Source organism: Eumetopias jubatus, unplaced genomic scaffold, assembly GCF_037043125.1.
Source record: "Eumetopias jubatus isolate StellerSeaLion01/CBP00866 unplaced genomic scaffold, mEumJub1_p1.0 scaffold_10, whole genome shotgun sequence".
Lineage (NCBI taxonomy): Eukaryota > Metazoa > Chordata > Mammalia > Carnivora > Otariidae > Eumetopias > Eumetopias jubatus.
In genome coordinates, this window is record NW_028274816.1 from 86,249,542 (window position 1) to 86,802,918 (window position 553,377).

At 51.5% G+C, this 553,377-nt stretch overlaps 22 protein-coding genes, 2 long non-coding RNA genes and 1 pseudogene across 58 annotated transcripts in view; 14 read left to right on the top strand and 11 right to left on the bottom strand.

Annotated features, from left to right (window-relative positions):
• Positions 1–11,333: 11,333 nt before the first annotated feature.
• Positions 11,334–21,012, top strand: WBP2 (WW domain binding protein 2). 2 transcript variants are annotated; one of them, XM_028112598.2, is made up of 12 exons: positions 11,334–11,491; positions 11,821–11,914; positions 12,072–12,263; positions 12,652–12,775; positions 15,299–15,407; positions 16,972–17,107; positions 18,035–18,127; positions 18,762–18,896; positions 19,098–19,220; positions 19,424–19,486; positions 19,686–19,762; positions 19,870–21,012. In XM_028112598.2, exons 4-12 carry the CDS (start codon positions 12,717–12,719, stop codon positions 19,921–19,923), a joined length of 849 nt encoding a protein of 282 aa, XP_027968399.1. In that variant the 5' UTR covers positions 11,334–11,491; positions 11,821–11,914; positions 12,072–12,263; positions 12,652–12,716; the 3' UTR covers positions 19,924–21,012. The 2 variants fall into 2 exon arrangements, with proteins under 2 accessions (XP_027968399.1, XP_027968402.1); XM_028112601.2 differs by lacking the exon at positions 19,424–19,486 and having other exon boundaries at positions 11,477–11,491.
• Positions 21,013–22,217: 1,205 nt separating this feature from the next.
• Positions 22,218–43,825, top strand: UNC13D (unc-13 homolog D). 5 transcript variants are annotated; one of them, XM_088028145.1, is made up of 33 exons: positions 22,218–22,402; positions 23,145–23,180; positions 23,421–23,528; positions 23,645–23,704; positions 23,797–23,863; positions 24,125–24,305; positions 24,619–24,663; positions 24,801–24,869; positions 25,050–25,119; positions 25,287–25,391; positions 25,502–25,594; positions 25,673–25,776; positions 26,900–27,017; positions 27,123–27,247; positions 27,387–27,477; positions 27,559–27,615; positions 27,706–27,803; positions 27,908–27,959; positions 28,066–28,199; positions 28,296–28,416; positions 28,776–28,919; positions 29,116–29,214; positions 29,317–29,523; positions 29,705–29,773; positions 30,675–30,754; positions 32,084–32,189; positions 32,271–32,342; positions 32,672–32,755; positions 32,845–32,965; positions 33,191–33,314; positions 33,771–33,967; positions 34,733–38,904; positions 41,139–43,825. In XM_088028145.1, exons 1-32 carry the CDS (start codon positions 22,286–22,288, stop codon positions 34,852–34,854), a joined length of 3,276 nt encoding a protein of 1,091 aa, XP_087884271.1. In that variant the 5' UTR covers positions 22,218–22,285; the 3' UTR covers positions 34,855–38,904; positions 41,139–43,825. The 5 variants fall into 5 exon arrangements, with proteins under 5 accessions (XP_087884271.1, XP_087884270.1, XP_027968388.1 ...); XM_028112587.2 differs by having other exon boundaries at positions 22,220–22,402; positions 41,143–43,825; XM_028112589.2 differs by lacking the exon at positions 22,218–22,402 and adding an exon at positions 22,553–22,597.
• On the bottom strand, positions 36,670–69,838 carry UNK (unk zinc finger). 5 transcript variants are annotated; one of them, XM_028112591.2, is made up of 19 exons: positions 68,670–68,853; positions 65,606–65,860; positions 65,149–65,313; positions 64,953–65,023; positions 51,029–51,238; positions 49,991–50,167; positions 49,707–49,837; positions 49,169–49,304; positions 48,457–48,574; positions 47,398–47,482; positions 45,843–45,985; positions 45,216–45,416; positions 44,562–44,627; positions 43,894–44,068; positions 42,893–42,994; positions 42,558–42,746; positions 39,763–39,944; positions 38,887–39,144; positions 36,670–38,122 (listed from the first exon to the last, which is right to left on the bottom strand). In XM_028112591.2, exons 3-19 carry the CDS (start codon positions 65,155–65,157, stop codon positions 37,967–37,969), a joined length of 2,409 nt encoding a protein of 802 aa, XP_027968392.1. In that variant the 5' UTR covers positions 65,158–65,313; positions 65,606–65,860; positions 68,670–68,853; the 3' UTR covers positions 36,670–37,966. The 5 variants fall into 5 exon arrangements, with proteins under 5 accessions (XP_027968392.1, XP_087884272.1, XP_027968397.1 ...); XM_088028146.1 differs by lacking the exon at positions 64,953–65,023 and having other exon boundaries at positions 68,670–68,852; XM_028112596.2 differs by lacking the exons at positions 64,953–65,023; positions 65,149–65,313; positions 65,606–65,860; positions 68,670–68,853 and adding an exon at positions 69,679–69,838.
• Positions 69,839–73,655: 3,817 nt separating this feature from the next.
• H3-3B (H3.3 histone B) lies at positions 73,656–75,450 on the top strand. Its single transcript, XM_028112602.2, has 4 exons — positions 73,656–73,791; positions 74,236–74,373; positions 74,498–74,651; positions 74,746–75,450. The coding sequence occupies exons 2-4, from the start codon at positions 74,246–74,248 to the stop codon at positions 74,872–74,874; spliced, it is 411 nt and encodes a 136-aa protein (XP_027968403.1). The 5' UTR covers positions 73,656–73,791; positions 74,236–74,245; the 3' UTR covers positions 74,875–75,450.
• Positions 75,451–85,595: 10,145 nt separating this feature from the next.
• Positions 85,596–91,596, top strand: GALK1 (galactokinase 1). Its single transcript, XM_028112509.2, has 8 exons — positions 85,596–85,794; positions 86,690–86,879; positions 87,323–87,442; positions 87,662–87,797; positions 87,907–88,088; positions 90,897–91,047; positions 91,147–91,309; positions 91,403–91,596. Exons 1-8 carry the CDS (start codon positions 85,630–85,632, stop codon positions 91,472–91,474), a joined length of 1,179 nt encoding a protein of 392 aa, XP_027968310.1. The 5' UTR covers positions 85,596–85,629; the 3' UTR covers positions 91,475–91,596.
• Positions 91,597–91,715: 119 nt separating this feature from the next.
• On the bottom strand, positions 91,716–122,586 carry ITGB4 (integrin subunit beta 4). Its single transcript, XM_088028147.1, has 41 exons — positions 122,509–122,586; positions 119,770–119,858; positions 118,496–118,578; positions 118,156–118,257; positions 117,798–118,002; positions 117,178–117,274; positions 116,605–116,776; positions 115,153–115,416; positions 114,734–114,823; positions 114,300–114,422; positions 113,512–113,676; positions 113,264–113,340; positions 112,259–112,461; positions 109,144–109,247; positions 108,925–109,023; positions 108,624–108,753; positions 107,926–108,048; positions 107,725–107,831; positions 106,638–106,671; positions 106,267–106,458; positions 105,878–105,981; positions 105,539–105,597; positions 105,384–105,407; positions 104,790–104,938; positions 104,519–104,698; positions 103,533–103,681; positions 100,711–100,915; positions 99,756–99,910; positions 99,181–99,361; positions 98,912–99,049; positions 96,925–97,107; positions 96,696–96,827; positions 95,475–95,711; positions 94,610–94,846; positions 94,318–94,476; positions 93,771–93,920; positions 92,980–93,168; positions 92,740–92,895; positions 92,492–92,656; positions 92,289–92,399; positions 91,716–92,181 (listed from the first exon to the last, which is right to left on the bottom strand). The coding sequence occupies exons 2-41, from the start codon at positions 119,846–119,848 to the stop codon at positions 92,042–92,044; spliced, it is 5,652 nt and encodes a 1,883-aa protein (XP_087884273.1). The 5' UTR covers positions 119,849–119,858; positions 122,509–122,586; the 3' UTR covers positions 91,716–92,041.
• Positions 108,808–113,874, top strand: LOC114216144 (uncharacterized). 2 transcript variants are annotated; one of them, XR_003610718.2, is made up of 3 exons: positions 108,808–109,747; positions 111,564–112,047; positions 112,194–113,874. It is a non-coding gene; the product is annotated as an uncharacterized LOC114216144 (long non-coding RNA). The 2 variants fall into 2 exon arrangements; XR_003610720.2 differs by having other exon boundaries at positions 111,567–112,047.
• Positions 114,053–117,586, top strand: LOC114216145 (uncharacterized). Of its 2 annotated transcripts, none has more exons than XR_003610721.2 (3): positions 114,053–114,808; positions 115,271–115,383; positions 117,444–117,586. It is a non-coding gene; the product is annotated as an uncharacterized LOC114216145 (long non-coding RNA). The 2 variants fall into 2 exon arrangements; XR_015769306.1 differs by lacking the exon at positions 117,444–117,586 and adding an exon at positions 115,479–115,897.
• A 9,121-nt stretch (positions 122,587–131,707) lies between the features above and the next one.
• Positions 131,708–167,899, bottom strand: SAP30BP (SAP30 binding protein). Its single transcript, XM_028112504.2, has 11 exons — positions 167,719–167,899; positions 166,390–166,499; positions 164,061–164,108; positions 144,576–144,618; positions 139,557–139,645; positions 137,282–137,373; positions 136,443–136,503; positions 135,923–135,974; positions 134,978–135,036; positions 133,676–133,760; positions 131,708–133,381 (listed from the first exon to the last, which is right to left on the bottom strand). The coding sequence occupies exons 1-11, from the start codon at positions 167,822–167,824 to the stop codon at positions 133,200–133,202; spliced, it is 927 nt and encodes a 308-aa protein (XP_027968305.1). The 5' UTR covers positions 167,825–167,899; the 3' UTR covers positions 131,708–133,199.
• Positions 167,900–168,015: 116 nt separating this feature from the next.
• Positions 168,016–205,004, top strand: RECQL5 (RecQ like helicase 5). Of its 2 annotated transcripts, XM_028112548.2 has the most exons (20): positions 168,016–168,173; positions 168,675–168,809; positions 169,876–169,997; positions 170,928–171,446; positions 171,893–171,998; positions 172,513–172,624; positions 173,824–173,986; positions 182,623–182,702; positions 200,418–200,636; positions 200,878–200,977; positions 201,115–201,151; positions 201,285–201,343; positions 201,432–201,505; positions 201,871–201,964; positions 202,249–202,383; positions 202,679–203,208; positions 203,365–203,455; positions 203,677–203,901; positions 204,141–204,210; positions 204,303–205,004. In XM_028112548.2, the coding sequence occupies exons 2-20, from the start codon at positions 168,689–168,691 to the stop codon at positions 204,401–204,403; spliced, it is 2,958 nt and encodes a 985-aa protein (XP_027968349.1). In that variant the 5' UTR covers positions 168,016–168,173; positions 168,675–168,688; the 3' UTR covers positions 204,404–205,004. The 2 variants fall into 2 exon arrangements, 1 of the variants encoding a protein (XP_027968349.1); XR_003610729.2 differs by lacking the exons at positions 204,141–204,210; positions 204,303–205,004 and having other exon boundaries at positions 203,286–203,455; positions 203,677–203,762.
• On the top strand, positions 178,815–179,319 carry LOC114216257 (myosin regulatory light chain RLC-A pseudogene; annotated as a pseudogene).
• Positions 185,027–189,672, bottom strand: ERLN (endoregulin). The gene is made up of 2 exons (XM_028112555.2): positions 186,963–189,672; positions 185,027–185,493 (listed from the first exon to the last, which is right to left on the bottom strand). The coding sequence occupies exon 2, from the start codon at positions 185,485–185,487 to the stop codon at positions 185,308–185,310; it is 180 nt and encodes a 59-aa protein (XP_027968356.1). The 5' UTR covers positions 185,488–185,493; positions 186,963–189,672; the 3' UTR covers positions 185,027–185,307.
• Positions 190,895–198,397, bottom strand: SMIM5 (small integral membrane protein 5). The gene is made up of 3 exons (XM_028112554.2): positions 198,004–198,397; positions 191,937–192,175; positions 190,895–191,487 (listed from the first exon to the last, which is right to left on the bottom strand). The coding sequence occupies exons 2-3, from the start codon at positions 192,061–192,063 to the stop codon at positions 191,393–191,395; spliced, it is 222 nt and encodes a 73-aa protein (XP_027968355.1). The 5' UTR covers positions 192,064–192,175; positions 198,004–198,397; the 3' UTR covers positions 190,895–191,392.
• A 404-nt stretch (positions 205,005–205,408) lies between the features above and the next one.
• On the bottom strand, positions 205,409–233,810 carry MYO15B (myosin XVB). Its single transcript, XM_088027256.1, is given in 67 exon segments — positions 205,409–205,465; positions 205,646–205,786; positions 205,884–206,032; positions 206,198–206,331; positions 206,667–206,782; positions 206,924–207,066; positions 207,241–207,334; positions 207,440–207,517; positions 207,645–207,739; positions 207,832–207,947; positions 208,041–208,117; positions 209,302–209,378; positions 209,780–209,852; positions 209,946–210,009; positions 210,177–210,304; positions 210,704–210,867; positions 210,980–211,091; positions 211,371–211,512; positions 211,609–211,727; positions 211,946–212,064; positions 212,195–212,270; positions 212,845–212,904; positions 213,134–213,246; positions 213,719–213,911; positions 214,027–214,117; positions 214,196–214,421; positions 214,504–214,617; positions 214,703–214,814; positions 214,927–215,118; positions 215,219–215,325; positions 215,450–215,548; positions 215,753–215,837; positions 215,964–216,040; positions 216,139–216,239; positions 216,488–216,649; positions 217,071–217,143; positions 217,370–217,548; positions 217,631–217,866; positions 217,975–218,070; positions 218,978–219,108; positions 219,327–219,384; positions 219,665–219,721; positions 220,345–220,438; positions 222,725–222,894; positions 223,166–223,283; positions 223,681–223,842; positions 223,844–223,975; positions 224,070–224,225; positions 224,258–224,342; positions 224,345–224,423; positions 225,885–226,010; positions 226,390–226,521; positions 226,801–226,896; positions 227,901–228,033; positions 228,109–228,167; positions 228,258–228,371; positions 229,101–229,256; positions 229,401–229,514; positions 229,701–229,829; positions 229,921–230,028; positions 230,292–230,388; positions 230,730–230,804; positions 230,998–231,107; positions 231,321–231,384; positions 231,763–232,412; positions 232,414–232,502; positions 232,505–233,810. Coding segments are annotated over 67 exon segments (9,390 nt in total).
• A 4,220-nt stretch (positions 233,811–238,030) lies between these two features.
• LLGL2 (LLGL scribble cell polarity complex component 2) lies at positions 238,031–270,698 on the bottom strand. Of its 2 annotated transcripts, XM_028112810.2 has the most exons (26): positions 270,611–270,698; positions 259,699–259,793; positions 250,914–251,011; positions 249,672–249,753; positions 249,263–249,378; positions 248,643–248,801; positions 246,788–246,950; positions 246,522–246,654; positions 245,942–245,996; positions 245,205–245,359; positions 243,790–244,007; positions 243,650–243,717; positions 243,349–243,502; positions 243,155–243,259; positions 242,466–242,758; positions 242,201–242,351; positions 241,733–241,883; positions 240,975–241,091; positions 240,719–240,885; positions 239,972–240,236; positions 239,613–239,760; positions 239,277–239,305; positions 238,992–239,039; positions 238,751–238,793; positions 238,564–238,625; positions 238,031–238,364 (listed from the first exon to the last, which is right to left on the bottom strand). In XM_028112810.2, exons 2-26 carry the CDS (start codon positions 259,771–259,773, stop codon positions 238,357–238,359), a joined length of 3,063 nt encoding a protein of 1,020 aa, XP_027968611.1. In that variant the 5' UTR covers positions 259,774–259,793; positions 270,611–270,698; the 3' UTR covers positions 238,031–238,356. The 2 variants fall into 2 exon arrangements, with proteins under 2 accessions (XP_027968611.1, XP_027968612.1); XM_028112811.2 differs by lacking the exon at positions 238,564–238,625.
• Positions 270,699–271,894: 1,196 nt separating this feature from the next.
• TSEN54 (tRNA splicing endonuclease subunit 54) lies at positions 271,895–279,278 on the bottom strand. 3 transcript variants are annotated; one of them, XM_028112870.2, is made up of 11 exons: positions 279,221–279,278; positions 278,931–279,095; positions 278,765–278,828; positions 278,598–278,681; positions 278,163–278,261; positions 277,101–277,145; positions 275,214–275,329; positions 274,355–274,998; positions 273,375–273,435; positions 272,909–273,025; positions 271,895–272,393 (listed from the first exon to the last, which is right to left on the bottom strand). In XM_028112870.2, exons 1-11 carry the CDS (start codon positions 279,274–279,276, stop codon positions 272,243–272,245), a joined length of 1,602 nt encoding a protein of 533 aa, XP_027968671.1. In that variant the 5' UTR covers positions 279,277–279,278; the 3' UTR covers positions 271,895–272,242. The 3 variants fall into 3 exon arrangements, with proteins under 3 accessions (XP_027968671.1, XP_027968672.1, XP_027968673.1); XM_028112871.2 differs by having other exon boundaries at positions 275,214–275,315; positions 277,101–277,153; XM_028112872.2 differs by lacking the exon at positions 275,214–275,329 and having other exon boundaries at positions 277,101–277,153.
• Positions 279,279–280,464: 1,186 nt separating this feature from the next.
• On the top strand, positions 280,465–294,233 carry CASKIN2 (CASK interacting protein 2). The gene is made up of 20 exons (XM_028112538.1): positions 280,465–280,525; positions 281,710–282,212; positions 286,545–286,596; positions 287,129–287,226; positions 287,641–287,786; positions 287,893–287,988; positions 288,077–288,207; positions 288,396–288,504; positions 288,854–288,962; positions 289,198–289,292; positions 289,737–289,998; positions 290,118–290,239; positions 290,339–290,399; positions 290,478–290,569; positions 290,744–290,854; positions 290,933–291,034; positions 291,147–291,285; positions 291,450–292,934; positions 293,024–293,246; positions 293,651–294,233. Exons 2-20 carry the CDS (start codon positions 282,119–282,121, stop codon positions 293,739–293,741), a joined length of 3,618 nt encoding a protein of 1,205 aa, XP_027968339.1. The 5' UTR covers positions 280,465–280,525; positions 281,710–282,118; the 3' UTR covers positions 293,742–294,233.
• Positions 294,234–294,397: 164 nt separating this feature from the next.
• TMEM94 (transmembrane protein 94) lies at positions 294,398–328,595 on the bottom strand. Of its 13 annotated transcripts, none has more exons than XM_088028149.1 (34): positions 328,464–328,593; positions 322,964–323,090; positions 319,601–319,696; positions 318,355–318,482; positions 308,419–308,538; positions 307,949–308,076; positions 307,591–307,727; positions 305,880–306,082; positions 305,148–305,299; positions 304,691–304,793; positions 304,379–304,465; positions 303,992–304,108; positions 303,590–303,646; positions 303,232–303,336; positions 302,924–303,088; positions 302,491–302,700; positions 301,658–301,967; positions 301,268–301,441; positions 300,812–300,914; positions 300,473–300,690; positions 299,581–299,762; positions 299,350–299,488; positions 298,971–299,086; positions 298,748–298,847; positions 298,309–298,417; positions 297,927–298,116; positions 297,616–297,693; positions 297,242–297,327; positions 296,897–296,978; positions 296,494–296,642; positions 296,309–296,406; positions 296,129–296,222; positions 295,773–295,943; positions 294,398–295,593 (listed from the first exon to the last, which is right to left on the bottom strand). In XM_088028149.1, the coding sequence occupies exons 3-34, from the start codon at positions 319,683–319,685 to the stop codon at positions 295,521–295,523; spliced, it is 4,269 nt and encodes a 1,422-aa protein (XP_087884275.1). In that variant the 5' UTR covers positions 319,686–319,696; positions 322,964–323,090; positions 328,464–328,593; the 3' UTR covers positions 294,398–295,520. The 13 variants fall into 13 exon arrangements, with proteins under 13 accessions (XP_087884275.1, XP_087884274.1, XP_027968333.1 ...); XM_088028148.1 differs by having other exon boundaries at positions 322,964–323,093; XM_028112532.2 differs by lacking the exon at positions 322,964–323,090 and having other exon boundaries at positions 305,148–305,230; positions 328,464–328,594.
• Positions 328,596–365,845: 37,250 nt separating this feature from the next.
• GRB2 (growth factor receptor bound protein 2) lies at positions 365,846–432,567 on the top strand. Its single transcript, XM_028112865.2, has 6 exons — positions 365,846–366,044; positions 373,621–373,835; positions 420,131–420,228; positions 426,405–426,527; positions 429,427–429,595; positions 430,377–432,567. Exons 2-6 carry the CDS (start codon positions 373,758–373,760, stop codon positions 430,560–430,562), a joined length of 654 nt encoding a protein of 217 aa, XP_027968666.1. The 5' UTR covers positions 365,846–366,044; positions 373,621–373,757; the 3' UTR covers positions 430,563–432,567.
• Positions 432,568–458,187: 25,620 nt separating this feature from the next.
• On the top strand, positions 458,188–477,614 carry SLC25A19 (solute carrier family 25 member 19). 6 transcript variants are annotated; one of them, XM_028112756.2, is made up of 9 exons: positions 458,188–458,260; positions 458,748–458,804; positions 461,167–461,336; positions 461,531–461,686; positions 463,759–463,929; positions 472,387–472,570; positions 473,017–473,147; positions 475,560–475,690; positions 477,266–477,614. In XM_028112756.2, exons 3-9 carry the CDS (start codon positions 461,205–461,207, stop codon positions 477,291–477,293), a joined length of 933 nt encoding a protein of 310 aa, XP_027968557.1. In that variant the 5' UTR covers positions 458,188–458,260; positions 458,748–458,804; positions 461,167–461,204; the 3' UTR covers positions 477,294–477,614. The 6 variants fall into 6 exon arrangements, with proteins under 6 accessions (XP_027968557.1, XP_027968553.1, XP_027968555.1 ...); XM_028112752.2 differs by lacking the exon at positions 477,266–477,614 and having other exon boundaries at positions 475,560–477,238; XM_028112754.2 differs by lacking the exon at positions 477,266–477,614 and having other exon boundaries at positions 458,748–458,799; positions 475,560–477,238.
• A 409-nt stretch (positions 477,615–478,023) lies between these two features.
• Positions 478,024–481,951, top strand: MIF4GD (MIF4G domain containing). The gene is made up of 6 exons (XM_028112759.2): positions 478,024–478,133; positions 479,058–479,189; positions 480,034–480,143; positions 480,324–480,479; positions 480,567–480,659; positions 481,200–481,951. The coding sequence occupies exons 2-6, from the start codon at positions 479,102–479,104 to the stop codon at positions 481,425–481,427; spliced, it is 675 nt and encodes a 224-aa protein (XP_027968560.1). The 5' UTR covers positions 478,024–478,133; positions 479,058–479,101; the 3' UTR covers positions 481,428–481,951.
• On the bottom strand, positions 481,813–485,547 carry MRPS7 (mitochondrial ribosomal protein S7). The gene is made up of 5 exons (XM_028112758.2): positions 485,218–485,547; positions 484,493–484,684; positions 484,314–484,377; positions 483,219–483,386; positions 481,813–482,442 (listed from the first exon to the last, which is right to left on the bottom strand). The coding sequence occupies exons 1-5, from the start codon at positions 485,298–485,300 to the stop codon at positions 482,221–482,223; spliced, it is 729 nt and encodes a 242-aa protein (XP_027968559.1). The 5' UTR covers positions 485,301–485,547; the 3' UTR covers positions 481,813–482,220.
• A 15-nt stretch (positions 485,548–485,562) lies between these two features.
• On the top strand, positions 485,563–502,686 carry GGA3 (golgi associated, gamma adaptin ear containing, ARF binding protein 3). 2 transcript variants are annotated; one of them, XM_028112748.2, is made up of 17 exons: positions 485,563–485,657; positions 491,832–491,916; positions 492,043–492,118; positions 493,473–493,571; positions 494,245–494,368; positions 494,609–494,712; positions 494,848–494,928; positions 495,286–495,423; positions 495,989–496,070; positions 496,177–496,293; positions 496,580–496,822; positions 497,198–497,268; positions 497,560–497,879; positions 498,113–498,336; positions 498,636–498,805; positions 498,980–499,090; positions 499,296–502,686. In XM_028112748.2, exons 1-17 carry the CDS (start codon positions 485,618–485,620, stop codon positions 499,404–499,406), a joined length of 2,196 nt encoding a protein of 731 aa, XP_027968549.1. In that variant the 5' UTR covers positions 485,563–485,617; the 3' UTR covers positions 499,407–502,686. The 2 variants fall into 2 exon arrangements, with proteins under 2 accessions (XP_027968549.1, XP_087884278.1); XM_088028152.1 differs by having other exon boundaries at positions 498,636–499,090.
• NUP85 (nucleoporin 85) lies at positions 501,465–543,959 on the bottom strand. Of its 2 annotated transcripts, none has more exons than XM_028112751.2 (19): positions 543,862–543,959; positions 529,989–530,082; positions 526,609–526,771; positions 524,879–524,949; positions 523,252–523,295; positions 521,490–521,559; positions 520,163–520,284; positions 516,653–516,787; positions 516,425–516,547; positions 515,882–516,013; positions 515,407–515,513; positions 505,325–505,408; positions 505,159–505,224; positions 504,803–504,954; positions 503,929–504,046; positions 503,724–503,824; positions 502,534–502,685; positions 502,023–502,124; positions 501,465–501,652 (listed from the first exon to the last, which is right to left on the bottom strand). In XM_028112751.2, the coding sequence occupies exons 1-19, from the start codon at positions 543,871–543,873 to the stop codon at positions 501,554–501,556; spliced, it is 1,947 nt and encodes a 648-aa protein (XP_027968552.1). In that variant the 5' UTR covers positions 543,874–543,959; the 3' UTR covers positions 501,465–501,553. The 2 variants fall into 2 exon arrangements, with proteins under 2 accessions (XP_027968552.1, XP_027968551.1); XM_028112750.2 differs by lacking the exon at positions 543,862–543,959 and adding an exon at positions 535,563–535,678.
• A 4,592-nt stretch (positions 543,960–548,551) lies between these two features.
• Positions 548,552–553,377, top strand: part of SUMO2 (small ubiquitin like modifier 2) — a 15,671-nt gene continuing 10,845 nt past the window's right edge. The window contains exons 1-2 of the mRNA XM_028112317.2: positions 548,552–548,711; positions 550,313–550,444. Coding sequence (XP_027968118.1) covers positions 548,691–548,711; positions 550,313–550,444 — 153 coding nt within the window. The 5' untranslated portion in view covers positions 548,552–548,690. The remainder of the gene's footprint in view (positions 548,712–550,312; positions 550,445–553,377) is intronic.

Consider the following 553,377-nt stretch of genomic DNA (forward strand, 5'->3'; position numbering starts at 1 on the left):
GAGGGGGCTGAAACGAGGCACCTGCCCTTTGGGGCAGCCTTACTCCCTGGTTCTGGGCCGGGGCAGCTGGACGTGGCTTCTCCCAAGGGGGCCAGCCCCCCCAGGCATTCTGGCTGCTTGAGCGTTTGCCTCGTTGCCTGTTCCTGTGAGCTATTTTCATCCTTGATGCCACAGCCCGATTTTGAACCTGCCTTCTGGTGTTTGTGCCCAGGGCTAAATGCAGACCACAAACCCGTCCAGAGCAGGCCACCACTCCTGGGTGTGGGCAAGAAAGTTTGAGAGCTCAAGCTTGTTTCACATACACACCTTCTCAGTTGGAGAGGGTTGTGGCCGAGAAGGCTCCAGGGTGTGGCTGGAGGCGAGAATATCACCAAGAAAGGGGTCTGTGTCCTCCTCTGGAGCCCGCCTCACTGTCTCCACACCCAGCCTTGCAGCTGGAATGGGGCTCTGCGCTGGGGAGACCCGGGCCCTGCACCCCAGCAGAGCCTTAGCTTCTCTCCCAGGAAGGCCCGGCTTCCCCTGCTGCCCCAGGGCCCGCAGCCTGGCGCGGGGTGCCCACCCGCATTCAGCTTGCTCCCGGAGGCTACACAGCGAGTGTGTTTCCAGGCCAGTCCTGGTGCATGAGTTCTCTGTGGCCCAAGTGCCCCCTAGAGAGGGTCCAGGCCTGGAGGACAGGGACAGACAAAGGGCTCTCAGGCGCTAGCCCAAGGTCAGACGGGATCATGGGTGAGTTATGCAGCCAGACAGCAAGGCCATACGAGTCTGGCCCTGCCTTGGCTGCTAAAAATAGCCCCTCCTCAGAGCTCTGCCTTTGCCCCAGCAGCCAGGATGTTGTTTTTCCGGGTGGGGCCTCCTTGCTCCTGGAGCTTTATGTTTTCCAAACGGTTTCCTTGGCAGCCAGGGCCCCCAGCTCACCAGAATGGGGACGGCTGCTCCTGTCACCATCACACACATCGCACACGTGGGCAGATGGGGGCTTGCTAGAGTCCCCTCACCTGCAGAAGCCTCCTACCTTTCACAGAGCCCCTCCCACCGCTGCATCCTCCGCTCCGTCTCAGCTCACCCTCCCCCAGCTAGGCACTTCCTACCCCACACGCTCCCTTTGCAAAGAACCCTCGGGTCCCTGACTTTGCAGGGCCCTGGCATGTCACGGGAACGTAAGCTAGACAGAGGGGGCCCCTGGTTGGAATTCAGGCCCGCCTAGGCAAGCCTGCAGCCACAGCAATCCCGGCTACTTGCAGAGTGATGCCCAGCTTCCAGAGCTCATGGAACCTTGTGCATCGTAACACCAAATCCCAGCGTCTACTGCTTTATAGCTCAGAGCAGGGCTCATCTGGGCTGCACAGCTAGCAGGGGGCTGTCTGGGCCGGACTCCAGCTTTCAGCGTTATCCCCGGTCTGGAGTGTTCTCGGCAGCCCTGCACTTCCTCTGTGACTCTGGGGTAATGCTAGAGCGGGAGGGACGGCGTGTGTGAGAGATGCTCCAAGAAGATCCCAAGTTCCAAGGAGGTACACTGAGGCAGGGCAGGCTGGCAGAGCAGAAGGAGCAAGCTGGGGGGGCCAGCCCTTCACTGCCCCTGCTGACACTTTAATCAGAACAGATGGTACAGGCTTCATCCAGACTGCTTGCAGAAAGAGAAAGTGTTTAAAAGAAAAAAATATGGGCGCCTGGGTGGCTCAGTTGGTTAAGCGACTGCCTTCGGCTCAGGTCATGATCCTGGAGTCCCCGGATCGAGTCCCACATCGGGCTCCCTGCCCAGCAGGGAGTCTGCTTCTCCCTCTGACCCTCTTCCCTCTCGTGCTCTCTATCTCTCACTCTCTCTCTCTCAAATAAATTTAAAAAATAATAAAAGAAAAAAAATTAGAAAACCACCCATCTAGTCCAAACCTTCTACAGCTATCATTTCCAGATGAAGAAACTGAGGCACAAGGCCACGCAGGAGCTGCCCAAGGCCACCCAGTCCGGGACACCAGCTCCACGTTCCATGGCTTAGGTACATCCTGTGCTTAGAAATCTAAACACACACACACACACCCTGCTTCCCAGCAGTGTCGCTGGTGTAAGAAGTGCCCTCCACCGCACCCCAGTTCCCACAGCCACCAGAGCCCTTGGCAGAGCCTGTGGTCTCCAAACTCCTACCAGAGCCCCCACCCCCCCACCAGAGCCCCTGCTGGTCACACACAATGGTGGAGAGCAGAGAGTGTGAAGGGTGTTCTGGGGCTGTGTTGGGATTAGCTGAATCTGGTTCCTGTGGGCCAGGCGGGGAGCCAACCTCCACTTGGGCTTTGTTTCTGTGGGAAAATGAGCTCCAGAGTTCCAAACAACGGACTGAGTAGTGGCCTTAATCACTGTTCTGTCTTAGCAGCCACCGTCCTGTATCCTCATGTGTTTGCATTTGCCCCCCACACACACTCCAGGAGGAAAGTGGCTGAGCACCCTCTCCCCTCCCTTCTCCTCCCCTCCCCTGTCCCCTCCCAAGGAACATACTCACAGAGGGGCCTTCCTTCACACTCCCCTCCTCCCAGGCTCAGGGTGAGGCTGGACCCAGACTGTGGCCAAGCCAAGAGGGGCTGGACTGGGCGGGGCTGAGGTCTGCAGATGGCCCCGCTGGGCTGGTGCTAGGGGTTCTGCAGGGGGGAAAGTGGCATCTAGCTGCCAGGTCTGCGTCCCATTCGGCCCCACATGAGACACACGAATTCCCATTGGTGCTACCATACAAAGCATGCAACGTAGATCACTCCCTTGTTCCACAGTCACATCTTCCAGAAGATGCGTAGGAACTGCAGGAGCCCCTTAGGAGGTCCTCATGGGTGTTACCCAGGGTGGAACCCTCAACCTCCTTCCCCAGGGCCCTCAGAGATCCATGGCACAGAGCACTGAGGCAGGCAGGAAATAGGCTTTGGTATCCTGTGTACTTTATCTTTAAAAGACATTCAAACTTTGAATTTTACTCCATTAAGAGCTCCCATTTTGCTTTAATGTAAAAAGCAACACTTTTCTGCCCCAGCAGTGGAGAATTTTCGGGTGTGAGTTTTGCAATCAGAAAGTTTTGGCTAAAAATTCCCCTTCCGCCATTTCCTGACCATAGGCTTTGGGCAGGTTGTGAGCCCTTACACGCCTGGGTTTCCTCACTGGTGAAACAGGATGAGAGTGGAACCGCATAGCATTATTTTGAAGATTGAAAGAGATAATGTAGGCGACGTGGTTGGCACAAGTCCTGGCACAGATTGAGCTTTCTTTCTTTCTTTCTTTCTTTTTTTTTTAAGATTTTATTTATTTATTTGACAGAGAGAGAGCCAGACACACAGAGAGAGCACAAGCAGGGGCAGCAGCAGAGGAAGAGGGAGAAGCAAGCTCCCCAGTGATCAGGGAGCCCGATGCGTGGCTCGATCCCAGGACCCCAGGATCATGACCTGAACCGAAGGCAAATGCTTCACAGCCTTAGCCACCCAGGCGCCCCCAGAGTGAGCTTTCAGTAAGTGTTGTTGTTGTTATTATTAGTCCTCAGAATAATTGAGTAAAATCAATACTCTTGGAAGATTTGTCCATCCTTGGGGGATCCCCAGATCTGTTCTTCAGGAACTAAGATGAGCCCAGACCTTCGTTTGCCAGGACACTACGTTATGTCCCACTCACTAAGATTGGAAACTTTCACGCACTCATTTAACAATATTTATGCAGTGTGGGGCACTGTGCTTAGTGCTAGGGATACAGGCATGAGTGACCTAAACAGGGATGCCCTGCCCTCATGGGACCTCACAAAGGGCTACAGGATAATTGTCACACAAGGGCCACAACCCCACCTTCGGGAGATACCCAAAGGCACTGAACAGAGAAACTCGACCAGATACTTCCATACCCATGTTCCTCATAGTTATTCACAGTAGCCAGATGGCAGAAGCAATTCAAATGTCCATCGATGGATGAGCAGATAAATAAAATGTGGTATTTACATATAATGGAATATTATTCAGCCTCAGAAAGGAAAGAAACCCTGACACCTGCTACCACACAGATGGACCTCGAAGACATTACACTAAGTGAAATAAGCCAAATGCAAAAGGACAAATCTCGTGTGACTCTATTTATATGAGGTTCCTACACTAGGCAAATTCAGAGACAGAAAGTAGGATGGTCCCTACCAGCAGCTGGGGGAAGAAGCGGGTGGGGAGTTAGCGTTTAGTGGGGACGGAGTTTCGGTTTGGGACGATGACAAAGATCTGGAGATGGATGGCAATGAGGGCCACACGACAATGTACTTAATGCCACCAAACTGTGCCCTTGAAAAGATTAAAACAGGGGCGTCTAGGTGGTTCAGGCAGTTAAGCATCTGCCCTGGGCTCAGGTCATGATCCCAGAGTCCTGGGATGGAGCCCTGAGTCAGTAAGGCTCCCTGCTCAGTGGGGAGCCTGCTTCTCCCTCCCCCTCTGCCCCTCTCGCTTTTCATACTCTCTCCGTCTCTCAAATGAATAAATAAAGGTTAGAACAGTAAATTTCTTTTAAGCAAACCTTACCCCCAATGTGGGGCTTGAACTCATGACCCTGAGAGCAAGAGTCGCATGCTCTGCCGACAGCCAGCCAGACGCCCCGAAACAGTACATTTTATGTGATGTGTATCTGACCGCTGGGGCCGGGGGCGGGGGGGGGGGGGGGGAGCGTGGGAGGGGAGGTTCAGAACGTGTCTCCTGTGCGAGAGAGACTTGAAAGACAACAGATGCAGGAAGGGCGTTCTGGCCTCCCCTTTTCTTCCTGAAAAGAGGAGATAAAACTCCCATGTGAAAGATGGCCTCCCTACACCAGAAGGAAAAAAACATTCTTATCACCAGAGAGGGGATGTTGAGGCCTAGAGACATCTGTACAAATCAGCCTTGTTAAAACAACTTCCTTGAGCCTTCTCCACATTTACTCCTCTTTGTGCAGCCTCATGTAGAAGCACTTGGACCTAAGTTTTGGGGTCTTCTTTTTCCTGCGAAGGCTCCTGGGAACATACAAAAATAAAATCTGTCGGGACGCCTGAGTGGCTCAGTAGGTTGAGCGTCTGCCCCCGGCTCGGGTCATGATCCCAGGGTCCTGGGATCGGGTCCCACATCGGGCTCCTTGCTGGGAGGGGAGCCTGCTTCTCCCTCTGCCCGCCACTCCCCCTGCTTGTGTTCCCTCTCTCTCGTGCGCTCACTCTTTCTCTGACAAATAAATAAAATCTTTAAAAAAAATTAAATTAAAAAAAAAATCTGTCTACTTTTCTCCTGTTAATCTGTCTGATGTCGACTTAATTCTCAGGTCCCACTAGAGACCCCAAGAAGGTAGAGGAAAAGTTTTGCCTCCCCGCCACTACAATAAAATAAAACAAAACAAAACAAAACCCACGTTTCCCAGAGATGGAAAAAAAAGAAAGGGGTGGTGGCCTCCAGAAAGGACCCTACTAGGGTCGGGGAGGGGCATTTCCAGGGGTGACCTCCTGGACGACAGAGAGCTGAGGCCAGCGGGCCAAGGACAAACAGGGCAGGGGCGGGCAGGGCCCGGCCAGAACACTCCCACCCTCCCCAACCCCCCCCCCCACCCCCGGGCGGGAGTGCAATGAGGGTAGGGAACGGCATGAGGTGGACAAGCGAGCTCTGGCTTAGCAGAGCCTGGTCAGGATTCTGGACTTTTCCTGGGAGCAGGGTGTCACATGGGGAAACAGTACAATCAGATTTGAAAGTCTGAAATCACTCTGTAATTTAGGTGAGAAGCGGGTTTAAGGAGAGAAAAGTGGACAAGAAGGAGGAAGGATGCCCCACCTTGCATCTTTCCAGGAAGAAGGAGAGGAGCCCTCCGCAACCTCTGGGAAGGAGTATCTAGAATAGCAGGGAGGGGCCCACATCCAGGACAGCCTCTCTGGGCTCTCTTCTCCCTGAGGCCCCTCCATCAGAGGGGTGGCTCTTCAGGGCTGGGGTGGGGACACCTTCAGAGGTGACACCCTTGTCTTTCTGGCTTTCTGGGGTTTTGGAGGTACAGAAGTGGAAACAGACAGCAGGAGGTTTGCGCAAACACTCCTGCAGCAGGAATTGCTCACAACAGGCCATGCAGCTGCCTCTGGGGACATTGAATTTGACAGAGCTGGGAGGTCTGGACTGGGAACGTGGGGTGGGGCTCATCTCCACAGCAACCAGAAATCACCCCAGACGTGCCCTGGCTCTGCCTCCTGATGGAGGAGCAAGGAACAGGCGTTACTGAAAGAGCCAGTCAAAATGACCTGCCCCGACATAGCTCATGTCCACATCACCGACGCCTCACGCGGCATCTGCCACCCCAGCATCACAGCCCACCCAACCAGCAGCAGATGGCTGAAAAGTGAGGGTCACCAAGAGTTTTCTTTCTCTCACTGGCCTAGTGGAAAGAGGACAACTGGGTGAGTGAAAAAAACTGGTGTATCGAGCGTGAATTTGTTCCGTAATACTCAGGTACAGGAAAGGTCGGAATTTTTCCTAAATCAAATAAAATTTGATTATGAGCTGCCCTTTGCCAAGAGGTTAAGGTATTCAACCTCAGGCATGTTTGGAAGGGTGGTGGTGGTCCTTCTCCCTCGGAGAACAATCATCTGGGGTTTACGTGGTGCCACAAGCCAGGAGAGCTTCTCTGGGGGTTGGGCATTTTCTTTCCACAGGGGCAGCTGCTGAGATACCCATTGTCAGGGCCCAAGTGGTCCTTGTACGGCGAGCCTTCTTTCCCCTGGGCCAAGCGAGGTTTGGGGATAGCGCCAAGCTATCATCTTTCTGCTCCAAACCCACTGTCGCAGTCCGCTAGAGCTGTCATAACAAAGGACGACAAAGTAGGTGGCTTAAACAACAGAAACTATTGTCTCAGGGTTCTGAAACACAGAGTTTGAAATCAAGGTCTTGGCAGATTTAGTTCTTTCTGAGGCTGTGAGGGAGAATCTGTACCAGGCCCCTAGCTTCTGGCAGTTGCTGACAATATTTGGCAATCCTTGGCTTGTAGATCTCTGCCTTCATCTTCCCATGGCCTTCTCCCTGTGTGCCTGACTGTGTCCAAATTTTCCTTTTTTATAAGGACACCAGTCATATTGGATTAGGGCCCCCCTAATGACCTCATCTTTACTAATGACATCAGCAACAAGGCTTCTTCCATTTAAGGTCACGTTCTGAGGTACTAGGGGTTAGGATGTCAACATATGAATTTGGGGAGGACACAATTCAACCAATAACACTCACCCTCTACATCTGGCTTCCGGATGCTGGGGTCTCCCCGCCACCGCCCGTGGCTCCCTGCCAGGCTCGGCCACCAGGGGGCACTAGAGAGCTTGCAGGGCTGGAGAGGGGGAAGGAGCCCCGGCTCCCTAGCTGCTCCGGGCTCCCCACCATCACAGGAAGTCTTCTTCGCTGGTGGTGGCAGCTTCATACGCTTCTGGGATACTTCACCTTTTCCTTTACCAGAGCTTTATTTTAATTCTTTACAGTAAATCCTCCCTGGTCCAATAGCTGCTGTGGTTTCTGCCTCCTGAACGGACACTTTCACACAACGCAAACCACAGTTCTTGGCGTTCGGCCCCCCTACTCCCAACAGCCACACCCCACCTCTTGGGATTGCCGGATGGGAGCAGAGCAGGGGTGCTACCACTGGAGAATCCCCCAAGCTCTGCTCCTGTCCCTGGGCCCTGGGCAGCACCCCATCCCCTCTCTAGGTCCAGCCACTCACACTGCCCCACCCCCACCCATCCAGCCCTACAGCCCCAGCTGCACACCGTGGGCCGTTCTGTCTTTGAAGGATGTGGCCACTTCTGTGCTCAGCCAGCCCTGAGAACATCTGCTAGAGAACCCATAAGCCCGCCCTGGGAACAAGAAGGCTCGCCTGCCCTCTTGGCTAAGAGATGGGAAGATGCCTCTCGGCCTTTGAGTCGGCTACCACATAAAGAGTGAAGAAAGAAGGTAATATCCACACAACTGCTTTACCACACAAAGAGGCCGAGACTTACCTAAAGCACACTGATACAACCCTTTAGCATACTGATTTGGGAACCCTAAATGTGAGACAGTATCAGCTTTAGGAGCTGGGTGGATGTAGGTCCCCATGGTGGGGGTGGAGGGTGGAGGTGCTAGCCTCAACTCCAAACTTCCCTTCCCTTCTCTCCCTGCCCCATCCTACCCACCCCCACCCTCAGCCTTTCTTCTGGAACAGGGGCTTTCAAGCTGAAGATTGCAAAATCAATTTAGTGCATAACAATTAGCAGTTTTTCAAATTACAAAATAAAGTAGAAAATTGCAGAGTACATCAAAATCTAAAATAAAAATTGTCCCAAAGCTGGTCTAGGGAAAATCTTTTATTTTTTGCTTTTAGCTGATGTAATTCTGTCTCCTTTTAGGAAAAAAAAAATAGCATGCATGATAAAATGCTTAAGCAATGTTTAGATAAATTTTAATAGCATTAAGATTTGTTCTGGGAAATTAGTTACCCACTCACCCAGCCAGGTGTCTTCAGTCGGGAGCCCAGTGACCAAACAATGGCTGACAGTTCTTTTTCTCTAAAATGTTCCTTTCAAGAGGGGATCTGTGAACTGGTGCACCAGGGGCCTTTTTCTTGGCTTGCAAGGTTGCAGTCATACTTTTCCATGTGCTAACTAATGCAACAGAAAAGTATTCTTCAGCAGCATAAAGTAAGGGTAGGTATTGTTTCAGGAAAGTTGTATTCAAGCCCCTCTGGCCAGCCACCAGCCGACACAAGCCTGCAGGCCTGCCCTGAGCCCCCAGCCATCCGCCACGAGGAGGAGGGAAGCAGTTCTTGTCAGGTTTGGATTCTGAGGGCCCACGGAAAATGAGGATCAGTTCTGGAGTGGTTGCCGTTTCTGAGAAGGAATCAGAAGCAGAGGGGAGGGGCGCCTGGGTGGCTCAGTTGGTTAAACCGCTGCCTTCAGCTCAGGTCATGATCCCAGGGTCCTGGGATCGAGCCCCACATCGGGCTCCCTGCTCAGCGGGAAGCCTGCTTCTCCCTCTGCCTGCCGCTCCCCCTGCTTGGGTTCTCTCCCTCTCTCTCCCTCTCTCTCTCTCTCTCTCTCGCTATCTCTCTCTGTGTGTCAAATAAATAAATAAAATCTTTAGGGCGCCTGGGTGGCTCAGTTGGTTAAGCGACTGCCTTCGGCTCAGGTCATGATCCTGGGGTCCCGGGATGGAGTCCCACATCGGGCTCCCTGCTCAGTGGGGAGTCTGCTCCTCCCTCCTCTCATGTGCTCTCTCTCTCTCTCTCATTCTCTCTCTCAAATAAACAAATAAATAAATCTTTAAAAAAAAAAAGAAGCAGAGGGGACTGCCTAGGGATGGGGGATTTTCACTAGGTGAGCGCCTTAGCACCGGGGCACCCCCACTAATCGCTGGGAATTGCAAAGTCTGTCTAGGGGTACCACTGATAAGAAAGAAGCAGTCGCTGAGAGGGGGCTGTCATGCTCTCTTATAACTGCCACATGTCCTTGGGAGGGAAGCCTGTTTTCTGCTAGCCTTGCTGTAGGCTCCGGGTCTAGCCTGACTGACTGTTGGGCTGTTGTTTTCTATTTCAGTCTGAGTTGATTTTTCTTCTTTCAGTCCCAAATAGGTCTTTCCTTTCCTTTTCTTTTTTTTTTTTTTTAAGATTTTATTTATTTGAGAGAGAGAGGGCAAAATCAGGGGGAGAGGGAGAGGGAGAAGCAGGCTCCCAGACTCGATCCCAGGACCCCAGGATCACGACCTGAGCCGAAGGCAGACACTTAACTGACATGGCCCCCCAGGCGCCCCAGGTCTTTCCTTTTTCGGTTGCACTTATAAATACAGATCTGTGTGTACCCAGTCTTGATATAAAATGTATTTCTTACTGTGGGTCAAGGTTAATAAAAAGCCACCATCTGGCAAACGGCTTCCTAATCTTTTCAGTGTTGTGGCACACATCAAAGGTGATTCTTTGTTCAGTACAAATGGTATTTGTTCTGCTCACTGGGGCAAATACATGATGCTTCCTGGGGCTTCAGAGGTGACTGGGCACTGGCTGTCCTGGGTGAAAGAAGCAGTATGTCAGGCCTACTCGGGCTCCTGCTTAGCACACCACTCAAGAAGCTTCCCTCTGGAGAATAGGAACTATTACAGTTCAGCGAAAAGTGATCATTTCTGGAAACACAAAGAGCCTATGTGGACTCCAAGGCAGGAGAGGTCTGAGGTCTGAGGTCTGAACCCTGGGCCCAGATGGGGCACTTTGCTGCTGACTTGGTTCAATAATGAACTGCCCTTGAGCCCCTCAGCGTGGGTCCTGGAAACCACTGGCCCCCTTCACAGCTGGGAGTGACTCTAACAATGTGTTCACATGGTCATATATTTTAATTTTGTTATTATTTTTTTTTAAGATTTTCTTTTTTTTAAAAGATTTTATTTTTGGGCGCCTGGGTGGCTCAGACGGTTAAGCGTCTGCCTTCGGCTCAGGTCATGATCCCAGGGTCCTGGGATCGAGTCCCCCATCGGGCTCCCTGCTCAGCGGGAAGCCTGCTTCTCCCTCTGCCTCTCTCTCTCTCTCTCTCTCTCTCATGAATAAATAAATTTTAAAAATCTTTAAAAAAAATAAAAGATTTTATTTTTAAGTAATCTCCACACCCGACGTGGGGCTCAAACTCACAACCCCGAGACCAAGAGCTGCGTGCTCTACTGACTAAGCCAGCCAGGTTTCCCACAGTTATGTTTTTATTAAACTTGCAAAAATTGGACATTGAAGCTGGAACCAACTGAGCCTGCTAGCTCTTCTCCATTCTGACTTCCTTTTCAACACATTTCCTCTCCTGTCAGGAGGCGTAAATGTGGCCACAGCTGTGTATACTGTGTATTCGTGATTGTGTATTTTAGTTCTGAACAAAGCCTCCAAAAGCTGCAATAGCCTCTGCCACCGATGATGGAGTTGCGCAAAGGGGTGGGGGTGGGACTGGACTGTTTCCCCACCCTCCCTTTTATGGTCCTCAAAGCAATCATTCTTACATAAACTTTACTGGGTGGATTTGTGCTTTCTTTTTGAAATGTGTTAATAATATCTAGAATGTGCACAGTAAACAAACAGTATGAGGAAGTATACAATAGATGGAGCCACCAGCCCACCCCAATTCCCAGACCCACGTCTCGATGGGATAACGCCAAAAACGTCTGGTGGCTCTTTCCAGAAATTTTATATCTAGATCTAGATCCTAATTTTAATATAAGAAAGTTTTTTGGTTTTTGTTTTTTGGCAGAAGCATATTCATACACCTGTTTGTACTTAACAGACTGGTACTCTTTCTGTATCTGCACATAGAATTTGCCTTCATTTTTTTTTTTTAAACGAGGGCATAGACTTCATGTGCCAAAATTAATTTAACTACTGGGGCAGATCTTATCATGTCCGTTCATTGCACTTGTCCTGCAGGGTCCCACCCGCTTGTGCTTAAGACTTCACAGAAGGCTGTTACATATCTCAATCTTTCTGGGTTTTGATTCTTCACCTAGGAAATCTCTTTCAAGAGGTAAGTCAAGCAGGTAAGTCCCCATCTTGGCCGTCACGTGTCAGGGAGTCAGCTGTCTGCTTAAACTCAAACTCTGACCCCTTAAGATTAATGATGCACCAGCCCCACCACGTGGGGAGTGACACCCCTCCTTCCTCCCCCCTTCAAAGATTCGCATCGGAGATGGGGTTAGTTTATACAATAACTACAGCTGCCCAGGGGCGCCGCCCAGTGCTGGGTCCCAAACTGAAATGAGTCAGCTCTATTTTGTGAGTCATATAATGAGGCTGCAGGTCTCGCCTTGTGCCTAGTTCCATTGAATTACTGCGAGTCTTGTTTAAATCTTCCAGCTGGGACGCTGCAGGGCGGGCCGGACTGAAAGCCAGAATGTTCTAGAGGGAGCAGCGCCACCGCGAGGCCAGCTGCGGTGGAGGCGGCCGGAAGGTGGGGGCGCTCCCGACCCGACAATGGGTTTGGTGGGGGCGTCAGATCGGGGCACCGGGTTCCCCTCCCCACACGGACATTCTCATCCCCAACCTCGGAGGGTCTGGGTCTGACTTCATGACACGGACATAAGTTTTTTCTGACTCCTCTCTGCCAGCCCGCCAGCCCATCAGCCCACCACGTCCTGGAACCGGGCCTTGCACTCATCTACGAGGCTACAGTGACTACCGAATCCAAGGCAAAGTCACAGACTCAGGGCTCCGCAAACGCTCTTTGAGCGAATAAAGACGCCCCAGCAAGTGACTGTTCACTATTCCCCACACCCGGTTTGGATTACCACCCTCATTCTGTGAGTATGCACTTTTGTGCTCAGGGCCTCTACGATTAATTCCCCTGTGGCGTGTCCAACTGTTTATTCCTGTCCCTTTGAGGACGGGATGGGCAGTGGGGAATGCGCAGGCCGATTAGTTATGCAATTAGGGGAGTCAATCCGGGCCTACGGTCTGGAAGACTACGAGTTCCAGAATGCATCCTTCAACGAGCGTAGGGAAAAGCCGATTGAGGGAGAATTGCCTTCGGGGAATTGTAGTCTTCAGCTTGTTTGTGATGCAGGCGGAACTCGGGGGTGGGGGGGGAGCGAGTATACTATTACCACGTGACGCTCGAGATCAGGTGGTTGGGCCAGGTTCCACGCAAGAGCTGTGATTGGCTGACTCTAATACGAACGACGCCACTAGGGGCGGGCCCTAGAGGGGCGCAAGCGCACTGCGTTGGGAGTCTCGAGACCCTTTTCCGAGAGACTATGGCGCTCAACAAGAATCACTCGGAGGGCGGCGGAGTGATCGTCAACAACACCGAGAGGTGAAAACACTGCGGGAGGATCCTGGAGGAGGGAAGGGCGGGCGTGGGAGGTGGGCCGGTGGGCGGTCGGGGATAAACCCGTGAACAGGCTAAACTGTCGGGGTGCGGTTTGGGAGGGGTAACGGCTGGAGGCGGGGCCGGAGGCAGAGGGTGGGTCGCGGAGGAGCGGCTGGGATGTCGCGATTAGCCGTGGGATGGGGGGTGAGGCGGCTGGAGGGGGACGGGGCTTGGGGAGACAGGCGGGGCCCCGGGGTCGATGACTTCAAGAGGTGGGAAGAGCGTTAGATAAAAAATAATTGCCACTGTTTGAGGGGTTACTACGTTAACTACGTGCCAGGCCGTGCTCCTCTTCTACTTTAATATGTTTGAAGTGCGGCGCGGCGGGTCATACTATTCAACGCATTTTACAAGTAGGGAAACTGAGGCACGGAGAGGCTTAAGTAACTTGCCTGAGATCACAGAGCTGTAAATAACACAGATGGGATTCCAGGAAAGGCGTCTTTACTCTCAAGTCAATAGGCTTAACTACAGTACATAACCTTCCCGTATATTCCAGAACTGCTGAGTTTCCAGATGAGAAACTGAGGCCCAGAGGTGCAGTTAAATAGATGTTTTTCAGATGAACACATTTCCTGGCACGGTGTCCATCCTTGTGTCTTTCTCTTGAATGCCTGTTGACTTAGGTCACTTCCCAGAGCAGAGGTCTTCCAGCTGCTATCTTTCTTCCCCACCCCCTGACCCCCCCCAATCAATTCTGTCCTCTCTTCTGTCTCGGGACTTCTCAGGGGCTTCTCTCTTGCTCCTTGGGCACAGGGAATTAAACCATCTAGCCTTGGTTGAGCTACGCTGACCCTGAAATGCCTCTTGAAGGCAGAAGGCTGATGAGGAGTCTGAGTCCCCGGAAGAGACTTGATGGGATCAGAGCCTTATAGCCTGCCAGGGCCAGCACCCAGGAATGCTTGATGAGTCAGGAGAAAGCCTGGGATGCCCCTGGCCTCCGAATGCTGGCGTTCCCTCAATCTTACCTGCTCAGGGTCTGCTGGACCAGCCTGTGCCTGGTATGACCTCTTTTTTTCTGAGCTCTACTTCTTAAATATATATATATATTTTTTAAGATTTATTTTAGAGAGGGGGGGGCCCATGTGAGCTCAGGGGGTAGGAGCAGAGGGAGAGGAAGAGAGAGAATCCACAAGCAGACTCCCATGCGGGGCTCAGTCCCAGGACCCTGAGATCATGACCTGAGCAGAAACCAAGGGTTGGCCACCTAACCGACCGAGCCGCCCAGGTGCCCCTCTGAGCTGCACTTCTCTTTTCTGGTACCGGTCCTCTTCCCCGCTTACCTTCCCCAGTGAAGAAAGCTGTGATACTTGGGAGAGGAGGGAGACAAATGGAACCATGTGAACTTGGACCTTGTTGTCTTATAATCAGAGAAACCTCACGTTGTTCCCGGTTTGTCTCTCTGTGTACGAGCCAGTCCCGGGCCTGGAGAAACACTTTTGATGCCATTTGGTAACATCTCCTGGGACTCTTTTTCTTTCTTTCTCAGTGGGACTTTGTGGGACAAGAATGTATCTGTCCTGGTGAGCCTCCTACCTGACTTCGGGCTCTGTGCTGCTAAATAATGGTGTGCCTTGTTTTAGAAAATGCTTCAGCCTCATGTCTGAAAAAAATTGTGCGTACGGCAACTGGAGTTTAAATTAGTGTTTAAGGGCGCCTGGGTGGCCCAGTTGGTTAAGCGACTGCCTTCGGCTCAGGCCATGATCCTGGAGTCCCGGGATCAAGTCCCGCATCGGGCTCCCTGCCTGGCGGGGAGTCTGCTTCTCCCTCTGACCCTCTTCCCTCTCGTGTGCTCTCTCTCTCTCATTCTCTCTCTCTCAAATAAAATAAAAATAAAATCTTTAAAAAAAATAAATTAGTGTTTAAAATTTCATGTGTAAAATAGTGAGCCTTATTCTTCAAGTGATGAATCCCTTTGAGAGTGATGAAAGCCGCAGATTCTTCCGGAAAAATGCACGGAGACCATCATCTCAAGGGCTTCATGGACTCACACCCCTGCAGACCCAGTTTAGGAGCCTAGGTTTAAAGGAACCGTGACATCAGCCCTTTGGTAATGCGTAGAGTCGTGCCTTAGAGGGTTTATATATCAGTACTAATAAACCGATGAAAACAGACACCTATTATAGGGTCTCAGAAGAAAATGGGAGAGCTAACCCAGGTAGTCTAATGTGATTTGAGGGATGACGGTGTTACAGCTTTAATGCCCTTGGCTCTTCTGCTGTGGTCACCTGGGGGGTCTGCATGTGGGGCTTGGGGAAATTCTGTAGACCCCCACCTTGCTCATCTCTTCCGAGGCTGTATTAATGGTTTCCTTCCAGTGGTGTCCAAAGAGGTTTGAGACCCGACGTGCTGGACACCTGCTTCCCGGGGGGGGGGGGGGGGGGGACGGGGGTTGTCAGTCCCTGGGGAAAGCAGGTCATGGCTCCAAACTGGCTCATCAGGGTCTGTCCTCATTTCTCATCACAGCATCCTGATGACTTATGATCATGTGGAACTTACATTCAGTGACATGAAGAACGTGCCCGAGGCCTTCAAAGGGACCAAGAAAGGCACCGTCTACCTTACCCCGTACCGGGTGAGTCACACCGTGTGATGGTTTGAAAGCTTGTGGTTCCTGGTGGCTGATGGTGAGTGTTAGGTCAGCCTCGGCCTCATGAGCCCAGTAGCCTCTGAACCTGGTGAACGTTAGTTCCTCGCTCACATGTTTCTGTCATATGCTCCTGGGTTCTAGAACCACCAGACCCTCTGGGCAGCTGAACCGACCGCTAGGCATTGAATCCATGCAAACTCCGGAACGGTTGCTGTGAAATCTGTATGTTGTTGGGTGCCGCTGCCCGGATGAGTTGGGCCTGGAGTGGGGAGGCTGTTAGGATTTTGATTTCTGTAAGCGCAGTGCACGAGGCCTTCGTGCACGTCCAGGGGGACAAATGTGGTAAACAGGATACAGTAGCATGGCCAGAGCCTCCAGGCTGGGCAGACAGCCTGGTACAGCCCTGCAGAGCCAGGAGTGCCAGACTGCAGCATGGGCCTTGCCTGAGAATGACCCAGGCTGACGGGAGCCTTCCAGAGAAAGACAAATGGCCATTCTTGGAAAAGGTTCACTGCCCATAACTACCAAGAGTTAGATTTAAAGATGGTTGGAAGAAAGGGGCATATCTTCAAGTTTTCATCACCGAGACTTAGCAGAGACAAGGGAGCCTCACAACCCCTCTTCTGGTGGCATCTTCAGTCCCAGATCGAAGGGTTTAAAAGAGGGTTTTCCGGGGCACCTGGGTGGCTCAGTTGGTTAAGCGACTGCCTTCGGCTCAGGTCATGATCCTGGAGTCCTGGGATCAAGTCCCACGTTGGGCTCCCAGCTCAGCGGGGAGTCTGCTTCTCCCTCTGACCCTCTCCCCTCTCATGCTGTTTCTCTCTCTCTCTCTCCCTCAAATAAATAAAATCTTTAAAAGAATAAGATAAAAGAGGGTTTTCCAGGTGTGGGGTGGGACACTTGCTGTGTGCGCAGCCCCTTCTCCCGGGATCCAGCACCTCCTCCCCTCCTTCACTCTCCTTTCTGTGAAGCACGGGCTACGCCTCCCCCTTCTGGAAGCCAGAATTCCCTCCCCGCTGCCTCCCTGCCCTAGCTTTGCAGCCCCCTTCACTTGCCCACCACATCCACCACTTAAATGGCAGAGCAGCCTGTCCCTCTCACGTGCCCTGTGAGCAGCACGTTTTCCTCGTGAACACCCACATTAAGCCTCTCCAGCCAGGCTGCACGGAGAGCCTTTAACTTTTTTTTTTTTTTAGTAAATATTTTATTTATTTATTTGACACAGAAAGACACAGCAAGAGAGTGAACACAAGCAGGAGGAGTGGGAGAGGGAGAAGCAGGCTCCGCGCTGAGCAGGGAGCCCGATGCAGGGCTCGATCCCAGGACCCCAGGATCATGACCTGAGCCGAAGGCAGACGCTTAACGACTGAGCCACCCAGGCACCCCAAGCCTTTCACTTTCAAAGCTCTTTCCAGGAGCTTCTGGTGCAGAGCTTGCCCTGGTGCCGCGGGGCCCTGGCCCTGGGAGCAGACTCCTCACACACAGGAAGTGATAGAGTAGGCCGGGCTGTGGTATGGGCACTGATGACTCTTATTCTGTCTCCCTGCAGGTCATCTTTCTGTCCAAAGGCAAGGATGCCATGCAGTCCTTCATGATGCCGTTTTATCTGATGAAGGACTGTGAGATCAAGCAGCCCGTGTTTGGAGCAAATTACATCAAAGGAACGGTGCAGGCTGAAGCAGGAGGTGGGTGATGGGGGCTCAGGGACACAGACGGGGCTTCCAGAGAGGTGCTCTGGCCACGCCTCTGCTGTCTTGGAGACGTTCCTCTTCGGCTGTCTTAATCGCCCCCTAGCCTTGTTCTCTTCCTGGCTCTGGATTAGCTTCCAGGGCCGCCCACCTGGGCTGCCAGCTGTTGAGCAGAAGTGGGCTTTAAATGACGAGAGCTAGGAGAGGCGAAGATAGCAGCTCCGATCAGCTTTTCAGGGTGAAATCGACCAAATGACTGAAAAATAAGTAAAAATGCTTATCATGACCTGGGGAATGTGTTCACATTTTAGGTATGGGAAGACCTGCATCAGGGCTTGGGAATGGCCTTTTCCCTACAGCCAGGAAGAGCCAGCTGCCCCCACCCCACCCCCCACCCCCCGCCAAGAGGCCCTGCTGGGTGGCGGGGTTTTTTGCAGACACCAGAGACCTCTGTGTTGAACTTGGCCTCCCCCTCACACCCAACCAGGTTGAGTCTTGCTCTCTAGGGGCTCACAGTTCCCCTTAGGCAGAAGCCAGGCTAGAGGGGCCAGAGGTCCATCCTTAGGCCCCTCAGGAGGAGGGATCTGCTCTGAACTTGAATGTCCCTTGTTGCTGAAGGAACGTGCTCCGGGAACCTGCTTCATTGAGGAGTCGGGGGTTCTAGTGCTGATGAACTTCCACGGCTGGGGATGGGATAACTTAGGAAGCTTGTTCCAAGAAAGAAAGTCCCCTGTTCCAAAGAGTGCTCTGTGGACTCGCTGTGTGGGCAGCGCACCGAAAGCAGCTGGGCAGGAAGGCGGGCACTGCAGAGCCAGCCCTCTCCCCACGGGCGCTGGACAGAGACCTGGAGAGAACAGAGAGCCATCTCTTCCGGTGTAACCTGGGTTCTTTTCCTGAGCTGTTGATGTCCTGTTCCCTTCCCAGGTGGCTGGGAAGGCTCTGCGTCATACAAGTTGACCTTTACGGCAGGGGGCGCCATCGAGTTTGGACAGCGGATGCTACAGGTGGTATCTCAAGGTATCGAGGCTCTGAGAGCTCGGGGTGAAGACATATTGAAATGTGTGGGTTTTAATTTGTTCGTTTGAGTTTGTTTACTTTTTGTTTTGTTTTTTAAGCACTGAAGAGAGAAGTCTCTGGGCCCCAGGCCGACCTGGGACTGGGAATTGGGAAGGAAACTTGTCATTAGCATCACTCTGGCCTGTACCTCAAAGGCTGGGTTTACCCGGCCTGGAGCCTGTATAGGACATTGGGACAAAGCTCTTTGAACTCCAGGACGTTTAACTATGGCCCCATAAAAATGAACACAAAACCCGGCCATTAAGCTACCAAACAGCAGACAGTTTAAATCACCAAGGGTTGGGTTCAGCAGACGTCCTCACACGGTCCCCACCTCACCCCAGCTCCCGTCTGGGACCCTGTCCCCGAGCCTCCCTCTTTCTCACTGTCCATCCGTCCACCCCTGTCTGGACCTCCCCTGCCCTGGCCTCTCTCCCCATCCACATCCCTCACTTCCTCCCTGACTGAGGCTGGCTCAAGCGTGGGTGGGGAGTGGAATGGGGCGGGGTAAGGCATGTCTGCTGTGCACATCCCTGGGACCCTGCAGCTCCCCTCGGTGGGCGACACTCACTTCTCTCTCCCCTTGTACTTATAGCCTCCCGAGGCGAAGCCCCCAATGGAGCCTATGGGTATTCTCACATGCCCAGCGGGGCCTATGTCTTTCCCCCGCCCGTCGCCAATGGAATGTACCCCTGCCCTCCTGGCTACCCCTATCCACCGCCCCCACCTGGTGAGTGTGTCCTTTGCTGCCCACCCCTCACCCCACCCACCCGCTAACCACCCCCACCCAGGTCAGGGGGTTGTTGAGGGGAGACTTGTTCTTTGAGCCGCTTCAGGACTAACAGAGGAGCTGGAGAGGCCCGGGAGGTGCCAGCTGAGGGAGCCAGGGCTAGGCTGCTCACTGGGTCCCTTTTACTCTCTTGCTGAGCAGAGTTCTATCCAGGACCTCCCATGATGGACGGGGCCATGGGATATGTGCAGCCTCCACCACCACCCTATCCTGGGCCCATGGAACCTCCAGTCAGCGGCCCTGATGTCCCCTCCACTCCTGCAGGTGAGACCCTGGGCTGCTAACAGTCCTGGGGGGGCCAGCCCTCTCCTCTCCGGGGCTGCATGGAGAGGCCTCAGAGAACGGCTAGAGGTTGGCCAGGAGCCCCAAGTGGTGAATGACCCCTGGCCTTGGACTAGTCCAGGGGACCGGCAGCGTGGTGGCTGCTGGTGAAGATCTGGATTCCAGCCCCCCACTCTCTCTCCCAGCTAGCCCTGTGCTCTGCGGCAGGGAAGGTCTCCCTCTGTCGTCTCGTCAAGCACAACCAGAAGGTGGCGGTACCCCCTGTGGCTGGACTGTGGGGAGGATCAGGTTGGGAGAGAGGGCTGAAGGAACTGGAAGGGACCGGGTAGCACCAGCTTCCCGGAGCTGTGCCTGCCGGTAATCTCTGGTCTCAGCGCAGCTCCGGGGGCCACTGGAAGAGGGCAGGGCTTGTCGCTGGAGCTTACCCCGAGTGTGTTTCTCTCGCAGCTGAAGCCAAGGCTGCAGAAGCAGCGGCCAGCGCCTATTACAACCCGGGCAACCCACACAACGTCTACATGCCCACGGTGAGCGGGGACGGGGAGCGGGCGGGCAGTGTGCAGGGGTCTAGGGGCGGGGAGACCTTGTCTTGTCGTGGACCTTCTGATGAGATCTTTCTTCCTTCCTTCCTTAGAACCAGCCTCCGCCACCTCCTTACTACCCCCCAGAAGATAAGAAGACCCAGTAGACCCCTCCTGCCCCTGCCTCCCATCCCTCGTCACTCTTCCCTTCCCTTCCCTTCCCCTTGGGGCTGAGGCTGGGGCTAGGGGGGTGACGGAAGGGCCTTGTTCTTCCTCCAGGTCTGATGGTAAAACACTTAGCAGGGACTGGTGTTGAGGGAAGGGGGGCCCCCTTGACTTGGGAGCTGTGCCTCCCCGCTTCTCAAGCTAGCTCGGAGCCCACGGCGCCGCTTGGATGCGCTTCCCTCTCACCGTGTCTGGGGCTCTGCTCAGGAGCGTGGGCATCCATCTCGCTCCTGTCTTGCTCTAGTAGCTTCATGCCCATGGAAGGATTCTGGCCACCTCCTCTACTGCAGTCCAGCTCCCTCGTTTTGGAATCCAATTTATATTCAGCCTTGTGACCTCCCTCAGACCAGCCTCGCGTCTTCCTGAGGGCCCCCACCGGGCCCCCCTCACATTCCCTCCGCTCTGGTCTCTGCCTCCCCATGGAAGGCCACCTTCTCACCGGACAGTCAGCCCACATTCCAATCCCAGCCAGCCTCCAGCCAGGTCACGCTCACCTTCACCTCCCTGTCCTCTCCTTGGTCACCTGTTGCCACCACTTTGACTTTTGGAGCTTTAACTTGAGCTTCCAAGTGGTGGGCGGCACTGGGCTGGGCGGCTGCTTCCCTCCAGGTATTTTTGGCTTTTGTTTCCCTCTACCTTCTCTCCTTTCCCTCTAGAGGAGGCTTCTCAGACTGGAGAATGCATGTTCATTCCATCATACCGTTTGGGGGCTTCGGGGTGGGCTGGAACAGAGGCCCCTGACCTGAGCCTGTGTGCTGACCATGACCTCTCACCAGCCCCTCACCCTGCTCTCTTCCCTTTAAGCTTCATGCCTAATTGGTGATATGCCCCCTGGATGCACTAAAATTTGCTCTCATTTGCTTCTGGACTGGCCGTGAAGTGAGGAGATGGTTATTTAAAGAGAATTCCCTATTTATTTGACAAAACAACAACAACAACAAACCCAATTAATATATTAATGTGAAATAAACCCTGTTTGCACCTTGATTTGTTTGCTGAAAATGTGAAGTAGTAAAAATGAAGTGACTGGACCCTTCTGGCTCTGTGTGTGGTGTCCAGCGTGAGCTCTTGGGAAAAGAGAACGGTCTGGCTGCTATGGCCCTGGGGGGTTCTGGGGAGACCGGTCCCTCCCCGTGTGAGAGTCCCTTGTTCCCACAGCACTTTGGGGCCCAGGACACGAAGGCCTCCCACAGCTCTGCTCAGTGGTGGTTACTTAGCAACTTGGCCCACCCACGGGGTCCCCTGGGGCCCGGGGCAGCCGAGCAGCTGCCCTGGGCTGGAGGCCTTGGAGGCGGGTACTGGCCTGCTGTGCTCACCACCTCAGGGAGATGCAGCCCTGGCCCGTCTCTGGCCACGAGGTGTCTGCAGGAGGAACATGTGTGGCAGTCTCTCCAGTGCGTGACTTCTTGTGAACCTCCGTGTCGGGGAGGGGGGGACACGACACAGCTAGAGTCCTTCCCAGGGCCTAACACCCCCCCCCCCACCCCCGTGGGCCCTGGCCTGGAGGAGGGCTGTGGGCGTGGTACCAGTGGGTCCGGGAGCTCTGAGAAGGGCCAGCACTAGAGCACTGGGGTGTCCTCTTTCCTGTCGCTTCTGGCTGGGCAGCGCCGCCTCTCCAGCCACTTCCTCTGTCCAGCCCCGCCCAGGAGCCCCTGGGGTTGGCCAGACCCCTACAAGGGCATCTGAAGGGAGCACCTCCTGACCGGTCTTGTAGGGGCGGGGGCTGCAGGGCTGTCTCCGCCCAGCATGGCTTGGCCCCGTCACCTTGGTGGAATGTCACCTGTGGGGTGGAGCAGGCCGAGCAGTTGGCCGCCTGCTGCGGAGATGCCTCTCGAGCCTCCATCCCGTGCCCTGCCCACCCCCACCCTAGGTCTCCGTCCGTTCAGGGAAGTCTGTGAGTGGCAACCCCACCAACCCAGGGCAGCTCTCCCCCTGGTCCCTGGCCCAGCTGGGCACACCCGTGGTGTGGGGCTGGCCCTGACGCCCCCTGCTGGGGAGCACTGGATACCCCCCCCAACATGCACCAGGGCCTCTGTGGGAGGGCGGGGTGGGGCCAGACCCGCCCACCAGGTCCACCTGCCTCCAGCCTGATAGAGTTCCTCCCAGGCTGGCCCAGGCGGCCAGCCAGAGGAAGGTGTAGGCCTCTGAGGTGGTGAAACCCTGACCGGAACCTCCCCCCACCCGCCTGCCCCCCCCACCTCCCTGGCGCGGGGAGGCACCGGGTGCGCTTTGCATAATCCTGTGGCTTCACTATCTTCACCCCGCGGCTGCAGCTCGGTGGAGGGGAAGGGCAGAGCGGCCCCCATGGCGACACCCCTCTCCCACCCCCAGCGGCGCCCTCCCCTCCTCCGCCAGGCCATCAAGATAAGGCGCCGCAGGGTCAGAGATCTGCAGGATCCCCTGGCCCAAACCGCTCAGGAGGTAGGAATGACCTCAGTGGGGAGGAAGAGTGGCCAGGGTGGGGCTCTTAAGGTCTCTGGGTGTGGGGCTCTACCTCTCGTGGGCTGGGGCTGAGGGTGTGGTTCCCTTTCCTGCCTCTTGTGGCACCTGGGCAGGGCCTTCTGGGTTGGCAGGCTGGGGTCCGCCATGTGTTCTCTGGGCCATCCTGGGTCTCAGGTCTGGGGTCGGAGCCTCTCTTAGCCCCCTCCCTCTGGAGGGGCCCCCTGCCCACCGTAGCCTCTGGTCTTCCAGCTCCAAAGACACCGGCTCCACTAGACAGGGAGTGTCCCTGCTGTGGGCCGGCCGGCTTGGGGACCAGCTGAGCAGCCCCCAGGCCTGCTTGGCATGACCCCCCCAGTCTCCCACCTCCACTGCTGGGCCTCACTTCCGCCGCGGGGGTGCCGAGCGTGGCCGCCAGATAAGCAGAGCTGCTTCCTCTGGGGAAGGAAGGGAGGTTGGGGCCACGGGTGCAGCGAGCTCACGCTGCTGGGGCGGCTGAGTGCCAATGGACCTCAGCCACGGCAGGCCAGGGGATGAGGAGGGTGGCCCAGGGGCTGGACTCCCCGGAGGCCTGCTGTGGGAACAGGTGTGCGGCACTGGTGGGTTGGAGGCCGGGAACCAGGGACCCCGCAGCCCTGGCCGGGCCTGCTCTGAGAGCCGTTAATGCTGTCTGAGCCCTGGTGCAGGCCTTGGGGACACCTTGTCTTTTCACTTTACTCCTCAGCTCGAGCCTCCATCCCACCACCTCTCCCCTGAGGAGGTAAGAATCGGAGTACTGGGGGAGGCAGTGGGGTGCTGGGAACACACTCCTCGGCTACTGGCCAAGGCTGACGGCAACAGCAGGGGAGGGGGGCACTTCTAGGCCGAACCCCCACCCCCCACACACTGTGGGCGCCCTGTCCCAGTTTTGGCCGTGCAGTGTTGGTGCCAGGGTGGCTGGGGGAGCTCACCTTGCAGTGGGCAGACCGGGGTTCCTGAGGTGACCCTGCTGTCGTCTCAGCGGGCCCTGCTCTACGAGGAAGCTCTCTACACTGTCCTGCACCGCCTGGGTCAGCCTGAGCCCAGCCATGTGCGGGAGGCCTCTGAGCTGCTGCAGTACCTGCAGGAGGTGAGTGCAGCCCCCACTCCGCCCGCCATCCTGCAGCCCGGACCCAGGAGTCCTCTCTTCCCCGCCCAGCCGCCCCCACCCTGCGCCCCTAGCCTCCTACACTCCTACCCTACCAGGCCTTCCACATGGAGCCCGAGGAGCACCAGCAGATGCTGCAGCAGGTCCAGAAGCTTGAGGTAACCCTGCTCCGGGAACCATCCTGGGCTAGGACAGGGGCTGAGAAGCCCAGCTCCCTCTAGGACTCAGGCTCACCCTTCTGTCCTTCTAGAAGCCAGTATTTTGTCTGAAGGCAACTGTGAAACAAGCTAAGGGCATTCTGGGCAAAGATGTCAGCGGTGAGTAGGAGGTGAGGGGCCCTGAGGGTCCTCTTCCCAGCTCCTCCTCCTCCCCATCAGTCCGTCCCAGAACTCAGCTGGAACTCAGAACTCCCCGCTCCCAGATGTCCCCCCCCCCGCCCCCGCCCCGGGTGCTGCGGGCCCCAGGGCCTTTGAGTCTGGGTTGGGGGGGGACTCTGCCCCCGGGATTGGGGTGATGAGGGAGTCTCCCAGGGAGCCCTGCCAACCCCCTGGCAGCCTTGCCCTTTCCCTCCTCCCCAGGATTCAGTGACCCCTACTGCTTGCTGGGCATCGAGCAGGGGGTGGGCGTGCAGGGGGGCAGCCCTGGGTCCCGCCATCGGCAGAAGGCCGTGGTGAAGCACACCATCCCGGAGGAGCAGACCCACCGCACCCAGGTCATCGCCCAGACACTCAATCCAGTCTGGGAGGAGACCTTCATCCTGTACGTGGCCCTGCCCCAGCCCCTATCCCCTCAAGGAGATCAGCGGGACTTCCTGGCTCAGGGGAGGGGACTTGGCTAGACTGGAGGAGGGGCCTGCTCCCTAGGCCCGAGACCGACGAGGAGGCACAAACACCACGTGTGCTGGGTTGCTGTGGGGGGTGGGCCGAAGCTTTACCTTAGGGGAGGGAGGAGGAGTTTGCAAGGAGGGGCTCCGACGGGGCAGTGGGTAAGTGGGGGTGGGAGCTTCTGGGGACAGGCTCTGGCCGGGGTCCGGCCCTCCAAGGCCCTCAGCCAGGCCCTTTTCTCCCCATAGGGAGTTTGAGGACATAAGCAACTCGAGCTTCCATCTGGACATGTGGTGAGGGGCATGCGCTGCCCGTAGGGGTCAGGGAGAGAAGAGAGGGGGTTCGGGGTGGTGGACCCTCCTCCCAAAGAGGTCAAGGGCTCCCAGGACACCCTCTCTGCCTCCTGCTCAAACCTTTGCCGCCCCCGCAGGGATATGGATACCGTGGAGTCTGTCAGGCAGAAGCTCGGGGAGCTCACAGATCTGCACGGGCTGCGAAGGTGAATGCCCCGGGAACAGGTTCCAGGGGGAAGGAGTGTGGGCTGCCCTCCCCATGCATGCGAATCGGTTGCTGGGCCACAGGCTCTGTCCAGGCCCAGGGGGCCACAGGAGGGGACGGGTCCCAGCCTGACCCCTCCAGTGTCTTGGCCCTCCCCCCTCATGGCCCCTGCCTGGAACAGGATCTTTAAGGAGGCACGGAAGGACAAAGGCCAGGACGATTTTCTGGGGAACGTGGTTGTGAGGCTACAGGTGAGCGGGGTCAGGAAACAGGGATTCGTGTGGGGTTCCAGGGAGGGGCTCCGGGTCCACATCAAGCTGAGCCTGGGGTCGGCCTCCCGTCGCCTCCTCTGCCCCCAACCGTGTGAGGCTTACGCTGCCCGTGGGCGTGGCCCCTCCCGCCTGCCTGGCCCCCGCAGGACCTGCGCTGCCGGGAGGACCAGTGGTACCCTCTGGAGCCCTGCACCGAGACCTACCCAGACCGCGGTCAGTGCCACCTCCAGTTCCAGCTCATTCACAAGCGGGTAGGTCTGGGGCCAGGAGCAGGGGTCTTCCAGTGGCCTGCCTGGGTTGGGCAGATGGACTGTGCTAGGGATGGGGTCCCCTCCTCACCGCCATGCCGGCCCCATTGCAGAGAGCCCCGGCAGCCAGCCGCTCCCAGCCCAGCTATACGGTGCACCTCCACCTGCTCCAGCAGCTGGTGTCCCATGAGGTCACCCGGCACCAGGTACTGCCCTCCCAGGGCTGGGGGAGGCACGTGGAGCCTACCGGCCAGCTCCTAACACCCTTCTACCTGTGCCCTCAGGCAGGCAGTACCTCCTGGGACGGGTCGCTGAGTCCCCAGGCTGCCACCATCCTCTTTCTCCATGCCACGCAGAAGGACCTATCTGACTTCCACCAGTCCTTGGCGTGAGTGCACCTGGGAGGGTCGCCTGGGAGGTACCAGCCTCTGCCTCCCTGCCTGCCCTACAAGCTGGCAGGCCAAAGTCTAACCCTCGAGAGATTTCTGTTTGGCCCCAACTGTGTGTGTTCAAGTTTTGAGTCTGGTGCCAACTCTTAAAAATCTGGAGATTTTCCATACAGAGTCACATCTCCAGCTTCCCGTGTACCCCAAGTGCATTCGTTCTCCTGGGCTAGCAGGGGGTCGCAGCAGAGAGCCTGGCTTCCCCCGCCCCTCACGGCTGCCATCAGCCCAGTCACTCCCTGACACCCTCTGAATCCTTCTGGGCATTTGAATTTGCTACCCCTGCCCCAGATGACAGCCTTGTGGCCCAGCTCCAGCGCTCTGGGGTCTACGGATTTGTGCGCCAGCATTACCAAATCTGTGTCGAGGGCTTGTCACGTCCCCCGGGCCCTAATAGGTTGTGGGAACATGTTCGAGTGCAGGTGAGGCGTGTGGAGCGGGGGGCACGCCAGGTGGAATGAGAGTGGGTGTGGCCCGGGGCCACGGCGGACACTTGGCATTTGAGAAGGGGGCGGACGGAGGTGAGGGACAAGGGCAGCTTGTAGGACCGCGGGCAGGTGGGTATCCCCAGGGAGGCGGGGGGGGGATGCAGGCGGGGCCAGATGCAGGAGCTGGCACCCACAGTGAGGGCCCAGTGCGCCCTCAGGGCCCAAGCATGTAGTTCGGGTGAGCGCTGTGTCCTGGGAGGGACTGGGCAGCCCTCTCCCCGCCGTCCTCCATCACTGCCCCACTCGGGTCTCAGCTTGGTCGTCACCTCCACGAGGTGTCCCCTGAACTATCTAAACGGGAGTCCCAGCGGACGTTTGCCACGTGTGCATGAAGGCTCAAGTCTCCACATCTGATTTTTTCAAAAGGAGCAAGAAATCCTGAATTTTTAAATCACAAGTATCCCAAGCGGACAGGGAGATGATTCATTTACCTGTTTGAAAAGCACCTTGACTAGGCTGATGAGGGCCGGCAGGAGGTCTGGGGCAGGGCGGGCGGGCGGGCGGCGGGAGGGGCGAGGCCCCAGGCCGCGCTGGGGGCTTCGTGTGTCGCAGGCCGCGCTGGGGGCTTCGTGTGTCGCAGGCAGTGGCTGGCTTATAGCCGCCTCTACCAGAGCCTGGAGTTCCCGAGCAGCTGCCTCCTGCACCCCATCACCAGCATCGAGTACCAGTGGATCCAGGGCCGGCTCAAGGGGGAACAGGTGGGCTGCGGTGGAAGGAGGAGTGTCGGGCAGGCGGGGCTCTGGGAGCCGGACGGCCGCCCGGGGCCCCTGTGACGCAGCCCCTGACTCTGTGTGGCCCCGCAGCTGGAGGAGCTGACCGCCTCGTTCAGCAAGCTGCTGGCCTACGGCCTCTCACTCCTCCGCAAGTTCCGGTCGGTTTTCCCCCTCTCTGTGCCCGACTCCCCGGCCCGGCTGCAGTCTCTGCTCAGGTCAGCGGCTTGCGCTCCCCCTTCCTCAGTGGGCAAGGGAACAAGGAAGAGCTGGGGCCCCTGCTGGCGAAGCCTGCTGCAGCTGTGAGTGGAGGCCTTGGGCAGGCGGCGTCCTGGACGCAGCTGTCTGTCTCCGCAGGGTCCTGGTACAGATGTGCAAGATGAAGGCCTTCAGAGAGCTGTGCCCTGACAGCGCCCCACTGCCCCGCCTGGTGACCGAGACGCTGAGGGTACGGGACTCCCCCTGGGGACGAGGAGGGCTTGGGCCCGAGCCTGGCACCCCTCCCCGCTCACCACCTCTTTGCCCGCAGACTGGCACGGTCGAGTGGTTCCACCTGAAGCAACAGCACCATCAGCCCATGGTGCAGGTGAGGGGGCTTGGGCAGGGAAGGAGGGGGGAGGCGGGGTGGGGTGCTCACCCCCTGCAGCCCTGCTCAGCGCACCTCTGTCCCTGCCAGGGCATGCTGGAGGCGGGCAAAGCCCTGCTGAGCCTGGTACAGGACATCATAGGTGACCTACACCAGTGCCAGCACACGTGGAACAAGATCTTCCAGAAGTGAGCAGGTGGCTGGGTGGGAAGGTAGCATGGCAGGGGCTCAGAATGGGGACCAGAAGGGCCCCGGGTGTGCTCCCAGGTCACCCCTGTGGCCTTCCTTGCAGCACCCTCAAGGTCGACCTCTTCTCCATGGCTTTCCTGGAGCTGCAATGGCTGGTGAGTCTCTGCCCAGCCCCCCCCCCCCCCCCCCCCCGCCCCGGGTCTCCAGGCTTTGCCCTCCACCCTGACTCGGGAGCCCTGTCCGCATGCCTTCCCTTTGCAGGTGGCCAAGCGGGTGCAGGACCACACGGCGGTGGTGGCAGGCAGCCCCGTGTCCCCAGAGATGGGCGAGAGTCTATTCCAGCTCTATGTCAGCCTCAAGGAGCTCTGCCAGCTGGGCCCGGGCCCTGCAGAGAGGTGGGCAGCAGGCTGTCGGCACAAGAGAGAGAGGAGGGTCAAGGAGGGTCTGCGCTAGCCCCGGCATTCCCCAGGCTGAGCCCCAGCTCTCCCCAGAGATGGAGTCCTGGCCCTGGATGGCTTTCACCGCTGGTTCCGGCCCGCCATCCCCTCCTGGCTGCAGAAGACTTACAGTGTGGCCCTGGCGCGGGTGCAGCGCGCTGTGCAGATGGACGAGGTGGGGGCGGGGCCTGCAGTGGGGCGGGGCCCGGCTTTGGGGGTGGGGCTAGGGGGCTCTGCTGGGGCCTCTAGGATGCGCAGAAGTTGGCGACCAGCTCTTGAGGCCAGCTGTGCGTACAACGCTGCCTCCTGATATCCTTGGTTTTCAGTGTGGCTTTCCTTCACAGACTGATCTTTGCAGCCTGGGGGTCTGGGTGGAGCCTTGCTCCGACCCCTTGTAGCCCCTTGCCCCCCCCACCCCCACCCCCGCTTGCTGGTGGTAGAAGCTCTGAATGCCTGGGGAAGGAAGGAGGGAGGGAGGGGCACCAATCTGGCGAGCCCTGAGCCCTCTTTTCTGCACCCTCCCCCATCCCCCAGCTGGTGCCCCTGAGTGAACTGACCAAGCATAGCACATCAGCTGTGGATCTGTCCACCTGCTTCGCCCAGATCAGCCATACTGCCCGGCAGCTGGACTGGCCGGACCCAGAGGAGGCCTTCATGATCACCGTCAAGTTTGTGGAGGTGCGGCGTCTTCCCGTGTCCTTCCCCACCTTTCTAGGACAGCCTCATTTGACTTGCCCTGTTTCCCCCAAGCTGTTGCCCTAGCAGCCTCCGAAAGCCTAGGTCTTAAGTCCCCAAGTCACTGAGATTTCCATGCCTCCCCCCAGTGCCCCCCCATCGGGCTCCCGCTGCATTGATCATCCTCTCCCCACCCCAGGACACCTGTCGGCTGGCTCTGGTATACTGCAGCCTTATAAAGGCCCGGGCCCGTGAGCTCTCTGCAGGCCAGAAGGACCAGGGCCAGGCAGCCAACATGGTAAGGGCCAGAGCTGGATGTCGGGCCGGGGGTGGGGTTAGGGATTGCCGGTGCTGGCAGACTCCAGCAGCTCTGCATCCCTGTGCCCATGCCTGCCCTCAGCTGTGCGTGGTGGTGAATGACATGGAGCAGCTGCGGCTGGTGATCGGCAAGCTGCCCACTCAGCTGGCCTGGGAGGCTCTGGAACAGCGAGTAGGGGCCGTGCTGGAGCAGGGCCAGCTGCAGAACACGCTGCACGCCCAACTGCAGGGTGCGCTGGCTGGGCTGGGCCATGAGATCCGCACAGGCGTCCGCACCCTGGCCGAGCAGGTACCTTGTCCAATTCACAGGGACCCCGCCCTGCCCATCCTTGTCCTGAAGCGCCTCCAGTAGGACTCGGGCTGATGTCCAGCCCCTACCCCTTCCTAAACCTAAACTCAGGCTCCAGGAGGCTTCACCCTGTCCCCTGTACTCATGCCCTGGCCTCCCTCCTACTGTTTTGTGTCTCCAGCTGGAGGTGGGCATTGCCAAGCACATCCAGAAACTCGTGGGCGTCAAGGAGTCTGTCCTGCCTGAGGATGTGAGTGGCCCTCCCTGCTCACCTTTGCCAAAGGGGCTTAGAGTGGCAGGGGGTGGAAGGCTGGGGGGTGTCAGAGATAAGTCCCCCAGACGTGGGCAGGAAATGTTCCCTTCTGGGCCTCAGTTTCCTGCTTGGATGCTAAGGGGGAAGGGGTGGGTCATTCCATGGGCTCTCCCAGCATCCGCGTGGGGACTGCAGTGGGGGAGGGCTTAGCCTTTGCAGCCAAACCGATCTGGGTGTGCATCCTTCTGAACTCCCTGTTTCTACAAGCCAGCTGACTTCAGCATCCTCATCTGTCCGGGGGCAGAGAGAGTGATGTGTACCTTTGGTTGTCTGGGAGAAGGTCACTCAGTAATTCAGCAGCTTATGTAAGCGCTCTGTCACGGGCATAGATTTAGGCATGGGGGTATGGATCAATGAGCAAAACTTACAAAACTCCCTGCCTTCCTGGAGCTCACATTCTGGTAGGGGAGTTGGAAGGAGAGCTAGAACCGTAGCTGTGACTAGAATTAAACGTGTGTGTGTGTGCACACATGACGCGTTAGTGAGTACTAGAGAAAATGAAGATATTTATATCCATATTTGTGTTTTTTTAAAAGATATTTTTAGACAGTGGCTAGAGAAGGCCTTCCTCAGGGGGTGACAGCTGAGTCAAGACCTCAAGGAAGCAAGAGAAGGAGCCCTGAGGATTTCTAGGGGAGGGCACGGCCAGGGCCAGGGCCCTGCGGCAGGACCCCGCACTCTGGAGGAGACCGGTGTGGCCGGAGCCGACTGTGGGCAGGGCTCAGCTCTGGCGCACGTTCCGAATGAGGCAGGCAAAAGTTCGTGGCCCTGTTTCCTCTTCCGAGTCAGGGCATGGGAATGGGCCAGAGCCAGACTTGCCACCCATTCCTCTCCCCAGGCCATTCTGCCCCTGATGAAGTTTCTGGAGGTGAAGCTCTGCTACCTGAATACCAACTTGGTGCAGGAGAACTTCAGCAGGTGTGCAGCACCCTCCCACCCTGTGGCGCCACCTCCCCCTGACCTGCCCCTCTTTCCCGGCCTCAGCCATTTTCACGGGAGGATGCAACCCGCCTCTGCTTAAATGCTCACCCCTAGGGACAGGGAGCTCACTACCTCACACACCTGCCCGTTTCCCTTTAGGCGGAGCAGAAAGCTGCCTACCTTTTCTCCCTTAGCCCTGGGCTGTCTGTCCCTCCTAACATTACAGGCAATTGATGTTCCTCTCCCAGGATCCAGGGGGACTTCTTGTTAGGGTCTCTCTTAAAGCAGGGGCCCAGCACACCAGGCAGCAGGACTAGACGTCAAGGATGTGGGCTCTGGCCCACCTGGATTCAGACTCTAGTTTTGCTGCTGCTCGGTGGGTGGATTGAGCAGATTACTCAAGTTTTCCATGCAGATGATCATAGTTCTGGCCTCTAATGAGGATCAAGTGAGTCACATGGGGTGCCGAGCGCAGCGCCTGTGCAAAGGAAGTGGTCGGTAATGAGCTGCACAATGATGACCCTGGGTCCTCCCCACGGGAACTGGGCTCTGAGACTGCTGCCCCTCCCCCCAGAGGTCCACTCCCAGTGGCGCGGCGGGGCCGGGGCAGCCCACCGCTGTTATTTCTCAGGCCACAATATGCCATTTGTTCAGCTAAAACGGAGTTAAATCTCCATTATAGGGACTTGACTCATATAGTCTCAAAAGCCGTTAGAACGTTGTCTGGTGCCTAGTAAGCACTCAAATATGCTGAATCCATTAACTACCTTTAATGCAACCTTCCCCATTCCTAATTGCACAACCCAGTTTTGTTTTGTTTTGTTTTTGTACTGAACTGCCTGACTCTACTTTGACATGTGAAATTTCAGTTATTTCAGGTAGTTAGGACGTGGCTTGGTTGTCACTTTATTCTCCCCAGGGGTAGTAGGTGCTTATCTGTGTTGAAATCCTATTCATTTTGACCACCCCCATATTGAATCGTGATTATGTCACTGGGGGACCAGCCTCCCTGCCCCTCCTTGTTTGTTGGGGTTTGATAGTCCTACTGAGGGAGGTTCTTTGCTACGTTGTGAAACATACTGGTTGGGACTGGCCCCATCTGCACCACCCCCCTCCTTGTCCTCCTTCCCTCAGGAGACCAGCCCTCCCTCCCTCCACCCCTGCCTGCTGCCCTGGTCCCAGCCTTACCAGAGAAGCAGGTGGAAGTGGAGGGTGGGGTGGGGTGGGGAGGAGCTGGGGGTGGGCCTGGGTCTCTCAAGAGCGTCTCTGCTTCCTCTCTTCCGTCCTCCTGTCCTGCCACTGGCATCCCTCTGCACCTCACCCCAGCCTCCTGACCCTGCTCTGGACCCACACGCTCACCGTGCTGATGGAGGTGGCTGCCTCCCAGCGGAGCTGCCCCCTGGCCTCCAGCAGGCTGAAGATTGCATTGCAGGTACTGATAGCAGTGACAACGAGTAATAACCCGGGGTGGGGGGGGTGCTGATGTCTCACCCTCCTGATGTCTCATCCCTAGAATCTGGAGATCTGCTTCTACGCAGAGGGCTGTGGCCTACCACCCGCAGCACTGCACACAGACACCTTCCAGGTAGGGGTCTTTTGGTGAGCTGGTGGGGTTGGGGGGGGGAACCTGCCTTTCTGTGCTCACCTGTGTCCAGTACCAGCTGCATAATTTACAGGGCCCAGCACAGAAAGAAAATGTGGGCCCCCCCCTTTTCAAAAATTAAACCAAGCAGAAGGTTCTTTAAGCACAGGGAGGGGGCAGCTGTGAGACTGTGGGGGGGGCACACCTGTGAAGCCCACCCGGAGCTTTCCGTATCACATTGATATTGGCCGAACCAAATCCTCTGAAGGGCGTCACTGGACTGGGTTGAGTGTGACAGTTCAGGTGACTTCTCAGCTGTGCCTCGTTCCCAGGCTCTGCAGAGGGACCTGGAGCTGCAGGCCGCTTCCAGCCGGGAGCTCATCCAGAAGTACTTCTGCAGCCGCATCCAGCAGCAGGTGAGGCTCTTTTCCTCCGTGGGGCTCCCGGCGCCCCTGGGGCCCCGCCTGCATCCTGCCCCGCTCTGCCCCTGCGCTCCACCCCCTAGGCGGAAACTGCCTCTGAGGAGCTGGGGGCTGTCACAGTCAAGGCTTCCTACCGCACCTCTGAGCAGAAGCTGCGTGTGGAACTGCTCAGCGCCTCCAGCCTGCTGCCCCTGGACTCCAACGGTGAGTGCAGGCTGCGCGCCGGCCACTGCCCGTGTCCTCACTGGGCCCACCCCCACGTCCCCCCGCGTCCCTGGCCGGTCTGCTCTCCAGAGAGGGAGCGCTGGGTGCGTTTCCTTCATGTTGCCAGGAGGGGGCGATGCGGCCGAGCAGGGCACAGCGGCGGGGGCGGGGAACTGGGATATCCTTGGCAACGTCACCTCCCCAGGTGACCTCCCCACTTGCCAGGCTCCAGCGATCCCTTTGTCCAGCTGACCTTGGAGCCCAGGCACGAGTTCCCTGAGCTGGCCCCCCGGGAGACCCAAAAGCACAAGAAGGACCTTCACCCCCTGTTTGATGAAACCTTTGAATTGTGAGTGGGTTCCTACACTCGCCACCCTTCCCCAGCCCTGGACTTCCCTCAGACCTGCTCCTCCCACAGCTCTCCTGTGATGAAGGCATTTGGGTTCCAGGGAGGGGCACCTGGAAGGGGGGTTTGCTGGGACCCTACGAGGAGTGGGACTGTGGGGGAGAGGGCCCCCACCTGTTGGGACTTAGAGTCTTGCTTCCAGAGAATGGTCCTCTTCCTAAGTCCTCTGTTCCCTGAGACAGGAGGGTCTGGGGAACACAGGCCCCTGGTTTAAAGTCAAAGGAGGTGTCTGTCAGAGCACACGCCAGGCCGAGAACTGACTGCCATTCTAATCCCCACCTGTCTGCCGTCAGCCCTGGCCTGTCCCCAAGAACCAGCGATGAACTGTGTGTGTAGGGGGGGGGACGCCAGGGACCGTGTAGGGGTGGGCAGCTGAGCCCCGCTCTGTCCGCCCCTCAGCCTGGTGCCTGCTGAGCCATGCCAGAGGGACGGAGCGTGCCTCCTGCTCACAGTGCTGGACCACGACACGCTGGGGGCTGACGACTTGGAAGGGGAGGCCTTTCTGCCCCTGCGCTCCGTGCCGGGCCTGACCGGGACCGAGGAGCCTGGCGAGGTGCCTCAGACGCGCCTGCCCCTCACCTACCCTGCACTCAACGGTAGGCCTGAGCCCCAGGGCAGAGGCTGTGGGGCTTCGGGTGCAGGACCTGGCCCAGCACTGGGGGTGCAGGGGAGGGGCAGCCCGTCAAGGTCAGGCAGCGGCCCCTGGGGGCGCGAATGGAGCTGGGGTCAGAGAAATCCCTTCCTTGGAGGTGGGAGCCAGTGGAGTCAGCGTGGTGGTGGCTTGTGTTGCTGAGTAGATCTCGGTCTCATCAAGAGACAAGTGAAATCTGTTAGGCCAAGTGTGGTATGACTCTTCGGGGATGGGGGGTCACCAGTATGTTCACCTGGGGAGAGAGGCTGGGTCTCCGACTGGGGGGCACAGGCCAAGTGTTCTCCAGACTGGATAATAATAGGTGACATGTCTGAGCACTTATTATGGGCCACTCCTAAGCACTTGATACGTATTAACTCCCAATCCTACAACCACCTAACATGTCAGATACTATTACTGCTGTTTTACAGATGAGTAAACCGAGGCACAAAGAGGTTAACTAGCTAGCCTTAGGTTCTCATGTAAAGAGGTAATAGTTGCAACCTGAGGCGCGTCTCACTCAGCCTCTTCCGGTGCAAATCGCAGTCATGCCAGAGGCGCTGATGTGTCTCATCTTATCCGTCGGGCTGTCTTGTGAGCTTGGCTGGTGTGTGTCCATCACTAGTTTCCAGGATGGCTAGAGAATGGGTCAGTGCTGTGTCCCCTGCCACTACCCAGGCACTGCCCCCCGCCCTGCCGCAGTCTGACCCCCAAACGCCTCTCTTCACAGGGGATCCCATCCTGCAGCTGTTGGAGAGCCGGAAGGGTGACCGGGAGGCCCAGGTGTTTGTGAGGCTGCGGCGGCAGCGAGCCAAGCAGGCCTCCCAGCATGCCCCAAGGCCAGGGCAGTAGAGTTTTAAGTGCCAGTAGCAGTGGAGGTTAGGGATGGGGTTGGGTGCCCGGTAGGGACGGGCTTTCCTGAAAGGTCTGGGTTCTCCCCACCATAGTGCAAGCCCTCCAGCCTGGCCTAATGCTCCAGAAGGGCCCTGCAAACCTGGGGAACCCCAGCGTGTGGAAGGCCCAGCATGAAGATCCCGTCTGGTCCTCCTGCCAGAGCAGGGACCCATGGTGCTGGTGCCAGGACCCTATTAGTATTTATATTCCCTTCTTCCTGCCTTCAGCCCTGGCCTCAGCATTCTCTACCGAATCTCAGCACCAGGGGGAGGGTGCGGCTGTCTGCGGCTCCCGCCCCTGCTTCCCTCTTTGGGGGAAGCTGCTCTGGCAGAGACCTCTCGGCCACCTGTTTCTGGCACGCCTATTTCCAGTCACTGGGGTGGAGGTTAGGCTCCCACGGGCCTGTTCTTTAGCACCCCTACCTTGGTTCACTAGGGCCAGGGCTATGGCACAAAGCCTCCTGGGGGAGGGAGGGAGGGGACCCTGCCAGAGACGAGGCTACAGCTGCCCTGGTGGGGAGGGCGGCAGCTCTAATGAAGGGAGCCTGGCTCCTCTCCTGAGGTGGCTGCCAGTGCCCAGGCTAAGGAGCCTAGAGCCAAGGAGCTTCTGGCTCGGAAGAGGTGAAAGCTGGCAGGCAGTGGGGCTGGCATGGAGGGGCAGAAGCAGAAAAGACAGCTTGGCCAGCCGTGTCTACTGAGGATACCTCCTCCCTGAGACGGTACCTGCCACTTAGGAACTTTCTTAGCAAAAATAAAAAAAGAAAACAATTCATTGTCCTCTAAGGAACTATACCGTTGGCCTGCACTGGGGCCCAGAAGTTTATAGTCAGGCCACGCAAACCCTCTCCTCAGCCCTCTGGCAATGAGACCTTGAGCTGCCCCTGACCTGGGGGGGGGGGGCCTGGCCCACCCCTCACTCCCTCACGTTCTAGAGCACGTGTGGGAGTAACTGATGCACAAGCAGGGCTTCGCACAAAACATTACTAGGCATGTCAGTTTGTGGTTGCCGCCTGGCACTCCAAGGGGAGCACTGGGAGTGGGGGGGCGTCTCCCAGGAGTGCAGGCTGAGTGGCTATTCAAGGGCTTAGAGGAGCAGGGTCCCAGCCTGGCCTGGGGGGAGGTGGCCACTGTATTGGGGGTCAGAGCCCAAGGCCACGTTGTCATTCTAGCTGTGTGACCCTGTTTGAGTCCCTTAACCTCTCAAGTATGATGGGAGTCGGAAGTCAGATGAGATCACCTCCAAGGCTCCTTTCAGCTCTGAATCTGAGCCCCATACAGAGCCCACTAGGTGCGTTTCTCACAGCCACCTGCTAGGCCCACTTAGAGCAGGGAAAGGGGGGTGGCTAAAAAGGCTGAGACCCTCCTCCTCCCTCCCTTCTAGTGCTTTTATGAGAAGGCAGTATGTGTCTGTTTCTCTGGGAGACAACTAGGGACCTGTTGTCTTTCACAAAACAAGTAAACAGGTCCCAGCTGATAATGGATCCCTGAAGAGTCCTAAGCCTAGGAGGCCTCCCGGGCTAAAGGTCTCCAACTCATTTGTGCCAGCAGGCCTGGGTCGGAGGGCACTTGAGCTCTGTCTAGGGGCTTGGAGCCACCTGGGGGCTTGAAGGTGGCTTTAGCCGCCGAGCCACACCTTGGGTGGGGGCCTGAGCTCTTTCCGTGGCCTAGGTGGGGCTGGAGCCGAGGCTGGGAGGGCCAAGCTGACTCTTCTGATAGTTCAGAGGCCCTTATTTGGGGCCCTGCTCTCCCTCACGCCCATGTAAACAAGCTACCATTTTAAGTTCATATTTTATTTCCAATAGGTTTGGAGCTTTGTTGATTTTTGCATTTTTGTAAAAAAAAGTTTTCACTTAATTCATTGAAAGCCCTTTCGTGCTGAGCCCAAGGGGGAGCCTGGGCCAGACCAGACCCTTCACAGCCCTGTTGCTCCCGCCCCAGACCCCCAGCGCTGGGAGCAGGGTGGCTTCCCTCCACCCGCTCTGCCCTCCCGCCCCCACTGCATCTTTCTGTACAGAACAATTTTTAAAATGGAAGCTAAGACACAATATACATTGGACAGGCACGCACACACATGTACACACGCGTCCGCTCCAAATGGGCAGGACGTCAGCTGCACTCAGAGAGCACCAAGGAATGCGCACGGAGCCCCTCCCGGTGAGGAGGGCAGGGCCTAAGCCCCACCTTGGTCCCCAGTCTGCAGCTCCTCCCCACCAATTGCCCTGCTAGCTGCCGGAGGGGGTAGGGGGGAAAGGGAGGAAGCTGACAGCAGCTGGGGGGTTATGAAGAGGGCAGTGCCAGTCTGGTAGGTGGTCCTGGGGCCAGGGAGGTTGCTCTGGGGGCCCGGAGGGAGAGGACTGAGGTGGACCCCTGGCCTCAGGAACCTGAGGGGTAGAACTCCTGGGCCTTGCCCCTCAAGGAGCTTCAAGGGCCCAGGGTTGGGAGTGGGGCTGGCCCCTGCAGCTTTGGCCTGCCAGCCCCAGACTAGATACACATTTGGTAAAACCTAGGAGCTAGGCTGGCTGAGACCCCCGGCACACCCCCCTCTCAAGCCTCATGGCTGGGAACCAGGTCTGTCCCCCCGATGTCCACACCCCTGGCTCTGGCCCTGGCCTCGGGAGGTGCAGTGAACAGGGCCTGCCCTGAAGGCTTGGTCCCTCCCCTTGGCCCCTTCCAGCTTCCTGCTCGGGCCCCAGGAAGAAGTTAAAACTAGTTAGTTTTCCTACATTAAAAAGAGAAACCTATCCCCTGCCAAAAGGCCGGTGGGCAATGAGGGGACTTTGTCTCTGCAATGGAAAAGGACAGAATGGGCAAGGGGAGGGCTGCAAAAGAGTTTTTTCTTTTAAAAAGTGCTTGGTAAGTCTGTTTTAAAGTGTGTGTCTATATCTACGTACAGATACACACTGTTCACACACTGCTGCCCACGCACACCCGCACGCGCACAGAAATGTATACATATACAGAATCATATACACATACATACATACGTACATACATACATACATACATATATATATACTTTAAAAAGTCCTAGGAAAGAAGATCTGAGCCGGGCCGGGGCCAGGCCTGCAGGGTCACGACTGGAGAGTGTGGGCCCGGCTGGGCTGGCAGACGGGGCACTCGCTGCCCTCGGCGCAGAGCTCACACAGCACGGCGTGTTGGCATGGCAGCACCGCTCGGTTCTGCTCCTGACACTTAAGGCATTTCACCGACTGCATGTGGAACACGGCCTGGGGAGGGAGAGGGATCCCGTGGTCACTGGCCCGGCCCCTCTTCACATTCACTTCAGTCCCCTTGGGGCAAGGAAACTGAGGCAAAGAGCTCAGCAGCGTGCTCACAGGACTCAGCCGACAAGTGAGAGAGCAAAGCTGGAGCTCAGGCTGCTGCCCTCGAGGCTCCCAAAGTCTGCTTCCGGCCCCACTGGGGAGAGGGGAGGCCCAGGGCTGCTCCACAGCTCCCGCCCTGACAGGCTCTCCCTCCCACAAAGCCCCTGCCTCGTTTGATCCTGCAGTGACCCTCAGTCCCCAAATGAGAACCGTGAGGCCTGGCTACAAATGCCTGGTCAAAGAAGGAACGTACTTTTCTGCTGTGCCATGCTCCCCGGGCATTCAGCCGGGCACCTAGGAATGCCAAGTAGCTCAGGGGACATAACTGTTCTGGAGCGTGTGCTGGTATGTGCAGCGCTCACAGGAGGACAAGCATCTTGATGCCACTGAAGGCCCAGGCCCAGTGACGTAGCTTGGGTCAGCCCTGCCCGAACCGTGGGGGGTGAGCACTGGTACGTCTCCACCTCCACCTTTCTCACTTCCCCAAGGAGTGAATTTCCTCCTACCTCCCCACCTGCAGGCAGCATCCTGTGCCAGCCCAGCAGCTGGGCAGAGGCTCTCGGACGGAAGACGGCTGTCCCTGGAGCGGCACGGACCCGTCAGAGTCCAAGGCCCGGCTAAGGCTGCCGCGTGCCCCCACCCAGCGCTCCCCGAACCTCCGGGCTGACCTTGTCCACTTGCTCCAGGTGGGCGCGCAGCTGCTTCTGGAGGGAGTAGAGGGTGGAGAGCGAGAGGGCCTCCAGGTCAGAGAAGGTGGGCAGGGCCTGCAGGTCGGGGCCCGAGTGCAGCCGCTCCAGTTCTTCCTGTAGCTTCTTAACCTGCCCCTCCAGTGCGTCCCGCTGCTCCCGGGCCAGCTCGCACTCAGCACCTGCTGCACTGGCCCGCTCACCGGCCTCCTCCGCCTCCTTCTTCCAGGCATCACAAGCCTGTGGGCCCAACACACAGCGCCTCATCATGATGGCCCCCTGCCCCCGTGTCCCCTGCAAGCACCTCTCTGGGAGCCTGCATGGGCCACTTGTGGCTGCAGGGCCTGCTGGGGAGCTGGGTCAGCTGTCTGGGAAGGGAGGAGGCGGGCACTGCCTGCAGAGAAGAGAGGTGTCAGGGCCTGCAAGAGACCCTCTCTAGGCAGGGAAGGGGGCTGAGCCCAACACAGCAGGGGAGCACCAGGCAGAGCTGGGCATGCTGCTGGCGAGCACCTGCAGGAGCAGCCAGGCTGCAGCTGGACAGAGGAACCGTCTCAGAACCTAGAACCCTGGACCTGGAGCCCTGGGAAATCAGGACTTCTGGGGAGAGGCCAGCAGTGCTGTGCGGCCAAACCAAATAAGCAACTCACAGTGGGAATTCCGGGCCTGGGCACCAGCCACCCTAGGGTCCTGATTGGCAAGGCAAGTGTCTCCACGGGAGAAGAAAGTGAATAAAACTGAGTTTCTGCTCTGTCCTCCAGGACCCCTGCCCTCCCACCCCTGCGCCTGCTCTGTGTAAGATGGGCTCAGGCTGGATGGGAATCGGCCCTGGGAAGGGCAGTGGGTGCGGGGGCCCAGTACCTGCTTAGCCTGCTTCCAGGACTCCTCCCATTGCTTGATGGTGCCGTTGGCTTCTTCAAGCTCTTGCCGCAGCCGGGCCAGCTCAGCGGCCCCTGGCCCCGACAGGAAGGCAGGGGAAGTGCCTGGGGAGAAGCTACCAGACGCAAAATGCTCCCAGATGCTGCTATTCATCCCGTTCAGACCTGCCTCGGGAAAGGGAAGAACGTTAGAGCTCCGGAGGGCTTCAGGCCTGCGCCCAGGCCCTGGTCCTGTCCAGCCCTCTGGGAGGCTTCAAGGGGCTAGCTGTGCAAGGCTTCAGCAATGTCAGGCTGGGGAAACTCAGGGATGTGTAGGGCCCACAGTTGCATCAGACCTACTGCAGTACCACCTGCTACTCAACGTTTGGCACTTAACTTCTGAGGCTCAGCATCCTCATCTGTAAAGTGAGGATCCCATCATTTGCCTCACAGGGTGATTTGGAGGCTTGGGAAGTACTGCAGGAAGAGCAGTCTGTAAAGGAGGCAATTTATGATTGTGAACTGACTTTTCGGCTAGAGGGAGGAGAGCCTTCTTGCACCTTCTGTAAGGCTTGGGAGGAGGTGGAGGGGCAAAAACACAGGCCAGAGCCTCAGATGATGGCACAGCTAGAACAGGAGGAGTTCAGGGAGCCCGGGCTTCATTCCCCTTGTTTTATGATAAAGAAACGAACATACAGTGTGTTGCTAAGAATCACACAAACAGTAGGGGCATCTGGGTGGCTCAGTCGCTTGGGCGTCTGACTCTTGGTATCGGCTCAGCTCATGATCTCAGGGTCATGGGATCGAGCCCCATGTGGGGCTCTGCACTCAGCAGGGAGCCTGCTTGAGATTCTCTCTCCCTCTGCCCCTTCCTCCATACCCTCTTTCTCTCTCTCAAACAATAAATTTTTTTCCCCAGATTTATTTATTTGAGAGAGAGAGCATGAGCGGGGCTCAAGGGCAGAGGGAGAAGCAGACCCCACAGAGTAGGGAGCACAATGCGGGGGCTTGATCCCAGGACCCTGAGATCATGACCTGAGCCAAAGGCAGATGCTTAACCAAAGAGCCACCCAGGTGCCCCATGAATAAATAAATCTTTAAAAAAAAAAAAATCACACAAACAGTAAACAGTGGAGCCAATATACAGTCAGAGCATCTGACTCCAAAGGCTTTCCTCTTTCCGATGAGCTAAGCTGCGTGCTCCTCCAACTGTACGCTCGCTCAGTCTTTCCACAGATGTTTACTACCACCATGTGCCCTACTCTGTGGCCCCTAGGGCAGCCCCTATCTTCTAGAGGGGCATCCATACCCACGTCTGGCCTCATTCTGCCCACACTTATTCTAATAATTTCTTTCTCACTCCCTTTTCCACTAATCCAGCCAGGATGTTCCAGAACCTGCCAAGAAATACCAGTGCACCCAAAATATGAGAGACATCATCCTGTGTGGAGAGCCTGAGATGTGAACAACCTATGAGCCTATGTGCCCTGTCTCAGAGGTGGGAACTCAGAGCCAACACTAACACCGTCCCAGCAGCAAGCTCTTCCCATGGACCTCTGTTCCACTGAACTCAGGCAGCATTTCCTCTCTTGGAGAGGAGCCGCTTCCTCTCTCAACTGCGTCCCGCTCAGGTCCCCTCTGTTATTCTGAATCACAAACCCAGGCCTTTGCCTCCACACAACAGTGACAGTCCCAAGGACACTCTCATGTCCGTGCTCCTCTGCCTCCCCGACTAGACCATGGCTCCATACCAGCAGGGACTGTTGAGCTCACAGTGTACCTATAACTCTGCTCAGTAACTACATGGAGGAGTGAATGAATGTGCAGCCAGTGAGAAGGGCTACAATCAAGATGCTTCCAGAATACGAGCAAGTCAGACAAATGTAACACAAAGCATCTAAACCTGACAGACTCAACATAAAATGGAACAGCCACCTCCAAAACTGGAAAGATGCTAAGAAATCAACACGTTGCCCTGATCTCTGGAGTGAGATGAGGGAGCTCCCAACCCGGTCAGAATGTCAAATGTGGCTCAGAGGCTCAGGCTCAGTGTGATCAGGAAGCCCAGCACCCTCAGCAGAGGTTATTCCTTCTCTCCTCCAACAGCTGCCAGGAGAGGGGAACTAAGAGTAGAGGCGGCGGTTTGGGTACCGAGCTGTTTTACGTGTTACCTCAGTGAATACTCACACCAGCCCGCCCATGAGAGGGAACCCTGCCCGCAGAGGTGGAGCCTGAGGCTATGACTGAAGTGCCCTCCAGAACCCACAGTCCATACCATTCTAACACCTGTGTTCAGCAAACAGCCTCTGGGGTTACAGCTAGGTCTGCCTGGTGCCTCTGTTTACCAGGAAGGCCACTTTGAGCCTATTCAGATTTTTCCCTTTGCCTCTGGTGAAGCTGGCTGTTGTGAGCCCGCCTGCGAGAGTTCTGGGCGACTGGGCAGAACCAGCACACTGGAATGAACAGCACCTAGGCCCTGGCACTTGAGGCCACTGCTTCTCACTGCACACTGGCCCTGTGCCCAGCACTTCACTCATGTTATTTCATTTAAGCCTCGCCACCGTCTTAGAAGGAAGATGCTGCCATTATACAAATTTTAAAGCAGAGGAAACTAAGAGAGGCTAAGTTGCTTGTCTAGTTTTACCCAGCTAAGAGAAACATGGGACAGGGACCTGACCCACCTCCAAGCCATAAGCCACTTGCTTCAACCTCATTCTGCATTGCCTCTGGCTGTGGACAAAGCACTTTCCAAAAGCCCAGATCCTGCCCCAGGTCTCAGAGACACACACGCTCTCTTACCCAAAGATCCATGTGATGCTGAGGTCCCCAAAAATGTGTTTTCTGACTGGCTCAGGTGGCCCTGGGGCTGCTGCAGGAAATGTGAGGAGAGGCTGACAGGAGGGGACGGGGATGCTGAGTGGAAGGAAGCAGAACTGCCCAAGGAACCAGGGATGTTCACGGGCGCAGAACTCTGCAGCAAACTGCCACCTGGAAGAGAGGCCCCGGAGGGCCAGTAAGGGCAGGGCAAGCGATGCGGAGCCACACCAGCAGGGGGCAGCTCATGTGCCCATCTTGGGCCAGGTTGGACCCCCTACGAGCCCTCCCTCGAGTGCTGCCCGCCCGCTGCCCAGTACCAATTGTGATGCTGCCTGGGTGGGGCACTGTGCTGTTATCGAAAGTCTTCTCTAGGGCGGCCACCCCAAACTCGTTCAGGTCCAGGTCATCCAAGGCAGATTCTGGAGACAGACAGATTGGGGTGTGAGCCTCCTTGCCTCCTGAGAGGCCACACCACCCTGAGGTTCCAGGCCTCGCCCCCAGGACCCACCTGCCCTCTACTGCCTCCTCTTCACGCTCAGTCCCACTAGACCCATGCTCTCGAGCCTCTGCCTGTCGGGCTGCTGCTCTGCCAACACAGACGCCCTGCGCTATCTGCCTCGCCAAGTCCAGCTCAAATGGCGCACTTTTCCGAAATCTTCACTGATACCTCCAAGGAACCCAATGCAGGGTTCCTGACTCTGACAGAGGTCTTATCTCCTGCTGTTACAGCTCATATGTCTCATCCCTGAGTTCTCTGGGGGGCAAGCAAGCCTCTGGGCCCTCAGTGGCTACTGCATAGTAGGTGCTTGACAAATATCCACTGCCCTCTGCTGGACTAGACTGGGAAGCTGGGAACAACAGGAACACCCTGTCTGCGTCTCTTAACATCCCAGTGCTTAAAACACGATCTGGCACAAAGTAGCACCCATAAATGACTGCTGAGAGAGAAGGGCAGTGGCTTCAAATGGCCAGGAACTCTGAGGACAGTTGTGCAGGCTGTTCACTACACAAGGATACCTAGTGAGAAAAATGAGTGAGGGCTGAATCACCTGTCGTGGAATGAGACTGCACTTGTCCAGAGAAAGAGTTATGTCTTTCTAATTTGCACAACAGAGCAAACTGAAGGGCTACTTACTTTCCTATAAGGGCTAGTCTTGGGCCACACCTTGGACTCATTTTCCCTTTTCAAAGGGCTCAGAGTGCCCACCCTCTGACTCTCTCAAGATAAATGTCTACTGGTTTGAATCTCACTCCAGGGACCTAGTTTCTCTAACTCCAGATCCAGTCCTGGACTTGGCAACAGAAATGGCCTAATTACCTATGACTGACTCTACCGTGTCGCTGGTGGGATAGAAGGGCAGAGCATTTGCATTCATGCCAGGGACGCTGCTGGTGCCTGCAGGGCTAGGGGGAGTAGCTGCCAGGCTGGAGGTGATACTAGAAGAGATGCTTGAGGTCAGGGGGCTGCCCACGGGAAGGATGCCCAGCATGTCCTGCAACGAAAGAGTGAGGAGGAAGCAATAGGATGCCTGCTCATGGAGGCCATGGCCAGGGGCTAGAGATGGGGGCTGGGAGGGGCAGAAGGAAATGGTGCATTCCAGCTCTCATCCAGATGCCCCCATACCCAGACAGGACCCCACCCACTTGACACCTTGTTGAGAGGCTGGAGTTGGAGAGCTGTGCCTTGCAGGCTGCAGGGCCCACTCACCCTAAGTCCTACAGTAGGGGAAGGGAGAAGTTAAGTCCAGGGCCTAGCACAGTACGACGTTCAAGAAATATTGTTTTTGACTGATGAGTGAGTCCAGCAGGTGACAGGTTCCAGGGTTTGACCAGACCCTCTCTGGATTTGGGGCTGGGGCCCCACTTTAGCCCTGCCCTCAGCTTGTGGGGAAAGCAGTGGCCCCACTCCCTGAGGCCGGGGATTCTGGGCCTATCCTATCAACAGCAAGTGCCAGAAGGGGAGACACGGGGCTGAGAGCTATATACCTGTTTGGGCTGAAGCAGAGGCTGCTCTTGACTCCTGGGCTCTAGTGAGTGGGGTTTTAACTTGGCCTGAGAGAGAAAAGTCAAGAGAACAGGAGATGAGTATGGTCCTAGGGAGGGCCCCTGAGTCCAGGAGTCCTCCCAAGCATCAACCTGCCATGGCCCACTAAGGCTGACGGCACCTGTCACGCAATTCCCCTCTGCACCACGTACCCTGCTCTCCACCCCCACCCTTACTCCTTTCCCTACCCTAGGAACCAAGGGAGCTGTTCCTCTTCTCCCTGGTGACTCCAAGCCTCAGGTAAGACCAATTAGAGACCCTCTGCCCTGCTCCCCAAGGCCCTGTCACTCCATCAAGGTGGCACAGGGCAGGGGAAAGACCAGCTATGGGGTCAGAAGACCGAGATAGGAGTCCCTGCTCCTCTATTAACTGGCTCCGTCACAGGGTGAGGTACCTGGCTATGCTAACCTTCCTGTCTTCGCCTGTAAAATGGGATGGCCTCACTCCCTCTGCTTAGCGTTGCAGAGGCTGAAGACAGGGACCTCCTAGCTCCCAGTCATATTCCCCATCATTGGGCCAAGACAGCCCTCCAGGGCTTCTCCTGACCCATGCAGGGAGAAAGCTAACGTCACTGGGCTTCCCCTTACATCCCTTACCTGGCATTTAAAATTTTTCAGGTACTCAGCTCCCACCTGGTCTTCCCTCTCAAAGCCAGGAGCCTTCTTATAGCTGCCAGGGGCGAGGCCAGACTCCCCAGGGAAGACAATGCCTTCCAGGTTCGGGGGCTTCCTGATGGAGCCCGGGGGGGAGCCACAGAGATTAGATGGGCTTCCTAGATTGCTGTTTCTACAGAGGAGCTGCAGAAAAGAAAGGGAGTGGCTTTGTGGGCAAAATGTGGGCTGGGGCATGGCCCATCCTCCATCCCCTCCACAGAGGGAGATTCTTCAGCAAGGGGCTCAGTTCTATTTTCATCTGTCAATGGGCAGCAACTACCATGCAGGGACCCCGAACCTCAGGAGGAAGTTATGCGGGAGTGTGACAGAAGGCTTGTGTCCCTTCTACCAGCTCTATTCAGGCTGACCCACACAGGCTCTGGGTATACCACCCTCTACCAGATTTTGACAGAAAAACCCTGGGGCAGAGAAAGAGTAGAACCCCTTGGCCTGAGGCAAAACACCAGGGCCCACCCCAGGCACAGGCTGGGAGGGAACTGGGGGCATTAGAGGCAGGTGTTGACTCCTGGCTAGGCATGGTGCCCACCCACTCCCTGGACAGGCACGTACAGCGCTGAGGTCAGGGGCATGTGGGCTGGAGGGGCTCACAGGCACCGAGTCTCCGGCAGCAGATGGCATGTATAAGACGGGACCCGGCTGAGTGGGGCTCGACACAGCTGAAGAAGGTTGTAGATCGTCACTGAGGGGTGGCTCTGCAAAAGACAGGATCAGGGTGTCAGCAGGCTCCTGTGCCAGCTCTCTCCCTCCAAAAACACACCTGGGTCTTTTTCAAAGGAGACCATGCACCCCCTGTACACAAAGGGAAGGCTCCTACCTTCTTTCTATTAATACTGTATACTGTGCACTTACTTTGCACCTGGCAATTTGTATTAACTGTGAATCTTCACGACTAGAAGCAGCAAATAATATTGTGATCTCCATTTTACAGATAAGAAAACTGAGGCTCAGAGAGGTAAGGTTAATCTCCTTAGGTGGTAGAGCTAGGAAACAAAAGAGCTGGGATTTGAACTCTGATCTGTACTACTCCAAAGCCTGAGCCATTAATTACTTCTCTGTGTTGCCTCAAGCAGTGGGCCCAGTTGCCCATGGCTGGGGATGACCTCTGTGCCAATATATATTCCCCCCTCCCAGGGCCTTCTAATCCCAGAGATAAGGCCTGAGCCTGAAAAGAGGTGAAGGACAATCGGAGCAGTGGCTTGTGGTGGACACGAGTTTTAACTTGAGCTCCATCTCTGAGATGGGCAGTGGTGGTCTAGAGTGCAGTGTAAGAACCGAGAGCCGCGCTGTCCGACGCAGCAGCTATGAGCCCCATGTGGCTATGAGGGGCTGGTCTGAACTGAAACATGCTGCACCTACCTATTCGAGTGTGCAATAGATTTCAAAGACTTCATTTGGAGGAAAAAAAAATAATAATATTGATTTTTTACACTATTTTTGAAATGATTATCATTTTGTATTGAATTAACTAAAAATATATTGTTAAAATTTATTTTATTTTTTTTAAAGATTTTTTTATTTATTTGAGAGAGAGTGAGAGAGAGAGCACATGAGAGGGGGGAGGGTCAGAGGGAGAAGCAGACTCCCTGCTGAGCAGGGAGCCGGATGCGGGACTCGATCCTGGGACTCCAGGATCATGACCTGAGCCGAAGGCAGTTGCTTAACCAACTGAGCCACCCAGGCACCCCAAAATTTATTTTTTTTTAAACATAGTTACTAGAAAATCTAAAATGACATGAAGGTTGCACTATATTTTCACTGGACGGCTCTGCTCTCAGCAGGATGGAGCTCCATGTTTCATTAGTGATGTCTGCCATGGATGTGGCACGGGGTGGCTGCTGAGATCTGCCCAGTTGGCTCCGTGAGGGCACCTCACCTTGCCTGGGACTGTGAATGCCTGACTAGGGGCCCGGTCCTGCTCTCTATCTCACGACCTTGGAAGCTCCAGGGTTTGAGACCATTTCCAGGGGGTTTGTGCAGGGGGGCCAGAGTTTCCAGTGAGGACAGAGACCGCTGCTGGCTGGCAGATGAGAGGCCACTCCTCTGACTGAGCCTGAGCAGAGGGTGAAGGGAGGAGAGGGCAGAGAAGCCAATGGGCACAGCATACGTTCTACATGGGCGAAGGCGCAGAAAGGTCCTCGGGGACAGCTGCCCGACTGCTGCATGTCGTTGCACTTGGTGGATTTATAGATCTGGAGGATAGAGCAGAGGCAGGTCAGGCTTAGGCAGAGAGGAACAGGCAGGCATGGGTGCCTTCAACACAGGAAGGTGAGCCTAGTAATCTAACCTTTCTCCTCCCCATTCCATGCCACTTCCCTAAGTCTCTCCCTACTGACTTCTTGATACTCAAACTCCTGAAGCAGATATGGCTACCCCCATGCCAAGGACACCCTCCCTTCTGGGGTCACAGGTTCAACCAGCCCTGCTTCGGCCCTCACAAGGGGATCTTCTTCATGCTGCTTCTCCACTCAGGGTCTTGGCCAGGGCTGTGACCTCCAAATGTCCCTCTGGACATTAAGGAAGCCAAGATCACAGGCAGCACCCACGCACCAGGGGGCACCCTGAGTTGGGATCTATGTCTAACTTTCTACCCTGCTGTCTACAACCCACATAAGGTGGCCTCTGTCCATATGTCTATCTCAGGATGTTTTAGCCTCCATGTACCCATGGACAGCATGTGCCTCTATATACCCTACCAGATCTTGGGACACTGACATGGCCCAAGGCTACACCATGGGGCCAGTGGGCGGAGGAAGTACAACAGGGAGGTTGCTGGTACTCTAAGCTCTGATCTGAAACACCGGGAAGGGGCTTTCTTTTTTAAATCCCCACGTCACTAGATTGTAAGTACCATGAGTGGTACAAAGCCCAGAATGGCCAGGTCACTATGCCCAGTCTATGCCTTCCCTGTCAGGAGGCTGGGGGGAAACAAAATTGGGAGCAGGGGGCTGCTCAGGGACTACGGGCTCAGAACAAGGCAAGTTACCAAATCAGGGTACAGGGCTCCTTTAGGCACTGCATGGATGGCGGCCTCTACCAGGATGGTGTCAGCATGAGTTCTGCCACATCTGCCCAGGTCCTCCTTTCCTTTTTCCTTGCTTCCCCAAAAGGGCACGTTAAGCCACCCACAGACCTCACAGGGCCCCAGCCCCAGGCCAACGCCCACCTCTGGGTGGAACTGCTGCTCCGTGCGGGTGTGGCAGTACTGGCAGGCATCTCCGTTCTCACACTTGCCAGGGTCTCCCCACTCATCCCCATGTTTTACGTTCGGACACGGAGATGACCTGGTCCAATCAGATGGCAGGGTCAGAGCGACGCAGGAGAGGGAGAGATTAGGAGCTGGGGAATGCCAACTAGAGGCCTGTTCAGGATCCCTCTCTGGTCTCCCTGCTTCACAGGGCCAGGCTCACAAAGAGAAAAGATGAGCTACAGAGAGCCTTAATGGAGCCAGAAGCCAGGCTCTGCTTCTGTGGTGCAGCATGGCTGTTATCAGCAAGAAGGACACTTTCTGTCCCCTTCTGCCAGGTCCTCATGCCAAGTATTTTGCAGCTCCAGGAGAGCCAGGCTATAGCCAGAACCATACTTCCCACACGATGGCTTGGCCCCGGCAGTTGTCCCTCAGGATCAGAACTGGGGTGGGTCTTAGAGATGATCTGACCCAAGACCCTCATTTCATAGCAGAGGAGGATCCCAGAGGACTCCCCATCATTCAGCTTATCCTGCTATTTCCCCCCCCCCCTTATACCTGGGCCCTGCAACCCTGTAATCCCTAGGGCTGGCCTCCCGGCCTCCCTGCGAGCACACTGGAAGCAGCCCCCGCCACAATCCCTTCCCTGCCACCCCTCCCGCCCATGACTGGCCTGCCTGGGCCAAAGGACCTGTATTTGTGTTTCCGGGGGCTCCGCCGCCGGTCCTTGCTGTTGTGGTAGTAGGGACAGGCATAACCCTGGCGGCACAACCTCGGGGGCTTCTTGCACGGCTCCGTCTTATAGTTCCCCAGCACATAAGCAGTCTCTACACAAGGGGGCCAGAGGCAGGGGTCAGGCAGGTGGGGCAGGAGAAGCCACTTGGGAAAGGGTCCAGGAGCTCCGGCCACCTCCTCATGTGCCAATGCCAAGACTGAGACCCAGCAGAGAGGTTAAGAACACCATCCCTCACTGGAGACACTCAAGGCTCACAGGATCAAAAAGGGCAACCTCAGGAGGGTCAAGAACACCTTTATATAAACATACCTAAGGGCAAAACGTGTCTGGGGAATGTCCCCAGAAGTGCCCCCAAATGAAAGGACTGTGGTTGGATGTAAGGTGGGATGAAGAAGTGGCGGTGAGCCAAATCCTTAGGGCAGCTATGGGCAGGAGAGGAGAGAGGACAAACATCTGGCAGAGGAGGCACAGCCATTTGTGGGGCCACCTTTACCTTGCCACCGTGGCTCCTCACTGAGGATTTTTTCTATCATGGCATGGCTCGCAGCCCCAGCCGTCTGGCCCTCTATGCTGCCCTCTACTGTGGTCTGGCCGTTCTGCAAGGCCTCCATGGCCTGGAGCTCTCTGGGAGGAAAGGAGAGGACAGAGAGCGGGGACGGGGCATGAGAGGGGAAGCAGAGCGCCAGCCCCTGCACTCCATCTATGGCAGTCCCCGTGTCAACAGCCAGGCCCCCACCCTGGCCCACAGCCATCAGCCCAGCATGGCATCCAGCCCACCTGATGTCGTAGACAGGGGAACGGAGGTCATGGGGCCCGTGGGCAAAAGCACAGTGCAGGCCGTTTTTGGTGCAGTTGCCTTTTGAGTCTGTCTCGTGGATACAGATTCCAGTTTTGTAGTAGCGCAGGTGGTACCTGCGCTCAGTGTCCCCTGTGGTCCTGTGCAGGAATGGGCACCTGAAACGTTGCGGGGGGGGGGGGTGTCACTCACCTTTGCCCCTGGAGCCTGGGCAATCAGCCCCTGCCCTCCCCTCCCGTCCCTGTTGAAGGCTTTCCCCATGACCCACATGGTGTGCTGACTGAGGAGGCCAGCAGTGATGGGCCCTGCTGCGGTAACAGACCCCCCCCTCCCACCACCTGTTGGATGCTGTAGCTTGATGGGGGCCCATCAGGGCCCAGGATTCCCACTTCAGCCTGCTCAGCAAGTCCTCTCAGAGGCTACTTGGCCAGGGCCCTGGGCTGACTTGAAGAGAAGCTCCAGAGGGGGGCACACTCCTGGGAGCGCAAGTGCTGGCTGGATCTGCAGGGGTCCACAGAGAAACGGCCTGCTCAAAGCATGGGCGTACCCTCTCATGCCCCAGTGCCTTATTAGGCTGGGGTCAGGGGCCTCAGGGGGTGGGAGGGAATAAGCCTTGTACCTCTGGGAGAAGTGTGTGCAGGGATGGTTCAGTGAGTTGTACCCACAGACCCCCAGCAGTGCTTCCCATTACCACCTCTGCAAGGCTCAAACAAGCAGGGTCAACAAATGCTCCCTCTCAGTGATGTCCCCAGGCTTGCCTTTTCTTCTACTTAGCAGAAGAAAAGCCTGTGTAGGGTTTCCCAAAAGTGGGTAAAGAAGAAGGGGCCTCTCCCAAAGGATGGTGGGGTCTGAGCCCAGGTCCAGGCCACAGGAAGGCAGGCCAGGCTGCAACAGTACTCCCAAAAGCAGCCTCTGGTTGGCTTCTCAGACTCTGCCTGGCCTATTCTAAGGGCATGTGACTCAGGAGACATGAGGCTCCCCTGAGAGCAGGCTGCAGGGAGGGGAGGGGGAGTACTCACTCGTCGCCCTCCGGGCAGAGGCCTGTGGCCTCGTCGTACTTGGTGCAGTAGACGTCGGGGCTGTAGTTGAAGGTGCCGTCCCGACGGCGGATGGACCGGCGACGTCTCTGGTTCACGAAGTGCCAGTGGAAGCAGGTGTAGGGCCGGTGCTGAGTGCATTTGTGTTGCACAAAGAGTGGGCACTGCTCCGTGCGGAATTCCTTCAGGTACCTGCAGGGAGAGCCCCCACGCAGGGTGGGCCAGGAGCAGAGACTTAAGCCCCTTGCTTCCCAGCATGAAATTAGCCACCAAGTCCTCTGAGGGCCCTACTCTGAGGTGCTAGTTCCATTAGGACACCAGAAGAGGCCCAGAGCTAAGGGTGGACCTCAGCATCCAGACCCTTCCCGGTACCCAGATCCCAAGCCAGCCTGAAGAGCAAGAACCGTAGACCTCAGCGGTCAGCTGTCTGCCATGGCAGCCGGTGGAGGGCTTAACCAGTGGCTTAGTTCTGAGCCCTCCCTGAGGTTTCCCAGGCCAAACGGCTGATCATAGGCAAAGGGCTGCAAACAAGAGCATGAGGAACCTCTCCCAAACTCCTGGAGGGTCCTCTGCTACCCAGGTCTGCCTGCCAATCCCTGGGGGTCTCAGTTCCAGGAGCAGGGCTGGGGCTCCAGGCTGTGGGCTGGGGAGGCTGCTGCTTTGGAACTGAAAGCCCAAGTCACAAGGCGTTCCTCTGAACTACTGAGTCAGAAAATTATTGTCCGACTTCCTCCCAGAGACACTTCCTAGCACTACACAGGTTAGTGCCTGGGAAGGAGCTCCTTTTACAGAAGCATCTGAAGAGACTCTCCCTCCCAGCCTTGCCTGCCCCCAGTGGTCTCACAACTGCATACCTGCAGCAGCTGGGGCTGTTTACGTCCTGCCTAACCTGGGGATTTGGGGGCACTGTCCTTCTGGCCTCCTCCCAACCTTTGTCCCTCTACTCTGCATGTAATAGCCAAGAGACCCCAACACAGCACTCTCCCATGAACCACCCAGTGGAGGGCCCCAGACCCACTTACCCCCTTACAGAACATGCCATCCGTGTTTTTGCTCACTCTATGTGTCCAGGTGGAGGGTGTCTTAGACTTGGGAGCCCCTACACAGCAGGGACAGGCAGGCAGCGCAGTTCTCTTTATTCATTCCCTTAAGCCCTAACAGTGCAGGCAACAAATGGCTCAACAGAGGGCATTTGATGCCAGCAATGAGGATGATTCCAGAAGGCACAGAAGAGCGTGTGCAGAAGGGGGCAAAGAGGGAACAACCACCTGACCTGAAGTAACTGTCCGGGCTTGGAGCAGCACCTGAAGCTAGAAGGCATGGGACAAAAGTGAGAGGATGTAGCTCATGCCAGGATACTTGAGGCCTTACTAGTCTGGGCATATACAAGGTGTAGGGACAGGTAGGTTGAGGGCTGAGACTTTCCAGACAAGTTTTCTTTACTGCTAATGAAAAGTGCTAAAAAAAATCCTCTCCACCTTAAAGTATGGAGAAGTGTCCAGGTGTATGTACGGGCCAAGGGGAGCTAGAGCTGGGTGCTCCCTGAGGAATACAAATAAAGGTTTAAAGGGCAGTGAAACTTCCAAACAGAGTCTGCTGTTCATTCAGCACATATTTATTGAGCCTCTACCAAGTGCAGGCACAGTGGCAGGCACTGAGGACCCTAATGAAGCAGCACGTCCTTGCCCTTGGAAGCCCATACCTTCATGGGAGAGACATAAAAGTAACAGGCAGAATCAATCAAGTGTGGAAAAGGTTATAAAGGAGGTTTGCTGAGGGTTCCTTGGGAACCCAGAGCGTGGGGCCCAGTCTGGGAGAGGAAGGGAAATGAGGAGGTGCTGGTGGGTGGAAGAATGGGGAAGGATGTTTTAGGCAAAGGGCTAAGTATGAACTTAGTATGTCTAGGTCCAAGAGTTCCAAGTACTTTTGTGGGATGTGAGTGGGGTACAGAGGAACTGGAAAGGGGAAAGCAGGATAAGGTGAGGTGCAGGAGGAGCCAAACTGCAGGGACATCACCTCTGCGTCCCAGGTACATTTGGAGACACCAGGCAGAAACCTAGAAGTCTCCCTAGGGCCTGATGTTCTCCTGTCCCTTTTGGCACTGGAACACAGGGTCTTTCCGTCTGGTTAGACAGAAAGCTGTACCTCGTGCTGCACACGTCCCAAACCCTGGCACTGAGATGGGACACCCATCCTCCAAACTACCAGGCGGATCCCTCCTGGGCAGCACAGACTCCCTCTAACTCTGGACCCACTAGGAGACTAACTCAGGAGGTAAGAGGTGGAAAATGGGAGAGGAGGAAGCAGAGTCCAGAGCCAGGAGCAGAGAAGACTGAACAGTGGTTAGGATTGTCAGATTAAACATGGGACACCCAGTTAAATCGGAATTTCAGATAAACCAAGTATTTCATGGGGCATACTGATAATAAAAATGTATCCATTATTTGAAATTCCAATCTAACTGGCATCCTGTATTTTTATTTGTTAAATCTGCCAACCCTGAGTGGTGCCTGTTTGCTTGGTATCAGTGCCTCAGTAAAAAAACCAGGAGGCAGCCAGGGGAAGTCACCCTGACTTCGGGCATAGTCTGTCCTCTTGGAGAAGGAGCGTCTCGGCAAGCCTGCTTGCTTGGGGCAGCCATGTCCACAGTGCCACTCGCAAATACCAGGGCTCCACAAGGACTCTGGCTGGCAGGGATGCCAGAGGAGGACAGACATCAGGCAACAAATTATCTCACTTTAAGTCGTAGGTCAGGGACTTGGTACTTTGCTTCCAGTCTCTCCCTTGTCCAATTTATACTACACTGCACTTGTTTATTCTTCCTAGAGCCCAAATTTAATTCTCACTTTCTTAAAAGTCTTTAGCTTCCCCCAGTAGCTCCAGATAAGCACCAACCATTCTGCCTGGCATTCCAGGCCCTAAACATCTGGCCCAATACTTTTTTTCCAGCCTTAATTCCCTTGATTCCTCTCCATTCCAGCTGCTAAAACTGGAGTCCTTGGTGACTTGCAAATAGATCTTTAACTTCCCTTTGTTTATGTCCGCTTCCTTACTTGTAGAAATCTTTCGAGGCTGAATTCAATGGTAATAAATCTGATGCCACCACCTCCATGTTGCCCTCCTTGACTTCCACCCATCCTCCCCTTTCTGCCCTTGCCCCTAGTTAAAAGATAATCTCTAAGTTTTGCCAGCATGTTCTCTAGACATTTTATAGCCTTTATCCTGCAATGCATATTAATAATCTGTACATTTTTCTCTACTACTAGATTATAAAATCCTTGACAGCAAGTAAGAACTGAATACAGTTTGCTGAATGATTGTAAGAAATGAAGTCACAGTAGGGCAAAGCCCACAAAGCAATACCGACAGTTTTATGATGCCGCCAGCAGGCAGAGCATTGAGAGGTGAAAGCCTAATCCCTATTCCTTGTGAAAAGTACCACACAGCAGGAAACCTGTAACTCAGCAGATAGGGCAGAGTGTCCTGCAGAAAAGCCCCTCATGAGAGAAGGGGCTGAGTGACCAAATTTACGCAGAGAGCCCACTTTTAACCAACTGCAATCAGAGGAGAGAAATTTCTAACTTTTTGCTAAAATCATGAATGGAACTGTACCGTCTGCTACCTAGGAACCAAAATGTTCAGAATTTCCCATTCTCCCTCTCCCACTTGACCCTCTGCTAACAGGCAATACAGTGCCCAGAAGGCGAGGACAAAACCACTTAGAAATCACTTTCTATTTTCATGGATTGAAATTCAACAAATTTTCAGTGGACAGGCACAACTGTCACTGTTAAGCTCCAATCCACCGCTTTCATCTTAAGGCTTTGAAAGTTCATGATTTAAGAAACTAAATAGGTTGAAATTCACTCTTTAATTCAACCAGGTCTCAGGAAACCCAAGAAGTCCTGGGGTCTGAGCAGGGAAAACACACCAACTACTCACTCCCCCCCCCCCAAACTCTGGGGAAGGCACAAGGGCCACACAACTAAGTTCTTCACACTCCCATCTCCCAGGAATACCTGCACTCAAGAATAGAAGCCAGTAACAGAGAATAGTTTCAGACTGCAAGGCCTTGGTGAGCTACTCTGGCCAGAGTGAGTCCAGAAACCACAGGGGCCCTGGGCAAGTAAGAGCTCTGTCAGGGAAAGCCACGCCTTCGACCGGAAGAAGGGATGGGTACTTGATTGCTCAGAGCTTCTTCACCTTTACTAAGCAGCGCCTTCATGTCTGCCCCACGGCTGAGCTTAAACCAAAGCTACCTTTCACTCCTTTTCAGGACATCACATTAATTATCCTAGCAATGGTTTATTTGTAAATGTAAAAGATTATTATGAAAGTCACACGCCCACTTACAAAAATTTTGAAAAATGAAGAAAAGGGCAGAATCGCCCTTAATCCCGTCACTAATGTTAGCGTTTTGGTAAATTTTCTCTTGGTATTTTTACACAGATATAATCATAATGTACCTATCATATTGCTAAACTGCTTTACATAACTATTAACTTTTCCCTAAAAACTTTTAAAATCAAGTATATGCAACCACATTTAAAAAAAATCAAATGAACTTTCAACATTTATTGGATTATTTTTATTTTCCAACACTCAACAGCAAAAAGCAGGCTATTGGAAATCTAAATTCAATCACTTGTCCCACTAACAGTGATAGCACATAAGGAATTAACAATAAATTCAGTAAGTTACATCACCCCGAAGGAGGTGTTAAATCAAGTTCTAAACTGCTACCAGTTCAATTTCCAGCTAAACTTTAAATCCTATGCCAAGCTGTCTTCCTTAAAAGATTTATCAGTTTGGGTGTTTCACTCTCTTCCGGGGAGAAGTGTGAAGAGAATTTAAACAAACTGAATGAACAGAAAAGTATCAGAGCTAACATAAAAACTAAGGTTAGAGGCAATGGGGAGAAAGGAGCTGGTATTCTAATCTGTATCTAGTCCCCCACGGATTCCAGAATAGTGTCACATGACCTCACTCTGACTCCACCTGCCCTGCTGCCACTTCCCCAACAACAAACCAGACTCTAGAGCAGGGTTGGCAAACTTTTCCTATAAAGGACCAGTTAGTATTTTAGACTTTGAGGGCCAAGAGGCCAAATTGAGAATAATATGTACTTACAGAACAAAACAAACGTCCACATTTTTTTTTATTGATGAAATTCAAAATCTAGTAATTGGCTACAATTTTTGTAGAGGTTCTACTAATAAGATCAGATTTGGGGGATGGGATAACATTTTTTTTTTTTAAGATTTTATTTATGCATTTTACAGGCAGAGACACAGCGAGAGAGGGAACACAAGCAGGGGAGCGGGTGAGAGAGAAGCAGGTTCCCCACCGAGCAGGGAGCCCGATGAGGGGCTCCATCCCAGGACCCTGGGATCAAGACCTGAGCCCAAGGCAGATGCTTAACGACTGAGCCACCCAGGCGCCCTGGGATAACATTTGTAAAGGTCAGGTCCCTTTCATCAAACTGATTACAAATGTTCATCTGTTCATGCAGATTCTATAATCAAATTTTACAGATTTCATCTTTGAAAATGTCTTTCACATCTTTGAAAATGATAGGTACTGCCAAATGCTGTTATCATTCCACAAGCATGATTTTAATTGAGCACATTCTTCTCTTAGAAGACATCTATAGAATTCTATTAGTCTTGATAGTTGCCTTTTAATCGCTTCCAATTGAAGATTTGGAGTGGTGTAAACTCCTTAGTTGCACAGGTAAATGGATTTGAAATAAGGAAATTTCTTTTGCATTCACATCAAGCAGCAAAATCACTACTAGAACTGTAGTTTGTGTTTAGAAATCATATCCACAGTAACTTTGTGTAGGAATGGAGTCTTGCCTTTAATTTTAATTTTATTTTGTTAATCACCATACATCATTAGTTTTTGATTCAGTGTTCCACGATTCATTGTTTGCATATAACACCCAGTGCACCATTCAACACATGCCCTCTTTAATACCCAACACCAGACTAGCCCCCCCCAACCCCCCTCCCCTCTAGAACCCTGTTTGTTTCTCAGGGTCCATAGTCTCTCATGGTTTGTCTCCCCGTTTTAACTTTTGACAGGACACAGGAAGTGTATAAAGTAGTTTGACACGGGGCGCCTGGGTGGCTCAGTCGTTAAGTGTCTGCCTTCAGCTCAGGTCATGATCCCAGGGTCCTGGGATCAAGCCCCGCATCGGGCTTCCTGCTCGGCAGGGAGCCTGCTTCTCCCTCTCCCACTCCCCCTGCTGTATTCCTCCTCTCGCTCGCTGTCAAATAAATAAAATCTTAAAAAAAAAAAAAAAAAGTAGTTTGACACATGGGGCGCCTGGGTGGCTCAGATGGTTAAGCGTCTGCCTTTGGCTCAGGTCATGATCCCAGAGTCCTGGGATCGAGCCCTGCATCAGGCTCCCTGCTTGGCGGGGAGCCTGCTTCTCCCTCTCCCTCTACTGTTCCCCCTGCTTGTGCTCTCTCACTCTATCAAATAAATAAAATCTTTAAAAAAAAAAAGAGTTTGACACGACTTATGATTCAAATATGCGTTGTCAAAATGACTACATTTAAGGTTTGCAAAGAAGCTGTCTTGTAATTTTAGGCTGAAGTCTTTAAGAAACCTTATCAAGTCTACAGCAAAAGCCAATTTCCAAAGCTATTCAGCATTCAAGAATAGTGGTTGAGAATGATTCTTCTCATTCAGAAAAATTTCAATGTCAGCCCTGAACTCAGAAAATTACAAGAAAACTTTACCACTGCTAAGCCATCAAACTATTGTGTAGTAGGGCATGCCAGAATATTCAGCTTCTCTAACAAAAATTAATGGAATTGATTCTTATGGTGAAGTCCACATGAGAGAGTGAAGTTCATTGCTGATTCTAACAGTTCAATAACACAATGGATTCAAAAATTTTTCTGCAAAGTACCTGCTGATGAATAATACAATGAATAACCACAGGCTTTAAACCTTACATTTTCGTAAGCTTTGTAAATTTGTCCAGTTAAATCTTTTTCTGCTCCACACATTCTTACCATCATCAGCTGTAACAGGTATTAGCAGATCATACATCAGGTTGTACTGAGTTTTTCCTTAACTTTTTTGAAAATATTCTCAGCTATCATTATTTTAAGTAGACTATTCATTGATGGTAATTCTTAAGTCATTTCAAATGAGGCACTGACTCCATGAAGAAACCAACTAAACAGTAACAGTGGCATCTGTTGACTCATCAAGAGCCCAAGGAAAACCTACATAAAATAATTTGCCTGGTATTTTGACTACTGCTATTCTTCCCAAGGACTTCCACATTTTGAGAAGTTGTTCTTGACGAAAGGCTAACACTTTTAAACAAGTCTGCTCAGGACACATTTCTTCAGCTGCTGCAATCACACACAATATAATTCATTCACTATCGTCAGTATTGGTAAATGGCTTTCCTTGCTCAGCTAATCAATGAGCCACTGGAGAAACTTAATCCAGTCACAGCCTCATTTTCCTTATTGTGAAGAAATTCTACTGTGATGAAACAGTCCCTTTAAGATTTCTAATTTTTCCGGGGCACCTGGGTGGCTCAGTCGGTTAAGCATCTGCCTTCGGCTCAGGTTACGATCCCAGGGTCCTGGGTTCAAGCCCTGCATCAGGCTCCCTGCTCCACGGGAAGCCTACTTCTCTCCCTCTCCCACTCCCCCTGCTTGTGTTCCCTCTCTCACTGTGTCTGTCAAATAAATAAATCTTAAAAAAAAAAAAATAAGATTTCTAATTTTTCCAACCATTTCCTTCCTGTGCGTTGGGGTTATCGTGACAACTCTTTTGTCCGGTAATGTTGATGGGTCTTCTCACAGCACAGCTCTTACTAAAGATAGCTTTGCTACCTAATTTGACAACAAAAGAATTCACACTCCATCGTGCCCTTAAAACATGACATTCCAAGTCCATTTTTCTCTTCCTCACCTGTCCTGACATGATTGGTGGGCACCGGTAATAAGAAATAAATAAAACACTGTGGTGTGCTAATACACACAGCACTGGAAACACTGTCAAGTTGTAAGGGTGTCCTTGCCATGTGTACACTGAACAGCAATACCAAGCGAGGAGAGTGCCACGTACGGTCTCTGTCACGATATGGAATCCTGCAGTTACAGTGCAAAAACAGCTAGACAATATGTAAACCAATGGGGGAGGGTTCCATCAAAGCTTTATTTATGGATTCTGAAATGTGAATTTCATATAATTTTCATGCGTCATGAAACAGTATCGATTCTTTTTCAACCGTTAAAAATGTAAAAGCCATTTTTAGCTCACAGGCCAAAGGCAGGTGGCAGGCTGCATCTGGCATTACAAGCTGTAGTCTGCCGACCTCTGCTCTGAAGAGTTGGTATTCCCCAACACACCATAACCCTCCCTTCACATCTCTACACTTTTGATGATACTGCTCCCGGTGTCTGGATCACCCTTTTGGCTTCTTCTCCACATGAGGGTTCCCTGACACAGCCCACTGGAGTTCATCACCCTCCTTCCATGTTTCCACTACAAGGTATGAATACGGCCCAGAGAGCCCCTACCGCAGATGACTTTAACTCCTTTGTATGTAGCCATGTTTATAATTTCTCTACCTCTACAAGAGCTGGCTCATAGCAGGTTATTCAAGATAGGTTTGTACAAGAAAAAGCAAAGGCAGAGAGCTTCACAAGTGGTACAAGCCTGGTCCACAGCAGCTATATACTAACCCAGCAAAACAGAAGCAATTCCAAGCTCTGATTTAGGTGCTTCTCCTGGCAATTAATAAACCAGTAACTTCTCTAGCTACCTTCCCCACAATGTCTGCCCAGGCTTGTTCCTCACCCCGAACACTAATTTTGAGATCAGACTCACATGCAGTCTAGAAAAGCAACCAGACTTGTTCTGTTAATTCCTGGGAATGTGCGGAGATCACTAGATCTGTCTCTGACTGTATTAAATTCCTTTTTCTGTTTCTTCCAAAAACTAAGGGGTATTATGATGACCATTTAGCAAAAACTAGGTACAATCCAAAGATTTATCAAGAAAAATCACGGAAGTATGTCCCCAGACTATAACTGGGGGGGGGGGGGAACCTAGAAGGGAGAATACATTCACTATTATCGATTTTAGAGGTTATCTTGACTTTTCTTTATTGAATTGTGATTAATAACTTTTAGAATTAAAAAAAAAACCTTTTTTTGGGAAAGAAATCCACAATATTAATGACAGCTTGACAGGGAATCTATCCTGATCCAAAATTAAATGAAAGATGTTGCTAATAAGCAAAAGAGCTCCTTTAAGTTAAAAGTGAACTGTGGGGGCGCCTGGGTGGCTCAGTCGTTGGGCGTTTGCCTTCGGCTCAGGTCATGATCCCAAGGTCCTGGGATCGAGCCCCGCATCGGGCTCCCTGCTTGGTGGGAAGCCTGCTTCTCCCTCTCCCGCTCCCCTGGCTTGTGTTCCCTCTCTCGCTGTCTCTCTCTGTCAAATAAATAAAATAAAATAAAATAAAAAATCTTAAAAATAATTTAAAAAGTCAACTATGGTGAATATTTTCATAAAGTAAGTAACTATTAGAATGTCATCTAGTTTGTGATTTGTAGAACCTGATTTGGACACATATGCAGAGTGATTAGATTTGAGTAAAAAGGCAAATAAGCAACACAGTGATGGCCTCTGGAGAAGCAACAGGAGATGGTGCTGCAACACCAGACTTGTTGAAGACATGATGAATCCCAGTACACACAATGAACAGCAGGATGGGAGCCCAACAAAAAGCGGGCAACAGGCGAGAGACTGAGCCAACTGAAGAAACCCCAGATACCCCCTTTCCCACCCAACCTGGAGATCATGACCCTGAAGGGCCATGAGGAAGCACCTGCTCCTGGGGAGCCTGCGGCTCTCCTGGCCAGTCAAATCACTTTTCACAAGGCTCACATGGGAAATGTGATGTGCCCGCATCTCTAATAAGCCACAAATACTCATCTTTATTACAGCTAGTCTCATAAAAACTAAATTTCATCTTTTTCAAGCAATGTACAGGTTTTACCATGGAAACAGAATCTTAAAATGCGAAAAAATGGTCTTGTTCTTCAGTATTTTTTTTAAGTAAGCTCTATACCCAATGTGGGGCTTGAACTCAGGATCCAAGATCAAGAGTCACATGCTCTACCAACTAAGCCAGCCAGGCACCCCTGCTGTTCAATATTCTTTATTGAAATCTAACCAGAAATTGATAGGATTCTGCAACAAAGAGGGAAAAAAAAAAACCTCCCGAGTCATTGTCAAACATCACACTGTAGTATGCAAAGACTCAAATGATACTTATCTGTAATCTGCTTTCCATATTCATATTAACCTACCCATACGTAACTCCCCAAAAAAATTTAGTCACAGAAATCATAGATGATGGCTTATCAAAATTCTTCACTTATAAGTTTGAGAATAAAAGATTTTTTAAGTCCAAGGAAGATATTATAAGAGCTGATAAACAGTAGATTAAGAATCCTAAATTACTTATCCAAATACATACACATACAAAATCATATATATAAATGCATTTCTTATAATTTGCTGCAAATCTTTCCCAATCTTTGAAGAGCTTAAGACAAATTATTATTAGTTCTAGACTGTTTATAAAGATATACATATACATTCTGTTTTGACACCAAACAAAACCCAGAAACCATACAACTATGTAACAATAACCACATCAGTGGGAGTTGCCAGAAAATGGCTTTTTAAGATTTTATTTATTTGAGAAAGAAAGAAAAAGAGGGAGAGGAAGAGAGAGAATCTCAAGCAGACTCCATGCTGAGCGTGGACCTTATGCAAGGGCCTGATCTCATGACCCTGAGATCATGACCTTAGCGGAAACCAAGAGTCAGACGCTCAACCAACTGAACCACTCAAGCGCCCCCTCTCCTTTGTAAATTTTATTCATAGCAAATGGCTTTTAAAAAACAAGACTAAAATAAAGCTAAAATTTGATTGGCAAATATTTGGACAATTCCAAAAAAGCACTATACAGCTACAGAGATTTGGTTTCCAAATCTCAAGGGATCCTGGTTTAAAACACTCTCTCTGGCAGAAAAGCAAGCTCAGATAGTATTATTCAGGCAAATAAAGTAAGCGTCTAATGAATCTCTGAGTGTGTCTGAACATTTAAGGTAGGCTTTGATTCTATAAATGACTGTTGGCCAGAGTACATACAGTAGGACCTTAGAGCCAGTGTGAACCTCCAGGATGTAACAGAACTATCCTAACACACAGAAACATACAGGAATCCACAGCGTAAGTGCTACCGGCACTTATGAAAGCAAACGCTTCCAGGTGGGGAGCCACTCATGGGTAAACGATTGCAGCCCACTCTTCACTGGAAAAGGTCCCACACCTGTGAGCCATCCTGGGCCGGGGAACTAAGAGCCACGAAGGGCATGATGTTGGCAGCTAATCCTACGTGTCCCTGCTTCCTTCTTTCCAGGACTGCGCCCGTGACCGAGAGTTTTTGGAACTGGTAAAACTGAGGAGAGAAAATTCAGGGAAGGTTCACTCACATCACTGATTGTGCAGAATGTATGTGAGGAGTACTGAAAACCCTGGTTCATTCCTCCCTAAGTAACACCTTGACTCGATTCAGTTTTCCTGGCTTGAAAAAAACCCCAATTTGATGAATGTTCGAATATATACATTTGAACTGATGTGTTATTTTGTACACTGATTTCTGTAAAACAAAGTCTTTGGCCCTGTAAGAGCAGATCTGTTTAGAACACAAATCCATTATGTAAGATACAGGTAGCCTGGTAGAGGCTACTGGAAGAATGGCAACTGAAGTAAAATTTGAATGGGTATGGAGGAGAGGAATATGCTCTCTGCAGACAACACAGACCCACATGTGCGCTAGGAACTGCCAATTCCGCTTTAGGGTAGATGTAGCTAAAGAAGCATTTGGTTAAGGCTGTTGAAGGAGGTAGCAATGAAACCGAAAGCAGTAACTTGGGCCTTGTTCAAATATTGGTGTGTGTGCTAAATGCCAATGTGCTATTTTAAGCACTTTACATATATTAACTCACTTAGACCTCGTAACAACTCCATGGGATAGGTACCATTGGTATCCTCAGGAAACTGACATACAAAGAGGAAAGTCACTTGCCTAAGGTCCCACAGCTAGTAAGAGGCAGAGCTGCGCTTCAGACCCAATCCGTCTGGCCCTAGAGTCAGTACTCTTAAACATTGCGCTGACTGCTAACTATGTTTTTCTTAAATGAGCTAAAAAGAAAAACAAGAGTAATTGCAGATAAACATAAATGACTCTCTAGAAGCTGTTCAAAATATGTTAGGGAGTTTTTTTAACAGGCCATAATTACAATAACCACAAAATAAGTTACTAAAAATAAAAAACAAAAATGTTAACTTTAACATGCTCTACTAGAAATTTAATATTCATTTTATGTATTCATTATAAAGTACTCTTAGTTCAATTATAAAATTTAAGTTTTGGGTTTTTTCTTTTAAACAGAAAATACAAGTACGGGCTTCTAATTTATGTTATATTTGGATAGACTGATTTACACAAATCCTAATGTGATGGGCTACCAAATACTTGGCACCTCTAAGCAGTAAAAGTTACATCAAAAAGATAATAGTAATGTTCTTATCAGTATTAATAGAAACTTACATATAAAAACTATTTGAAACTTTTAAGTCATAAAACACCAGGCCAAAAGTTTTTCTCAACCTCTTCTTTCCTAAGCATAACTACGTCTCCTCAATGGGGGTAGTTTCGTGACAATGCCAAAATTTCACAGGAAGGTGGGCACATGGGCCTTTCCCTCCTCATTATAAGTTAATTTGTTAGGACTTATGGTGGCCACATGATGTTTCAAATACTAGTAGAAAACAAATGAGTTGACTTAGGAACACAAAAAATAAATTGTGATATAAAGAATAAGGGATGAAACATTTCAATAAGCTCAGATATGACATGATGATACTATCACAGGCCTGAGTATCTTCTTTATCTCCTAAATAAGTTGAGCCCCCAACAGGAAAAAGGTCACCTCACAGAGAACGCTATGAGATTTTTAAGTCGCTAGACTCCTTTCCATCTTCTCTTCCTCATCAGCTCTTGATACTGCTGTCAAATTCTACAAACTGGCAAAGAAAAAAGGGGTGAAAGTTGAGGGATTGTATAGAGAAATAATAAAAAAAATTTGTGATTATTAGAACTAAAATATAGCCATTGTTATAATTTAAAATGCCTAAAACATGTGGCCTGTCCTTAAAGAAATGCCAAGTGAACATTAAAACAACCATAAAATACCTGAGAATGGAATTCATTACATTTCAGCAAGAACAGCAACTTTCTATCTCCCACCCACCCTAGGAAGCTCAATTCATTTTTACAAAGGCACTGGGGAAATGTGCTTGTTCCTTATAATGGCTGTCAATTCAGAGACAATTTGAAGTACAACTACCAACGAGTAGGAGTCTCAAACTTGCTGAGTATTCACTTCTTATCTCAAAAGCATCTCCACAGACCTAGAACATGAGAGCATTCACCTAGAACGGATATACAGGGACTAAGCCATTGAGAAGGCTGGAAAAGGGGCACCAAGGAGCTTTTCACAAACTGTAGGCTTTTCCATACCAAATGATGCTGCCAAGCCCTGATAGACCATATGAGCCTGACAGACTCTTAATGCACTGATTTTTTTTAAATCCTTTTTAAAAAACTAATTGAGATGTAAATTATACAACATAAAAATTTCACCATTTTAAGGTGTACGTCTCAGTGGTTCTTAGTATATTCACCATGTTGTAGAATTACTGCCACTATCTAATTCCAGAACATTTCCATCACCCCAAAAATAAACCCCATACCTATTATCATATGCACTGATTTTACCCATACTTTCTCCGTAGATATCTCTGTGGCCCATGCAGTATTTTAAGATGGCTGGCTGGTGTGAATCTACACAGTATCTATATGGTAAGAAAATAAGAAAGCTACATTGTCCAGAAGGATACTGAACCCAAATTCTTGGCATTTTTAGCAATTACACTAATGTAATTTTTATATATTGGCTAAGAATGGCAGAGAAACTTACATTCAACATCCATCTTCACTTAACACATTAGTGTGCCCCAAATTCATCCAAGATGTTAAAAGAAGGGAAGACAATCTACTAGGATTAGCCATAACTGTCCATAGTTGCAATTTCAAAACATAGAAGATGCAAATGTGGGAAAACCTCCTTTAGTATCAAGCATAGCTGGATTAAAAAAAAACAACAACAACAAAACGAAAAACTTAATCATTAAGTAAATACTGCCCCGTTTGGGAAAATAATCCCTACACCAGTCCAGTATTTAAAGTAACGTAGCTTTAAATGCAACCTTACTTTTATCATTCTTGTGACCTAGAGCCTCTCCTAATGAGAAAAATAACCTTTAAGCAAAGGTCTGGCAGGAAAGCCTGCAGATGTGTGGTGCTCAGGCTGCTGTAGGGCTCTCATTACCTAAGTGAGCTCATGGCTTCTAAGACACACAGGAAGGAGACCTCACCTTCAGGCATCAGGGTGTTGAAAGCGGGAGGAAGTAGGTCCACGAGGGTGTCTTGCTTTTGTGCACTTATCTGGGGTGCTATTTCCAGAGAAGGAGCTCCTTTATAGAGTGTGCCCAAGATGGATTTCTCTAAGTTGCTCTCAGAGTTGTCCAGCTGCCCTCACCAATAAGTCAGTCTTTGTAGGTTGATAGAAACCACCAGTCAAAGCAGATGCAAATGGATTGTGGGGAAGCCTTCTTTAGTATCTAACATAGCTGGATTAAAACAAAAAAACTTAACCATTAAGCAAATCTTCATTTTAATCATTACTTTCATAGCAAATATCAACTAGGTGCTACACTTGACTCTACCCTTAGCATGGGCACTTAATTATTAATGGGGATTTTGTGGGCTTGAGTGAAGACCACAATGAGCTCTTAATTTTTGTCCTGTAAGAAATTAGTTCTACTTGATAAACAAGTAAACAAGATCCAGAAATATTTATTGGTAATTTAACTCATGCTTGCTGACATTGCCTAGCAACACTTCCAGTGACTTCTGTTGTGCAACAAGTTGTACTCTTGTAATGTATTTACAATTTTACTGCAATTTGCAATAATGATTTAAATACATTTTCATTTCCTGGATTTTCCAAAACACAGATGCAATCAAGTGAAGTTCATGACATTTATACGATGTATAAATTAACAAATTTGCCTCAAAATAGTTATCTATGGAAGCAGTGCTACATTGTCCCTGTTTAAAGATGCCCAGGGAACAGTCCTAAGTTAAAAAAAAAATAACACTTCGCTAGATGAGGCTATAAAGCATTTATTCTCTACCTATAAGAAATCACCCAGTGGGCAGTGAAACTCCAAAAAACCTTCACTAAACTAGAATTTCATTTTCCTTTACCCCAATGGCATTAAGAGGCCTGAGAATCAACTGCAAGTGAAGGAATCCAAAAATCATCTACTGTCTTTAAGGCTTACCTCCTCTTATAGGGTCTAAATAATAAGGCAGAAACCTGGATATTTTGGAAGGTAGGTTTTTTTTGGTGACCTCTCAACTATATACTTTTAATAATATAATTGTTATACAGTAAGAAACCTGAAGTTAGCTAAATTTGTAGACACATTTGGACATGTAATTGCTCCAAAATTTCCCATTCTTAAGTCTGTTTTTATAAAACTCTTCTAATACAAGATGGACTTGTTCTAGAAAATAGGTGGATTAAATTCAGTCTTTGTCAAATAAAAGGACAAATTACCTAGCAAGATGTTAGGTGGTTCTTGTAGTGGAAGAGGACTAATACATGCACATTACCATTTTACTGCATGCTAGTCAAATACTTGGAGCTGAATAAGAAGAAATTCTAATATAGCCATTTTCTAAAGGGTCGGATTCCTCAGGTCTAGCACAAGTGCCTACTATGCCAATTTGCTAAAAGGATTATTTCAAAGTTTTTCTTAAGGCAAGATTATTCATGAGTTTAGGAAAAAAAATACTAACAAAATTATCATTCAAACTATGTTATAAATAATCCTCTTGGTTTAGAAAGAAGAGAGCTCAAATTCTAGCACTTTATTTGTGGGGCAAGAAGGCAAGCCTATGGAAAGGCAATATTTGTTTTTGGTGGATTCAACCAAGTTTGCCAAGACTGTCTGCCATTATGATGAGTGGCATTCAATTTTTAAACTTTTTTTAAAGTTTATGTTTAAGTAATCTCTACACCCCGTGTGGGGCTCAAACTTACAACCTCAAGATCAAGAGTCACATGCTTTGCTGAGCCAGCCAGGTGTCCCGAGGGGCACTCAATTTTAACGCATTTCTTCTGGATTATTGCAAAGATTATTGCATATCACATAATCTCAAATAATATCAGGCACAAAAAACACACAAAGTTATTGTAATTTATGTACAAGTTTTAAAAATGTTAAAAAAAAAAATTTAACCAGTAAAAAAATACATACCAAAAAAAAAAAGTCTCTATTTGTATTCCACAAAGGGATCTATGCAATATATAAAGCTATATTCAGACTGGTACAAATTCTGGAAATTAATGCTGCAAGTGAGAATTAAAAAAATGCTGGCCAGCTCAAAATTTTAAAGTAAATATTAAAATCAAAATAAAAATATTCCTGTGGTCTAACCTTCAAGGGTAACAAATGGGTTCACCTTAAAAAAAAAAAAAAAAAAATCAGTGCCAGTAAGCGTAGAAGTGCTGTCATCTGTATCCTCAAACTCCCTGCGCTCCTAAGACCTGGGATGACAAGGGAATGAAGTTTTCCCCAAATCATCACAGCTTCTGAATGCCCATAAATCTACCAAGGAAGAAAATGGATGTCTACCTCTTATTTCTGGAGATAAAAACATAAACCTATACACAAATGAACAGTTAACAGGATGTAAAAAGATGGGAACACCTACAACCTCCAATCACCCTATCAAGCTTGGGCGTTCATCTACTTCTGTTGATAACTAAGCCAACTCAAGAGCCAAGAACTGATTATTCTGCACTTAACCCACAAGCAAAGGAAGACAGATTTTAAACAAATAAGCATCAACAGGACAAAACTCAGATGTTAACATTTACACAGATGTTGACTTGTTTCATCTGTCAATTCAAAATGGTAAGAAAACCCTTCTAATACAGATTCCATAGTCTACTCAATGACAACACAACATACAGATGTTGCTGAAACGTTACCCAAAGTATTGTACGTATTCTACTGAAAAATAACCGAGCAACTAGATTATAAAGAAGTTCCAATCGTGGGAAGTACGCAGATTTTCAAATCAAAACCACACTGCTGCTTGACCACACCATTCAACTGACCAGTATTCTCTAAGGTAAGATCGTTCCACCAAAACCGATGGAAGGATGGCAGAAAGAACTCCAGTGAGAAAGGACCCGCAAAGCAATGGCCACAACAGAAAAGTAATAGTTAACACGAGTCAGACTGTAGCCAAGAAAAAGCTTCAACTTATTTCAACCAATAGCAGGGAACCTCACCAAGAAACCAATAAGCTTCCTAAAACCCATGTCCCCCAATCCCAGAACAGTTTCCCAATGGGGCTTACTTCGGTGAGTGACAAACAGGAGCTCCTCCTGTCTAGTTTTAGTTCCTTCTACTCCAATAGAGGTTTCCTGCTCTCGGCTCACCAGGCGGCCTTACTGGGTGGCTCTTAAGGGTTGCAAGCCTCAGGTCCACCTGGGGGGTCCTTCTAAACACGCACAGCACCTGGGAGCCCCAAACGGATGGGAGGCGCTCAAAGAGCATTTGGGGGGGGGGGGGGAGTGTGAAAACGGAATTCAACATTTTGCTTAACAGGAGGGCCCGCCTCTGCAGCTTTCTCCCGAGGCACCTAGCACTAGGTGGTCCTTTAACGTGCTTGAAAGGACACGAGGAGGAGGCAAGAACCTACACTCAGACACACGCAGATTCCCAGGGAGGGGGTCTTCCAGCTACTGGACTCCCGCGGTGGGAGCGTCGGGGGTCCCTCTGCTAGTGTACTCCGCTTGGGGCTGAAGACACACTCGGACCCCATCGCCCTCGGGGTCCCCGACTCAAGCCGGCTCAGCTGTCCCAGCGAGTTCCAAGCAAGAGAGGCCTCCACAGACAACATACGGGCTTCAGGGACACAAAAGGCCTCCCGGGGAAGGAACGCGCGGCGCCTGACAGAACCTTGCGCCAACCGTCATTCGCAGCGGTTCTAGGGCTGGCCCCCGAGGCACCCAACCTGGTTCCGTGCTGGGCTTATCGCCCCGCAAGTGCCTGATACTGTGGTTTTACGGTCTGAAAAACAGTTAGGCCTCACAGGCCTGGCCTGAGATGGGCGCTCTCCGCACGCCGCACTCCCGCCTTCCCCACTCAGCGGCGGGGCCCGGCCTTCCCGCCCCACAGCCCGACCGGGGGTTGGTGGCAGATGGAGGCAGTTGGGACCGGCCCCAGCAGGTTGGAACCGGTCTGGGCCGGGCCGGAGGAGGAAGGGGGGGAGGGAGAGGCCGCCTCGCGCTCTCCCTGCGCGCGTGACTCACGCTGGCCGCTGACGTCAGGCGTGCGCGCGCGGCGGGGGGGGCTCTACGTACGTGTAGTGCTGCGGTTTCTCGGGCTGTGCCTGCAGCACCTGAGCGGTAGCGGCCGGGGGCGCCGAGGAAGCTGCGGAGCCGCCGGGCCCGGGGCCCTTCGACATGGTCCTGTCTTCCTGCCTCTTCGCCGCTCCCCTTTTATTATTCAGTCTGCGCGGTCCGCGCCGAGGACCCAGTGCGCCTGCGCCGCGCCACGAGAACGTGAAGACCCCCCGCACGGCAGCAAGGGTTGCTGGGAGTTGTGGTCCTCGGTTCGGCTGGAATTTTACCTTCGGCAGAGGGTTGCTGCCAAAGGAATGGACCACAATACCCAGGGATCCTTGCGGAGGATGTCCCGGATGCTGAGGGCCCGCCACGGCTTGTGGGGATTGTAGTCCCGCCGCGTTCCTCCTTCTTACCAGTCCGTTTCCAGTTTCGTAGGGGAGGTTTCCTTGAAACTGGAGCGTCTGGAGTAGAGAGGGCCCAGAGCTAGAGAAGCCCTAACGACTTATGTGAAATAGTCCAAGTGTAATTTCGCCACCAACAGTGTAGTAATTATCTCGCCATCGGACTTAGTAGGTTTTGGGTTCAGTGTTGATGCCGGCCCCAGTAGTGCTTCAGAATCTGTATTGTCCGTGCTTAGCTCTGGGCCCTTGTGCTGCAGGCACCTGCAGTCGGCCAACATCCTCTTGATTCCTGCGGCCAGGCTAACTGGGGAGGCATGAAGGAAAGTCTGCCTACTAGAAGTCAGCTTAAGAAATCTTTGCTAAGCAGGGCACCTGGGTGGCTCAGTCGTTAAGCGTCTGCCTTGGGCTCAGGTCATGATCCCAGGGTCCTGGAATCGAGTCCCACGTCGGGCTCCTTCCTCGGCGGGAAGTCGGCTCTCCCTCTCCCCCTGCTTGTGTTCCTGCTCTCGCTGTCTCTGTCAAGTAAATAAATAAAATCTTAAAAAAAAAAAAAATCTCTGCTAAAGTTGAGCTACACGACCAATACTCTGTTCCCGCGTTTTTGCGGAGGCGCTCCGTAAACCTTTACCAACCCTGAAACCTGGAACTCCACGACTTGGGTCCCTTCCCAACTCGACACCTGGCCTCACCAACTTGTTTCCAGTACATTAGGGGCCAAGGACGAATTTAATCTCCGTCTAGAATAGTCTCAGATACACCGACGAGTTGCAGGGGTGTTGAGAAGCGTCGCACACTGTCCAGAAGCAAGAGTCTCGGGTTGAGTAGGGGGTGCAATTTAAAATCCCCTGCAGTTTCCTTCTCCGGACCTCAGCTTTTCTGTGTTTTCCGACCCCACTTCCCACTGGTAGGGTGAAGTTCTTCACTCTGTGGCTTTTGTCAAATAAGCCAATTCCCCCTTTACAAAGTTCTTTATAGATCTATTGACAGTTGTCATTTAGCTTTGTTTTCCATAATGAAATCTATTTAAATCACTTGTTTTTAAGACATTTATGTTTGATTAGATAGGTTAACTAATGATTGTCACGTTAAGGAAAAACGTTCCCAATAACCTTAGGGGTGAGGGAGGGTGGAGTGAATGGAAAATTGTTAATGTTTAAGAATGACACTTATTTTATTTAGTTCTGAGTAACCTCACATCAGAAGCCAAATTCCCTACAAAGTTGAGAAACTGGTATTTCCTAAACAGGCCAAATCAATTGTTTAACCACTAGGGGCGTGCGAAGATGAAAAATTCCAAAAGGACAAATAAAAGTTGTAGTGTATTGGTTTAACCCTGTTAGTAAATCCAAGTTATTGGTTTATATGTTATCCCCAAAATACCTGAGTGTGATTTGAATGAAGAAATATAGTCCACAGCACTAGGCTTTAAGTAAGTGTATACCATAAGCTTCAGGATGAGTGTGTACTGGTAAAACTGGGAGATGATATCATCCAAACTGTTTAACTTACAAAAGAGGAAACCGAAACTCAGAGAAGTAACTTGCACAGTTACTCAGCAAGCCCATGGCAGAACAGGAACTAGGACAGTAGCCTACATGCCGCATCACATTCTACATTGTTTTGACTGTATAAACATTTTTAGTTTTTTCCCATTTCCTGTGTTGCTTTTCCTCTCCTGTGCCAACTTAGGAAAAAGAAAAACCTGCATGACTGCAGAGTAAGAAGGACTTAATCGTCCTTTAAGTAGATAAGTGTAAATCTATACCTAGTTTCTGCTGGAGCAATTAGTTCTCCTCTAGTAATTAGTCAAACTTCAAAAAGAAAAACAAAACTGGAGTGTCTGTCCTCTGGAGGCTTGAGACAGACAGGATTCTGGATCTTTTAGAAAATCCTTGGAACACAAAGGCATTATTAACTTAGGAACCCATTTCTTCCCCAGGCCATCTGGGCAGTCAAAAATGTTAACAGGGTATTTTTCTGGTTACATCCCAGAACATTTGAGAGCCTTTTGTGTGGGATCTAACCAGTGCCCTGATTCTTAGCTTTACTCAGGTTCTGAGGACAGGGCAAGAGCCTCCATCTTGGTTTCTCAGCATCGCATGAATGAAAAAGAAAAAATTTCTCCCCTGCTGTAAACTTTGGGCAGAAGGCAGAAATTAAATTTGACCAAATTATCACATAAAAGTCTAGGTATGTGATAATTAAATACAAATTGTGCCTGTTAAGATTGAGAGGTCTGAAATTAGAGGAATTTGGTATCAGAGATTGGGTCAAAGACATTTTTCCCATAGCAGCTTTTTCATATTGCTCATTTTCCCCCTTACTATTGATACTGAGAGCAGACCTTCGATGTCAAAAGTAAATTTTTGAGGTATTTGTATTTATGTACGATAAACATTTGAGTTGAAATTACATGTACATGGTTTTGTTATTTTTTTATTTTGATAATTTAAAATAATCAGTGGAAAAAAATTCACTAAACCCAGAGTAGGAACTATGGAATAAAATGCACAAAGCTCTATTTCAATTTTCTGAGTTTTGTTTGGCTGGCCTTAAACTTTACCCTACTTTGGTATTTTATATACCTGTATCAGCAGGAGAACTGAAAATTACAATCCATCAAAGACATTTATTTAGGTAAAGGTAGGGATTACCGTTTTTATACATTTGTCATGTTTCTTAGAAGTAGTACCTACGAGAACATACCACTAAATACAAGGGCACATATTTAATTTTCTTTCGTTTATTCTTTATGGACATGCAAATGCTGTCCTAGGACTATTTCCATTTTGGCTGTAATCATTTCATTCAGTTGAATTACATAATTCAAAAATATGTTGCTCAGTAGGTTACTTCTTTAAGCTATTGAAATCACAAAGTATTTTGTGATAGCCTAAGAACATACAAAACAGTTCTTATAAAATCATATATTGACATATTTTTTTTGTGTCTACCATTTACCCCCACCTATACCACCAAACAAAAGAACTACTTTTTGGTTAAAATATATATGCGTGATATATAAAATACTTGGTAGTATAATGTGATTTGCTGAATTCTAATTCTCTTTTATACTATCTACATAACCGTCAAAATGTGAAAGTAAATAGTCAAGGGAACACATTTAATTTTATATTGGAAAATATTGACAAGAATTTCCTTTAAGTAACCTCTCCTCCTGCATTTTATTAGCGAATTGCGAATTTGGTCAGGTTCCTACCCACCCTGACCCTTAAGTCCTGATAGAGACCAATGCAATTCATTTGCATTGACTTTCTATTGTAGAGCTTTGGAACCAAGGGAAGGATCCAAACATAGCTTCATTTTATCCAATCAGAAGAGCTGCTTCGTGCTAATCTCTGATTCGTCCATTCCTCTTTGCATTCATCCAATCATCAGGCCACTTTAACAGCCAATCAGCGGCCTAGATGCCCACCAATCCGGGAGCGAGGCCGAAGCACGGCCTTTGTGTCGGGGATGTCAGCGCGTCGGCGAAAGCTCCCGCCAATAGAAAAAGTCGTTGGTGTATGCAAATTAGGCCTCTATGACGCAGAGACGCAGCGTGAAGCGTGGGTATAAAAGCGGAGGCAAAGGGGGGGTTTGGAGCACAGAGCGGTTTGGTCGTTCGTTGGTCGGGTTTCTTTTCTTTGCTCGGCGACTGCGGCTCTTCATTGGGCAGCAGGAGCGGCGCGGCGGTCGGAGAAGCGGTTTAAGACTTCGGCATTGGGTAAGTGCTGGCGGGTTCGCTCGTGGTTCGAGACCCCGTCGGCCGTTGTTGCCGCGGGCCGCAGCCTTTGGAAGCGGAGTGCTGGCTGGTGCGGGCTGCTCGGGCCGCTGGCGTTGGGTGTGGGGCCGGGAGGTTTTCCCTTGGGGCTTCGTTCGGGAACCGCGTCTCCGCCTCCTTCCCAGTGGTGATTCAGAGGTCCCGACGCCGGGTTCCGGGCAAGCGGGGCCTCCGCCCGTCGAGGAGGGGAAGTGACTCCTCCCCGCGCCCCCCCTCCCGGGGGAGGCTGCTGCCGCTCCTCGCAGCCTGAGTCATTAGGGGAGGGGGAGGAGGCGGCGGCCCCGGGCCATCTGCCGCCGCGAAGAGGCGGGAGGGCAGGGGCACCGAGCCCGTCCCCCCTCCGGGGGGCGAGCGCCGCGGCCCCGGAGTCACGGATGTCTTCCTTAGGTAAAAGAAAATGGCTCGAACCAAGCAGACTGCCCGTAAATCCACGGGTGGGAAAGCGCCCCGCAAACAGCTGGCCACTAAAGCCGCCCGGAAAAGCGCCCCGTCTACCGGTGGGGTGAAAAAACCTCATCGCTACAGGTAGGCGAGGCGGCAGGAAAACAATGACGGGGCGGCCCGTGGCCCGTGTGGGAGCGCGTCCTGGGGCTGGCGCCGGGCCCTGGCCGTCCCCGGGTGTCCGCTTACACTCCCCTGCTCGCTGCAGGCCCGGGACCGTAGCGCTTCGGGAGATTCGTCGTTACCAGAAATCCACCGAGCTTCTGATCCGGAAGCTGCCTTTCCAGAGGTTGGTGAGGGAGATCGCCCAGGATTTCAAAACCGATCTGAGGTTTCAGAGCGCCGCCATTGGTGCGCTTCAGGTAAGGCGAGCGCGGCTGTAGTAGGGTCGGAGGGCTTGTGCGTGGCTTCTCCTCGTCGACTAGAGTTTAATAGTGTGGCTCTTGTCCTCAACAGGAGGCCAGTGAAGCGTACCTGGTGGGTTTATTTGAAGATACTAATCTGTGTGCCATCCACGCTAAGAGAGTCACCATCATGCCCAAAGACATCCAGTTGGCTCGCCGGATACGGGGAGAGAGAGCTTAAGTGAAGGCAGTTTTTACGGTGTTTTGTAGTAAATTCTGTAAAATACTTTGGTTTAATTTGTGACTTTTTTTGTAAGAAATTGTTTATAATATGTTGCATTTGTACTTAAGTCATTCCATCTTTCACTCAGGATGAATGCGAAAAGTGACTGTTCACAGACCTCAGTGATGTGAGCACTGTGGCTCAGGAGTGACAAGTTGCTAATATGCAGAAGGGATGGGTGATAATTTCTTGCTTCTCATGATGCATGTTTCTGTATGTTAATGACTTGTTGGGTAGCTATTAAGGTACTAGAATTGATAAATGTGTACAGGGTCCTTTTGCAATAAAACTGGTTATGACTTGATCCAAGTGTTTAACAATTGGGGCTGTTAAGTCTGACCATACATCACTGTGATAGAATGTGGGCTTTTTCAAGGGTGAAGATACAAGTCTTAACCACAGTGTAACTTACAGTTTCCTTAAAAAAAAAAAAAAAAAGTAAACCTGGCAGCTATAGAATACACTATGTGCATTTATAATAGCTATTTTATATATTGTAGTGTCAACATTTTTAAATTAAATGTTTTACATTCACATGTGGTGGGGAGTCTTGTCATTAAGGTGTGTGTAATTTAAAGTCCAGTTGGTTTTCTCCTAACTAGACTGCACTTGTTTTCATAATAGTAAAATGCTTTGCAAAGTATACCTTGCATAAGTCCTCATTCTACCACATGTTAACTAATCCTCTAGCTGATTAATGCAAACACTAATGGGGGGATTTTATTTATAAGGGCTCTAGACTATAATACAAGTTATTCACACCAGCATCATCTGTTAATATTTAAACTAGTTAGTGCAGCTTTTCTTTGTGTAGTGGTTGTTCTCATAACTAGGTTAAGTTTTTCTCTACCAAGAGGAAACAATACCGAAGTTCTTTTCCTTGTGGAGTTTGTATTATGATAACCCTTAGAGTAAACTTGCTGTGGGGGAGGGGCACACAACTCCAGCTTCTTGAACCTCTGCCAGTTAAGATGGTGTCCAGTTAGGTTACATCTGATACATGGTCCTGGGAAAAATCACTTTATAGAGATGGCCTTCCAAGTGGTTTTAAAAATTACCCTTCTATTGAAATCTTTAGGTCAATTATGTATGTTGACTAAGTTTACAAATAAACTTGTTTATTCAACTAAGTGTCAAAAACCTACATTGAATATACAAAGTTTAAATACATCCATTATCTAGTTTCTTTGTATCCTGAAGTTTGAACTTAGTTTATACCTGGTTTTGCTCCGCAGACGAAGGAACCATTTATACACAAAAGTAATTACAAATTTCTTTGTACAAGTTACTTTAACACAAGTCCACAAGTATAGAACTCTTTGTCTAAGCTGCTTTTTTTTCAGTATAAAGCTAGTTTTCTTGACCAGTGATGGTCCACTATATGCATAGTATCTAGGTGTCAGCAAGACATGGGCACAAGAGCCACTGGTCATCAGACAAGCACTCTGTGTATTTGAAGCTGGTAGCTATAGAAAGATGGTTGTGCCCTAATAATGTAGCTTCTGTTTTTTTAAAAAATTGGTTTCAAATTCAAGGGACTTAGGCAACCTCTAGGATAGGTTTGATTCTTGGCAACTTAAGTGGAGTCTTCATTGAGGGATCAAAGGTGGAGTCCGATATATAACGAACTGGTTTTCTAGAAGGTTCATCATAACTAGCTCTGGAACAGTGACTTCCCAGTTCTGATGATCTCAGCATTGTGCTTCTGAAGGACATTGGTGTGATCCTGGACGGTGGAATGTGCTGTGGAGTACCTTGCAGTGTTGGAGTACAAGTAGACTTTCACTGTGGTGATGTCAGTTTGTTGAGTTTACTAGTTGTGATAACCCAAGTGGGGTGAAACGTCTACCCCAGCACATCTTCTCTACATCCTGATGTAGAGGTTTATGGGTTTTACTGGGCAGCTGGGAATCTGCTGCTTTAAATAGTGCAGCTTGTGCTTCCAGACATGAGCATACTTAACCCAGAAGGCAAAAATATCTTTTGGTTCTAGGAAGCTGCCCACACAGGATAACCCTGGGTTTAGATGATGGGACAGAACTCTGTAAGGAGAAAAAAGCTGGAGCTGATGAAGGTATCCTGTGCCCTTAATGGTTGAGACAAAAATAAAGTTTTTGAAGTTGAGACTATTCCATCTTGTTAATGGTCTTCATTTGAATTGATAACATCTATTTCACAAATAAAATTTCCTCTGGGGAAATGCCTGGAAAGTTGCCTTCTGACTCCTGCTGGGGGTGGGGGGAGTGCATTCAATAATGACAGGCAGACCCCCTATTCTGGAAGGTGATACGTGTCACAATTTGCTTAGGACAGTGCCAGGTGATGCCTGTTGAACCCGTGTATTAATAGTGCATTTCTTGACTGTCAGCAGACTTGGTTTCGGCCAGACCAGTTTTGTTGAGGGCTGGAAGTGCCAGCATCCTGACTGTCCCGGCTACCAGGAGATCTGAACCAAGCCATTGGTTGCCCTTAGCCTGTGCCCTTAAGGTAGCTGAAGGGCCAAGTTGTTGGTGAAATTGCTGGTCACAAGCTAGGTCCATCTTCATGAGGGTGACCCCCATTGCTCTCCCTCCACACTTGTTTGTCCTGTTTCCCCTTTCACCCCCTCTCCCCTGCTAGGCAGTTAACACTTTGTAATTGTGGACCTGTGGGCCCATGCTGCTGGGTCCGTAAAATAGCCCTGCTTCACCCCTAAGCTGGTCAGTATGTAGACTAGATGATTTAGACAACACAAGTTACAACCTATTTACAAAAGTTAAGGTGGTAAAACTAGAGAGCCAAGCACTTCAAACCCGGCTTACTTCCAGAGATCTGCGCATGCACAAAAAGTTAATCTCCATCACACCCCCTGAAGGAAGGAGAGCAGTTCTGGGAGAGGCCAGCAAGGGCCACCCCATGCCCCTTACCAGGCCTCCCAGCCCCCTAGGGGCCTCTGCTGCCAGCCAGAGCGATGTCTCCGAGTGTAGGGAAGCAAGTTCTGAGCCTACTGGCTGGACTGGAAGTTTAGTCTTTCCCACTCATTTCCTCAGTCATTCCTCAACTGTCTCCCAACAGCGGTCTTCCCTGGGGCTCCCCCTACCTGGGTCCTTGCAAGCACTGCCTGTGGCCTGGTGGGCATTGGGGCTGGGATCTGTGCAACAGTCAGAAAGCAGGCCCCACTGGATCACTTTCAGGTAGGGTAGTAGAGGGTAGACACAGTCCAGCTAGCCGTCTGCCATGGGGGTGGGCAGGAAACTCAGGCTTGCCCTTCAGAGACTGCAGGATGGGGCCGGCCTGTGTTTGGGAGCCACAGCTGAGGGCCAGACATCAGAGCCTCAGGCCTACGGCCAACCTAGCCTGCCACGGGGAAGGGCGAGGTGCACAGTGTGCACCACACCCATCTGCAGCTGTTCTCTCCCTGGTGGGGCTGTGGTCCACTGGGCATAAGAGCTTTGAGTTCCCACCCTGCATATCCGGTCCCCACCCCTACCTCCTCATCCCTTGTGTTGGGAGCACTTCAGAGTCCTCTCACTGAGGCGATCACAGCCCATGTCCCTCAGTCCTGACTCAGGCACTGCTAGAAGAACACAGCTGAGCTGGCTGTGCCTTGTCTGGGCCCCACAGTCCCTTCCTTCCCTCACCCCAATGGTGGTCCCACCTGCCCCTGTGGACATTCCTCAGGGGTGTCCATCCAGCTGGGCCTGGCTTTTGGCCAGGAATTTCAGCACAAACAGCTGACCTTCCAGCTGCCTTCCTGAGGGCAAGGCTAGGGGAAGGAAGGAAGAGCCAAGCCCCTGCCCAGGTTGCTAACCCAAATCCTACACCACCCCCAGGGAGAAGGTTGAAAGTGCCTTCTTGGGCCAGATGGCTGGCCTTTTGGCTCCCTGACCCCTTTGTCAGCATGTGTGGGGAATGAGCAAGGCAGCTGGGACAGCTTTTGAGTTTATACATAGAGGGCTGTGCTGTGAGGTGGGGCCAGAGCCTGATGTCCTCCCTCCCTCCTGGGGGTGCCTGTTCTCCGTGGCTCTGCTAACTGCCCAGCAGCCCCTGACAGTGAGGGATTCCGCCCAGAAGCCACCATTGTTCCAAGCAGCATCATGGGACTTTTCTGTGATGTGGTGTGCCCGTTCTGGTGTCCTTGCCTGAGCATCATGCCCAGTGTCTGCCAGGGGCCGGGACTGTTGGCCAGGCAAACCCAGGAGCAGCATTTCTTAGCCTTCTGCCCTGAGCAGAGGACCTTCCTCCTCTACACCCTCCCTCACCATCGCCCTTCCCCATGGAGGAAGCTAAGTGTTCTGCAGTCACCCCCTCTACCAGGGAAACAAGGGGAGGGGGACTTGGTGAGGCTATGGTCCCTGAAGGGGGCTATAAGGTCACACATGACTTGGAAAGGGTGCTAGGTTCTGGGGTCTTAGCTCCAGCAGCTGCCAGCTCTCTTTCAGAAAGCTGCAGTTCTGGAATGCACACAGGCAAAAAAGGAGAAGTCCGTCTCGACACCAGCAATACTACTGACAAGAAGGGCTCTGGGAAGGGAGGCTGGTGGGCTGCAAGCTTAGGGGGCTTTAGGTGGCCTTTTGCTGAGGGATCTGTGAGGGACCGTGCACGTCCCCATGGAGGTGATACCCGGGCTCCATTAGCCCCCACTCCCCCTCCTACCCTCTCTGTTGGACATGCTGGGCCTCAGGACCTTTCCCCATAAGCTTCTCACTGCCTGGTACTGAGCCAAGAGCATCAGCAGAGGGGACAGGTTGGATTTGGGTCCAAGGCCCAGGCATCGTGGGCCTGAGGGTCTTGCTACAGCCTGCAGCCCTCTCCCTCCCTGGCACCGTGCCTTTGGTCAGTCTCAGTCCTCATGCCCACACCCTATGGCCTGGAGGCCTGGACCAGCTGCAGTGCCCAGTGCAAGGTGCAGGAAGAGATGGTTGTGGCCCTAAGCTGTCCCCAGCATCTTGTGAGTCTGGATTTCTCCCCGACCATCAGCACGGTGGTCATCAGCCTAGAGGGCGGGAACTTCAAGGACATGGTGGGGGCACCAAATAAAGACAAAGCCTGGGGCGCCTGGGTGGCTCAGTTGGTTAAGCGACTGCCTTCGGCTCAGGTCATGATCCTGGGGTCCCAGGATCGAGTCCCGCATCGGGCTCCCTGCTCAGTGGGGAGTCTGCTTCTCCCTCTGACCCTCTCCCCTCTCATGTACTCTCTCTCTCTCATTCTCGCTCTCTCAAATAAATACATCTTTTAAAAAAATAAATAAATAAAATCTGATTACCAGGGCGCCTGGGTGGCTCAGTTGGTTAAGCGACTGCCTTCGGCTCAGGTCATGATCCTGGAGTCCCGGGATCGAGTCCCGCACCGGGCTCCCTGCTCAGCGGGGAGTCTGCTTCTCCCTCTGACCCTCTCCCCTCTCATGTGCTCTCTCTCTCTCTCAAATAAATAAATAAAATCTTTAAAAAAAAAAATAAATAAAGACAAAGCCCGGGGACTCCTGGGTGGTCAATCGGTTAAGTGTCTGCCTTCAGCTCAGGTTGTGACCTCAGGGTTGTGAGATCGAGTTCCACATCAGGCTCCTTGCTCAGCGGGGAGTCTGCTTCTCCCTCTGCCTGCCGCTCCCCCAGTTTCTGCTCTCTCTGTCAAAAAAAAAAAAAGACAAGGCCTGAAGCTGGCCCCTCTTAGCAGGAGGGCAAGAAGTTCCTGATGTTCCGAAGGCAAGGCCTGAGTCTTGCCTGCTTTTGGAGTCATGCCTGGCACACAGCAGAAGCTCCAGACATGTTTGCTGACCGACCCGGATGGCCCTGGCAGCCATACAGCACAGCTGGCTGGATCTGCTCCTGCATGGGTGGCAAAGAATCAGCCCAATTCCCAAGAGCTTTGGTTCCTGGCCTGGCTTCCAAGTCGGGAGTGTTCCCTGTAGAAACCGGGGCTGCCGTGGCCTGAGAGAGCAGCTGCCCGTGCCCCCCTCCTCAATCCCTTATTTCAGTCTGAACTGTATGTCTTCACACCTTAGTATGCAGAAGCTGCAGCTGGTCAGGATGCTCCGGGGGACAGGGTGGTGGCTGAGAGGACAGGCTCAGGGGCAGCTAGGCTCAGGTTCAAGGCCCAGCTCTCCCATTTGGATGAGTTCCTTTACCCATCTGTGCTTCCCTATCTGTAAGATGGGAATAAAAAGTTATTACCTAATAGGCTTGCAAGGATTTAATGAAATAATCTGTGCACAGCATGATGACTAAAAATATTTAACAACAGAAGTCAAGGGCACTGACCAATCAGAGCACATCCTGGTAGTAAACAACCAGTACCCCAGTATGGGCTGAGTATCGGCCCTGACACCAGGGCTGACTATAAGCTCGCTATTTGTATTATCAATATTACAGAAGGGCAAAAGGGGTCCAAATCAGGAGATAGGTCAACCCTCCCCTATCGGGGAACAACCACAAAGAAGCTCCCAGAATGAGGGAGAGGGTGGGCCATCTGCGGAGAGCAAACATGTTCAGAGAATATCTATAGATATTAGTGTGGGAGACGTGGACCCAAGTCCCCTCAGGGAACCAGGCTGTGATTGCAACAGAGGAGCCAGAGTGTGGCAGGGTTCCCAGCCCTTAATGGGTGTCCCCATAAGGTGCCACCTCCCCCGCACCCCAGTTCTGTCACATCTGGCCAGGAAAATGGGAGGGAGGGCCAAAAGTCAGAGGTAGACTTCCTTCTGAACAGATTTCATGTAACATGCTAGATGGGATTAAAAAACTGAGTAGGGCGCCTGGGTGGCTCAGTTGGTTAAGCGACTGCCTTCGGCTCAGGCCATGATCCTGGAGTCCCGGGATCGAGTCCCGCATCGGGCTCCCTGCTCAGCGGGGAGTCTGCTTCTCCCCCTGACCCTCTTCCCTCTCGTGCTCTCTATCTCTCATTCTCTCTCTCTCTCAAATAAATAAATAAAATCTTTAAAAAAATAAAAAAATAAAGATGTTATCAACTTAAAAAAAAATGAGAGTAAACACATCTTCCAAATAAAATCAATGTTTCAGAGTTCATCGGTGAGCAAACAGGAGCACTGCCCCTCGGTCAAAGCCAGGTTCTCCAAGAACAACCAAAACAATACAAAGGATGAACATGGGCAAATGGATGTGTTTTCCGTCAAACTGAAACAATGGAAATAAAAAGGATAGAGGCCTCGCAGGGATTCGGATTCCTCCTCGCTCTTCTTACTCAGATAGCTCTTTCCTCCTCCAGCAGAGCACTTAGCCAGAGGGGGCCAGATTGTGTCTTCCTCTTAGCTAGAGCCATGAGAGCCTTTTATCTTTTATCTGGCCAATTGCACAGGAGAGTCCAATGTTATCTGTTCAATTAATGGATGACCGATAATAATAGCAAACATTTATTCTGTGCTTACTAAGTGCCAGGTGCTGGGCTGAGCCCTATGTGAAGATTAGCTCGTTCAGTTCTTTTATAACAGGAATCACTTGCCCCATTTTACAGATGAGAGACTGAGGCTCCAAGAGGTCCTGTCATCTTCCTGAAATCACACAGATCTCAGATCACACAGATCGAGATTTTGGCAGAGATATGGGCTCAGGACTGTTAGACGTCAAAGCTCAGGTAGGTAAAGGATTCACAGAGAAGGGGCTGCTTCATGCCACACTTCTCCAAGAGTGATGCCCATTGGAAGGCATGGTTTGTGAGTTTAATCCCATTTTAACCAGCCCCAAGGGCCACTCATTGTCTTGTTTTGTTTTGCCTATGCCAAAAAACGCTTTACTGGTGGCGCCTGGGTGGCTCAGTCGTCAAGCGTCTGCCTTCGGCTCGGGTCACGGTCCCAGGGTCCTGGGATAGAGTCCCGCATCGGGCTCCCTGCTCTGCAGGAAGCCTGCTTCTCCCTCTCCCACTCCCCCTGCTTGTGTTCCCTCTCTCGCTGTGTCTCTCTCTGTCAAATAAACAAAATCTTTAAAACAACAACAACAACAAAAAAAACGCTTTACTGAGGAGTGCTCAAAAGGAGCAGGCAGGCCATCAGATGAAATTTGGAATCATTTTCTCAGTTTTTTTTTTAAGATTTGTTTATTTTACTTTATTTTTTAAAGATTTTATTTATTTGACAGAGAGAGACACAGCGAGAAAGGGAACAGAAGCAGGGGGAGTTGGAGAGGGAGAAGCAGGCTTCCCGCCGAGCAGGGAGCCCGATGTGGGGCTCGATCCCAGGACCCTGGGATCATGACCTGAGCAGAAGGCAGACACTTAACGACTGAGCCACCCAGGCGCCCCAAGATTTGTTTATTTTAGAGAGAGAGAGAGAGAGCGAGAGAGCACATGTGGGAGCAGGAGAGGGGCAGAGGGAGAGAGAGAGAATTTCAAGCAGACTCCCTGTGGAGTGTGGAGCCTGACTCAGGGCTCCATCCCACAACCCTGAGATCATGACCTGGGCCAAAATCAAGAGTCAGGCACTTAACTCATTGAGCCACCCAGGTGCCCCTCCCAAAGTTTTAAGAAAATAGTTTTGAGATATACCACACATACCATACAATTCACCCATTCAAACTATAAAATTCAGTGGTTTTGGTATATTCACAGATATGTACAACCATCACCACAGGCAATTTTACAGCATTTTCCTCGTCACAAAGAGAACTCAGTACCCTCAGCTATCACCCTTTATCCCCTCCATTTCCCTCAGCCCTAAGCAACCACTTATCTCCTTTCAGTCTCTGAAGATACTCGCCTACTCTGAACATTTCATATAGATAGAATTGTACAATTTGAGGTCTTTTGTGACAGCTTCCTTTGTTTACCATGTTTTCAAGGCTCAACAATGTTGTACCATGGATCGGCCTTCACTCTTTTTATGCCTGAGTAAAAATCATTGTATGGACATGCCACATTCTCTTGATTGATCCATTTGATTATCCAATACTTTTTTTCTAAGTTTCTTTATTGTTTTTAGTAATCTCTACACCCAACGTGAGGCCTAAACTCACGACCCTGAGATCAAAGAGTCCCATGCTCCACTGGCTGAACCAGCCAGGTGCCCCAGGTTATTGCTACCTTTTGATTAATGGCAGATAGTGCTGCCATGAATATTAATGTACAAGTTTTGTGTGGACATATGTTTTCAATTCTCTTGTGTATATACTTAGGAGGGAAATTGCTGGGTTATATGGAAACTCTATGGTTAGTATTTGGTGGAGACACTTAACTGTTTTACATTCCCACCACAGTGTATGAGGGTTCTGATTTCTCCACATCCTCACCAACACTTGTTACCGTGTTTTTATTTTAGCCATCCTACTGGGTATGAAGTGGTATCTCTCATTGTGCATTTGCTTTGCATTTCCCTAATGACCAGCAATGTTGAGCACCTTCTCACGTGCTTATTGGCCATTTGTATATTTTCTTGGGAAAAATGTCTGTTCAAGTCTTTTGCCCATTTTAAATTATCTGTCTTTTTTTGAGTTGTAAGAGTTCTTTATGTATTCTTGATACAAGGCCCTTAAATATATGGTTTGCAAATATTTACTCCCATTCTGTGGATTGTCTTTTCACTTTCTTGATGGTGTCCTCTGAGGCACAAAAGTATTTAATTTTGATGAAGTACAACTTATCCATATTCCTTTTGTCTCTTGTGCTTTTGGTGTCATATCTAAAAAGCCACTGTCTAAGCCAAGGTCACAAAAATTTACCCCCATGTTAATTTCTAGAAGTTTTCAGAGCTGCATTTTTTTAAACTGAAGTGTAAATAACATAGTGTTATGTGAGTTTCAGGCATACCATATAACGATTCAACAATTCTATACATTACTCGCTGCTCATCACCACATAAGAGTATCAGAGCTGCATTTTGGGCAACCCCCCGACAGACCCCCAAGCTCTATCCCTGGCCACAATACTCCCCAAAGCCCCCACCCTAGTCCCAAACAGGCTGCTTACATTTCAGCATTTCTGCTCCACAGTTTCATATAGATGCAACCGTGGACAGGTGTCCAGGCAGGGGTTGGGGCCAGCTTAAAGGTTCAGGATGCAGGCTGGTGAAAGAGGAGGTGGTGAGTGTCAGACTCTGCATCCAAGGCTCAAGGCTGAGGAAGCACCTGCTGAGGCCAACAGTCCCACCCAAGGGGGGGTGCTGCCACTGGTCCTTCCAGGAGAGGCCATCTACTACCACTCTCCTTAAGTCTTCCATTGCTAACAGCTGTGCTGGCGGAACCAGTCTAGAAAAGCGGCCTGTAAGAAAGCGACTCCCTGGTCACCACCAAATTGGCTTTCCTTATCTCAATTTACACTGCGTGCTAGGCCCCTCTCAGAGACTCATGATCGGGGTCTGGTGACCTCACAGTGGCAGGACTCTAGGACCTAGGAGAGCCCTTTGGGAAATCCAGGTCCGCTGGATGCGGGCTCCGCTGCTCAGGCTGTGGGCGGATGGCCGGGCCGGTGTGAGTAGCACAGAAAGAGGCGCCGGGGTCAGGGAAGGGCAACCCAGAGCTTCCAGTCCAGCCAGTACCCCTCGAGGGGGAACCCGCCGGTCTTTCCCAAAGTCCGCCGCCTGCCCGCTGTGGGGGCGTCGGGGGTGGGGGGACGTGGCGGAACGTGCTCAGCAGGTGGCGGGGGCCGGGAGGCGGGGCGGGGCGGGCCTGGCTCGGCGGGGGCGGGAGGAGGCCCGGGGTGGGGGCGGGGGGCCGTACAGGAATGTGCACCGCCCCCGCGCGGCCCCGCCCCGAGCATCCCGCGCCGACCGGGCCGCGCTGCAGGGCAAGCGTCATGGCCGCTTCGAGACAGCCCCAGGCTGCGGAGCTGCTGGCCGAGGCCCGCAGAGCTTTCCGGGAGGAGTTCGGGGCCGAGCCCGAGCTGGCTGTGTCGGCGCCGGGCCGGGTCAACCTGATCGGGGAGCACACGGACTACAACCAGGGCCTGGTGCTGCCCATGGTGAGGGGCCGGGAGGGGAGCCCCGAGCCTCCCCCGAGGCAGGGCAGGCCTGAGGCGCGCGGGGAGGTGCCTAGTCCCTGCATGGATGTTGGGCGGCCGCACCGAACTTTAGCCATCCTTCCGCGAGTCTGGGGGACGAGCACGTGGGAGAGACCTGGGGATGGGGTATTTCCCACGTTGGAAGAGAGGAAGCGGGGGATCCGCGAGGAAGTAGGCTAGGAGGGGGTGTGCCGACGCCTCTTCGCTCGAGCCCGCCCTCTGTAGGCTGCCGATCCTCGCCATCAACCTGAGTCTCAACTTGTGGGGCCCCAACCGCAAGCGGAAGGGGGCGCTTCGGGCTCTGTCTTCCAGGGGCCTCAACCCCGCAGACCTGGGGGAACTAGCCCTAGACCTCCCGGCCCAGCCGGTTCAGTTTACAGAGGAGGAAACTGAGGCCCAGCGAGGGCTAGTGACTTGCTCAAGGTCACAGAGCTGGTTCTTGGTGGGGCTGCGATTGGATCTGGGACCCTTTCCACCTGGTGCAGCTTGGCAAGTGAGTGGGTACTGCACACCTGAGACCGCTCCAGAATGGGATGGCATCAGTTGGAACTCCTCTGACTCTTTTCCTTTCTAGCTCTGCTCCCCCTTGCCCCACACCTGGGAGCCCATGTTCAGGCAGAGTCCAGGTCTACACTTCCGCCGCACTGGCCGTGCCCCTGAAAACCCAGGGGCAGGACCCAAGCCCCCAGGGCAAACTCAGCACTTAGATTCTACCCCAAGACATCCCCCATTCCTTTCTTTTTGAGTCTCAAAGGGAATCTGAAACCTTTTCATTCTTCAGAACTTTAGTATGGGAGGGGCCTCATCCACTGGTCAGCAGGCAGAAGCTGTACATACTCCCTGTCTCTCCTGCCAGGCGCTGGAGCTTGTGACCGTGCTGGTGGGCAGCCCCCGGGCAGATGGCCTTGTCTCCCTCCTCACCACCTCTGAGGATGCTGATGAACCCCGGCGGCTGCAGTTTCCGCTGCCCACAGCCCAGCGGTCACTGGAGCCCGGGACCCCCCGCTGGGCCAACTATGTCAAGGGAGTGATTCAGCACTACCCAGGTATGGGACCGAGGCCAGGGTCAAGTTGACACTAGTGCTAGGAGCACCACCTCTCAGCTACAAAGCTCATTAGCTCATATAATCCACCACGGGGTAGCTTGCAGGGGGAGAGTATCCCCATTGTACAGATGATGAGACTGAGGCCCTCAGAGGTTCCAGAACTTTCCCTGAGCTGCCCATTATATGATGGGAGGAGCCAGGATTCAAGCCCCTAGCCCCTTCGTTGGCCTCCAGAGCCCTAAACCAGGAGAACTAGGAAGACTGTGTCCCAGGAACCTCAGGGTAGAAGGATGGAGGGTGCTGGGGCCCACGTGGCCTCTGACAGTTGAGACTCATCCCTGGAAGCAGCTATCAGGCAGTTGCCTCCCTTCATACCAAAATACATGCCCTCCTCAGGCCCATCCTCCCATACGGCCCATCTCACCACCACCCATTCTTTCCAGCTGCACCCCTCCCTGGCTTCAGTGCAGTGGTGGTCAGCTCAGTGCCCCTGGGGGGTGGGCTGTCCAGCTCCGCGTCCCTGGAAGTGGCCACGTACACCTTCCTGCAGCAGCTCTGCCCAGGTACTTCTTAGGCCTCGGCCCCTGATCCAGCCCTCCTTCCCTGAGGTGTCCTTGTTGTCAGAGCTTTTTCCTTCCTCTATTGTGGCTTTGGGAGGAGGGTGGGGAATCTCCCTGGAGTGTCACTGGAACTACCACGGCTCCCACCCGCCCCCACCCCATGAACCCCCCCTCCTGGGCCCCAGCCTCCCCACCTCCCCCACCGAGTCTCCCCTGCCGCAGACTCGGGGTCCATAGCTGCCCGGGCTCAAGTGTGTCAGCGGGCCGAGCACAGCTTCGCAGGGGTGCCCTGTGGCATCATGGACCAGCTCATCGTACTGCTGGGGCAGAAAGGCCACGCGCTGCTCATTGACTGCAGGTCAGGGGCTCCCCTCATCATCAGGAGCTTCTGGGTGGAGCATGCCCACTGGCTGCTGTGGCACACGGACAGTTGGGCTTGTCATCTCCTCACTCCAACTCCATGCCAGGTCCCTGGAGACAAGCCTGGTGCCGCTGTCAGAACCTAAGCTGGCCGTGCTCATCACCAACTCCAATGTCCGCCACTCGCTGGGCTCCAGCGAGTACCCTCTGCGGCGGCGCGAATGTGAGGCAGTGGCCCGGGCGCTGGGCAAGGAGAGCCTTCGGGAAGTGCAGCTGGAGGAGTTGGAGGGTGAGAGCTGGCTGGGTACCCTGCGGGGCTGCCGGGCCCTCCGTGTGGTCTTGACCCTGCCGTACACCCCCTCATCCCCAGGGGCCTCGCCTGTGCTCTGCCCACTGCTCCTAACACTGCACACCTAGGGCTCCTACCTCAGCAGGGCTACTCGAGATCTTATATTGTTTTTCCTTTTTTTCTTTTCCTTTCTTTTTTTTTTTTTTTAAAGTAGGCTCCACACTTAGTGGATGGAGGCTTGAACTCATAACTCTGAGATCAAGACCTGAGTTCAAGCGTGGGGCTTGAACTCATAACTCTGAGATCAAGACCTGAGCTGAGATCAAGAGTCAGATGCTTAACCAACTGAGCCACCCAGGTGCCCCTTAATATTGTTCTTTTCTTTAAAGATTTTTTTTTTTTAATTTATTTGAGACAGAGAGATACAGAGAGAGAGAGATACAGAAAGAGAGAGAGCATGAGCAGGGGGAGGTGCAGAAGAAGAGGGAGAAGCAAGCTCTCCGCCGAGCGGGGAGCCCGATGTGGGGCTTGATCCCAGGACTCTGGGATCACGATCTGAGCCGAAGGCAGATGCTTAACCGACTGAGCCACCCAGGCGCTCTTGTTTCTCTTTTTTTAACGTTATCTGAGAAGCCTTTACTGTGCCAGCATGTCATCAACGGGGCCTGTAAAAGCTACGGAATACTCTGGCACGCAGGTGTACCTAACTTAACTATTTACCAATAATCACACGTGACACTGTGATGATTGTTTTCAGACCCGAGTTTATCTGCATTCTCTTGTTATTTTCTTAGGATTGCATTCTGAGCAGTAGGATTGCAGAGTCAAAAGTGCATGTATCTAAGAGGTTCCTGACACACGTGGCCAGGAAGATAGTATATTTGATAGTTTGAAGGTCAGATGAATATCCCCTGGTTCTGCCACACCCTGTGAAGCAGATACCATTATTACTCCCCGTGTTTTGGATGAGGGACCCATAGTCCGGGGCAGTGCTGAGCCTCGGACCAAGCAGCTTAGCCCCCTAGCCCGTCCCCGGCCAGGCTGCCGGCCCTGGGAGTTGGGCCCTCCCTGGCAGTGTGCTAGTGCCCGGTGCAGGGGCGATGGCCAGCCCTGGGGGACCGCCTTGTGCTTCTCCTTGGTGGACCATTCCGTTCAGACCTGCCCCTGCTCTGTGCAGGTGACCTTGGCGGAGGTTTTCACACTGGAACACTTTGGCCATCCCTCCTCTCCACTGCACCCCTTCCCCACCACTCCTCGGGGGTCTCCCCTCCCTGGGGACCCCAGTGCTGCCCTCTGCCTTCAGAGTCCTGTGCCTGAGGCCCTACTCTGCCTCCTTCCTGTCCTCTGCCTGGCTCCTCCCCTTCTGCTTGGAAACTTGGCCAGTTCTCTTCCCTTCTGAAATTGAATCTCTTTCCTGTGCCGGTGTGGGGGGAAGACCTAATGCTTATGGCCCCCATTTTGTCATCCATGTTCACTTCTCAATCCTCTCAGTCACCCCCCCCAAAGCAGCCAACTCTCCCCGGCGCCCCCCCTCCCCCCCTCGGCAGGCGCTGGACCTGCTTGCTCACAGCTCTGTTTCTCTGCACGTGCCCGCCCCAGGCTTTGTCCTCAAGCCACAGCACCAGCCACCACTGTTCCACTTAGGACTCGGATTGGAGCCTGCAGCCCCTTGCTCACCTGGCTGGAGCCTCCCCACATTTCCACCTGCTGCCCCGGAGCCCCCACCTGATTCCCAGCGGAACTCCTCGTCCTCCCTTGTAGGCTTCCCCTGCTGACTTCCCGTTGCCTGTTATTTCTTACCCTTGTCGCTCCTGTGTGAGACCTCGGTCACCTCCGTGTCCCCACTGTCCCCCTCCCACTCATCTCCCCTTCCTCCCCCCACATCAGGCCCCTCGTTGCTTTCTGAGTGTTTAGCAGCTGCTGTCTGGCTCCTGGTGCCTTCTTCTCCCAGCTCGGACCCCCTGCCCACGGCAGTCGCTTTTGTCAGCCCTTCCCTGCTCCCAAACCTCTGTGGCTCCAGAATTAAGTAGCAAAACCCCCTGGCAATCAGGGCGGCCATGACCTACTCAGCTTGCTCTCCCCACCCCAGTGTTAGCCAGCGGGACGGCCTGGATCGTGGCGTGCCCTGCTTCTTGATCTTTGCCTGGGCTGTACCCCAACTCCGGAGCCCCAGCCTCCCCAGTTGATGCTCCAGCATAAACAGCAGCAGGAGGAGGGGCGCCTGGGTGGCTCAGTTGGTTAAGCGACTGCCTTCAGCTCAGGTCATGATCTCAGGGTCCTGGGATCGAGCCCCGCATCGGGCTCCCTGCTCCGCGGGAGGCCTGCTTCTCCTTCTGACCTTCCCCCTGCTTGTGTTCCCTCTCTCGCTGTCTCTCTCTCTGTGTCAATTAAATAAATAAAATCTTAAAAAAAAAAAAAAGCAGCAGGAGGATTTCTCCCTCTTGTGCTACTGTGGGCTCTTGAAGGCAGCCCTGTGTTCCCCCTCACCTTGGAAGCAACAAGGGTCTGGGGCTTACCCTGCTGTTAAGTGAGCACCCACTGTGTGCCAGGCACCCTGCTGGGATGGGAGCTCTCCATGCGTTCTCTCTCTCAGTGCTTACTGCGCCCCGAGTGACACAAGCATCCCATTTCATAGTTGGGGCGGAGGCTCCGAACCTTAGTCACCAACACAAGGTTCTACGTACAGCTTTGTCAGAACCGTCCCCCAGCCTCCCACCCCCAGGCCACCGCCTTGGCGCCCCCATCCCCACATCGGCAGGGGCCCAGAGGTGGTGAGTGGTGGGCCCGCTGACCCCTTTCCCTCCCCAGCTGGCAGAGACCTGGTGAGCAAGGAGGGCTTCCGGCGCGCACGGCATGTGGTGGGTGAGATCCGGCGCACGGCCCAGGCAGCAGCGGCCCTGAGCCGGGGAGACTACCGAGCCTTCGGCCGCCTCATGGTAGAGAGTCACCACTCGCTCAGGTGAGGACCGCTGGGGCCCGTATCTCCCGGGCAGAGGCTGAGCCCGGGGGCAGGGTGGGGTCCGTGCTAGGCCCACCCTCTCCTCTGTCCTCTCTGCAGGGATGACTACGAGGTGAGCTGTCCGGAGCTGGACCAGCTCGTGGAGGCTGCACTGTCTGCACCTGGGGTTTATGGCAGCCGCATGACCGGGGGTGGCTTTGGCGGCTGCACTGTGACCCTGCTGGAGGCCTCCTCCACCTCCCAAGCCATGCAGCACATACAGGTGGGTAGGCACCAGCGCCCCGGGGGTAGGAGGGATGGAGAAGTGGGTCCCCGAGGCCCTGCCGTGCTTAGACCCCACCTGCCTCTCCCATAGGAGCAGTACAGTGGTACCGCCACCTTCTACCTCTCTCAGGCGGCCGATGGCGCCAAGGTGCTGCACTGGTGAGGCACTCCCCGGGGATGGCACCCGGTGGGCATGGGGCCTGCCAGGCAGCAAGTCACGAAGCTCCAGGCCTCTGGCGCCTGCCCTCTGCATCTGGGTGCTCAATAAACTTGTGCCTGCCACCATGATGACCCACCTGCCTGCCTCTAGAGGTGGGTGTGTGCTTGGGTATCCAAGGAGCTGTGTCAGAACTGCTCCCCTGCTCTGTGCAGGCACTCCCTGGAAGAACGGACAGGGCAGAGCCAAGCGGTAGCAAAATCTTTTATTAAGTGCAGAACAAAGCTGGGCCTTTGTCATGCTGCTCCCAGCTCTTTGGTTACACACAAATAGGCTTGGGCCCTGGGGTAGGGGACTTGCAGCCAGAAGGGTCTTCTGGGACCTCTGCTCCCTTCATTCCTCCCAGAGGACACCTTCCCTCTGCTCTGTAGCCAGAGGTACTGGCCCTGTGATCAGCATGCGGGTGTGCCGGTCTGCGAGGGGTCCAAGGATGGAGTAGCTGAGCCACAGCCAGGGAGAGGAGGCAGGGTGGGGGCCCAGGTTCCAGCACACTGTTGGGTAAGGGTGGGGGGCTCAGGTCTGGAAGAACTGTTGGTCCACCTGGGTACTGAGGGTTCCACTGGTGGTCAGCGTCCGGCTCACAAACTCCTGGGTCACGTGGTGGGTGAGGGAGCCACTTGCTTCCAGGTGTTGGGACCCCAGGGTCAGTCCATCTGCAGGGGAAGAAGCACTGAAGGACTCTGCCCGGGGCCCTGGCTCTCCTGCTCTGAGAGCTCTGTGTTCCCCTCAGGAGAGCCAGAGGCCCTGCCCAGCGACTCACCCAGGAGGAAGGGCTCAGTGGTGCTGGTGTGGGTGGCAGTGATGCTGCTGTATTCGCCTGGCAGTGAGTGCTGCAGGAGCCCAGGATGGCTGCCGAGTTGTGGGAAAGGGCCTGGCATGGGCAGATGGGCCAGTCAGAGATAATGCTGAGAGGAGAGGTGGCCAGAGAAAGGGTAAGGGTTACGAAGGGGTGAGGTTCCCTACCTCCATCCTGGGACTCGATGGTGATGATGCCCTCACGCTCTGGCCCATAACCTTCAGTGGTCTTGGCCTGCACCTTGAACTTGTAGGGCACGTTCTCACTGAGGCCTGGCACGGTCAGCCGGCTCTCAGGACTGTCACCATCCACCAGGAACGTGGTGGCTGGCTCTGGACAGGGAAGATGCCTTTAGCCTCTGCGGCTCCCTCTCCACCCCTTCCCTGGCCACCCCTGACCTGGGGGCAGGCAGCACCTCCTCCATGGGCCAGCTCACAGGTCACCAGGTAGCCAAGGATATTCCCCTCGGGCCTGCGTGGCCGCTCCCAGCTCAACTGCAGCGAGTCTGGGCTCAGGGCCGTAAACACCAGCGGGCCCGGGGCGCTGGGTGTGCTCAAAGTGAAGGTGGAGCCTGGAAGCAGCAGAGCAAGGGTGTCAGTGTGTGGGTCACTAGGGGACATCATGGGGGCAGCCGTGGGGTGGGGAGGCAGCTCACCTGGCAGGGGGCAGAGTGGACTCTGGGGGTGCACCTGCGACTCAATGGTGATGATGCCCTCGCGCTCTGGGCCCCAGCCTTCTTGGCTCTGGGCCCGCACACGGAACACATAGGAATGGTTGGGCAGAAGGTCTTCCACCACCACTGAAGTCTGGCTGGGGTTGGGGATGTTGAGCCGATACAGCTCCCCTGAGGGTGGGGGTGGGTGGGAGACAGGGGAGAGGTGTTATTCCCACCCCTGGCCTGATCCCATGCCTTCTCTAGGCTGCCACCAGGACCTGGTCGTCACTCGCCCAGGATTAGCTGTGGTTTGGGGGCAGGTGGGATCAGCCTGGTATGGCATGGTTGGTTGTTTAGGCTGTACACCATACTATACAAGGGACGAGTGCAGCCTAAAATCCCACCTATGTTCTGGCTGTTCATGGGCCCAAGTCATGCTGCTGTGAGTTTGTCCTCCCAGGGAAGCACCACTTCCCAGCTCCCACAAAGCCATCTCCCAGGCCAGCAGAGGCCCTAGGTCCCTAAGCCAGTGAAGGCTTGTTAGGCAAAACCTAGCAGAGGCAATGACCTGGAGAGAGGCCCAGGGAGACGGATGAGGGCTCAGGAGAGAGGGGGCAGTGAAGGGCAGTGAGGAGTATGGAAGTGAGAGTCAGAAAGTCTGGTGGGGACCGTTAGTGTTCAAGGGACTTGGGTGGATTCCTGTCCAGCTGGGTGCTCCTGTGGGGCCCATCACAGGGCCGAGCCTGGCAAGGCATCACCCCCACAGCCCGCCAGCAGCAGCTGTGGCTCACCGCCGTTCAGCAGCTGGTACTCCACGCTGTAGCCCTGCAGCACCTGCTCACACCGCGGCTCCTGCCAGCTCACTTTCAGAGACGTGGGTCCCAGGGCTGAGAAGACCAGGCGGGTGGGTGTGTTGGGCACACCGGCAGCCAAGCGGGCGTCTGAAGACGGGGAAGCCGCAGTCAGTTTGTGTCCGGGGTCTCTGGGCAGGAGTCCCGCCTCTGTCCCCTGACCTCCCTCCGCTGTCTCGTCTCCACTGACTGCTGGCCCGGCAGCTCGCTCACCTTGCAACACCCTGTCCGGGCCACCCAGCACCTCCTGCACATCTCAGAGTGGGTGTGGGCTTGCAGGCCCCCCTCCCCCTCCCCCGCTGGCCTGGCGCCTCTCCTCCCCCAGCCCAGCACCCCTGGAAAGGACAGAGGCGATGTTAGGCATCAGCACCGATGGGGATGGAATGGAGGGTAAGGTGCTGGGTTTGGGCAGTGGCTGCAATGAGCAGATGGGTGACAGATGGAGCAGGACAGCTGTGCAGACACAGGATGGCCACCCCTGTACTACCTGGGCCCCGAAAGGGCGCTGCTGGCTGCCCAGCCAGGATTATAGTGTCTCGGGTGTCCCCAGAGGGAGGGAACCCCTTCATCTGAGCCCGACTCAGGGGCCCCAGGGTCCAGGACAGTGGAAGCCTGCTCCTCCCCTCTTCCCAGATGGGAGGGAGGCCTACGGCAGGACAAAACAAGAGTGAGCGCGCAGGAGGTGTGTGTGTTGGAGGATGGGCAGCAGGGCAGAGCCGGGCCAGTACCCTGAGCCTCCTGGGGCTGGAAGAGAAGAAGGGTTGGCTGTGGACACTCACTGTGGGAGGAGACAGAGGTGAGGGTGGGGTAGTCTCTGGGCAGCGTGGCAGAGTGTGAGTGTTCTGTGCGGGTCAGCGAGTGGTAGTCCCGCGTCAGGGTGGAGGAGGTACTCAGCACCCGGTGGGACAGGTGTGGGCTCAGGTGGGTGCCGTAGGCGGTGTTGGCCACAGTCATCCTGTGCAAGGAGTTGGCACTGCCCGGGAAGGCAAAGTCCATCCTCCCGTTCACCAGGTGCTCTGCAGGAGGAGAACAGGGTCACTGGGACAGACCTCTACTGGACCCAGAGCCCCATGGGGCAGCCTGTGGCCCTGGGAATTGCTAGGATTACCTATCTTCTGAGGGGGCGGGGGGGGGCGGTGTGCTGGGCATAAAGCCAGCCTCCCTTGGCCCACCAGGGACAGAAGCTCAGTGTTCCCGGCAGAGTCCAAGGGGTCACACAGGCTTCTGCAGCCCATGTCCACTGGCCCTCAGGATGCCAGTGTGGATGGTCTGAGCACTGCTGACCCCAGGTGGGAGACTCCTGCCCTTGCAGTTAGCCCTGCCTTCGGGGAGCCCAAATTCTTGCCCTGTGTCCCTTCAGGCCTCTGAGGGGTCTCCTTGGGTACTAGGGCCTGCCCTCCCGGACACAACACACTTCTCAAGTTGTACGCTCCTGCGGGCAGTCCTGCTTTGAGGACAGCCCGAATGCCTGCCCTGGGGGTTCCTTGGCTCTGGGGGTCCGCCTCTGCGCAGTGGCACCAACCCCCGGCAAGGCAGGGCGCCTTCACGGGCAGCCTGGCCACAGGGGGCTCGGGCCGGGCCCAGGCCGCAAACGAGCGCGCCTAGGTGGTTGCGGGGTCGGGGCGCGCGGGGCAAGCCCGTCACCTCTGGGGGGCCTGGGTGTGGAGCCGCGCGCTAGGCCGCCACCCTCCCCGCCCCTGCCCGTGTCCGCGTCCGCGTCCGCGTCCGCGCGGTCGTCCGGGGGCCCGCAGGACGGCTCGCCGTCGGAGGAGCGCCCGCTGCTGGCCGACAGGCGCGGGATGAGCTCCGGGGGCAGCCGCCACGTGACGCGCCGCAGGTCCAGCTCCTCCCCCAGCAGGGGCTCGAACTTCCAGCCGCCGCCTTAGGAACAACGAAGGGCCGCGTTGGCACCGCCGGCGGGCGCGGGCGGCTGCGGGAGGGGGCGCGGCGGGGCGGAGGCCAGCGACGTGAGCCGGTCCTCGGGCTCTCCGGAATCCAAGTGTGGTCGCGGAGCGGGCGACGGGCGGGACCCTTGGCCCGCGAAGCGGAAGAGGAGCCCTTCCGTGCGAGCCAGTGCAGCCGGGGCTGCAGCCGGTGAGGAAAAGCCGCCCCCCCCGACCCCCCGCCCCGGGTGGCGCTGGCTCTGTCACCAGCTGAGGTCTCCTGGCCCGAGCCTCAGTTTCCTGTGTACCGGAGAGAGTAATCTCTCCCCTACAGAGTGCGTCCCAGGTAGTGTAAGCAGCTGACTTTGGGCACCTGATTCATACCTGCTGCTCTTTCAAACCCCCCACGACCCTTGGCTTTGGGTTCCTTAAGCCCAAGCTCAGCCCTGCTCTTGTCAGGGCAAGGATGGAAGAGAGTAGGAATCCTGGAGAATTTTGACTCATGGCATGGTATGACTGACATTCCATTTTACAGGTCAGAACACTGAGGCACAGTGGAGCCAAAGCTAAAACTGAGTACCAGGGCCGGGCAGGGGGTCATGCCTGCCCTCTCCCACACAGCCTTGTCCCTGGGGAGGTGGCCTGAATGTCCTGCGTCCATGGCACAGCCTTCCGGGTGTAAGGCTGTGTTTCCACATGGTCCCGTGTGCGTGGCCCTGCACGGCCCTGTGTGCATCTGCTCCCAAGCAAGTCTGTTTGCCTGTGCACACGACCGCCCATGGGCCACGTTGGCTTTGTCCCCTCTGTACCCCACGCCAGTATGGTGCCTGCCAAATGGTAGGCTCTGCAGATATCCATGTGGAGCTGAGAGGGACTTACAGTCTTGATCTCTGTGCCCGGTGGTCACTGGCCCCGTTGCTTTCTCTGGACACCTGGGACAGCCCCACCTCCTCCCGGGGACATGGATCCCAGACCCACTCACCAGTGTCATCGGAGACGCTAGGCCTCTGGCTGCCAGGAGGGGAGCGCAGAACGTCATCACTGTACATGAGGAAGCTCTCATAGTCTTCCCCACACCGGGCGTCCACAATGGGGATGTCCGGGATGATAGGGACTGCGGGAGCAGGAGGGGTCAGCCAGGGCCCTAGCCTCAGCCTCCCGTCCTACCCTACCTCCCGTCCCCCGACCCCGCGCTCCCCCCCCCCACTCACTGGACATGGGCCGCGTGGGTTGGGTGGCCAGGTTGATGATGGCCTCCCGCTCCGGGCCCCAGCCTGCCCCATTGCGCGCCTTCACCGTGTAGCGGTATGGCTGGGACTCCCGAAGGTTCTCAATAAGCAGCATCCGCCTCTTGGGACTGTCCACCAATACCTTCTTCATGGGCCCGATGGGTCCTGGGCAGGGAGAGCGCCTCAGATGGGTCATTGTAGGTTCCTGCCTGGCCCAGCCCCGGCTCTGATGTAGCGGCCCCGCTTCTCGGGCTCTTTCCTTCCCAGGGAGGGCACAGGGAACAAGGCAGGGAGCAAGCAGCTATGCGACTTCTGGGTCGGGCCAGGCCCTGAGAACCTGGGCAGGGCTGGTTTCAAGAAGTGTCACCAACTCTCTGAAGGGCTCATCCTGAAGTGGCCGAGCCAGGACTAGACTCACGGTGGCCCCACTGTCACCTCTACTGATTGGTAATGGTCCCGTGTCCAGGGCGCCGCCACCTGAGCGCTGAGAGCAGAGATAGCCCAGTGCCCACCACCGCGGCCACGGGGTCACATGAGCAAGGACAGGAGCAGAGGGTGGGCTCAGGGGAGCTGCACCTCAGGGCAGGCTGAGGCTTGTGAGAGCTCAGGGTGTCGGGGTGGAGGGAAGGGTGTGCGAGACGGCCAACAGGGTCAGCTTAGCCGAGAGCGGAGGCCAAGTAGCTCTCCTGCACTCACAGACACGCAGCCCTGGGAGGAAGGAGAAAGTGACCCCCGTAGCTCCGGGCAAGTTACAGGGCCTAGGCCCAGGGACAGCAAGAAAGGGCCTGCCATGTTAGAAGCCTTCTGGGAAGCCAGAGAAGGCACAAAAGACTGGAGGCCGGAAAAAGTCCCAGTCTCCAAAGAGGTCCAAAGGAGGCTTCTGGAAAATACCTGGTAAGCTTGGTGTCTGCCCCCAGCAAACAACTGTGCTTAAAAAGAATTGGTTGGTGGAGGCCCCTCAGCCTGGGGGAGGTCTCTAGCTGCCAAGGTGGGCACTGTCTCTTGGCCCGCCCCTCCTATCCCTGTCAGCTAGTGGGAGAGCGGGAGAGGGGCACCCACCAAAGTGCTGATACCCTCGGCCGGGGGGGCCATCTGACACATTCCAGGACACAACTGAGACCTCAGCAGGCTGGAGCCATGGCTGAAATCATCGGGAATGAACTTTCCACAGGATACATGGCGGGGTCAGAGGAGACTTCCTCTGTGACAGTGGTCATGGGGTACTAGGTGTTATAAACCCAGAATGCACCAAAGGTGTGATGCAGCTGTTGAGGTCATGTGTGGTCTGCTTGGCTGGTAAAGAGCAACAAGCCTGATGTCTAGAATAATCTCTCTGTCCTCTGCCCTGTTGGGCCACTCCGGGAGTGCTGAGGCTGACCCATGTTAAGGTCCAGAGGTCGTGTGAAGTGGTGAGCTTCCCGTCCCTGGGACTGACCAAGAAGTGAGGGCACAAGGAGGAGGTCCCTGCACCCACTGGATGTGGAACCAAGTTCCCTCACTTTTCTCGTCTTGGCAGTTGGTGGGGTTGCCCACCCTCCCCTCCCTCCCAGGGCTGGGAAGAAAGAACCGTGCTGCCAAATAAAATGTTACATGAGCCATACTCAAAAAACAACCTGTTTATCTGAAACTCAGGGCATCCTCTATTTGCTAAATCTGGCAACTCTCCTTTGGCCCCAAGAGAACCCTGTGAAAATGAGCCACCCTGGTTCCCTGTATGTGGGAAGGCACCCCTGAGCTTGTGACCCCAGTGCCCATCTATCTCACGCCTCCCGTCCCCACCTGCCCTGTGAGCTTCTGCGCTTGCTCTTGGGATGTGACCAGCCCAAACCTGACCCACAAACCTGACGAGGCCTTAGGCCACCAGACATACGGGACTCAACCACCGACCGGGATGACGTGACCTCCCTCCGGCTCTTTGCCCCCTCCCCTTCCTGCCATCCCCGGGGGCAGGAGGGGTCCAGGTCCTTACGGTTGTCCTCGTTGACCAAGCCGTAGCAGACCTCGTAGGCTGTGATCTCGCCGTTGGTCTCAGCCGGCTCAGCCCAGCTGAGCTGGGTCACCGTGGAGGAGACGACATTGAAGGCCAGACGCCCTGGCTCACTGGGTACTGAGGGAGGGGCAGGGGGCAGTACAGGGAGAAAGCTGTGAGCCGCAGCAGAGGGAGGGCTGGGTTCTGGGAGGTGGTGGGGGGCAGAGCTGGGCATCAGGGTAGCTCGGGGACAGGTGGTGAGGCCTCACCTTCCTGCTGGGTGCAGCAGGACACCAAGGAGCTGTAGGGGCCCTCGCCCTCTGCCCCGTAGGCGCACACCTTCATCTCGTAGTCGCAATATGGGTACAGGTTGGTGAGCTCCACCGAGGGCACCTTGCTGTCAAGCAGGTGGGCTTCGGACTCAGAGTCACCCTGGATCCAGTACTTGACCTAGCCCCAGGGGAGGAAAGAGTCAGTGGGGAGTGGCAAGGGCCAGAGCTGCTCGTCCCTCCACGGACCTCCTGCTCTTATTGCCCCCTTTGCACAGACGAGACGCCGAGGGGTTGGTGATCTGCCAGGTTCACACAGCAGGGCTGGGGCAGAACTGGGGTGTCTCCTGCGTGGGCGGAGGAGCCACATTCCAGGAAGGAGGGCAAATGTCTGAAAACTTCAGGGATGGATCTTCCCTCTTCCCCAAACACATGGGGGTTCGTTCCATCTGCCCCCTTGTGCCCCCGAAGCATGCCCTCTCCGCCCCCTCAGGGGCCCTCTGGCCTCAGGTGGCCCACGTCCCCAGCGGGTACCAGGCCTCCCCATCCACCTCCCTCATTGCCTCCCACCTTACCCTGTACCCTGTTGGCTTGCCAGGGGGGGGCAGCCAGTTGAAAAGGATCTTCCGGGACCCAGCAGCCTTGGCATTGGGGTTCTGGGGGGCACCCAGGTCACCATGGTGAGGGAACGATGACAGTGTCTGGCTTGTGAAGTTCCGGTCCAGTTCGTCTGTAGTGAGCCAAGCCCAAGTGGAGCAGCCCGCTCAGCCACCCCCTCTTTGACGGAGGCAAGAATCCACCCTCACCACCAGGGGGCTCCCCCAACCCTTCCCCACAAGCGCTCGGCTGACAGCTGCCACCCCAGGTCCCTGGGGGGTTGGTGCCCCCACTGGTGCCACAAAGGGCATCCTGCCCTCCTCGTGGAGGACCCAGGAAGGTCTCTGGAGGAGTGAGGAGGAGGAGGGAGTTCGTCTGCCCTTCTTTCTCCCTGGGCAGCCAAGGGAATACTCCATGTGAGAACATTTGTTCCTACACACCCCCTTTTCTCCCCTCTACCCTGAGAATCTTCCCTCCTATCTTCTGGGAAAACCTTCTCGGGGTGGGCTCACAGACACCACCATCCTGGAGCCTACGGACCCATAAGAACTGTTTCACTCTCCGGGAAACACCTGCATTTTAGCTGGAACTGAGGCCGAAGTCAAAGGGCTAAGGCCTAGAGGTGGGGTTCATGGCCTGCCAGCAGGCTGGGTAGCCATGACGCCACTCCACCCTCTCTGGTTGAGAGCAGGATTGCCGCATAAAATGCAGGACCCCTAGTTAAGCTGGAGTTTAAGGTAAATAACAAATAAGGTAAGTATATCCCAACTGTTGCATGGGGCATACCTACACAAAACTTGTTCCTTGATTATCTGAAATCCAAATCTAACACTGGGCATCCTGTATTTTTACTTGCCAAGACTGGCAGCCTCTGTGGAGAGGCCCCCAGCCCTCCCTCTGCATCTGCTTAAGCACACTCCCAGCTCTGCGCACCTGGGTCCCCAATGATGACGGTGGCTGAGTGGGGCTGGCCCAGGCGGGCCCCGAACTTGGGGTTGGTGAGTTGAATGTGGAAGCGGCGGGTCTGGCGGCCCCGCAGGAGGGAGTCCATCTCCTGCAGCTCCAGGAGCTTCACCTGCAGCTCCTTCCAGGTCTCCCCAGGTTGGAAGAGCAGCTCACCCTCTGCAGGGATGTAGTCCTGGGAGTGGGATGGGGTCAGGGTCAGACCAGGCCTGGAGAATGAATCACACCAAGCACTCCACCCAGACCTCGTGTATACGGCAGAGACCATCACACACAGACAATCCCACGTGGACATGAAATGGCTCACATTCCTGTAACACCTCCTGTGCATCAAGCACTTTACAAATCTTAGCTCATTTGACCCTCGCAGCACTGTGAGGTGGAGCTGTTACAGTCTCCGATTTACAGATGAGGAGCCGAGAAACCTGCCCAAGCTCACAGAGAGTGGTGCTAGAGCCGAGCTGAGCTTTGAACTGAGGCCCAGAGATGGGGATGTATAGCAGATTCAGAGAGTCCCATACGGGCAGGCCCTGCCCCCCGCACTGTGGTTACAAAGCCTGGGATCCCACCAGGCCCCAGGCCCTGCCTCCTGGATAGGGTGCCCCCATCAGCTCGTTTTCTTTCTTTCTTTTTTTAAAGATCCTGTTTATTTGAGAGAGGGAGAGAGAGAGAGAGAAGGAGCATAAGCAGGGGGAGGGTCAGAGGGAGAGGGAGAAGCCGACTCCCCTCTGAGCAGGGAGCCCAATGCGGGGCTTGATCCCAGGACCCCGAGATCATGACCTGAGTCAAAGGTAGATGCTTAACCAACTGAGCCACGCAGGCGCCCCTCCAGCTTTCTTCTTTCAATGCCTCAGAGCTCTCCTGAGCGTCTGGGATGCGAGCGTCTGTGTGTACAGACATGTATGGGGTCCGTCAGCAGCAACGGGGCGGGGCGGGGTGGGGGGGTGGGGAGGAATCCTGCTCACCTGAGACCACTAGGTGGCATTGCAAACTAACATTTCAAATCTAGGCCCAGCAGGGGGCAAATTCAAGGGCTACAAACCCAGATCTGGAGGAGGCAAATCTAAGAAAAGCAGGAGTCACCTGCTAGACAACTGACCGGGGGGAACACTTCAAACGTCAAAGTCACAAAAGACAAAATGGGAGAATTGTACTAGATTAAAGGAGACTTCAGACACATGACAAAATGCAATGCCAGATCCTTGCTTGGTTCTTGGATTGGGGCAAAAAAAAAAAAAAAAAAAAGCTATCAAGGACATTGTGGGGACATGTGAACAAGGGGAGATCTGAATATGGGCCAATTATTAGGTAATACTACAATGTGAGGTTTCTTAAAGCTGGTAATGATGAAGTTGTGTAGAACAGCCCTGTTCTCAGCAGGGGCCGGCAGAAGCTGTAGGGTCTTTGTGATGTCTACGACTTTGAATAGTTCCGTAAACAAAATGAAATGGAACACAACTTTCTCTGTCTCTCTACAGTTACAGATAAGAGATGCATATCTGCCCATGTATCTGTATCTATTTCTGTGTCTATAGAGAAGGAAAGAGAAAACAAATATTAACTGGCGACTCTATGTAAAGAGTAAATGGGCGCTAATTTTATTAGTCTTTTCATTTCTCTGTAGGTTTGAAGTTTTTCAAAATAAAAAGTTGGGAAATAATAATGTTTTTAAAAACATGTAAATACCGAAATATCTTTATAAAAGCACAACAGGATCGCCAGAATCTCTTAATTTGGCGTATTCAATGAAATTTATGGACCTACAAATTCTTCTTTGGAACTTTTATTGGGAGCACTGGCATTAATGAGAACTGTTCCATCGAATAAAAGGAAGTGAAGAAGAGGGTGTGGTCAGGCTTCCGGAGCCCGCTGAGCGCATGCTCCCTTGCATTTGCCTAACAGGACTGTGGGCCCTGTGACATTACATTCTGTTACCCTCTAAGTGAATTGCTGATGTGAATATTTTCAGTTTGTAAATGTTGACAATAAACTCAGAAAAACAAACAAACCTGTAAGCCAAGCCGAGCACATGCAACACCTGGATTTGGTTCTTCCGGAGACTGGGGCCCAGTGGTGGAGGGGATGTGGGCCCACGTGCTTGGGACTCCCTGCCTTCAAGGGTTGCTCCTGCAGCTTGGCCCTGGGAGGGCCTGCCAGGCAAACCGTGACAGCCCTTGGGGAGTCTGTCTAGGGCCATGTGGCCTCTGATCCCACCTCAAGAAGCCCAGAGCCCCAGGGGGGCGCCTGGGTGGCTAAGTTGGTTAAGCATCTGACTCTTGATTTCAGCTCACGTCATGATCTCAGAGTCCTGGGATCCAGCCCTGAACTGGGCTCTGTGCTCAGCATGGAGTCTGCTTGTCCATCTCCCTCTGACCCTCCCCACGGCGCGCTCTCTCTCTCTCTCTCTCTCTCTCTCAAATAAATAAATAAATAAAATCTTAAGAAAAAAAGAAGAAGAGGAAGAAGAAGCCCAAAGCCCCAGAACTGGGGCAGATGGGGAAGTCCATTTCACTCTGAAGGGTTTGGCTGCCCTGATAGATACCGGCTTGTTGGAAGGAGACATGAATGCTCTGGACGTGTCCCTGGCAGCGATGGGGCCTCACCTCAGGCACCACTGGCACTTCTGGTGAGCGAGACACCCCTGCTGCCGAGTGGCGGGTGCAGGTAGAGGTAGGTGTGTCCTTGGGAGGCTAGCCAGGGGCACCTCCAGCAGCCGGGGACTCTGGTGGCTGCCATGTCCCGCTCTCGCTGGGCCCCTGAGAAATGCCGTTGACCCCATGGTGGAGCCTTACCCGGTTGCCCTGGGCAGTGTTATCCTGTGTGCGGTAGGACACCTGGGACTTGCCATTGTCCAGGACGCGCCGGACGACAGGAATGCGGGCCACTTGCTCCCCGCCGCTGACCGAGTACTCGGGCTTCTCAAAAGACACTATCCCGCTGGCTGCAAGGACCCAGGCGGCAGTCAGGGCGCCCTGGCCTCAGTCCCTTGTCCACACCCACCCTTCCTCTGGCCCAGCCCCGCCTCGACGCCAGGAGTCTGCCTCTCATTCCTCACCCTACCGCCCTCTGGGGAGAGCAGAGGAAGGCATGGAAAATTCTTCCAGAAAAGACTGAGGGAGCTGGAACAGAGTCCCACTGACATCCCGGACATGTCAGGGCAGAGAAAGGAGGCCAGGCAGGGGCGCAGCCAGAGAAGAGGCCCCGAGACTGAGGGCCGGGGCAGAGCAGGACAGAGTCCTGTGTTTGCTGGAGCAGGTGGGCAGGAGGGCTCAGGGGCCAGAGCAGGCCCTCTGGATGCAGGAAGGACAGTCATCAACAACCCGGGGTTCCCCGAGGAGCAGGTAGGGAAGGCAAAGAGGGCGTAAGCGGTATACAGTGCGTGCTTCCCCTCTGGATAGGCGTGGGTGAAACCACCTCCCACAGCCCTTCCTGCTCTCCCGTCCTGGCATCCTACAGAGGTCTATTCAACCTAAGTTCAAAGGCCAGAAGGGAGGGAAGAACAACAGGAGGGACGGGGGCAACTTCAGGAGGACCCAGCACCCTACGAGGAGTATAACAGAAGCTCCCACATGAATGCTCACTACCAGGCACGTGCAGCGATGTACCCCTGTCGAGAGCCAGACGCCCACTTTACAGATGGAGAAACCAAGGCTCACAGAGGTTAAGTGACTTGCCTATGCCACATGGCCGGGCCCCACTTCCACTCAGGTATCAGGAGGAACAAGGGTTCCCAGAGTCCCCCTTCTGCCCCCTCCCTGCTCCCTCCGCCCTGATCTACCTTGCTCCTTGATGATGGTGATGTTTACCAGGCGGCGGCCAAGGGTGGCGGTGCCCATGGGCACGTCGATGGCCTCCACCAGCAGCTGCTTCTCGTCGTCGTCCTCAGGCCGGATGAAGAGGGGCACCCGCACGTCTACCAGCTCCACGCCCTCCTGGAACTCCACCATGCCCCGGGCATCTGGGTGGGTGTTGGGGGGACAGAGAGGGGTCAGGGGGCCACACTGGGGTGGGAGGCACAAGGGAGTGGTGCAGGGAGCCTGCCCACCTACCCTGGTCTGCAGTGAGGGTGTAGTAGCCCGGGGCCACCTTGAGCTCGTGGAAGGACCCCTGCTCCACATGCTTCTCTGTCAGCTTCAGCAAGGCCTGCTTGGCTGAGCGGGGTGCCGTCAGCACCGTGTCCACGATGGTGTGGTCCTGCCTGGGGTGGGGGTAGGGGGTCAGGTGGGGATGTGTCAGGCTGGCCATGATGCTGGCACTTGACCCCCATCCCCCACCCTCCTGCTTGTCCTCTCCCCAGCAGGGGACAAGATGCCTGGCAGCAAAAAGTGCAGGGTCTTCGGAATTGGGCAGTCCTGGAGGCCCATGCTGGCCCCACCACCTCACCCTGAGCCTCAGTCAAGCCACTGTGCCTCCTTGAGCCTCAGGGTCCTCATTTATGAAATGGGGCCCCTCCCTAGACCCTCCCAGCCACACCCCTTCAGGTGGGCTCCCAGGAGTAGATGCAGGACAGAAAAGATGCTACGGGTATGGGCGCTGGAGTCAGACAGGCTGGGTTCAAATCCTGGCTCTATTTCTCAGTAACTCGGTAATCTGGGGCAAGATACTTGACCTGGGGCTGCCCCACCCGTGTGCCTTCAACTCACTTTTTCCCGGCGTTGGGCTGCTGCCTGTGGGGGACCAAGAGGGGGCTGTGAGCCGCATAGTGTCTGGGGTGGAGGCACGCCCTGCTTGGGGGGTGTCCCCTAGAGTGGGCAGTATGGGCAGCTCCCCCCACCAGCCCCAGGCACCCAGGACCCACCGGAACTTAGTCTGCTGGAGCTTATGTGAGTCTGTTATCTGTCGGTACACCTCATTCAGCTGCCAGGCAAGGAAAGGCATGAGGCTGGCGTCCTGGGTAAGCCTCCCTACCCAGAGCCATCCAGGCCCAATGGACATGGTTGGGTGGGGACATGCACAGGGGCCTGCACATTGCCTTGTCCCCTTCTGGAAACATTCATAGGATGACCCCAGGCCAGGCACATGTCCAAGGAAGCCCCTCTTTCCTATGCAGAAAAATCCAGGTTCCACAGCAGCTTTCCTTGCTCTCCCGCTACCAGGATCACCCCCAAGCCCAGAGATCAGCTTCTTTGGCCCTTACATTCTCCTCCACCTCCTGGCGCAGCTGGTTACACTCTCGCGTGTCAGGTTTCAGCAGGTTCTCGGTGCACAGGCGGGCGAGGCGCAGGGACAGCCCGTAGGGCACTAGGGACAGGCAGGGAGGGGGGTCATCAGCCCCCTGCACAGCAGGCACCCTGGAAGCCCCCTCCAGGAGCCATGCTAGGATGGTGGGGGGTGGGGGGGACTGGCGGGCCGAGACCCTGAGGCCTGGAGCACCATCAGGAAAGGTAGAAGTTGGCCAAGCCTGTGCCTGCACCCAACACCCAGAGAAAACGGGAATGCTGTGACTTGAAACCCGTAACAGTGGTGAATGTGCCCCAGGCCCCCGGGGCACTGCCAAGAGCCACCGCGCCAAGCCCCCGCCCTCACCCAGCTCTGTGGGGTTGGTGCTGGAGGTGTGGGTGGCCAAGCCAGGCCGCTGCACATTGTTGGTGATCTTCCATCGGACCATGTCCCGTCCCTTGAGGTTCCCGCTGCGTAACATGGGCGTATCCAGGTGGTCCGAGGCCATCAGGTTCTCCCGCAGCATGTAGTGATCTTCCTTGAAGCCCACCATGTGACCTGCATGACAGGGTCCTCCGCATGGGGCCTCACCCTAGGCCCTCCCCGCCACACCCCCTCCAGGTGGGACCCCAGGCCTCCTGCCTCTGTTCCAGACTCAGCCCCTATTTCCCCTCCACCCTATCTGGGAGCATGAGCGGTCAGAGCCTTTGCCGCCCCTGCAGATGCTGGGTCAATACCTCGGTTGCAGCAAGGGAGAAGTGCCAGGCAAGCCTAGAAGACAAGGTGGGTGGGGATGAGGGCTGGGACAGCTGCCTCAGCTCACAGAAGCCCCTCCAGCTACCCCGCTCTCCGTGCCAATGGTCCAGAGGGGCAACAGTGCCTTCCCCAGACACCAGGATATCAAGGAAGTTGAAGGGATCTAGGTGTGGAACACACAGGGTGAGTACGGAGGGTGACGGGGGCAGAGGATTCCCAAAGTTTGTGCCATGGGACCCTGGTCCTGCGAGATGATCTGTAAAGTAAAGGATCTATGATCGAGCCCCTTTGAGAAGCACTGAATTCATTCCCCATGCCCCTCTTAGAGTTTCACTATGCATACAAATAGATCAAAGGCTCTGAGAAGTCCCACAAGAGAAGAAGCCTCTTTCTCAAATGTATTAGATCAGAGATGTCTTTTTCTCTGTAACACACACTAATATCCCACAATACTGGGGCTACTACACAGCGCCTCCTGTTTCTACAATTCAGGGTCCTGAGCCGGGCGGTCCTCCATGCTTTCTTGCCTCTTATCTCGTCTCCCCAGTGAGACTATCAGCTCCTGGCGGGCAAGGCCCTTTCTTCCCTGTTGGCTCCCCTGGCCCTTTGCATGTACTTGACCTGAGGACAAGTAGTCTCAGGTCCGGGCCACTGATGGTTGGCAGAGGCAAAGGGCTGGGGTGGGGAGGGCACTAGAGCCGGGCAGAAGACGTGGGTTCACCTGGCCTCTGCCACCTATGAGGACCCTAGGGGGGCTGGAGGCCCCAGGGTGAGTGGAGACCCTGGGGTAAGTAGGGACACTGGTGGGAAGTGGGACCCTGGTGGGGGATGGGCACCTGGTGGGAGTAGGGGTCCCTAGGGGGGATGGGGCCCCTGGCGGCGGGGGGGAGGGGCCCTGGGGCAAGCGGGGCCCTGGTGGGTAAGCGGCCCGGGTGGGGGAGGGGGGGGTCCCTGGGGTAAGCGGCCCTGTTGGGGGGGTGGCGTGGGGGCCCCTGGGGTAAGCGACCCCGGCGGGGGTGGGGCCCTGGGGTAAGCGGCCTGGTGGACGGGGCCCCTAGGAGCCCCCACCTTGCAGCAGGCGCAGTATTTCCAGCAGAGGAGCAGTAGCAGCGCCAGGAGCAGCAGCAGGAAGATGAGCAGAGGGATGAGCCACCAGAAGGACCTGGGTGGGCAGTCTGCGGAGGAAGGGGACGAGGGTAAGGAGGGAGGCGATGCCCACTCCCCACTGGGGCCTGCCAGGTCACCCGCCGGCCCTGCCCGCCAGCTCACCCTTCTTCCTGTGTACCAGGACCGTGCTGTTGGGCCCGGGGGCCCCGTCGCCCCCCACCGTGTAGCTGTACGTGCAGTCATCTTCTTCATCCCGGAAGGAGCAGTGCTCCACCACCTCCTCCGCTGCACGCATAGGGGGTCAGCAGGTGCCTCAGGGCCTGGGGAGGTGCTCCCTACTCTGGGGCCCACCGTGCCCACCGCAGGGACGCAAGTCCCCGGGCACAGGGCCAGGCTGAGGTGGGGCGCCACCCTGTCCCCGCCCAGGAGCATCAAAGGCTGCAAATCTGTGCCCCCCCTCCCCATCCTGGGTGTCACTCAGGAACTCGGCTTCTAGGACATTTATCTGACCTGGAAGAGAGGAGGCTGTGTGCTCCCAAGGCCCAGTGACGTGCCCCTACTGTATTCACATCCCTGCCCGGCTATCTGCCCCCTGCCTAAGCCAGGTTCCCCCTCCCCAGACTCTTTGGTCCTACTCAGCTGTGCTTCCTGCCCCCGGGTCTGTGGGTCCTGTCTGCATTCTGTGACCTCTCCCCGGGCTGGGATCCCTCCCCCGTCTCTCTGGTCTGCGTGACCTCAACCCGGATTGTGAGCCCGCTGCCCAGCTCTACAGCAGCCCTGCCCAGCTGAGTGACACCCCTACCCATCGGATGCCCTGTGCCTAGGTTCTTAGCACCCCCGCCCTCGGCACTGCCTCACACCTCTCTTAAGCTCGTCCACCATCTTGACCTTGAAGCTGCACTCCTCGCACATGCGGCCTTTCTTCTCACCAGTGCCCCAGGCTTGGCACTGCACACAGGAGCGCAGGTCCTCGCAGAGGCCCAGGCGGATCTGGGGAGGAGAGGAGGGGGGTTGGGGGTGTGCTGGGGGGTCGCCAGGCCCGCTCCCCTAACCTCACTCACACCCCTGGCTGGCTCCTATATCACCAGGCTCAGTGCTTCCTGTCCGCCCTGCCCTGTGCCTAAGGTTCCCATGCCCACACACCAGTGACCTTGGCCTCACCGCTGAGTAGTTGATCTCACAGATGGTGTCCGTGTAGAGCGACTGCTGGTTACAGTGGCAGCGGCCACACTCGCAGTAGCCACGCCCATTACAGATGCCCTAGAGAAAGAGGAGGCACCAGTGAGGCACTGGTACCCCCATCCCTGCCTGAGAGGGTGGGTGGTTCTGGCTAGCATCCCTTCTGCCACCCTGCACTGCCCTCCTGGTGCCCCGTCCTACCCCACTGCTGTCGATGCAGGTGGCATTGCTGAGAGGACAGTCACAGCTCAAGCCTGTCCACCCAGACTCACACACGCACTGGCCCATGGAACAGCGTCCCCGGTCTGCAGAGAGGGGGGAGGGGTAGGAGAGGAGAGTCACATTCACTCCTGCAGTCCAGGCTGCCCATCTGCCAGGCAGGGCCTGTGGTTGCTCAGCCTGAGCTGGGATTTCTCCAGCCAGGGGCAGATCCATCTCTTCTAATTTTTTTTTTTTAAAGGTTTTATTTATTTATTTGACAGAGACACAGCGAGAGATGGAACACAAGCAGGGGGAGTGGGAGAGGGAGAAGCAGGCTTCCCGCACAGCGGGGAGCCCGATGCAGGGATCGATCCCAGGACCCTGGGATCATGACCTGAGCCGAAGGCAGATGCTTAACGACTGAGCCACCCAGGTGCCCCCATCTCTTCTTCAGTTTCTTGGAATCTCCTTCCCTCCCTCTCTCCGATTCCATTCTGCCTTCTACTTTCCACTCTACAGCCAGAGTCATTATCCCAAAACACAAATCCAATCACGTGTCTCTCCGGTTTAAGAATCTCTGATGAGTTCTGACCAATGCAATAAGGTAAGAAAAAGAAATAAAACATGTAAGTATTGTAAAGTAAGAAATAAAACTGCCATTATTTTAAATATTAGGAACATGGGGTGCCTGACTGGCTCAGTCAGTGGAGCATGTGACTCTTGATCTCAGGGTTGTAAATTCAAGCCCCACGTCAGGTGTAGAGATTATGTAAAAATAAAATCTTAAAAAGTATATATTAGGAACATGTCACAAAATATCAAAAAGAACTTGCAGATAAATTATTAGATTTCATAAGTGATGTTTTTAAATTTTCTAAGCTTATAATGCCCTTTTTAAGATTTTTAATGAATTTATTTATTTTAAAGATTTTATTTAAATTTTTTTTAAAGATTTTATTTCTTTATTTATTTGAGAGGTGAGAGAGCACATGAGAGGGGAGAGGGTCAGAGGGAGAAGCAGACTCCCTGCCGAGCAGGGAGCCCAATACGGGACTCGATCCTGGGACTCCAGGATCATGACCTGAGCTGAAGGCAGTTGCCTAACCAACTGAGCCACCCAGGCGCCCTTATTTATTTATTTGACAGAAAGACACAGCGAGAGAGGGAACACAAGCAGGGGGAGTGAGAGAGGGAGAAGCAGGCTTCCCGCCGAGCAGGGAGTCTGATGTAGGGCTCGATCCCAGACCCTAGGATCATGACCCAAGCCGAAGGCAGACACTTAACTACTGAGCCACTCAGGCGCCCCAAGATTTTATTTATTTGAGAGAGAGACAGAGAGCATGGGCAGAGAGAAGGGGCAGAGGGAGAGGGACAGACGCTTGACCAACTGAGCCACCCAGGTGCCCCATTCATAAGTGATTTTACCAAAGTGGCTGGATACAAGGTCAACATGCAAATAGCTCAAAAATGAAACCTCCAATAACTCCCTTTTGCCAAAGGAGTAAGTCTACTATCCTTAAACCAGAATAAGGGTTGATTAACTACAGCCTGCAGGCCAAATCCAACTCACGACCTATTTTTGCTAAAGTTTTATTGGAATACAGCCACATTTATTTGTGTATGTAAATGTCTATCGCTGCTTTCTACTACAGTGGCGGAGCTAAGTAGTCGTGACAGAGACCATATGGCTCATAAAGCCGAAAATATTTACTTTCTGGTCCTTTAAGAAAAAGTTCAGGGGCTCCTGGGTGGCTCAGACAGTTAAGCATCTGCCTTCGGCCCAGATCATGATCCCAGGGTCCTGGGGCCTCACACAGGGCTCCCTGCTCGGCAGGAAGCCTGCTTCTCCCTCTCCCACTCCCCCTGCTTGTGTTTCCTCTCTCACTGTGTCTCTCTCTGTGAAAGATTTTATTTATTCATTTGACAGAGAGAGACAGAGCGAGAGAGGGAACACAAGCAGGAGGAGTGGAGAGGGAGAAGCAGGCTTCCTGCTGAGCAAGGAGCCTGATGTGGGGCTCGATCCCAGGACCCTGGGATCATGACCTGAGCTGAAGGCAGACGCTTAACGACTGAGCCACCCAGGTGCCCCAATAAATAAAATCTTTAAAAGAAAAAAAAAGAGGGGCACCTGGGTGGCTCAGTTGGTTAAGCGTCTGCCTTCGGCTCAGGTCATGATGCTGGAGTCCTGGGATCGGGTCCGGCATCGGGCTCCCTGCTCAGCAGGGAGTCTCCTTCTCCCTCTGACCCTCCCCCCTTTCATGCTCTCACTCTCTCTCCCTCAAATAAACAACAACAACAACAAAAAAAAACAAAATCAAAAAAAAAAAAGAAAGAAAATAAAAGTTCAGACTAGACTAGAACTGGACCCACCCTGGATGGACCCCAAGCCCCCCGCATTCTGGTCCTGTCTCCTTCCCCAGCAGCCTCCACCTCCCCTCCTCACAGCCGAGCCTGTGCCAAATGCCTGCCTCCCTCCAGATATACCGGGCTCTCCTTCTGTTGCTCTGAGCACACTCTGGCATGGACGACCAAAGAGGAGATGTAACAGACAAAAGCAAGAAGGGAGGAAAGGTAGGAAAGCAGGGCCTTGACCTCCAGTGACAAGTAGACAGTTGGGGCTAAATAAGTAATTGATGGCTGGGTTTTCATTGATTCTCCTCCATTCAAACCACTCAATCCTTCCTGTGGCCCCTGTGTGGGTTCTGTGACCCTTGCCCTGCTTGGAAGCCCTGGCCACACTGCATTAAGCGTGTGGGGCTACGGTGGACACGTAACTCCAAGCCCTGAGAGAGGAAAGACCGTCCTGCCACATACCAGCAACCACTGAGGATTCAGCTGGATGGGACCAACCCTCATGAGATGGCAGAGACCACAGGACCTCAGGGGGAGTGGTCTGAAGCATGAGTAGGGGCCTTGGGCATCAAGTCTGTAGAGGGGTGGGAGGTCCAGGTTGGGGTGGACTTGGGGGGAGGCACTGGGGGAGCCCCGAGGGGGGCTAGGTCTGAACTTGGGGATTCTGACTCCTGGCCTGGCCCTCCCCGCTGGGTCAGGACCCCCAGGTTGCCCTTGCTGTCCCGAGCCCCCCAGCACTGGCCGCCGGGGCTGCTGAGCTCACCGTTACAGAGGACCCCGGAGGCACGGGGACACTGGAAGTTGTCATACTCGCAGAACGGACCCTCGTAGCGGCCTTCTCCGTAGCACACGCAGTGGCCACACTGGCACTCGCCACGTCCGGAGCACGGCTTGTCCTCGCCCTCCCGCAGGCAGGGCTTGATGTCACTCAGGGAGCCCGTGGAACAGCTGCAGGTCTTGCCGCTCCTGAGGAAGGAGCCAGTCACTTCCCCACAGCCCGGGAGGAAGGCTGGGGCGTTTACCGTCCCATTGCACAGATGAGGAAGCTGAGGCTCAGAGAGCACCTCAGTGGGTCCAAGTCACACAGACAGCGGTGCCTGAGCTGAGACTCAAACGTCCGCCCCAAGACCCTCCCAGTGTCCCTTCCTCAAGTCACCATGGACTTGTTCAGTGTCTTGAAGCTTTAAGAGCCCTCACTACCCTTATGATGAGCTCATTTCTGATTAGGTCACACGTGCGCACGGTTCAGAATACTAAATACAACGGGAAGGAGTGAAAAGTAAGTGTCCCTCTGTGTCTGTCCCCCACCAGCCAGTCCCCACACGCTGCTGGCCACCACTGTCCTAATTCTTGCACCTTTTCTCAGAGGTATTTTTTTTTTTAAGATTTTATTTATTCATTTAAGAGAGAGACACACAGAGAGAGAGAGAGAGAGAGAGAGAGAGCATGAGCAGGGGAGAGAGGCAGAGGGAGAGGGAGAAGCAGACTCCCCACTGAGCTGGGAGCCCGACGTGGGGCTTGATCCCAGGACCCTGGGACCAGGACCTGAGCTGAAAGCAGACCCTTAACCATCTGAGCCACCCAGACGCCCCTCAGAGATATTCTTTATGTCTATGTATTTTGAAGTGCTTTGAGCTGGATCCCCCTCACAACGGGGCATGCCCCTTTGCAAGCCTCTCTGTGACCCGCCATCCCGCCCTCAGCTGGGCATCCGTGGGATGCCCCACATCAGAGCCTTACGGTGGCCAGGGCATCCCCGCACACTCACCAGCCCTCATTGCACACACAGTGTCCACACACGAAGTCGCCGTGGTAGTTGCAGTGAGCTGAAAGCTCCTCTTTTTGCTGGAACGAGATCATGGCGGGGTGCAACAGGGTCCCTGGACATTTCTGCTGCCTCTGCCCCTCAGGGCACCCCGCAAGGCAGGCATGCCCCCCGGAGGCTTGGCTTCATTCCTCGGGGCCCCAGGGCAGTTGGCCAGCCCTTCCCTCCCGCCTAGAGGGGCCGCATCGTACCAGCTCACATGGACACACGTCGCAGATGATGCCCGCATCCATCCAGAGGCCATCCGAGAAGGAGGGCTTCAGGTGGATGTTGCCCTTCTGGTCCTCTTCCCCCAGCTGGCACACGTGAGTCCCATCCACAGCCTCCACAGCCCGCAGCTGCACCTGGTATGTGCCCTGCAAGGATTCCACTGTCAGCCAAATGGACATTGATAAGAGGCCCCTCTGGTCCATTCGCTCATCTGAGCAACTCTCCGAGCTCTGTGCTGATTAATCCCCACTCCGCAGATGAGAACAAGCTGAGGAAGGTGCCAAAGTCATCCAAGCGGCTAACCCAGGGGGCTTTGAACCCAGGCCTGTCTGACTCTGAAGGCCATGCTCTTTTTTATTATTATTATTTAAAAAAAATTTTTTTTAAAGATTTTATCTATTTGACAAAGAGAGAGAGACACAGCGAGAGAGGGAACACAAGCGGGGGGGGGGGGCGGTGGGAGAGGGAGAAGCAGACTTCCCGCTGAGCAGGGAGCCCAATGCGGGGCTCGATCCCAGGACCCTGGGATCATGACCTGAGCTGAAGGCAGACGCTTAATGAGTGAGCCACCCAGGCACCTCCCCCCAATTTTTTTTATTAAGTAATTCCTATGCCCAACGTGGGGCTCAAACTCATGACCTCGAGATCAAGAGTTAGCCAGGAGGCCATAAAGGCCACGCTCCTGACCTCTGCTCAGGCAGACCACCCCCCCACAACCTTTGCAGGGCCTGGCGCCCATCCTCCCCTTCCCCAAACCCCAGAGGCTTACCACTTTCCCCCGCTGGATGTGGAAGGACCCAGTATTCGTCTTTTGTAAGTCATTGGAGGTGACCTCTGTCCGCAGGCCTCGGGGGCTTTCCAGGGCCCGGATGTCCAGGTTGGAACGAATGCGCTGAAGAAGGGCAAGCTATCAATGGTCTGGGAGGGGGAGCCCGGGCTCACCCCCTCTGGCCTGGCCTGGCTGAGCCCCACCCACTCTGCACGGAGGACTGAGGTGGAGTGGGGGGGTCAAGGCGGCAGAGCCCGCGGGAACTTGGGGCCAGGCTAAGGTGGGCATCTCAGGGTCCCCAGGGAACAGCGGAGGCCCTTCCTCACTGGCCTATCTTATCTCTCAACCTTTACTTGGGCCCTCCGTTGCCCATTCTGCCTCCTCCCCAGCCCTGCCCCAGAAGGACTCCGCCCGGGGCCCGCGCTGGCCCTTACGTTGAAGGCTTCCTGCAGCAACTCCACAATGTTGGAGGAGTCCTCCTGCAGCACCCCCAGTGAGGAGACAGGGAAGTACGTGTGCAGCTTCTGTGGGAGAGAGTGCCAGTCCAGGGCTAAGCCTTCAACAAGTATCACCTCACTGAATCTGGACAATAGCTTTGGGGTTACCCTCCCTTTGCTGATGGGGAAGCTAAGGCCTGGTGTCTTCTGGAGCCTGCCCTCCTCACCCCTACCTGCTGGGGAGTGGGGTTGGGGGATGGGCACACGAACTCCCTTTCCCATCAGGGAGGGTCCACCCTTGGGGGAGCCAAAAGCTCTGGGAAGGAAGGAAGAGTGGGGGGGAGGGAGGATGTCTGAGAAGTCCCGTGGACTCCCCTCCCGCCCCCCTCTTGCCCAGGGAGGCCTCCGCCCCGCACCTCGTAATAGCTGTAGGAGTAGTTGGTGACAGCAAAGATGGGGATGATGTTGTGTTTGCCAAGCAGGCGCACCAGGGTGGGCACAGACGGATAGTCCTGCGTCTTGTACTGGGTATAGGTGCCCGAGGAGTCCAGGTGGCATGCCTCGTCATTGCGGCTCATGATGCCGGCCAGCACGTTGACACCGTCTGCCTCATAGTGGAAAGCTGACTCGGTGGAGAACACCAGCAGGTGGGTGCTGTCGGGGCGCCAGCCAATGTCCCTCTGGGAAGGACAAGGAAGGGAGGCCCATCGAGCAGGCTGCCTACTGAGGACATGTGTCACAGTGTCGTGTATGACTGACGAAGCGGGTCCCAACATGAGCTCAGCTAAGCCACGGGATTCACGGCGTGCCCCCATCATGGACAAGGCACGTGACAGCACGTGAGCCATGGCGGTGGGCAGCGGAAAGCGGCAATGAGGATGCGGGAAGGATGCAGGCGGGGTCTGTGCGCACAGTGGTCACCGCGCAAGACCCGAGCTAGCTTCATCCGACTGGCCCCCCAGGCTTCATAATTACTCTGAGGAAATATTTTAACTGCATGGGAAAATGTACACCTACAATGTTGAATGAAAAGGCTGGTTAGGGGAGCCTGGGTGGCTTCGTCGGTTGAGCGTCTGCTTTTGGCTCGGGTCCTGGGATCAAGCCCTGCGTCGGGCTCCCTGCTCAGTGGGGAGCCTGCTTCTCCCTCTCCCTCTGCAGCTCCCCCTGCTTGCGCTCTCTCTCTTCCTCCCAAATAAATAAATAATATATATATAAAAAAAGAAAAGGCCGGTTAAAATAGATGCAGCTGTGCATGGATTTGGAAAACTATGTATCACAAGTGAAAATGCTCGTGACAGTGTTAATTGAAAAAAAAAAGCAAATTTCAGAATTAAAAGTACACTGATTCCAGCTATATAAAGTAAGGAAAGGGAACAAAATATGCTGGTGGGATATCAAGTGGCTGGCTGGCTGGTTGGGGTGAAATTATGGGCGATTTCTGTTCTTTGTTTTCCAAATTGTTTATACGATGGGTATATTATTTTCAAAATGAAAAAATTGCTGTGCACATAAAAACTGCCCTCTTCAGCTAGCTGCCCGGTGCAGTTGGAGACTGTGGGTCCTGGAAGACTGGCATTAGCAGGGAGATTGGTGGTAGGCTGGCTTCAGGGCACAGAAGATTCCAGAACCCCAGAACTCATGTCTGCTTCGCTGGTCAGTACAAAAGCAGACTGACCGCTCAGGCCGGGGGACCTTGGATCCCAGCACATCTCCACCTGGCTTATAATTGCGGGCCCCCTGGAGGGTCTTAGCTTGTCTTTGGGCATAGGGGTCTCGGCCTGACACCAGAGCAGGCCGGTGGGCAGCTCATGCCCTTGCAAAGAAGCACAATCCTGGTCTGGGTGGGCAGGGCTCTCCCTGGCACTCACCGTGCACACGGCCACCTGCAGGATGGCATCAAAACCTCCTTCAGGAGCGTCCAGGTTGCCTGAGATCCGCTCCCCTAGCAGTTTATTCCGAAACTCTTCCAAGTTTTCCGTCAGGCTGATGACATTCTTGAAGGAGAAGGGGGCGTCGCTTTTGGGCCAGGGCTCCTTCAGCCTGGGCAGAGGTGGAGGGAGAGAGAGAGAGAGAGAGAGAGAGACAGAGTCAGGAAAGAAGACCCCCATGCCCCTGTGCCCACCCTCTCTGAAAGTGGCCCACTGGTCCACTTCAACCAGAACACTTCGAAGTGCCCTGGTAGCGAGGAGGTGGGTCGCGTGGCTGGGACCCCTGCCCACTCGGTCACTCATTTCTTTTTTTTTTTCTTTTAAGATTTTATTTTTTAAAAAGGTATTTATTTATTTGAGAGCGAGCGAGCGAGCAAGGGTGGGGGGACATAGAGAGAGGGAGGAGCAGATGCCCAGACTCTCCAGCTGAGCAGGGAGCCCGATGGGATCATGACCTGAGCCGAAGGCAGATGCTTAACCGACTGAGCCCCCCGGCGCCCCTCAGTCACTCACTTCTCAGGCCTCATGTCTGTCTGAGGGACGCTGACTTTGTCCACAAACTTGCCAAATCCAATAGTGTAGTCATCAGTGAGCTCGCTCAGGACCTGGGCTGGGTGTCAACAGGAAAAAGAGGGGGCAGCTGAGCCCCAACACCCCCACATCAGCAGAGGGGGCCAGGGGCTGGCCCGGGAAGGAGGAAGAGGGAAAATAACCTCCTGTCAATACCTTGCATGTGAACATCAGTTCATGCTCACAGTAGCCCTTGTCCCTGTTCACAGACGAAGGAAGTGGGACTCGGCAGGCCCAGAGTCATGCATGGAGCAAGTTGGAGGGGGCAGCCAGGAGCCCGGAGAACCTCAGCCTCATGGCCATGAGTGTACTCCTTGTCGGGGTCAGAGGGCTCTGCTGCCCACCCAGCCTGAAGTCCTGAGTGGTTAGTGGGGTCTGGCTAGGACCCACGCCTGAGAATGGGAGGGAAGGGATTTCTTGGGGGGCTCAGATATCGTAACCTTCCTTGTGGCATGGGTATAGCCATCCTGAGCCCTAGCCTCCTGAGCAGGGGCCCAGCCAGCTGGATGAGGCCACCCTCTCCGTTTCCTACCCCACTGTCCTCTATGCTGGCCCAGCCATACCCAGTCTCTCTCCCATCTGCTTGAGGTTGTCCAGATCGTCGGACATGGAGTTGGAGAAATCCATGAGGATGTACAGGTCCATAGGGCTCTTCTCGGGCTCGAACACCTTCAGCTCAAAGTGCTTCTCCTCGCCTGGCCGCAGCCGGACCCGTAACCCCTGGGGCGACACCTGGCTGCGCTGCAGGTTGGGGTTGATCGGGGTGTCCTGTGTCCAGGGGAGGGGGACAGCTGGCTGGAGGGTCACTCCAGAGACCTGATGGGGAACCTCTCAGCCCAGCCAGTGGACATAGTGGACCCCTGTAAACAGCCGGCCTTGAACGTGGGTGGGCCCACTTCCCTTGACCCCCAGTCCAGGCACCTCTGTGATCTCGAAGCTGCTCTCCATGACCACCATGCTCTCCCACCGGCAGCCGGCAGCCAGCAGCTCTGCCTGGGTGTTGCAGCGCCGCTCCTTGAACATCTGGCCAAAGGAGGTGGGGTCAGGGGGGCAGTGCCCATCCCCTGGCTGTCCCAACCCCGGATCTCTCCTGATCCTTGACTGTTCCACACCCACCCGGCCTAAGGCTGGGCTGAGGGTGCAGCAGGTGTGGACTTGGCCAGAGCCTGGCGTGGGGCATGATGGGGTGGGGCACCCCGGTTGGGGAACAGGCCAGGGCTGGCGCTGGGCTCAGGATAGCAGGCAGGCGATAGCAGCTCACCTCATCCATGCAGTAGGCACATTCCCTGTCCACGCGGATGCACTCCGTGCAGCTCTTCACCTGGGCCCTCTTGCAGCGGTTCGCTGGAGGGCAGAGATGAGCAGACCCATGAGATGAACCTCACCAGGGACCAAGCCCTTTCCCGCATGCATCCTCATTGGAGAGAGGCAGGGTTTCTCTCTCACTTTACGGAGGAGGAAAGGGAGGCCAGTGGGTAGATGGTCTGCCCCCCTGGCATAGCTGGGGCAGAGTCAGGTCTCACACCTGAACTTTGCACTCAAGTCCGGATGGTGCAGTCTGAGACAGAAGGGCTGGCCCATTTGCTGGTGGGGACACCCTGGCCGTCCCTCCCCTGCTCCTCCAGGGGACAGAAACTGTGTCTGCCTTGCTTATTGCTGTTTCCCAGTACCCAGCCCAAGCCCAGCCCAAGCCCAGCACACAGCAAATTGTTAATAAATGAACGAAGAAAAACTCCAGAGTTTCCCCAAGGCTTACTGGGATTCCCTTTGGTTCTGTTCAGTTAAAATCACAGTGAAGGGGGGAGGTGCCTGGGTGGCTCAGTCAGTTAAGCGTCTGCCTTCGGCTCAGGTCATGATCCCAGGGTCCTGGGATCGAGCCTTGCATCGGGCTCCCTGCTCAGCGGGAAGCCTGCTTCTCCCTCTGCCCCTTCCCCCCCCCACCCCCCGCTCACGTGTGCTCTCTCTCTCTCTCTCTCTCAAATAAATAAATAAAATCTTAAAAAAAAAAAGAAAATTTGTAATAAAAAAAATCACAGTGAGGACCTACTGTGTACACTCAGTGCACACAATGGGTGGCCTCCTGTGCGGTGGGCGATGGTGCGCGGTCAGTATTTAACACTGGCTCTGGTGGGGAGGGAGAAGTCCTGCCTTGCAGCATTGCCCATGTTCCCGCCATGGTCTATTCCAGGCTACCAACACAGCCTTCTCTGAAGGCAAAATTTTCATCGGTAGGAACTGACTGGAAGAGAGTCACCGGTCTCTCCTCCAGGTTCCCATAAAAAACACTCTGCAAGTGCCTCAGTTCGCTGAGTGGGCAGCTTCTCTCGCCTCTAGAGCAAGTCTTCCTCGGTGTTCTGGGCCACAAGGCTCAGGCTCACTGCTCCCCAGGCCTTGAAGTGGGCCGTGGTTGTTTGTTGAATGGCCAAGTGAGCGCTGGGGTAAGACACCCTGTGGGCGGCCTCTGTATGAGGGCAGTGCCTTGACAGGGAGGCCCCCCCCGCCCAGAAGGGTGTTGCAGAGGCGTGCCAGACTCACCCATTTCCCCGGGGAAGCTGACGCCCAGCAGGACTGCCAGCAGCAGCCTGGTCCACGGGCTGGGACTCGGTCCTGCCATTCTCTTCCGCCTGTGTAATGACAGCAATAACTGACATAAGACGTTCCCCAGCCCGGGTCCCTGCCGGTCAGAACTCTAGCATTCCCACTGCCCAGGGGTGGAAACCGAGGCTCAGACAGCTTCAGTGATATTCCAAGGCCACCCAGCCTGCAAACGGCGGGATCCAGGGCCCCCAACTCCTCTTGCCATCCCTGGAGTGACTAGATGCCTTGCAGGTCTGCACCCTGCCCCGGGAGGCCCCACCCTCACATCATGGAGGACTATGGGCTTTGAGCTTGTGCTCATGCCAGGTCTCCTACGCTGATCTCGTGGAGGGCAGGGCAAGGCTTATTCTGCCTTTGGCTTTCAGATCCCAGTGGGCCTGGGTCAGCTCTCCCCCAACAGGGGGCCACCCCTTGAGGGCCTGGCTCTACCCTCCCGCCCAGTCTCTGTCGTGGCCCAATTGCCCTTTAAGGAAGGTGGTGTGGCCAAGGGAAGAGGGGGTCCTCCCAAGATCTGGGGCCTGCAGGGGGGAGGAGGGAGCTGGCCGCACCCAGCTAGGCTCTGCAATGACTGTCTGGCCCATCACTGGTGGGGTCCCCTGCCCTACCCCCTACCCTGCCTGCTCCAGAGTTGAGTTTTCGGGGTCCCTGAGCAGATCATCCTTCCAGAAGTTAGTCTGGAGCTATGTTACAAGCCTCTCCTGCTCACACACACACACATACACTGTGCCACCTCCCCAGGGTTGGGGAAGCCTGTGGAAGGGGGCAGGAAGGCCCTGCCTCCCTCCCTCTAAGGCATGTGGCTCCCAGGAGGCCATCAGCAGCCCCAAAACATCCACAGGCTGGGGAAGAGCTGCCATCTCAGAGGGGCCTGGGGTAAGGAAGCCCTGAGCCAGCCGGGGGAAATGACTTTCCTGCAGCCTTGGGGTGTAGGCACCACACCCACATGCTACACAATACAGGTTGCAGACTGGACCTCCCCGGGGCCCATTATACACGCGGGTATGGGCACTGGAGGGCCGAACCCAGCTCTTACTCACCCTCCCGTGCCCACAGGCTGGGCACAGAGCAGGCACGGGCCCAGCACTTCACCTACGGGATGGCTATTTCATCTACGCAGGAACCCGGTGGGGGATGACTGCATTACCCCATCTCCCAGATGAGGAGATAGAGATGGGGCACAAGGCTGCAGGGCTTCCTCATCCCACAGCCAGCAGTGGGGCGGGGGGCGGGGGGGGGGGCGGACCGGACCAGGGCAGTCCAGACCCGCCTCCATTTAACTTCTTTGTTATCCTCAGAGGCCATAAGATGGCCGTTAGGGGGCTAGTTATGCACTCAAGAGTGTTTTTGTTTGACTCAACTTGTGTTTAAAAAGTCTTAAAAGTAACTGTCAACATTAAAAACAATGAGATTTCATGGAAAATTTAGGATTATGGGCTTACTGGAGGTTGTGGCCACAGGCTGGGCCAGGTACTCAGGACATGCACTCTCCAGGCAACCCTGGGACTCTCCCGGAAACACACTTCCTCCCATCCCACAGGACCCCTGCTTTCCTCCCACCCCACAGGACCCCTGCTTAGCACATCTGCACCTGCCCACCATAGCCCCTGCCCTTCATGTTTTCACATCTCCTGGCCCCTCGGCTGCTCTATCACCCAAAGAAATCGGGGCCCAGGAGACAGGCACCCCTTCCTCACTGTCCCCCAGCTCTCTCTCTTCTCTCAGCCCCCAGCATGGAGAGAGACTCTCAGCCTTCATTTCCAGCTCTGTCAGATCCTGGGGCTCAGGGTGTGGCCAGGCCGTGCTGGGGAGGGAAGGAGCCCAGCCGGGCTCTCAGAAGCCATCGGAAGTCCCTGCACCACAGCCAGAGGGCCACCAGTTGCTGAGTGGGAAAGGGGGCAAGCGCTGGAAGAGGCTGCAGCGGTGGGCATAGCTCCCAGGGCTGCTGAATGAGGTCAGGAGAGCTTCCTGGAGGAAGGGTGTCCTGAGCTGACTTTGAAGGGAGGGCAGGCATGTACTTGGCCAAAAAGAGAGTCAGGGACTCCCCAGACCTCAGCAAACATGTGCTTGGCCAAGGGGGGAGTCAGCGCCTCCCCAGGCCCCAGATGGCCTTGCGGCACTGCACACAGCAGGCCAGGCCTCGGCAAACATGGAGAGCCTTTGCCTGTAGGTGGCTGTTGCCCCCCACTTCTTTGCAAACCCCAGTGGGCCCAGCCCATAGGCCGGCCAGCCACTGCCGAGCCTCTGCCCATTTCTCCCGAACACCCACCCAACCCTCAGGCCTCTCTCCCTGCTGCCCTCCTTTAGCGCCAAGGTCTCAGGGCCATGAGCCCTGTCCGGCTCCACTGCCCCGCTGCCCCAGCTGCCCCCCGGGGCACACCCTGGCAGCCCAGGCATGTGCCCTGGGCAGGATGGGGCCAAGGTCAGCCAACCTTTAGGAAGGGAAGAGCTGACGAAATGAAAGCGACCCGGGCCTCCCAAAAGCGCCCCCTGATTTGCCGGCCAGGCTGGGTGGGCACTCACTTTCCCCTCCTCGCCTCCGAGGTCCCAGAATGGACGCCCAGCTCCAGCGGTCAGGGACACTGGAGGGGCGGGCGGGGTGCAGCCCAGCGACCCCCTGACTGCCCCCGGCCCGCGCCCAAGCCCCTGGCGCCTGCCGCGGTCGGAGGCCAGACCTACCTTGGCGCGCACTCGCGCCCTCCCCGCGCTGGGCTCCGCTCGGCCGCTCCGGCTGCAGCGCGCGGGCGAGCCGGGACTGTCCGGAGGGCGGCTGGCAGGGAGGGCGGGCGGCGGGCGGCGGCCGCGGGGAGGGGACCGCTTTATGGGGCGGGCGGCAGGTGGGAAGGAGGCGCTGGTGAGTCAGGCCGGCTGCATTCCTGCGCGCGGCGCGCACCTGTCGAGACAGGAGCCGGGGCGCCGCCGCCGCCGCCGCCGGGCCCGCCCCCCGGAAAAGGCTGCGGCTCCCTCGGCGCCCGGCCCCTGCGCCCCAACTGATGGCGGCGGGGGAGGAGCCTCCCCCCTCTCTCCAGTCCAGCCCCGGGCGCCGCGCCTCCCCAGCCCTCCAGGCTGCAGACTCGACTCGGGCGTCCGGCAGCCTCGGGGCCGGGGGTGGCCTGTTAGCCCCCGGCTCCGACCGCCGCCCTCCCACCTCCGGACGCTAGGCTGTGAGCAGCCCCGCTGCCCCGACGGCCAAACCCGCAATCGACCACGCGCATGCCTTCCGTCCTGTGCCGGCGCGAGGCGCGGGCCCAGGGATGCCCCAGCTCGATCTGTCATTCCTTGGGTCCGCTCAGCCTCCCCTTCCCCCCGCCTGCACTTGTGTCCAGAGGGAGATCCCAGTAAGGACTGCTTCCCTGAGTGTCCTCAGGCAAGGTACTTAAACCTCCTTAAAATGTGAGTAATACCCACTAAGTGGCCAGCACCGACCTGACATGGAGTAGGCACTCAAATTGTTATAGTTGTTCTTGACAAGCTGGTTCACAAATCTGACCCCTGCGGTCCTCTGCGTGCAGTCTTTCAAGTGCCACACGTGTTCAAGCTGCAGCCTCTCAAGTTGCTCGATGACCCCAACCTGGTCTCCTTCTCTCGCCCCACCTGCCAACAGTGCCAGACTAGCAGCCCCTCTGCCGAAACCACGCAGCTTCCGGCCACCGTGCTTTTGCTGGAGGCTGGGCCCTCTGCTCAGGATGTCTCCATTCTCCCACACCCCTGCCCTCAACCAGCCTGGTTTATCCTTCTTTCACTTGACGGCATTGCGTTGATGTCACATGCTCCAGAGAGCCTCTTGACCTCCCTGCACCTTTGGTTGGATTATGTGTCCCTGTAGCCACCCCGCCCCCAGGGCATGGCTTTTTCTTCTCATTTGCTATATTGGTTTGAAATGATCTGTTTAGGGGTTTCTCTTCCCCACTAGACTGTGAGCCCTGGGGATGGATGCTCTCTAGCACATCCTTTAATTTCCAGCACCTAGCACAGTGCCTGTCACATAGCAGGTGCTCAGTGAAAGCATGGCTGAACCAAATGCGACTGCCACAAAGCCTCCCAGCGTCTGCAAACAGGCTTGTGCACTGCCAACTCTCAGACTGATCATGGGGGCAGGTAGGACCAGATGTGGCAGTGCCATGGATACGTGAGTGCTCCCTGCAACTGTGTGAGCCACAGTCTCCCTTGCTGGCCTAACCAGTGGTCTTTTTTTTTTTTTTTTTTAAGATCTTATTTGGGGCACCTGGGTGGCTCACTTGGTAAAGTGTCTGCCTTCGGCTCAGGTCATGATCCCGGGGTCCTGGGATCGAGCCCCATGTCCCCCCTACTCAGCGGGGAGTCTGCTTCTTCCTCTCCCTCTGCCTGCCACTTCCCCTGCTCTCTCTCTCCCTGACAAATAAATAAAATTAAAAATAAATAAATAAAGTAAGCTCTATGCCCAACGTAGGGCTTAAACTCATGGCCTATGAGATCAGGAGTCCCATGCTCTCCCGACAAAGCCAGCCAAGCACCCTCTGCTTAACGATGGGTCTCCAGGGTGCCTGGGTGGCTCAGTTGGTTAAGCGACTGCCTTCGGCTCAGGTCATGATCCTGGAGTCCTGGGATCGAGTCCCACATCGGGCTCCCTGCTCGACGGGGAGTCTGCTTCTCCCTCTGACCCTCTTCCCTCTCGTGCTCTCTATCTCTCATTCTCTCTCTCTCAAATAAGTAAATAAAATCTTTAAAAAACAAACAAAACGATGGGTCTCCAAAGTGGACTGCAGACTCTCTAGGGACATGCCAGATGATCCACTGTTTTGTGTTTGACAATGTACATCGCTTATTGTAGGGTGGTATGTGTTTCTACAAATAAACAAGGTAAATGATCAATAGTGGATGTGTGATCAGAACAGTCTGGTGACCATTCTAGAGACCCACTGTCAACCACCTCTCTAACTGAGATAGACACCCCTCAGGTGGGCAGTTGCTAGGCCTGGTCTCTCCCCAGGGCTAGGGGATTGCACAATAGACCCTTGTTAAATTATTTTTCCCCCAGGGGCACCTGGGTGGCTCAGTCAGTTAAGCATCTGACTTGATTTCAGCTCAGGTCATGATTTCAGGGTCCTAGGATCGAGCCCCACATCGGGCTCCCTGCTCAGCAGAGAGCTTTGCCTTCTCCCTCTGCCTCTTCCTGGCAGACGCTTAACGACTGAGCCATCCAGGTGCCTCTACCATTGTACACTATTGAATAAATAAAAAATTATTCATGCAAAGAAATTATTCATGCATAGTATTTGAAAAAAAAAAGAAAAAAATGTATTAGCCACCATTAGAGTGGACTATATTAACTATTTACTCTGAAATTGATAGTTAAAAGAATTCACCCTTTGGGCACTATTGACAGGATTATAAAATGGTGCAACTGCTCTAGAACATAGTATGGTGGTCCTCAAAAAATTAAACACGGGACTACCACGTGTTCCATCAATCCCACTTTTGGGATATATCCAAAATAATTGAAAGTAGGGTGGAGAAGATTTATTTGCACACCATGTTCATATAGCAGCACTATTCAAATTCCAAGGGGTGGGAACAACCCAACGCCCATTGACGGATGGATAAACCAAATGTGGTATTTAGATACTAAAGAATATTATTCAACCTTAAAAAGGCAGGAAATCTTGCCACATGCAACATAGATGGACATTATGGTAAGTGGAAATAAGCCAATTACAGAAAGACAAATACTGTATGATTCCACTTATATGAGGTTTCTAAAGGAGTCAAATTCATTGAGACAAAAAAATGGAATGGTAGTTAACCAGGGGCTGGAGGAGAAAGAAATGGGGAGCTGTTTAATAGGTATAGAGTTTCAGTTCTCAAGTTGAAAAGTTCTGGAGAGGGGCGCCTGGGTGGCTCAGTTGGTTAAGCGACTGCCTTCAGCTCAGGTCATGATCCTGGAGTCCCGGGATTGAGTCCCACATAGGGCTCCCTGCTCAGCAGGGAGTCTGCTTCTCCCTCTGACCCTCTTCCCTCTCGTGCTCTCTGTCTCTCACTCTCTCTCTCTCTCAAATAAATAAATAAAATCTTTAAAAAAAAAAAGTTCTGGAGACCTGTTGCCCAACAATGTGAATATACTTAACACTGTTGAACTGTACATTTACAAATGATTAAAATGGTAATTTTTATGTTATATGTTTTTACCACAAAATCTTTTGGGTTGTTTTGTAATAATAGTGATTTTTTAAAAGTTTCTACCTCGGGGCGCTTGGGTGGCTCAGTTGGTTAAGCGTCTGCCTTCTGCTCAGGTCATGATCTCAGGGTCCTGGGATCAAGCCCCATATCGGGCTTCCTGCTCAGCGGGGAGTCTGCTTTTACCTCTCCCTCTACCCCTCCCCCTGCTCGTGCAGGTGCTCTCTCTCTCTCAAATAAGTAAAATCTTAAAAAACAAAAAAAAGTTTCTACCTTGTTTGAGGAAAGCATCAGCATCCTAGAAACTGACTGGAAAGCAAAGCCTTTTGGTGAACGCACTAACCCCTCCAGCCTGCTCTTACCTACAGGTCCTGACCTGAGCCACAGTGTCCAGCAGTGTTCCTGCCCTCCAGCCCTGCCCTGCAGGCAAACCACCCCTGCTGCAAACTGGCCGTTTCTCCTCCCGAAAGGGGTTTTGTGCAATTCAGAGTTTTTCATAAACCGACACTCTTGTTTGTATAGCCTCTAGTCAATGGAAGATTTTTGTAGTAGGAAACGGAGGACCTCCCTTAAATCCTGAACAGGTTTTCCTAATTCCCAAAGTTTTACATATTTTCCTAATTTACTACTCACTAAATGTGTGAATAGGACTTTACCCACCTTTTATTAGTCAACATGCTTAAAGTCTTATTTTTTTAAAGATTTTATTTATTTATTTTTTTAAAGATTTTATTATTTATTTATTTGACAGAGAGAGACACAGAGAGAGAGGGAACACAAGCAGGGGGAGTGGGAGAGGGAGAAGCAGGCATTCCACGGAGCATGGAGCCGGATGTGGGGCTGAACCCCACGACCCTGGGACCATGACCTGAGACAAAGGCAGACGCTTAATGCCTGAGCCACCCAGGGGCCCCAAGATTTTATTTTTTTTAAGATTTTATTTATTTATTTATTTGACAGAGAGAAAGAGAGAGCACAAGCAGGGGAAGCGGCAGGCAGAGGGAGAGGGAGAAGCAGGCTCTCCGCCGAGCTGGGAGCCCAATGCGGGGCTCGATCCCGGGACTCCTGGATCATGACCTGATCCGAAGGCAGACACTTAACCGACTGAGCCATCCAGCACCCCTAAAGATTTTATTTTTAAGTAGTCTCTAACCGCAACATGGTGCTTCTGTACCAAGCCAGCCAGATGCCCCTTTAAAGTCCTATTTTAGGGGTGCCTGGGTGGCTCAGTCAGCTAAGTGACTCTTGGTTTCCACTCAGGTCTTGATCTCAGGGTTGTGAGTTCATGTCCCATGCTGGGCATAGAGCCTACTTTAAAAAAAAAAAGGTCCTATTTTAGCTTTACATTTCAGACCTGTTCAATAAAACACGAAATAATAAAAAATAAAAGGTAAAATAAAAGTTTCTATAACCCAAAAAGAAGCATTTATCCTGTATTTTGGAGGACTTAGGTTTTTTTTTTTTTTTTATTAATTTTTTAAAGTAAGCTCCACACCCACACCCAATGTAGGGCTTGAACTCACAATCTCGAGATCAGGAGTTACATTCTCTACTGACTGAGTCAGGCATATCCTACATTTTTGGAGGCACATAGTTCATCCCCTGTTGATGAAGGGAGCTTTTTTCTTTTTTCTTTTTCTTTTCTTTTTTTCTAAAGATTTTATTTATTTATTTGAGAGAGAGAGAATGAGAGACAGAGAGCATGAGAGGGAAGAGGGTCAGAGGGAGAAGCAGACTCCCCGCTGAGCAGGGAGCCCGATGTGGGACTCGATCCCAGGACTCCAGGATCATGACCTGAGCTGAAGGCAGTCGCTTAACCAACTGAGCTACCCAGGCGCCCTATTTTTCTTTTTTAATCAGAAGGATAGCTTCTATTAATGTAGAAACAGAAAATCACCATTCTTCAACCTCCAAACTCAGGCAAAGATCAACAAGGAATGCTGACTAAAACCACTCAGTGAAAGTTTGCTGGGAAGTGGGCAGGGTGACAAAGCATCATCATTCCCTCTAGCTTACTTCTTAATGACAAAGTAAATAATGTATTTTTACAATGGAGAGAGATGGCAGTCATTTCCTTAATAATCACTAACAGTGAGGCAGCTGATAACATGTGCCAGCCAATAAAACACACCCAGCACCATCTAGAACCATCTTTGCCAAAAATGTTTCACCTAAATCTAATCAGGCTTTTAGACATAACTTCTGGTTTACAGGAAGCTAAAAAAAAAAAAAAATGTCCAATGACACTATGAGGAAGCAATCATACAAATCTGGACAGTGGGACATTCTGCAGATCACTACTGGCCTGTCTCTTCAAAAGGTCAATGGTGCGGGGGGGCGGGGAGTAAGCAAGAAAGAGGGGCACCTGGGTGGTTCGGTGGGTCAGTTAAGCGACTACCTTCGGTTCAAGTCATAATCTCAGGGTCCTGGGATTGAGCCTCATGTCAGGCTCCACGATCACCAGGGAATCTGCTTCTCCCTCTCCCCCCACAACCCCCGTGTGCGCGCTCTCCCTTTCTCAAATAAGTAAATAAAATCTCTAAAAAAAATAATAAATTAAATTAATTAATAAAGTAAGAAAAAGAGAAAGCAATCAAATACAATGGATTGGACTCAAATTCAAAAGGAAACAGTTAAAAAAAAGTTTAAAAAAAGGAAACAGTTACAACAGACATTTTTGGGACGACTAAGAAATTTAAAATGGACTGAATCATGGATAACAGGACATTTTTGTTCATTTTCTTAGGTGTGATAAAGTTATTGTGGTTGTGGGGGGCTCTTCTTGGGAGATGCATGCCCGGAGTGTCGAGGAATGAAATGTCATGGTCTCTTAAATTCAAATAAAAAGGGGCGCCTGGGTGGCTCAGTCGTTAAGCGTCTGCCTTCGGCTCAGGTCATGATCCCAGGGTCCTGGAATCGAGTCCCACATCGGGCTCCCTGCTCAGCAGGAAGCCTGCTTCTCCCTCTCCCACTCCCCCTGCTTGTGTTCCTGCTCTCGCTGTCTCTCTCTGTCAAATAAATAAAATCTTAAAAAAAAAAAATTCAAATAAAAAGATATATAAGTACGTAACAAATATATAGATAAAGCAAATATGGCAAAATGTTAACTCTTGCGTCTAGGTGCTAAAAAATACGAGTGATCTTTGTACTCTTCTTGCGACTGTTTTTGGATGTTGGCAAATATTCAAAAGGGAAGACAAACCGTGAGAGACGTGTGAGAGACGATGGACTCTGAAAAACAAACTGAGGGTTCTAGAGGGGAGGGGGGTGGGGGGATGGGTTAGCCTGGTGATGGGTATTAAAGAGGGCACATTCTGCGTGGAGCACTGGGTGTTATGCGCAAACAATGAATCATGGAACACTACATCAAAAACTAATGAATGATGTATGGTGATTAACATAATAATAAAAAAAAGTTGGGGGAAAATAATTTTTTTTTTAATTTTATTTATTGGGACGACTGGGTGGCTCAGTCAGTTAAGCAGCTGCCTTTGGCTCAGGTCATGATCCCAGGGTCCCGGGATGGAGCCCCGCATCGGGCTCCCTGCTCCGCGGGAAGCCTGCTTCTCCCTCTCCCACTCCCCCTGCTTGTGTTCCCTCTCTCGCTGTGTCTCTGTCAAATAAATAAATAAAATCTTCAAAAAAAAATAGTGTACAATGGTGATGTGACATAAGAGATCTATATTTGGTCATTGTCCATGGTTCCTGGAGCAGCTCTGGAGTGATAAAGGTGAAAGGAGTGTCTTTTGTTATTTATAACAGGCCCCTTTCAACCACAACAGAGTTTATGTTAATGAGGTGACTTTTGGAAAGCCACGAAGGATAGGGGCGCTCGTTGTCAGGGGAACCAACCACGTGATTAGAGTTGGAACTTTTGGCTTCAACACTCCCCCACCCCTACCCCTGCCCCTACGGACCTCTGGGGAGGAGGGGGATGAGCTGGAGATTCAGTTCCATCACTAATAGTCCAGTGATTTAATCCATCACGCCTAGTAATGAAGCCGCCATGAACATCTTAACCAAAGAGGGTTCAGAGAGCTCCCAGGTTGCTGAACACCTGGCCTGCTGGCAGGCTGGTGTGCCCAGAGAAGGCATGGAAGCTCCAAGCCGCTTGCTCCATACTGAGCCTCTATGCATCTCTTCTATCTGGCTCTTCCTTAGTTGTATTCTTTTATAAACCAGTAATCCATTAAGTAAACCGTTTTCCTGAGTCCTGTGAGCCATTCTAGCCAATTATTGAGTCTGAGGAGCGGGTCATGGGACCCCCCAATTTATAGCCAGTTGTTCAGAAGTACCAGAGGCCCAGCCCTACAATTAGCGTTTGAGTGGTGGGTCCCCCCTCTTGTCGGACAAAGCTCTCACAAACTACAGGCAGTTGGTGTCAGAATTACATGATGTGGAAAGCCCATACATTTGGTGTCAGAAGTGTTTCGTGGGTGTTGTGAGTCGTAGTGTACAGAAGACAAGGGTTTTTTTTTTTTTTTTAAAGATTTTATTTATTTGACAGAGAGAGACACAGCAAGAGAGGGAACACAGGCAGGGGGAGTGGGAGAGGGAGAAGCAGGTTCCCCGCAGAGCAGGGAGCCTGATGCGGGGCTCGATCCCGGGACCCTGGGATCATGACCTGAGCCGAAGGCAGACGCTTAACTAGTTGACTGAGCCACCCAGGCGCCCCGGGGGTTTTTCCTTTTTGACATAATTGCGTTCTTTCTGAATGTTCAGATTTCATCACATTTGGCCAGTGGGAGATCCCTTTAAACCAGTTTGATTGACCTTTGAAACACCTGTTAGTCTTCTTTGCTTTCTGTAACAAACTGCCCCAGTCGCAACTTAGATTCTGGGAACGAAGATTCCTTTCTCTAAGGAGCCCTGGCCCCTTTAGAGGTCAAGATCCGGGTGCTATAGCTCAGTCTTTGTTAAGTGTCTGCCTTCGGCTCAGGTCACCGTCCCAGGGTCCTGGGATAGAGCCCCGCTTCGGGCTCCCTGTTCAGCAGGAAGCCTGCTTCTCCCTCTCCCACTCCCCCTGCTTGTGTTCCCTCTCTCGCTGTCTCTATCAAATAATAAATTTTTTTGAATTAAAAAAAAGATTTTATTTATTTCAGAGAGAGAGTTCAAGCAAGAGCACAAGCAGAGGGGAGAGAGAGAAGCAGACTCCCCAGGGAGCCCGACGTGGGGCTGGATCCCAGGACCCCGGGATCATGACCTGAGCCGAAGGCAGACGCCCAACTGACTGAGCCACCCAGGCGCCCCAGGACAGAGTTCAATTTGTCCAGACTGAGTTCTTTGTGAGCAGGGGCCAACCAGGCAGAAATCACTTAGGTCCCTAGTGCCTGCAACATCCAGTCTCCACAGAAAGGAACTAGTAATTTGACCCCATGCTACCCTCAGTGGGACTAAGGTGGACAGGAACTAATCCTGTCTTACGGAAGAGTAAAGTCAAGTTCAGAGGGATCTGAGGCCTTGACCCAACTCACAAGGCTTCTAAGGGGAACAGCATGGCCACCTGGGGCTGCCCAACTCATCGGGTGAGTGGTCATTACTGCTCGGGGGCAGGGCAGGGGGTGCCCAGAGGATAGCCAAGGGCCATGACCCTGGCCAGTCTTATCAGCTGTGGAGTCTGCTTCTCTCCTTGGTCTAAATGAAGGAACCGGATGGGCCAGCAACAAACAGTTGTACTTCACATTTATACAGCTCTTACATAAATCAGTTCACGGACGCCTCACAGTTGCCTTAGGAAGCTTTATTCCGGGGATCCGATAGGGAAGCCTCACAGAGATAAGGGCCCAGGACACACAACTAAAACACAACTTGTCTAAGCCAGGATCCAGAGCAGAGGTGCCAGGTGTATGCCGGCCACTCCCACGGCACCGCACGGCCTCCCACACAAGGCCCGGTGCCCTTGCACTACGGAGGGGCCTCCGCTGGAAGTCGCAGCTCCTCTCCAGGGTTGCTAAGTCCCATCAAAGGAGGGGAGGGTGACCACTGACCTCTCTCAGCGCCTGTGTGTGGAGGGGGGCCAGGGGGGAAGGGATGCCCGTGGGTCAACAGTGATTTTGGGGACGGGGGCAGGATCATCCTACTTCTCTGGTGATGAAGCAGTTACCAGATGTCATCATAGCACCTCCTTCCTAACCCTCCGCCCGTGCCACCGAAGCAACACGGCTCTTCACAGCCCGGCTTCCCTCTCTGACACGGAGCCCTTCCGCGGGCCTGGAGAGTGGCCAAGGAGCAAGGAAGGCGAGTGAATTCCCTCCGGACTCTTGGGCCAACAGCGGCTGGGAAATTCGGTTTTGGTTTTAAGGGGGACCTGGCGGCCGCAGGCGCTGCCCAGGCACTGCTGTGGGGCAGAGATAACAGGCACAGGAAAGGTGGGGTGGCAGGAGCCTGCCAAGAGCCTGGCTTCCAGGTAAACAATGAGCTGCCGCCGGCCGGGGCAGGAGGTGATTCATGCTGCACACCGCGGGAAGCCTGCTGGCCGCGCTCGCTGGGCACTGAGGCACCGGGGCAGCCCTGGCCAGGCGCTCAGGCCTCCCGGGCTCCCTGCATGGGCTGGGGATCCAACTCAGGCCTTCTGGTAACTGGCTTGACTTCAAAAGCTGGGGTGTGTCTAAAAAGTGGTTGGGGAGGGCTCAATACCCCCGAGGCCTCGCCTCTTGTCTGAGAACTGGCCGGGTTTCAGGGTCAGGGCAGCGCAGAGCGGGAACAGCACCCCCTCCGCCCCGACTGTCTGGACTCCCGCCTGCCCGCGCCGAGAGGCAGATGCTGGGAATGACCACGGCAACTTCCCGGGCCACCCCCACGGACTAGTGCCACGGGCTTCGGCTGCTCTACTACCAACCTTGAGGTAGCCACCCCAACAAGAGGAGCTGGAGAGAGCACTCAGAACTTCCACTTCTGCCTCAAAACAGACCACAGAAGAGGCCCGTGCAGCCAAGAGGCCCGAGATGTGAGAATATGGCGCTTCTGAGAGGGCACCGGACTCCTCTGTGGACACTGTCCACAGCAGCTGCCTCCTCTGTGGCAATGTCCCCTTCCTGGCTGGGCTGCCACACAGAGGGTTCTTGTGGGGTGGAATCTGGGAGCAGATCCCAGTCCTGAAGTCAACAAGGCGGCACCTCGGCACCGACGTCGGTCGCCGGGTTGCACAGTCTCCTCAGGTCCTGCAGAGGCAGCTCCCCTCAGAGAACGTCCAAGCCACCCCAAGCTGGGCCCTCACGTCACTGCTTGGCCTTTTTCACGATGGTGCCCACGGCGGAGATGACCGTGGTCTTGGAGCCACTGGCACTGGTGGTCACTGTGACGACAGCGGGCAGGGTGGCCGTGGTGGTGAGGATGGTGGGCTGGGCTATCGTCGTCACTGGGATGGCCGAGTCCCACTTGCTCTTCCTCTTCTGGGCATCTGGAACAAGGCAAGGGAGGCATCAGGACCAAGACAAACCGAATAGCAACACTCCCTTCTCTAGCAGGGCCCGCGGTCAGAGTCTGGGGGCCCAGCCACAGAAATGTGAGGGGCAGCCAGTGAATGGGGGACCGCAGCCCAGGCTCTCAAGAGGCCTTAACAAGCTCAGGGGTCAGGACAAAGCACAGCAAGGTGGAGCCTAGGCCCAGATCCCCAAGGCCCCGCCCCCAAACAAGGCAGGGAAACCCTCGCTCTGTCGGTGGTGCGGCTGGAAGCGGACGAGTTGCCTTCTACCTGCCACTGCTGTGCTGGCCGTGGTGGTGGTAGTGGCTGTGGCGTTGGTCGTGGTACCTTTCTTGGTGCCTGTCACAAACTCGATCTGGAGGGACAGAGAAAAGAGGTAAGGGCGGTGCCCAACTGTTTATCCACGTCCTTCTGCTGGCTCACTACCTTTTTTTTTTTAAGCTGCGGGGGAGAGGGAGAGAGAGAGAGAGTCTCAAGCAGGTGCCACACCCAGCATGGAGCGGACCTGGGGCTCGATCTCACAACCCTAAGATCTGGACCTGAGCCAAAATCAAGAGTTGGATGTTTAACTGACTGAGCCACCCAGGGGGCCCTTTTATTTATTAGGAGTGGGGAGGGGAGAGGAAGGCGGAGAGAGAGGACCTATTTTTACTACTTTGAGGAGACTCTTCCTTTTTTTTTTTTTTATAAAGATTTTATCTATTTATCTGACAGAGAGTGAGACAGAGAGCGAGCACAAGCAGGGGGAGCGGCAGGCAGAGGGTGAAGTGGGGCTCAATGCCAGGACCCTCAGATCTTGACCAGAGCCAAAGGTCCTGGTCTGACTTAACCGACTGAGCCACCCAGGCGCTCCGAGGAGAGCCTTCCAAACAGACAGAGCAATGCTCCCGGTGTCACCAAGTTTCTGCACATGCAGGGCAAACCAACTTGCTGCCCTGCCTCACATTCTGGGTGGAGGTGGACCCACCCGCACAGAAGCACAGCTTTCGTTCCCGGGTGCTGCAGACATGGCCCACACTAAGCTTGGGGTTTGGAATGGGGAGGGAAAGGGCTAGAACGGTCATCACCCCAGCAGCCGCTCCGAGAGCTGCCAGCACACCAGGGCTGCAGCCCTTGCCTGGGGGTCGGGAGGCATCCTGGAGGCTCAGGTGGTGCCCTGAGGACATTCAGTCTCAGAGTCAAATTTCTGTTCCCCAAAGGATTCAGACCGTGCTGCTTTGGAAGAAGTGGTGCTCAGGGCCCTAAAATAAGGGGTCACCTGGCCACTGGACATGGGACCTACAGGAGGCAATGAGGCGGACTGCGGACATCAGATCTGGAGGCCAGGAAAGCGCTCTCAGAAGGAAGACCTGCCAGTCTATCAGGCCGGGGAGGACCCGGACGCCAGCAGTGAGAGCCAGCAGGGCACAGCGGCTGTGAGGGGAGCAGGGGGAGGGTACAGCGCAGCAAGCCACAAGACCCCAGGAAACCAAATGGAAGCACCTGAGAGGCACCCTCAAGCTGAAGGTGAGGGCTGGGCAACGACACTGCACATACCTGCCCCTCCCACCAGAACATTCATCCGTCACTTACTTTGGTTCGTTCCTTTTTGGCCTTTTCCAATTTGTCCATTTCGATCTTCTGGGCTTTAGCTACAAAGACAAGGGAAGATCTGAGAAAAGCAGCCCTGGAACAGCCCCCACGTGAAGGGCCACTTCAGGCTGAGGGACCCCACACCAGCACTTGCCGTGTCCCCTGTGCTCTTGCCCAGTGTGCACAGGTAGCCTCCAGGCCACGGGATTCACTGTCCTTTTGTGATGGAGAAATGGAAGTGCCGACCCTCGGCCAGCATTGAGCAGAGGCCTCACACTGGAAGGCTCAGGGGCTGGGGCTGTGCACCCTTGTGTGGAGCGGCCGGCTGCTCCTGAGCACCAGCTGACTGTCGCCACGTGGGGATGCAGGCCACGTGTGGACGGCCTTCCCGCTGACCGAGGGAAGCCGGGACTACAGATTTGAGGTAAAATGTTGGCAACTCATTCAAATTAAAGCAAAACTTGCGCGGGCCAAACAAAACACACCTACAGGCCAGATCTGTTCCATGGGCTGCTGGGTTAAGATCTGTCAGCGGAGGACTTGGACTCTGAAATTCCTCCCAGTTCTCCCTATGAGGGACCCTTGAGAAAATGCTTTCCCACAGGTTTCAGGACACGCTGTCCCCCCACCTGGGACACTCTCTCTGAACCTTCGAACCTTAGCCTGTACAGGACTTCTTTGGCAAGGCTGTCCCCGCTTCCGGCCCCCTTCAGCTGGGTAGGGGACCCAGCCTGCACCCCCACCACACCCCTCACTGCTGGGACTGCTCCTTCTTTGCCTTCTGTGCCAGGTCATAAGCCTCCTAAGTCACAGTGGGTCTGTCTCGTTCAAGGCTGTATACCCACCTCCTCAGACATGGCCTGACACAGAGGAAACCCTGAGATACATGTTGGCTGGCTGACTGACTGAACAGACAGAAGGACAGACAGATGGACGTCCACCTACCTAATGCCTCATAGTAGGAGTCCTCAGACCAGCCGTGGGGGTCAAACATATCCTGCAAAAGGAAGTTAACACTGCAGCCAGCAAGGGTCATTGGATGACAAATGGCTTAGAAACCCAAGTCCCTCTCTCCAAGTCTTTCCATGGATTTTTCCTGGCCTGGAGGCCCCTGCCTTAAGGGCACAGGGGCTCAGCTGTTATCCCTGGTCTCCAGCCATGGGGGTGGCGATCTGCTCCCGGGAATATGAGGCGGTGATGCGTCTGTCTGTGGGCTGTGCTGCAGGAGCCCAGCGAGTGCACACTGAGGCCCTAACCAATCAGAGCCCCGGGGCCAGGTCTGTCACTGCAATCTCTCTCCTGGACTATTTCAGAGCCACGGGGGCTCATGCAGGGGAGCCGGGGATTGAGCTCTTCAGCCAGCACTACCGCTACACGGTCAGTGGCTCCAGGCCGAATCCAGCAGAGTGAGCACAGGGCCCTGGGCAGCCCCCCTCAATCCTCCGCCTCTGTGTGCAAGGCATACCTTCGGGTAGTTGGTGCCCAGCTCATCGATTGCACAGAACTGGATCAGCTTCTCGTAGATACTGAAAGAAGAACAGCAGAAGGCACTGAGCAGGCCCTAGTCCCATGCCTTGTGTGGCAGCAGATTTTGAGAGATCGTAACTGTCTAGTTCCGGGGCTCAGATGAACCCTTTAAACCATCTGAACTGTTCCAAGCAAACTTTCTGATAGAAGAGGAAACGTTCGCTGGCCTGACATTAAGTCATTCCTAGTCCTCCCCACTCCCAGAGAGATGGATCATTAGCCAGGCGCCAGGACAGGTATGGTGTCCAGGTGAGGGCTGCGTTTTTTTGGTCTTATCCAGACAGCTGACCTACAGTTTGTGGGGCTGGGTTGGAGCTACCATACACAGGGCCACATAAGGGCTGGGGCAGGTCCCTGATGTCACCATACTGGACTCTTTACCACGTGTGCCACCTGCTCGGGCCTTGGATGGAATAAAACCTGGACACAGCTCTGTTCCTAAAACCTGTCACCTGCATGCAGCATCAGTGACAGTTTGGAGGGGAAAGAGGAACCCACAGGGACTGTCTAGTCCAATTCCCTCACCGTAGAGATGACGAGACTGAGGCCTTGTGCGGCTGTATGCCTTAGGAGCAGAGTGAGGAGGAGAACCTAGCTCAGGCCTCTCGGCGTCCGCTCTTCATCCTGGTTTCTGTGTTACTGCAGTCTGGGTGGTGGCCCCTTTGGGCACAGGTGGGATCTTAGCTGGGCTTCTCCTTGCCACCTCCACGGGAGCATTCCAGTCCCTAGGCCAACATCAGTGACTCAGCTGACCCTGTAGGCCCATGGGAAACTCACCTGGGGTTCCGAAATTCTTTTTTCCTTTGGATAATGTAGTTCATATCCATTCCTTCCTTTACCTTCCGCTCATAAAGCTTCTGGATCTTGTCCTGTGGAAGAGAAACAGAAAGGCGCTTATGACACCGCCCAACCTACTGGCAATCCCAGCCTGTGGTCACATGTGCTGGGTGGACACTTGGACCCAGGAGACCCACAGAGCCACGCAAAGCCCTACTCCAGCCATACTGTCTTTCTCCACCCAGCCTGTGACCAGCGCTGAGCACAGATAAAATAAACCGAGACCAGTCTGCTTTCATTTTGCTTTCTCCTGACTCCCTCTAGATGGCTGGCAGAGGGAACAGTAAAAAGGTCAAGGCAGAGAAACCACGGAGAAGACAATGGATGACCCCCCCCCCCCATCAATCGGCTCCTGATTCATCCAAAGAGGATGGGCAAGGGGGCTCAAAGATGGTTTTGAATTTTAACACGGGGTTAAGTCCTCAGTGGGAGACCTGGGAAGGATACGTCCTTTCAGCGGAAGGAAGGAGTAGTGTTTTTTGGATTTGGCCTCACAAACTTCCCAAAGTGTCCTTTGTAGGGAGGCTCACAGATGGCCAGCCCCCACGACAGAGGCACTGTCAGGGGTCAAGAGCCCATCTCATTAAAACTCCCCCACCAGACCCCTCCTCTGGCTTTCGATGGGCAACAGGAGAACCACCTGGCAGAGATCCAGGCCAGTCCCACAGGTGTCTCAAGGCCCACAGAGAGGAGGCCGGCAGCAGTTGGCAGCCGCACCACCCAACGCGGGAAGAGGCCCCAGAAACCCGAGTGTCAGGGCAGAGTCACCTCTGAGGAGGAGCAGTCTTACCCAGCAAGGCTGGGGCTGGCCCAGGGCAAGGTCTCTCTGCAGCCTCCCCCACTAGTGGTGGCTAAATGCACAGACTCTCCAGAAGGAAAATATTTGGGGTACTCTTCACCTGCAAGAGGAGGTGGGCAGGGCTGGAGGTCCTATGTGACGCCCTTGGGGTACATCAGGAGAGGTGATCCACTCCCTTTGTCAGAAGGCTGAATCTTTCTGCCGAGACTGGCCAGAGGAAGCACTGAAGTGCAGAGAGAGGTTTGTAATACATTTACCAGGGAAGAGACGACCAAGAGTGACAAACCTCAACGTTTATCTCTTCAAGGGCAAAGCAGGGAGGCCTCACACAGAAGGCTCAGGAAATTGAGGCCGACCTGTATCTTACAGATTACTTTCCTGGGTTTCTTGGGCCATCAGATGGGTTCTCCCATTTCAGGTCATCTAAAGTGTTCGCTTAAGGTCATGGTTTCTACCATTAGGAAGATCTAAAAATGAGAAATACACTAAACTTGAAGGCTGAGCCAGCTGGTTGTCTCTGTCTGGCAGACTGCTGGACTGTCCCTACAGGCTGTGGCTTGTTGCCTGGCAGGGAGATGAGGCGCTATGCTCATGGACAACTCAGCCAAGGGAGGAGACTTCTGGGAAAGGAAGAGCATCTGCACTGTGCCCCCAGCCCCGACTCTGGCCCTGCCCAGCCAGCTGCATTCCGCAGCCCCGGGTCCCCTTAGTCATCCATCTGGTAGGATGGTGCCCTGGGCCTGTGTGCAGCCAGAGGCGCCAGCAGAACCTATGGGATCAAAGGCAGAGCAGGTGGACCGGATGCCCGCAATGGGCAGCCCTGGGTGTCTGCCCTTGTGTCCGTCTTGAGTTCCACACACAGGGGAACCCACAGAGGGCCAAGGAGAAACAATCGCAGGTGCTGAAAAGGAGGTGCAAGGCCCAGCTGCCCCCTGAGGTCCTGCTCCCAAGGGAGTAACTGCACTAAATGCTCCAACTCCTTGGAATTTCAAAACCTCAGGCCAGGTCTGTATGCGATTCTGTCAGGAGAGGCGGACAGGACTCTTAGGTACATCAACGCTTGTGTTTTTGCATTTCTATAATCTATTTTCCATTCTCACGGTCCCTCGGTTTCTTAGCAAAGTTCCCCGTTGGTTCAGCTGGGTCGCACAGAAAACGGCGGTATTTTCTCCATCTAGGCTTAGGACCCCACTGAGGGCGAGCTGGGGTCCCACTGGAATAGCACCAGGGGATGTGACAGAGGGCAGTGGGCTCAGAGCAAACTCCTGACGAAGGCTAAGACCGGTAACCAGGACGTGCGGGGACCTGCCCGCCTGGCTGTCTCTCCTACAGAAGGCTATTGAAGTCAGACCAAACCGGACACCTGAGCAGCCCTTCTCCCCCACACGGGCTGTGGTGGCCGAGCTCCGCACTTACTTGTAAGTGGTTCGAACACCTGCCAGGGGGCTCGGGCGGGATCTTGATTTCATCGGGTGACATGTTCCGGACTCTTTCAGAAAAGGAGGCTGTGAGAGAACAGAGAGAATTCCTGTGGATGTATGTCGGGGGTGGGTAGGATGGGGCTAAACATGGTTAGGGAAAGAAAAGGCACATAAGACCTTTCCAGGGAGAGAGAAAGGCTATGAAACAGTACAACGGTGTTCAGAGTGGCCCCTCTGTCATCTGAGTTGAGATCGAATGACCAGAAGGAGTCAGCCATGTGCCGACTCACGGGAAGAGAAGTTCAGGCAGAGGGGACAGGTGTCAAGAATGTGCGCTACCATGTCCCAGCAGTGAACTTTTCAGGAAAGGGTCTGTCCAGGGTGTGCTGGTGAATGTCTGACAACCTGCTGGGGGAGGAAGGGAGGAGAAGCTTTGATCTGCAGCATCTGCCAGTTTCTGGGGTATCAGCTGATGCTCCTGTTGCTGGACCCAGGCACAGGAAGAGAGGGGAGCACCACCGGCTGACAAGGGGAGCCAGCTCCAGTTCCCCACTGGCTATGTTCCTACAACACCCTCCCAGAATTCTGGAAGCTCTTGCCCAAGATAGAGGAGAGGGAGTTCAGAGTTCCTCTAGGACTCAAAACATTAAAAACGGCCTTGTGCATAAATGATGCTTTAAAAAATTACCTGTTGGTTATGAGCTTAGTCCTTTTAAAAATAAACCAATCAACCCTCCTTTGGTCCACCTCATTCTTGGGAACAAAAGGCCTGATTCTGATGTGAAGAACCACAACTCCCAAGGGCTAATTCCCCTGGAGATCTGCCACTGCCCACCCAAGTTGCCTGCTCGCTCTGCTCTCCTCCCTGTAGCCTCTGGCCACCCCGGGCCTGCAGAGTGTGCTCTGGATCGCTCAGACAATGCACTGCTTGTTTTAAGAGTCTGCCTGTACTCTTTAAAACATTCTCTCATGAAAAGGACCATACAATAAGCAAACAGCAGGCGGAGTGGGGTGGGGCAGGATGAAGGGAAAGAATGAACAAACCAGCACCAATAATACTCAGCAAGTACTTACTGGGTACCCACTGTGTGCCATGCCCCGGGAAGACTATTTTTTAGCCCTGAGTAGCTGCCTGGACTGGCTGCTGATAGCCTAGCACAGCCTTTGCCTTCTTCTCTCCCACCACTGGGTTAATATTTTCTTAGCAGATAAGGTACTTGGATCTCCACTCAGAGTTTCACTATTACTATGAAGAACTCAGTGCTGAGCAGGGCTGAGGGGATGGCTCCGTGGGCTTTGCCAGTCTCAGTTGCTGCAAAACACGCCTGCACACACTGCAAAGCCCGAGGCTGGGGCAGAGTCCCAGCCCGCTACACGTGCCAACTCCCATGGTCGGCAGCGGGTTCTCACTGGATGTGTCCTGACAACACCAGACCGGCCATTTTGGGTGAGGGAAAGAGGACAGAGAGGGAGTGACCTATCCTGCTGTGGACCCGGGACATCAGTGCAGCCCAGGAGCGGTTTCCACCAGGGGACTACGTGCTCCTCTTTGCCCGGTCCCTTCCTTCCGTCTCCTGACTCTTGGAAGCAATGGCAGAACCCAGATCTGGCTGGAGTTCAAGTCTCATCCCAGCTTCCCCCTTCTTTTCAGCCCCGGGAGGGGCTGGGGTTCTCAGCCAGAGGCTCAAGCAGGCTGCAGAGGCCAGATGAAAGTGGAATTGGTCGGGGTGAGCTGGTCCTCATTATTTCAGGAAGGCAAAAGCAAGGAGGGCCCAGGCAGGCTTTGGGCAAAAGCGAGGATGGTGAAGCTCTTCCTTGGGGTGGAGAGAGAGAGCGAGAGAGAGCGAGAGAGAGCGAGAGAGAGCGAGAGAGAGCGAGAGAGAGCGAGAGAGAGCGAGAGAGTGAGTGAGAGAGAGAGAGCGAGCGAGCACGCACAGGATGGGGAGACAAAGAATGCCCTTTGGCATTTGCCGGGAAAGCCTTTTGGAAAAACAGGGTGTGACACCGTTGCCATAGCAACCTAACCACACTAAGTCTCAAGTGGTGTATAGTATGACAGGGAGGGAGAGCCCCTCCTGAGCTCCCAGGTTAGGAACAAAAGAATTCCTATGAAGTAACTGGCAAGTGAAGGGACAGTAGAAAATAAGGTAAAAAATTTTCCACAGCTTCCAGGAGCAATCTTTCAGTGATTCTCTTTCCTAAGTCCCAGCATGATTTGAAGTAGAAGACATCAAACCCACAAATATGGTATTTGTGCAGCCACAAAGCCTCAAACCATTTTCCCAGGAAATCTATCGAGAAATGTGTCCAGGCACTTGGGGCAGCTCCAGGTACCGTGGCTGCTCCTGGGTGTGCTGGGGGCATTCTAGAAGGGCAGCCGTACTCAGGAGCTGAGAAGTGTACCTCGGTGATTCACCCCTGTGCTCACCCAAGCGAGGAAACAGTCATGGTATCCATAGCTGCCAGGTATGAATCTGAGCAGGAGCAGCTCGTCAGTTGGGCTTACGTAATGGTGGGGAGTAAGGAGTGCCTGGGGGCTACTGTGGGGCTGGGAGCGGGAAGCAGTGGAGTGCTCTCTAGTTCACCAGAGACCTGGAGAACCCAGCTGGATTACCACCCCAGGCCGTTGTTCCAGGCATGACCACAGGGCATCAGTGGGGCATCTGGAGGGCATGCGCGCTCAGCTCTGCAAAGAGGCCACGGTGCTGGAGAGACCTATGAGTTAGCTTCTCTGCTTTCATTTGCTCCATTAAACCTGGGGCTGTCTACACATATGAAAATCCTTCCCATATTGGGGGAACAACCCGAGAGTCTTATCTCCAGAGGTATTAACGAAAGGAGTTGAGTGCAGATAGAGCTCAACTATGACCTCATCAGTGAGAAATGGTAGGAGGAACCAAGACTATGAGGCTTCAATACCTACTGTGGTGAGTGGAGAAAGAAACTATGGGGGTAACCCTACAGTGAAAGAATATACTTAGCAGTCAAATGAAACTATAGATATGCGCAGTTAACAAGGAAAGCTCTCAAATGGTAAGTGAAAGAAGCCAGACAAAAAACAAGATGGTCATTTCATTCCTATCTATGGTTCTCAACGGGGGGGGGCGGGCCAATTACCTCTTCCAGCCCCCAAGGGGATGTTTGGCAATGTCTAGAAACATTTTTCCCTGTCACATCTGGCAGGGGGAGGGGAGCGCTAAGGGCATCCTGAAGACTGAGGATGCTAAAACATGGTGTCAAACACAGGCCAGGCCCCCACGACAAGGAATTCTCCAGCCCAAAATGTCAAGAGTGCCAAGGCTGAGAAATACTGCTCTTTAGGAAATTCTAAAAAAGGCCAAACTATAGTGAAGAAAGGAGATCACCGCTTGCCCGAGGCCAAGGGAGGAAACAGTCTGCAAGGAGAGGGGTATAGGGGATATTTTGGAGTGATGGAAAAGTTTTTTTTTTTTTAAGCATTTATTCATTTTTAAGTTAGCTCTAGGCCCAATGTGGGGCCTGAACTCGTGACCCCGAGATCAAGAGTCGCATGCTCTACCAACCGAGCCGGCCGGCGCCCCTGGAGTGACAGCAGTGTTTTACACTGTGATTGTGATGGGGGTTAACACTGACTATAGGTATCTGCCAAAGCTCATCAGATGGCACAAAGTGGCAAGGAGAGAGCAGGTGGAAGTTGGGGGAGGAAGAAGTCGGGGTGGAGATGGCTGATGTGCCCCCCACCCCACTGCCTGCCAGACACCACGGTCTCGAGCAGAGCATCGGGCTCCCAGGCAGGCTGTTTTCGGACCCCACAACCCCACCCCTACCCCCAGTTTCTTGGGAGTATACAGCAGGGACTGGCGAGGCGGGGAGGGAACAGGAGACTGAGGCTCCGGTCCATACCTGCCCCTATGGATTACCCACTCGCAGGAGGCCACGCTTGGCTTCCTCTGTCTGCACAGCCAACGGGTGCGTCCCCTGAGGGCTATTTTCTAAGGAGTGAACACTAAGGTCTAGGAAAATTCTGGTTTTTATAGGATTTGAAAGACCTACACTCAGGGATAAAGGCAGAATCCCGCTGAGGGTCTGGGCTGGTCATCGTGGTACGTTCCTACCCAAGCCTTCCTCAGAAAACAAATGTAATGGAACAAATTTTAGTTCTTTTAGTGAGGAAAACCAGAACGGGTCCCCACCTCCCATACCTCATGAAAGGATCTTGTCCAAAAACAGGACAGATCCAAGGGGCTGCAAGCCACAAAGACTCCATCTGGACGCGCAGGAGTAGCTTCTGTAGGCCGCATTCATAGCAGCCCCGGGTAAGCAGAACCCTTGCTTTGTGAAGGTTAATGGAGCAGGCAGGGAAAGATGGTCACAGCCATCACAGAGAGGGAGGGTCACCCTGTCCATGAGGTTAGGACAGGCTTTGGAAGAGCTGTTACAAAGTCCACAACCAAACTGACAGAGTTGAGGGACTTTCTAAAAAGGATTAGGAGGCTGGGGTTAGCACAGAACTGGGATGACATGTGTGCCATTTTTCAGAAACATAACTGCCCTGCCCTCCCAAGTCACATAGGGTCCTAGACTCTGGGGCTATGAGGCATGTTCTCTCCTGGGGACAGAGCGAAGTGCCAGCAGAGGCCACATTTGCTCAGTGAGCACCCGAATATGCCAGCAAAGCGGGGCGGCGGCGTACAAGGACAGAGGACAGGCCTAGGGCACAAGGGGAACGATCTCCCAGCTGAAGGAGGCCCTAAATCCGTCCTGACAACACTGGCAACCGACCAAAGCCCAATGAAATGCACCATGAATATGACTTTCAAAGAAGAATTGTTCCCTGGGTGTCTTACTCAGACATCTTAGGAAATGCCAAAGGCCCCCGAGAGAGCACATGAAGAGAAGGCTCTCAGGAGAACAGCGGTCTTGGCTGAAGCAGAGAGAAGCCCCATGCAGTGGCAGGCCCAGGCATGGCGGGAAGCCAGTTCACTCTGGGCAAGCCTCAGACATCTGCCCCTGAGACTCCCCCTGGGGTACTTACCAACTAATTCCTGAGGATCTCGCTTTTCTACTTCTGGGTTATCCTGCAAAAGAGAAACAGACACAAGGAAGTAAGCCCGGGACTCCTGACCCGCAGCTCCTCTCTTCACCGAAACCACTTGGGATCTTGAGGGAGGAGAAAAGGTGCAAGCAACACAAGGAATCTAAGAGCGAGTCGGTGCTTTGGGGGCCTTCTGGGACCCTGAACCTCCTAAGCCCCCTCTATCATCAGAGCAGCCAAGATGCTCCACATGCCTGCTTCCGTCTCTCCTCCACAGCCTCCAGCAGGGACCAATATCCGCCAATGCCAAGGAGAGGAAACGCCAGCCATCCGTCACCTGGACACCTGGACCCTGCCCACCGTCTCCCCTGGGGCCTGGTCAGCCCTGACAATGTCACCCCTACCTAGTACTGAGGAAGCAAGAGATGGCAACTTTATAACATGAGAATCCCAAGACTACAGCACAAAAGACTATCTGCTCCCAAGAGATTGTTCTCACTTTCAGTTTAAGCAGAAAAGGGAGACTTTTATCATCAGGCGGTAGCTCATGGAACCCTGGAGCGGGCATGCACTAGGCCTTTAATAAGTGACTTGCCCCAGGCCCCAGAAAGGCCCTGGCACGGTGGCGGCTTCTCTCCTGGGCTCACCTCTCGACTCTTTACATTGGCTTTATCTCTCTCCAAAGAAAAAGCTTTCTCTGATCCTTTGCGCAAACTTCCGCCCTACAACACCTACTTCTGCAGGTCCTTCAGGGCTGGTCGAGTGCAGAAACCTAAGAGCAAACGTTTCTTATAAGATGGTTTTCTGGACTCGCTGTTTATTTCACTGCTCAGGGTAAGCGCTTCATCCAAATCCAAACCAAATCCACCTGGAGAAGGCTACGGTCCCAGCCCCCGTCACAAAGCCTGGGCACAGGAGGTGGGGTGGGGTGGGGTGGGGTGGGAAGGCCTTCCCTTGCTTGCACTGTCCCAAATGTCCACTGGCAGCAACACACCTGTCTTCCCCATCTCGGGGGAAACCTGGCCCCTCATACACAGTCTGATCAGGGCTCTCAAGTGCCACCACGTGCTAAGGATCAAAGTGGCAGAAGCTGGGCTCACAGGTAGCTACTGGATCTCCTTTCTTTTCCCTGTGGTGGTGGGGGCGGGGGGAGGAGACAAGACAGTAACAACTCTGAACAAAATGGGCACACGGCCACAGCTGCAGAGTCCTGCATACTCCACTTACTGAAGAAATGTTACACCAAGTGATGCTTCAGAAAGGAAGGTGCCAGGAGGCCACCAAAAGCCCGCCCTTGCTATGGCTCCCTGCCAAGAGCAGAGTGGTAGTTCTTAACCCCCTTCCCCAAAAAGTCCCTCCTGATTCTGGGACAGGCCCAAACCCCTCACCCTTCTGAACACTGCAGCTATTCATTCGACCTCAACAGGCCTAACGTCCAGGCCAGGCTGCTTAGCAACCTGTCTCTCCCGGCCACTGCCCCCTGCCAATCAGGTGGGCAAAGAGGAGGCAGGCCTGTGCTAGGGAACAGAGGGGTTGGGAGGCGTGCCTGGAGGACTGCCATGCCAAATTCAGGTTGGTCATCAATCAGCTGCTCTACAGAGAGTGCCCGTCTCCAGAGGCTCCACAACAATCTCTTTGTAGCAGTGACTCCCGAGGAACCCGTGTTAAAGAGCATGGCAGCAACAAAACCTGGGCCTGTAAAAGGTCCTTAAATTTTCCCTGTAGGGGACAGCTTTCTGGGTGCTAACTGTGGGAAAACATCAGTTAGGTACATCCTACCTCCCCTCCCCTGACCAGTTGGCGAGTATTCCAAGGACTGACCGTTAACCATTCAAAGGCCCCCTGGGGGCTCCTTCCCAAAGCACTGGAGGGCACCAGGCCCTCAGCTGGCCCGAGGAAGAAGGCAAGACAGCCATGTGGAATTCCACCGGGTCTACTACTCCAGAGGCACAGGAAGTTAGTCACCGAACACAGTGTCTCTTCTAAAGGGAAAATACTTGTTCACCCGAGGGCTCCTTGGGCAGGGCTAAGGGCTGTGAGCCACCCTGGGGTGCCCCCAGCGATGGGAGGGGCCGGGGTAGGAGGGGCAGGGATTCCTGAATTTCACAAGGTCCTCGCCTGGCTTAGCTAAGGATGTTCAGTCACATCTCAGGGAAAACAGCAATGTTGGGGCAAAATCACCAACAGGAAGGTGTTCCCCCTTCTTTCAGTCTCTCCTTTTTTGGCTTGGTTACTCATTCTTTCAAATTAATCTTTCTGCACAAATACAAAAAGTGATAAAGTTGACAGGTGGTTTCAATTTGTCAACTGGTCTACTCTTTGCTTTTTTATTCTTCTAGCAATGCGTGTGTGCACACATGCACATACATGGGTGGGGCATGTCCAGGGTGTACCTGGAGCCCCATGGAGTCATGGACTCCTCCTACTCAAACCCAAACGCAACATCCCCAGGAACACCCCCTCCCCTGCAGAGGACTTTAGCTCCGTGATCCCTCCAAGCAAAGTGCCAACCTATGAACCATGGACCCAACTAGAAGTGCAAGAAGATTCCTTTGCCTTAAGAGAATCCTATAAACTGAAAATATAAATGAGCCACCATGGACTGGGAGCCATATAGTTGTGCACAAAGTTCTCCTGGAAAGACTTTGGAATCTGTGGTTGTTCAGAACTCTCCTCCGTGTCACAGCCACCCATGGGACACCTAGGCCCCGACAATGAAACAATGGGAATCTGTGCTCCTGGTGGCCACATCTTGTTAGGTTTTAGAATATACTTCTTCTGTCCTCCGATGTGAATAAGCTGGCCTGTGAGCCTGCTGAGCTCCTGGTCAGAATACTCCCAAAGGCGGCCAACAAGCCAGGTTCTTTTGGATCCAAAAGCAGTTTAACCCTACATCCTGCCCTGAGCACAAGGATGCTCAGTTATACCCCACACAGAAGGGCCTGGAGCCAAACATCAAGTGTTCTTCAAAGGCGGATGAGCCCAGGACTTCAAACAATGCTGAAGAACCATCAGCCAGGAAGGAGAGTTGGGGGGAGGGGTCTGCTGAGATCACAGAGGATGGCTGTCAAATACCCCAAAGATGCTTTTTGGGACCATTTACCCTCAACTGTCCAGCAAGGTAAATTTCATCCAATAAAAGCAGCCTCAGAGGAAGACACTCCTTGGGGGCGGAGGTGGTCCACACTCAAGACGAAGACCTAGAGAGACACCCTCCTACCAGTCATGCCTCAGATACCAGGAATTCAGTACAAAATGAACGAATCATCCATGATAGTTATTTTGGAAGGCAGCCATAAAAAACATCTGATAAGTATTTAATATGACACAGCTAAGGAAAGAAACGGAAGATTCACATTATTAAACTCCCAGTCGTTCAACACAACGGTTATAAACCCTCCATAGGTTCTCTTTGTGCCCTTAAGGAGGCTGGAAGGCAGCAGTTAGGAGGATACAAGTAAAAAGCAACAAGAAACCACTGTTCCTTTTCTTCTCCCAAGGTGGTGTTTTAAAATGCACAGGGGGTCCCTGTCTTGACTTGTATGAATCCATCCTCTTGGCCTCCAGGGGGATATTCTCAGTTGGTCAAAGTCATGAACTCAGCCAGGAGATCTATGTACCAGACAGGTGTCTGAGTCAGCCGGGAGGCACGGAACCCACAACCCAGAGACTGGGACAGACTGGATGCATGGCCCTCAGATGCAGTAGGCCGAGGGCTTCTCCCGCCAGTTCACTGGGAAGGTGTAAACAAAGCATCTCACTTAGCAGCTCCCAGAAGGAAAGACCAGGTAAACCACTTCAGCTGTCTAGTTCAAGTCTACTTAAGACACAAAGAAAAACAAAACAAATGCACAGCTTCTGAAGAAGCCAAGTGACAACACGGGAAAGGCAGGAGAGGGAGTGCTGAGCTGGTCAAAGACACAAACTCTGAAGCAAGGCCTCCCCTCCTGGCTGTCGGCACTCCTCTAACCTCCCCAGGCTCCCCCTGAGCCTAAAGCCTCAGCAACCAGGGCGGCAGGGCACGAAGTGGCAGTGGCAGGCCAGGGGATGGCCCTGACAAACAGTGATCTGAACCTGCCCAATTCTGGTTCCTTAATCAATTGTGTCCGAGACCTGTAAGAATGCAGCAGCCACAACAGGGGCCTCGTTCTCAGGGACTGCAGAACCTGGAATGTGGTTCCCCCTGCAGAGAATACAAAAAAGTTCAGCCACTCAGAAACTATGACTGGAGCAGAGGAAGGAAGTAGAAACAATATGGCTCCATGACGTGGGATAAGCTGCTGGGAGATTTAAGATGGGAGGATTTGCTCAGCAGAGAAGTACCAGATCCTGGTCAAGAGAATGGAGGTTTATTTAGAGCCAACAATACTTCATCAATCCTTCCCGGAGCCAACCCCACAAAGCACGCTCAAAGCGTCCGGCTAGAGACAGAGCAATGTAGCCTCCAGCAACTGGATTCTGCCAAATGTAGAAACGTTGCTTCTTTCCCCAGCTTTGGGAGCATTAGGCACAGAGAAAGTACTCTGAACAGAGGGCAGAGGGCAGCCTCTCCCCGCTGCTGGGGGAAGAATGCTACACACTGTACGTTTTCTGATAGATGACTGACATAATCCTGCTTCTTAAAAGTAGGTGGCAGCTGGGGAGGCAGACTGGTAAAACAATGCCTTCCAAATCTTCGATTCTCTCAGACCAGGGACTGGCCGAGTAGTTATTTGGTGATAGCTCACTTAGAAATGATTGCTCACTGTGGCCCGAGGCCCTGGGGGACTCCGTGCAGGCCATGTCAGCCCCCTCCTCCCAGCACAGAGCTGCACCAGGGCCTGGGGAGACCTTGCTCCCTGGAACACATCCTCCCCACTCTTGCTGAAAGTAAGCCTCTTTGAGACCTTAGTCCTCAGCTCAAGAAGTCGTCTTCTGCCCCATCCCCACCCAGCTGATGAGGACGTTTGCTCTGTTCTGGGCCCTGTCTTAGTTACCACTGTGTTCCTAGCACCTGCAGGTTCGTGCCCTACCCACAACAGGTGTTCAAACATTGCTCAACACTGATGAAACACACACACACTCTCCTTCGTAACGCGCCAGTGGTCCATTCCTCAGCCGGGTTTAGGTTCCACACCCACCTTCAGCTGCAGTGTTCCACTCCCCACCCTCCCACCCCCGACTCCAGACCCGTTTAAACCCACAGTTAGCTTCAATGTGCAACTCAATGTCAGGGAGGCAGCAGAGAGGAACTAAGAAAGGGGCCAGACTTGGCGATAAAAGGCTGATGAGACAGGCAGAAGGAAGAAGGTGGCGGGGGCAATACTGAATTTAAAAAAAATCTTTAAATCTAGCTTGTCGCTCCTAATCCCTAAAACAAAAAGACAGAATTATCTTACAGTTAATCCATTTATTTATTTCACAAATCATATATTGAGCGTTTATTGTGTACCGGGCAGCGGGCCAAACACTGGGGACAGAATATTAACGCAACTCAATCTCAGGGAATAACTGTAGGTGTTATGCTAAGCACTTCAGTGAAAGACCATTTAATTCTCACAACAGCACCACGAAGTGTGGGCAGACAATGCTGCAGCTTCAGAAGCGACTAGCATGCCTAGGAAGCCCCCTTGAAAGCATCAAGATGAGATGCATGTGTGAGTCACTTCGGGTTGTCAAGAAAGCAGCAATTCTGGAACTTCTGTCAAAACAACCTCCAAGCTCCAGAAAAAAATTAATGTGGTTTGACGGACAAGGATGGGGCATATTGAGGACTACCAGAAATCCCGAGGCTCAGCAGAAGTCACCGAACCCCATGCTGCACAGGCACAGCCCTCCATGGCACAGATGCCCAGCGTCTGTGCCCTGTGTTACCCACACACGCAGGGGAGCCTTCGAGAAAGCCGGTCACCAGCACATTTCCTTCAGTTGTATCCTGTTGGCCAGGATTGGGCCACTGCCATGGCACACTGCCTGCCTGGGGATGGAAACACTCAACTTATCAGAAAAATGGGCGGAAGTTGGTGGGGTCAACTTTGGATCCAATGGACTCACCTTCAGTCCCAGCTTACTGACGGGAAGGCTTAGTTCCCCAAGCAGAGATTTCTACAGGAAAGGGTTAAACAGGCATCTGCTAAGACAAATTAAGCCAGCTCTAGAACTGGCCTTGTAAACTGAAGAAAAGAGGAAAACAGTTTCTTTTCCCTATCTGAAAATTTTAGCTCAACTGACATTGCTCAGAGTGGTGCTCACGCTCTGTCATGTGGAACCATCCAGACTTCAATATAAATGCAAGGCTCTGGCCAGGAGCCATTTCCAAAGGGGAGACTTTGTTATCTGACTACTCCAAGTGTAATCTCACATTTAATTCAAGACATTCACTTTGATTCAAGACATCTGAAGACTGAGTTTCTAGAAAGTTGTAGAAGATGTTCAGAGAGGGCCATTCCACTCCTCCCTCTTATACCTAGGGTGTCTGTGTTTGGGTAAAGAGGTCACCTCACATCAAGAATTTGAATTAAGCTGGGCGCCTGGGTGGCTCAGTCGTTAAGCGTCTGCCTTCGGCTCAGGTCATGATCCCGGGGTCCTGCGATCGAGCCCCGCATCGGGCTCCCTGCTCTGTGGGGAGCCTGCTTCTCCCCCCCCACCGCCCCGCTTGTGTTCCCTCTCTCACTGTGTCTCTCTCTGTAAAATAAATAAATAAAATCTTAAAAAAAAGAATTTGAATTAAGTTTTCGGTGGTGGGTCAGGTTGCACTTTTTTCTTAAAGGTTTTCCGTAAAAACAGTGTCTCCATGCTTCAAGTTGTTATTTGGGGACAGGGTGGAAGGGCTTGGAGCCACCCAAGGACAAAGGAAATAGCTCTGTGAGGCTGAGGACAGAAAAGTGAAGTCTTTCTGACACATAAGGCAACAGGGTCACCAAATTACAATAGCATTATCCCACGTGAGAGGTCAGACACCAAACTGAGGTGTTAACATTAACCTGTAGGACAAAAATAACAGATACCAGAAAGCCAGAAGATTGGAAAGGCAAACTGGTCACCATCTACAAAGTGGCAGGAAGAGGAATTAACTGTCTACAGGGCCAAAAGCAAAACCAGTACCTTTAAAGCACTGTTCAGAAAAAATTTACCTAACTCCAAAGTTAGGAATGCAAACGAGCAAAATCTTATCGAACCCAGAAATTGCACAGCGGAATTTCAAGGGACAAGGATTAGAACACAGAACAAGGGTGGGAAGTGCTGGATCCCTCCCCTGAAGGACAGGCAGCTTGCTTTCTGAATCAGAGAATTTCAAAAAGATAAATCCTGACTAGGCAAGGAGGCACCCAGCCACACCTTGGTTAGTAATCTGCGGCATCTGGGCCCGAAGGGACGAAGTATGTTGGGGCTTGCAGGGCTGAAGGCGGGCTGACTGGGCATGTAGGGGCTCTTCTGGCTACAGAACCACAAAGGAACGGGGTGGGGTTTCTGGGAGTCTGAGCTTCAGCTGACTTGGAGCAAGTGCAGTCTGTTGGCAGTTCAGTGGAGCCAAGAGGGGAGGTCAGAAGGAGAATGGTCGTTCTCCTCTGCACGAGATCACCACTTCCAGCAATTGCATTTCTACCAGAAGTGTTCAGCTTAAGGTGTAGCCAGACCTTCTTTGGAAGGTGGCTAGACAAAGGACCTAGCTTGGAATTCTTTCAATCTGGACAACAAAAGAGCTACTTCTCTCTACAAAAGAGCTACAGCCTCCCCCTCTCCCAATCTCTGTCCTGTCTGCTGCTGAGATCAGGTCACCACTTAGAACCACAGACCCCAGCCTGGGGTGGGTGGGTTCTCCCCAGCATGGAAATTCCATGACTCCCACTTCTTCAAGGGCAACCCTAGCCTTGTTAAAGATGAATGGCCATTTGGCCATCGTGGTGAGAGCAAGGAAATGTGAAACGTTAAGTAAGTAGGCTTGGGCATTCTGAACAGTTCAAAGGCCACATTACAACTTCCAGCAAGAAGTTCAGAGTGGATGACTCCCCCAATCCAGCAACAGTCAAGGGCCATTTCCGTCTCTGGTCCTAGGTGAGTCATGCTGTATTTTTTCTAATCAGCACTCAAAGGGTCATGAGGTACGGGAGGTACAACATGGGGGAGGGGAGGGTAATAAAACCAAGATGGAGGGACCAAGTACATATTCTCCCTCCCAGGCCCTGAACAACAGACCTCACTAAAAGCTAACATATGTCATCCAAATCTTCCAATAACCTCATGAGGCAAACATTATTATTCCCATCTTACAGATGATTAAACTGAGGCAAAGTCCAATGAAGTGGCTTCTTGTCCAGGAAGTGGCAATGCTGGGACCCAATCCCAAGTTTGTCTGACCCAAAGCCTAGCAATACCGCTTCCCAACTTCTGATCTCCTCCCTCTAGACTATGAGGCAGGAGATAATAACGGTTTCTATGAAGCCTTTGGTTCAACCACTGGGGAAGCCAACATCAAAGACCAAGGAGGAAAAATACCTCTCCAGGAATGACTCCGTAGGTCACAGAGCAAAGGAGGTGTTAAGTTCTCAACTTAAGGGGACGACAGCCAGAAGTATTACCTTTTAACTACAACGAGTAGGGGAAACAGCTCAAGGGTCCCTGGTGCTCCAGTGAGTTATGTCTGAGTTGACCTGAATGGAACAGCTGGTACTGAAGAGTTAATCATACAACCAGTGGGTGCTGCCACTCTGTCTTTAGCCTAGAGACTTCCTGGGCGCTTATGGAAGGAATGCTACCAAATCCTGACTGCTACTAAGCCCTCCTCCCTTACTGGGTGAACAATCATGGGCACTGTGAGAACTCAAGTTTTAAAGAGTGAGTTATTTCTTCTGACCCACGTAAAGAGCACGACATGTGTTCTGTCCACTAGAGAGTCTAATTGGGAAGAAACTGCTTCCATGACGTTTTATTCAATAACAATTATACACATAAATTAATTTTTTGCTACTAGAGCCTACTAACTCTGGTTTGTATTTTAGCTAGCTCATACGAGAAGAGCTATGGGAATTGATGTGAAAAAGTGTGCTAATGACTGGTCTCGCCCCTAGAATAAAAGCTGGATCTCAACCTTTTCTTTATGGTTCCCCTTTGAAGGTTTTTAGAAAATGACAAAAAAAATTTTCTCAGAGCAGTTTCATTGAGATATAACTCGCATCCCATACAATTCTTAATTCTTAAGTGTTTAGCTTCTAATTTTTCACTTGTGTCCTGCTATTATAATTACTCAGATTGTAACAACACTGAAAACATTTTTTATTCAAATGGAAACAAAACTGGATGCAAAATATGTATGCTATTATACAGGCACACATAAAAGAACAACGAAAATGGATTGTGGAATTAGGTGATTTTTTTTCTTTTACAAAATATTCAATTCCTGCTATTATAATAATTTGACGATAAAATAAAAATAAAACAAAACCCTGATACGATAACCACCAGAAAAACAGTACCATATAACCCTTTCAGGTGTCAAAGACCCCCCAAAAAAGTCCAAGTTTAGGATCTAACAGATAACCTTTGCTGTACGATCCTGAAAAGTAATTCTCAGTAGAACATTCCACAAGCATGGGTTCTCCTGAAGTTCACCAAACAAAGGCCCACAACGACCCACCTGTGAAGGCTGGAAAAGGACTCATGGTTCCTATACCACACCATATAACTCGCCCCACCCCTTTTAAAGATTTATTTAAGAGAGAGAGAGGGGAGAGAGAAAATGAGCGTGGGAAGGGAGGGGCAGAGGGAGAGAGAATCTCAAGAAGACTTGGTGCTGAGCATGGAGCCTGATGTGGGGCTCCATCTCACCACCCTGAGATCACTACCTGAGCCGAAACCAGGAGTCGCATGCTTAACCGACTGCACCACCCAGGTGCCCCACAACCTGTCCCTCTTAAGTATCCTTCATGATGAACTGAACCCTATGCCGCTTGCTTATGAAAAGCCTTAGCATCTCCCTATTTGATTTCAGAGTCCTGGAGGTAGAACACACTCAAAGCCCAAAGAGGAAAACATCTGCTCTGCAGCAATCCTGCAGAAGCTGGAACATGTTCTGGAGCCTCTTTCCTTAGATGATCGATAAAGAGAATCAAAGATTTCAATGGGAAATGCTGCCCACGTGCAATTGCTGATAGGCTCCTGAAAATTCTTCCTAAAATCAGTAGTCAGTAACAAATTCCTTGGAAACAAGCTCCATGGGCAGTTTCCAGTCTCCAGATGCTTGATTTTGAAACTTGAGAAGATCAATAATAATGCTGGGTAGGGAGACCCCTGGGTGGCTCAGTTGGTTAAGCATCTGCCTTCAGCTCAGGTCATGATCCCAGAGCATGGGGCTCCTTGCTTGGTGGGGAGCCTGCTTCTCCCTCTGCCTGTGGCTCCCCTTGCTCGTATTCTCTCTCTCTCTCTCTCTCTCTCTGACAGATAAATAAAATCCTAAAAAAATAAAAAAATAAAAAATGCTGGATCGGGGGAGAGGCTGGAGAGGAGAGGAAGCGGGGGATTACTGAGTCAGCTCTATCCATTGCAGATCCTTCCTCTAGACTTCAAGCCTATTAATAACACATGGCGACCGAGACACTTGACCTTCTTAAGAGAATTCAAGTGTGTGAGGTACAGTCGCCGAAGGTGAGACCCGCTTATTCGGCTGACCCAGGCCTCCAGGGAGGGTGAGGACCAAGTCTCATGGCTCTGGAACTCAGAGACAATCTACCAATGCAGTTCCCAAACTGCCATCAAGGCACCCCAGGCTGCTGCAGCAAACTCACAAAGGTACACATGACGTTTAAAAATTTCAAGGGAGGGGCGCCTGGGTGGCTCAGTCAGTTGAGCATCCAGCTCTTGATTTTGGCTCTGGTCATGATCTCAGGGTGGTGAGATCGAGCTCCATGTTGGGCAGCTCCACACTAGGTGTGGATCCTGCTTGGGATTCTCTCTCTCCCTCTACCCCTACCCCCTGCTCACACTCTCTCAAAAAAATAAATAAAAATTTCAAGGGAAACATAGCATTAATCAACATCTATCAGAAACCACACAAATTCATGTATTATCTTTCCACGCGGCTACCAAATTGTGAGGGTAGGAATATCGTTTGGAGCTGTTTGGTATTTCTTTTGGCCTGTGAGTTGTGTGAAAAATTCCTGAAACACTAAGGATGCCATGAACTGAGAAACTGTGGCAACTTCTGACCTACAGGATGAGGGCATCTGACCAGACCCAGTTTTGTTAAAAAGCCCACCAACAGCTGCATTTTAGACTGTTGAACGCATGCCTGCACGCGTCACATCACCTGGGAAAGTGGGCATCACAGATGAGCGGAGGGCAGCTGAAGCTATGTGCCTGTGGTCCACAGCTGAAGCCAAGCCAGTGCTCAACCTAGCTTCTGACTCCAAGTCCACTAACCTGGCTCGAAGGTATGAACTCACATTTCTGCACTGTTTTTGGGGTCAAAGAATCATTTTTTATTTTTTAAGATTTTATTTATTTATTTGATAGAGAAAGAGAGAGTGCACGCCAAGCAGGCAGAGCGGCAGGCAGAGGGAGAGGGAGAGGGAGAAGCAGACTTCCTGCCAAGCAGAGAGCCTGATGTGGGGCTCAATCCCAGGACCCGGAGATCATGACCTGAGCCAAAGGCAGATGCTCAACCAACTGAGCCACCCAGGCGCCCCTTGGGGTCAAATAATCTTAGAAATGTTTTATTTTGGGGTGTCTGGGTGGCTCAGTCGGTTATGTGTCTGTCTGCCTTCAGCTCAGGTCCTGATCCGAGTCCTGGGATTGAGTCTTGCATTGGGCTCCCTGCTTGGCAGGGAGTCTGCTTCTCCCTCTCCCTCTGCCTCTCCCCTCCACTCGTGTTCTCTCTCTCTCTCTCAAATAAATAAAATCTTTAAAAAAAGTTTTAATTTTAATCAGAATTATACACACCTTTAAAAAAAAATGCCAGAACCATATTTTCCCCCACCCGATGCCACCTCCTTGACCCAGAGACACTATTTTGTTTTGACAGATGTTTGCTCTTTGGGCCAAGAGGATTCTTTTCCTGGGTCAAAGCCGGGACTGCAACACCGCAGGGAGGTCGGCAATCCCACCCTGCAGAGCGAAGCCAGCCCTCCCAGCTAGCTGGCAACGGGCCGCCCCAGCTTTCCTGTGCCAGGTCATCAATGCCCGTGTTTGTTTTCAAAGGAAGGGTGTGTCAAGAGACAGTAAGCCAGTGGAAATACCTTCATCCACAGGAACTGTGGGAGTGGGGAAAAAAATAAACAAGGGAAAATGTTCCAGGGTAGCCGTGGTAGACCACGGACAAAAGAGAGTGGGAAAAGAAAGCCCATATGCCAAGGGCAAACAGATGGAGGAAACACTTAAGCCATCTGGCACCCCCGTCCCTGCGGTAAAGAGCTGAAGAGAGGCCTGCCACTTCCGGTCTGACCTTTCCTAGGACAGCAGTGCCACCTTCTGTTGAGTGATCAGATTGGAGTCAGAGTGCTTACAGAGGAGGTAAGACCAGAAAACTGAAGTTGGAGAAAAGAACAGGATGGGAGTGCTCAGCCACCTCCTCTGCTCTAGGTAGGGGCAAACTCAGCAACCCAGAGCTCGATCCCGCCTCCCCAGACCGATGGATCAGAACCAAAGGCTCCCTCCAGAGGTGGGTCTGGAGTCATCGTTTCTTACCTAAACCCCCAAATATGGGACTTTGCGCTCAGAGGTAACCCCAAACATCAGAGTGATAAAAATTAGGGCAGTTACCAGTCTTTATACTCTACACTTGTACTTTCTAAAGTCAGCAGATAGTAAGTGAAGTGAGAGAACATTCAACTTTGCTTATCCATAATGCCCAAGCCCCCTCCCAGAAGACCACTTGGGGTGGGGGAGGGGTCAGTCCAACCCCAATCCACACATTTCTTTAGGACATTCTTGGCAAAGGCTTTCTTAAAACTTGTCTGAAAAAGGTCCAGAAACAGGGAGCTCACTACCTTGTGAAGCAAACGTGTCTCCCGTTATTCTGTGCGTTGCTTCAAGGTCTGCATGTGGCCTTCACCTGCCCTCCCCTATGGGACCTTCAAACAGCAGACGTAACTGCAGGCACTTCCCCAGTAGCCTCTCTCAGCTCCTTAACCTCTCATGTGACGTGGTTTCTAGGCCGTTCTAGTCCCCTCACCTTTGTGACTGCTCTCCTCTGAAGGCACTCCAGTTTCAAAACGTGGAATTCAATATTCCCAAATAGGCCCAATGACAGGGTGACCGGCCTGGGAAGCAAGCATGGGAGGTACTGGTGGTGGCAACACACATGTCAGACACTATTAAGCTAATTATCTGTTCACGTTTACTCAGTTAATCCACATAAAATAAACGAGGCGGTTTTATTATGATGCCTGTTTTCCAGGTGACAAACTGAGGTCAAGGTAACTGCTGCGCCCCTCCCCAAACTGGGGCTGTCTTGTCTTACTCTGAATACTCTCCCCCCCACTGCAGCTCAAGGCCCCATATGGCTGACAGCTTACTGGACAATTCCAGAGCAATGCAAACAGTTCCCAAACAACTATTTAGTATTACCGACCCAAGATACTTGTTTCTGAAGAACAGTGGTTCTCCAAGTTGATCTGTGGACCCCTGGGGGTCTGCATGGTCAAAGCTATTTCCCTAATACTAAGACATCCCTTGCCTTTCTCACCATGCTGATGTTGGTAGGAGTGATGGCGGGTCAAGCTGGCCCTTTAGAATAAATTGAGGCAGCTACGCTGAGATTTAGCAGTAGGCATACTCTCAATTACAAAAAAAAAGCCAATTTCACTTAAGAATATCCTTGGTGAAGCAGTCAAAATGATTAATCTTATTGAGTCTTGACCCTTGAGTACAAATTTATTTATTAATTTGTTTGCATTTTGTTTGATGCCATGAGAGGTCACATCAACACCTCTGCACACTGAGGTCCAATGGTTACCTCAAGGAAAAGCACTTAGGTGAGGGAGTTACTAGCTAATCTAGTTGATTTCTCCATGGAACATCATTTTTACTTGAAAGAATGACTGACAAACTACTGTTAGTCAAATTTGGGTAACTGGCAGACATTTCTAAAAAAAATGAAGCCTGTCACATCAAGGAAAACTCTTAACAGAATTTATTGGTAATGATAAAATTCAAGATCTCGAGTAAAAATTAGCATTTTGGAAAATGTGTATTTCCCACGGCAAACAGACAGCTTTCCAATACTTAATGGCTTGTCTGATGAGATTAGTAATGTCATTAACCAACATAATTTTTTGGATATCAGAGAACAAAATACATCACTGCAATCTGTATAGCTCGGTGAACCAACATTTCCTAAATCACCAGCGCCCGAGGATGGAGATCATGGATGGGTAAAACAGCGATTCGGAGTGCAAGGCCGACCCGTGGACTTAAATAAAGCAGAGTACAAAAAGTTCACTGTCGGTTGGGCACCTGCCTTCGGCTCAGGTCATGATCCCAGGGCCCTGGGATCAAGCCCTGCATCGGGCTCCCTGCTCCGTGGGACGCCTGCTTCTCCCTCTGCCTGTCATTCCCCTCACTTGTGCGCACGCACTCTATCAAATAAATAAATAAAATCTTAAAAAAAAAAGTTCACTGAGAATGTTTCACATTCCATAGTGCAAGTAACTTTTAGGAAACCATCTCTTGTTGAATTCTGATCAAGTATCAAAAAAGATCTACAATCACCTAAAGAGCTATTAAAATATTTCTCCTCTTCCCAATGACCTGTGTGTGAAGCCAGGTTTTCTTCAACTAGTTCAAACAAAATAACACACTGCAACAGACTGAGTGCAGGGGCACCTGGGTGGCTCCGTCGGTTAAGCGACTACCTTCAGCTCAGGTCATGATCTCGGGGTCCTGGGATCGAGCCCCGCATTGGGCTCCCTGCTCCATGGGGAGCCTGCTTCTCTCTCTCCCACTCCCCCTGCTTGTGTTCCCTCTCTCGCTGTGTCTCTGTCAAATAAATAAAAATAAAATCTTTAAAAAAAACACAAAACAATAGACTGAGTGCAGAAGCAGTGATGAGAACCTAGCTATCCATCTAGATGGACATCAGATGCTAAGGAGATCCACAAACTGGGAAAACCATGCGTCTTTCCATCAACTTTTTTCGGTTTCAGAAATAGTTACTTTTTTTTTAAAGATTTTATTTATTTATTTGAGAGAAAGAATGAGAGAGAGAGAGCACATGAGAGAGGGGAGGGTCAGAGGGAGAAGCAGACTCCCTGCTGAGCAGGGAGCCCGATGCGGGACTCGATCCCGGGACTCTAGGATCATGACCTGAGCTGAAGGCAGTCGCTCAACCGACTGAGCCACCCAGGCGCCCCAGAAATAGTTATTTTTTGTTAAAACGTGATTTATATTAATATGTAATGGGTTTAGGGGTGCCTGGGTGGCTCAGTTGTTAGGCATCTGCCTTTGGCTGGGGTCATGGTCCCAGGTTCCTGGGCTCGAGCCCCGTATCGGGCTCCCTGCTTTGCGGGAAGCGGGCTTCTCCCTCTCCCACTCCCCCTGCTTGTGTTCCCTCTCTCACTGTGTCTCTCTCTGTCAAATAAATAGTCTTAAAAAAAAAAAAAAGAAATGATTTAATTGTGTAAATGCTTGGAAACCAGGGAAAATAATTTATAAAAAAATATGCAATGGGTTTGTTATTTTAAAATGACAACTATTTAAAATTTTTCTCAGTTTTAACTTCTAAGATAGTAAATACCAATAGATAAAACCAAAATGAAGTGAAGCTCTTTGGGATCCTCAGTTTTTAATTGTGTAAAGACACCAAAATGTTTTGAGAACTGCTGTAGTAAAAAACCAAATGCAGATTTTAAAAAGGCAAAGCAGGGGGTGCCTGGCTGGCTCATTCAATTGAGTGTCTGACTTCAGCTTGGGTTGTGATCTCGGGGTCATGGGACTGAGCCCCGTGTTGGGCTCCATGTTCAGCAGGGAGTTTGCTTGTCCCTCTTCCTCTGCCCCTCCCCCTGCTCTCTCTCCCTCTTTCAAACAAATAAAAATCTTAAAAAAAAAATAAAAATAGGGGCGCCTGGGTGGCTCAGTTGGTTAAGCGACTGCCTTCAGCTCAGGTCATGATCCTGGAGTCCCGGGATCGAGTCCCACATCAGGCTCACTGCTCAGCGGGGAGTCTGCTTCTCCCTCTGACCCTTACCCCTCTCGTGCTCTCTCTCTCATTCTCTTTCTCAAATGAATAAATAAAATCTTAAAAAAAAATAAAAAATAAAAAAATAATAAAAATAAAAAGCCAAAGCAGGAAGGAGTGCCATCTGGTGGAAAAGACAGTTATGACACCAATCCACTTGCTAACAAAATAAGTGGCGCCTCTAATCCATCCTGGTAACATTCCTATTTTAGAAACTTCACGTGCTTAAGGCAGAAATATTCAAAATTGAAGGTTTGGAACTCAAAAATACTGTTAAAAGTTGGGGCGCCTGGGAGGCACAGTTGGTTAAGCGTCCAACTCTTGGTTTCGGCTCAAGTCATGATCTCAGGGTCATGAGATCGAACCCTGCGTCAAGTCTGCTTAAGACTCTTCCTCTCCCCCCACACCCACCTGTGCGTGCATGCACGGGCTTTCTCTCTCTAATAAGTAAATAAATCTTAGGGTGCCTGGGTGGATCAGTTGTTAAGCGTCTGCCTTCGGCTCAGGTCATGATCCTGGAGTCCTGGGATTGAGTCCCGCGTCGGGCTCCCTGCTCCGCAGGAAGCCTGCTTCTCCCTCTCCCACTCCCCCTGCTTGTGTTCCCTCTCTCGCTGTCTCTGTCAAATAAGTAAAATCTTAAAAAAAAAAAAGGTAAATAAATCTTAAAAAAATATATACATTGTTAAAAATCAATTAAGTATACCAGAAGAGTTCTGGAATAAAGGGAGGGTTGGTAGGGGTTTCAGGTGGAGGCCACTGCCTGAAGACAGTCTGAGGGCAGTTCAGGCAGAAGAGTAAGCCAGCACCAGGACTAAGGCATGGGGAGCACAGAAGACTGTTTCCAGTCCTTGGGATGCCACGAACACTCATGATTTTTGAACTTGAGGACATGTGAGCTGGAGAGCTCTGTCTGACCCCTTCCACACTCATCCTCCAAAAGAACTACAAGTCATTGTAAGGGTGGATTCTGTGTTCTGTTCTCCGAGGACTTCTCAAGAACAGAAATTGTCCCAGAACACTTTTCTTTCTTTAAAGATTTTATTTTTTTTATTTTAAAAGATTTATTTATTTTGAGAGAGTGAGAATGAGAGAGAGAGAGAGAGAGAGAGAGAGAGCACATGAGAGGGGGGAGGGCCAGAGGGAGAAGCAGGTTCCTCGCGGAGCAGGGAGCCCGATGCGGGACTCGATCCCAGGACTCCAGGATCATGACCTGAGCCGAAGGCAGTCGCTTAACCAAATGAGCCACCCAGGCGCCCTAAAGATTTTATTTATTTATTTGACACAGAGAGAGAGACAGCGAGAGAGGGAACACAAGCAGGGGGATTGGGAGAGGGAGAAGCAGGCCTCCTGCCGAGCAGGGAGCCCAATGTGGGGCTTGATCCCAGGACCCTGAGACCATGACCCGAGCTGAAGGAAGTCGCTTAACCAACTGAGCCACCCAGGTGCCCCTCCAGAACACTTTTCATTCCACAACCAGACTCAAAGTTCAAATGACTGAATGAAATACAGTAAGGCACATCAGTCAAAGGGTGAGTATAAACGACACGTCTTCCCAACCTTCATGTGGTACTGAGAAAGGCTGACACAAGACACGTTAACAAATTTCCCAATTCTGTCCCCCTCTCCCCCAGCCCTGGGTGTTCTTCCTCATTTCTGGGCGACTTGCTGTTTAGTTTGCTGTATTCCAGAAGGGGTGACAGTGAAGTACCTATACCTTTTTCTCTAGCCAACTTCCCCAGAAGGCCTTCCAGCCTTAAGCAAAGGCCAGCCACTACACACACACAAAGGCTCCAGGTCCCACTAAACCCTCCTTTTCCTCCATAATGAAGTTCTAGCACTTGGCAGCTCCTCAGGTTTATCTCATGCATGGGCTCTAAGGCCCACACACCCCAAACACTAAGACAGAAGATTACTACCACTACTGCCAATTTTCTTCCGCAAGCCCAAGCAGAGGTGTGGCCGCCCTTGACCCAGGCCACAGGCCTGCCCTCCTGCTTATAATCCTTGGATGAGTTAAGCCTGGATGAGTTAAGCCTGAGTTCCTTACTTGGCACAGAAAGTAGTGGCATTTGCAGTGTCTAGGGCTCAAGTTTTTTCTTTCTTCTACATGCTGGGGCCCAAACTTTCTTCCCTGGTAAAATGTGTTATCCACATCATCCACAGCCTTTCACAGGCTTATTTCAATGGTCACACACAGTTCTATCCAAACACAGAATCAGTTCAAATTTGGAACAGCTTGTACTATATTTTCGGATAAACTACTGTTTTGATTATAATTTGGTACAATTTTCCAAAGTTCTACTATGTTGCCTCGAAGGCTTCAGTTGGTTTCAAAGTAGCTTTTAATCACAAAACTTGGCCCGTATTCCCGAGGCCTAGAGTGATGGAATTAGACTTTCTCTTTGAAAGAGAAATGTCTGTTCCCTAAAGAATGTGTCCTCAACAGGCACAGTACAGCAAGCCTACCTGACACAAGGGGGGGTGGGGGGGGGGTCTTAACCATCATCACAATAGGTCAAGGAGCATGACAGGAAATGCTGCTAATTACTCCGGGCTGCTACCAAGAGGGAAATATCAGAAAAAATGGCAATGTTGTTTCAGAAAGACCATTCTATTTACCTAAAAGTGGATGGGCAGGGGCCTGGGGAAACAAGGTACAGCTTCTCTAGCAGCTGGGGAAAGGCCTCACTCTGTCTGACCCTCTCATGTCCCTTCCTCACTTCTAGACGACTAAAGATGACAAAAGGCAGGGGCACCTGGGTGGCTCAGTCGTTAAGCGTCTGCCTTCGGGTCGGGTCATGATCCCAGGGTCCTGGGATCGAGCCCCGCATCGGGCTCCCTGCTCGGCAGGAAGCCTGCTTCTCTCCCACTCCCCCTGCTTGTGTTCCTGCTCTCGCTATGTCTCTCTGTGAAATAAATAAATAAAATATTAAAAAACAAAACAAAAAAAAGAGTATAAAAGGCAGCCCTTATGGCTTCCTTATTCTAGAAACATTCCCACATCTAACTCACCTGCAGGTGCAGTGACCCCACCAAGCTCACCTGGCTACAGAGCAGATGCAGGCTGCTATGCTCAGCCAGGCCTCTTGCCTTTCTAGTCTGGAGATATGGCACTATCTACAAGGCTGGAAATCCAAGCTGCCTCAGGACTTACTCATTCCACGGTGACCTCCTTTCTTTAGAAAGCAGGTTTCATCCCAGAGAATGTACACATGGTTGCACAGTATGTTAGCACGGTGTGTTAGCGGGACCAACCTGGCCCAGACAGAGGAACTGAGCCACAATGTTACAATGCTTTGTTCGCATCCAGCCACCCCACCACAGCCAACACCAAATACCTTTGGGTCATCAGCCTCAGGTTTTTCAGTCTCTGAATCGTCATCTTCCTACAAGACAAAGAATTTAGAGGATTAAGCTTAAAGGAGCGGGCCTGAGAGTTCTCACATGCATAACTAGGGGCTGGAGCAATGTACCCAGACTGGGCCATCCCAAGAACCCCTCCCCTGCCCTGTGACCCAGAACTAGAGAAAGAGAAAGGGAAAAGGAGATGTTCCGGGGGGTGGGGGGTGGAGAAAAGAACATCAGCAGCTCTAAGTCGTGACTCCAGCAGTGCCATAGTCTACGCGATGAAAATGCCTGAGATTAAAAATCACATACATAAAAATGGAAAAAGGTTGCAATGCGTCAGAAAAGAATAAGACCAGGCCCCACGGGATAAAACAGGCATAGTGTTTCCAATGAAATATCACTTATTTAAAACCAGGAAGATGAACCCTTTTTCTCCTTCTCTGCCTTTCATACACACAAGGATGTCAGACTCAGACCTACCATGACATCATTCACGGTTAGAGTGCCATGACCCCCACACAACTACACCCCAGCACTTCAGCTCAGCAGCAGTCACAGCTACATGAACAGCAGGAAGGCAGGTGTCAAATGACTGGAGCGAGTGACCCAGGGAGGGGGACTAAAGAGCAACACCCGGCTTTTCCTGGGTCCTGGCCAAGTAGGCCCTGCCTCCATCCAAGCTCTCACAGAACTGCCACTGACCCGGTTCTATCCAGTCTTCTTCCTGATCCAAACGGCCTGCCTGACACAAAGCACCATGTGAACAAGGCATTCTCCAAAGCGTGCACTGGCCTCACACGGGCTAGCCCACCATTCCACTGAATGCTACTGGAGGTTGAAGATCAGCTACCCTATTATGTAGCTATATCCGTGACTGTTCAAAGAACACCCCAATGCACAAGAGCCTTTAACTTAACACCCAGGAAAAAATTAAGTTTCATTTGAAATTGCTTTTCTCAATTGAGCTACGCTTTAACCCAAACATTAAGTAGCACCCCAGATGTTAATATAAACATCACCTGTGAGACTGGAACAAACTATACTGATGGCTTTGAGATTTAACTGTCCTGTCGGTTGCCAGTGAGCCCAAAGGTTTAAATGCAATCTCCATGATTTCCTCAAAATGAAATCAATCAAGCCAAATAATCAGAGATGTAGCTCAGCCAAATACAATCACATTTTAGAATGCCTATATTGGGATTTGATGAGAGGATTTTAGTAGAATGACATAAAGCTTAAATATGATGAAAATTCTAAGCAAAGCAATGTGGAACAACACTTCAGAGACACACCATGCACATTTCATAAGAAAACAGTTATGGTGTTAAGACAGTATGTGTGCACTTAAAGAAAAAGCAAGAAAAGAAAACAATTTGCAAAGCTTTTCTAAACAATTTTAGTCAATTCTGAATTATCAGCATTAATGGTGGGGCTAAGGACATGAAAATTTCTTCCAAAAGAGCATCAAATACAAAATGCTTTTTTGTTTTACTTAGAAAGTCTTTTAACGCTAATATTTAAAAATCAATGCATAAGAAAACTTTCAAACAAGTAATAAAGTACATTGAGAATCTCAGTTAAAGATGTTGCTTAATAACCAGATTCTATATCCAGATTTCACTTTGTATGTCTTTGTGCTAAGCACCAGGTTGAATCCTTGCTTTCTCTCCAAACTTTTAAATTCTGGCTCCTGAGGCTCAGGCGATAGTGTATCCAAAGGCTTTCTGGTTAATTAAGACAAAGTTCTCTTTTCTTTGTTGCCAGCACATACTAAACATCAGGCAAGATTTGTGCTCAAGAACCGCGGGCACTCCGCTAAAAAGTTTCAAGTAAAATATCAAGAAAGAAGTTAAGAAGGGTCAAACTACGAATAAAAAACTATAGAATTTCCCTTCCTAATCTTTTTGATAAGCTGAAAGATTTGAATAAACTCCAACCAAGATTAAAAATAACACAGTTGAGTGTAGATATAAATGATACACCAGTTAGCATGAATGCATTGTTACAAATGGAATAAACTATCTTAACAGGGAAAACCAACATGAAACATATCTCAGTTAAATAAAATAGTCCATTATCTCTTCCCCCAAATTTCAATTCAAAAGTTAATACAAAATGGTCCAGATGAAAACAGGTTTCGTTTTTAAACAGAGCACTGATATCCAACCCAGTTTCCTCAACTGATAACAAATAAAAAGCGGGGGAAGGGAGGGGAATGATTTTAGCTGTGGAATGGAACACTGCTGGTACAGTTCGAAGATTTCTGACAAATGAAATGGTGCTTTGAGCAACTCTGGATTTGGGAACAGATTTACTTACCGACTGTTTGCTGTTCTCATCCTCTTCTTCTTCATAACCATCTTCATCACCTCCAAGCCGAGAAAAGTCATCCTCTCCATAGGCTTCAGATACTAATCCACCTTTCTCCTCTGAAACAGAGGAAAAAAGAAAAATGAATGAAGGCATTCAAAAATGCAAGACAGCATTTCAGTTATTTGAGTGGCCAGAACCACCCCTGAAGATCAAAGGGGTGCCTAAATCTCATGTAAGTGACTATAGATCCAGAATCTGCCTTTGGAAAGATTATCCACTAAATCCACAATTTAGTGGATAAAATCATTAAAAGAACATGGAAGAAAACCAAATGCTAAATTCCTTCTTTCATGCTTCCCATCCATTTAGTATGCCAATTGAAGCCTTCTCTTCTCTGAACTACTAGTCTTGCACATTGTCTGAAAACCTCTTTTGATATGGGTATCTCTACCTAGTACCAGAGGCACCAGAACTTGTCTTCTCATACAAGGACAAGGACTCTGTCGCCCTCATTTTTGTGTGTCCTCCCCTAGGAACAGGAGCTTTAACTGGGGCCCTCAGAGGGGCTACCAATCATATCTACTCCAGAAGCAAAATCTCCTTCTATCTTTAAACCGAAACAACCAACAGCAAAAAATATAAAACGCTACAAATTACTGGGAAGCCACCAGAGAACCTCCTGACTGGAAGACACCACACAAAACTGAGATTAGCTAACCTCCAAATGAGGAAAGGAAGGCCCAGATATGTTAGGTAACTTGCTGCCCTCTCTATGATCCCAAAGAAATCTGTTCCCATTTCCTAACATTGTGATTCTCGACGTGAGTAGGGCAACAAAATCACTGATGGGCTTCAACAGCTCACAAAGTAAGGGAATCACTGAGGAGCATTGAAAAGCTCACAAAATGCCCAGATCCTACCCCATATCTACAAATTACTCCGTCGCCAGCGAGATCAGACATACATATTTAAAAGCTCCAAGATGCGAAATTACAAATTTAACAAGCCACAACCTTTATCACACTCCACGTACGTTCTACTCATCGCTCTCTCCGTTATACAATGAACCCGGAGGTCCATCCCTATGCCCCACGGTGCCCGGCACGGAGAAGACTTTCAACAGTTTCGGCAGAATAATCGAATCAACGAAAGAAGATGGCCCATTCTTATTCCAGAGCGTCTACTCTGTTCCAACCAGGGCCTCGATCGCGCTTCGCGGCTCCCGGACCCGACACTTGGGGCACAATGACCACCTTTCCCTCCCGCCCTGCTAGGGGAGCAGCATTCCGCGCAGACACCAGATTCTCCCCTTCCAGTTCCCTACTCGGGCCTCACCAGGCGCGCCGCCCGCCGCTTCGACCCCAGCCTCGCCGTCGGACTCGGGCTCTGAATCTTCCGCGTAAACGGCCAGAGACGACAGAACATTCTTCTTCCCCGCCATCTTACTCCCACATCCCCAAAGTGCCTCACTCCTATGAGTCAAAAAAGCCGACTTCCGTGAGGGAAGGCGACTTTTTCCTATCCCAGGAGAACCCGCGCCGGTTCCTGTGCAGAAACCAATCAAAACGGCCGTTTCTGCGCCTGGCCCCGCCCCTCGCAACCGAGCCGCTTAAACGTCATCACTGCGCGACAGATATAAGGTTGAGTGGGTTTTACCTGACGCTGATTCCCAGCCATTTGGCTCCTCAGAATTTAGTGTGGCTTATGGGGGTCTTCGAGTAGTTCCCGATCGGCGGGCAGCAGCGGCCCAGCAAGAGTCTTCGCTCCCGGGTGGCCCACGCCCAGCTCTGATATCTTGGGGTGAAGAGAGGGAGGCTTCGGTTGGGGAAGGGAGAAAAGAGCGGATCTGGGGCTTAGAGGAAGAAGAGGGATGGACTCTCCTCTGGGAGGTGGGAAGAAGGGATCGGGGCTGGGGAGCGGGGGGAAGAATGGCCGTGATAGCAGCGCTTATAAAAGGAGCAGGAGGTGGATCTTAGAAAAACAATTAACATCTTTTCCAAATTATTTCAAAGACCCAGTTTGTGTTTCTTCTGATCTGATTTCTAGCTCTGTGCTATATCATGGCATGGGGATAGTTCAGTGTTTCAATTTTCCTGAGCATAGAAGTGGAGATGTTAATTGCCCAGGAATGTGTTGCTTGAGGCTGTTCATCTGGAGCTATGTTAGTTGGAAATAATCTATTGCTTGAGAGTAATAAATTTTCTTAGAGAAAAATAAGCAGTATTTTAAAAGCGGAACAGAGTTTTCATCGCAGTCATGCGATCATCACCTTTACCTTAACTTCTGGCCACTGTCTGTCGCTAAGATGAGCACCCGCCCTTCTTTTGACCCTGAACGTCGAGTCCGGAGCACGTTGAAGAAGGTCTTTGGGTTTGACTCTTTTAAGACACCTTTACAGGAGAGTGCGACCATGGCCATAGTGAAAGGTAACATTGCCAAACTACCTGTGTTTACGTTTGTGCTGGCTATACTGTAGCATTGCCAGAAGGTGCCAATGCCCTCCTTTTGACCCTTCCTACTTCCCCACCCTTCGTCCATAATTGTTGGAAATCTTGTAGACTTGTCACTTAAAACTTGCAGTTTTATTGGTAGAATCACCCAGCTGTTCTGGTTCTTACATTTCATAGACAGGGCTACAGATTGTCTTTGAAAACAACTCATAGATTTCAATTCATGTTCGTTTGTGTGTAGGCAGTAGCGCAAGTGGCAGGAATAGCCTAATCTAGTCACTGACCTTCTAAGCCCTTTGTTGAAGATTGAGTGAGCTGGGTCCTAAATAGGGAAGGAAAGAGTCATAGTATTATAAACCTGAGATATATTGGCAAATGGAGCTTCTCAGGAGGAAAGCAACAATGTAATATTAATTACATCATAACACTTACAAACAAAAGACCTCTAAGTGATGTTGCTTCCATGTCTCCACAGCTATATACACTCGTCTAGAAGTATTCAACTTTTATGGCTGTTTAATTCAATCATCCATATCCCAACAGACTCAGACTTCTCACCCTTGTGGTCGTTATTGCCATTACTGGAAATGGTTTGTGCCCATGTCCAAATCTCTCTGGATCTCTGCCCTTTACACAGGAAGGATGGGAAGGAAATTAGCATTATATTGAGACCTTTCCATGTGCCAGACACTCTGCTAGGTGCTTTTCCTATACTCTCATTCAGGTTTCAACAGCCTTGATGAAGAAAAAGACAAAAGGCAGGATGCATTTATTTATTTATCTATTTTCTTTTAAAGATTTATTTATTTGAGAGAGAGAGAGAGCGAGCTCGTGTACAAGTGTGGGGAGGGGCAGAGGGAGAAGGAGAGAATCTCAGGCAGACTCCGCACTGAGTGCAGAACTTGAAGTGAGGCTGGGCTCGAACTCACGACCCTGAGATCATGACCTGAGCTGAAATCAAGAGTCAGACACTTAACTGCCTGAGCCACCCCAGTACCCCTAGGCAGGAACTGTTAAGTATTGTTGTCTTATCTTTTTGCAGGTGACAAGGATGTCTTTGTGTGCATGCCCACAGGGGCAGGAAAATCCCTTTGCTATCAGCTCCCTGCTCTGTTGGCCAAAGGCATCACCATCGTAATCTCTCCACTCATTGCTCTGATTCAGGTGAGGCTTAGGGGAGTGAAGATGGGAGCCCAAAAAGTTTAGGGGAAGGTTTTTTTGTTTTGTTTTCTGCTGGAAATGTCACTTCTCATTTGTTTGGTCTTTTGCCTTTTCTTCGATTTGCCTATCTCCCTTTCTATATTGGGTTTCTGAATTGTCCAGATGTGGGGGCTCTATTAGTTCATATCAGAGTGATATGGTTATGAATGAGTCTTCTGTGTCTTGATGGCCTGAGGTCTCTCACCCTCCTTTGTTACTTTTCACCCAGAGGAGTATGGAAATATATCTGTATACACATAGACAACTACTCATGGACATGGACACACATGTGTACTCTTGACAGGTTAGAAGATGCAGATGGATAGAAAGCAAAATTAATATCAGTGGGTTAGGACATTGTCAACATCTGTTCTGCACCTCCGGCTATATTTAAGGCCTGCAGATGGGCTGACAGAATCAGAAATGAGGAAGTGTGGCCGTGCGGTTATGAGCCATCCACCATGAAGAGAAGTAGAATGACAGGAACGGTGCTTCGTGAGTTTCACGAGGTCTCAGGCTTTGTGCTCAATGCTTTATGTGCATTCACTTCACCTTTGCGGTTTAAAATTTCATTTAATGCTAACAGCTATCCTGTTAGGTAGTTACCGGTTTTACAGGATAGACAGAGAGAAAGAAAGGGAGAACGAACAGAGTCTTAGAGGCTAAGAGCCAGCCAAGGAGCCTGTGGTGATTCAGTGAGCCAGAAATGAGCCAGGACCATCTGCCTCCAGAGCTTGTGCTCTCAGGCAGTTTACCTCCTGTCCTTGGTGTATGCACAGAGAAGAACTTGGAGGTTGGGAGGAGGACGTTTATGGCTGGGAAATGCCCAGCAAGCCAAGGTGACATTGACTACTGGGTCCTCCCCTCAGTGGCCTGTTTCCTTTCTTCCCTCAGGACCAGGTGGACCACTTGCTGGCCCTGAAGGTACGAGTGAATTCCCTGAACTCCAAGCTCTCGGCACAGGAGAAAAAGGAGCTGCTCTCTGATCTAGAACAAGAAAAGCCACAGACCAAACTTCTGTACATCACGCCGGAGATGGCGGCTTCAGCCTCCTTCCAGCCCACCCTGAACTCACTGGTGTCCCGCCACCTGCTCTCCTACATGGTGGTGGACGAAGCTCATTGTGTTTCTCAGTGGGGGCACGACTTCCGTCCTGACTACTTGCGCCTGGGTACCCTCCGTTCACGCCTGGCACATGCCCCATGCGTGGCTCTGACTGCCACAGCCACCCTGCAAGTCCAAGAGGATGTATTTGCTGCCCTGCACCTGAAGCAGCCAGTTGCCATCTTCAAGACTCCCTGCTTTCGGGCCAACCTCTTCTATGATGTGCAGTTCAAAGAACTGCTTTCAGATCCCTATGGGAACCTGAGGGACTTCTGCCTTAAGGCTCTTGGACAGAAGGCTGATAAAGGGGTGAGGGCCCTTGGGTTGGGAGGCCAAGATGCTCAAGAGCAGTGGGTGGTATCTGCAGCATAGAGATGGAAATTGGTTTTGTAGGACCTTTGCTTAGAACTAGCTGAAGCTTCTTAAAACTTGTGCACAGAGAGTTGTTCCTTTGGTTTCCTGGCATTATTCCGCTTAGTGGAATTCCCTTGTCCTGGAATTCTTCTCTGGGAGATGAGCAGCCAACCCCTGAGTGAGGCCTTTCTAGACCTATCCAAGGTTTCAGCGCAGGAAGCAGAGGAGTTAGATGAGTTGCTTTGTTGCAAAGTGTCAGAGCTCTGCTGGTGGCCTGCCTCAGAGGAACCTGTGAGGCTGACAGGAGAAAGAGCGAGAGCTTCTATTAAAGGAGGCCACAGTAAAATGGGCAGATTGTTCTGTTCTTAATGCACACTCTCTTCCCATGTCTCTTCGTTCAGTTGGTCTCTGGCTGCGGCATTGTCTACTGCAGGACCCGAGAGGCTTGCGAACAGCTGGCGACAGAGCTCAGTTACAGGGGTGTGAGTGCCAAGGCTTACCATGCAGGTAAGTGGTCCCTGGGCCATGTGGTTGCTTCCATCTCCGAAGCCTCTCGGTGGGTCTCTTGTTCTTTAAGGATCCTGGATAATCAGATGGTCTGTCATCTTTTTCCGGATACCCAGGCAGAGCTAAGGCAATTCCCTTATATCCGTAAAAAGGAGTCTGGACACAAATGAGATCTGAAATGAGAACTATGGCTCCTGAATTCTTTTTTCTCACCCTGTGCCCTCCCAGCAGCAGACGAGGAGTTTTTAGAAACCCAGGTATTGGTGTTGTGGAAGGAGCACAGGTTTTGGAGGCCAGTGGACTTGGGTTGTTTGAATCTGGGCTTTAACACTTCTTGAGTGCTATGTGATCCACACAGGCTAGGGTCGTTTTGAGGTTAAGTGCATGGCCCAAGGCCACACAGGTGGTAAGTGATGGATTCAGGGTGTGTGTACAGCGCCCAACGCAGTATCAAACCCAAGGTAGATTCCAAGGGAAATACGGGTTCCTTTTGCCACCTTCCCCTTCGTCATAGGGCTGAAGGCTTCCGAAAGAACGCTGGTGCAGAATGAGTGGATGGAGGAGAAGGTCCCTGTCATTGTTGCAACCATTAGTTTTGGGATGGGAGTGGACAAAGCCAATGTCAGGTGAGTGACTGTTCTTGCCTTACCTTCTCAATCGGGGCCTGCCTCAAGTGGGCTGCCTAGTTCTCTGCCTCAAGGACCTCCTTCTAGGGCCAGAGGGGGACGAGGCCCCAAGAGAGAATCCCCAGTGCATAGCCCACATGGTGACAAGTGCTATGCAGCCCTCTCCTGGTGACTGCACAGCCGGGTTCTGCCATCCCCCAGGAGAGGGCAGCACGCAGCCATCAGGCCCATGCATTAACGCAGCCCAGTTCCCTCACATCTAGCACAGGGTCCCTGTGAGGGGGTGGAATAACTATCTTAAACTGCCCACTGTGGGAAATCAAAGGCAATGTCTTATTCCCAGCATTCCTTGTTACTGCTTATGACAGTCCAGAAGAGAGAGTGCATCCCAGCCTCCTAGACCCACCCTGGCAACTGTTGGGAAGTCTTTTATCTCCAGCCCCACCTAACCTTCCAGAGTCATTTTCAGCTACAGCCTGAAGCTCTTTGCTCTGGTTAACACCAACAATAATGCCTTGTGTGATTTGCAGAGCACTTTTGCGTACATGATCTCATTAAGACTCACAGGGAAGCTGAGTTGGTCAGGGGAGGAATGAGTCTATGTGCTTACATTTACGAAAATCACAGGTTTGGACCCTGGGTTGGCTGTGGCTTGTAAGGGCCAGATTTGAAGTCAGACACAGCTAGGCCCAAGTCCTAGCTCCACTGTCCCCTTGCTATGTCACCTTGTACACGTTTTCCTGATCATTTCATTGTCTATAAAATGGATTTATCTCACCTGATAGTAACTACAATTAAACGAGACAAATAGATAAACTGGCCCATAGTAGGTATTCAATAATGTTATTCGTCCCTCTCTCTTTAAAGAGGTTAAAGGGATTTACTCGAGGTTGTGCTGCTCATTAGAGGCCTTACCTTGTTTCTTTAAGCCCAGTCCTTTTTCCTCTAGGTGGGGACTGTTGAGTGTTTTTGGTTTCTCATATGTGCTGGAATTGCCCCCCTTAACTCTGTTGTGGCCTCTAACTTGGGCCACTCCGTGGCAGCGATGGGGTGTGGGGATCTTGACCACATTTACTCTGAAATCTGCTAGCCTCCCTGTTCCTGGTCACTGCAGAGAGCCCTGCTTCCCTGACTCCGATAGCTCCTCCCCTCAGCTCCTCTGCCACAGCTCATGCTGCTTGTCTCTTTGGATCCTACAGGTTTGTTGCCCACTGGAATATTGCCAAGTCTATGGCTGGGTACTACCAAGAGTCTGGCCGGGCAGGCAGGGACGGGAAGCCTTCCTGGTGCCGTCTCTATTACTCCAGGAATGACCGGGACCAAGTCAGTTTCCTGATCAGGAAGGAAGTAGCAAAACTCCAGGTAAAATCCTGGGCAGCAGGAGCCCTTTCCGTCCAAACCCCTCACTCTCCAGTTTCAGGCAGCTTATTTCTGAACCGAGGTGGAGCTTCTGTAAGCTACAGGGTTGCTCCTGGAGCTAGAAGGTATAGCAGCAGGGGGAATGGTGTACTGGTGAATAGGCATCTTGCAACAGCTAGGTTAGACTCTTTCCTTTATATATAGTATATCTTAGCGTGATATCTTGTGTGCCTGTTATTTTACATAGCCAAGATCAATCCTGCCTTGTGGTTTTTTTGGTTTTGTTTTGTTTGGGGGGGCAGGGGCAGAGGGAAAAGGAGAGAGAATCTTAAGGAGGCTCCAAAACCCTGAGATCATAACCTGAGCCAAAATCAAGAGTCACACACTTAACCAAATGAGTCACCCAGGCGTCCCAATCCTGCCTTGTTTTAATTAGCATTGTTACATAAGCATTTTCCTATATTATTGAAAGTTCTTTGTTTTTGTTCTCAGCCTTTTTTTTTTTTTTACTGGTTGTACATACTTTACAGAGAGTCTAGAAAGAGACCCAAATACGTAAATGAACTTGATGTATGATAGGTGACATAAAATATCAAGAGAAAAAGGATGCACTGTCGAATAGTGCTGGAAAAAGATAAAATCAGATACTTACCTCCTGTACCATACACATGTGAATTACAGGTGGAGTAAAAACCTCAAGAAAAAAAAAAAGTAAAATTGGGGGAAAATATTTTATTTCCTTGACAAAGGGAAGAGCATGTCAAGATTTTAAAAAGTGAAAGTCATCAAGGAAGACATGATCTATTTGACTAAATTCAAACTAAAAATTTCTGTGTAACGGAAGATACCATAAATAAGGTGAAAAAATGAGCCATTGTTGGGGAAGGTATTTGCAATATATATGATCGACTGAATACGTAGAGAACTCCTACAGGTGAATCTATAAAAGGCAAACAGCTGCAGAGCAAAAAGTATGAATTTCACAGAAGAGGGAGCCAGAATATCTAATAAAGGTATGAAGAGTTGCTCAGCCTCCCTTGGGAATCAGAGAAATGCAAAGGAGATAGTGAGCTGTCACTTGAAACACGTCATACTGGCAAAAATCTACATCTTTATAATCACTGTTGGCAAGGATATGGGGAAAGGGGAACCCATGGTGTTGTAAGGAACATGAACTGGTATGACTGCTTTGAAGAGAGACGAGGTGATACATGCAATGGGAGGGTACTGGTGCTCTGTGATTCAGTAATTCCACTTCTAGATAAACAAACTGTCATGTGCACAAGGATGTATGGAGATGTTTGCTGCAGCTCTGTCATAATGAACTCTTCCTCTGTAGGGTATTGGATAAGTAAACAGTGGGTTAGTCACACAGTGGAATGGTCTAAAGCAGTTAAAAATGACACAGTAATTCTATATTAACCAAGAAGGATCAAGTCCCCCAAAGCATCATTTATGAAGTTGCAAATGGATACATATAGATTTCTCCTTATAAGAAATATTGAATGCCAAAAAAAGAAATATTGTATGCAAGTATTATATCTGATCTTTACCAAAATGACATTAAAAGGACAAAAAATGTATAAACCCACAGGGACAGAAAGAATAGAAAACAAGGTAGAAATGTCAACAAGTGTCTGCCTAGAAAACCCCAGACTCTACTGGAAGTCTATTAGAGTTCGTAAGAAAACCTGGCAAGATGGCTGAATATAAGGGAAAAATTTTAAAAAGCCTAGCTTTTCTCCACACAACCATGAATGCCTAGGAATGGAAATGAAAAAAGTACTTAATTTGCAAGAATAAAACTTATAAAATACCTAGACGTAAATGTTACTGGCTTTAACAAGAGACTTAAAAAAACGAGCAAACACACAAACAAAAACCCTTCCCAGTTGGTTTTAACATGCAGCCAGGGATGAGAACTACTGATTTAGATGAAGAAAACTAGTATCTTGTGGAAAGAAAACAAGCTCTGAGTAGTTACAAAAACTGAGTGGGAAGACATAAAACTGTGAATTCTCCTCAAAGTTAATATAAATGAAGTTCCAGTTGAAATCCCAAAAGATCTCTACTGGGAAGTGGAATTGTAGAATTTATGTGTGAAAGAATAAGTGCCCGAGAACAGCCAGGAAAAGTCTGAAGGGGAAGAATGGTGAAGGGCTCGAGCTTAACCCAGTGTCAGAATGTGCTGTGGCGTTGCTGTAACCAAATCCACGTAATATAGCAACAAGGAGTGGCCCAGACAAGGGAATTAGAAATAAGGCCCAGAGCACCTGAGAGTTTAATATGTGATGAAACGGACAGCTCAATTTAATGGAAAATGAAAGGACTGTCTAGTAGGTGGTGCTGGCATCCCTCTGGAGTAAAATGAAAGTGCCCCATTTGGCACCTTATATAAAAGACAGATTTAAGGACCTACAAGTGAAAAGCAATGTCTTACAAGACACTTTATTCCAGTGTATAACCTAGGGCTCGAAATAGTTTTGTAATGAAAATTAGAAATTCAGAAAGCCCTCTCTTAAAAAAAGAAGTATTTGAATTAATGTTCTTGAACCTTTTTTGGAGGGGATGGGAGGGCAGCAAAGCAAGGTTTATTAAGCGATTAACAAAGTGATAGTACAAAGCTCCCAGGGAGGGAGGGGACCCGAGAGGGATGCCACTGGAGTTTCTAAGTCTTGGGATTTTTTATGGGCTTGTTGGTGGGCTGTTTTAATCTGATTAACCCTCCCTGCGCCTGTCACCCAATCAGGTGTTTGTCATCAGTCTATGGGAAAGCGTGGAGGGCTCCTTCCAGGATGGTGTAAAATCCTTTTAAGGGTGGTTTCCTCTTAGGGCAGGGGCCCCAAGTGATTGAACTTCTAAAATCCTGAACCCATGAAAAAAATGTAGGCAGCAAAAGATACCAAAAACAAAGCCAGTACATACACAGCAGATCTGAAAAACTGGTTACCGTAGAAGGCAAACCAGAGGTTGAAGTTGAGTGTCAATGGAGAGATTTCACCAACTGACAGGAAAAAGCAGTGTGTGAAAGCAAGTTCCCAGAAAAGCTCATCCAAACGGCACGTCCAAAGATGTTCAAATTCAATAGTAATCAGGTGAATGAAAATGACAGTAAAATGACACATGTGCAAAAGGGCTCTAACACTCGTGGCTAGTGAGCATGTGCAGGAGAGGGCCTGCACTTTGCCTGGAGAAGAAGGAAGCTTTTGGAGGGAAGCATTCTAGAAATATCTATTAACACTTGATTTTTTTTTTTAAAGATTTTATTTGAGAGAGAGTGAGCGCGAACTGGGGGAGGGGCAGAGGGAGAGGGACAAGGAGACTCTGTGCTGAACGTGGAGCCCAATGTGGGGCTCGGTCCCAGGGCCCAGAGATCATGACCTGAGCTGAAATCAAGAGTCAGATGCTCAACTGACCGCCACCCAGGCAGCACGCCTATTACGCTTTAACATACCCTTTGCCCCAGATACCGTATTTCTGGGACCGAATCACCTAAAATAAAAGCTCATGTGCTGGCGGCGCCTGGGTGGCTCAGTAGTTAAGCGTCTGTCTTCGGCTCAGGTCATGATCCCAGGTCCTGGGATCGAGCCCCGCATCGGGCTTCCTGCTCCGCGGGAAGCCTGCTTCTCCCTCTCACACTGCCTCTGCTTGTGTTCCCTCTCTCGCTGTGTCTCTCTCTGTCAAATAAATAAATAAAATCTTTAAAAATAAAAATAAATAAATAAAAGCTCATGTGCTGGAGGGCCTGCGTGGTAGAATTGGTCATGAGGACTGACACTGGGGAACAAACTGAAACCCAGGAACAAACCCGGCCACAAGCAGTGATGAAATTACAGTACGTGCTCATCATGGGCCTCACAGGCATAGCTGAGTGCCCAGGAGGGCTCTTCTGCTTTTTGAAAAAGAAATCATGTACTGTGTGACATTAGAGATTTGCTTCTTCTCTGTCTGCTCTGTTGAAGTGTAAGTTCCATGAGAGCAGGGCCCTCTTGTTTCCTGTGGATCTGTAATGGCCAGACTAGTGCTGGGAACATAGTAAGTGCTTAATATTTTTTGACTAGATGAATGAATGAATGAACGGGGAGGGGAGTACAAGTTGGGATAGGGAAAGAAGGGGCCTTGCGTGGACCTGGTACTTTGCCAGGAATGAAGGGGGCGTGATTAACTGGTCCCTTTTATCTGAAATTCAAATTAGACAAAAGATTTTGGTAAGGTAATTAGGTATAATTATTTAAAACTTACACAGTGAGTTTTTTTTTTTTTAAGATTTTATTTATTTGACAGAGACACAGCGAGAGCAGGAACACAAGCAGGGGGAGTGGGAGAGGGAGAAGCAGGCTTCCCGCCGAGCAGGGAGCCTGATGCGGGGCTCGATCCCAGGACCCCGGGATCATGACCTGAGCCGAAGGCAGACGCTTAACGACTGAGCCACCCAGGTGCCCCTACACAGTGAGTTATAAGAGCTCACACTAGGCTTATCAATAAGACATGTAAGACAAAGAGAAGATCCAGAAAGCCTCCGGAGAGGTGATATGTGGAGGACTGGGAGCCAGAACAGCACCAGTTTTCTCCATCATAATATCAGAAATGAGAAACGATGAGGCAATGCCTTCTAATTCTAGATAAACCATTTCCAACCTAGAATTTCCTACCCAGCCAGCCAGTTAAGTGTGAAGGCAGGTTAAAGACATTTATAGCTTTCGGTTTGCTAAGCAGATGTCGGATGTTGGAAGTGTTGGTCTTTACAGGCTCTGGGAGTAGAAGGGTGTTGATAGCAGCAGGGAGGGGGTTAACTGAAGTGCTCATATTCTCCTGGCTGGGCAGGGATTTAACTGCCACCATGTCCAGCAAAAGGGAGCAAAGACCAGGACCACCAAGAAGCACCCCCAGTGCTCAACATCCAACGTGTTCGCCATGTTTGACCAGTCACAGATTCAGAAATTCAAAGAGGCCTTCAACGTGATTGATCAGAGCAGAAAGGGTTTCATTGACAAGGAAGATATGTATGCTATGCTGCCTGCCTGGGGGAAAATCCAACTGTTGAGCTTCTGGATGCCATGATAAATGAGGCTCTGGGGCCCATAAATTTCACCATGTTTCTCACTGTGGTGAAAAGCTAAATGGCACAGATCCGGAAGATGTCCTCAAAAATACTTTTGCTTGCTTTGATGAAGAAGCAGTTGGCACCATCTGGGGTGATTACCTGAGAGAGCTGCAGACGTCGGTGGGAGGCCACGTTACAGGTGGATGAGCTGTACAGAGGAGTGTCTAGACAAAAAGGGAAATCTCAATTCATGTGCTTCCTTAAACACGGAGCAAAGGACAAAGATGACTGAAAAGAAATTCAGATTCCAGCCAAACATTCCTTGTTGCCACTTGGGGTATTTCTGAGACTTTCTCTTAGACCCTGTTGCATGCTCTTAGTTTTGCAGCTTTTGCCTGTCTTGTACTGGTTCTCAGCCATTTGGGGCACATGCATCCCTATAATCAGACGGAAGGGGGGGACTTTTTACAATTTTCAGAATAGAAAAATGGGCAGTTTAACTTACCAGCCCCCTCCCCAAAATAACTGCAGTCTACACAGAGTCAGTATGTATTTTTAGAGAAAGAGATCTGACCCGAGCCAGGCAAAAGGAATGTCCTGGGGCGCCATGGAAGGGTGGTCTCAGCTGTGCGCCAGGCTGAGGGAGGGGTAGTTCAAGTTGAACCAGGGGTGACAGAAGGCTCCAGGGGGGAGGTTTCTAAAAATAAAAGTGGAACCTGCCGTCTTTGGCCCCTGTTGACATGAATTTTTTATTATATCACAGCATTTGGGGGTAAGGTAGTAATACACTAAAATTCAAGTGAAAAGACAGCTATTTATTTTAGGAGAACAAAGTTGTACAAGAAAGGTTATGTGATCATGAGAAATGTAAAAATGTAGTCACATGGTTTAGCTCTGAATGATGTTGCTGTTTCCTCACCATAAGGAAAATTATGACTTCAGAAGAAATTGTGATATAACCAGATCGGCAGAGTGAAGGGAGAGGTGGTAGTTGTATTTATGTGTGTTTAGGTGGTGGGGATGGTTCATTCACCTTCCAGAAGCAGAAAACCAATAGACGAGATCTCACATACCAGTGTCTATTATATTTTCATTCCTTTTCTGTATATTTTTCTGTATTTTTATTTTTTTCTGCATTTTTTTTTAAAGTTTTGCCAGCATCCATTCTTTTTTTTTTTTAAGATTTTATTTATTTATTCATGAGAGACAAGAGGGGGAGAGAGAGAGAGAGAGAAGCAGAGGGAGAAGCAGGCTCCCAAGGAGCAGGGAGCCTGATGCGGGACTCGATCCCAGGACCCTGGGATCATGACCTGAGCCGAAGGCAGACGCTTAACCGACTGAGCCACCCAGGCACCCATATTTTTCTGTATTTTTAAAAATTTCACAATTTTTTGAAAGGAAACTTTGATGAATAGACCTGTACAAAAAGGCAAATGATGCATAATCCCAGCACTCAGAAGAAATCACTGCTCACATTGTAGTATATATCCTTCTGTACATACAGAGGTACGTGTGTTCCTTCAAATCTAAATACGCTTGTGCGTATATTTACTATTAAATTGGATACATGATATTGAGACACCTGGTTGGCTTAGTTGGTGGAGCACGCAACTCTTGATCTCAGGGTTGTACGTTTGAGCCCCACATTGGGTGTAGAGATTACTTTTTTTTTTCCTAAAGATTTTATTTATTTATTTGAGAGAGAGAGAATGAGAGATAGAGAGCACGAGAGGGAAGAGGGTCAGAGGGAGAAGCAGACTCCCTGCTGAGCAGGGAGCCTGATGTGGGACTCGATCCCGGGACTCCAGGATCATGACCTGAGCCGAAGGCAGTCGCTTAACCAACTGAGCCACCCAGGCGCCCTGGGTGTAGAGATTACTTAAAAATAAAATCTTAAAGGAAAATATGGATCATATTATATATGGTTCCCAAATGCCAGTCCCTGGGCCCTTTGTATGACAATCATCTGAGCAGTTTTTTGAAAATAAACTCCCCAAAGCTCCCATTCCAAAAAGTTCAATTCAGTAGTCTGGGTGTGGGATCCAGGTCACTTTTTTTTTCTTGAAATTTTTTATTGTTATGTTAATCACCATATATTACATCATTAGTTTGTGATGTAGTGTTCCATGATTCGTTGTTTGTGCATAAAACCCAGTGTTCACGCAAAACGTGCCCTCTTTAATACCCATCACCAGGCTAACCCATCCCCCCACCCCTCTCCCCTCTAGAACCCAGAGTCCATCGTCTCTCATGGTTCATCTCCCCCTCTGATTTACCCCCCTTCATTCTTCCCCTCCTGCTGTCTTCTTTTTTTTTTCCTTAACATATGTTGCATTATTTGTTTCAGAGGTACAGATCTGTGATTCAACAGTCTTGCACAATTTCACAGCACTCACCATAGCACATACCCTCCCCAATGTCTATCACCCAGCCACCCCATCCCTCCCACCCCCCACCACTCCAGCAACCCTCAGTTTGTTTCCTGAGATTAAGAATTTCTCATATCAGTGAGGTCATATGATACATGTCTTTCTCTGATTGACTTATTTCACTCAGCATAACACCCTCCAGTTCCATCCATGTCATTGTAAATGGCAAGATCTCATTCCTTTTGATGGCTGCATAATATTCCATTGTATATACATATACCACATTTTCTTTATCCATTCATCTGTCGATGGACATCTTGGCTCTTTCCACAGTTTGGCTATTGTGGACATTGCTATAAACATCGGGGTGCACATAGCCCTTCGGATCCCTACATTTGTATCTTTGGGGTAAATACCCAGTAGTGCAATTGCTGGATCATATGGTAGCTCTATTTTCAACTGTTTGAGGAACCTCCATACTGTTTTCCAGAGTGGTTGCACCAGCTTGCATTCCCACCAACGGTGTAGGAGGGTTCCCCTTTCTCCGCATCCCTGCCAACATCTGTCGTTTCCTGACTTGTTAATTTTAGCCATTCTGACGGGTGTGAGGTGGTTATCTCATGGAGGTTTTGATTTGGATTTCCCTGATGCCGAGTGATGTTGAGCACTCTTTCATGTGTCTGTTGGCCATTTGGATATCTTCTTTGGAAAAATGTCTGTTCATGTCTTCTGCCCATTTCTTGATTGGATTATTTGTTCTTTGGGTGTTGAGTTTGATACGTTCTTTATAGATTTTGGATACTAGCCCTTTATCTGATATGTCATTTGCAAATATCTTCTCCCATTCTGTCGGTTGTCTTTTGGTTTTGTTGACTGTTTCTTTTGCTGTGCAAAAGCTTTTTATTCCAGGTCACTTTTTGAAAGTTATCCAGGTGGGGGATGCCTGGCTGGCTCAGTCAGTAGAGCACGTGACTCTAGAGCTCGGTACTATGAGTTCAAACCCCTTGTTCGGTGTGGATGTTGCTTGAAAATAAAATCTTTAAAAATAAAAAATAAATAAAAAATAAAGTTATCCGGGTGATTCTGATGCATGGTTAGGTTTGGGAACACCATTTTGTAAATGGCTTTCTTACTATCATTTGATATTTTTCTCCCTCATCATGGTTTAGGCTGCAAGGTAGTTCAACTATGTAAGACTTTGCTAAGTGGTCTTTTCTTGTCTCCAGGAAAAGAGAGGGAACAAAGCATCTGATAAAGCTGCTGTCTTGGCCTTTGATGCCCTGGTGACCTTCTGTGAAAAATTGGGGTGAGTGACTTATTTAATATGCGGAGCAATGGGTTAGTGAGATCTCCCCCCCCCCGCCCCGCCCCCACAGCACCTACTAGTTAACCAGCTAACATAGGGCAGCTGTTGGGCCACCAAGGCACGCTGCCTGCTGAAGGCTACTGTGTGGGGCATTTCCTATCAGGCAGTCTGGAAGTCCGTATCCTTGCCAGGAAGGCCCCAGAAACTAGCAGTGTGAAGACTCATTCAGTATTTTGGGTGGTCATCCATTCAGCCCACTCCATTCACTTCTGGAGTAGATGGTCCCATAAATGACCCCGTCATGTATCATGTGATTGGTTCTGAGCCATTAGCATTGTGGTCATCACTTGACACTGAGCTGGACCACTGGCTTCACTTGAGTAGGAGTCACTTTTATCCTGGACCCAAAAAGAGCCACGTGACCTACCGTATCTCTTGGGGGTAGATAATAAGCTTGGAGAGAAGTCACCAGCCCGCCTGCTTGGAATCCACTTCTCTGTTTTCTCTGTATGTGCTGGTGGCAGAGGCTTGAAAGAGCCTGATGGCTGCTCAGTGACAGGCAGGTTGTGGCAGGACAGGTTCGGGACATGAGGGACAGCCAGGATGATTCTGGACGAGCTGGGAGCACTTTGCATGTGTGCAGCCCTTTGATCTGAAAAACTCATATTGGTCTCCCTGTGAGGTAGATGAGGCAGAAGTGATTGCTTCAGACCTAGAGATGAACAGACCGATGCCCAGAGAGGTCATGGTCGCAAAGCTCATAGTAGACAGACACCACTAATCTGGGTTTCCCGATTTTTAGTGACATGCGCATTTCATATACATGCCCCATCTTGGTTTTTGCAAGACTAGATTTTTGAAGCCTGGAGCTGAGTAAGTACATAGACCTGGTATCTAGCAGATGTTTGGGGCTCTCATCTGGAAACCAGAGAGGTACTTATTTGGGCCATGTATTTTGATTCCCACCCCCTCCTACTCACTGATGATTTGGTGGCTCCTCTGAGTCTCTCCTCTGGCCTCTGTGGCACGCCCAGCAGAGGTGGTTGGCACCCTTGCCCACAGCCATCTCGACCAGAGGCCTTTTCAGGCATTAGTGGAGGGAGTTAAGTTAGGCCCTCTCGGGCTCCTTGAGCAAAACGCTCGTAATGGAAGGGCCGGGTATCCTTGGCTCGTTGTCAGAGTCCCTTCTGCTGGAAATACCCCTGCTGGGTTCTTTTCTGGGATGAGTCTGAGGCTCTGTGGGGCTGTCTGAAGGGTTAGCTCTGCCATATGCCTCTGGGCTGCAGCCGCCCAGCAACTGGCCAGGTCCTACTAGGGGCCCCTGCCTTTATTTCTCCTGTGTCCTACTGGGGAGCTGGGGCCTCTCAGTGCACCTGGGGGTCTCCGCGTCAGTGGGCCTCCCGCTGTGCCACACGCAGCCTCATCTCTCCTACGTCGTGTGCTGCGTACGAGGGCTCCTGATTCCAGGACTGCCTGGCATGGAATAAGCACTGCTGTTGTGGCTGAGTGTGCAATTGCTCTTTGAGTGAAAAAGAAATGTCTTTATTTGCATAAGTGGTGTATCACCCGTTCCCCACCAGATATTTGCTCTTTTTCTAAGAATAGTCCTGGTTTGTGGTTTAAGTGAAAGCAGCTGTTTGCTAAGGGAGGGCACCTGGCTGCCAGGGCCAGTCCGGTGTGGCGGCTTTGGCAGAGGCAGGTACACCTCTACAAAGATGGTGTTGTAGGGTGGTCTTGGGTGCGTGGGGGCTGTGGGACCCTGTGAGGGAGACCTGGGCATCTCTGGGACCAGTGGCAGAGACACTCAGGTCAGTATGAATGAGGTCGGGGCAGGGCATCCAGCGGTGCTCCGCTCTCCTCCGCGTCCAGCTGTGGCCGTGACAAGCATTTGTTCACTCCGGACGGTGCTCTTCATCTCTTAGTGTCAAAAGGAACCGTCATGGGGCGCCTGGGTGGCTCAGTTGGTTAAGCGGCTGCCTTCAGCTCAGGTCATGATCCTGGAGTCCCGGGATCGAGTCCCGCATCAGGCTCCCTGCTCAGCAGGGAGTCTGCTTCTCCCTCTGACCCTCTTCCCTCTCATGCTCTCTCTCATGCTCTCTCTCTCAAATAAATAAATAAAAAATCTTTAAAAAAAAAAAAAAAAAAGGAACCGTCATTAGGTTGAAGCAACTTCCGGCTCAGAGGCCTCTGTACCTCGTCTGAGATAGAAGAACAGCTTTGTGTTTGGGCCTCAACTGAACTGGGGCGCTGTCATCTGGGGACTGTGGTCTGGGGGGAGCAGGCAGCCCAGCATCTTTCTGTCTGTCCATTTGTTTGATCATTTATTCATTTATTCAACCAGCAAATATTGTTTGAAACGGACTCTGCTCCAGGTACATTGGGTATGGGGGTACAGTGGTGAGCAGGAAGAGACCCTCCCCTGCTTTTGTGGTGTTCTGTTCAGTGGGGAAGACGGGCACTTCTCAGATAATCACATTAGTTAATTAATTAATTATGTTAACATATATGTATAATTGCAGACTCTTAAAAGGGCTTTGAAGAAAAGGTACATGGTGTTTTGAGAGTTAACAGGTAGGCCCCTTCTTGGCCCCCCCAGAAAGTCAGGTCATGACTCTTCATACTGCTTGACCTTAAGTGGAGGGAGTAAACCAAATATAATGGCAAACACAATGAGAAACAGGATCGTGGTGATGAATAAGCAGATCACTGCCAGGCCTCCCTGGTCCCACGGATTTTGCCAGAACTCATCATTCCACATGAACTTCTGGTTTGTCAGTTTGTCCATGTGAACCTGGAAAAGAGGGCACAGAGGCCTTGAGCGCCAGGGCCTCTCAAAGGCCCTGTCCCAGGCGCTGCTGTCCACCCCAACTTCATCCTCTGGAGTGGCTCAGACGAGCTCTCCCACCTCTGCAGGGATGCTGGGCTCCACGCCCTGGTGTGAGCAGGAACTTTCCCATCCCTGAGATTTACTCAGCTAGAATCTAAAACGCACCGCTACAGATCCTTGCTGTTTTCCCTGCCTCAACTGCCAAACATTTGGGAAGCATTTTGAGAGATCAGCATTGGAGTTGAGGAGCGGACTGAGTCCAGCCGAGGCCTCAGTAAGCTCCCCTGGAGGCAGCTGGAAACAGAAGAACTAGCTAATCTTGAAGCAGCTCAGATGGGCAGGCTGCGGGCCGGGAGCCAGTTGAGGGGAGTAGCGGCGAGAAGGAAGGAGTCACTACCTGATTCTGCTGTTAACACTCCCGTGTCCTAAGAGCGGGCCGGTCAGAGTAATCCTGCAGGCCCCACGCTTTGGGGGCCCGAGCCGCACCCTGACTGTTGGGAGGAAAAGGTGTTGGCATGGCCAAGTGGCCCTGACCAGACCTCATTGCTGTCACGGGAGTGAACAAAGGGGGCTAGGGCCCGTTGCCTAGCAACTGCCTTCCCCTTCTCCTTTTCGTACTTACCCCTTCAGCTGCGTTCTGTTCTTTTTGTGATGTCGTTTTGGGGGCTGCTCAGGGTAGTATGTTCAGGCGTCCTCACTGAGAGAAGTCAGGCTTGGGGTAAGGTGGGGAAGGAGACTGGATCCAGGACCCTTGCCTCAGGCCACCTGTCTGCCTTACCTGTGGCTGGGTCCTGCCTCTCCTCTCTATCTAGCTGCCAGCCTGTGGACTAGGAGGTTCTGGCCAGAGTGCAGGAAGCCCAGGACTCCAGGAAGCCCTGGGCTGGAGCCGCACCCGGGCTGCTCTCTTCCTGTGGTGCTGGGGGGGGGGGGCTGGTGAATGGTTAACTAGCTCTAGCTGGCGCCTTCCGGAACGAGGTGTTTATCACCATTGAGACCCCAGGGTCCTGTGGAGGCTAACTTTTCCCTAGTGCCTTTGCCGGCCTCTCAGCTGCTTCATGTGGTTGGGTCCTACCCACTGGTGATGGATGGGGCAGTGAGGAAGCAGAAATGGAAACCTAGCGCCACCATTTATTCCTTAAAAGTTAGGATTCAAGTGCTTGGTGTGGCCAGGAACTGCGCTAGGTACCTCATGTCCATTGTGAACCAAGTGAGGCAGGCCCTGCCCATCCAGGCTTCCATTCTAGGTCGCTGGTCCTCAGCCCTGCTCATTAGAATCATCTGGGCCCTGCCTGGTATCACTTAGTTCAGTCTCTGGGCAGTCAGAGCCTCGTGCTCTGTAAAGCCTGCGGAGCAATGCTAATGAGCAGCCGAGGTTGGAGGAGACAGATGATGAGCGAGTTCAGTAAAGTCCTTCTTGACTGTCATGGGCTCACCTGATGTTTCGAGTTTCCCTCCGTAAAACATACTGACGCATGCCCTTGGCTGCTGAACGCTCCCAGACAGCAGGCTGGTCTCTAGCACAGCTGCCTACTTCCTCCATCAGTGAAGTTGATTGCTTATCAGGAGTCAGCTGTTTGTTCCCAAACCTGTTTGTGGCATTTGTCCTTGTTATTGTAATGACATAATCACACTTAATGTTACATAAGAACATGGAGCAACAGGAATCGCTGAAACCCCAGTTTTACAGCTGTGGAGCAGGCACCGAGGTGAAGCAACTCACCCAAGGTCATCCAGCTAAGAAGTAACTGCTTGGGGGTTTAAACCCAGCTGTGGAGCTCGGCTACAGAGACTGAGCTCCGAAGCTCCCTGCCACACCTCAAGGGGGCGGGGGTAGTGTGGGGTTGAGGGGGTGGGAGTTGTTGCTATAAGCACCTATTTGACCACTTTGGAATGACTTTGGAATCACTCAGTATGTCTGTCAAAACAGATGTGGCAAGACAACTGGAAACATGTTGCAAAAATCCAGGATTTCACATGCTGACTAGTTCTTGTTCTGATTTATAATAACCACAATTAGCAAATAGCCAATATAGGAACTCTGGCCAACAAACCCCACATTCGGAGGAAAGGCTTTGGCCCTACAGCAAAAATATTGGCCAAGGAATGTGCACGTATATGTTTCCATTTAAAATGAGTTGTGTCGGGAATGTTTTGTGTCATGTGCACAAAAGTGGCTTTAACCAACTCTTCCAGCTAATTGCTGGCCCTGATCAGAAAATCCTCCGGAAATGATCATCATGAAGGGAACATGATGGGAAGAGGTGGAGAATGCTGTTGGTGTGTGTGGTGTGGCCTGGCCTGGGGGCGGAGGGGATCCCCCATAAGGAGTGAGGTTAGGTTGAGGCATGAAGACCGTGGAAGAGTAGGACCAGGGCACAGTGTTTCATGGCAGGCAGCAGGTCCTGAGGAGGGTGAGGAAACTACTTTTGAGAACAAAATTGTCCTCAGTTTTTGGGTCTGGAAGTTGTGTTACCCACAGGCAACTATGTCGTGAAGATTTTTACTGTAGGTTGCTCTTGAACGTTAATGTTTGAGAAAACATTTAGGAGAAGAGTGTTTTATGTGCTGTCTGCCAGGTTTTGCTAATGAGATTCTTGTACCCGGGGCTCTACTGTGGTTTCTTTCTTTTTTTTTTTTTTTTTTAAGATTTTATTTATTTATTTGAGAGAGAGAGAATGAGAGATAGAGAGCACGTGAGGGAAGAGGGTCAGAGGGAGAAGCAGACTCCCCGCGGAGCAGGGAGCCCAACGCGGAACTCGATCCCGGGACTCCAGGATCATGACCTGAGCCAAAGGCAGTCGCTTAACCAACTGAGCCACCCAGGCGCCCCTCTACTGTGGTTTCTGATAAGGCATAATAGCCGGTAAAATGCACAGGATCTTGAGTGTGGATCTTTGGAGGAAGCGAGAGGCTCCTGTGGAGTAGAGGCCAGAGTCAGGGGAGGCCTGATGAGGCTGGGAAATTGGTGCAGCAATGATCACAGGCAGACTTGGGGGTGGCTCGTTCCAGTGGACCTGGTGGCAGGAATGGAGACCTGTGATGGCCAGATGCCCTTCAGGGGACAGACAGCCTGCTGGCCTCCCGTTCCATGGCCACCATTGCTGTACCTCTCTTGTTTGTTCTTTCCCACAATGGGGGGATTGCTGCTTCCTCTCCCTGCCTCTCTTCCCTAGAAGACCCGTGCTGGGAGTGTGCCAGGCTGCTGTCGCACTGGAGCCGATCTGATTTGTTGAGCTGAGTGGCACCGAAGCCTGCCCAGGACTGCCGTGGGGAGCCATTAGTGGTGGGGCTCTGCGTGGGCCAGTTTGCTGCCAAGTGGGAAGGAGTAAGCCTTCCCAGCAGCGCAAGGATGGCATCTTATTTGGGCTCAGCAGTTAGGAGGAGGAGAATGCCAAAGAAACGGCCCATGGTCACCACCTCTTGGCAGCCAGACCATGGGGCCAGAATCTCCTAGCAAAGAGGCACAGCCTCAGGAAGGGACATTCTTAGTGCTGATGTAAACTTGCTTAAGGGAGAGGCCCACGGGAATTGGGCTGCCCCGCTGTTGAGCATCTCCTCAATTGAGGGCTTCCTGGGGCCCCTCCAGCTCTTGGTGCCTGGACTGAAAAGGGCAGCGTTTCCCATTTGGGTCCCTCCCATCTTCCCTGTTTTCCTTCTGGGAGGGAGACTTAGTTGGGCCCCACCCTACCTCTTACTTCTTCTTCGGGCTCCACCCACTCACAGGGAGGTGATTTTAAGACAGTTTGGGGTGTGGGATCTAAGATTGGTTGATGGAGGATAATGGGATGGGAGTCTTATCTGCACTGCAGCTGGGAGGCCTCAGGGCCTGGGTGTGGCAGGCAGGGGCTCTGCAGCTGGGTGGGCTGGGCCCAGAGGCTGACTCTGCCACTTTTTAGCTGGTTGAACTTATGAAAGTGACCCAGTGTCACTAAGGCTCAATTTCCTCATTTCTAAAATAGGGATAATAATGGTACCCATGGCACTGAGGCTGTTGTGATCAAACAAAATCACCTGCATCAGAATGCTTTAGGCTTGGGGCGCCTGGGTGGCTCAGTTGGTGAAGTGTCTGCCTTCGGCTCAGGTCATGATCCTCGGGTCCTGGGATCTAACGTCACATCAGACTCTGCTACAGCGGGGAGACTGCTTCTCCCTCTCCCTCTTCCTCTGTGCCCTCCCTCCCCTCTCTCTCTCTCAAATAAATAAAATCTTTAAAAAAAAAATGCTTTAGGCAGTGACCAAGCACACATAAGCCTTCAGGGAATTTCAACCAACCTGATCATCACCTGCCACCTTCACCATCCTCATTGTTACCATTGTTACTCTGAATCCCGTTCTTGTGGGGTGGGTACAGGCTGGTTCTTGAATTTCTTTTCTTTTGTGTGGAAGGACTTCCTCTCTGGGTCTTCAACCAAACCAAACCTGGTGGACCCCAGGAAGTGAAACCAGGCAGTTTCTCCCACCTGCCCGGCATCCCCCTCTCCACTCCGTTTCTCTAGATAGACAGGGCTCCACCCCTAGTGGCTCTGGCGGACCAGCGGGGATGGAGGGGGAGGTACCACGGAGAGCTTTTGACTCCCCCAACCTCTTACTCCCCCAACCTCTTTCCTGGGTCAATAGCTCTACCTGGAAGAGAAAGTGAACTGAAGGGAGGGAGGCAGGGTGGTGTTACATTGTGGCAGGGCCAGTCCTTAAAATGGGTCCATGTTGCTCTTGTTTAGAGGGGCAGATAATGATGATGGTTCACATCTCCAGAGCTTAGGATATGCCCAGTACTGTGCCAAGTGCTTGCTGCAGGTCATCTCAGTTTCTCCTCACAAGCTCACCCCAGGAAGCAGCTTCCGGGGTTAGCGGAGTCTCAGAGGGGAGGAAATGTGGCTCAGGGAGGTTGAATCACTAAGCCGCATTCACACAGCTGGTGAGTGGCGGGGTGAGGATTTGCACCCGGACAGCCTGGTACACGATGGGGAAGACTGAGGGGTCAGGATGCAGGTTATGGACAGCAGTAGGGGCCTGACCTCTCTTCTCTGACTCCAGAAGTTTGGGAAGATCCGGTGGCCTGAGCCCGCTGGTGTGTCGTGTGCAGGTAAAGTAAGTGGTGGCAGAAGCTGTGGAGTGGCCTTCCTGAGCCCAGAACCCGGGTGCATGCAGTGGGGGCATCTGGAGCCAGAGCTCGTTAACAGCTGCTACCAACGGGACTTTCACCCTGACCCTTCCCTGGTTCCCTCTTGCATGGCATTCCTGCCTGTGTGTTTTTCCAGCTTTCGTGGGCACAGGGAGTGCAGAGGCCTGGCAAGGACAGTCACTGGCCACACCCCTGGAATTCTGGCACATTGCCCTTCGGAAGCACCAAGCCCAGGCCAGGGAGTCTGGTGCCGCAGAAACACATAAACAGAAAGCTTTTACTGGGAAAGAAACGGGCAAATACTGGAGCAGAATACTGACATGCTCCCCCTGGTGGGAAGCTTGGGATCCAGTAGCTATTGCACAAAGCCCCTCTTTGGCATGGGGGCCCCAAGGGCCAGCTCCCCACGGATGCAGGCTGTTCTCCATCCAAGTATGGGGACCCTGCTTCTGTGTTTTGTTAAAAGGTGCAGGTTGGGAAAGAATCCCCAGTTTTTCTTTACTCGGTGTTTGAAACAGTTGACTCCTCCCCGGCCCCCTGGGGTTTCCTGGCAGGTCAGAGTTTGGTGGCTGTCCCAGCCCTTGCTTCCTTGGTAAGGTTGCAGGTGGCGGGTTCCCAGGCAGGGCCGGAGCTGGGGCCATGGAGCGCGGTCTTGTGGGCTGAGGGCCGCAGGGCCAGGTGGCACCTAGGGTCATGGCTTTGGCGGCCTCCTCACCAGCGTGCCGTCCTCACGCCTGCCCCTCACGGTGGGGTCACGGGCTGGGCATGGACCTTCCCGCGTCTGCGCTTAGCGTGGCAGTGGCAGCAGGCGGTCAGCAGCAGCAGCAGCACAGTAGCTGGGGGAGGAGACAGAAGCAGAGAGCACGGGAAGCTCAGGCAGGGGGCGGGGGGGGGAGCACACACCCCCGACTTCAAAGGAAACCCCTCTGGAGGTGTGTGGGATCTTTGCCCAAAGAGAGTCTGGCGGGAGGTGTCGGTGGTCCCCGTGCCGGCCACTGGGCCCTGACCTCCCTGTCCTGCCTCCTCCGTTGCCCACAGCCTCGTTCCCTTCATCCCTGGTTGGGATTCGGGGGCTGCTTCTGGGCCCTGCTTCCGGCACCACCCCATCACTGGAGCAGCTTGTTGAGGATTAGGGCGGTCCCTTGGCTTTCCCCCAGGGACATCTGCTTCTCCTCCTCGGTCTGGGGGACACCTAGCCAGCCCTCTGGCCAGCACCACAGTCTCACCTTTCCTGGACGCCAGAAGCGCCAGGGCCGCCGGGGAGAATGGGAGAGCCCCAGCTTACCTGTGAAAAGGAGGATGACCGAGAAGGCCACGATCTCCACAGGCTCAGCCTGCGGTAGTCTCTGCAGCTTGAGCAGCAGCTTCTCACCCATGGAGCGCATCTCCTGCACAAAGCTGGCAGCTGCCATGGTGCGCCGGGCTCCTGCCGGGCTCCTGCCGGGCTCCTGCCGGGCTCCTGCGGGCTCCTGCGGGCTCCTGCGGGCGTGCTGAGCAGAGACAGGGCTGGGAGGCCCCACCCACCTGCAGCCCGCAGAACGAGTTCGTCAGGTCTCACCCCTGTACCCCTGTGGCTCATGAGCGGGGAGGGAACCACTGGGGCCCTCAGCCCCCACCCAGCCGACACCACCCGCGGTGGGGGAAGCTGGTGACGGCAGGGAGCCCGAGGCCCTGCCATGGGGGCTGCCTGGCACAGCCAGACACAGGAGAGGTCTGTCAGCCGGCCATGGTTGGCCAAGGTTCCTGACTTCGAGGTGGGGTGACTTCACTGTTGCATTCCTTTGTCTCAGGCACCACTCCTGGTTTTGCTGGGGCGCCTAGAGCTGGCACAGCTCCCCTGGTGACCCCTGGGTCCTTCAGGACTTTGGGTGCCTCCCCTCAGTTCCCAGCAGGGAGACAGGGCTTTAGGATTCCAGCCTGATACTCTTGCCTCCCATCATATGTGGGGCAGAAGGATCAGGTTCTTCTTCCAGCATGCACATGGGGGCTTCTAGCTAGGGTCAGCTGGAGGTGAGAGCTAATGGGGAGGTGGTCTGAGCCCCTTCAGGGCCCCCCGCAGCCCAATTTCTTTACTCATTCAGTGTTCTTTGAGGTGAAAGAGATGACGTTGTGTTCCTGCAGTTTTTCCCAAGGGGATCCTCTCAGGATGGGATCAGGCTGGTTTACCAGCCCCTCCTCTGCTGGTTCAGACCAGGAGAGTCCCCTCTGCCCCTACCCCTGTCCCAGCTATGTGGCAACTCAGCCCTCCAGGCCCCTGACTGAGAGCTTCTGAATCCTGTGCAAGGGTGCCCGACAGGCTGAAGGGGAAGGTCCAGGCTAGGAGTGTGAGTTGGGGCGTGCTAGACATCAGTGTCTTTCCCCTCCGGCCTCAGCCCATCAGTGGACACAAGGGAGCAAGTGCCTCTTCAGAGATGGACCAGGGACAGCTTGTGCCAACCCAGCCTGAACTTGTTCACCAAGGCAGCTCTAATCCAAGGGAGGGTAACAGGTGGCCAGGGGCTTGTGCCAGACCTGAGGATCTAATTACTGCCGCCTCGTCCTGGGTCAGGGCCAGGCAGGTTCCCCTGAGATGGCTGCAGTCTTGGAAACCGGTCACTGCTGGGACTCCCGCCACGGTAGAGCTGTCTTAGAATTACCTTGAAGGTTGTCTGCTTGAACCTTTTACCCTGTACCTGGCTCCCTGCATTTCTTCTGGCATGCAGCCTTTTCGTGAGCCTCTCTTGGTGAGATGGGGGGGTCCCACCTGCTATGGCAGCCTACCCTCTTCCTTCTTGGAACAGCGCTGATTGTTGGAAGGTGGGACCTCCTCCTCACCTCATTGGTCCCGCCTGTGGTCACACAGGACACTTGTACCCCTCTTCTGCCTTGCAGGCCTTCGGGACCTGGACGGCAGCTGGCATGTGCCTCCTGTGTCTCCTCTTCCACAGGGTAACTGCTCTCGGTCGGTCAGCTGCTGCTCCAGGGGACATTGTTTTGATGCTGCCTGCCCCCCTTCTCGCTTCCGTGACATTGACATGTCTCACTTTGCCTCTCTTGAGTCTTTCTTTTCCTCATTTTACGTGAGAGGAGATGCCCATCTTTCGAGGCTGTTGGATTGACTCCTGGAAGCACAGTGGCGGCTAGCACAGATCCTCGCACACGTTGGGGCCCTGCACATGTGATTCCCCTCGGGGCAGGGGGTGTCTGGCCACTGTAGGAGCATCAAGGAAGCCTTTGGGGGCAGTCGTACCCCCTTGTACACTGTTTCAGGGACCCTCCCCAAACACCTCTGGGGAGCTTCATCTATGTCCTGCGTTCCCAGGATGTTTGTGGTGTGTGAGGTGAAGGCAGGTGGTGGGGCAGGCTGGAGACGGGAGCTGTGTTTTAAGTGACGTTGAGGGTAGCAGGCAGATGGGTCCTTGGAGGATTAGAGGGTTTCCTGTCAGAAGTGGGAGGCTCCTGGAGTTAGATCCTCCTGTCTTCTCTCACGCCCCACCCCAGGGTCAGCATGTTTCTGCAAAGGAGATCAAGATCCCAGTTTCCAAGTGTACTAAGGAGCACGGGATCCTAGAATGCCACGGATCATCTATCCCTGCTTCCCTTTATGTATGGGAAACAGAGCCGGGAGAGTAGGGAGAGTTAAGTGGCTCCTCTGAGGTCACACAGCAGGATGGGGAGCCTGGCCAGCCCCCCTACTGCCCCACGCTGTCTCTCATGGAGACCTATCTTAGGCAGCCTCCTCTCTGGCTGGCAAGGCAAGTCAGCCCCCAGTGCGGCCTACTGAGGGCACTGTCCATGCAGTAGGTGCAGTGCAGGGACCAGGGCCCCAGAGCCCTTTGGAAGCAGGTGTGCTCTGCCTGATCAGCCCCATTCCACACTCATGAATCTGGAGCACTGCTTTTATTCAGGCACCTCACGCCCCGGCCAGGGCCACACCTGTTCTTTGAGAAACACATGTAGCTTGTCACCAGAAGGCCAGATCTTGTCTGTCTCAGATTCACCAAACTCCTTCCCATGCATAGGGCCCCTCTTCTCTGGTCACACTGAACACGCCCCGCCCCCGCCTCCTGTTGACCAGTGAAGTGGGCTTGCACCAGGAGGGTGGTCCCCTCTCATTCCGGGGCCTCTCTGGGTGTCCTCAATTCCCGTGTTTCTAGGAGTGCAGTAGCCTGCCTGCCAGTCTCATTCCTGGAGGAGGGAACAGGTGCCCAGCAACGCCCCGGGGGAGACTTTGCACAGGGCTCAGTTGGGCACCTACCTTTTCTCCTCCCTTCTTTGTCTCCGCTTGGCCTGGCTTCTTCAGCCTGATTGGCCCTGTGCCTGCATTGCCTAATGTAGCCATCAGAGACTCCTTGAAAGAGGAAGCGGGCAGAGGCCAGCGGGGCAAGAGTGGCTTTTTCACTTGTGTTTCCAGGTCCAAAGACTCGGGGAGGGGTAGTGGAGGGGAGGGGTAGTGGAGAGGAGGGCTCTGCTTGTGAGCAAGAAGCGGTGTGGAGACCCGGCCAGTCTGAGCGGTGTGACCTCCAGAGTAGGGAGGATGCAGGGTAGGCCCAGGCTGCTTGGCTGTGCAGGGAAGGTGGGCTTCATTGGTCAGAAGCTTCGGCTCTGAAGTCGGCCATCCTCCAGGCGTTGTGAAGTCAGGACGCTGCAGAGTCCCACCCAGAGGACTCTGGGACATAGGGCCCCACTCTGGGAGGAATGCCAGTCCACGCTAGGGGCAGGACGTGGCTGGGGCCATGTGGCCGTGGATGGCATTGTGCCTTTGCGCCCAGGGCCTCTCTGGTGAGCTGAGTTAACGAGCTGTACCAGCTCTGGGGTTTCATCCCGGCTGCTCACTGATTCTGTCTGGGCTGTGAACGGGATGGGGCCACTGGACAACCGAGGTTCTGCCCCGAAGGCTGACAGGGAACCCCCTTTGTTTTTCAGTTGACGTTCTGCCATTTCCACCTTGGGCTTGAGCAGAATAAACTTTAGTGGGTACCGTGGGAGCTGGAGGCACCTTGTTCTCCTAAGAGGGAGGAGGCACATTCCAGCAGGTCCCAGGCTCTCTTCCCAGTGGGCTATTTAAAGAGAGGCCCGGGGGGTGCCTGATGCCTGGTGCCCAATATAACCATCAGTCGTCAGGTGACCGTGCGGTATGTTCCTCAGCCATGGTTCTGTAGGGAGTCCCAGTTCCCAGCTGTGACCCAGGGAACGTGGGTACTCTGAGGCTGGCTGCTTCTTGTCCGTTTTACTTTCTCAGGTTTGGAGGGAGGAAGACAGGGAAGGCCAGAGTGGGTACTGATGATCGCGTTTATCTTTCTGGTCTATCTCAAGGAGATAGGAGGGTCATCCATTCTCCTTCCAAAACTGTACTTCCCTGTGAACCAAGGCAGTCAGAGTCCGTCCCAGCCCTGTGAGGCTCGGGAGTGCTTTGGTTGGAGGCAGCCAAAGCAAGTGGGTTCCCACGGCCCCAGGAAGGGAGAGCAGCCTTGGCTGCCTGTGTGTGGCCCTTCCAGGAACCTTTGGAGGGTGCTCAGTGGCTGAAATGGCAGCCCATGGAGGGGGAGGTGAGCCGGGCAGAGGTGCAGGCTGGCAGAGCGAGAGGGACCAGAAAACATTCCTTTGTGTGGCATCTCCTGGCACAGAGAACCTTGTGACAGAGCAGGCGGGCATCCTGCAGGCCAGACAGCTGCCACTGGGTCCTGAAGCTTCCCTGTTTCCTCCTTGCAAAACTGATATTCCAACTCCAGGGGCCCTTTGTGGAAGAGAGCAGGCAGCAGGCCGACCTGTTTACGACTGATAAGTGGTGTGCTGATGGCTCAGGGCCCCTGTCATCTTGTCATGGTGGGTTGCAGCCACTCTTGCCCCACCAGGCCCTGTCTTGTTTGAGAAACAGCTGTCATGGGGCAAACTGATGGTTGTGGCATTTTTGCGGGGTCCAGAGGCCTGACCGGTAAGGCAGAGGTGTCCACTGGGCACTGCATCAAGCCTTCAGAAGATGCCCTTTTCTGCCTTGGCTCCAAGTTGCTGTGGGAAGTAGACATTTGAACCCAGAGCAGTCCTGCTTCCCTAACCCCGTGGCTTTCCAGGACCGGAGGAGGCACTTAATGCTGCTAGGGATGGTTCCCCCAGTCCCAGAAGCTAGGCATCACCCTGCTGTTCCAGCTCAGCGCCTGTGTTCAGGGGACCCAGACCACCTATGTCCTGTTGCTGCAGGGACTCAGCTCCCCGCCCGCTTGCCTTGCAGATCCGAGCCAGCAGGGGTAGCCCTGGGCTCACCACTGCGCCCTTCCCTTACCCAGCCCTGCCGGCTGCCTGCAACACGGAACCAGCGCCGGGCCCCTCTGTGCCATGCCTGGCTCATCGCCGCAGGGCTTTTAGTCTCCCCAGATGCCAACCCAGGCCAAGTCCCACAGCCTCTGCTGAGCCAAGAACACTTGGACTGATCCTTGGTTTCCACTTTTCCCTGGATTGTTGTTTTTCTTTCTAAGTAGATATTAGCCTGTTTGCTTTGGGGGAAACATCTGGGGGACAGGGAAGGGAGACTTTAACCCTAGTGTGGGGGCAGGGAGGCAGGAGGAGCAGGCAGCCTCGGCTCATGGGGCCCTGCCCAAAGGGGCTACTCCCGGGGCTGCTCGAAGAGCCGTCTTGAGCTCAGCATTCCAGTGGCACGGCAGAGGGCCAAATACCAGGTGGGTCCTCCACCAGCCTCACCATCATCGCCTTCTCCCACCCCACCCTCAGAGTCAGGCCCTCATGCTTCTGGCGCAGCATTCAGGGAGACTTGGGAGCTCACGGGATTCCAAATGGGCCCAGGGAGGAGCACCTGGGCTTAGCTCTGAGCTGAGGACACCTGGCAATGAGTGGGCCAAGCCCCTCATGGGAGGCGGCAGCTGCCGCGCTGATGCAGGACACAGATGGGCAGAGCTGCTGCGGGTCCCGCTGCGTTCCTGGGGGGCGCGAACTGGCGGGGCAGACCCTGTGCCGAGCCGCCTCCGCTGGGAGAAAGCAGGCACACAGAGGGCTCTGCATTGATCCTGGGAAAAAGGGAGGCTCAGCGAGCAGGCAACAGTTCCCTCCCAAGCCAGGACAGCCAAATCCCTTGTTTAAGCCCCCGAATACAACGAGCTTAAACTAACTTGCAGAGTAAGCAGGCACTCGGGGCCCCTCTGCGTGCTCAGCAGGCTGGGAGGAAAGCACTCAGCCCGTGTCCCTCCAGTGCCGGGTCCCAGCAAAAGAAGGGAAAGCCCACGTTTAAATGAAGTTGCACCCCTGTGAGCCTCTGTGTTCCAGGTAGATGGTGGCTCTCCACCCTTGGGGCAGGGAACCCTGGCTGCCCCTCACCCCCCTCCCCGCAACCCTGTCTATCATCTGTGGCTGGCACCACTCACCTAGGAACTCAGGTGTGGGGTTGGGGGGCAACCGCACATGCCGGGGAGCCCAGCAGCCTCCTGGGCCTGTCCTCGGCCCAGCCACCACCACTTCCTTCCTTTTCGGATGCCTCTTTCCTGACCTGCCCCTGGGCGCCTTCCTCAGAGCTGGTGGAACTCCCGGCTGCTGACAGCCAGCTGCTGTCTCAGCCTCAGCTTTTCTGTTGTTGGTCGTCCTGGAGATCCAAGTGTCAGGTTACATGGGGCGGTCACCAAGGGCGGGGTGGGGGGTGGGCAGTGCCACCGCCGCCCCAGCCCCGGCAAGGGAATCCCTGCTGGGGCCCTGGCCGCTGGCTTCAGACTCCTGTGCGCTTTGCTGCCCCTGGGAGGTCTGGCTGGGTGCGCTCAGCTCTTCTGTTCCTCCTCTTCCTCTACTATCCCTCTGGGCGGGTGTGTGCTAAGCCACTGTGGGCTGGGCCTGGGCCCAGAGCTGATAAAAGAGGAGGTCCCCTCTCTTGTTCCCTGGGAGGCTCCACCTGAGCCTTGGGGTGGCAGAGGGAGGCTGCACAGCACTCCCAGCTCATTGGCCCCCTCCCTACCCTCAGGAGGGCTCTGGGCCCATCCCCCCAACCTATCTCTCTGGAGACTCCGTGGCTGGTCCCGCCCTCTGGCCCCTCTGAAGAAAAAGAGTGAATAGTGGGGGAGCTGCCAGCCCACTCACAAGGCCAACCCCCTGGGGAGGCATCTTGGGGAAGAACTTGGGGGTGACTCGAGAGTAACCTGAACGTGGCCTGCTTGCCCAGGGAAGTGCCTGGTGTTCCTCAGCCCCAGGAGGAGGGAGGACCCTACTGATCTCAGTCTTTCCAAAGGGTGTTTGCTGGGGCTGTCCCTGAACGCCTGGCCCTGGCTGGCAGGGACGGGCTCCAGAGCTCAGTGGCTGGCAGGGCCCTTTGACATTTGGTTGGTTGTGCCACCCCAGCAGACCACTGTGTGCCCGGAGCAGAACAGGAGCCGACCCCAGCCCGCATCTGTGAGCTCTCAATGGAGCCCTTTGAGTGTGAGCACAAAACCCCAGTGAGTCCAGGCTTGAGGGAGGGTGGGGGGAAGGAAGCCAACCGCGTAGCCACACCACTTGGATGCCAGAGCCTCCCAGAGGCTGGACAGGCGGCCACTGTGCAGATGCACAGACTGGCGATGCAGAGTCCCATGGTGATTTAGGAGTGGCAGGAACAGTGCCCTCTGGTGGCTGCCTGGGCCCCCTTGCCATCTCCGGCCGTTCAAAGCTGCATTCTCTAAACAAGGCAGCCAGACCCCACTTCCTAGGGCTTGTGTAACCATCAGCTGAGGGGCTCAGTTCCTGAGGGTGTTTCTTGCAGCTCCAGACGGCGCCCACGTTGAGAGGCGTTCTGGTTAGAGAGTGATGCCACCTATGCTTGTCCCCGGCATGTGGTGCCTGGACAGCCCTCCCTCTGCCGCCCAGTCTTGCAGGCTCCCCTACCCCGTGCCACATTCCTGCGGCAAGACTGGCCCTTGGCAAGGGCCTTGAGAGATCTGTGGCCCCTTCGGGGGCCTCTTCAGCTGCCCCAAGGACCAACTGTGCCCCCATCCTAGGAGTCATAGGAGAGACAGCTGGAGTCTGGTACTGCAGCAAGGGGGCTGTGGCTGGGTTGAGGCACTGGGGGATGTGATGAGACTCCTCCCAGGGCTGGTCTCCTCGCTGCCCTCACCAGTGAGCAGCATACAATGCCGGCTCTCAGAGCTGCTGGTTTCTGCTCTTGGGCAGTCCCCCGGCTCCGGGCTGCGTACGCAGTCTTCTTGGGAACAAAGAAGGTCACCAAGAGATAGAAGCAGGGCAGAGTGCTGATGCAGGGGTAGGGCCATGCTGTGCTGGTCCTCCCATCCCCCACCTCCGGGAAAGGGTGAAGAGTCATAAAGAGGGCTCGCTGTGCACCGTGTGCCGTGCCTCAGAGCGCTATCTGCCCCAGGCCTGCACAGCCGGAGGAGCCAGCCCTCTTCCTGCACTGTTTGACAGGCAGGAACGTGTGGGCTTTGAGCCGTCTACTGCTTCCCCTAAGGATCTGTGCCCAGAGCCGCAGCTATTCCTAGGGTGCCCCACCGCCGGAGGGCAGAGGAGAGAGCAGGAGGCCAGGACCTAGAGGAGCAACCTGTAGTGAAGCAGGACAGAGTGGGGGTCACACCCTGGCTCCTCCAGATGTGTTGTATGACCTTGGGAAAGTTCCTTCAGCTCATTGTCGTCATCTGTAAAATGGGTGACCAAATGATGCCTTGTCGGGCTCGTACAGCAGGAGGCGTATAAGATACTGAGTGTGGTGTCCACGTGTAAAGCTCCTCGGCCAAAGTGTAGGGAGTGGGTGGATGAACGCTGGCCTGCCTGGGTTCCTCACCCCTCACCTCTGCTGTGCTGCCTCTGCCAGGTGCCGCCATGCTGCCATTGCCAAGTACTTTGGGGATGCGCCCCCTGCCTGCACCGAGGGCTGTGACCACTGCCGGGACCCTGTGGCCCTGCGGAAGCAGCTGGAGGCCTTGGAGCACAGAAGCAGCTGGAACAAGACTTGCATCGGGCCTTCCCAGGGGAATGGCTTTGACCCTGAGCTGTATGAGGGAGGCCGCCGGGGCTATGGGGGCTTCAGCAGGTGAGGGGCTGTGAAGTCAGTCAGGGGCCCCCAACCCACTGCAAATAGGCTGGCCTCCCCCTTGTGCCAAGGCGCCCCAGTGCCATCGTTGACTCCCTGTCCCCGTGGGCCATGTCGGAGCTAGGATCTTGGTGTTGCTCCTCCCTGCCAGGCTATCAGAGACATCAGTGCCCTACCAGAAAAGCATGACAGGAGGACAGAACCCAGGCCCAGGGCTGCTTACACCTAGCCTGTCCCCTAGGTATGACGAAGGTTCTGGAGGCAGTGGGGACGAGGGCAGAGACGAGGCCCACAAGCGGGAGTGGAATCTCTTCTACCAGAAACAGATGAGCCTACGCAAGGTGAAGGGGATGGGGGCCTGCTGGGGTCACAGGTGGCCCCCCATTCACACGCCCTCAGCTCCTACCCTGGAGCTGGCCGGGGGGGCTGTCCTACAGCTAAGTGAGATGCCTCATAGGCCCTTCATGTCATCTTCCAGGGCAAAGACCCCAAGATAGAAGAATTTGTGCCCCCAGGTTAGTACAGAAATGTCCCCAGGGGCTCTTGGGCTATTCCTAGGGTATAGATGTCTCATTGGGGGGCTGGGGACTCCAGAAAGCAGAGGTAGAGTGGACGGACCCACCCCTCTTCGCCCCCCCTGCCCCCCAGATGAGGACTGTCCCCTGAAAGAGGCTTCTAGCAGGAAGATCCCCAGACTCACTGTGAAGGTAAGTGGTGGACACCTCCTCACACCCGCCCCCTGGACTCCTTCCCCAACCCTGAGGCTTGAGTGACCAACTTCCCTCCCCTGTGTAGGCCCGTGAGCACTGCCTGGGGCTTCTGGAGGAGGCTCTGAGCAGTAACCGCCAGGCCACAGGTACCACCCATGGGTGAGTGACCCGGGTCACAGGGGCCAAAGAGGCTTCCCCAAGCCCCTGTTCCTTGTAGACCACAAGAACCCCCATCCCTTCTGGCTTATTTGGGCACCCCCAGATTGTGACCCACCCCTCTCCCAGTGGTTGCAGGTGTCACAGCCCCAGCAGGGGGCAGGCTCCGCCAGGACTGAGGGGCTGCCAGTGCCTGCGGGACAGTAAGCCCCCTGGATGCCTGGTGTCCGGGTCAGAATCCCTGTGCCCATGGCTGTTCCCACCAGGCTCTAAAGTCATCTCCAGGGTCCTCAGGGAGAATCCCATAGGAGCTCCACAGAGAGAGGGCTCCAGCCCGCCTGACGCCTCATGCTCATTCCTACCCTCAGACCTGATCTCCAGGCCAAGGCTGTGGAGCTGGAACATGAGATGTTCCGAAATGCCAAGGCGGCCAACCTGTACAAGGCCAGTGTGCTGAAGAAGGTAGGCATTGGGCAGGGCATGCTTCTGGGCTAGGGTGGGAGAGACAGCCCCTCCAGCCTCCCAGGCTGTCGGCCTTCCTGCTGCCAGGAGGCCACTTACATGAGGGGAGCCTGACATCCCTTTGCCAGCTAGAGGTGTTTCCAGCCAACCCCGTCAGGACTGGAATTTGTCCAGTGTCCAGTTACCTGCAGCCAGGAGCCCTAGAAGCCCACTTGTGGAAAGCCTGGGTTGGGGCTCTCAGGAGCTAGTGGGTATCACGGCGTCCCTGCCTGTCCCTGAATCAGGTGGCTGAGATCCACAGAGCCTCTAAGGATGGGCAGCTCTACGACGTGGGGAGTGATACCAGGAGTTGCAGTGCACAGGCCCAGCCCCCAGAGCCCACCGAGTATGACATCCGGCCGGCCTCCCAGGTGTACTCGGTGAGCAGCGTCCTGGCATCCACCCCAAACCTGGGTCTGGGAAAGGCATCACATCCTTTGTCCTCAGCCAGGGCACGGCTGCTTGCCTTCTCCTGGTGTCGCAGCCCTGGCCCTAGGCGCCCCGCGGCAGACCCTCCAGCTTCCCTCTGCAGCCCCCACAGCTGTGCTCTGCTCAGCCTGACCGCCCCGAGGTGTCCTGCGGGGTCTCTCCCTCCTCCACTCCCGAGAGCCCACCAGCTCAGCCATTCCTAGACCAGCCCATGAGTGCCCTCGGAACCCTTTCTGTTCTTCACAGCTCAAACCCAAGCGGGTAGGAGCTGGTTTCCCCAGAGGCTCCTGCTCATTCCAGACGGCCACTGAGCTGATGGAGAAGACGTGGGCCGAGGAGCAAGCCCCCCAGCCAGTGTGGGGAGGTGAGCAGGAGCCCCCCAGCCAGCCCCACAGCCTCCAGGGGGAGGACTGCAATGAGCCCCTCCTTGGGCCCAGAGGAGAGGCCCTTGGAAGCAGTGCTCATTGTGGGGGGTCCTCCTCTGAGAAGAAGGTGAAAAGCCCCTCCAAGGGCAGTGCCAAGGCCCGGGCCAGCAAGAAGCAGCAGCTCCTAGCCGCAGCGGCCCTCAAGGATTCACAGAACATCGCCCGCTTCTGCCAAAGGGCCAGGAGCCCATCTCCCCTCACCTTAGCCCCAGGGGCAGAAGGTGCTGGCCCTTCCTGTGAGGGAGTGCAGGGACCCCCAGCAGCCCCAGAGAAGTGCGCAAGGGAGGATGGAGCCCTGGGGTGTTTGGCTGCGCCCCCCCAGACCAAGGAGTGCACCAGGGAGAGGCCAAGGTAGGGGCCCTGATAGTTCTGAAATTCTCTGGAATCCTTTTTGCTAACTGGGTCTCTGAAGCTCTGGCCGTTCCTAGGGTGTGCTCTGCTGGGCCGGCTGAGCTGAGGGTGCAGCTGGTGGCTGGAGTTCTCATGCCTGCTCTCCCCTCTGGCCAGAGCCTGCACACTCAGAGACCAGGGGCCCCCTGAAGGCCAGCCCACCCCCACAAAGGAGACACACAGGGGCAAGCGGTCCAGACCCCAGCAGGTACTGACAGGGACAAGGCCACAGGGGAGGAGGCCTGCAGACCAGGCCGATACCTGTTCTGCTCTGGATGAGGGGTTTGGGGAAAATCGTCTTTTTACGTCCCACGGATGGACGGGACAGGCTGGAGGGAGCCAGCGGATGCTGAGGCCCAGTCTTCCAGAACGAGGGGAGGGGCCAGTGCAGGGAACCCAAGAGTGACTCTCCACTCTGGTCCTACACAGGAGAACCCAGAGAACCGGGCTCAGAAGAGGCCTCGCCCCTCAGCCAATGCCTCTATCATAGCTGAGGCCAAGGACAGCATCGCGGCCAGCAATCAGGGCACCTTGAACCCCACAGCCCAAGATTCCTGCCTTCTCCCAGCCCCTGGCATCTCCCTCAAGGAGGCTGCAAATGTTGTGGTCAAATGCCTGACCCCTTTCTATAAGGAGGGCAAGTTTGCATCCAAGGTAAGGTAGATGGGTAGATAGATAAGGTAGATCTGCCCTCCCCTGGGCCCGGGACACTTGGGCGCCATGGGAGCAGGGAGCAGAGCCAGAGGACAAAGCAGGGCAGAACAGGCTAGCCCTGAGGTTGACTTCCTCCCTCTCTGGGGTCTGCCTTGCCCCTGGGTCATGGCTGAAGGCCACTGGAGGAGGGGGCAGGGCAGGGGTCTGTGCTCTTTGCTCCTGTCACCCTCTGCCTCCAGGAATTATTTAAAGCCTTTGCCCGCCACCTCTCACACTCACTGGCTCAGAAGGCTTCTCCTGGAAGGAGCGGTAAGTGCCCACGTCACCAGGCCAGAGGTGTTTGCGGGGCTTGGTGGTGGGGAGGGGCCTGGCCCTCACGTTGCCCCTTCCCGAATCTGTAGTGAAGGAAGAGGCCCAGAATTTCATCAAGCAGTTTTTTCATGGTCGGGCCCGCTGCGAGAGTGAAGCTGACTGGCACGGCCTGTGTGAGCCACAAAGATGACCAGCTCCTGCCTGCTAGGGCCGGAGTGCTCCCCCAGCCTCAGCTGCGGGCCCGGGCCCTGCTCAGGAACGGGGAAGGTGGGGAGCCTGCAGCCATCAGGGCCATCCTCTTTGCTCAGGGGCCATACCTTCCAACCATACGTTGCTTTGGAGATGGCCCCAGTCGCCTCCCAAATCAAGGCCAAGGGCCAGAGGCCAGCCACTTTCTGCTTGCAGGGTCTCAGGTCTTCTTCCGCCTAGCCTCCCCACCTCTCTTGGTTGGGTTTTCCGAACCAGATTCCCAGATTAGAAGCTTGGGGCGGGGGGTGTGGCTGCTGCCAGGGGAACAGGAGGAAAGAATTGTAGGCCAGGGCAAGGCCACCTGTCCGAGGCATTGGACCGCCTCAGGAAGAGCCCTGCTGGCCTCGGGTTCTTGGCCCACCACCCCTTTCCCTTGCGTTGCCAGCTTCTGGCCTGGCCCCAGGTGCAGAGCTTGGGAGCAGGGCAGCAACCAGGCCCTGCTCTCTGCTCAGCTCCTGGTCAGGAAGGCTGGGCTGGACGGAGACTTAGCAGAGAAATAAAGTCCTGTTGGTTTTGACACCGCCCACCCCCCCACAAACACAGCCTTTTTCTCTTGGGAGTTTTATTTCCTCACTGTTTGCTTCCCCCAGGCCTGGATTCATGCTGATGTTGAGCCAGGGCCTGGGGCCAGCTGGGCATCCCTCTCCCCCAGCCTGGGCAGCATCAGATGCCCAAGCGAGTTCCTGCAGCCCCCACTCCAGGCCCCCCCCAGGGGGAGTCCTGCTGCTTTCTTAGCTGATGTCACTGGAGCTGCTCCTGCCTCGTGGCCTCCACGTGGGCCAGCAGCGCTGTGCTGTGGCAGGTTCCAGAACAGCCAAATGGGGAAGTCCAAACCAAAATGGCCTGACAGCACCCAAGGGAGACCTTCCCCATCAGACTTGGACCCGGGAGGGGGCCCCTTCCTCATGTCCTCCCCTCCTCCATTCTTCTTGGGTGAGGCCGGCCACTAGTTGGGAGCAAGGCTGTCCCGCAGGAAGGCGATGGTGTACTTCAGCTCCTGGGCCTGCCCGGGGAACAGGCATGTGAGGACAGGGCTCCCCAGTGTGCCCCCCGCTCTGTCCTGGCCCACACCACACCCGAGCCCCAGGCATGAGCATGGGCCCAGGCTCTGGGCATGCTAGGCCCGGGTCAGGCACTCCCCGCCTTGCCAGGGTGTCTGTCATCAGAGGCCCCGGCCACTCACCTTGAACAGCTCAAACCAGATGGTCTGGGGGTTGTCAGCAGAGCCATAGTTGAGTTCCAGGCCAGGGGGCCCCTTACTCTCCAGGGGGCTCAGCAGGTGGAGCCGGTGCAGGTCCTTCAGGGCGATGGAGCAGCACTGTTTCTGGGGCAGCAGAGACAGCAGAGCCTGGGGTCACCATGGGGGACGGGAGAATGGCGCAAGGGTGCTCAGACCAGTACTGGGGCAGGAGCCTGCCCACCTGGTTGCAGGGGTCCATGAGGATGATATGCTGGCAGTTCAGTCCCAGGAGGCTGGGTCTGGGCAGGGCCAGTTGACTCACCCGCAGCACCACATAGACATTGTAGCCAAAGAGGGGCAGCTGGCTCACAGCCTCTGGGAATGGAGGGGCTGGGATAGGTGTTCTGGCCATTCGGGCCCTGGGACCTGCCCGACTTGGCCCTCAGGTTGGATGAGCGGGGCAGGGCAGGTGGAGAAGCTTTCTCAGCCCCTCCACCCCCCTTCCCTTCTGGGCCTCTTGCCTTGGCCCCTGCAACTCCCAGGCCCCAGACCCACCGATGAAGCTGATCTGTGCTTCTTGGGAGCTGCAGACTTGCAGCTGCCTCAGCTCCTGGTCCATCAGGTTCTTTATGATGGGTATGTTCGCTTTCGATTGCAGTGGCTTTGGCAAGTAAGCCAGCAGGTCTTGCCTAGGACACAGACTGGTCAGTCAAAGCTGGGTATAGAGCAGGTGCTAAATAAACGAGCAGGGGCTACTGTGAGTGAGCCTGGGGATCCGAACTTAGGAATGAGGCCTGGGCCCTGCCTGTGACGAGCTTGGGGTGGGCAGGTCAGGTGTACATAGCCTCCATGACTCCAGGCCCATCAGGTTAAGGCCATGAAGGGTACAAGTTGAGTGGCTTTGACATTGGAATATTGGGTGGGGGATGTGGGGGCTGAAGGAGAGGCCCTTAGGGTACGTGCTGAGGCCAGCACCAGCAGGGACCAGGGGTGGCAGGAGGTGTGGGGCCATGTGCACACTCACTCCGACGGGTGGTCCTCTTGGGCCTTGCTACGGTGCTGCAGGGCAGCCAGCCTGGCGAGTCGGGCGCTGGCCTGGGGGCTGACCAACAGCTTCCCCTGTAGGTAGTCCTGCAGCACCTGAGAGGGGACAGCAGTGAGGGGAGGGAGGCCTGGACATCCCCCACCCAGGCAGGGGTTCATTTGCAAGCTGCAGCCCAGGGTCAAGCCACCAGCTGGCTGGGGTTGGGGGATGGGGTCGGGGGGGTGAGGGGGCAGCACCTGCATGTAGTGGATGGTGATGTAGGTTGGATTATCGAAGTGCAGCGGGGTCTTCCAGCTGAGCCGCTGGCTGTGCAGGCTTACATCCTGATCCACCACGCTGTTGAGGTACTCGTGGGCCCACAGGGGCCGCACCAGCTTGCCTGCGTGGGGAGCCCAGGTCCACAGCCCGCCCTGACATCCAGGGCCAGCCCTGCCCGCAGTCCTGCCAGCCCCAGCCTGGGAACTTGCCTCACTCGCACACACACAACCGGTAGATAAGCCACCTCCTGGAACCCAGCCTGGCCCCCCACTTCCGCCCCAGGCGAGGGGCTCACCTCTTTTGATGAGGAAGAGGGCAAATTCCTGCACTTCCTGGGGGTCTGTGATGCCCATTTGCAGACATAGCTCCTCCAGCACTTCTGCCACCACCTGGGCCATGTCGACAGGGCCGTGTGTGATGGGGGGAGTGAGCCTCGGAACTGGTGCCACAGCTTTCCTGTCTCCCCAGCCCCTCTTCCCTGGCCCCACGCTCACCGTGAAAGTCCGGATACTGGTTTTGTAATCCATACCCCCTGGCAGGTGAATTATAAGCGAGCGGATTCCTTGCCCTTTCTGCCAAGAAGGTTGTAGGGTCAGTCCACCAGTGGCCAGAGGCCCCAACTCCCTGTCCCCCACCAGGGAGTTCCATAATGTCCAGCCTCCTGTACCCGCCACCGCTGCCGCTGCCCCCCTCCAGTACCAGGAAAGCATGAGTTTCGCCCGGGGAGGGCAGCCGTGGGCGCCCCCCATATTTGATTGTGCGCTGGAGGTGTTCCTGACTGTTGCAGGCCAGTTCTGCAGAGGGGAAGCAGGCTGGGGTCACAAGCATCTCCAAACCCCTCCCCAAGCTGCTGAGACCCCAGCCTGGAAGGCCCTCTCCTAGGCACCTTGGCTTGGGCCTGAATCCTGCAGAAACTTTGTTACGTAGGGCATCAGCGTGGCTGACGGGGGGAAGAAGCCTGTCAGGAGGCTGAGGAAGCTCCAGCCGCGAGCACAGTGTTCCCTACAGGGCAGAGAGCCTGGGCTTCAGGCTGGCCAGACCATGCCCCAGCCTTGGGCCGCCCTCTGCCACTGCCCCCCAGCCCTGCATACTCACGGCTGAGGGTGTCTGGTGACCTGCTTGATGACTTGGCAGTAAATCTCATCCCTGAGGTTCTCCTTCTCCTGGCACAGCTGTGGGGACGGAAGAGCAGAGGGCAGGGTGGCATGGGAGCTGAAGTCAGAGAAGTCCTGCTAACAGCCAAGGCCGGGGCCACCTCTCGGTCTTGGACACAGCTTGTGTCTAAATCACTGTCTTCATCTGCTTATGGGCTCTGCTCAGCCCTGTCTTCTCTACTGGCTCCCCTTATTTCCTTGACCTCCAGGGCTGCAGTGCCCTTGGGCCTCAGTCTACATGCACTGTTGATCTCAGCTGTTCCTACCTGCTGATGACTGCCAGTGCTGGCCTCCAGCCCAGGCTTCTCCCTTGAACCCAGGCCCCCGGCTTGGAAGTCTGGACTTCATACCTCCTATGTTCAAAACAGATTCCTGCACCAACCCAGACCCGTTCCTCCCTTAGGCCCCCATATCGAAGATGGTCTTTACTCTGGCCAAGGCCTCCATGACATCCTTGGCCCCTCTCTATCGCACCCCACGTATAATTCATAGCAAACCCTGTTGTTCTGAGTCTTCTCCCCTCTGCTGCTACCTCTGGGCCTGGCCCTCAGCATCCCTCACCTGTGATCATTGCAATAACCTCCTCTGGCACTTCTATCCCCCTGGGAGGGGTGGCACACAGCGCCCCCTGAAAATGTAAGCCAGTCTCTGCACACCCCCTCGAGTGAGTGCCCATCTCTCTTGAGAAATCAGAGTCCCAAGAGTAGTCTATGATGGCCTGCCATGAGCTATACCTGCTGACTCTCCCCAGCCTCATCCTCCACGCCGGCCACGCTGGCCTTGCTGGTGCTAAGGCTCACCCTCATCAGGACTGTTGCCCCTGCCCCTCTCTGCATGTGATACCCCCAGTGCACACATGCCTCTCTCCCCAACTTCCCTCAGATCTCTGCTCCAGGGTCACCTTGCCCCCGAGCCTCTGCCTTAGAGCAGCCCCCTCCCTGCTGTATCATGCCCCACAGCACCTTTTACTCTTAGACACATTGCATCATGGTCAGATGTCTCCTCTCACTAGATTGTAAGTTTTGTGGGGACTGAGCCTGCTTGGTTCACTGCGATGCCCCCAAAATAACTTTTGGGTGATTTGAATGACTAGTGACCGAGGGAAGGGGGAAGCCCCTCAGGCCCAGGCAGGAGGACAGGAACAGACCCTCAAGGCACACAGAATCCCACCCAAAGCTTTCAGCACACAAGCTCTTGCTCACCCTCAGGAGGTCATAAAGGAGCTCTATCTCATTCTTGTCCCGGGGCTTAGGCTGGTCCCCCATAAATTGCATCAGAGCTGCAGGCAGGATGAGAAGCATGGTAAGCTGGGTTGGGGGCCTGGTTTTGGCTCATGCTGTCGCCAGACAGGGCTTTCCCTGTCATCTTATCCCTTGCTCCCAAAAATGCACGTGAGCCAGGCAGAGCAGAGCGGTCTCCGCTTTACCGATGAGGAAACAGGGCTCAGAGAGGTTCCGTAGGCACCTGAGGCTGCTTATAGCACATAACCATCTGGACACAGCACTGCCTTCCTGCCCAGACTCCACGCAACCCACCACCCCTTGGGAGTGAGTAGAAATAGGTGAGAACTATGGGGATTCAGTAACCACCAGTGACTGAGTTGACAAGGACAGAAGGCGACCTGGCGCCTAGGTCCGAGGCACCACAGACATGGGGACCCAGGATGCTATGGTCACTCACCCTGGAAACTTTCCACAGCCTGCCTGTTTGTGTCCTCATCACTGAGGCTGTTGAGCGATTCTCGTATGGGAGCCTGTGGCCAAAGAGACTGGGTTGTGGGTCTGGAGTCCATGGGAGCCAAAGGGCAGGTCCACTGGCCCGACTCTTCCCCACCTGTCTCCCTCACCTTGCTGTACTGCACCAGGCTGGCCATGGCCTGCTCCTTAGCATCTCCACCGGTGTGGTCCAGCCTGAGGGGGCAGAAGGAAGGACAGCCCTGCTTGCTTGGCCCTCCCGCCCCCATCACAGGTTGTGTAGGGAGGGTGCTAAGAGCACTGGCCTGGTGGCTCCGAGCAGGGAGGCCCACTTCAGGGAGGCCGAGGATGGGCGGGCAGAAGGGTGGGCCCAGGGCACTCACAAGGTCTGGGGCTTCCGGAAGTGGTACAGGGCAAATTCCTGCATGGTGTAGTGGCGGGAGTCCATGGACAGAGAGATGGAGGCTACAGAGTCATTGCTGTGTGCCTGGCTCCGGGGGTGGGTATGGCACTGGGAGCACAGGAGACCTCATGCCACCCGAGGGCCACCGGCCTGTCCGGAGGCCCTGCCCAGCCCCCCGCCCAGCCCGAGCCAAGAGGAGCAGGCAGAGCAGCAGTGAGCACACCACCAGAAGCCAGGGAAGTCCAGAGGCCTTTATTGAGCATCTTCTAGGGCAGCACTTAATGAAGTGCTGCGAGGGGGCACAAAGGGCACACGGCCCAGCCCCTGCCCGCAGGGGGCTCACACTCTTGCTGGGGAGACAAGAAATCAGGAGAGGGCAGAGGGGCAGCATCAGACCAAGCGCTACCCGCCACGCAGCAGGTGGTTCTGGCCACGCAGGGGCAATCGAGCCCTTTCCGTCCTCGACTCCTAGTTAGGCTTCGCCTCCACCTTTCCCGTCTTCCTCACCTCTGCCCTCCTCCACTGAGCCAGCCCCGTCTCACTGTGCTGCAGCTGATTCTTGTGCCAGCCACTCCTCTCTGGTGAGAAGGAAAAGTCTGGGGCAGCAGCTGGCTGAACTATGTCGGCAGGGAAGAGTCCAGAACGGCCCCCGGTGGAGCCAAACTGCCAGCCTGGAAGGCATCCAAGGACAGCGCCTCACCCACCTGGCCTCTCTGCCCCTCCGAGGCTCTGCTATGTGCTGGCCCGCCCTGTGCCGGCTGCCCTGCTTGCCCCCAGGGATACCGGGCTCCAGCGTGGCCACTGGCAACAGCTTGATGAGGTCCCCACGGTGGAAGCTGAGGAGGCTGTGGTCATCGGTGATGTAGCTTCGCAGGGCGATGACGTAGCCGGAGTCCTGCAGGCAGGAGGGTGAGCAGGCAAGGGAGCCAGCCTGCCTGTGACCCCAGTCCTTCCGGCCCCACCTGCTTCCCCTGTTGGCCTCACTCCCCACCCAGCAGTCCAGAGTTCCAGGAATCCGGCCTGAAGGCCTAGCCCCACCCCGGGCTGCTTGAAGGAGCTTGGCTGACAGCTCTGGGACCAGCCAGACCAGACACAGCACGGGTCGAGGCCCCCCTACCCGGCCCGGGTCCCTTAGCCCAGCTGCCCGCCAGCCCCCTGCCCAGCCTACACTTGCCTTCTTGAGCTCACTCAGGAACAGCTCAATCATGGCCTTGATGGCACTCGCCCGGGCCGTGTGCAACACCAGCTGCTCACTCTTCAGTGACAGCTCCAGGGTGGAGATGCCCGGGCACTCCACGCCCAGCACCTCAGCAAAGCTGTGCACAGGCGGAGGCATGAGCTAAGAGCCGGCTCGCCCCTGCCAGCCCCCGGGCCAGCCCCCAACCCCGGCCCAGCCCCCGGGCCAGGTTCACCTGTATGAACACAGAGTCTTCAGCTGGTTCTTCGGGTGGAAGCTGGAGCCTTTGGTCACCTTGAGCAGTCTCAGTCCCCGGTGGGACACGCCCAGCAGCTGCACATCATTGCTGTCGCCCTGCCCGGAGGGAAGGTGGCTGGGTCACAAACAGGCTCCTGGTCCCCACCACCATCCAAGACGCCCCGGGGCTACTCAGGGCCCATGCTGCTCTTTGTCCTTCCGTTGGGGCCCACCCCAGCCCCGGCTCTCATCCCTGCCACAAAGGCCCATGCTGAGCGTGCTGGGATCCAGACTGGGGTGCTGGCGTCCCCAGCCCTACATCCAGCCTCACTGACCGAGACAGGGAAAATTCGGGAGAAATAATTGGCCCAGTTGTCCCTAGCGGCCACCACGATACGCTTCTTGACACTGTCCTCGGTGGTGTTGAGCGAGTCCAGACCCACCTCCAGGTCTCCTGTGGGCAGGAATGACCCCAGACTGTCCTCGGGCTCCCTCAAAGGGGGGACCCCAGAGTTTTCCCCCTCCTTCCAGACAGACCTAGTCCCATCACTTAGGCCCCTGATTCCCGGGTCCCTGGACCCTACCCAGCAGCTCTTTCATTTTGCTCCGCTCATCCTGGGAGATCCGGATGCAGGACTCGGCAAAGGTGTCCCTCAGGATCTGGGGGCAGAGCCAAGAGGTCACCACCAGATCCCGGTGCCAGAGCCCACCACGGAAGCAGCCACACACGGAGGAAAAGCTGGAGAGCCTCATGGGCACGGGTGGAGGAGGGAGGGATGTGGGGCCTCTGAGCCCAGGGCCGCCCCCCCGGCCTCCCGCTCGCCTCCCTCAATCACCCGCACTAGCGGGTTACTGCTGCTCCGTCAGCTGAGATGAATTTCCTGAAGGAACAGAACATGGCGGGGGAGGAGGGGAGACTGATGGAATTTGGGGGAAGAGGCAGGGTTCTGGGAGCATCCAGGGGTGGCACAGGAACAAGCATCAGGGAGCATCTGCTGTGTGCCAGGGCCTGTGTTGGGGACCATATACACTTTATTTTGAATCCTCACTGCAGGCCAATAATGGTCCTTACTCTCAGGGATGTGGTGAGGATGAAGTAAATGAAGGCAGGGCTTGAAACACAGCCCATGCCCTCTAAGTGCTGGCTGCCTTCATGCGTCTTGCACTGGTGGTGACCTGGCCCAGGTGTGGGCGCAGTCCGTCTGCCCATGGCGCAGGTGGCCCGGGCTCTCACCTGCTCACAGAGGAGGCTGAGGCAGTAGGGGTGGCTGAAGTTCTCCCGGGGGTAGAACACCTGCAGGAGAGCAGGGGCGAGGAGAACAGATGGGAATGGCCCCCCCACCCCTACCTCCCAGCCCACCTCTGCCTCCGAGACCTGGAAGGAAAACCAGATCTGAGGAGGTAGGTCGTGGGGAGGCAGCCCCCAGTGTTTGTGTATGGGGAAATCCTGGGGTCCCAGCACAGCCTGCCACCCCTCCCCAGCCCAGAGAGAGGCCTGGCTGCGGCCCCGGCCTTGTGCCCACCTCCTTGCGTAGGAACAACCTCCAGGGTGGGTTGACGTAGGAGAAGCACACACTGCCGGAGGGCACGAGCAGCTGGGTGGAGACTCCCTGGTCCTCCATGGGCTCCATCCAGCCTGGCAGAGGGAGGGGCCAAAGAGCTTCAGGTGAGGAGCTGCCAGAGCCAGAATGAAGGGGACATGGAGATAAAAGACTGTGCCCTCCCTCGGGACCTGCGAGGGCTCAGCCTGCTCAACCTTTGCTGCCTCCCTCCTGCCCAAATCCCGTCTCCGGCCTCCATTTCCAGCCCTCAGACTTTCCCTGCTGTCCCTGACCATGTCAGCAGGGACACTAAGTTCCTGATGGAGCTGCCAGGATGCACCGAGGACAATACCCCAAGACAGTCCCTCAGTGCCACAAGGGCCCCAGAGGTACCTGTGCCCTGCCCTGGATGGGAACGCGGAAGCTGGGGCTCCTCGCCCATGGCTCCAAAGTCCAGAGCCCTGAGTGCCTGAGCGGCTGACCTCACAGCCTTGAGCACTGAGAGGCTTCTGGGAACCTTGCCCTGCCCCAACGAAGCCCACCACAGAAGGACAGAAGGTTCCTTACCGCGGGGCCCAGCTGAAGGGGTCCCTGGTTCCTCAGGCAGAGGCAGCGGGGGCGCTGGTGGAGGTGAGGGTGCCTGGGCAGCAGGCGGAGTCTGGCTCTCCTTGATGGAGCTGGAGGGCCCAAGCTGTGGTGGGACCTTGGGTCGAGGGGCCACAGCTGGTGGGGGGCCCTTCCCTGGGCTGGGCGATGGCATCTGGAGAGGCACAAAGAATGTACACAGCTGGGTCTAGGGGTAAGGCCAAATTTACCCCAGAGAGCCTTGGACTCCTGAGGTGAGAAGCCATGTCCTGGACGGGATGGGGCCTCACCGACATGGATGCGTGGGCACCGCTGATCCCCAACTTAGCCAGAGCCTCATCCTTAGGGTTGTTTTTCTTCAGGAAACTTTTCGGGGGCTTCCTGAGAGAAGGAAGAGGTCCTAAGCCCACCGGGTGACTCCCTGGGGATTGGGCAGCCCTGGTCGCCCCGGAGGCCCACCTGGATGGCTGCACGGGCATAGGCACGGGGCCCGGGCGACTCTGGTACATGCGGATGATGTTGCGAATCTCCCTGCTTGGCTCTGCCCGCTGTTGGGGGGCTGGCTTAGGGTGACCACCAGGCCCCACCCCTGGGGCCGCTGGCTCAGCCTCAGCCTCTTGTGCAGCTTTGACTCTACCTTGTGTCAGTGGCTTCTTCACTATGGGAGGAGGTGGGGGGGATGGCACTGACCAGGAGGAGAGGAAACATGTGAGACCCTGCACGGACCCACAGGGCCAGGGCCCCCTTGCCCCCCGTGTCCCCACCACCTGCTCTTGGTTTCTCCTCCTGCTCCTGCTCCTGCTCCTGCTCCTGCTCCTGCTCCTGGGGGATCTGTACCTTGGGTGGAGGCTTCACTGTCTTCACCTTGATCTGCTGCTGCCCTGTAAGTGCCCCAGGTGACCTGATTATTCTCCGTGGCATGCCCAGCAGGCTCCTGGACAGGCTGGCCACCCCAAGCACCCTCACCCATCTTCTGGAAATAGTCCTGTTTCTGCTGGAAGCTCCTGGGCCGCTGGGACTTCTCTCGGGCCTCCTGTGAGGTCTCCTGTAGGCAGGAAGGGGAAGTGAAGGAGCAGCCCTGCCAGCCAAGTTGCCCCTCTCCCAGCACCGCCCCCCCCGCCCCATCCTTGTGGGGTCTCCCCACCACACAGCCCTGCCACCTGCCTGGCCTCGGCTCCTCCCCCTCAGGCACCCACCGATTTCAGCTCTTGCTCTGGCTCCCCGCGTGGGGCCAGGGGCTTCTTGGGCTTGGGGGCGACGGCTGGGGGTGAGCTCGGCGAGGCAGCTCCGGGGGCCCGGGCCAGAGGCTGAGCCTGGTGTTGGCGCTGCTGTGTCTGCTGCTCCAGCGACAAAGTCATGGCCTGGGCGGTCATCTGCTGGGCCTGGGGGGGGGGAGGGGCAGCGGGCCCGGTAAGAGCAGCTCCGGCTCTGCCCCGCAGACCTGGCCCCGCGAGGCCCTCTGAGGGCCCTGCCCACCCTCACCAGGATCAGCGCCTGCTGGTTGATGAAGTTCTGCTGCTGGGTCACCAGCTGCCTCGGGTCCACGCTGGGAAGCAGGGGCTGCGGCGGTGGCGGCGGCACCACCATGGCTGCAAGTGGCATACAAGTGCCCAGCTGGCACGTGGTCCTCTGCCCACTGCGCCCTCTGGGCCCCGGGGAGGACCTCCCTTCCTCCAGTTCCTACCTGGGAAGGGAGCCGCCACCCGGCCTTACCTGGCATGGCAGGGACTGCGCCCATCGCTGGCATCATGGGCACGGGGGCAGGCATCATGGCTGGCTGGTATCCGGGCATCTGCATCATCCCTGGGTAAACTGAGGGGACAGGGCCCCCCCGGGGTTGATCCTTATCTGGGCCCACAGAGCCCCCCCTCCCTCCAGCCCCAGGCAACAAGAAGAGGATGGGCCCCCAAGGTGCTGGCTGGAGCTCTGACCCCAGTTGCCTGGGGGTCCCAGGCCGTGCTTGCCCAGGCTGCTGGGCTGGGGAGGCCCTGGATGGATGCTCGGCCCTGCGCTCACCCATGGGGTAGCTGCCTTGCTGCATGGGCCCAATGGCGCCCCCTCCCTTCATGCGGCTGCTCAGAGCCCAGCCTTGCTCCAGATCCTGTAGGGACAAAAGGCCACAGGCCACAGGGTCAGAACTGGAGCCCTGGGAGAGATGGGAGAGGCACTGGAGGCCCCGGTGGGGTAGGGGCAGGGATGGGGTTGGGTGTGTGTGCAGAACACTCACACTGTGGCCCGGGGAGAGGACTGGCTGGAAGAGGTGGTCCAGGAAGCCATCCAGGTTCTCTGAGGTCCGAGACTCCCCTGTGGGGCCAGAGGAGGGTGTCACCCTGGGGTGTGGGGCACCCTGCACCCCCATTCGCATTGCACTGCCAGCCTCACTGTGCCCATTCTGGCCTTACCTGACTGGCTCCTGCTGGGTAGTGCTGGGGCTGGCCCCGGGGGTGGACCTGGGGGCAATGAAGGGGCCTGGATGCCAGGGGCAGGGGGGATGTCCTCAGCTCTGCAGGAGACAATGGGCCCAGCTTAAGGGGGTGCCTTGGATAGGGGCGGTGTCCAGGCTAAGACAAGGAATAGAAGCTGCTGTGGGGGGTCATCCCCATGGGGTGGGAGATGAGGTATGTGTGGGGGGCTGCTGGGCCTGCAGCAGGTCCTGTGAACCCCGGGGTGTGATAGGGTGGCTGGGGGGGTCACCTATGACAGAACAGAGACAGGAACAGGCTGGGACAGGGGTGCTGGGGTGGCACCTACAAGCCACGGGAGGCAATGGGGTAGCTGTGGGGACTGACTGGGTCCCCCAGGTCCTCAGTCTGGCCGATGAGGTCCAGCACAAAGTCACAGCCCACCAAATCCTGCCAGGAGTCCCCGGAGTGCAGTGACACGGACCAGCCACGCGGGGGCAGCTCCAGGCCTCTGGGAGGGACAGAGGGGCGCCATAGGGAGTGATCAGCCAGGAGGACGACCACCCCGAGGGTCCCCAAGGGGAGGCGGCTGAGGAAGGCAGAACCTGGGTGAGGAACTGGTTTCCTCAGACAGCTCTCCTTTATTCGCACCTCATGACCTTCTGCTTCCGCATCGGCTCTGATGCACTCATTTATTTATTGACCTGTTTCATTAGAATCTGGACCGCAGATACAACCTCTACTCTTGCTCCCTAGCTTGAACCTACCGTCTGGCTCCTGCCCGCTTACCCCTGCGTGCCTCGCCCCCCGCCAACGCCCTCGGGGAGCAGGCTTTGGCCCTGGGTTTTCAGGAGGCCCCCCCCAGGCAGGAGAGTGGGCGGGGAGGGTGAGGAAGGGACGGGGTCTGTGTTGGCTGCTCCCCATCCCTGTACCTGCTCTGCAGAATCCACCCGGCGAATTGCTCCCCCGTGGTCCAGGACTCCACCTCGGCTGAGTAGCATTCCCCTGTAGGGACAAGGGGCGGGGACCGGAGTGAGGGGCAGCAGGTCCTTCCTGACGGGAAGGGGCTGCTGTCCCCATGGGGGTTCCAGAAGCAGGACAGGACCCTGTGATCAGGGTCACGGGGGGGGCAGCTAGAGGGCTGAGGCAGGAAGGGGGTCCAGGGAGGGTGAGAAGGCAGGGCTGGCCCCACTGTGGGCCTGGGGAGGCCTGAGCAGAAGGTGAGCATCACCAGTGAAGGTAAAGATGTCCAGAGCCATGCGGCCCTGCCGCCGTCCGGCGGTCCACTCGAGCTGGGTGGGGGGGTGGGCCCGGGCCATCTCAGAGGCCAGATGCGTCTGCTCCAGGGCCCCCAGCAGCTTGTGCTGACACAGCGCTGCCATGCCTCTGGGGGCCCGGTCGGACACAAATCTGCAGGGACAGCACAGGGCTGCTGTGGGGGTGGGCAGTCCACCAATCCCACTCACCGGGCCCCGCAAGGCAGGCCCCTTACTTCAGCAGTGGCTTCTGTAGGGTGGGCATGGGGGGAAAGGCGCTGAGCAGGATGGCCATGAGGGCCCAGCTGCGCTGGCTCTGCTGCTCATCCGGGTTGTGCCAGATCTGGGCCACGAGCTGGCTGAAGAGCTCGTCCCGCAGCCCTGGCCGGCGCTGGCCCTGTCGCACCAGGTATTCGCCCATGCTCTGCTCCTGCCAGGGGGGCAGGGACCCATCCCCCAGGAGCCGCAGCAGCTGTAGACAGGGAGCAAGGCGAAGGCAGGACATGCAGGGCTCCCCTGGTGCTCAGCCAGCACCCAGGAGCCAGGGTCCCCCCCATCCCCTCCCCGATGCGTCACTCACCACTTTGTTGATATCCAGGGCATGCTGAGGGTTCTCACCATCCAGCCGGGTCAGGGGCTTGGCCAGCAGCTGCCCAGGGCTGGGCAGGGCTGGCTCCTGCAAGGAGGGGGGGGGGTGACAGCGCCTGAGCAGGTGCTGGTCTGTGCTGACCTGCTGGAAACAGCCCCAGCGGAGCCCACGGGAGCACGCGCCCTGGGAGACGGAGAGGGGCTGGCGAGGAAAACCACCTTAGAAATGCATCTCAGTGGCTCTTTCTGATTAGAAAATTGATGTCCACGCATGCAGAAAACTCAGAAAACATGGAAAAGGATAAAGAATAAAAAACCCATTACCATTTCCCTGCCAGTCATGACCACAGTGGACATTTTAGCTTCTCTTTCCAGTCTTGCTTTTTTTTTTTCTCTCAAGATTTTTTCTATTTATTTGACAGAGAGAGAAAGAGAGCGCAAGCAGGGGGAGCAGCAGAGGGAGAGGGAGAAACAGACTGCCCGCTGAGCAGGGAGCCCGATGCGGGGCTTGATCCCAGGATCCCGGGACCATGACCTGAGCCAAAGGCAGAGGCTTCACCACCTGAGCCTCCCAGGCGCCCCTCCGGTCTCACTTTCTACGCACAGATACCTACATTGCCCTCCCACACCTATTGTTGTTTTTAACAAAACTGGGATCCTACTCTATGTCCAGTTTGGAATCCTGCTTTTGTATCCAACAGTGCAGGCTGGACGTTTGCCTTATTGTTACACACATGCTAATGACATGACTTCAACGGCAGGACGATGCCGCAGGGGTAACAAAGTTGTGGCATCACGGGTCTAAGTTCCTCTCGAGAGTGAGACGTTTGGCTTCAGGGGATATTCTCCAAGCAGTGTGGCTGCACCCATCACCCCCGTGATAGGAGAGGATGGGTGGAGTGGGAAGAAGGAACAGGCCTAGCTTCTGCCTGGCAGGGCTAAAATCTGGGGAGCCGTGGAGGTCCGCCAGGGAGAGCCGAGGTCTGGGGGCCCACCTGAAAGTTAGTGGAGATGAAGCTGGAGAACGGGAACTGGTCGATGTCTGGTGGAAGGGTCAGGCTGGTCCGGGCAGGAACTTCAGGGGGCATGGACTCGGTGATGCTCCCAACCAAGGCATGGTGATGGCCTGGGGAACGTGCCAAGAGGCAGCCCAGAAAGGCCGAGGTAAGGCAGCTGGCTGTGGACCGCCTCTACCCGTCATCACCCGCCCCCAGCCCTGGGGCAGAGAGAGCCCGGGGGAGCCCAGAGCATCATAGGGAGGGACCGCGGGGACAGACTGATTGCAGAGCAGAGAGACTGCAGGAGCGAGGGATCGTGGTAAGAGGGACACCAACCAGAACCCACCTTCTGCTGTCTTTAACATGACGGCCACCTCAGCCGGGATCTCCAAGCGCCCCAGCTCCTGGCAGAGAGGAGCGATCGACAAAGTACTAAAGGAGGGGTACAGGGACCCAGTGTCCCTCCTCACCCCCAGGACCATAAACTTCTCCAAAGACCAAGGATTCTGATCCTGGACACAAATAGGACCCCAGGAGCCCTCAGAGGGAGACCGAGGGTGGCCCAGGCCTCGTCTTGGGGGGCCCAAGGGATGCACACCCAGGACCCCACACTCGTCCGCAAGCCATGCCAGTTTCAGGAGGCTCATAACCCAGTGGACACCCTCGAGTTTCCAGGCCACCTACCATGCTTGGCACTGTCTTGGAGGCTGGGCCACTGTGCCAGTCACACCGATGCCCAACCTGCTGAGGGAGATGCGAGAGGAGCTGGTGCCCCGGTGAGGGGTCTCCGTGAACCTCCTGGCAGATCCTCCCCACCTCAGCAGTTCAGCTGCCCCCTCCGGCCCCCAGTGGAGAAATTAGCCCAGACCCAGAGGGGCCGGCTGCCTGCCGCCAGCCCTCTGGAGCCCTCACTGGCCGCTGCTGCCCGTCTGCTGGGGCACTGGGGAGGAGGTAGGAAGAAATGGTGCCAGGGGACAAAGTCCAGCCAGGGAGGGGCCACAGAGAGAAGCAGTATGTGGGCGCTGACCTTTGAGCGGCTTTATGGCCCCCACATTGGAGTCATCAGGCAAAAGAGGGAAGCAGGTCGGCCTTGAGGAAGGTCTGGAGAGGATGGGAAGGCACCCCAGGCAGGCAGGGGAGACTGAGACTCTGGAGGGTGGGCAGGGATGAAGGAAGTGACCTCCCGGAGGTCCCAGCCTCCCCTGGCCAGGCAGTGGGAAATGGGAAGAGCTGGGCCAGCCGTGGTCTCTGAGCCCTCGATCCTCGTGTACTTGGGCCAGGAGTGGACTTGGCTGCGGTCCGGCCAACTTGGCCAGCAAGGCTGCCTGACTTCTCTGCCCTGAGCAGCAGCCTCACCCAGATACCTGCAATCTCTGTCGCCTCCGGAGCAGGGGCCGGGCCACCAGCAGGACGCTGTTCAGCTGTCCCAGAGCTGCCCGCCGCCGTTGGTTCCGCTTCCTGGAGGCCGGGAAGGGGGTTGGGGAGGAGTTCAAGCTTAGACCCGGTACCCGAACCCTCCAAGCCGAGACATGAATGTAGACACGGACCCCAGGCTGACGACCCCTAGGTGCTTAACAGAAGCCACAGGGAATGGACAGGACAGCTTGAAAGAACAAGTACATTGAGAAGGTGTTCGGTACTGGGGATTACGGTCTCAGGTGGCAGAGCCGACCGCCGGGCTCATTTCCCACCCAGTCGGGCAGTGTGGTCGTGGGTAAGTCCCTTCCTCTTGGTTTTATTGTCCTCATCTGCAAAGTGAGGATCCGTGTAATCCCTGCCCCGCCACAAGATGAAGGCAATCAACTGACATGTTGAGAAGTGTCTGGCGTATTTTTATTTAAGAAGCAAAACTTCTAAAAATGAAAAAATGTTATCACTGGAAATCTAATAAGAGATCATAGAAGAGATCATGTCTTTGAAAACTGTCCAGATATAAGAAAGACGAGACTCCTCAGGGAAGGGGTCCTGAGCAGGATTAAAATTAAAAAATAAGTGTATAGCTTTGAGGTGGCCGGCTGGCTCCGTTGGTAGAGCATCTCGGGGTCGTGAGTTCAAGCCCCAAGTTGGGGGTAGAGTTTACTTAAAAAAAAAATAAATGTACAGCTTTTGTGCAAAAGGACACCATCAAGAGTGTCAAAAGACAACCCATGGAATGGGAGAACATTTGCAAATCACGTATTTGATAAGAGTTTGATATCCAAGATGTATAAAGAACTTCCACAACTCAACAATAAGACAAACTATACAAACAAAAGGCAGACTGAGGACTTGACATCTCTCCAAGAAGCTACACAACTGGCCAAGAAACATATGAGAAGATGCTCAACCTCGTTAGTCATTAGAGAAATGCAAATCAAAGCCACAATGAGGTACTTCTTCGTGCCCACTAGGATGGCTATCATTTAAAAAGTGGAAAATAAGGGCGCCGGGGTGGCTCAGCGGGTTAAGCATCTGCCTTCAGCTCAGGTCATGATCCCAGGGTCCTGGGATTGAGCCCCACATTGGGCTCCCTGCTCGGCAGGAAGCCTGCTTCTCCCTCTCCCACTCCCCCTGCTTGTGTGCGCACATACTCTCTCTCAAATGAAGAAATCTTTTTTTTTTTTTAAGTGGAAAATAAGTACCAGCAATGCTGTAGAGAAATTGGAAAACTGACACGTGCTGGTGGGAGTGTAACTCCTCAAAAAACCAAACACAGAATTACCATATGACCCAGCGACTCCACTCCTAGGTAAAGACCCGAAAGAACTGGAAGCAGAGAGTTGAACAGACATACTGGCACACTCATGTTCCCAGCAGCCTTATTCACGAGCACCAGAAAGTGGAAACAGTCCAAATGACCGCTGACGGATGAGTGGAGACACAAGGTGTGGTCCGTGCACCCAGGGGCAAAGAGAAGTGAAGTCTTGCCACCTTTTACTATATGGATGGACCTCGTGAACATTCCACTTAGTGCAGCGAGCCAGATGTAAAAGGAAATATTGTACGAGCCAATTTACATGGAATACCCGGAATAGGCAAATTCATAGGGACAGACAGTGGACGAGAGGTTCCTGGGGGCTGGAGGAAAGGCGAGCAGGGAATGATTGCGTGAGGGATCCAGTGTTTCTGCTGGTGATGACATTTTGGAAATAGAGCAGGGTGATGAGTGCTCTGTCTCAGAAGGCTCCCCTGGGGTCCATGGCACTGTCCTTACTTTGTTCTTAGCCCTTTACCACCCCCTTGGGGGTGACTGGTGGCTGGTTTACTGTCTGCACCTGACTCCCCAGTGCACCTGGGAGGCACCACCTCTGCCTCCATCCCGGCGTCACCAGCGCTGGGCCCAGGGTGATGGAGAAGGTCAAGCCCACAGCTATTGGGTGAAGGAGCACAGACATTCCCATCAAGCTGTGAAGGTGAACCGGCATTAATTACATGAGAAGGGGAAGGAAGTGCTATAGGACCAAGAAGTCCAAAGAGCCTGGACTATAAAAATCTGGCCTGGAGGCTGGAGAGATGGGCAGGGCCTCACACAGCCTGATAAAAGATTATTCTTGGGGCAGAGTGGACAGACTAGAAAACACTCAGGTTCAGGTGGCCTGAGCAGAGAGTGAGCTTCTTGTCACTCAGGGTGTTCAAGCAGAGGTTGCCTGGGGATGCTGACAGGATGACCCCCGGGGCAGGTAGATTTCCTTGAGGCCCTACCCTTCCCACACCCTGCCCCAGCACCTGGAGGAGGCCCCTAGTCTCATGCCACCCCCTGCAGACCCGGCCTGGAGCCCTCGCACGTGCGCCTGCATCCGTGGCAGGAGTAGACCGCCGAGGCGCTGGCGGGAGATGCAGGTGTGCAGGCTGACGTGCAGGCCGAGCAGGGCCTGGGAGCGTCGCCGGGTCCAGTGCTTCTCCAGCTGCTGCCAGCCCGGCTCCCGCAGCAGGACCTGGGGGCAGAGGTGAGGGTGCCCGGGCTGGGGGCGCCGAGGCCCACCTTGCTCTTCTCCTCAGGCCTCAGCCTCCTCCCTTCCGGCAGGATAGCCGATTCTTGTGGGGAGCCCGGGACACCTGCCTCCCAGGCCCACGTCATCGCTTCCCCACCCAGAAGGAACCCCCCCCCCCATTCCTGAGTTTGTCCCGGAATGCTCCTCTCCCTTCCCAGCCACACCTGCCTCTCCACACACACACACACACACACACACACACACACACACACACCTGGGTAGCCCCGAGGTGGCAGAGGGGTGACTCGGCCCCCAGAACCTTACTCAGGATGGCACCACACCTCTTACGGTCAGAGGTCTCTCCCCGCGCCTCTGTGTCCAGGGCCCAGAACCTACCCCGGGGAGGGAGAAGCTGAGGTGTCAGAACAAGCACAGAGAGAACCTCCCTCCACGCCTGTTTGCTCCCCCCCCGCCCCTAAGTCATTCAACAACGACTTGCAGCGCACCTACTATGTGCCTGGCACCCAGCAGAGTTTTGCTGAGTGGCGGAGGGGCAGGTAGAGGCGTGGGGGGGAGCACGGATAGTGAATAGGGAAGGAGAGGGACGGAGGGAGAGGAGAGAGAGCAGTGAAAGGAGGCGGGCTGGGGGCCAGGCCTAGGGTCCCAAGGAAAGTGGGTCCACCTCCGCCCTGAGGAACCCTGGGTCTGCCAGCCACTCTGGGGGGCTGTCCTTGTGGGTCCCGGCCCGAGGTGCCCGGGCCCTCGGCTGCCTCCATCCTGGGACACTACCTGGCCAGGAAGGCCTGGAAGGGCAGGCGCACAGGGAGGTTGGCACTGCGGGTACACAATGCCTCCAGGATGTCAGCCTGGCGCAGCTGCTCGGCCACGTGTCCCACATCAAAGACGCCCGGAAGCTGTGGCCACCAAACAGAGCCAGTGAGAGCTGGAGTTGGGGGGGTGCTGCTGAGCAGGGCAGGGCAGGTGGATGGGAAGGCTCCAGGGCCAGGTGTGGTGGGTGGGGGGTGGGGGGGAGCTCACCTTTCCTGGGTTGGGGTTGAGGCACTGAATGAAATAGACATGGCTCCTGATGGGAGGAAGGGGGGTCATGTGGGCGCAGAGCAGCCCCCGAGGCCCTGGGGTCTCCTATGCGGGGGGGGGGGGGGGGGCACTGTTCTCACCTGCCCAGCCAGGCTAGGAGGTCCTCCAGGGAATGCTGGAAGCGAGAGGCCAGGGGGGGTTTGCCTGGCCCAGCCCTGGACTGGGACTCTGCTTCCTGGAACAGGCTGCCCAGAAGCTGTGGGGCAAGAGGAGGCTGAGCTGGCTCGCTTCCCAGGCCTGTCCATAGCCCGTCCCCGGGGAGCCAGGGTGGGCCAGGCCACAGCATCCAGACCCCGGAAGGCTCAGCCCATGGTCCAAGGGGCAGGGGGACACAGTGTGGAGGGGTGGGGGGGCACCTGGAGCCGGCTCTGGGCAAGCATTTCCACCACGGCAGGGTCAAGATGATCCCGGTTTCTGTTTATACATTTGTGAACCTGCAAGAGACAATGTGGGGAATAGAGGGGGAGCCAAAGAGAGAAGACTGGGGTGGAGCCTGGTCCCTTTGTCACATAATCCCGCCTCTCCCCACTGGGCTAAATAAAGGGCCACCTTTGTCTCTTCAACTAATGGCTCTGGGAAAACTGGAAATCCCCCCCATGCAAATGAATGAAGTTGGACTCTTATCTTATATCAGATATAAAAATTAACCCAAAATGAATGGATCAAAGACCTAAATTTAAGGCCTGGAACTCTAAAACTCTTAGAAGAAAACGTAGGAATAAAGCTTCATGACAGTGGACTTGGCAATGATTTCCTGAATAGGACACCAAAAGCATAGGCAACAGAAGAAAAATTAAACTGGATTTCATCAAAATTAAAACTTTCGTGGGGCGCCTGGCTGGCTCAGGAACGCATGCGACTCTTGATCTCAGGGTCGTGAGTTCCAGCCTCACGTTGGGAGTAGAGATTACTTAAAAAAAAAAAAAAAAGTTTTCTTGGGGCGCCTGGGTGACTTAGTCTGTTAGGCGTCTGCCTTTGGCTCAGGTCATGATCTCGGGATCCTGGGATCGAGCCCTGCATTGGGCCCCCTACTCAGTGGGAAGCCTGTTTCTCTCCCTCTCCCTCTCTCTGTCCCTCCCCCCAGCTCATGCTCTCTCTCAAATAAATAAATAAAATCTTTAAAAAAAAGTTTTCTTTTGTGAGCTTCAATATAGTTTTGTGGTTTTCTTTATTCAATCTCCTTGTGTGTGTGGTTTTTTTTAGATGTGATTAGGGTTTTTCTGGGGGGCGGGGAACAGAGGTATAACTGATAAACCTTAGGTTTCTTCTTTGGGTAACTTCTGGGTGGTCTGTGTTTTCTTCTACAACCAAAACAGCTCACCTCCTCCAGGAAGCCTTACTGAACTTGCCCTACCTCAAACTAAGCATGTGGTCCTACCCTATACACCAGGCCCCCTGCCTTCAGCACTCCCCGGTAGGTGTGCTATCACCGTGAAACTCAGAAGGAGGAAAGGCGAGTCCCTTCAATGAGCACCTTTACGTGCCAGGCGCCTGCCTGACCACTTCCCCATTACTACATTTAATCCTCCCAACAGTGCTACAGGACTCCCATTCCCATTTTACAGGCAGGAAAATGTAGGCTCAGGAGGAGAAGCAGCCAGAGGTTATCAGAGTCGGGTTTGCACATCCCACACATATGCTCCTCCCCTCCTGGCCTTAAGGCTCCCAGGCTCATCTCCCTCTACCCCACGGGGCTCAGCCAGAACTCACTAAGTCACGCTAGGAACTGGGTAGGGCCAAGGGCATAGGCAGAAACATATGGTCAAGCCCTGGGAGGGGCCTCCCCTCACCTACGCCTCTTAGCTGTCAGGTGAGTCAGCTCTGCGGAGGGGACACCCGGGCCACATCACCCTCACTGATTCACCCAGGAGTCTGTCCCTGATTTACCCCAATACCTGGTAGGTGACAGGCCCAGCGTAATGCCTCACGGTGAAGATAGGAAGGGGCAGCTGGGGCTTGGCGTAGCAGGGGTGATTGCCGTGGTGATAGTGACACTTCTGGAGGAAGGTGTGGTCTGTGGCCTGATAAGAGGGATGAGCTTCCCTCAGGCCTTTGCACAAGATGTGCCCCTGCCCGGACCACGCATCCCTCCAGGGTCATCAATGAGTATTTGTGGAACGGGAGGACCAGGGCCCCGAGGCTTGCTCCCTACTAGTTGGAGGCCCGAGGGACCACCACAAGCCCTGCATGAGCCCTGCGCAGTGCGCACCACCCTGCCCCTTCCGCAGCAAGGACTTGAGGAACCCCAGAGAGGTCAGGATCACCCAGAGACAGGATTTGAACCCAAGCTGTGCTGAGAAGCTATGCACAGGGTTTCCGGCCCCCATCACCTGTGGCTGCTCTCGGAGGCCCTGCTGGCCCCTGGCGTGGCCACCAGGGCCCCCACTGCTTGGGGCTCACCTGGGTCAGCCATGTCTGGGCATCCAGGATACTCAGGAGGCTGTGGGGCTGGTCTATGAGGAGGTCCAGACAGGTGTCCCGCACAGGCTGGGGAACGGGCACCCAGGGCAGCAGCTCTCGGCGACAGGCCTCCTGGGACCAGCAGCATGGGGCCAGTTCCAGAGCACGCCCGCGTTCGTGGGGGAGCTCATTGGACCCAGAGCAGGGACGGCCCTCCCATTGTCCAGATGAGTAAGATGAGGCCCAGAAGGGCCGAGATGGCCCATAGTGGGGCAGGGCGGGACGAGGGGCTTTGGGGCCGAGCGGCTTTGGGGCCGAGCTCTCAGTTCAGCGCCCTCTGTTTCTCAGGGATGGCCCCTGCTCGGGAAGGCCTGGGTGCCACTGGCCACCGCCAGGCCCAGCGCCTCTCACCTGCTCCTGGGCCCGCAGCATCTGGCTGGAGAAGAGCTGCAGATGCTCGCTGGCGAGGTTACTGCACAGTTGTTCCAGGCCGTTCACCCGCAGGGCCTGGGGGCACCGGGGCAGCAAGGACATGGGCACCCACACGTGTCGGGGGCACGGGGCGGGGGCGGGGGGTTGCTGCACATTGCCCTCCCAGAACTCAGGGAGGAGTGGTGCCCTAGGGCTGATGCTGCAGCCCACAGGGTCAAGTCCAAAGGCCTCAGCCCACACCCCTCCCTCTGCCTCAGAACGACTGTGAGCCTTCAGGCCACGGGTCACAGCCATCCTGGGGTCTGGAAAGCGCCTCTTCTTATGACCCAGTAGCTTGCTGGCTATCGGAATCCCACATCCTCATAAGCAGGGCTCCAGGCCGCTGCCTCTGAGAAGCCCTCCAGCATTCTTCCTGTAGGGATTACAGGTTCCTTCCTCTGCGTCCCCCAGCATGTTACTCACAAGCCCAGCAGAGCCCGCACTCCATGCGGCTTTGTACAGAGAGCTTTGACATGCTCTAAAGCACACACACAGAGTGCACGTGCGCACGCACACACACACTTGCCACCGTCATCCCCTCCCCGCTCAGAGAGGATATACTTACCAGGGGCAGGCTGGGGAAGAGAGAGCAGGGGACAGTGAACAGTGCCCATCCGGGAACAAGGGGGCAGGCCACCTTCTCTTGCTCAGGCCCCCTCCTCCCTTCCCTGAGGAGGTGGGATCTTCTAGAAAGGGGTTGAAGAGCTTATGAAAACTCAGGGCCATTCAGGGGACTGTCCCCTTTCCTGTTCCTCTTGGGGCATGGGAGGGGAGGCTGTGGGCTGATCTAGCCTAGGGCCTCTGTCTTCCGCTGCCTTAGAGGCTTCTGTGAGGCTCTGTAAGGTCAAGCAGGACAGAACTCTCCAGAGGCGATGTCAGGGCTGGACAGAGCGGGGCAGAAAGTCTACCCCTGCGGAGTGTGCGCTGTCTCAGGGCTAGGCAGGCAAGCGCTCACGAGCGCCCCCCTCAGGCAGCGCTGACCCCAGACATGATCAGGGTGAGGTGGGCCACCCGTCCCAGGCCCTGCCCTATGGGGCGACCTCAAAGCCGTAGACGTCCACGACAGTGACGGTGTCCACGCTCTCTCCCTCCCCGGGAGCTGCCAGCTTCGCATTGCTCCTTGTCAGAAGCCAGGTGAAAAGCCGGGAATACAGGGCCTTGGCCAGGGCGTCCCTGTGGGCAGGGTGAGTGAGCCTGTGCCGTAGAGTGCCAGGCCCGGCCGCGGCTCCCTCCTGCCCCCAGGGCCACCTGGCATCAATGGCGCTTTCCACCGGCAGAGACCTGCAGACCCAGCCATACGGTGTCTCCTGGGGGGCGGAGAGGAGGTAGGTGCGCGTGGAACAACAGGCCCGAGGCCCATGTGGGTGGCCCCGCCCCCTGAGGAGCCCAGCACTCACCGTGACCCTCCTGGTGACAGCCCCCTGTAGGCGCTCAGGTGGCACCAGCAGCAGCAGGGCTGCCGTGTGGATCTCAGCCCAGCTGGACACGGCAGCCACCTCCCGGGACTCCCGCTGGACAGAGAAGGGAGGGGGCGGGGAGATCTCTGCTGGGGATCGGCCACATCCCAAAGCGGGGTGCAGAGGAGGCAGGGCCTCGCTGCCCCGGGGAGCTGCCCTGTTGCCCCAAGTTCGATCTCGGTGGGTGGGAGCCGACTCTGCAGCCCGGGGGCCCTGAGTTCGAGTCCTAATTATCTCTTCACTAGCTGGCCGCCTCTGGCAAGAGTCTTTCCCTCTCTGAGCCCCCACTGTCTCATTGATTTTTAAGCAGGCTCCATGCCCAGCGTGGAGCCCAATGCAGGGCTTGAGCTCATGACCCTGAGATCAAGACCTGAGCTGAGATCAAGAGTGAGACAGTTAACTGACTGAGCTGCCCTGGTGCCCCTCCACTGTCTCATTGTTCAAGGGGAAACAACAACCCTAAAGTTAGTTGTGGTGAGGACGGAATTAGGAAACATACAGAAAGTGATTCACACAGTGCCAGGGACATAATAGCTGCTCACTTAGTGCAGGTCTCCCCTGTAGGGGCGGTAGCTTAGCGGAACCTGCGCTGGCATAGATGATCCAGACCTGTTTTCTCACCTATATGACAAGAATCTGCCTGCTCTCCAGGGCCGCTGTGAGGCCCTGGGGTAGCCCAGGGCTTGGTAATCTACCTACAAGTGTTTGGTATCTTTGCCGCCCTGATTATGCAAACAAGCCACTGCTGATCCAGCGTCCACACCGGCCACAGCAGGGGCCCACCTCGGAAGAAGAGAAGCAAATGTTGCCCAGGTGCAGGATGGCGGCCAGCACAGCCCAGGCAGCGGTCACCTCCTCGGGGCCCATGACCTGCAGGGCCTTCCGCAGTCCTTCGAAGTCCCGGGCATCATCCTTGCCCTGGAGACTGCAGGCCTGGCCCTGCAGAGTACAACGGGGGTGAGGGGACAGGGCCCGGCCACCCAGAGCTCCCCTCTACTCTGGCCACTCCTCAGACCCCCGTGCCAAGACCTTTCCCTGGGCAAGCCCTGGCACCCGGCGCCGAGCAGGCCTTCCTTCCCCCACCTGGTTGAGGTAGTAGTAGGTCTCTGGTCCCTGTAAGGAGAACCGCTCCCGTTCCGCAGGGTCTAGCCCCGCCAGCAACTCGTAAAAAACATGGAAGCTCCGCTCAGCCTGGGCCTTGGGGGAGAAGGACTGGCTCAGGGGGAGCAGGGTCTGGTCCTGTGCCTCAGGGGAGCAAGGACAAGGCCTGGGAAAGGCAGGGATGGGGGGCTTAGCGACCACAACCCCCACAGTGGTCCCTCCCCCTTTCCCATTCTGGGAGCTAGAGAGAGGGGAGCCTCGGTGGGGGGGGGGAGGTCTTACCTGAAACACCACCCTTGAGGTCTCAAGCAGATAATGTGACACAGAGGCTCCCACGATGACCCCGCTGTGGGCACAGGAAAGTGGGTGGGGGTGCCTGCAACCTAGGGGCGCTGCTCAGAATGGGACACACTAGGGGCCGGACCCAAGGGCAGCAGCCTCGGGTTCCCAGTAAAGGGAACTGATCATGAGTGTCCCCTGTGCCCGTCAGGACCCCCGTCACTCACTGCTGCAGGCGGAGGCAGAAGACCTGGCCGAAGCGGCTGGCGTTGGCATTGAGGACTGTCTTGGCGTGGCCAAAGCTGCTGAGTATGAGCAGCACACCATCCAGCTGTTTGGGGGAGGAGCATTCAAGTACCCCTGCGATGGTGGTGGAATCCACTGATCAGCCATCCCAGCTGAGGACACGCTGTGCCTGGGGGTTGTGCTCTTCCACGGAGAAGGGCAGTCCCACCACACCTCACCCTGCCCCACGGCAGGCAAGGCCTGGGGCTGCCCCCAAGGAGAAGCCAGACGCCTGGAGACCACCCTCCGGGCCGAAAGGAGAAGAATGGTCCCTCTTGGATCCCCGGGAAAGGGCCAGCGGCTCCTCACTTGACATCTTCGGTCCCTTGCGTGTTCCTGCTCCAGGCTGCTTAGGAACTGCACGATCTTTTGGGCAGCTTCTGTCTTCCCTGAGCCACTGTGCCCACTGCAGGAGGGAGGGGCTGACAGGGTCTCCAGGAAGGGGCACATAGGACACCCCACAGAGCCCAGGAAGTGGGGTATGCCCGCCTGGAAGTGATACCCACCCCCCGCACCCCAGAAACATGGAGAGATAGACCCAGGGCATGGAGACCAAAGAGAAAGAAGTCTCCAAGATGCCACATTCCAGGGGCACGTGGATGACTTTAGCCAAGAGCACAGCCCTTACAAAGTCCAGCGCTGCTGCCCAGCAGTGGACCAGACAAGCAGCTTCAAATGCAGACACCGTGGCCCCTGCCTCCCAGTCCTCAGAGTGGCCTGTGGATTCCGCGGGGCACCACCACTCACCCGAGGAGAATGCATGTGCCCTGCCCAGTGCTCCGAGACCGGCTATAGGCCGATACCACGATGGCCAAGATGTGTCTGAGGGAGGAGAGAAGGAAGCAAATGAGGAGGTTACCAGAGATGGGCTTCTGGGCCCTCCCAGGTGTAGGCAGGACCCTCAGTCCCCAGGATCTCGGTCAGTGGGACGTGCTGGGGCTTAGCCACCCGGGGGGGGGGGTGGTGGTGGTGGTGGTGGTGGTGAGCAGAGGGCTGGTAGGGCTAAGTCACGTACGGGGTGGTGTTAGGGGCCTTCTTGGGGTGGTAGCTGGCCAGGACCTCAGCTGAGAAGAGAGGCAGGGGCCGGCGGGGGTTCGGAGAGAGCAGAAGAGGCCCTCCAAAGGTCTGGGGAAACACAGAGGAAGCAGGAGCTACAGACGGAGTGGGGCTCTGGTGCTCAGCCCCGCCCCGGGCCCCCACTCTGCAGGTCCCCAGCAAGGGTTCAGCACCCAGCCCAGGGAGGAGAGGGAAGGAGAACTTCTAGAAGTGCCAGAGGGCCCTCAGATCCCAGGGGACAGGGAATCCCAGCCCCTCAACCCTCCCCAGGTGCCCCCATACGTAGATTCGGCCCAGATGAAACCTCTTCTTGAGGCACTGCAGAACAGAGCTGTTACACACTGGTCTGTGGGGACAGCAGGAGAGCGGGGCAGGGAATCAGGGGCAGAAGGAGGTCCTGGGTTAGCACGGCCACTGGCTGTAGAGATACTTTGGGCAAAGTCATGCACCCTCTCTGAGCCCTAAGCATAACACAGGGTGCGGCTGCTAAGCGAGTTACCCACTCCATGGGGGCTGCAAGCACCACCAGGCCGCTGACCCGAGGGAAGCTTTGTGCCAGTTAGGGAAACAAGTCCCAGGCGGCGCGCCTGATTTTCACGCCTCACCTGCCTCTTCCAGCCAGACCTTTGGTTAAAAAGTACAATCCCTTCTAAGGATACAATTTATAAAAATGGAGGTAGGATGGGGCCCAGACAAGACAGATCTGGAACTGCCCCCTGCTCACCGCAGCCGAGCCAGGTCCTCCGTGTCTTCCAGGCCTTCCCCAAGGCTCCTGCCTTCAGCGCCCAGTAAGGGCGGCCCCTCCACGCCCAGCCCCAGGCTCAGCTCCAGGTTCTCCTCCGCCTCATCCTCTGGCTCCCACCGCTCCCTCGGGGACCCGCAGGGCCCGGGGCCTCTCTCCCACGGCAGACGGGTCTCCAAGGTGAGTCGGGGCAGCAGCGCGTCGGTGCCAAGCCCGGGGTCCTCGCGGGGTTCTGAGCTCTGAGCCCAGGGGACCAGAGCCTCTGCCCCCAAGGTCTCGGGCTCTGCTTCGCTTCTGGAGCCGCTCTCGTCGAGCGGGGGCTCGTCGTGGGGAGTAGGGCCGAGAAGAGAGCCTCGGCGGGGCCCGGCCACACTTTCTCCACTCGCCCCGCGCCCCTCACTGTCCCCCGAAGCTCCTGCACAAGGCCAAGCGTGCCCCTCCCCGGGTGAGGCGTATGTGGACGCTTCCTCTGAGCTCCGACTGCTCGACGCCCTCCCAGTCCTGTGGATCCTGGGGAACACGACCGCAAACTTGGGATCCGGAGTCGAGTCCTCATCCTCAGAAGGGTTTCCGGGAGCTGAGCTCTTCGCAAACTGTGGGGAGCTCGAGTCGCCGCTAGGGGGAGCCCTGGGCCGTCCCCCCCAGTCCCGCTTCGCCCGCCAGGCACAGCACTTGCCGGCGCCGCAGGCCGGGCCCGCGACCCCGCCCCGCCCCCCCCGCGGCCCCGCCCCCCGGCCCTCGCCGGCCGGCCGCCGCCGCTGCAGCCGCAGCCAGTGCAGGAGACCCAGGGCGCGCACCACGCGCAGGAGCCTCTCCTTAAGGCCCGCGCGGCGGGGAGCCGGAGCCGCGGCCTGGGGAGCCGGGCTTGGCGGGGCTTTCGCGCGGAGCCTGCGAAGCGCCACGAGGGCGGCCAGCGGCGCTGGGTTTCCGGGCTCGTCCTTCTGTCCAGCCCCAGATTCGTTCTCGCCCGCCGCCACTTGCACCTTCCCCACCATCTTTCCGACCTGGCGGCGCCGAGTCCCGGCAGCCGAGGCCGAGGCTCTTCCAGGCTCGTCGCCCTGCGGCTCAGCCTCCGGCCGCACCTCATTGTCTGAGTCCCGGGCCGGCCCGGGGTCCCCGGGAGCCCGCGAGCTCCGGGGTGCGCACATGGGGCTTCCCTCGAGGGGGGTGGAGGCCTTGGCTTTTTTGCCCGGCTCAGTCTCTTCGGCTTCAGTGGTCCGGCTCGCCGTTCCTGGGGCTGCCCTTGGGCCCCCTCCAGGCCTGGGCCCCTGCAGGCTCGACTCCGTGCCTGTCCCGGAATCCTCGCTCTCTCCCCGGGGTCCCACCCCCGACGACCCTTCCCGGCTCCGGGGCTCAGGGCTGTCCCCGCCGTCGCTGCTCAGACCGTCGCTGCTGGGGCACTCTCCGTGTTCCTGAGCTGGCTCCGACCCGGTTTGGGGGTCTCCCGAGCCCGTGTCCGTTTGCCCCGGCTTGGGCCGCAGCTCCGGGGCTCCACTGCTCTGGCTGTCGCTCTCCTGGGCCTAGCGGGCTTCGCTATCCTGGCAAGAGCTGCCCCCGTCTCCACCCGACGCGTCCCCGTCGAGGCACCGGGTCTCTCGGCAGCCGTGCCCAGCCGGGGGTCTCCGCCCTTTTCCTCTCTTCCTGCGGCGGCAGAGCTCGCCGGTCCTCCCTTCTCCGGGGAGACTCTCTTCCTCCAGGCGCCCGCTACGGCCGTCCCGGTGCTTAGACGCGGGCCCCCGACACTGCGCGCTGCCTGGACCCCGCTGGGCCTCCGGTGGCTGCCCAGCCCCTGGCCGTCTGCAGCAGCCGTTCTGCTCTGCGGTGGGCTTCCGGCGGCCACCAGGGGTCCCGTGGCTTCCCGAAGTGGCGGGCTCCAAGACTGGTCTGGCCCTGTGGGCCTTACCGCGACCCTGTCTGCGTTCCCGGCTAGGCGCGCCGTCTGCGCGGGCCAACCTGGACTCCTGCTCCTCAGAGGCCGGCCTCCCGGGTCCGTCCTGGCGCTGGGGCGCTCTGCCCTTGCTCCCGCCCATGGCGGGCTCAGTGAAGAGGGGCTTCCCGGCGTCTCTGTCCTCTCCGGAAGATCTGGCAGCCCCTGGCGCCCTCAGCCCTTGGCAGCGCCCACACCGGTTCTTGCCCTGGCGGGGCGTACAGGCTCAGTCTACCCCCCGGGGGCTCCAGCTTTACCCATGAACATTAATAATGCAGGTGGCTGCAGGTTCTGACCCCCTAGGCCAACAAAGGAAGGGAGGCCGCCCAAGAAAGAGGAGACGCTTCAGCAGCGGACAAAGGCTGAGGACAGGGCAACCGTGCTGCCTGGGAGTGGCTGCCCGCAAGGTCAGCCTGGCACCCCGCCAAACTGAGGACCCACATGCTCTGCTCCTGTCTCACTGCTTGCCCAGTGGAGGGGGGCTCCTTCAAAGAACCTGTCTGGACCACCATCCTGGGAGCTCTAAGGCTCACCCACTCCTTCCTTAGTTCTCTTGGACTCAATGTCAGTAAACAACTAACATTTCAGGGCTTATGTGCCGGGCACTGAACACTTCACTCTGGAGTCATTTAATTCTTTTTTTAAATATATTTTTAAAATTTTTATTTATTTGACAGAGAGACAGCGAGAGAGGGAACACAAGCAGGGGGAGTGGGAGAGGGAGAAGCAGGCTTCCCGCGGAGCAGGGAGCCCCACACGAGGCTTGACCCCGGGACCCTGGGATCTTGACCTGAGCTGAAGGCAGAGGCTTAATGACTGAGCCACCCAGCCGCCCTGGAGTCATTGAATTCTTGAAAGCGCACTAAGAGGTGGTACCCTAAGGATTCCCAGTTTATGGCCGATACAACTGAGGCACACAGCTGAGTGTCACAGGGAGTGTGAGAAATGAGATGCCAACCCAGGCAGTCTGGCTCCCAAGGCCCTCTGGAGCATAGGTGTGAGGGACTGTCACCAGCAGCAAGCTTGACTTGCTCCGGCTCATTACAATGTATCCTGCAAGCTCTTGGGCCAACAGCTCGGAGCTCCTCTCCAGGCTCTTGCCTCCTTGGTGCCCTCCTCCACTCCGGGTTGATCCAGGCCAGGTCTTGTAGCTCACTCAGTCCTGTGGGTGTGGCAAGCCTCAGGTCTCTTCCCAAGCAGCCTTACATTCAAATCTCCCCAAACCCTAGGAAAGGGGTAAGATCTACAGATGGGGAATCAGCTCAGGGGATAAGTGGCTTAAGGACACACAGCTAGTAGGTGAGGAACTGGGCACCAAACCCAGCTCCCTGGACCCTGAGTACCAGCTGTTATGCTCCGTGGAGCTTCTGCTGGGAACTGGCTTTGGAACCAGGCAGCCTTGGTTTCCAACCACCAGCCCCCCTCCCGCCAGCCCACCTCCTGGCTGTGTGACCTCCAGCAGCCTCCAGGGAACTCCCTGGACAAAGGACAAGAGCGGGGGAGAGGGGACCACCCCCCACCTCTCCACCAAGCCCAGCCCTCGCCTCTGGCTCCTACTTGCGGCACGCATTCCTTCACCTGCTTTGCCCCTCCATTCTGTGTGAGTCCTCCTCCGACCATGCTCCTTCCTCCCTCCCTCCGGGCCCTCCCACCAGCCACAGTAACTTTCACCTCCCTTGCTAGGGTGTTAACGTGCTGTGCGATTTTACAGACTCTCATTTAATCCTTACCACCCTCTGAGGTAGGCCCTATTATTATGCCCTGTTTTATAGATGAGTAAACTAAAGCACAAGGGTGACATCATCTACCCAAGGTCACACAGTGGGTTATAGGCAAAGCCAGTGTTTGAGGACTGGGTCTGCCTGCCTGACTTCCAAGTCTAAGTGAGCACCAAGTCTCCACCTGTCAATGCTGAAGACCCTCAGATCCGAGTCTCCAGATTACGTGTCCAGCTGCCTGTGGAACATCAGCAAGGGCCTTAGAGTCAGTGGTGACCTCTGCCACTTTCTCACCTTCTGGCAGAGGTCCTGTCAACTCAGCCTCTCAGTGTCTCCACCGTGCCGCTACCAGCACCTCTCCCGGGACGGAAGCTGCAGGGACCTCCAGCTCCTTTCTCCGTGCCGGCCCAGCTTCCATTAATCCACTTTCTAGACCACGCCAAACCCTTCCGCTTGTGCTCACCTATCAATAAAAATTGTTGATCTCACTCTCCCGATTAGGAGAAGGTTTTTTAGAACCAAAATAGGCAAGCCACCAACACTAGCTAGTATTTCATAGCACGGAGTACTTAAGGCAAAGCTCATCTTCAACGAGCGCGGATGTAAATCCATTTTCAGAGTCTGGGTATTTTCAGATGTGTGTGTGTGGTGGTGGTTGGCTTCTGTTCAGTCTGGTTAGCTGGGTCATTGCTGTGGCCCTGAGGCTCTCTCTGCCCTGGAGGTGCTTGGTGCTGCCATTTTCTTCTGCTTTCTTGGTGCTTGTGTTATTACCATGGTCTTCAATTCTTGGTTTCTTGGCAGGAAACTTCATGTCACTTGTCCATTTGTGTGAGTTAAGTTATCTAACTGGATAAAACAAGCAGTAAGTCCCTCTAAACTTAGGTGGTTTGAAAACCACACGAGTCCCCATAGCTGTGTGTGTGTGTGTGTGTGTGTGTGTGTGTGTGTGTGTGTGTGTGTGTCCAGCTTTCTGGGGTGTGATGTTCTCACTCCTTCCTTGGCACCCACTTTTGGTGCATAACCCTCTGACCTACAATACTGAGGACCCAGTGTCAACCCAAGGTATAAACAGCAGAGCTTAATTTCTTTTATGATAAAAATAAAGATCCTGTGCATCAAGCTGAAACATATTCTCCCTGACCCCATCAGGACCCCGTGAACCTTGGGGACTCCCGTGAACCTCACAACAGATCCCGAGGGGATACGGTTATCATTCCATTCCCCAGAAGAAAGCAGGACGCAGAGCAGGTGGGCAGTTTGCCTGAGGTCACACGAGTGGAACCTGCTGGGATTTAAATCACAGTGGTCTTTGGAAGCATACATTTCATAAAGAAACTTCCCTGCTTCAAGCCCCTTGGAGGCTTCCAGTGTCTCAGGATCAAGTCCAGGCTTTCCGACTCCCCTCCTGTCTGTAGCTTTGTGTTTTGATCTACCCAGCCTCCCTTCTCCATGACTTCTGGGACTGCTGTGTCCCTCTTCCCTTTGGGGAACTGTTCCTCTGCATTCCTTGTGGCTTTGGGGGCTCCTACCTCAGTGAGCACCACCGCCACTTCTAAGGAGAACATGGGGGGCTAGAGTGGCCCAAGTTACACAACCCAGAGACTCTTGAGCTGCACATGCTTGACTGGAGGGCGGTGGGGTATGATGCTCCCCCAGTGCATCCATCCTGGGCCCTGGACCTTGGCTCCTCCTCTGCCCTGTGTGCCGATCCAGGTCCTTCCAACAGGCCAAGTGGGCTCCTGTGCCACATAGCATTGCCCCCGCCCTCCAGGCTCCAGGGGCTCCAGGCCTGGCCCCGGCCACGTGGTGGTCTTGTTTTCAGCACACTTCCTGCCAACTCCCCTCCGCTCTTGGCCCGTTCCCGCAGCAAGCAGGCCGGTTCCTTGAGTGCTACCAGCCCCTCTATCTGTGCAGAACGGCCCACCTAGCCCACCGTGGTCATGTCCCTGTCCCAGCTTGGCGTCACCTCCCCTGGCGTCTCTCACAGGCCCCTGGATTGCCTGCATCCTCAGGCGTCCTGCCCTCGTTAGGGCGGTGAGCCCCACAGGGCAGGGACCACATTGTCTTGGCCGCCTCTGACCCCGTGTGCCCGGCATATAGTAGGTGCTCAACAAAGACAGGTGAATGAAGTAGAATCAAGTAGACTAAACTCCTGGTTTGTAAGGACCAGAACAGCAGTCTGATCTAGCCCCTCATCTGAGAGTAAGACCTTTCACCTCTGGGCACGGCCTCAGCAGCGGCTCACGGTCCTTCCCTGAAGTCTGGAAGAAGCCACCAGGTCTGAGATAACTGTGTCTTCCCTTTCTGACAGCAAGGAAAGGCCAAAGGGGACTCCCTTGGTCCCAACCCAGGGATGCAGTCATGCGGACACGTGATAACCGTTAACTCTTGCCATTCGTTCCCAAACACAGAGGTGTTAGTGTTCAGACACAACCAAGCACGGTTTGCTCTGACTCAAATGGCTTACAAAAGGGAGCCTCTGGACCACCGGCCTGGTCCAGCAACAGCACCCCAGGGGCAAAGGCAAGGGACCGGCTAACAATCATTTCCTTTTCCGCAGAAACTCTCTCCACAATTAAAAAGATTAGTCATTGGACCAGCTTGGTGAAGAGGTAATAAGGTGTTTATTACAAACTTTTTCACCCAGAGGCAGTTAAAATTTATAACTTAAAACCCAGCCCACTACAAAAAGGGGAGGGAGTCAAAACTGTGCAACACTGACAAAGAACCAAGACAGACAAGGCCCAGGAGGGGCAGCCCCGGGGCCCCGGGGTCCCGCCTCTCCCGAGGCCAAGAGCAGCAGCGGGGCGGACACGGGGTCGGCTCCAGCCCCTGGCGCAGCCCAGGGCACGGTCCTCGCAGGCAGGGCTGGGCCCCCGGGAGAGCCCTCAGTAGTGTGTGTTCGTCGCGCAGCCTGCACTCACGACCTGCTCACTCCGCTGCGGAACGGGAGAGAACAACGGCTCAGGAGCCTCCTGGGCAGGCCAGCAGCCTCCATCGCCGGCTCGGGGCCCAGACACCGAGGTTTTCAGGACCCCCAGGGGCCTGTGTGGGCGCCCTCTCCTATCCCTCCGTGTCAGGGGGCATGCCCTCCCAGCTGCCCCCAGCCCTGCAGCAGTGCCCAGAGCCCCTACCTACCTCCCCCATTGCTAAGGCTGTACCCCACGGCCATTCGCTGAGAACGCCAATTGCCATAGCTTCTGCATGGGCAAAGACAGGGCAGTCACCATCCATGGGGACCTCGGGGAGGCCAGACAAGGACCCTCATTCCCAGAGAGCTCCTGGCACCTCAGGGCCCACCCTGCAGGCCCGAGCAGTGACTCACCCTCGGTCTCCCTCCAGCGTGCTCTGGATCTCCTTCAGGACCCCTGCAGGAGTGGGCAACAGACGCGTGGTGAAGCCAGCAGAGGCTGGGCCAGACACAAATGTTTCTCCCCCTTCTCCTGGTGGGGTGTCGGACGGGTCTGCCCCCCTCATGGTAATGGCCCTCAGTTCTACGCCGGCCTTCTAAGTCTCCCTTGGGACACATCCCTCATGCCAGCCCACCAACCCCTGCCCCAACTCACTCTCGTCATTGAGCAGAGCATGCTCCATCACTGGGCCGGGCCTTCTCTCTGGAAGACACAGGCCAAGTCAGGCAAGCCCTGGGGCCTCCTGTCCCAGCTCCCTCTTTCCTGGAGTGGGAGCGCCAGAGCCCAGAGCTCAGGACTGGAAGGGATGCCGTTTCTACTCAGCCGCACACTACCTGCGGGCCTGGGGTTCCTTTCCCTCCCCTTCGGTCTGCGTCTGGACCCAAGTATCACAATGCCTCTGTCCCCCCACACCCCTGGCCACAGGGAAGCCCATCTTACCCTCTCCATCACTCTGGCTCCCTGAGTTCCTGTGAGGAGAGAGACGGTGAGGACTGGAGAGTGGGGCGGGGGCCGGGGGGGGGGGTTTGGTGGCCTAGGCTCCCCATTCTGGCTCAGAAAGCCCTGATCCCATGAAGAATGAGGTCAACTGACCAGGCTCAGGGTGGTGAACCAAGCCCTGCAGGGGGTGGCAGCTTGTGCAGGAGGGGCCCACGAAGTGGGGGTGGCGAGCCAGAGCCAGGAGGGTGGTCTTAGCTCACCGGGGAGGGGGTCTCTGGCCTGCCCCCGGTGGGCACCTCAGGGAGGCACCCTGAGGCCACCTGGCCTTTTACTGACCTGGCTCGGCCCAAGGCCTTCTCAGGGCCTGATCCGTTGCGGGGGCGGCTGTGGCTCTTGGTCAAATCCACCAGACACCGGGGTTCAACCAGCCACTTGGTGGAGAGAGAGAAGCGCTCAAACTCTGAGGGTGAGATCAGGTAGAAACCTGGGCGGGCAGGAGGAGAGGTGCGGCAGGTGAGGCCAGCCCCTGGCTCCTGCGCTCGGCAGCTGCCGACGGGACTCCCCTCCCAGGAGGCACGAGGGGCCGGGGCCTCCCTTGCAGTCCTCCGCTGAGGTCCGTGCCGCCTGGCTGCCCGTCTCCGCAGCCCCCGGCAGACCCGCCCGCAGAGGTCCCACCGCGCCTGCCCCGTGCCCACCTTGGCCGTATTTGGTGAAGACGCAAGAGGCAATGCCGCTGACATCCTCCCGGCGGATGCAGCTGTATCGCACCTGGGGCTTGAGCAGGGGCAGCGAGACCACCTGCACGTCACCCAGGTTGGTGAGGACGGCCAGGTGATGCTCCCCGTAGTCCTCGGCTCGACAGCTGCTGAAGTGGGCCACGCTGACCCGCCGCACCCGCGAGCCCTCTAGAGCTGTCAGCTTCAGCTTCAGCTTGGCACTCACCTTGGGCAGCGTGAACACCTGGGGGCAAGGGCATGGCTCGCAGCCCGGCCCGACCACGGCTCGCAGCGCTCTGTCCAGCCAAGCGAGGATTTCTGGCTTCCCTGCCCGGTGCTCCTGCACCGGGCTCCCTGGCAGATTGCCCCCGCCACGCTTCCCAGCGAAGTCGGCTCCGTCTCTGTGGCCGCCCCCTCCCCCCCCCCCCAAGCTCAGCCACGCAACCACTGCACTTAGACTGCAAGGAGGCCAGGGCTCCTTATTGCCACGCCTGCGCTTTCTGTCCCTCCCATAGTCACAGGTCCGGCTTCAGCGGTTCCTGTGCTGACCCGGGGGCCCAGGGGCTCCACCTTCTCCTTCTCTGTGCCTCAGTGGGCCTCCCTGGCACACATCAACTGCAGATACAACTTCAAGGGGAATCCCAGCCCCTGTCATTTGTGCCCAGGATCTGAGCTCCCCAGATGTCCCCGGGATTTCCAGGGGCCCCGCCTCCACCCAAGCAACACCTTGAACTGCTCCTCTGACACCACTAGCAGCTGGTGGCTTCCCTGCATGTCCGGGCTCTTTGACAGGTCATGTGCCACTTCCAGGGGCTCAGGAAGGGGAACGCTATGTCCGTCCAGCACCAGGATGCCCACCACGGGCGCTCGGTGCATCAGCTGGATCTCCTTGGCTACGAGGCAAGAGGCAAGTGGTGGGTGATGGGCGGAGGACAAGGCTAGAGATACAGCCCCCCCCAAACCCAGGCAGATGAGCACTCACCCTGCTCTGCCCGCACGGGCTCATCCATTCTCCGCTCGGCGGGGGGCACGCGCAGGGCGAAGGCGTAGACGGTACCCCCATTGGTGCCAGCCCACAGCGAGGGGCAGTGGCGGGAGCCTGCCGGGAGGCGAAGGTTTATATCTAACCCACGGTTCTGAGGGTCGGGTGGAGGCAGATGACCTGGCCTTACGTCCTGGCCTTGCCACGACCTGTGTGACTCCAAGGTCAAGTTAGCAAACCTTGTAAGCCTCAGTTTCCTTCTCTGTAAAATGGAATGGCTGTGGGTCCTGCCTACCTGCCTAGGGTGGAGACAGGAAAAGCTGGGAAGGCTGTCTGACAACCAAGGGCCCCATGCACAGATGATCTCAACCCCAAGACAGCTCGACCCTCAAGACACAGCAGCAGATACCCCCTGCCCTGCCACCCTTGCCCTGGTAGGAGGCCAGCAGGGGAGCTTCTGCAGGGCCCACTGGACACCAGCAGGCATCTGACAGGCGGAGAAGCTGAGGCCCAGGTTAAGTGACATGTCCAAGGTCACACTTCTAGAGCGTGGTGGAGCCTGAGTACGAAGCCAGGGCAATCTGCCTTGGAGACCCAGGCAGGGGAAAGAAAGAGGCAGGTGGAGATCCGGTCTCCCCATGCTCCCCAAGCGGAAACCCCTCTTCGGGTCCTCCCAGTCAGGCCAGGCAGCAGCCTCCAACATGCCCTCTGGCCGAGGAGTGTTCTCCTGGGCCCCCCACCTCGGGCTGGCCACTCACTGTCCCTCAGATAGGTGTCAGCGAAGTAGAGGGTCCGGACGAATCCCGTGAAGGAATCCTCTGCCGAGCGAGCCTCGATCTTGCGCTGCACAGGCGCCAGCTCCATGTTCTGCAGCCCCGTCCGCTCGGCCCTGGCGCCCCCCTCCTGCACCTGCAGTGGGTTGGGTCGGGCCTGAGGCGGCGGGCTCTGGCCTCCCCGTCCTGGGGCTATCAGATTGCTCACCACCAATCCTTCATGCCACCACCCGTCTGATACATTTACTGAGGACTTGACCCTTTACACTTGGGGAAGCTGAGGCACAGAGAGATGCAGTGAGATGTATCCAAGGCCACATGGCTGGCGGGCAGGGAGGCAGGAGACGGGAACCTACTTGGTGTGGCCCAAACAAGTGCAGGAGGGAGAGCTAGTTGGGACCTGCTGAGGGCTGCTCGGAGCCCTCCTGGGCTCTTGGCTGGTCTCAGCCTCACCTCTCCAGGGGGACCAGCTGGCCGCCGCTTCCGGCTGGACACCCGGCTCCGACGTATCCGGCGGAAGGACTGGCGTAGGGACTTCTTCAGGGACTTCACGCGGGACAGCGGGCCCTCCAAAGCTAGCTGGTCACTGGGGTGCAGCGTGCACCTGGGGATGGGGGAGGGGGGACACGTCCGGTCACCCGGGTGGCCAGGGCCCAAGGGTCACCGCCCAGCAGCGATCCTAGCTTTGGGCCCTGGCCGCCCTGGGCAGGCTGCTCACTTGACAAAGACCTGCTGCCGCTGCTGGTGGTCAAAAAGGCCAAAACCATGGCTCGTGCCGAAGGCCACAAGCCGCCACTCGGAGTGCAAGGCCAAGGAGGTGACCACAGCCGGGGGCTGGCACTGCACCAGCACGAAGGGCTGGAAGCCGGGCTCGAAATGCACGGGCCCCGGGCGGGCACACAGGCGCTCATGCCCCTTCCAGCGGTAGCCCTCCTGGTCCTGCAGCAGGTCGGCCTCTACCTGCTCCACGGCATGCTCCGCCTCCTCGTCATTCAGCTCCAGCACCAGCACCTGCGTGAGATGGCAGGTGGGCTGAGCGACCCCCAGCACCAAGGAACAGCGGGACCTCAGGGACCCTGAGGGTGGACAGTAAATGGCCCGGGACCCACGCCCTGTCCCTGGGCCCGAGGAGAGCCAGAAGGCCTCTGCCCAGCCCCTGGCCCTTAGTCCTGGTTTCTGGAGAAGCAGTCATCCCACAGGCCCGTCTCTAAGGGGACCAGGCAACCCCGGTCCACAGAGAAAAGCCCAGAGCCACAGGAGCAGGTGACGGTCCTGGCAACACCACCCGCGGGCGCTCAGGAGCCCGGCTCCTGTTCTTGCTCTTCCCCAGGCCTGGACGCTGCCCGAAGTCACCTGACCACTCCTCCTGGCTGCCCCCCTCCCCCCCGGCCCAGCCCAGCCTGCTACCTGCCCTGCCGTGCCTGCCACAGCCAGGTAGCCACTGTATTTGCAGAGGAAAATCTTCTGGATGCCCAGCCTGGGATCATCACTGTAGGGGTCGAAGGAGCCCACCTGACAACAGAGAGGAGGTCCACGGGCGGCCAGAAGCGCCAGCCCCAGGCTGTCTTTGCCCTCCCTGCTTTCTAGGCTCCTGGCCTCACCTTGCGGAGTGGGGGCCACTCGTCCTCGCCCTGGGCATTGAGGTTGTCGCTGGGGTCTGTGTCGGTGAGGAACACCTGGACCGTGCTCAGTTTGTAAAGCAGTCGTAAGCAGACGCCGGAGGCGTCCCAGAACCGCACTGTACCATCCTCATGCCTATGGGCAGAGTCCACCTGCCAGTCACGAGGGAGGCTGGGCCGGGGGCACCCGGGGAGGCCTGGGGCTGGCACGCACCCCGCTGGGCTCCGCTCCCGCCCCACGCAGTCAGCTCGGCAGGAGGAGGGTGCCATGAATATTGCCTACCCCGTGAGCAGCAGGTCCCTCTGGGGAGGGGCTGGGGCCAGACTGGTGCCACCATCAATGGGCCACTCCTAAAGGAGGAGACCAAGAAGTCTGTGGGCGACCTGGGCCCGAGGCGGGGCCGGGGCTGGTGCCGGACCTACCATGGTGGAGAAGTGTGTGTGCTGCTGGCTGCCCGCGGTGACGAGGCGCTCCCACAGCTTCAGGGGGATGTTGGAGACGTGGTGCGAGCAGGTGATGGCGGAGCAGTGCAGGGAGGCCAGGTAGGGAGGCTGCACTGGAGGCCAACCGGCCGTCCGCAGGTCAATCACCACCAGCTCCTCCTCGGCCAGCACCACCAGGGCGTAGGGGTCGTCAAAGGCTGGGGGACAGGTGGGGGCTCAGAGGCTGCGGGAAGCAGTTTGCCCCGGCCCAGCCCTGCGGAGTCTGAAGCTCTAGGGCTGCACTCCGAGCAGGTGCATTTTAAAAACAAGCTCCAGATCCGGCAACGTAGAGAACTACACACCACAACCAAGTAGGATTTATCACAGGGGTGCGAGGCTGCCTCAACATGTGAACATCAGTGAACAGAACCCATCACATCCCCAGGCTAAAGAAAAACACATGATCACACTGGTATATGCAGGAAAAGTATCTGACAGAACCGAATGCCCATTAATGATAAACTCTCAGTGAACTAGGATGAGGTGAACTCTCTCAAGTTGGTAAAGATTACCTACAAAGAAGCTACAGCTTGCATAACTTAATGGTGAGAAATGGGAGGCTTTCCCACTAAGATCAAGAATAAGGCAGATGGCCCCTCTCTCTGCATCTTTACAAGCCCTAGCTGATGCAGTAAGGCAAGACAAGGAAATAAAAGGTATACGGGTCAGAAAGAAAGAAAGAACGTTGTCTTTATTCACAGATGACATGATTGTCTCTGTAGAAAACCCGAAAGAATCGACCCTACTCCCAGCGTCCTGCATCAGGTGCGCAGAGGGAAGGGGCTGGGACAGGAGAAAAGCACGTTTGGGTGAGTCTCCCTCCAAATGACCCGTGGTGGTGAGGCTGGGAGAATACGGCCCGGAGTGTGCCGAGCACCTCACCTGGAGGCCTTGGCCTTGTCAGGCCAGACTCAGGTGGAGCGGAGGCCCGCCCTCCTGGAAATCTGCTGCCAGGCCTCCTCTCCAGGTTTCTACATCAGCCCTTTCTGGTCTTGCCTGTCACCAATTCATGAGGCTGACTCAGGGCTTTGCTGTCTTGGCCAGGCTCCAGGAGGCCGGCTCAGAGCTGGCCCCACACTGCACCCTCTGCCCCACCCCACAAATGGGAGGGCTTCATGTGCCCAAGCCAGGACCTCCTTGCCTCAGCCGGGTAGCTGTTCAACCTGACAGCCTAGATCTGCCCTCTTTGGGCTAAGTCCCGTCAGAGCCGGGCGAGGGCAAAGAGAGCCCGGGGTGGGCGGGAGGTCTGGCCAGCAAGGACGAAGCCACAGGCCACTGGGGGCAGCGGTGGGGCGGGGCTGAGGGACTCAGGCAGTGGCGGGCTACCTCCCCACACCTTCCCCAAAGCCGCCTACCCGCCGCAGGGTCTGCCTCGGTGAGGACAGTGAAGTCGATGACACGGGAGGTGAAGTCGAAGGCTGTCTGCTGGCCATCGTGGACCACTGAGATGCAGTGGCGGTCCCCGTAGCTGGCCCGCGGCATGCCCCCCTGGAAGATGGTGAAGGGCAACCTGGCAGGCACAGAAGAGCCATGGGCTGGGCTGGGGCCCCCAACACCAGCACAGAGCGCCCCGGGCTGAGCTAGCAGCTTGGACTGTCCTGTGACTGGAGGGGCAGGACCCGGGAGGGAGGCCAGTCTCGAGGTCAGCACTCACTCAAGGTCCCCGGGAGGGGTGGGGGGGACCCTCATCACTTCCTGATTGCAGTGACCCTGGATAACTTGGGCGTGAGGTGGGGGCACACAGGCTGTGGTTCCCGAGCCTCTGCTTCAAGCAGGACACCGCCCCGCTCCCGCTGCTGCTTATACATCGGATCTCCCTGTATGTTTCTGTTTGAAGAAACAGGTCTCCTGCTACAACAGTTTGAAACCTGCTGATGTGAACCATCTCTCTGGGAGGGTGGAGGGAAAGGTCAAGAATGTTTGCTCAGGAATTAGCCACGAGAGGTATGAAGAGCCTGCTCTCCCTTCACTGGCATCTGACACCCAACGTGGGACCAGAGGCACTCCCTCGACGCTGCCTACCACGAGCAGAGGCCGGAGCAGACCCCCGGAAGGCTGCAGACCGGGAAAAGGACAGAACGCGGATACTTACCCCTGCTTGGTGGTCAGCCAGGAGATTTTGGTAATAGCTTTGCAAGGAAAAGGACCTACAAGAAAAGGAACCGGCTTGCAGGAACTTCTTATAAAGAATCTCGGATTGAACTTTTTTTTTTTTTTTTTAAGTAGGTCCCACACTGAAGCCCAACACGGGGCTTGAACTCACGACCCTGAGATCAAGACCTGGGCTGAGATCAAGAGTTGGATGCTTAAACTGACTGAGCCACCCAGGTGCCCCCCCCAAAAAGGAACCAGCTTGAATGGGGCCCTCCACTCCAGCGTCCGCAGGTCACAGACCCTTCACGCCCCCACCTGCACAGCAGACCTGTGCTCAGGAGTCCTGCTCTGAGTGGTGCCCCGAGAGAGCCACGATTGGTCACAGAAAACCCACCGCATGGCTCTGGACAAAGCCTTCACTTTCGGGGCCCCGGTTTTGCTGCTGGGAGGTGGGCACCTACACCCAATCCCGGGAAGGACAGACGGGGAACAGAGGACACTGCTTTGCCAGCGGAAAGGGGGTCCCCTGCGACGGGGCCGGGCTGGGCCCCCAAGGGGCGGTGGGGGGGAGCACTGACCGTAGGGCACGCAGTTGCGCAGCGGCTCCGCTGGGTGGCTGTCGCTGGACACAGGCCACTGGCCGTAGCTGCCGTCAGAATGGCAGCTGACAATCAGGTGGCCGTCCCGCTGCCAGCAGACATTCTCCAGTTGCTTCAGAGGAGAGGGAGAATGCGCAGGCCGGGATCAGGGTGCTGCTGGTGCTGCCACCGGCACCCCCAGGTCCCAGCACACGGCTGTCCGCGAGAGCCGCGTGGCACCCGCTGCCATCCCCGGCATGGCCTACCTGGCTGCTGAGGAAATGGCAGAGCACCTGGCAGCCATGCAGGTCCCAGACGACGATGAGGCCCCGGCTGTAGCCGATGAGGACCTGGTTGGGGTCGCGGGGGTGTTCCTGCAGAGCTTCCACCATCTCAAACACCCGTCGGTGGCGGGCCTCCTCGGGCAACCTGGCGGAGGGAAGTGCGGTGAGGCTATGTTGTTGTTGCCGCCGCCGGCAGGCAGGACCCAGCACATGGCACAGGCGCGCACCATGTGCGCAGGCCAGCGTGGGAAGATCACGGGGACACACCGCCAAGGGGGGAGCCGTGCACAGAACAGGACAGTGACAAACAGAAACCTAAGAACGCAAACACACGGGGCACCACTACAAGGAAAGGCAAGGGAGTGACTTCCAGAAGAGCCAATGTGGAGCCAATGTGGTGGCTACCTCTGGGGAGGGAGGGGCACGTGGGGGCTCCGGGGAGGCCGGCAAAGTTCTAGTTCTTTGCCCAGGGAGTGGCTGTGGGGAAGCTCACTTTACAAGAATCCACTAAACTGGACATTCATATTTAGTGCATTTCTGCATAGAGGTGGTGTTTCATAATAAAAATTTTTAAAACCCACAAAACAAAACTCTACGTGAGTTGGCCTGGCCTTGAGCTTTGATCCCTTCCTCCTTCTCTGGGCCCGGAATGCTGATGTGAAGTCCGGAGGTGCTGCAGCCAACAGAGGACTACAAGGTGGCAGGCAGAGGACCCAGAGCCAACATCGCAGACCAGATGGAGAGTAGACAGGCAAAAAGCCTGGACCCCAGGGCATTTCCAGGCACCCAACCAAGCCAAACCTCTTTTCATCTAGAACAAGGATTTAGATTGGTAGGAGGGGGTTCCGAGGGTACTCGGACTGGGGGAGGCCCCCAACTAGACTCCTACCAGCAGAGTGAGGCGGGTACTGGCATGGCCACCTGTGAGGAGCAGGTCCTCCCGCAGCCCTGCCCACACACCTACAAACCGTCCTGCTCTGACCATGGCCGTGCTGCCCTGATTCTGCCCTGCTGAGTGGGAAAGACAGAGGTTTGGGCTCAGAGGGACCCAGCCCCAAGCAGGAAGCCTCCTGCCCCAGCCTGGACAGCAGGCCCTGAAGGACGTGAGTGAGTTGGAAGCCTGGTCCTTTCAGGAACAGGGTTCCACTGGCTCAAGCCTGAAGCAGCTTCACGTCTGAGGACTCTGGCCTCTTCTCCGTCCTGTGAAACTGCAGAACATTCCACCGTGGTAAATCCTTCATCTCCTCCTCCTTTGGGCCCTAGCACCTTCTCTCCACACCCAGACCTCATCTGACCCCGTCTCTGTTGCAGACATCACCAACATGGGACAAAGCCTCCAGAATGATCTGAAGAAGCCTACAGTGTCATGGCCGTCCAGGAGCTTGGGCCATGGGGCCTGCATGCAAGTGAAAACTCAGCACAGATTCCAAAGCATAAACCTCCCCAGAAGTTGCCCCACCTGACCCAGTGAGGTTCGGGCCTCATCTGCCCTGCCGCGGAGCCGCTGGGTTTTGAAATTCGTGGTAGCAGTGCGAAGAACACTGGACTAAAAATCGGTTGACAGTGCAAAAATCATTTTCAACCTTACTTTCCTTACCTTTAAATGAAATGACAAGTTATCCCCGGACCCGTTGGAGTGTTCTGGAATGCTAACACATTATGGGGTGAGAGTCTCCATTTAGGGGACAGGTGGGGAGCTGAGAGTCTCTCCTCCCGTCCCTACAGACTTCCCAGGAGAGAAATTAGGAGCCACTGAAATATTCCTGGGACAGAAGGGAGAAGGCACTGGCCGGCTGGAGGGGCCGGCTTCCTGACGGCAAGGCGTCTGCAGGCTCACCGCTGAAGCACAGCGTCCGAGCTGACGGTCCGGTCCTCCAGCGTGCGGAAGGCCGGCAGCTGCACCACGAACACATTCCCGCTCTCGGTGCCCAGGTAAAGGAGCTCTCGGGAGGAATGTGGCAGGACCACGGTGATCTGGGTGGCACTGGGGGCAGCCCTGGGGGTGGGAACGGCTGTCTGTGAGCTGGCTGCTAGCCTGGCAGGGGGGGCCCCAGGGCTAGATCCTGCGACTCCTGGCTGCCCTCACCGGCCCCCGGAAAGGCCATGCCTCGGGAAGGCAGGCCTGTGAGGTCCTTTAATGGGGTCCGATGGTTGTCCCAGGCCAGGATAAATGTATTGATTATTTTCAGCCAAGACAGAAGACAGAGGGTGGAGGGCGTGGGCTAGGAGGCAGACCCCCCCCCCCCCAGAGCCTCCTACGCAGACACCGTGTGGGGATGGAGGGAGGCAGGCCGCAGCCCCACCCGCTCCGCCAGAGCACCTGTAGGTGGGGATGCGTCGGCTCAAGCAACTGCCAGGCCCGCCAAGGGCGCCACAGGACCTTCAGAGGGTGGTTCCACCCCGGAGCTGGGTGTGCAGGTCAGGCTGGCTAGGAGAGGACGGGCACCGAGTCCTTACCCGGGGGGACCACGCAGTGTGAAACTCTCATCTTCCTGTAGCTCTGACACGCCGCCTTTGACCTTCAGGCTCCACAGGTGCAGGCTGTTGTCATCCAGCAGGGTGACCAGCTGGCACTAGGGAGGGAACGGCTCAGGAACCAGGAGCACGCTGTCTCATCAGCTATGGTGGGGCCAGCATTCACCATGGCCTTTCACCCCCGGGTGGCCCACCCTGTGCCGGTTGATTCAGAGAGCCCCAGAACCAAAAGACCCCTGGTTACTCTTAGGGTGGTCCATGAACCTGCAGCTGGGAAGAGGGGGGTGGTCCCTGGCCCTCCTATCAGACCCAATCCAGGGCCACCAAATGCCTGCCTCTGTACTTCCCTGCTGGGGGACGTGAGAGTAAGGGGGCATGGAAGGCCCCTTACCTGGCCAGGTAGGAAGTGGATCTGTACCACAGCGTTGTTCTCCCGGTGCAGCCCCATGAACTCCACCCCAGGGGCACCATAGCTGCGAGCGGCAGGCTCAGGAAAAGCTCCAGGAAAAGCTCCGGAAGGCAGGACACCACCCCCTCACGCTCAAGGGTCAGGACCTCTGGGCCCACGTGGCAAGGAATATAAATACCTCAGCAACACAGATGGGCTCACCCTCCTCGCAGTTGGCCGCGGGGCGGGGGGGGGGGGGGGAGGCAGCAGTGTCCCTGGCCTGAGGGGACGTGGCGCATGGTAATGTGACCCTGACGGGGAGCCAGCTCCAACCAAGGAGGGCTTTTCCAGCCAGGCAGGTGGGGGTGACGCCTTACCCTGGCAATGGCCCAACGGCTTGCTACACCCTCCCCCTGCCCCCACTACCTGAGCCGCAACAGACCCATCAGCTACCACAAGGTGGCACCTGAGAAGAGACAGGGCACCCCCCTGGGCCCGCCCCCAGCAGCTATGGCCATGAGTCTCCACACTGGGGATTGGGAACCAGGATATGGCTGTGGCTGGGCAATGATTAACCGGCTGAGAGTGCTCTATTCGGCCTCCAGCCTCGGCCCCGCCTCCCCTGCTGTGCTGCAGCAGAGGACCGGGAGGGAGGCACAGCTTCCCCTGAGGAGGGTCCCCATCTCCCAATTCTCTCAGGTGCCACCCTGGCTCACTCTAGGGACTCGGGTGGGATGTGGGCTTGGGGGAACTCCCAGACTTGTAGTTCAGGCCAGCCTGAGGACCCAAGCAGTGATCCTCCATCCTGGAACCCGCGGGCTTGCCTCTGAAATAGCCCAGAACCAATGCTTTGGATAGAGGATGACCCCACTGGACCATGTCCAGCCCGAGGCCAGGGAAGGGCTGTCCGTGCCAACCAGGAGTCCACTCTCTCTGCTGTGCCTGTGTAGACACAGGGGGCATGCATGGTGGGGCAGAATCTGGAAGCCTTAGTACTGTTCTTCCCACCCAAGGCCACCCTGGTTTGGACAGCACCCTGGGACCAGTCTACTAACTGGGAGAAAGGAAAAAAACAAACAAACCCCAACCTGCCTTCACTCACTGCATCCAGGGCTGACTCCCAGGACGGTATGTGGACCATCCCAGGAACAGGAGGGGTCATCTACAACTTGCTTTCCTTTGAATCCCACCCATGCCAGGGCCCCCGCCCCTTCCACCCAGGGAGCTGGGGAACAGAAAGGATACAGCTTGACGGCTCCGGAGCGGGTGCCGATGGCCAGAATGCGCAGAAACAGGCTGTAGCCGAGGGCGCTGGGCTGGTGTGGGAAGCCATGCTCCACCGTCTGCAATGAGAAGCACTCGGTGCAGACCTGCAGACGCGTCCCCTCCACCCCACGCGGCTGGGGAGCCAGCGTGGGACAGAGGAGCTGCAGCAGAGCCACCCCAGCAGGAAGGGGCATGTGGGTCACGTTCAGGTTCCTGCCCAGACGCCTGAGTGCAGAGCCAATCCCAGACCCATTTCTGACCCAGTCCTTGGCCCTGTGGCCATCCCTGGGGCACACTCTCCCGACACCACACTGGCCACGCGTTCTCCAGGAACTCTAAACTGGTTCCTCCAGCACCCACACTATGGGTGACTGACCTAGTCCTCCTGCAGGGGTACGGGGGCAAGGGAAGCTTTGGGGGGCTGGCACAGTGGAGGACCAGAAGGCTCAGAAAGCCTGGCTGCACTGCAGTCCTGGGCCAGTGCTTACGGGCAGACAGAACCCACAGCAGCCTTCCCTGACTCTCGGCCGTCCGAGGCTCCTCCAGCCCTGAACATCTGTACCTCTGTTACCCTGAGTTCTCCACTATACTTCCAGAGAAGGTTCTGGAGTTTTGTTGCAGACACACGCTTTTGCTCATTTCTTACTATAGAAGTAATACACATTGTAGACAACTTGGAACATATGAAGAATTTTGAAAAACAAAACAAAAACCACCCATACACCCATACACCCCACAACCAGAAGTGACCCTTGCTAGCATCTTGGTGACTCTGAGTCTTCCTTGTGTTGTGACCGTATACTTGTGTGTCTACACTTAACAGAGAGAGCTGATTGGGGTCGTGCCCCACGGCTATGTGCATACACACAGTGCTATGTAGCCTGTTTGCCCACCTGCAGCCGGCCGAAGTTGTCCAAAGCACTGAAGTGACTTTTAAATGGCTAAGGAGGGGCGCCTGGGGGGCTCAGTCTGTTAAGCATCCAACTCTTAATTTCAGCTCAGGTTTTGATCTCAGGATTGTGAGATCGAGCCCTGTGTCGGGGCTCCGCACTCAGCGGGGAGTCTGCTTGGGATTCTATCTCCTTCCCTCTCCCTTTGCCCCCACCCAAACCCCCCTGCACATGCGCTCCATCTCCCTCTCAAATAAATAAATCTTAAAAAAAAAAAAAACAAACAGCTAAGGAATGTTCTCTGTGTCAAGGTGCCCGAACTTGCCAGGCTTTTGTTGGTGAACGCTTTCTGTTTCTACAGGGTTTACCATTGCCAATTGCATTGATGACCTTCCTTGGACTCCTCCTATCTTTGCCCACAACTCAGTATTTCCTTAGGTAGATGTCCCAGTGGTGGAATTACAGGCTTAAAAGGTATGGATGTATATACTACAGACTTGGACTGATAAACTACCTTCCGGAAGGTTTTTGGTTGTTTCTTACTCAGCGCTCCCCGCCCCCCGCCTCCCACCGCAGAGGATACGGAACCTGTAGAGCTAGATCAGAGCAGGGCAAAGGATGCCAGCCAGATGCTTTACATTTTTTTTTTTTTTTTTAAGCAATGAAGGCTCTGCCCTGCAGGAAAAAGGTTGCACCAATGAGGCAGCTTTCCTTAGGCCCAGGGCTCTCCTCTGGGCTTCCCTTGGCTGTCCCACCAGGCCCAAAGGAGCAGAAAGAGAGAAGTGACAGTGGGCATGACGGTTTAGCAAACCCAACTGCCGGCTGTTGGCTTGTCTGGCCCAGTCCAGCGGCTCACGGAAGGAGGCCCCGAGGTGGGGTCAGCCAGGGAGGAGAGCTCCAAAGAATGTTATTCTGGGGACACAAAGGTGTAAGCCCCACCCCACCCCCCCACCGCTCCCCTGCCGGCTCTTTGCCAGGAACTAGTCTGCCCTACAAATGGCTATACCTGGAAGGGACAGACTGGAGAGGAGTGACCCAGCAGGAGCCCCCCTGGCCAGCCCAGGTCCCTGTTCAGCTATGTAAAAAATGCAGCGCCTGGGAAAGTCTTGGGGAGATAGCACAGTGTCTGGAATGTAAACATTTCCCAGGAAAAGGAGGGCAGGGCACGTGATGGTGTGTGTGGGGACCAGCTCCCCCAGGGCCCCTGGGTACGCCTCAGCCAGCCTCAGGTTGCTGGGGCCTCAGCAAGTCAGCAGCCAGGGCCCAAGAAAAGGTTCCTGGGATGGTGGCATTTTTCTCTCATCCCAGTCAGCAGCAGCATGGGGCCAAAGCCTCTGGAATTTGGAAGAGTCTAGGGAAAATGTCCTGCAGGAAGGAGCCCTGTGCCCAGGCAGCCGTGAGCCACGTAGAGATACTGAGCACCTGCGGTGCAGCTAGTGCCACCAAGGAATGGAAATTTTAATTTTTATTAACTTTAAGAATAGGTGCCCAGTTCAGTCCCTGGAAAACTTTCCAGGTATGCTCTTGGGTTCCAAAGGAACAGGGGATGGAGTCAGGCAGACATGCTGTGAATCCCCCTTTTCAGCTACAAACCTTCCAAACTCTAACTACAGATTACGTAGCTCCAAAGAAAATCTTGTGTCTGAATTGAAATATGCTCTAAGTGTAAAATACACCTGGCATTTCCAAGATTCTGTATTAAAAAAAGTGGGAGGGGGACACCCTGGGATCATGACCTGAGCCGAAGGCAGATGCTTAACCGACTGAGCCACCCAGATGCGCCGAATAAATAAGATCTTAAAAAAAAAATACAAAACACCTAGAAAAACCCTCATTAATTTCTGTTGACTACATGTTGAAACAGTAATATTTTGGATATATTGGATTAAAATATATTATCAAAGTTAATTTCACTCACCTAAAAAATGTAATGCAGCTGCTAGAATGTTTTAAATTACGTACGTGGCTCGTATGACAATCCTATTTGACCGAGGCGCTGCCCTCAGGACGATTCTGCCTCAGCACATCGGCAAGAAAATCAAGCCAAAGAGGAAACAGCGTGCAGCTTTCTCTCTTCAGGCTCCCAGGCCGCACACCACCTACCAACACCCCGGCAGGAAGTTCTAATACCCCACCCGAGTCACTCCTATTACAGGTTGGCCTCTTTTCCGAAACTGCTCCGGACAAAGGCTGGGCCCATCCTTCAGGGTCCTGGGGACACTGCCACCACTCCTGACTCTCATCTCCACCTTCTCTTCCATAGGCTGGTTTAGAAAGAACAGGGACTGAGTCAGGCCCACTAGGCTCTGAATCCCCCCTCTGCCACTTAAAATGCCTTGGGACTTGGGTGAGTTCCTCTGCCTCTCTGAGCCTCATTTCACGTCTGATCAATGGGATGATACCAATGACTGCACTAAGCAGGGCCGCCTGCGGCTTGACCGCCAACCTCTAGAAGACCACCCACCATCAGGCTCAGCTGGAAGGCTCGGCTCCCCGCCACACCCCTCCCCGCCCCCCCAGCACACAGGCCTTGCCGCACACAGCCCGCCTGCCTTCTAAAGGTCTCCATCATCCAGGCATCTTCATCAGCAGACCATGGCTCCCCCAAGAACAAAATGAGGGGAGGAAATGTCATGATGCCCTTACCTGGCCAGGGGCCAAGAGAGTGGGTTCAAATGTAATCAGTGTGGTGACGGCATTCCCCAGGTTGGGGGAGGGGTGGGCGGGGAGAGGTGGACACGCAAGTAAGGCCCACAAATCCTCAAATGAGGCAGTTATGATCCAGTAGGAGGCCACAAACCTGCCTGAAGGTGGAGGGAGGAGGTGTGGCGGCCCCAGGCCAGTTACAAAAGGCCCAGGGTCGTCCTGGGAACGGGAAGGACGGGATTTGGATTTGGGAAGAGGACAGAGGTCAACTAGGGAGGAGCCAGAAGCCCAGAGCAGCCTGGGGAAGCGGGAAGGTTCTGCAAGGCACCCCTGGCCTGTGTTCCAGGGGCGCTCCCAATCTGTGTCCTCCCTGTACCTTGGTTGTCCCACCCTCCAACTTCTAACAGCCTTTAAAGACTCAACCCCCCCACTGGAATATGAGGTCCACATGGGGCACAAGAAGTGGGCTCAGCCCCAGGGGCGCCCTGCTGTGGACTTCCAAGGCACACAGCAGCCCTGAATCATCCCTCCACCCAGGACAGCGGGTGGGGTGGGGGCTCAGCCTAGGGCAGCAGAACCTCCAGCTCAGAGTCCAGCTAGGAGGTTGCCCAATACCTGACCACCACTGGAGCCAGCCTCCCCTACCTCCTGAGCTCAGCATTCAGCCTACCTGGCCCTGCCCCCACCCTGCTACCTGGCTCAGGTGACCTCTACCAAGGGAGGAGAGAACAATGAACTCTTTTGACAGGAACTGGGAAAGGAGAGATTTGCAGGAGCCGCCAAACTGCAACATTAGCCTGGTGCAGGAAAGAAAGCCCTGTCTGTCTCATGCTGGCTCCAGGACCCCATTTCAGGTTCTTGGAAGGGAGACAGCAAAGGTTGTTGGTCAGGGACAGTGGGGGCCCTTCATCTTGCCCTCAGCGAGGGAGGACGCCGGCCAAGATCCAGGGCTGAGGAGTCCCTAGCCCTTGCTGGGGGGGCTGGAGGGGGCACGCCCAGCTGCTGGGCTGGGTGGCACTGCCCTATACTGGGTGTGGTCAGCTCAGATTCCTGGTGGTGGCAGCAACCTGGCCCTCCCTGTGTGGCTGTCACCTGACACCAGGGGACCAGCCACCAAAAAGCCAAGACAAAACAACCTGGTCCTGGACAGGGGTGGCCAGTCAGGAACACACTGTTCGGAGCCTGGGGGTAGGCAGAGCGTGGGCAGGCTGGACAGGAAGGGCCCAGAGCCTTTATCAACTGGCTGGCTTCACCAGGGGAGGGAGCTGCCGCAAGGGATTTCCAAGGAAGGAGTTTTACTGTGGCATGAGTTTGCGTCCCCTTGAAGTCACTTCCTCTCCACTGAGATGTCCAGTGGGTTCCACAGTCCCCTCATCTGGCCACCAATGGCTCAAAAGACTACTTCACAGGCAAAGAAACTGAGGCTCAGGAGGTGAGGTCACCACCCTCAGAGTGCAGCTGGTGGGTAGATGGGACCGGGAGCCCCTCTGGCCGGTGCCATCACCCACTATATGCTCAGGCTGTGTGAGCCCTGGAGGCCTCAGATTTCTTTCTTTCTTTTTTTTTTTTTAAAGATTTTATTTATTTATTCATGAGAGACAGAGAGAGACAGAGAGAGAGAGAGAGAGGCAGAGGGAGAAGCAGGCTCCCAAAGAGCAGGGAGCCCGATACGGGACTCGATCCCAGGATCCTGGGATCATGACCTGAGCCGAAGGCAGACGCTCAACCATCTGAGCCACCCAGGCGCCCAGGCCTCAGCTTTCTTACCTGCAGAATGGGAATGCCACCTGGCTGTGAGGCACCACGAGAACCAGGTAAGGTACCAAGTGTGTGCCAGGTGCCATTCAAAGCAACTTTGTTTTGCACACCAACCTGGACGTGGAGACCATGAGGACACCCGCTTCACGGATGAGGAAACTGAGGAGCAGAGAGGCTCAGGAACATGTCTGCAGTCACTCAGTGAGAAGGCACACAGTGGGCTCCAGCGTCCCTGCCCGACCATGGCACTCCCTGGCCCCTCTGCTGCTTGGCAGAGGGTTCAGGGAATCAATCTGTCTACAGACACAGTTCCTTCCCAGGGACCACTGGTCCAGTCTGGACAATGCTTGCTTCACCAGCTGTGGGCACCCTTCAGAGGGCTGACCTTCACCTACGTGTGAATGACACCTGCACGGACAGGCCACCTGAGGCTCAAGCTCCAGCTCTGTATAACCCACTGTCTGCGAAGACCCAAGGATTCCAAGGCTCCCCAAACTCAAACTTGAGGCTAAATAATGCCCACAGAGCTGTGCTCTGAATCTGTGGCCACCAGACACACACTGCCTTTCAACTTAAGACCTTAATTCATGTAATCCTCACGCCAACTCAATGGAGTAGCTTCCACATCATCTTTTTCTTTTTCTTTTTAACGATTTTACTTATTTATTTGTGAGAGAGCGAGCGAGAGCACAAGCAGGGGGAGTGGGAGGCAGAGGGAGAAGCAGGCTCCCCGCCGAACAGGGAGCCCGAGGCAGGACTCGATCCCAGGACCCTGGGATATGACCTGAGCTGAAGGCAGACACTTCACCAACTGAGCCACCCAGGCGCCCCAGCTTCTGTCGCTTTGTGGAGATGCGTGACTTGCCCACGGTCACCCAGCTGGCGAACCTCGGCAGTCAGTTCTGGGGCTGTTGGTACCACTAACCCAGCCCCAGGCTGCACCGCCTGCCGATCAATGGGGACCATCGCTGCTGCTCTTCTGTCCAAATCAAATGCATCACTTGCCCTTTCATCCGCTCCTCACCTCTCCTGGGCTTCCCCCTCCCAGGATGGAGCCCCCACAGTCGTGCCGGACACACACTTCCCTTCCCTGCCCCCCTCACTCCTACATCCCCATCTAGCACCAGGCCTCATGCCCTAAATAGTTCTCTAATCCAGGGGTCCTCGGCCAGGGGCCACTGGGTAGCGTCTGGAGACATTTCTGGTTGTACATCTTGGGAAGGTAGGGCCAGGGATGCTGTTCAACATCCTCACCACATGGCCAGCCCCAAGTGTCAACAGTGAGAAGGTTGAGAAACCCTGTTCTATTCGTGCCCTGCACGCCACCCCACTGCCTGGGACTCATCCAATCACTGCAATGCTCCCCTTAAAAAAATAAAAATAAAAAAAGTTTTTTCCAAACTGGAAATGGGATCGCTCATTCCCTGGCTCAAAACCCACCATAGCTATGGTGTGTCAGGCCCCAGACTCCCAGGTTCCTGGCTCCCTTGAGCCGACTCCAGGGAAGCCTGGGGCGGGGGAGGGGCTGGCATGGGTGGGACCACCCAGGTTTCTAAATAGTCCAGGATCTGGCCTCATCCCCCAATCCCAACCCTTCAGGCTCCACATTCACTCAGTGTCCAGATGAGACCAAACCGGTCCACCTCCCTTCCCTCCTTCCCCTTCCTCCTTTCTACTCCCAGGAAGTGGCATTTCAGACCCTCAGCCCCCTCCCTCCTTCTAGACTATAAATAAAGTCCTGGAGGGCAAAGATCTTATCAGAGATCCCACAGCCCCAGCCCTGGGTTGTCTTTCAGTAGGTGCTCAATGCAGGTTTCTAGCACATGAATGGAAGGAGGAAGGAATTCCAGGAGCTTCCCCTCCCGCTCTCCCCAGCCAGCCCTAGGGGTGGGGCAGCCAAGTTTGGGGGCCACCAGTTGTGGGGCATGGGGGGATGATTCCTCTGCCCCAGCCCCACCCCAGCCCCACCCTGCTGCAGAGTTGGAACTTTGGGCAGGGGTTCCTCCCTCTGCTGAGCCTGTCTATCCGGTTTCTACTGGAATTGGCCACCTTTTTGGGGTGTGAGATCTCTCGGTGTCATCAGGGGCAATGGAGGCACACGGGGGTCACCCCAGCCCCCAGGTGAGTGCTGAGGTTCTGAGACCGACACCCATGTGTTACTCCCTTGGCACCAACGGTGGCAGGCACCCAGGGGCTCCCGAGATCTCCCATTCCCAACACCCACACCCCACTTCCCGAGGTCCAAAGATACTGCCCACAGCTTCCTTCTGCCAGTGGGAAGAGGTGCTCATTCAGGGAAGCCCTCATCCCACAGGCGAGTGGCCTCAGCAAAGCTCCGTCACCACACCACACAGGTCAAGAAAATCAGAGGAAAACGGCAGGGCGCCTCCATCCACCTCACACAAGGCCCTGGGAGCTCTCTCTCTCCCTGGGAGGCAGCCCGTGAGAACGGCAGCTAGTGCTCCTAGACCACAAATTATCTAACTCCATACAAGCCTTGTAACAAGCCTATGCTGTGGGCGATGGGCACAGGGTCATCCAACATCTATCTAAGCGGCCAAGCTGGAGTGGAAGCATGTCCTGGAGGGGTCCCTGGGCCCCTGAGGAGCAGAGCACCGTGGTGCTCCGCTTCCTGCAGTCCACCTTCGGGGGGCAGAGGGAAGCTTGGGCATGCAGGCCACGGGCCTAGATCAAAGCCGCCGTAAGACATGCTAATTACCCCGAAACGGCGGCAGATTGCTAGGTGGCTGCAGAGTTAATAAACTGCGTTGCACTCCTGTTTATAGACCAGCTCTGGCCTTCTCAGGCCCCAGCCACGGTGAGGAAGCTAGTGGAGCTCCTGGGGCCCTCCCTGTGGTCTCGGGGGACAGGTCGCTCTGGCTTCGGGGGGGCCTCAGAGCAAGTTTGGGGTTGGGGTAGCCAAATGCCAGCCTTGGCACATTGTTTCAGGTGCCTCTCCCTGCTCACCCAGGCCTAAGCCTGCCACAAGGAAGCCACAGGGATCACTGTGTGCTGCCTGCAGGGAAAGCTGCGTTTTCCTGTGGGGGCCATGTGAGGAAAAAGGGGACAGCCATGGGCTGCGGCCACTGCCCCAGGGACCAGGCATCACAGGGACATTGCTACACCTGGCAGGGCTCAGTCTCCTTTCATCTTTCCTGTCCCTGAGCCTCCTCCACAGCCTGTGAGGAGGGAGGTTGTTTTAGCCTTACTTTTTAGGTGGGGAAACTGGGGCTGGAAGAGGCAGAGTGATTTGCAGAGGTCACACAGCCAGTGAGACTCGGGACAGAGAGTCCCAATGCCTGGGGATCCCACTGCCCTTTCCCAGGAAAGCCCACCAACCAGACCCCGTTTCCAAAGTCAGGTGCCCATGTACATTGGCAGCGCCCAGGAAGTACCTTAATCCAGGTAAAGGCCGCCTGAGTGCCCCAGCCCCACCCCGTGAAGGTGGACAACACGGTGCTTCCCCTTACCTTGTTAAACTGGAAAAGGTCCCGCTTGAGCCTCTCCCGTGCAGGGTCATGTCCTGACCTCAGGAACCGCCTCATCGTGCTTAGTGTGCAGGCCCCTAGAGAATGAGGAGCAGCCACTGACCACCAGCGAGAGGCAGCCGTGCAGCCCTGACCCCAGCAACCACAATGATTCCCAGGCACCAAGGGCTTGGCCCAGCCCAGCCGCTCTCCCCAAGCCCAGCGGTGGCCGGCCCTGGCCCACAGCAGCTTCACCATCCACCTTCCCGTGCGCCCTTGCTCCATCTGCGAAGGATAGTCCAGGAACCCCAGGGATGTCTATACCTGGAGGTCCGGGGCTGGTCGAAGCTCTAACGCTTGTTCCAGGCCACCGTGGCCTTATAAAGCCAATGGGAGAAGCTGGGGGAGGAAGCCATTTCGCCTGGCTTTATAGGAATGGAGGCTCTGAGGTTAATGAGCTTAATTGTTAACCTGTTTTCTGAAAAACCGTAAAACCCCAGCTAAACAGAAAGGGAAACTTCACAAGCCTCTCTCTCCAGAGCCCAATTGGGAGGCAGAAATACAAAGGCTGTCCACCTGGGCTCCCAGACCAGAACCCCACCAGGGGGACGGGAGAGGCCTGGCAGAGGTCTCTGGGGTCAGCACCCCCGGGGCACACTCTTCCTGCTGACTTCAGGGAAGGCTCTCCCACAATTGTCAGGAGCCTGAGCAGGCGAGGAACAGAGTGCGTGGTTGGAGGGCGCTGGCCCATGCCACCCCATGCCCGGGACCCACAGTGGAACAGGGTCCACCCCACCAGGCTGCTGGGCTTCCTGGCTGGCCCCCCAGCCCCCATCTCTGGCTAACCCGGTCCCAGCTCCCCTGGGCTCTGATGGGTGCGCTTGATCGAGAGACTCCCTTTCCCATGGGCCTAAGTGGAGCCTTATCAGGAGAAGAAATCGGCTCCCAATAAAGAAACCACCTCAAGGCCCAAAACCCATCCGCCCAAACCATCTGAATGTAGAATGCTTTCCCAATCCAAGGGGAACTATTTCTGGATCATCCTTGGGGAAAGGGAGAAGGATCTTCACTTCAGTTTCCGGCTTGCTGCAGCACGGCCTCCCACTGACCAGAGGACACCAAGGCCTGTCCTCAGGAACACAGGGACTCAGGGCTAGCTGGACTCGATAAAAGAGACTAAACAGACCCAGTCCCTGCCCCGGAGGAGCTTACTTGGGGCCAGGGTGGAGTGCAGGTTTCGGGGAGCACCTGACCCCGACATGGTGGATGTCCTAGGGGAGAAGGTATCTGAGACCTGAAAGATGCCCTCTAGTTTCTGGCTTCTTGTGAGGTGACAAGAATTAACCATCGGGCCAGAATTCTGCATATGAAAGGACCCTGTGTGTTCCAAGACTGGGGGCTCCCTCTAAGGCATGTGGATGGCACAGGGGGGCCGTGGTGGTAGTCTCTGGCAGAACCACCAAGGGCTGGCCATGCTGGGAGGGGTCACCCCACTTGGCAGAGACACACTTCGTGGGCCAATCCAAACAGCACCCCAGCTGGGAACAGGTGCAGACCAGCCTCCAGAGTGCCCATCACCTTCTGGGGACACTGAAAAGACCCCCACTTGCAGGAGGGGATGGGGCGGATGCAAGAGATTTGTGCCTTTCCATTTTGGGGGAGCCGGAGCAGAATGGGGAGCCCCACTTCCTTCCAGATTGGCAGGTAGTCGGGGAAACTCCCGGGTGCCCACCTGACCCGAGGTCCCGAAGTGGGTCAGGGAAGAAACACAGGGAAATCTTGGAGGCTCCGGGGACCGGGAGTGAAAACATCCCTGGGCCTGCAGCAGTGACAGAGCCCTGGGGCTCCCGGACAAACGGCTGAGCCATGGCCTCGAATTCCAGCTGCGGGGGAGGGCGGCACAGGCCCAAGCTCATAAATCGGCAGCTCCGCTCCGGGCTCCCGGAGGCGTCCACTCTCCCTTCCTGGGCCGAGGTCACTGGGTCAGAAGTCAGAGGAAGCTGGGAGTGGTGCCTTGGAGGAGAGGGGCCTGCGGACTCCAGGGACAGGGTGATCTGGGCTCTGCCCTGAAGAACCCACGCAGGCTTGAGGGTGACACGGCATAGCCCCAGGGAAAGGAGGGGCAGGTAGGAGGGAGGCAGATGGGACGCGGAGACTGGTGGGAGATGGTAGGCACGGCACCCACCCAAATGCCCCGCAGAGCATCTGCTACATACCAGGCACTATACCAGACCCCTACGTGTTATTTTTTACTACTTTTTAAACATTTTGCTCGAGTCATCCCTGCTCACTGTAAAAAAATAAAATAAAAAATAACAAAGGAAATCCCGAGGAGAAAATCCTCCCTACATCCCACTACTAAGGAGTAGGCACAGTGGCATGTCGGGACACGTCCTGCCCCTCCTTCTTCCGAACTTCTGTACAAGGTACACCTAAACCCTGTCCCGGATGTTTGTTCACCCTCCACCCGCCTCCCTGGAAGTTCAGTGTAAGATCTCCACTTGGTAGGCAAGGAAATGAAGACCACAGAGGATGGGTAACTTGTCCAAGGTCACTGAGGAGAAACCAGCAGAACTTGGATTTGCCCCCAGGTCTGGTGAACTCCAAATCTAAGGACGCTGGGAGGCAGGTAAGGATGGTGAGGACAGAGGGTGCCTCACTACAGCCCTGCAAGTGAAAGGCACGGTGTACGCAGGCCTTCAGCTCAGAGCCCACTGAGTGGATTGCGGCCCGGGACCTCAAGGGCATGGGGTGAGGGAGCCAGGACCAACACAGGCAGCCACGGTCTCTCTTCCTCACTCCCACCAACCCCTCATTGCTGCTCCCAACACAGAAATAACCCGCTCCCAGGTCAAGGCGTCAAAAGTGCCACCTCTTCTTGAAGGGGAACAGGTCTGGGACTGGCTAGACTCACCTCCAGGCAAACCCTCAGATCCACTGACCCCAGCTAAGTGGGTTCTCCAGAGAGAAGCTCCAAGAACACGGACCTGGAGCTCCCTGGTATGGAACTGATCCTACCTCCTCAGCCCACTCCTGGGGGTGGGAAATGGGGTGTGGGGGTTGTAAGGGAAAGTGCCAGAGCTTGGGACCAACGGCCAGGGCTCAACCACCACAACTCAGCTCATCCGAGTGGGGTGGCCTACCAAGGCAGCTGCTCGAGGCCCTGCGAGCTCGTCTGTGAAGGGGATGCACCGGTCTCCTGGCGGGAACGGAAGCCATGCCAGGTACCCGGCATGGAGCAGGCACTGTCCTAGGATTGGGGACACAACAGCGCAAAAAGACAAGACCCTTTATTTCACCAAGCTGACATCTTTGCAGGGGAGTGCGTGATGACGCCCAAGTACACATATCAGTCAGTAGGATGGTTTCAGATAGAGAGCAGGGCCAGCAAGGAAATGAAGGAAGGGGCCCAGAGTGACCAGGGTGCGGTTGGAAGGACTCAGTGAACATTCCCGGGTCTGGGTCTGTGGGTTTGCTCTTCCTTTCCTGAGATGCTTTTCCTCCAGATACCCACCCACTCTCTCTTTCTCTCTCTCACCTTCTCGGACCTTCTCCTGCCTACTTCCCGGCTTGGCTTTGCTCCTTAGCACTGGTCAAGGTGCAACAGTCTCCTTACTAATCTTGTTTATTACCCGTGCACCCCTCTCCAAGGATGAGCCTTCTCATTCTTACTCAGGAGTTCTGCCCTTTTTTTCACCGAGGCACCCCTGCTGAATGAATGAACATAGAGACAGAGATGTCTCCACCCAGACCTGAATGATAGGAAGTGGTCAGCCGTGTTAAGATTCGGGGGCAGGATGTGTCAGGGGAAATGGAACAAGCTTGCATCTTCCAGGATGACGACAAGCACAGGGGCCAAGTACAGGCAACAGGAGAGATGGAGTGGGTCAGAAAGGGGGGTCTGGCGGGCCACAGCAGATGGCTTCAGTCCCAGTTCGCTGGGGGCCCACTGACAGTCCTGGGCAGGGTCAGCCTCGGTCTGCTCTCCCCCACCGCACAGCCCCACTCTGCTCAGGGCCAGCCCATCCGCTCAGCCCCGACCCCAGGCCCCTTCTGCTAGGGTCTCTGTGCTTCCATCTGAAATAACCTCCTGCCCCTCATGCAACCCATCTAGAAAAAGCATTCTCTTTCTGAATCTGTCCTGGTCACTCTCCCCCTCCTCTTTCAGTGCTCGGCCACCTTATGCTAAAATGGTCCCTAAAACTTCCATGGACAAGAGCACCCGTCTAGCTCCTCGAATGTTCTTCCCAGCCTTGTTGTCCTGGTCATTAAGCTATCAGGAAAAATCAGAAGGGAGCAGGTGAAGTATACTCAGGGTCTTGCTCAAAGGCGTACTATACTCATTAAAAGGGCAGAAGACAATGGACATAGAAACATATGTACAATGTACCCTAAAGTCAGGTAGACTCTATTAAAAAGTTATATATTCATATATATATATTGATTTAAATAGACACCACACTGGCAGCGGATTAGTAGAGATTTTTTTCTTCTTTTGGTTTATCTGCCTCCCAGGCAGGGAAGATAAGAGGATCACATGGGAGAAGGGGAGAAGGCCCAGGCAGTGGCCAGGTAGGAGGGTGGCCCCAAGCTCAGAGGAGGCAGTCCTGTCGGTGGGATCGCTCCTGCTCTCTTAGGGGCCGGGCTCCCCTCCGGCCATGGTGACCTGAACAGGGGAGAGGCCTGCCTCCTGGACACCAAATGGGTACAGACGCAGGGAAGGGACAGGTGGGTGGGACCAGCCGTCTGACCTCGGGCTTCAGGGTCCCAGGACCTGGGGGTAAAGGACACTACTACTTTATAGGCCATGCCCAGCGGGGATGCCAAGAAGAATCTGATGCCAAGTCACTGGAGATATGTAAGAAGTTCCGAGGGTTCTGGCTTCCTGCACTGGGCATGTCACCTGGCCAGAGCATGACTCCTGAGGGGGCTTCGTAATAAACACCTTCTCCATCCCCTGGACTCAGTCTCAGTTCCTGCCTGTCATACCCTCTGTCCTTGACAGGACCAAACTCTGAGCAGCCCTCCCTGTTCTGCCCTCTGTTCCCTTGGGTGTGGGCACTCGGGGTTTAGGGCTGGCCCACGTGAGGCTCGCTGACCAATGGCGTGTGCGTGTGCGGGTGTGTGAGGAGCCTGATTGTAACCAATTTTCCATACAGCTCTGTGCCTTGTGTGTGGAACTAGGCTGTGCGTTCCCTGAGGGAGGCTGAGCCGGTGCTTCCCTTCCCTTCTTGCCGTTCCAATCACCCAACACTGCCACCAGCCACGAATCCTGCCAGGGTTCTAAGACTGGTCTCCCCACCCCCTAATGCCCGCCCTGGAAAAGACAGGGGAGCTGTCTACTTGGTGAATTCACAGCCTGGCTTCCCTTCCCATCCTCTGTGCAGACCCCACTGTGGAGATGCGCCTAGACCCTGCCCCCCTGGCATCTCAGGAGCTCAGTAAAGAGATCAGGAGAGGTAGAGACAAAACCACCCTCTGGCGCAGGCCCGTCCTGAGCCCCTGCTCTAAGCAGCAGATCTGACGATGCTGTGGGGAGGAAAAAGGCGGGGTCCCAGCCCAGGCTGCTCACCCCACACAGGTACTCTTTGCCCATGAGACAGAGGCTTGGCCAAGCTGAGCCCATCTGTCCTGGAGGTGTGTGATGGGCCAGCCGCCGAGAAGGCCGCTCAATAACCCAGTCAGCTCCGTCCATCTGCTGGGAGAGGCCATGCTCAGGGGCAAGGCTCTAGGCATCGTGGCCCAAGGGAAAGGCGCCCCCTGCCACCCTCAGCACCTGGCTGTGGTCCTGATCTCCAGAAGCACAAACAGTGTGAACTGGAGTCCCCAGCTCTCCTTTCCTCTCCCCTTTGTTTGTGCTCCCCACAGGCCCCTGCTGCTGTAGAGGCTGCCCTCCCTTCCCGACATCCTGTGTGAGGCCTGTGTGTGGCTGTGTCCTTCCGTCTGAGGGGTGTGAGTACACCCTGAACCTCCTACCAAGGGGAGTGGTGGGTCAGGGCTCTCACTGCCAGGGGCAGCTGCAGACCCCTCCAGCATCTCGTCTGTGCCAACTCGCCATGCCCAAGGTTGCTTTGCAAGCGGCCGGGTTACCCCGGGAAACCCAATCTCCCAGAGGCACCGGACAGGGCCCTGGCCAGCAGCTTAGCAACCAAACTGTGGCTGAAAGGCCGTGGGACTAGGTGGGAGGTGGGACTATGAGAGAACACCCAGAGAGGGAACAGGAACCAGAGGGTTGTCACTGCTATTGTTAGGTAATAAAAAGGATTGAGCAGGGGCGCCTGGGTGGCTCAGTCAGTTAAGCATCTGCCTTCAGCTCAGGTCATGATCTCAGGGTCCTGGGATCGAGCCCCGCATCGGGCTCCCTGCTCCACGGAGAGTCTGTTTCTTCTTCTCCCTCTGTACCCCACCCCCCCGGCCGCCACTCATGCTGTCTCTCAAATAAATTAAAAAAAAGATTGAGACCAAACTATGGCCAGATGCCACTTGAAGCACTTTACCCACGGCATCTCATGTAATTTTATTAGTTATGAAATAACTGATTCAGAGAGCTATTAAGCCCAAGCAGTAAGATTCCGACCCCCAGTCTGAACTCCAACCTGACTGCAGAAGCCTCTGTCTGCCCAGTTCAGGCCTCTCTCCCAGATCAAGGGGGCTGGCCAGCAGTAGCCCGGATGGGACAAGCCTGGGTGAGCAGCCAGAGCCTGACCTCACCCTCCCTGGCTAGGCCCAGATCAGTGTCGTGTCCCACCCCCATCCTAAGGAGCCACAAGCCAGTCCCACAACCCTGGGAGGGCCCTCCTGCCACACCCAAGGCTCCTCCTGTAGGGTTTTCTCCCAAGGCCCCTGAGGATGGGGCGGGGGGTGGGGGGTGGTGGAGAGTAGAAATGCACGCATTCCCTGAACACATCCCCATTCTAGGGGCTCAGTCCCTTATCTGCAACCCAGCATCAGGCTCTCTCCAGGGAAGTGACAGATTGGATATGGCCGAGCCCAAAGAGCAAAGCCATTCTGCGGAGGAGGTGGACAACTTGCCTAGGGTGGGGGTGGTAGGCTGTCTGGCCCATCCTATCAGGCCCCATTCCACAGCCTCCTACTTGCCTCAAGACTTGACAGCTGACCCACAGAGCTTCCAAAAGATGTCAGGTCCAGGGGAAAGAGACCGTGCCTGTCCTGTTCATGGTTGTACCCCCAGTGCTTAGCGCCTGGACACATGAGAGATGCTCATGTTCTTTGAAGAACTCCCTCACTTCCTGCAAATCTGTGCTCAAATGTGACCTTCTTGCTGAGGCCACCCTTATCACCTCAAGCTGCACCCTGCGCCCCCACCCCAAACCCCTACTTTGTTCTTATTCTATATAACTCAAATCACCTTTTAACACTTCACTCTGTTCTTAAGTCTCTGGCCAAGGCCAGGGTCATGTAGACATCTGCCTGGCATCCTGCTGGGGTACCTTTGTGGGCCCTCAGACCAAAGCTCCGGGACACCCAGCTCCTCAGCAAGGAGAATCCAAGAACAATATTATTTACTAGAGTCAAGTAGTCCTATGCCCAGATGTCCTTCTCAACAAACCTGGGAACACTGAGTCAGGTGTCTTGAGAGAAGACTCTAGTCTCTGCTGAATTCTTTAAGAGTAGAGTCAGGTACCTAGCAGGTTCCCTGTCCCCACGCCCAGAGGAGCCTCTCCTAGCTCAAGAATTCACTGTGGTTCCTGGGAAGGGGAAGGAGCAGAGTGACTCTTCAAAGTACCAGTTTCCTCTGAGAGGCAGGGCGGGGAAGGAAGGTCACCTCAAAGGTAACTGGGCATAGCCCCATGGTGCCAGGGCACAGGGAGGGGACGGTGTCCTGGGGAACCCTGGGAGCCAAGGCTGGAGAAGAGCAAGCAGCACCGATGGCCCCACTGGGGGACGCCCCTCTCCTGCCCCACACCCTACTTTTCCCTGAAAACTGCTCCTGGGTAGGGGAAAACAAAGTTGCCAAACAGACTTGGCATGCCTTGACCCGGGAGGAGCCCTGAGAGTGGTATTGCCTGAGTGAGGTAAGAAGCCTTCTCTGAGCGGAGTACTCAGGATAAGTAAGTCCAGGCGGCCAGCGCTGCGCAGAGCAGCCAACCCAGCAGCAGGGACCATGGGCCTCTTGGGCCTCCACTCAGGTGTCTCAATAGTTGCCCCCGACACTTCTAGAAGGATCTGGAAAGTTGAGGAATCCTTCAGGAAACCCCACAGCGCTCCTGGAGACTCTTGCCCGGGATGCTCAATGTCTCCAGTGGGTAGACAAGGGGTCACAGACTGATGGTAGAGGCTCCACAATTTCCAGCTCCATATACCACTTTCTCTGTGGGGTGGGGGGGTGTGCAGCCTCCTGGGGCCAGGACGTCCCGGCAGGGGAGGGCACCTCTTCCCTAAACAAGGTTGAAAGCACTATGGAATTCCCAGAAAAGCTCCTTAATGGCAACAGAGCAGCACAAGAATGTGATCCCCTCCATCCCCAACAGGGTACAGAATGTATACAGCCAAGCCTCTGCTAAAAGCTGAGATTAGATTGTGCACCCACTTCTCCCCAGGAAAGGCCCCCAGCTGGGGTCTGGCCATCAGGCCTCACTCCTGGCTCTCCCAAAGAGCAGGGCAGGTACCAAGGGCCACCCACAGGAACACAAAGTGAGGCTGGAAGAGGCCACTGTCCTCTACCTCTGCCTCCCTAGTTTCAAGGAACAATATTCCCATTTTAAAAGGTCTGACCTCCAGAGGCTTTCAAAAATCAGGGCCACTTGGCTGACTTCTGGACAAAGAAGCCAAATTCCCTCACAACCCAGCAAGCATGTCCAAAAGGTTCAGGTGTCTGCCCAAAGGCCCACAAGTGACACTTTTTATGCTTTATGGAGCAAGTTAAGCAGCTCACCCACCCCCTGATACCTGCTCTATGCCAGGCCACACATGTTCATGACATTTTTTTCCCCATTCTCCTGTCAACAAGGCTCGCTGAGGCTTGGCATGGTTAGGTGACTGAGCCAAGATTATGGAGCAAGAAATCAGCACAGCATGATTCAGAGCTACACCTGTTATCTGGGAAGACACTAAAATAACTTAAGAACCATGTTTGAGGAAAAAGACTGAGAAGCAAGAGGGAGTTTTGCCTCCTCATACTTTCTAAAACGTTTCACTTTCCCCACTATGGGCTCCTAGAACCTTTTTAATTTTTTAAACTAATGGGTCAGCTGGAATTATGGGCCTTTTTTTCTTTCAATGCAACTGTGTTAAAAATTTGCTAAGTGCTCAATTATTAAGTTATTAAAATTATATTATTCTACCACCAAAGAGGCACTCCATTGACTCAAGGAAAAGTAGGGAGGCAGACTGACCTCAGACACTGGAAACACTGTCCAGTGGCCCCCCCCAGAGACTGGCCTAATCTAACTTTGAAGAAGAGGAGTAAGTAGTCATCAGAGCCCCCAGAGCTGGGTTTGCCTCTTGACTGCCACAGGTGAACACTGTGGGAAGATCACTTAAGAAAATCAAATCTGGGGCACCTGGTTGGCCCAGTTGGTTGAGCACCAGACTCTTGATTTTGGCTCAGGTCAGTATCTCAGGGTCCAAAGATGGAGCCCCGCCAGGCAGGAGTCTGCTTGAGGATTTCTCTCCCTCCGCCCCTCCCCCTGCCTCGTGCCCACACTCTCCCTGTGATAGATGAAAGAAAGAAGAAAAAAAAAGAAGGAAGGAAGGAAGAGAAAACCAAACCGGAATGCTCTGCCATAAGATAAATAAGTAGGACCATCTCTCCCAGGACCCTTCCCATGTCTTAGCTCTGGAAGACGCACAGTCTTCCTCAAAAGCCCTTCTTGACGGTGGCTTCTCCGGGGCTGGGCCACAGCTATTCGGTACCGCTGCTCTGTTCTTCCCACCTGGGGTTTTCCGTCTCCCTGACACACTCATTCCCTCCCAGCTCCCCTCCCTGTTCACAATCCCCTCTGCAGCCTGACAGGACTCTGAGTTGTAAACTCTGCAGAGGATCCCAAGAGCCCAGGTTAAGACGCCCCGCATCTGGCACGTGGATCCCCAGGGGAAGGGGCACTGAGTCTAAGCCCTGCCCCCTCACCCAATGCTCACCTGCTCTCAGGTGAGAGCCTGAGAGGACCACATCGCGGTTCTCCTGGTTACAGTTAGCTCTCCCCACAGCTAAAGCTCAGTGTGTCTACAAACTGCCCAGCAGGGGCAAACCAAGAGAAAACTTTGCACACTTTCTTTGGCAAGACGGTATTTTTCACTCCTCACCAAGTCCTAACGTATCACAGCACAACTCCACCCCTGTCGTCGTGGAAAACATACTGGATCTCCATACCTTCCTTTAAGGTGTCCAAGGCCGCCAGAGGCGGAGAAAGACCCAGAGACCGAAGCCCCTCCCGCGGGCTTCCTGCGTCCGGGGATTAGGAGGCACAAAGGGCCGGCAGAGAGTGGGCCCAGATGGCAGGGGCAGGGACTAAGCCGGCGAGGTAACGAGCTGCGGCCGCTGCTCGCAGAGAGCGGACTACCTGAGACGCGCGTCCCCAGCCTCTCGGGCCAGGGGCCTTCCACGTGGGGCCCAGGGACCCGGGATCCCACCCTCGCTCGCGGTGACCTCCTGCACTCATCCGGGCCGGGCACTTGTTTCTCTGTTTCCCAGAACCAACACTATTAAGCAAACCCAAAGCCCAAATTCAGTAAACGCGGACGGATCAGGCAGAGAAAAGTTCCCAGCCGCAATTCCTACAGGTGTCCTTCGCCCAGACAAACGGAGCCACGGGATCCAGGGCGAGGCGCGCAGATCCGCGCACAGCTCTCCCGGGGAAAGCCGGGGTCCCGGCCCTCCCCCGCCTTCCCGCCCCGAGTGGAGGGCGCCCCGAGGGGGCGGACCCGGCTGGGTGTTTCCGGGCCCGCGCCTCACCTGGAGCCCCAGGCCGGCCCCCGCCCGAGGCCTCGGCGTCCCACGGAACCGGCCGCCGGCTCCGCTCACTCCGCCGCCGGCCCACGGGCTGCTGGGCGGCAGTCTCCTTCCTGCTCACCTCCGGCGCGGAGAGCAGGGGGCGGAGCCGCTGCTATTTACATAAAGGGCGAGCCGGACGGTCTCGCAGAGCCGAGAGCGCCGGACCCCATTGGCCCCGCCCCCGGGACTGGCCCCGCCCCTCCAGGGCTCTGAGCCGACGGGGCGGGAGCGCAGCGAGGACGCCCTTGGGGGGCGGGCGGCGGCCGCTCTCGGGCCAATCCTCGGCCCCCGGGAGCGCGGGGGCGGGACCGCGTCCGGCGTGAATATGCACGAGGCACTGCGGGCCCGCCCCCGGCCTCACCTGCGCGCACCTGGACTCAGGCCGACACGCCGCGCCCAGTGTCCTGCCGCGTCCGGGAGGAAATAGTCCCTGGGACGCACGGCATCCTGGGCCGCCTCCCAGGCCCGACCGCCGAGGGTAGCCGTCCCTCCCCCACGCCGGCCCGGAGCGGCTCAGGGAGGGACGTAGCCGAGCCTGCTCTTCCCGAGGACGCCCAACCCAATCAGAGCGGGTGACCCGCGGCAACTGGGCCCGGTTTCGGGACCCAAGAACGAGGTGGCCTGGGGACGGGGGCGTCGCCGCGAGGTGCCTCCCGTCGGGGCGGGCCCCAAGCCTGGACCCCGGTCCTCCGAGTCGCTGCGGAGGCAGGAAGGCCCCCAAGGCCCCGAAGGACAGCAACATTGACCAGAGTTTTTAGCACAACTGGGGAGAGAGTTGGAGCGACGAGAGGCGGGAGCGGAAGGGGCGCGGAAGCCAGGGATGCGAATGGCGCGCTCCACAGCACGACCCGAAGCCACTGGGGTTCGAGCCGCGCCGACGTGGCGCCTCTCTGCCGCCCTTCTATCCCGAAGCGGCTGCGTTCAAGGAAAGCCCGATGGAGCGCCAGCCTCCCTCCGCGGACTACCATTCAGAAAGCCAAGCTGATTAGGTCTGTGACTTCCCGTCCCCTGAGCGCAGGCCCTGAGAAAGGTGCGGGGTCGCGTTCTTGCCCTCCCGGGGAGACTTCTCTTTGCTCCCGCGCCAGAAAAAGCAGCGTTGTCTGCAGGCCGGCAGAACAGGGGTGAGGGCCTGGGGGCCAGGTCCACGGACATCGAGACTTGGGGCGGGGGGGGGGGTAAGGAAGAGAAAGGAGGGCTTGAGGCTCAGGCTCGGGACTTGTCCACTATCTCCAGCCACAGCAGAAAAGCGATCTATTTTTTAATGGCTTTGGCTTTATCGTACGAAGCAGGCACCCTCTCGTTTAAAGGCACAGAGTCCTCTCCTGCCCCACCCCGCTGGGTCTCTGAAATCTAGTCCTGAGTTCCAAGGGGATCACTGCACGACAGCAATCTCAGGCCTGGGACTATGGAAGCCAGGTGGGGGGGGGCATGGCTTCGTTCTCCTGCAAGCATCAGACACCCAGGGCCAAGGCCCAGACTAGCCCCTGAAGCTACAGGTCAGGGTCTGGGTATAGGAGGCAGCTGAGATGGTCCCTGAGAGTAGACAGTCCAGGTCCCCCAGAGCAGGTCCCATGCCCTGCCAGAGCAGGGTGATTAGTGTTCCAGATCCCTGGGCAGCGTGAAGTCCCTGAAGCTGTAGAAGGAGATGTCTCCATGATCCACCAGGGCAAAGATCAGAGGAACATCCCCACTCTGGTAGGATAACCGCTTGAGGGTACAGAGGTCTGGAACTGGTTCATCAAATCTGCAGGGATAAAGTTAGACTGAGACGTGGACATAGGCCACCCATAAGCTCTGAGCCCCCAGCCCTCTCAGGCTACCAGAAAGGGAAATCATAAGACAGGAGTTGAGGGTGCAAGAAGTCTGGCCTCTGGACTCTCCTATCTGCAAACTGCGTGGCTCTGGTAAGTTCTCCAAGAGTAACCCAGAGCCTTGGTTGGGTACAGGGGCTAGGAAGAGTGAGTTTCTCACCACTTTTAGCCTGTGAATCCCTCTGATTCACATCCCTTCTGCTGGGTGAGCCCTGCAGTAAATTGGCACAGGAGAGACTACCAAAGATGCCAGGAACGAGGGCTCAGGACTTGGGAAGCTCTGGTTCCTATAGTTCTGACTGGCTGTGTGGCCCTGAGTCAGTCACAGCTCTCTGGACCTCTGATTCCTCTCAGATTGGCAAACTGGCCAGGGGCACAGAGGGGAGGTCCACTTGGTTTACAAGAGAAGTGGCAGCAGCCTGGGGGTAAGTGCTCACTGGTCTCATACCCACTAATGCACATCCGGGCGTAGGGCTTGCCAGGGTTATTCTTTCGGAATGTGGCCACGGCATCAGCCTGGTAAATGTCAAAGCTGATCTCCAAACCCCCAGACTTCTCCAGCAGCCTGAGGACAGAGTGAGAAACCTTAAGAAACAGGGACTGCCCTCCTCCTCCTTTCCATGCCATGCTTTCCCTCCCGCAAATCCAAAGCAGCCTCATCCAGGGGAAATGAGGTCCTGCTGTGAGGTGCCACTTGGGCAGGGGAAGGTTCAGATGCCTATCTCAGAACCCTCGGGCTAAATCCACCTCTTCCCTTTCACCCCTCCCTCTACCCTAGACACACACGAATATCAGCCAGGCCAAGGGGGCCCTGGAATGATCCCCCAGCTCATGTCCAACTGAGTCAAGTCCCAGCTGCCAACTCCTGCTGGCAGTCAGGGTACTCTGGAGACAGGCACTACCTGGAGACTCACCGGGCACCTCCATCAGCAAGGTGTGTGGTCTGCAGCACAGAGATATGCTGAAGGGCTGTGGCTGCAAGGACAGTGAAAATAAGGTATTGGGAGGGAAGTCACCATCTACAGACTCCTCTGAAGTTTCTGATTCTGCCATCTAGTTTAGTGTTGCCAGACTTAACAGATTAAAAAAAAATAAAATTGTCAGCATGTCCCATGCAATATTTGGAATATACTTATACTAAAAAAAAAAAAATTAGCTGGGTGCCTGGGTAGCTCAGTCGTTAAGCGTCTGCCTTCGGCTCGGGTCATGATCCCAGGGCCCTGGGATGGAGCCCCACATCGGGCTCCCTGCTCGGCGGGAAGCCTGCTTCTCCCTCTCCCACTCCCCCTGCTTGTGTTCCTGCTCTTGCTATGTCTCTCTCTATCAAATAAATAAATAAAATCTTTAAAAAAAAAAATTAGCTGATTATCTGAACTTCAAATTGAACTCGTCTGGCAACCTTAGTCTAGTTACTTAGAATCTCCCACGTTCTCCTAAGGACTGTAAAGAATTCTGAATCTCTTAATACTGTTCTTGCCCTGTTGGTTCCCTATTCCTAAACATGCAGGGCATACACAGTAAGCCTTCCTTTTATTTGGCCACAGTGGTGCCTCCTTGCTCCCCTCACAGAGTTGGGAGAACAGGGATCACAGCTAGTTGGTGGCAGAGCCATCCACATGCATCTTGTTTATTATTTTAAGGATATAGTTGTAGTTTCATTCCCCCTTGCCTCTTCCCGGACACAGACTTGCCGTTTCCAAACCTTCCCACATGGGTCCCTTTGCTGCTTTCCAGGAGAACAGACTGTCCTTGTGGGTTCCACTCCACCGGACAGCTCTCTCCATCCCATCTTTCTTAAGCCTCAATTAGCCATGGCCAATCCATGTCCCTTTCAAGGTCTTATGATGACTCAGCTGCCGGGGGCCTGTGGGGCTTTGGCAGAGTGAGGGGCTACCTGGGGAGTCTGCCTGGCCAGGACTCAGCAAGGGTCTGACAGGCTGGTCCCACAGGTGCGGGGGGCGGCTCTGGCTCTTCTGCAGGTGCCTCCTCTGCAGCAGCTCCTTGTACTCCTGCCAGCTGGAGCAGCACCGCACCTCGGGATCCGAGTTTACATCCTCCCGGAAGCGCTGGGCTTCTGCTCGTTGCTCCCGTTCCCGCCTGGAAAGCTTCTCCTTCCTTTGGTTCAGCTTCTGGCACCAGGATTCAGCATCTGTCTCCCGCCCAGCGACATTGGCCGGGAGCAGCTCTGGGGCTGGGGCAAGCAGAAGGGTGTGGCGGCTATCTGAAGCCATGTTGGGGAAGGAGATCTGTTCAAAGTTCCAGCGTGGCTTACAAACCCCCTTGACCCCGTTCTCTACTTTGCCACTCTCCTGGCTGCACCCCACCCCCTTGTCAGCCAGGTCAGGCCAGGGCTCCAGGGATCCCAGAAGCTGAGATGGGCCCACTGGGCCCTTTACAGGGCTTGACTCCTGAGGTTTCTCCTCTACGCATCGGCTGTCCTCGTTGCAAGGAGGTGGGCTGGAGGTTGTCAGGCTCTCAGGTGTCTCATTCACCCCCTGTGGGGGATTCTCCAGGGCCTTGGCCTTCTTATTAATGGACCTGAGGGACGTGGGGAGGAAATTCAGCACGCCTGCTCCTGATATCTGAGATGCACACGTCCCACACATATCCTACTGCCTCCAGGATCCTACAAGGGAGCCACCCAAGCCCAGCTCTTAAGCCAATGCATTCTCCAAGGTCCCCCAAATGAGCACTCCCTTAACAGCTCTGCTCCCCAGAACTCCCTGGGGAGGTTGCCATGTGGGGAGCATTACCGAGAGCTGGAGCTCCTCCTCTTCCTCTTGCCATTCTGATCCCCTAAGCACTGGGCACTGCCATCCAAGTTCAGCTGTCTCTCATAAGGGGACAGGATGGAGCTGTGGGGTGAGAACTGGGTGGGCAACAGATCCACTTCCTCAGCCTGGAGTTCCCAGTGGAATTTGTGAGGAACTAGTCCAGAAGACAAGTCAGTGGGCCAGGGTCAAAGCCAAACCCAAAGGCTAAGTCCCTGGGCAGACCTGCAAGCAGGGTAAATGGGGACAACCACAAGGGCCTGCCCATGTGTCTTTGCCCAGGCCTCTGGGTCTCACCAATGGCCCCTTTGAACAGAGACTTACTGGAACTGGGGCTCCTGCAGAGCCAGCAATAAATGATTAATCACTAGTGAGAAAAATCAAGAGACCAGAAAACTTGGAAAATACAGAAAAATAAAAATACGCATAAACATCTTTGGTTCTTATAAACACACATCCTGTCTCCATATGTTTTTTTTTTCTATCAGAAATACATTGTACTGGGTGCCTGAGTGGCTCAGTCAGTTAAGCATCTGCCTTCAGTTCAGGTCGTCATCTTGGGGTCCTGAGATCAAGCCCCACATCTGAAGTCCCTGCTCAGCAGGGAGTCTGCTTCTCCCTCTCTCTCTCTGCACCCCCACCCCCGGCTCCTGTACTTGCCCACTCTCTCTCTCTCAAATAAAATCTTAAAAAAAAAAACCTTATACTAACATACCACTGTTTAATCTCCTACTCTCAATAACAAACTATGGACATAGCCCCTTCTGACTACAGCATTCTTCCCTACCATAATGTTCTTATGGTGCTAAGGCTACACCGTCCAGATGGTACCCACTAGACACAAGGGATAATTTAGGTTAAATTTAAATCCATTAAAATTACATGTGCTGCCGAAGCAAGCACTAAATCCATTAAAATTAAACAAAAATTCAGTCCCACAGTTGTACAAGCCACATATATTGGACAGCAGAGATCTGGAAAGCTTTTATCACTGCAGAAAGTTCTACAGGACAGCTTCTCTAAGGGACAAACTCAATTTTGTGTCACCATGCCTTCCCATTGAACTCACAGGATGTTTCCAAGTCCACCAATTTTGCAAAGTGATAATGTTTTGGGTAAGCTGCCCACTAAATGCAAGTTCTGTGGGGGCAATGATTTTGCTGAAATTCCTCAGCAACGAGCACAGGGCCTGGCACCCAGTAAGGAATCAAAATATTGTCGAATGAATGAACATTCTCACAGGTGAACTTACACACACACCTGTGCCTATTTCCTTGGGGTATATTCCAGTTTTAGGAACTAAATGGCATACCTGTTCTAGAGCTTTCGTGACATACTGTGAAACAGTAAAGAGTATACCAGTTTCCATCCTTGGGCCCATGCGATAGTCTCTGTGGCTCTTAGCAATGCCAGGCTACTAAGGTGATCATGTTTAGAGGCCCCAGAAGGAAAGAACATATGACATAGCCAAAGGAATGTGAGACCCTACTCAACTGTTAATTCCTCACTTGGCCCTTCATTCATGTATGCACTAGATAAATCTGCTTACACACCCAATGAGGCACTGTTTTGGTATTCCAGCCAAATGCCAGTGCACTGTTGCGAGCTGTAAGTGCTCAAATGTTATCTGCGGAGTGAACAGGCTGAAGATGGGGCTCAATTTGACAACCCAGGATAAGCTGAAATGACCCAGACTTGTCCCAATGTGCCTCTCAATAGAGCACTTCCAACAGAGGCCCCCAGCCCATGTCCAGGGAGCTGCAGCTCCAGCCAAGGATTCCAGTCAAGAGAGGCCATTTTCCACTTTGGGGCTACTCTACCAGGTCCCGGGACTGGAACAAACAGGAGGGAAATGGGATCGGGATTTACCTTGGTTGGAATCGTCGAACCACGTAGCCCAGTCTCTTCAGGTGGCTGAATGCCTCAAAGAGAAAAAATAAAGATCAGAGGTCCACTTTTGAAAACACCAAATAGTTCCTCCAAACAGGAGCCACTCCCCATGCCCCCTCCTCTGCTCCTCCTGCACACCCCAAACCCAGACCCTGGGATTGGTTGGACCATACTCCATTATAAACACCCTCCCCAAACTAAGGTCTCAGTCTCTGAATTCCTGTCTCTTGCTTACCTTACTCTAGGCACAAATGACATTTAGCAACTTCTTGATTTAAATGCAAAATCCCAAAAAAGCTGACAGCTGATGAATCAGGAAAAGAACTACACGCTAGAATGTTATGATACCAAAGCTGTCCGGAGCGAAGCTCCTGACCGCAGTGTGAACAAGGAAGTGGCAAAAGGTGGTAGACAGCACACCCCCATCCTGCCACTCCACCCTACACCTCCACAGACGGGGATAGGGTAGGACTGGTCTTTGGTAAAGATCCTCGTGTTCTGATATCCATATCAGAGAGATATACGCAGGAATGACCCCACCCTGCTTGATCTCTCAGCAGCCTTCAACATAGCCAATCATTTTTTCCTTCTTTTGGCTTCTGTGATACCACCTCTCCTAGTTTTTCTCCTATGTTGTCAGACACTCCTCGGTCTGTTTCTGGTTCCTCATCGTCCCCCTGACCTCCTCACACTGGAATGCTCCAGGTCTCAGACCCAGCCCTCTACTCTGGCCACATTCCCATATAGCCCTGTGGTTTTAAATACCACCCACGCGTTCATGACGTCCACATTTATGTCTCTAGCCTTGTGCCCCTCCCCTGCTTTGTCTTCTTCCCAGGCCTCAGTTCTGTGAAGTCAGTCATTCAGTGACTTGTTCACTTCCTCCCAAATGCCACCACTAGGATGCAGGCACCACGAGGGAAGAGCCCTTGGCTGTCTTGTAGTCCCAGCACATAGCTCTGTGTCTAGCACCTCATGGGTACTTATAAATCCTGACTCAGTGGATGGGTGGTCCCTCCCCTGGGAGAGGGTGGCAGATACCTGGTACTGCAGAAAAGTCATAGTGTCCTCAGTCAGCAGTAGCTGGTAGGCCTCCTGAATAGACAGTGGCAGATCTTGGTGGAAAAGCTGGATGGAGCCCTGGAAGTGGGGCCAACAGCTCAGCTTGTGGACCCTTCTGCAGTGGCTCAACCAATGGGGCAACATCCAGGCGGTGATACACGGGCGCCCTTCCCTCCCCCTCTCCCCCGCCCCCAGCGTCACAGCAAGAATGTGGCCAACCAGGAAAGGAGGGCACCACCACTAATTTAGAGGGGAATCCCCGCTCTCCGCATGGTATTCTTGTCTCCGGTTCTAGAATTAGGGTTACAAGCTTCTTGAATCCTCAGTTGTGCAGATACTTTTACTCTTAATAAAAACATGTCCTTTCGGTTCCTTGCTCCCAACCCTTCCTCACCCTCCGGGGGACCCACTCACACACTCCAGCAGATATAAGGCCTCTTCGGGGTGAAGTCGCTGCCGGCCCTGCTCTGAGAAGCCCATGGTCTGCCAGAATTTACCCTGCGTAGAACCCGGAGCAAATGTCACAAAGGAGCCAGGAAGGCAGAGAAGGCGGATCCCTCTCCCCGAGCCCCGCCTCTCACCGCGGGAGACTTCAGTTCCACGAAGCCCGCTTCTGGCCTCCACTCGGCAGCCACCAAACTGCCCCTGCCGAAGAGTGGGGAGGGGGCCCGTCTGAGTCCCCCAGTGAAGTCGACGGGGTCCGGCCGTCCCGCCTGCCCCGGCCCCGCCCCGGCCCGCCCCCCTCACAGGCGCTCCACGCGCTCCTCCGCCAGCAGCTGCCAGAGCTCCTCGCGGCACACGCGCAGCCGCTCGGCCTGGGCCGCCGAGCCGTCGGGGAGGAAGTCCTTGGGCCCATGCGAGCGCTGAGGCAGCTTCTGGGACCGCGAGCGGGCAGCGAAGAGCTCCCGGGCACTGGAGAAGGAAGAGACGCGGGGTCAGCGCGGCGCACTCGGAGCCGCGCGGCCGCGTCCGGGATTCCCGGCCCCTTCCCCCGCGCCCTCTCCGCGTGCCCGGCGCCTCCGCGAGCCGGACCGCACCAGAGCACGCGCCCGGCGGGAACCTCCACAGCAGCAGGGTCGAGCTCGGGCTCCATCGGGCCGCCGTCTGCGGCTGCGCGCGCACCGCCCCCGACCCGCCCACCGCCGGAACTCCGCGCGGCCCTAAAGCCCTCAGATCCGCCCTCCGCTCCACCAGCCTCCCGCTCGACCAACCGGCTTTCCACCTTCCTGGCTGTCCTAGAGCCTGCCAACAGACTTATGCCTCGATTCCGGGGGCAGAGATTGCAGGTTTCTGGATTTATAGGAGCTCCCGTCTCCTCCCCAGCCCTCCCCTGGGCTCCTCTCTAGTAAAAATTGAGGAACACGGCGTCTGAGAGTGTAGGATGGACAGTCAAATGCGTGACCCTCCCCTCCGCAGCCCTGGGCCGCTTAGTCTCCACCACTTAGGCTGGACAAAGAAGAAAGAGGGAGGGTTTAGAGAAGGGAGAGTAGTAGGTTCCCGCACTCCAGCCTCGCAGACTGGCCACCGGGGGCTGTCAGATGCGGTCTGGGTAGGTTCGGAGTTCCTTCTGGGTCCTCCGTTGGGTCCCTTCCGAGGGGCTCGGAAGACGGGTTTCGAGGGGTGGGGGCGGGAGGAGCTGTCCGGCCCACGATGGTGCTGAAGCGCCACTCCAGCCTGTCATTAGCACCCCCTCGAGGCTGGGGTCCCCGCCGCTGCCACCGTGGGCCTCTCCGACATGGTCCGCTAGGTGGCACCATTGCTCCAACCAGCGGCTGTGAGTCGGTGACTCTGGTCGCGGGCGGAGGTCAACGTGGGAATCCCTGGAGGGGCGAGGGGCGAAAAGGAAGGGGGGCTTCCCAAGTGGGGTCCCCAGGTCTCGGTTTCCAGACCCCTTCACATCACGTCTTCTCTCCCACTCAGTCATAAACGGGGCATCTCGCCGTTGGGTTTGAACTCTAGAACCCCAGGTCGCGGCGGCTCCGCAACCGGGTTGCAGGGCGCGCACTCTGGCCCCTACCGCGCCGCTTCACCTGGGCGCATGCGCTGACCCGGCCAGCGTGCCCGGTCCGGACGAAAGCGGTGGGGGCGGGGTCTGGTACGGATGGGGGCGGGGCCGCAGGCGCTGACTGACATTCCGACTGCGCGGCCGGGACGGTCCCTCCGCTCCCGATCCGGCGGGAGGGAGGGGGGAGGGGCGGGATTTCCTGCGGGAGGCGCCGAGCCGGTCTTGGAAAAGGAGGAGAAGGAGGAGAAAGGGGCTAAGGGGGTCAGTTGGAGCCACCGTCCAGAGTGCCAGGGACCGAGCAGGGCCAGCCAGACCCCCGGCGGGGCAGCTGGGAGAGGTGAGACTGCGGGGCCTGCGCGGGGGGTTAGCACCTTTGAGGGCGGGCACAAACTAACTTTTCTTTCGGGATCGGCGGGCGCCTTCGTCTCTCTGCTCCTTCCGTCTTCCTCGCGCCTCTGTTCCGTCCTCCCGCATCAGTCCCTCCGGCGCTTGGCTCTCCCGGTCGCTCCCGCCGCTTTGTTCCCCGGGTCGGCTGGGTTGGGCTGGGTTGGGCTGGGTTGGGGGATTGCGCGGCGCTGGACGGGCATTCCGGGGGGCGGGGGAGCCAGCCCGACCCCAAGCATTACCAGGGGCGTCCTCCTCCTGTGTCGGCTGCGGGCAAGAGCAGGAGTGCCCTCTGGGTTGGGCTTGGGACGTTCTAGGAGTAAGGAGACCCCAGCTAGGGCCCCAGGCCTGCACGGGTCTCATGCCACAGGGCTTGGGCAACAAATTCCTGGCCACTGGGAACTGACGTAAGCTTTTCTGCAGCGAAGTCGGGGCCCGGGCCTCGGGTTCAGGCTTGGGGGGCCAGGCAGCCCCATCTGCCAGCGTGCCCCAGCTCTTGTCTCTGTTCTCTGCCCAGCTGCTTCCCCATCCCGCACAAGGGGTGAGGATGGGTCAGCAACAGGTGCGGTAAAGCCTCCCTGTCCAGCAGTCAGACCCCCGCCAGAAATGGGGAGCTATAAGCTCCCCACTCCACCCTCTGAATTTGTAAAGAGCCTGGGGCTAGGGCATCTAGCTATTACAGTAAAGCTTAGATTGGGAGGAGTCTAGGGGCAGGCACCTTCCACAGGGAGTGACCCTTGCCTGTCTGCCTGGGCCTGGCCCTTCCAGGCCCCACCTCCTGGCCCACCAGTTGTCTGTGGGTGTCAGAGCCGCAGGCTGTGGAGAACAGGCTGCGGGCCCAGCCTGCCCCAGTGTGTCGTGCTGCCAGGGCCCCTCCTGCCCCAGGTTGAGGTGCTGCCAGGTGCCCTGGGGCCTCAGTGACTCAGCCCAGAAAGTCACTGCCTCCCCCCAAATACTCCTCTCATGCCTGGCAGCTGTCTTCCTGCTCTGAGTGGCTTGGCCCTTCCTTGACTCAGAAGGGCAGCTAGGGTGGTTTCGGGGCTCCCTGGAAGCCCTGTCCTACCCTTCTGAGCCCTGCTTCTGGGACCCTTGCCGGCCTGGCCCCGCCTTCAGCAGAAGCACTGCACCTTTTTCCAGACCCCTGAGACGTGTCCACTGCTGCTTCCTGAGGCCGGAGGGAATGCTGACTGCGCTCTGGGTGGGCACTGGTGCTCCTGAGCCACGCTGGGAAGATTGGCGTGCCCAGTCCCAGCCCATCCCTGGGCCGTCCGACGCGGCAAGCAGATATCTGTCCAGGTTTCCACGCGGCCTCCACCCCCCCAGAGATCGGTGTTCCTGCTTGTGGTGGCTGCTCATGAAACACTTTGAGGGAGTACCCGTCAGTGCCTAACAAGAAGCCCACTGCTTGGGACACCAGACACGCTCCCCCAGGACGCCTGGCCCTCCAAAGGGCCAAGGCATGGCACCCTGACGCCTTGGCTTAGACCTGAAGTTTTCCTGCCTCTGCCCTGGACTCCTGATCCCAGAGCCCAGCCCAGGGACCGGAATGGGTCGTGAACAGGACCTGATCCTTGCCGTCAAGAACGGAGATGTGACTGGTGTGCAGAAACTGGTGGCCAAGGTCAAGGCCGCAAAGACAAGTGAGTGCTTTGGTGGGGTGACTGTCTAGCTGAGACCCTGCCCTGAGTGCTCAGGCTACAGAGAGAGGCTTGGGGGTCACTGTGATCTGGGGACTTGGGGTGGGAGGACTGTCCTGTAAGGAATGCCTCTGTGGGAGAGCCACAGAGGAAGTTGGGTCACCCCTTGCTGTGTATCCTTAGGCAAATCACTTAGCCTCTCTGGGCCTCAGTTTCCTCACCTGTAAAATGAATGGGTTGAAATACATTCATTCGAGTTTTTTTTGAGTGCCTACTGTGTGCCAGGCTTTGTTCCAGGCACCAGGCCATTATGCGGCAGCAGTGAATAAAACAGACCGAAATTCCTGCTCTCGTGGAGTTGCCTTTAGCAGGTGGTTTTTCTGATGTATTCTCTGGAAGCAGGAAATTTCTGGCGGTGGGGTTGGGAAAGACTGAATAGCTAGAGTTTCAACCCCATCCCCCAATTCAACAACAGCAAATCTGCATTTATGGCAGCTTAATGGGGATACCCATAAGATAACTTTTATTTTTTTAAAGATTTTATTTATTTATTTGACAGAGACACAGCTAGAGAGGGAACACAAGCGGGGTGGGGGGTGTGGGGGGGGCGAGGGAGAAGCAGGCTTCCCACTGAGCAGGGAGCCCGATGTGGGGCTCTATCCCGGGACCCTGGGATCGTGACCTCAGCTGAAGGCAGTTGCTTAACTGACTGAGCCACCCAGGTGCCCCCATAGGATAGCTTAAAAAAAAAAAAAAAAAAAAGCGCTCTGCTGCTTAAAGCAAAGTTCATCACTGTCTCAGCGTTGCTAAAGCCCCTTCCCCTTGACTTACCTACCTGTGTCCCCTGGGGGTGTGTGGCCAAAGCTAACTTTCTAGAGGTTTCTCCAAAGCCCAGGTCTCCAGTCTTGACAGGGTTGTGGGGGCTCCATGCATGGGTAGCCACACCTGAACCCCGTCTCTTGGGTACCTCTGTGGTGAGATCCCCCCGACCTCTGGGCTTCAAGGCGAGTTCTCTGAGCTGTCCCAGAAGGACACTGTACTTGTCCCCTGAGTTTCTAGACAAGCAGGGGCAGGAGGTAGCTCCTGCCACCAGACTGGGGCTGGGGGAGGGAGGGTTCCCTCAGAGTGCTGGAGCTCTAGCCTCAAGACACACCTTGGCCCTGTGCACAGGAAGGGGCCCCCAGACTACATGAAGACATTTAATTATCCTCACCCACACCTGGGAGTTTGGGGTCCCAGAAGGACGGATTTGAAGGACCTGGGAATTGTGTACATGTGTGTGCACCCACTTGCACACCGGGGCAGGAGATCCAGGGTATGGGGAGATGGAGCTTGGCTGGGGGGAGGGGGGAGGACAGGTGGTATGGTCTCTGTGCCCTGGGGAAGTGGATCCTGGGTGAGCACAATGGAAGGAAGGTGCCAAAGAGGTCCTGGGAGGGCCCTGGAGGCCCAAGAGTGGGAGCCACTCCCCCTCCTCCCCTCACCTCTGTGTTGTTTTTGGCGACCTGCCCAGTAGGGCCTTGGTTGAGCTGCTGCTGGCCTCACAGCTCTGGGGCCTCAAAATGAGGCCCTCAGGAGGGCTAGCGGGTGGGATCTGGAGGCTGGTGGCGGGAACCTCACAGCCAGGCTCCTAGGCTCTGGAAGGTGCCCTGTGCCCCGGGGGAAATGCCTGTGGGGGAAGAGATCCCTTCCCTCAGTCCCAAAGAGGACTTGTACATGGTGTGGGCATGGGCACAGAGTGACAGGGTCCTGGGACTCCTTATGAAGCCCCGGCACGGAGCCTCCCCTCCCAGTCCTCTGAGAAGCTGGGAAGGCTGGTGTAAAATGGAGATCACAAGGTGATGTTTGCAGATCCTATGGTTGATGAAATTTTCTAAGCCCTCGATTCCCTGTGAGATGGGTATTTCAGTATCTACTTTACAGATAATTGACACTCAGAGAGGATTAGCGAGTTGCCCAAGGTCACACAGCCATTATTTGGTGGGTCAGAATCAAGTTCCTGTCCTCTCCCCTCTGCTCCTGCACATGGCTGCCCATCAGAATTACCTAGCGATTGTTCTGAAAATGCAGATTCCCTGTTCTCCTTCAGAATTAGAATCGTCACAGAGATCTTGAGACCCTGTGAGTCAGAAAGTTCTCCAGGTGACTCTAAAGCAGGGCTCAGAAGGGAAGCTGGGAACGCCTGCTCCATATCACAGAAGGGCAAAGGAAACTGATGGAAAGGGAGGTGTCAGGGGCTCCCCTTTTTCCTTCTGGTTGGCCAAAGAGAGATGCTCCCTCAGCCCCCTCCATTTGCTCTCTGGTTACTGGGGGGTCGGCATTCCCTGCCCACCCCGGGCCTCTTGAGGGAGCAGGCGGCTGGGAAGAGAAGGGTGCCGTTACCCTGGCCTTGCTGCCGCCGTCCCTCCCTCCCCAGCTCCCTTTTCTGAGCTGTCTCCTTCTCTGGCCAGAGGAAATGGAGTGGGCTGAGGGTGGCCCAGTGAGCTCACATCCTCTGCCTGAGCCTAAACCAGGAGCGACCCTTCCACCCCCAGAGCCAGGCCGGGAAGAAGGCTGCGCTGCAGGGGAAGTGGCTAGGGCCACTGCCAGGAGCCAGGAGCCTCCGCCTTCCAGCCAAGGTCCCTAGCCCAGGCACTGGGAGCCTCTCTCCCCCACCGCCTTTCCGGCCATTGTTCTGGAAAGAACAGAGCCACCCAGCCCGGCCCTGCCCCTGTTCCTGTCTGTCCCTCCGGTCGCATTGTGCTGTCACTCCCCGGAGGGACTGTGTCTCACCGCTGAGCTGCCCCATCCCGGGCTGGCCAGGCCTGGCGGCAGGCGGAGGGACTTTCTCCTTCCTGCTGACCTCGCCGTCCTCCGTGAGGCTCACGGAGGTACCATGGCTGCCCAAGGTCGCGCAGCCAGTACGGGGGAGAATTTGACCCACACACTTCCCGCTCCTAAAACCCCTCTCCTTCCTGTCGCCCTGACTGGCTGTGTGTGACAAGGACTTTCCAAGGGGGCTAAGAGGAAGGCTGGGAGGCCTCTGCTCCTTGCCGGCGGCCCGCACCTCCTCACTGCTTCCATCACTGCCCAGCTCTGTATTTACCTTTTCTGCAGCGTATATAGTGTAATTCGGCTCAGTCCTAAAGGTGGCTGTCCCCTCTCTCCCCAACCCATGCGCCTCACTCCCAAGCTGATCCCTCCCTGTTGGAATGAGGCCCTGTCTTGCTGGGGTGTTCAGGGGCCCACCAGGGCCTGGAGGGCAGGCCTGGACCAGCGTGCTTGGCACCCTGCCCAGCCTGGGTTGAGCCAGGCCTCCTCCTTCCCAGCAGGGGTGGGTTCCAGCAGGAGGCAGGGGCCTGCCTGTGACAGACATTCCTTTTCCTCTCCCAACACTCATCAAGGACCACCCCCTCCCGTGCCCTGGCCGGACCACACCTGCCTGAATCCTGTCCACCTCCCTGACAGGGGAATGGACCAGCATCCTGCCCGGGTCCCTGGCTCCTCTGGCCGCCACCCAGCAGAGAGCCCTCTGCCCGGGGCGTGGACATCTCTGTTGGGAGCCTGTGGGTGCAGAATCAGCAGTTACTCCCCTGACAGGAGTTGCGGGGGGGGGGGACGGGCGGGGACTGTACCGATTTGGCTGGGGGACAGCACGTGGACATAATGGCTAACGTGTAAGGAGCGCCGAAGGGCAATGGCCCCCATCTGCGGTGGGCCGACAAGGGTCAGGCATTATCCTCACAAGCCTGGTGAGCAGGTTCTGTGATTAGCCCATCTTACAGATGAGGACACTAAGCCTGACAGGCTAAGTGACTTGCTCAGGATCATACACCCCAGTGCAGGTCTATCCGATGCCACCTTCTTCACTGTTCACTCAGGGATGTCCCCGAGCTTGAGTCCAGCCCTGGCATCTGCCCTGCTACCCTCCAGCATCTAGTGCCCCTCTCCTCTCTCTTGCAGCCCCCTCGGCCCAATGGGACAATGAGACTCTCCTTGGCCTGCTCAGGCAGGAATGCTAACCATGCGCTCGTGGGCCTGTCCATTGAGGGCACGGCATGCCAGTTCCCCCCTTTCCCACCCCCTTTGGCTCTATAAACAAGCTGGGCTGGGGGCATGGGGAAGCCAGGCTCCTGCTGCGGCGGCTCCCTGCACTGGGCGCTCTGGAGCTGATGGGCCAGTGGGCTCGCTGGGGAGCCATAGGGACACAGCCAAAGGGCCATGGGGCAGGTGCTTTCTTGCACACCAAGAGGTCAGCGGGATTGGGGAGCAGCATGGGGAGGGAGAACTGGTTAGGATGCAGGTAAGGGCAGATCATTCTAGAGTGTCCTGATGCCCTCTGCTCTGATCCCCCAGAGCTCCTCGGCTCCACGAAGAGACTCAATGTCAACTACCAGGATGCTGATGGGTGAGTGTGAGCCTGCATCCCTCGCGAGAGCTGTGGGGTGGGGGAGGGTTGAGGGGAAAGATCTGGGCCCTAGAGTCCCTTCCCCTCTTAAACTTGGCCCTTGAATTGTGTTCGCTGAAGCTCTTGTCTGTGCACACCCTCCTGCCTGTGGAGCTATCCTCGAGTGAGGGGAGGGAGTCCCAGTGCCTCTCGGAGGGGCCTCCTGGGTCAGATTCCTGCTAGGCCCCCTTTTCTCCCCAGAGGGCAGGAGCCTTCGGGCTCCTGCTCCCACGGCTCCCTCCCCTGGGCTGGCTGGGGAGGGGGGGGGAGGCCAGACAAATAGGCCTCTCAGCCCAGACACTGAGCCCTTTCATGCTGTAGGCCGGCAGCTCTGCGCTCCCACGGCAGGGCTGGCAGGGTGGGGGAGCGAGGGCACAGTGGGCAAGGAACTCAGCCCTGCCAGCCTCCGGGTTGAGTCTGGTGTGGAAGACTAGGATTTGGGGGGTGGGGGACAGCTCAGTTGACACCCCTCCCTCGTGTCCCACCACACCAGATTCTCTGCTCTCCATCATGCCGCCTTGGGGGGCAGCCTGGAGCTCATAGCCTTGCTGCTGGAGGCCCAGGCCACTGTTGACATCAAGGACAGCAATGGTGAGACCCCAGCGTGTCCCCCTCGCCACCCCCTGTGGTCCAAGTTTGCTCCTGCCGCATCCCAGCAATGCTAGTACATGTTGGCATAGTTTCTCTGGCTTGCAAACGCCTTACCTTTTTCATCTTCATGGGCTTCTGGGGGTGGTGGGTGGTTCTAATACCCCGTTATCCAGAGAAGGAAGCTCAGCTTACCTTCCTGTCCCGAGGTCCCACCAGGTCACCCGTGGTGCGCCAGGTGGGATTCCAACTTCAGCCCCATACAGCCGGACGTTTCCCTGACCGAACCAGCATCCCTTGCCTTGGGTCTGTCTCCGCCTCCAGCTGCAGGGGGGGGGAGCTCCGGACTCTGCTCAGTTCCCTCCCCGGACCCCACAGCATCCCAGGACCTCCTCAGACACCCCTGCCCCCCCGCAGGCATGCGCCCGCTGCACTACGCAGCCTGGCAGGGCCGGCTGGAGCCTGTGAGGTTGCTGCTGCGTGCTTCTGCGGCCGTCAACGCCGCCTCGCTGGATGGACAGATCCCGCTGCATCTTGCTGCCCAGTACGGGCACTATGAAGTGGTACGTGAGCCTGCCTGCCCGCGAGGGGTGCTGGAGCGGGGTGGGGGTGGGGGGAGCAGGGGGGACTGGCCGGGCCAGAGCCCTGACTCAGCTTCCTCCACCCCAGTCAGAAATGCTCCTCCAGCACCAGTCCAATCCCTGCCTAGTCAACAAGGCGAAGAAGACGCCCCTGGATCTGGCCTGCGAGTTTGGGCGGCTCAAGGTGAGGCCTGCGGCTCCTGGGGTATTAGGCCCTGGGCGGCTGTCGGGGTTCTCAGGAGGAAGCCCTACCTGGGTGCTGCTTGCCACAGGTGGCCCAGCTGCTGCTGAACAGTCACTTGTGTGTGGCGCTGCTGGAGGGTGAGGCCAAGGACCCCTGCGACCCCAACTACACCACGCCCCTGCACTTGGCTGCCAAGAATGGCCACAGAGAGGTCATCAGGTACCCACTGCCCCCCCCCCCGCCCACTTCCTCATCCCCTTCCGCGGAATGGGTGATGGCCCCTCGGTGCCCTGCCCTGCGGGCCTCTTCTCCCTGGTTCTGGGTCTCTCTCCCAGCCCCTCGGCAATCTGCTTCCTGTCCTGCTCCCTACCACCCCTGTGACCTGCCCCCCCCCCCCACGTCCACAGGCAGCTCCTTAGAGCTGGGATCGAGATCAACCGCCAGACCAAGACCGGCACGGCGCTCCATGAGGCTGCGCTGTATGGCAAGACGGAGGTGGTGCGGCTGCTCCTGGAGGTGGGTGTGGGCGCCCGGTCACCCCGTACACGGGTGTGGAGCCCCCGCTGGGTGCCGTGTCCGAGACCAGCTGGGGAAGCACGGGAGGGGGTCTCCACCAACAACGTGGCGTTTGGGTGGGCCGCGGCCTTGTGGCTGGAGAGCAGACAGACGCGGTTCAAGGCCCGGTTCTGCCTTATACCAGCTCAATGACCTTGAGCTCATCCTCGATCCTATCTCTGAACTTCCATTTCTTCATCTGTAAAATCTGAAAATAGTAGGTACTGTTTACCTCCTGGGTAGCGGTGAGGCTTGGGGGAAATGGCAAGCAAAGCACTTCGTGCCTGCTCACACCGCACTGTGCACCCAGGGCGGGGTGGATGTGAACATCCGGAACACGTATAACCAGACAGCGCTGGACATCGTGAATCAGTTCACCACCTCCCAGGCCAGCCGAGAAATCAAGCAGCTCCTGCGGGGTGAGTGTGTGTGAGAGAAGACCCGGCCCAGGCTGGGAGTCCAGAGCCACTCCAGTGAGGACTGGGAAGTGAAGCAGGAACAGTGTCCCAGGAGCACGATGTCACACTGCCAAACCCAGGGATGGTCAGGGGACGGCTGCAACAGGAACCTGGGGGAGGGTTGTGAAGGGGACAGGTCGGGCGGGAAGATGCCCTAAGGACCCTCAGATGATGCCTGCCCTGCCTCTTCTCTCAGAGGCCTCGGGGATCCTGAAAGTCCGAGCACTCAAGGATTTCTGGAACCTCCACGATCCCACTGCTCTCAACATCCGGGCGGGGGATGTCATCACGGTGAGGACCCGGTGCGGGCATTCCTTTGCTAGCACCAGCGATTGCTGTCACTTAGACGGGCGCCTGCTCTGGATCAGGCTCAGTGCTAAGGTCTTTCTGTGCACTGTCTCATTGAATTCCTTCCCATCCAGGTAAGGTGGGTGCTATTTAACTGTTTCCTTTCTGGAGAAGACAAAATTGAGTCTTAGAGAAATTAAAGTGGTTTGCCCGAGACCCCATAGCAAGCAGCAGCGTTGGGATTTGAACCCAGACTGACTCCGGGACTCTTGACACAGAGGATTGGGCTGGATGCTGGCAGGAAGTGCAGAGCTGTGGGTGCATTCGGCCATCAGCTTCTTGTGGGGAGAGGAGGAGCCGGCCTGTGGCTGTAGGGCTGGCTGCCTGCCCTTGCTTGGTGCAGGAAGTGATCACTGTCATCGGCCTCCAACGCCCCATCTGCCACAGGTGCTGGAGCAGCATCCCGACGGCCGCTGGAAGGGCCACATCCACGAGAGCCAGAGGGGCACGGACCGTGTGGGCTACTTCCCCCCAGGCATCGTGGAGGTGGTCAGCAAGCGGGTGGGCGTCCTTGCGCCTCGCCTCCCATCGGCCCCCACCCCCTTGCGCCCAGGCTTCTCCCGGACACCACAGCCCCCTGCTGAGGACCCCCTACACCCTTTGACCTGTGGCCAGCTCCCTCGGGTGGGCCTCAGCCCAGACAGCCCAGGTGCATCCTCCCAGAGGGCGGTGCTGGGCACCAGGGTGGGCGTCTGACCTCCGCAAGCTGCCAGTCAGCTGTTGGCAGGGCCAGCTGGGGCTCTAACCCCTTTGCCTGTGGCCCTGCAGCAGGTGACAGGAATAGTGTGGGCAGCGAGGGCAGCGTGGGCAGCATCCGCAGTGCCGGCAGCGGGCAGAGTTCCGAGGGCACCAACGGCCATGGCACTGGCCTTCTTATCGAGAACGCCCAGGTAGGAGGGAGGAGGAGAGAGGGGCGCTGGGACCAGGACAGGGCCCTCCATCCTGCTGTCAGCTCCCCACATGCTGAGTAGCCCCTTCCCTGTCTCTAGCCACTGCCTTCCCCCGGAGAGGACCAGGCGCTGCCAGGACTGCACCCCCCATCCCTGGCAGGTAGGAAGGGTGAATGGTACCTGGGTGGGCACCCCTCCAGCGTGGTCGCTCCTGATTCTACCCCTCTCCCTCCTGAAGACAACCTGAGCCACCGCCCTCTGGTCAACTACCGCTCTGGGGAACAGCTCTTCACGCAGGACGTGAGGCCTGAGCAGCTGCTGGAGGGGAAGGTGTGACCCCCCCCGCCGCCCCACTGGGAAGCGGGCTATGGGCCCCAGGGGTGCGGTGGTATGAGATGGGCCCCTGCTCAGGCCAGGCGCCTAGGGGAGGCTGGGGCAGATACGGCCTCGGCTCCTCCTCAGTAGGCGTCGCTGTTAACGTCAGCCCCTGCCCCCGTACCGCAGGATGCTCAGGCCATTCACAACTGGCTGAGTGAGTTCCAGCTGGAAGGCTACACTGCCCACTTTCTGCAGGCCGGCTACGACGTGCCAACCATCAGCCGTATGACTCCCGAGGTAGGGGCCACGGCCGGAGGGCAGCGGAGGGCCTGGTGGGCGCCAGAGGGGGCCTGATGGCGCGAGTCTGTGTGGCAGGACCTGACGGCCATCGGCGTGACCAAGCCTGGGCACAGGAAGAAGATTGCCTCAGAGATTGCTCAGCTCAGCATCGCCGAGTGGCTGCCCAACTACATCCCGGTAAGCAGGTGGCCGGCACTGGCTACCCCCCTCAGCTGTGGCTGTGTGGGCCCTTCCTGGCTGGGGCACTGAGGCCGGCCCAGGAGCCAGTTCCCATGGGCTGCTTTTGCAGGCGGACCTGCGTGAGTGGCTGTGTGCGCTGGGCCTGCCGCAGTACCACAAGCAGCTGGTGAGCAGCGGTTACGACTCCATGGGGCTGGTGGCTGACCTCACCTGGGAGGAGCTGCAGGAGATCGGGGTCAACAAGCTCGGTGAGGACTGCCCTGGGGCCTCCTGGCCGGGCCCCCACATGCCTCCAAGGGGCTCTAAAACGTTTCAGGGTTCAAGCCCAGGGGGGAGAATAGGGTTCAGGAGGGACTGGGGTGGGCCTTTGCAGCCCCAGCTGACCCTGTGGGCTCTACCCATCCCGTCTCAGGTCATCAGAAGAAGCTTATGCTGGGAGTGAAGCGGCTGGCCGAGCTCCGGCGGGGCCTACTGCAGGGGGAGGCCCCAGTGGAAGGCGGCCGCCGGCTAGTCAGAGGCCCGGAGCTGATGGCTATCGAGGGGCTGGAGAATGGGGACGGTCCGGCTGCAGCAGGCCCACGCCTCCTCACCTTTCAGGGCAGCGAGCTAAGCCCAGAGCTACAGGCAGCCATGGCGGGGGGCGGCCCTGAGCCTCTCCCCCTGCCCCCTGCCCGCTCCCCCAGCCAGGAGAGCATTGGAGCACGCTCACGAGGGTCAGGTCATTCACAGGAACAGCCTGCCCCCCAGCCCAGTGGTGGAGACCCCAGCACCTCACAGGAGAGGAACCTTCCAGAGGGCACAGAGCGACCCCCTAAGCTTTGTTCCCCACTTCCTGGACAAGGGCCCCCCTCTTACGTGTTTATGTATCCCCAGGGCTCACCCTCCAGCCCAGCCCCAGGGCCACCTCCTGGCGCACCTCGTGCCTTCTCCTACTTGGCTGGTCCCCCTGCCACTCCTCCGGACCCGCCTCGGCCCAAGCGCCGGTCCCACAGCCTGAGCCGTCCTGGCCCTGCTGAGGGGGAAGCAGAGGGGGAGGCTGAAGGGCCGGTGGGCAGTGCCTTGGGCAGCTATGCCACCCTCACCCGGCGACCGGGACGCAGTGCCCTAGTACGGACCAGCCCTAGCCCGACCCCAGCTCGAGGGGCTCCCCGGAGCCAGTCCTTTGCCCTTCGTGCCCGACGCAAAGGCCCACCACCCCCACCCCCTAAACGCCTCAGCTCCGTCTCTGGCCCCACCACGGAGCCTCCTCCTGTAGATGGAAGCCCGGGGCCTAAGGAGGGGGCCTCTGTGCCCCGAAGGCGAACACTGAGTGAACCAACGGGCCCCTCGGAGCCCTCCGGCCCACCTGCCCCGGCTGGCCCCGCGTCGGACACAGAGGAGGAGGAACCAGGGCCAGAGGGGACACCCCCATCTCGGGGCAGCTCAGGAGAGGGGCTCCCATTTGCAGAGGAGGGGAACCTGACCATCAAACAGCGGCCGAAGCCAGCGGGCCCCCCACCCCGGGAGGCGCCTGTGCCCGCTGGCCTGGATTTCAACCTCACCGAGTCAGACACTGTCAAGCGGAGGCCCAAATGCCGGGAGAGAGAGCCGCTGCAGACGGCACTTCTGGCCTTCGGAGTGGCCAGTGCTGTGCCCAGCCCCTCCGCCCCCCTGCCCTCGCAGACCCCCAGCGAGCCCTCCTCCTCAGCTGCTCCCAGCCCTCCCCGGCCTGACCCTAGCAGCCTTCCAACTCAGGGAGCTCCGGCCCCTCTTTCTCCCAGCCCCCCAGCCCAGCCCCCTGCGCCCCCCACGCTCCCCGGCCCTGGGCCTGCTCTGGAAAACAGTGCAGGCAGTCGGCGGCCTGGGGAAATGGAGCCCCCTGCTTCCCCTGCTGCCCTCATCAAGGTGCCGGGCGCAGGTACGAGGCAGGGCCCGCGGGAGGGGGCGTCATCTGCAAGGGTTGCATCCAGCCTGTCGGAGTCACAGCCAACCTTTTTGCCTCTGCAGGAACGGCCCCCAAGCCTGTGTCTGTGGCCTGCACCCAGCTGGCATTTTCTGGCCCTAAGCTGGCTCCCCGGCTCGGCCCCCGCCCCGTGCCTCCTCCGAGGCCAGAGAGCACTGGGGCCGTGGGCTCTGGCCGGGCCCAGCAGAGGCTGGAACAGACCAGCTCATCCCTGGCAGCTGCGTTAAGGGCCGCAGAGAAGAGCATTGGCACTGAGGAGCGAGAGGGGTGAGGGGTGCTGGGTGCTGGGCCGGTGGGCGGGTGGGGAGGGAGAGGGCTGCAGTGGAGGAACAGCTCCTCCTAACTCCTCTTCCCCAGGGTCCTGGGCATGTTGGCAGGGGTGGGGGAGGGGGGCAGACAGATCCTTAGGTTGGGGTGACCCTCGTTGGAATGGGAGGAGCCCAGGCTCTGAAGTCACCCAGATCTGACCGGTGGGGAATCCTGGTAGCTGCCACTTAGAGGCATGTGAGCTTGAGCACATCACTTCCTCCTGAGCCCTAGTGCTCTCACGTAAGGGAGGCCGGGAGAAGTTAAGATGCATGAGTGCTGGGCACCGGCCAGGCATTCAGGCACAGCGCCTGGCCCACCCATGGCCCACTTTCCGATCTGACCCAGTCCTTGCCCCGCTGCAGCCCTCCTGGCACCTCCACCAAGCACATTCTGGATGACATCAGCACCATGTTTGACGCCCTGGCTGACCAGCTGGATGCCATGCTGGACTGAGAGCCTCTGGTGGCCTTCAGCAGCGCCCATCATGACCTACAGCGTCTGCAGCCTTTGCCCCCGTGCAGAAGCACACCTGCCCAAGCGCGGGCCGTCCTGCCACTCCAGGCCAGCGGCTGTCGGCGCTGCAGTGCTGGGGGGGCCGTCTCCACTGGAGGCTGAGGGGACTTGTCAGAAGCCGACATCTCAGCAGAGCCCCCTCCCGGTGTGTAACCTGACCAGACAGCCCTGCCCCGTGGACAGGGACCCTGGCAAGAGCTCCCTCCCTGGGGAGAAAGAGGCGGCTTCTGGGGTGCTCCCTCTGCCCTCCCCCACCTCCAGGGGCTCCAGTCCCTGTGCTAAGGACCTCTTGACACCTGCCCTGCTGTCCGGGCAGGTGGAGGCTGGAGAAGGCTGTGTGTCTGACCAGGTCCGCACAGGTGTACATAGGACATGTAACTAAGCGGCCAGGGGCTTGCTCTCGGCGGTGGCCGAGCCCTGGCCCGCCCCTGCTTGCCCCGGCCCGCCCCTGCTCACCCCGGCCCGCCCCTGCTCGCCCCTGCTCCTGCCCTCAAGTGTGGCAAAACTGGCAGGAGTAGGGCGAGTGGGAGCAACAGATCCCCAAAGTCCAAACTTTTTCAACTGTAAATGTTATTTTTTAAGCAGAGAGAAATGCATATATTTTAAATGGAATTTATTCTATCTATAACCGCCTGAGAGGACACGGGGGAAGAGGCTTTGGACCACGGCAGGAGTGCGCACGATTAGCCTCGGGGCTGGAAGCCTGATCTGGGTGGCCCAGGCCCTGGCTCTGTAACCATTAACCTCTTACCCTAACTAACCCCAATGAAAGTGTCATTCCACGTGATCGGGCTGTGTGTTTGGATCTGTGCCACGGACCTCTGAGCCCAAGGTTCTCGCCTGGGCCAGACCCGAGGGCTCCTGCCAGTGGGGAAGGAACAAGGCTCGGGCCCTCCCCTCCCCTTCGGGGCTCCCTCACCGGCCAAAGCCTTGGGTGGGCCCCTGAGTGGCTGCCTCACGGACCAGCCACAGATTTTTCTTAAGCGGTTTACAAGTTTTAATACAAACCAGTCTACATTCATTCCTAAAAGGCTCATTTCCAGTAAAAAATATACACCAGTAAAAACATTCTCACAGGAGAACTAGGGCAGGGGGCCAAAAGGAGCCCTGGGCCAAACCCCCACGACTGGCACTCCCAGCCGGCTTGAAGGCGGGCACAGGAAGAGGTACCAGGGCAAGGCAGGGGGTCTTCATCTTCGGGTCTGAGTGTGAGGCTCCCCCACACAGGGAGGGAGGGGGAGTACTCGACCACCTCCAGGCCCCCCCCCCAGGACGACAGGTGGGGCGCAGGGAGGATGCACCAGCACTGCTCCCTTCCACGGTGGTCTGTCTGGACCTCCCACGGCTGCTGCCACTGAGGTCCTGGCCCCACCAGGTTCATGGCTCTGCCTGGAGACCCAAGAGCAGAGGGCCCTGGGCTAAGAGACCCTAAAGGAGGCAGCCTGCAGGCGGAGGCGGCTAAGGGCCCCTCTGCTAAGTGCACTAGGTCATACATTCAAGACCAGACTGTCCTGATGCTGAGGCCACGGCTCACCAGCTCCTCCACGGTAAGCCCTGGGGATCAGGACGACAGATGGGTCGGACGAGGAGCTGGGCCTCCCGTGACATAGGCCGCGAGAGGAAACCCTGAAACATTCATGATACCAACTCCCCAGACTCAGAAGCTGGTCTGGCTTTAGCCCCGGGCCTTGGGCAACGAGGACCACTGTGGCCAGTGGCTCAGAAGGGGGAGTTCATGCCCAGTTTCGTTTCAAACTGCAGTTTCTGCCGCTTCTGGTAGCGAACCCGGACCCTGGTGGGGCAGGAAATGAGAGCTCAGGTTAGAGCAGAAGCCCAGACTGGGGACAGGGCAGGACCCCAGAGGAGAAGGGAAGTCCAGGCAGCGGGGACAAGCTGGGGAGCTGTGCCTAGGAGGCCACAGGCCTGGGGAACGAGCCTGAGCCCAGAGGGCGTGCCCTGTTGGTAGCTCACCGAATCTCATGCAGCTTCACAATCTCGTTGGTGACCACCACAAGGACCAGGGAGAGGCAGCCCAGGAGCCACGTCAGCAGAGGCACGTCCTCCAGGCCAAAGTGGACACGGCTGTCCCTGTGTGTCCACAGCTGCAGGTCCACTGCCGTCTGGACCACCTGCCCCAGCAGGCTGCAGGGAGAGGGGGCCGCCTTGCATGACCCTGGGCCTTCTTGCTTCCTTCCCTGCCTTTCTCAGTACGAGTAGCTCAAGGAGGGCAGCATCCGACCTCTGGCTCAACTCCCTGAAGCAGGACTTCAAACCACAGTCCTGCCAAGGCCCCTCCCCCTCCCCCTCATCCGTCTGCAGATACTCACACCACAGGCACGGTAATGGCCCACCAGAGGTTTGTCAAGGGGCTCTTTCGCCACAGGGGCTTGGTGCGATGCACGTGGGTGATAGAAATGAAGACTGGAGAAAACAGGGTCAGTGGGGGGGCGGGGTCAGACGTCCCCCCATCCACAGCCCCCACCGGCCCCTCCCGGGGAGCCCCTCACCTGTGTGCAGGACGATCAGGGCAGCGGTGAGCTTCTGAGCCGTCAGTAGCCCATTGGCGAAGTCGTCAAACCAGGCTGGAGCGCTGTTGTCGGCATGACTGTCAGAGTAAGGGGTGGACTCAGCCCCCCGCCGGGCCTGAGAAAGCAGGCGGGGGGCCGGGGTGGGGTCGCGAGGCCAGACCCACCTGCGCAGCATGATGGAGGAGCAGTTGGTGAGGTTGCGGGCCCGGGAGCTGTCACAGAAGCTCTGCAGCGTGAAGCCAAAGCAGACGAGGCACGAGCTGATGGTGAGGCTGAATTTGAGCAAGAAGCAGAGCAGGAAGTAGTGCTGGGTCTGCGGAAAGAAGAGCGGTCCGTCACTCCCGGGGCGCCGGCCCCTCTGGCACCGGGCTCAGTGGGCTCTGCAGGAACCAGGCAGGCCCCAGGGGAAGAGGATCCTTCCCAGCTCTGTGCCACCACTTCCCCTCTGGTTGGGGGAAGTTCTGACGGAAGCCCCTATCTCTCCCTCCAGTCTTCCCCCCCCCCCGCCACACACACACCCACGTTCCTCAGGAAAGGCCGTGGCTCACAGGGCTCCACATTGCTTACCTTCTTAGGAATGGACTGAAGGTTCTTCCCTGTGGCCATAGACATGATGGAGCTGTGGGGGGGCTTCCCCAGCAGAGAGATGCTGAAAAGGAGGGACTTGGTGAAGGGTGGGGACTGTGACCCTCTGTCCCCCAGTTCCCACATGGGAAGCCTTTCAGGAGTTTTGGGAGTGAGGGCAGGTCTGGGGGGAGATGGGATAAGACAAGGGAGAGTCCCCCCCACCAGTGTCTCCTGTGCCAGGGGTGGTGAGCACTGAGCAGGTCTCCCAGGACCTGGGCTCCTGGGGCTGCTCGGTGCCGTCCCAGCCCCACCGGCCTGGACCCGGAGGGGCAGCCTGACTCTCACCTGAGCAGAGGGTAGCAAAAGCAGGACAGCCACAGGATGTCGGTGGTGCTCAGCAGTGGCGGCAGCTGAACCAGGCAAGAGAGGAACTAGACCAGGAGAGCCCAGGAAGCAGGATTAGGTTCTGTCAAATAGTAGGATGCCAGGAGCCCCAGGGCCGTCTTGCCCTGTGCCCAGAGAGATGTGCAGAGGAACTAGGGCCGCAGGGGCCGCTATTCTGCTAATGGGGTCACCTCCAAAAGCCCGGGGGTTCCGCAGAGGCCAGGGGCCCCCTAGGCTGTGCGGTATCCTCCTAGCCTGCCGCCCCAGACTCTTAGCTGGGCCTGGAGTGGAGGAGCGTGTGGGGAGGGGCAGTGCCTGTGCAGGCCCCAGCTCACCTGGATGACCACAAGGGTCAACTGGCACTGCAGCAGAAAGAGGAAGCACTTGCGAATGCCGTAGGTGGCGTGCCGCGCCTAGGGACCGGGAGGGACAGATTGTGGCTGGGCCTATAGCTGACAAATCTCAGCCAAGAGCCAGATGCCCCAGATGCTCCTGCTAGCAAAGGGTGGAGGCAAATGACACTGCCGGGGAAAGCCTCTCTTGGAGGGAAATCAGCCCCTAGGAGCCCAGATGGATCCTATGTCACTCTTCCCACCCCACGCAGCAACCCCCAATCCCTGCCCCCTCCGCCTGCCCAAGCCCCCACCTGCTCAATGAGCCGGATGATGCTGATGGTCTCCTCCTGGCGAAAGGTCAGGGAGCAGGGTAGGCTGTTGAGCTGCCCCGAGAGCTGTAGGGGAGAAAGGCCATCCGAGGCCTGGGCCATGCTGGTGCTGGTGGCGTAGCCAAAGGTCTCCCAGGAACAGCGGGATGGGTACAGGGGATCCAGGGCAATGCTGCTCAGCGTAGGGGGAAAGCATAAGCCATCAGCTACTCTCTGCAAACATCCCATCTCCCATAGGACTAGGCAAGCACCTACTCCCTCTCTCCCCACCGTGCCTAGGTCCATTGGTCCCAACCATACCAAGACCAGCCACGGAATACGCCCCAGCCCCAAGCAAGCCCCGACTCTCGGGCATCCCCCTGACCTGATGTCACTCTGGAGGAAAAGGCAACTGTTCCTGAGATTCGCAGAGCTGCCCAGGCAGCAGGTCACCTCCCCATATTCCTGCATGATCTTGATCATCTCACACATGGCTGAGGGGGCAGAGTCGGGGGGCACAAGAGTCAGGCGGGTGGAGCCCTGTGTGAGGCTCTGGGCGGAGACCCAGAGGGCAGGAGAGCAGGAGACAGGGGAGAGCAGGACCCACTCTGGGGACAGTCCTCCCCCAAGAATGTGAGTATCATGTAACTACTGTCACTTCTGACTCCCTAGAAGGGGCACACCCACAGCTCCAGGCCCCTGTGTTCCCCGGCTCCTCCCAGCTCAGGTTACTCGGCTCCCCGCATGGGCCAGCAACATCTCCTGCAGAGCCCACCGGGTTAGGGTTACCGGGAGCCCTTCGTAGCCGTGGCTACGGTACTCACTCTCAGGGGTACAGTCGGTAAATAGGGGCACGAGCAGGGGCACGTTGTCAATGTTCTGCAGGTGGGGGCGCACCTGGTGGATGCCACGCGGCAGCTTGGCCTGAAGAGAACAGAGATGTCAGTGGCCTCAGGGTCAGGAGAAGGGCCCCTCCCTCCCTCCCTTCTCTGGACCAGCCAGTCAGCTACCTCAGGGAGTCCAGGGGCACAGACCCTGCCATCCTACCCGGTTGCAGTCCTCCAGGAAGCTGGGGAGGTCACTGTCTGTAGGCTGGAAGCTAATGAGGTCTGAGTGACCCTCCTCCTCCATCAGAAGGAGCCCTTCCGCATCATCTCGGGACACTGTGGGAATGAAAGCCTGTCCTTCACCTTGGAGTCAGCCTTCTGAGGGCCTTTCCTTGCCCTGAAGATGGCAGAGAACTTCCTGCTTCCGGTTTCCTCTCCTCCACCGTCGACTGTTGTTAGTTACCGCAGGGAGACGAGAGCAATTTTCCAAGGGAGCGCGCTTCTCCGGAGCGAGCTACGGGGTTTCTTTCTAGCTGTAGCTCCCAGGAGGGGGAACCGCCCACACCTACCCCGTCCCCATCACAAACCTGTGCCCTTACCCTGATTCAAGTCATCATGCAGGGAGCCAGCATGGCTGGGGCTGGAGGGGGGGATCTCGGAGCCAGGCAGGTCACCATTGGGCGTGAGGGAGATGTGGCAGTTCCAGCCTGTCTCCAGGCCCATCTTTTCTGCAAACACCTGCAAAAGGCAGACGGCAATGAACAGAGGGGCCCGCGAACCCACAGGAGAAAGCATCAGTAGAGGCAGAGGGGGATGGCTTTCCCCCTGACCTTGCTTTTGAGCTCATCCTCCAAAGAGAAGTAGACGAAGCGGATGCAGGCATTGACCAGCCCATCGATGAGGCGCACGATGTCCAGCCGGGCCTGGTACTGGGAGGACACCATGCCCATGAAGATCTGGCCGCTCAGGGCCTGCATGCAGTCTTCCTTCTCCAGCACCTCCCCGATCCCTTCTTCAGGTAGGCACAAGGCACAAAGCCCAGCCAGGATACCCAGGAACCAGCAGATTCCAGGAGGCAGCCCAGGCCACACACACAGATGCCGCACCCAAATCAATGAGCATGTGGGCCCCGGGGGACCACACACACAGCCACATGCGCACGCACACACACAGCCCAGATACATAAAGGAGCCAACAGACACAGGAGAAAAGACAACGAAAGGTACTCATCAGTCAGGTGATGATCCTAAGGAGTAACGATAGAGCCCGGCCCTGGTCCAGGGCTAGGGGGCTGCCCTCACTCTCAGCCATGGCCTCGATTCATGGTCTTTTGGGTCATAAGACCCTGTGAATCTGTCTGTTTGGTGGCATTGGGGGAGGGGTGGGGTGGCTCTGAGTCGCTCTGTTCCAGCAGCATTGCAACCCGGCCTTTTTGTCTGGTCAAATAAGCCTAGTGGTCTATAAATACTGATGCTTTACAACTTTCAAAGAAAGCCCTTTGCTATTGCACCGGAGGGTCACAAGAAGCCTGTGAGGAGGGCAGAGCAAGCACCTGGTTACCCAACGGAAGGCTAAGGGACTTGCCCGCGCCACCAGACAGCGAGTGCCATCTTGGTGCTCCAGGTCCAGTGCACCCACAGTTCCCTCCACCATGATCGATTCCACGGCGCTCTGGAAGCCCTCCCCGCTGGGGGCCCCCAACGGGACAGACGTGCACGGTACCGTCCGAGCTCCAGCTGTTACGGCGCGTGCTCAGCTTGATTGGGACGGTGCTGGGCAGCTCACACATGGTGAAGATGCTGCTCTGGCCAGGCACCTGCACAAGCTCGATGCACTTGCCATTGAGCTGAGAGGACAGGGCGCAGCTCATGGGCTTGTAGGCGAAGGCAGAGCAGTAACCAGACAAGCAGGCCCGCTGGTAAAAATCCAGCACTTTCTTTCTGCCAGGGAAGTGGGGAAAAAGTGAGGTGAGTGGCCCTGAGATGCCCCCATGCCTGTGAGCCAGGCGGGCAGAGGGCAGGGGCTGTCTGCCATCAGCACGAGGGGTGCTTCCTCACCCACCTGTCAGAACCCGAAAGAGGGTAGATGTCCGCCCCATCCCAGAAGTCTGTGCAGGCCTCTAAGACCACATCAGCCGTGCCATGGGACAGCATCTGTTCTGTGCCTGAGGCGGGGAAGACGAGGCTGAACAATGAGTACCCCAGGCCACGGCCGCCTCTCACTCCCGCCTCAGGTAACACCCTGCCATCCTTGAAAAGGGTGCTAGGGAGCCCCTGGGGAGTAGAACTCCCCAGGCATGTGTGGGCTTGCAACCCTGCAGACAGTCCCCAACCTCTGTGGCCACCGTCCCAGCACCAGCCCCCAAATCCAATCCCTTCCACTTCTGAGGAAGATTCCAGAAGCAGTCTAGTGCGCATCTGCCCAGGTCCCCCCTAAAAAGGGACGCCTAAAAGAAGCCCCGCCCTGCCAAGCTCCAGGAAGTTCTGGCCTGATGCTGGCCAAGCCTGGAAGGCTCACTGGTAGTGGTGTCCTTGATGAAGAGACTGATCATATGGCTGAGCGGAGGGCGCCGCTTGGTGACACAGGAGAGCCTCCCCAGCGAGGTCTCCTTCACCATCTCGGCACTGGGGAGGCGGTAGAGCGCAAGGTGGTTCTCCTGCTTGAAGAGCTCCTTGGCCCCAGGAGTGAAGCCTGCGGGGGGAGGGATGGCAATTTGGGGTGTCTGGGAGCACCTGCACCTCCCTCCCTCGCAGGGAGAGAAGCCCCGTGAGGCTGGGCCGGTTCTTTCCCCCTTTCACCGCGCCCCTGGTTATTTTCCCAGACTAGGAAGCCCTGTCAAGCGGCGCCTGGTTCCAGGCGGTGGGCAGGAGCTGCCGGGGCTCCTGGCGAAGGCCCGGGCCAGCGCACCTATGAGGCGGGCGAGCTCGCAGAGGCCCCAGGGCACGTGCACGGGCAGGACGGCGCTGTGGCTCTCCTGCAGGGCGATGTTGCACAAGTGGTCGGAGAAGCGGCACAGCCGCTCGGTGACACCGGCGTTACACAGGTTCAGCAGCACGTTGAGACCCAGCGGCTTCAGGGACGTGAGGTGCAGCTGCCAGTTGGAGTCGTCGAACTGGATGCAGGAGGGGTTCTGCTGGTCCTGGGACAGGCTCAGCATCTCCAAGTGGTAGTCACACACAAAGTCCTCTGCTTCGTAGGGCTCGCCCTCCAGCCCAGGCTGGGCCACAGGGGAATGGGGAAGAGAGAGGGGAGCCTCAGTCGGGGAGAAGGCACCCCCTTCCCAGCGAGCAGGCTCGTGCCCACGCTCTTCCCCTCCCTCCCAGAAACCCTATCCCCATCCTTGCTGGCCTTCTGGCTGCTTCTGGGAGCTCTGCTCAACAATGGCAGTGCCTAAGAAGAGGACACCCAGAGCAGGGAGGAAACAGTGGAGGATCTCTTTCTGCCAGGGGGAGCTGTCAGCCTTCTGTCTTCAGAAGGTTGTGACCAGAAGGAAGGGCCTTGCCCCAACCAGTCACCATCTGTAAGACCCAGAGAAGGGGAAAGGGCCTCCTTCCTGGAAGGGCCCCAGGCCCTGGATTAGGCCTCAGGAAGCCGTCCCGCCTGGCCGAGCCTGGAGGCCTGAGCATGGAGGCCGCCACATCTGTGCCTTTGGCTCCATCCATCCAGGACGGGCTGCACCCCTTGGCCCCTTCAGCGGGGAGGCCAGGACACCCCGAGGCTGCTCTCCGCGCTCCTCTCACCTTGCCAGGCTCTTCTTCACCGCCCTCCGTGTCCCGGCTGAAGCTCACGTTGGAGCCGGATGGGTGTTTGCTGCGGCCATATGCTTTGTGGTGAGAGTAGAATTCAGGGGGCTTGGGACCGTCACCCGGCCAGTCGCCACGTTCCTGCTCATTGGAAAGGTGCGGGGTAGTGTTCAGGGAACCGGCCAGGAGGGCATCTCGTTCGTGGGGCTGAGGAGAACACGGAGCACAGGCCTCGGACCAGGGTCCCGCTGGCTGCCATGGACCAGGGAGGCAGGGAGTTATGTCCCCTCACTGTCTGGGGAGGAGGCTCTGCCTGAATGGCCCAGGAGCAGATCCTAACGGTGCTCGAGCCTTCCCTCACCCTCCCAGCCTCGCCCTCCCTGAGGCCACTGGCTGGGCCCAGAGCTGGGTCCCCAGGAGCCGGCCATACCTCCTCCTCTACCTCGGGATGGCAGAAGGAGCGGGTAGACAGGTCATCCGTTAGGTCCTCATGGCTGCTGTGCGGGGGCTCCACCTTCCCACTGAAGAACAGCACAGTCTCTGGGCTGGGGTTTGGCCATGACAGGATCCCCTGTTTGTCCACACAGCACAGGACCTGCAGAGAGAGATGGGGATTGGGGAGGGGGGGCTTGGCATTCCCCAACCTGTCAGGGTCCACGTAAGTGGTGGGCAGGCACCCGGACACAGCCAGGCAGCAGGCCAGCGGAGGCGGGGTCCCCCCACAGGGCCCGCCCTCACCGTGACCGAGCCCAAGCTGTGCAGTAGGCTGGAGCTATGGCTCAGGGTCGGCGATGTCCCTTGGATCACCCGCAGGAAGTGGCCCCAGATGCAGCGCAGCATTTCCTGGGGGGAGAGACAAAGTCTGTGTTATTTCCCTAGAGATAGCCTCCGGGGCCAGCAGAGGAAACAGTCCGGGGACACCAGGAAGTTGGGGTGGAGAGGCATTTGTCTGGGCAGAGCGCATTGCCCCCATGAGACAGGAGGCTCCAAGGCCATAAAGTAGGGGAGTCCCAGGGTTCTGGAAGGGGCCAGCTTGAGGGAGCTCAGGTTGGTGGCTACAGGGGCCTGGGGCAGAAGGCGTCCCAGGTGAGTGTACCTGAGAGGAGACAGCTTCTGTGTAGCTGCTGAGAGTATCCTCTGAGAACTTGGCTAGCTGCATGGAGAGGGGGCACCAGCTCAGGGAGGCGCCCTCACACAGGCCTCCAAGCTGCAAGGGTGGGAGCCCCACAGCAGCAAGCCTCCTGACGCCTTTGGTAAAGGACACCTGGGCAGTCCCCGAATCCCGTCTGCTGAGTGCCAGGATGGACGGCCCCCCGCCTCCCAGGGCCTGGCCTGGAGGCTCTTCCACACGGAGAGCTGCTCAGGGCCTGCCCGTGCACGGGGCCCACAGTGGGGCTGGACCTCGGCACCTGTTCGCTGGGGCACAGCGGACACCCTCTTTTTGCTCCCGCATTGTGTTCTTTTTGTACCGTCACCAAGATGCCTTGGAACAACCTACCAGGGAGCTGGGAGAGGCCTTGCTCATCTGAGCCAGGACTCGAGCTTCTCCACAGGCGGTTGCCAGAACCCAGAGGACTGGAAAGAGCAGGGGGAGGATGGGCAGGACACCATTCACCTGGGGAAGCACAAACCACACTGAAGGCTCCCAAAGAGCCGCTGGTCTGGAAAGAGGGAGGGACGGAAGGCCTTCCCCAGCCCTGAAGCCATTCCCTGAGTAGAAAGTGACAACTGTCCAGGGCAGGAAGGAAAGGGGAGCAGGCATTCCTAAGCTGAAGCCGGAGGGACCCCTGGGCTACAGAGAGGCAGGGACAGCCAGGGCACCATGAAGGGACCCAGCCTCCAAGGAAAGAGCAAAGCATCACAGAGGGGAAAGGGTGGGGGTTACCTGTAGCTGGAGGAGGGTGTACTGCCAGGAGGTGACACCAGGGGCATTCAGCATGAAGCGCAGGGCATTGGTGATGAGGAAGCCGGCCTTTGGGGAACAGCAGAAGTGCAGCCTTAGTCCCCCACCCAGAGAGGGACCCAGGCTCTAAGGCTTCCCTTCCTCTGCCCACTCATACCCTCCCCAGCCCCAGCACTGGCCGTCTCACTCTGGGTCCCCCCATCTTCACTCACATGCTTCCCCGAATCTGGCCCTGAGCGCCCCCCCACCATTTCCTGGCCCTCTCCCCTGCCCCGCGAGGCCCGCCTCACGCACCAAGACCACAGGCACGGCGTAGTGCAACATCACCGACTGCACCGTGAACCTCTCGTTGTCCAGAGCGGTGACTGGGCGGGACAGGGCCATGTCCAGGCACCATCTGCAGAAAGGGATGACCCTTTAGTTGGGCAAGCCCTCAGGGGAGAGGCCGGAAACACCCACCTGCACTGGGCATCATTGAGTCAGGCCATGTTCCTGTTCCCTGGCCCCGAGGGGCCCCCTGGGAGAGGGGTCCGGGGCAGCCTCCAGAGCTGTCCCCTCAGAGTTCCAACGGGGGAAGAATCATCACCCAGGCTAGGAATTCTCGTAAGACGTTAAAGAATCCACAGAGGTGCCCACCCCAAGGGGGGCTCAGTATAAACCAGGCTCTCTCCTTGTCACCCTGCCCCCTGCTCCCGAAGGCACCAGGGGAGAGAACTCAGGGGCCAGACGGAAGGCAGGGCAGCAAGCCGACCTGATGTTGTCAATCACAGGGGTCTCAAGAACACGGAAGAGCCGGTGCTGCTGGGGGTTCTGTGGTCCCTTCTTCACTTCTCCCTGGGGGGAAGGCGGTGGAGAGAAAGGGGGAAACAGGTCTCCGGGCTCCAAGACGATGTGCTCATCATCCTGCCGGAGAGTCAGGGGAGGAGGGCAAGGAGGGCATTGGTTCAATCAGAAGCCACTCTTCCTTGACAATGCCAGCTAAGTGGAGACACTTCACTGGGTTAGGGACCATCGGTTAGCAAAGAGTCAGCTGGGGGTGGGGGGGGGTTGTAGAACTGGATTCCTAGCAGCTTAAGGGTCAGAGAAAAGAAAGAACGGGACAAGAAGGAGAAAGATGTTCCAGCTCTTCTCTAGTCTTTTTTTTTTTTTTTAAGATTTTATTTATTTTTTGAGAGAGAGAGACACAGCGAGAGAGGGAACACAAGCAGGGGGAGCGGGAGAGGGAGAAGCAGGCTTCCCGCGGAGCAGGGAGCCCGATGCGGGCCTCGATCCCAGGACCCTGGGACCATGACCTGAGCCGAAGGCAGACGCTTAACCGACTGAGCCACCCAGGCGCCCCAGCTCTTCTCTATTCTTCCAGAGCCCTTGCCAGGAAGACTGTGAGCCAGCCAGGAAGCTTCAGGATTAAGCCCTGGGACCCTCCCACCATTGCCTGTAGATGCTCCCACAGCATTTCCAGGGAAGAAGAAAAGCCTCGAGCTACCTTGATCCCCCTCAGAGAGGCGAACGATTCCTGGCCGGGCCTCAGAGCTATGATGTCTCCTTCTACCAACAGGCCAACTGGCAGGTTGACCAGATGTCCATCTCTGTAGGCCCAGTGCAGGGACCAGGATGGTGCAAAGGGCATGTGGAGGTCTGGGTACATGGCATCTGGCCACTTGATCTCCTTGCCATCCCTGAGTGCATCTGAGGAGAACGGAAGGAAGGAAACCACCTCACCCACAGCTCCGTACGTCAGCCACCCAGCACACGCCGTGGAGCTCTGCCTGCTCTCCTTTCCCAGAAGGCTTGCAGTGGCCCACACCACCCGTTCCAACACTACCCCTCTCTCAAGGTCACCTCCCCTGTGAAGCCTCTCCCACCACTCCAGCCCAGGCCCTTCTACCCCTCTGAACACCTGAAGCTCTTATTCTTTGTACCCTGACTCCATTGAAATACATTTCACAAGCATTGCTGAGGGCTTTGAGGGATGCAAAGGTCAAAGGTGAAGATGACACAAGTCCCTGCCCTCGAGGAGGAGCCGCAACTGAAAAGAGAGATGTATGTGGGCAGATAACACAAATCAAGGCAAACACGTGCTCAGGGCATTAGGAAATATCCCAAATTAGCTGCAGGAGCTCAGGGGAGCCGATGCAATCAGAGGCAGCTTGAGGGAAAAGGGAGCTAAGTTTAAGATGGGTCTTGAAGGATGGGCCAGATCTGTCAGCTGGAGCCCAGTGAGGGAGGAGCACGCCGGGCAGATGGACAGCAGGACAAGGGCACAGAAGCAGGGAGGTCCGTGGTGGGCTTGGCACTGGGGAGGAGCTTTCGGGTGACAATGACAGTAAGAGAAGAGTCCGGAGAGGGAGGCTGGAGCCGGGCCCAGAGGTTCTGGGCAGCTTTGATAAGCAAGAGGGAGCCACCGATGGTTCCTGAGCAAGAGACTAAGCTCTCGAGGAGCAGGGCCCATCCTTCTCGATCACTGTTGTACTTCCCACGCCTGGCACGTGGCTGCAACTAACTGATCATTTCAGAATGAAGCAACCCCTTCTCACTTAGCATTCAAACATCCGCTGCCTGGTCAGGTTCGAGACAGGTTTCAGACACTAGGTGTTTCATACAAGACCACAGGCCCTTGGAAAGCGGGAACCACTGTCTCTCAGAAGAGCCTAATATTCCCAATCCATAGCTGGGGCTTAACAAACACTCTCTGAATGAAAGAACGAGCAGAAATGGGACGGAGCAACTCCCTTCTTTAGGAACAGGGCTGCTCCGTTTTGGGCTCCCAGCTCTGGGCCCCCAACCCTGCCTCTTGCGGGTCTTAGACTTCCCTGGCCCATCTTTCTACCTGCCCTGGCCCAGTATCGCCAGACAGGACAGACTTGGAAGAGAAAACCTCAACTCTCCTCCTGCCAAGAGAGGGTCTTCTCTGTTAGTCTCCCATGGTTAGCAAGCCTGCAAGCCGACTGGGCCGCCATCAGCCTCCCTGCGGGCCGTGCTGAGGCCACTGCCTGCATGTGCCTGGCTCTCACTGTCCTGCTCAAAAGAGGGCAGGGCAGCCTTCTAACTCTCCGGATGCCAAGAGCCCCCAGAATGCTGACCGTAGGCAACGCCACTGTGCTGGGCTCCTGGTGGGGACTCAGGAGAAGAGCTCGTAGGGCTGACACATCACAGGGCACCCTTTCCCACCCAGCATGCCTGACCCTCAGCCTCACCTTGGATTTGGTCAATGATCCCTCGGAGCCTCCGCTCTACCTCCCTACGCTTTAGCCGATCTTGCCGCCCGATGAGGATGAGGTTGAGAAGCAGCAAGAGGAACAGTGCTGAGGCATTCACCAGCTCCACCCCATGGCTGGTGGGAAGAGGTGAGGGGGTACTAGCAAGGAGAGGGGATCCCCCACCCAGCCAATCCGAGACCCCCCACCCCAGTCCCTTCTGAAAGGAGTGTCTCGTTCGGGGGCTGACAGCAGCCAGCCAAGGGACCGAGGGTTCCTAACAAGGCAGACTGAGACTGGCAGGGGGGGTGGGGAGCGCCGCTGGGGGGGGAGGTGTCCCTGGGTGAGAGAAGGTTACCTGCCCTCCGGCTGGCTCCCATGACAGCCCAGCAGAAGCAGCACAGCCAGCAGCATGAGAGAGGCTCCAGGCCAGTGGAAGCAGGAACAGCGGTTACTGTGGTGCAGGAAGCTGCTTCTCCACAGCTCCTGGGGAGGGGCAGTGGGGAGTGAGGGGCCTGGCGACGGAGCCAGGAGGCAGCATCCTGCTAGAATCTGGCCGCCCTGCTCCCACGCCCGCCTGACCCGGCCTGGGGCCGCCTCGCTCTCCTGGCTTTGGTCTCGGCTGGGGTCCAGCCGCTTGGGCTCCTGCAGCAAGTGGGGTCAGGACAGCACTCCGCCAGGCAGCCCTGGCTTCCTTCTGAGTTGTAGCGAGGCTTCGGTCGGGCCACGCCGCCCAGCATGAGCACCGGCTCCCGGGCCTGAGCCCGGGCCTCCCACGCCCCTCCGCCATCCCACCTCGGCTCCAGCTTCCCCGGGAAGAAGCTTCACCTTCCACGTGAGACATTTCTTCCGTTCTTTCAGGTGTCCCTCCAGCACCGTCTCCAGCTGCTCCTTCAGGATGCCGAGGGCCTTCCGGGTAGACAGGCCCAGGGCCAAGGGTGGCTCGCCCTGGAGGAAGCAGGCGAAGCAGGCAGCATTCAGCATCGCCCCGGAGGCCCCAAGGCACTGCCCCGAGAGGCCCTCCATCGAGAGGCCCTCCATCACAAGGCTGCAGGCCCTCGTCATCCCTCCCCCTGAATCCTCCCTCCTCTTCCTCCACCAGCCCCCCAGCCCTCAGGGCATTTGCGCAAATCTCCACCACGTTAAAAGTCCCCTACTCCTCAAGGCCAAGTTAAAAACAGAAACACACGCAACTTTCTCCACTCAGTGTTTCCTAACCCACCTTCCAAGGCCATTGGCATCTCCCCGCCCCACGCACTGCTCTCGCCCCTCACCTCCCCATGGACCTCTGCTGCCATCTGTGTATTTCAGGAGCCGAAAAATAGTGGGGTTTTTTTTGTTGTTGTTTTTTAAGTGGGGAAAGGGGAACTAACAAGGAGACACTAGCTCTTCATTGTTCCTAGGTAAAAGCATTAAGAAAAAACCCCAAATACTGTTCCCACCATTTCACAGAAGGCAGCATATCGTGACACTCTGGCATCAGGAAGGACACAATCTCAGACAGGGGACAACTGCTCCCAGGGAGAGACCTGTGACGCCGCCTTCTGTCACCGAGGGTGGCGGAACAGGGCATAGATGGGGTGGTCCTGGGCAGCACTAGGGACCACCCATGCTGTCCTGTGTGAGCCCGGCCTGGCCTCTCCTCACTGACAGCCCCACTCCTGGGCTTCACCCCTGTCTTCTCCTTCTCTGACTGGCTCTTCTTTCCCCTCCATCCACCACACAGCCCATCCCAAGGATATCTTAACAAATTCACGTACGTTTCCAAGACAACCTTGGCCACCATCATGGAGTCTCCCACCACACCACCAAGCTTCCAACTCCTGAAGTTTACCTCCAGGCACAGCCCTGAATGCTGACCTGTTTACTCAACGGCTGCACTGCTGTTTCATGGGCCCCTAGGAGTGGATTCGACCCAAACCCTGGAGCATGGCCCTCCCAGCTGGACAGCCCCGCTCCTGCAGTGACCACCACCCCCCCCGCCCCACTCCTCAGCGTCCACCTCTTCCAAGCCAACTGCAACATCCAGCCAGAGCAGTGCACATTGCCTCAACCGACCCCTGTTTATCTTTCCAATCGAGCCCAGACTCCGGAGCAGGACCTGTGATCCACCAGCTTCTCCAGCCTCCTCGCCCGCGTTTCCTCCATTCCTGACGCAAGCCGTGCTTTCCAGCTCGGGTGCAAGTACCTCTATGTACTTTCCTTCCCTGGACACACACTCCTGGCCCCAGACACCATTGTCTTCCCCTTCAAGCCTCAGCTCAAACGTCACCTGCTCTGGGAAATTGGGAAATTTTCCCAAAGCCAAGGACTGCACTTACGGGGAGAGGTTTGTATTCCAAGAGCACCCTGGGCAAGCTGGCTCCCGGTCTGCATTGTGGAGAACTGTCATTATAGATTGACTCGTCTGGCTCTCCCACCAGACTGCCAGTTCCTTGAAAACAGGTACTGAATTCTTCCCTCTCCACATCCTTCCAACTACCTGCCGAGACAGTGCCGGGCACACAGCAGCGGCCCCACGGCCACCAGCTGGATGAATGGAAGAATGAGTGCACACATAGCTTCAGTGACCCCAGTGACACATTAATCAGGGGTTGTCAACCCGGGGTCTGTAGTAGAAATACCTGGAGCTTCTAAAAACGTGGATGTCCAGGTCCCACCCCAAACCTACCGAATCAAAACTTCTGAAGGTGAAGCCGATGCACACATTGAATCTGATGCACAGATCCCCAGGTCGGGGGTCCTGGGAAAAAGAACACCCCTGGGAAAGGAATGCTGGCGGAGAACTGGGTCTCTCCCAAGAGCACCAATGTGAGCTCCCACCAGTAAAGGCTCCTGAGCAAGAGGAGCAAAGCCCTAGACTTGAGGCACTAAGAAAGGGGCTGGGGTTATCTACTGAGTCCTGACCAAGGGTGGCTAAGCTGGTGACTCCCTGACTACCTCAGCTCATGGCCCGCCCCTGCTCCCCCTCTGCCTTCCCTGGGGTCTGCCCTGGCTTTGCCCACTGATGTTCCAGACTTCCTCCTCCGTGCCTGTCTCCATAGCCACCGCTCTCCTTGGCAGCCCTGCCCCTCACGGGACACACATCTCCAAGACTAGAAGGGGCTGCTGCTCAGGGGCAGTACCCCAGCAGACCCAGCCCGGGAGGATGCACCTGAGCGGAGCCCCCACACTGGCCCATTACCAGCTTTTTTGGCCCGAGGGATGAGGATGGGCTCCCGAGTGAGCCTGGCCCCAAGACTTCCCAGATCCCTTGCCTAAATCTCCCCTAATCCCTGCTCTCCATGCTGCCTTTGGGGGATTATGAAGATAAGAGCTGCTTCTCCCCAGAGGGGATAACTGGTTATTTCAGCTCAGGAAGATATGGCCCTCTGGGCAGAGGGCCCACACCCCAATATGGGTAAATACTCTACTCCAGAGCATCTACGTCCCTCTGGCAGAGATCCTGGGGCCTTCCTGAGGAGCTGTGGTCCAGGACAGATGAGTATCAGGTAAGCTCAGGTCTGTACGTCTGCCTCCCTGACTCCTGGCATGGAAGGGGAGAAAGTCTCCTACGTGGCGGGAGGAAGAAAGAAGGGGACCAGAGGCCTTCTCGTGTCTAAGGGGCTGGCCCAGGGGGTGACGCCTGTTCCACCCAACCCAGGAAAGAAGTGGATTTGGAAAGCACGGCCACTGCGTACGGGGCCTCCCATATTGCCCCTCCCCGCTGCCCCCTTCTCCCTCAGGCTCCACTTTGTGAGCTCTCTCTCCGCAGGGGAAGAGGTGAAGCTTCCCAAGATGCACTTGCCTGGGCCAGGCCTCCGGAAACACTGCAGTGTGAAAATGTCCTGGAGGCAGGGAAAGGCTGGCCTGCAGGGATGGAAAGGCTGCCCGCCAAAGAGACAAGAGATGGGGATTGGGCAGGAGAAAGGGAGGGTAAATCCCAGGGGCTGCAGGTCACGTGGGAAGCCACTGGGTCTGGGATGAGGACCATGCTCTCAGAAGGCAGGCAAAGGCTCAGGGGGCAGCCAGGGAACCAGGGGACCCCCCACGCCCCCAGCCAGGCCTTCGGACTTTGGACATCAGCAACTCCCCTCCTCTTCTCCTGTGGCCGCCCTGACATCTGCCGCCTCATTCCAGGTGCCCCCCTTCCACAACCCAGAAATGGATTCACTCTCTCTCTCTCTGCACCCAGGTTCCTAGCACCTGCACACTGCTGCTCTCCAGGTGTGGGAGGTATGGGCCAGAGGGGGCACATGCTCCTGGGGCAGGGCCAGAGGAGCCCTGCCGAGCTGACTGTGTGCGTCTGCCCACGCATGTTGTGTCTGGCCAGGAACACCAACTCCAGACTGGCGATTAAAGACAGCCTAGCAGAGGGAAAATAGCCACTCTGTAATCACACGCCTCCTGGAGAAAGTGCCTGCCCGGACAGGTAGGCCCTGGGGCAAGGACACAGCCTTCTGGGCCAGCCCACTCTCCAAGGCCCCAACCACACTTCTCCAACTGCCTCAGCCCCTCAGTGACACGGAAGAACAACACCTCACCCTGTCTCCAGCAGGAGAGTCTCAGTTACTGGTAAAATCACTGTTTTCTCTCATTGTGTTTCCCCGCCCTGCAAGGTAAGAGCCAAAGCTGAGGAACTTGGTGGAACTTCAGCATTTTCAAAGGAAATTAAGAAAGGGCCCTGGGCGAGCAGGCTCTGCCAGCCTTTCTCAAAATACAAGTTAGGCTGGGCACCCATGGGGAGACAGTGCAAGGATGCATATGGTTGGTTTGAGCAATAAGGACCCAATTCATACACACGCCATCTGAAGATGTCCTCTTCTTGCCTCTGGGGCCAAGAAGGGTGAGAAAAACTGTCCCAGCCTTAAGTACCCAGAGGGAGTAAGAGATTCTTCCTGTTTCCCAGATGTTCAAAATCTCCCACCCCGCCCCACTGCCAGACACCTCCCAGGATATTCCTGGGGAGAGGAGTGATGGCCACAAGAGAACTCTACACCACAGGGGGGACAGGAGGCTGCCTCTCCACTTACACCAATGCTTTGCAGGTGAAAGCAACCCCATCCCCGCTGCTTTAAACGCTCAGGCTCAACTGGACCCAACAAAGTAACTCGAGGCTCTAGGAAGGCCACGCTTAGGAGATGCTGGCCACAAATGCCCATCAAGAGCTGGGCTTCTCCTCCCTTTTCCATCATCAAAGGGGGACCCTGGGGTGGGGGCTGGGGGGCACCTGGGTGGCTCAGTCAGTTAAGCATCCAATCTTGATTTCGGCTCAGGTCATGATCTCAGGGTCATGGGACTGAGCCCTGTGATGGGCTCCACGTTCAGCATGGAGTCTGCTTGTCCCTCTCCCTCTCCTTCTCACCACCCCGGCCCCCTGCCCTCTCCTCTCTTTCTCTGTCTCTCTCTGTCTCTCTCTCTCTCAAATAAATAAATTCTTTTTTTTTTTTTTTTTCAAAAAGGGGGACACTGAGAGGGCATGGGGATTTAGATGAGCAGAAGGGTGGGGAAAGAACTCTATCTGTCCAATCAGACCTGCAAAAACTCCGCTACTGAACAGGACCAGTTCTATGGGGCCTGATGCTGAGCGTCTGGGGCAGTCTAATGAGTCTCCCAGGGCCAACACCCCTGAACTCTCTTGCACCCCCTTGGTCAGGTTACGCAGGTGGCCCAGAGCCAAGAGCCCCAGCCCCCAGCCCTGGTCCTTTCAGGACTCCTCACAGGCTCTGTCCCCACGGCCGCTGTTTTCCTTCCCACTTCACCTATTTCGGGAGCAGAATGCAGGTCCCATAGGCTCAGGTAGATAGGTTACGAATTTAGACCGTGACCCTCAGCCTTGACAACAGCAGAGAGCTAATTAGAACTGGCTGGCCCTGGGGCGCCTGGGTGCCTGTCAGTGAAGCGTCTGCCTTCAGCTCAGGTCATGATCCCGGGGTCCTGCGATCGAGCCCCACGTCTGGCTCCCTGCTCAGCAGTGAGTCTGCTTCTCCCTCTGCCTGTGTGCTCTCATGCACGCACTCTCTCTCTCTCAAGCAAATAAATAAAATATTAAAAAAAAAAAAAAGAACTGGCTGGCCCCTGAACCAGGTCCCCACCATCACAGCTTTCTGGGCCAGTGCAGTTGGGGAGGGGACCCAAAGATGGACTCCAACATAATGCCTAAGTCACTGAAGCTGGGTCTTTTGTAGTAGCCATGATAAATCTCTTCTGAGCTTGGCCAGACACAAATCTTGTCTTCAGCCAGGCAAATCAAAGCCTCAAGTTTCTTCGTCTTCCAGGCTCAGGCTGACCTTAGCACTTCCACCCATCTTCTTCCTCTTGCAGCTACCCAGATTGAGGAAGAAATCAGCCGGGCCCTGGCTGCTCCTATCTCAATGACCCATGTGGTCCAGCAAAAAAGAGCCCCCTGCCTGGCCCTGAGGAGGGCTGATATCCAGATCCGGGGCTTCCCATCACCTGTGCATGGAGACCCAGGTCCCAGCGTAACTCGACAGGATGCCCCACTGGGACACGCAGCTCCAGTCCTGCTCTGGGTGACTTGGGAGCCTGGCTGGCAGCTCCCGAGACACACAGGCATCATGGTTCCCATTCTCAGCCTCCTTCTTCAGTCCTAGCTACCTCATAATCTGAGCTGCCTCCGGTTCAGCACCCATCTTCAAGACTTGTGGCAATTGCTAAGCCAAAGCCTTGCACACAGAGCAGAGAACAAGGCGTTTGCAACAGAAATATAAAACCAAGTTAGCATACTCACTTTGGTGCATTTGCCCTGATGGGACATCCATAGCTCTGTCTGCTTAAAGAGCATGGGGTAGAGCCTGAGCCACAAGGAGTCAACTACAGAACTTCCAACACCACCCTCAAGGAGAGAGGAGAAGAAGCAGGAACGGGGGGGGGGGGGGGGAGAGGAGAGAAAAAGAGGGGAGTGGGCCAGGGAGCGTGGGAGCGAGGAAGGAGCCGGAGCGGTGCCGCAGAGGATCCGTGCAGAGTGGAGCTTCAGTCTGCTGATTAATTCAGCCTATTTCCAGTCACGCTGCAGATTTAGGGAGGGAGGGAGGAGGCAGTGCAGCAACAGGGCTGTGGGAGGGAGGGAGAGGCAGGCGAGAGGGAGGGAGGAGAAAGTTTGTAGATGCTCTGCCAGATGCCCAGGAGCTTGGCCCATTCATCAGAGGCCACCGAGGGGTGAGCGGATGCGTGCCCGCAGCCAGCCGGGTGTGCGCGCATGGGGACGAGGAGACTGTGCTGGAGATGGCTGTGGGAGCCTGAGGGCAACCATGGCACCCAGGGCTACCTGGGCTCTCTCCCCAGACCACCCCTCCTTGGGCCCAAGTCACCGGGCAAGGTAGGTGCCCGCCATCCGTGAGAGTTCCCCGAAATCCCTCAGAGACTCCCAGTATGGAGCCACGCCAATAGCAGCTCTTCCCACACTTGTGGCTGCAGGACGGAGGGGAGGGGGGACTTGCCCGTTATTAATAGCAGCACATCCAGCATGGAAGGGGGGAGGACTGGCAACTGAGAAGCCTGGAGCGGTGACTTCTAGGAGGCAGAGCAGGGGGCCAGAAGCCAGCGGAAAAATCCAGTGGATGACTCCAGCAGAAGGGGGAAGAGACCACAGACAGGAAGGGCTTCTGAGGATTCCAACACCTAAGACCTAACACCTTCCCACCAGGTTGCCGGTGGGGGGGGGAGCACCCCCAACAGCAGAGCTCAGCCAGCAGCTGATAAACGCACAGTCACATTTAGACATTTAGACACACCTGCCAAAGAGCTTCTGGGACAGGAGAGCCCTGCGGACACAAGGCCTCGATTCCCACCCAGTGACCTGTGGCTCCAGGAGCAGCAAGCAGAGACTGCGCATCACTCTGGGACCCTGAATTTGACACACAGGCGGCCCTGGGAGTAGACTGGAAACTTCTCGGCCTGTGTCCAGGCCACCCTTAGGAAGGGGCTGCAAAACCCCAAGGGAGAGGAAGCAGCCCAACAGGTCCAAGAACTAGAGAACACAGGCTGGAGCCTGAGCACTTTTCTCCAGGGCCCTGTTTCCCAGACAACGCCCACAACACCATTTCCACCATCTCCACCATCAACAGCTGCAGGGAGGCGAAGAGAAAGCCTCAGCTGAGTTCGAGCCAGTCTCTCCTCGCCCCCTTCTCTAGCACAGCTTCCTGGCCCCCCGCCCCACCTCTGCCAAATCTAGATCTGAATGGGAGCAGGAAAAGAGGGGCCAGGCAGTCCAGAGGTTAAGGGCAGGAGGTTCCCTGAGGTATAGGCCAGGGGGATGAGGGGTCAGCTGTGCAGTGGGCTGCAGCCTTAGCAAACTGCCAAGGAGAGACTGGCAACCCCCTTGCCCCTGCTCCCAGGCACACTTCCCCTTAGCTTTCTACCAAGGCCCTGCTCTTTGGGCGCCACAACTAAGCAAACTCTCCCTCCTGCATGACAGGCCCTGAAAAGAATAGCTCGCAGGGTCTAAGGGCTCTGCAAGACTCCCATCCTGCCCCCTTCCTACACTGCCCACCTCAGCAAGCAAAAAGGGGAGCACTGCACCCAAGAAACAGAAGCCCAGACCCTCACTGCTACAGCACGTCCACCACAGGGGACCGGGGACAGAGGAGAGGAGGTTCCGACAGGGACATGGAGGACTGGAAGGTCACGATGGGGGGGTGGGGAGCAGAAAAGCAACCAGCAACAGCCACGCTGATCCTGGGCTATAGCCAGGGGACAACAGGCCCCTTTCAATCAACTTCCGCCATCCAGCTCTCTTCCTTCCCATGCCTCCAAGAAGCCCCGACTGCTGGAGGCCACCGGGGTAATCTTTAGAAGCCCATGTGAAAAGAAGCCGTTTCCAGTAAAGAAAGAAGGGAGAGACCCCGTAAGCTCACAAGCCATTTCCAGTAAAAACCCTGTCTGGTTCTATTTCTTAGTTGCTTGTACAGCTAGTTCCTCAGCTGGACTATAAGCCTCTCCAAGCCGGGGGCGACCTCCCCAGGGCCCAGAGCTCCACCAACCCCAAGGAGGTATTCCATGAATACGGCTGATGATATTTCTAGTTCAGGACTCATCTCTCCAGAAATCCAAAGAGGATAAGGAAAAATGGCCCCTGAGAGCTATCCATCCTGGGCTCTCAAGCGTTCCTCCTCAGGCTTGAGAGAGAAGCCAGCCCACTGGCTCACAGAACTATACTTTCCCAACTCACTAGGAAGTGGTGTTTCGGCAACAGGCTGGAACCAGGGACAATACTGTCCTGTTTTTGAGACACTCAGCCTCACCCAGGTAGGCTACCACATCACATAATAGCAAAGCTTCTAGAGGGTGCCCCCCGGAAGTGAACAGCTCTTGTAATTGGACGCAAGAGCCTTGCACCCAGGCTAGGGGAGAAGTCAATATGGCTGGTCCCCTCTGTGCCAATCACTCCTAGGATGGACACCTGCAGAACGGTCAGAAGTACCTGTGAACAGGAGGCCACACACACCTGCTTCGGGTTCAGGCCTCCAAGCCTGTTCCACAGCTTCCCCCAGAGGCACGGGAAGCCTGGAGCTGAATGAGTCAGTAGGCAGCCACGCACCCCCAGGGACCCAGCGTGTGGACCTACAGCTCCCTCTCCAGACCTTCCGAGATCTCTTTGGCAGGAAGGTTGCTGTCTATAAGTTCAGATTGACACTTACTGAGCCCTTGCTGCATGCCAGGCTCTATGCTAGGAGCCAGGGACACTGGAAGGAGGTGGGACAGATAGATTAGTTCAATACAGGGTGGCAGGCACAGTGGCGGAGATACTATGAACGCTGGAAGGAGGGACGTCTGGAGGGGGGAAGAGGGCTTATCAGGAGAAGGTGATGGCTCGTGAAGAAAGAACAGGAGGAGTTTGTCAGGAAAAAAGTAGGAGCCTAAATGTGGACAGTGTGTGCCCAAATTCTGAAGCATTCAGAATGACTAGTGCCAAAGGCCAAGGCGGGGGAGGCTAGGGACGTGGGGCCAACAGGCAGCAGCGGGATGATGGTGAGCTTCGCCTGCCACACTCAACTTTTCAGCAGGTGGAACGGAGCCACTGGTGACTTTTAAGCAGAGGTGACAAAAGGTCAGCTCTGCATTCCGGATACCTTTCTCTGACAGCAAGTGGAGAAAGGAGATCAGAGACAGAGGGACCCATAGGAAGCTGTGGCAGAAGTCCAGCCAAGAGATGGAAGGACCCCCTCTGGGGCAGTCTCCATCACAGGAAGGATACTCTGATGCCACCAAATCGACTGCCAGGTGAGGGCAGTGTACCTGGAGGCTGGGAGGCGTACCTGTTTCAGGCTGGGAGGAGGGGGCCGACCTTGCGGGTGCCTGGGCCTCCTGGCTCCTCACCTCCAGCTGGTTATGCAGCTGTGTTTGGAGTCTGACTGGGGAGCTCTTCCCTAACCACAGAGAGGGTGCCCGACCATACTCAACATGGCTCAGCAGGTTGGGGCAGAGCCCTAGCAAAGAGCAAACAAACAAAATTACACACCCCTGGGCAAGAAGTGGAAGACTGGCTCGGAGCCAACCCAAATCAGAAACCTGCTCCCATGCCGCTGTGCTCACCGGTCCCCACCCTTTGTCCTGTGCTCCCAGCTCCCTGAGAGCTTCCCAGCCCAGCAATAGCACCCTCCTGGGGGGGTGGGTCACCATCCCATACCCCCATCCTCAGAGCCACACCCCCTCTTTCACTTTTGGTTTAAAGCCCCCCAAAAGAGGACCTCCCAGGCCAACACAAGTAGAGAGAGTCCAACACAGCCACACAGACAATACCCAGCAGGGCACCAAACGGCCTACCGTGTGCTTGTCCTTCAGATCCATGAGCCCAGAGTACTGCAGGCATGCCCAGATGAATGCGGTCACCCCCAAAAGGAAGGCTCCTCCCCAGCATGGACAAGGCCCAGTGACTGTCACAGTCGCAGCATCTGGAGAGAAAGAAGGGAGAGACCCCGTAAGTCCAGGTTGCTGAGAAACACGACGGTGTTGTCTACACAGTAGAGTGGCACATGGAAAAGACTGGAGCCTGGGACGCCAGAGCTCGGCCGGCCCTGTCCTGGCAACACAGCTTCCCTAGGCGCTTAGCTTCGGGTGGATTCCACTCTGAGGCTGGGAGGGAGAGGGCTGCCCGGGGCGCGCTGGAGGGCTGAAGCTTCCCTCCTTCGAACCCTCATCTTCAGAGACACACTATGTTTTGCTCTGCATGTGCCCTTACTCGCTGACTTGCAGCAAGCAGGAAAACCCTTGGCTTCCCACCTTTTAAAAAAATAAAGATTACGGGGCACCTGAGTGGCTCAGTTGGTTAAGCATCTGCCTTCAGCTCAGTCATGATCTCGGGGTCCTGGGATCGAGTCCCATGTCAGGCTCCCTGCTCAGCGAGGAGCCTGCTTCTCCCTCTCCCTCTGCCCCTCTCCCCTGCCTGTGCTCTCTCTTGCAAATAAATAATAAATAAATAAATAAATAAATAATAAATAAATAAATAAATAGAACCCCAGCCTTCCAAGTTCCCACCTGAGCTTAAAAAAAAAAAAAAATTAAATTAAAATAAATAAAATAAAGACTAGGGGAACCCAGCTGGCTCAGTTGTAAGTTTGAGCCTAAGCTGGGTGTAGAGATTACTTAAATAAATAAACACTTGAAAAAAAAGGTAAAGATTAGGAAAACAATTAATTAATTTTAAAAATAAAGGTTAGCGTTAAGGTAAACTGGACCCCACGCACACGTGCCCGCACACACGCACACCTATACACACAGGCCACACGCACGCGTGCCCACGTGCCATAGAGCTGAGCCTCTCGTGTGCTTTGCTGACAGGGCAGTGCTCACCGGGCACCTGGGCAGATACCTGCCAGGATGCGTGATCCAATCTGACAACAATCTGGAAAATGAAGACTAGCCCTACCTCCCCACACAACCCCGGGACCCTCACCCACCCATCCTGGCAGCCAACACACTTTAATAATTTCAGGCCAGGGAGTGTTTGGGTAGAGTGTCCCTGAGTAATCTGGTTTAGTGCCCAGTGACGACTTGTGGAGAAGGCACTAACCTGCTGACAGGGGCAGTTCTTTCTGGGGCCTGTAGCAAAGCCTCAGTAAGTGGAGCTGGTCAGAAGCCCAGGAGAACTGATCCATAAAAGAGCTGTCTAGAAACAAGAAAAAAGCTGTGTCCAGAGACCCCAGCCAGGAGGCTGAGGCTCTGCAGCCACCAACCCCACGCCAAAACCCCATGTGACCCCTCACAAGGCAGCACTAGTACTGCCCGCATGGGCCTGCGCTTCCCCATCTCTCCCGACCCCTGCAGGCCCTCTGCAGCCGAGGCTTTCGGAGCTGAGTGAGCTAGCCCTGGAGGGTCAGCCACAGGCAGGGACGCTGGAAGCAGCCGTGCAACGCACTGACATTTGGTCTTTCGCAGCCAACGGAAATGGGATCCTGAGAGGACAAATGCACATCTCCCCAAGGCCGCTCTGACTCACCCAGCCCAGGCCTTGTTTACGAGTACAGCTCAAGGTCCCCGTGCACCCCGTCCCAGCAGGGGCTGGATGAGGCAGTCGCCACACAGGGCAAGGCACCAGAAGCCAGATGGGGACTGTGTTTGGCTCCTTCTGCCAACACAACAGGAGTGAAGTAACTCTGCTGGAGTTGGAACCGCAGCATGCAGAGGGCAGCCAGAAGCAGGACATTTTTCTAAGAGTCTCTGTTTTCCCATCACTCCATACATGGGATTCTGGGAAAGAGCTGTCCTCAACTGTCTGATCTGAAACCAGCAGCTAGATCCTTAAAAGGCCAGTTCTACCCCTGGTCCATTGTGAGAGAAAGCACAGGTTTCAGAGCAAGATACCCCTGGTTCCAGGGTGTATCCTGGCTCCAACATGTATCAAACGCCAAGTGACCTTCACATATTACTTGTCTCCCTGAGCCTCAGTGTCTTGGTTCATAGAATGATGCCTATCTCACAAAGAAGCAACAAGAATGACATGAAATATTATATGCAGAGGGTCCAGTGCAGTAGTTAGCAAATACTAAGTCTTAATAAGTACTTGCCATTACTATCACCAGGAAATGAGAAATATGAACAAAGTGCCACGTAGGTGAAGAGTAAAGACTCAAAAGGAAGGAGAAGAGGGGTGCCTGGCTGGCTCAGTAGGTAGAGTATGGGACTCTTGATCTTGGGGTGATGAGTTCAAGCCCCAGGCTGGGCCTAGAGCTTACTTAAAAAAATAAGAAGAAGAAGAAGAAAAAATAAATGAAAGGCATAAAGATTGCAAAGAAACATGTAAAACTGTCTTTATTTGCAGAAGACTAGATCATATAGGAAAAATTCTAAGGGACAAAACAAATAGGTATGCAAGGTTACAAGATACAAGGTCAAAATACAAAATACAAATATAGATTAAATTCCTATATGCTAATATAGGAATGAAATATAGCAAATGAAATATAGCAAACCTAATGAAATATAGCAAATACTTAGGAATGACTTTTTTTTTAAATTTTATTTATTTATTTGAGAGAGAGAGAATGAGAGAGAGAAAGCACATGAGAGGGGGGAGGGTCAGAGGGAGAAGCAGACTCCCCGCTGAGCAGGGAGCCCGATGTGGGACTCGATCCAGGGACTCCAGGATCATGACCTGAGCCGAAGACAGTCACTCAACCAACTGAGCCACCCAGGTGCCCAGGAATGACTTTTAAAAACATATATGTAAGGCCTGTACACTGTTGAAATTCAAGACCTAAATAAATAGATATGCCATGTTCATGGGTTGGAAGACTCAATATTAATATTAAATAAATATTAATCAAATTGAATGCTAACATTTATATTAATATATTCATCCCATAACCCTGAGATCACGACCTGAGCCAAAACCAAGTCAGATGCTTAACTCACTGAGCCACGCAGGTGCCCCCAATATCAATACACACCCATTAGAATGATTACAATGAAAAAGACTGACAATATTTAGTGTTGCTGAGGATATGAGCTCATTAATTGTTGGTGGGAATGTCACGTGGTACACCCACTCTGGAAGACATTTTGGCAGTTTCTGATAAAGTTGAGTATCCACTCACTAGATGTCCCAGTAATGAAAACATACTTCCTCAAAAAGAACTGTATACAAATGTTCATGGCATCTTTATTCAAAATAGCCAAAAGCTGGAAACAATCCAAATGTCTACTCACACGTGAATGAACTGTGGTATATCCATACAATGGAATTCTGCCCAGGAACCAAACAGAATGAGGTACTGATACACACAACAATGTGGCTGAATCTTAAAAACATTTGCTGAGTGAAAGGAGCACAAAAGAGCACATAGCATATGATCCCATTTCCATAAAACTTAGAACAGGCAAAACTAATCTATAGTGACAATAAGCAGATGAGGGGTTACCTAGGGGTCCTGGGGAGGGAAAGACTGCAAAGGGCACAGGGGTCTTTTGTTCAATATCTTGATTGTGGGTAGTGGTTACAAGGGTGTATACATTTGCCAAAATTCTTTGAACTATATAGTCAAGTAGGTGCATTTTATCATGTGGAAATAATGCCTCAGTAGGTAGAGTTGATTTCTAAAAAGTAAGGTGGGATCTAAGATCCAACTAAATCAGTTCTACCAACCTCTGAAATGCCTAGCACATGCAAGTCTTGGTGGATAGAAAAGAGAAGGGTTGATGAAGGAAACAGACATTTATCCAGTGCCTACTGTGTGTAATAACTGTATGCATTCACTAAGGGTAAGGAATGGTCCTGTTTTCACAAAAGTATAAAATATGGTCCCTTCACAACAGGGATTTATAACACAGCAGGGTTTTGAAGATTCTGAGAAAATATAACTAATATTCAAGTTGGCATTGAAATACTAAATGAGAATTGCAAACGGGGGTGGGGGAGGCCAGGAATCCCTTCCTAGAAGAGGCCAAGGCCCAGGACACCCGGGTGGTACAGTTGGTTGAGCAGCTGACTCTTGATTTTGGCTCAGGTCATGATCTCAGGGTTGTGAGATCGAGCTGTGCTTCAGGCTCCATGCTTAGCTTGGAGTCTGCTTGAGATTCTTTCTCCCTCTCCCTTCTGCCCCTCCCCCAGCTCACGTTAAATAAATAAATAAATAATTTTTCAAAAACAACTTTATTAATTCATTTGAGAGAGAGTATGTGAGTAGGAGAGAGAGGTAGAGGGAGAAGCAGGCTCCCCGCTGAGCTGGGAGCTGGATCAGGCCTTGATCCCAGGACCGGAGATCAGGACCTGAGCCGAAGGCAGACGCTTAACCACTGAGCCAGCCAGGCGCCCCTAAATAAATAAAATCTTAAAAAGCAGCAGCAGCAGCAGCCACCAAGGCCCAAGCAGTGCACTTAGGAAAGCTTCAGAGCGAGAAGAGGGAGAACAACCCCAGCAAGAACTAGAAGTCTCAACCAAGGCACCGAGGAAGAAAAGCATGGAGCCTTTTTCAAAGATGGTGATCTGGGGCGCCCGGGAGGCTCAGTCGGTTAAGAGTCCGACTCTTGATCTCAGCTCAGATCTTGATCTCAGGGCGTGGAACCTGCTAAAAAAAAAGAAAGATGGTGATCTGATCTGTTCAATTAGAACAGAAGACCTAAGTAAGAGAGAAGAAATGAAGGACGACATCAAGCGGGGAATCAGGAGCCAAAATGCCCAGGCGTACGAAGGCCAAAACAAAGTGACCGTGGGGAGGGGCGCCTGGGTGGCTCAGCCGTTAAGCGTCTGCCTTCGGCTCAGGTCATGATCCCAGGGTCCTGGGATTGAGCCCCGCATCAGGCTTCCTGTCCGCGGGAAGCCTGCTTCTCCCTTTCCCAGTCCCCCTGCTTGTGTTCCCTCTCTCGCTGTGTCTCTCTCTGTCAAATAAATAAATAAAATCTTAAAAAAACAAAAACAAAAACCACAAAGTGACCGTGGGGAGTCACCAAAGGTTTCTGAGATGGTCCCAGTATTTTAAGAGGGTAGAGAATGGATCGCTATCTCTCTGTCAAATAAATAAATAAAATCTTTTAAAAAAATTAAAAATAAAAAAAGAGCTAAGGGGGTGCCCAAGGTTCAGGTTGAGGGTGAGCTGAGGAGTTGGCTGTCCTGCTAATTCCTTCCAACACAACCTTCATTAGCTGTGCTTTCCACCGAAAACATAATGGGGTGGACCGCATTCAGCTGAGTCGCTGTGCCCAAAGGCTACTGACTGATGGACTGATTTCAGCTGGAGGGAGGTTTTTAATAACAAGCCTCAGGGTTCTATCCTTGGTGGCATCCTAATCAATATTTTTTTTAAGATTTTATTTTTTATTTATTTGACAGAGAGAGAGACACAGCCAGAGAGGGAACACAGCAGGAGGAGTGGGAAAGAGAAAAGCAGGCTTCCTGCAGAGCAGGGAGCCCGATGCAGGGCTCAATCCCAGGACCCTGGGATCATGACCTTGAGCCAAAGGCAGACGCTTAATGACTGAGCCACCCAGGCGCCCCAAGCGATATCTTTTACATAATTGGAGCTGTATAGAAAAATGAAACAGGCTGCCCTGAGTGGCAATGAGCTCCCCAGCACTAGAGGGATCCAAGCAGAGGCTGGGAAATTATGGAGATAATAAATACATCAGGTAGCAAATAAGAGATAACCTTTTATGACGTCCTCTAACCCTGAGAGACAAGGAGATCAAGAAATCCAGCAACTTCTACACATGAAAAGATGCTCAGTTCCACTTATAATAAGAGACATCCACATTAGACTACCCCGAGAGAACAGTTTGGAAGGCCTTCAGCACCGACTTCAAGGCTTATAAAGCCACAGTAATTAAGGCAATGTGGTATTGACTTGGTAATAGAAAATCCAAAAATAGATCAGATATATATGGTCAATCGATTTTTGAGAAGGCTGCAAAGGCAGTTCGATGGAGAAAAGGTAGTTTTTTCAACAGACTGCACTGGAAAAATTGAACATTCAGATTTAAAAAAAACTTGGAAATACAGCTTTGCACTATATACAAAAATTAACTAACAATGGATCCTACACCTAAATGTAAAACTATAAGATAGGAGAAAATCTTGGTGACTTTGGTTTAGATTTCTTAAATATCCAAAGCACAACCCACAAAAAAAACTATTAAGTTGGAACTGAGTGGCTGGAGACAAGAGTGGGAGGGGAGAAATTTGACTGTATATATTTTTGTACCTTTTGATTTTCAAACCATGTGAATGTATCAAATGTATCTTTAGAAAGTTAGCAACCTCTCACTTCTGGATATATGCCCAGATGAAGTGAAAACAGGGACTCCAACAACTATTTGTACCCCCATGTGCACAGCAGCATTATTCACAACAGCCAAAAGGTGGGAGCAACCCAAGCGTCCATCAATAGATGAATGGATAAATAAAATGTGGTCCACACGTACAATGGAATATTACTCCACCTTAAAAAGGAAGAATATTCTGCTATATGCTACGACACGGATAAACCTTAATGACCTTACACAAGGACAAATGTTGTGGGATTCCTGTTATTTGAGGTGCCTGGAGTAAGCAAACTTAGACAGACAGCAAGTAGAATGGTGGTTTCCAGGGACTGGGGGCAGGAGGGGAGACGAGGATGTAGTGTTAATGGGGACAGAGTTTCAGTGTGGGCAGATGAGAAAGTTCTGGAGATGGATGGCGCGGATGGTTAAACAACAGTGTCAATATACTTCATGCCACTGAATCGGTTAAAACAGTCGATTTTATGTTATGTATATTTTTCTACAATAACAAAAAAATCACTAACTTCTGATTTTGCAATTCGCTGTGGTTTATGTCACTAAGCAATATTCTCCCCTTTAAGGATATAGATGCTCTTTTAAACACACCTTTGATTTTCTCTCCAGTGTGTATCTTTTCCAAGTATCTCCCAATATTTTTCTGTTCACCTCCCTACTAATGGATATTGCTATCACGCATCTCTTTCTCAAAAGGATCCTGAAATTAAGAAGACTGGGATCATATAATTACACTAAGATTTCTGGTTTCCCAAAGGCCGCTGTAAGCCCTGAAAGGGTCTCCTTCCTTTGGCACCCCCGACTCCCCCACCACTTGGGTCTCCAGGGCTAGGGAAACCCAAAGCAATCAGTGTGAGATGGGCCCAGCTTGAGACAGGCATCCTGGCGGGTTGAAATCTGGCCCTTACCCTACTTGCCGTGCCATGTGACCAATACTGTTTACTCCTGTCTCAGCAGCCACAGGCAAAGCTTATTATTACACAAACCCCTGATCATCAAACCACACATTCTGGCTGGCGGGTCAGTTCCAGAAGAAAAAAACATTCCTGCTATAGCTCTGGCCTACCCTTTAGTTCACCTGTGCTACTAGAAACAAATCCAGGCGTGGAAACGAGGGTTCAAACAATGTTTTTAAAAGAGCCTAGCTTTTAGGTAAAGAAAGACACTCTCAAGGAAACAACAGTGACACAATAACAAGATAAAAAATATTGACACACATTTACCAGTGGAGAAGTGCCAACCATGACCTAGAACCTTCTCACTTGAACACCAGGAATGGATTTAGAGGCTTTGGGTCTTTCCAACTCAGACTGTTTGTAAGAGCTCACCCTCCACTCACCAGTTAAGGTTCAAGAAAGCCTCCGGTATAGGTATTATTTACACTAGTGCTCCTCCCCCTCCCTAGAAATTGCTTCCCGAAGCCAATGTTAGGGAAAGAGCAGTGGGGAAGAACCAAAGGATCGTGACCTTCACTTCTCATTAGTCCGGCAGGAGTTAAGCTTTCCAAAAGGCTGATTCTCAACACTTGGACCTGGCACTCCCTAGCAACTCCTCAAAATAGAAATGTGAAGGGCTTTCTGTTTTCTTCCATCTCACTGCCCAGCCCTGGCTCTCCCTGTCTAATCTTCTGATGTCGTGTCACCACAAAAACAAGAGGCAGGGTAGGGGTGGGGGGAAGTTCAAGGGCAGTTAACTCTCAATTATTTGGCAACTGATTATCAAGCGGATGGTTTGTACTTCACCTCCCTAGTGAAGGAACTGTTCTGTGGTGTCCACCAGTTTCTCTATTTGAAGTTCTAACAAAAAGAACCAGTGAACAAGGAAGTTAAAGCTAACACAGCAGCTAAAATAAGACTACAGAGAATTTGTGGATTTTATTTGAACGTGCTGCCCCTGTTCCAGGGTTAATAATAGGCTACATTCTGATGTGTTCTGATCTGTAGAGTGATTTGCACACTTTTTTATTCCATGGGCCATTTTTATTTGATTCTAGATGAGAACCTTACCTGTGTCATTGTATAATAAAAAAAATTAAAACTACCTGTTAGAATACTAAGATCAGCCCTTCTTTTGCCAAGATTATCATAAAGACATACCAGAGTGGCACTTCTTCCTTCCGCGGTTCTCAAGCTTTTTCTGCCTCCACACTGTTCTTCTACAAAACCCATCCCCATTAATAACACTACAACATTATAATTGTTCCCCCCAAAAAACGGAGGAAGAGGCTACCTTGCTTAGACTCCTTGCCTTCCTGCCCTCTCAAGTGATAATCATTGAAATCATTTCACCCCAAAATATATAGAAAGACCACAATAAATATTAATACAAGAAATCAGTCAGGGAATACCTGCTCGTTACTTACAAATAATGAATGCAAAAATGTATTAAGAACCTAGTAAGTGCTATCCCCCGTTCTCTATCTACCTAGAGATAGAGATCCTCCACATACTATCTCTAATGAAGCCATCACTCTGCAAGAAGCTCAGAGAAGTTAAGGAACTTGATTTCTCAATCACACCTAGAAAACAACTGATCTGGTGAACAAAGAACTTAAGAATCTAGACTTCAAAGTTCCAATCCTGACTCCAGGTGACCCTGGCCTTGCCCCTTTGCCTCTCCCAAAAGTTACTCTCCACCTTTATAAAATAAAAACGTGAAAACTCCTCCCTCCCCACTTCCACCGTCTAAGAGTACCGGGGGAATGACTGAAGTATGTCGCTGAAGCTGAGTGTGTTGGACAAAGCATGAGAAAACTCTCATCTCCTCCGATGCAAAAATCACAGGCTTGAAAGGAAAACTAGATTCAGTACAAAGCTCCCTCCTTTTTTCCCCTAGAGCCACACAAAAACTCGGAAGAGAGGGTGGGATGCAGCAGCACGTGACCAAATCAACGAACACGCCAAAGTGCAGCCTGTGGTTCCACACCAATGAAAGAAGGGCAGGGTTTCCCTGGCATCTGGCACCCGGCAGGGGCTCACATCGTGGCACGCGAGGGACTGCGAGACTGGACTTCAGGGGTGTGCGGCAGGGGAAGGAGGGCACAGCGCACAGCACGGCAGTCGGTTTGCAAGATGGCAAGTATGTTCCTATAGTTGCTTCTAAGGAGTCTTTAAACGTTTCTGGAAAGACGGAAAGAAGAAAAAAAAAAAAAGGGCAGGGCACGGTCGCCCCTCTGGGTTAAGGCCCTTCGGCTCCCTCCGCCCGGACACCGGACGCGGTCAGCACGAGGGCCCGGGCAGCAGCTGAGAGCGCGCTCAAGGGGCACAACGGTCTGAACTGGGGCCGGGGGTGCGGGTCCCCGAGGCCCCTAAATACGCTGGGCGTCGGCGTTGGAAGCCCCCTGAGCCAGGGCCCAGACACCACGCACGAGACAGGGACAGGGATTCATTGTTGGCAGGAGGCTTCGATCTGACGCGGGACCCCCAAAGGGCCAAGGGAGGACCGAGGACAAGTGTGAGCACCTGGGGAAAGGAAACGGCCAGGAGCTGGAGGCAAGAGCCCGTCCCTTGACTCCCCCTTCGAAGAGATCCCCCGAGGCCAATTCTTGGGTGCAGACCCCAGACTCCTCTCTTTGGCCAAGAATCCAGAGGGCGTGAAGGCCGAGCCCCACGCCCCCTTGCTTCCCTGCTCCCCTTGCTTCGGGCCACGGGCCGTCTCGTACTTACCGGGGCCCGGGGGTCTGTCTTCCTCGCCCGCGTCCTCTTCCCTCCCTGCCCCCTCCTCACTTCACGTCCCCTCCTCCAGGGGCCGCGGCCATGTCCGTTGCTGGCAACGCTAAAGGGGCTTGCCGCCCTTCTCGGACAACCCGGACGCCGCTAGCAGGCTAAAGTTCTGGACGCCGATTGGTGGAAATCCGAGACGGTGGGGATTCCTGGCTTCTTATTGGCTCTGGGGAGCGCTAGACTGTAGCTGAAACAGTCCCTCTGGGAGCCTGGCGGAATTAAGGGCCGAGTGATACCGGCGGGAGAGTAGGGACCCGCTGTCCATCCATGGGTGTGTTGCTCTGGCTGTTTCAGGTGCAGAGGTCCTGACTAGAGGCGAGGGCAACGGCTTCCACCTCAATTACTTTTCCTACGTATATCCTAAAAAGATAGAGCCCCGCCCAAGTGATTTTTCTTTTTAAAATCAGCCCTTTTGTAGAACGCCACTATCTCCTACTTCTTCTAAGCTCCCCCCTTGTTGCTGTGAACAAATGTCTAGAGACACCTAGCTCAGAGACCTCGGAGAGAGTCCCTCAGAGACTAATACTGCAACCAACCCAAAACTGGAGAACCTAAGGCAATACTTCAGTTTTCCCTTCAGCTCAGCTGTATTCTGAAGGGAAAAACAAGTTAAAAAAAAATTTTTTTTCCCCCTAGATAATTAAAGAAATCGCTTGGGAGAGCTCTCTTGGGAAAACAATGCGAGCCTGTGTCAGTATTTACTTCAGTTTTCCCAGAGATGGAAATCTGGAGACTTGGTTTTTTGTGTCTTGTATTTCAATCTGTTTATAAAATCGGAAGAGGGTCATGGCTGGCCCTGGGAAGTAAGAGCCCCTTTCCCCTATTAATGAATTTAATTATGTAATTAAAATCTCTCTTCTCAGCTGAACAGGAAGACATTTTGGTACCTAATCTTGTGTGTTTCAACTGTTTTAGCAGTTGCTTAAAACAGTGATAGAATCATGTTACCCTTCTGCACACAAAAATCTGCAGTTTATCTTTGCAAATAGATGTCTATCTATACAAAGAGATCTCTGTATCCTTCTGCCTGACATTCAAAGTCCCTCATAAATCAACTCAAATATATGTTTCCAGGCTAATTCCCCACAGGCCAAACTCTTCCTGCGGCCACATAGATTGACCATCTCCTAAATGCATCTGGAACCCTCCCACCTCTGCTCTTTTGCCCAAGAGGTTCCTACCCTTTGAAGATTCCTTCCTACCAATAAAGCCAACCTTCAAATACACGCCCATCCTGTAAATTCACCTCCAGCGCTCCCTGCCTCAAAGACTTCCCTGACTTTTAGTCATCGAAATTCTCTCTCTCTCCCATGCTGTGCCTCTTTGTGTCTCCATTGCTACCCATACAAAAGTAATGCTTTGTACGGTATTATTTTTGTAAGACCTGAAGCACCCTAAAGGCAGCTGGCTTATCCTGGCAGTCCTCACAGCACCTTACTCAGAGCCTGTACCCGGTAAATGTTTGCTGAATTGAATTAGCCAATTGCCTGTGCCTTATGTCTTTCCACTTCATCCCAGAAGGTTTACATGGCTACATTTGGAAGGTGAACAAATGTAACATAGTCATCCTGCCCTGCTCCACCCTGTACCCCAGTCATCTCTGGCCACACTTGGTTCTCCGCTCCACTGTATTTTATGAATATCACTCAACAAACTTAAACTGTGTGCCTACCAGTTTCACAGTCCTTCACCCTCTGACCATCCCCTCTGTCAGTACCCCCAGGCATAAAACTTTGCCAAAGAAGTAAATCAAATCAAGCCAAAACATGCCAGTGCACCCCGTCTCAGTTCACCCTGGCAAGACTTTTTGCAGCTTTGAGGTCCCTGTGACCATGTCTTGATGGCTGTCTAGTGATACCAGGCAACTGTACCAGACCTTCATTTTTCTGGAGCCTCCTCTGTCTCTGTACCAAAATAACCTCAAGGCGAGGGGCGCCTGGATGGCTCAGTCAGGTAAACAGCCAACTCTTGATTTCGGCTCAGATCATGATCTCAGGGTCGTGGGATCAATCCTCACTTTGGGCTCTGTGCTCAGTGTGGAGTCTGCTTGAGATTCTCTCTCTCCATCTCCGACTGCCCCTCCCTCTGCTCTCTCTCTCTCTCTCCAATAAATAAATCTTAAAAAATAGTAATAAACGATGCAGAAACCAAGGCCTTCCAGTGGAGATTTCTCATCTACTTCTATTTCTTCCTCAACATTCCTCCAAAAAAGACAGACCCCTCTTCCTTTCCCCATCTGTATCCTCCGTCCCTTCCCCTACCCCAGCCTCACATGCTATCTCCCATCCCCAGGCCTCAGTTTATCCTGTTCACTGGGCCTGAAATGCCTCTCACGTCCTTTCTTCCTGGCTAACTCCCTATCATCCTTGATGATGATGGTCCTCTCTGTTTGCTCCTCATTCCCTCAGACAACAGTATCACTTCACTTACCACATTGTTTTCTGTCTTTGACAGGAAGATAATAAGGCATTAGTGTCAACTATATACACTTCAATTTAAGGGGCCCCTGGTTGGTGCAGTCAGTTAAGCATCCGACTCTTGATTTTGGCTCAGGTCATGATCTCAGGGTCATGGGATTGAGCCCTGTGATGGGCTCCGTGCTCAGCGTGGAGTCTGCTTGAGATTCTCCCTCTCCCTCTGCCCCCCACCAAATAAATAAAATCTTTTTTAAAGATTTTATTTATTTATTCATGAGAGAGAGAGAGAGAGAGAGAGAGAAGCAGAGGGAGAAGCAGGCTCCCAAGGAACAGGGAGCCCAATGCGGGACTCGATCCCAGGACCCTGGGATCATGACCTGAGCCGGAGGCAGACGCTTAACCATCTGAGCCACCCAGGTGCCCCTAAATAAAATATTGTTAAAAAATAAAAATAGGGATGCCTGGGTGGCTCAGTCAGTTGAGCGTCTGCCTTTGGCTTAGGTCATGATCTCAGGGTCCTGGGATCGAGCCTTGTATCGGGCTCCCCGCTCAACGGGGAGTCTCCTTGTCTCCCTCTACCCCTCCCCTCTGCTTGTGCTCTCTCTCTCTCTCTCAAATAAATAAAATCTTTTAAAAAATAATAAATATTTACAAAATTAAAATTACCATAAAATTGGAACACCTGGCTGGCTCAGTTGGAAGAACAAGACTCTTGATCTCAGGGCTATGAGTTTGAGCCCCACACTGGGTGTACAGATTACTTAAATAAATAAAAATCTTTTTAAAAATTGCAATAAAATAAAGAAGACCTATAATGCCATAAATAATAATAGTAATAGCAATAATAATCACATGTGAGTATCCACAATCTCTTCTTTTCCTCTCACCTGCTAAGGAAGATTCTGTCTGTGCCTATTGGGTTCCCAGATCATCAGAATAATAGGCAAAAGGTAGGATTGAAGGGCCAAGTCTTGAGTGATTTGGTTTACTTTTGGTAGGATGAGGAATTACCAGCTGATGAGAGCAGAAGAGTTGTTTTTTTGTTTTTTGTTTGTTTGTTTGTTTTTTACCACCACCACCCCCCTCCCCTCCTCTAGCAGATGAGTTTTAAAAGAGCACAGGAACGGGGCACCTGGGTGGCTCAGTTGGTTAAGTGTCTGCCTTCGGCTCAGGTCATGATCTCAGGGTCCTGGGATCGAGCCCAGCATCCCTGCCTCGGGCTCCCTGCTCAGCTGGGAGTCTGCTTCTCCCTCTCCCTCTGCCCTTCTCCCCACTCATTCTCGCTCGCTCACTATCAAATAAATAAATAGATGAGCAGAGGAGCAACTGAAGAGAGAAGAGCCAGGATGGTATGGGTTGGAGAAGAGGTGGAAGAAGTTTGGAATGACAGGAGAGAGAAGCTTTAGGGCAGAGTGAGAAATACCTTCGGTGAATATTATTCTGCTACCATACGATGATCAGTGATCAGGGAACCTGACAGGTAAAGATAGAATTCTCCTCAACAGACAGGAGAAGGGAAAGAGAAATGAACAATAGGATTTTGAGAAGATTTCTTATAAATCATTTATGTAATTCCCCCTTTGGCATTTTTCTTTTTTTTTTTAAGATTGTATTTATTTATTCATGACAGACAGAGAGAGAGAGAGAGAGAAGCAGAGGGAGAAGCAGGCTCCCAAGGAGCAGGGAGCCCGATGCGGGACTCGATCCCAGGACCCTGGGATCATGACCTGAGCCGAAGGCAGACGCTTAACCATCTGAGCCACCCAGGCACCCCCTTTGGCATTTTTCTCAAGAGACTGCAATGAGATTTGAAGTTGCTTTGCGATTATTTTTGGATGCCAACTAACATTTCTTTGTATATGATTCTGTATAGAGACTGGACATATCCATTGCTAGGCTTCATATAGTTAATAGCATTATCTATTTATGTGTCATATCTCTTCCTGTGAGTCCCTCGAGTCAAGGACTGTGTCTTATTCATCTTTGTGTCACGGTTGATTAACGAAGTGCCTGGCACACCGCAGATGTCTGATAAATGTTTGTTGAATAAATGAACTGGTGTCCAATTATCCTCTTTCTCTGTCATCTTCATTTGCTTCCTTTCTATCGGCTCATTTTCCCCCGGCTGTATAAACGCTCATAGTTCTCTCCTTAAAACAAAAGGGGAGGGGCACTAGAGGGAAAAGAGAAGGAGAAGGGGGGGCCTCCCACACTAAATGGTCAGATCTGTGTGATACTCCTCTGCCATATAGCTAATGAATCTGCCAGCAAGAAGCTCCCTGTCCTCCTGCAATGTAATGTCTCTGTTATACTAGCCAGCGTAGTAACACGTAGTGACTTCACCTTAGCTGTTACAGCCCACAGACAACCACTGCTTCGTGTTTTGTGACCCTGTGGAATATTTAAGAGAGATAGGTAAAAATTTCACTGTCATTTGACTTTAACAAACGTGTTTCAGGGCGCCCGGGTGGCTCAGTCATTAAGCATCTGCCTTCGGCTCAGGTCGTGGGATCGAGCCCTGCATCGGGCTCCCTGCTCGGCAGGAAGCCTGCTTCTCCCTCTCCCACTCCCCCTGCTTGTGTTCCCTTGTTCGCAGTGTCTCTCTCTGTCCAATAAATAAAATCTTAAAAAAACAAAACAAAACAAAACGTGTTTCAAATGTTGTTAAATCAGCCAGGAATAAACCCCTTTGAAACCGACCAATGACATCATACTATAAGTCACTAATATTCTAATGGAGGAGACAAGATGTTAAACGAATAAAGAATTACATCATCAGAAGCGTGCAAAGTGCTGCAAACAAGCATCTCTAGTGAGATCCTGGCACCTCAGGTGGCTGGGGCAGGCTTTCCTCAAGAAGTAATATTTAAGCTGAAATCTGAAGGATGACTACAAGTTAGCCAGACAAAGAGAATGAAAACAAGCCCCACAGAGGGGGAGGAGGCGTGTGTAAAGGCCCCGAGGAAGGTCTGAGACCGAGGAACCGAAGGGGATTCCTGCATGAATGGGTCAGAGAACGGGAGAGCAGAGTGCTGGAGACAAAGCCAGAGGGGCAGGAGGGGGGGGCGGTGTGGCAGCTCCTGTGGGGTCTTCTGCAACACATTGCACATGTTGAGATTTTATTCTGAAGGCACTGAAAAGCTCTTGGAAGGCTTTTTTTGTTTTGTTTTGTTTTGTTTTGTTTTGTTTTGTTTTGTTTTGTTTTTGTAAGTAACACTGGACGTGGGGCTCAAATTCACAACCCCGAGGTCGAGAGTTGCCTACTCTACCCACTGAGCCAGCCAGGCACCTCTCTTGGAGGGTTTTAAACAACAGCATACCATGGTCTGATTGGCACTTGTAAAAATACTCATTTTGGCTGCTGAGTGGGGGAATGGATTGTAGAGAAGCAAGAACAGCTTGCAGAAGCCTAGGGAGAAGACTTGGCCATAATCTGCTCAACATAGCCCCTGTGCTAAGGTGGTAGCAGCCTGGGTGGCAAGAAGTAGATATATTCAAGGGATATTTAGCAGGTAGATTAGGCAAAAGGTAGTGATTGATGGGACATAAGGTCTGGGGAGAAAGAGGGAGGGATGACTCCTAGGCTTCTACAGGCTGGACTTTATATGGTGTCGGTTCTAATGGCAAGGTACTTCTGTTCAGCTCCAGAAGCCTCAAAACGGCCAATTTAGAGCAAAGCACTGAACAAAGCATCATCCAGAAAACATTCTTGACTGTTTATGAGACTTCACGTCTTCGAGATGCAGCTCTGAGACATGAGTCAGAGAACCTAAGTAATTCCGCAGGACTGCTGTAGGTTTTGAACACGCTCTTCCCCTTCCCCCACCCCCGCACTAAAGCATCCCCCGCCCTGGCACTAGCCTTTATGCCTAATCATTTGTTTAAAGGCAGCAGGATGGGGCACCTGGGTGGCTCAGTCGTTAAGCATCTGCCTTCAGCCCAGCTCATAGTCCCAGGGTCCTGGGATCGAGTCCCACATTGGGCTCCCTGCTCAGCGGGAAGCCTGCTTCTTCCTCTCCTCCTGCTTGTGTTCCCTCTCTCACTGTCTCTCTCTCTGTCAAATAAATAAATAAAATCTTTAAAAAAAAAAATAAAGGCAGCAGGATGAGGGGCACCTGGGTGGCTCAGTCGGTGGAGCATCTGACTCTTGGTTTCGCTCAGGTTTTGATCTCAGGGTCCTGAGATTGAGCCCCACATCAGGCTACCCACTCAGCATGGAGTCTGCTTGTTCCTCTCCCTCCCCCGCTTTTCCTCCCCTCACACATTCTCTTTTTTTCCTTCTCCTCTCAAATAAATAAAAATTTTTAAAAGATTTTATTTCTTTATTCGAGAGAGAGTGCCCGAGCAGGAACAGGGGGAGGGGCAGAGAGAGAGGGAGAGGGAGAAGGAGACTCCCTGCTGAGTAGGGAGCCCATCCCAGGACCCTGGGATCACCACCGGAGCCGAAGACAGACGCTTAACCGACTGAGCCACCCTGGTGCCCCTCAAATCAAATCTTAAAAAAGAAAAAATAAAGGTGGCAGGATGAAATGGTGATCTTTGAAGATCCCTGAGCTGAAATTCTTTTAACTCGACTGAACACTTCAATCAGAATTAGAGTCCCTTGCCAGAAATCAATGTTGGGATCCACATCCTGCCAATGGATCTCTATTGTGCCAAAGTTCCAGACAGACTTCCAGGCACTTCCAGGCTCTTTGGAAGGATGGACCAAAGCATCAAAGAACATGAGCAGACAGTTCACACAAGAAGAAACTGAATACTATAGGAAATAGTTTTTTGGGGGAAAGGGTTCAATTTCACTAATAAGTAAAGAACATTAAATTAAAACTAACACAGAGGTGCCATTTCTCACCTATTTCATTAGATAAAATAAAATTTAATAATGCTGAGGCTTGTGGTGAAACTTGTATGTTTATACAGTATTTTTTTATTGCAATGTATACTGTTACAATATCTTTGCTAGTCAACCTGACCATGAAGTGATCAACTCTCTGTTTTGATTATCTCTTTCTATGCTAATACAACCCAAAGCTGTGGGGTAGGTGGGTACACCTTAAACTTACACAATGTTAGGGCACCCGGGTGGCTCAGTCAGTTAAGAATCTGCCTTTGGCTCAGGTCATGATCCCAGGGTCCTCAGCGGGGAGCCTGCTTCTCTCTCTCCCTCTGCCGTTTCCCTTGCTTGTGCTCTCTCGCTCTCTCTCAAATACAATTTTTTTTAAATTTAAAAAAATGTACACAATATTATATGTTAATTATATCTCAATTTTTTTAAGGGAAAAAAAGAAAGAATAGGCTAAACTATTGAATGGGTTATCTATACAGGGTCATGGTGGAACTTTGAGCAAACTATAAGATGTGGGGTCACAGATTATTGCCAGATGTCATGAGCCTCAAAAGGGAATTTCCATGAGGAAAAAGGGGGAATGGTCTGGAAGCAGGCACAAAAGCAGGGAAAACTGTGCTCTGCTTCCGAACCCCGAGGTGCTTAGATTTGGGAGAAGTGCTCCCTCGGCTCAGAGGCTACAGGAGAAGTGATTTCTTCATGGGAAAGCCACTCCTCAGGGCAAAGAAGATAGCAAGAGAGTCCTTTGAGGATCCCGAGGCTGGTGGAGATTTTCCTCACAAAGAAACCAGGGCTTCCAACAGCACAGGAGGAAGAAGCCATGAGGAAATAGCCCAGAGGAGGGGTGGGGGGTAGATGACAGGGCCAGGCATTTGGGGTGCTGAGAACTGGACATTGAAGCTCGGTGAAATCACCTGAGCTGTCAATTCTTTTTTTTTTTTTTTTCCAGTTATTATTTTTTTAAAGTAGGCTCCATGCCCAACACGAGGCTTGAACTCACGACCCTGAGATCAAGAGTCACATGCTCTACTGCTTGAGCCAGCCAGGTGCCTCTAAAGTTTTATTTTTAAGTAATCTCTACACCCAATGTGGGCCTTGAACCCACAACCCCGAGATCAAGAGTCATGTGCTCCTGTGATGGGGCCAGAGCCAGCGAGGCGCCCTGGGGCTGTTGATTCTTTAGTGGGTAGTTCCAACTGCCTTCAGCCTCCTAGGCTGGCAAGAGCCTTTTGCTTCTAAGTTGACTGATATTTTTAGAAGCTGCTCCTTTAAATCTGCAACAAGTCAGAGTGATGTCTCACTGATGAGGGCCTTTCCTTAAGCCCTTCGAGTCACTCCAATGGTCTAAGGGAGAACTATGTTATAAATACGGAGAACAAAGCAAAACAAACAAGACACTTGTTTGTCCCGCTAAAGGGTGGTCCTGAAACAGAGTGCACAACTTTACAACACAGCATGAGCTGCTGGCTGCATTCCCTTTGAAACACACAAATCTTTGGATGACAAAGAATGTCCACACAAAGACTTTGTTCATAATAGCCCAAATGGGAAAGTAACCATCAGCAGGAGAATGGACGAATGGTGTGTCCATACAAGGGAACACCACACAACAACAACAAAAAAATAAATGAACCACTGAATACCCATCACAATATGAATGAATCCCACAGACAGTATGTTGAAGGGAAGAAGCCAGACATAAGAGATCACACACAGTGTGACTCCATTTGCATGAACTTCTAGGACGGGGGGGGCGGAAGGGGGGTGAGGACTGACTTCAAAGGGGCATGAGGGCTATTTGGGTGGATGAAGGAAATGTTCTGTATCTTGATCAGAGTAAGTGTTACATAGGTTTATATATTTATCAAAACTCATGAAACTATAGGGATGCCTGGCTGGCTCAGTTGGTACAGCATGCAACTCTTGATCTCCAGGTCATGAGTTCAAGCCCCACATTGGGTGTAGAGATAACTAAAGAAAGAAATAAACATTTAAAAAAACCTCATCATACTATACACTTAAAATCTGTATGTTTTAAAGTGACTTTACAGGTAATATGATAGCACTAAATTCATATCTTTCAATAGTTACTCTGAATGTAAATGGGCTAAATGCCTCAATCAAAAGACACAGGGTATCAAATTGGATAAAAAAGCAAGACCCACTGATATACTGTCTGCAAGAGACTCATTTTAGACCCAAAGACACCTCCAGATTGAAAGTGAGGGGGTGGAAAACCATTTATCATGCTAATGGACAACAAAAGAAAGCTGGGATAGCAATCCTTATATCGGACAAATTAGATTTTTTTAAAGATTTAATTAATTAATTAATTTATTTATTTATTTATTAGAGAGTGAGAGAGAGAGAGCACAAGCAGGGGGAGAGGTAGAGGGAGAAGTAGGCTCCCCACTGAGCAGGGAGCCCGATGTGGGGCTCAATCCCAGGACCCTGGGATCATGACCTGAGCTGAAGGCAGACACTTCACCACTGAGCCACCCAGTCACCCCGACAAATTAGATTTTAAACCAAAGACTGTAATAAGAGATGAGGAAGGACACTATATCATAATTAAAGGGTCTATCCAACAAGAAGATCTAACAATTATGAATATTTATGCCCCTAATATGGGAGCAGCCAATTATATAAACCAATTAATAACACAATTAAAAAACACATTGATAATAATACAATAATAGTAGGGGACTTTAACACCACATTCACTGCAATGGACAGATCATCTAAGCAGAAAATCAACAAAGAAACAAGGGCTTTGAATGACACACTGGACCAGATGGAGTTCACAGATATATTCAGAGCATTCCATCCGAAAGCAACAGAATACACATTCTTCTCGAGTGCACATGGGACATTCTCCAGAACAGATCACATACTGGGTCACAAATCAGGTCTCAACCAGTACCAAAAGATTGGGATCATTCCCTGCATATTTTCGGACCAGAATGCTTTGAAATTTGAACTCAGTCATAAGAGGAAATTTGGAAAGAACTCAAAATACCTGGAGGTTAAAGAGCATCCTACTAAAGAATGAATGGGTCAACCAGGAAATTAAAGAAGAATTTTAAAAATTCATGGAAACAAATGAAAAAGAAAACACAACTGTTCAAAACCTTTGCGATGCAGCAAAGGCAGTCCTAAGAGGGAAGTATGTAGCAATACAAGCCTTTCTCAAGAAACAAGAAAGATCTAAAATACACAGCCTAACTTTATACCTAAAGGAGCTGGAGAAAGAACAGCAAATAAAGCCTAAACGCAGCAGGAGAAGAGAATTTATAAAGATTAGAGCACAAATTAATGAAATAGAAATCAAAATACAGTAGAACAGATCAACAAAACTAGGTGTTGGTTCTTTGAAAGAATTAATAAGATCGATAAAGCCCTGGCCAGACTTGTCAAAAAGAAGAGAAAGGACCCAAATAAATAAAATCATGAATGAAAGAGGAGAGATCACAACAAACACCAAAGAAATACAAACAATTAAAATAACATATTATGAGCAAATATATGCCAACAAATTAGGCAATCTGGAAGAAATGGATGCATTCCTAGAGATGTATAAACCACCAAAACTGAAGCAGGAAGAAATAGAAAACCTGAACAGACCCATAACCGGCAAGGAAATTGAAGCAGAAATAAAAAATCTCCCAACAAGAGTCCAGGGTCGGATGGCTTCCCAGGGGAATTCTACCAAACATTTAAAGAAGAATTAATACCTATTCTTCTGAAGATATTTCAAAAAATAGAAATGGAAGGAAAACTTCCAGACTCTTTCTATGAGGCCAGCATTACCTTGATCCCAAAGCCAGACAAAGACACCCCATCAAAAAGGAGAATTACAGACCAATATCCCTGATGAACATGGATGCAAAAATTCTCACCAAGATACTAGCCAATAGGATCCAACAGTACATTAAAAGGATTATTCACAATGACCAAGTGGGATTTATTCTTGGGCTGCAAGGGTGGTTCAACATCCATAAATCAATCATTGTGATACACTACATAAATAAAAGAAAGGACAAGAACCATATTATCCTCTCAATAGATACAGAAAAAGCATTTGACAAAGTACAGCATCCTTTCTTAATTAAAACTCTTCACAGTATAGGGATGGAGGGAGCATACCTCAATATCATATCTCAATATAAAAGCCATATACAAAAAGCTCACATCATTCTCAATGGGGAAAAACTGAGAGCTTTTCCTCTAAGGTCAGGAACAGGACAGGGATGTCCACTATCACCACTGTTATTCAAAATAGTACTAGAAGCCCTAGCTTCAGCAATCAGACAACAAAAAGAAATAAAAGGCATCCGAATCGGCAGAGTAGAAGTCAAACTCTCATTCCTCTCAGATGACATGATACTCTATGTGGAAAACCCAAAAGACCCCACCCCCAAATTGCTAGAACTCATATAGGAATTCAGTAGAGTGGCAGGAGATAAAATCAATGCACAGAAATCAGTTGCATTTAAAACAATGAATTATGGAACACTACATCAAGAACTAATGATGTATGGGTGACAGACATTGGGGAGGGTATGTGCTACGGTGAGCGCTGTGAATTGTGCAAGACTGTTGAATCACAGATCTGTACTTCTGAAACAAATAACGCAACATATTTTAAGAAAAAAGAAAAAGAAGATAACAGGAGAGGAAGAAAAGGGGAGTATGTCAGAGGGGGAGACGAACCATGAGAGATGATGGACTCTGAAAAACAAACTGAGGGTTCTAGAGGGGAGGGGGGTAGGGGGATGGGTTAGCCTGGTGATGGGTATTGAGGAGGGCACGTTCTGCATGGAGCACTGGGTGTTATGAACAAACAATGAATCATGGAACACTGCACCAAAAACTAATGATGTAATATATGGTGATTAACATAACAATAAAAAAATTTAAAAAAAAGAAAAAAAAAGAACTAATGATGTAATGTATGGTGATTAACATAACAATAAAAAAATTTAAAAAAAGAAATCAGTTGCATTTGTATACACTAACAATGAGACAGAAGAAAGAGAAATTAAGGAGTCGATTCCATTTACAAATGTACCAAAACCCGTAAGATACCTAGGAATAAATCTAACCAAAGAGGCAAAGGATCTGTACTCAGAAAACTATAGAACACTCATGAAAGAAATTGAGGAAGACACAAAGAAATGGAAAAACTTCCATGTTCATGGATTGGAAGAACAAATATTGTTAAAATGTCTATGCTATCTAGAGCAATCTATATGTTCAATGCAATCCCTATCAAAATACCATCAGCTTTTTTCACAGAGCTGGACCAAACAATCCTAAAATTTGTATGGAACCAGAAAAGACCTGAATAGCCACAGGAATGTTGAAAAAGAAAACCAAAGCTGGTGGCATCACAATTCTGGACTTCAAGCTCTATTACAAAGCTGTCATCATCAAGACAGTATGGTACTGGCACAAAAACAAACACATAGATCAATGGAACAAAATAGAGAACCCAGAAATGGACCCTCGGGTCTATGGTCAACTAATCTTCGACAAAGCAGGAAAGAATATCCAATGGAAAAAAAAAAAGTCTCTTCAACAAATGGTGTTGGGAAAATTGGACAGCCACATGCAGAAGAATGAAACTGGACCATTTTCTTACACCATACATAAAAATAGACTCAAAATGGATGAAAGACCTAACTGGGAGACAGGAATCCATCAAAATCCTAGAGGAGAACACAGGCAGCAACCTCTGTGACCTCAGCCACAGCAACTTCTTGCTAGACACGTCTCCAGAGGCAAGGGAAACAAAAGCAAAAATGAACTATTGGGACTTCATCAAGACAAAAAGTTTGCACAGCAAAGGAAACAGTCAACAAAACCAAAAGACAACTGACAGAATGGGAGAAGATATTTGCAAATGTCTTATCAGATAAAGGGCTAGTATCCAAAATCTATAAAGAACGTATCAAACTCAACACCCAAAGAACAAATCATCCAACCAAGAAATGGGCAGAAGACATGAACAGACATTTCTCCAAAGAAGACATCCAAATGGCCAACAGACACATGAAAAAATGCTCAACATCACTTGGCATCAGGGAAATAGAAATCAAAACCACAATGAGATACCACCTCACACCAATCAGAACAGCTAAAATCAACAAGTTAGGAAACGACAGATGTTGGCAAGGTTGAGGAGAAGGGAGAACCCTCGTACACAGTTCCACAAAAAGTTGAAAATAGGGATGCTTGCGTGGCTCAGTCAGTTAAGTGTCTGCCTTCGACTCAGGTCATGATCCCAGGGTCCTGGGATCGAGCCCCACATCGGGCTCCTTGCTCAGCGGGGAGCGTTCTTCTCCCTCTGCCTGCCGCTCCCCCTGCTTGTGCTTGCTCTCTCCCCCGACCTGTGTCAAATAAATAATTAAAATCTTAAAAAAAAAGTGGTGTATATATATACAATGGAATATTACTCAGCGATCAAAAAAATGAAATCTTGCCATTTGCAACAATGTGGATGGAACTAGAGGGTATTATGCTAGGTGAAATAAGTCAATCAGAGAAAGACAATATGATTTAACTCATGTGGAATTTAAGAAACAAAACAGAGGAGCATAGAGGAAGGGAGGGAAAAATAGAATAAGCCAAAATCAGAGAGGGAAGACAAAATTGAGAGACTCTTAATCATAGGAAAGAAACTGAGGATTGCTGGAGAGGGGGATGGGGTAACTGGGTGATGGACATTAAGGAAGACACGTGACATAATGAACACTGGGTGTCATATTAGACTGATGAATCACTGAACTCTACTCTGAAACTAATAATACACTATATATTAATTAATTGAATTTAAATAAAATTAAATAAAAATAAACAAATAAAACCTGTATGTTTTAGTGTATCTAAATTACCCTCAGGGTAATTTTGCCCCCAGGGTCACTTAGCACTGTCTGGAGACATTTTTGGTTGTCACGATTGGGGGGCTGCTATTGGTACCTGGACCAGAGAGGCCAAGAATGCTGCTAAATGCCCTACAATGCACAGGACAGTCCCCACAACCAAGAACTATCTGGTCCGAAATGTCCATGCTACTATCAGCGTATCATCTTATACTGATCTTTGGGACTCAGTGTAAGAGGGGCCTCTATTTTGTTTGCTTTCCCGAAATAACTAAACAGCAGCTCATTGACATCTAGGTCTCTGCATGCTGCAAAACAGCCATTTTTAATCTTCCAGAATAGAAGCCATATTTCACTGCTTATCTAAAGGAATTGAGACTAACCTAGCTTGCCTGTTGTGGTCAAAGAGTCCGGGGGCATTTTGTGGAGGGAGTGCCTCAGAAAGTCCTGCTAGAGGAGGTTGGAGCCGTTTTCTGAGGAACCAGAATTAATTATCTGAAGATAAAGGAGAACACCCCTTCCCACAACACTTTTAAATAGAGAAGCAGAATAAACAGTCAGGCTGCGGTGGGGTGGGGGGGCACGCCTGGCTCAGTTGGAGGAGCACACAACTCTTAATCTCAGGGTCATGAGTTTGAGCCCCACATTGGGTGTAGAGATTGCTTAAAATAAATAAAACTTAGGAGAAAAAGACAGTGACGTTTGGGGCAAAGAAAGCTATATTAGTGGAAGATGAACTAGAAGGAGGAGCCCGTGGAGACAGGAAGCCAGCGGCGAGGGTCCAGGTAGGTGCCAGCTGATGAGGGAGTCAGCCATTCTCACCTCCCACCCCAAACCCAGGAACTTTTTCCAGTACTTTATTCCCCAAACACCAACTCCAGACATCTCTGCCTGGTATTCTGGACTCATTTAAATATTTTTTTTTTAAGATTTTATTTAGTTATTTGAGAGAGCAAGTGAGCACATGAGACAGGGGAGGGTCAGAGGGAGAAGCCAACTGAGCAGGGAGCCCGATGCGGGACTCGATCCTGGGACTCCAGGATCATGACCTGAGCCGAAGGCAGTCACTTAACCTACTGAGCCACCCAGGCGCCCCTAAGTATTTATTTTAAGATTTTATTTATTTGTTTATTTATTTATTTTAAGATTTTATTTATTTATTTGACAGAGAGAGACACAGCAAGAGAGGGAACACAAGCAGGGGGCAGTGGGAGGGAGAGAAGCAGGCTCCCCGCTGAGCAGGGAGCCCCACGCGGGGCTTGATCCCGGACCCTGGGATCATGACCTGAGCTGAAGGCAGACGCTCAACGACTGAGCCACCCAGGCGCCCCATTCCGGACTCATTTCTGCACTGCTTCTTAGCACTTTGGGTGTAAATACCATTTCATTAACTACACTTATGCTCTCTAGGAGCACAGACAATGCCCACCTGCTTTTAGTTCCTCAAAAATTATCAGAGTGGTTGTTTATACATACATTTGTGTCCTAACAGTGGCATAAAAAATGATAGGGAGGACACTGTCTTTGTTTAGGAAAAGACTTGATAAGTGTTTTAAAGAAAGGTGAGACCCCAAATGCCGAGGTCGGCAAGTGCCAAAGCGGTAAGAGAATGCACACGAATCCTCTGCACTGAAAATTGAACCAAAAATTTGGAGCTGGGGGGTACCTGGGTGGTTCAGTTGGCTGAGCGTCTGACTCTTGGTTTCGACTTAGGTCATGGGCTTGGCTTAGGTCATGGTCCCAGGGTCATGGTCTCTGGGTCCTGGGATTGAGCCCCACGTCGGGGTCCACTCTTGGTGTGTGTGGGGGTGTCTGCTTGAGGATTCTCTCCCTCTGCCCCTCTCCCCACTCTCTCACTCTCTCTCTCTCTCAAATAAATAGATAAATCTTTTTTTTTTTAAATTTTGGAGCTGGACAAGAAATAGCAGAGGAAGGCTGAGCAACATGAGGGGTGTTGGAGCCTGAACTGTGGAAACAGCAGGGGACCTTCAGGAAAAAGATTTCCTTGATAGGACTTTAAAGTTGTTCCTGGGCGCCTGGGTGGCTCAGTTGGTTAAGCGACTGCCTTCGGCTCAGGTCGTGATCCTGGAGTCCTGGGATCGAGTCCCGCATCGGGCTCCCTGCTCGGCGGGGAGTCTGCTTCTCCCTCTGACCGTCCCCCCTCTCATGTGCTCTCTCTCTCTCATTCTGTCTCAAATAAATAAATAAAATCTTTAAAAAAAAAAAAAAGTTGCTCCTGTTTCTACAGCGTCAATCCCTGCCCCTCCCCAACCCTTCAGTGGTGACATCTGCACACATAGATGCCTGCGTGAGTGGTTGGTTTAGTGAGAATTCAGGGGCAAGGGATGGTTCACATCTCTGTCCGTGCTGTTGGATGAGGCCCTACTCCAGTGGACTGTGGGAAAATCCCCGACTCAAACCAGTCTAGCTGGGGACCGGAAGCGACCATGTGGGAGGCTACATCAGTTGAACAGGATGGGGAGCATTAAAGAAATAAGCAAACCTCCTGCAGAGGAATGCTCTTTGTCAATGAGCAGTCAGGGCCATGTGGGGTGACAGACATGCTTCCTGAAACATAAAGGGTACTCTGGGGCCACTCCTCACCCTCAGACTTTCCCTCTGTGAGCTTCTCGGTCACTGCTCTGTTCTGGTTCCTCTCTTCCTCTCTCACTCACTGCTTACCCCTTCCCAGTCCCCCCCTCTCCATGCTGGCTCCTCCTCTGATCAGCCCCTGGATATTGGAGGGAGGAGAGCCTCCTTTCTTCTCTGCTACAGACTTTCTCTCGGCCCCTGGTCCTAAATACCAGATACATTCTGATGACACCCACACTTACATCAGTCTAAGTCTCTCCCCTAAACTCCAGGTGCACTTAGCCAATTGCTTATTTGACACCTCGTCATGGATGTCTAACAAGCATCCTGAACTTAAAACATCCAAAACAAGCTCATGGCCTCTCCCCTGCAACAACTCCCTTCTCTTAGTCCTCCCTTTTGCGGTAAAGGGCAGGAGCAAACACGCAACTGCTCCAGCCACAACCTGTCAGGTGTAATTCCTTCCTGTTCCTCACTATCAGAATTCAACTCTCAGCACCTCCCATGGGCTCTAACCCCAAATCACAGCCCTGATCTGCCCCTTCTCTCTCTTCCAACTCTTACCACCCCGGTGCAGGCCTCTACCAAACACCTGCTGTCCAGCCGCCGTGGCTTCCCGCAGAGCTGGGCCCCTGCTTCTTCTCCACTCGCCTCCACCCAGTCTCGGCACAGTAGCCACAGGCACCTTCTTGCGACAAAGTGACATCGAGTCACTCCCCTGCCGGAACTCCTTGAACGGCCTTGTGAACAGGAAATCCTATCTATTTTGATCATTACTGTCTTCTCAGCACTTAGCACAGCACCTGGCCCCCATTCATAGGACTTGGACAAAGGAGTGAATGAGGGCTTTTCAAAGTCTGATGAAGTATCCCATGAGGACATCCACCCGCTTCTGACTTCATGCTTTCCAAGCATCCTTCTTTTTTTTTTTTTAAGATTTTATTTATTTATTTGACAGAGAGAGACAGCGAGAGAAGGAACACAAGCAGGGGGAGTGGGAGAGGGAGAAGCAGGCGTCCCGCAGAGCAGGGAGCCCGATGTGGGGCTCAATCCCAGGACCCTGGGATCACTACCTGAGCCGAAGGCAGACGCTTAACGACTGAACCACCCAGGAGCCCCTCCAAGCATCCTTCTGATTCAGCCTCCTGAGTACCTCACAACCAGCTCCCCTCCTGGGAGACACATGTGACTGATAATAATGTCAGTCATTGTTAACCTTTATGTGGGGTTTCCTATGTCCTCTGCACCGTTCTAAATGCTTTGCATAACTCATAATAACCCTATGAGGAGGGAAATACTATCATTCCCACTTCAGAGGTGAGAAAAATAAGGCGCAGAGTGTCCAAGTAACTTGCCACGAGGCACACAGCTAATAATTGGTAAAGCAGGGTTTAAGCCAGGCTATCTGGCTCCAGAGGTCCGTCCTTCCTTCCTTCCTTCCTTCCTTCCTTCCTTCCTTCCTTCCTTTCTCTCTTTCTTTCACAGCTTTATTGAGATATAATTCACATGCCATACATTCACCCATATTTAAAGTGTATCATTCAATGGCTTTTAGAATATTCACAGAGTTGTGCAACCCTCACAACAACCAATTATAGAACATTTTTGGGACCTGAAGAAGAAACCTTATCCTCCCTAACAGTCATGGCATTTTCCCCCACCTCCACCCCTGGCCTCAGGCAACCACTAATCTACTTTCTATCCTTATAGACTGTCTATTCTGGACATTTCATATAAATGGAATTGTACAATACGGGATCTTTTGTGGCCGGCTTAGTTCACTTAGCACAACGTTTTCAAGGTCATCCACGTTGTAACATGTGTCAGTGTGTCTTCCCTTTTATTTTTATTTTATTTTATTTTATTTAAGTAGGCTCCACACCCAGTGTGGAGCCCAATGCAGGGCCTGAACTCACGACTCTGACATCAAGATCTGAGCTGAGATCAAGAGTCAGACACTCAACTGACTGAGCCACCCAGGCGCCCCTTCCCTCCTTTTAATGACTAGTAACATTCTATTATTTGGATAGACAGCATTTTATTTATTTATTTTTAAGATTTTATTTATTTATTTAAGAGAGAGAGTGAACGAGAAAGAGAGAGCACAAGCAGGGGGAGTGGCAGAGGGAGAGGGAGAAGCAGGGTCCCCGCTGAGCAAGGAGCCCAATGAAGGACTTGATCCCAGGACCCTGGGATCATGACCTGAGCTGAAGGCAGATGCCTCACCGACTGAGCCACCCAGGTGCTCGACCCCATTTTATTTATCCATTCATTCACTGATGGACATTTGAGTTGTTTCTACTTTCTTTGGCTATTACAAATAACGCTGTTGTGATCATTTGTGCATAAGTTTTTGCATGGACATGTGTTTTCATTTCTCGTGGGTATTACCTAGGAGTGAAACTGCTGGGTCACGTGGGATACGGAGACAAGTTTCTTTCTTTCTTTTTTCTTTTTTACATGCAGGTGTTTTTTTTTTTTTAGATTTTATTTATTTATTTGAGAGAGAAAGGGACATAGAGAGAGAGTGCACAAGTGGGGGGGCGGGGGGCAGAGGGGGAGGGAGAAATGAACTCCCTGCTGAGACGGAGCTTGATCCCAGGACCCTGAGATCATGACCCAAGCAGAAATCAAAAGTTGGATGCTTGAGTGCCTGGGTGGCTCAGTTGGTTAAGCGACTGCCTTCGGCTCAGGTCATGATCCTGGAGTCCTGGGATTGAGTCCCGCATTAGGCTCCCTGCTCAGCAGGAGTCTGCCTCTCCCTCTGACCCTCCCCCTTCTCATGTGCTCTCTTTCTTTCTCAAATAAATAAATAAATAAATAAAATCTTAAAAAAAAGAGTTGGATGCTTAACCAACTGAGCCACCCAGGCGCCCCAAATTTTTTAATTTTTTATTTAAATTCAATTTAGTTAATAGAGACAAGTTTCTTAAATGCCTCCCCATGTAGCCTCCTGTAGTGAAGAATACTTCTAAACTTGCCAGTTGTGGATTCCTCATGTCAGGTCATTCCCCGACACTTCCTTTTCTAAAGGGGGAAATGGGTTTGTATCAGTTTATCTGCACCTTTTCATCCATGGTCCTTCCTGATCAAGGGCAGAAATTTGCAAGGGGATGGGTTAGTGTCTGTGTGTGCTGTCAATACAGAGGAATAAAATATTTTTTTATTTTTAAAAATCGGTCTTTTAAGGGATCAAGTGTAACAGAAATCTCATTAGTACCTTTCCCAGCCCTTCAGCGTATGCTCACACCCCCTTACCAGCCCCTCAGGAACGAGACTGCCTCCACTCAGAGTGATGGGTCTTTCTCCCTCAGGGAGCTCATCTCAGCTTCCAGGATCAGGATGTGCAGATGAATGGAAGTTAGCTATGGAATCCGCACGACCAGCAAGCCTCAAAGGAGGAGCAGAAAGGTTTGAGGGGGGATTGCTTTGGGACTTGGGGACTTGCCCGAGGGCAGCACCTGGGAGTTCCCTTTCACATTTCTCTGCTCAGGTTGGTGATGTCAGATGCCTCAGCCGTCACCTCTCCTTCTTCATTGCCATTTTCCCCAGCCTCAGGGGTCTGTTGGTACTGTAATGGCTGTGTGATCAATGTCAGCTAATAAACACAGGAGCCTCCCTGGGAAAACATTCTGCCAGGGCTCAGAAGACAGCCCTGCGGCTGAGCAGCTCATCTTGGGTGTAAAGGCCAACCAACACAGGTTGTTGCCTTGGTTTTGTTTTGATTTTATCATGGGTGTGGTCGGTGTGTTGTTCAGTGCCCAACGAACGTTAGTAGTCCCTGAACGTCTTTACTGGACTGAAGTTCAGAGCTGTTTGCACTTCTTGTAATAAAGCCTTGAATTAACTCACTGCCTTTCCTTTGGGTCCTCGCAGAGCTTTTTACTGATGACCTCCCTTCTGCCTAGGACATCTATGGGAGATGGGCTGCAGTCAGGAAGATCATACCCATATTCTCGAAGGCAAAAAAGTAGGGCAACCAGGCTAAGTGGTTTTGCTCAGGATCACACGATAAATGGGCTGTGAGTTGAAGCTGAAAATAAGCCCTAAGCTTGTCAGTTATCACACCCTTCCCTCAGTGGGAAAGCTTAAGCTGCCTCTCTGCGGCAGGTGAAGTTTTCCGGGGGAGGGGGCATGTCATGTAGGGAGCTGGTACCTGCTGCACACACCTCTGGGAATCCCAGCTGACTCTGACGTGCCCTTCCAGCTTTTAGTCTAGAAGGGAAAATCCGAGCTTAACCTGAAGGTACAGTATGTAGCTCTATTTTCTTTTTCCTTGATAAACTGCCAGGATATTCCCAGCTATTCCAGGGGTGGAGAGTTGCAATTTGGCCTAAGCTATCCATTTGTAGGGTGCAGATTTGAGAACTGAAAAAGTGATTAAGATCAAATTTACCTGATAGGGGAAAGAAAGAAAGAAAGAAAGAAAGAAAGAAAGAAAGAAAGAAAGAAAGAAAGAGAAAGAAAGAAAGAACGACAAAAAAAGAAGAAAAGGAAAGGAAGGAAGGAAGAAAGTTCAAACAAAAAATACACACTGGAGTTTATTTTACATTCAGCATTGTAATACTAGTTGCTTGATATAGCTCATAATTTCTAGTTAAGAGTAATACGTAAGTGTGGGCGCCTGGGTGGCTCAGTTGGTTAAGCGACTGCCTTCGGCTCAGGTCATGATCCTGGAGTCCCGGGATCGAGTCCCGCATCGGGCTCCCTGCTTGGCAGGGAGTCTGCTTCTCCCTCTGACCCTCCCCCTCCATGTGCTTTCTCTCTCTCTCAAAAATAAATAAATAAAAAATCTTAAAAAAAAAAGAGTAATATGTAAGTGGCCATCTAGGAAGAAAAATATGTTCCTAAAAGATAAGCATTTGAATTTCCTCTTTGCAATGCATTCTCAATGGGGGTAATATTGCCCCTAAAGGGGAAAAGAGGAAATTGGTTCTTGGAAGATGAAAAAATCTCAGATATTATAACTGTTTGTTGGCCTCTAAAGCTCAACTGTGCCCAACACAATCTTATTTCTTCATTTTCAATTTCCATCATCAAGAAGAATTAGAATTCAATTTACTTTTTCTCTTTTGGGGGAGAATAATGAAATTTTGAAAAGGTTTAAAACGCCACTTTATGGAAAAGTTTGCTTTCTCCTACAAAGTCTCCGTCAGCCACGGCCTACCGTTAGTTCTTATCTTTTCTAGAAGTCTTAACTATTAATTGCGAGTCAGGCTCCCAGGGTCATGTCTTTGGAATTACGGCAGTTAGTCTTGCATAATCGGGAGGTCGGCATCCTGTTAGGATTTGTCCGGCAGAGATACATGAGCAATGGGGAAAAACACGTCTCGTGGCTCAGGCTGTGTCTCTCCCCAGTGCTCTCAGCCACGTGGCTCTCTCAGGTGGTGGCTTATACTTGCAAGTGGTTAATTTCAAGAACGTCATAAATGCAAACTTTGAAAAGGAAGGTGGGAGAAATCTCTTAAGTTTTTTTTTTTTAAGATTTTATTTATTTATTTGAGAGAATGAGAGAGAGAGAGAGAGAGAGAGCGCGCATTAAGGGGAGGAGGGTCAGAGGGAGAAGCAGACTCCCCGCTGAGCAGAGAGCCCTATGCGGGACTTGATCCCGGGACTCCAGGACCATGACCTGAGCTGAAGGCAGTCGCTCAACCGACTGAGCCACCCAGGGGCCCCATCTTAAGTTTTTTTTTAAGATTTTATTTATTCATTTGAGAGAGAGAGAGAGAGAGAGAGCAGGAGCTGGGGGCGGGGGGGCGGAGCAGAGGGAGAAGCAGAAGGAGGCTCCCAGCTGAGAACATGACCTGAGCCCAAAGCAGACACTTAAGCAGCTGAGTTTTGTTCCAGTACCAACACTGAATCCCCATGAGCCTCATTGTTTAAAAGCAAGTATATGTCCCCAAACACTGGACCTTAGAAACTACAGACCTAGGACCTTGCTTGCTGCTGCCTCCCTGGATCTGCTAGTCAAAGGCAGCATGCCACAGGCCCCCCGGGGGGTTGCTTGTTGGGGGTAGGTATGGAGACAGAGGCTGGACTCCAAGACTGGAGGAGAATGAAGACCCTTGCCTGATCACATGAGAGAATGTACGTGAAGATGCTTTCGAACTGCAAAGTCTATCACGTAGATCAAAAATCCTCCTTCTAACTGAGTGAATAAGCTACACGAAGGAAGGCAGGTTTATTTCAGGATGATGACCAGATCCCTGCCTTGATTTTTACCACAAAAAGTTGAAATAATTGATGGCTGTTTATAAAACCCTTTTTCTATCTTTGGGCAACAGGGTCTTCACGAGAGCGTGTGATATATTATCAGCTGCCATTCCACCTGGCCCTCCACAGCCTTGTCTTGCATTGCTGGCTGCTTACTTATCTTTCAGTGCAATCCTGTCTTTTCTTCTTGTGTCCATAGAAACTGCCAGTAATGCAGGGTCTTGTCCTTTCATGGGGCCTCTAAGATTCTCACAGCTTTGCTCTGAGCCCCAGAGCTTTCCCCCTTAAGCCAGAAATAGAGCTGGTGTATCTATTGGCAGTGTCTTCTAACTCAAACCAAAAGTGTCCCCTTTTCCATCTGAACGCCGCTTACGACACGTCCTGCGGAGAGGGCCCTTGCTAGGGGTTTTGGTTGTGGGGAATCAGAGGCCTCACACTTTGATAAGCCGGCTAGTCAGTCATTGTGCAGAATGTTCTGTGCCCCAGGTGAAAAGGCACACGTCCTGAAAAACCCAGCTTTGCTATCAGGCAAAGTATGTGCATTAAATGTTTTTCCTCACATTTGTGCCTTTTAAGGGTTTGGCTGACAAAGGAATTTGTGAGAAAGGTCTTAATATGTTTGATGCACTCAGCACTTCAATGTTCTAACTGCTCCTGAGGCAGAAGGTTTGGGGGGTTACGTGGGGCTGAGCGAGATAAATCCAAGTTTGCATTGCAGAGCTGACCCTTACTGGTTATGGGACCCATCTAAGCCCCGGTTTCCTCATCTGTAAAAGTTGGAAAACCATGGAACCTTCTCATTGGCTTGCTAAATGAGACCACGAGGTAATGGGTAGGAGATGCTGAGCACAGCACTTAGCACAGAGTAAGTGCTCAGTACAAGGTACATGTGGCTGTTGTAACTCTCAGTGAAATGGGGAGCTGGACAAGAAAAGGAAAAAGCCTGCTTTGGAAGAGAAAGAGCCAAGTTAAATGCCACACAGAATTTTACAAACCTTACATTTAAAAAAAAAAGATCACATTTATTTTTTTTTAAAGATTTTATTTATTTATTTGAGAGAGAGAGTGCGTGAGAGAGCACAAGCAGGGGGAGTGGCAGGCAGAGGGAGAGGGAGAAGCAGGCTCCCCGCTGAGCAAGGTGGGGGGGGGGGCTCCATCCCAGGACCCTGGGATCGTGACCTGAGCTGAAGGCAGACGCTTAACCCACTGGGCCCCCCAGGCCCCCCGATCACATTTATTTTTGAATAGGTAATACATACAACATATATAATCCAAAGGAAACAAAGGTATACAGTGAGAAATAGGTCCCTTCCCAGCCCCGTCTGCTTCCTCCCAGGTCTCCTCCCCAGGGACAACGAATATACACATTTCTTGAGTATCCTCCCAGAAATTTTCATTATTGAAAAAGTAACTTGTGAGGGAAATTCAGGGCTTTTTTGTTTGTTTTTAAGACTTTTTTTTTTTTTTTAAGGTAGGCTCCATGCTGTGGATCCCAATGCATGGCTTGAACTCAGAACCCTGAGGTCAAGGCCTGAGTTAAAACCAAGAGTCAGATGTTTAACCAACTGAGCCACCCAGGCACCCCCTGAAATTTTTATTTTTCTCTAAGTAACCTCTACACCCAACATGGGGCTTGAACTCACAACCCCAAGATCAAGAGTCGCACGTTCCACCCACTGAGCCAGCCAGGTGTCCCAGGTGAGGGAAATTCGTTTTGATGAGCACTGTGATGGGATGACTTGCTAAACATCAGGCAGAACAGCTTGATAAGAAAGACAACTGTCTGTATGGTCTTGCTGGATCCCGCATTTAGGGAGTATTTTGACAGCATGGCTAGTCCTCTGCAGCCTGGGCTAGACAGGATAAAGTCTTTCCAGCTATAATAAGACACATGGGCTCAGAAAAGTGTTGGGATTCATAGCTCCCAAAACAGAGAGCCCCTCATCTGCGATGGAGGATGTCAGGGCAGGGCAAAGCCACACTGTGAGATCTGAACTCTGGACTGTGAACTCATTCCCGACATTCCCCATTTGCCAAGCCCACATTGCCGACATTCCCGCGAGGCTTAGGTTCTCTGCTTTCCTCCTGGGCAGAGATACTTGAGGTTGCATAGCTTTGCCCTCAGCTGCTTGGGGGTCCGAAGGCAGGTCCGAGAAGACAATGAGCAGAGGCCGTGTGAGATGAGCAGGGATCCCTTACTGCATTCTGTCTCTGGGCTGCTGGAGTCCAGTGTCTATTCCATAAAATCCACAGATCTTATATTTATCCATGATCTACTCGGTAAATTTAAACCTGCCCGAGTCCTAAGATGCACCTGTTTATTGGATAAACAGGGCTATTTGTTGCCACACTGTTAGCAGGGTAACTGGGTGTATATATAGAGCTAAAAGAGCTCACTCACTTGCCTTCAATCTTCCGTCAAGCAAATGGGTATTTAATCACCCTAATTGAAAGAGATTTTGTGACCTCGGTAACACATTCCAGTACTTAACCCTATGTCAGAAAGTTCCCACTTGGATCTAACCTGAATTCACTGAGCTGGAATTTGTCTGGTATCCACTAATTAAGGAAAACGGCGGTGATCATCTTCTGGGTGCTTGAAGACACTTATGAGATTTTGTCCCTTTAGCACTAAACGAAAGCCCATCCAAGTTCTTTTATCTTCCATTTACATTCAGTTTCTAACCCCTCAGGTACTCCTCTGGTTCAGGTCTGCTCGCTCTCCTTTTCATGACCTCTGAACCAGGCCAGAGGCTCGTGAAGAGCTTTCCCTGCACAGACCATCAGGAAGGGCCCCTGATAGGGCATATTTTATTTTTCATTTTTTATTATTTTTCATTTCTCACATGCATCCATCCATCTCATATGCATCCTTGGAAGCCGGGCGCCTGCCTGATTCATCTTCAGCCTGTGTGTATAGAAGCATACTTTTACAAAAACAAAAAGATTTTCTCCATCTGACATTCTTAAATATCAGAGTGAGTGAATAAAGATGCTCCTTTCTGGTCTCTGGGCAATCCTGGTATTTATATTGATCTGAGCTCATGATGATGCTTGTAGAGATTTCATTTTCCTAAAACCCAAATGCTCGTGGTAACTTGGGAGTGGATTCTTGAGCAGAGCCCAAGACTCAGGAGCTCAGGAGTTGATTCCTAGCCCCAGAAAGTCTGCCAGCAAGACTTTGAAAAGAGAGTCGCTTTATTTCTTTGGAGCTCAGAGCAGGAGAACAGAGATGGCATCAGTAAATTTCCCCACATTTTATGACAGGTTAAAGTCTCATAAAACACTCAGCTACACAAAGAAGAAGAAGGGGGGGGGAGAAGAAACTGGAAAAGCTAAAAGCATTAGAATTAATTTACAAGCAATCCTATCTTATTTTTCAGATAAAATGAGCCTAAAGAAGGGGTGCCTGGGTGGCTCAGTCGTTATGCGTCTGCCTTCGGCTCAGGTCATGATCCCAGGGTCCTGGGATCAAGCCCCGCGTTGGGCTCCTCGTTAGGAGGGAAGCCTGCTTCTCCCTCTCCCACTCCCCCTGCTTGTGTTCCCTCTCTCACTGTCAAATAAATAAATAAAATCTTTAAAAAAAATGAGCCTAAAGAAAGCAAGAAAATGTACACTGTTAACAAATTCTCACAACACCCTACCGTTTTTATGACTGGAGGCTCTGAAGTTTCGTTGGATGAGATCAGTTGTGCCAAGTGCCTAGCACAGGGTCCTAAAACATAGCTGGCACTCAATTCAAGTTGGTTCTTTTCTTGATCATATTGCTCATAACAAGAAGTGTTAAAGGAGCAATGGAGTTGATGTTATTCTAGTTGCCAAAAACCCTTAGCTGTATCGTTATACAAAACACAGCCAGGGGGCGCCTGGGTGGCTCAGTTGGTTAAGCGACTGCCTTCGGCTCAGGTCATGATCCTGGAGTCCCGGAATCGAGTCCCACATCAGGCTCCCTGCTCAGCGGGGGGTCTGCTTCTCCTTCTGACCCTCTTCCCTCTTCCCTCTCATGCTCTCTGTCTCTCATTCTCTCTCTCTCAAATAAATAAAATTAAAAAAAAACACACAGCCAGTAAAGGGCATCTGTGGTCAGACTGCTCAGGGAGGGTTGTTCCTGGGAACAGTCTGGTTTAGGTTGTCTGGCCACCTTGGGAGGGGCTTTGGGGGTGACAATGAATCCCTGCAACCAGTCTTGTTCCTCTCGGTCCTGATGGACAATTATCTTAATGTCATGGTCCAGATGCCATAATAACTGTAATAATAATAACACTGGACATTTCTTAAGAGCTTACTGAGGGCCAGGCTCTGACTTAAACACACTACATGTATTATTACATTTAGGCTAAGACAAAATGTTCAGACGCTGAGGATCCTTGCCAGAGGGAGGACACCACAAGACTTGCTGCTGAACCATCTAAATCTGAAAAAGTTTGAGAAGAGAGAATAAATTCCATAGCGTTCTGCCCTTCACACAAGAAGGCAGGGAAAGTGCAGCTTTGGGGTTTATTAAACAAATGGAAAAAAGTACTTCTGGTCTTCAGTAACCACGAGGGATTGAAACTTGTGGTTAAAGATTTGGGGGTTTAGGGCCCCTGGGTGGCTCAGTCGGTGAAGCGTCTGCCTTCGGCTCAGGTCATGATCCCAGGGTCCTGGGATCAAGCCCCGCATCAGGCTCTCTGCTCAGCGGGGAGCCTGCTTCTCCCTCTGCCGCTCCCCCTGCTTATACTCTCTCTCTCTCTCTCTGCCAAATAATACATAAAATCTTAAAAAAAAAAAAATTTGGTGGTTAGGAAGGGTGATAGGAGAGTCTTGTTCATTCCTGATTTCTGTTTTGGTTCCAGGGAAATACAGGCTTCCATTGCACGGGTGCAACTGGATATTTCCTCCACGCTCCATCGCTGGGACCTGGCAAGCGACATTTCCTGGCACTCAAGAGCAGCCAGTCCCGGCAACAGCGAGGTCAAATCCATTTTTGGAGCCAAACACCCAGCATTCCTTTACAGTTAGTGCTACAGCCTCAACGGGAAAGCTCTTGCCTGTCTAGATGGACCTCTACCGGCAGCCAAAGGGAGTTGCCCAATATTCTAGCCTATGTAAGAAATCACCTTAGACATGTTGGACTCCCTGTCACAGTAGAAGCTTCTCGCTTCTTTTGCTAATTGCCCTCTGGTTGATGATGACAGGTAGGGTTGACAGCATGAGCAAGTCGAAGTTATTCTACTTGCTAATTAAAGCTGTGAAGTACACTTTTATGTAAAACATGAAACCACCGGATGTTTGGCTGTGCCCAACCTCCTGGCCTGGCAGTGAGGGTCTTGAATTGGAATGAGACACCTGTCTATCAAGGGGTATAATGTGCCCAGCTACAGGGTGGCAGTGGGATGTTTCCTCTCTAGAGGCTTTGTGGCAGAGACTGTATGCCGGTGTTCTCTTATGAAAGGCTGTCTTGTCAAATGGTGTAGTGCTTGATGTCATGTCACATTTCACTAATAAAACTATTTTTTGGTAAAAAAAAAAGACTTTATAGGAGATATAATGGTGATAATCTACGAACCATTTCGAGATCATTGGAAAATTGAGAATATAGGTGTATCTGCTTAAGAGGCAAGAGCTCAAAGATACAGCCTGATGAGTTTTTAGTAAGTATGCAAATGGATCCATATGGGGTTAGATGCAGAAAGGGAATGTTGAGATGTGAATGTTAAAAGGTTTTTTTTTTTTAGATGTCTGGTTTTTTTTTTTTAAGATTTTATTTATTTATCTGTCAGAGAGAGAGAGAAGCAGGGGGAACGGCAGAGGGAGAGGGAGAAGCAGACTCCTCGCTGAGCAGGGAGCCCGATTCGGGGCTCGATCCCAGGACCCTGAGATCCTGACCTGAGCCGAAGGCAGACGCCTCACCGACTGAGCCACCCAGGCGCCCCTGCAAGATGTTTCTTCATCATAAACCTTTTAGGGACGCCTTTCAGGATGGAACCTCGCAACGGGCTACCTGCTCATTGGGGAGTCTGTTTCTCCCTCTCCCTCTGCCCCTGCTCATGCCTGCCCTCTCTCTCTCTCTCTCAAATAAATACAAAATCTTAAAAAATATATTTTGCAGCACTGTTACGATGCATTACCTAATTTTGCTTCGTTTTCGTGTCAGGTCTGTTTTGAGATGTATCATTATCCTTATTTTTCCAGATGAGAAAATTAAGTCACAAACAGGTCATATCCCCTGTCAGAGATGGCACAGTCACTAAGCAGAAAGGCTAACACTAGAACCACTTCTGCCCAAAATTCGGCTTTTGCTTCCGTGTGTCTCCTGGGTCGGTCCTTCTGTCCTCAAGCTGGAAGCCCGGGAGTCATCTTTGACTTCCTGCTGTCACTCACCTCTCCCTTCTGATGCAGCAACGTGCAACCACACGTCTCCATGCTCCCTCACTGCAACCTGTGGCTTCTCCCGGCAGTAAAGATCTCAAGCCTGCCCATCCCACAGCCCCTCTGGCCACCTCTGACTCACCAATCTAGTCCAGACTCACTTAGATGGTTGCAACAAGCTTCTGAAATTGTGGTTAAATATTTATTTGTTTACCGATCCGTCCTCCACCTTCCCTCCCCCCCCCCCACAGGATTGTAGGCTGCACCAGAGCAGGAACTTGGCTCTTAGTATTTTAAACACTTCTTGGGGCATCTGGGTGGCTCAGATGGTTAAGCGTCTGCCCTCCGCTCAGGTCATGATCCCAGGGTCCCGGGATCCAGCCCCGCGTCCAGCTCCTGGCTCAGCGGGGAGCCTGCTTCTCCCTCTTCCTCTGCCTCTCCCCCTGCTCATGCTCTCTCTCTCTCTGTATCTGTGTCTCAAATGAATAAATAAAATCTTTAAAAATAAAAAAGGGGTCCTGGGATCAAGCCCCACATCAGGCTCCTCCCCGCTTGGCGCTTGGTGGGGAGTCTGGTTCTCCCTCTCCATTGCCCCTCCCCACCATTCATGAACTCTCACTCTCTCTCTCAAATAAATAAATAAAATCTTAAAAAAAAATCTTCAAAAAACCCCACAAAACCCAGTGGGACCATAGCAACACCTGCAATGTTTCCTGAATCAATTTCATCCCCCATAGTCCAAAAGTTCAGTTTCATGACTTCTGACCCAAACAAACTTCCTGCACCCTTCTTCCCTCCCCCACCTCAGGTGTTGACCTCACTCTTTTAACTGAGAGACTAGAAGTCTCCAGTGAGAGAGGTTGCATCTTCCCACAACCACTGCCACACACCTGTACCTGTTCTCACCTGTGTTGCTCATTGTCCGAAAATCCGTGAGCTGCAGGGACTTTGCTCCCCAATTCCCTCTTCCCTCCTACATCCCAGAATTTCCCTCTCTACTTGATAATTCCCTTGAGCATACAAAGCATGCCCTAACAGGTCCTATATTTAAAATACCTTCGTTGGGGGGGCGCCTGGGTGGCTCAGTCGTTAAACGTCTGCCTTCGGCTCAGGCCCTGATCTCAGGGTCCTGGGATCATCGGGCTCCCTGCTCCGCGGGGAGCCTGCCTCTCCCTCTCCTGCTCCCCCTGCTTGTGTTCCCTCTCTCAGCGTGTCGGGCTCCCTCCTCGGCAGGGAGTCTGCTTCTCCCTCTTACCCTCTTCCCTCTCATGCTCTCTGTCTCTCATTCTCTCCCTCTCAAATAAATAAATAAAATCTTAAAAAAAAAAAGAAAATATTTTTAAAAATAAATAAATAAAATCTCTTCCTTGGCCTCTTAAAGCCCCTTTTTTTTTTTTGCTCGACTTTATAGCAAAGCTTTTTTTTTTTTTAAGATTTTATTTTTTAAGTAATCTCTATAGCCGACGTAGGGCTCAAACCCACAACCCTGAGATCAAGAGCCGCACACTCCACCAGCTGAGCCAGCCAGAGGCTCCTATAGCAAAACTCTCCTATAAGAGCTGCCCTTCCTTGCTGCCTACACTTTCTTACTTACATTGTCTCTCTTTCCCCCCAGTTCTTCACCCCTCCAATTAAGACTCTCACCCCACCCCTGCTGCCAAGACTCTTCTTGTCCATTTCACCAACAATCTCCAAATTCAGTGATTGCCTCTGTCTTCAGCTTACTCGTCCCCTTTGGCAACATTGGACATGGTTGGCTACCCCTCCCTATGGAAACACTTAATTTCCCCCATCCATGAAAGAGGCATAGTCATATTATCTACTGCGTGTGGTTATTGTGGGGACTACATGAGATAAAGTGCACAAAACCCTTAGACTTTCCCTGGTGCTCAACACCTCCAGCTCGTCTTTAATATTTTCATCTTTCATGAGGTGATGGGTTCATGTAATATTTGTCTAACGAAAACTCGGTTCATAAAAAAAATAAAAATAGGGACGCCTGGGTGGCTCAGTTGTTAAGTGTCTGCCTTTGGCTCAGGTCATGATCCCAGGGTCCTGGGATCGAGCCCCGCATCGGGCTCCCTGCCTGGCGGGAAGCCTGCTTTTCCCTCTCCCACTCCCCCTGCTTATGTTCCCTCTCTCGCTGTGTCTCTCTCTGTCGAATAAATAAATAAAATCTTTAAAAAATAAAAATAAAAATAAAAGGCAAAAGGACATCAGAGGCTCAAATAAATTTAAAAAATGAAAAATGTTAAAGGAGAAGAAAAGGGAGAGTCTCATATGTAGAATGTTTTAAAAGAACATAATAAACCAATATCGGAGAAACTTCCTTGTATTAAAATTGCTAATGCTTCTTTCCTGGAGGCGTAGGAGCAGTGGGGAAATTTCCACCCTTAGGATGCATCAGTTCCATTTTAGCTCACAGCCAAAATGGAACTGATTTCATCTCCTTAATGAACAGAATGTGTTCTAATGAAAGAGCGATATGAAGACTGAAACAGAAGGAATAGAGGAGCGCCAGCCTCCTCTGAACTTGACTCTGGCATTGCTACACAGAGCAGTCAAAACCAGAGTCCATTTGCTTATCTGCGCTTCTATTTTTTTTATTTGTACTGTGGCACTAAGTGCCACCCACCCAGATGATGACCACACCAATGGCCTTTCCTGGCATTTCTCCGCTGCAAGCAGCTTAAGATCCCAAGAGAGTACACAGGGGAGTGAGTCCCCAATTTCTCCGGGCCCATAGCAATTCACATTCTGATTCCTGTAATCTAGGCCATACTGGGAAGATCCCAGAATCCCCATGACTCACTTATTCAGTAAGCGTTGTCTCTAAAAGTCTGGTCCAAAGGAGAGCGGCCTAAGGATGACTGCAGCTGCTTACTGAAAATGCATATTTCTGGGGTGCCCACCTAGCTCAGTTGGTAGAGCATGAGACTCCTTAAATGCTTATTTCTGGGCCCTCCCCAGACCTAATGAGTTGAATATTTCTGGGATACTAGAATTTGCAATTTATACAGATCCCAGGTGATTCTCTTGTGTATTAAAATGTGAGAACATTTGGGGTGCCTGGGTGGCTCAGTCGTTGGGCATCTGCCTTTGGCTCAGGTCATGATCCCAGGGTCCTGGGATAGAGCCCCACGTCAGGCTTCCTGCTCCGCGGGGAGCCTGCTTCTCCCTCTCCCACTCGGCCTGCTTGTGTTCCCTCTCTCACTGTCTCTCTCTGTCAAATAAATAAATAAATAAAATGTGAGAACATTAGAAAATAACTTTTGGCCCTTTTCTCCATCTTAAAAACTTCCTCTTTGGTCCAGAGGGGCCTCCACTGATTCTACCTAATGGAATGCAAGCTGTTCTTCAAGACAACTCAGTTACCACCTTCTCCATGAAGGTTTCTTGGACTCTCTATCCCCAGTTTCTCTCTCTCTCCTGGGTTCCCTTAACACTGAGTCCCCGTGCTCCTAGAGCACTTATCATGCTGGATCATATTATTTCGAGTCGGGCTTTATTTGGGGAGCCAAGAAAAACAAGGCATGGCACCTGTTCTTGAGGGACTCATAGTCTAAAGGGGAGAAGGACAAGTAAGTTGATGGCCAACATATGGTCTTAAGAATATGGTGACAAGGCACCAGAGCTCTGGGGCCAGAGCATCATGGGAGGCTTCCTGGTGGGGGTGGCACCTGAGTTGAGTATTAAAGGACAGATAGGACCCAGGTGATGATGGGGAAGGCAGGAAGAGGAGGCTGTGGAAATAAGAGAACTGTAGAGTTATTCAGGAAACTGCAGGTCATACAGAAGCGTGGAGACAAAAGGCCAGCCATAGAGGGCCATTTGGGGCATGCTAAGGACTTTGGACCTTATCTGTGACCTCAATTCAATTTGTAGTTTAGAAAGCCCACTCTGGCTTCAGTGTAGATAATGATTTGGAAGTGGGGCAGGATCATCAGTGAGCAGGCTGGGGACGCCTCCCAGAAATGATGGTGATGTGGACCAGGTTAGGTGATAGAAATGGAGTCAGGAGACAGAGGAAGAGAAGTCGCAGGACTAGGTGTCCGCCTGGTCGGCTCAACATCAGAGGCCCCCTTCAAAGCTTGAGAAGCAGACGAATCTTTGGCTCGTGACTTAACCAAAGGAAATTCTAAGATGAGAACTTCCAAGATCAACTGAGCACGTGTCAGTAGGATTTCAAAGACCAAGTTTAGGTTGTCACTGGTTGTCTGACTCTTTCCCACTACAGAAAAGCTCAGAAATGTGCCTGAGACCAGCTGGAGGCTGCTCCGAAGGGAGGATGTCAGCGGCTGGGCCAGTTTTTTATGGGCTCTGGAGGCTCACTAAATGCCAGGGTAATGTCCAGTTCTTACCGGCAGGCGGCAGCACCGCAATGCACAGAAAGCAAAGGGAGAAACCCTTTTCCGTCGACTAAAAATAACCGCAAACCCCAACCAAAAGGAGAGACTTTTGGGTGATTAATTTGTGCATTCTGAAGTGACTGATGTGGCCTGTTTGTTATCAGCAAGTTCTGCTACAGTTACAGCAGGTTTTCATGCCAGGATGTGACTTTGACTTTGCAAATTGCCTCTTACTCCAGTACCATTTTGTGATTTAACATTAGCCACACACACTCAAAATATTGCCTCTAGTGTGTGTGTGTGTGTGTGTGTGTGTGTGTGTGTGTGTGTGTGTGTGTGTGTGTTTCTCTCTACATAGAATGATCTTGGGCAACGTTCTCTCAAGTTTCTGAGTCTGTCTGCAGAAAAGAATTTTTTATAGAAAAGGCAATGTAACAAATGTTGAAGGTTTTGGTATTTTGTTGGTTTATATATATATATACACATGCATCATCCACAATTGCTCCATTTCAAGACAATTGTTTTTACTTTTAAATGTTCCCTTACAAATCTGGCCATAAGCATATATTTTTGCATAGACATACTCAGAGTCTGTTTTATCAGACTCTTTAAAATGCTGCATTTTAAAAGGAAGTGCTTATTTTTTCCCCCTGTTCTCTTAGGCATCTATACTCTTCTGAGATCTCACCCACTTCCTTAGCTTCAAATATCACGTGGCACAAAAAAGCAACCACATCTTTATCTTGAGTCAACTTCTGTTATTTATTCTCCAGGCATCCATTTATTCACTCTATGCACTGTGCTGGGGGCTGGGAATACAAATGTGTAAAGTATGGTCCTGTTTCTCTGAGAGAGTGTAGAACATTAGAAGGAAGGTTTTGAACAAATAAGGCTGCAATGAGATTGAGGTATAGTGGGAATTTGGGAGAAGAAACCCTAAAACTGGCTTGGGTACCTAAAAAGGAGGGGGGGCAGGAGGACAGCTGAGCAGAGGAAACTGCATATACCAAGATATGGATGCTCCAAAGATTACGGTACCTTCTGGAAACCACAGTGGTTTAGTTTTGGTGGAGTGTGTGTTGGCTAGAGACAGAGAGTGGGGTTTCAGGCAGGGGCCAGATCCATAAAGTTCTTACAAAGGATTTGAGATAGTGTTTTGTGGATGATAAATATCTTAGTTCCCATTGATTTTCCTCTGTAGCCAGAGTGATAAAGTACTTTGAAGATGAAAATCTGACTGTGCCTGCCCCCCACCCCCCCCCATAGGATGGTGTGCCTATAGGATGAAGTGCCTAGTTTTTAGCAGACTGAAAAGGCCCTGCATGAGCCTCTCCAAATGCCTTATCCACTCACCACATTCTTCTTCATCCCAGTTATAAATGGCTTCCTTGAGTCCTTTCTTACTGTCTGGCCTTTGTACATGCTGTGCCCTCTCTTAGAATACTCTTTTCCTCTTGGGCTACCTAGAGTCTCAAACATTCCTCCTCAGCCTTCCCTGATCCTGGACTAGGTGAGGTCCCCTGCTCTATGCTCCCAAAGCTGCCAATACTGCAAATGTCATAATCTCAATGGTATGTTCCCCTGTAGGCTGCAAGCTCTGTGACAGGTCATCCTATTCTCTACAAAGTAGATGCTCAGTTGATGTTGTGGGGAGATGAATGAATACACTGAGCTCTTCAACAGCATACTGATATTTCCACCTGCATGTCTCCTAGAATGATGAATTCTACATGTCCAAAATCGGACATCATCCTCTCCTTCCCTGCCTTCTCCCTGCATCACCCCACCCCTGCCCAGGTAGCTACTCCCTTTAGCGGGCAAACTTCTCTGTTGTTCCCCCCACTCAAAACAAAGAATTCCAACTCTTCCCTCACTTCCTCCTCCTCTCTGCTCAGGAGCTAGGTCCTTCCCTTCCATTTTGATTTTTTTCTGGCTACGATTCTAGAATTACAAAGTAATTATAAAGTATCAGAGTGGGAAAAATATGGATTTTAGAACAAGATAGTCCTAGGTTCGAGTCTTGGGTCTACTGTACTTGGGTTTCCTTGGGTCAGGTCAGTAAGCTCTCTAAGCCTCAGTTTCTGAATCTGTAAATGGGGATATTTATTATCCACCCTCTAGAAACGCTATGCACTTCAGGTGGTAAATAGATAGTCCTCTTATTATTTTCACTACATATTGGACATGTCCTGCTCAAAAACCTTCAGAGGTTGCTAATCACTTGACCATGAACCCTAAGCCATACATTGGTCTTGTCTCTCATTACTTCCCACCCCACCCCAAATCCTAAAATCTGGGCAATCTGAAATATTGGCTAATTCCGTCACTCTTTCCTCCCTGCTTCCAGGTTGGAGTTCAAATAAAAAGTCCTCCCTGATTACCTGAGCACCAAGTAACTGGCTCCCTCCTCTGCAGTCCTGTGTGCAATTCAGTGGGACTTAACACCAACTGTTTTGCCTTGCGGACTAGACGACTCTCCTCTGGATTACAAACTGCTGACAGCGGAGGCTTTGGTGGGTTCATCTATTACCTTGCGTATACCTTCCATGCAGCTGGTGCTCAATAAATGCTTGGTGACAGAACAACTCATTTCCCTTATTTCAATGGCTTCTTTTCTCTATAGAATCAGATGTTCGGTTATTCTCATCTCAGCACTGTTTTGTTGGCTTCCAGGGAGCACATTACCATTAGATACGTTCTGCTCTCTTTAATTGGAAAGAGCTTTTGGAACTGAAAAATAGGAGTTACATCTTCAAGCCTCATCTGCCGCTCCCTCGAACTCACCCGCCTGGTACAAGAATCGAACTACTTAGCATTACACAGAACATGACTCTCTCACACCTCCGTTCCTTTGTACATGCGTGCGTTCCCTTCGCCTGGAGCGCCCTTACCCCGACTTCTCTGTCTAGTGAACTCCTCCTCCTCTTCCAAGACTCAGCTCAGACGTCATCATCACCTTCTCTGGGAAGGCTATTCTGAGATGGGCAGAGTAGCGGTCCTTCCTCCCATCTTTTTTAGCTTCCTCAGCATTTCCCCCAAATAATTCTAACATTGCGTATGGCTTTTTTTTTTTTTTTTTTTTACTTTTCTTCCGCTCCTCTAGATCGTGAATTGCTTGAGGGCCAGGATATCCCTTCATCATTGTACTTTCTATACTCAACACCTATACCTATATACCTATGATTAGCACGTATTAGGCACTTGATTAGATCAATGAGCGAAGAATATGTCAATTCCGCTAACAGGGCCGTTTGGACCATATTCTCAAGTATTTCAAAAGCTGGTCCTCTATTTGGAGTGTTTCAGGATGGAGGGAGATTCCCGCATCCCCACCCCCGCCCCCCGCAACTGCCTCGGTTTGGTGGCAGGAGAAGGGAAGTGATTAGGGTGTGGTGAAGAGTTAACTCCTTCAGGACTAAGCTGTAATTTACCCGCCTTGGCACAGAAAGGGTTACAGCGACCCGGAGGCGGAGCGATGTCGGTGCCACCTGCTCCGGGGCGGTCTGGCGCACGCGCTTTGACATCTAGATGGTGGCTACCTGCGGGGCCCGGGCGGAGGAGGAGCGCTTGCGCTCTGGGCCTTTTCCGCCGGGGGAAGTCTCGCGGGGGCGGGGCGGGGCGGGGCGGGGCCGCGCGAGGAAGTTCTCGCGGGACCCAGACGAGGAGCGGAAGCCAGGAGGCTGTGCTGCTTCGGCGAGCGGGCGGCGGCGGCGGCAGCGGCGGCGGCAGCGGCGGCGGCAGCGGCGACGAAGAGTGAGGCGGCAAGGGCGGCGGGAACAGGCGCTGCCGTCGGGGAGCAGCAGCGCGGTCGGCGGCCGCTCGCACCGCTGCAGAGGGGCCGGCCGGGCGCGGAGCGGAGCAGCTGCGCCACGGTGAGTGCGGCCGGCGGCGGCGGCGCTGCTCCGGTGCCTCTTCCCCCCTCGCTCGGCAGCGGGAGTCGGCCTGCGGGGACCGGGCCCAGCCTACCGAGGGCTGCCGGGGCTCGGGGTCGGGGCGGCGAGGCCTGGGGCGGGGGACGGAGTCCCCGGGGCTCCCGGGCTCCGCGTTTCCCCTTTTGGGGAGCTTCCTTCCTGGGGACCGTTCTCCCCCAGCCCTTAGCTCGGTGTGGAGCCCCGGACCCCAGGGCAGGAGGCCGGGTGCGCCTCATTAAGTTTCACCCTTTCTTCCGGAGGGTTTGCGCAGAGGGGTCGGGAGAAGCCGGGGAGCCCTGGGTACTCATTCTGTGAGTCAGTCTGACTTGGCCGGGAGGCGGGGGATTCGCAGCGGCTGCAAATGTGGTGATTGATGCTCTTGCGACCTGCACGGCCACCACGTCACCATCTCCTGGTGTCATTGGGCCGAATTTGGGGAGGGAACCCACCGACCCTATGAATACCGTGAGTTAGAACCTTTGCTGCCGGAGCCAGTCGAGATGTCTAGTTTTTCTTTTTCTTTTTTGAAGCTACTCTGAAAAATACTTGTAAAAGAACAATAAGCAGCAGTTGGTTGGAATGCTCCGGGGAAAGATTTCAGTGCGAGGGATAGAAAAGCACTGGTATTTTTCATTTGCAACGCTCTCCATATAAGCCACATGAGTTACAGCTTGTTTAGGGAGTCATTATGAAAGTAGGATTTGCAGAGGAGCCGAAGTGCACTCGACATCTATCTTTTGGTCCTGTTGACTCAGAAAAGAGTCTGAAAGACACATGAAAGAAGTTAGCATATGTCTTTGGCTTTCCTGTCTCTCTTTCGCTATACTTCTCCAGCAGTTGCCTTCCCTTTCTATCTACTTCTATTTTCACTGAGGACACTAAATGCTTACTTGTGTAATGCAAGTCACTTGCCCATCCCTCCACCCCCCCTCTTTTCTAATCTACTTCCCCTTCCTCCTTTTTGTCCCCTCTTCGGCATAATTTTTCGAGGTTTCTGCCCTTTGGTGCAATTCGTCTTCTCCCTCATTTAAAGATTCCGTTTTCTCTCCGGGGAAGTACCCTCTTTCCTGCTTTATCCTTCACTTTGAAGCGTCCACTGTGTTCCTTCAGTCAGCCAGAAGAGTTGCCAGAGAGCCATGCGAGACTTTTAAGTTCTCCCCCTGGGAACTGGGAGGCTCAAAGGATTGAATTCATCCGTAAGTAATCAATACTGCCACTGGGTCACAAGTGTAGCTTGCTTGTGTTATTTGTGTTTTGGTTGTTTTCTTCATTTTAACATTGTGCTTTTGTGCCTGCTTACACTTTTCTCCCTGTGTCTCTCTTACATTAGTTAAGGAAGATTGGGTCAATTTGGGGCTTTTATGACTTATCTTTTGGCTTTTAGTGGGAGTGGCTCATGTTAAAAAACAAAACCAACCATAGACCTATATTACAATAGAATTAAGATAACATGAAATATTTGAGGGAATAGAATTTATTTAGACCACTGATGAATTAAAACTTGCCCGTTGTGACAGTATGAATTTATTCTTTACCAGGGTTCTTTTAATCAGGCAACTTTGTTATGTTGTTGGAGTCCTTTCCATAGAAAGAAGTAACTTTATGTGTTCCATTGCTCTTCCCTTGTTCAAAATTTTCTGAATTCTTAAAAAATATAATCGGTTTTCTTTGATACTAAAAGCAAGCATTTAAATGCTTGAGGCAGGGCGCCTGGGTGGCTCAGTTGGTTAAGCGACTGCCTTCGGCTCAGGTCATGATCCTGGAGTCCCAGGATCGAGTCCCGCATCGGGCTCCCTGCTCAGCAGGGAGTCTGCTTCTCCCTCTGACCCTCTTCCCTCTCGTGCTCTCTCTCTCTCTCTATCTTATTCTCTCTCTCAAATAAATAAATAAAATCTTTAAAAAAATAAATGCTTGAGGCAGTTTACTTCCTTAGCAAGTATATTCAGATTTGAGGGGTTGCTAGGTTTTAAATACTACTAGTTCATGGTACTTAGCAGTTTTTCTGAGAAAAATCCTGTTATGTTGCCTGTTGTGCAGCAGCGGTTCTGATTGTTACCTAGAACAGAAGAGTAATAGATTTTCGAGAAATTAAGTAATACAGACTAGAGACCCACCGTGCTCTCCTGAGAGAAATTAATAGTTACTTGCTTAATTAAAAAAAAAGCTTTCTGGCACTACTGAAAGACTATTGAGAGCCCTTGGTTTTATTTGTTAAAGTTGGCTTTTTCCTAGTTGAGCCAAGTGAATATGCATTATTTTCATTTTATTCAAAGACATTGTAGTGCATTATCTGGAATGCAAAGTTAAAATCTGGTTAAGCACCTTTCTAGTACAGCAGTGATTCTTAAAATTTAGCATGCAGAGGAATTACCTGTGAATCTTATTTCAGGCTCTGGGCCTAAGGCCACTACATTGCAGAACTCCAGAAGGCACCCCACAGTGAATCAGTCTCTGAATGGAATGATTTTGATGCAACTAGTTCAAGGACCCAAACTGCTGTTACAGAATGCAGCTGTAAAATAATGGGGCTGGAATGTGGTTTTAAATTAGTCAACTTAAATTACACTTTCTGTATGTGGAGTAAATATTTAAAAGCCTAAGAGAATAAGTGACGATACATGTGATTAGTCTTTGTATGTGTAAATATTTGAGCATTGTTAGGACTCTGATGTGGAGCAATTTAATTTTAAAGTTTATATTTAATAGGGCTGTTAATTTGCCTACCAGAAAGCTCTTCTGAGTTTGTATGTAGATGGAAGAAGATGGACAACGTAGGAACATATGGACTGGTACTTGAAAAGGTGCTGGTGATGCCGGCCAGTTAACACTTCTTAGTACTTTGTGCCAGAGACTCCACCGCCTTTACTCCACTCCAAGGCCTTTATATGTGCTATCTCTTAATCATCAAAATGTCCTATCAGGTACATGCGTTATTATCCCCATTTTCCAGCTGAGGGAAACTAGGATTTAGGGAATATAGGTTCACCCATCTAGTGGTAATGGGACAATTGAATTCAGGTCTAACTCCAGAGCTCCAGTAAGATTATTTAGTGTTTGTTTTTTCTAACTACAAAAGTAGTGATGAAAATACCATTGAGGTGTGTAGTGCAGAAAGAAAAAATATTGGGGTGCCTGGGTGGCTCAGTGGGTTGAGCATCTGCCTTTGGCTCAGGTCATGATCCCAGGGTGCTGGGATCAAGTCGCGGCATCAGGCTCCCTGCCCAGCGGCTTGTGTGGGCACTCTCTCTGTCGCTTACTCTCTCTCTCAAATAAATATAATCTTTAAAAAAAAAAAGTGAAAGTATTTTGTGATCTTGCTCCTAGAGATAACCATTGTTAATCTTTTGGGTTTTTTTCTTTAGCACACACTGATAAATACTATTTTGCTTTATGGAACTGGGATAAACTAATTTTTCGGCATTTTTGTTTTTAACTTGATAGCATCTCTTGGTATTTATATAGAAAGATATTCCATAGATATTCTCATGGATATTGATCAGGTGTATATATATGTATTTGGCACATGGTATTTGTCATTATTTCAGTGAGATAAATCTAGGAATTGGAATTGCTTTTTCAAGGATTTGTATTTTAAAATTGTCAACATAAAATTACTATATTACAACATACTACTATAAAATTACTTTCCAGAAAAATTGAACTGATTAATTCCCTGCTGCAGTGTGGGCTCTGTGAAGGTTTTATTACTATACTACAGTACCAAGCACATTGTCAGGCATATAGTAGCTGCTCAAAATGTTAAATGGATGAACACTGGGTAAAGAATCAGAGTGTGTTCACCCAGAGTATTGCAGAGGCTAAGTATTATAAACCTTTAAAAAATTTGCCAATTAGTAGGTGAAGGAAATCTTGTTTTAATTTGCAGTTTTTAACAGTGAAATTGAACATCTTATGTTTTAAGTAGAATCATATTTTAACTTACCTTGAGTAACTTAATGTCAAGGCCCTATTCAAAGCACTTCACGTATATTTCCTGTATTACCTAATAATGAGTGAATCTTATAAAGTAGGTGATAATATCCCCATTTTACAGATGAGAAATGGGGCTTGTTTAAAAGGCTTGCCCAAAATTATAGCTGGTAAGCATCAAGGTCATTACCTGAACCCCGGTCAGCCTGCTTTTAAAGACCATGCAGACACTAAGCTATATTGCCCAGTGAGTGTTGTGTATTTTATTTTCTGTAAATTTTGGGAAGAAAAGAGTTAAATGGAAGAAAGAAAATAAAGTCCTACAAATACCTTTAGGGGACTACATTTTAGGATTCAATGCACATTGCTTGAAATGAACAATTCAGGCTGCACTTGTGGGTTTTTTTTTTTTTAAGATTTTATTTCTTCACTTGGATAGAGAGCACAAGCAGGGGGAGTGGCAGGCAGAGGGAGAGGGAGAAGCACGCACCCCCAGGAGCGCAGGGATCCTGATGTGGGGCTTGATCCTACAGGATCAGGACCTGAGCCGAAGGCAGATGCTCAACGCACCGAGCCAGAGCCACCCAGGCGCCCCAGCACTTGTGTTCTTAAAATTTGCTGCCTGTGATAGACTGCAGGGTGTATGCTGGAACAGCTTAACATTCTCATTAGAGTTCAGTGTTAAATGAACTCTCAACCCATTTTCTCCATTAAAATCATTATACATTGCATCCACTTTCAGTTTTCTTCTTTTGGTAATTAGTGTTGTGTATGAGATCGTTTTTTTGTGGGTTTGTTGTTGGTTGTTTTTGTTTTTGCCTTTAATGAAACACATCCTTTTGAATTCCTTTAGCCTGTGTGTTCTTTTCTGTGGCTAGCCTGAGAAGCTGAGCCCTTCAGGTTTTCTCCATGAGCTGCTAATTTTTATTTGGCATAGTCGAAGAAGTATCGATTGTGCCTGGTTTTCATTTCTCTCAAACTGTATCTCACAAAGCAGTAGTTACTTGAAACGTGATTTTCAAGAGTGTCTGTTTATGCTCTCTCTAGGAGTCCTATGGTAGATGAGTTGGGTCACAGGAAAACCCAGTGTTGAAAACTGTCTTGATTTTTATGCTGTAGCAGTTCAGTTACACTGCAGTTGTCTGAAATCCCGATGACCTAGAAATTTATGCTGTTACAACATAACTACCTTGACAGTGACAACACTTTGAGTTTCTGATTTCTGTTTTTCAAAAATGAAAGTCCTTATCTTTGTTAGATCTGCTCAGTTCAGCTTCCCATCATTGATACATAGTCCCAACAATCAGCCCTGGAGGCCAATTAAAATAAATGACCTGGTCAGGTAGAAAATATTGAAAGTATTGACAGGCATGTAGCAGAGATCTTGGAGCATTTGCAACAAAATAAAAATAGGTACACACATTGGAAAGAAGGCAAAAAAGGAAAAGCAGTTATTAATGCCAGGAAAAAGTAAAGGATTGTACTAGAAAGGAAGGTTGCTTGTAATATATTTAAATCAGCAGTGAAGAATATTTTGTAATGTGAAACTGCTTAAACCAGAATACATGGTATTACAGGAAGGGGCAAGGGGAAGCTGGCAGAGGTGAACGTGTTGCAAGTGATAGGTCGTGGCTGGAATAAACTAAGAAACAGCAGCAAAAGCATATCATTTAGAAATATTGTAAGTAAATACAAAGAGAAACCTAAAAATAAAATTGAGGGTGGTTGCTGGTAGGTGTTGGGGTGAGGAACTGCCTCCCCTTTTTTATAAGCCTTTTAAAAGCGATGACTTTCAAAATTATATACATGGATTAGTTTGATTAAAAAAGCAACTATAGAGAGAATAAGGGTGTTTAAGGACACACAAAAATACTCTGAGGGGTGCTTGGCTGGCTCAGTCGAGAGAGCATGGGACTAGATCTTGGGGTTGTGAGTTTGAGCCCCATGTTGGGTGTAGAGATCACTTAAAATTTAAAATAAATACTCAGACTAATCTTCATATATATATATTTTTTATATTTGCTAGAGCTCTGTCTTCCCTCTTTTAGAGCCAGCTGCACATGGGATATCATAGGTATGGCCTGATAGAATAAACATTGGTTTGGCTGATTAGTTTACCTGCGGTAGAATGTTTGGCTTTCAGAATTTGACCGAAGGACTTTTTATTACAGGGTGATTTCTTCCCTCCTTGGTAACACTCATTTCCTTCTTATCTTAATATTCCCAGCTGGTTTACTGCTTAGTCCATTTGCAGCTATGCTTGATTAATGCCCCAATTGTTAACTTTAGAACAAAAGAATAATCACCCGTGCCCCTCAGATGAGCTTTTTGCTAGGTGGTAATTATCCAAGAAGCATGTCACTATAAATAATCTGTCCCCATTCTGCCACTGTCAGTGTTGTTTTCTGCTTTTATTTAGCCTGTATGAAAACACTAACTGAAAACAAGAATGGGACTTTATTTTCCTTTCCTTAGGCAGAGGTCTAGATTATGTCCGTGTCCGGGGCTGGAGATGGTATGCCCACAGCTCACCGTCACGTAGTACACTACCTAAGGGTTTTTACAGAATCTTTACCTGCAAAATGCAATTTGGTTCATTTTAGAACCCCTCTGGCTCTGAGAAAAGCAGCTGTTGTCAGGGTAACTGTGAGAGGCTTCTGTTTGATTTACTGGCACCATCTCCCTGCACTTTCTCCAGATAAGGCATCTGGCAGCTCAGATTCTGAAAAACGGATTCCTTTCAAGTGTAGTTAGGACTTCAGCTTTGCTCCCTAGGGTAGTTGGAAATAATGTGGAGGCTGCTTCTGGAAATGCTGAACCCTGGACATCTATTTCAAGGGCTATTGGGACTTCAAAGTCTTGGGGGTGTTCAGAGGAGAAGGGTGCCTTAGGCAAGAGCAGGTCTTCACCAACAAAAGGCTCTGAGGCTGGATCTCCTCTTTCTGGTTACCTGAGCTTGCTGATCACAGTTTGGAAGTGATAGAGGGAGAGCTGCCTTGCTCAGAATAGCAAATTGAATTTAAAGGAGTGCCGAGGTTCACTTTCTCCTGCTTTCCTAGGAGCGGACCAAGGGTTAGTTTCTGAGAACAGTTCAAGCAGCTCAGGACCAAAGCCGGAATTGCTTGCTTTTGACTGGATAGGGGACCCAACGTTTTCAGAAGACCAGAAAGCTTGGCAGGGAGAAAGGAAGGAAATGGGCCCGGGCTACTGAGAAAAGCGGGGTGCCATCCCCAGGGCGAGGCCTCTCTTTGGGCTGCATTTCGGGCTGGAGGAGCAGAGAGCGTAAGGGGCGAGGGAGGAAAGGCGGAGACTGAGCGGGTCTCCAGCCGGTTCCTGCACACCGCGCACACCCAGCGGGAAGGAAGAGGAAGTGTGTTCTTGGAATAGCTCGAACGGCGGCCGCCATTGGCCGGCGGGGCTGTCAGTCGCCTGGGGGCTGAGACTGCGAAGAGGAAGGAGGCGATCGGGGCTCCTGCCTGCGAGCGAGGGAGGCGGGCCGAGCCAGGCCAAGCCAGGGGGCGTGGGGGCTGGGGCGGCAGGCCGATCGGCAGGGCGGGGCTGCCTTCGGTGCTGGCCACTTCTCTCACCCATCCCTCTTGTGATTCAGGGTGGCATTGTGTGTCCCGGAGTGCACGAGCGAGTCCCGGGAGAGCGGCGAGGCTGAGCCCAGAGCGCTGGGTGGCTTCGGCAGGGAAGACTCCCTTCCCCCGGCTTCAGGCTGCTGAGCCCTGAGCAGCGCTCAGAATGGAAGCCATCGCCAAATATGACTTCAAAGCTACCGCTGACGACGAGCTGAGCTTCAAAAGGGGGGACATCCTCAAGGTAAGTGTGATGCCACGCAAATGCTGAGATGGCCTCCTCTTGTACTCACCTACCTTCGTTTGCCCTGATAACACACAAAGAAGGCAAGCTCGTCCTTTCTTATTGCCCACTTTTCCCATTTACCGTGGGGCGGGCTCTGGATAGCTGACAGAGATGCTGAGTGGAATATTAAATATGACTTAAGAGGGTTGGTGTGATGTATGGTCTTTAACTGCCTTTGTGTGAATGCCTCGAGTATTTCTATTGCTTGTTGGTAATTCAAGTAAAGTCAAAGCAGCATGAGTGTATGAGTAGACTGACCTTGTAGTCTTATTAAGCATTGGGTTTTTTTTTTTTTAAAGTCTTAAACTTGAAGTATTTATGTAAAAGCACTCAATTAGTCTTACTTTACCTGGTCAAAAGATTTTTGCAATCCAGAACCTGATGCTAGTTGGTTAGAAATGAATTTCCTCTAGTTTAGAGAGGTGGTTAGAAGTATATGCCAAAACTCATTAAAGAACCTCAGTGTCTTTTAATTCTTTGTGAAAAAAGTAGTGGAGTTCTAAATCCTAAGGTTCATCTTGCTGTTGTACGAGTCAGATGGCGATTTTCTTAAAAGAAACTTGAGCAATTACCCTGTATTACACTCTAATTGCACAAAAGAAACCTGCTGACAGTTTAAAAATAAGCTGCTTTCCAGTTTGCAGCTCATTCTGAGCCCAAACTATTTACTTGAGGATTCGCTTTCCACCTGACACATGGTAATTATGTTGTTTACCCAATTGACGGCAGCAGCTTGCCCTTTTGGATATGTAATTTATTTTTACAAGGGTGGGTGTTATCGAATAATGTGTCAGCTCTGCAGGAGGAGAACCTGAAGTTTAGCATTTGCATATTCCATGTTCACGGCCTCTCAAGTTCTGACATTTTTTCTTAGAGGCGTTTGTAGTCTGATGGTTGAGAGTTTGCCACGCATTTGTTTACTACCCCTGAGTGAAATTATTAAAATTTCACAAAGAGAAAGAAAGTGGAAATGTAGAAATGTGGTCCCCTATAAAAAGACCGCTGATTTTTCCCCCTTTTTTGAGTCTTGCCGACCTGTGGGTAGTTACTATTTTGCTCTCCTTGCCTGAGACATAGAGTTCCACTCTGAAGTGTGTTGATGTTAGAAATGTAGGTTGTACTTCCTAGAAGGCAATATTGAAGAGTCCTTTAAGGGGAAGGAAAGTGTTTTTTTCAGAGCTGTTCTTGTGATGCCAAGCTTCCCGAGGATATTCTCAAAGTCAGCACTGAAGTGTCAGAAAGCAGACAGAACCAGCTGTAGGTTTTAGAGCAACATACGTTTTCTGTTTCTGTTTTTTTAGCTAGAAGTCAGAGCAAGGGAGCAAACTTAGACTGTTAAATTACTCTCTGTCGTTGGTGTACAGAGGAGTAATTTGATGTTTCCATAGGTGATTACTGTTTTCAGCAGATAAACAGTCATGGTATCATAAGATTGGCTACTCCAATATTGTACACCTGAAACTAATATAACACTGTATGTTAACTATAATAAAATTTTAAAAAAAGATTGGCTGCTCAGGTACTCACATCTGTAGCCTCTACAAAAATCTTGTGGGAACAGTTCCCCCCCCCTGCAATGCAAACTTGGGTTTCTCCATTAAGCTCACTCAAGAAACTTGAATCTGGAAGCCTGGTAGTTCATATTTTTCTCTAAGTTTATCCCATTATGTATTTAGCACTAAAGCAACAAAACGAAACTAAGAATTTGAGCTCTATTTTTAATAATTTTTAGGCAAGAACCTTCCCTGTTACCACTGAAGTTTATCCTAGACCTAGACCATGAGCATCTCATAAGTTCTCCAACTTAAATTGGCAAATTCTTGAACAAGTGTGAAACCTTTCTCTCCCATCCTATAATTAGAGAAGATGATACTGTTTAACATTCCCCCAGAAATTGTTCTGATGGGAGAGAAAGTGAGTCAGAGTGTTCACATTTACTTCCAGAGGGTTCACATTTACTTCCAGATTTTCTTTGGGAAGAGAAAAGTGCATATATTTGGTTCTTTCCAATTTGGTAGATAACTGGCATATGAAGTCATAATGTCATTATTACTTTTGAATGGTGACCGACCGTTAGCTATTTATTAGTAATCTTGTGGCTTTACTCCAAAAAAAAAAAAAGTGACGGTAGAGTACTTGCCCTTTGTCTCGAAATTTTGTGAAACAGCTGAGTGAAAAGGAGGGACATTGCTTTGTCTTAAGAGCTGTTATTTTAAAAAGCTGTGTTTCCTTCATTTGATTGTTCAAGGAGTAACTGGTTTCATTTGCGTGGCTTTGATTTGATTTGATAGCTCTTTAGGATGTTAGCTGTGAGCCAAAACATGTTTAGAAGTGGCTGGAATAGCATTGACCAGTTTGACTTGATTGAAATAGGGCTATATTTGCTCTCTCTCGATAAGGGGGGGCATGTACACGTGGGTACTGAATGCATTTTATTTGAAGATAATGCAGTAGCAAGGGGCTTGGTGCTCTACCTCTGACTAGAGTTGAGAGGGATTTACTCTTCTCACTGTCTTGGAGCTCCTGGTTAAATTTGGTTAATGTGGACCCCATCTTCCAGCAGGCCGCTTGCTTACTTTCCATCTACACATTGACTTGTGCTGCCCTGAGAAAAGAGAGAAAAATAAAAACATTTTACTGGAAGCCTAAAATAGAACTGAATGCTTCAGTGTATCTGCCTTTGTTACTGTTCCTCTTACAAAAGCGTGTGTTTTTTGGAGGGGAGGAGGAGAAGGGCATTGGGGCAGAGAAATGGAAGGAGTTGCTCTTCTGTCAGAGGTTTCAACCTTGCATGGCCAAAATGAACCTAAATTTCCCTGCCGTTGTACTGTAGGCTTCAGATAGTTCCAGGGGTTCTCCACCAAACCAGGCCTCTAAATTCTCTACCTTAGAGCACAGCATACATCTGAACTTACCTTAAAGTCGAATCTGTTTAGGGGCTTATATACCCATACTTCAGACAGTGCTGTGTACAAATTAAGAGACCATTTTGAGCTCTCAAACCTGTATTTATTGCATTCAAGAGCCGCCAGCTGTTTTCTATCAAGGCAGACCTTTAATTCTAGAAAAGAACCAACAGTGGATCATCTCAGTGTCTTCTACTTGTCTGGCACTAACTGCCTTTATCAATTTTCAGTACTGATTTAGAAATAGGTCTTGGGGGGTGCCTGGCTGGCTCATTCGGTGGAGCGTTCGTTCAACTCTTGATCTCAGGGTTGTGAGTTCGGGCCCCATGTTGGGTGTAGAGATTACTTAAAAATCTTAGAAAAGAAATAGGTCTTGGGTTCACACTCAGCTCTTTGAAGCTTTCTGTCTTGGTGCTGATGACCTGTTTTAATGTCACATTTACTGAGCATCTCCTTGAGCCACATCCTGGGATAAGTTGCTTTGAGAGTTGGGGAAGAAATACTTTCTCCCTTGAGGAACTCTAAAATCAAATAAGAGAAGTGAAATTAATATGTGAAGCAGGATATGGCAGTATACAAAATTAGAGGGTTTTTAGAACAGGAGAAGACCTTTTAAAATCTCTTAATTTTGATTTTTATTATTTTTTTAGATGAGGAAATGGCCCGTAGAGGTTAAATGATCCATCCAAGATCACAACTATTAGTACTTAGTAAGGAACTGGTATTTCATGGGATGCTGAGTTGTGTCACACACTGTAACTGTCAGAGTAACGTGGGAAGGGCAGCAACTCTTAAGAGCTGACGTCTGAGAGTGCTGTGTGGAGGGAGTGTGAGTTGAACTGGCCCTCACCAGAGGGATGGGAGGGGGCGGGGGGGGGTGCTAGTTGTGTTTGAGATAGGAACGCTAGAATGGGGTCATTGACTGTGCCATGGTGGAAAAGAAGGTAGAATTGGAGTGAGATAAGAAAAACCAGTAAGAATTCAATCTTGTCCTTAAGAAGCCTTTGCAGGCTTTTAGCTGATGATGGAAGTGTTTCGGGATAGGAGGGAAGCCTGGAGCCCCAGCCTGGGAGGTCACCGTGAGCAGGCTGCATAGGTGCTGGAGACTAGGAAAGAAGGACGGGGGTGGAGGGTGTTGAGAGATGCTGAATGGACAAATAAGGGGATTTCTGCCTGTCAGCTGGGGACATTGGAATAAATCTGTGTAACCGAGAAACGAATGCCCACTGAGTATGTTTCTGAGAGCCAGGAATCGGATCTGGGGTTTGATTGGTAATAGTTTTCATAGCAGCCAGAAGTCCTGAATTTGGGTACAGGAGTCTCCTTTCAGGTGTTTGATGATTAAACCTAAAAATGGGGTTGGTGTGGGTTGTTTTGTTGTTTGTTTTTTTTCATGATTTCAAATTCATTGTACTTGGTAGGAGTATTTCTCTGCCTGTTGATAAGAATTCTTGGAGCGCCTGGGTGGCTTAGTTGGTTAAGCATATGCCTTTGGCTGAGGTTGTGATCCTGGGGTCCTGGCATCAAGCCAGGGAGCCTGCTTCCCCCTCCCCCCAACTCATGCTCTCTAATAAATCTTCAAAAAAAAAATTCTTACTGATCTTGACTAAACCCAGAATTTTGCATTTAATCCTTATGAATGAGGAGGATTTGTTTGAATTCTCTTAGAACAGATAATTTACCTTTCACTATATTCATTTTTACCCCTGTCATCTGAATGGACTGTTTCCAAATAGGTGCTAAGAATGAGCTTTCAGTTCCTATACAAGATTCCTTTGGAGGGCCTGGCTAAAGACCAGTCATCCCTGTTAGAGAAAGAAATGAGTAAGGAAATGCAATGTTCCTTTGGGAATCTTTCAGTTTTCACCTCTGTAAGCCATAATAGTTGAAGTCATCCTTGAATAGCTGTCATTTATGGAGCATTTACTATGCCACAGAGTTCTACGTTATTTCTAATTTACTTTGTGAAAGGTTGGCCCTCCTTAACCTCATCCTGTGGCTGCAGAAACAGACACACAAGTTAAGAAATTTGCTCAGGTTGACACATGTAGTAAGCGGCAAAGCTGGGCCTTGATCTTAGGTCTGGCTCCCATGCTCCCTCTACAGTACATTACTGCTCCAACTAACTGTCAGGCGTGAGGAAACCGGAAGTGTGAGGTATCAGTGATCCTGCTTTTCTCACCTGCTAGGCATGGGCCGCTGGTTTGTGGTACACCTTCTACTGAGTGACTTACTGTACATCGTATCTAAAGTAAATTGAGTTCAACAGTGAAAGAAATGGGTAAGATGAGACCATTTTGCCTGTCAGATTAGCAAGAATGATAACAATTGACCCCACCCTGTGCTGGCCAGGATGTGGAGAAATGGACTCTTGTCACTTTCTGCCAGTGGGGGTTGTACCAGTAACACGGTCTTTCAGCATGGTGGCTTGGTGACATGTATCAGAACATAAAACAGCCCAGCAATTCTACTTTTAAAAATTTATCTTTTTTTTAAAGATTTTATTTATTTGAGAGACAGAGCTAGAGGGCACAAGTGGGGGGCGCAGAAGCAGGCTCCCCGCCGAACAGGGAGCCCGACACGGGGCTCGATCCCAGGACCTTGGGATCATGACCAGAGCTGAAGGCAGCCATTCAACCGACTGAGCCACCCAGGTGCCCCTAAAAATTTATTCTAAGAAAATTCTCAAACAAGTTTTTAAAAAATGTAGGCATTAAGATATTTACTTCAGTTAATATGTGTACCACCTAGAAAAGAAATTTCTACCGTTAAATTCTGAAATAGGATCATTTGTAAGATGGATTTCAGAGATGTTAAAATGTGTAAAAAGAGGCATCTTTGAATTGATGGAATTACCATATTACCAAAACCCCACCAAAAACCTAAGTAGCCCATAAGTAGGGGGCTACATAAGCAGGTTATGGTGCTTGTCAAATGGAATGCCGTTAAGTTGTTAATGTTGGTATAAATCTATGTCAACACAGAATAATGTCTACAGTTGGCACAGAGAAGTGTTTAAATGGATCCTCTTTTAAAAAGTAATAATGTAACACGTTGAATGTTCAGGATGTCCTTGCACTAAGCTAAATATTTTATTTCCATTCCCTTTTAATCCCCGCTCTTAAAAAGAAAAAAAAAAAAGAGAATCCTAACAAAGATGCTGTTATCCCCATTTTACTGATCAGGAACGTGAGGCTTAGGTTAAGTGACTGGCCCAAGTTTACAAGTTAGCATTTGATTCCAGGCTGGTTTGAGTCCTGATTCTGTATTCTTAACTGCCATCCTGCAGGGCCTTTTCATACCCAAATGAGGGCAATAGAGAGGCGGATCGCATTTAGGGCTATTTCTGTTTGCTTATTAAATACATGGACTTCTTTCTAAATGGTTCTCTAAAAGGTAACAGATGCCTCCAAGGAGCTTGATTTTAGGTGATTTTTACTCTTTTTTTGTCCTCATTTCTCTTTAATCTATAGTCTTATTAAAACAATAAAGTTATATTCAAGTAGTAGTTAACATTTTGCATCTATTTTACCTGACGGATATTCCAGGAAGTTAAAGGGCTCTGGTCAGAGGTTGGTTGGTTTTCTAATGGCTGAGGTTTAACCTGCTTTTAAATCTTTAGGCTGAAATCCACCGTGACTCAGTGTCCTAAAACTTAGAGATCCTTTAAAAAGTGATTCAAAATGACTTTAAGGAAAATCATCATCCTTTTAGCAGATACTCCCTCAGTTGCACCGTATGGATGTGGAATGAGAGATCTGTAGTATTGTGGTAAAGAACGAGTGCTCCAATACTCCAGGTTAGACCCACCTGCTTTGAATCACAGCTCTACAACTGGCAGATCTGACATTGTGGTCTTGGGTGATTTACTTTGTGCTTTGGTTCTCCCATGTGTAAAATGGGACCAAGAGCACCCATCTTCCTAGGGTCACAGTGCGGATTAGAAAAGCCTAATAGAGGGGCTTCTGGGTGGCTCAGTCGTTTAAGCGTCTGCCTTAGGCTCGGGTCATGATCCCTGCGTCCTGGGAGTCCTGAGTCGTCATCGGGCTCCCTGCTCAGCGGGGAGTCTGCTCCCTCCCCCCATCCCCTCCCCTCCCCTCATGCTCTCTCTCTCTCAAATAAAATCTTAAAAAAAAAAAAAAAAAAGATGGGTTGCCTGGGTGGCTCAGTTGTTAAGCGTCTGCCTTCGGCTTAGGTCATGGTTCCAGGGTCCTGGGATAGAGCCCCACGTCCCTGCTCGGTGGGAAGCCTGCTTCTCCTCCCTCTCCCACTCCCCCTGCTTGTGTTCCCTCTCTCGCTGTGTCTCTCTCTGTCAAATAAATAAAATCTTCTTTAAAAAAAGAAAAAGCCTAATATATTCATGTGCTTAAAGCAATGACTGGCCTAAAGTAGACAATGCTAGCTGCCATTAGTTTTGTTTTTTATTTCTTTTAAAGATTTATTTATTTGAGTAATCTCTACACCCAACGTGGAACTTGAACTCTATGACCCCAAGATCAAGACTTGCACGCTTCACTGACTGAGCCAGCTAGGCGCCCCTGCCGTTAGTTTCATTAATGTTATTCAGGTGCACAGCTTTGATAAGAAGATGTCAGCCCAACCCCTGGCTCAGGTAACTGTTAAGTCACGTGACTCTACCCATAAAACCAACCAGGTACTTGTCCTGATATTACCTCAGACTCAGAACTGTTTAAACCTTGTCTCAGAGCTCAGCACGGCATTGGTGGAGGGTTGTGTGAAAGACAAGTTGTTTCTCCATTCTTAAAGTCTTTGGTTTCTGTCAGGATTAAACCCAAAAGCAAGGAGATGGGCACCTGCACAGCATCCTACTAGGGGCCTCTTTTGTAGACTTGTGTGGCTGGCTGGAGCTTTGGGGTTGTGCTGTTGGCTAACACTGAGACATGTTAGAAGCAGCAGCCTTGGGAAAGCTCATTATTTTATTTACTGCAGGGGTATTAAGGAGTCTTTCACGGTCTCTAAGTGTCCTCAGTGAGAGAACATTTTCTCTGGTCTGAATGCCAAGAATAGGCAGATTTTCCCCTACATACTGCTTTAGTATGTTTTTTTCTTTACCTTGTAGGAAAGCTGAGAGCCTACTTGGGTGTCCTGTTTCTAGCAGTAATTCTTATGTTTTCTATCCTGATATTTTTACCCAAACAGGTGTTGATGGTTTGCAGTAAAATATTGGAAGTATTTCCTCACTCGAACAAACGACTTTCTTTTTTTTAAAGTTTTAATACTTCTTTAATGTCAGTTGTTTTTTATGTTAATTTTAACTAATTTATTCTTTAACAGTGGACTTTTATTTTTCTAAGATTTTCTTTTTTTGACAGAGAGACAGTGAGAGAGGGAACAAAGCAGGGGGAGTGGGAGAAGGAGAAGCAGGCTTCCCGCTGAGCAGGGAGCCCGATGCGGGACTCGATCCCAGGACCATGGGATCATGACCTGAGCCGAAGGCAGATGCTTAACTGACTGAGCCACCCAGGCACCCCAACAGTGGACTTTTAAAATCTAAGTCCCCCACTCTTTCTCTCAGTCTCGCTCTCGCTCGCTCTTGCTCACTCACTCTCCCAAATAAATAGATAAAATCTTAAAAAATTTTTTTCCAGGGGCATCTGGGTGGCTCAGTCGTTAAGCATCTGCCTTCGGCTCAGGTCATGATCCCAGGGTTCTGGGATTGAGCCCCACATCGGTCTCCCTGCTCAGTGGGAAGCTTGCTTCTCCCTCTCCCACTCCCCCTGCTTGTGCTCCCTCTCTCGCTGTGTCTCTCTCTGTCAAATAAATAAAATCTTTAAAAAAAAATTAAAAAATTAAAAAAAAACTTTTTTCCACATGTCAGTTTACAAATCGACGAACATTTTAAGACCTGTCTTGCTTTTTTTTTTTTTAAAGATTTTATTTATTTATTTGAGAGAGAGAATGAGATAGAGCATGAGAGGGGATAGGGTCGGAGGGAGAAGCAGACTCCCTGCTGAGCAGGGAGCCCCATGCGGGTCTCGATCCTGGGACTCCAGGATTTTGACCTGAGCCGAAGGCAGTCGCTCAACCAACTGAGCCACCCAGGTGCCCCGACCTGTCTTGCTTTCTTTGATTGATTGATTGATTGACAGAGACACAGTGAGAGAGGGAACACAAGCAGGGGAAGTGGAGGAGGGAGAAGGAGGCTTCCCGCCGAGCAGGAAGCCTGATGCGGGGCTCGATCCCAGGACCCTGGGATCATGACCTGCGCCGAAGGCAGGCGCCTAACGACTGAGCCACTGAGCCACCCAGGCGCCCCGGTCTTGCTTTCTTACAAGGGGAAAAAAAAAAAACCACTGGGTATACCCTCATGGAGCAAATTTGTTGGATATTAAGACTCTCTTGGTTCAGGAAGCACAAGTCCTCCACATCATCGAGGGCTGCTACACAGACTTTGTTTAGAATGCATGATGGGAAATTAGAAGCATGCTCAGCCTTTTTCCAGATTGGCCCGAAAAATGGTCTTGCTGCCCAGATCTAGCTATTTCTTGCTTATCTTTTCCCTATACCTGATATGAAAGTAATATTATGTGCTTTCTTATATATTTAAATGTTGACTTAGGTCAGTCTTCCAACTGGATTAAAATTACTAATGCAGCCAAATTGCAGTTTTTCAGAGGTTTAATTATTCATTTCTCCTTTCTTTTGTCCCTATTTAGCTGTGGTCAAGATGACATTTTATTATTTATCAAGTTCACTAAAATGTTTAACTTAGAAAAATAAAATTAAGAGATAAAAAGATTTGAAGTTGGGGCGCCTGGGTGGCTCAGTCTTTAAGCGTCTGCCTTCAGCTCTGGTCATGATCCCAGGGTCTTGGGATCGAGCCCCACATCGGGCTCCCTGCACAGTGGGAAGCCTGCTTCTACCTCTCCCACTCCCCCTGCTTGTGTTCCCTCTCTCGCTGTGTCTCTCTCTCTGAAATAAATAAAATCTTTTTTAAAAAAATAAAAAGATTTGAAGTTATCAGTGGTTTCTAGTTATCTATTGTGCACCAAAAAGATCAGGTGTCTTCATTTTATTCCTGTTAAACATGTTAGAATTATTTAATAGAGGGGTGCCTGGGTGGCTCAGTCGGTTAAGCATCTGCCTTCGGCTCAGGTCATGATCCCAGGGTCCTGGGATTGAGCCCCACATTGGGCTCCCTGCACAGTGGGAAGCCTGCTTCTCCCTCTCCCACTCCTCCTGCTTGTGTTCCCTCTTTCGGTGTCTCTCTCTCTCTCAAATAAATAAATCTTAAAAAAAAAAAAAAACAACTATTTAGTAGAAAGTGTAAGGGATCCTGAGTGGCTCCATCATTTAAGCATCTGCCTTCAGCTCAAGTCATGATCCCAGGATCCTGGGATCGAGTCCCACATCTGACTCCTTGCTCAGTGGGGAGTCTGCTTCTCCTGGTTGTCTGTCCTCCTGGTTTTCTCTCTCTCGTGCTCACTTTCCCTCTCTCTCTCAAGTAAATGAAATTGTTTTAAAAAAGTGTAAAAGAAAGGTCATACTCCCTCCTGTTACCCAAATAACTTTTTTGAAATTAAATGCATTTATTGTCAGAAAAAGTAAAAAAGGAAACTGTTCTCAGAGAAAATCATTGTTCAGTATTTTTGTAACCTTTCAGGAAAAAAAAATTAACATAGCCAGTTACTTTTTTAATGCTTTCCAGATACAGTGAGAAACACAGTGAAACCATATTCAAAAATTTTAATAATGAAAGTAAGCAGGTACTTAAGCTTACTGAAGGGAGGATGCAGTTTCTGTTTAAGTGTACTATACCTCTTTAGAAAACAGCAGTAGCTCGGAGAATTTCTACGCCAGGCTATAAGAGAAGATCATAATGATTAAGACTTTCTCAAAGTCACATGTCAAAGCTGAATCAGTAGATCTTGAACCTGAAATTGGTGTCAGTTTTCTAAAACTGTGCTAATGTCCATATGAGATATCCAGGTGAATTTGTGACTAATGGCCACATAGTGCTAGAAGTGGAAACTAGTAGCCCTACAGGTCTTTTCTTGAGATTGAGTACATTATTGACCTTCCAAATTTAGGTTACTGGTGCAGTGGAAAGAACAAATACTTTGTTTTCATTAACTTGGAAAGTCATACTCTATATGTTCAGAAGCCCTTTATCTGCCTTCTTGGAGCACTTAGTATAACTACACCCACCTGAACAGCTGTTGTCTTTAAAGGCTGTAGAATATTCAAATGTAGTTGTTTGTTGGTATTGTGTATTAAAGTATGACATTTCTGCTTGTTCTTTCTCTCATTCTCCTCCTTTCCGAATAGGTAGTAAAGACCTAGCAAAAAGAGCATGCTTTTCATCTATGTATTCTCAAGTAACCTGATGAAAAATTACCTGCTTTTGGGTTTGGGTTTTATATATAAAATAGTAGCAACATCAATTTGGAATGAACTATAGCCCATCTTTCAGTATAAGTATTTACAGCTATAAATTTCCCTCTAAATTCTGCTTTAGCTGCATCCCATAAATTGGGTGTGCAGTTGTTTTTGTTTTCATTCATCTCAAAGTAGTTTCTAATTTTCCTTGTTATTCTTTGACCCACTGATTATCTAAGAGTGTGTTGTTTAATTTCCACATATTTGTGAATTTCCCAGAATTTCTTCTGGTGTTGAATTCTTTTTTAATTTCATTGTGCATGTAGAACATAATTTGAATTATTTCAGTCCTTTTAAGTTTATTGATGCGGGGCACCTCGGTGGCTCAGTTGTTAAGCATCTGCCTTTGGCTCAGGTCATGATTCCAGGGTCCTGAGATTGAGCCCTGCATCAGGCTCCCTGCTCAGCGGGAAGCCTGCTTCTCCCTCTCCCACTTCGCCTGCCTGTGTTCCTGCTCTCACTGTCTCTGTCGAATAAGTAAATAAAATCTTAAAAAAAAAAGTTTATTGATGTTTGTTCTGTTGCTTCACAAATGATCTTGAAGAATGTTTCACTGTGTACTTGAGATTAATGTTTATTCTGCTGTTGCTAGGTGGAGTTCTTTAGATGTCTGTTAGGTAGGGCGCCTGGCTGGCAGTCGGTAGAGCCTGTGACTCTGGATCTCAGGGTTGTGAGTTCAAACCCCAAGCCCCACGTTGGGCATAGAGATTACTTACTAACTAACTAGAGATGTCTTTTAGGTCTAGTTAATTATTTTTCCCTTGAGTATGTCATGATAGTTGTAGAATTTTGGTGAATTCTTATGACTGCTTATCCAGTATCTTGGTAAATCATAGGGTACTATGCTTAGTGCAAACAGTTCAAGATATACCTAATATTTAGTAATACACTATTTTAAGAACTGTGCCAGAGGTATGCACTGGATGTTCTGAATGAAACAGACTTAGTAAGACATGAATTAAAAAAAATTTTTTTTGAGATAATTTAGAAACGCTCAGGACCACTTTGTTATTCCAGATATGCCTGACTGACTGAGGACTGTTTCTATCATTAGCAAAGCTTACTGTCAGTTCTGAAGAGTTGTTGGAGCTATCCTAGAACACTTCACCTAGGAAGGTTAATGGCCTTTCATTGTATTTGACAGTTACAAGAGGAGATGTGAGAGCCTTGTTGATAACAGCATGGCACATGCAAGAGTTTCAAAGTAATTATGACCCTTCTTTCACATTTTGTTAGACTTTATTTTGTGTGTCTGACACTACCACCCCCTTGAAGGAAATGTTTCTGGGAACAGGTTTCTACTGTATGTTTGAATGTAGAAAATATTGAGTAATATTTTTAAGTGGGTTTATTTTTTTAAGATTTTATTTTTAAGTAATCTCTGTACCCAACGTGGGGCTCGAACTCACAACCTGAGGTCAAGAGTTGCACACTCCACTGAGTACTGAGCCAGCCAGGCGCCTAAGTGGGACTACTTTTTTTTTTTTTTAAAGATTTTGTTTATTTATTTGGCAGAGAGAGCAAGAGACCACAAGTAGGGGGAACAGTAGAAGGGGAGGGAGAAGGAGGCTTCCTGTTGAGCAAGGAGCCCGATGCGGGGCTCGATCCCAGGACCCTGGGATCATGACCTGAGCCGAAGTCAGACGCTTAACTTTCTGAGCCACCCAGGCGCCCCAGTGGGACTACTTTTAACTAGAACTAGTTCTTCACTTGCATCAGCTGTATTTCAAGATCTCAGCAACTACATGTGGCTAGTGGCTACTATATTGGATGGTGCAGATACGGGACATTTACATCATTGCAGAAAGTGTGTTTGGACAGTTCTGCTGTAGATTGTCACTACCCAGACAACATTGTTAGTGTTAAAGTAGTTTGGGTTTCACCTTGAAATGCCAGGAATCCTGTGTCTTCTCTCTTTGCAAAGCATCTGTGGTTACTATGTTCCTTGGAAACGAGAAGCGAGGCCTGTGGGCAGAATGCTGCTGTAGACTGGGGGTTGAACTGGGGTGGGCTTTGTCTTTCTCAGGAGTCCTTCCCTGTCTGTACTCCTCCCTTTCCTTGTGAACCTCTGATTTCCCAAACCCCCTTCTTCACGGTGCTGCACCCTCCCCACTTCAGCCTGTGCAGAGGCAGATACTGGGAACCCGTTGCCTACATGATACTGTGTCTTTTCTAGTGAAAATTGAAGGACCAGAAGAAGAGTACTCATAGACTGGCTTTGCTGGTGTGATCTATGAGGTTCCCCAGTCTAGTGGTGCCTCTTCTAATTTGGGTTCCTTGTGTCACTGGATGTGTAATGTGGTCTTGAGCTAAATGTGCAGACAGCAGCATCTGAGGCTCATCCAGAGAGCAGAGGCAGCATTTCTTTGAATTCAGAAAAACCATAATTATTGTGTTTTCTTTTCAGAACTGTTTTACGTAAATAATCTTAGAGAAAGTCTTAGTCTTATTGTGGAGTCATTTTGATTCTTTGTGTTAACTTGCACTAAAATTTTGCGGAATTTAATATCCTCACCCAAAAAACTCTACAGTGTTTTGTTGAACATTTTTGCCAGTAATGTCAAATAATGGGCCAGTTAATCTTTGTGGCTTTTTTTTTAAATTTAATTTATTTATATGAGAGAGAGAGCACAAGCAGGGGGAGGAGCAGAGGGAGAGGGAGAAGCAGAGCTGAGCATGGGGCTCAATGCCAGGGCTCCATCCCAAGACCCTGAGATCTTGAACTGATGTCAGACACTTAACCGACTGAGCCACCCAGGCTCTCCCATGGCTGTCTTTAAACAAAATTTGGTCAATTTTCAGTTATTCGCATAGTTTCCCTGAACACTTTGCTATTTCACATCTTCTGGTCTTTGGTTATGTTGTTCTTTTCATCTGGTGTAATTTTGGCTATCTCCCATTCTTCCCTCATTACCTAGAGCAACCCCCAAGCTCCAGATGTCTTTCCTGAGCCTTTTCTCTCCCCTAGGTGCCTCTCCACTGCCCCTTAGCTCCATTGTGTATATATCTGGCCACAACATATTTGTTTCCCCATTTCTCAGTAGGGTCCTGTGTCTCAGTGTCTTGCACGGTGCCTAGCAACGTGGTATTTTAGTGGGTGGAAGGGAGGAAGCTTTGAAACCCACACCAAGTTTGTCCTATTCACTATAAATCAAGTCCATAGTTGACACTGTCTTTGTTACCAGCAATGCACTGTCAGAGGTCAGGCTTGGTTCTTGTCAGCTGTTTTTGCATTAATTTAGGTGACATAAACCAGAAATAGGAGTTCTCGAATCTCTATTGTGTTTTCTGTTCCCTTATTTTTTTGCCACCACCTTAGTTAGGTTTCTTAGCTTCTTTCCCATTGAATCTTTGTAAAGTATAATTACACTTTTCTGTGCATGTAATTTAAAGAATACTCTTAGTTTTATTTTTAAGCTACTGTGCAAAAGACATTCCACAGTTTCCACCAGTTTTTGGTTTTCGACATTTATTCCGGCAGATAGTCCATATGTGTATAAAAAATAACGCTATAGATTCTAAACACTTAGACTTTCTTTCCTGAGTCTGTTCTTTATTCTTTAGGTGTATAAGAAAAACAGGAAAAAAATTTTCCAAGGAATAGTTTGAAGTAATCCTGATGATTTGTTCTAATTTACATAGTTTACACAACTCACAGCCTTGAAGAAAGCACCAGCAAACAGCTTTGCAGAGCACTGGATTGCGGGAAGAGGAGTTTTTTCTTATCAGATGTTCTCCTGAGTTTACTGCTAAAAAGTGAGGTGGGTTGAAGGGAAGAGGGAAGAAGTTCTTGTTTTTCAAGCTTTGCCAGAACACTTTGCTTGCAAACAATTGTTTGAAGTCTTCCTTGTGTCCCTGTACTTCAGGGATGCTTTCTGACCTCTTATTAGCAACACAGCTAGGAGTGGAGGCATGCTTTGTGATGCCAGGCATAGCTGTAGCCAACCTGGAACAGGTCCAAACTGAACAAGATACCGAAGTCAGAACGAACAAGTGGTGCAAATACTCTCTTAGAGTCTGGAAAGTCTTCATGGGAGAGCAGTGCAGACAGATCTGACAAGCTTCTGAAGATTTGTCGTAGACTGACATTTCAGTTTTTCTAGGCCCTGAGTAGTGGTTTCAGTCAACAAGGCCAGAGTACCTCCTTTTAAATTTACCCATAGAGGGGCGCCTGGGTGGCTCAGTCAGTTAAAAAACATCTGCCTTCAGCTCAGGTCATGATCTCAGGGTCCTGGGGTCACGCCCTGTGTCAGGCCCCCTGCGTCAGCGGGGATTCTCCTCCCTCTCTCTCTGCCTCTCCCCTTGCTTGTGCTCTCTCTGTCTCTGTCTCTCTCAAATAAAATCTTTTTTTTTTTTAAGATTTTATTTGACAGAGAATACAAGCAGGCGGAGCCATTGAATCCACAAGTTGATCTAAGCTTCAGCTTTAAGCATTCATTAATTTTAACGGGGTGCCTGCTGGCTCAGTGGGTAGAGCATGTGACTCTTGATCCCCAGGGTCGTGAGTTCAAGCCCCACGTTGGGCGTGGAGCATAACTTCAACAACAACAACAAAAAGTTTAAAAAAATTTTAAGTGTCTGTGCCTCTTCATTAGTAATATGATGGTTTATATTTTGAGTAATTAATGCTATCCTTAAAGCAAAGGACTACGTACATTTTGAATTGTTTTTCTAGTCGTGGTAGGTGCATTAAAGAGTCAGAAAAGTTTGGGGCGCCTGAGTGGCTCAGTCGGTTAAGCGTCTGCCTTCGGCTCAGGTCATGATCTCAGGGTCCTGGGTTCGAGCCCCGCATTGGGCTCCCTGCTCCTTCAGGAAGCCTGCTTCTCCCTCTCCCACTCTCCTTGCTTGTGTTCCCTCTCTTGCTGTGTCTCTCTCTGTCAAATCTTTAAAAAAAAAAACCCAAAAACAAAAAACATTGATTTAGAGGGTTTATAGTAATATAGATGTAGTGATTGTGGACTATAACTAAATTTTGGATTCAAGATACTAAGAAGTACTGCATGAGATGGTAGCCACCATCTGAGTAACCAGAGACTGCTGGGTGGGAGGAAAAAGGAGTACAGAGATGGATGGGAATATGGAGGTGCCTTACTGAAGTAAAGCTTTCATGGGGCAAGAAAATTAGTCTTGGGAGCCAGGCAGGCTTTGTACCAGGTACTTGTCAGCTCCTTAATCCTCTCAGCAGCTCAGTGAGAGAGCATCTTCAAACGCCTTAACAGACACTCAGGTTGAGTAACTTGCGTGAAATTGCACAGCTAATGAGTGGGAGGGTAGACATTTGAGCATAACTTGATTGGGTTCTGATTTTGAACTCTGTGCTGATTAGAAGGCAGGCATTTATGTTGATGTAACAGACAGCAGCATTTTCTAATAGGTCCTGGAACGGTGAGTTCACCAAAGCTGTGTTTCAGAAAGATGACTTTGACTAGTACAGATAGGAGTAGGGAAAGGTTAGAGACAAGATACAGCATAGGGGTGAAGAGCCAGGGCTGGAGCCAGGCAGTCTGGGTTTAGACTTCAGCTGTGCTGTTTCCCGTGAGTGTGATGTGGGGCAAGTTTTTAACTCCTTTGTGCCAAATGTCCTCACTGTAAAAATGGGGATGGTAATAATAGTACTTACCGATTTTTGTGAGGATTAAAGGAATTGAAATAGGAAGTAGTTTTGTTGCTGGCTGCTGATGGAATAAGTTGTCGGGAAGCGAGAAGAAACCCAATCGAGAGGGTGTGGCAAGGGGAGAAACCAGGGTTGGGCAAGAAATGCAGGCAAGTGGGAGGACTGAGAGGCTTCGAGGCTGGGACCCCCTGCTACCACTGGCCACGGTGGGAAAGGTCGGAGTTAGCTAATTGGGGAAAATAGAGCTTGAATGCTGAACTGTAGGAAGAGGTTTGACTAAAAATACTGTGGATTGCTTAGAATCTCCCCAGAGATTAATAAAGTAAACAGTAACAGGAGCCCACCTCCTTGCTCCCAAGGTAACTTCCTTCTGTATCTTCCATGGCAAGAAGCAGCCTTAACCTGGAGAAGCATGAGCCACCCCTGTGACTTACTGCTCTAGGCAATTCCTATTTCACTGTATTAAAATAGATGGATGGGATCGTGACCCTTTGCAGCAAATGCTAGAATCCATTGGAATCAGTTTTCTAAATTGGTTATGGTGGAATGTAATTTTTTTAAAAGATTTTATTTATTCATTTGAGAGAGTGAGCACAAGGAGGGGGGAGAGAGAAAAGCAGACTCTTCTGCTGAGCAGGGAGCTCAACGCAGGGCTCTATCCCAGGCACCCTGAATGTAATTTTTTAAAAAGATTTATTTAGGGGCGCCTGGGTGGCTCAGTCGGTTAAGCGTCTGCCTTCGGCTCAGGTCCATGATCCCAGGGGCTTGGGATCAAGCCCTGCATTAGGCTCCCTGCTCAGCAGGAAGCCTACTTCTCCCTCTCCCACTCCCCCTGCTTGTGTTCCCTCTCTCGCTGTGTCTTTCTCTGTCAAATAAAAACTTTTTTAAAAATAAATAAAATCTTAAAAAAAAAAAGAATAGCATAGCCCTATAAATGAACGATTCTAGTGAGAATTCCTACATCTCAGTGATAAGACCCTCAGGTACTGAAGTCTTGTGTTAGTTTTATATTCCTCATTAGCCCCATTATGCTACTGTGCTTATTGTGGTAGGCCCAGGAAAAGCTTCCTGGCTCAGCTAGAATGATTTCAGGTTAAACAGAGCTAATTCATATGGACGGAAGGTTGAGAACATAGGTACTTCTCCATAATTCCAGTGGAGAGGGACCGTTAACAGTGCTGTCAGCTGTGGAGGGGAAGTTGTATTTGCCTCCATGTCATTAGAAATCTTTGTGATTGGAAAAACCTTATAGCCTGAGGGGAGCCTGGGTGGTTCAGTCGTTAAGCGTCTGCCTTGGGCTCAGGTCATGGTCCCAGGGTCCTGGGATGAAGTCCCACATCAGGCTCCCTGCTCAGCGGGAGGCCTGCTTCTCCCTCCCCCACGCCCCCTGCTTGTGTTCCCTCTCTCTGTGTCTCTGTCAAATAAATGAATAAAATCTTAAAAAAATAAATAAAACCTTATAGCCTTAAAGCCTTATACTCGGAATGGGACTAGAGATCAGTCCCTCTACTTGTGCTGGTGGAAGTGTATCACAGGCCATTTTCCCTGGGAGTCTTTGGCTTCCCAGTGGTCTGTTTAGTTACTGATTGAAGAACTGTTTGTTGAATCTATTGCAGTACTTCTTAACCTGTTTTGGAGGTCACACCTTTGAAACTCTATTAAAAACTATTTCCTGGGGCACCTGGGAGGTGCAGTCAGTTAAACATCAACACTCTTGGTTTCCGCTCAGGTCATGATCCCAGGGTCGTGGGATTGAACCCCATGTTGGGCTCCCTGCTCAGTGGGGAGTCTGCTAGAGATTCTCTCTCTCCCTCTCGCTCTGCCTCCCCACCCCCACTCATGCCAATAAATAAATAAAATCTTAAAAACGACTAATACAGAAACAGTTATGTTTAAATGTAATAACATAAAGTGTCCAGGATGTAGCTGGTGTTATAGCAGGTGTTCAGTAAATGAGGTGGGTATTATAAAAGTTGCTGCTGTTAACTGTTGAAGGCATCAAGCATTCAGGCAAAGTAGCTGTTGGGGATTCAAGGTAGGAAGGAAAAGAAGCACTGATCCTAAGTGGCTAAGATTTGGGTAGGTACAGAAAGGTGGTAGTATTCACAGAGGCTTGGTGTGTACATGGAATATGAATTTCAAAGTGATCAGTATGGCAGTCTCTTTTTTTATAATTAAAAAATATGTGATTGTTCCTGATCACTGCCCAAATCTAGCCCCATCTTCTGCCCAGAAATTATCAGTTTATATTTTATTTTCTTTCCTAGTAATCATTTTTCTAGACATTTTTAAAGTGCAGATCACACCATACATAAAATTGACTTTTTAAAAAAAATTAATATTTTTCTATTGCGTTAAGCGGCTGTTTGCAAATAACAGAATATGCTACTACTACTGATCGAAATGTAGGCTTATGTTATCAGAAAGATCAAAGGTAGGGTAAAGATCAGATATGGTTTGATCAGGGCTCCAGCTCCATGTCTCCATGACTTTTTGGTACCCGTGGCATGAGTTAGCTTTGTTCTGAGGCTGGTTTCCTTTGTGACTAGCGTGCCTATCACCGGATACACCTTATTAACATTAGCAGGGGAGGGAACTGTGCCCTTCCCACCTCCAGCAAAAGTCCTGAAATTTGGGTTTGTTGGTTCAAGTAACCAAAGACTAAGCCAGTCATTGGGGGTTAGGGGAGAGTTGATTGGGGGTCCAACCCCACCCAAGCCTCATGGGTGCTACATAGCGGCAGACTAGATAGAGGTTGAGATCACCCAATGTCAACTCCACCCATGCTATTATAAACTCTTAGAAGTAACATTTGTAACAGCTGCAGGCTGTCTCATTATATGAAGGAACCATAATTTTTAACCATTTCACTACAGTTGGACATTTTAGAATGTTTCCCCTTCCCACTCCACTATGTTAAATAATGCTTAGGTGAACATCCTTATTATATTTAGAGGGTTTTTTTTTTTTAAAGATTTTTATTTATTTATTATTTGACAGAGAGAGGCAGTGAGAGAAGGAACACAAGCAGGGGGAGTGGGAGAGGGAGAAGCAGGCTTCCCGCAGAGCAGGGAGCCCGATGCGGGCTCGATTCCAGGACTCCGGGATCATGACCTGAGCCGAAGGCAGACGCTTAACAACTGAGCCACCCAGGTGCCCCAATTTAGAAGTGTTTTAAAGGAAAAATAAGACTGGATACCTGAGCAGATGTGAATATGAAAGAAAGGGAAAAGAAGTCATTGTGAAAGTGGTATGACCATAGAGTTACAAGTGGATAGTAGGGAGGCTTGGGGGACGATTGGTTTTGATTTCCACATGTTGAGTGAGATCCATTCCTGTGACGGTTCTAGTCATCTTTTTTGGTGTTCCTGGGCAATGGTTATTAATTGTTTCCAGCTACTTTCACCTATTCAAACTTGTAATGACAGTCATTATACTACCGATGGTGCTTTTTTTTCTCTTACTCATTATTTTCTTTGTCGCCCACAGTCCCGTTATACTTTGATTTTCACCTTTCACCTTGCTAGAGATGGTACCAGATGTTCCTTTTCAAGTCAGACCAGTCATTACTACCACAGTTGTAAAGGCAACTTCTGGCCTTAAAGCCTGTCCCTGCTGTCTCCTTTAGTTTTACTGTTTCACTCCTATTAAAAATGCATAAATGGGGGCACCTGGCTCAGATGGTTAAGCGTCTGCCTTCGGCTCAGGTCATGATCCCAGGGTCCTGGGATCGAGCCCCACATCGGGCCCCTGGCTCAGCGAGGAGCCTGCTTCTCCCTCTCCCTCTGCCTCTCCCCCTGCTCATGCTCTCACTTGCTCTGTATCTCTGTGTCTCAAAGGAATAAATAAAATCTTTTTTAAAAATGCATAACTGATTTATTCTGAGTAAAAGGGCAACTTAATTTTCTATACCATTTACAACAAAATAGAATTCATTAAAGAAGGATTGAGAATTTCTTTGATACAAGGGTCTATCTGGAAAGATTTAAATGATTCTAATTTAGAGGGTTTATGATTTTGTTTTGTTCTGAGACAAAAGTAGGAGATCTGGTATAAGATGAGCCGTTAGCGTCTACTCCCTTCATGGACTTTTTCCCAGTTTAAATGTAAGCATCTGGGCGAGCAGCAGATGGAGCTGCTGTAGGATTTTGGTATCAGACACCTGCCAGCTTACATATTCTCAGTACAGCAATCATTTGATACTAGAACTGCCAGAGAATGTCCTAAAAATAAAGATGGCCAGGAGCAGAGAGGCTTACAAGATTAGTTTGATCGTACTTTGTATTTATTTGTATTTATGGTCTGCCATCAAAAGTTCGGTTATTAGGCTCAAAACCACCAAATAAAAAAGAATTTTTATATTTTCAGACTGCCCTGCCTTCCAGAAATTGTGAGGAGTTACTCCTTCTGAAGATTGACCTAAGTAAATAAGTAGTTGGTAGATTTTTTTTTTTTTTCTATGTGGACCTCAAAGAGCTACCTTTTCCGGTTGGCTGGATTTTTCTCTTTGGTTTAAATGGAAAGATTAGGTTGGGTACCAGATACTTTTATGCAAGGCAGTTTACAGTAATGCTGTTATTCTGAGCTCATTGTCCATGGCATTCTTAGTCTGAAATAACTCTGTTTCCTCAGCTGCAGAAAGTATAAAGTCCTAATAGAAACACAGCTGGATAATTTTGTGAAGTATTGGTCAAAAATGCCATGGACAACACTCTGGGAGGTCTGGTAACGGAAGTGTAAAACAGCACATGGCAGGAAGTATACATAATGATTACACCCATAAACCCTGGAATTGGTCAGACCTGATTTCCAGTCCTCCCTTTTCCATATACAAGCTATGTCTCCTTGGGCAAGTGATCTGGCCTCTTTGGATCTTAGATTCCTCGTTTGTAAAATAGAATAATACCTACTCACCTTACGGAGCTGTCATGAGGATGAAATGGCCCAGTAGGTCATGAATCCTGGCACATGATAAATGCTTAATAAAGGTAAGCTGTGTTATTCATTAAAGGAGGGATTAACTCATTCCTCAAACTGGTGTCTCCTGTATATAGGTGTGTGATGAAACCAAAGACTGGCCTCTGCAGGATGTAGGAATATATGCTTTATGGTGTAGTTAGTTTCGTTTCATTAGTGGAGATGTGTACGGGGTACAGACCTAGAGAGGAGAGTGGTGATGATAGACTTCCCGGATGATGGGCCATTCAGCTACATTTGAAGAGTGAGATTAGAACAGGAGAATAAATATGGAGGTAAGGGCATTGCAGGCGGAGAGCAGAGATGAAATCACACGGAAGGTGGGGGAACTGCAGGGGATTCTGCCGTAGTCACAGTGCAGGGTCTTTGTGGGGGAAATGACAGAGGTAGTTGGAGAGGTAGGTAGAAACTGTTTAATTTGGGAGTTCATGTTGAACTTGATTCTTCTAAGAGCAGGAAGTAATTGGAGGATGTTAAGCATGGAAATAACCTCAGAGTTGCATTTTAAGAAAAATTGTTGGGATGCCTGGGTGGCGCAGTTGGTTTGTTCCAACTCTTGGTTTCGGCTCAGGTCATGATCTCAGGATTGTGAGATTGAGCCCTGTGTCGGGCTCCGCAGAGTCTGGTATTCTCTCCGTCTCTCCCCCACGCCCCCAACTCGTGTGTGCGCTTTTTCCCTCCAGGATAAATAAAGTAAATCTTTTAAAAAAGAAAGAAATTGTTGTAGTAGAGCGGTGAAGAAGGAACTCAGTGAGGACATTGCACTCCGTAGAGATTGTGGCCGTTTCAATTGAAGAGGACAACTACTGGAATGACAGGGGAGCTGGACTTAGGGAGAGGTCAGGAAGAAGTCTGATTAAAGGCAGTTGGTGACTGGATGCTGTTCACCGGGACAGGTAATATGGGAGATAGAATATTTTTTTGGAACAATATTTTGGAACATCCTGAGCTCCATGTGGTTGATTAAGCTTGAGATGCTGGTGAGACATGCAAGAAAAAAGATTTAATAGTTAAATAGGTTGGTTTAGACTAGAGAGATTTGCTCATATCCAAGTAGAATGGCAGCACCAGTGGGAGTTTGCGCAGAGGTGAGGTTTTTCTAGAATGAATCTAGAAGGGTAGAACAGTACCACGAAGAGAACCGAGGAACGTCAGAATCTGAAGAGGAGCTGGCAGGAGCAGGGCTGGGGAAGCACTCCGGCCAGGGAAGCCTGAACCCGAAAGAGGCCGTTGTGAAACTGTAGCGGCAGTATCTTCGGTCATAATGTTGACTTTCTGGTACACGCACCAAGTCAGTTGTATCTTCGTGTCCTTTAGCTGATTTGCTCCTAGGACAAGCTTAACAAAAATTCAGAGTTGTGATTTCTTAAGAATGAGACTCAGTGTAAAGCGTTTTGAAGTTCTAGCATTCTTTGCATCTTGTACTTTTGGATTCCTGAGATAAATAAACAAAATACCTGTCACTGTCTTCTACCCAACCCACATAGTTTTCTGAAGTGGAAGAGATGTTCCAAAGAGAACGCTTAGAAGCAGAAGGTGCTAGCTACTCTGAGGGGAAATGATAGTAGTCGACTCCCTGGAGCTGATTTTGGAGGTCGAGAAGTGCAAGACCTATCAGTTACTTTTCAGTAGGTGTGTAGTGGGATGTAGGTTGACCAAAGAAGAAAATTTAGGTGTTCAAAACCTTTAAGAGAGTATGTCTTGGGGTGCCTGGGTGGCTCAGTCGTTAAGCGTCTGCCTTCGGCTCAGGTCATGATCCCAGGGTCCTGGGATCAAGCCCCGCATCAGGCTCCCTGCTCTGTGGGAAGCCTGCTTCTCCCTCTCCCTCTCCCCCTGCTTGTGTTCCCTCTCTCGCTGTCTCTCTCTCTGTCAAATAAATAAATAAAATCTTAAAAAAAAAAAGTATGTCTTTATTCTTGAGATCTTTGTGATTGATGGAAAAGACTCTTTCCTCCCCAAATAAGACACACATACTTTGTGACAGGCATCAATTATGAAGTATGGTGTCCAGAATAGACCCTCAGGTGGACACCTTTATTTTCATTTTCTTCTTCCTTCAATTACCTAACTGGAACAAACAGTTTTAAATCTGTTTTTTTGTCTGTCTAGACTCACTATTCTTCCTTCCTGTACTCCCAAGATGAGAAAGCCTTTAGCTTTCAAGTGTAGCACTTTATTTAGCTGTCTGTATCTGTCAACATTAGTAATTGGGTGATCTTGGCTGGAGGTGGGGGGCCGTTCTGCCCTTTTGAAGTTTGGCCCACACACCATTGTACTTATGTACCCACACAGGAGCAGAGAGAGGCTGGCTGGATTTTGAATGCAAAAGCATGATACTGGGGTGGGAGTATGTAGAATTTTTAAAGGCAAGGCAAAGCCCATGCACCTAATGGGGCCAAAGGATAAACTTTACAATAAATAGAACTTTTATTTGTTTTTCTTATTCTACATCCAGCAATTTAAAATACTAAGAACAGAGACACAGTAAAAAGTATTCAATACCCGTATGTATTGCTTATTGGTTAAAAAAAAAAATCAACACATTAAAAAATATCTGCTGGCCCCCAGATTGCTGATACTTGCTGACGTGTGTGCGTTCTGAGTAATTTATGGAGGAAATGAGCTGGATCTTGCATTTTCAACAAGGATGATTTCTCCCCTGTGGGGGGTGAAATTTGGTGGTTGGAGGGTGAAAAGAAACCTTACTCTTTTTATGCATATAGTGCATAAATAGGTATACAGTATATCTGTGGTATCAGAATTTCATTGGGAGAGGTGGCGATTTTTTTTTTTTTTAAGGCTGGAGAACACTGGGCTGCCTCATTCAAGTACCTATCATGTTCTGAGTCCTGTGTCTGTCTGAGGGTGTTAGTGCAGCTTTATTTGAGAAAGCTCATGGGAGGAGAGGTGGGGGGGAGAGGGAGAGAAACCTCAAGCAGACTCAACACAGAGCGCAACAGGGCCTTGATCCCACGACCCTGAGATCATGACCTGAACTGAAATCAAGTCAGAGGTTTAACCAGCTGAACCACCCAAGCACCCCCAATGCACCTTCTTCATTTTTCTCATCTCTAAAACTGGTCTAAGGGTGATAAAGTCTCAGTAATCTGAAGTGTTTCCAGAGTGTTATGGGTACTTTTAAGATTTATGTGATTCTAACACTGTATATGTAATGATTCAAAAAATATATAGTTCCCCTACATCAGGGAACTTTGAGGTTGGTTTAAACATGAGAAAATAAGCTGAAGAAAAGAAAAATACCAGGGGTGGGAAGACATGAATCCTAAAATATGTACAACGTTATAACTTACGATATTAACGATCTATAGGAGTGAAATTGGCTCATTTAACAACAGACATTTAATGAGTATAATGTATTTTGTTCTTGAAATTATGTTGTTTTCAGGGATGTTAAAAACTAAATTGGGAATTTTTTTTGTCCTAATTTCGTGGGGCGTTCATTGTCCTGCATGCCCACCCTGCCCTCCTCCCAACCATGATACTGAGGGTGGCTCCTCACACTGTTGGGAGTATTAGCCTCATATCTTCATTCAAGATGCCTGGTATTTTGCAAATAAATAATGAGATGAGTACGATGGTATTTCCTGATATATTAGGCGATTGATAAAGAAATGATAGAGTTTATAATGCCTTTTTTTTTAAGATTTTATTTATTTATTCGACAGAGAGAGATAGCGAGAGCAGGAACACAAGCAGGGGAAGTGGGAGAGGGAGAAGCAGGCTTCCTGCTGAGCAGGGAGCCCGATGTGGGACTTGATCCCAGGACCCTGGGATCATGACCTGAGCCGAAGGCAGACGCTTAACAACTGAGCCACCCAGGCACCCCTATAATGACATTTTAAAAGAGTCAAGTGTTTGGGCCCATTTTTCTTAGGATTTCCCTATCCTTTTCCATGGCATAGACCATCTTGACCTATTTTTTTTTTAAAGATTTATTTATTTATTTGAGAGAGAGAATGAGATAGAGAGCATGAGGGGGGAGAGGGTCAGAGGGAGAAGCAGACTCCCCGCTGAGCAGGGAGCCTGATGCGGGACTCGATCCAGGGACTCCAGGATCATGACCTGAGCCGAAGGCAGTCGCTTAACCAACTGAGCCACCCAGGCGCCCTTGACGTATTTTTCTGTCCTTACACTGCCTGAAGGAAAAACACTTACTTGTATCTTTGCCACTCTGTAGTTTTGGGGTTTTTTTCCCCCCTTTCCAGGAGGGAGACTAGCAAATGTCTTTTAGAACAAGAGAGACGGTGGTTTCATTTTGTATTAACTGTGTTTGTGGTCAAGGTGTTTAATGAAAGTCTTTGAGCCCTACTTAGTTCATCTGCAAAATAAAAATACCCTCTCTGGGAAGGGTCATTTTTAATATACATACAAAAGTTATATAACTGACACAATATACTGTAAAAAAGTAAAAAAACAAAACAAAACAAAAAAACTACAGCTAGTATTGTAGAGCTCCAGCCCAGGACTCTTACTGTATGAGGCCCAGACAAGCTGAGGGACTGGAGCAAGATTCAGAGGGAGGGACAGCATGGATGCCACTAGGTCTGTTCTTTTTGCTCCTCTACACCTTTCTTCGGTGTCACATCATTCCTTACGGTGCAGACACACATGGTACTGGTGGTGGTTGTGTGTGTGCTAATGCTGAGTGAGACCTATTGCATTGGTAGTGATTACACTTGCATGGATTCCTAAGGATAGTTCTGAGGAAGCCTTCTAAAATAGGATAATTACTTTGTCCATATTTGTGACTTCATTTACTAGGCTTTATAATAGGAAAATGGATTGGAAAATCTCCTAAAAGCCCATCTGGTCCTTTGATTTTTGTGTGTGAAGGGCTTACAATTACCAGGAATTATTCCAAACACATAAAAAACCAGTCCCTGCTGTCCAGAATTATCTTTTAAGATGTGGGTGGGTGGGTGGAGGGGGGGTGAGAGAGAGACATACTCTAAGTGGCTGCAATCTGTTGAAACCATATTTTTGAGACTTAAGCTATTGAAGCATTTGCTTATTATGAGTAAAAAGAAAACCAGCCATAAAAATTCATTATGTAATAATCACATTTCCTCATTTACACTTGGGAGATAGTTTATCATTTCTTTTAAGAGAGAAAGAACTAGAATATTTCTGTAGTACACTGTTTCTCTTTGCAAGACAAATCAAACTGTCAAACCCTTACCAAATGCCGTTGAGGATACCAAGATTAATAGATGAGGCTCCTGCCCACAAGTATCTCAATCTCGTAGAGAAGACAGATCATTAAAATCTATTGAGACAAGTATGATGAGATAATTCAAAGGCTAGTGGTAGCAAAAAGGAAGTGATGCTTGAGTCTTGAATTTGCCATTTTTAAGTAGAGGAAACAGCATATACCAAGTCTGAAAATCCTAAAACATCTTGGCAGTTGGGAAGCCACTTGCAGTAGCTTTAGTATTGTTGGAACTTGGAGCTCAAGGCAGGAAGTGACAGCCACGAAGGCTGGAAAGTCAGGTGGGGGCCTGATGCGGAGGAGCTGTGCCACTGCGCACCAGTCTGGGAGTCTGGGCTCCCGCACCCAATGACTGGTAGTGTTTTCTGTGCTAGTTACACGTGAGCTCTCTGGAACTGATCTTCTCCAGCCTTTCAATGGAGTTACTGATTAGATTCACTGCCCACACAGATAAGTTTAGAGGGAAAAAATAGATTTTATAAGTAAGTAAATATTTACACTAAAAATTTGGCCATAAAAAAGAGGGGGCACCTGGGTGGCTCAGTCGGTTAACATCTGCCTTCCGTTCAGGTCATGATCTTGGGGTCCTGGGAGCAAGTCCTGAATCCTTCATCTGGCTCCCTGCTCAGCGGGGAGTCTGCTTCTCACTCTGCCCCTCCCCCCACTCCTGTGCTTTTTCTCTGTCTCAAATAAAGAAAATCTTTAAAAATAAAAATTTGGTCATAAGGCCTATTAAGATGAATGATTCCAAATTATATTTTACCTACATTGTTATGAAAGAAGTCCTTAAATTAACATTTTGATTAGAATTTTAAAGCTCTAACATACTTGACCAAATGTCTCCTACATTGTGGGTGGTTTGTTGCTATTTTTTAATCCCAGTTTGTTCACCTATGGGCACACTCATTCCCCATTCCCTTTCAGTGTTTGTCGAGTACAACATACAAAGAACAGTAAACAGGATCCTTAATTTAAAGGGAGGTCACAATATGATGAGAGGATTTATCAACCCCTAGAATTGTCATGGAGAATAAGAGACAATATCACTTTTTCTAAGTTGTCTCAAAAAATCTTGTGGCATTGGAAATGGTATTCAGTTCCTCTTCCTGAAGACACCTGCGGCTCAGCCCCTGCTCGCTCACTTTAAAGCAGAGTCCTTTTGTTGCCAGGCCTCACCCGCTTCCAGTTGAGGCTTTTGTGTTGCCTCAGTTTAAAATGTGAACACACAACCAAGGAGTACCGCACATTAGAGGAATGGGAAACCATTGAAGGATTTTAAGTAGAATAGCAGTCTAGCTTTTTTTTTTTTAAAGGGTATTTTCAGAACAGCTTTAGATTTCCAGAAACGTTGTACAAAAAGTTTGAGCATAGCTTACACCAAGTTTCCTCTATAATTAATATCTGATTTTAGTATGTTGGGGGTTTTGTTTTTTTGTTTTTTACAATTAGTGAACCATTACTGATACATTATTATTAACTGAAGTCCATATTTTGTTCAGATTTCCTTAGTTTTTCCCTAATGTCCTTTTTCTGTTCCTGGGTCCCTTCCAGGATACCACATTACCTTTAGTTGTCTTGTTTGCTTGGATTCCTCCACTGTGACTGAGCTGGTTTACATTTTAATGATGATATTCTGGTTTGCAGAATTGAGAACGTTCTTTTTTTTTTTTTTGAGAACATTCTAAAAGGGGGCAAAATGAAAGGCATGGGACCGGTTAGGAAGTCACTTTAATAACCAAGCAGACATAATGGCAGCTTGGACTATAGAGTGTCAGCAGTAGAAGTGGACTGCATGTTGTGATTTGGGATATATAAAAGCCATGAGACAGGATGAGAAAATTAAAGCAGTGTGAATGCAGATGGAGAAGAAAGTAGGTTCAGGGAATGGAGCCCTTGGGGCACTTTAACATTTATTTATTTGAGAGAATCCCAAGCAGACTCTACACTGAGCTCAGAGCCCAAAGCCCAACACGGGGCTTGATCTCATGACCCTGAGATCATGACCTGAGCCAAAATCAAGAGTTGGACACTTAGCCAACTGAGCCACCCAGGTGCCCCAAGGGCACTTTAACATTTAAAAGTTAACGAGGAGGGGTGCCTGGGTGGCGCAGTTGTTATGCAACTGCCTTTGGCTCAGGTCATGATCTCGGGGTCCTGGGTCCTGCTTAGTGGGGACCTGCTTCTCCCTCTACCTGCCACTCCCCCTGCTTGTGCTGTCTCTTTCTCTCTGTCAAATAAATTAATTTTAAAAATCTTAAAAAAAAAAAAAAAAAAGTACCTGGGTGGCTCAGTCCTTAAGCATCTGCCTTCCACTCAGGTCATGATCCCAGGATCCTGGGATCGAGCCCCACGTCATCGTCAGGCTCCCTGCTCAGCAGGAGGCCTGCTTCTCCCTCTCCCACTCCCCCTGCTTATATTCCCTCTCTCGCTCTCTGTGTCAAATAAATAAAATCTTAAAAAAAAAAATTAACGGGGGGAAGAAAAAACTGACAAAAGAGATTGAACCAGTTAGATAGGAAGAAAACCTAGGAAGCATTGTGTCCTGGCAGCCAAGGAAGTGTCTTGAGGTGAAGGAAATGATCACCTCTGTGATGTGCTGCTCATAAGCCAAGTCAGAGAAGGACAGGGAACTGACCTTTTGATTCAGCAAATAGGAGATCATGAGTGACCTCTCCGGGTAGTTCTAGTGCAGTGGCAAGAGCAAACTCATGCTTGGGAGTGGGTTCCGAGAGAAGGGTGGGCCCAGGGAAAGGGGCATGAGAAAACTTGCTGGGGGGTGGAAGTGGTTCTATAAATTTTACACCAAAAGAAAGCACTGCAAACCATACTTAAATGCAGTTAGTGACTGTATGCCAAGGTATTCAGGAGAAAGCGCACTGATGTCTTCAGCTTTGAGATGCATCAGAAAACAAAATCATGGAAGGATGTATTTGATGGATTTATATGTGATGAAGCACATATTTTTTTTTTAAGATTTATTCATTTATTTATTTGACAGAGACAGCGAGAGAGGGAACACAAGCAGGGGGAGTGGGAGAGGAAGAAGCAGGCTTCCCACTGAGCAGGGAGCCTAATGCGGGGCTCGATCCCAGGACCCTGGGATCATGACCTGAGCCGAAGGCAGATGCTTAACAACTGAGCCACCCAGGCGCCCCTGAGGAAGCACATATTGTTAATCATTTAGGTGGTGGATAAATGGGTGTTTGCTGTAAATTTTTTTTTAACTTTCTCCAACATTTGAAAACTTTCATAATCTAATGTTGGGGGTGAGAGAGGGAACAGGAGAAAAGAAATTGGGAATATAGACAACTATTCTGAGGAGTCATGATGTAAAGGAAAGGAAAGATAGGAGGCAGTAGAATCAAAAGAACTCTTTTTCTGCCCCAGTCCAAAGATGGGAGAAATAACAGCATTTTTAGTTATTGATAGCAAAGATTCAGTTGAGACAGAAAAAATTGGTGGTGCAGGAGAAAGAAAGGAATATTACTGGATGAATGTCCTGGAGCGGGCAAGAAGAGATGTAGCACAGTAGTAGATTTTTCCTTGTTGCCAGCATGGGCAAGAGGAATAGGAAGCAGAAGGTAAGGATATGGATACAAGAAGTTGTATAGATGTGGCAGGAGTTGTTTAAGATGTCTTCTGTTTGCTTCTGTGTTGTCAGGGAGGGAGGAAGCAAGCTCATCTGGGAAGGGTAGTGGAGGAGCTGTTGAGACTTGAGATGGGAAGAGGTGTGTGTGAAGAGTCAGCTGGGAGAATGAATGTGGTGAGAGCCAGCCCATTTGTGGGCTTTCGTGAGGACTAATAACTGACAAACATTTAAAGTTTCAGAAAAAAGAACGATGTAAATGGACGGAAAGACGATCACATTTTTAAAAAAGAAAGAACTTCTTGTAGCTGATGGATGTGCATTTTCAGGTTGGAAGGGCCCACCCACCAAGTCCCCAGCATAATGAGTAAAAACAGATCCATGCTTAGATATGTTATTGTGAAATTTCAAAATGGCAATAAAAAAGAAAAGATTCTGGGGCGCCTGGGTAGCTCAGTCTTTAAGCGTCTGCCTTCGGCTCAGGTCATGATCCCAGGGTCCTGGAATCGAGCCCCACATTGGGCTCCCTGCTCTGCAGGAAGCCTGCTTCTCCCTCTCCTACTCCCCCTGCTTGTGTTCCCTCTCTCACTGTGTCTCTCTCTGTCAAACAAATAAAATCTTAAAAAAAAGGTTCTAAAAGCATCTAGAAAAAAGAAGTCTCTATAAAGAACTGATAATCATACTGCCAGTAAACTTTGCATGAACAGCTCCAAATACCAGAAAACAGTGTCATCCACATTCTGGCGGGAAATGCTGTTCAGCCTAGAATTCGGTGGAGTTCTGTACCTAGTCAGACTAGCATTCAGGTATAAGCATAGAATCAAGGCATTTTCAGACCTGCCAGGACTCAAAATGTTTGCTTTCCAAGCAAACATTTTTTCTTGTGAGATTTCTTTTCTTGTGAGATTACTTAAGGGTGCACCACAGTAAAAACCAAGAATGAGAAAGGCATGAAATCTAGGAATCAGGACATGCAGCTGAGGAAGGTATTGGAGGAAAACCCCAGAATGATAGACCTATTGAAGAGGGGAATGGGTAGTCCAGATATTTTATATCATCCTTGAAAACTTGTAATAACTTAAAAATGAAATGAAGAATCCAGAAAAAAAATTTTGTTTTAAGGCCATTAGAACTCAAGGAAAACGCCAGAAGGCCATCCAATAAAGGAACTGTAATTTTTTAAACTAGCTTAACTTTTTCTCCCAGAGGTGCAAACTGTGACCTTGACCATGAAGGTACAACTGTAGAAAACATTTTGGTTCTAGTTCGTTCAGATTTAATAGCTTCGTCATTATAGGTCTATTGTGCTCAGCCATTCATGACATTAAAACCCTTTTACTGCATGGAGGGGGGTTATAAAGGCCTAACGATAGCATCCTGTAGCTGCAGAGTAGTCATACCTTAGCTGATTGCAGCGTGTCTGATCTTTTGGGGAGACTACTCAATATTGCAGGCAAGGAAGGGAAGGAATCCTGTATGCCTGCTTCCCTCTTGCATTTCCAGGCAGCACGGATTAGTTCTGTACTCACTTGGTTCTGTGGCTACCCCAGAATCGGGGGTGGGGTTGGGGTGGCACCCAAGTTTCCCACTTTAAATGCCACCTGCAACCAGGAAGTTAGTTGTTCTTGTAGTCTGGAATTGAGGGTCTGACACAAACCTATCATTCGCATTAATACATCCTGTTATTTAGTCCTCTGAGTCCCTCTGCTCTGCAGGTTGTGACATTTCCGTGGGACGAGAGTGCCGATTTTCCACATGGAACAGTGTGTAGGTGCTTACAGAGAGAGAAGAGGAACAGGCGAGCAAGGCTGGGCTTGTCATCTCTGACGGTCCCCAGCAGGTCCCGAGCAGCCGTGTGGCTGTTCCCCGGCAGCCCCACCCCCAGCCCTCCCTCGAACCTGCTCTTTCTGGCTGTGCAGCTGCCCGAGGAGGCCCCAGAGCTGGGTAATCACTGGAGAGGGAGGCCTGCTTTCCCCCGGTAAAGGTAGTCAGTTTAGCCTGCCTGTTAGCAGTGGCTGTATTTCTCTTCCGTTCTGCTAGAGGTGCTGAGAACAGGTTGTCCTGTCCTGGGCTCTCGTGTCCATTTTCCTCATGTCACTTTTGGAAGTAGAGAAAGTTTAGTAAGTGAATAAAAATGTGTCAGGGTATACTAGTTAAAATTGAGTATTTTGGGGCACCTGGATGGCTCAGGCGGTTGGGTGTCTGCCTTCGGCTCGGGTCATGATCCCAGGCTCCTGGGATCAAGTCCCACATCCAGCTCCTTGCTCAGAGGGGAGCCTGCTTCTCCCTCTCCCTCTCCTGCTCCCCCTGCCTGTGCTCTCCTGCTCTCTCTCTCTCAAGTAAATAAAATCTTTAAAAAAAAATTGAATATTTTCATGGATTCTAAGTTTGCACATTATCCGTTTGAATTGTCTGAGGAAGTAACGTCAAGTTTTGTCTAGCTATTTTTAGTTGTATAGCAATTAAAATATCACCTGTGTTCTCAAAGAACTGAGGGATTATCCGGTTTCCCTTTTATAGATTTTTTTTTTTATGGTGGAAAATACTTAAACTTTATCCAGCTTTTCAATTATGTTACCGTGAGGGACACCTGGGTGGCTTAGTTGGTTAAGTGTCTGCCTTCAGCTCAGGTCATGATCCCAGAGTCAGTCCTGGGATCAAGTCCCACATCGGGCTCCCTGCTCGGTGGGGAACCTGCTTCTCCCTCCGCCTGCCACTTTCTCTTTCTGACAAATAAATACATAAAATATTTTTAAAAAATAAAGTAAATTATGTCACCATGAGAAGCCCATGATACGGCACAAAGTTTTCTGTCTCACCTTCTGTACTGTGTTCCCTGTTGGGGGATTTTGCAAGGTGGAGGAGTAAATTTAGATTCTTAAAATAATGTGTATGGGTTTTTTAATGTTTATTTTAGAGCTTTTCAGAACCACCCAAATCCCCCTACCCTAGTCTAAATTTCCATCTCCTCCTGCCTGACTTGCTGCAGTAGCTTCTTAACCACCTGGTCTTCTTGCTGCCGCTAGGTCCCCACGAAAGCCAGAGTCATCATCTCAGAGAGCAGATTCAGTGCCTCTTCTCCCAGAATCCTCATTCTACTCTCCAAAGGCCTGCCCGGTTCTCTCTCCTTGGCCTCCGGCACCTCCGCTTTGGACATCCTCCCTGGCATTCAGAGGTTCACCAGGAACCTCTGCTCACGCTCTTCCCTCTGCTTAGAATCTTTCTCCTCACTCTTAACTTGTGTCTTCATACTTAGGTTTCGGTTGAAGTGTTACTGCCCAGGTGCACTTTCCTTGACACCCATCTCTGCACAGGGTTAGATTAGGTCCCTCTAAGATACGCACCCTGAACTTTTAATCATATAATTTATCCTACCTGAAGTTCTCATTCTCTTGCCTCCCCCACTGTCAGCTCCTTGCAAGTAAGGGTCTTATTGTTCTTTATTGTATCCTTGGCCAGTGTCTAACTCAAAATGGGCACCCGCTGCATTCCTGTCTTCTCCCTGAACCTTTGTATACATCTTTGATTATTTTGTTAGGCTAGCCCTAAGAATGGCATTATTGGGTTAATAGATCTTGAATATGTATGGCCAAATTCCTTGTCATAAAACCATGTACCTTTTTCGAGTCCCACCAGTACCATCCCACCACTATCACTGAGTATTAATTTGTTTTCATCTTTGCCAACATCATCTGAAAGGAGGGGAGATGAAGGGCAGGCTGTCAAGTATCTGAGTGATAGAAACAGAAGACTTGGAATAGGCCACTTGATCTGGTTATTCCAGAATGCCCACATGAAGTCCTGTCCCTGAAGCTTGCTGGGCTTTAGGGCTGTTTGGCTTCTGGCGGCGCTTCTGCCGGGTGGAGGAGGCAGCAGAGAGAGTAGCTGCTTTATCTGTTAGGCGGTATTTCCCTGCGGTGCGGTGGCATCGCCGGAGTGGTTGCCTATAAGGGGTGACTCTGCTTGACGGAGCCACAGCCAGCTGTCCATTGTCTAGTTAAACACATGACAGCTTCGTCACAGGAGGGCATCTTGTAGCCTGGCAGAGGGTCACAGGTGAAGTGTGATAAAACAGCAGCGGCTCCCTCTTTTATTGACCCCCCAGTTAAAACCTAAAAGGGAAGCTTCATTTGTTCACTATGTCCTCTGACATACTGAGTTGCTCCGCCTTTAGGTTCTTGCTCTATTCCTGGACTCTTTGAAGTTGCCCCTTTAATAGTTCCCAGACAGGACTGAATTGTCTACATCAGCTGTGCAGCTGATTTGGAAACCAATAGCTGTGGGTTCCATATTCAGCTCACAATGAGCAATTTCCCTTATTCCATGTTTGACTTATTCCCTCATGATTTATGTAGACAGCTCCCTTAGCTCATAAATGCTCCTGAGGGCAAGGACCATGTCTGTCTTCTTTCTTATTCCCAATGTAGCTTCCTAGCATCACGTTTTCAGTGTAACGGACACGTAAACACTAAAGTGCAAGGCAAAGAGGAGAGCTGCTATCAATTATTATAACCCTCTAGTAATGACCAGATGACAGGCTCTAGATTTTCATACCTTCACTCCCTTTCTCAGCTCCCTGAACTGTTTGAATAATAAACAAAACAGAATCGTATGGCTGCTTAAGAATGGTAGACCTCAGGGCGCCTGGGTGGCTCAGTCGTTAAGCGTCTGCCTTTGCCTTGAGTCATGATCCCGGGGTCCTGGGATCGAGCCCCGCACCGGGCTCCCTGCTCCGCGGGAAGCCTGCTTCTCCCTCTCCCACTCCCGCTGCTTGTGCTCCCTCTCTCGCTGTGTCTCTCTCTGTCAAATGCATAAAATCTTTAAAAAAAAAAAAATGGTGGCCATAAAGCAAGGCCCTTTTATAATTTTCTTCTCCCAGGTAGTTGGTAGAATTCAGATACTTCTTGCATTCTCCTTGCCCCATAAGAAATGTCACTTTATATCATGAAAAGTCTCAGTGAGTTCCAAAGGATAGATACAGCTGATTTTGAGAGTCATTTCAGTCGGGGTCCTGGTAGGAAATACATGACACACTTAAATCAGCTAATTTGAGGAGACTTTAGTAATGAGACTCTTTACAAGGTGTAGGCAGGGCTTCTCTGAAAAACCACAGGGGATGGTGCAGTGCCCAGAGCTAGGAACCAGGTTTCCATCTTGAGGCCTGAAGAAGAGCAGGGCAGAGGAGGTAGGGGGAGTTACCAGAACCTGGGGGAGAAAAGGACTATGTCAGGAGGGCTGAGACCAACAGTTGAGGATCCAGGATTGTCCACAGAAACCCCCAAACTGGTGGGCACCCAGAGCAAGAGATCCTGTAAAGGAGCCTGTTGATGGGGTCCACACAGGACAGAGTAGGGGTGTGAGCCAGATCGGGAGAGGCAGATGGAAGATACCAACACAGGGGTACCATCTGCCTTTTGAAATTATTCTTTTTATTCACGGTGGCCTTAAAAGAGAGAAATTTGCCCAGTGGGGCATAGGTTTTTTTAATGCTTTTCAGAAAAAAATCAGTGGTGAGGAGAGACACCACTGAGCCACATCTCATTACCAAGCAATTTGGATTCCACCTCCAAAAATGTCTTGAATGTGAATCCTTCCCTCTCCTGCACTGTCCGTCCCCGTGCAGACCCGGTCATCGGTGCCCACAGCTATAGTGTGTGTTCCCCACACTTGCACGGTGCAGCCAGCAGGACGCGTGAAAAATGTACACCTGGGTGTCACTCTTCAGTGCCTTCTGATTGTCATCCCTAGTCTCCACTTTTCATTCCCCCATTTGTACACTATAACCTTCTGCCCACAGCATCCACAGGAGACCCTCTGGATCTCCCCGCAAAGGTCACTCTCTGACTACCTCCCCTAACCTTAGACTAGGCTAGGTCCCGTGTTTTGTGTTCCCTCACGCTATACTTAACGATAATCCACACTTTCACCTTAGTATTGTAATTACCTGCCTGACTGCCTGCACTCGCCTCCACAGTGGGAATAGGAAGTGGGGACTTACCACTCTGTCCAGTACCTCTCTCTTGTGATCGCAGACTGTCCTAATTTGGAGCTAGATTCACTGCATAGGAAGTGGAAACACATTGTAATTAGCTTTTTTAGTTCTCAGTGTTAACATCCTAGGTGTAAGGACCTCTGGGTTTGAGTTTTTCAGAGGCCTAGATCCTTATGCAGCTGTCAGTGATTAGCTCACTGACTGACGTTGGTTTTCTGGTGTGGTGGGGTTTTTTTTTTGTTTTTTTTCTTTCAGTTAGGTTTTCTTAGGTGGCTCTCGGATCACAGAATGACTATAAATCAATAGACTCGGGTTCACATCTTGAATCAATAAGGCCTTAAGTGAAATTTAATAAACTCTACTGTCATGAGTTTTTTGGACGGGGGTGGGGGTGGGGGTTGTTGGGAGTTTCTGTCTCCTGTTGTATTTATTGTGGTGAAGCAGCAGGAAGTAAATAGGTCTCAGAGGGTGGAATTGGTGAATGGGAGCAGGGTTTCCCATCCTTAGAAAATAGTAACTCCTGTGCTCTGGCCTCTCCTTGTTCTTTATTTTGTTTGGTTCTTGGAGGAGAGGGTTGTAGAAATTGACCCAAGATTGAAAGCCTTCTGTTGTCAGTAAACAATATGGCAAAGACAGTATCTTTTATAAATATATATTGTTAAAGTGAGAGATTATTTTGGTCACTTCCATTTGGGAAATTCTGATACTGTTAGTAAAGGTTTTACTTTTCAACTTAAAGAAGCTTAACCAGTCATTTAGTTAATGGCAGCCAAGTGTGGCCAAGAGAATAACCCATCCAGCATTTGTTCCATAGCAAGTCGGGAAGTGTGCCATGTTCCTTCCCCTCGCAGCTCTGCATGGGCTGAGCAGAGCTAAAGATGCAGACAGAGTGTAACCTAGTCCACACTTCGTCCAGGAAGGTTTCCTGTGTCCCCGCTGTGTCCTGGACTCAGGTCTTTTTCTCTTCAGTGTTTGGAACCCAGGTGTGTTCTGTTGAGTTGATACTTATCATTAGTACCCATTATTACCTCCTCTTCCAGCATCCCTCTCCCTGCGGTACACCTAGCAATTTACTAAACTCTAAGCTCCTTGGGAGGTGTAGCCATTGTACCCTCAGCTCACATAGCTCAGGGCTCGGCCATTGTATGATTGCTGAATTTTGCAAATGCACAGAATTTTCTCTCTTGAAACTCCCTGGTATCTCTGTCTTTCCCCCTCCCTCATCTCTCCCAACCCCCTGCAGTAATAATTCTGACATTCTGAGAGCATTTTACGCTTCTGTTTGAGCAATCAGCTACACAAATGTAATATGTCTTCCATGAGTCACAAGACACAAAAGACAGTTATTTTGAATGGAAACTCTTGGTACCCCTTTGGTAGAAAGAGTTTATTTTGGGGTATTGCCTGTGCATTTAGGTTTCACTGCCTCCAGATTTATCTGGGTGGAGTAATATCACGTAAGTGTGAACTACCTTCCTGTTTTGAGCAGCTTTTCTTAATGACAACTGAACCTTTAGAGGTTGATGAAAGTATCTGATTTGGTTTTTGAGTTACTTAACTGTTTCTCAGAGAAAGAGAAATATCTAATTTGATTGGCCTTCTTAATTGTTCATCTTTTTACATGTATAAATATTATAAAAGTCCAAGATCCTAGGGGCCAGTTGGTTGAACGTCCCACTCCTGGTTTCAGCCCAGGGCATGATCTCAGGATTGAGCCCCTCATCGGCCTCTGCATGGGCTCTGCGCTCAGTGCAGAGTCTGCTTGTCCCTCTCTCTCCCCCTCTGCTCCTCCCCCCCACCACCACTCGTTCTCTCTCTCAAATAAATAAAAATCTTTTTAAAAAACCATTTAAGGGGCGCCTGGGTGGCTCAGTTGGTTAGGCGACTGCCTTCGGCTCAGGTCATGATCCTGGAGTCCCGGGATCGAGTCCTGCGTCGGGCTCCCTGCTCGGCGGGGAGTCTGCTTCTCCCTCTGACCCTCCCCCCTCTCATGCTCTCATTCTCTCTCTCAAATAAATAAATAAAATCTTAAAAAATCATTTAAAAGGGGCGCCTGAGTGGCTCAGTCGTTAAGCGTCTGCCTTCGGCTCAGGTCATGATCCCAGGGTCCTGGGATCGAGCTCCGCATTGGGCTCCCTGCTCAGCAGGAGGCCTGCTTCTCCCTCTCCCGCTCCCCCTGCTCGTGTTCCTGTTCTCGCTGTGTCTCTCTGTCAAATAAATAAAATCTTTAAAAAAAAAAAATCATTTAAAAGAATAAGAAAAGTCCAAGGTCTTCCAGGCTGTCTTTTAGATTTTATCTATTTACCTGAGAGAGAGAGAAGCTGGGGGGAAGGGCAATGGGAGAAGGAGAAACAGACTCCCCACTGAGTGTGGAGCTTGATGCAAGGGCTCAATCCCAGGACCCCAAGATCATGACCTGAGCCAAAGTCAGGAGCCCCTTCCAGGCTGTCTTTTGTAAAAATTTTGCTGGAAAAATTTTAGCTATAAAATAATACCCTGCAGAAATCAGTCAGAAGTCAAACTTGAAGACTGAACCAAGCGTCTCCACATTCCAGGATGTGTTGCCCTGCTGGGAGGCATTAGTATGGATAGGGTAGGAGCTGTCCCTCCTCTCTCCCTCATCCACCCAAGTCATCACCTTTTATCCATTTCATACTGAAATTTCCCTTACCTACCTATCCATCCCCTTTTCCCCACCTTGTATCTTTTTATCTTGGGGAAAGTAAAAGCAGGTAGTCTTGTGGAAAGGATTTAGCACACCCCCTTTTGAGATCCTTCACACGGAAGTCTTTGGGCAGTGGTGCTCATGTTATAGCAAGACTGACTGCCTAATTCTATTACTTACTTTACTTTGCCTCTCCTTCCCTGGGGAAACAAACTTTGATGATGGTCTGTCTTCTTTCACTAAGGTCTGTTTGAGAGGCTACTGTTTTTCATCAAGGAGTCTGATGGTGGTGTGTAATCTGTGCTGCTACTGCCATTGTTCTTGGACCCAGCTAGCTCTGGGATACAGTATGCATTACTTAGAACACAGCCCCCAAATACAAGTCAATTCCTCAAAATATGCTAGATACCATTCTAAGAACTGTGAGGACCACAGATGAGAATTGGGCATGGAGCCAGCCTCAGGGTGTTTGCAGTTTAATTTAGGAGAGGACCATAGCACACCAGTAGTACACAGTACAAAGTATAGTGGTAGACAAGATGTCGTAAGGGATTGTTACTCTTGACCATGATCCTCCATTAAATATTATAAAAGTGAGACAGAAAAGTTGACCAAGATGGTTTGTAAGCCCTGAACTGAATCTTGAGAGCTTACCAAATAGATAAGGAAAAGGACAATCCAACCAGAGGGAAAACTTGGAAGTCTAGTGTATTTAGAAGTTGGTGAGTTGACTTGCTTGATTGAACTGAAGGGTTCATTTAGAGAACCAGCCGGTGAGAAGGTAGATAAGTAGGCGTTGGCCGAACTATAAAAACTGGAACTCCAGACTAAGGACGGTTTGGGTCTGTTAGAAGCTACTCAGTGCTTTCTAAAGAGAAAACCAATGCTGTTTGAACTGATTTTGGGGCATTAAGTAGATTGAGGTAAAACCAGTTCAGCCTTAATGCTTGGGCATTTGGTGCCCCTCAGCCTGCTGACTCGCTGCTGTTCCCCTTCAAACTGATCCCCGTTGATAGCAGCTGCTCAGGGAGAGAACAGAAGCGCAGCTTGAGCAACAGGGAAGAAAATACTGTTTCTGGGGTACAGATGGTTCATATTCAGATGGTAGTATAAAAGTAATAAGTGATTTTTACCAGTGAAAAATTTAGGAGTTTGAGAGGTTTTTTTTCCCCCCTCCTTTCCTTGCTCTCTCTTTTTCTTTCTTTTCCTTTTAAAATTGTTTAAGGGGGGGGGGTGAGTGCCTCGCTGGCTCAGTCGGTGGCAGCAAATGACTCTTGATCTTGGGGTCTTGAGTTCCAGCCCCACACTAGGTGTGGAGCCTACTTGTTTAAAGGGCAAAACCTAGCCCTTTCACCATGTTTCACTAGTGGTCAGAAGGTAGACTTAACTAACAATGCCTGTTGGATTTCTTTACTTTGATAAATGAAATCCTCTCTGAAAATAACATAAGTCAAGGATTTCAGACTCTTCGATCCCCAAAGAAATGAATCTTCTGGAAAGACTCATTTCAAAGGGGAGCTAAAAAAGCATTTCGTGGCACAAATGTTATACTTTCTCTGAGAGAGGTCATCACCGTAAGGTAAAGTACCCCCTTGTTTTGATCTTATTACATGAATACTTTTTTAAATGAAGACTTTGTTTAAACCACTTATTATTACTATTTTAAGTAAGCTGTACACCCATCGTGGGGCTTGAACTCACCACTCGGAGATCAAGAGTCGCGTGCTGTCCTGACTGAGCCAGCCAGGTGCCCCTCTTTAAACCATTTAATGAAATAGTATAATTTGATGTTCACACACAAATTCATAAATCTGCTAAAATTGGGAGAGTTTTAAAACCTCATAAATGCATTTCATTTCTTCTCAGTGTTCTGGTGTCTAAGGGCCGACTGCCTGTCAAGTGTCTTGACTGAGCTGTAGTCCTTCAGCCTGGAGACTCGGCCAGGCGGCGTGAACTTTGAGAATTGTGCTCTCTGTGTGCTTGGGTAAACAATTGAAGGTTTCTGTGGGACCAGGAACCTTAATTATTAAACTGCCTTTAAGTTGGGCATCTCATCGTTAAAATCAGAATAGCTTATCTACAGTGTGGGTGTTTTTCATGATTTGGCTCACAGTAGAGCAGGCAGCACAACCGAGATGTTTTTCACTTTGAGCAAAACCTGTGACAGACGGAGGTGGTGATTGTAAAGCACTTACCTAAAGTGTTAGCAGTGAATCAGTGCAGCCTGAGGCCGAGTCAGTAATCCGTGCCCAGGGAGTCTAAAGTTGAGGAGCATTCTCATAGTTTCCAATAAAATATGTCACAGGCAGCTGAAGACAGTGGGTTTTTTAAACGGCTGTCCCAGTGCAGTTACCCTAGCCAGGGCCCTGTCACATTTTTTTTAGGGGTTTAAGACTTTAAAAAGTGTGTGTGTGTGTGTTCTCCCCCCCTTTTTTTAATAACTTGCAATTAATATGGTAGGATCACCACATTCTTATTCTGCCTACAGGTCATGGCACTATTTCATTATCATTACTGTGGGATTGATTGACCTTGAAGAACAGGAGAAACTCACTGGCTTATGTTGAATTTCTTTAATGCAGGGACTACATATAAGTGGCATTTGAGGGGGGGTGGTTTGTGTAGGAGACTAAATGTGTAATTGTTCCTATCTTTTATGTGCGAATGTCCTTACACAAGCTGCTTTACAAATTGATAAAATTTTGGATTGGCGCACTGCTCCATAACTGTACTGCATACTTATTTTTATTTTTATTTATTTTTTATACCAACATCCCAGTTGACATTTCTTATTTTATTTTTTTAAGATTTTATTTATTTATTTGAGAGAGTGAGTGAGAAAGAGCATGAGCCAAGGGGGGAGGAGCAAAGGAAGAGGGACAAGCGGACTCCCTGCTGAACAGGGAGCCGCTTAACTGACTGAGCCACCCACTGCCCCTCTTGTTTTGTTTTGTTTTTATTTGAGAGAGAGAGAAAGCACAAGCAGGGAGAGGGAGAGAGGGAGAAACAGACTCCCTGCTGAGCATTGGATCCCAGGACCCCAAGATCATGACCTGAGCTGAAATAGATGCTTAACCGACTGAGCCATCCAGCGCCCCCATACTTATTTTTTAAAAATCATGATTTCTGGGGCACCTGGGTGGCTCGGTGGGTTGAACGACGACCAACTCTTGATTTTGGTTCAGGTCATGATGTCGGGGTTGTGAGATCAAGCCCTGTGTCAGGCTCTGCACTGGGCACGGAGCCTGCTTGGGATTCTCGCCCTCCCTCTCCCTCTGTTCCTCCCCACCCACCCCTGATCTAAAAAAAAAAAAAAAAATCATGATTTCTTTTGTTTATTTACAGATAATTGAATATGTTCATACAAGAGAATAGCCCCATAATTCACATTACAATCTAAACAAGCAATTTATAAACAAAATACTTATCTACCATTTTCCTAAAAGGTAACCTTTTTTGGGACACCTGGATCCCTCAGCAGGGAGCCTGCTTCTCCCTCTGCTTGTGCTGTCTCTCTCTCTCTCTCTCTCTCTCTCTCTCTCTGACAAATAAATAAAATCTTAAAAAAATACCTTTTTCCGTAATTTGTGTAGAAAATCAAGTACAGTTCTTATCTCCCAGTATCTGTGTAGAAGAGACAGGGAAAGGAATTAGCTATTGTGATCCTCGAACTGTGCATTTAAAATCTTTCTTGAGGGGCGCCTGGGTGGCTCAGTCGTTTAGCGTCTGCCTTCGGCTCAGGTCATGATCCCAGGGTCCTGGGATCGAGCCCCGCATCGGGCTCCTCGCTCTGTGGGAAGCCTGCTTCTCCCTCTCCCTCTCCTATTCCCCCCGCTGTGTTCCCTCTCTTGCTGTGTCTCTCTCTGTCAAATAAATAAATAAAATCTTAAAAAAAAAATCTTTCTTGAAGTAAGCCAGAGTCTCCTACTGGTGTGTTTTCAGAATAAAACAAGAATCCCAGTCCTCTTAATATGTATGCTGTTGGTGCCCATGAACAGCGTTACGTTAAAGATACCAGATTTAGTGAAGGTAATACTTAGTCCTCCCAGGATTGCCACTTTTTGTTAGATCTAATACTGCACATGTATAAGGCAGGGTAAATGTTGTGAAGTAAATTTGTCCACTAAGACAGCCAGAATGTAGCTCTATACTGATTGCTACACTGCTTATCACGTTTTCTTACTCAATCACCTCAGTAACCCTGGGAGGTGTAGGTGTCACCACCACTTTCTAGGTGGGGAAACCAGAATTTTAGACAAGAGTCGTTTGTCCACGGTCACATAGTTCACTGGTGAGACTGGAATTTGAACTCATGTGTTCAGCCCCTTGATTCCAGATCTAAGGGGCCTGAGACCTAAATCTTTGACCTTTTTTTTTTTTCCCCTTAACTGTTTGGAAAGCTTTGACTTCATGTTGGTATAAATGGAAATTTGCATTGCTTTAAGAATAGTCTCAGATGGGGGGCGGGGGGGGGTGAGGGCAGCAGTGAATACTGTTATCAGAATCACATAATATTAGAATAGTAGAATCACAAGGTTCAAGAAGGTTTTATTTCTGGAAATTTTTTTTCATAGAATAGTTATGGTAAGCTATCATTCTGGGGGTTTCTGGAGTCTTACTGTGTTTTCTGCTTTCCTATGTATTTTTGGGATGTGAAGTTTGTACCCAAGATGTATGAGGAGGCCCTGGTGTGATTTTCTTATGTGTGAACTGGACCAGAATATTACTATGTTCTCTTGACTGAAATATTTCTAACTTTTTTAAAGATTTTATTTATTTTTTATTTTTTTTAAGATTTTACTTACTTATTTGACAGAGAGACACAACCAGAGAGGGAACGCAGCAGGGGGAGTGGGAGAGGGAGAAGCCGGCCTCCCGTGGAGCAGGGAGCCCGATGCAGGGCTCGATCCCAGGACCCTGGCTGGGATCATGGGCTGAGCCGAAGGCAGACAGACGCCCAACAACTGAGCCACCCAGGCGCCCCATTTCTAACTTTTTTAAAGATTTTATTTTTAAGTAATCTCTACACCCAACGTGGGACTGGAACACACAACCTGAGATCAAGAGCTGCACGCTCCACCGACTGAGCCAGCCAGGCGCCCCTTAGTGGAAGTATGATATACATATAGAAAAGTTCACAGACCCTGAGTTCGCAGTTCAGTGAATTCTCATAAACTGAACATACCCAGTTCAGTAGCCAGCATGCGGTCAAGAAATACAACATTAGTGACACCCTGAAAGCCCCCATTGTCCCCCTCCATTGACTGGAATAGTTTCAAGTGTCCTGTATAAACGTCACATCATTCCTCATTTGTAGGTCTCTTCCTGATTTGAGTTCTGACATTATTTTCAGTCTTTTTGCAAGAAGAAAAAAAGTCACTGAAACTTGTCACTTCCTCCTTTCATAATCTCATCTCTTGATCCGTTTGCTTCCGTTAAACTGGAGTGTTTTGTGTGGCTACAAAGTCCTAACTTGAGGGCATATGAAGGTTGGGATAGAACCTGCAGCCATGGGGTGAAACCTAAAAACATTTCCTGAGATTTTCAGGACTGAATGAAAATTTGGTTGTTGAACGCCACCACCTATTCGTTCCAGGGGGAATGAAATGAGTGAGTGAGCGTGCCTTCCATCTTGGGGAATGGAGATGGGGGCACTTCCTCATTCTCAGAACTCTGACGAGGCCTTTTAATTATGTGTGAAGGACGTGAGTATTCACGTCAGTCCGTGGGAAGTTGAACACAGTCTCTGTAGGTGCAGACTCATCCACACATGGTTCTGGTCTCCTTCTCTGCTCCACTTTGGACTCACGTAGGTTAATTTGTGTCCTTTGCTGTTTTAAGCATGTAGACGTTTGAATAAAACTTAATTTGTAAATATCTGTTAAGTCGCCCCAGCTGCAGGGCTTGCGTGTCATGCTGATGTGAGTGGAGCCACTGGGTCAGAAGACCTGGTCCCTGACTCCTGGGGTGGCCCAGGCTGGCAGGGACACACTCTCTCTCCTGTGCTTTGCCTCCAGCAGAACCAGTGTTCTTAAGTTCTAGAGTAAAGAAGTTTAGAGGCATGCACAGCAAATTTTGACTTTCTGCTCTGCGGCGTCCTGGCCTAGCCCATTCCTGTAACGAGGAGCAGTCTGGGATCTGTAAATTTGTGTGTGATCCACTAGCTCATAACCTTGGGTAGTCATGTCACATTTGTAGAAAATGTTTTCAGTCTGGAGAATGCAGTGTTACAGTTTTATGGTCTCTGGATCTTCCCCCTAAATCGGGCTAGTGGTTGTGCTTCCAGCATTCCCTAACACAAACACATTGCGGCCTTGAGGGTGAGTGGAATAGGACTTGCCATGCTTTTTCATGAAAATATGTTTGTGTATGAGGACACGTGGACAGATGGTGCATGCAAGCAGCAGCCTGACACACCTGTTCGGTGTTGGCTGACCCGGGACTGGATCCCTGTGATCCTGAAGATGGGCCAGAGAAGCTCTGGAGAAGTCTAGAAGCTCTCTCCCGGAGAGCAGACTTATTTAGTCCCTTCATTCTCCAGCATCAGTACTTGCTGTTTTCCCAAATCTCCTCTCCCAAACTGTTCATTTCACCTGTCATGCTCCCGTTTGCTTTCCTACTGAGGGGTTCGTGCTAGATGTTCAGGGATCAGACCCTGGTTTTCCGAGACCATTTCTTTTACTTTTTAATTGTAACTGCAAGAGTTGATATGTGGTTGTTTGAAATCACGTGAAGTCTTGCATCCATTTAACTGATCATACTTCACATAATGCCTTTTACAAACAAACCTAAATGGCAACATAATTGTCTTAGTGGCTACCTTTTTAAGAGTGTGAAAAGGAAATGATTTGATTTTTTCCCCCCTTGTCTTAATTCTTTTTAGGTTTTGAATGAAGAATGTGATCAGAACTGGTACAAGGCAGAACTCAATGGGAAAGATGGCTTCATTCCCAAGAATTACATAGAAATGAAACCACATCCGTAAGTTGGACTCTACTGGTCTTCCAGGAGTCAGACCCATCTGTTTATTTCAAACAATGTTATTTTATTTTATGTTTTTAAAATTGAGGTCCTTGGGATAGTTGTCATACCTTTTACTCTGTCTTCCCAGAGAATTAACAAAGCATGTTGATTTTGCATGTTAATAGTAGGATATAGTAATATTGCACGCCCAGCACAGAACCCACTGCAGGGCTCAGTCTCAGGACCCTGTGATCATGACCTGAGCCGAAATCAAGAGTCAGGTGCTTAACCAACTTAGCCACCCAGGTGCCCCAGTAGTACATATTTTAGATTGATAATGGTTGCTGTTGATCTTTAATGAAGCAGTTGTTTCATTTAAAACAATAGGTTATATACTATTACCTAATAATAGTACATGTTTTGGATTGATAATACCTGTCAGTGATCTTCAAATAATAAAACTATAGAAATGTCGTTCCCTGATTCCTTTTCATAAAACCCCTGAGGCCAGATCTGTTTCATAATTCTCCATTTTTTGAGTCTTAGAAAGTGTACTTACCACATAGTTTTGTTGATATGTTTGATTGCCCTATAAGACTGTTACCTTATTAATCTTTGTATCCCCAGAGCACAGTGTGCTTGGCAATATAATAGGTTCTCAATAAATGCTTATTATAATTACTATCCTTGCCTACCACTTAGTGTTCTCACTTCAGAGAATTCAAAATAATCTCCTACCCCAGGCTGTTGAGAGCAGTGAACTTTTTTCTTTTTTTTTTCCCCTCCCTCGGAACATCCCCTCCCCTACCCGGTTTATATTGATATGCGACATGGTGGGACCACTGTCCTCCTACCCTCACCCATGACCTCCTTCGCTGGCCCTGCTCCTCCTTCAGAAGCAGTCCCTTCCATCCTTTGTATATCAGGAGGAACTGAGGCTCAGTGCTCAGGCTGGAGTGTCATTGAGACAGAGAGGAGCAGCAGTTTCTGTCTACTTAATTTAACACAAATGATAAATAAGACCTTTAGATGACTTGACCCACCTCAAGTGGCAGCCCATTTGTCCCTCTCCTTCTTTGTCACTGCTCTAATGTGTGCCTGTCATTTCTCTTCCCCCCCCGAGCCACAGAACAGGGATCTTAACCACATCTTATACACAGAGTTCAAAGGGGCCTTCGATCATCTAGTTCATTCCTCTTTATCTTAAAAATTAGGAAAGCTCCTGGTATTTTTATTTCAATGCCAATAATTTATGAATTTGGTTCTCATTATAAAAGACAGCATAGAGGGACCCCTAGGTGGCTCAGTCGTTAAGCGTCTGCCTTCGGCTCAGGTCATGGTCCCAGGGTCCTGGGATTGAGCCCTGCATCAGGCTCCCTGCTCCACGGGAAGCCTGCTTCTCCCTCTCCCACTCCCCCTGCTTGTGTTCCCTCTCTCGCTGTGTCTCTCTCTGTCAAATAAATAAATAAAATCTTAAAAAGTGTAGAAAACCATAGAGCAATATAAGAATTTCTCCCCACATACATACCCCTTTTGGAGGTAACCACCACTGGCAATTAAATGTAAGCCAAATGCTATCTTTTTTTTTTTTTTTTTTTAAGTAGGCGTAAAAAAAATCTTCAAAGGTGTATGTGGCAGGGATTCCTGGACCCCTGTCAGTGGGATAAGGCCCTTCATTTGAAGTCCCTGTAACATTAGGGGTTTACACACAGCCATGCCCAGGTTACTAAAACGTAGGCACACATGGTAATAACCAAGAAACTCCAAAAGATGAACACAAGACTAGTACAGATGTCCTGGGAAGTATACTAAGCACAGCTATGCATTTTTGTAGCCATTTAGTGTTCATGTTTGCTTTGGGGACTGTGTGGGCTTTTCACGGACAGCATCACAGAATTCACTCCACGGGGAGAAGCAGTTGGTAGTGGTAACTGGGAGTGGGAGCTGCTGTTTGGATCATACAGTGGGTCCTCCCTCTGTCCATATAAGCCAGATATTCTGTATACATCTATTCCTTTGGTCTATCCTCAAAGTAGATGAAGCGTTGGGTAAACTATATGTAAAGGACCAGATAATAAATATTTTAGACTTTGAGGACCATATGCAGTCTCTGTCATTTCACATATTCTTTTGAATTTTTTAAAATAACCCTTTAAGGGGCGCCTGGGTGGCTCAGTCTGTTAAGTGGCTGCCTTCGGCTTGGGTCATGACCCTGGAGTCCCAGGATCGAGCCCCACGATCCCCATGCCGGGCTGCTTCTCCCTCTCCCTCTGCTCTTCTCCCCGCTCGTGTTCTCTGTCTTGCTCTTTCTCAAATAAATAAATAAGTCTTTTTAAAAAAATAAATAACCCTTTAAGAATTTGTAAATGTCAGGCGCCTGGGTGGCTCAGTTGGTTAAGCGACTGCCTTTGGCTCAGGTCATGATCCTGGAGTCCCGGGATCGAGTCCCACATCGGGCTCCCTTCTCAGCAGGGAGTCTGCTTCTCCCTCTGACCCTCTTCCCTCTCGTGCTCTCTATCTCTCATTCTCTCTCTCTCAAATAAATGAAATCTTTAAAAAAAATTTTTTTGTAAATGTCTTAGATTGTGGGCCATACAAAAACTGGGCATATTTGGGCTGAGGGCCATAGTTTGCTGGTTTCTGCACTCGATCCAGTGATAATGGAAATCAATTTCAGTTCCTTTTCATTTTCGTATTTCCGGGCTAAGAGGGAATTCAGCAGAACATCACGGTGTAATTTTTATATTAAATAAAATGCCTATGGCTCTGTACCCTTGTTTTCCTTCGGATTGTTTGAAATGTCATAGGCCTTTTGAATCCGACTGTTGAGAAAACACAGGAAAGGCCTTCTTCCTTGGAAAGCACAGGTTACTGCCCCAGTTGCTCGATTGCTGGGTCAGCCCTCGAGGAAGACTCCTTGTCCTGCCTCATCCTCTTTAAAGGTCCACTCTGAAGAACTCTGGAATAATAGTTGATCGGGAAACATCCAGGAGAGCCTCCATGGTGGTGGTTTTTGCAGAGTCTAGCTGAAAGGCAGGGTCCCCCGCTGCACACTCTGAAACAGGAAACCATATTGCTGAAGAGACCATGGCCATGGGCCTGTGGAGTGGTTGGCTTTGCGGGCACACGTCGTGTTCCGGGACTGCTCTGTGACTGGACATCCATAAGTACAGGGTCTGTGTCCCTCCCATAGCAGTGGGAGAGCACAGAGCACCAGGGCCCCCTTCCCTCTTCCCTCTCTCCTTCCTCTCCCCCCACCTTCAGTTTTTGTTAGGAAGAGGTAAGTCTCCAGTGGAGTACGACCTAATACGGCTTTTGAGGTAACAAGTTAAACACAGACTAGGAAGCGATTATCGGCTAGTGTTGCAACACAGATTATTGTGCATACTGGAGGTGGGTCCAGATACGTGCTTTTCACACTGAGTGCATATAGATGGAAGCCTATGGAATGTAGTGAAGAATTAAATTGGAAAACGAGCCACCTCCTCTGGTTAGCTTTCTCCTTTGCTAAAGATGTTAAAACTTTTGACTGTAGCCATGTAGTTACACCTAAATATCACTGTTTAAATGTCTTAACGGAGAGTGATAGCTATTCTTCATATGGTGCGATATCCCTTATGTTGTGGGACATCCTCGAGAAAAAGAGGGACGGAACTTAGTAAAAATGGAAACAGATAACAAAAGAAGTCTTTATTTAATAAAATGATCTCCAGCTAATTGTCTATTTTTCAGTCTGGGTGCTTATAATGAGTATGTTTACTTTGTAAAAATTCCAATTTAGAGTACTTTATTTCACTGCAGTTTATCATTTTTCACTGAGAATTAAATTGAGTCCATCTCAAGCTGGGGGCTAGAAAACACTGCAGCCGCACCTGTATGTGCGCATCCGATGCGAAGGCCTGAAATCCGAGCAGAGCTGCTAGCACTTGGCTGCCTTTGGGGAGTTTGAGGGGAAGTCTTTATTTTTACTTCACGAACATCTAGGCTATTTCTTTAATTCATATTCATTATTTTAAAACAAGGGAAAAGAAAGGAAAATACCTGCTTGGTGGGAAGATCTTGGGGTCTTGGGAGGAAAAGAGAGTGGCTGTTGGGTGACTTTACCCCACCTCAGACCGATGCTTATTGCCTGCAAGTGTATCACAAACCTGAAAGCACTAGAGATTAAAATAGAAAATATTTCAGTGGTCTCAGTATAGTCAGCTGTCCTTTCATTGTTGGAGATGATTCTGTTGTATTAATATGTAATTTCTCTTGTGTGGCCTGACTTCCAGGCACTGGAGGGCTTACCCTTGGGTTATTTCTAGAAGCTGGATCCTAGCAGCTATTCAGCAACCTGGTATTGTAGTACTCAAAGTGAGAAAGACACAAGAAGGTAGATTTAAGAAGGTTTAATGATTAATCAATTAATGGCAGCTTCTGACCGGATCTTCCTAGCAGCTCACATCTTTCTGTCTGGGGTTTTTTTGTTTTTTGTTTTTTAAGATTTATTGATTGATTGATTCAGAAAGAGAATGTGCAGGGTGGGGGCGGGCAGACTCCTTGCTGAGCACAGAACCAGATGCAGGGACTCTAGGGCTCAATCTCATGACCCTGAGATCATGATCATGACCTGAACTGAAACCAAGAGGCGGACACTTAACTGAGCCACCCCGGTGCCCCATGTTTGAATTTTAGTATAGTCTATTATTTTAGAGATTCCTTGCAATGCAGTTGCTTGTAAGTTAGCTTTATTACTTTAATGGACTATCTGGTACCTTTGTTATTACAGTTTGCATATATAATGAATGTTAGTTACCATGTAAAGAGTCTAATGAAGCACATAGGTCTTTTTTTTTTTTTTTTTTTTATGGGGCACCTGGGTGGCTCAGTTGTTAAGTGTCTGCCTTCGGCTCAGGTCATGGTCCCAGGGTCCTGGGATCGAGCCCCACATCGGGCTCCCTGCTCCGTGGGAGGCCTGCTACTCCCTCTCCCACTCCCCCTGCTTGTGTTCCCTTTCTCGCTGTGTCTCTCTCTGTCAAATAAATAAAATCTTTAAAAAAATTTTTTTTAATTTGAGACAGAGCTCATGAGAGAGAACACGAGAACGGGGTATAGGGAGAGGGAAAAGTAGACTCTTCTTTTGAGCAGGGAGCCCGATGTAGGGCTCGATCTCAGGACCCTGGGATCCTGACCTGAGCCGAAGGCAGACGCTTAACCGAGCCACCCAGGCGCCCCAGATAGGTCTTATTAGCTATAAGTAATATCATTGCTTTTTAAAAATAATAACACTTAAAGACAGGTTTGAAAAGAGAATGTTTTCACAATTGACCCATCCTAATGAGTAATGGTTTTCATGTGAAATAGGCAGCTATGACTTGAAGCTTTTTTCACCCCTCCTGCTCTTCCTCTCCCCTACCTGCTCCCCCTCCCCTTCCTCCTCCACAGGCCAGTTGCACCCATAGTTTTGTGTGAATTCACCCACTTTTTCTTGCAGCCAAGGTGAATTAGCATTGGGAGCAGAAGACTCCATAACATATCCCAAATGAAAAACTGAATCTTGCAACTAACTGCCTCTGCATAGGATAAATTAGGATGTTCCTGCTGGCTCCTGGAAGCTGACTCTGAGCAGTGATGGCAGGAGAGGGCTCTGAGAGGGATGACTGCCTTTGTGGGAGTAGAGGCTGCTCTCTCAGAGCCTGCACCTCTTCACCTTGGGCTGTTACAAGTAGTAGCCCTGGCTCCAGTTTCTGGGCCTTCCAGTTTCCTACCTCCATTTCCCTTAATCCCACTATAGCAAAGCTTCAGCCTTGTCAAATGGCTGGGAGAAGAGGCCTGTCTCCTTATGTGGTTCTTCCGGTGCTTCATATTGATAGACCTGGGCTTTCCCCAGGGCCCTGAGTCAGTAGGGAGCCCGATGGGCTTTGGCTCAGGAGGCCCACCTTTAAGTGTCTTCTTCTTTAGGAAGAGTGGCCCACGATCATGCCTTATGAGTCACTTTCTGGAGAGTAGGGTAGGGGAAAGTCACTTGAAGGGAGATGGTCCATGTCTCAAGGGAGAAGCTGACTGAATGGCTCTGTGGGGCATGTTGACACTGGAGGGTAAAGAGGGAGGCCCCTTCCTTTGGCAAGGAGTGTTCTGTTACATTTTGGAGGCTGGATATCCCGTCTCTTTGTGGGGAAGCAGATGTTGACTGGCTTGTCTTCCTTCCTTAGGTGGTTTTTTGGCAAAATCCCCAGAGCCAAGGCAGAAGAAATGCTTAGCAAACAGCGGCATGACGGGGCCTTTCTTATCCGAGAGAGTGAGAGTGCCCCGGGGGACTTCTCCCTCTCTGTCAAGTAAGTACTTCCCGCCCTGGTCCCCAGGGCCTCTCCCTGCTGGTCTGAATTGTGAAGCCACAGGCCAGCTGTCTGGCTACACACACCAAAAGGTTGCCAGCTGGTAGAGGTTTAGCCTAAACAGTATTTTACCAAAGCAGAATATTTTACATTAAAATAGTCATTTCTGGCTCCTCTTCAAAATCAGTTCTACCAGTACTGAGTTTAGATTCCTGTGTGGAAACAAGTCTTCAGCTGGTGAGTAGCAGCCTGGTTTCCCTATCCCCCACCCCTCCTCTGTGCCCTCCATGCACACAGCTCTTTCCTCGTTTGCCCTCGGTGGGATCCCTGTCGCGCACTCTGTCGACGTGACTGGTCACCCTGTCAGCTACTTTGTGCACCTTTACCAGATGTCTAGCTTAAATCCTCCCAACACCATCCTAGGCCTCTCTCAATTTAACTTTAAATGGTTACCACAAGGGTTTGGAGGTGCTTTGCTTTCCCCAGTGAGAAAATGTGAAGAGGAGCTGGTAAACAGGGAATGGGGAAGGCAGGGAGTTTGACCACCCTCGGAATTGTGGAGAACATAAGTTGGAACTTTGAGGATTTCAAGCAAATCACTTTTCATCTGTGAAATAAGGATTTTTAATCAAATTGTCATTTCCATATGTGTTTTGACTCAGTCCTTTCTAGTTAATATATTACCACAGGAACCCCTCCCCTGGGAATCTTAAAAATCACTCCATCATTTATATGACAGCATGATTAGGTTAAAAACTCAGATCACTGGGTGTTATTTGTGATGAATCACTAAATTCTACTCCTGAAACTAATATTATGCTATATGTTAACTAACTAGAATTTTAAAAAAATTGAAGGGGGGGACTCAGATCAGTGTTATCATAGATCACATTGATTATTTTTAAATGAAGACCTTAAGATAGTTTATTTGCCATTTACACACAATGTAAAGATTTTTCAGTTTTCAAAATTAATTGAATATCTTGTTTCATTGTAGGACCAGTATAGGTTTTTTGAAATGTAGATTTAAGCTTAATTTTTGTGTTCTTTTTCTCAGTGAAGGTATGGGAGGTGGTTTCAGGCCATATTCACAACACTGCACAGATATGTGTCTGGTATAAGTGAGTCTTTTAGTCCCAGCATGAAAAAGTCAAACTGGATCTAATTATTATCTTCTAAAAAGGACTTTTTTTTTTAAATAGACTTCGTTTTTTATAGTAGTCGTAGGCTCACAGCAAAACTGCGTGGCAAGTTACAGAGGTTACCTCCCCACCCCCACCCCCCAACAGTGGCTTTCTGATGCACTTGGTTAAACATGTGTGAGTGAGGGTCTGAGGAAGAACATCTTGAGATGCAATTCTTCATGCTTCTTTGCTAACTTGTGTTTCATCGTCTGTTTTCCTTACATTTTATACTGACCTGAGTGGAAAACAGTCTAGAACGAGGAGTACAAGCAGTTACTCGCAGGTTAATTGAGTGATGGCCAAAGCCACCGAGGCGGGTGGCGTGCAGCTGGGAGGCCTTGATTACTACCAGTCACTGCACACACTTATGTGGTAGCTGCTGGCAAGCTCCGAGACCATTCCGTTTTATCTCAAATAAAAACTTGAAAGAGTCCCACATTTATTGTTTCAGAAATAAAATTTGAAACAGATGTCATTACCGCGTTTAACAACACAAACACCTTCTCAAAGGAGGTTCAGGAATCCACGGTCTCTAAAAGGTTTCTCTAGTTTGGAGATGAGTCAGTAATGGAAAACACCGTGGCAGTTAACACGTCACTGTCTGGGACCCTGTACACCTTATAGAAACCATGTGCATCGCACCCGTGGGAGTGGGCTTCTGTGGAGCCAGAAGTGTGGCTTGAATGTGCCCTCCTTCCTCACTGCACACACGGATTCTCGTGAAAAAGCAACACCGGTTCTGAATACTTGGGATCTCCTACTTGAAGCCCAGTGCTGCCACCTACTGGGTTGTTTTTAAGAAGTTTTTCATTTCCTTCCCCCTTTAAGACTGAAGGAGAGGAGAGACCGAATGAAGTGTCCTTCATTTACAGATCTTCATAGAATGCCGTTGGAGGGCTGGCCTCTGGTGTCCGTGCTGAGGACCCAGCAGTGAGCAGGCCAGGCAGAGCCTTGCTGGGCTGGTGACGCAGCCACATAGCACTGTGGTTAGGGGTGGTCAGCTCCCAGTTGAACTCCTGCTTCTGCGGGCCAGCGTACGGAGAGGCATGTTACCCGGTGGTCAAGAAACCTCTGGGCACTGGGTACCTCAGCCTCTTGTATTTATTTGGCCCACGATGTTCCGTTCTGAGACCTTTTCACCCATGAGTAGAACTAAAATCCCTGAATGGAAAACATGATCTATACTCCCAGTTACAGGGGAGTTGTTGAAAGTATGTTCTAGTCCCTCCTCTCTCACCTTCCTCTCCCACCTCTTGTAGTCTTTAAATATCATGTAAGGCTTTAACGGGGATTTTTGTTTGTTTGGATTTTTTTGGTTTTTGCTTGAAAAGTTAATGAAGTCACACTCTTCCCTGAATAAGGCTGTTTGATTTGGTACAGTGCAGGGCACGTGGAGACACGCCATAGGTTAGGACATTATTTTACAAACATCTTCAGAATTAACCTGATGGACAGGGTTTCCCTCTCTGACAAGGATTCTTCCTCTTGTCACTGGTAATCATCAGTCCATTGGAGGGATCTCAGGGGCACTCAGTGTCCTAACTCCAGCCAGGGAGTCGTGTTGTGCTGCAGTCCGGGGCCCCTCGGGCTCTGAGAAGCGTTGCCAGAATACTAGTTCTCATAAGACACCTCCTCGATTTGGTGGGCACGTGGCCCCCAGGTAGCCGGGACAGAGCCCTCTGACTGTTCCCGCGTGTGTTCTCTGCCCTTCCCAGGTTCGGAAATGATGTGCAGCACTTCAAGGTGCTCCGAGATGGAGCTGGAAAGTATTTCCTCTGGGTGGTGAAATTCAATTCTCTGAATGAGCTGGTAGATTATCACAGATCTACATCTGTCTCCAGAAACCAGCAGATATTCCTCCGGGACATAGAACAGGTGCCACAGGTAAGCCTCATAAGAGAGATTGGGATCATTTTTAGCAATTAAGAATAGCTCCTCAGGCAGACAAGTACCTTTTCAAAGGATTCCTTCTGGGGCTTCTGTGCTCATTATTCAAAATATTACGTGTAGTTTGAAACAAAATGGTTTTGCCTTTCCCAGAGGCTGCCTTTCTGAGGCGGTGTGTTGCCAGGTACCACCTATGTCTCTGAAGGAAAATGGTCTTTAACACTCTCCGATATTGTATTCCTGGAAGCAAGTACGGAGGAAAACCTTGCTTGTAAGGGAGTTGAGTCCACACTCATTCCTATCTTCCTGTGCCTAAAGCCCCACGCCTGTGTTAGGGGGAGCTCCACCTTATTTTAGTCAAGCTGTTGACCTTTTGACTCTGTAAAACCTTAAGGACTTTATAAGCAATAAACCAATGGGAACTGAAGCCTTTTCAAAGCTTAGGGTTGTAAACCGGAGCCTGACTGCTGTTTCCCAGAGTTCCTTCCCTGACAAGCAGCATTTGCTTCCGTGGTGTGGTGCCCTAGCCGCCATGGCGGGATGTGCCCTCGCACGTTCTAGGCTGTTGTGAGCCCTGGTGAACGTACCCCGCTCCCACATAGAGTAGACCTAGAACCTGGAAGGATAAACGAGTCGGGGGGAGAAATGGAAGGTTGTCTCGGGAAACATGTAGGAGTCGGCACACGTCTGTCGCACCCTTGTGACTAGTCCCGCCCGGCAGGGGGCTGGCCATGAGCAGAGACCCAGCGGGTGTTCTCTCCCTGCCCCTCTTCTGCAGCAGCCGACGTACGTCCAGGCCCTCTTTGACTTTGATCCCCAGGAGGATGGAGAGCTGGGATTCCGTCGGGGAGACTTTATCCACGTCATGGATAACTCAGACCCCAACTGGTGGAAAGGGGCCTGCCACGGGCAGACCGGCATGTTTCCCCGCAATTACGTCACCCCTGTGAACCGGAACGTCTAAGAATTAAGAAGAGATTATTTAAAGAAAGTGAAAAATTTAAAACACATACAAAAGAATTAAACCCGCGAGCTGCCTTAACAGCAGCCCGTGAGGGAGCTCAGAACACCTGGCTGGGTCACCTGGTGACCCTCTCACTTTGGTTGGAACTCTGGGGGGGGGGGGGGCGTTGGATATAAAAATGCCAAAACTTACCTATAAATTAAGAAGAGTTTTTATTACAAATTTTCACCGCTGCTCCTGTTTCTCCTTTGTCCTCCTTTCCATCCTTCTCTTCTGTCCATCAGTGCATGACGTCTAATACTACATATAGTCCTAGCTGATGCCGATAATAAAAGAAAAGAAACAAGCGGGCTGGTATTTTCTCTATGCAAAATGTCTGTTGTAATCGGAGTGACTGCAGGAAGGACAGCCATGGCCGTGTTCCTCAGGCGCACACACAGGAGGGGGCGGGCGGCCGGCAGCCCTTGCTGGGCAGCCTCTGCCAAATGGGGGCAGCCCCCGGCCGCCAGCGTCTTGTGACAAAGTTGAAAACGGAGTGGGGGCAAAAGGAAGGACTGTTAACCCTCATGGCTTCCTGAGAAAAGTCAAGCTAAAAACCTTTGTCTCTTTTCTACATTGTTTTCCCTTCCAAATGGTATTATTGAGCATGTTGATTTTTCATAGTGCCTTTTTCCTTATTTCAAGAGTTGCTTATGAGTGGTGTTTTTTTATTTGTTTTAAAATAAGTTAAAGACAGTCCAGAGCTTTTTTAGCCAATTTGTCGCCTACTCTGTAAATAGTCCTCCCCCGGGGGGAGGGGAGAGCGGGGTAGAGCCGCGGAGAAAGCTCAGGTGGAGGGTGTGGCCATTCTGCCTGTTCTCAGCCACGAGTCTTTAAGGTTCAGCTTTAATATTTGTCAGCCCTCTGGAGTCTGCCGTGGCTGCCGCAGGGGAGCAGTGCCGCCAGCTGCTGGGGAAGGAGGAGACGGTCCAGCTCTTCCCACCTCGGACTGGATCTGGCTGGGGGTAGGGGGTCAGAGTCTCCTTGGCCTTGCGATCCCGGCTGCTGTCCGCCCCTCCTCAGCTCCAGAGCCCCCCAGAGAAAACTCCCTGGAGCCAGCAAGTTTCAAACACAGGAAAGCCCAAGGAACTTCAGCCGTCACTCTGTGACTGTATCGGGTTGTACACTGTGTTCCCACACCGGGGTGGAAAATGGGAGCTTGCGTTTTTCTTGCTCTGAAAATCAGAGGTATCTGTTCATGGCTTTCATCTGCTGTGCCCCCTGCCTGACCTGCCCAGGTGAGCACTAGGGCAGCGTTCAAGAAGCAGCTGGGTTTTATGGCTCCGTTCCCAGTGGGCCGCGTCTGTAGCCGCTCTGCCCTTCCCCCGAAGGAAATGTCTCGGTGAAGCAGGGACAGTTGGGGAAGGATGAGTGGGAAATGTAGGAAGGCCGAGGCCATTGCAGAGCTCTCTCTGTCCGGCTTGTCAGCTGCTTGTCCCTCGTAGTGATGTGCCTGTGAACTTTCTCCACCCGATCCCCTTGCCTGCAACAAACACAGGGCTGCCTGGGAGTCGGTGACGGCCTTTGGGTTCTGAGGTGGTCGGTTGGAGTCTCCCCTGGACTCTGGTTATGGAGCCAGACTCAGCCTGGAGTACTTAGAGGCCCTGGAGGCAGCTGCTCTTCTGGACAGAGCACCCGCCCCCTCGCTCCCTTTCTGGTAGCTTCTTTCCTCGTTGATGATAAAAGGTATCTCCGGCATTCTACACCTGGACCATTTGATTGTTTTATTTTGGAATTGGTGTATATCATGAAGCCTTGCTAAACTAAGTTTTGTGTGTATATATTTAAAAAAAAAATCAGTGTTTAAATAAAAAGACCTATGTACTTAATCCTTTAACTCTGCGGATAGCATTTGGTAGGTAGTGATTAACTGTGAATAATAAACATACAATGAATTCTTCACTCTGTATCTTTTCTCTTCTCCCCTCCCCCCCCCGCCTTACTTAAAATAAAAACCTAAAAGCCATGTCAGGTGTTAGGACTCCTGTGTCCTATTTTCCGACTCGCCTAGCTCCTTGGGGGTGCATGTGGATCTTGCTGGGCCCCAGGAGTCGTGATTGCGCACATGCAGCAGCTCATCAGAATCCCTGGGGTGCTTGTTCACAATGTGGGTGCCCCCGCCCTCAGGTGCTGCGAGATGGTGGTTAAGGACAGACAGGCAGGCCTGGTGCTTCTGATGGAAGCCATAGGCCGCACTTTGGAAACTCTGGTCTAGACCCAGAGCATGGCTTGCTTGGTTCTCATCCCCTCCCCCCCTTAAAAGACAGAAGCCCAGAATGGTCTGTGTCGAAGCAGTGTCCATGTGCCAAGGAGCTAAAGCCTACTTGCCTGCTCAGCTAGCTGCTACGGGGTGAGACCAGGCCTGACCACACCACACTGGCCGTTGTAGACCAGAGGAGAATGTGAACAGAAACTAAACCCAAGAAATTTCCACTTACGGTCTTGGTCCAGTTCGTAAACAAGAGTTCAGCACACCACCTCATTTGCGGCTGCCCTGCTTGGGTGCTACGTAGTTTCCACTCCTCCGCTTTTCTACGATGACCTTGGTGAGAAGGAACTTGAGCCGACACCGTCCTGCTGGATGCTGCCGGTCTCAGACCACCTATGAGCTACTCTGAGGCTGAGCAGATGCTTCCAAAGTGGGGCCATTTAAGTGAAAACTTCAGGCATTGACCGTCTGCCTCGTCGAGACTTTTTGCTCTGTTTGACTCATGGCCTCGGAATAGCATCATGATCACTGGGAAGGTTGATGCTTTTGCACAGTTTGGTCACAGGCTTCTTGGTGGTCATATCCCCTCCCACCATGGATCTGTAATTCCTGGGAAGGCATCTGGGTGGGAGGATCTTGGGGAAGACTCCATCGTGGAAAGCTCATCTGCGATTGATGACTAAGAGTTGTAGGTGGGCAAGTGGCCTTGAGGCCCCCACTTCCTGGGCTCACCTCTAGCCCCGCAGCAGCTGGAGCCCAGGCACCCCCGGCTCACGGGCCTGAGAGTTTGTAACAGACTCATCTTCAAACGTGATTGCCGAGGAGATGGTGGTGACCGCTCCTGCCAAGTGCTTCAGGGCAGTCTGCAGCCCCAGACCCCACCTTCAGGTACTCCAGGACGGTGGTTGAGGGCACAAACAGGCGTGGCATGTTGGAAAGAGGTTAAGGCAAGGGGCACAAGTGGTCTTGACCTGACAGTAGGGGGTCTTCAGGCTGAACTCTGCTTTACCGAAGTACCTATTGATAACTGGGGAAGACGAAAGTGGAATGGTATCTGGGCACCTTGGAAATACTTTCATTTCCTAAGACACTGTATTTCCATGAAATGCAAATTCTCCAGGTCTGAGCTCTATTTTACGTTGAAGCACAAGGAGATCCTGTATATGTTCTTGGAGTGTGTGTTCATTGGGGGAGTTTTTAAACTTAGTCCCAGGGGCCACAGGCCCCTCCCTCCAGCCAGAGCCCTGAGGCAAATGAGTCCTGTGCTTACTCCCAAGATGGCTGGCATCAAAATCCTGAATTACCATTATATCTTAGGCTGTTCATCACTGTTAAGGAAGGAAGAACAGTTCTGTGTGCCAACAGCACAGATATGTAAGTGCTAGATGGTAGTGCTGTTGACTAACCCACTTGCTACTCAGAGCCTTCCAAACACTACTTTTAAAACATTTAAAACTTGGGGCGCCTGGATGGTTCAGTCGTTAAGCGTCTGCGATTGAGCCTTCGGCTCAGGTCATGATCCCAGGGTCCTGGGATCAAGCCCTGTATCAGGCTCCCTGCTCCACGGGAAGCCTGCTTCTCTGTCTCTCACTCCCCCTGCTTGTGTTCCCTCTCTCACTATGTCTCTCTGTCAAATAAATAAATCTTAAAAAAAAAAAAACATTTAAAATTGATGTCATGAGCTGGTTTATATATATATAATGAGACGGGATTTTTTTTAAGTTTTTTTTTTAAGATTTTTATTGAGAGAGAATGAAAGAAAGAGAGCACGAGGGGGGGAGGGTCAGAGGGAGAATCAGACTCCCCGTCGAGCAGGGAGTCCAATGCAGGACTCGATCTTGGGGCTCCAGGATCATGACCTGAGCCGAACGCAGTTGCTTAACCAACTAAGCCACCCAGGCGCCCAAGTTCTTTTTTTCTTTAGAGAGTGAGGGTGGGAGCGTGTGCGTGGGGGGTGGTTGGGGGGCAGAGGCAGAGAATCTTACAGCAGGCTCCATGCCCAGCATGGAGCCCAGTGTGGGGCTCAGTCCCACCCCCTTCGATCATGACCTGAGCTGAAATCAAGTCAGTTACTTAACCAACTGAGCCACCCAGGTGCCCCTAAAGATTTTTTTTAAAAGATTTTAAAGCGGAGGAGTAGAGGAAGGAGCATCTGAAGCTGACTCCCTGCTCGGCATGGGGTCCAGTCCAGGGGCTCCATCCCAGGACCCTGAGATCATGACCTGAGCTGAAATCAAGAGTCGAGCACTTAACCAATTGAGCCACCCAGGTGCTCCACCTCTAAAGATTGTATTTTTAAGTAATCTCTACACCCAATGTGGGGCTTGAACTCACAACCCCGAGATCAAGAGTCGTGTGCTCTCCCAACTGAGCCAGCCAGGTGTCCCCAATCATGCGGGGACTTTCATTAAAATTAGATGACATTACTAATTAGAACAAAATACTCCTGTCTGTGGCCAGATTCTGCCATGTGTTACTTTTTGCTACATTGTAGCTCTTCAGTTTATTTTTTTTCTATCATTGCACAATACTGTTCTCTATTACTATTGACATCGTTAGTTTACTTTTTTAAAGATTTTATTTATTTAGAGAGCGCATGAGTGGGGGTGGGGAGGAGCAGAGGGAGAGAGAAAGAGAAAATCCCAAGCAGACTCTGCACTGAGCAGAGCCAGACGCGGGGCTTGGAGCCCAAGGTAGGGCTCGATCCCACAACCTTGAGAACATGACCTGAGCCCAAATCAAGAGTCGGATGCCCAACTGACTGAGCCACCCAGGCGCCCTAACATCATCTCTTTAAAAGGCATACTATAACCCATCTGAAAGATATTACTTGAAACTAGTATAACCTGTATATTAACTGGAATTAAAAACTTTAAGATGTTACTAAGACAGCCTTTCAAGACTTGATTCTGGCCCATCTGATAAGCAACACTGGTCTTAGTTCTCCAAGGACAGTCTTATTTTTATTGCATCCCCCTGTCAGATGTATCCAGAACTCCAGTTTAGAAAAGCAGGGTCGATACAGCTATCCTGAGTCTGATAGGCCTCCAACGTGACAACTGGTGTGTTTGCTCTGGGCTTGTGTAAGTGCCCTAAAGCATGAAGGGTCCAGGCCTGGGTCCTGCTCTCGCTCCTCCCCTGGTCCTATCCTGTGCTAAGGAATCAAAGGCACTGGGTGCCCCCTTTGCTATTTACCCCCTTTCAGGCCTGTTGAGCACTCCTGGGAGCCATTTCCATGGTCGGCTTGGTTCCTGGGGCATGTTGTGTTTTCTGACTCGAGCTGGTGGCATGCACCTGCCGCTCTAGCTAGAGACTGAGGGGAGCCCATTTCCTTTCCACTACCGTTCTCAGCCTGAAACTGGAAATTACCCCACTTCAGGCTTCTATGCCATGATACCAATGCTGTCTCTGTAGAGATTCCCCTATTGGTATGCAAGCCAATGCATGAGAGAATTTCGAAGTTGGTGTGGGATGTGGAGAATGGGGCAGATGGGACTTGAGCCAGGTCCTGGGGGAGGCTGTCTTGGGTGGGACAGGAGGTGCAGTGTTAGGAGAGGTGTGGGCTGGAAACCAGTCAAGCGTGGTGTCTGGATGCTGGTATACAGAAACCTGAGCAGGGGCGCCTGGGTGGCTCAGTGGGTTAAGCGTCTGCCTTCAGCTCAGGTCATGATCCCAGGGTCCTGGGATCAAGCCCTGGGTTGGGCTCCCTGCTCAGCGGGGAGCCTGCTTCTCCCTCTCCCTCTGCCGCTCCCCCTGCTTGTGCTTCTCTCTCTCTCTGTCAAATAAATAAAATCTTTCAAAAAATAAATAAAAGAACCTGAGCAGCCTCCTGCAAGGAGGAAGGACTCCAGGTGGGTTTGCTGGGCTTCCAACACAGACCAAGCAATGCCCATCTCGCTGTGGACACGAAGGGTTCCATTGGTCTTGTAGATGAGTGGGATGAGGAAGCATGAGTTTGAGGAAGACCTGACAAGGTGCCCAGAACAAATCAGGACCGCCTGGATGAGGCAGATGAGGCCGTGGTAGTTCAAGGGCATAGAGTGACAGCAGAGCCCAGCCTGGTTCTCGCACCTTCTAGTCAGTCAGCTGGACTATGTCCCAGCCTCCTTGCAGTTCCATGTGGTCGTGTGACGTCCTGGAATATGACATGGGTCACTTCGAGGCTTGGCTGCCCATGTGGCCCCCCTCGTTCTCTCTTCCCACCGCTGGCTGGATGCACCTGCTGTACTTGACCATGCCGCACCGCTGTCAGGGGCTCTTTGTTAGAGCTGTCGCCGTAGCCTGACTTTCCAGCGGCCACGCTGGGGCCATGCTGGGGAGTAGTGAGCAAGGGAGAAACTTGAGAGGGCTGAAATGTTAAGTTTGGAGGAGGAAGCGGGATTGCTCATCAGGACCTAAATGTAAGCAGCAATGACAGACACGCTGACACTGCCCGAGACCAGCCTGGGACGGTTCTCCAGCGGACTGGGCGAGTACCCTGGGGCCACGCTCCTCTCCCTGGGCGGGCGCGCAGCTCAGGAGGGCGCCGCCTGTCCGTTTCTCTCTTCCTAGTCTGACCGTCCATCAGGGGTCCTTGTTCGGTCACTGGGTTCGAGTTTGTTGAGATTGTCATGTGGCTCATTCAGGCCTCTGCTCAAATACGAGTCCTTGGCTCAGAGAGGCCCTCCCGAAATATAATTAGTAATCACCTCGCCTCCAGCACTTTCTGTTCCTTACAGTGCTGTTTTTCTTTACAGCCCTACAGCCCTACAGCCCTCCCGGGCTTCTTACAGAGTGCAGACTGTCTTTCTGCCCATCTCCCCCACCAGACTATACGCTCAGTGGGGCCGGAGCTCAGGCACCATTGCCCCCCTCACACTTAGAAGAGTGTCTAACACATCCTGAGTGTCCATGGTATTCATGATCTGATTATAAAATACTGTGTCCCAGACGCTGCTCATGAACAAGGCCAGTGACACCAGCATTCCCCACCTTCCCGTCTGCGGGGGAAGGCAGCCAAATAGTGACTAAGCGGGAGGAGTGGCCTGATTAAGAAGAGTGTAGGAGTTGGCGGGGGGGGGGGGGACATTCAGGCGGACATTCAGCAGCGGCTCCCACCTGTCTAGAGCTTGGGGAAGACCAGACAGGCAGACAGCTAAAAGCTGGACGGGATGACTGCTCTGTGGAGAGCGGAAGGGATGTATTCCAGGGAGGAAGCCTTGGACAAGTCAAGTTCCAGAAAGAGCTGAGTGTGGGAAGGGAGGGAGACTGGGGCCCAAGGGGGAAGCTGGTGCAGGGGCAGAGGTTAGGTAAAGCAGGGCCGTGGAAGCCACAGGCAGGAGCGGAGAGTGGGGAGCCTGAGCGGCTTGAGGTTTGGGGGATTTTCCAAGGATAGCTTTATTGAGATACAACTCATTTCTCACCCATTGGAAGTATCCCCTTCAATGGTATTTAGCGTTATTCATGGAATTAGGCAATCAATTTTAGAACATTTTCATCACCCCAAGAAGAAACCGTGTACCCCTTCTCAGGCACTTGCCACTTCACCCAACCCCTCCGAGCCCCTGGCGACCACCAGTAAGTGGACTTGGGATTGACCTGTTGACATTTCGAGCAAACGGGGTCAGTCCATACGCGGCCTTGTGTGCCTGTGGCTGTTGCCCAGCATTGTGATTTCAGGGTTCATCCGTGTGGGGGCACATGTCAGTTTTTCATTCCTTGTGACAGCCGGATACCATTCCGTGGCATGGACACACATCTTGTTTATCCATCCATACCTGTGGACCTCTGGGATTGTCTCCACTCCAGCGAACAATGCTTCTGTGAACATCCGTGTACAAGGTTCTGTGAGGACATACCCCGAGGGATTTTAAGCAGAGGAGTAGCCATGGTCCTGCTTGGCTTGGACAGTGGAGAAAGGGGACAACGTAAGAGACGCTTGCAGTTATCCTGGTGACAAGAGGGGGTTGGCAGGGAGAGCAAAGAGAAGCTGGTTGATTTTAGCTGTATTTCGGAGGACAGGTTTGCAAGACTTGGGGTAGGGGAAGGGAAGGAGGGTGTTACGTGTGGGTCTCAGCCCATCAGTAACCAGTGTTGTGGCTGGACAGGCCCTCGTGGTTGATTACAAGGCACCCTTCAGCAATAACCATCAGGAAACTTTGAAAAAATAAAGATTTGCCGCTTACAGGACCTGGAAATCCCACAGCACACCTGGGGCCACATAGTGAGGTCACGGGAAGAGAGAGAAGGGGGCAGGGGCCTGGGGTTTTGCTTTAATTGGGGTCAAGGGTGGAGGCCTAGGATCTCAAGGAGCGGGAATTTAAAGCCCCGGAAGAGAAAAAAAACAAGTGACTGGAATCAGTCATGGAAATCAACCAAGATCGTTCAAACAAAGGAGCCTCCGTGCGGGGAGGGGGGTGGGCAGGCTCTTTACCTCCCTCTATCTGGTCGTGGGGCTGGCAATGGTGCTTATTCCAGAGAATCCTCTAAAGTGGATCAGCAATCAAAGCTCAAACCAGTCACTTGCATTATAAGAGAGGAGCGCCCCGGTGGCTCCGTGGGTTAGTGGAAGCCCGAATCGGGCTTCATGCTAGGCCTAGAGCCTGCGGAAAATTCTCTCTCCCTCTCCCTCTGCCCCTCCCCGCTTGCTCGCACTCTCTTTCAAAAAACAAAAATGAAACAAGAGTGGAAACCTGTTGGAGCTCACACTTCAGAGGGGTGGCAATGACCTTAAGGATCCTTGCTTGAGCAGTGGGGGCTGGCAGCTGCTGTGGGTTGAGTCAGGGAGCCCTGGAGTAGGGGGAGCAGAGGTGGGTTGGGGAATTGGAGGTGCCGGCGGACAGATGTCCTGGGGCAGCAGGATGTCTTCACCTGTAGCTTAGGGACACAAATCTGAGCAGGGGACCCAGCGTGAGGGGTTGTGGGCATGGAGGTGGCCCTGAAGCCACGGCCCTAGCTGAGACCCCACACTCACCACTCTTGGTGAGGGAACAGGGCAGGATGCGGTGGAGCCCGAGGAAGGCCGGGCCCTGAGGGCTGGACAAGGGGAGAGCAGGAAGCAGCAGAGGAAGAGGGGAGGAGGTAGGAGGCAGCTGCAGGCGCAAGGACACAAGGCAATCTTCTGCCGGCCCCTCGGCCTCCACCCCAACCCAACCGTGGCTGACCTGCTGAGAAACCTTCCCCAGCTTCCAGGACGCAGGGCAGACTCCTGACCCTCAGGAACCGTGTGATGTAGGGGAAAGCAAGAGACAGAGTCTTAGGCCCAGGGCTCTAATCCAGGCTGTGTGACCTCGGGCAGGGCCTTAAACTCCAATCCCTTTGTCCAGCTCTTTAAAAAAAAAAAAAAAGCTACGGGGCGCCTGGGTGGCTCAGTCATTAAGCGTCTGCCTTCGGCTCAGGTCATGATCCCAGGGTCCTGGAATCGAGACCCGCATCAGGCTCCCTGCTCAGCGGGGAGCCTGCTTCTCCCTCTGCCTGCCGCTCACCCTGCTTGTGCTCTCTTGCTATCTCTCCCTCTCTTTCAAATAAATAAAATCTTAAAAAAAAAAAAAAAGCCACTGTCACCAGGTTGGCCTGAGGATCCAACGTGATTGTGTGTAGGTGTTTCCAAACTATTAGGTGCCCAGGAACTAATACTGATTACGATCTTGGCATTCAAGGCCTTTTATAGTCTGAGCCTGGTTCTCTGGGCCAGTTCTCCAATTCTTTGGCCCCCTTCGTCCCTTCTGAGTGTCTCCGGCTTAAGCCAGCATCCACTTCTCTGATCCGAAGCCAAGGGCTCTCTCCCTCTCTGCCGTCTACTTACCCTCAGCCTGATGGAGAACTGACTCCACAGACCTCACACCCTCTGAGAAGCCTTTCCTGACAAGTTTCTAGCGAGCTCCTGGTCCACCGTGGCCTCAAAACCCCAAATGCCTGCCCTTGCTCCAGCTGAGGTGTCACTGGGCTCTTTGTCCAACTGAGGACCTACTCCCTGAAGGCAGGACCCCTCCTTGACCCACCTGCAGCCCCGCCCTCCCACTCCACCAAGCGCAGCGCCCTGCATCAGTACCAGCCCCCCCCCCCGCGCTCGCTTGCTCACTCTAACAAATAAATCTTAAAAAAAAAAAAAAAAAGGTCCATTGTCAGCTCTCAGATTTGAGAGGATGCATTTAACACACTGAGTTTCCATTATGATGAGGTCCTGTTTCTGGGCACACCCGCCACGCTCATTCCTGAGGCTTCCCAGCAGGTTTGGGTGTCCGATGGGCCACTCCTCTCCGACCTCTCTCCCTTCGAGTGTTTTCCTGGCTCTTCTGCTTCTTCATGCTTTCAATGTAAACTTCAGATTCTCTAGTTCTAGGGAAAAAAAAGGCTTTGGATGTTTTTATTTGGATCACGCTCAATTTATAAACTACCTTTGGAAGAATTGACATCTTTATGATGTTCGGTTTTCCTTTCCAAGAACACAGCACATTCTTTTCAGTTTCATGTCCTTTGGGAATGTTTCAGAGTTTTCCTCAGGGAGGATTTGCACGTTTCCTGTAATGTTTATTCCAGATACTCTATCTGTTTTGTTGACATTGGAAATCAGACCTCTTCTGTCATGCCATCTCAGTGCTGGGTGTTTGTATATGGGAAGGTATCGATTTCTTGATACAGGTTTTGACCTCACTTTCCTACTGAATTCCCGGACTGTTTGAGGTGGTTTGGCAGTTGGTCTCATAGGGACAAAATTGTGTTTAAACTCAAGTTTAAACCCCACAATTAGGCCAGCTCTGAGAAGGGTCTTCCACTGCTTCTAGATCTCCCTACACTGGGACTGGCCCCACAGCTTTATTTTATTTTATTTTATTTTATTTTATTTTATTTTATTTTATTTTATTTTTATGTTAGAGAGGGAGTATAAGCGGGGGCGGGGGGGCATTCAGGGCAGAGGGAGAGAGAGAATCTTAAGCAGGCTCCATGCTCAGCGTGGAACCCGACGCAGGGCTCGATCTCAAGACCCTGAAATCATGACCAGAGCCAAAAGCAAGAGTCAGACACTTAACTGACTGAGCCACACGGGCACACACACCCCCGCCACAGAATTAATTTAATAAGCAAGTGACTGTGTCTAAGAGATGCAGGGCGAAATGAGATACTTGATGACTGGTCATGAAATCTGGCTATCTCTGTGCCAAAATCTGATTTGCACAAAATTCTAAACATTTTTTTTAGTTCAAAACATGTTGTTCTGAGTAAGGGATACAAGTTCTTTTACAAATGCTTTTTGAGGGCGCCTGGGTGGCTCAGTCGTTAAGCGTCTGCCTTCAGGTCAGGTCGTGATCCCAGGGTCCTGAGATCGAGTCCCGCATCGGGCTCCCCGCTCAGCGGGAAGCCTGCTTCTCCCTCTCCCACTCCCCCTGCTTGTGTTCCCTCTCTCGCTGTCTCTCTCTCTCTCTGTTGAAAAATAAATAAAATCCTTAAAAAAAATGCTTTTTGAGGGGCGCCTGGGTGGCTCAGTCGTTAAGCGTCTGCCTTCGGTTCAGGTCATGGTCCCAGGGTCCTGGGATCGAGCCCCACATCGGGCTCCCTGCTTCGCGGGAAGCCTGCTTCTCCCTCTCCCACTCCCCCTGCTTGTGTTCCCTCTCTCGCTGTGTCTGTCTCTGTCAAATAAATAAAATCTTTAAAAAAAAAAAAAGAGTCTGACTCTTGATCTCAGCTCAGGTCTTGATCTCAGGGTCGTGAGTTCAGGCCCTGAGTTGGGCTCCATGCTAGGCATGGAGCCTACTTAAAAAAAAAAAAAAAAAAAAAATAGAACTACCTTCTGATCCAGCAACCCTCCTTCTGGGTATTTATCCAAAATAATTGAAATCAGGATCCTCGAAGAGATATTAGCACCCCCATGTTCATTGCAGCACTAATCACAATAGCCAAGATGTAGGAACAACCTAAACATCCATCAAGAGATGAATGGACTGAGCGGGGCGCCTGGGTGGCTCAGTTGGTTGGGTGACTGCCTTCGGCTCAGGTCTTGATCCTGGAGTCCCGGGATCGAGTCCCGCATCGGGCTTCCTGCTCGGCAGGGAGTCTGCTTCTCCCTCTGACCCTCTTCCCTCTCGTGCTTTCTATCTCTCATTCTCTCTCTCTCTCAAATAAATAAATAAAATCTTTAAAAAAAAACATATCTATGAATGGACTGAGCGTGGGTGGCTCAGTCATTAAGTGTCTGCCTTCGGCTCAGGTCATGGTCCCAGGGTCCTGGGATTGATCCCCGCATTGGGCTCCCTGCTCCGCGGGAAGCCTGCTTCTCCCTCTCCCCCTGCTTGTGTTCCTGCTCTCTCTGTGTCTCTCTCTGTCAAATAAATAAATAAAATCTTTAAAAAAAAAGATGAATGGATAAAGGATATCTCACACACACACACACACACACACACACTGGAATACTATTCATCCTTAAAAAAAGAAATTCTGCAATACGGGGACAACGTGAGTGAACACTGAGGACATTATGCTCAGTGAAATGAGCCAGTTACAGGAGGACAAATACTGCCTGACCCTACTCACATGAGTCTAAAGTAGTCAAGTTCACAGAATCAAAGACTAAAATGGTGGTTAATCAGCACGCATTAGGTTTCAGTTAAGCCAGATGAAGAAGTTCTAGAGATCTGCTGTGCAACATGGGACCTACAGTCAACAATAACGTATTGTACACATGAAAATTTAAGAGGGTAGATCTCATGCTAAGTGTTCTTACCACAATAAAATAAAAAAAGAAATGAACAGGGGTGCCTGGCTGGTTCAGTCAGTAAGGCACGTGACTCTTGATCTTAGGGTCATGAGTTCAAGCCCCATATTGGGAATGGAGCTTACCTAATTAAAAAAAAAAAAAAGGGAAAAAAGAAAAGAAAGAAACATTGTTGGCTATAAGAGCTGGTTCTTACTTCTTCCTTGTACGGTCGTCCTGTTTTCAGTGCCGTGAGGACCAGACCAGTGACAACATTGTCTTCCTGCTCTCCAGCTGCACCCCTTACCCTAAGAGGTGAAAACAAGGGGCAAATGCGTTTAAAAAATATTACTGTGTTTCCCCCAAACGCTTGCTGCCTTTCCTGGCCTGGCAAGCTGGCCTGAACTCCGGCAAAAAATGGCTGAACTTCTCTCCCAACCTTCCATGCTCTGTGACTCCCAAGGTAGCTGGATGTGGTGGGAAGAGTTTGAAGTCTGTCTCAGCTCGGGGCTGCTATAACAAAATACCAGAGACTGGGGAGTCCGAGATCACAATGCTGGCAGATTCAGTTCTTGGTAAGGCCGTCTTCCTGGCTTGAGACGCTGCCACCCTGCTACCTCCTCACAAGGTGGAAAGAGAGATCTGGTTATAAAGGCACTAATCCCTCATGAGGGCCCTGGTCCCATAACCTCATCTAGATCTACATCTCCCAGATGGCCCACTTCCTCATACCATCGCACCGGGGGTTAGGGCTTCAACATCTGGATTTGGCAGGGTTGGGGGGGCACCCACATTCAGTCGATGGCAAAGTTTGTAGTCCTAGCTCTGGACAGTTGTGTAACCTTGGGTGAATTACCCAACGCCTCTGACCTCGTTTCCTCATCAGTATGTTGGAAGATGGTGTCTGCCTCCTAGGTTTTGGGGAGAAGTGAGTAATATATACAACGTCAAGCACGAGGCTGGAAATATGGTATTTGCTCAATATCTCTTTTTCTCTGTCCATCTGTGGTGGAGGCTGGCTATCTGCCATTTTATCCTCTTCACTTCCGCTATAGTAACAGGATGCTCAATTTGTATCTTGTACATGACTAGCCAGAATAAAGACCATTTGGCTCAGCCACTCTAGCTTTTAGGTGTGGCCCTGTGACTAAGTTCTTGTCAATAGGATTCAAGTGAAAGTCTCATGCGGCGACTCCAGGTAACCTCCCGGAATCCCCTTCTTGCTGGAATCCCAGCTGCAGCCTTGGGTCAGACCGTGAAGGCCACACCTAGGATGTTGGCGTGGTGAACTAGGAGTCTGTGCCCCTGGGAAGTTTGTGAAGACAGCTGCCAAACCAGCCCTGGACAGCCTACACCGGACTTTGATGAATTTAACCACTGTCACTGGCGGGCTCTGTCACTTTCCTTGTGGCTGAATCTAATCCTGATACCCTGCCTTTCATGCATGCCTACCAAGGGCTCATTCCCCACATTCCCTGACATCTCCTTTTTCTCCAGAGTTCAAGGGCGAGGTAGGGGGGGCGGGGGGGGGGGGAGCGGCGTGGCCGGGACACACCAAAGGTGAGCAAAAAAAAAAAAAAAGTCATCCAAAGATGCCCCACAGTCTCTCCCCATTCAACTCTCCTGCGTGTATAATTCCCCTCCACACCCACATTCCCCTGTCTATAAATACTTTCTGAAGGCTGTGGAAGAGGGAAATCATTTCATTCTGAGCCAGAGCAGGGTACTATTTCTTCCATCCCTGCATTCCACAGTATCAACTACTGAGCATTTTGTTTTCTTTTTTTTTTTAAGGTTTTATTTATTTGACAGAGAGAGACACAGCGAGAGAGGGAACACAAGCAGGAGGAGTGGGAGAGGGAGAAGCAGGTTTCCCACCGAGCAGGGAGCCCGATGCGGGGCTCGATCCCAGGGCCCTAGGATCATGACCTGAGCCGAAGGCAGACGCTTAATGACTGAGCCACCCAGGCGCCCCAAAAAATAAATTTTAAAAAGAAAACAAGGGGCCCCGCATCGGGCTCCTTGCTCTGTGGGAAGCCTCCTTCTCCCTCTCCCACTCCCCCTGCTTGTGTTCCCTCTCTCGCTGTGTCTCTCTCTGTCAAATAAAGAAATAAATAAAATCTTAAAAAAAATTAAAAAAATAAATGAAGTTTATTTTTTTTTTTTTAGTAATCTGTATACCCAACATGGGGCTTGAACTCTGATGACCCCAAGATTAAGGGTCACATACTCTACTGACTGATCCAGGCAGGCGCCCCAACTACTGAGCATTTGAACATGGATCTGTGCCAGGTACTGGAGACAGAGAGAATGGGAAGGTCACCAAACACCAACCTTCAGGGAGCACAAAACATATGGAGGAAGCCGACCGATGATCTATCTCAGGACAGAGGTGGGAGCAAGTGGAGGGGAGGGAAACACAGACTCGGGTGGGGTCAGGAAAGCCTTCAGAGAGAGGCTGAGGGAAAAAACAGAAAATTGTATATGCAAAAGCACATGACATCTCAGGCACCTGGGTAACTCGGTTGAGTGTTTGACTCTTGATTTCAGCTCAGGTCATGATCTCGGGGTCCTGGGATGGAGCCCTGCATCGGGCCTCATGCTCAGTGGGGAGTCCGCTTGAGGATTCTCTCTCCTTCTCGCTCTGCCCCTCTCCCCACTTGCATTCTCTCTCTCTCTCTGAAATAAATAAATCTTAAAAAAAAAAAGCACAGGACACCAAAAAAATAGAAAATAAGTATTAACAAGAATGTGGAGACATTGGAACCCTCATACATGGCTGGTGTGTATGTGGAATTGCTGTGGAAACCAGTTTGGTGATTCCTAAAAAAGAATTAAACATAGAATTACCATATAATCCAACAATTCTGCTTCTAGGGATGCACCTGAAAGAGTTGAAAGTAAGGATTCAAGAGCCAATGTTTGTTGCAGCATTATTCACAATAGCCAAAAAGTGGAAACAGGGGCGCCTGGGTGGCTCAGTCAGTTAAGCATCTGCCTTCGGCTCAGGTCATGATCCCAGGGTCCTGAGATGGAGCCCCGCATCGGGCTCCCTGCTCAGCGAGGAGTCTGCTTCTCCCTCTGCCCGCCACTCCCCCGGCTTATACACACTCTCTCTCTCTCTCTCCCTCTGACATATAAATAAAACCTTTTATTGATTTATTTAATTTTTTTAAAGATTTTATTTATTTATTTATTTGACAGAGAGAGAGAGACAGCGAGAGCAGGAAAACAAGCAGGGGGAGTGGGAGAGGGAGAAGCAGGCTTCCCGCTGAGCAGGGAGCCCGATGTGGGGCTCAATCCCAGGACCCTGGGATCATGACCTGAGCCGAAGGCAGACGCTTAACGACTGAGCCGCCCAGGCGCCCAAATAAAATCTTTAAAAAATAAATGGAAAGAATTCAAATGTCCATCAAAAGATGAATGCATAAACCAAATGTGGTATATACATGCAAATGGAATTTTATTCAGCCATATAAAAGAATGAAGTTCTGATTCATGCTATAATTGAGATGAACCTTTTTTTTTTTAAGATGTATTTATTGGGCACCTGGTTGGTTCAGTTGGTTGGGCATCTGACTGTTGATTTTGGCTTGGGTCGTGGTCTTGGGGTGATGAGATTGAGCCCCGTGTCAGCTCTGTCTTCAGTGAGAAGCCTGCTTCTCTCCCTCTCCTTCTCCCTCTCCCTCTGCCCCTCCCCCTGCTCACTCTCTCTCACTCAAATAAATAAATCTTTCTTTTTAAAAGACGCTTAACCCACTGAGCCACCCAGGCGCCCCCATTTTCAACCATTTTTAAGTGTAGAATTCAGTGGCATTCGTTTCATTTGCAATGTTGTACAACCATCACTATTTCTAAAATGTTTGTCATCACTCCAAACAGAAACTCTGTATCCATTACACAATAATTCCCTCCTCCTGCTGGCCCTTGGGTAACCCCTAATCTACTTTCCATATCTATTCTAGATACTTCATGTAAGTAGAACCATACAATATTTGTCCTTTTGTGTCTGGTTTCTTTCACTTAGCAGAATGTTTTCAAGGTTCATCTACCTTGTAGGGGCACCTGGGTGGCTCAGTTAAGCCTCTGAACTCTTGATTTCCGCTCAGGTCATGAGGTGGTGAGATCAAGCCCACGCTCAGCGGGGAGTCTGCTTCTCCCTCTCCTTCTGCCTCTCCCCTTGCTCATGCTCTCTCGCTCTCAAATACATAAATAAAATCTTTTTATTTTATTTTTTTATTTATTTATTTTTTAAAGATCCTATTTATTTATTTGAGAGAGAGAGAGAACGAGAGATAGAAAGCACGAGAAGGAAGAGGGTCAGAGGGAGAAGCAGACTCCCTGCTGAGCAGGGAGCCCGATGCGGGACTCGATCCCGGGACTCCAGGATCATGACCTGAGCCGAAGGCAGTCGCCCAACCAACTGAGCCACCCAGGCGCCCCAAAATCTTTTTTTTTAAATGGTTGAGGGGTGCCTGAGTGGCTCAATCGTTAAGTGTCTGCCTTCGGCTCGGGTCATGATCCCAGGGTCCTGGGATCAAGCCCCGCATCAGGCTCCCTGCTCAGCGGGAAGCCTGCTTCTCCCTCTCCCCCACTCCCCCTGCTCATGTTTCTGCTCTTCCTGTCTCTCTCTGTCAAATAAATAAATAAAATCTTAAAAAAAAAAAAGGTTGAAAATGGGGAGCCTGTCTGGCTTAGTCGGTAGAGCACGTGAGTCTTGATCTCAGGGTTGTGAATTCAAGCCCCATGTTGGGTGTAGAGATTACTTAAAAATAAAATCTTTTAAAAAATGGTCGAGTGCTCGCTTCGGCAGCACATATACTAAAAAAAATGGTTGAAATGGCAAATTACACACACACACATAAAAACAAAGGATGTTGAATTCTAGAAGGAGCAAACATGCCCACCAGATCAAGGGCAGGGCATTGCAGAGGAATGGCCACTGCCGAGGCTGGAGGCCGAGGGGCAGGATCACATGATTTTCTCTTATAGGATCAGGACTGTTCGGGTTTCCATGGTGGTTTCTATCTTACCATTTTATCTTCTTCCACTCCAAGTTCTGGATAACCTAATTCTGCTCTCAGAAAGTTTGGATGAATAGAGTAGAATGTAACAAAAGACATGGGTGTTTTTTTTGTTTTCTTGAATAATTTATTTATTTATTTGTCAGAGAGAGAGAGAGAGTACAAGCAGGAGGAGCAGCAGGCCGAGGGAGAAGCAGGCTCCCCTCTGAGCAGGGAGCCCAACGTGGGACTCGATCCCAGGACCCTGGGATCATGACCTGAGCTGAAGGCAGAGGCTTAACCAACTGAGCCACCCAGGCTTCCCGACATGGGTGTTTTTGAAACATGCGTCTTGTGGTGTGTTTCATTCTTTCCCTTTTATCACCAAATAGCAGTCCATGGTGTGGATGGATTACATCCTATGCATTCTGTTGATGGACATCTCAGAGCTTTCCAGTCTGGGCTGCACTGAACATTCTTACACAATCTTTTTGTAAACATGTTTTCATTTCTCTTGGATAAACCTAGAAGTGGGATTGTTGGTCACAGGTGTATAGATGTTTAACTTAATAAGAAACTGCCTGACCTCTTCTCATGTGTTTGTACCATTTCATAATCACGCCGGCGCTGTGTGGGAGTTCCTGTTGCTCCACAGCTTTGCTAACATTTGGTATCATCGGTCTTTTAAATTTCAGCCATTCTGGTGGATGTGTGATGGTATTTCATTACAGTTTTAATTTGCACTTCCTTTTGGCTAATGATGTTGAGTGCTTATTTGCTTGCTTATTACCCATTTGTATCTTTCTTTATAAAATGTCTGTTCAACTCTCATGCCTAATTTGCTTATTGGGTTGTTTATCTTTTTATTATCAACTTTACATCCAAGTTTGACGTTCCCAGAAGCAGTCATCCTTGAGTCTGGTGAGATCGGAAGTCGTGGGGGAAGAAGAGGTGGTCTGCAGTTGACCTGGGGCACGCCAGCCCTTCCTCCGTGATAGAGCTGCACACACTCTCCCTCTGAGCACCGGCTGGTGAGTAAAGACTGGCTTCCCACGGACACCTCAGGAAACACCTTCTCAGGGGAGCTCAGAAATGGGTGACAGGTGAGGAGGTGTTGTCACCCACGAAGGTGGATGATCTTGTCAAAGAGAACCAAATGCTGAAAACCAGAAAGCCGGAAGCCCAGAGACCCCTCCAGCAAACTTGGAAAGCTTTCTCTTTGGGCTGACATTGACATTCCTGATAGCCTCTTGACGTTTGGCTCTACTGAGAAGAGCAGCAGAAGAAAGTTGAAATACATAAGAAATGAGCTGTTGAAAGTTACTGGACAGTGAATCCTCTTTCTTTCTTTTTTTTTCCCCCTCACCCTTTGGTTAGTTTACCGGTGTTTGAGTCATTTGCTGAGTAAATCTGAAAGGACAGAAAAGGGAACTGGATCAGACGTGTCTCTATCTTTGGCTCCATGTACGCTGTCAGAGGTTCCTCCAGAACCCTCTTAACAGTTGTAGCTTTTTCATGATTTTCTCAAACTTAACAGCCGCAAAGTTTAAAAAATAAGCAAGTAAAAATGATGGAAACTTACATGCACACAAAAACCCACATGCAGATATTTCCAGAAGCTTTATCCATAATCACTGAAATGTGGAAGCAACCAAGATGTCCTTCAGTAGGTGAATGTGTGATACATCCAGACAGTGGACAATTACTTAGTGCTAAAAAGAAGTGAGCTATCACGCCACAGAGAGATATGAAGGGACCTTAGATACATATTTCTTTTTTTTTTTTTACTTTAGATACATATTTCTAAGTGAAAGAAAGTCATCTCCAAAAGGGAAGAAATTTGGATTTGTTCATTGCTATATCCCTAGCATCTAAAACAGTGTCTAGCCATGCAGACCTTCAATAAATATTTGATGGAAAAAAATGATGGGACATAGAGGTGCTTCATCTCATCCTGAGTCATAAGAAAGAGGAAAGAAACAAGGGGAGCCTAGGATGATCAGCTAAGATGTGTACCCCTAATTCAATGTCCATCCAAATATGGGCCACCAACCAAAATGCTTATTCCTGGGCCCGCATGCTAGACCTGCTTGATCAGGATGAGTGTCCCTATGGAGGGGTATCTGCATTTTTAAATAAGCGTCCCAGATGATTAGCTGAAGTTGAGAACCCTTGGATGCCCACTAAAAATGCAGATATTTTAGACCTTTGGAGGTATAGAGGCAGCAAAGCTTGGACACCCTGTAGTCCAAAGCCTCCATCTTTATAGGTGGAGAACCTGCAATCCAGAGAATGGAGTGCCTTGCCACAGAACCAGAGCAAGTCACCTCCTGGCTCTCAGGCCTCTTCCAGATGGCATGGCTGACCAGCCCCCTCGGGCAGTAAGAGTCTCTTTCACCTGTGATTGAAAAGATTATCGGTGAGGGAGCTGATAAATACCAACTCTATTTGGTCAAGGCCAAGGAGGTATTTACTTCCTCTGAGGAGGCAGGGGAAGTCCAAAGAAGCTTTTAATAGGTCTCTTTAGGGTAAATTTTTGATGAGGTTACAGAAGGATTCACTTCCCCAAGCTGACGGGAAACGTTTTTCTCTGGTTTCTCTTTTCACGTGATAGGATTTACTTAGTATATTTACCTGAAAATGAAATGACCAGATTTTAAATATGCAAAAACTGGAGCCAAAGTGGAAGTCCAGGAAAACTGGCACCTGCCACGGATCTCATTTCAGCTGGGCCAGGAATTTGCCATCTGACCTCGAACGACATTGGGCACATGGCCTAGCCCCTCTGGGCCCTGGCAGGACTAAGTGATATCCATGAGTCTTTCCAGTTCTCATGATCTGTCATTCCCTGAGTCTCACTCACTCCATGATTAGCCAGTAGCCAAAGTCCTGCTGGCTTAGCTGTGGAGTGACCATCAGGAGGTCTCTTCTAAAATGTGGGCTTGTGGGGTGCCTGGGTGTCTCAGTTGGTTAAGCGTCTGCCTTCAGCTCAGGTCATGATCCCAGGCCCTGGGATCGAGCCCCACATTGGGCTCCCCGCTCAGCGGAAAGCCTGCTTCTCCCTCTCTTACCCCCTCTGCTTGTGTTCCCTCTCTCACTGTGTCTCTCTGTCAAATAAATAAATTAAATCTTTAAAAATAAATAAATAAAAATAAAATGTGTGCTTGTTCTAGTCCAGAACAAAATAAAACCAAAGATCTCTCAAGCAGAGGAGATTGTGTGGGAGAGGTAGCAGTCAGTCCTCAAAACTGATGAAAATAGAGATATAACACAGAAGCTGAGTTTTCTTGGGGAAATAAGGCAATGCCCAAGCAAAGAGACAGCGGAGATGAGTGAGGACAAAGTGGGGGACATTTTCAAGAAGGACAGAAAGTCAAATTTCTGTACCTGGTTCTGTCCACTGTGGGCCACCTTAACATTTTTTTTCCCTAAGCAGGCTCAACGTGGGGCTTGAACTCACAAACGTGAGATCAAGACCTGAGCCGAAATCAAGAGTCGGACGAAGTCAACCAACTGAGCCACCCAGGCACCCCCACCTTAACATTTTTAACTATCCTTTTCTCATGTGGACAATGCTTATCAGCACTTAATCAGCTGAATGAAGAGAAGTAGAAGTCAAAATGTTGTGCACGTATGAACAACTGATTTTCAACAAAAGTGCAAAAGGCAATCCAGGGGGAAAAGAATAGACTTTTCAACGAAAATAGTGACTTCTAGGTGCTGAAACAATGAAATACCCAAGTGCAAAAAAAAAGGGAGAAAAACTTCAATCCATATCTCACACATACACAAAAATGAACCCAGGGATGCCTGGCTGGCTCAGTTGGTATAGCATGCAACTCTTTTTTTTTTTTTTAAGTTTATTTATATTTTTAGTAATCTCTACACCCAATGTGGGGCTCAAACCCATGACCCTGGGATACCTGGGTGGCTCAGTCGGTTAAGCGTCTGCCTTCGGCTCAGGTCATGATTCCAGGGTCCTGGGATTGAGTCCCGCATCGGGCTCTTTGCTGAGCAAGGAGCCTGCTTCTCCCTCTGCCTGCCTCTGTCTCTCTCTCTCTGATAAATAAATAAAACCTTAAAAAACAAAACAAAACAAACCCATGACCCTGAGATCAGGAGTCACACATTCTTCCAATTGAGTCACCCAGGCATCTTGCATGTGATTCTTGATCCTGGGGTCATGAGTTCAAGCCCCATGTTGGGCCCAGAGCTTACCTTAAAAACAACAACAACAAACAAAAAACCCCAAAATGGATCAGAGACCTAGATGTAAAACCTAAAACTATAAAATTTATATTAGAAAACATAGGAGAAAAATCTTTATGGCCTTTGGCTAGGCAAGGAACTCTTAGGTATGATATCAAAAGCATGATCCATAAAGGAAAAAAATCAATAAACTGGACTTCATTAAAATTAAGAACTTCTGGGGCACCTGGGTGGCTCAGTTGATGGGCATCTGCCTTCAGCTGGGGTCATGATCCCAGAGTCCTGGGATCGAGCCCTGCATAGGGCTCCCTGCTCTGCGGGAAGCCTGCTTCTCCCTCTCCCACTCCCCCTGCTTGTGTTCCCTCTCTCGCTGTCTCTCTCTCTGTCAAATAAATAAATAAAATCTTAAAAAAATAAAGAAATAGATAAAATTAAGAACTTCTGCTCTTTGAAAGACATGAGTGAAAACACAAGCCACATATATAAAGATAAGTTACATATATAATGATAAGGGGCTTAGATCCAGAAAACAGAAAACTCCCAAATTTCAACAATAAGAAACAAAGCAATCCAATTAAAAATGGGCAAAAGATTTGAGCAAATTCTTCACCAAGAAGATACAAGGATAGCAAGTAAGCACACAAAAAGATACTCAACCTTAGTCACTAGGGAAATGCAAATTAGGGACGCCTGGGTGGCTCAGTTGGTTAAGCGACTGCCTTCGGCTCAGGTCGTGATCCTGGGGTCCGGGGAGCGAGTCCCGCATCGGGCTCCCTGCTCAGCGGGGAGTCTGCTTCCCCCTCTGACCCTCTCCCCTCTCATGTGCTCTCTCGCACTCTCAAATAAATAAATAAAATATTTAAAAAAAAGAAATGCAAATTAAAACCACAACGAGATACTACTATGTATCTGTTAAAATGGATAGATTAATAAAGAATGACCTCACCAAGGATGTGGAGGAACTAGAAATGTCATTCTGCAGGCAGAGAGGTGAAACAGTACCATCATTTTGGAAAAGTTTGGCAATATCTTAAAGAGTTAAACATACACTGACCCTATGATCCAGTCATTCTACTCCAAGGTCTATACCCAAGAGAAATTAATGCAGATGTCCATACAAAGACTTATGAATGAATATCTACAGCAGCTTTATTTGTAATAGCCCTGAACTGGATAAACAAATTGTTGTCTATCCATACAGTCGAATACTACTCAGCAAGAAAAAAGAATCAACTCATGATACACACCACGTCGATGAATCTCAAGATAATTATGCTGAGGGAAAGGAGCCAGACAAAAAGAACATCATGTATAATTCCATGTATATAAAATTCTATAAAATGCAAAGTAACCTACAATGACAGAAAGCAGATCACTGATTGCCTGGCGAAGAGGGAAGAAGAAGTGGGATGGTAAAGGGGGATGAGGAATCTTTTGGAGCCACGGGCATATGTTCACTATTGTGTGGCAATGTGCACCACACATCAAAACATAAAATTGTTGGGGCGCCTGGGTGGCTCAGTCATTAATCGTCTGCCTTCGGCTGAGGTCATGATCCCGGGGTCCTGGGATCGAGCCCCACATCGGGCGCCCTGCTCCGCGGGAAGCCTGCTTCTCCCTCTCCCACTCCCCCTGCTTGTGTTCTCTCTCGCTGTGTCTCTCTCTGTCAAATAAATAAATAAAATCTTTAAAAAAAAACATAAAATTGTTCACTTTGAATACATGTCAGTTGAATGTCAATTATACCTCAATAAAGCTGTTTAAAAATTGTGATGAGCCTAGAACATCTTGTTACACCAAAAGGTGAGAAGGCTAGTCATTTTGTCAAAAGGATTCAGGGGTCAACTTGAACAGGCACCACTAGCCAAAAATGGGAAAGGTAAGTGTCATTTAGGATACTAACTAGAATGGATTGAAAGAGAACAAATAGGTTTAATTATTTTATTTTATTTTCTTAAAGATTTTTTTTTATTTATTTGACAGAGAGAGAGACAGCAGAAGCAGGGGGAGTGGCAGGCAGAGGAAGAGGGAGAAGCAGCCTCCCCGCTGAGCAGGGACTCAATCCCAGGACCCTGGGATCATGACCTGAGCCAAAGACAGACGCTTAACTGACTGAGCCACCCAGGCGCCCCTTTATTTTATTTTTTACAAGATCTTACTTATTTTTAAAATTTTTTTCAAGATTTTATTTGTTTATTTGACAGCGAGAGAGGGAACACAAGCAGGGGGAGTGGGAAAGGGAGAAGCAGGCTTCCCGCTGAACAAGGAGCCCGATGCAGGGCTTGATCCCAGGATCCCAAGATCATGACCTGAGCCTAAGGCAGACGCTTAACGACTGAGCCACCCAGGCGCCCCAGATCTTATTTATTTATATGAGAGAGATAGAGAGCATGAGCAGTGGGAGGGGCAGAGGGAGAAGGAGAAGCAGACTCCCCACTGAGCAAGGAGCCCAACACAGGGCTCAATCCCAGAATCCCAGGATCATGGCCTGAGCCAAAGGCAGACGCTTAACTTACTGAGCCACCCAGGCACCCCAATTTTATTTTTTTAAGTGAACTCTACACCCAACATGGGGCTTGAACTCACAACCCTGAGATCAAGAGACGCATGTTCTATCAACTGAGACAGCCACATGCCCTGAGAACAAATAGTTTAAATCCATATGTTCATAATGATAGATATAAAATATGTTTTATGTTGGCACCTGGCTGGCTCAGTCCACAGAGCATGCAACTCCTGATCTCAGGATTGTGAATTCAAGCCTCATGTTGGGTGTAGAACTTATTTATTTATTTATTTATTTATTTATTTATTTATTTATATTTATTTATTTATTTTTAAAGATTTCACTTATTTATTTGAGAGAGAGAGAATGAGAGATAGAGAGCAAGAGAGGGAAGAGGGTCAGAGGGAGAAGCAGACTCCCCGCTGAGCAGGGAGCCCGATGCGGGACTTGATCCCGGGACTCCAGGACCATGACCCGAGCCGAAGGCAGTCGCCCAACCAACTGAGCCACCCAGGCACCCTTATTTTTTTTTTTTAAAGATTTTATTCATTTATTTGAGACAGAGAGAATGAGAGAGACAGCGAGCACATGAGAGGGGGGAGGGTCAGAGGGAGAAGCAGACTCCCCGCTGAGCAGGGAGGCCGATGTGGGACTCGATCCAGGGACTCCAGGATCATGACCTGAGCCGAAGGCAGTCGCGCAACCAACTGAGCCACCCAGGCGCCCCCGTAGAACTTATTTTTTAAAAATTAAAAATAAATAAATAAAATTAAAACAAAATAAGTAAAATATTTTGTGGTCATAATGATAACAACAATAAAAAATCTCATTGATCAATAACCTTTGGAATATACTAGGGAACCAATTAATTATTTTGAAAACTGCTAAAAATAGAGTCACGAGTTTATTCTGCCTTTCTTTTTTTTTTTTTTTTTTTAAGATTTATTTATTTATTTGAGAGAGAGAGAATGAGAGAGAGAGAGTACATGAGAGGGGGTAGGGTCAGAGGGAGAAGCAGGCTCCCTTACTGAGCAGGGAGCCCGATGTGGGACTCGATCCCAGGACTCTGGGATCATGACCTGAGCCGAAGGCAGTCGCTTAACCAACTGAGCCACCCAGGCGCCCCTATCCTGCCTTTCTTCTATGACATGTACCTCATGTAATTATTCAATGAAGGGATGTTCCTCTTACAGGTATTCCAGCATAAATGGTGAAGTGATGTCACCATTTATAGCCCCTAATCAGTGCAATAATATTAATGGCTGCAAACACCACAAAATGAGACATGAGCACTCATTGTGATTCTCCTTATGGAGGTACACAATTCCACATAAGTAATCTTGTTTAAAAAAAGAAAATCAGGGGCACCTGGGTGGCTCAGTCAGTTAAACATCTGCCTTCAGCTCGGGTCGTGGTCCCGCGGTCCTGGGATCGAGCCCCACATCTGGCTCCCTGCTCCATGCGAAGCCTGCTTCTCCCTCTCCCACTCCCCCTGCTTGTGTTCCCTCTCTCGCTGTGTCTCCATCTGTCAAATAAATAAATAAATAAAATCTTAAAAAAAAATCAAACCTGATCTGATGAGACCCCTTAGATCTAACTACCAATATGCAGAGAACACAGGAGGCAGAGGAAGATGTTAAAACAATTCCATGCAGATGCCACCAGCAAGATCCAACCTGGGGAAAACTCAACAGGACAAACCACCTACTTTCTTAAAAAAACAAAGAGAGAAAGAAAGGAAAAGAAATGAGAAGAGCATGAAAGAAATTGCAAGCAAAAAAAAAAAAGAAGAGGGAAACCATAGATTTGAAAAGACTTGAGATATATTAACCAGTTGCAATATATAGTCTGGATCTCAATTAGACAAACGTAAAAAAAATGACATTTATAGGCCAATCAGGGAAATGTAAGCACTAATTCAATATTTGATGGTACTAGGAAAATCATTGTTAATTTTTGGGGGGCGGGGTGATAGTTTGGGGGATATGCTTTAAAAGAGGAATGCTTGTCTTTTAAGGATATATTCTGAAATGTTAACTGGTGAAATCATATGATGTCTGGTATTTACTTCAAAATCATGTTGGGAGGAATGATGTTTTAAAATTGTGTGTCAGGGGCGCCTAGGTAGCTCAGTCGTTAAGTCTGCCTTCGGCTCAGGTCATGATCTCAGGGTCCTGGGATCGAGCCCTCCATCGGGCTCCCTGCTCCGCGGGAAGCCTGCTTCTTCCTCTCCCACTCCCCCTGCTTGTGTTCCCTCTCTCGCTGTCTTTCTCTGTCAAATAAAAAAATAAAATAAAATTGTGTGTCAAAGTGATTGCACTAATAGGAAAAATGCGATTAAAAAATCAGGAAGAAATACTGCCCTGCAAAACACTGATGCTGCTTGGCATGAGAGCGGTAGCATGAGTCATTTCCCCCTTCGTTTCTACATTTTCTGTAGCGTCTGTAATGTATTTTTATATTATTTTTATAATGAGAAATTATGCATAATAAACCCTAGGGGGAAACAAAACTTCTACATTTTTGCCGTTCTCTTCCTGGTTTCCCAAAAACCTATCCACTCTCTCTCCCAAGTCCTCCAAGGCTTTAGCTAAACTTCCATCTTTCCCAAGTTTAGATTATCTGGGTTCTGGGACTACGACGGTTTTGAGGAAAGCGGGTCAAATTCACTACACCCAACCTTCCCTCCGCTCGAAAGAGTATAGAAGCCACACGCCACTTAGCGCTGCGACCTCCCAAGGGCCACAGCCGTACTTCGGGACGCGCCACCCTCCCACGCGTGAACAACATTCGCGCCCGCGCCCGCAGTGAGACTACATCTTCCAGAAGGCTCTGCGCCTACAACGGGGACAGCCTTAGTAGCGGTGGACTACATTACCCAGTGACGCCTTGCAAGAGGAGTTGCCCATCCATGACTATACAACTATTGGTCCAGCCCCTGTCGGAAGCTGCACGGTGATTGGTCCGGGAGCCCGTCAGTTACTGCCGGACGCAATTAGTTTTGCTGCTGCCTGAGGAGGTAGGGAGAGAAGCCCGCGCGGAGTCGGGCCGCGCCCTTCGTGCCGGGTGAGCGACCTCTACCTTCTCCTTACTCGCCGTGCGCTCGGGGACTGGGGGTCGCACATATGCGCCGTTACTCACGTGGGGGCAGGGTCTGTACGCGCACGTGTCACGCCTGACCTGAGAAGCATCTTCAGGGACGCAGGGCGCAAAACCTCGCACACATGCGGGACACCTATACACGTGGGTGCCTGCTTCGCGGGCGTCTTCTCGAACTTGGGGAGAAAACACCCCGAGGCACAGCTGGACACGTGTGTCCACACGCGGGGACGTCTGCGGGGACCCCCCAGCTGAACACATGGGCACACGGGCACGCGAGCTCACCGCTCCGTAGCCCAACGCCAGGGGCTTCCGCAGTAAGAGAAGGGGGATGGCGAAGGCAAACTCTCTCCCACATCCCGCCCACCCTGTTACTCACTCCAGGGTCCCCGTCTCTAATGTTCTGTATATCATGCATATACAGTCATACTTCATTTTTATTTTGTCTCTTTAGGTAACTAACAAGGCTTACTGGTACAAGAAGGAAATTGGAACAAGTGGAAAAAGTAAGGTAACTATGGAACTATATTTAACCAGCCCTTTCATGTATGTTAGACTTTTATCTTTTTTACAAAGCTTGCCATGTATGGTGTCTTGCATGATCATCCCAGCAATCTGGGCTCGGCAAGGCAGACGTCATTCCCATTTTCCAGAAGAGAGAGAAGAACCCAGGTTAAATAAGCCTCCCAGGATATTAGGGAGAGGCAGAACTTGAACTCAGGCCTATTGATATGTCCAGCTAGGCAGATCTGCTTATTTATAGAAATGCCTCATTCCCTCCCTGATGGCAGGGCACTCACCCTGCTCAGTGTGACCTCAGCCGTTCCTGGGTAGCCTCTGGAGAGGCTTTGCCTCTCAATCACCTGCCCCATGGTTAAGCTGCTTCTCACAGGTGCCTGGAGAGAAGCAGCTTGAGTTAATGTCACAGAGAAGTCACCCAGAAAAGGCCAGGTCTCTTCCTTTGAGAGTGTGGAGGAGGAAGCTGCCGAGAAATGGGCACATTCCTGGTAGGGGTGAGGAGGTTTCATACCATGAGAGTTTTTTTTCTTTTTTTTTTAAGATCTTGTTTATTTATTAAGAGGGAGAGAGAGAGAGTTCGTGTGTGAGCATGAGGGGGAGTGGCAGAGGGAGAGAGAGAATCTCAAGCAGACTCCTCCACGAGCACAGAGCCCATTGTGGGGCTTGATCTCACAACCCTGAGATCATGACCTGAGCTGGAGTCGAGAGTCGGCCGCTCAGCCACCCAGGCGCTGTGATTTTAGAATACTTTGCTGATATAGCCATGTAGAAATGCCTTGTTAATTTTAAGGATGGCTTGGAGCACTACTTTCGTACTTTCAGAAAGTGAGTTTGGAGCTGAGGGAGTGGTGCAGACAGAATTCCAGAGGAAAAAAGAATCAGTGGTGGGGTGGAACTTGGCCCTGTGTGGGCACTGATTTTCCTGTTACTGTTGGTATTCAAGAACTAGGTTAATTCTGTGGCCCCTTCTAAAGTCATTTTATATTAATTTTAGTTGTTTTGGGGTGCTTTAGTTGCCAACCCTTTCCCCAGAGGTAATTTTACCAAGCTGTCGGTGTATGTGCTGATACAGACTTCCCCCCATGCTTTCTACTACCGTATGGAGTGTATATAGATATTGCTGTTTTTGTTTTGCAAAAATGGGGTTATACTAGACATACTGTTCCTGAAACATTTTTCCCACGTTTCAGTGTATTGTGGACATCTTTTCAAGTGTGTGTATCGCTCTGGCTCGTTCTTTTTTAATGGCTGCATAGGATTCCATTGCTTGGATGTGACTTAGTGTATTTATCCATCCCTCTGTTGATAAGCATTTGTGTGATATCCAGTTTTACAAACAGTGACGTAATCCATGACATTTTACACATCCATGGTAGTGTTTCTCTAGAACAGTGGTTCCCAACCAGGAGCAAGTGCTGTGAATGCTAGAGAGGACATAAGGATGACCCCTGGAGGGGAGGTGTTCTTTAGCTGGGCCCTGGTACATGGGAGGGGCTAGCCTGGGGAAGAGTGAGTGGGGTATATGGGGCGGGGGGGGTGGGGGGGGAGGGAGAGCCCCTGCGTTTCAGACATGGGGAACAGTAGGTGCAGAAGCAAGGTTGGCAGATAGGAACTCAAGCAGTATTTTCTAGGAACTGGTCAGGAGCAGAGCCCACCCTAGTTGAAGTGGCTGAAGAGAGGTCGAGGGTGAGGTTGAAGAGGTCAGTAGGGATCAGGTGGGCCAGGGAACATCGTTTCAAAGCATAGCACGGCTCCATGGCTGCAGCTGGGCCTGAGGTGTGCAAACAGTGGGGAGGGGATGCAGGATGGCCCAGGAATTGCTGGGTTCTTCCTTTGGATCATGTGGGCTTGTTGGGGAATCCCATGGGGTGCTCCTGGAGCCTGCATGTCAGACGGTGCTCAGCTGCAGTGGGCTCTCTCCCACACTGGCTCAGCCTGGGACTTTACCTCAGGCAGGAGTTTGCCATAAAGCCAGGTGTCTTGGAAAGCAAGCTGATCTCTGGAAGTGAATGATTTCCTACCAAGCCTGTTGGTTCATTCAGTCAAGAAATATGAGCACTCACCACGCTGGGCTGTGTTCTAGGCACTGGAAATACAGGGATGGGCAAATGAGAGCAAGGCCGTGTTTTCACAAGTTCACATTCTAGTGAGGGAAAGTGGCAAGAAACAGATGTCCAGAGTAAATGTCCAGTATGTTAATGCTATGCAGGAGAATAAAGGAGGGCAAGGGGATAAAAGGGGATGTGGGTGCTGTTTTAGATGGGGTGGTCAGGGAGGGATGCTCTGAGGAGGTGGTTGTGAGCAGAGACCCTAAGAACTTGCTCTGGTGTTTACTCCATGTCTCTTCCTTTTAGATTGAAACTGATGGACATTGTATGGGCCAGAGGCAGGGATGGTTGGCTATGACCCCAAAGCTGATGGCAGGAATATCTCCAGTTTTGAGGTGGCTCTGGCTGGGTCTGTGTCTGGACTTGTCACTCGGGTGATGATCAGCCCCTTGGATGTCATCAAGATCCGTTTCCAGGTACCCTTTCCCCCTTTTTTTCCCATGTAATAGGCTGGAGGACAAATTCTCTCTTTCTTGTCAAAGCAGTTTCCAGATCTTGGAATTTTGTCAAGGAGAAGTGCTTTGCTGCCTTTGTTACATTTTCCAAAACTTTCTCCTTCTCACCCCACACCTGTTCCTGTTATCCTGACCTTTTCAATTTTGATTCCTAGCTTCAGATTGAGCGCCTGTCTCGCAGTGACCCCGGTGCAAAATACCATGGGATTCTACAGGCTGGGAGACAGATTTTGCAGGAGGAAGGCCCCACAGCATTCTGGAAAGGACACGTCCCAGCGCAGCTTCTCTCTATAGGCTATGGAGCTGTCCAGGTAGATGACAGGGGAATGGGCGAGGGCCCCGGGTTCGTGTTGCTCAACAGGGGAGCACAGGGAAGGTGGGGCCTGCAGGGGCCCTGCCTGCCTGGGGCAGTAGGAGGTGGTCACCACACTTCTACTTGTCTTAACTGGGCAACTACATGAAGTTTGAAGTCTGAAAATGAAGACAGAGTTAGATCAAGCTGTACCATATGGGCATTCCATTCCACACACACCCCCACCGCGGGGACTTAGCCCCAACTGAATATTAATTAGGTGTTGTCCCGAGGAGACTGTCCTGACATCATGTCCCCAGCGGGCTTGGCAAATGGTGATACAAATCCTTTCATTTTTCAAAATAGCGTTTTCACATCTGTACTTCCTTTGAACGTCCCAGCAGCATTGTGAGGAAGGTAGAACAGGTGTTTCGTGAATCCCAGAGAAGGGGAAGTGAGCTGCCAAAGGCCACACAGTCTGGAGATGGAGGGACCAGGATGAGAATGCAGGCTCCTTAACTTTGGTTCGTATGTTCATGCTGCTCGGCGCCAGTTGATTTCTCCTTTTTTTTCTTTTTTGAAGATTTTATTTATTTGAGAGAGAGAGAGCGAGAGAGCCTGTGCAAAGACAGGGGGGAAGAGCAAAGGGAAAGCGGACTCCCCGCTGAGCACGGAGCCCGACTCAGGGTTCGATGCCACGATCCCAAGATCGTGACCTGAGCTGAAACCGAGAGTCGGACGCAGAACCGACTGAGCCCCCCAGGCGCCGCGGCGCCAGTTGGTTTCCTGGTGGGTGGTGTGTACACCGAGCGGCGGTAGTTGCTGGCCGGGGTGCAGTGCTCGTTGTGAGCCAGGCCCTGTGTTAGGCACTTGGCGTGTGTTACCTCACCGTGATCCCCCGACGGAGGCTCTGTTGTCGCTCCCGTGTTACCGACGAGACGAGGCCGAGAGCCTAAGTAATGAACCCAACCAAAGGCACCAGCTCAAAAGCCGGCAGGGTCAGGATTCCCACCCGGACGGCTGGAGCCAGAGTAGGCCCTGCCTGCCTTTCCTGTGACATCCCGGTGATGGCTCGGGCCAGGCGCTCATGGGCTGATGTGTCTCTGCGGCCAGCCCTCGGACCCCACGCTGCCGCGTGCTCTCAGGACGCCGAACCATCTTGAGCTGCCCACAGAAGAGCTCAGCATCGGGGGATTTATACCGTACAGTACGGAACACATGGAATTCTCCCGAGACAGTGTCTGTCAAACAGTGTCACCACGCCTGAACTGGAGGGGGGCCCACACACAACCCCAGCGGCTCTCCCCTCCCGGCTCTGGGGACACGCAGCTAATGAGTAGAACTTTCCTTTCCTTTCCTTTTTCCTTTTTCCTTTCCTTTTCCCTTCCCTTCCCTTCCCTTTCGTCTCTCTCTCCCTCCCTTCCTCCCTTCGTCCCTCCCTTCCCTCCCTTCCCTCTTAGATTTTATTCATTCAGTTTACAGACAGCACAAGCAGGGGGAGCAGCAGGGAGAGGGAGAAGCAGACTCCCCACTGAGCAGGGAACCCAATGCGGGACTTGATCCCAGGACCCTGGGATCATGACCTGAGCCGAAGGCAGGTGCTTAACTGCCTGAGCCACCCAGGCGCCCCTGAGTATAGCTTTCCGATATAAAATTTTTCCCCTCTATTTTATTTTATTTTTACTTTTTTATTTTTTTAAAAGATTTTATTTATTTATTTGACAGATAGAGAGCACAAGTAGGCAGAGAGGCAGGCAGAGGGAGAGGGAGAAGCAGACTCTCCACTGAGCAGGGAGCCCGACGTGGGGCTCGATGCCAGGACCCTGGGATCATGACCTGAGCTGAAGGCAGATGCTTAACAGACTGAGCCACCCAGGTGCCCCTCCCCTCTATTTTCTTAACCTCTGGATATTTGGCTCTACTCAAATAGAGTGTAACATGCCATCTGCACTTTGCACAAAGTTATATGTTCATTATATTCTGTGACTGCTCAAGGAGAATATTCCCTCGTCCATAGAACTGGGCCCCACCTGGGTCGTGGTGGTGTATTTGGGGGGTGTTTGTCAATTACTTTGTCATGTGCTCTTGTAGTTTCTGTCGTTTGAACTGCTGACTGAGCTGGTGCACAAAGCCACCACATATGATGCCCGTGACTTCTCAGTGCACTTTGTGTGTGGAGGCCTGTCTGCCAGCGCTGCCACCCTGGCCGTGCATCCTGTGGACGTGCTGCGCACTCGCTTTGCAGCTCAGGGTGAGCCCAAGGTGAGTGGCTGGGCCAGAGAAGGGGTGCCCGCGTAACGAAGGTGTTTCAGGAGTTGGGGCTCTTTTTTTAGAGGGAACAAAACCCCCAGGCTTGGTGGGGTCTGCATCCCCTCCGTCGGTCCATCTGTAAGACCTGTAACTGTGCTGAGCACCATGCCAGGTGCTTGCAGCCTCACGAGGGAGACAGAACCTACAGGTGGGAAACAGAACAAGTAATGAACAGTTGGACAGTAAAGGCATCCGGGAGAGTGAGACTTGAGATCATATTTCTGGGTTATTGTGAGAGTGTTTTTGGTTTCCACAAAGAATGGATAGAGGAAATGGGATAATTGAGTCAGATTCCAGGAAGAACTTACTGAGTGAAAGGGAGGGATTAAATCCTGAAATAGACCTCCCCACCATAATCTTTGTTTCCTGGACATACATAAGAATAGCAGTGCGTCTGTGCGTGCGTGTGCGCGCGTGTGTGCGTGCTCGTGTGCGTGCGCACATGCGCACATATGTGTATGCTCAACCAAGAAAGAGTAATTTTTCTGTCTCCCTTCTGCTTTAGGGTATTTTTGTGGGGAATGACACTGCTTAAGAATTTGATGTGCTTTAGAATAACTGTGGTTTCAGTTCAGTTCAGTTGCCTGGGGTGGAGATCCTGGACTGGTGGAGCCCTTTTGTTTAGGAGACATCCTGATGGCTTTTTTGGTTTAGAAGGGCAGAGTGTCCTGGGAACAGTCTGCAAGCAAACGAATGGGGCATGAGAGCTAGATCCTTCTGTATGGCACTTCAATGGGAAATAGAGCTTTCTCCAGGTGGTGAAATGAGATGAGGGGCCCTGGGCACTGAGCAGAGAGATGGGGGGGAAGGGTGTTTGTAGTTGGAGAAGACAGACAGCTTTCAGCAACATGGTGGCTGCTGGGATGAAAAAAAATTAGTGGTGGTGGTGCATCAGCTTCTCTGCCCTGGGCTGCTGGAGTCCTCTTCTATGACTTCCCAGCCCTTAGTAAAAAAAAAAAAATCTATGAGAAGGTACATTTGAAACTAATATAATAGTGTATGTCAATTCTACTTCAATAATAAATTTTAAAAAGAGGTTTCTGAGAAGGGAAAGTGTAAGAGAAAAGAGAACATATCTCTCTGGCTTAGACGACTGAGTTAGGGATTCTAGATTCTGGAATAATCAGGAAGTGATCTGTGTGCAAAAGTGAGTGAAAGATCTGTTTAAAAGCTGTAGACCCTCCACCTTTCGTAGATCAGTAGCAGCCATGGTGTCAGTCCTCACCTTTAAAATGTTTCTTAGGGGCGCCTCTGTGGCTCAGTCGGTTAAGCGTCTGCCTTCAGCTTAGGTCGTGATCCCAGCGTCCTGGGATCGAGCCCCGCATTGGGGCTCCCTGCTTTGCAGAAGCCTGCTTCTCTCTCTCTCCTCCCCACTTGTGCTCCCTCTCTCACTATCCTTGCTGCTGTCTCTGTCTCAAATAAATAGATAAAATCTTTAAAATGTTTCTTAATTAGGGGTGCCTGGTGGCTCAGTTGGTTGAGCATCCAACTCTTGGTTTAGGCTCAGGTCATGACCTCAGGGTCATGACATCAAGCCATGCATCGGGGTTCCTCAGAATGGAGGCTGCTTGAGATTCTCTCTCCCTTTCCCTCTGTCCCTCCCCCTGCTTGTGTGCACTCTCTCTATGTCTCTAAATAAATAAATAAAATCTTTAAAATGATTTTTAATCAGTGATCTATAAGGTGTATAAAAGTTAAAAAGACATGTGGTTCTGCATGAATTATAACAAAGAAACACTAACAACCACCCCGATTCCAGTCCCCAGAGGCAACCACTTTTTTTTTTAAGATTTTATTTATTTGAGAGAGAGAGAGAGAACATGGACAGAGGGAGAGTGCAAACCCCGCTGAGCAGAGAGCCCGAAGGGGGCTCGACCTCAGGATCCTGAGATCATGACCTGAGCCGAAGGCAGCTGCTTAACCGACTGAGCCACCCAGGCGCCCCCAGAGGCAACCACTTTTAATACTGGTCGCTCTTTCTTCTATTATTTACTTCCTAATTCTCAGTAACATGCTTATACTACTAGTTCTCTCTCTTTCTTTTTCTTTCTAATTTTATTTATTTATTTATTTATTTATTTATTTATTTATTTATTTGACAGAGAGAGACACAGCGAGAGAGGGAACACAAGCAGGGGGAGTGGGAGAGGGAGAAGCAGGCTTCCCGCGGAGCAGGGAGCCTGATGTGGGTCTCGATCCCAGGACCCTGGAATCATGACCTGAGCCTAAGGCAGACGCTTAACGACTGAGCCACCCGGGCGCCCCATTCTTTCTAATTTTTAAATTGTAGACATTAGCTATCGATAGCTACTGTGGAAGATGAGAGTTTACCTCTTTTACCATAACTCGCATGTGTGCTTGCGCTTCCTCTGATTTCAATATGACTGGTTTATAGATTTTGGCTAAATCAATACTGAGTGTCTGTGCTGTTATGATTATGTAAATGTTACTCTTAGGCCTTGAAATACATTATGATTACATTTTCTTGTATATCTTTGTCTCACCTGAAATTAGTGATTGCCTTGTATTTAGCAGATTTTCTCATGCTTATCACAAAGTTACCCTCGGGGCCCTACGTGGCTCAGACCATTAAGCATCTGCCTTTGGGTTTTGGGATTGAGCCCCACATTGGGCTCCCTGCTCTGTGGGGAGCCTGCTTCTCTCTCTCTCTCTCTCTCTCTCTCTCTCTCTCCCTCTCTCCCTCTGCCCATCCTCATACTCGTTCTCTCTTCCTTTCTCTCTCTCTCAAATAAAAAAATCTTAAAAAAAAAAAAAAAAAAAACAACCCAGGGCGCCTGGGTGGCTCAGATGGTTGAGCGTCTGCCTTTGGCTCAGGTCATGATCCCGGGGTCCTGGGATCGAGTCCTGCATCGGGCTCCTTGCTCCTTGGGAGCCTGCTTCTCCCTCTGCTTCTCTCTCTTTCTCTCTGTCTCTCATGAATAAATAAATAAAATCTTAAAAAAAAAACAAACCCAAAAAACAAAGTTACCCTCAAACAGTCTTGATAGGGTCAGCCTGTGGTCATCAGTCCCACGTTACTAGGGAGCCTCTCCTGGAGCCCCCCAGCTCTAGCAGCCTTCACCCTCTGGCATCAGTGTGGACTCTTTGCTCCAGGACTGTTACCAGCTGTTCTGTTAGGAATTCTCTTGTTGGGGCCCATGTCTTCTTTTTCTTGATTAATCCCTCATTTTGGTGGAGATATACTAGAGATAACAGCTTCTTTAGAGAAGCCTTGATAGAAAATGCCTACTTACACTTGACTCGTGATTTGGGTATAGAATTCTAGGTCGCTCTCAGTGTTGCTGTAGAGAAGTCCAGAACCACTCCAATTAATGATCCTTTATATGAAGCTATCACCCCTCCTGCCTTGGGAACTTTCAGGATCCCTTCTTGATTCCTGGCATTCTAGAGATTTACCAGTGATGTGCACTGGTCTGTGTCTCTTTCATTCATTGTGATGGGCAGTTCTGGACCCTTTAGTCTGGACATTCCTGTTTCTCATGCCTAGAAAATGGTCATGAATGATTTATTCATAATTGCTATTTTCTATTTTTTTCTTTTCTTTCTGTAATTCATCTCAGTTGGGTATTAGACATCCTGGGTCTATCCTCTGGTTGACTTTTCTTTTCTCTACTATTGTTTAGCTCTCTCTCTTTCTGTCCTACTTTCTGGGAGGTTTCCTTGCTTTTATCATTTGGGGCCCTCTATTGAATTTTAAAAATGCCTGCTAATGTATGTTAGTTCCTAAGAGCTCTTTTTTGGTTTGCTTTAGTCTAATTTAATGAAACATCACTTACATACACAGTAAAATTCACTCTTTAGTATACACCTCTCTCTCTTTTTTTTTTAACTTCTGGAACTAATTTTTTTCCTTAAAGATTTTATTCATTTATTTGACAGAGAGAGACACAGCGCGAGAGGGAACACAAGCAGGGGGAGCGGGAGAGGGAGAAGCAGGCTCCCCGCGGAGCAGGGAGCCCGACACGGGACTCGATCCCAGGACCCTGAGATCACGACCTGAGCCGAAGGCAGACGCTTAACGACTGAGCTACCCAGGCGCCCCCCAAGTCAGACACTTAACCAACTGAGCCACCCAGGCCCCCCCAAGTCAGACACTTAACCAACTGAGCCACCCAGGCGCCCCCAAGTCAGACGCTTAACCAACTGAGCCACCCAGGCGCCCCCAAGTCAGACACTTAACCAACTGAGCCACCCAGGCGCCCCCAAGTCAGACACTTAACCAACTGAGCCACCCAGGCACCCCTCTGACTTTTGATGAATGCACATAACCACCACTATAATCAGGATATAAAACACAAAAGTTCCATCACCCCCAAAATGTCCTCCTGCCCCTTATAGTCAGTCCCTCTCCATTGCCAGCCTCTGTTAACCACTGGTCTGTCTTCTGTCTAAAGTTTTGCCTTTTTCAGAATGTCAGATACAGGGAATTAGGTCTTATGTAGTTGTTTGAGTAGGCACCCTTCACTTGGCGTCTGCATTTGAGATTCATCCATGCCGTGTGTGTGAGTGGTTGGTTCCTTTTTCTTGCTGCATAGTACTCTATCGTGTGGCCCTACCATGATTTGTTAGTTGGGAGATGTCACAGTTGTTCTCCAGTTTTTTGGTGACTGTGAATAAAACCACTACGAACACTCACATACAGATTATTGTGTGAACATTTTGTTTCTCTTGGGTGAATACCTAGGGGTGGAGTTGCTGCGTTGTACGGTGAAAATGTTTAATTTTGAGGAAAAGCCAACCTGCTTCCTTACATGGCTGTGCCGTTTTGCATTCCCACCAACATTTCCAGTTGTTCCTTATCTTCACAATACTTAGTATTATCTGGTTTTTGGTTTTATTTGATTCTTTAAGTTTTTTTATTTCAATTTTTATTCTAATTTAAATTCAATTAATTGACGTATAATGTATTATTTGTCTCAGGCATACAGGTCTGTGATTCATCAGTCTTATATAATACCCAGTGCTCATTACAGCACATACCCTCCCCAATGTCCATCACCCGGTTACCCCATCCCTCCACCCCTCTCCCCTCCAGCAACCCTCAGTTTGTTTCCTATGATTAAGAGTCTCTTGGGGCGCCTGGGTGGCTCAGATGGTTAGGCGTCTGCCTTCGGCCTGGGTCATGATCCCAGGGGCCTGGGGTCGAGCCCCACATCAGGCTCCTGCCTCAGTGGGGAGCCTGCTTCTCCCTCTCCCTTTGCCTCTCTCCCTGCTCATGCGCTCTCTCTCTCTCTCTCTCTCTCTCTCTCTTTGTCTCAAATGAATAAATAAAATCTTAAAAAAAAAAAAAAGAGTCTCTTATGGTTTGCCTCCCTCTCTGGTTTTGTCTTCATTTTTTTTTCCTCTCTTCCCCTATGGTCCTCTGCCTTGTTTCTCAAATTTCACATATGAGTGAAATCATATGATAATTGTCTTTCTCTGACTGACTTATTTCGCTTAGTATAATACCCTATAGTTCCACCAACAATTTTATTCTTTTCTAAAGATTTATTTATTTGAGAGAGAGAGAGAACGATTGTGCCTGTGAGCAGGAGGAGGGGCAGAGGGAAAGAATCCCAAGCAGACCCCCCGCTGAGCATGGAGCCTGACGGAGGGCTCAATCTCATGACCCTGAAGTCATGACCTGAGCCGAAACCAAGAGTTGGGCGCTTAACCGATTCAGCCACCCAGGCGCCCCTATTTTTATTTTATTCTTTTAAATTTTAGCCACTCTACTAGATGTGAATAGTGGTATCTCATCGTGATTTTACCACAGAGATGTTGAATGTATTTTTATGTGCTTATTTGCCCTCTGTGTCCCTTCTTTGCTGAAGCAATCTGTTCAAATTCTTTTCCCATTTTGGTGGTTTGTTGTTTTTGTTTTACACATTTTTTCTGAGTCCATGGCTGTGGCTGTCTTCACGTCCTTATAGTCTGTTTTTTGAAGAACAGTTGTTTTTAATTTTCTTTTTTTAAGATTTTATTTATGGGGCGCCTGGGTGGCTCAGTCTGTGAGCATCTGCCTTGGCTCGGGTCATGATCCCAGGGTCCTGGGATCGAGTCCCGCATTGGGCTCCCCGCTCTGCGGGAAGCCAGCTTCTCCCTCTCCCCCTGCTTGTGTTCCCTCTCTCGCTGTGTTTCTCTCTCTCAAATAAATAAATAAATAAATTCTAAAAAAAAAAAAAAGATTTTATTTACTTGTCAGAGAGAGAGCACAAGCAGGGGGGAGCGGCAGAGGCAGAGGGAGAAGCAGGCTCCCCACTGAGCAGGGAGCCCGATGCAGGGCTCGATCCCAGCACTATGGGTTCATGACCTGAGCTGAAGGCAGACGCTTAATGACTGAGCCACCCAGGTGCCCCAAAAAGTCCTAATTTATCAATTTGTTCTTTTATGCATTTTGCTTTTGGTATTTCATCCAAGAAGTCTTTGCTGAGGGGCACCTGGGTGGCTCAGTGGGTTAAGTGTCCAACTGTTGGTATTGCATCAGGTCGTGATCTCGCAGTCATGGGATTGAGCCCTGCACAGGGCTCTGTGCTCAGCGTGGAGTCTGCTTCAGATTCTCTCTCCCACTCTTGCTCTCTTTCTCTGCCTCTCAAATAAATACAATCTTAATGAAATCTGCCTAACCCAAACTCACAAGGATTTTTTTCCCTCAAACAAGAGTTTGTCTTGTTCTCTGAATCTTTTTTTTTAAAGATTTTATTTATTTATTTGAGACAGAGAGAATGAGAGAGAGAGAGAGAGCACATGAGAGGGGGGAGGGGCAGAGGGAGAAGCAGACTCCCTGCCGAGCAGGGAGCCCGATGTGGAACTCGATCCTGGGACTCCAGGATCATGACCTGAGCCAAAGGCAGTTGCTTAACCAACTGAACCACCCAAGCGCCCTTGTTCTCTGAATCTTACCTCTTTTTTAAATCGACTCTTTCCTTTTTTCACGGAGGTGATGCCTTCTCTTTGGCCTGAGAATATCAGTTCCAATTTTGTAGTTGGTCTCTGTTTCCTTCGGTTTCCTTCTTCTGTCTACACTGTCTCTTCCTTCTAGATGATTTCTGTGCCCCCCCCGCCATTGATCATTTTGGTGTCTGGATCTTGTTTTTTGTTTGTTTGTTGAAACCACTGCGGGGCTCAAACTCATGATCCTGAGATTAGGAGTCACACACTCTACTGACTGAGCCAGTCAGGCACCCTGGTCTCCATTTTTTTTTTTTTTTTAAGATTTTACTTTATTTATTTGACAGAGAGAGACACAGCGAGAGAAGGAACACAAGCAGGGGGAGAGGGAGAGGGAGAAGCAGGCTTCCCGCCGAGCAGGGAGCCTGATGCGGGGCTCGATCCCAGGACCTTAGGATCATGACCTGAGCCGAAGGCAGACGCTTACCGGCTGAGCCAGTCAGGCGCCCTGGTCTCCATTTTTTATGAAGGCTTTCCTCAGATGTCTGGTGGCCCTTGGCTGCCAGCCTGGTGTTAACGGGGGCACAGGGAAGCCGAGTGGGACTGTGGGCGCGTGGCAGGCTTGTGGCCCGGTGGCCTTTCTCCGAGTCCTGGCCCTTTCTTGGAGGTCCCCAGGGTGAAATCCTTCAGTGTGGCTGCCAGTGTCTGGGAGCCAGGAGGTGAGGAGGTAGCCAGTCCTCCCTTCTCAGTGCAGGGTGCCTCCCCCAGCCGCCCTGTCATTGAGGTGCCTCGCCGTGCCCACTGCAAAGAACGCGTCGAATGGAAGGGTACTAAGAAAAACCAATGCTCGGTGGTCTGCCTGCATGGAGATCGCCTGTTGACAGGTTATAAAAGGTTAAATATATGCACCTGGCAAAAAATCCAAATAGCGTAAAATGGTAAGAGTAAATCTCCCTCTTCCCCTGCCCCGGCTTTCCCTCCATGGAGGTCATGCTCACCCTTCCTCATTTCTCATGTATCCCTGGGGGCGGGGTGGGTGGGGGGGTAGTAAATCCCTTCATGGTTTGTTCCTCCACAAGCACTAAACCTGCTCTTCAGCCTCTCACTGTGCTCATTCAGCTCTGTGTTTGGGGATTATTCCCGATCCGTTGTGTAGATGGCGCAATGCTCTTTCCACGGCTGCTATGTGTCTGGAACCGATGTGTCGTCATGTCTGTAACCAGTCACCCAAGGGTGGACGCTGCGTCTTTGCTGTTCCGCAGGACACGGTGGCAGCTGTCCTCGGACATGTCCTCTCGTGCACTTGTGTAGACATACTGGTCTTGTAAATAGCTAGAAGGGGAGTTGCTGGAAAATCCCGCCTTGGGATTTTTGTCCAGCATTTTCTTTGAGCCCTTGGCAGGAGAAGTCATGCTGCCGGCAGCTGGGATTTTGGCCGAGGGGAGGTGCACGTGATGGGCTGCGATCCAGGGCCAGACCGCCCCGCGCACTCACTCGAGCTGCCCGTGTGCCGTCCAGGTGTATAAAACCCTGCGAGACGCCGTGGTGACCATGTACCGGACCGAAGGCCCCTTGGTTTTCTACAAAGGCTTGAACCCCACCCTGATCGCCATCTTCCCCTACGCCGGCTTCCAGTTCTCCTTTTACAGCGCCTTGAAGCACGTGCACAAGTGGGTGCTGCCCGCCGAGGGAAGGAACAACGGTGAGAAGCCCTCACACGAAGAGAGTCCGGGTTTCCACTGTCCCCTCCCCCAAGCCAGAGCATCTCTTTCTGATCCTTGTAGGAGCTAAGGCCTTCTGTCAGAGGCTAGGACATCCCCGTTCTCTGAGCCCTGCTCTGTCGCACTGCCAACCAAACCAACCAGGCCAACAGCTTGCAGACCCTGTCAGCCCTTGCCACCCCAGCAGTGGTACTGTCAACATTGATTCTCCTCCCAAGCCTTGAACCGAGTCACACCGCAGAGCCTGCAAGCTCCTTCTTCCATTCCCTTCTTACTGCCATTCGACCCACAGTGGCCGTGTTTGGTTCTCCCTCAGAGATTCAGGATGCTGGTGGGTCTTAGTTTTACGGTGGAGGCTTAGAGCTCTTGAACTTGTCTTCCCCCGATTTCACTTTCCTCCTTTCCCCTCAATCCCACTTTGGTTCAGAGAACCTCAGAAACCTGCTCTGTGGTAGCGGAGCTGGAGTCCTCAGCAAGACCCTCACATACCCCCTGGACCTCTTCAAGAAACGGCTGCAGGTTGGCGGGTTTGAGCGGGCCCGAGTCACCTTTGGCCAGGTGAGCCGATCCCCTGCAGAGAGCTCTGAGCCTTGCCCCTCCCCTGCCCATTCATCAGCATCAGCCCCCATAGCCCATCCCCAGGGATCCCTAAACACATGGGAAAGCCACACACAGCCCTGTGCATGTTGGACACTGTGGGATGATCCAGGCGAAGGAGGGTTCAGTGTTTGGTCTCAGAAAGTGTTCAGTTCAGGGCGCCTGGGGGGCTCAGTAGGTTAAGTGTCCGACTCTTGATCTCAGCTCAGGTCTTGATCTCGGAGTCATGAGTTCAAGCCCTGTGTTGGGTCCATGCTGGGTGTGGAGCCAAGTTCAAGTAAAAAAAAAAAGAAAAGTGTTCAGTTTGGGACAAAGAACATAATCATGTAAGAAAGGTCCCAGGGCGCCTGGTCGGCGCAGTTGGTTGAGCATCTGACTCCTGGTGTTGGCTCAGGTCATGACATCGGGGTCGTGGGTCAAGCCCCACATTGGGCTTTGTGCTTGGTGTAGAGTCTGCTTGACCCCCTCCCTGTGCTCCTCCCCTGCTCTCGAGCTTGAGTGCTTGCTCTCTCTTTCTCAAATAAATCTTAAGAAGAGATAGGTCCCCAAAATACTAAAGAACCCCGAGGAGACTCCCACCGGTGCATGAGGTTGTTTGCTTTATTCTGTAGGGGTTCCTGGAGAGGGGTGAATGAAATCTGATCAACTAATATATATATATATATATATATATATATATATATATATATATATATATTTTTTTTTTTTTAAGATTTTATTTATTTGCTAGAGAGTACAAGCAGGGGGAGCAGCAGGCAGAGGGAGAAGCAGGTTCCCTGCTGAGCAGGGAGCCCGATGTGGGGCTCGATCCCAGGACCCTGGGATCATGACCCAAGCCGAAGGCAGCCGCTTAACCGACTGAGCCACCCAGGCGTCCCTAAGTTATATTTTAAAGGCACTGGAAGCTTTGTCATTCACAGAAGCCCCCATTATAGGTGATTTTGTAATGTTAATAGTCTTTCCTTAGTCGGCTTAGATTTTGCAAACTGGATTTTCACCTGCTGCTTTGGGGGCACCATCCAGTGGTCGGCTGGGGGTGGAGCAAGGGGGGAGTAACTCCAGCGCTTTCCCCTCCAGAATCTGGGAACCTGGGATATCCACACAGGAAGAAACATGCCCGACAGATGTCAGAAAAGAGTGGCCTGCAACCGGAGACAGAAGGGAGGGAGCAGTCCTTACTTGGGGGAGGGGAAAGTATTGAGTTAGTTGTAATCCATCTGTATTGTAGGAAATTCAGAGAAGTCCTGGAGACAAAAAGATAAAACTGACATGTAACTCCCAACACCACCCCCCGCAGAGATAATGAGGCAGAACCGTTGGCTGTAGTTTTTTTTTGTTTTGTTTTGTTTTTTAAAGATTTTATTTATTTATTTGAGAGAGAGAGAATGAGAGATGGAGAGCACGAGAGGGAAGAGGGTCAGAGGGAGAAGCAGACTCCCTGCTGAGCAGGGAGCCCGATGCGGGACTCGATCCCGGGACTCCAGGATCATGACCTGAGCCGAAGGCAGTCGCTTAACCAACTGAGCCACCCAGACGCCCTGTAGTTTTGTTTCTTTGCATAAACATATACGTGTACCTTTTAACACAGGGTGGAATACAAGATTTTATAACCTCCTTTTTCCGCTTACAAACTTGTCCTGAAAGAATGGTTTGAATTTGCACAGGGAGAGTTGCTGAGAGCCCAGGACAGAGGAGAGAGCCTTGTTCCTAACAGATTTTGTGGCCAGTTTGGTGGGAGGACCGGTGGGGGGTCAGGGCAGAGCAGGGGGAAGAACACCAGGCTGTGGAGCTTGGATTTGATTCTTTTTTTTCTCTTTTCCTTTCCTTTTTTTTTTTTTTTTAAGTAAGCTCTACGCCCAGTGTGGGACTTGAACTCACGACCCCGAGATCGAGTCCCACACTCTACCAACCAAGCCAGCCAGGCGCCCCTTGATTCTTTATAATGTCATTATCACAATGGGGAGTTAGTGGAGATGTGGAGAGAGCAGGGCTTGAGGGGAGTTGAGTCTTGGGGACACGAGTCTGGCAGCGGTGTGTGGCGAACTGCGAAGGCCGGACTAGAGGCCAAAGTGAACAAGGGCCAGATTCAGATCCACTGCCCAAGGCGGGCCAGGCGGGATGGGGAAAGGGTCCTTAAGAGGCTCAGTCAGTAGGCGCTCTGTCCAGTGCTGATTTTCAGGCACTGCCTCTGTTAAATCTGAATTATTAGTCCACTTGGAAGAGAAAGAAAAGGTTAAACTATGTCTTTTTGCCTTCATTGCTTGTCCAGCCAGTGTTGACTGGGAGCTGTAATGTGCCAGGTGCTGGGCTGACGGAGGAAAGAGCCAGCATCCGTGTGTTAATCACTTCCTCTTGTCTTCTTGCTCTGCCCAGGTTCGCAGCTACAGGGGCCTCCTGGATTGTGCCCAGCAGGTGCTCCAGGAGGAAGGCCCCACGGGCCTCTTCAAGGGCCTGTCCCCAAGCCTGCTGAAGGCTGCTCTCTCCACCGGCTTCGTGTTCTTCTGGTATGAGCTCTTCTGTAGCCTCTTCCACCACATGAAGAAGGCAGACAGCTAGCCCCCAGGGCAGGAAGGGCAGCCTCCGGAAGGAAGGCAGACTCCTGTACCATCTCTTGCTGCCCCGAGGGCTGTTGCCCGCTCCCTGCCTGCCGGGCGGCTCTGCCGTGACTAGAAGGGCAGGGGCCTTCTCGGGGGGATGCAGGGCTTGGCCTGTGGGGACGCAGCCACGTTGGTCCAAAGGAACTTGAGGAGCTTTCTCTGTGTGGTCCTGGCTTGCAGGAAAGGCGGCAGCGACCCCCCTGCACTTCTCAGCACCTTCTGCCCAGAGAACTCTCCGGGCTGTGGGGGTGGAGGGGCCACGGCTGGAGCCTGAGGGCTGGGATTGGGCCCTGTGCGGGCGCCTGGTCCTCTCATGTGCGCTCTTACTCCCACCAGCTAATTTAATACACACCGAAGCTACAAGCACATTCCTTATTTCACTCCATCTTCCCTTCCACATCACGTCCCTCCTCACAGAGTATGAGGGAGGGAACCCTTGGCTTCCTCAGATTCCATTTTTCTCAGTACTTGCATCCCTCATGCAGCTTTGCTTCTGGTTCTGAGGGGAAGAATTAGTCACTTTATAGTCCCCGCCCCCCATGCCCAGGTCCCCTTCTCTGTGAAGTCCCGCTCAGGCTGTTCTCTCTCCTGGGTGGGACAGAGCGTGGCTAGAGGGCCTCTGGGTAAAACAGATCCCGGCGGCCCACAAGAAGTGGGGGGCTGTGCTGATGGGGAGGAGCTGTGGGGTAAAGATGGCGGCCTTTTTCCCCAGTCTGCCTGGGGTCACTCCTCTTCCATGGGGTGGGGGCGGGAGCCTTACAGCTGGACCTGTTGGCATCACCTGCCCGCTCAGCGTCCCCTCCATGATCAGCGTGGTGCTACGTGTGTCCTGTCACCCCAGGAGGCCCACAGCTCTGAAGCAGCCTCATGAAGTGGGTGGTAGAAGGAAAGGGTCGGGCAGCCAGCCTGCTGAGGGCAGTGGTGTCAGGGGCTTGTCAGCACAAGAACTCACAACAGCTATCGTCTGGGCACAGAGGAGAAACTGCAGTTAGGGGGTGAGACCAGGAAATCTACAGAACACAACCACCACCCTTTTCACCCAGTTCTGCCCCCCGACCCCCCAGGGGAGCCAGGGTGGAGGAACAGCCGAGCCGCCTGCAGGACTTCACCCCGCCCTCAGTTTTGGGCTCTTACTCCAGCCTCTGCACCCACTGAGGAGGAGAGCAGGGGCCGGGAGCAGGCCTGTGTGGGTGTCATGGCCCTTGGACCCCTTCTGTCATCAGAGCGGTTTTGGCTCTGGCCTGGGGCTTTGTGACGTGTCTGGGACCCTGAATCCTGAAGCTTCCCTGCTCCCGGCTGCTGATTATGAACATCCAGGCTGTGGGTAGGTGGTGCTGCAACACCCGCAGGGTTTGGGGCACTGGAGGCCTGGGCTTGGGGCTGCAGGAAAGCTGCCTGAATGTATCTTTTAAGAAACTCCACTTTAGTGGAATAAAGTAAACTTTATTCTCTTCATCTCTCCTACTCATTATTTTGCTGCAGCTGCTCTTTCTCATCCATTTGCTGGTGACCACTTTGGCCAGCCCTTTTGACAGGAGGAGAACTACTCTGGCAACAGGAAACCGCCATGGACACTTGACTGTGCTACCTACCGGAAGAGGCGCCTTTCCAGCCCCTTCTGGCTGCCCTCCTGCAGCCCAGGGCCGGCGTCAGGGAAGGCCCTCAGCTGCTGGGCCCGCGCCTCTTTCCCAGCCGCAGCCACGACCAAGTCAGGGGCTTGTCCGACTCGTCACTCCCAGCATCTCGCGGTGGCAGGCTGGCGGGCGCCGGGGGCGGGGGGGAGTCCTTATTCTTGAGCTGGTCCATTGATTTTCAACTTATTTTACCAGTACCGTTTGTACTTGGAGTAGGAGAGGGGGTAGAGGGGGTTGATCCAGCCCTTACAGGCCCCCTGCCTTCTCTCGCGTGGCGGGGGGGGGGGGTAGAGGGGGGGTAGAAGTGGAGGGCAGGCGGCCGCCACCTATGCGTTCCTGTCCCTCCAGCCACGCCGCGCGGCCCCGCCGTCTCCTCTTTGGATCCCGTTTTAACCCGAGCCCCGGGCGTGAGAGCGGGACGGGGCCGCCACCGCTGGCGACCGAGGGCTTCGGGCCGAGGAAGGTCGGGCGCTACCGCCACGGACCTCGGGAGCCCGCGCGGCGAGGATGGCGTCGCCGGGACTCCGGCAGGTGGCGCCGGCGAGACGGCCCCGCCCCTCCACGCTGGCCCCGCCCCGGCGCCGCGCTCGGAAATGACCTAAGCGGCGGCGAGGCCCGGCGGGTCGCTCCAGCTCTGCGGCGCGGCGGACCGGGGGCGCGCGCACCATGCCCGCCGAGCGGCCTCCGGGCACGCGGGCGCGGTGCCGGCCCGGCAGGTGGGTCCCGGCGCTCGCATGGCACCGCACCGCCTCTTCCGCCCGCGGGACCCGGGACGGCTCCCCTGCCCCGCCCGGAAAGGCATTCCGGGCTTGGGGAAGCTGCCCGGTTCTGGAGATTCCCCGAGGTCGTCTTTTGACCGGGGGGAGGCACGGCGTCCGGAGAGGGGACTCCAACAGGGACTGCATCTGGGAGACGTGTCATCTCGCTCCCCTCTTCTTTAAGAGAAAGGCTCCAGAATGGACCTCAGGAATTAGAGGAGTCCTGAGTGGGCAAGGCCGTGTTTCTGCCGCTCGGGAGGCCAGTTTAACCAGTCCGTCCCGGGGAGAAGTTGGCCTGGACAGGAGCAGTTAGGGCCCCGCACCCGCCCACACAGGCCAGGCCAGGGGTTGGAGGGGGCGGGTTTGGGGACTTAGAAGGACTCTGACTAAAGCCGAGGGAGGGGTCGGGGCCAGGGTATTGGAACTCTGCTGGGACAGACCTGTCCAGAGCCCCCAGCCGTCACTCGCCCGAAGTCGTGCTGGGCCAGCAGCTTCCAGGCTGGTTTACATAGGGCAAGTGTCTGATATGTCCCTGTCCACACCCCCAGTGCAGCTCCCCGCACCCCAACCGTAGTATCAGTGGAGAATATCCCTGCCTACTCTGGAGACTGGACGGTCAGCCCGTTCACCTTTACGTCTCTACTCCCGTGTAATCCCAGAAGCTACAAGGGTTCCTAAACTGAGCAGCAGGTGCCTGGCTGGTGCCCAGTCTCCACTAGAAGCCAAGCTTGCTGGGCCCTCAGCCAACCACCCAAGGCAATGGACTGGCTGGGAGCACCTGTCCCAAGTGCTGGCCAGCCCTGGCCGGGGCCTGCAGGACTAGAAACCCTGACCCCACGCTGCACAACTGAGGCCTCTCCCTTCCCCGCTCCTCCTCCCCAGGTGCTGTCATTAGTCCCACCTCAGTAAAGAGCTGTGGGGGCTGAATGGTCATGGGGGATCCTGGTAGAGAGGAGTATAAAATCCAGTCTTTTGATGCAGAGACTCAGCAGCTGCTGAAGACAGCACTCAAAGGTGAGCATGGAGCCCCCTCCTGAGCTGCAGAGAAGGGGCCTAGGGCACAGGCCTGGAGGCCTGAGCCTTAGCCAGGGAATGCCCAACCCTGTCCCTTTGCTTTCTGAGAATAAAAGTCAGCAACATCGCTCTCGGACTGGAGGACAAGTCACATTTAGGCCAATAATTGAAAGTATGAATCATAGAGTCACCTCTCAGGCAGTAAAGCCATTTTTTTTAAAGTACCCATGAGAGCGGGGTGGAGCACAGAGAACGGAATTGTCGTCTCCAGAGCCCTTGCATTGGCCCTGGCTTCTGTATTGCCACAGCAGGTGGTCTTGAATGTGCAGAGATGGCTGACTTGGGACAGAGGATGGAGCATTCTGCTTGGCAGAGAAGATGCAGTCATTGTCCTGGATCAGTGCCTTCTGCAGCACTCAGAAGTTTGACTCAGCTAACAATTAGTAATGCCCATCACATGCCAAGCTAAGCCTGTTGGGGAGGCCCTGCCTGGCCCGCCTTGTCAGGTGTTCATGTGTGTGTATTGTAAGAGCACTTTCTTCCATGAAATTGCTGTCAAATACATCGTTATTCAGTGTTCCTTCTGCAACCTAGTGCCAGGAAATGTGTGCCCTAAAAAACTAGCATTCTTTGATTAATCTCTAACGGCCACCTGTCCCAGCCATCAGTCGCCCAGTGGAGCTGTTCTGGTGTGGGGCTACTTCTCCTGGCATTTTCTGGTCTTTTAAAATGTAAGTGTATCACGGGAGTGCTCTTTTGTAAAAACATCTCAAATCCTTAGAAGCAAGTGGAAACAAATGTGGTAACTCAGCAGCTCTAGACTCCCCACCTATCTCTACTCTAGATCCAGGTGCTGTGGACTTGGAAAAGGTGGCCAATGTGATTGTGGACCATTCTCTGCAGGACTGTGTGTTCAGCAAAGAAGCAGGACGCATGTGCTATGCCATCATTCAGGTGGGCTGGGACTGGTAGAAAAGCGGGGAGACACTTTGGGAGAGGTCGTGGCAAAGGGCAGGAGGCCTGGCCAGCAGGGCAGAGGTGGAGGGTCAGACAGGAGGGTCCTCAGCCACCAAAGCTTGAGTGGGGGTCGCCATGGCACCGCCCCCGGCTCACCATCCTTTCCCTGGCTCACAGGCCGAGAGCAAACAAGCAGGCCAGAGTGTCTTCCGACGGGGACTCCTCAACCGGCTGCAGCAGGAGTACCAGGCTCGGGAGCAGCTGCGAGCCCGGTCCCTGCAGGGCTGGGTCTGCTATGTCACCTTTATCTGCAACATCTTTGACTACCTGAGGGTGAGGCCCCGGTAGCCACCCTGGGCGGCAGAGACAGCCTGTCTCCTTCAGCCGCTCAGTGCTCTGGCCCCTGCTGTCCCCCCACAGGTGAACAACATGCCCATGATGGCCCTGGTGAACCCCGTCTACGATTGCCTCTTCCGGCTGGCCCAGCCTGACAGTCTGAGCAAGGAGGAGGAGGTGGGTGACCCCAGTTCAGACAGCTGTGGAGGTGGGTGGTCCCTGGCTCAGCTCAGAATACCAGCACACTGTCCATGAAGAGCATCCAAAAGCATCACTTCCCAGGGCAAGAGCCTGGTGGGGATATTCAAGGCCTGTCTCAGTTCCAGGACAAGCTGCCAGGTTTGGAATTTATTCAGAACAGAGAGCAGCCAAAACCTACAGGCTCAGAGGCTTTCTTCCCAGTAGGAAAGCCAACCTGTGATAGGAACCCAGCTGTGGATACAGATGGCCCAGAAACAGAGTCAGGCAGGGTGGGGGAGGGGTAGGAAGGTTGGGTTAAGCGGCAGCTTGGAGACAGGCCCCGCATCCAGCCTGGCCGGCGAGACCCATGGCAAGTCCTGAACTTGTCTCCTTTCACGTAAGATGTGGCGAACACCAACCAGGTGCTGTGAGCAGGTCAGGAGGAAACAAGTGTGTGGGGCCGAGCAAGCTCGCCGCTAGAGCTCCCTGAATGGCTGCTCTGTGTGCCCTGGGGTCACCTCCAACTGCCCCCTGCAGGTGGACTGCCTGGTGCTGCAGCTGCACCGCGTGGGGGAGCAGCTGGAGAAGATGAACCGACAGCGCATGGATGAGCTCTTTGTCCTGATCCGGGACGGCTTCCTGCTCCCAAGTGGCCTCAGCTCCCTGGCCCAGCTGCTGCTGCTGGAGATCATCGAATTTCGGGCAGCCGGCTGGAAGACGACCCCGGCTGCCCACAAGTATTACTACAGCGAGGTCTCCGACTAGGCCTCCGGTTCACGCTGCGTCACCAGCAGCACCGGCCTCTCACCTGCCCAACTCCCTGCCCCTCCCAAAGACCGTCCCTTCCAGACCCTCACCAGCTCCTGAGAGGTTTCCCACTTACGCAGTGGTCCTGCCCTGAGCACCTTCCCTCCCGGATTCAGGGACCTCAGGACCGGGGAAGACACCAAACAGAGCTGCCCCCACCATCCCATCAACCTCTCCCCCAGCACCTCCAGCCTGGGCCAGGCAAAGGCAGCCTCTAACACCCACTGCACTGTGTAACCGCTGGTGCGACAGCCAACCTGGGGGCCTCGGCTCCCCCATCCCCATAGCTACTGGTGAGGTACTTTGGGACATCGAGGGGCACAGCACAGGGCACACCAGAAACTGCTTTTTATACATTTTATACAAGGACCACTTCGGAAACAAACGTATTTCCAGTCGATTTTAGTAAATGGCAGTACCACCTCACATGTGACACCAGTTCAGGGCGAGAATTTTCTAATAAACCTTTTCCAATGTTAAAACCGCTTCCTTTCATATCCTCCCCCAAAGTTCTACCCCAAATTGAGGAAGAGAGGCTGGATGGACCCTAAGTTCCTAGGAGAAATCCAAACTGATACATTCCCTCTTTAAATGAGATGGGACAGGAAAATAAGTTCTAGCTCCCAAAGAAAGGACTAACAAGCAATAAATACGTTGCTCCCCCCTTAAGAAGGAACTACTTAACCCACAAGGGTATTTCGCTGTGACAGTGGCTCCCACGATCTGGCAGCAGAGAGCCTCCAGCCTCCCTCTACCACCAGCGGTAGTGAGCCAGGGCACGGTTGGCCTCCGCCATCTTGTGCATGTCATGCTTCTTCTTGATCACAGGGCCCTGGTTGTGAAAAGCCTCCAGCAGCTCATGTGACAACTTCTCCGGCATCAGCATCCGCCGGTGCTTCTTCTCCCGGCACTCAGTAATCATCCACTTCATGGCCAAGAAGCGACGACGACGGTCGGGAAGTGGCACAGGGACCTGGATGGGACAAGACCCCGGGCAAGTTAGTCCAAGACCTTGTCGGGGCGGCAGCCTCCTTCTGCCCTGAGCTCTAAGGAGTAGCCACAGGTTCCCTCTGGGCCAGCTCTGACAACACTCCTGAGAGGCCTGGCTTCTCCTCTTTGAGTCCCCCTCGCCCCTGGGTGCCCTCAATGTAGCAGACATAGAGGCATTCATTGAGCAAAAAGCTCATTAGGCAGAGACCTCTCTCACCTCTAAATGGAAGCTCAGCCAGGTTGATATGAGCATCAACTGGGAAAAGCCCCATCAAGCTGGGGTGACTTAGCCAACTCAGATCAGGAGTGCCTAAAAACAAGACCCTCTTGTCCAGAATCTTTTGCTAGACCGCCACTATATGCCAGGTACCTAGGGACACACCAGACCCTAGGGATACAGACATTAACGAGCCTCCACCCTTATGAAGTTTACGTTAAAAATCAGAAGCCAAGCACGCTGGCTTATGACGACGACACAGAATTAAATGCTAGGACAGAGCCTCATTCAGTTCAAGAAATGGCAACGAAACACCAGTTATGGGTCAAGTGCTACTCCAGACGCTGGCGTACAAGGATGAGTTATACACAGTCCCCCACCACGAGAAGCTGACAACTTACGACACAACATCGTGGACAGAACCTGCTCCCAATAAAACTATCAATCTTGGCCCAACTCTGGGCCTTCCCACTCCCAAGTGCTCCCCAACCCACCACCACCAGCTTGTTCCATGGGTGGGGAGCCCTACCTTCCGGGCTCACCTGGTAGAAATGGCCGCCTCTGAGAATGGGCACCAGCCCTATCACAGGCTCACAGTTTTTCAGTGCTTGGTGGAAGATGGTGTAGGGGTTGCGCTCAATGGTTGCCTGTTCCTCAGCAGAAGCAGCACGGTACTTCTCAAACTGCTTCCTTTTCACAGCTTCCAGAGTCTGCAAAGGGATACACTGGAAGATGCTGCCCCAGACTCCCTAAAGGGTTTATCCAGCTGAGCTAATACCTTGCCCTTTCCTCCTCTGCCATCCTGTCCTTTTACAACAGTGTGGCCCCTCTCTCAGCACTTCTAAGGCAAAGTTCTTAAATGCCTCCTCTTTCTTGGAGAAGGACCAGGGCAGTAGACAGAGATTTGTGATTGGGGGAGTGAATGCTGGCTGCTGGCTCCTGCAGGACTTCATTACAGCTGCCGCCTCCACACATACACACGGGGTCATTGTTTTTTTCCCAAAAATTTTTATTTGAGAGAGTGCGAGTGAGCACACAGAGGCAGAGGGAGAAGCAAACTCCCCGCTGAGCAGGGAGCCCAGTGCAGGGCTCAATCCCAGGACCCCGGGATCATGACCTGAGCCGAAGGCAGACACTTGACTGACTGAGCCACCAGGCGCCCCAGGGAAGGTAATTTTTTTTTTTTTTTAAAGTAGGCTCCATGCCCAGCGTGGAGCCCGACATAGCGCTTGAATTCACGACCCTGAGACCAAGACCTGGGGTGAGATCAAGAGCTGGACGCTTAACCACCCAGGCACCCCATACAGGGATGGTAATTCTTTTTTTTTTTTTTTTTTTTTAAGATTTTATTTATTTAATTGACAGAGAGAAAAAGAGAGACAGAGAGAGGGAACACAAGCAGGGGGAGTGGGAGAGGGAGAAGCAGGCTTCCCGCCGAGCGGAGCCCGATGCAGGGCTCGATCCCAGGACCCTGGGATCATGACCTGAGCCGAAGGCAGACGCTTAACGACTGAGCCACCCAGGCACCCAAGGGAAGGTAATTCTAATGGCAGGTATATGAAGCTGTTCTTTTTTTAAGCTAAACTGATAGAACCACATACAAAGATGTAAGCAAGGAGACAGGAAAGACGTGTTACCTGCGTCATGAGGGATCTGGCCAGTACTTTGTTTCCTCCTTTCATCATCATGTTGGTGAATTTACTTCAAGGAGAAAAACAAAATGTTTAGATTTCCCAAGCTCTATCACAATCCTTACTGTAGACCCTCCCTAGTATAGTCCCAGTCCGTGGAACAAAAGTGTTTGCTTCCATCTAACCTGATCACGGGGTCTTCAAACACAGAGCTTGTTTTCGCTGCTGGGGCAGCTTTGATAAGCTGAGTCTTCCGGAGTTCCTGTTCATACTTCTCCTCCTCAGTCAGCTCGGCCAAGGCCTTGCGGTAATACTCCTTGTCAATCTGTGGATCCCTGTATTCAGGACCATAGCGGCTCCACCTCACTTGGGTTAGCCTGAGAGGAGGGAAGAGGAAGAGGCCGGCAAAAGCTGACTCCACAAGTAAAAAGGCTTGACTTAACAATGGGCCTGTTTGCCAACCCGCCGACGAGTTAAGAGCGGCACGGAGACCGCTAGGCAAAACTGAACGCAATAATTCTGGCTCTTGTCCTAAGAGGTGGGTGGGCCTCCCCCAAACAGGCCAGGAAAGTCTCCTCCTCGTCAAGTGCCAACGGTAAGGCGAGGTTCCTGAACCTCAGGATAGGCGCCCCGCCTAAGCATCTCGCCCCCCGCCCCCGAAAATCCCAGCTCAGAGCTCTTTGGTAAGACCGCGCTTTCAGCTTCGACTCAGAACCCCATTGGGCTGGGGAAAATCGCTAAGCCTTCACAATGGCTCGAAGTCACGCAGCCAATTCAGAGGTTTGGACCGAGGTATCCTGGCCCCCGGGTTCTCTCCAGGTTCCTGCGCGTTCTGCCTGTCGCCCTTTCCTTCCTGCAGGTCTCTCCGTGAAGTCCCAAGCGGCACCCCAGCTTCCTGCCGCCCTCTCACCCTGGAAACCGCGGGACAGCACTCCGCAGGCCCAGGGCCAGGACCGACCAACCTCGCGCCACTTTCACCGCGGGGGCAGCCATCTTGGCTGGCCACAAGGACCCCACGAAGGCTGCCCTCGGCGTGCCTGAGCGAGTGATGGGAGACGGGGGGAAAAAGCTCCGCAGGGTCCTAAATCTGTGCGTCACGCCATTAATCCGGGCGTTAAGTCTCTCACTCCGAGGTCCAAAGGCAAGACTCAAAAGGAAACATTCGGCGTCTCACTATCCGCCGCAGTCTGACGCCACTCTCGGCGGCGGCGCGCTCTCTTCTCAGGCCCCCATGCAGGCCCCGCCCCGACTCGTCTCTCACAGGTTCTCGCGAGATTTGAGGCCGTTGGGCCGGCCCGGGCGGCTGCAATATGGCGGAGACGGAAGGGGAGAGCCTGGAGTCCTGGCTGAGTGAGTAGCCGCGGCCGCTTCTGTCTGCCCTCGAGCCCCCTCTCCGCCGCCCCGCTCCGCCCCACCCCACCCCACCCCACCCCACCCCGCCCCGCCCCGCTCCCAGAGACCCGCGGCGGCGTCGCCTGGCAGCCCGTGCCTGGGCTCGCCCTGGCAGCGAGCATTCCGCGATCACGCCCCTTCCCCAGCAGGGCGCCCGGGCCCCCGCCCCGCGCCTCCTCCCACCTCTGCGCGCGGCGGCGTGAGCTCGGGTCCGCTCCGGGCCCCGCGGGCTCTGGGGAAGCGGCAGCCAGGTGCTTCCGCCTGGCATGGCATCGGCGATTTGGGGAGATTGTGGTGGGGCCGCGCGCCGCCGTGACTCCGGGACCCCTGGCCTCAGCATACACACACAGCTTCAGAATTGCGACCATGTATTTAAGAAGTGGCCGCCTCGCGCAGGCAAACTGTTTGAAGTGAGAAGAATCCAAAAAGGGATAAAGAGCAGCTCTGCCCTTTTCCTGCAGTGCCCAAATCTTGGTGATGTCTGTGTCGGGGACACACACACTTGAACATCTTAACGAGTCATTCATAGGTAACATATTCTGAGCAAAGCAGAGGAGCACAGCCTAGTGCTGTAGTTACAGCGGCCTATTGCTCTAATTGTTAATTCATACTGCTTATTAAGGAAATACGGGTTACCCTTGTTAGCACATAGTATTCTGCTGAAAGGTTAATAAGTTAACTTTCCTGTGGGCTTAGAAGAGGCCCCTGGAGGCCTCTTTAAGTGAAGGCAGAAATTGGACAGAGTGATAAGACAGGATGCCTAGAGACTGCCTTGTGCAAGATCTCTTATTTACTAGAGCCTCCAGGCTTTTGGAGGTAATGACTGTTTCCTCCAATGGCCTGACCTTTCTTTTTTTTTTTTTTTTAAGATTTTATTTATTTATTTGAGAGAGAGAATGAGAGATAGAGAGCACGAGAGGAAAGAGGGTCAGAGGGAGAAGCAGACTCCCCGCTGAGCAGGGAGCCCGATGTGGGACTCGATCCCGGGACTCCAGGATCATGGCCTGAGCCGAAGGCAGTCGCTTAACCGAGCCACCCAGGCGCCCCCGGCCTGACCTTTCTTAATAAGAAACCCCCTTCAGGTGGTTGAACCTAGGTTACCTTTGCAAAATCTGCAGTTGCAGGCAGGTCACAAAGTCCTCTGTGTATAGGGAATTGTTCTCCAGGGAGCTCAGAGTACTCCAAAGACATTCATTTAATTCCTTTATCAAGTATCCTAGCGAAGCAGGTACTACTGTCACAATTTCACAAAAAGAGGACACACTGACTAATCACACCACTTACCCAGAGCCATCCAACCAGATAGAACTACGCTAGAATCAATTTGATTCATAGATATTAATGGGGACATTGGAGTAATTTGACCTAAGCTGAGTTTAATCGGCTAAGTTTAGAGTTATATTTTGAAATAGGAGAGGGACAGACCTGTTTTTGAGGGAGAGTGGAAATGGTGAGTGGGGCAATGGGGTGGTGTCTCTGTAGATAATAGAGCTGAGACTGGCCTTTGATCTTTCCCATTGGTTAGAGTGACATTAGGGGCGGTGTTAAGATTCTTTCCATTCTTTTTTTTTTTTTTAAGATTCCATTCTTCTCCCTTGTTCACCTTCACAGTTCTTATGACTTATTGGTGTGAACTTATCAATTGAATGAACCAGTGTTTGGGGTTTAGCATTGTATTAGTCTAGGTCCTTGTCGTCACTCCATGGTTTGCCAGAATTATTATAGAAGCCTTTGCTGGGCCCGGTTCCTCAAGTGTCTCCCCACCTCCCCTCCGTCCACTTCTGTGTAATCAGGTCGTTCCACTGCTGCGCACCTACTGCCGCCTCTTTGTGGCTTCCCGAGAGTCTCCTTGCTGGGCTGGGTCAGGTGTTCTTGTCCCCCCGGCACACACTAATCTCCTTCCCTTTGCTCAACTAAATGCTTTAAGACCCATCCCAGATTCTCCTTGCCCACAGACTGTCTCTTGATGACTTCAGCCTTCTCATCTCAATCAGTCCATAACAAATACCTACTCATCATGGAACAGTACACCAAAACAAATTATGTAATATATGGTGATTAACATAACAATAAAAAAATTAAAAAAAAAACAAATACCTACTCTATGAGGTATTATGAAAATTAAGTTCCAGCTGTCTTTGCCTTCAGTTTGATAAAGATGATGCTGGGGTGGATAAAGCATTCATAAAAAGATAACACGTACAGGGCGAGAGCTGTAAGTACTCAAATGCAGACAGTTTCTTTAGGAAATTGGGGGTAAGCGGAATGGAAAGATGATTCTCTCAGTGAGGAGGTGGCAATCAAGCCAGGCCTTGAATGCCCAGAAGACTGGGGAAAATTGGCTAAGAAAACACTAGACAGGGGCGGCTGGGTGGCTCAGTCGGTTATGCGTCTGCCTTCGGCTCAGGTCGTGATCCCAGGGTCCTGGGATCGAGCCCCGCATCGGGCTCCCTGCTCAGCAGGAAGCCTGCTTCTCCCTCTCCCACTCCCCCTGCTTGTGTTCCCTCTCTTGCTGTGTCTCTGTCAAATAAATAAACAAAGTCTTAAAAGAAAAAGAAAACACTAGACAGTGATGTAAATAGAGCAAACCATGTTTGGGGCATACGGGAACAGGTGTTTGTCTGGTTCAGGCAGGGAGCTCCTGTAGGAGTGTGGTAGGAGAGAAAGCTGGGAAGTTAAAACTAAATTCTGGAAAAGCTTGAATTCCAGCCCAGGAAGTTTAAATTTCAACAGTTATCAGGTCCCCGTTCTTACCGTAGCTGGTGAAGTCAGTGTTTTAGGAGGATCAGTATAGGGGTTTTATATAGGATGGCAAGAAGCAGAAGTTCTGGAAGCAGGTGAAGAAGGAAGGAGGTGGGGTGGGGGCAGGGGTAAGAAAGGGAGAGATTTAAAAAGACATTGAGAAGGAAGGGACCCTGGGTTGCTGGAAGTGGGTGAGAAGGAAGGAGTCAGCAATGGGGGTTCAAATCCGGACGCCTGGGCGTGGGGGCAGAGTGAGCTTTTGAATGATGGCACCATTTATAGAAATGGGGAAGTCAGGAAAAGAAGTAATGAGTTTGTTTTTAAACTCATTTATATATCAAATTATATAATTACACTCGAAGTTTTTGCTCTGGTTATTTCATACAAGTTGCATCAGAAGAACATAAGCTCCCCAAGGGTAGGCTCTGAGTCTTGGACTCTATGTGGTCCTGCTGTGGCCTAGCATGCTGTGTGCTTCGTTTTTCGTTATATTATTGATTGAATAGTATCGTACAGTATAGTTCACCTGTGTACTTAATTTTCTGTGGGTGCTTAACAAAGACTTGGTGATAAAGTCTCTCTTAATTCAAGACCCTAGCACCGAAGGCTGACTCTTGATTTCTTTTCTTTTTTTTTTTTTTTAAAGATTTTATTTATTTATTTGACAGAGAGAGACACAGCGAGAGAGGGAACACAAGCAGGGAGAGTGGGAGAGGGAGAAGCAGGCTTCCCGCCGAGCAGGGAGCCCGATGTGGGGCTCGATCCCAGAACTCTGGGATCTGCCCTGAGCCGAAGGCAGACGCTTTACGACTGAGCCACCCAGGCGCCCCTTGATTTCTTGTCCATCCTGTGTTCTTGCCTCTGCTCATCTCTAAGTCACGTGATACATAGAATCTGTCGTCTGTGAAATGTCTGAGCCGTGTTGGGATTGGGCCGCCAGTGCTGCCCCTACTGGAAGCATCCCTACTTGACCTTTTGAGGTCCCACCACAGTCAAGACTAATGATGGAACTAAGCTGAAAATGAGAGGAGGGAATCTAGAGGCACAGACACATAAGAGGATGAGGCTTTCAGGAGAGACCTGAAAATAGAAACCTTGAGTCAGAGTAGAGCCCAGAGCCAGATCTAGAAGGTGGGGCTTACAGGGGAGGCTATGGGTATCACCTCTGTGCCAGGTAATGGAGCATGTTGAGTGGGTGGGAGGTTGTGTGCATCTGCAGGAGGGAGGCAATGGGCAAATGGAGAGATGGAGTTACCCGGAATTATCCCCAGAACTTTCCTCCTGTTCCTGAGGGTGCTTGTGGACTGGAGAGCTGGAGGAGATGCTCAGAGCAGGGACTGGCCATTGCTGAAACCAGGCTTTTTGTGCCCATGGGTAGGCAGAGAGCTCCCTGCAGGTTTGCAGTAGGAAGGTCTATCAAGATGGGACTCTAGAGAAGTTGAGCACAAGTGAGAAGGAACTGGGCATATTCCTGGGAGAAGTGCTATCGGAGTTAGGAGAGGCCTGCGGAGAGCACTTCCAGTGACTGCGCATTGCCTGTGTGCGTGTGGGGGCAGGCGCATCCAGGCCGTACGCGTGCCGGACAGGGGAGCGTGTTCCTCCTCTACCACGAGGCACGTGACTTTCTCAAAATAATAATAGCGGCAGTGGGAGCGGTATGGCCCCTCGGACCATCCCATTTTTTGTATCCTTCGGCCTCTTGACGTCATGTGAGAACTTTTAAGCATCTCAAATGATAGGGATTAGTAACAAGGGCGCGCTGACGCCTGAGAAGATATCAGACGAGTGATGGGAGAAACATGGGGCTTCTGGAAGGTGACAGCTTGTAGGTCACTGTGGCAGTAAGTAGCCACTCTTGATAGAACTAATCTTGCTTCCCTTCTAGCTTGACATTTTAAAGGGCCTGCTAATTCTCTTTTCAAGATTGAGGACGGACATTTTCCTTTTCTCCAAATATGAACCTAAACCGTCAGAATCTTCTTGCAGTCGGAGCAGAAATACTGCAGGCCTCCCCTCTGCCTCAGGGTGGCGTCTGCTGACTTCTTGTGCCTCAGAGCCCCGTGGGGGTGGGGAGGATGCTGGGAGCCCTTGTTAGGATTTGTTCATGGAGCTAGTGATTTTTAATGTTAGGAAAAAGGAAGTTAAGAAAACAGTCACGAGAAATGAGAATTCAGGAACTTCTACAACACCCCTCGTGTGGAGGGGCTTTTTCAGGGTTCTGTTGCTCTGCTTTTGGCGCTGGGGGAGGTCTGCAGGAGCATGGGTATTTAAAAAGGATATACGCCTTCAGCCTACCATTTGTCTTCTGAACCTGAAGCCCTAAATTTAGCAAACAGCTTGAGAGTGCTTTCTGGAAGAGGCAGACTCCCAGGATGTGAATCAGATACGGGAACACGTTTAACCACCCTCAGCGGGAGCCGTCCTCTTCAGCACAGGCTCTGGGAATAACGGGAAAGAGGGCCCACACCAAATATTAGGAGCCTTGACATTTAGCACCTGGATTTTAATCCCTCAGTGATCCTCTGAGAACTCTCCCAACACTTGCCTTTGTCCTTAATCATAGGAGACCATTTAAACTTGAGGGTGCCTAATGCTTAATTCAGATTCTGTTTCTGCAATCCCATGGACAGATAGCACAATGATTAGTGCTTAGTAGGGGCACAGTAAATATTAGCTTAACTTAAAATGTGCAATTTAAAAAACATTGAAAGCAGGGGTGCCTAGGTGGCTCAGTCGGTTAAGCGACCTACTCTCGTTTATGGCTCAGGTCGTGGTCTCGGGGTTTTGGAATTGATCCCTGCATTGGGCTCCACACTGGGCGTGGAGCCTGCTTGGGATTCTCTCCCTCTGTCTCCCCCTCCTGCCCCTCCCCCCTCCTTCCCCCCTTCTCATTCTTGCTAAGAAAATAAATAACATTTAAAGCATTAAGAAAAGTTAGGTCTTGAAAAGGTTTTTGAAGGGTATGTAGGCAATAAGTTTCTTAAGTATGTATTTTTTTATCAAGTATCACCTGGCTTCAGTTTCTCTAGGAGACCCTTCTTGATCATCCCTATTTGCTTAATAGCTTATTTTTATATAACTAGAGTTATTTATAGTTATTGGTTATATTAAACATTTTTATGGGTATTCTTGAAGATTTTTATTGTTTGTCTTTATAATTATTTGTCCTATTGACTGTGGTCTACTCTAAGCTTCACAAGGCTGAGAATTTGTTTTTCTTTCATTTGTGACTTTCAAAATACTAGACTGACCTGTTGAGGGTTCTCTATCAGAGAAGAAATTTGGAAACAAACTTAGCTTCACATCAGTGCCTAAAAATTACTGGAAAACCTTCCATTATGTCCTCCTTTCTCTTTATAACAATCGTCCTCCACTTTGCTCTGTCCCAAGATAAGGCCACCAATCCTTCCAACCGCCAGGAGGACTGGGAATACATAATTGGCTTCTGTGATCAGATCAACAAAGAGCTTGAAGGGTGAGTCTCAAAGCCACTGGGGGGCAAGCGGGAGAGAGCTGAGCAGAGAAGTCCAAACTGGCCAAGGAGGGCCAGCCACGTAGCCCCAGGGTCAGTGCCTGAACGCATGGTCTGCTTGTCCCCCAGGCCACAGATCGCTGTCCGATTGCTGGCCCATAAGATCCAGTCTCCGCAGGAATGGGAGGCGGTCCAGGCCCTGACGGTAGGTTGTTTTACTCTGACCGGCAAATTTTAATGAGCCCAGGCCTTTCCTCATGTGCCCACTGGGTTCTCTGAGGTTTTCAGGGCCCATGTCCTATGGCAGCTGAAAGTCCTTTGATACTAGAAATGTCCGGAATGTGTTCCATAAACTGCCCCACAAATGTGTGTGCCCTTGTGCAAGGCACTGAGGCTGCAGAGAGGCCCAGAGTGCAGTCCCCGCCGGTCGGTGGGAGAGGCCGAGTGGCTGAGCGAGGGAGCCGGAGGCCAGGGCCCTGAGCCCAGGGTGGAGCTCTGAGGCAGCTTCTTGAAGAGATGCTGACAGAGCTGTCTTGCTGGTTAAGAGTTGGCCAACTAAAGAAAAGTGTGGCTAGTATAATTTGTTCTGTAGCTAAAAGTAATCCTAGTTCCTATTCAAGGCATCACACCGACCGGCGGATCTTAGTGTTTATTCAGACTGAGAGGATTCAGAGCGCAGACGCATCCAGAGGACTCCTAGGGTTCTCCCCTGACTTCATCCGGGTCATGGGAAGGGCGCTCAGGTGGGCCACATGCATGCCTCTGTCGTGTGCAGTGCAGAGCGAAGGCCTTAAAACAGTGGTTCTCAGCCGGGGGGTGGTTTTGCTCCCCAGGGGACATTTGGCAGTGTCTAGAGACACTTTCATGTGTCATGTCGTGGGGCTCTACTGGCATCTAGCGGGTAGAGGCCAGGGATGTTGCTAGACATCTTCTAATGCACAGGACAGGCTTCCACAACAAGGAATGAGTGGCCCGGGATGTCAGTAGGGCGCGGTTGAAAAACCCAGCTTGACAGAGTTGGAAGCCAAGGAAGGGAACACGGGGGTGGAGCGCTCCTCCACGTAAACCCCAGGCACCAGGGTCATGGGCAGCACAGAAAACGTAAGGCAGTTTTGTGTGCCTCAGAAGGAGCAGGAGGGAGGGAAAAGATCCTGTCATCAAAAATGAAAACCGTTTAAACATCATCTCCCATCTCCCCACAATGTGGATCGGCTGGTAGAAAGAGCCCCAGACCCCAAGTCAGAAAAATTTTGTACTTCTGAGGGCAGGGTGTTGCAGGCAGGCACCTTCTAGGACAGACACGCACTGTCTTGGTATCTGGGTCTCAGTGTTTCTTATTTTGGTTCCTGTTCAGCTTCCCCGGGAGAGGTTTGCAATTCAAGGGACAGGAGGTGTCAGTAATCCTGTTGCCCCGACGTTCCCAGGGGCCGTGCACACCGCTTCCTTCGCAGTTCCTTCCTTGGGTGAATCGTCACCGTGACCTGTGTGCAGGCTCCTGGCTGAGCGCCGGCTCCGGCCCAGACCACCCACACTGAGCGCCCCCCTTCATGTGGCTGCAGGTGCTGGAGGCGTGCATGAAGAACTGTGGGAGGAGATTTCATAATGAAGTGGGAAAGTTCCGGTTTTTGAATGAATTAATCAAAGTCGTCTCTCCGAAGGTCAGTCGGGCAGTCTCCTCATTCTAGGAACTCCTTTGTGTTCCTCCCTCTCTCCCATGTTACTGGCTTCACGGTGCAACCACCACCTCCACAGAACTGTCTTTGGAGAGCTGTCTGTCCTGTTCTTAGGGACTAGGCCCTGAGGGCAGCAGGGGGGCCAGAGGCCACAGGGACGGGCAGCCCTCTGACGGACTCCTGGCTCGAATGTGAGAGGTGATGCGGCAGCAGGTGTGCGCAGGCGGTGGGGGTGGGCCTCGTGGCGACAGCGGTCACTTAGGTCTATCTTACATGGATCTAAGGAGTTAGGCTCAGCTTCTGTGGCACGCTGGTGTGGCTTTTAAGCTCTGGGTGCCACTTAAAGCCCAGGGAGCCATTTTTCATACCTAAGACATTCTCATTCATTCCTTTGAGATAAAATGCCATTTTTTCTGGGAGATGGCGTGCGGACCCAGCTCCCTGCCCGACCACGGACCGTACCCCTGAGAGAGCTTTGCCACGGGTGGTTTCCTCCCCTCCCGGCGCCGTGTCCCACACACCTAGCACCTGCTGGTTTGGGGGAGGCCAGAAGACTGGAGCTAACTAGCAACTTTGCACTGCTGCGAAGAGAACATTCCCACGGTCTCTGCCCCCGGACGGCAGTTACGAGGTTTTCCCATTTCCTTTTGCCTCTTAGTATCTGGGGGACAGGGTGTCTGAGAAAGTGAAGACCAAGGTTATCGAGCTGCTTTACAGCTGGACATTGGCCCTGCCAGAAGAAACCAAGATCAAGGATGCTTACCACATGTTGAAGAGACAGGGTATGTGCTGACCTTCCCTCCTCAAATCAGCCCCAAAGGCTGGCTAAGGCCAGGAAGAATGAGGGGGTATGTGCCGTCCCTTCCTTCCTCCTGAGGATGAGAAGGGCTCAGCTGCGGTTTGATGGGCTGACCCCTTGCAGGCCCTCATCCCGGGGCTGGGCCCCGCCTTGCTGTGTGAGAAAGGGCATCGAGGTGACCCCGGCGTGAGCCAACGCTCTGCCCCCTTGTGTTCCCTGTCAGGCATCGTGCAGTCTGACCCACTGATCCCTGTGGACAAGACACTGATCCCCTCTCCGCCACCTCGTCCCAAGAACCCTGTTTTTGATGATGAGGAGAAATCTAAGGTAAAGCACACCCCAGCCGATGGCGTTCTCAGATGAGGTGGTGGCTCGCTCAGTGCTGCAGGTGCTCCGGGTCCTCTGTGGTCTCCCCAGGTTGGGTGCTACCTTTCCCTTTCCCTTTGGTACCTCCTCTTCCAGCTTTTAGCCAAGTTGTTGAAAAGCAAAAACCCGGATGACCTGCAAGAGGCCAACAAGCTCATCAAGTCCATGGTGAAGGAAGTAAGTGGGCCCAGGGCCTGGGGGCGGAGGAACCCGTGACCACAGAGCCAGAATCCCTTCCCCTGGTGTGAGGCCAGAGAGCGGGAGGCACCCTGGAGCTTCCGGGGTGGGGAGAGTGGATTAGAGGAGCAAGCATGGACGGGGCCAGCTGAGGCGTGGGGGCAGGCCATTATTTTAAAAGAAAAACTAGAGTGGGACTCTTGAGGCCTTACGGTTCCCAAGGACCACACATTAAAAGGAGCTTCCAGCGGGACTAGTGTCTGCTCATGTTCTCTGGTGCGATCCTTGCTGTGGGGAGTTCGGGGGCAGTGGGATGAGTCTAGTTAAGCTTTTTCTCCTTGATCGTCTTTGATCTAGGATGAGGCGCGGATCCAGAAGGTGACCAAGCGTCTGCACACTCTAGAGGAGGTTAATAACAACGTAAAGCTGCTCAATGAGATGCTGCTTCATTACAGCAAAGAGGATTCTTCGGAGGCAGATAAAGAGCTCATGAAGGTAGGCGCGTTCCCCAGGAGAGCTGGGCTCCAGGAGAGCGAGGCAGCCTTTGCTCAGTACCTGTCCTGAGAGCCAACGCGCCACACATCTGCTGCTCCTTATTAGCACAGTGACCAGGTCTGGGGGTGGCACCCCCACTTTACCCACACTATGGCTCACCCACCCCGGATGGAGGAGCTGTGTGTACACCTGAGTCTGGGGGACCCTGCAGACCCTCCCTCGGGTTTCACTTCTCTCTGCCCCACCTTCTGCCTCAGGAACATTTGGGCAGAGACCCGCCATGTGCCCCTGACGCTGCACCTCAGTCCTGGATCACGTGGACACAGAGATCTGAGGCGTGTGCTGGCCTCGGGGACAGGAAGAGACCTACTTCCCCTCGTCCCAAGCTGACGTCCTAGGTGACGCAGCACGGTGCAAGCGGCAGCAGGCAGAGGCGTGCTCGGAGCCCCGTTCCGCCAGTGGCTGTGGCACTAGGGGAGCCCCTGACTTTCTGGACATGGACACTGAATTAGATCATTGCCAGGGGACCTCGGAGCTCTCACTTTCAGGTCTGGGACTCTTTCAGGAGCTGTTTGATCGGTGTGAGAATAAGAGGCGGACATTATTCAAACTAGCCAGTGAGACAGAGGACAATGACAATAGTTTGGGTGAGTCAAAGAGTAGTTGACAAGGATGACCCAGGAATTTAGATTTGGCCAGGGGGGTGGGGGAAGTGTCATGGCCAGGAGTGAGAAGTACCTCTTTCTGCTGTAGGGGACATCCTCCAGGCCAGTGACAACCTCTCCCGGGTCATCAACTCTTACAAAACAATTGTTGAAGGACAGGTTATCAACGGTGAAGTAGCCACATCAGCCATGCCAGACGCTGAAGGTAAAGTGTTCTAGTTCCCCATTTTGGACCCATCCAGACCAGCCCCAGGCCCCACCACCCAGCCACGAGTGCTTGACCTGCATGTCATCCCACGGGGCCCGAGGGGATTCTAAGCCCTTCCAAGTGCTCCTCCAGCTTCCCAGGAACCAGGAGCTATGGATAGGGTTTTCTTTGCTTGCTTTTCTTCAGTGTTAGGCTGGAGGCTGTACTCAGGGTTCTGCTTCCTGCTGTGCAGCCACTAGAGTGGCCCCTAATCATTCGCGTCCCCTTCCATTCGCCCATCCAGGAAACCTCTCTAGGAACCAAGGCGCTCTCATCGACCTTGCTGAGTTGGACACACCAAGCAGCTCATCCTCAGTGTCGGCCGCAGCCCCTGCCCCACTGTCCTCTGGCATCCCTATTCTCCCCCCACCCCCCCAGACCTCAGGACCTGGACGCAGCCGCTCATCCAGCCAGGCTGAGGCCCCCCCGGGACCCAGCAGCACAGGCAACGCCCTCTGCCTGCTGGACGAGGAGCTGCTCTGCTTGGGTGCGTCCTGGAGGGAGGCGGTGAAGGGCTTCTCCTGGTAGGGCCGGCAAAGCAGACGGGCGCGTGGAATGGGGAAGAGGGCCCTGGGGTGCCCCATGTACTTAGCAGGGGTGGGAAAGGGGACTTCAGGTATAAGGAGAGTCAAGTTCAGTGCCCTCAGGCCCCCAGGGCAGTGTGCACACAAGCTCCAGAATGGACATGGTGGACTGAGTGTCTTGTTCTGCCTCCTCTCCCTTTGGAGGCTGCCTGAAAAAATACCTTGTCTCCACCTGTCACCCTTTCGTCAGCAACTTTCGTCATGTGACCCTTCTAGGGTCAGTGGGGCTGCCCAAGGCCAGAGCCCCTTCTCGTCACCATGGTCTGCTCTGTTTTCAGGCCTCGCCGACCCAGCCCCCACTGCTCCTCCCAGAGAGCCAGCTGCAAACAGCCAGTGGCCCCTGTTCCAGGTACGGGCTTCACGAAAATGCTCAGCCAGTTTCACGGGCTTCCTCGTTCCCAGCTCGTTCTCTGCTGCAGTTGGCTGTGGTCTTGGCTGTCCTGACTCGCCCTGGCACTGCCCCAGGTGCGCTCGACAGCACGGATCCCACCCAACGGCAGGCCCGGGGCAGAGAGCTGCTAGTCCAGTGGGGTCCTAGTAGGACCCCCAGGCAGGGGGGCCGGAGCCGGAGACCTGAAACCTCCCGAATGCAGCAGCTCCTTCCTGCCCTTTGCTCACTCACACTTTCCCCTCCTAACAGAACGAGCAGTCGGACCTGGACTTCTGCAGCCCCAAGCCTGGGAGTGCTGCCTGCAGCCCCTCAGACGGACCTCTTCTCCCGCCCTCAGCACCCTCTGCAGGCAGCTCCCAGGCCCCGCTGCCTTCTCCCTTCCCAGCTCCTGTGGTTCCAGCCAGTGTGCCTGCACCCAAAGCAGGCTCCTTCTTGTTCCCGACTGGACTGGCCCCAGCCCCATCCCCAAAGACTGAGTCCACAGCCCTTGGGTACCATGGCTCGGCTTTGGGCGATAGCACCCTACCGCAGCTGGATGCCCTCGATCATCTTCTTGAAGAGACCAGAGTGTAATGAGGGGGAAATGTGAGGGTGGGGAGGGTTGGGCCTGGGCTTGGCAGATCCGGAGGCAGATCCGGAGGGCCTGGGGTGTTCCTTTTTTGGTCTACTGATGTTAGACTCTGGAAACTGGGGTGGGGGTGGTAGTAGGAACCAGCTGTGCCCATGGAGAACATGTGAGGGGGGTTGGCCCAGCAGCATCCCCTGACCTCTGACTTACCTTGTCCTCCTTCCTGCCTCTCAGGACCTCAGGCCTCATGAAACCCGTCTCTTCCATCTTCTTCCCTGGGGCCACCACGTCCCCTCTGATCCCCACCAGCACCACTGCTAGGCCTCTCCTCCCCTTCTCCCCAGGGCCTGGCAGCCCTCTCTTCCAGCCGCCTGCCTTCCAGTCCCAGGGCAGCCCCTTGAAGGGGCCAGAGCTCTCCCTGGCCAGTGTCCACGTCCCCCTGGAATCTATCAAACCTAGTAGGTGTGGGAAGCGTGGGGTGGGAGGGCGAGGCGGGGCCCGGCGCTTGCAGTTACAGGAGGAGGGAGAGGGGTGGGCATGGGCCCGCGCTGTCCTTGCCCAGGTCCCTAGAGCCAAGACGTGACCGGCTTTCCTGCTGCCTCGGCCGCTGCTAGTTGCCACTGTGCGGTCACGGGTGGTTCTGACAGATTCTTCCGCAGATTCTTTCGGGGAGCCTGCCGGCCATAGGGTCACCCCGCCGTCCCCTCCGGGCTCTGTGGGGTCCCTCCTTCCACACCCACCTGGCCTCTTCCCGCAGGCGGCGCCCTCCCTGTGACGGCCTATGATAAAAACGGCTTCCGCATCCTCTTCCACTTTGCCAAGGAGTGTCCGCCTGGCCGGCCTGACGTGCTGGTGGTGGTGGTGTCCATGCTGAATACGGCTCCCTTGCCTATCAAGAGCATCGTGCTGCAGGCCGCAGTGCCAAAGGTACCCCTGGCTTCCCGAGGTCTCCGGAGGCAGAGGTTACCTTCTCCTGCACCCCACTGTGTTGAGGGACCCCGAGGCCAGCAGGCAGCAGCATGTGTCCATCGTGATTCTAGTTGGGGGCTTCCACTCAGGCACCTGCCATCTCTCTTCAAAGGAGCTTCTCTTTCTCCTCAGTCGATGAAGGTGAAGTTACAGCCACCCTCTGGGACAGAGCTGTCTCCATTTAGCCCCATCCAGCCACCCGCAGCCATCACCCAGGTCATGCTGCTGGCCAACCCGCTGAAGGTGAGCTAGCACTGGGCTCTGAACTGAGGCCCCGGCTGCCCCCGATCAGGCCTCTTGGCCTCCCCGCCGGAGGTGCCGTGATACCGCAGCACTTGCAGTGTCCCTTCCCTGCTGGGGTTGAGTGGCTGAATGTGGACGGGGTGGTAGGAGTGGTACAGAGAGGGCCCCAAGGCCACATCTTAACACGCTGCCCCCTCCGTCACAGGAGAAGGCGAGGCTTCGGTATAGGCTGACCTTTGCCCTGGGAGAGCAGCTGAGCACAGAGGTGGGCGAGGTGGACCAGTTCCCTCCCGTGGAGCAGTGGGGTAACTTATGACCCCAGAGGACTCCGTGTCACCACACTGAAGCCCAGGCAGGCTGCCACGAGACAGGAGGGCTGCCTGGTCCAGTCATCCTCCACGTCCTGACCGCAGTGCTTGGAGCTTGGATATGGAACAGGGGCTGTGGGCATCACTGCTGGGAGCCGAGCTCTGCTGTGATGCTCTCTCCCTTGGCCCCCTAAAAGGACCTGATTTTTGTCTACCTGTGTGACTTGAACTGGCCATGTACTGTCAGGGGTGCGGAGGGGCCCCAGACTCTGCACTATGGCCCTGAGAACATGGACCCAAGGCGGGAGCAGGCATTTCCCCTCATGCTGGCATCCTGATGCTATGGGGGGCGGGGGGCGGTCTCTAAAGAGACTTGGGACTCTCCCTCAAGGACCACATCCTCACACCCCTGGAGGCCTCAGTGCCCCCCATCACTACTCTGTGCTTCCCCTGCTGGCAGGCTCCTGCTCCCACCTCCAGGGAGGTAGGCAAAAGCCCAGTGCTCCTGAGTGGCCCTGGGCACTGAGTAAGTTGGTGTACTGCCGAATCTCCCAACTCTGCCTTCCGTGGGCGGCAGCATCCTGGAATGGCCACTGGGTGATGAGTTATGTGCTTGTCTCTGGTGGTGGCAGGCTGTGTCCTATGGACATCTCAGCAGGATGGGGAACTAGCCTGTTAGAAACAGAACTTGGCCTTGTGGCAGTCAAAACTAGGGATACAAAGAAAATGGAAGAGAACCATTATTTCCCCTTCTCTGGAAGCAGGTACTCATAGCTTTCTGGGGAAAGTGTGCCTCCTGCCTTGGGAACAGGCCATCCTACTCACTACCTCTTGCTTGGCATGAAATAAACTGCTCTTCTGCCCTTCGAGTCTCTGAAGGGGAGAACAACTCCCATCACCCTCTGCATCCTCCTGCTTGGGCCTCCCCCTCTTCCACCAGATGGCCTGTGGTGTGGCATATGTTTGGGAACTGGAGGCCTCAGGGTCAGGCAGATTGCACTAGACTTCTATCCTTACCTGCTGCCCAGGAACCTTGACTATCCCCAGCTGCTGAGGGGCATGGCCAGTGAGATACGGGGTCTGGAGGTGGTGAGATTAGGGGCCATGCCTGAATCGAGTCACCAGACCCTATTGCTTTGACTGCTCAGCTCCAAAAACCTTGTCCCGGTTGCTCCATCTACCGGGTACAACTGGGCCAGGGACTGTAGGCCTCACAGGGCACCAGGCAAGTGAGACTCACCAGCTGAGGAAAGAGCACACAGCTCACCTCAGCTCAGCTGGATGGCACTGAGCCATCTCTGGGGAAAGGTGGCAGAGGCCACACTCCCTAATCCCTCTCTGCACTTTGCCAGGTTTCCTTACTCTAGCCCTTTCCCCTCTATCTCGAGCAAGCAGGTTTCACTGCTTCATTAGGACAGGTCGAAAGTGACTCAGTTTCACTACTTAGGAAAGAAATCCAAGAGCTTTCCAGAGACTGGCTGCTTGCAGCCCTGGGAAGGTTTGTGGGATTACTCTATGGAAATACACCTTTATACATTAAAATTAGATTCTGAGTGTTACTACTGAGGTCACTGCTTTGTGACAAATGGCTGTATACAGTATACCAACTCTGCTGCCCTTGTTTTGCTGCATGTTAAATAAAATCATTTCTGCCCTACTTGGAATCCTAATACAGACACCATCCACCCCGCTATGGACAAAGTGCCACTGATGAATTCCAAATGTAGACAGATTTCTTGGCATCACCTGAGGTTTTTGTTGATGAAAGTACAGGTTCCTGGACCTTTTCCTTTTCTAAAGGAAAAAACAGATGAATGTTCCAGTTGATTCTAAAGGCTAGATTTCAAAAGCATACATAAACCACAGACTGCTCTTGTTTGCGTTTCTAATAGGAAGGAGGGCACTGCCCCTCACCATCCTAACTTCTAGGAGTGGCTTTTTCTCTTGGGAGATAGGGAAATCAGTCCCATCCAAGGAAAACATAACAAGCACTTTCTCCATTTCTACTACCTCAAGTTCACAGGACAGGCAGGGAAAACTCTCTACCTGGACTCTAAGAACTTGCCTTCTATTAAGGGGGGAAAAATTTATTCTTTCAGAAATGTATATACATTGCCATACAAAGGTGCCACGATGAAGCAGCTCTCAGCTGGTCTCAGGAGCCTTCCAATGAGCCTTCTTTTATAATGGCCCGGCCAAGATTTCGTGCAAGAGCAAGTCTCAGCATTTCCAACTTGGTGTTCTCGACATCCTCCTAAAAGCAAAGAGAGCCAGCATGACGTACAGCTGGAAGTGTTCCTTCTTTAAAGCTCTGCAAGGTTCTATGACCCAAAGGCTGACCGAGGGCATTTAACATTTAGTAGTAGCTTCCAGCAAGTTGATACAAGAACCGCATGCAAAAGCCCACTGCAACCAAGTGCCAGAAAAGTAGAGATCAGAACACCTAGAACCGCCCAGCTTTGCCCTGAAAGAAGTTGGGTGTGTCAATTACAGGTTAAGAAGTAACTCAAGAAGCCCAAGTTTGTAAGGGGCCAGTGTTTCTGGAGGGAAGCAGGGGAGTCCAAGATAGAAGAAGCCTTTTCTCATCGCCATTATGGAATCAACAATCTGAAAGCTAAAATAACCTGGAGTCGCTGAACACCAGGCTCTCTCCACACTGGCCTTCTTGAGGCGAAGTCCTCTAGACATCTCATCAGCTCATATGTTTGCTCTGCTGAAAAAACCACCTAGGAGAGAGAAGAGAGGCTGCTTTGCTTAGCTGCTCCCCAGCCAAGGGCTGCACTGGTTGGGGCATGCACCCAGGTTCAGAGATGGCCTTGCATGTGTGCCCTCTGGAGGAGTGGGCTCTGTATATGCAACCCCGGAAGGACGGAGGGCCCCTGTGCTCATTCCCAGCCCGTCTCGTCAGGGCCCTAGGCTGAATACTGTCAGCAGACAGCTGCCTCCTTTCAAATTAAATCGCTTTTCTTGTGTAGATACTGAGTTTCCAGAGTGGGCATTACAGGGGAATCCACACATCCGTGCAGGGCCCTACTGGGGAGAGGACTATGGATGTGCACCTCCACCAGCTACGGAATGAAGCACAGTCAGGGGCTACAGCACAGAGAAGAAAATCATTCTGAATCCAAACCGTACCTCTTTCTCTTCCAAAAGGGGCAGGGCGTCTATTAGTAGTATTACCCAGAAAGACCGTGGGGCAATCTGGGAAGTCATCAGTGACAGGAGAAGAGAAGCTGCATCAGTAAGACGCTTCTCCCCATAAAATCGGTGGAACTCGCGGTATTTTCCTATTGAGAAACAAGAGCACTAGGTCACCTCTGGCCCGAAACAAGACAAGAGAGACCCCAGACCAGCCACTCCAAAGCAGGGAGATTCTTCCAGAACTGTCTCCAAACTCAGGGACCAATGAGACCAACAGGATTGAAAAAAAAACACATTTTGAAGGGGCTCCAAAGAGCCAAACCTGGGAGAATGTAACCATCAAACCAAACAAGAGACCTGGACTGTAACAGATTGAAGAACCCATAAGTCTCAATCTGATCATGAGGAAATAGGAGATAAACCCAAACTGAGGACATTCTATAAGAGAGCAAAACAGACTCTTAAAAAATGTCAAGGTGAGGGGCGCCTGGGTGGCTCGGTCAGTTACACATCTGCCTTCGGCTCAGGTCATGGTCCCAGGGTCCTGAGATCAAGCCCCACATCGGGCTCTCTGCTCAGCGGGAAGCCTGCTTCTCCCTTTCCCGCTCCCCCTGCTTGTGCGCGCGCTCTGTCAAATGAAATCTTAAAAAAGTGTCAAGGTGCACAAGCACCAAGAGAGGCAGAGGCACTGAAGAGACAAGAAAACCGAATTTGTGAACGTGGACACGATAAAAGACACCACTGGGACGGCTGATGTAACCAGAACATGGACTGCAGATCTGATGAGAGCAGTACACTCGGAGGCTGGGTCTCTAAGATGATCTTCTTGTTCTTAGGAAACACATGCTCAAGTATTTATGAAGAAAGGGGACCAAAGTCTCCAACTTACTTTCAGATTTTTCCCCAAAACCCTGACAGAATAATAAACGAGGCAAAATAAAAATGGTAAATTTGGAGAAAGTGTACATGGGAGTTCCTTAGTCCTTATACTGCTTTTGCACCTTTCTCTTAAGTTTGAAATTACTGAGAATTGTTAGAAAATATGCTTTGCGGAGTCTCGCACACATGGTTCTAGGAGTTTGGGCTCAACAGGAGGGAACACTGGAGAAGCCTAGATCAGTCCGTCCCATCTGCACAACCCACCACTATGCCAAAGGTCCGGGGCCGAGAGCCCAGAGACTCACCCAAGAAGGTCAGTCGATCACTGAGCATCATGGCTGGCCCCAGGTTGTCAATGAGATCCAGATCAGAAAAGGAGCCTCGCTCACAGTAATCCTTGAGGAACCTGCAAGGCCAGGCCCAGAGGTCTGAGCAAGGGTCCCAGGGCCCCTTCCTCAGCCTCCCAACTTCCTAGACAGTCCCCAGAAAGCCAGGAGTGGTTGAACCCACCTGTCTGACACCAGCGTGGCAAAAGCAGCATCTTTGGCTCGGATGCTCCAAGACAGCGCAGAGCCCAGGCGATTGTTGCGGACAGCTTTCATAGCTAAGATCTTACAAATGCTGCGAACTTGGCAGGGAAAAAGAGAAAAGACAAACTTTTCACTCTTCCAATCAAGGCATTTCTGAACTCTGCCAGATAGGAGCAGGCTTCCCACCTCCTCTGAGCTTTCTGCAGCCTCTCCACAGGCTCCAAATACAACTTGGTTGGCAACACTGGGGACTTTGGGGTTTACAGATTGTCTCCTAGCTCTATTACACCAGGACCCACCCTGACAGGATTGGCTTTGTGACTGGGTTTGATTTCAGGGACGGCAAAAAGATTTTATTGGTCCCCACAGATCGGCTTCTTCATTATCTGTCCAGGTGCCAAAAAACATCCTTTGGGTCTTGAATTGCCCTATGCTTTCAGAGACAGTCATAAGCAAGCAACTTCCTCTGGAAAGAACTTAGGTTTTTATCACTCAACAGTGAAGGGAGAAGGGGCAAATATTACTGCTTTCTTTCTGTGCTCTTCCTGAGCTGCCCCTGGTCCTGCTTCCCCACTGAGCCAGCCTTAGCTAGCAACAGCAACCCACCTGGGAGAAGTAAATTCCAAGCTGACCCCAGTCCTGACCTTCTTAAATAGAAGAGAGGAAGTGGGTCAGGATCTTTTTAAAAGGCAGTGTGCTCCATTGCTTCTAAGTCCTGATGGATCCCTGGCTGTTTGTCCTTCCTCGATAATTTTCCTGTTTTGGCTTATCTCTTGGCACCCACTGCCAGCCTCTCTCCAGTCCAGCTGGCGCAACATGGAGCAGAAAGTATGCCAGGGGGAGGGCAGGCTCACCTTGCTCAGTCATCTGCCGCTGCTCACAAATCCGAAGCACCTTAAGGGCTTTCTGCTCAGTGCTCAGGGGGATCCGCTCAATGTGCAGCTCCAAAGAAACTCGGCCCAGCTCAGGGCAGTAGTCAAAGTAATCCACTCCCAGCTGCCACAGGCTGCAACCGTCCAAGGACAGACAGGAGAGCCTGGTGAGCCCATGTGCTGCCCTGCAGCCTGGGGACTGGTACCAAGATGGCTCCTCCCCTAGACCCCTGTAGCCTTCAGGGAACTAGACAAGCAAGAACATAATCCAAGATCCAGGGGTACTTGCATGCTGAAAAACACCGTGCTGCCACCTCACACTCTTGGGGCCTTCCTACCTGTGATGAGCAAACAGTCCCGAGGCATATTCCAACAGGAGGAACTCTCTCATGTTAGATCCGAAGCTGGAATAAAACATAACAGGAGACCAAAACCCCTGGCCTGCTCCATTCGGGGCCCTCCCGCAGCCCCACCCGACGGCTGGCATGGCTGCCACACACTTACTAGAGGTTGTGCGACTGGAGGAGCTTGCAGTGATCCAGCAGGTCTGTCAGATGGGCCACAAACCACCAGTTGCTTAGAGCAATGCTGTGGGTTCAAATGCCAGGGCAAGGAGGAGAGTCAGGGTGACAGTGTGGTCCATGTGAGCAGGGACTCTGCACATCCTTTGCATAAAAGGATGGGAGGGACAGTGACAAGTGAAGATCTGTCTGGAAGCACATAGTGAGAAGTTTCTCTGTGCTATGTGGGGACTGACAGTGGATACCCAGGATGCTCAACTCTCAAAGTGGCAGCCAATAATCTAAATCTCTGGAGAATGTCACAGTGAAAATAAAATTCAGGGATCCAATCAGATGCAGAAAATGTGGATACAGAATAATGTATAAGAAAAAGAATAAAAAGAAACGCACTTACCAACACAAGAACAAACTGGTGGTTGCCAGAGGGGAGGGAGGTGGGGGGATGGGATGAGAGTACTAAGTGAAGAGGTACAAACTTCCAGTTATAAAATGAGCAGATCATGGGGATGAAAAGTATAGCACAGGGAATATAGTCAATAATATAACTTTATGTGATAACACATGGTAACTGCACTGCTGGTGGTTAGTGTTTTGTAATGTACATAATTTATCAAATGTTGGAAACCTGAAACTAACACATCAACACTACACAATTAAAAAAAGAAAAAGACTAAAAGACAGGTGGTTTCTGAATCTTGATGAAACATGGAATTCAGGGGCGCCTGGGTGGCTCAGTTAAGCGTCTGCCTTTGGCTCAGGTCACAATCCTGGGATCCTGGGATCAAGCCCCATGCAGGGCTCCCTGCTCTGCAGGGAGTCAGCTTCTCCCTCTCCCTCTGCCTGCCCCTCCCCCTGCTTGGGCTCTTTCTATGTCAAATGGATGAATAAAATCTTAAAAACAAAACAAAACATGCGACGCCTGGGTGGCTCAGTTGGTTAAGCAACTGCCTTTGGCTCAGGTCAGGATTTGGGATTGGGCCACGCATTGGGCTCCCTCTCCCTCTCCCTCTGCTGCTTCCCCTGCCTGTACTCTCTCTCTGTCAAATAAAATCTTAAAAAACAAAAATCTTCTGGGGCCCTTGTTAAAAAAAAATGAAGTAGAGTTTCTAGGGCGCTTAGTGTCTAATGCCTTGGAAATCACTATTTTACATCATCAGTTTTATGTAAGCTCCCTAGCACCGTTTTGTACAAAGTATACCAATGCACTCCTTGTCAGTGTGCATACATCATTTCCGGTTATATTATCCATTTGTTACTTGGCATAGGCCTGTTTGTATATAATGCTTGACTATTTTTTTAAAGATTTATTTATTTTAGAGAGAGAGCTAGAGCATGGGAATACAGAGTGGGGAGGGCAGGGCAAGAGGGAGAAAATCTCAAGCAGACTCCCTGCTGAGCACAGAGCCGATGTGGGGCTTGATCTCACAACCCCGAAATCACAGCCTGAGCTGAAACCAAGAGTCAGACACCTAACTGACTGCGCCACCCAGGTGCCCCAATATTTGACTATTTTTTTAAATCTTGGGTAAGGGAAATTTTAATGATTGCTTTCTGTAACAAAATCAAGCACAAATAAAGTAGAAGCAGACTTGTCAAGGCAGGCAGTTTTGAGGTGTACTTGTGCATTAAGGTAAGAAATTCTGCTTTCGGGGCGCCTGGGTGGCTCAGTGGTTGGGCATCTGCCCTTGGCTCAGGTCATGATCCCAGGGTCCTGGGATCGAGACACACATCGGGCTCCCTGCTCGGCGGGAGGCCTGCTTCTCCCTCTCCCATTCCCCCTGCTTGTGTTCCTGCTCTCGCTCTGTCAAATAAATAAATAAAATATTTAAAAAAAAAATTTCTGCTTTCATGATATAAAAAGACCAGGGATTGGTTTACACTGAATTACTGGACAAATATTTAAAACTTCTGCCTTGGGGCACCTGGGTGGCTCAGTCATTAGGTGTCTGCCTTTGGCTCAGGTCATGATCCCAGGGTCCTGGGATCAAGCCCCACATCGGGCTCCCTGCTCAGTGTGGAGCCTGCTTCTCCCTCTCCCACTCCCCCTGCTTGTGTTCCCTCTCACTGTGTCTCTGTCAAATAAATAAAATCTTAAATTTTTTTTTTCTAATTTAATAAAACTTCTGCCTTGTTCTTAGGGCTATGGATCCTCAGATACTCCATCTGTTCCAGGATCCCACCATTAGGGAAAGTCCTTGTTGGCCTAACATTCACTTTCAAGATTAGCTTTTTCAAACTTTTTTTTTTTAAGATTTTACTTATTTATTTGACAGAGAGAGACACAGCGAGAGAGGGAACACAAGCAGGGGGAGTGGGAGAGGGAGAAGCAGGCTTCCCGCTGAGCAGGGAGCCCGATGTGGGGCTCGATCCCAGGACCCTGGGATCACGACCCGAGCCGAAGGCAGATGCCCAATGACTGAGCCACCCAGGTGCCCCTTTTTCAAACTATTAATAACTGTGTATATCTATGACATTCAAAAAATTATGTATGCTGGGGCGCCTGTCTGGCTCAATTGGTAGAGCATGTGACTCTTTATCTCAGAGCCATGAGTTTAAGCCCCATATTAGGCACAGAGATTACTTAAAAGAAAACTGGGGCACCTGGGTGGCTCAGTCGGTTAGGTGTCTGACACTTGATTTCAGCTCAGTCATGATCTTAGGGTCCTGGGATCGAGCCCAGAGTCGGGCTCCCTGCACAGTGGGGAGTCTGCCACTCCCCCTGCTTGTGTGCTCACTCTGTCTCTCAAACAACTAATCTTTAAAAATAAAAAAATAAATTATCTCTGCCGATTTTCAAAAACACCCGTATTTCTACAATCATCCTCGAATACTAAGAGTTCTGTAAGTTCATTATGTGCTACACAAAGTTGATCATGCTCAAGTTTTTATTTTAAGATTTATTTATTTATTTGACAGAGAGAGAGAGACAGCGAGAGGGAACACAAGCACGGGGAGTGGGAGAGAGAGAAGCAGGCTTCCCACAGAGCAGGGAGCCTGATGTGGGGCTTGATCCCAGGACCCTGGGATCACAACCCGAGCCGAAGGCAGACCCCCAATGACCGAGCCACCCAGGCGCCCCTCAGGTTTTTAAAGATACTTCATTGGTCCAGGTTTTCCTTTAGCTATGGCTTTCCTAATTTTGCAATTCTACTGTGTTACTTCCTGACCTTAATCCCTATAAATAGGATATCTCTTTATGGCAGCCCCCTAAACAAACCCCAACTCACTGGATACTGTTGTTGCTCTTAATTATTCTAATTTCATCATAGGTCTTTGTGTATCAGTAATTCAATGGAATACTGTCATTTGGTTACCTAGACAGTGTTTTGTTTTGTTTTGTTTTAAAGGTTCTTTTTGAGGGGCGCCTGGGTGGCTCTGTCGGTTAAGTGTCTGCCTTTGGCTCAGGTCATAATCCCGGGGTCCTGGGATCAAGTCCCACATCGGGCTCCCTGCTCACTGGGGAACCTGCTTCTCCCTCTCCTCCCTACTCATGTGCTCTCTCTCGCTATCACAGTCTCTCTCTCAAATAAATAAAAATCTTAAAAAAAAAAAGATTTTGAGAGAGTGAGCGCAAGCAGGGGGGCGGGGTAGAGGGAGAGGGAGAAGCAGACTCTCCACTGAGCAGGGAGCCTGATGTGGGACTCAATCCCAGGGTTCTGGAATCATGACCAACGAGACAGTGGTTTAACAAAAAAGGTACCACAGGGCACCTGGGTGGCTCAGTTGGTTAAGCGACTGCCTTCGGCTCAGGTCATGGTCCTGGAGTCCCGGGATCGAGCCCCGCATCGGGCTCCCTGCTCAGCAGGAAGTCTGCTTCTCCCTCTGACCCTCTTCCCTCTCATGCTCTCTCTTTTTCTCTCTCAAATAAATAAAATCTTAAAAAAAAAAAAAAAAAAAGGTACCACAAATGGTCCTTGAGACCACAGTTTCAGTCAGTCCCTACCTCTCTAACCCCTTCATCTAGAAAATGTTAAGTAATTTTATCTTTTGCCTACCTGGACTGTTTTATTATTTATTTATTTATTTATTTATTAAGATTTTGTTCATCCATTTGACACAGAGAAAGAGAACAAACAAGCAGGCAGAGCGGCAGGCAGCGGGAGAGAGAGGAGCAGGCTACCTGCTGAGCAGACAAAGCCCAACATGGGGCTCGATCCCAGACGCTGAGCCACCCAGGCGCTGCTGGACTATTTTAAAAAGAAAATGAGAAAATGGACATAAAATTGCTTTAAAAAGATTCCTTTAGGGGTGCCTGGGTGGCTCAGTGGTTAAGCGTCTGCCTTCGGCTCAGGTCATGATCCCGGGGTCCTGGGATCGAGCCCCGCGTCGGGCTCCCTGCTCGGCGGGGAGTCTGCTTCTCCCTCTGCCACTGACCCCCCCCAGCTCGTGCTCCCACCACTCGTGCCCTCCCTTACACTCTCTCAGATAAATAAAATCTTCAAAAAAAGATTCCTTTGAATAGCACTCTATAAATATAAAAATCAGCAAATCTGAGATTGAGGTTAACATATAACTAGTCTCCTACTAAACTGCTTACTGAGCACCATGGATCTGCTTTAGCAGCACCGCAAATTGGTTCAAATTCAGTTCTGCTACTCAGTGACTGGTCAGTTACTGTTTTAACTTTAGCTTCATTGCCAAAGTGGAGGAATTATGATGGTCAGTACCGTGTTCTGAGACTCTGAAGCCATCTTTAGAAACTGAAGTTATGAAAAATTCAAAAATAACAGATAAGGGGCGCCTGGGTGGATCAGTTGGTTAAGCATCCAACTCTTGATTTTGGCTCAGGTCATGATCTCAGGGTCGTGGGATTGATCCCATCAAGCTCCACACTCAGCAAGGAGTCTGCTTGAGATTCTCTCTCCTTCTCCCTCTGCCCCTCCCCCTGCTCTCAGGCACGTGCATTCTAAACTAATAAAGAAAAGCTTTAAAAAAAATGGCTGGTCCTAGAGAAAAATATTAAATAAGGTGAGCAAATATAAGCCTACAAGATCTAGGGCGCCTGGGTGGCTCAGTCGATTAAGCGTCTGTCTTCGGCTCAGGTCATGACCCCAGGGTCCTGGGACTGAGCCCCGCATCAGGCTCCCTGCTTCTCCCTCTCCCTCTCCCCTCCACTCGTGTTCTCACGCACTCTGCTCTCTCTCTCTCTCAAATAAATAAGCTTTAAAAAAAGAAAAAAAATAAAGCTACAAGACATAAAAACAAGTTGCCTTCCCACATACACAGTCCACTCTCCTAGAATAAGCTCCACATAGAAAATGAATCAAAAGGGAGTAGTTATTTGAACAGAGGGCTGGAGGAGGAGGGGAGGACACAGGACGACAAGGACAAGGAGCCCTCCCAAAACGGGGGCAACAGCCAGTGTAAAGGCCCTGCGGTAGAAACCCCGTCTTGCTCCTACTTCAGAATGAAGTCGTGTGACTCAAACTTCAAGGTAAGCACAGGCCAGCTCACTAAGGGCCTTGTGAGGGGAAGCTGCCGGGACAGAGAGCAGGAAAATATGGTTTAACACTGAAAACACTGGCAAATCAAAACCACAATGAGCTATCAGCTCACACCTGTCACAACAGCTAAACTCAACAACACAAATGACAGATGTTGGCAAGGATGTGGGGAACGGGGACTCCTCGTGCACCGTTGGTGGGGATGCAAACTGGTGCAGCCACTGTGGAAAACAGTATGGAGGTTTCTCAGAAAGTTAAAAATAGAAGGGGCGCCTGGCTTAGTTGGTAGTGTGCGCAACTCTTGATCTTGGGGTCTCAAGTTCGAGCCCCACACCGGGTATAGAGCTTACTTACCAAAAAAAAAAAAAAAAAGTTAAAAATACAACTACCCGGGGCGCCTGGGGGGCTCAGTCGTTAAGCGTCTGCCTTCGGCTCAGGTCATGATCCCAGGGTCCTGGGATCGAGCCCCGCGTCGGGTTCCCTGCTCTGCGGGAAGCCTGCTTCTCCCTCTCCCACTTCCCCTGCTTGTGTTCCCTCTCTCGCTGTCAAATAAATAAATAAAATCTTAAAAAAAAAAAAAAATACAACTACCCTATGACCCAGCAATTGCACCACTAAGTATTTACCCAAGGGATACAAAAATACTAATTCAAAGGGGTACCTGCATCCCAATGTTTATTGCAGCCTTATCTACAACAGCTAAACTATGGAAAGAGCCCAGATGTCCATCGACTGATGAGTGGATAGAGAGGATGTAAGATACACAGTCTGAGTCACACAGGCTTCTGGTCCTTGTTAATCTGACTCCTTTCTGATCTGTCACCTCAAGCCCTCCCTTAGTCTTTCAGCTCCAAGAGATGTTGGCAGTTCCTTCAGCAGGTAACAGGCCTTCTTTCTTTCCTGCCTGTGCCTTTCCCCATGCTTTTCTCTCTGCCCAAAATGATCTTTTCTGATGTTCTTTGCTGAACTTTTCAGGACTCAACTTGAATGGAGCCTCCTTCAAGAATTTTTTCCTCACCTTCCAATCTGATATAAGGTCCTCTCTTAAGGGGTTCCACGACATCTGGCCTACACAGCTGCTGTTACTCAGACTGATGCTGACGGTTACGGCGAGATAGCCAGCCAGTGACAGCACGCCCCAGTCTCGCAGCCCTCGAACACCTCCCTAAGGGGATACAGCAGCCTCCAAGGCTGCAGGGCAGCGACCACTGAAGGCAGAGAGCTAATGACACAGCTCGAGTGACCAAGACAAGCTTATGCTGAACAAGGCCTATACGCCCTCCCTGCAGAGCTAGATAAATCTCAACAAATTTTGGAGCTTCACACACTACGATGGACAACCCCAAAAGCAAGCTCTACATAAGCCAGGCAAACAGCCCCATCATTCAAAGATGTTTAAGGAAGGCTCAATTAACAGCTCTGGGATGGCCTCTGACAGAAAAGAGAGAACTCTGGAGCTGGGGAGACCAGCAGGGTGAAAGTCCTACCCAGAGGACTATAGCTCTCCAACGGACTGTCTGCCCTGCACTGGAGCCACTGCTGCCCCCTCACCCCAACTCCTCTCTCGCTTCGGTGGCTCTACAGCAACCACTGCCTAGCTGAGCTCGGGTGGCTGTGGGCCTTCTTCTGCAAATGCTGTGTGAAGGTCTGTCTGCGCCCCGCAGCAGCCAAAGTTATGGGCCAGGCCAAAGTTCCAGCAAGAAAATTCTAGATTTAGGAAAACATAGTGGACCTCTTAGTTTTTGAAGGAAGCCTGTTTCCTTCTGGTTCATTATTTTGGGAGGACCTTAAGGGCACCAGAAAACTGCCATGTTGCTCAGCTCTCAGTGAATGTGTGCCAGCTCCCTGTCTCCTTTTGCCAGAGAGCACAGAACTGGCTTTTAGAGGAAGCTGTAAGGTTCGGGGGGGGTGGGGGGGGTGAGGGGGAGGTAAGATGAGCACTTGGATTGCCGACTTCTCCTTTCAGCTGTGGAGGTAACAGGCAAACATGTGGCCCTTCAGCAGGGGTTGATGAACTATGGCATATGCTCTACTTCAGAACGCTTCACTGCCCTTTCTGCCCCAAAGGGTCTGGCTGACTTAACATGGGGATCATCAGGTGCCCATTTAGAAATCTCCCTTCTAGGGTGCCTGGGTGGCTCAGTGGGTTGGGCTTCTGCCTTCGGCTCAGGTCATGATCCCAGGGTCCTGGGATCAAGTCCCACCCTGGGCTCCTTGTTCAGTGGGGAGCCTGCTTCTCACCCTGCCTGCCACTGCCCTGCTTGTGCTGTCAAACACACAAAATCTTAAAAAAAAAAAAACACCTCCCTTTTAGCACCTTTAAAAAGTATTCCCCTCATTCCCCTTTACAGGGTAGTCATGAACCCAGTTGACATCACACCCAAAGAAAGCAACAAGACTTCCCTACACCACCAGCCCACTGGCCCAATTCCAGATGTTCACCACTTTCCCAGGAACCTAGCTTGGGTCTGACTGTAACTCAGGAGAAACCAAGTGCTCACAAGACCTCAAATCCAATCCTTCCCCATCCAGGAGGGCACATTTCTAAAACTCTGCTACTCTCTCTGAAAATACTTCAGCCTTTCCTCCAATACCTGAGATAAGGTCCCAGGACTTGCATTATGGTACCACTTTCAAAACAGAGTAGGAAGTAGCTTCCTGATCAGAAAACCCAAGCTCTGGGGCACCTGGGTGGCTCAGTCGTTAGGCGTCTGCCTTCGGCTCAGGTCATGATCCCAGGGTCCTGGGATCAAGCCCCACATCGGGCTCCCTGCTCGGCGGGAAGCCTGCTTCTCCCTCTCCCACTCCCCCTGCTTGTGTTCCTGCTCGTGGTGTCAAATAAATAAATAAAATCTTTAAAAAAAGAAAGAAAAAAAACCCAAGCTCCAAAATTTATAGGAACAGAAATACTTTAGACCCTTTCCTGCTTGCCAGGACAAAGAAATGCCCAGACTAAGGGACTGAGAGTCTGATCCTTCCTTATGTGTGACTGGCAGGAGGGTGATGCCATTTTCTGTGGCATTCATGAAAGCCACTCTTCTTCACTGGCACCCCTCTCTTTTTTCTACTGTCACTACAGAGAACAGTGTGCTTTCCCCTTTTGTTATCCCTCCTCCTGGTTTTGCTCAAATCTGATTTGTTTCCAAAAATTCAGACGTGGCTTATGAAGGAAGCCCTGGTGGAAATAACCCACTGCTCTAACAGACAGTATATTTAGGAATGCCCATTACTTCGAATTATAGGCAGAGATAATGACAAAGCCAAATAACAACATGTGTGTGTGCACCTTTGTTTTTTTGTTTGTTTTTTAAAGATTTTATTTATTTATTTCAGAGAGAGAATGAGAGAGAGAGAGCACATGAGAGGGGGGAGGGTCAGAGGGAGAAGCAGACTCCCCGCTGAGCAGGGAGCCCCATGCGATGCCATGCGGGACAGTGTGTGTGCACCTTTGTAAGTTACTCTCACTAACCACTCTGTGCAGATACCCCAGCCCCCACCAGCTGGATTCCGTAAGTCATGTTCCAGCTCCAGCTACACGTCTGTGAAAAGAATACGGACACAAAACCTGGTTTTCTTTCTCCAAATCTAGCACCATTTTCTTCAAGCTCTGGCTTTGTTCTGGCTCAAACAGGAAGAGCATAGCAGGAGGGGATCCCTTCCCATTGCCCAGATCTACTGAAAAAGATCCAGTAGAGGTCAGTGAATTTTATACTGAGTAAGGCCATCTGCTGTAGTTCCCAACAGTCTCCCTTCCAGGAGTCTTCAATGCAATACCCACTTGTCCGGGCTGCACAAGGGAAGCCAAACTGTGTCTGATTTACTATATACGGAAATTCCTGACAAGCTGTACCTTTGATTCATTATGTCTGACACTCCCTTTCCTGCCTTGCTGAAGGTTCAATGCACTGACAAGACACCCTTTTGAGGAGAGGGGTGGTGTAGAATCCCTGCTCTAAACAGACTCAGCCTGGAGCCTGTTGGGGTAGCAGGCCGTGGCTCACTAGAGAGTGAGACTACTGAGAAGTGCTCTCCCTTAAGGCAGTTTGCATAAACATCAAGTTCCAAGAAATAGGCTTACTGGCTTTTTCTGGATTTTAAATATCAAAGTAGGGCGCCTGGGTGGCTCAGTTGGTTAAGCGACTGCCTTCGGCTCAGGTCATGATCCTGGAGTCTCGGGATCAATTCCCACATCGGGCTCCCTGCTCAGCGGGGAGTCTGCTTCTCCCTCTCCTGCTCCCCCCTCTTGTGCTCTCTCTCTCTCTCTCTCTCATTCTCTCTCTCAAATAAATAAAATCTTTAAAAAATAAACAAATAAATAAATATCAAAGTAATTTACTACAACGTTGTTTAAGTAAACATCCCTGAAATGAAAACTGTTATAAATACAGTAGCCCTCAAGCCTCAGGAAGGTCCCCAAGCTTGTCCAGAGAGAAGCCATTATCTACCTCCATGTGGCTCAGGAGGGCAGCATGTGTGTGGGAAGAAAGTTAAGACACCAGTAAGAAGGAAGAAGACATTCTAAGAAAGGATGGTGGTGACGGTTGCAAAACATTCTGACTATACTTTGTGTCACTGAGCTGTACACATAAAGACAGAAAAGGTGGTGGCGCAGAACTCCTACCTGCATTCCTTGATCACTTGGTGGATGTCAAACTCAAAGGCTGCCAACAAGATGTTGTCCAGGGGTTCTGGGCTGCTCTCACCTCCCAAAAACAGGTCAAGGCTGGACTGTGGAAAGGTGGTGACCCACTCAATTCCCAGACAGAAGCAGAGACTCAAGGGGGCAAGGCAGGGCTGCTGTGTAGGGAACCCTGGAGAAGGGTGATGGGGTCCTTCAAAAAGGGCCAAACAAAGGGCACCTGGCTGGCTCGCTGGAAAAACGTGCGACTCATGATCTCTAGAGTCTTGAGTTTGAGCCCCACGTTTGGGGTAGAGATTACTAAAAAAAAAATAAACTTAAAAGGAGGGGGGAGGGGCAAAGGGAAGACCCTTCCTGTTCTCCAGGGAGGTTCAACTCAAAGAGGCCGCACACTGAAAATGACTTAGCCCGCAGGATTCCTACTCCCCACCACCATCCCTTGGGAGTTCAGGCTCACCTGGGCATAGAGATGCAGGTCAATGGGTTTTACTGTGGGATGAGAGTACAGGAGCCGGGTCACTAGGAAATGATACCAGTTATTCAGAAGTTCCTTCTGCTCCAACAAGGCAGCTTCATCCCCCAGCATGATCTAAGGAAAGAAATATTTTCCCTCAGTTCCAGAGCCAACTTCTCTGTTAACTCTCCTGATCTCAGGGTGCCTGGGTAGCTCAGTCGGTGAAGCGCCTGCCTTTGGCTCAGGTCATGATCCTGAGGTCCTAGGACTGAGGCCTGCATCGGGCTCTCTGCTCCACGAGAAGCCTGCTTCTCACCCCCTGCCACTCATGCTCTCTCGTGCATGCTCTCTCTCAAATAAATAAAATCTAAACAATAAAGCAAAAAAACCTCTCCCGATCTCAACTAGAGCATCTGATCTGAAAGCCCTTCCTTCCTGGCAGAGCTGATGGATAGCCTTGTCCAAAGAGGATCATGTTCCCGCTGTTGCTGTGTTGGATGTCACAGCCCCAACTTGGACCCCAACCTAGACTTCCTTTCCACAGACCTTGCAGAGAGACTCCAGGTGAGGACTGGCAGCAAAAGTGCTGTCCTGGAGGTGACGCTCACATTCCTCATGCCAGTGCTGCCACTTGAGCTCCAGCTCTGTCAGCGTCTGGGTGTTACCAGGCTAAGGGGAAAGACACAGTGAGATGCCATTGCCACAGAAACCTCTTGTGCTTAATGAACGAACCCCTCTCTTGTGACCCAGCAGAGCAGGGCTGCTCCCACATACACTGAGAACGGGCATTGTCCTCATCAGGTCCCCTAGGATTCGGCACATGCCTGCAGAGGAGGGGCTGGCGTCGGCTTCCTTGGAGAGCATCTGCCGAGCCTCGTCCAGCCGGCCCTGTAGTACCAAGATGGTCACCTGGGAGGACACACAAGAGCATGAACATTCACAGAGGCCCAGAAGCCAGTCTCTTCAATCCACACTTGGGCTTCCTAGACTTATGGAAGTGTGATGGTTCCTTCCCTCCAGCAGTAATCGAAGTCATCTAGTCTAAGGGTTTTAACCTGGACCATGCTTTTCAAACTCCATGTTGTAACCCATTACAGATTGCAACCAACTTTTTAAAAAATAAATGAAATGGGGATGCCTGGCTAGATCAGTCGGTAGAGCATGCACCTCTTAATCTCAGGGTCATGAGTTCAAGCCCCACACTGGATGTAGAATTTACACAATAAATGAATGAATGAAACAGAAAACAGAAAATGACATAGTACATCAAGTAAAGATTGGTTCGTAAAAGGTTCAGTTCAAATAAATATACATACACACACATACACTCAATATAAATAGTCAATCCTCTTCATTCAGGATTCCGTATTTGTGAATTTGCCTACTTGTTAACATTTATTTGTAACCCCAAAATCAATACGTGAGGTACTTTCACCATTACTTGTGGACATGTCCAGAGTGGCAAAAACTGAGTCACTTGATGTGCACATTCCCAGCTGAGGTTGAACAAGGTGGGGCGCTCTACCTTCTTGTATCAACTCTCACGCTAAACAAATGTCTTTTTCAGGATCTACCTAGTGCCACTTTTTTTGTATTGTGGTGCTTTTTGCTGAGCCCCAAGCATAGTGCTGAAGTGCTATACTAAGTGCTAAGTGCTAAGAAGGGATGATGGCCCACAGGGAGAAAAATGTGTGTTAGATAAGCTTCATTCAGGCATGCACTACAGTGTTGTTGGCCATGAGATCAATGTTAATGAGTCAACAGTATATATTAAATAAGGTGTCTTTAAGCAAAACCATACATAAAACAAAGTTATATACTGATCAACTGACAAAAATGGGATCAGAGGCTGGAAGAATCCTGTATTACAGTAATCAGTAATACAGTGTTTCAGACAACTTTATAGACCTTAACTGTCATGAATAATGACAACCAATAGTATATACACACTAACAAATACGTAAAACATACAAAGTAACATCTTCCCATACTAAGTCATGCTCAAAAAAGCCAAAGATATATATGCTGACAAATCCCCAATTTCTCTCTAGCCTGCACTTCCTTCTCTGGATTCCAGACTTGTACACCTTACTGCCAAGACAGTGTCACGACTTGGACCTCATGGGCATCTTAAACGTAGCATGTCTAGGGCGCCTGGGTGGCTCAGTTGGTTAAGCGACTGCCTTCGGCTCAGGTCATGATCCTGGAGTCCCGGGATCGGGTCCCGCATCGGGCTCCCTGCTCGGTGGGGAGTCTGCTTCTCCCTCTGACCCTCTCCCCTCTCATGCTCTCTATCTCATTCTCTCTCTCAAATAAATAAAATCTTAAAAAAAAAAAAAAAAAAACGTAGCATGTCTAAAAGTAAACACCCGGCTGCCTCCAACTCACCAACCTGATCTTCCCACATTCTGCTATTTCTTACAAATGCACATCTAATCTATTAGCCAATCCCATCAACAGTATCCTTAAACTGCATCCAGAATCTAATCACTTTTCACCACCTCCTCTGTTCGGCACCCATCCTTGTCCAAGTCACCAATATCTTTGCCTGGTTTAGTACCATAGCCTCTAGACTGGTCTCTGCTTCCACCCTTGCTCCATCCTTGGTAGGGCAGCCAGAGAGCCTTGAAAACCTACATCCGACCACAGCGTGAATGCTCAGCTCTCCAATGCCCCCTCACCCCATTTGATTCAGGGGTTGTGTCCATCAACTAGCTTACACACATTTATGTCCTTTAATCATAATTTTTTTTCAAGACTTCATTTATTTGAGAGAGAGCACGAGTGGGGCGAGGGGCAGAAGGAGAGGGAGGAGCAGGAGTGGGGGGACCTGACGTGAGACTTGATTCCAGGACCCCGAGATCATGATCTGAGCTGAAATCAGGCTTAAATGACTAAGCCACCCAAGCGCCCTAATCATAACATAATTGCAAACATAATCTTATTATTACCTGCACTGTACAGAAGAAGAAACTAAAGGCTGTTAACACATTTAAGACCTCACAGCTAGAAAGAGGCAGAGCTGGGATGCTAACTCTGGCAATGTGGCACCGCAGACCATGTTCTCACCACTCTGCTCTACCGCCTCTCTCCAAGTCCTTAGGACAGTCCAGGGACCCCTCCAATCTGACCCTGTGACTCTCTGCCCTTACGTCTCCAACTCCTGCCCTTGCTCACACTGCTCCTGATCCCACTGAGCCTCCAGGTGAGGGCGTTTGCAGGTCTCACTGTCTGCAACACTCTTTCCCCTCCTTTGGCCCAGTACCCCACCCCCCACATCGCCTCATGAGGGAGGCCTTCCTTGATTCCCCAGCTCTAGAATTGCCAATTCCCCAGCTTGGCTTTACTGCTCTCCATACCACAGTGCTTCCCTGTTAGGCATGCTACATATTTTACTTGTTGCTGTATTTATTTCCTGTCTCCCCACCCAGGAAGTAAACTTCTTTGCCCACTTTGGTCACGATTGTTTCCTCACTGCCTTGCAAACAGGAGCGCTCGATAAATACTCAGTGAATGAATCAGAGACTCAAAATCTGGGCCCAATACTTCCTGAACAAAGGCTCTCCCCTCACTTGCACAGATCTCCCAGCAACAAAAGGCCCAGAAATAGCATCAAAGGCAACAATTCTTTACTGGAATTCCAGATTTTATAAGTTTAATCAACTTTCCATTATTCAGGTCAACTAGCACTCTTCTCCCCAGTCCCTACCAATTGGGTCACAGGTCAGTAGGCACAGAATACATACATATCTACCCACCCACACACACAACCCCAATACACATGCTGACTTCCCAAACGGATAATCCAAAATGACTTCAGGATCATCAGTCTTTTTAATAGCTATATTGAGCTATAGTTTATACACTATAAACATTCATCTATTTAAGTAGTAAGTTTACAGAGTTGTGCACCATCACTACAATCCAGTTTTAGAACATTTCTATCACCTCAAAACCCCTCCTGCTCATTTAATCTCCTACCCCCTCCAGCTTCTATCAAACAGTTTTATCACGTCTTCTCTTCCTTAGATTCACAAAGAAATTAAACGTCCCTGCTCACTGGAAAGTCTACAAAGCATTACTTTTCTTACAAAACAACTTAGTTCTAAACTCTCCTGTGGAGCGGGGAAGAAAAGATCTAAGAGCATCTCCATAATCAGAACCAAGGAGCCAGTCTGAGAATGAGCAGGCTCAGCAGGCAATCCTCAGGCCCGCCTGCAAGCACTGGGAAAAACAGACCATGAGGTAGAAGGCAGGAAGGCCCGGCCTGCAGGAGATGCTTACCAACTTCCAGAAGCTCTCATGTTTGCTTGGATTCTCACTGCCCAGGACATCTGCCAACAAACTGTCCACTTCACACACATGCAGTCGGACCCAGTCAAGGAGGTGAAGAAGGAGAGGGCCAGCTGGGAGGAAAGACTCTTGTTACACACAAAAACCTCAGTTTTATCCACAGCAAATTCCACTTTCCCAATGTATAGACAGAAAATGTAGGGCAAACAAGATGACTATGTAGGAAGTAGTTTATCCCACTTAGGTGGGCACCCATATGGTCCTGGATAAATACCTGGACTAGCAAATGGACCTTTACGAATAGTTCCTCTGAGCCAGGCAGCTCCACCTTTCATGAATTTTAGAAAGGGCTGAATCTCCCCTCCCCCTCCACCCCCAATTCTTCATGACTATGCAGTACTCTATGGCTATGTAAGGAATGGCCACTTCGGGATTGCTACTGACTAGGCGTTAGGTATGAGAAAACATAGCAACAGCCCTCAAAATACACTGGAGGAGGTAAACATAGAAACAACTAATTTTAATTTCACATTGCTCAGGGCTTTAGCGGGAGCATGAGTAAAAACCTCTGACTGCACAGAGATTATTAACACTCATACGGATAACAGCAAACATAAACCATCAAGAGAATGCAAAAAAGCCTGCAGCACCTCCAGAGAGAGCCCGCTCATGCCAGGATACCATACTGACCACAATTCAGTTCAAGAACAGGGACTAATTCAGAGTGGACAGTTCACAAGTAGGGCAGCCCCCTCCCCAATCACTGTAGACAGAATTCTCCCAGTGACTTTGCCTCCCACCATCTAATCCCTCCTCACATCCCTAAAACATTTTTCCGTTCTTTTAATTTTTATTTTTAATTCTAAACAACCAACATTTATTATTGCACATTTCTGAAGGCCAGAAGTCTGAGATCAAGGAGTGGACAGAGTTGGTTCTTTCTGAGGCTGGGAGGGAGAACCCATTCCATGCCTCTCCCCTGACTTTCCAGAAACTCTTAAGCTTGACCAGTCCACCATATGAATCTTGACCACCCCTGTCACACATTAGTCCAGTATGCTTTCCTGGTGTTTTTCAGGGGTCACCTGACCAACATCTTAGGTTTTTAGAAGGCATTCTTTCTGACTTTTTGTAGTATCTGACAAAATGGCAAACTTCCTTGGGTGTTATGTACAGCTTTCTGCTGGTTACACTGATGAAAAGTGAGGAAAAGAGCATCCTTGGCAATAAAACGCTCGCTCACCACAACACGCAGGAAAGACAGAGGAAAGGGCAGGGGGACATCTTTGATGTTGTGAAGGGGTGATTCCATGCTCACCTGGGGCTACTTCAATAAAAAGAATCTCACAAAGGTTCCAAATGAGCTCCATTGCTGACAAAATGGAGACCTAAGGAAGAAATGGAGACAAAGTTTTAACTGAAAACATTCCTGACATTTCTCTTAGAGCAAAGGAATGAAGAAGCAGGGCTTGAATCATATGACGGTCATTCATTATTAACTCAGCAATTACTGAATAGTCCTATGGCAGGGTTTCCCACAGGGAAGCCAGTGAGTGAATTTTAGGGGGTGGTAGGCAGACTAACATTTTTTTTTTATTTTAATGGTTCTTGTTTTAGTTTAATGTGCATTATAGAGGAATATAATTAGCTCATCACGCCCAAGGTCTTCATGAATATTTTGATTTAGAAAGAGGCTCTAAGTAAATGGGAGATGATTCTTAGAAAAATATTCAGTAAATAATATTAAAAATTCTACAGATACAGAAAAAATTGTGAAGTTGATACTCAAGGGACTAAAGTTTAAGAAAGTCTATTAAAAGTCAAACCCAATATAAGACACAAAAATAAATCAGGTCTGGACCCTGCCCTTAGGAATATGCAGTCTCCTCTTCCCCATCATCCTTTCACACACAAACACAGACTATCTTATTCATAAGGGAAAACAAATGCTTTGCTGACTGCGCTAGAGCGCCCCAGAGACAGTGCACTAGTCCCTATTCACTCCTAAGTTTGAACACTGTCAACATTCTACCGAATAAAGAGAATTCTTTCACTCATCTTCCAGCTCCAACTAAAGTAAACAACTCAGTAAAAATACTGGGTTCATGAGCTGAGTACAGTTTATAAAAATAATTAGTGATTCCAAAAGCTCAGCTATCTCAGGTGACACAATGTGGTTAGGATTGACATTTCCCATAAGAACTGGAAACTCAGGGCACCCGTGTGGCTCAGTTAAGCATCTGCCTTCGGCTCAGTCATGATCCCAGGGTCCTAGGATGGAGCCCCATATCAGACTTCCTACTCAGCGGGGAGTCCATTTCTCCTTTGCCCCTCCCCCTGCTTATGCTCTCAATCTCTCTCTCAAATAAATAAATAAAATAGAAAAAAAAAAGAAACTAGACACTCATACAAATACTTATCAAGCACACCCCTGTCTTCCCATGGTGCTATGGCCTTGAAGGGGACACCAGGAAGTTCAAGATGATCCTTACCACCCCCAAAGAGTTGTCTGTCTAGCTGGAAAGAAAAGACTTCTGCAAAAACAATGATTGTGGAGCACCTAGGTGGCTCAGGTAGGTTGTGTCTGACTCTTGATTTCAGATCAGGTCATGATATTAGAGTCGTGGGATCAAGCCCTGCATCTAGCTCGTCGGGCTCACCGTTCAGCTGGGAGTCTGCTGGAGATTCTCTCTCTGCCCCCCTCCCTCTGGCCCTCCCCCTGCTCAGACTCTCTCTCGCTCTCTCAAATCTTTAAAAAACAAAACAAGGGCGCCTGGGTGGCTCAGTCGTTAAGCATCTGCCTCCGGCTCGGGTCATGATCCCAGGGTCCTGGGATCGAGCCCCATATCGGGCTCCCTGCTTAGCAGGGAGCCTGCTTCTCCCTCTCCCCCTGCTTGTGTTCTCTCTCTCGCTGTGTCTCTGTCAAATAAATAAATAAAATCTTTAAAAAAATAAAAATAAATAAAACAAAACAAAACAAACAACAACAAAAATAATGATTGTAAAGTCACCCTAGGTGTGTGCTAAGGACGCAGAAGGACATAATGGTACCAGCTGGACAAAAAAGGTGGCCCCCTTACCTGGCTGCTGAACTGGCGACCACTGACTGGATCTTTAGCAGCAACTAACAACACACAAACATTTTAAGTGAGGAATGAAACTTTTAGTCTCACAGTTATACCTTCATATACCAGGTTCTTTGGCTTATGCCTTTGTTTCTGCTAATGACCACCCATTTTCACTACAGATTTTTATTTTTTAAGAGCGCACATTGAGGGGGGGGTTGGGAGCAGAGGAAGAAAGAGTCTTAAGCAGGCTCACACTCAGCCCGATGTAAGGCTTAATCTCACAACCCTGAGATCATGACCTGAGCCGAAACCAAGAGTCGGATGCTTAACTGACTGAGCCACCCAGGCACCCCTTCACTATAGATTTTTAAAAAATGCTTAGTATCTTTTTGTTGCAGATCAATGATTTGCAAACCCAACACCTTCAAGTTACAAGTGACACTTTCAACTGCAAACTGCAAACAGAAACCATCAGGTTATAAAAGACTCTACTCAGCATCCAGCAGTCACAGGGCTCTCATGCTTATGGTGACTTTAAATCACCAAGGTTAGGGGTGCTTGGGTGGCACAGTCGGTTAAGTGAACAACTCTTGGTTTCAGCTCCAGTCATAATCTCAGGGTCTTTAAATCAGGCTCCAAGTCAGGCTCTGTGATCAGCACAGAGTCTAAGACTCTCTCGCCCTCTGCCCCTCCCTCAATACTCACACATGCTCTCTCTAAATAAATAAATCTAAGAAAGAAAAAGGAAGGAAGGAAGGAAGGAAAGAAAGAAAAAGATCACCAAGGTTAAAGAACCAAGAATGTGATTTTCAAAGATTGTTAATTTGGCCCTCAGTCTCACACCTGTAGACTCAATATGCTCTAACTTGAAAAACGTACTCAAGGGGTGCCTGGGTGGCTCAGTCGTTAAGCGTCTGCCTTCAGCTCAGGTCATGATCCCAGGGTTCTGGGATCAAGTCCCACATGGTACTCCCTGCTCCGCCAGAGGCTTGCTTCTCCCTCTCCCACTCACCCCTCTTGTGTTCCCTCTCTCGCTATGTCTCTCTTTGTCAAATAAATAAATCTTTTAAAAAATTTAAAAAAAAAGAAAGAAAAATATACCAAGAAAACTGCCAAAAGGGGCGCCTGGGTGGCTCAGTCATTAAGTGTCTGCCTTCGGCTCAGGTCATGATCCCAGAGTGCTGGGATCAAGCCTGGCATCCAGGAAGCCTACTTCTCCCTCTCCCGCTCCCCCTGCTTGTATTCCCTCTCTGGCTGTCTCTCTCTCTGTCAAATAAATAAAATCTTAAAAAAAAAAAAAAAAACTGCCAGGGCGCCTGGGTGGCTCAGTTGGTTAAGCGACTGCCTTCGGCTCAGGTCATGATCCTGAGTCCTGGGATCGAGTCCCACATCGGGCTCCCTGCTCAGCAGAGAGTCTGCTTCTCCCTCTGACCCTCTTCCCTCTCATGTTCTCTATCTCTCATTCTCTCTCTCTCAAAGAAATAAAATCTTTAAAAAAAAAATTGCCAAAAAATTAAGAATTATGTAAGACAGGAAGTAAGAGTTTTAAACTGGAAAGTCAAATAGATTCTACCTTGCAGTATCTACACCCAGATAAACATTTAAATTACTATCACATGTACACACATAAAATCCTTACTTGCAACCTGGTGCATTTCCTCCATACATGCCCTGATGACTGATCGGTAGTTCTTACTCACTCGGACCAATCTACAAAATGAAATGACATACAAGATAAGCCTGGTGCATCTTGTGGTGACAAAAAGCAAGCAGGTTCTCAATAGAAGATAGGAGCTTGCTCAAAGACAGGAATCAACCTAAAGGAGTTCCTAACAGCCAAAGGTGGAACAACTTGAGCATCAAAATAAGTAACATATGAGATAACCCGGGGGTAAAATAAATATCCATGAATCCATACTGATGTTAATTGTTGCAGATGAGATCCACTGATGGACACACTAACTAGTCGTTGAAAATTTAAGGAGAAATAGGATTTGCATAATCTCAAAGTTTCTGCTCCAAATACTTACTAGTTACAAAGGGAAAGACAGTAACTTTATAGTGAAGAAACCCAGTAGAAACCACATTAACCAAGTGATCAAGGTCAACAAAACCAGTATAAAACATCAACATCGTGAACCCCATGATATGACGTACTGAGGACACACCATACCAGTCCTGTGGTATTCTTACTAAAAATGAATAACCTTAAAAAAAAATGCATAACCTTTCTCCAATCATGAGAAAACACTGGAGAAACCCAAACGGACGGACAGCCACCAAAATAATTGGTCAATATTTTTCAGAAGTGTCAAGGTCATTAAAGAGACTAAGGAAAAAAAACTAAATGCAACCTGAGTTGCAGAGGAGAAAAAAGGACCTTACTGGAAAAACTGGTGAAATTCAAATGAAGTCTTGAAACATAATGCACTGATGTAAGTTTCCTGGTTTAAGTAACAATAATATGGTTATGTAGATATTAATGTAACAAAGCTGGGTGAGGAATGTGCAGGAATCTATTATTTTTGTACCTTTTCTTTTTTTTAAAGATTTTATTTATTTATTTGACAGAGAGAGACACAGCGAGAGAGGGAACACAAGCAGGGGGAGTGGGAGAGGGAGAAGCAGGCTTCCCGCCGAGCAGGGAGCCCAATGCGGGGCTCGATCCCAGGACCCTGGGATCATGACCTGAGCCGAAGGCAAATGCTTAATGACTGAGCCACCCAGGTGCCCCATTTTTGTACCTTTTCTGTAAGTCCAAAATTAGTTCAAAAGAAAGTCTTTAAAAAAAGAAATGACAAAACTAAACAAATATCCACAAGAAAGCAATTTGTTTAGTTACAAAGACGCAATCTTTAGCAAGAAAAACAGTTCTAGGGGGTGCCTGGGTGGCTCAGTTGGTTAAGCGACTGCCTTCGGCTCAGGTCATGATCCCAGGGTCCTGGGATCAAGCCCCACATCGGGCTCCCTGTTCGGCGGGAAGCCTGCTTCTCCCTCTCCCACTCCCCCGCTTGTGTTCCTTCTCTCGCTGTCTCTCTGTCAAATAAATAAATAAAATATTAAAAAAAAAAAAAAAAACAGTTCTGGGGCGCCTGGGTGGCATAGTTGGCTAAGCGGCTGCCTTCAGCTCAGGTCAGGATCCTAGAGTACTGAAATGGAGTCCTGCGCCGCATCACATCGGGCTCCCTGCTCAGTAAGGAGTCCACTTCTCCCTCTCCCTCTACCCCTCCCCCAACCCCTGTGCTCGCCCCCCCAAATAACTAAATAAATAACTAAATAAAATCTTAAGAAAAAAAAGAACAACAATGCATTTCATTTGGTTGTCACAATTTACTTGTGGACTTCAGCACCTATCAGCAGCCTACTTACTGAGCTTTTCTGGATTTTCCAGTCAACTCTTCTTCAATTCTCTGGAGGCCCACAAAGATTCCATGGGATTCATTGAAGAGTTTTCTCAAGATCTGAGAGTAAACATCTATATCCTTTCGGATGATATAGATAAAGGGGCAGCCTGGCTCAGTCTCTGATTTTTCTAAAACAGAAAAATTTAACATCAATCACCATTACCCTCATACAAGAACTCACTTTAAACTTTTTTTTAAGATTTTATTTATTTATTCGAGAGAGAGAGAGAAAGATCACAAGCAGGGGGAAGGATAGAGGGAGAAGCAAACTCCCTGCTGAGCAGGAAGCCCAATTTGGGACTTGATCCCAGGACCCTGGGATCATGACCCCAGCCGAAGGCAGATGCTTAACACTGAGCCACGCAGGTGCCCTAAATTTTTTTTAAGATTTTATTTCCTTGGGCGCCTGGGTGGCTCAGTTGTTAAGCATCTGCCTTCGGCTCAGGTCATGATCCCAGGGTTCTGGGATCGAGTCCCGCATCGGGCTCCCTGCTCTGCGGGAAGCCTGCTTCTCCCTCTCCCACTCCCCCTGCTTGTGTTCCTGCTCTCGCTATCTCTCTCTCTGTCAAATAAATAAAATCTTAAAAAAAAAAAAAGATTTTATTTCCTTGATAGAGAGAGAGAGAAGCAGGTTCCCTGCTGAACAGGGAGGCCCATGTGGGGCTTGACCCCAGGACCCTGGGATCATGACCTGAGCCAAAGGCAGATGCTTAACTGACTGAGCAACCCAGGCACCCCTCAGTTTACATTTTTAATTGAGTTATCTAATTACAAGAGCCTCAGCTTCTTTGCTACTGATTTCATTTTAAAAAGTATGAATTAGGGGCACCTCGGCGGCTCAGTTGGTTGGGCATCTGCCTTCAGCTCAGGTTATGATCCCAGAGTCCCAGGATGGAGCCCTACATCGGCTCCCTGCTCGGCGGGGAGTCTGCTTCTCCCTCTGCCCTTCACCCCGCTTGTGCTCCTCTCTTGCTCTCACTCTCTCTCAAATAAATAAATAAAGTCTTTAAAAAAAATAAATAAAAAGTATGAATTGGGGTACCTGGGTGGCTCAGTCAGTTAAGCGTCCAACTCTTTGTTTTGTTTTTCAAGATTTATTTTTTGACAGAGAGAAAGAGACAGCAAGAGAGGGAACACAAGCAGGGGGAGTGGGAGAGGGAGAAGCAGGCTTCCCATGGAGCAGGGAGCCCGATGTGGGACTAGATCCCAGGACCCTGGGATCATGACCTGAGCTGAAGGCAGATGCTTAACAACTGAGCCACCCAGGCGCCCAAGCGTCCAACTCTTGATTTTGGCTCAGGTCATGATCTCAGAATCATGAGATCAAGCCCCCCGTCAGCCTCTACACTGGGCATGGAGCCTGCTTAAGATTTTCTCTCTCCCTCTCCCTCTGCCCCCAACTCCCCACTCACATGCCTGCTCTCTATCCAAAAAAAAAAAGTATGAATTATCATTTATTTTTTAAAATTAATTTACTTTTTCTCTTATTTTTTTAAAGTAAGCTCTAGGTCTGGGGTGCCTGGCTGGCTCAATGGGTAGAGTGCGACTCTTTACCACAGGGATCTGAGTTTGAGCCCCACATTGGGTGTAGCTATTACTTAAAAATAAAATCTTTTAAAAAAATAAAAGTAAGCTCTAGGCCCAACATGGGACTTGATCTTATTTTGGAACTACCTTTTGATTCCATCAACTGAAATATGCCGAAAAACATTAAAGTCACTTAATATTAGCCTATGTATAACTCAATAAATAAGATAAACCTACAGCCAAGAGCCTCATGGGTGGTTCAGTCAGTTAAGCGTCTGCCTTCAGCTCAGGTCATGATCCCAGAGTCTTGGGATAGAGCCCTATGTTGGGCTCCCTGCTCAGTAGGGAGTCTGCTTCTCCCTCTCCCTTGGCCCTTGGCCCCTGCCCCCTGCTAGTGCACACACACTCTCGCTCTCTAATAAATAAATAATCTAAAAGAAAAAAGAAACCTATAGCCAAAATTTTATATAACCTCAAATTCAAATAAATATATTACTTTGTACTGCCATTACCCCTAAAACAAAGAATCAAGAGTTGCCTAAACTATTTTGCAACAGTGATAAAAAGGCTCTATAATGATAAATTATAAACCAGCAACTTGTGGAAATTTCTTATATAACAGCTTCTTGAACAAGCTCTGATGATGTTCAATGGCTTGTCTCTAATGAGATTTCAATAGACATAAACAGAAAATCTCATGTTTCCAACAATCAAGGACAAACTAAAAATGCTGATAAGCTTTTCCATTAAGTATGAAAAGAGGCCAGACATATTCAAAGAAAGTTCTCTTCTAAGCAATTGTCCCTTTGGCAGCTTCTAGAGCTCTGCCAAGCTTGAGATCTTTTTTTTTTTTTTTAAGATTTTATTTATTTATTCATGAGAGACAGAGAGAGAAAGAGGCAGTGGCAGGAGAAGCAGGCTCCCCCCTTGGAGCAGGAAGCCTGATGCGGGACTCAATCCCAGGACCCTGGGATCAGGACCTGAGCTGAAGGCAGATGCTTAACTGACTGAGTCACCCAGGCACCCCAAGCTTGAGATCTTTAATACTAAAATATCCCATAAACTTTTGGCAACATCAGGTACAACTGTTAATGGTAAAATTAAGAAAAACTACATTGAAAAAATTTTTTTAACTACATCACTTCAAAACTGCATGAACTGCACACCACATGATTTGCCAAAATTATGAGACTTCCATTAGAGCAATCCCCTCTTTATAAAAGAAGAAAACCTCCACATTTGAATAAAGAACCTATCAAAGGTTTGCAAGAAAATATCTTCAACATTTCCTGAGACTTCTCTTGAAATGGAGAAAGCAAAATCAAATGTCAAAATTTAGTTTTATCTTGCTACTAGAGGAGTCTGTAACAGAAAGATCCATGTCCAAAACCTAAAGGAGCTTAAAGAAAAAGGAAGAGCCATTTCACTCTCCAGATCTTTTGTGCTTTATAGCAACAGCTAACAGAATTCATCAAGTTCACAATACCACAAAAGTAAGGGCTATGAGAGCTGCAGTTTCACAGTAAGGGGACTGCTGTGAAGGGAATTTAGTCATTCTGGACAAGAAGGGGGAAAAAACCTGAAATTTTTAAATACAAAGGAACACCACAAAGATTATTAATCTTTTTCCTGTACTCAACATCTTCCAGATCCCATAAATTAATGAAAATATTAAACAGCTAAAGGTTCAAAAATGAAAATGGTATAAAGTAAGTTCAACTGTTTCTTGCCTCAGTTAGTTAAATCTGAGAGAATAAAGGAGAACAACCAAATGTGACAAGGTGGATAACCTGGAAGAAAAAAAAAATAAAAACCTACCTTTTTTGTTGAAGGAGGTTTCACACACCAGCATCTCTCCTGGACCCCAGTCAAAACACATTTGCTTCTTCTTTGAATTCACTCCCGGAATCAACTAGTTAAAAAAAATTTAAGAAAAGGGGAGGGGGGCACAGACACTGTTATTTTTACTAAAGGCTTTGCTTTCAAATGATTTCCAAGTAGAACGCTAGAAATAAGTGGCCATGAAAATTAAGTGCTAATCTATGTATACAGCTCACCGTGTGGTTGAGGTCAGCCCAGTCTGTTAAACCCTGAATAAGCAAGTGAGCTTTCCTGGGCACCTCAACTCAGCCTGCCACTTTGCAAGTGTTGATAAAAAGGAAAGCTATCCCTAATCAACTGCTATGTTGTAATTTAATGATCTATAGTTCAGAAAAATGGAATTTTAAAAAAACAGAAAAGAAATCAAACTGTCTGGGGTGCCTGGTTGGCTTAGTTGGTTAAGCGTCTGCCTTCAGCTCAGGCTGTGATCCCAGGGTCCTGGAATCGAGTTCCATCGCATCAGTTCTTTCTCTGCCTCTGCCTCTCTCTCACGAATAAATAAATATATCTTTAAAAAAATGAACTGTTGGGGTGCCTGGGTGGCTCAGTCATTAAGCGTCTGCCTTTGGCTCAGGTCATGATCCCAGGGTCCTGGGATCGAGCCCCGCATCGGGTTCCCTGCTTGGCGGGAAGTCTGCTTCTCCCTCTCCCACTCCCCCTGCTTGTGTTCCCTCTCTCGCTGTGTCTGTCAAATAAATAAAATCTTTAAAAAAATAAATAAAAAATAAAATGAACTGTTACTTACTAAAAGGAGCCCTCCAATACCATGGCTTCTGAGCCATCTCTTTGATGAGGACTCTCAATTTTTCTCTCCAACTCAGATCAACCCCTTTGAGCCTCAGCCTCATATATCCAAATACCTAATCCACACCTTTATAGGTTACCTAATCTCTAGAGCTATATCCATAACATCAGAACCAAAAAAGAACTCTTGATGCTCATCTCCAAGTCTCATTCCATTCCCCCACTGGGAGAAAGCCTTCCCCAACTGTTAGGAGTAATCTTTTGATTATTCTCTTTCCCTTACCACATCTGTCCAATCAGTAAATCCTGTTTACTCTTTTTTTTTTTTTTTAAGATTTATTTATTTGAGAGAGAGAGAGAGAGAGAGGGAAACAGCATGAGAGGGGATAGGGTCAGAGGGAGAAGCAGGCTCCCCACTGAGCTGGGAGCCCAATGTGGGATTCGATCCCAGGATTCCAGGATCATGACCTGAGCCGAAGGCAGTCGCCTAACCAACTGAGCCACCCAGGCACCCAACCCTGTTCTGCTCTTAAATAAGCCTGAATCCAACTACTTACATGTCTACCAGTCTAACCCAAGCCACCATCAACTCTCATATAACTGCAACAGCACTTCTCAGTGCCTGAAATGACTCTCCTACATGGTTATTACCTCACAAGGGGAGGGGATTCCGGGATTCTCATTCACTGCCTAGAAGAGACCCTGGCACAAAGTTGGCACTCCATAAATATTTTTGGCAGAGAATAAATTTGGCTGGCAATAATCTGGTCTCAAGACAAGTGCAGTCAGTTCTTAGGAAGGGCTAATGCAGTCATTTAACTACTAAGCAATGTCTAGTAAGCCTTTTTCTGTACTGTGCTCTAGAAATACAACAATGTATAATACAGTTTCTGCCCTCCAAAAGTTAGCAGTCTACTGAGGAAGTCCAATAAAAAAAGGCAGTAAGAAAAGTGGAGGGGCGCCTGGGTGGCTCAGTCGTTGGGCATCTGCCTTCAGCTCAGGTCATGAGGGATCGAGGCCCACATCGGGCTCCCTGCTCAGCGGGAGGCCTGCTTCTCCCTCTCCCTCTCTCCCTGCTTGTGTTCCTGCTCTCGCTATCTCTCTCTGTCAAATAAATAAATAAAATCTTAAAAAAAAAAAAAAGAAAAATGGAGAAATGTTAAGGCAGAGATAAACACAAAAGAGGATGTTTTAGCAGACTCTTAATGGATGAATAGGCCACGCAAGGGGGAAGTGTTATACACAGTGGTACTGAAGCAAATGGGTATCCATAGCAGAAAATAAACTTCACACCATAGACAATATAAAACTTAGACACAAATGTAGAGAAAAATCTGTAAAATTTGAAAAGCATAGCAGAAAATCTTTTTGATCTTAAAGTAAGCAAAGATAGGACACAAAAAGCGCAAACTACAGAACAATTTATAAATTGGGACTTTATCAAAATTAAACTTGTTCTTCAAAAGATTTTTTTTAATTTTTTAATTTTTTTAAAGATTTTATTTATTCATTTAACAGAGAGAGACACAGCGAGAGAGGGAACACAAGCAGGGCGAGAGGGAGAGGGAGAAGCAGGCCCCCCCACGGAGCAGGGAGCCCGATGCGGGGCTAGATCCCAGGACCCTGAGACCATGACCCAAGCCGAAGGCAGACGCCTAACGACTGAGCCACCCAGGTGCCCCTTCAAAAGATATTATTAAGAAAATGAAAAGGCAAGCCACAGATTGGGAAAATATCTGCAAAACACGTATTTGATATCTAGACTATATAAAGAACTCTTACAATTCATTCATAATAAATAACCCAATAACAAAATGGACAAAAGATTTTAACAGCCATATCACCAAAGAAAATATATACATATAACATATAAGCACATAAAAAGATGCTCAGTATCTTTCATCATTAGGGAAATACAAATCAAAGTGATAATGAGCTATCACTATATACCCACCAGAATGGCAACGGCTAAAACTTAAAAAGACTGACCATACAAAGAGCTGATGAAGATATGGAACAAATGGAACTCTCACACTTGGCCGGTGCATAAATGGAATCTGGACAAATGACAGTTTATTTTATTTTTTTTAATATTTTATTTATTCATTCATGAGAGCCAGAGGGGGAGAGAGAGAGAAGCAGAGGGAGAAGCAGGCTCCCAAGGACCAGGGAGCCTGATGCGGCACTCGATCCCAGAACCCTGGGATCATGACCTGAGCCGAAGGCAGACGCTTAACCATCTGAGCCACCCAGGCGTCCGACAGTTTATTTTAAATATGAATCTGTCCTATAACCCAGCAAATCTACTTCTAGGTATTTATCTTAGAAGAAACAAAACAAAACAGGCAACAAAAACTATAACTTAGGGGTACCTGGGTGGCTCAGTCAGTTAAGTGGCTGCCTTTGCTCAGGTCATGATCCCACGGTTCTAGGGTTGAGCCATTTGTCAGGCTCCCTGCTCAGTGGGGAGCCTGCTTCTCCCTCCCCCTCTGCCAGCTGCTTCCCCTGCTTGTGCTCTCTCTGTCAAATAAATAAAATCTTTTATAAAAAAAATTTTTTTAGAGGCACCTGGGTGGCTCAGTCGTTAAGCGTCTGCCTTTGGCTTGGGTCATGATCCCAGGGTCCTGGGATCGAGCCCCGCATCGGGCTCCCTGCTCGGCGGGAGGCCTGCTTCTCCCTCTCCCACTCCCCCTGCTTGTGTTCCCTCTCTCGCTGTGTCTCTCTGTCAAATAAATAAAATCTTTTTAAAAAATTATTTTTTTAGGGGCGCCTGGGTGGCTCAGTTGGTTAAGCGACTGCCTTCGGCTCAGGTCATGATCCTGGAGTCCCGGGATCGAGTCCCACATCGGGCTTCCTGCTCAACAGGGAGTCTGCTTCTCCCTCTGACCCTCTTCCCTCTCGTGCTTTCTCTCATTCTCTCTCTCTCAAATAAATAAATAAAATCTTTAAAAAAAAAATTATTTTTTTAATTAAAAAAGATTATTCTACCCTCTACTTTGAATCTATATGTAAACATCCTTAAATCTGATTACTAACTGGCTTTTGTGTGCCTTAATGATAGGAAAAAATTGTGTAAGAGCAGACACAGCTGCCATAAAAGGCGACTCGATGATATCAATCTCCTGAGGGTGTGCTTAGAGTAAGCTCAAAGAACACATTACCTCTCAAATACAGACATGACTGAGTTTGAACTTGCATAGTTGAGGTTTAGACACTAGGCTGCAGTTCTATCAAGAAAACACCTCTCTGTAAGGCTGTGTCAACAAAGTCAATCAGTTTCCTACCTGGTCTCCCCAACACCAACGTGGAGCTGAGCTATCAAAAGTCCATCACCACTACTGGTGTTAAAAATATGCTTAGATCATCTTCACTCAATTTGTAAAAGCAAGGCTAATTATCATGGCTCAATATCAAAGTAGTGACTCCCCAGGGTTGTGCAGGTTACTGGAAAGATGCCCCCATCGAAAGATTCTGACATAAATGGAGGAAGGAAAGGCAAGATGATGTGTAGTTTGAAAAAGCTCCAGTGATTCTGATATTCTAATTTTTCTTGTCACTGACACTGACACAGTCCTTGAAACATAATATTTAAAGTAATTTATATAGGTCTTAAAAAATTAACACTCTACAGCAGTAAGTTTTATAGAGTAACAACCCACATTAACTGCTATTTACGATCTCATGTCTCATTTTGTCCAGTTGGCTTTGAAATGACCCTCATGTTTATTTTTTTTTAAAAGATTTTATTTACTTGTTAGAGAGACAGAGCGTGGGCGAGAGAGAGAGTGAGCAAGGGTACAAGCAGGCTCCCTGCTGAGCAAGGAGCCTGATGCAGGACTCGATCCCAGGGCACTAGGATCATGACCTGAGCCGAAGGCAGACACCTAACCGACTGAGCCACCCAGGCGTCCCTGACCCTCATCTTTAATCTCTGGTTTTGCCAAACACTGCTTTTCCATCTGATGGCTTTAGCTGAAAACTGCAGGCATCTCAACTTTCTCAAAAGCAATAAATATACGATCAGGCAACCTGCAGTTTAGTGAAGCTTACAACTTACCAAGAGCTAAGAGGTGCAGAACAAGCCAATAATGGACAGAAATATTTGCCCTAGTCAGGGAGGTAAGGGAAGGCTTTCCTGAGAAAGAGGGTGCTGGTTCTTGCATTTGAAAAACGAGGAGATAAACCCGAGAGAAAAAGAAAGTGTTCCAGGCAGGAGGATCGGTAGGTATCTCATATCTAAAAGCCACGAATCTCTTTACGAACATTATGGATCATTCATATTTGACACTCGAAAGTCCAGACAGAACTGAAAGCAAACAGAGCGATAAGAACAAGAAGTCTCCGAGAATAAGTACTTTTAGTAAATCTTGGGCCAGCACGGCACAAGCAGCAGAACCCAAGCTCACGGTGTTGCGATATGAAGCTTAGATCTGCGGAAGACAAAAGCTCCTTCGACCTCTGCTTGGTCGGAGCCCGCTCACTAGAGCACTAGTCCAACAGGAAAAGCGAGGGAAGTGGGATGGGAAAGTCGGGAAGACAAGAGAGGGTGAGGGATGGAGTGAGGAGTGAGGCCTCCGAGCCAGGCATTTCTGAATATACAAAAAAGAGTAGAAAGCTAGCGACCCACTACTGCGACCCAAACACGAGCACCTAGCTAATGGGACCTCCGAACCGTGGCAACTGAGCTAGGGAGGGAGACAAGCCTACAGTGACTAAGCAGACACAATCATCGGACCGTGAAGGCAAGACTGTTGCGGGTGCCCTTACCGTGACGGTCGGCTCGCCGTCGAGTTCCTCCATACCGCCTCGCCTCAGCGCCCTGGAACTTGCACTGCCGCCAATACTCCCGGCTCAGGCCTCCCGCTCACAGCCGGCTGCGAGAGAGAGGACCCCCTCCGGAGCGCCTCCTGCACTGCCTGCAGGCCCAAACGCCCATCGCTACAGGGTCCTCTCCTCTCGGCCACGATCCTCCCTCTGCGACACTCTACACATGTCCCTCCTTCCTGGCCGGCGACAACACGACAGGGAAAACAGAGCCAGAGCAGCCTGTCCTCACAATAACCCTTCAACCAGGTCAGGCGCCGCCGCGGACAACTCCGCGCCGGCCAGGGAAAAGGCCCCCGGAGACGGCGGGAGCCGCGGCGGTGCGGTTGCGCGTGCGCGGGATGGGGCGGCTGCTCTGAGGCGAGTGCAGGCCCTGGCCCCGGGTTGAGCGAGCTCATGGTATCTCTGGACTCTGGCAGTTCTCGCTCCTGTGTGGTCTGCAAGTTAACGTCGTCGCAGCTGCTTCTCTGAACGGTATCCAGGCTTTGCCCAATCCCCGTCGGTCTACCGGGCTTGTTTATGAAGGCGGTCGCTGCTCCGCCCACCCCAAAACGCTCAAAAGGCACGCAGACTAAAGCGGCGGAAACAACTGTGAAATCGAGACAGCTGGGCTTGCTTAATTAAATACAAATACTAGTTTGTTATCTCACCAAAGCAAAGCAGAAAAGGGGACTTAAATCAGGGAATCCCAGACCTTGTTATGTAAAACTGAGAAGTGTTCCAATAACTTAAAGGAGTAATTTATTTTGTAAATGCCATACTTGCAAATACATACGCATACAGGGAAGAAAATAACGACTGTTTCTAAATTAACGAATAAGCAACTTTTCGAACGAATTGAAGATAATTCGAAATTTAAAGATAAGTCTTAGGAAATACTGCCTGGAAGTGTAGCAGCTGCTTTTATTTAGAAAAGAAATTTAATCTGAAAACAAGACATAATCTCAAAACTCTCCCTTCCCTGAGGTTCTTCTGAACGGCCTATTTGAATTGGTAGAAAAAGATGACTTGGAGTGGTTAGGAAAATCCTGTCACCCCAATAGTTCGTTCTTTTGAGGTACAGAATCTGTTAAGCAAAGGAAGAAAAATTCTTGTGGCTATCACAATTTCATCCAAATCTTTGTCTCTGAAGACAGCTATCCATAGGATGAACTTTAATGCAGTTTTGCACAAAATTCCACACTGTTCTACCATCTGTGTCTTAATGCATTTTCCAAATGTTTCACAGTTTCACTGATCTGAATGTTTCTAACACGAGTGGTGTGACTATGAAGTATGAGGAAGCATTCATGTCCATGCCTAATCTTTTCTGAAAGTAAAATGAACATTCGGGGTGCCTGGCTAAGTCAGTAAAGCATGCAACCCTTTGTTTTTTGTTTTTTGTTTTTTGTTTTTTGTTTTTTTGAGCATGTGACTCTTGATCACATTGGGTATAGAGATTACTTAAAATCTTGGGGCGCCTGGGTGGCAGTGGGTTAAGTGCCGGACTCTTGATTTTGGCTCAGGTCATGATCTAGGTCTTGAGATCAAGTCCCAAGTGGGGCTCTGCACTTAGCATGGAGCCTACTTAAGATTCTCTCCCTCTCCCTCTGTCTCGCCCCCCCCACTCTCTCTCAAAAAATAAAATTAATTAAAAATAATAATAAAGGGGCGCCTGGGTGGCTCAGTTAAGTGTCTGCCTTCGGCTTGGGTCATGATCCCAGGGTCCTGAGATCGAGCCCTAAGTCAGGCTCCCTGCTCAGCTGGGAGTCTGCTTGTCCCTCTTCCTCTGTCCTTCCCCCCCACACTGCTGATGCTCTCTCTCTCTGTGTCTCTCTCTGTCTCAAATAAATAAAATCTTAAAAAAAAAAAAAAAAACAGGATTAAAGACCAAAAAGAAAAACCACCTTTCTCAAAGGGAGACCTGAGAAAAAACTATTTGAATGACAAAGACCTTGGAAAATTTTAGTACTACAGTTTCTTGATTTTTTTTTTAAAGAACATACTTTTTTTAAAGATTTTATTTATTTATTTGATAGAGACAGAGATAGCGAGAGCAGGAGCACAAGCAGGGGGAGTGGGAGAGGGAGAAGCAGGCTTCCCGAAGAGCAGGAAGCCCAATGCAGGGCTCAATTCCAGGACCCTGGGATCATGACCCAAGCCGAAGGCAGACACCCAACGACTGAGCCACCCAGGCGCCCCAGTTTCTTGATATTTTAAAACTCATTTGAAGGGCGCCTGGCTGGCTTAGTCAGTAAAGCATGTGGCTCTTGATCTTGGGGCTGTGAGTTCAAGCCCCATGTTGGGTGTAGTGATTACTTAAAGATTAAAAAAAAAAAAGACCCTCATTTGAAGAAGCATTGAAATTGTCTGACCTTGGACTAGGTAATACTAGGTCTGGGAATAAGTATTCTGGGAATACTAGGAAAAAGTATTAGAAACATATTTTGAGGGCGCCTGGGTGGCTCAGTTAGTTGGGTGTCTGCTTTCAGCTCAGATCATGATCTCAGGGTCCTGGGATCCAGCCCCATGTCAGGCTCCCTGCTTGGCAGGGAGTCTGCTTCTCTCTATCTCTCCCTCTGCCCCTCCCCCTGCTCTTGAGTGCTCTCTCTCTCTAATGAATAAATAAAATCTTAAAAAAAAAGAAACATACTTTGGTCTAAGAGCACTACACACCAGCAACTTTACATAATCGTTCAAATACGTTTACTTTTTTTTTAAAGGAAACTAAAGCTAATAGAGTTATTATTCTATCTATGGACCTTTTTCTTCCTTCTAGTCCCTCGATATACTTCCAAGAATGAGGTTTCAATTACATAGTTTATAAATCCTCTTTTTCTTACGTATAATCATAAATGAATACTTTTGGAAAAACAATCATTATACAAATCTTTTTGTCTTGTCTTCCATAGGCTCCTCCTCTCCTTATATTGGTTGGTTTAACTCCTGAATTCCTGTATCTATACTGAAGAGTATTCAATCATGCAAGAGAAATTTCAACCTGAGGTATATCAGAACCCAAGGAAGACAGAATAAAATACTTCTGGAATCAAATAAAAATCTCCTAAAACGAAACATAATTATTGCCCAAAAGTCAAACCAGAAATCACTTTCAGTCACTCCAAAGTCAAACTAAGAATCATTCTCAGATCAAGCCAGAAGAATTGTGCTCTAGCACATCTCTAGATGTGGCCCATATAAAGTGCTAAGGGGATGCATTTAATGCATCCTAGTAAATTCAAATCTCCCTAGCCTGCAGAGAAATAAATACATATATCAAGCAACGTAACTATTTTGGAAACAAAGTAGAAATCTATAATCAAGAGGGGCGCCTGGGTGGCTCAGTCGTTAAGCGTCTGCCTTTGGCTCAGGTCATGATCCCAGAGTCCTGGGATTGAGGCCCGCATCGGGATCTCTGCTCAGCAGGCGGCTGCTTCTCCCTCTCCCTGCCACTCTGCCTACTTGTACTCTCTCTCTCTGTTAAATAAATAAATAGAATCTTGAAAAGGAAAGAAAGAAAGAAATCTATTATCAAGAAACATAGAGGGGTGCCTGGGTGGCTCAGTTGGTTGAGCACCCAGCTCTTGATTTCAGCTCAGGTCATGATCTCCTGGAGCATGGAGCCTGCTTAACATTCTCCCTCTGCCCTTCCCCCCACTTGAGCACACACTCTTTCTCCCTAAAAAAAAAAAGAGAGAGAGAGAGAGAGAAGCATACAAATATTTATGTACTTTGACCCTGTAAGTCCTCTCTTGAAAATTTACTTCAGGGGCGCCTGAGTGGCTCAGTCATTTAAGTGTCTGCCTTTGGCTCAGGTCATGATCCCAGGGTCCTGGGATCCAGCCCCACTCCATGCTCAGCAGGGAGTCTGCTTCTGCAACTCCCCCTGCCTGTGCTCTCACTCTCACTCTGCCCTCTCTCAAATAAATAAATTTATTAAAATCTTAAAAAAAAGAAAATTTATTTCAAATAACTTCAAAACAAAAATGGTATATTTTGGTATGTGCTATATATAACACAACAACAAAAATTTATCAATCTCCACACTATTGACATTTTGGACCAGAAAATTCTATGTTGTGAGAGCTGTCCTGTACGTTGCAGGATGTTTAGCAGAATCCCTGGCTTCTACCCACTAGATGCCAATAATACCCCTCAACAATTTTAACAACTGAAAATGTCTCTAAATATTCCCCATATTCCTTAGGGGACAAAATCACCTCTGTTAAGAATTGCTGGTATCAATGTTCAACCTTAGAGGAACAGAGGAATAACTAAGTAAATATAACAGCAATGAGATTGCCCGGCTATTTCGAAGAACTATGAAGAACATGGAAAAGACTCTCAAGATGTTTTAAAATGTTCACCTTTTTTTGTCCCCATAATTGTTTTTTTTTTTTTAATGGAAAGGGTTACACTTTTTTATTTTATTTTTTTAATTTAATTTATTTATTTGACAGAGAGAGAGACAGCGAGAGAGGGAACACAAGCAGGGGGAGTGGGAGAGGGAGAGGCAGGCTTCCCACTAAACAGGGAGCCTGATGTGGAACTCCATCTCAGGACCCTGGGATCATGACCTGAGCCTAAGGCAGACACTTAACAACTGAGCCACCCAGGCGCCCTATATGGAACTTTTGAATTACTATATAGTACACATGAAACTAATATAACACTAACTGGAATTAAAATAAAAACTTTAGAAAGAAGAAAAAGTCATCTTTTAGCATGTTTACCAGATAATTTTAAAATCAAAAATTGGGGTGCCTGGGTGGCTCAGTCGTTAAGTGTCTGCCTTCGGCTCAGGTAATGATCCCAGGGTCCTGGGATCAAGCCCCTCATTGAGCCCCTCCTGGAGCCCCTCCTGGAGCCCCTCCTGGAGCCCCACATCCAGCCCTGCATCTAGCCCCGCAGGGGGCTCCCTGCTCAGCCAGAGGCTTACTTCTCCCTCTCCCACTCCCCCTGCTTGTGTTCCCTCTCTCACTGTCTCTCTCTGTCAAATAAATAAATAAACTTAAAAAAATAAATAAAAATAAATTCAAAAGTAAACCAAAAATTTTTCTACAATTAAATTACAAATAATATTTCTAAAATTATATAAAGATATTTACATGTGCATAAAGACCAAATTAAAATTTGAGAGATAAGGAACACCTGGGTGGCGAGTTGGTTAAGTGCCAGACTCTTGATTTCAGCTCAGGTCCTGATCTCAGGGTTCTGAGATCAGGCCCCAAATAGGGCTCCGCACTGAGCACAGAGTGAGCTTCAGATTCTCCTTTTCCCTCCCCTCTGCTCCTTCCTCCAACTCACAGGTGTGCAGGCTCTCTCTCTCTCTCAAATAAATAAAAGCTTTAAAAATAAATAAAATAAAATTGAGAGATAAGTGTTGTATTATGGGAATGGGAATGAATTAAAATCTTTTATTCTTTATTTTATTTATTTATTTAAGTAATCTCCACACCCAATGTGAAGCTTGAACTCACAACCCCAAGATCATGAGTTGCATGCTCTACCAACTGAGCCAGCCAGGTGCCCCCAAAATTTTTATTCTTTTAAAAATAATTCCTGGGGGCGCCTGGTTGGCTCAGTTGGTTGAGCGACTGCCTTCGGCTCAGGTCATGATCCTGGAGTCCCGGGATCGAGTCCCACATCGGGCTCCCTGCTGGGCAGGGAGTCTGCTTCTCCCTCTGACCCTCTTCCCTCTCGTGCTCTCTCATTCTCTCTCTCTCAAAAAATAAATAAAATCTTTAAAAAAAAAATAATAATTCCTGGTAGGGCGCTTGGGTGGCTCAGATGGTTAAGCATCTGCCTTCGGCTCAGGTCATGATCCCAGGGTCCTGGGAGCGAGTCCCGCATCGGGCTCCCTGCTTCTTGGGAGCCTGCTTCTCCCTCTGCTTCTCTCTCTCTCTCTGTCTCTGTCTCTCATGAATAAATAAATAAAATCTTTAAACATAAATAAATAAATAAATAAATAATAAAAATAATTCCTGGTATTCGTGGGTGGCTCAGTGGGTTAAGTATCTGCCTTCAGCTCAGGTCATGATCCCAGGGTCTTGGGATCGAGCCCTGTGTCAGGCTCCCTGCTCAATGGAGAGCCTGCTTCTCTCTTTCCCTCTGCTGCTCTCCCTGCTTGTGTGCTTGCTCTCTCTCTCTGTCTCTGTCAAATAAATAAAAAAATCTTTTTAAAAAAATAAAAATAGGGCGCCTGGGTGGCTCAGTTGGTTGGGCGACTGCCTTCGGCTCAGGTCATGATCCTGGAGTCCCGGGATCGAGTCCCGCATCGGGCTCCCTGCTCGGCGTGGAGTCTGCTTCTCTCTCTGACCCTCCCCCCTCTCGTGTGCTCTCTCTCTCTCATTCCCTCTCTCTCAAATAAATAAATAAAATCTTTAAAAAAAATAAAAATTAAAAAATAAAATTAAAAAAATAAAAAAATAAAAATAATTTCCTGATGTTTTAAACACATACAAATACACATATTGATACATACATATGTACACATACACAAATAAGGCCTTATTTGTGAAAACTTGCTCTATGGCCCCATGTAAGACTTCAAGTTGAGAAATAAAATTATAAATGTGACAAGTTCTCTATTGGAGGAGTAAAAGCTGTTCTAGCCCTGTGGCTCTCAAATTTCAGTGAGCTTCAGAATTATCTAGAGTGCTTGTTAAACCACTGACTCATGGACCCTATCACCAGAGTTTCTTATTCAGTGGGTCTAGGGTGCCGCCCAGGTATTTGCACTTCTACCAGATTCACAAGTACAGGTGATGTAGTTGCCCAGGGGACCACTTTTTGAGAACCGTTCTCCCAGTTCTGTTCTCCAGCTCAGGGTGAGAGTAATCACTCACAAACAGGAGCTTGAAGTGTATAGATATTATCTATATTTGGCACAACTGTGAAATATGAGATTTGCTCAATATCGGTTCATTTTTTTTTTTAAGATTTTATTTATTTGACAGAGAGACACAGCTAAAGAGGGAACACGAGCAGGGGGAGTGGAAGAAGGAGAAGAAGGCCCCCGGCGGAGCAAGGAGCCCGATGCGGGGCTCAATCCCAGGACCCCAGGACCATGACCGGAGCCGAAGGCAGACGCCTAACAACTGAGCCACCCAGGCGCCCTGATATCTGTTCATTTTATGAGACAAACAGCCTCAAATCACTGGCCCTGCTTGAGTCCAGTAATGGACAGAGAAGTAGGACTGGAGTGTTAATGGGATTAGAAGAAACTGTCATTCCAGTGTAGAAGCTGCATTCAGGAAACCCACTGTAGGCATTTTTGGTATTCTCATGATGAGAACTATGTTACTATTGCTATGTCAGTAAATTTCTTTTTTAAGGTTTTATTTATTTATTTGACGGAGAGAGACACAGCGCGAGAGGGAACACAAGGCACAGGGAGTGGGAGAGGGAGAAGCAGACTCCCCACTGAGCAGGGAGCCCGATGTGGGGCTCGATCCCAGGACCCTGGGACCATGACCTGAGCCGAAGGCAGATGCTTAACTGACTGAGCCACCCAGGTACCCCGCTATGTCAGTAAATATTTATTGATCACTGGGTCTCAGGACTTTGTTACTTGCAGAGACTACAAAGGTAAATAGCAATGATACCCACCCTCAAAAAGGCCCTTATAGGGCCATCCTCTAAGTTATGTGTGTGTGCAGTATGTATATTACTAGACAGTGATGTATGGTATTGTGATTTGGGACAATATTTCCCTATAGTTATACCCCAGCTGACACATTTAAAGTGCAATATAGCAGGTTCTTGGCTTTGACTGTTGGCACTTTCTCAAGTCCTATCTTTGCCATGACACAAAGATAGAAAGCTGGAAGTTTTCTATAATATCACCATTCCAGAAATCCTCCAGATTTCCTGCAGTATTTAGGCATTCAGTATTCAATGTTCTTACAATGTTCACAGAGATAGCTCAAGTGCTCAACTAACCTTTGTTAGAATGTGAAGGAAATTTGATGTTATAAACTACACGCTTTAGTTGTCTGTGTTATAAATTCAGTTATGTGTTTCTTGGAGTTTTTGGCAAAGACTTAAAGCTCTAAACAAGACTCTGTGATTCTTGTTTTCCTACTACTTGTAGGAATATTGTTTTTTCTTTGGCAGCTGGCCCTGAAGAGTACCTTCTGGCAGGTTCACCCTACCCTTATTACCTTCTTATGCCAATTATTGATATTTAACTAGATTTCCAGAGGAATGAGGCCTTTCTTGCCCAAGTTCCTACTCACCACACAGCTCCCTCCTCACTTACCACTTCTCTCATCCTTCAGCATCCAGGAACTATGCAAGGTGTTGGGGATAAAACTGCAAACGAGACAGACAGGTCTCTGCTTTCATGGAACTTTCATTCTGCTGAGAGACAACCAAACAAAAATGTAAGTCAAAACAACTTAACTGGTGCTCCTGGCACTATTCTAGGATTTTTTTCTGCCTGTTTCTTCTCTTCCTTCCATATGGATCTATATGCGGTCCTACAGTAACTAAGCGCTGGGCTCTGAGTTGGAAAGCCTGAATTGCACAGGATTCTGGCTCTGCTACTTCCAGCCAGGTGACCAAGTTGCCCAACCATTCTGTCTCATTTTCTTCATCTGTAAAATGGGGAAAATAATAGAGGTTTTGTGAGGATCAAAGGCTTAGTATAGAATCCCCAGATAATAATCACTCGATGAACATCTGCCATTGTTCTTTTCTGTATTTGTTACCCCTTCTACTTTCTTATTCTAAAGCACCCTCTTCCAGTGCCCAGCCACTCCCTTCCCACCCCTATAAAAATGATGAAGGGAGAAATTTTATGTTGGGAAATTTCTATCTTTTCACATATTTCCCCCTTGGAAATTGGAAAGGGACTCCTAGTATACAACTTCAGTAGATTCCCTAGGTTCAACTCACAGAATTCCGGTCTGCCATTGGAAAATATTTTTTCTTTTTTTTTTAAGATTGTATTTATTTATCTGAGAGGGAGGGAGAGAGAAAGAGAGCACACAAGCAGGGGGAGCAGGAGAGAGAGAAGCAGACTCCCCGCTGAGCAGGGAGCCTGATGCAGGGTTCAATCCCAGTTCCCTGGGATCATGACCTGAGCTGAAAGCAGACGCTTAACCAACTGAGCCACCCAGGCACCCGTGCCATTGGAATATATATGCTCACACATTTGAATATGCTTAACTACTTTTTATAGGAGCTCCTCCTTTGCCTGAAGGTGATTTTGTAATTTAGCATAACTTTGAAGAGGAAGGACATTGTAAGACACACCTGTCGCCCAAAAGCTAACGACTAAACAACCATTTGATTATTGGAGGCCCTCATATATTAATAAGAGTAAGTTTAACATGACATATTCCTTTTTGATGGTTCTCCAGTCTTATCAGGCTGGGAAGGTACGTGATGGCAAAAGAAGACCTAGGTTCAGGAGAGCAAGGATAGCATCTCTCTTTCTCTATAGTACCTGGCATAGCACCCAGCTTGTTCATTCTCTGGCATACAGTAGAAGCTCAATCAACACTACTTGCCAGCTGTGTGATATTGGGCAAGTTACTTAACTCCTTTGACCCTCAGTAGCAAATAAATAGTACACCTACTTGGAAGGGTTTGTTTAAGGAGAAAATGAGCTAATATTAGTAACGCCCCACTCAGTGCCTGAGCAGGGCAGTTGGTTCTCTTCCCCTTTCACTTCTTGTGTATGGCCTGATTATACCCACCCCCGGCCTGATTATAAGTTATTTGAGTCAGGGACTTTGCCCAGTGCCTAGCATATGACCTTACACATAGGGATAGCTTCAATTTATTTACTCATTCAGTGAATCTTTGAGTATCTACAATGGACAAAAGCTTGGAGTTGATAGAGAGCTGGCACATTCAGGAACCCCACGTAATTGAATATGACTGAAGCAGAGACTTCCAGGAGGAAATGATGAGAAAGAGCTAGAATGGTTAGCCTGGATTAGCTCTCAAAGGGCTCTGTAGGTCTTATAAGAATTTTGGACTTTACCCTTCAAGGCAGAGGATTGCCACTGAACCAAGGAGTGGCAAAAACTTTTGTTTTTACTTTATTTTTTTAATTATTATTATTTTTTAAAGATTTTATTTATTGGGGTGCCTGGGTGGCTTAGTCGTTAAGCGTTTGCCTTTGCCTCAGGTCATGATCCCAGGGTACTGGGATCAAGCGCCGCATTGGGCTCCCTGCTCTGAGGGAAGCCTGCTTCTCCCTCTCCCACTCCCCCTGCTTGTGTTCCCTCTCTCGCTGTGTCTCTCTCTGTCAAATAAATAAATAAATAAATAAAAATCTTTTAAAAAATAAATTAAAAATTATTTAAAATTAAAAAAATAGTTTATTTATTTGAGAGAGAGAATGAGAGAGAGCATGAGGGGGGGAGGGTCAGAGGGAGAAGGTGACTCCCTGCTGAGCAGGGAGCTGGATGCGGGACTCCGTCCTGGGACTCCAGGATCATGACCTGAACTGAAGGCAGTGGCTCAGTCGGTTAAGTGACTTCAGCTCAGGTCATGATCCCAGGACCCTGGGATCGAACCCCACACGTGGCTCCTTGCTCATCGGGGAGCCTGCTTCTCCCTCTCCTTCTACCTGCTACTCCTCTGCTTGTGCTCTCTCTCTCTCTGTCAAATAAATAAAAATTCTAAAAAAAAAAAAAAAATGGTTTACGGTTCTCAGACAAGTGTGTGTAAGAATCACCAGGCAAGCTTGTTAAAAATGGGGGATTCCAGGGGCACCTGGGTGGCTCAGTCATTAAGCATCTGCCTTTGGCTCAGGTCATGATCCCAGGGTCCTGGGATCGAGCCCCACATCCGGCTCTCTGCTCAGCAGGAAGCGTGCTTCTCAGTCTCTCCCTCTGGCTTGTGTTCCCTCTCTCGCTGTCTCTCTCTCTCTGTCAAATAAATAAAATCTTAAAAAAAAATGGGGGATTCAAGAGCCACATTGCCCAAGAATATGCATTTACTTAATTTTATTTTTCTAAGAATATGCATTTAAACTGGTACCCTAGGGGCCCCCATCTGCCTCAGGTGGTAGAGCATGCACCTCTTGATCTCAGGGAGGTGAGTTCAAGCTCCAAGTTGGGAGTAGAGCTTGCTTAAAACAAAACAAAACAAAACAAACAAAAACAAACAAAAAATGGTACCCCAGATGATTCTGATCCACTCAAATATATAGGCACAAGAGAGACATACCTTACAAAAATAATAAAAAAACAGGAGGCTATTGCAGTAGCCTTGGGGTAAGCAGACTTGAATTCAGGCTTCACCTGCCTGCCCTGATCAATTTGCTTTCCTTGGCCTGTCTTACACCTAGCACCTTAAGCCTCCTCTTCCCCATGGAGGATCAGCTGGAAGCCCAGCAAATGAGACTAGCCCAGAGACCAGACAGAGGCTGAAGAGAAGTAGCTAGATTTGGTAGGTATTTAGAAGGTGGAATAGACTAGACTCAAAGATCCTTTGGATGGGGACCGGCGAGGGTGAAGAAGAGCAGGAAGTCAAGGACGCCCCCTGGCTCTCCGGCTTGGAGGAGCAATAGTTGTAATGGTGTGCCATTCAGTGAACCAAGAACTCAAAGGAGAAGGGCAGTTCCCGGAAGGTGAAGTGAGGAATTTTAGTTGAGATTTGCTGAGTTTGTGGTGTCTCTGGGACACCCAAGTGAAGATGTTCACAGGTCAGCTGGATTTATGGGTTGGAAGATCAGAACAAGATCTAGTTTAGAAATACATATTTGAGAATCAGCTAATAGGTGGTAATAGAAGGTGGGTGAAATCATCCCAGGAGAGGGAATAGAATGATAAGAGAAGAGGATCTAAAACAAAATGCAAGGAACATTTAAGGGAAGGAATGACGAGGAAAAGAATTGCAAAGGGATCAAGGACCGGCCTGAGTCAACAGCCCAAAGTCACAGGGAGGGAGTTGAGAGGAGTGAGGAACGGGGAGGCACACTGGATTCAGCACAGAAGCCGGTGGTGACCTTGCAGAGAGCAGTTTTAGCAGAGCTCCAGGGACAGCACCAGATTGCCGTGGATTGAGGAGTGAGTGGGAGGTGAGGGAGTGGAGGCAGCTGGCATGGACAGTTTTTCAAGACGTTTGGCCAAGAATGGAGTGAGATGGAAGAAGGAAACAGAATCAAGAGAGTCTTTTTCTATGCTAAGGGAGGAGTGGAAGAAAGCACAGGATGAAGGAAATAATAAAACCTACCGAGAGTAGCGGGAGGAATCCACTGCCCTGAAGTCAGGATTGTTCCTAAGAGGGACCTACTTCTGTTTTTTAACCTGACCGATTGGTTTGGAATCTGGATATTGAGCGGTTCACTCTTACAGATCCTGTTTCCTCTTGGAGGTTGGGAGCCAGGCCATGAGTAAGGAGTTTGTAGGATGAAAATTTTTCCTCAGCTAGCAAAGTACGGGTTTACCAGCAAGAAGCAAGTAGGCACCGCACTGAAGCAAGAGCCCGGTGGGAAGCGGGTTGAGGCTGAAGCTTTAAAATTCAAAGGATGAGAGGCTGAGTGAGTGTGATGTTCCTCCAACCGTGGGGAAAGCTGCATTTGGGTCACCAAACAAGATGGTTTTTTCCCAGAACCTCCTGCTGGGGCTTTTACTTAGGCTTCCCCTTTCTCCTCTACTCAGTCTGCCTTCCCCGGCCTGAGTCTCACGTCTAGGCCTCAAGCCTCCTCGTCCCCACCGAGGACCAGCTGGAAGCCATTTTGATTAAGCTCCACCACAGAAGGAGGACAATACAGCCCCGCCCAGAGCCAGGCGCGCCCCCGCGGCGGGCCGGGTGCGCGTGTCCGCGCCTCTTCCCGCCGGCCTGGCGGGCGCCGGGCCCAGGCCAGGGCGGTGCGAGGCGGGGGGTGGGGGTGGTTATGTAAGCGTTGCGCGCTCCCGCGAAGCGGCAACCAATGGGAAGCCCCGGCGGCTCGTGCTCGCGCACGCAGGGTGGGGGGAGGGAGCGCACGACGTGCGCGCGCCCTCTCCCTCCTCCACCGCTGCCGCCTCCTTCTTCTGCCGCTCCTGGTGCTGCTTGTGTGCTCGTTCGGTGCGGACCTGGTACCTCTTTTGTGAAGCGGCAGCTGAGGAGACTCCGGCGCTCGCTATGGCCGACGAAAAGCCCAAGGTGAGCTCGGCGCTGGCTTCCTCGGCTCGCCGCGCGGTCGGGGTCACGGCGCTGGCCGGGGTCCGGCCCGAGCCCGCCGCGGGCTCCCCGCGCCTTCCTGGGCCCCCCACGGGGCCGGCCGCGGTTCAGGCCCGGGCGCTCCGCGCCATTTTCCTCCCTCCCCTCTTCCTCCCTCCCGCGCCGGAGGAGGCCCCGCCGCCCTCCCCCGCCCCCGACCGCCTCGGAGTGCGCGCCGGGCGCGAGTAGGGCGGGCGAATCGCGGACGCCCGCGGGCCCACCGGCCGCGAGCGGAGCTCCTCCGGCCCGGCCGGCTGGGCGCGCGTGCGGAGGGGCGTTAGGGCGCGCGGTGTCCCCACCCTCCGCGGACCCCGCGCCGGGGCGGGTGTTGCCGCCTCCGCGGTGGCGGGGAGTTCCCTCCACCCCGGGCCTCCCCCTCAGGGATGGGGGGCTGCGGGCATCTGGGGACCCCTGCCCCGCGCCGCGCTGGCCTGGCCAGGGCTCGAGGAGAATCAATGGGCTGCCGATGGGTTCCCCATCGGGCCGTCGTGAGGGCCCGGGGTTCGGGGATTCCCGGGGAGTATTTCCCACTTTCCTGGCTTCGGGGTCCCCAGGGGGCTGGGCAGGGGCTTTTCCCTGGGTGCCAGATCACCCCTAACCTGCGGAGACCATGCGGTTTCGAGAAGTTGGAGGCAGAGGTGCGAGCAGAAAGACTTGGTAGGGCTTAACTTTTTTAACGCGGGTTTTGAGGCACCGGGAGGCTCTTCCCGTGAGGAGTAAGGCACACACTTCTTCCTGGCACACGGGACTTTCGTAGGGTTTGTTCTGTGACACCCCCTCCCCTTTCCTTTCTGAAGTGACTTGGGGGCTACGGAATTACATCAGCCCTTGATTTTGGTGAACTTCAGGTTGGGTGGAAATCTACAAGGAAGATTTGGAAGAAAACTGCATTTGACCCATGACAACAAAGGGGAGGGGAGAATAAGCTCTTAACTGAAAATAAAAGTGAGGCTGCTAATAGAGGCAAACATGAATAGTGGTTCTAAGTTACTACCGCTGCTTCAGAGAGAATCGAGGGATATTCCTCAGTTAGTTTTTTTTTTTTAATGTAGTTGAGATACAAGTTATTAAATTGAGTTTAGTAACTTTTTAACAAGACAGTTGTAATGAGTTTCAGTTGCAAGTTTTAGATTTTTATCCTTGTACTTATTCTGTACTTAAAGCGCTTTATAAAGAGGATGGTTATTTTTAATCTTTTTAAGGGAAATGACATATTCTGCAGGTTAAAATATGCCATTTTAGAAAATTCAGATGCAGGAGCGCCTTTCAGTGAATTGAGTGGGACCCATCGATAAAAGTCAATGGTTTTCGCTGATGGTATTGCATGTAGGCTACTCTTCCGTTTCTGTGACAGCTATTTAATATCATTGCTCCAAGATTTTTCATCTTTCAGATTGATTTCAGCAGCTGAAAACAGCTGTATACTCTTTTATCATACAGAATGAGAAACCTGTTGATTTCTGAAGCAAGTTGGGCTGCTGCTACTTTAAAAGGTGTTTGTTTTTCACATTTTCCAAATTATACTTTTATTTTTCTTTCAACAGGAAGGAGTCAAGACTGAGAACAACGATCATATTAATTTGAAGGTGGCGGGGCAGGATGGTTCTGTGGTGCAGTTTAAGATTAAGAGGCATACACCACTTAGTAAACTAATGAAAGCCTATTGTGAACGACAGGTGAGGAACTGACATACGCACTTCCAATAAAACTTATTAAGAAAAAACAAACCTTATTTTTTTGAAGAATAGAAAGTAGACTGGCATAATATTATCTTTCAGTTGAATGAATGCACTTATATACTTGACATATCAGTTCTGTCCTACCCTTGGTATGCTGATGCTTCATGAAAGTCCTTAGGATGGTTTGGTTAATATTCTATATGATACTAGTCCTATGCCAGAATTCATCAAATCATAGCCACAACACAAAATTTGTTCCTCAGGGGATGAGATTTTACTTTTATAAGAGAATAAGAAGGATCTTGATAAAATTTCTTGTTAGGCTCTTTTTTTCTTAATCCATTTAAAATTTGTGTCACATCAAAACATTTTATTTTGAGCATTTAAGCAAATTTGGAAATTAAATTGTGAGTTTAACAACACTGCAATTTTCCTGAAGCATGTAAAATTGTAATATTTTCTTAAATAATGGTAGATGTCAAGAAATTTAACCTCCTGAGTCAGGCAGAAACATTCCTATGTTATAGGGACATTTGCATTTTACTCAGAAATTAGTAAATGGACAGCAAGAAGAGGAAGTAGAGATGAATAGATGCTGGGAGGTGAGTGCAGAGTTTAAGACAAAGAAGCTTCCTTTTGTGAGGTTGAATCTGTAACAATACGGAGGCAACTTTAAAGATGACTTTTGCAAGTATAACAAAAACTCTGGTACCTATATTCAATAATAACCTGGCAGAAGTATTTTTTTTTAATTCAACTTTGAATGTATAACATAAAAGTTGGGAAAGTCATTCTTTTAGACAAAAACAAGTTGTCTGCATTGCAAATTGTCCTAAAAATAGGCTCCAGATAGAGTAAGACTTAAACGTGTAGAAGTTGGGAGATTGAGTTTGAGCTGTATTTGGACTTCCTGCATGAGCTCTAAGGGCATTTGGAAGAAACTGAGGATAAACTTTGTTTTGAGATTGAAACTTTGTTTTATGCCTAATTTATTTATAATAGAATACTGTGCTTATGATTCTTTTATCTTCATACATAAACTAATCTTAAAGTTTTTTTTTTTTTTTAAGATTTCATTTATTTTTTTGACAGAGAGATAGTGAGAGCAGGAACACAAGCAGGGGGAGTGGGAGAGGGAGAAGCAGGCTTCCCGCCGAGCAGGGAACCGGATGTGGGGCTCCATCCCAGGGCCCTGGGACCATGACCCGAGCCAAAGGCAGATGCTTAATGACTGAGCCACCCAGGCACCCCTATAGTTCTTTAAAAGATAATGATTTTCAGTGTACTCTTATTTGAAGAATTTTGGCGAAATCCCTCCACATACTAATAAATATGTACTTCCTACTTGTGCTAAAGAATTTTTGCTCTAGCGTCTTCCATATTTGAACACTAGTGCCCCTTCAGGTTACAGGGGAATTTTAAAAGGTAATCTTGTAGAACTTTTACACAGCATACCATTTACAAAGTAGAAACTCATGCTTAGATTTAGTGGTTTTCTTTCTTTTTTTTTTTTTTAATATTTTATTTATTTGACAGAGACACAGCAAGAGCAGGAACACAAGCAGGGGGAATGGGAGAGGGAGAAGCAGGCTTCCTGGGGAGCAGGGAGCCCGATGTGGGGCTTGATCCCAGGACCCCGGGATCATGACCCGAGCTGAAGGCAGATGCTCAACAACTGAGCCACCCAGGCGCCCTAGATTTGGTGGTTTTCAATAAAATTCTCTGCCTATCTTTTCTTGTTACTAAATTTTAGATTTTAAATGGTCATACATTTTTTAAACGGTCCTGTTTTTCAAAACTTAATATGGAAACTCAACTGTAATGCAAAGTTGGAAAAACTTTTCATTGAATACCTATGTACTTACCACCTAGCTTAACCATTAACATTTTATTATACGTATCTATTGATAATCTCTATTAATCCTAGACTGTTAATATTTAAGACTTCCTGTATTTCTTGTAGGGGCCCCAAAGGAACTTCTTACTTATCTGATATTTATCAGATGCCTACCATGTGCTGGGGCTTATACCGTATACCAGAAAAACAGACACATAGCACATCCCATATTGCAGATGTCTTTATATGAGATTGTTCTGTAAGATTGAGTTAGTGGGTCAATCAAGAATTTGGCGATTTTCCTGGTATGTTAAAATTTAGTGTATTGGGGCGCCTGGGTGGCTCAGTCGTTGAGTGTCTGCCTTTGGCTCGGGTCATGATCCCAGGGTCCTGGGATGGAGCCCTGCATCGGGTTCCCTGCTTGGCAGGTGGCCTGCTTCTCCCTCTCCCACTCCCCCTACTTGTTGTTCCTGCTCTCACTGTTTCACTGTCAAAAAAAAATTTTTTTTAGTGCATTACTCACGTAAATAAAGTGAAAATTTTTCAGTTAGGTTTAAGTTGACTAAACTTGGGGCCACTTTTAATTTGCACTAGGGTAAAAAGAAGCATGGTAATCCATTAAAAAATACAATTCTGCATATCAATTGGAATGCAAATATAATTTGAAGATAAGATTCAGGAAAATTTGGAAAGATTAGTTCCCATTTTCTTTTTAAATTAGGAATAACCTCAGAGTTTTGATTAAACAAGATCCCTGTTTACTTTTCAAATGTTTACTTCTCTCATTCTAAGGAAGAGGGAGTTGAAGTGTCACATAATTGGGCTGATCCCTGCTTTTTAAGTGTAGGTATAGCCTTTCAAAGGTCTAAATTTTTTTTTTTTAAGACTTTCTTTATTTGACAGAGAGAGACACAGCGAGAGAGGGAACACAAGCAGGGAGAGTGGGAGAGGGAGAAGCAGGCCTCCCGCCGAGCAGGGAGCCCAATGCGGGGCTCGATCCCAGGACCCTGGGATCATGACCTGAGCCGAAGGCAGACGCTTAACGACTGAGCCACCCAGGCGTCCCAAAAGTCTAAAATATTTACCCAATCTA

What these genes read in the sequence shown, in the direction of transcription:
- SLC25A19 (XM_028112752.2), top strand. Translation starts at nt 461,205, where the DNA reads ATGGTTGGCTATGACCCCAAAGCTGATGGCAGGAATATCTCCAGTTTT. An exon ending in TAGGCTATGGAGCTGTCCAG is followed by an intron (nt 461,687 to 463,758) that starts GTAGATGACAGG and finishes GTGCTCTTGTAG; the next exon opens with TTTCTGTCGTTTGAACTGCT. An exon ending in CAGCTCAGGGTGAGCCCAAG is followed by an intron (nt 463,930 to 472,386) that starts GTGAGTGGCTGG and finishes TGTGCCGTCCAG; the next exon opens with GTGTATAAAACCCTGCGAGA.
- RECQL5 (XM_028112548.2), top strand. Translation starts at nt 168,689, where the DNA reads ATGAGCACCCGCCCTTCTTTTGACCCTGAACGTCGAGTCCGGAGCACG. An exon ending in GACAGAAGGCTGATAAAGGG is followed by an intron (nt 171,447 to 171,892) that starts GTGAGGGCCCTT and finishes CTCTTCGTTCAG; the next exon opens with TTGGTCTCTGGCTGCGGCAT. An exon ending in TGCACCAGGGAGAGGCCAAG is followed by an intron (nt 203,209 to 203,364) that starts GTAGGGGCCCTG and finishes CCCTCTGGCCAG; the next exon opens with AGCCTGCACACTCAGAGACC.
- SMIM5 (XM_028112554.2), bottom strand. Translation starts at nt 192,063, where the DNA reads ATGGCAGCTGCCAGCTTTGTGCAGGAGATGCGCTCCATGGGTGAGAAG. An exon ending in GGTCATCCTCCTTTTCACAG is followed by an intron (nt 191,488 to 191,936) that starts GTAAGCTGGGGC and finishes CTCCTCCCCCAG; the next exon opens with CTACTGTGCTGCTGCTGCTG.
- ITGB4 (XM_088028147.1), bottom strand. Translation starts at nt 119,848, where the DNA reads ATGGCAGGACCGAGTCCCAGCCCGTGGACCAGGCTGCTGCTGGCAGTC. An exon ending in CACCCTCACTGCAGACCAGG is followed by an intron (nt 104,699 to 104,789) that starts GTAGGTGGGCAG and finishes ACACCCACCCAG; the next exon opens with ATGCCCGGGGCATGGTGGAG. An exon ending in ACACTGCCCAGGGCAACCGG is followed by an intron (nt 100,916 to 103,532) that starts GTAAGGCTCCAC and finishes TCCCACTCCCAG; the next exon opens with GACTACATCCCTGCAGAGGG.
- GALK1 (XM_028112509.2), top strand. Translation starts at nt 85,630, where the DNA reads ATGGCCGCTTCGAGACAGCCCCAGGCTGCGGAGCTGCTGGCCGAGGCC. An exon ending in AGTGATTCAGCACTACCCAG is followed by an intron (nt 86,880 to 87,322) that starts GTATGGGACCGA and finishes CATTCTTTCCAG; the next exon opens with CTGCACCCCTCCCTGGCTTC. An exon ending in GCGCTGCTCATTGACTGCAG is followed by an intron (nt 87,798 to 87,906) that starts GTCAGGGGCTCC and finishes ACTCCATGCCAG; the next exon opens with GTCCCTGGAGACAAGCCTGG.
- MRPS7 (XM_028112758.2), bottom strand. Translation starts at nt 485,300, where the DNA reads ATGGCTGCCCCCGCGGTGAAAGTGGCGCGAGGTTGGTCGGTCCTGGCC. An exon ending in CCAGATCCCTCATGACGCAG is followed by an intron (nt 483,387 to 484,313) that starts GTAACACGTCTT and finishes ATCCCTTTGCAG; the next exon opens with ACTCTGGAAGCTGTGAAAAG. An exon ending in GAGGCGGCCATTTCTACCAG is followed by an intron (nt 482,443 to 483,218) that starts GTGAGCCCGGAA and finishes TGTCCCATCCAG; the next exon opens with GTCCCTGTGCCACTTCCCGA.
- LLGL2 (XM_028112810.2), bottom strand. Translation starts at nt 259,773, where the DNA reads ATGAGGCGGTTCCTGAGGTCAGGACATGACCCTGCACGGGAGAGGCTC. An exon ending in TCGGACGCTGTGCTTCAGCG is followed by an intron (nt 246,951 to 248,642) that starts GTGAGCCTGCAG and finishes TCCCTCCGCCAG; the next exon opens with GTTGCCCGAGGAGGCCCGCC. An exon ending in GCCATTTCCTCAGCAGCCAG is followed by an intron (nt 246,655 to 246,787) that starts GTAGGCCATGCC and finishes TCTCCTCTGAAG; the next exon opens with CAACTGGAGAATGTCTGCTG.
- GRB2 (XM_028112865.2), top strand. Translation starts at nt 373,758, where the DNA reads ATGGAAGCCATCGCCAAATATGACTTCAAAGCTACCGCTGACGACGAG. An exon ending in GACTTCTCCCTCTCTGTCAA is followed by an intron (nt 426,528 to 429,426) that starts GTAAGTACTTCC and finishes TGCCCTTCCCAG; the next exon opens with GTTCGGAAATGATGTGCAGC. An exon ending in ACATAGAACAGGTGCCACAG is followed by an intron (nt 429,596 to 430,376) that starts GTAAGCCTCATA and finishes CCTCTTCTGCAG; the next exon opens with CAGCCGACGTACGTCCAGGC.
- GGA3 (XM_088028152.1), top strand. Translation starts at nt 485,618, where the DNA reads ATGGCGGAGACGGAAGGGGAGAGCCTGGAGTCCTGGCTGA. An exon ending in ATGATGAGGAGAAATCTAAG is followed by an intron (nt 494,713 to 494,847) that starts GTAAAGCACACC and finishes CTCCTCTTCCAG; the next exon opens with CTTTTAGCCAAGTTGTTGAA. An exon ending in GGACAATGACAATAGTTTGG is followed by an intron (nt 496,071 to 496,176) that starts GTGAGTCAAAGA and finishes TTTCTGCTGTAG; the next exon opens with GGGACATCCTCCAGGCCAGT.
- MIF4GD (XM_028112759.2), top strand. Translation starts at nt 479,102, where the DNA reads ATGGTCATGGGGGATCCTGGTAGAGAGGAGTATAAAATCCAGTCTTTT. An exon ending in GCTGAAGACAGCACTCAAAG is followed by an intron (nt 479,190 to 480,033) that starts GTGAGCATGGAG and finishes TCTCTACTCTAG; the next exon opens with ATCCAGGTGCTGTGGACTTG. An exon ending in GTCTGAGCAAGGAGGAGGAG is followed by an intron (nt 480,660 to 481,199) that starts GTGGGTGACCCC and finishes TGCCCCCTGCAG; the next exon opens with GTGGACTGCCTGGTGCTGCA.
- SAP30BP (XM_028112504.2), bottom strand. Translation starts at nt 167,824, where the DNA reads ATGGCGGGGAAGAAGAATGTTCTGTCGTCTCTGGCCGTTTACGCGGAA. An exon ending in TGGGCACCAACTACCCGAAG is followed by an intron (nt 135,975 to 136,442) that starts GTATGCCTTGCA and finishes TTCCTTTTGCAG; the next exon opens with GATATGTTTGACCCCCACGG. An exon ending in CCAAAAAGGAACGAACCAAA is followed by an intron (nt 133,761 to 134,977) that starts GTAAGTGACGGA and finishes CTGTCCCTCCAG; the next exon opens with ATCGAGTTTGTGACAGGCAC.
- TMEM94 (XM_028112530.2), bottom strand. Translation starts at nt 319,685, where the DNA reads ATGGATCAGTTCTCCTGGGCTTCTGACCAGCTCCACTTACTGAGGCTT. An exon ending in CGAGCTCGCCCGCCTCATAG is followed by an intron (nt 301,442 to 301,657) that starts GTGCGCTGGCCC and finishes CTCCCCCCGCAG; the next exon opens with GCTTCACTCCTGGGGCCAAG. An exon ending in TAACAGCTGGAGCTCGGACG is followed by an intron (nt 299,763 to 300,472) that starts GTACCGTGCACG and finishes GCCTACCTGAAG; the next exon opens with AAGGGATCGGGGAGGTGCTG.
- ERLN (XM_028112555.2), bottom strand. Translation starts at nt 185,487, where the DNA reads ATGGACAAACTGACAAACCAGAAGTTCATGTGGAATGATGAGTTCTGG.
- H3-3B (XM_028112602.2), top strand. Translation starts at nt 74,246, where the DNA reads ATGGCTCGAACCAAGCAGACTGCCCGTAAATCCACGGGTGGGAAAGCG. An exon ending in AAAAAACCTCATCGCTACAG is followed by an intron (nt 74,374 to 74,497) that starts GTAGGCGAGGCG and finishes TGCTCGCTGCAG; the next exon opens with GCCCGGGACCGTAGCGCTTC. An exon ending in CCGCCATTGGTGCGCTTCAG is followed by an intron (nt 74,652 to 74,745) that starts GTAAGGCGAGCG and finishes TGTCCTCAACAG; the next exon opens with GAGGCCAGTGAAGCGTACCT.
- UNC13D (XM_088028145.1), top strand. Translation starts at nt 22,286, where the DNA reads ATGGCGACACCCCTCTCCCACCCCCAGCGGCGCCCTCCCCTCCTCCGC. An exon ending in ACCACCTCTCCCCTGAGGAG is followed by an intron (nt 23,181 to 23,420) that starts GTAAGAATCGGA and finishes CTGTCGTCTCAG; the next exon opens with CGGGCCCTGCTCTACGAGGA. An exon ending in TGGAACAAGATCTTCCAGAA is followed by an intron (nt 27,804 to 27,907) that starts GTGAGCAGGTGG and finishes CCTTCCTTGCAG; the next exon opens with CACCCTCAAGGTCGACCTCT.
- UNK (XM_028112596.2), bottom strand. Translation starts at nt 69,782, where the DNA reads ATGTCGAAGGGCCCCGGGCCCGGCGGCTCCGCAGCTTCCTCGGCGCCC. An exon ending in TCCCCTGTCTACGACATCAG is followed by an intron (nt 49,838 to 49,990) that starts GTGGGCTGGATG and finishes CTTTCCTCCCAG; the next exon opens with AGAGCTCCAGGCCATGGAGG. An exon ending in CCCAGGCAGCATCACAATTG is followed by an intron (nt 42,747 to 42,892) that starts GTACTGGGCAGC and finishes CCTCTCTTCCAG; the next exon opens with GTGGCAGTTTGCTGCAGAGT.
- WBP2 (XM_028112598.2), top strand. Translation starts at nt 12,717, where the DNA reads ATGGCGCTCAACAAGAATCACTCGGAGGGCGGCGGAGTGATCGTCAAC. An exon ending in TCTACCTTACCCCGTACCGG is followed by an intron (nt 15,408 to 16,971) that starts GTGAGTCACACC and finishes GTCTCCCTGCAG; the next exon opens with GTCATCTTTCTGTCCAAAGG. An exon ending in TGTCCCCTCCACTCCTGCAG is followed by an intron (nt 19,221 to 19,423) that starts GTGAGACCCTGG and finishes TCTCTCTCCCAG; the next exon opens with CTAGCCCTGTGCTCTGCGGC.
- NUP85 (XM_028112750.2), bottom strand. Translation starts at nt 535,595, where the DNA reads ATGGAGGAACTCGACGGCGAGCCGACCGTCACG. An exon ending in TTTTATTGAAGTAGCCCCAG is followed by an intron (nt 520,285 to 521,489) that starts GTGAGCATGGAA and finishes CTTTCCTCCCAG; the next exon opens with CTGGCCCTCTCCTTCTTCAC. An exon ending in CTCCAGTCGCACAACCTCTA is followed by an intron (nt 505,225 to 505,324) that starts GTAAGTGTGTGG and finishes GTTTTATTCCAG; the next exon opens with CTTCGGATCTAACATGAGAG.
- TSEN54 (XM_028112870.2), bottom strand. Translation starts at nt 279,276, where the DNA reads ATGGAGCCCGAGCTCGACCCTGCTGCTGTGGAGGTTCCCGCCGGGCGC. An exon ending in CCTTATATCTGCTGGAGTGT is followed by an intron (nt 278,262 to 278,597) that starts GTGAGTGGGTCC and finishes CCCCACTTCCAG; the next exon opens with GGCTCCATCCAGCTTTTCCA. An exon ending in AGGAGGAGCTCCAGCTCTCG is followed by an intron (nt 274,999 to 275,213) that starts GTAATGCTCCCC and finishes CACGTCCCTCAG; the next exon opens with GTCCATTAATAAGAAGGCCA.
- CASKIN2 (XM_028112538.1), top strand. Translation starts at nt 282,119, where the DNA reads ATGGGTCGTGAACAGGACCTGATCCTTGCCGTCAAGAACGGAGATGTG. An exon ending in GGTCAAGGCCGCAAAGACAA is followed by an intron (nt 282,213 to 286,544) that starts GTGAGTGCTTTG and finishes CTGATCCCCCAG; the next exon opens with AGCTCCTCGGCTCCACGAAG. An exon ending in GGCACTGAGGAGCGAGAGGG is followed by an intron (nt 293,247 to 293,650) that starts GTGAGGGGTGCT and finishes GCCCCGCTGCAG; the next exon opens with CCCTCCTGGCACCTCCACCA.